The 453,919-nt window shown below is 37.8% G+C and overlaps 9 protein-coding genes and 4 long non-coding RNA genes across 26 annotated transcripts; 7 read left to right on the top strand and 6 right to left on the bottom strand.

Moving 5' to 3' along the window:
* Positions 1-427: 427 nt before the first annotated feature.
* LOC6035148 (partitioning defective 3 homolog) lies at positions 428-169,659 on the bottom strand. 3 transcript variants are annotated; one of them, XR_005276735.1, is made up of 10 exons: positions 51,432-51,565; positions 24,135-24,633; positions 22,872-23,662; positions 15,083-15,800; positions 14,441-15,026; positions 13,911-14,373; positions 13,325-13,848; positions 11,174-11,783; positions 6,136-6,595; positions 1,513-1,650 (listed from the first exon to the last, which is right to left on the bottom strand). XR_005276735.1 is itself a non-coding variant. In XM_001845329.2 (9 exons), the coding sequence occupies exons 2-9, from the start codon at positions 24,309-24,311 to the stop codon at positions 1,263-1,265; spliced, it is 4,257 nt and encodes a 1,418-aa protein (XP_001845381.2). In that variant the 5' UTR covers positions 24,312-24,633; positions 51,432-51,565; the 3' UTR covers positions 428-1,262. The 3 variants fall into 3 exon arrangements, 2 of the variants coding, with proteins under 2 accessions (XP_001845381.2, XP_038105229.1); XM_001845329.2 differs by lacking the exon at positions 6,136-6,595 and having other exon boundaries at positions 428-1,650; XM_038249301.1 differs by lacking the exons at positions 6,136-6,595; positions 24,135-24,633; positions 51,432-51,565 and adding an exon at positions 168,572-169,659 and having other exon boundaries at positions 428-1,650.
* On the top strand, positions 61,584-62,564 carry LOC119765446. The gene is made up of 3 exons (XR_005276736.1): positions 61,584-61,691; positions 61,762-61,788; positions 62,529-62,564. It is a non-coding gene; the product is annotated as an uncharacterized LOC119765446 (long non-coding RNA).
* LOC119765447 lies at positions 65,296-65,733 on the top strand. The gene is made up of 4 exons (XR_005276737.1): positions 65,296-65,344; positions 65,417-65,440; positions 65,520-65,534; positions 65,614-65,733. It is a non-coding gene; the product is annotated as an uncharacterized LOC119765447 (long non-coding RNA).
* On the bottom strand, positions 76,244-81,485 carry LOC119765445. 2 transcript variants are annotated; one of them, XM_038249302.1, is made up of 9 exons: positions 81,309-81,485; positions 81,203-81,238; positions 81,091-81,123; positions 80,987-80,995; positions 80,825-80,878; positions 80,713-80,766; positions 76,526-76,579; positions 76,406-76,459; positions 76,244-76,338 (listed from the first exon to the last, which is right to left on the bottom strand). In XM_038249302.1, the coding sequence occupies exons 1-8, from the start codon at positions 81,385-81,387 to the stop codon at positions 76,419-76,421; spliced, it is 360 nt and encodes a 119-aa protein (XP_038105230.1). In that variant the 5' UTR covers positions 81,388-81,485; the 3' UTR covers positions 76,244-76,338; positions 76,406-76,418. The 2 variants fall into 2 exon arrangements, with proteins under 2 accessions (XP_038105230.1, XP_038105231.1); XM_038249303.1 differs by lacking the exons at positions 76,244-76,338; positions 76,406-76,459; positions 76,526-76,579 and adding an exon at positions 80,434-80,655 and having other exon boundaries at positions 81,309-81,484.
* LOC119765449 lies at positions 83,861-84,249 on the top strand. Its single transcript, XR_005276738.1, has 3 exons — positions 83,861-83,897; positions 84,124-84,153; positions 84,211-84,249. It is a non-coding gene; the product is annotated as an uncharacterized LOC119765449 (long non-coding RNA).
* LOC119765450 lies at positions 109,578-123,735 on the bottom strand. The gene is made up of 3 exons (XR_005276739.1): positions 123,504-123,735; positions 109,743-109,779; positions 109,578-109,689 (listed from the first exon to the last, which is right to left on the bottom strand). It is a non-coding gene; the product is annotated as an uncharacterized LOC119765450 (long non-coding RNA).
* Positions 169,660-176,789: 7,130 nt separating the features above from the next.
* LOC6035151 (activator of basal transcription 1) lies at positions 176,790-177,656 on the top strand. Its single transcript, XM_038248612.1, has one exon. The coding sequence runs from the start codon at positions 176,892-176,894 to the stop codon at positions 177,633-177,635; it is 744 nt and encodes a 247-aa protein (XP_038104540.1). The 5' UTR covers positions 176,790-176,891; the 3' UTR covers positions 177,636-177,656.
* Positions 177,657-177,675: 19 nt separating this feature from the next.
* LOC6035152 (zinc finger protein 816) lies at positions 177,676-179,680 on the bottom strand. The gene has a single exon (XM_001845333.2). The coding sequence runs from the start codon at positions 179,218-179,220 to the stop codon at positions 177,694-177,696; it is 1,527 nt and encodes a 508-aa protein (XP_001845385.2). The 5' UTR covers positions 179,221-179,680; the 3' UTR covers positions 177,676-177,693.
* Positions 179,681-179,999: 319 nt separating this feature from the next.
* On the top strand, positions 180,000-181,524 carry LOC119765539. 3 transcript variants are annotated; one of them, XM_038249619.1, is made up of 3 exons: positions 180,000-180,634; positions 180,729-180,902; positions 180,962-181,524. In XM_038249619.1, the coding sequence occupies exons 1-3, from the start codon at positions 180,632-180,634 to the stop codon at positions 181,061-181,063; spliced, it is 279 nt and encodes a 92-aa protein (XP_038105547.1). In that variant the 5' UTR covers positions 180,000-180,631; the 3' UTR covers positions 181,064-181,524. The 3 variants fall into 3 exon arrangements, 2 of the variants coding, with proteins under 2 accessions (XP_038105547.1, XP_038105546.1); XR_005276804.1 differs by having other exon boundaries at positions 180,693-181,050; XM_038249618.1 differs by having other exon boundaries at positions 180,000-180,902.
* A 4,134-nt stretch (positions 181,525-185,658) lies between these two features.
* On the bottom strand, positions 185,659-187,555 carry LOC6035154 (cell cycle checkpoint protein RAD17). Its single transcript, XM_038249324.1, has 3 exons — positions 187,410-187,555; positions 186,214-187,339; positions 185,659-186,158 (listed from the first exon to the last, which is right to left on the bottom strand). Exons 1-3 carry the CDS (start codon positions 187,500-187,502, stop codon positions 185,725-185,727), a joined length of 1,653 nt encoding a protein of 550 aa, XP_038105252.1. The 5' UTR covers positions 187,503-187,555; the 3' UTR covers positions 185,659-185,724.
* Positions 187,556-194,083: 6,528 nt separating this feature from the next.
* On the bottom strand, positions 194,084-433,354 carry LOC6035155 (proline-rich protein 36). Of its 9 annotated transcripts, none has more exons than XM_038249170.1 (12): positions 433,266-433,354; positions 430,315-430,917; positions 367,665-368,282; positions 353,058-353,246; positions 216,819-217,136; positions 206,107-207,647; positions 202,157-202,734; positions 201,712-202,091; positions 201,397-201,429; positions 199,561-199,840; positions 199,201-199,327; positions 194,084-199,138 (listed from the first exon to the last, which is right to left on the bottom strand). In XM_038249170.1, the coding sequence occupies exons 2-12, from the start codon at positions 430,681-430,683 to the stop codon at positions 198,031-198,033; spliced, it is 5,541 nt and encodes a 1,846-aa protein (XP_038105098.1). In that variant the 5' UTR covers positions 430,684-430,917; positions 433,266-433,354; the 3' UTR covers positions 194,084-198,030. The 9 variants fall into 9 exon arrangements, with proteins under 9 accessions (XP_038105098.1, XP_038105095.1, XP_038105096.1 ...); XM_038249167.1 differs by having other exon boundaries at positions 430,988-433,346; XM_038249168.1 differs by having other exon boundaries at positions 431,930-433,346.
* A 9,555-nt stretch (positions 433,355-442,909) lies between these two features.
* LOC6035157 (vitamin K epoxide reductase complex subunit 1) lies at positions 442,910-449,943 on the top strand. The gene is made up of 2 exons (XM_038249416.1): positions 442,910-443,363; positions 449,412-449,943. The coding sequence occupies exons 1-2, from the start codon at positions 443,188-443,190 to the stop codon at positions 449,749-449,751; spliced, it is 516 nt and encodes a 171-aa protein (XP_038105344.1). The 5' UTR covers positions 442,910-443,187; the 3' UTR covers positions 449,752-449,943.
* Positions 449,944-450,185: 242 nt separating this feature from the next.
* On the top strand, positions 450,186-451,248 carry LOC6035158 (solute carrier family 35 member E1 homolog). Its single transcript, XM_038266551.1, has 2 exons — positions 450,186-450,942; positions 451,115-451,248. Exons 1-2 carry the CDS (start codon positions 450,618-450,620, stop codon positions 451,246-451,248), a joined length of 459 nt encoding a protein of 152 aa, XP_038122479.1. The 5' UTR covers positions 450,186-450,617.
* The last annotated feature ends 2,671 nt before the right edge of the window (positions 451,249-453,919 follow it).

Below are 453,919 nucleotides of genomic sequence, written 5' to 3'. Positions count from 1 at the left end.
TGTTTGCAGGTGGCTATGTCACAGACATGACCAATTTGACAAAGTACTGTAAAATGTTTGCTCTTTTACTCAAACAAAGCAGTACGTAACTATCTACCTTAAATGATTTTGTTTTGTAACGCGGAAATCTTTTTTTTCTGAATTAAAACTGTAACAATAAAAATAGAGAAAAAATACGCAGTAGAAAGCAAACACGTGAACAACATCAATCTCAAATGACGTTACAAAAATATCGTACCATTTTCAGCGCGAAACGCGGAGCACGCAGATAGTGTTTTGCAGAATTGTTTACGAAATCATCTACTCTCTGAATGGAATGCAACAAATTTGTTTACGACTTGTAACGATTACGTCTCATTGATCTGCAAGTTTAACAGGCGGCGTTCTTTTTGTTCTAAAGCAAATAAAATGTTCTTCAACACTCAAGTTAATCTTTCGAATACTTTACACTTTTCGCTGTATTGTCCAACGTTTTGAGTAGTAGCAGTACATATACATTATACAGAGTTAATCTTTCATCTTCGATACACATAGTTAGATAAACATATATCTTTTTCTTTCTTTTTTAAGCGTGTGAATACCAACGCTTGGTTTAAGTACATTTTCAATACCACGTTTTTATATGTGAAGGCATGTGTGTCTTTTTTCTAACCGGACGGTGGCGTTGACGTTTTTTTTTCTATCTGACGGACGGTGGCTGCATCCTGTTGAGGTGAATAAAGTCCGATCAAGCTTGATTTTCGTGTTTTGCATATTATTTAATAATACATTTATTTGCATACAAATATATTAACAGCGGGGGGACACCTCCGAAGCAAAATTACACCACTTTTTTCCGTTTTGAAAGCATTACATTTCCATGAAGATTTCGTTTGTCTTTTTAAAGTTTTAAATATGTACAAATTAATTTCGATGAATGAATTACAGTACAATAATTTACAAGCTGGTTTTGAGCTTAGCTTTAGATCTAACGTCCAAGGAGGGGGATGTTTAATCGATTAAGTATTCTCGTTTCATTAGCTGCTAGTTTGAGGGAAGGGGAAATGAAATATTGTAGTAATTAAATTGTTTTCTTTTTTTAGTTAAGTAGTAAAACGCGTTCATTTTTCGTTCGCTTCAGTTTAAAAAAAAAGACGAAAATGATAACCCTAAGATTAATGGTAACTAAAAAAATGATTTAAAACATCATTTTTTTAATCGCACGTGAAAAAAACGCAGAAAAAAAATAAAACAAAAGGGTCGAGACACGGTCCTCCCCCGCACTACTGATACGACATCTGGTTCTGGATCTGCACCTGCGTCACGAACGGTCCCCGGCTGCGGATCGATCCGTGGTTCACCGGATAGCCGCCTCCGTTCGGCGTTCCTCCGCTGCCGTTCGACGAAATGGTCCCGTTCCAGTTGGTCTGCTGAGGCTGCTGCTGCTTAACCGGGGACGATGGCAGGCTGGTCTTGCGCTGAGATCCGCCGAGGCCGTTGTGCTGGATCGTCTCGTACGTGGGCGATGCGTCGTAATAGCTGGACACGGGGCGGGCCTGTTTCAGCTTCTGGGCCGCGGCCAGTTGCTGCTGCTGCTGCTGATGCATGGCAATGTCCACCGGAGGGGTGTTCCGGGTTGATCTTTGGGAATGATAGTGATGGTGACGTCGACTACACAACGCGCGATTTTTTTTTTATTTCGGAGCAAAGGCGGTTGTTGTGATGTGATTTTCGGTGGTTGGTTTTTGTTTTTGTTGGAGAATTTTGGACGAAAAGCAGACGGAGAGAGAAAAAGACGATCGAATTTTGAGTGTTTGAAGCTTGGTTGTTATACGGCAATTTTTGAGGATGGTGAGGCGGAAGCTTCGTGAAAATGGGCATGTTTAGGACGTATTTGATCAAACCAGTTATGAAAGCTGCAATTTTTAAAATATTTGCGAAAAAAATGTTCAAATTTTGTCCTCACGCTTTGGAATAAAAAGACCTTCCAATTTTTGGTGGAGTTTTAATTTTGAGAACAATCCAAACAATCCAAAATTAAAATTTTGGGACCATAGACAAATTCAATTAAGTTAGATTTTAGAATTATGTATGAACTTTTAGAATGTAAGACTCTCAAAATATTATTTTTTTTCGAATTTTGGAGATAAAAAATATTAGAATTCTGATCATTTTAGAATTCCAGAATGTTTGAAATTCCGATTTTGACAATTTAAAATTTTGAAATTTTCGACTTTTTAAAATTTTTAATAAAACAGTATTTGTCAGATTTTTTTTATTTTAAGATTAAAAAAAGAATTAAACAAAATGAAACGTTTAGAAATCTAAAGAATTTTAAAAATATATTTTGTTTGAAATTTTTAAAGTTATGAGAATTAAAAAAAAAATAAAAGAATATTTCAAATATAGATCTATAGTTTTAGAATTTCTGATTTTGACAGTTAAGAATTTAAAAATTTCAACTTTTTTTTAATTTTAAAAATTTATTAATCTTTTTGAATTTTAAGATTGAAAAAAAATTCTAAAAAATTTGAAACCTTCAATATTTCTAAAAACAATTAGGAATTTAAAAACATAAAAAAATCATTGGAAAATTTAAGATTATTTTTTAATTTTAAGAATTTTAAGCATTTCAAGAATTTCAATTTTTTTAATATTTGAATTTAAGATTTATAATTTTAGAGTTTAAGATTTTGATATTTTAAAAATTAGAAATTTTTGAGCTTTTTTAATTTTTTTTGTAAGATCATTTTTAAATCATTAGAATAAACATAAAGGAATTCTAAAAATTTTAAATGTTCAATGTTTGTAGAAAAATAAAATATTTGAAATAAAAAAATAAGAAATCTTACCACATTTGAGATTTTATTTTATTTTTGAGAACTTTAAAAAATGATTTTAAACAATATTTTGAATTTTACTTTTAGAATTTAAGATTTTGACAAATTTAAAATTTTAAAATTTTCAACTCCTTTAAAATTTTATGAAAAATATTTTTTTTGTATGATTTTTGTTTAATTTCAAGATAACAAATATTAGGATTTTTTTTAATTTTCAATATTTTTAAATATTTAGGAATTTTATTACATTCTTTAATTGAAATCATTACAAAAATTAAGATTTTTAAAACTAAGAATTTTTTTTTTGTAGGAATTTAAAGAATTTAAGAAATTTTAAGAATATTAAGAATTTGAAGAATTTGAAGAATTTGAAGAATTTTAAGAATCTTAAAAATCTTAAGAATTTTAAGAATTTTAAGAATTTGAAGAATTTGAAGAATTTTAAGAATTTTAAGAATTTTAAGAATTTTAAGAATTTTAAGAATTTTAAGAATTTTAAGAATTTTAAGAATTTTAAGAATTTTAAGAATATTAAGAATTTTAAGAATTTTAAGAATTTTAAGAATTTTAAGAATTTTAAGAAATTTAAGAATTTTAAGAATTTTAAGAATTTTAAGAATTTTAAGAATTTTAAGAATTTTAAGAATTTTAAGAATTTTAAGAATTTTAAGAATTTTAAGAATTTTAAGAATTTTAAGAATTTTAAGAATTTTAAGAATTTTAAGAATTTTAAGAATTTTAAGAATTTTAAGAATTTTAAGAATTTTAAGAATTTTAAGAATTTTAAGAATTTTAAGAAGTTGAAGAATTTGAAGAATTTGAAGAATTTGAAGAATTTGAAGAATTTGAAGAATTTGAAGAATTTTAAGAATTCTAAGAATTTTAAGAATTTTAAATTTTTTAAGAATTTTAAGAATTTTAAGAATTTTAAGAATTTTAAGAATTTTAAGAATTTTAAGAATTTTAAGAATTTTAAGAATTTTAAGAATTTTAAGAATTTTAAGAATTTTAAGAATTTTAAGAATTTTAAGAATTTTAAGAATTTTAAGAATTTTAAGAATTTTAAGAATTTTAAGAATTTTAAGAATTTTAAGAATTTTAAGAATTTTAAGAATTTTAAGAATTTTAAGAATTTTAAGAATTTTAAGAATTTTAAGAATTTTAAGAATTTTAAGAATTTTAAGAATTTTAAGAATTTTAGAATTTTAGGAATTTTAAGAATTTTAAGAATTTTAAGAATTTAAAGAATTTTAAGAATTTAAAGAATTTAAAGAATTTAAAGAATTTAAAGAATTTAAAGAATTTAAAGAATTTAAAGAATTTAAAGAATTTAAAGAATTTAAAGAATTTAAAGAATTTAAAGAATTTAAAGAATTTAAAGAATTTAAAGAATTTGAAGAATTTTAAAAATTTTGAGAATTTAAAGAATTTAAAGAATTTAAAGAATTTGAAGAATTTAAAGAATTTAAAGAATTTAAAGAATTTAAAGAATTTAAAGAATTTAAAGAATTTGAAGAATTTAAAGAATTTTAAGAATTTTAAGAATGTTAAGAATTATAAGATTTTTAAAGTTTTTAAGAATATTAAGAATTTTATGAATTTTAAGAATTTTAAGAATTTTAAAAATTTTAAAAATTTTAAGAATTTTAAAAATTTTAAGAATTTTAAGAATTTTAAGAATTTTAAGAATTTTAAGAATTTTAAGAATTTTAAGAATTTTAAGAATTTTAAGAATTTTAAGAATTTTAAGAATTTTAAGAATTTTAAGAATTTTAAGAATTTTAAGAATTTTAAGAATTTTAAGAATTTTAAGAATTTTAAGAATTTTAAGAATTTTAAGAATTTTAAGAATTTTAAGAATTTTAAGAATTTTAAGAATTTTAAGAATTTTAAGAATTTTAAGAATTTTAAGAATTTTAAGAATTTTAAGAATTTTAAGAATTTTAAGAATTTTAAGAATTTTAAGAATTTTAAAAATTTTAGAATTTTAAAAATTTTAAGAATTTTAAAATTTTTAGGAATTTTATGAATTTTATGAATTTTAAGAATTTTAAAAAGTTTAAGAATTTTGAGGATTTTAAGAATTTTAAGAATTTCAAGAATTTTAAGAATTTGAAGAATTTTAAAAATTTTGAGAATTTTAAGAATCTAAAAAAAATTAGAAAAATTGTAAAATTTGTAAAATTTTCAGATATTTGCGAAATTTTAATTTTTTTTTAATTTAAAATTTTTATAAATTTTAATATTGTCATTTTTTTTTTAATTTCAAATATTTTCAGAATTTATTGATTTTTTGTAGCTATTGAATTAGAATACAGTAGTTGCTCGTTAACTGGGCTGAACAAAAAATAACGAGGGGACCACCGATGCATAATATTTTCCAGATGAAATATAAAAATGAAAGTCACTCAAATTTTTTTAATTTATTTACTTCAAGTTATGCTTACTTTTCATATTTCTTTAATTTTAACTTAAAATTAAACAAAAGTAATTTCAAAGCTGAAAATTTTACAATTTTAGAACTTCCGAATTCTTAAATTATTTAAATTGGAAAAATCAGATTTCAGTTCGTGGCTCGTGGATTTGGTGAATTAAATTTAGATTCATCTTAGATTTTGAACTTTCAGATTTAAATATTTATTTAAACTTTATTCAATTCGATTCAATTATTGTTTTATTAGAATTTCACACTTCTGCTCCAAGAAGTTACATTTGCAATTCAAAGATTCGGAGAACCTTTCAACTGAGATCAGTTCATCAGCCTTTGTAGGGAGGATACACATTTCTAAATTTAGATTTTGCTAGCTGAGTGCTCTTTTAGTTTCCAGTGTTTTAGATTGTTCGTGTATTTAGACCATATTTTTTTTAATTGCATCAATCCGAACATTACAGCATTAACAGGATTTTCACACTCAATTCAAAATAACATACAAAAAAAAACGAAATTTAACCCCCTTTTCACGAAGCTTCACACCTCCCGATCGAAATCGCATCTGGAAAGAATCGACGGCACAGCACTTAAAACTAACTATAAAGAAAAGCGAGAGAATACACGTGCACGAATCGCCTACGGGTAGGCAACCCACTTCGAAAAGGGGAAAAAAGAAAATATAAAGCATGCAAAATAAATGGGTGCAACAGAAATTTCAAATAGTACAAGTTCTAACTACGCACTAACTACTAGAGTCTACCAACTCTTCAAAGGGTTCTACTTCAAATCTACTAAAGCAGAATCAGGGGAAGCAAGGGGAGGAAAAGAAAGCAAAGGCAGGCAAAAGAATTATTATTAGTGGTGCAGGGCGCGCTATGGGACTACCTTTCCTCTTCCACCTTGAGCCGCTGGTGGCGCACCTGTTGGCGCATCTGTTCCAGCGTGGATTCCGACAAGAAATCCACCGGACTAGGGCCACCGCTGGGCGGCGTAATACCGCCGCCGCCGTTGGTCGTCGTCATTCCGGCCGCTCGAGCCACGTACCGACAGTAGTCGCTGCTCAGCAGCTGTGACCTCGGCCCGCGGAGTTGGACTGGTTGGCGTTGGCTGTCGCTGCCGTCGGCTGTAGTGGTACGGATGACCGTGCGGGTGGTGCTGGTAGTGTTGGTGTTGGCAACCGCTGGCACCCGTTCCGGACCCGCCGGCCCCCGGGTGCGAAATCTGCCGATAGAGATGAGATCTTCCTCCTCGAGTAGGACCAGCGCCTGAGGGGACTGCGAACGGTAGGCTCGGGCTCGGCTGGTTGTGGTGGTGGTGGTGGTGCTGGTGCCAGCTGGAGGTTCGGCTGGTGTCATCAAGCCGTTAGCGTTAGCGTTTGTCAGGAAGGCGTTAGCATTAGCGTTGTTACTTTGGGTGGCGGCGGCGATTAGGGCGTAAATATGGTTAGCGGAACAACTACCACCGGGAGCAAGGTTACCGTACGAGGAGGACCGCGAAGCCAGCGTTAGTCTGTTACTGCAAGAAAGGGTTTGATGGTTTTTTTTTGTACAAGATATTTACAACATTTTTTTGTGGTTTTGGTTGACGTTTTTCGATGGGTCTCCACAGTGGGAAGGAAACCGGTGCAATTACAAGTTTAGAGCATTTTTTCAAATTTTCTTTTTAATATTAGACTTTAAATTATTTAAAGTTCGGAAAAAAGGAAACTGACGGCATTATTTCTTGTTAGAGTTGTGCAAGGTGAACATACAGAGAGGTTGACGAAATTTGTTTACATCACTTGAGCACTTCAGCATACTAAAAATAATTAACTTCCATTACACTAATGAAACCACAAACTGGAGCGTTTGGTACGGTAAGTCCACGCATCCTTCCTTCCCTGTTGATTCTGTGAAACAGGATTCATACACAGAATGCTCTCTGCGGTCAACACAACGCAGTAGGGCTGGCCGCTTCAATTGTTGTGAGGCATGATATCCATGTGGATTATGGATGAATCATGGGCAAACTTTTTTTTCTTAATATAAATTTTAAAAAATCTGTATCTTCAGCAGGAATTTTCTGTTCGATTTGGCGTTTTCAGCAAAGTTGTAGGGAAAATGTAAAAAAATACCGAAATAATGGTAAACTCCTAAAAAAATTAAACCTTGTGTTTCTTTTATCTTTTGTCACTTATAAAGTACCCAAAACCGTATTATTAGTGCGTCCATCCCGGGAATTCCCGGGACAAAAATCCCGGGATTTTTCCTAAACCGGGAATTCCCGAATCCCGGGATTTTCTATAATTTGTCCCGGGAATTCCCGAAATTGAAAAAAAATCATATTTTGGTCTGGAAATTCAGATTTGGTTGTGAAAATAGTAGAACAATAAAATGAATTAAAATTTGTATTCAGCAAATCTCAGCATTAAATTGGCATTTAAAGAAAAAATATTATAATATGAATTACCAGGTCCGCTAAATGCCTAGTGCTTTACATTTTTTTCACTATTATTTTATTTTTTTGAAAAACTGGATATATTTACGTATATTTTCGATTTTAAATTAAAAATAAACAATCTCATATCAAATTATTTATAATCAAACACCGGCATCTAGGGCAAATACGTACAAATGTAACGAATAAATACAGCTATTAAAGCAAAAAATATTTGCATGACGTTTTGGATTACTTCGGTTGAAACAGTAACAGAACAAAACAATTTGTACTTCTAAATGTATTGCTCTAAAATCTCCTGTACCTATTTAGACTGTAGTTCTGATTTTCCCTCGGTTGGCGGTAATAACTTGAAGATAATTTGTAAAATATGTTTTATATAAAACAATTATTCAAAACTTATCTAAAATTTTACATTGACTGGTATCATTTTATTTATTGTCGATGTTTGTTTTCTAGCTGTTTTAGTCATGTCATATAAAATATATATAAAAGAAAAAAAATATGAAAGAATTCCAAAGTTTTTTTTGAATAGGTCCTATAAACATATGGAAAACAAAAGCTTATTGGACCTTTTCAAAAAAAAATAATATGTAATTTGATTCGCAAATAAAAAAATGATTAATCATACTGGAATTAAAAATAGTAGTTGATATAAAATCCTAAACACCACAAAGACAAAAAAAAATTCTTTTAGGCTATTTTAAAACTGTCGTCTTTGTTTAGATTGAAGTGAGGATTATAACCATTTGATATTATTAAGCTAATTCAATGATGAAAACATAACAAATATAATGAAACATAGATTTTATTACTGATTCAAAAATTTCCCGGGATCCCGGGAAATCCCGGGATTCCAAAAATATTTTTCCCGTTTCCCGGGAAATTCAAAACCCGGGAAAATTGGACGCCCTACGTATTATTATCCTTCTTGATTTTTTTAAATGTTTTTTTAGTAGACATAAAATGCAACTTGTAAGAAAAAAATTTAAAAAAAATATTTTTAAATGCAAATCAGATTGTTTTTTTAAATAAAGGCATTATTTTCGAGTAAAAGAAATTTGTTTTTATTAAAGTGTTTATCTTTGTCCATTTCCGATTTTTTTGAGTAGCTGAGAAAATTCTCTGTAATTTTCTGTTTGGACTTTCAAAATCGGACAATTGGTTGTGCTTAGAAAAAAATCAAAAAGATTTATTCTCAGTGACATCCAATTTTTCAAAAGCAAACCTTTGTCTATTTTTTTATATATGATATTTCCGAAAAACATATTTTTCGGATTTAAAATCTAGCGTAACATTCCAAAAAGTCTACAAATCCATATTTGGATGCATTTCAAACATTAGGCTAAATAGCATTGCATAGCATTACGGGTCTGCACCACGCTGTAGGGGGTGCCAAAGTGGTCAAACATTAGGCTAGATATTAAAAAAAAAATAAAATATTTTTTTGAAATATCGGAAAATTTCACAAATGTTCCGTTTTTTAACATTGAATATCGGACGGCTGGGCTATTTTTTTTTTAAATAAAAACTAATTGAGTGACACTTCAAAAAATAATGTATATTATGCCCCTCGTTCATTCATTGTAAAGCTGTTCTTAATTGATTTTGAAAGTCAAAAAAAAAATTACAGAGAAATTCTCAGAAAAAATAACCTTAGTTAAGTTAAAAAAACTTTAGTTTTTCATAGATGAACAAAGATGGAAACTTTTTTGAAAAATTTGAGAAAAATCCTTTTTTTTACCGGAAATTAGGCTGATACAAATTTTATTTTCCCCTTCAAAGTCGAGCCGAAAAATTAGGGGGCATTTTTTTTTCTTTTTTTTTTTTCAAAGAACTTCAAGATTTCAATTGAAATTAAATGCAATCACCTTAAACCAATGTAAAATGCTTTCCCCTGCGTTTGAAATAATTTTTAAAATATTTGGGTTTATTAAAAACCCTATTGAATTTTTGAAAAAAAAAATCGATGTTTAGTACCGCAAATGTTTTAGAGTTATTTTTTTTACTTTTCAAAAATTATATTAAAAAATTTCAATTTAATTTTAATTTGGTTTAAGAGTGTACCTATTTTCCTGAGTTCTTCGTACCTATACAGTACTTGTTCGCTAACTGGACTGATCTAAAAATGATCATCTAAGCATTATTTTTTTTTAACAAAAAATAAAGCTAACTTAAAAACATTATAAAAGGCAAATAAATAAACCTTTTAAATTTCCTTTAAATATGACATGAAATCTCATAATATGCGGAAAAATATTTTTATTTGTTGATTTTAATGTTTGCATCCACTGGCCCCTCGTTCATTTTACCTTGTTATTGTTTTTTGACGTTTGTCTATTTTTTAAGTGGGGGCTACAGCTCAGTTATCAAGCGTCCAGTTAAAAGGCAGCCTAGTTAAACAACACCAGTTTCCGCAAATGTACTGTGCTTACTACTTACTTGTACTGTGCTTACTGTGCAACTTTGCTGAAGACACCAAATCGATCAGACATATATGTGAATTAATACAAAAAATAAAGTGTCCGCCAATTTCTGGGAAAATTGCCAGTGAACAATGTTTAATCCAGTGTTTCGTGGCTCAATGTTTCAGTCTAGTGGATACTGGTTCAAAATCTGGATAACCTGCTTCGTTTTTATTTCTTATAGTGATGCTGATTGCCACTTAAATTATCTATAATGGCAACAGAATTATCACAAACATCTACTTTACCGACATCGCCTGAAAAATCATGTAATTTTGCAACATTGTCATTAAACCAAGTTTAAAAAAATTAACAAACGTCCAAAAATGATAATTGAAAAAGGTTATTTTTTACACTAAAACTATATGGTTTCAAAAGTAAAGATTGAATTTTAGTTGATGAGATACCTTTGAAGAAAGTGATATAAAACAAGAGACGACTCACTGGAGAGGAAACAAGACTTATTTATGTGTAGTTAAAGAACAATAGATCCCAAGGAGAATGTAATCGTTTTAAAAACAAATGTAAACAGTGATGATTGAGTAAATAATTATGACAAAATTGTGCGAAAATGATTGTCCAAAAAGTTAGCACAATATATTAAACTTTTTTTTCTAGCAATAAATTACATCAAATAACAAGTGATATTTTCGCATTTTCACGGATGAATAGTTTTTTTTAAGAATCATTCATGGTATAGCTTTTTGTTTTAGAAAATTTCTTGCTCTAGCTTACAAAAAATAAGTAAATTTTATAAACCATACCGTTTCAACCCAAAGAGATGTTAACCTTTTCCTGGTTAGTTTTTAAAAATTTAGTGACGACAGAATTTTGTTAATATGAAAGCTGCACATCCGGAAATATATATGTATAATAAGAGATGAAAGGTTGAGATTAATCACAGTTTGGTGTTAGTGACTTCCCGAAATCCCACCACATGGAACCACCATCAATCAACAAAACACGAACACACACACTTATCGTATGGATAATATCCTATTAGAATGCTTGTTTCGACTTACCTAATCTGCTGCTGCAGCTCCTCGTAATTCACGTAGTGCGAATACCGATGGTTGAACACGTCCGTGTGGTGAATCGACGTCGGAACCGCCCCATTCTGCGGATGCTGTTGGTTCGGGGGAGGAGGCGGTGGCTGGTACAGCGGAGGATGGCTCACGACCACCCCGGAACTGGCGGATCGCTCGATGGAGTTGGTGCCCTTCGTCGGGGCGCCACCGTTCGACAGGTTCGTTCCGTTCGGAGTTGGACCGTTGGTAGCGGCGGTCGTCGTCGTCGACGACGCTGGCGTCGCGTTCGTTTTCGAGCTGTTGTTCTTCACGGTCAGCGTTTGCGTCTTTTGCTGAGCGGTTGGGTTGGTTGGCGCTTCGCTCCATCCGCCGGCGGTGTAATCTGCGGGGACGTTGTCCGCGATGGGGGCGATGCCGTCCTTGCGGTGCTTGCCGAACCGGAACATGTGACCGATGCCGCGGAACAGGCCGTTCTTTTTCGGGCGGTTTTTGGCGCCGTGCTTGCCGTCGTTCAGGGAGGACTGGAACGGACTTCCGCGGCGGACGAAACCGCCGGAGTCAACCTCGGGGGCGGCGTCCTCGAGGAGCCAGTGCTTTTTGGGTTCTGGAATATGGAGTTTTTAAGATGATTGAAGGAGATTGAGCTTGTCAAAATTTTCAACATTGTCAAAATTGTCAAAATCGTCAAACTTTTCAAACTTGTCAAAATTGCCAAAATTGACAAAATTGTCAAAATTGCCAAAATTGACAAAATTGTCAAAATTGCCAAAATTGACAAAAGTGTCGAACTTGTCATAATTGCCAAAATTGTCATTATTGTCAAAATTGACAAAATTTTCAAAATTGAAAAAATGTCAAAATTGACAAAATTGCCAAAATTGAAAAAAAGTCAAATTTGACAAAATTGCCAAAATTTTCAAAACTGTCAAAATTGTCAAAATTGTCAAAATTGTCCAAATTGTCCAAATTGTCAAAATTAAAAAAAAAATGTCAAAAGTGTCAAACTTGTCAAAATAGACAAAATTGAAATTGTTAAAATTGTCAAAATTGTCAGACTTGTGAAACTTGTCAAAATTGCCAAAATTGTCAAAATTGTCAAACTTGTCAAAATTGACAAAATTGTCAAAATTGTCAAAATTGTTAAAATTGTCAGAAGTGTCAAAATTGACAAAATTGTCAAAATTGTCAAAATTGCCAAAATTGTCAAAATTGCCAAAATTGTCATTATTGTCAAAATTGTCAAAATTGAAAAAAATTGTAAAACTTGTCAAAATTGACAAAATTGCCAAAATAGTTATTATTGTCAAAATTGTCAAAATTTACAAAATTGTCAAAATTGTCAAACTTGTCAAAATTGCCAAAGTTTTCAAAATTGTCAAAATTGTCAAAATTGTCAAAGTTGTCAAAATTGTTAAAATTGACAAAATTGTCAAACTTCCAAAATTGTCAAAATTGTCAAAATTGTCAAACTTGTCAAACTTGTCAAACTTGCCAAAATTGCCAAAATTGTCAAAATTGTCAAAATTGTCAAAATTGTCAAAATTGTCAAACTTGTCAAAATTGTCAAAAATGTCAAAATTGCAAAAATTAACAAAATTGTCAAACTTGTCAAAATTACCAAAATTGTCAAAATTACCAAAATTGACAAAATTGACAAAGTTGTCAAAATTGTCAAGATTGTCAAAATTGTCAAACTTTTCAAAATTGCCAAAATTGTCAAAATTGTCGAATTGTCAAATTGTCAAAATTTTCAAAATTGTCAAAATTGTCAAATTGTCAAAATTGTCAAATTGTCAAAATTGTCCAAAATTATCAAAATTGACAAAATTGTGAAAATTATCAAAATTTTCAAAATTGTTAAAATTGTCAAAATTGACAAAATTGACAAAATTGTCAAAAATGTCAAACTTGTAAAAATTGCCAAAATTGCCAAAATTTTCAAAATTGACAAAATTGACAAAATTGTCAAATTGTCAAAATTGTCCAAAATGATCAAAATTGTCAAAATCGACAAAATTGACAAAATTTTGAAAATTGTCAGAATTGTCAAAATGGTTAAAATTGACAAAATTGCCAAAAATGACAAAATTACAAAAATACAAAAAAAAAAAAATAAGAAATGGCAAAAATGAATTATAGACTTACGCGTCTCCGGTCGTTCCACGGCCGCTCGCAGGATCTCTTCCCGGCCGCGACCTCGCGGCGTTCGCAGCGCGTTCGGACCGCGCGGTTCGTCCGCCATCTGGATCTCCTGCACCATCGTTTGCAGCGACTCCAAGCTGGACGACTTTTTCATACCGAGCGAAGGTCCGAGCTCGCCCAGCCGATCGAGCGCCTCCGCTCGCAGTTCGGACTTGGTCTTGAGGCTGTTCATGCGACCCATCTGGGCGGTCAACGACTCGACGGAACCTCCCGTCCCGTTGGACGAGTTGAGCTTACGCTCGCGTTCCTCGCGGAGCTTCTTGTTGCGCTGATAGGTTCCGGTTTCACGCGCGTCCAACGCGGCGTGGTGCTTCTCGGACATCGATCGGCGACCGATCGCGTCCCGGCTGAAGGCGTCCACCGCCGGTGGGTTCGTGTCCAGCGAGAGCTGACTGGCGTACGTGACGTCTCCGATGGGCGTTGACGTGGAGTTGGCTCCATCCGAGGGTCGAGAAAGGTGGAATGTTCTGAAAAGAAGAGGTTTGCATTACGGGTGAACTCTCTACTGTTGTGACTCAGTCAGACTCACGGTGAGGTCGGTTCCGGATCTTCCTCGATCAGGACCGCGTTGCTTCCGTTGAGATTCACCCCCGCCGGGCTCCACTGGTCGTTGGTGGCCATGTAGTAGCTTTCGTTGCGTAGCGCGTGGAGATTCGCCGCCGCAGCCGTCGTTCTTTGGTTGATGGGACTTCCGCTGGCACTGTTCGGGTTGAGACTGCCGTTGCTACCGCCGGCACCTGTGGACTGCAGGTTGCCCTGGCCGGTTCCTCCGGTAAGCCGATCTAGCACCGGATTGCTGTAGCGCTTGTTCTGCTGCTGCTTCTCGCTCGATGGCTGCTGCTGCTTGTCCGAGGTGACGTAGATCACGGTCGCTCCCGATTGATCACTGGAGTTGGAGTTGTCGATCGACTCCAGCAGTTCTCCCGTGCTAACAGGTCGACCAATACGACGTGCCACCGTCAAGATGATCTTGCCCGGATGATTCGTTCCTCCTAGAAGCAAAACACAAAGTCTTGAACTTCAAGCAACTCCACCTCTCCCTCCCAAAAAAAAACCTACCCGTCTGCAGCATGGCCTTCCTCAGCGTGTCCATCGCTTCGGCGTTCGACTGCCCCAGCAACGACACCCCATTCACGCTCAACAGCTGATCGTTCATCTTCAACCGTCCATCGCGGCTCGCCGCCCCACCGTGCAGCACACTCTTCACGAAGATCCCCAGATCTCCGTCGTGTTTACTGCCCGAACCCGAGCTTCCGTTGCTACTATTCCCAGATCCCGTCTTACCCTTCACACTAACGCCCAGCCCGGCCTTCTCCGTGTCGTAAACCGGGATGTGCAGCGTCAGTATCTCCCGATTCTTCCACTGGAAACCACCGGGCGCGGCCGTCCTCGAGCCAGACGACGCCGACGACGCTTGCAACGGTTGATCCTGAAACAGTTCCGACACCTGGTTGGTCGAGGCGGACTTCAGGATCGACGTGAGAGGTTTCTTCTGAATCGGCGGTGGTCCACGACTGGTGGGGGAGTCGTTCACGTCCAGCAATTCCTCGGACCGTGCACGGGACGACTGCTTCAGCGATGACTTGGGGAGCACCGGTGGCGGAGGTTTCGGAGGGGTACTCTTCTCGCTTTCCACGCCGCAACCCTGAAAGAAAATTTGAGGTTAGCCTTCTACCCAATACCAACCACTAAAATACTCACAATTTCCCGCTCCTCCACTTCCGCGAGTTCCGTCTGCCGGGACACGACCAGCTTAACCGTTGCTCCGTACTCGGTCGCGCGCAGAATAGCCACCACCTCGCTCTGACTCTTGCCGGTCATCGGGACGCTGTCCACCTCGAGCAGCCGGTCGCCCGGCTTCAGTCGTCCATCCTCGACGGCGGCGCCCTTCGGCAGGATGTTCTTGATGTAGATCGGACACTGGCCACCGGCCTGGTTGTCCCGCGTCGTCACCGAAAAGCCCAACCCATTGACGCCCTTCTTCAGCGAGATCTCTATCCGCTTGCCGAGCTTCCGCGTATTCGCGGTCTGAAGACTAATCCCCGACGGCGCACCCGGAACCTTCCGCGTAGGTGACACCGTCGCCACCTTCGCCCCGACCGGCTTCTCCTCCGCTTCGATCATCTGCGAGACGCGGTTGTCGCGCTTGTTCTGCCGGGCGGACCCGGCCCGGATCACCCGCAGCCGCAGCTCCGGCGACGACAGACTCTTCATGAGGTGTTCCTGGACGGAACTCTCCGAGAGGCCGAACAGCTTGATGTTGTTGATTTCGAGGATGCGATCGCCGCGCCGGACCCGCCCCCGGTCGGCCCGGCTGCCCGGTTCCACGCTCTGCACCAGCAGTCCACCGTAGTCCGGGTCTGGGATGGCCGAGAGACCCAGGGGACCGCCGTTTTCGTTCACCACCAGGAGCATTTCGCTGCGAGAGAGGGGGGAGTCATGTTACTCTTAGTACTCAGACAAATTTACATCACACGATGGAAAGTATTCCAGAAATCATGAATTTCGATTCACGAATTCGTGAATGATTGAGTTCATGATTCTTATTGGAATCTTTTTGGAAATCCCAACCCCCTCTCCCCTCGAGGACAATTGTTCAAACAAAAAACTTCAAAAAAATAATTTTTGGGATTTTAAAAATTTTAAGATTTCTAAAAATTTTAAATTTTTTAAGATTTTTAAGATTTTTAAGATTTTGAAGAATTTTAAGAATTTTAGGAATTTGAAGAATTTTAGAAACTTTAAGATTTTAAAGAATTTTAAGAATTTTACAAATTCGTTTTCGTTTTCGTTTTCGTTTTACGGAGCAAGGTGGGGGACGCGGCCTCAAGTCAGTCCAAGTCCGGTTTCTTGTGGAAAAAAGGGTAGTGGCCGAACTAGTATTGCATACCAAATGAACACCACCGGAAGATATAGGGGATCGGGAGGGGGGAGGTGAAAGAAAATTAGTGTTGATGTGAGTAGTAAGAACTTGGATGATTTGAGCAGTTACGGTAATCTAAGTTTAACACTGAATAAAGAAAATCTGAAATTGTGATTCAAAGTAAGAAGGCCCGGAATAAATTAAATTATTAGTTAATTAAATAAGAAAATGTAACTAATCGGAGATCTATACAAAAGAAACCTATGATGTATTCCAAATTTAAAGGAAATAAAAAATACTAGAGAAAAAAGATGAAAACTAACTGCCGACCTGTCACGTCCGTCAATAGTCTTGTCGTACATTACAACTAGAAACAGATCTGCCAATGAAATGTTACACTTCGTTCAAATCAACTAATCATTTAAGTCCAATTATTCATCCACGGAAAACTATCTAACTTTAATCAACAACCTAAACTAAACTGTCTGAAAGTAAATTTAATCTCAAATCCCCGAATGTTTTATTATAACGCCAAATAAGGTAAAGGATCTTGTTTTTAAACCAGTCTTGCCGCTTCCAAAAACCAATAAACATAAATGAACAGTTCATAAGTTGAACACTAGTAATTAAGACGACTATTTCATGCCATTCATTTCATTAGGGCATAGAGCTTTGCAAACAAGAGAGCATCTCTATTATACCTTATGTAAACTGTCATTTGAGTGAAGGAGACACACTCCTGTTCACAAAACCCATGCGCCCTTTTGAAATGTTAGGCTCCATTTGATCGTCAAGGCTCCAATAGATCCTCGATTCGCAACAATGGTCGATACAACCATAATCCGAAAACCGTTAGTTCAACAGATTAACGAATTTTGTCCGATATCATCGCACTATTGATTGACCGAGACTCTATGGAAATTTTGACATATCAAAATGCTACGTAATAATATTTTTTTTAAATAAATTTCAAAATCTATTCTATCCTACAATGCCTAGAAGAGGCCTCTTTTTCTGTTGTGAGTAAGCGCTGGTTTCAGAGTTCATTTTTCAATTTAAAAGGGGTGGGAGACGACTAATTTGCTTCATGAACTCCTACTCGGCCTTGGGACCACCTCTTAAGACACTGATGGCTCCTAGCTAGGAATTAAACCTAGACACAGCGTCGAGGCCCGCTTCGCATGGCAAAAATGTTGGCTGGGGGGAAGTGATATTATCACGAAATTTTATTTTAAAGCCAACATTGCTAACGGCGTCGAGGTCCTTACTCATGCCCAAGGAATTTTAAGAATTTTACAAATTTTAAGAATTTTAAGAATTTTAAGAATTTAAGAATTTTAAGAATTTTAAGAATTTTAAGAATTTTAAGAATTTTAAAATGTTTAAGAATTTTAAGAATTTTAAGAATTTTAAGGATTTTAAAAATTTTAAGAATTTTAAGAATTTGAAGAATTTAAGAATTTTAAGAATTTTAAGAATTTTAAAATTTTTAAGAATTTTAAGAATTTTAAGAATTTTAAGGATTTTAAAAATTTTAAGAATTTTAAGAATTTTAAGGATTTTAAAAAATTTAAGAATCTTAAGAATTTTAATAATTTTAAAAATTTTAATAATTTTAATAATTTTAATAATTTTAATAATTTTAATAATTTTAATAATTTCAATAATTTTAATAATTTTAATAATTTTAATAATTTTAATAATTTTAATAATTTTAATAATTTTAATAATTTTAATAATTTTAATAATTTTAATAATTTTAATAACTTTAATAATTTTAATAATTTTAATAATTTTAATAATTTTAATAATTTTAATAATTTTAATAATTTTAATAATTTTAATAATTTTAATAATTTTAATAATTTTAATAATTTTAATAATTTTAATAATTTTAATAATTTTAATAATTTTAATAATTTTAATAATTTTAATAATTTTAATAATTTTAATAATTTTAATAATTTTAATAATTTTAATAATTTTAATAATTTTAATAATTTTAATAATTTTAATAATTTTAATAATTTTAAAAATTTTAATAATTTTAATAAGTTTAATAATTTTAATAATTTTAATAATTTTAATAATTTTAAAATTTTTAATAATTTTAATAATTTTGATAATTTTAATAATTTTAATAATTTTAATAATTTTAATAATTTTAATAATTTGAAGAATTTGAAGTATTTAAAGAATTTTAAGAATTTGAAGAATTTGAAGTATTTAAAGAATTTTAAGAATTTTAAGAATTTGAAGAATTTGAAGAATTTGAAGAATTTGAAGAATTTGAAGAATTTGAAGAATTTGAAGAATTTGAAGAATTTGAAGAATTTGAAGAATTTGAAGAATTTGAAGAATTTGAAGAATTTGAAGAATTTGAAGAATTTGAAGAATTTGAAGAATTTGAAGAATTTGAAGAATTTTAAGAATTTTAAGAATTTGAAGAATTTGAATAATTTGAATAATTTGAATAATTTGAAGAATTTGAAGAATTTGAAGAATTTGAAGAATTTGAAGAATTTGAAGAATTTGAAGAATTTGAAGAATTTGAAGAATTTGGAGAATTTGAAGAATTGGAAGAATTTGAAGAATTTGAAAAATTTGAAGAATTTGAAGAATTTGAAGAATTGGAAGAATTTGAAGAATTTGAAGAATTTAAAGAATTTGAAGAATTTGAAGAATTTGAAGAATTTGAAGAATTTGAAGAATTTGAAGAATATTAAAAATCTTAAGAATTTTAAGAAATTTGAGAATTTTAACAATTTTGAGAACTTTTAAGAATTTTATGAATTTGAAGAATTTTAAGAATTTTTTAAATTTCAAGAATTTTAAGAATTTTGAGAATGTAAGCATTTTAAAAATTTCAAGAGTCTTTAAAGAAAAAACTAAAAATAAAAAAAATAAAAAAATTTAAGAATTTATTTTTTTTAAGTTCTTAATATTTTTAAATATTAAAAAATTTAAATGTTTGAAATATAAAAAAATTGAATTTTAAAATTTTAGAATTTTCTACATTTTTTCCAACTTTTTTTTCGACTCCGTTGGGACTACAAGTGTTAATGTTTTTTTTTTCTGTAAATAATTTAAAATTTTAAAATGTTAGATTTGAACATATTTTGAATTGCTTGGTTTTTGAATGTTTAATAAATGACTTTTTGTGTTAATTCAATAATTTCTGAGTTTTTTTATTGTATTAAAAAATACAAAGTCAAAAATTTAATATTTTCTTTTAATTTTGTGTTTCTGAATTTATTGTTTTTGTAAATATTTTAGTAAGAATTTTGTGCACAAAATAATGAATTAAAATTCATGAAATCGTGATTTCTTTCCATGGCTTTATATTTTTTGATGTATTGATGGATTTTTGTTATTTGAAACCAAAAAAAAAGTATTAGTTTTTCTTTTTTAGATGTTGAATTTTTGTATTTATAATTATAATTGATTTATTTTGTTTAATTTTTCAACATTTTTATTTGTTAAGTTATGAATTTAATGATATTTTTCAAAACTAAGAATGCGCCAAGGGTTTCTTATATAGGACCTTTTGATAAAATAAGCGAACATTTTAGTTTTTACTTAAATTTTGAATATTTTATTTTTGTACACCTCCGTGTACGCACGAGAGCAAGCAGCAGTCAAGTGCTCTGTGCTCTACCGTTTTTTCGAAATTTTTCGCCGTAGTTGATAGTGATTACCCGCGAGTTTGCTTCTCCAGCATGCCAAAGGCCGGCCGTGGCCGTGGCAGTTCGAGTGCGGCCTCGAAAAACCCGCGAAGTTCGTCTACCGGCCGTGTGCAAAAGGTAAACAAACAAACGCCGTGTCGGCCGCCATCGCGCAGGGAGCGTGAGCGCAGATGGAATCGACAAAAAGTATCTACATCCCGGATACGTTCCGAGATCACCAGTGCGAACCCGTTCCGGTACTTCCGGTGCCACGACCAGTGGCACATCAACATCCGCCAACATCCCCATCAGGAACGAGTTCCAGATGCTGAGTGACGACGAAGAAAACAACAACACCGACGGTAGCAGCACTACCGACGACGACGACGATGACGGGCGTGCACGGAAGAAAGTGCCGACGCCAAAAAAGAACAATTCTCCAAAGGAACGTAGACCACCTCCAATTTTTGTTTTGGACACGTTGGCGGACGATGTTGACGAGTTGCTGGAAGGCCTCGGATATTGTCTGAAAATCGGTAAGTCGTCAGTGCAAGTTTACACATTTGACGAAAAGAACTTCGACCTGGTTGTGGAGAAATTGAAGCGTCAAAACTTCAAGTTTTACACATTCGACCCCGTGCAGAAGACTGCCGTTAAGGTCGTTTTGCAGGGGTACCAAGACCGCCCGATCTCCGACCTCAAGAAGGATCTCTCGGGTGCTGGAATAACGCCGCGTGACATAAAAGTGCTCTCGCGGAAGACTACAGTCACAGGTACACACACACTGTACCTGTTGTACTTCGACCGCGGCACCGTCAAAATTCAAGACCTGCGGCGAACTAAGGCGTTGGACGGGTTTTGGGTAAACTGGCGGTTCTACTCAAAGAACCCGTCGGACGCAGCACAATGCCACCGTTGCCAGAAATTCGGCCACGGCTCGCGGAACTGCAACCTCCCGCCCCGCTGTGTGAAGTGCGGTGAATCACACCTCTCTGAGGCGTGTGCACTGCCGTGCAAAGCGGACTTGGGGGACAAGGCAGAGCAAACGAAGGCGCGCATCAAGTGCGCCAACTGCGGAGGTAACCATACCAGCAACTACCGTGGATGCAGCGCACGGAAAAACTACCTCGAGGAGCAGGAAAAGAGGAAGAAGAAAGCAGCAGCGTCCCACCCTCCTCAACGAAGTACGAGCGAAACCGTGCCGGCAGCTGGTCATCGTACGGTTCCAGCTGACAACTCAGCGTTCCCTCCTGGATGGGGGCGATCGTTCGCCAGCGTGGTCGCTGCCGGCAGTGGCAATACGGCCCAGCAAGAAGTTACCGGAGAAGATCTCTTTACCCTGCCAGAGTTCTTTGCTCTCGCAGGGGAGATGATGACGCGGTTTCGGACCTGCCGTAACAAGGCGGAACAATTCCTGGCCCTTGGGGAGCTGATGATCAAGCACATCTATCAAGGATAAAAAACTGTGATCTAGTTCTAAGCTTTTTCTATTTCTATCCCCTTTCCCTTGCAATTTTAGTAAGTTTTTTTTTATTTTTTTTTCTTACTCTTGGTGACACCTTTATTTACAAGCAATAATCGTTCCAAAATGGATTATGATGTAACACACAGCTGTAAGGAACTCCAAAACTCTGTTATGTACCTCAAAAGAACTTATTGTATCTTGATTATTCACCAATAAAACCGAATTGAATTGAATTTATTTTTGTATTGTTGGATTTTTGTATTTCTATGTTATCATATTTTTAGTTATAATACTCTTTTATTTTTGGTCTTTTGGAATTTATTTTTGTAAATTCGAAATTTTGGATTGAATTTTTGAATTTTTAAATTTTTGCATTTTAGAATTTTTTAATTTTTGAGTTTATTTGCCATTTTTTTACTGTTGCATTTTGAAATTTTTGTATTACATATTGTATTTAATAAATCAATTTTTAAATCCTTTACTTCTTTACTGTTGGAATTTGTATTGATGACGTTTCGGTTTTATTTATTTATAATTTGTGGTTTTATTTTGATTTCGTATTTTGGCATTTCGCACATTTTTTTTTGTATAAATGAATTTTTGGAATTTTATTTTTAGTTTGGATATTTTGCTTTGTTTTTTTTTGTAGTTTGGTAAATCTGTTCATTTTTTAAAAAGATTGCATTTTTTCAGAATTCGGGAACTATTTCATGATTATTTTTCTAGAATTCACGATGTCATTAATCAAATAAATGAGATCGTTAATTTGTATTCATTGCTTCTGGATAATTAACGGCAAATGTCAAAAAATCATGGCCTAAAATTCACCATATTCATGATTTAATATTCACGTTATTCATCATTCTCGGACTTTTTTCTGTAGGTTCCCATACCAATTGGCTACAAATTGCTACTTTATCTATTGCATGAAATTTCATTGAAAAAAATCCAATTTTTTGCTACCCCTGTGCATTTTACAATCAAATGAATTTGTAATTTTTTTAACCAAGACATCATCGAATTTCAGCTTAAAAATAATTCATTTATTTTTTTTATTTATAGAACTTGAATCAAGATTTCATTTAAGAAACTTTTATCATGAAGTCGTGAACTTTTATTTATCTTTAATTTTTTTATGATTATTATCCTTAATTTTTTGTCATGAAAATACTGAACATTGTTCACGATGACATGAATTCAACTCATGAAATCATGAACACTCGTGGTTTCAAAATTGAATTGTTCGCGTTTTGAAGATACAATATTAACGATTTCCGCTTTTTTTAATTCTTTTGCGAAGGTCAAAAATGTTCATAAATAAATATGTTTTGAAAAAAATGGCCTCGATTTGAATTTGACAAATATTGGTTAATTCGAGAGCTCAAAAATTACAGTTCTACGCACACCAACATAAAATTGGGTTCATTCAACTTCAACATGTTTTTCGACCGTGGTGTAAGTAGATCTTAAGACTTGGAAGTCGGTTTAAAAACTTACCCGTCCTTCTCCCGGATCGACTCGTACACGGAGGCGTTCGCCTGCCCAAGTGGTTCCTTCCGCTTGGACTCCCTCGGCAGCGATTTGGAGTTGAAGCTGCTGTTGGCACTGCTGCTCGTACCGACACCGTTGTAGCTAACGTTGGCCGCGGCCCGCTCTGCGGCATCGATCCACCGGTACCCGTTGGCGGTGGCTTCCGCGCCCAAGAACTGCATCGACAGCCTTCCGGAGCGGCTGAACTGCTGCGGCAGACTGTCGTGAGATTCCTCCTCCGGCAGGACGTTCCACTCGGGTGACATGTACGCGACGACCCCGTTCGAGGGGGAGAGTAGACGTTCCGGGGGTTCGGTGTCACTGCGGCAGACCGGTGCCGCCGACCACCGTTTCGTGTCCGGGTGGGAACCTCCGTTTGGACTCACGTTGTACAGCGGACTGCGCTGATCCGTGACTCCGATTTGGTGCAGCGAGGGTTCGCTACCACGTCTGACTTGCAGGCCGAGGCCCATGGGAGGTTCCGCCGTGGAGGTGACCTCAATGTGAGGTGTCGAGCTTTCCGGACCGTACTTACCGGGTTCGGAGCGGAATATGTCCGGGGAGCCGGTGCCTACGGAGCTACCGCTGGCACCATCTCCACCGCCCTGGGGAACACCCGGATCTAGACCGCCCGGGCAGTCCTCGTAGGCAGCGATGAGCTCCTCCCGGTCGTCGGCCACATCGCTGATTTGGTCGTCCGGATCGAGGATGCCGGACTCGGACTGCAGGTGGTGCACCACGACCCATGACTCCGGGTTCTGTGGGGAAGGGAGAAGAAAAGAAAACAATTAGTACGAGCGCAACTCGGAAGAACCGCCATTAACCCCTTTCTCGAACATAAAAAAAAGATACCAATTAGCGCCAATCCGTCAAATTAAGGCCCCCAAATTGGACAGCCGATAAGACAGCGTACACCTGTTGGTTGTTGTTGCTCGTCGGCGTCAACGTTTGATAACAGTCCAAACAACCGCGCCAGCAAGCTTTGATTTCCGAGCAATAATAGCTCTTCTAATTGTGGCGCGGGGGAGGACCATCGTCGTACAAACAACCGCCCGATAAGATAAGAATGCCTGCGCGACGAAGTCGCAGCGTTGCTTGATTTCTTTACTCAGTTTACACGCCTGGATATTGCAGGGGTAATACCACTAATACGCGCGACAACGTGACTCAAGAAACGATTGCAGTCGACGCAGCGATCGCGTCGCGACTTGGCGACTTGGCGAATCTTACCTTCCGCGGCAGATTGAGCGAGTACGTTTTGTGCAGGTACTGGTTGCAGTGCGGGATGCCCTTCTGCTTCTGGGACACCCGGTAGGTGTGCCGCCAGCCGAAGATCCCGGTGATCTTGTCCGCCAGGGCCGGACACTTGGGCGGCAGCTCGAACACGCTCGTTTTCTTCTTCATCATGTTCCTCCTCTCTTCCGCCAATCGTTTTGATCTCACTCTCTCACGCGATTGAGGAAGTCACGCACATGCTTCCACCTTGCGCGCGCTCACTGTATAGTTGGCAAAGTTTCTTCTCCTCGCGCCGGGTTAGTGGATCGAATTAATTAACACTCTTTTTTATCTCTTCCGAGGAAGGTTTCACTCAAGTACTGGACACGACTGTTCGCCACTTCCTCAACCTCTCATTATGCCAACTCCGCGGACCGGTTTGTTTTCGGACCAACAGCTGATTGTGAGTCACGGAGACTCCCGTGGTCGCGCACCGGCCATATCCCACCAAGATCTGTTACGAAGTCGGTGGAGGAAGTTTAATAAAAAGGTCGAGTACCTTTTTTCGACTTAACAAAATTTGTGTTTTTTCAACGCCAAAAATTCCAAAAAATCAAAAAAACAACAAAATAAGTCGAAAATAGGTACATTCCCCCCTTGAAACAAGATTTCCTTTCGAAATTTCCACGTCGGACCTCAAGTGGTCCAGCCAGCATGGGAGGAAAAGTGATCGTTACGGCAACCTTGCGTTCCGCAAGCAATTCATTTTTTTTCCTTCTGCTAGATTCAATTACAATTCCACCTCGTCCGAACGTCGTCGCATTCGTAGGATTGTGGGAGGAAAATGTTGTTCAACTCATGTGGACTGTGTGTGTGTGGTGTCACGTCGCTGTTTGTGGTTGGTTTTGCTTCATTGAACACTCTCACTTTGGAATTTCTGCACTTATCTGCTATGGTTTTAGCACGAAATGACCCCTCGAAGTGTTGTGGAATTGCGAAAAAAAAAGTTTGAAGGAGTTGATTTTTTTTAAATGGCTTGGTCAAAAATTCGACGTGATAAAATGGTCAAAATGACAAAATGATCAAAATAATCAAAATGATTAAAACGATAAAAAATTTTAAAATGATGATCAAAATGAATAACAAAAATGACAAATATGAAAAAAATTACAAAATGACCAAAGTTACAAAATGACCAAAGTTACAAAATGACCAAAATTACAAAATGATTAAAATGACAAAAAGGAAAAAAAATGCGAAGATGACCAAAATTACCAGAAAAATTACAAAAATTACCAAAATTACAGAATGGGCAAAAATATGACAAAATAATAAAATGGGAAAAATGGCAAAACTGACAAAACGACAGAAATTACAAAAATAACAAAAATGAAAAAAAAAGACAAGAGTGACAAAAACGACACAAATGACAAAATGGTAAAAATGCTAAAATTGACAAAACGACGGAAATTACAAAAATAACATAAATGACAGAAATGACCAAACTGACAAAAATGGCCAAAATGCCAAAATTGACCAAATTGTCAAAATTGTCAAAATTGTCAAAATTATCAAAATTGTCAAAATTGTCAAAATTGTCAAAATAGTCAAAATTAACAAAAATTTGCAAAATTTACAAAAATGACCGAAATTATAAAATTGACGAAGTGACAGAAATGGCAAAAATGACCAAACTGACAAAAATGGCCAAAATGACAAAAATGATAAAATTTTCAAAATTGTCAAAATATTCCAAATTGTCAAAATATTCCAAATTGTCGAAATGGTCAAAATTGTCAAAAATTGTCAAATTGTCAAAATAGTCAAAATTGTCAACATTGTCAAAATTGTCGAAATTGTCAAATCTGTCAAAATTGTCAAAATTGTCAAATTTGTCAAAATTGTCAAAATTGTCAAAATTGTAAAAATTGTAAAAATTGTCAAAATTGTCAAAATTGTCAACATTTTCAAAATTGTCAAAATTTTCAAAATTGTCAAAATTGTCAAAATTATCAAAATTGTCAAAATTGTCAAATTGGACAAAATTGCAGAATTGACAAAATTTACAATACTTACAAAACTTACAAAATTGTCAAAATTACAGAAATGACAAAAAGACAGAAATGGCAAAATTGACCAAAAATGACAAAAATTGTCAAAATTGTCAAAATTCTTAAAATTGTCAACATTGTCAAAATAGTTAAATCTGTCAAAATTGTCAAAATTGCCAAAATTGTCAAAATTGTCAAAATTGTTAAAATTGTCAAAATTGTCAACATTGTTAAAATTAACATAATTGTTAAACTGACAAAATTGTCGAAATTGTCAAAATTGTCAAAATTTTCAAAATTGTCAAAATTGTCAAAATTATCAAAATTGTCAACATTGTTAAAATTTACATAATTGTTAGATTTACATAATTGTCAACATTGTTAAAATTTACTTAATTGTTAAATTGACATAATTGTCAAAATTGTCCATTGTCAAAATTGTAAAATTGTAAATTTGTCAAAATTGTCAAATTGCCAAAATTGTCAAAATTGTCAAAATTGTTAAAATTGTCAAAATTGTCAACATTGTTAAAATTAACATAATTGTTAAACTGACAAAATTGTCTAAATTGTCGAAATTGTCAAAATTGTCAAAATTTTCAAAATTGTCAAAATTGTCAAAATTATCAAAATTGTCAACATTGTTAAAATTTACATAATTGTTAAATTTACATAATTGTCAACATTGTTAAAATTTACTTAATTGTTAAATTGACATAATTGTCAAAATTGTCAAAATTGTCAAAATTGTCCATTGTCAAAATTGTAAAATTGTAAATTTGTCAAAATTGTCAAATTTTCAAAATTGTCAAAATTGTCAAAATTGTCAAAATTGTCAACAATGTCAAAATTGTCAAAATTGTCAAAATTGTCAAAATTGTCAAAATAGTCAAAATTAACAAAAATTTGCAAAATTTACAAAAATGACCGAAATTATAAAATTGACGAAGTGACAGAAATGGCAAAAATGACCAAACTGACAAAAATGGCCAAAATGACAAAAATGATAAAATTTTCAAAATTGTCAAAATATTCCAAATTGTCAAAATATTCCAAATTGTCGAAATGGTCAAAATTGTCAAAAATTGTCAAATTGTCAAAATAGTCAAAATTGTCAACATTGTCAAAATTGTCGAAATTGTCAAATCTGTCAAAATTGTCAAAATTGTCAAAATTGTCAAATTTGTCAAAATTGTCAAAATTGTAAAAATTGTAAAAATTGTCAAAATTGTCAAAATTGTCAACATTTTCAAAATTGTCAAAATTTTCAAAATTGTCAAAATTGTCAAAATTATCAAAATTGTCAAAATTGTCAAATTGGACAAAATTGCAGAATTGACAAAATTTACAATACTTACAAAACTTACAAAATTGTCAAAATTACAGAAATGACAAAAAGACAGAAATGGCAAAATTGACCAAAAATGACAAAAATTGTCAAAATTGTCAAAATTCTTAAAATTGTCAACATTGTCAAAATAGTTAAATCTGTCAAAATTGTCAAAATTGCCAAAATTGTCAAAATTGTCAAAATTGTTAAAATTGTCAAAATTGTCAACATTGTTAAAATTAACATAATTGTTAAACTGACAAAATTGTCGAAATTGTCAAAATTGTCAAAATTTTCAAAATTGTCAAAATTGTCAAAATTATCAAAATTGTCAACATTGTTAAAATTTACATAATTGTTAGATTTACATAATTGTCAACATTGTTAAAATTTACTTAATTGTTAAATTGACATAATTGTCAAAATTGTCCATTGTCAAAATTGTAAAATTGTAAATTTGTCAAAATTGTCAAATTGCCAAAATTGTCAAAATTGTCAAAATTGTTAAAATTGTCAAAATTGTCAACATTGTTAAAATTAACATAATTGTTAAACTGACAAAATTGTCTAAATTGTCGAAATTGTCAAAATTGTCAAAATTTTCAAAATTGTCAAAATTGTCAAAATTATCAAAATTGTCAACATTGTTAAAATTTACATAATTGTTAAATTTACATAATTGTCAACATTGTTAAAATTTACTTAATTGTTAAATTGACATAATTGTCAAAATTGTCAAAATTGTCAAAATTGTCCATTGTCAAAATTGTAAAATTGTAAATTTGTCAAAATTGTCAAATTTTCAAAATTGTCAAAATTGTCAAAATTGTCAAAATTGTCAACAATGTCAAAATTGTCAAAATTGTCAAAATTGTCAAAATTGTCAAAATTGTCAAAATTGTCAAAATGGTCAAAATTGTCAAACTTGTCAAAATTGTCAAAATTGTTAAAATTTACATAATTGTTAAATTGACATAATTGTCAACATTGTAAAAATTTACTTAATTGTTAAATTGACATAATTATCAAAATTGTCAAAATTGTCAAAATTGTCAAAATTGTCGAAATTGTCGAAATTGTCAAAATTAACAAAATTAACAAAATTTCCAAATTGACAAAACTGACAAAAATGACAAAAATGAGAAAAATTACAAAAATGAGAAAAATGACAAAAATTACAAAAAAATGACAAAAATGACAAAATGAAAAAAATGACAAAATTGACAAAAATGTCCAAAAAGACAAAAATGAGAAAAATGACAAAAATTACGAAAAATGGCAAAAATGAGAAAATAAAAAAAAATGACAAAATGACATAAATGGCAAAAATGACGAAAATGACGAAAATGACAAAATGACAAAACTGACAAAAATGACAAAATGTCAAAAATGTCAAAAATGACAAAATGACAGAAATGGCAAAAATGACAAAAATGAATCAAAATGACAAAATGACAAAAATGTAAAAAATTACCAACATGTCAAAAATGACCAACATGACAAAATTGACAAAAATTACAAAATTGCCAAAATTGACAAAACTGACAAAATTGACAAAATTGACAAAACTGACAAAATTGACAAAATTAACAAAATTTACAAAATTTGCAAAATTTACAAAATTTACAAAATTTACAAAGTTTACAAAATTTTCAAAATTTACGAAATTTACAAAATTTGCAAAATTGATAAATTGACCTAATTGACAAAATTGACAGAAATGGTAAAAATGACAAAAATGACAAAAACGACAAAATTTACAAAATGACAAAAATAGCAAAAATGACCAAAATGACAAAAATTACAAGAATAACAATAATGATCAAAATGACTAAATTTTCCAAAATTACAAAAAAAAAATAAAAATGACGAAATTGACAAATTGACAGAAATGGCAAAAATTACAAAAATTACAAGATTGACAAAAATGACAAAAATGGCAAGAATGATATTCTAAATATTTAAAAAAAAAATGACGAAAATGACTTTAAAGATCAAAATGGCGAAAATGACAAAAACGACAAAAAATCAAAAAACAAAAGACAAAACTAAGACTGTGACATGACTTGATTTTCAAGCTGGAACTCTCCACGAAATTAAAGTGGAATCGAGAGATTTCAAGTTGGTGAAAAGAAAATCCTCTTGTAAAAGAAATGTCTCCATTTCTCCACTAATGGGATTAATCTGAAATTCGCTACCGAGCTGGTGCTGTTACAACACCGTGCCAATCCGGTGTGGAAAACTTGTTCCGACGACAACAACACAGGAAAGGAAAAGTGTGTGTGTGTGTGTTCAGGTCTCGTCAGTGCATTCAATCCACACAATGAGGAAGTGGCAGCTCTGAAGTAGCCCCGTACTAAAAAGCTTGCAAAAGCTCACCAAACAAGATTTTGGTGCCCCTTTCTCACCTCTCTCTCCGTACCCTCACCGAGAGAGGTTTCTTTTTCATAAGTTTTGCAGTGAAAACAATCGCTTCCAGCCTGACCCGGGCCAAAACGGTTATTACGGCACGTATTATGACTGCACCGTGTTTATACCTATAGATATATTTATATGGTTTACTGTCACTGACACCATCGCCGCGCCGAGCGAAGACGTGAGTAATTGTAGTTTTGACGGACTCGACCCAAAGGCACGGCGACGACGACGGCGGGGTATGCGAAACTAATGTAGTTTACAACCAGCAGGGCTTTAATGCTTGGAATTCCACTCAATTTTCACATGAAGCAAATCGAAAGCCCCGCGCGCACAATGCGCAGCTACAAGCAGCAAGAAGGTAACAAGCTGTTTTCCCTTGTTTTCTCACTCTCATGTAGCAGTAGTGGGCAGCCTCCAAAAGACAACTCATGCGAAAATAGTAACGAGCCACTCCCCCTCCCTTCGGAGCGGATACTACCGACTGGGGACCGTGAGCGGTAGTTGGTTTGGAATTGAAGCTTGAACGTCACAGTTCAAATCGAACTCGCACCACCGAACGGTCCCAGCAATCGCGGTCATACCTCCAACGATCCAAGTGGCATTCAGGCGGCGAACAGCTGTTGCAGGGGTCAGATGGTGGTTGGGTCAGGCCCAAAAACTGGACCACCGCTGCTGCAGCAGCGGTCATGGGAAACCTTCAGCAGTTCAGTTCAGTTTGGCAAATATTTTTATTACCCTTTTGCTCGGGTGGTGATGTAAGCGCCCTCTTGATTTTTAGGCCGGTCGTTAGATCTTACCAGTGAAATAAAAGGTGGCGGCTGTGACGACCTAGCAGATTTGCAGATTGTTGTACGGTTAGTCACCCTTCAAATGGGGTCTTTCTAGCGGTGAGGTTTGAGACAGAGTGTGACCCCGATATTAATTTTCTTCTAAGGTTTTTGGAAAGCTTCAAAATGCCCCTCTTTAAATTTTTTTTTAGAAGTGTCCCTTTTTGAGATCATCTAAGAAAAAGATTTAAAAGTATAAAGCATTTTATTGCAGTTCTTAACTGCAAACGAAGTGAAGCGCCCTTTAAAAGCTTTTTGCGGAGAGCACCCCTTGAAGACCTTTTTTTCACTGCGCCTCTTCAAAAATATTATATATAAATTTAAAGCACCAACAAATTTCATGGAAAAAAATTGCTTGTCTCAAGCAAAGAAGCACCCTCCATGATTTTTTTTACCCAAAGCGCCCCTTTAAAGTATACATTTTTAATTGAAGCTTACAAAACGTTAAGTTAGTTGCGGGTCGCCTTTTTTTCGTTTTCATCTACAAGCGCCCTCCTGAAATTTATTCACTAGAAGACTTGACTTGAAGTGATAAATTCGGCAATGGTTGTTTGAAGGTGTTTTGAAAGAGTCCTTTTGCACTTGTTAAAAAGAAAAAAGATTCAAATCATCAAAAAACTTCCAAGAAATTTGACTCCTTTTCCTTTTCTTAAGGAAAGTTTCAAAACGCCCCTTTTGTTTGAAATTTGAGAAACGCCCCTTTTATTAACTATCAACTTCAAGAGCCCTTCACGAGTTATTAAAGGCACCCTTTTTCTTCAGGGAAGTGTCAAAACGCCCCTTTTATATGAAAATTTGGAGCGCCCCATTTTTCAAATAGCAACTTTAAGATGCATGCAACGTAATTTTTTAAAACATTAATCAAACTTAGTACAAAAAGCTCAAATTTCAGACAGAACAAATGCGAATATAAAAACACCCAGCATTAATTTGTGAGGCATGAGTATATAATTTCAAGAATTGTTACAGGCACCCCATAGTTTTATCAGTCATATATTTGAATCGCAAAAATGGTTCTAAGCAGCCCTTTCTCTGTTTAACTACAAACGCCCCACTAAAATTAGTTTGTCACTAGAAGCGAAACACCCTTCAGGAACATTAACAACGAACACCCCTTGGAATGATAGGTTAGACCCAAGTTGGTTCAAGGTGTATTCACTGTGCCCCTTTTTAAATGTGTTTTTTTTTTCACTTAGAGATTTGAAGCATCCTTAATGTTTTTAACGCCACTGCGTTAAGTTTAAATTCAAGCGCCCTTTTGAAATGTCTTTGAGATCCATGCACCCCATGGAGTTATAAATTAGGTTAGAATATTTTTAAAGAATTTTAACGCACACCTTTGAAAATGTTTCGTCATCTATTCAGAAGTACCAAAAGGGTTCAAAACGCCCCCTTTAAACTTTTACTGAAAAACCTTTCTTAAACTTGTTTGTCACTATAGGAGAAGTGCCCTTCAAGAATATTAACAAAGAGTTTAAAGGATTCTTTTTACTGCATCCTTAGTAATAGTTTTTATTACTTATAGATAGATTAAAAAGCATCAACAATGTTTAGATCCGGCCGTTTTAAAATTTATCTACAAGCGCCCTTCTAAAATTTGATTGTCACAGCAAGAAAAACGCCCTCCAAGAATTGTTAGCGAAGAGCGCCGCTTGAAGTGATAAATTATGTAAAAGTATTTTAATAGTTTGTTTTTTTTTTTTCGTCAAAGCGCCCCTTTTGAATTTTCTATTATAGATTTGAAGCATCAAAATCATTCTAAAAGACCCTGTAATTTAGGTCAAATTAGTTCGAAGGATTTCTTTTTATCTGAAGGGTCCTTTTTTAGTATTTTATATTTTTCGTGCCTCAAGAAAAAGGTTCTGAGCGCCCCAATAAATTTGGTTCAGTGGATTTTTGTTCACCGAATGTCCCCTTTTCTTTTTTTTAATAATTCCTGATTTCAAGCACCAAAAAAGTTCTAAGCACGTATTTTTTAGTCCAACTTGATGCGCCCTTCTTAACTTTCTCTGCCACTAGGAGAGATACGCCCTTCAAGAATTTCTAACAAAAGCCCTTCTTAAAAGCCCCTCAAAAATTATTACCGAAGAGCACCGCTTGAAGTGATAAATACAGTAAAAGTATTTTAAAGTCACTCAAAAAGCCCTTTAAAATGTAAAATGTTTTGAAACACAAAAAACGTTATAAACGCCCCTAAAAAATTAGTTTAGGATATTTTGTTTTTCATTATTGCGTCCCTTTCTACTGTTTTATCATTTTTAGATTTGAAGCACCTTTTCTAGGCGCCCGAATAAATTAGATTTTGGTAATTTCAGGGGTTTACCCAATAGCATCTTTTGTAAATGTTTTATTATTCATAAATTTCAAGCAAAAAAAAACGTTTTTAGGCGCCCTTCCTAATTCCAACTTAAAGCGCTTTTCTGATATTTCTCTGTCACTAGAAGAGCTGCGCCCTTTAATATTTTTTACAAGCGCTTTTCTGAAAATTGTTTGCCACAAGAAGAGTAACGCTTAAGGGCGACTTATTAACAAGGAGCACCGCTTGAAGTGATAAATTAGGTAAAGGTATTTCAAGACCTTTTCATTCAATGCGCCCCTTGTGGATGTTTTTTTTAAATAGATTTGAAGCACCAAAAACGTTCTAAATGCCCGAGTAATTTTGGTAAAATGGGTTGAGAGGAATCACCAAAAAGGTTCCAAGCGCCCGAATAAATTAAATTCAGGTAGTTTTAGGGGTTCTTTGTTCTCCGAATGCACCCTTTTTTATGTATCATCAAGAACAAACAAGATTCTAAGTGCCCTTTGCTGAGTCCAACTTAAAGTGCCCTTTTGAAATTTATATAATTGTTAACAAAACGCCCTCCGAAATGATAATTTTAGATTCTGAGTTTTTTCGGTTTTATGTATAATTGAAAACTGAAAAATCTTTTTCAAATGTTTTTTACATTTTTAGATTTAAAGGCACCAAGCAGGTTCTAAACGCCCCTTTCCAAATTTCAACCTTAAGAGACCTCCTAAATTTTGTTTTTCAACATAAAAGATGCACCCTTCATGAAAAAGCACCCCTTTCGAGTGATAAATTCGGCAATGGTTGTTTTGAAGTTTAAAGCGCCCCTTTTTAAGGTTTTTTTTTTCAAAGCGCCCCTTTGGACTTGTTTTATAATTTTTAGGTTAAGCGAAACGGCCCTTCTGATGATCCCTTAGAACATAAAATTCAACGTCAACTTAGGTTCAAAACGCCCTGGAAGAAAATGGTGTTGTCAAACGAACGGGGTGCATCGCGACGACCTGTGAACAATCAAGAAATTTGTCTCGAGAGGGAACCCCTCTCATTGTTCTTGAAAAGCAAACATACGCGCGCGCAAGACCCGTAATTGTGGACCCGCACAATTTGTGCCCATTTCTCTTCGCCCAGCAATCAATTAGAGTGAAACCCCTTCCGAGCAACAAGGGTTTAGGAGTGGTACCTACGGCAACTGTTGTCGGACGCTCCTCCCTTCCCCTTCAACTGACTGTATAATTAACGACCAACTCGCACATAAATACATCTCAACTCCGCGCGCGGACGCCCACTACTTCAACAATGCAAAATCTGCTGCCTGCTCTTAGCGATCTGCTAGATTTCACCCCACAACGATCCGATGATCTTTTGCATATGTATGCGCAAGCGTCGAACCTAGTTAGCATTTCCCAAGCTCGCGATCGACGGCTTTCATCTACGCAAGCTTTTGCTAGTTCCTACGCAACGTGGTGGAAATTCTTTCCGACATTCTTCGAGCTCTAGACTCGGCGAGTTGCACAACCCAATTAGAACTCCGGGTCACTCGTAACAGAGCGTTCCCCTTGACATGTCTAGTTTCAGCGAGACCGTCGACTACTCACAGACTACGAGAGATTCGTTCGTTCAAGTCCTTGAACGATATCGGGTTTGGTTAGAACTTGGCTTAGAACAGCGCACACAACACGCGCCGCTTTGCTCAGCTGAATCGACAACCGAGGACGCTGAATAGCGCAGTTTGTGATATGGCGATGTCCAGAGTCGAGAAGTCGAGAGCTCGGTCGTGTCAACAGCAGCTATACGGCAAACAGGTTTGGTACACACCTTCTAGGTGTTCGCGTTTTTTTTAATTCTGAATGCATTTGGCGCGATCGATGTAAACGAGCCCCGGTGCGATGGCGTTGTAACGCTTAAAGGTCCTAAGTTTTGAAGTTCTTGAAATCAATTGGCTCATCGGTTGAGAAAAATTAGGGGGTTTCTTGAGGTTGACTCGCTGGTAGCTTCAGTAACTCACAACTGATACTCTACCAGAAAGGTTCGACACTGTAGGTCATCTGGGAAGCTCCTGGAGTGAAGATCTGGAAGTCATTACGATCAACAGGAGTCAATTTCGATTAATTCGGAGCAGGTCCAACTTCAGGTAGCTTCAGTGACTCGCAACTGATGCTCAACAAAAAGGGTTTGACACTGCAGGGTCATCTAAAGACATTTTGGAGTGAAGATCTGGAAGTCAGCCCGATCAACAGGGGTCAATTTCGAGGGATTCAAAACAGGTCCAACTCCAGGTAGCTTCAGTGACTCACAACTGATACTCTACCCAATGGTTTTGACACTTCGGGGTCATCTAAGAACCTCTTGGAGTGAAGATCTGGAAGTCAACCCGATCAACAGATGTCAATTTCGAGGTATTCAGAACAGGTTCAACTTCAGGTAGCTTCAGTGACTTGCGTTAGATACTGTGATTGAAGGTTCGGCACCATAAGTCATCTGAGAACTTCCTGGAGTGAAGATCTGGAAGTCAGAATGATCAACAGGGGTCAATTTCGAGGTATTCAGAACAGGTTCAACCTCAGGTAGCTTCAGTGTCTCACAACCGATACTCTACTAAAAAGTTTTGACGCCGTAGGTCATCTGAGAACCTCTTGGAATGAAGATCTGGAAGCCAGCCCGATCAACAGGGGTCAATTTCGAGGTATTCAGAACAGGTTCAACTTCAGGTAGCTTCAGTGTCTCACAACCAATACTCTACTAAAAAGGTTTGACGCCTTAGGTCATCTGAGAACCTCTTGGAGTGAAGATCTGGAAGTCAGAATGATCAACAGGGGTCAATTTCGAGGTATTCAGAACAGGTTCAACCTCAGGTAGCTTCAGTGTCTCACAACCGATACTCTACTAAAAAGGTTTGACGCCGTATGTCATCTGAGAACCTCCTGGAGTGAAGATCTGGAAGTCAGCCCGATCAACAGGGGTCAATTTCGAGGGATTCAAAACAGGTCCAACTCCAGGTAGCTTCAGTGACTCACAACTGATACTCTACCCAATGGTTTTGACACTTCGGGGTCATCTAAGAACCTCTTGGAGTGAAGATCTGGAAGTCAACCCGATCAACAGATGTCAATTTCGAGGTATTCAGAACAGGTTCAACTTCAGGTAGCTTCAGTGACTTGCGTTAGATACTGTGATTGAAGGTTCGGCACCATAAGTCATCTGAGAACTTCCTGGAGTGAAGATCTGGAAGTCAGAATGATCAACAGGGGTCAATTTCGAGGTATTCAGAACAGGTTCAACTTCAGGTAGCTTCAGTGTCTCACAACCAATACTCTACTAAAAAGGTTTGACGCCTTAGGTCATCTGAGAACCTCTTGGAGTGAAGATCTGGAAGTCAGAATGATCAACAGGGGTCAATTTCGAGGTATTCAGAACAGGTTCAACCTCAGGTAGCTTCAGTGTCTCACAACCGATACTCTACTAAAAAGGTTTGACGCCGTATGTCATCTGAGAACCTCTTGGAGTGAAGATCTGGAAGTCAGAATGATCAACAGGGGTCAATTTCGAGGTATTCAGAACAGGTTCAACCTCAGGTAGCTTCAGTGTCTCACAACCGATACTCTACTAAAAAGGTTTGACGCCGTAGGTCATCTGAGAACCTCTTGGAGTGAAGATCTGGAAGTCAGCATGATCATCAGGGGTCAATTTCGATGAATTTGAAGCAGGTCCAACTTCAGGTAGCTTTAATGTCTCGCAAATGACACTCTACAAATAGGGTTCGACACTCAAGATCATCTGAGAACCTCTTTGAGTGAAGATCTGGAAGTCAGCCCTCTCAACAGGGGTCAATTTCGAAGTAATCAGATCAGGTCCAACTTCAGGTAGCTTCAGTGACCCGCGTTGCATATTCTGCTTGAAAATTCGAAACTTCCACTTGCTTCAGTATCCCACGCCGAATCTCCCCGCTCGCTCAAAACGTCCCGAGTTACCCGAAAGTTACCCAACCTTGTGCATTTCCAGCCGATTGCCGCCGCCACTTGCGCAGCTAATCCGTACCGAATTGCACTTCTTGGGGTTGCCTAACGCGCAAAAGTGCACACACAATACCAAGATTGGACGCGCGCGCAGTCTTGCCCACCACCGCTGACCGCTTTCGGCGGGGCTTCTTTCTCCGCCGGGTCGTGCCAATGACCGCGCTGTGGTCACTGAGTCACGACGTCTGGGCGGCACAGTGACGATCGGATTTCAACAGGCAAAGGTTCCTGATGGCTGTGTGTGTGTTACAAACGTAGATTTCTCAGACTTTGTTTGACGGATTTGGATTTTTCATTGGGGTTCAGATTTATGAGACTTCTTGCAGAAGTACAGTAAAATTTGACTCGATTTAGATTGATCTGTCTAAAGTTACAAGAACTTTAGTTTAAACGATCAAAATCTGTCAGTGTGTCCGTGACGCACCCCGATCATTTGACTTTTTTGAACCACTTTCGGAGCTTCTTCTAGCTATGTCACAAAGGTCCAAAATGGTGTGGCTGTAACGAGGCTGTCGACAATTTTAACAAATTTGGGGTCGCTGAACCCAAATATGACCTATAGAATTGTCCACGATGACCTAGGAGCTAGTAATCTAAGATGGCGTTGGTAGAATATCATTTATTTAAACTTGTGACCTTTCAAATTAAACAATTTGCAGTCTTAGGACCCAATTAGGGCCTATTGAATTGTCCACAATGACCTAGGACTAGTTATGAGCAATTCTCTACGAAATCGGTCTTTTTTCTTCAATTTTAATTTTTGTATTTTTTAATCCGACTGAAACTTTTTTGGTGCCTTCGGTATGCCCAAAGAAGCCATTTTGCATCATTAGTTTGTCCATATAATTTTCCATACAAATTTGGCAGCTGTCCATACAAAAATGATGTATGAAAATTCAAAAATCTGTATCTTTTGAAGGAATTTTTGATCGATTTGGTGTCTTCGGCAAAGTTGTAGGTATGGATACGGACTACACTGGAAAAAATAATACACGGTAAAAAAATTGGTGATTTTTATTTAACTTTTATCACTAAAACTTGATTTACAAAAAACACTATTTTTATTTTTTTATTTTTGATATGTTTTAGAGGACATAAAATGCCAACTTTTCAGAAATTTCCAGGTTGTGCAAAAAATCATTGACCGAGTTATGAATTTTTAATCAATACTGATTTTTTCAAAAAATCGAAATTTTGGTCGTAAAATTTTTCAACTTCATTTTTCGATGTAAAATCAAATTTGCAATCAAAAAGTACTTTAGTGAAATTTTGATAAAGTGCACCGTTTTCAAGTTATAGCCATATTTAAGTGACTTTTTGAAAATAGTCGCAGTTTTCATTTTTAAAATTAGTGCACATGTTTGCCCAGTTTTGAAAAAATATTTTGAAAAGCTGAGAAAATTCTCTATATTTTGCTTATTCGGACTTTGTTGATACGACCCTTAGTTGCTGAGATATTGCAATGCAAAGGTTTAAAAACAGGAAAATTGATGTTTTCTAAGTTTCACCCAAACAACCCACCATTTTTTATCGTCAATATCTCAGCAATTTTCCAATGTTAATATATGAAACATTTGTGAAATTTTCCGATCTTTTCGAAAAAAATATTTTCGGAATTTTCAAATCAAGACTAACATTTTAAAAGGGCGTAATAATGAATGTTTGGCCTTTTTGAAATGTTAGTCTTGATTTGAAAATTCCGAAAATATTTTTTTCGAAAAGATCGGAAAATTTCACAAATGTTTCATATATTAACAATGAAAATCGGACCATTAGTTGCTAAGATATTGAAGATAGAAAATGGTGGGTTGTTCGGGTGAAACTTAGAAAACATAAATTTTCCTGTTTTTAAACCTTTGCATTGCAATATCTCAGCAACTAAAGGTCGTATCAACAATGTCCGAATAAGCAAAATATAGAGAATTTTCTCAGCTTTTCAAAAATATTTTTTTCATAACTGGGCAAACATGTGCACTAATTTTAAAAAATGAATAACTGCGACTATTTTCAAAAAAGTCACTTAAATATGGCTTTAACTTGAAAACGGTGCACTTAATCAAAATTTCACTAAAGTACTTTTTTATTGCAAATTTGATTTTACATCGAAAAATGAAGTTGAAAAATTTTTACGACCAAAATTTCGATTTTTGAAAAATCAGTATTGATTAAAAATTCATAACTCGGTCAATGATTTTTTGCACAACCTGGAAATTTCTGAAAAGTTGGCATTTTATGTCCTCTAAAACATATCAAAAATTAAAAAAAAATAAAAATAGTGTTTTTTTGTAAATCAAGTTTTAGTGATAAAAAGTTAAATAAAAAAATCACCAAATTTTTTTTACCGTGTATTATTTTTTTCAAGTGTAGTCCGTATCCATACCTACAACTTTGCCGAAGACACCAAATCGATCAAAAAATTCCTTCAAAAGATACAGATTTTTGAATTTTCATACATCATTTTTGTATGGACAGCTGCCAAATTTGTATGGAAAATTATATGGACAAACTAATGATGCAAAATGGCTTCTTTGGGCATACCGAAGGCACCAAAAAAGTTTCAATCGGATTAAAAAATACAAAAAAAATCGAATGACCGAAATCCTAGAGAACTGCTCTTATATAAGATTGCGTTGGTAGAATATCATTTTTTTTTAATTGTGTCCTTTCAATTTTAACAATTTGAGGTCATAGGACCCGATTATGACCTAATGATTGTCCACAATGACCTAGGACTTGTAATCGAAGATGGCGTTGGTAGAATATCATTTATTTTATTTTTTAAACTTGTGTCCTTTCAAATTAAACAATTTTAAGTCTTAGGACCCAATTATGACCTATTGAATGACTTCATTGACCACAATGACCTAGGAGCTTGTAATCTAAATTGGCGTTGGAAGAATATTATTTATTTATTTTTTTAATTTTGTTACCTTTCAAATTAAACAATTTGAAGTCTTAGGACCCGACTATAACCTATTGAATGACCTCAATGACCACAATGACCTTGGAGCTTGTAATCTAAATTGGCGTTGGCCGAATTTTTTTTTTAATTTTGAGACTTTTAAAATTAAACAATTTGAGGTCTTCGGGCCTGATTATGAACTAATGAATGACCTCAATGACCACAATGACCTAGGAGCTTGTAATCTAAACTGGCGTTGGAAGATTTTTTTTTTTAATTTTGTGGCCTTTCAAATTAAACAATTTGAGGTCTTAGGTCCCGATTATGACCTATTGAATGACCACAATGACCTTGGAGCTTGTAATCTAAATTGGCGTTGGCAGAATATTTTTTTTTAATTTTGTGACCTTTCAAATTAAACAATTTGAGGTCTTAGGGCCCGATTATGACCTATTGAATGACCTCAATGACCACAATGACCTAGGAGCTTGTAATCTAAATTGGCGTTGGAAGAATATTATATATTTTTTTTATTTTGTGACCTTTCAAATTAAACAATTTGAGGTCTTAGGACCCGATTATGACCTATTGAATGACCACAATGACCTTGAAGCTTGTAATCTAAATTGGCGTTGGCAGAATATTTTTTTTTTTTTAATTTTGTGACCTTTCAATGATGATGACCTATTGAATGACCTCAATGACCTCAATGACCTAGGAGCTTGTAATCTTAACTGGCGTTGGAAGAATATTTTTTTTTTAATTTTGTGTCCTTTCAAATAAAACAATTTGAGGTCTTAGGACCCGATTATGACCTATTGAATGACCATAATGACCTTGGAGCTTGTAATCTAAATTGGCGTTGGCAGAATTTTTTTTAATTTTGAGACTTTTAAAATTAAACAATTTGAGGTCTTAGGGCCTGATTATGACCTATTGAATGACCTCAATGACCACAATGACCTAGGAGCTTGTAATCTAAACTGGCGTTGGAAGAATATTATATATTTTTTATTTTGTGGCCTTTCAAATTAAACAATTTGAGGTCTTAGGACCCGATTATGACCTATTGATAGACCTCAATGACCACAATGACCTTGGAGCTTGTAATCTAAATTGGCGTTGGAAGAATATTATTTATTTTTATTTTCTAAATTTTGAGACCTTTCAAATCAAAATAATTTGAGGTCTTTGGGCTCGATTATGACCTTCACGATGACCTGGATTGACTCTGACTCGTTCGACAGATCGCGTCTCCCCTGTAAAAGTGTAACACGATGACGTGATCGCCGCAACCAAATTGCGCTCGCCAAAATGCATTTTTTTTTCTTCTTCTTTCAATTTTGCTTTTGATTTTTCGGAACGGAAACCAAAATGAGTGAGTGAGGGAAAGAGCGCGCAATTTGGCGCTGCAATTTGTGTGGACTTGCAGCAATAGAAAAGTGTGCGGTTACGACCGAAATTGGATTTTTTTCTGCAAATTGCTTTCTACTTTAATGGACGACCGGTTGAACTTTTGTTTTGGCGAATTTTGCAAACATTTATGGCGGCGGCGCTTGTGCAAGATTCGTTTTGCTTTCCAAGTGATCCACAATCCCTTCGCCGGAAACCGGAAACCCAAAATTACAACTAATTATTCCGATTTCGCGGTTCAGATTAGAACCGCTTCGCGGTAGAGCCCCAACTCCGGCTTCATTTCAAACCCTGCGCGACAGGTGACGTTGACAAAAGAAAATGAGAAACTCGCGACATTTGTCACTTCTTTTCTAGCTCGCGAAAACGAAAATCGAGATCAACGCGACCGCTTTTTGAGGAAAGGCCACTTTTTTTTCGGGCTGCTCGCGAAAAAATAGTAAAAGAAATCCGATAACACCGGACTACAGTTACTTTTTGGTCATATTTTACCAGAGGCGGGGAGTTGCCTATCTCTCTCTCACTCCAACTCAAGTCTCAGTGACGTTCGATAAAGATGAAAGAAGCAAAAAAAAAAAACACAACACTCAAGAGAAGGAAGTTCTTCTGCCAACGAAAACAAACCGAGCGCAAATTAATTACCACCGGCTTTCGAGGGGGCAAGCTGTCGAAAGTCAGCAGCAAAAAAAATGCTAGCTGAATTTTTGTCTGAAAGGGGGGAGACACCGAGGAGCGGAAATTGCTCGTATTAATAACAATAAAAAAGTGGATTTAATTTGGAGCAGTTCGGGGGGCTCGGGCTGAATTTTATTGAGGTGGTTTTTAGGTTTTTTGTTTTGCAATAAAACCAGGAGATGCAATCTTGAAATTGAGGAAATGCAGTGGTTTTTTATGAAATGGACGATATTCAGGATAGATTTTTTCTAGTTGAATGCTTCCAAACTGTATTTTGGCAACCTAATCTAAAAATTTACAGAAACATCAATTTTCAGGAATTTTCTAAGTTTAGAACTTTAATGATTTTATTTTGAAATAAAAAAATGTTTTGTTGTTGATATTATTAGGTTAACAAAAAATGTGAAAAGAAGCAAAACCATAAAACAAGATTAGGAAAATAAATTTTACTGGATAAATATATAAAATAACAAGAAGGAAAGAAAAATCATAAAAGAAGAAAAATAGTTGATTCTTTTTTGCAAAACATGATGAAAACATTAGAAATAAAACCAATAAAATAAAAACAGAGCACTACAATTTTTATAGAAAAAAAGTTTAATCACAAGAAAAAAAATAGCTGTGTTTAGAGTTGATTATTTAAACTTCTGTACCTTTTTATGTCAATGCTTTTTGATATATTGTTTTCCAATATTAGCAAATCAAGGCAATTCCAAATATCTTTCTCGAAGGTTGGTAAAAAGGCAAAAAATGACAATGAAATAAAAGTTTGTGCGATGAGTTTCAAAATGGTGAATTTTTCAGCACGAGACGAGTTGCGAAAAAATGAGATTTGTAACGAGTTTCATTCAACATTTTTTTTTTGCAATTCCGAAAAAAATATTTTTGATTACTCAAGGAGCTATTACACTACGGCAAACAAACAAGCAAACTCGCGCTGTTTGCCTGCTTTGTTTGTTTGCCTGGATTTATTTGTACAAACGTCAGCTTGCATACATTTTGCCTTGTTTGCGAGTTTGGCAAACTGTCAAAAAAGTTTGGCAAACTGGCAAAAAAGTGCGAGTTTGTATCTTTTGAAGGAATTTTTTGATCGACACCAAGTCTTTGGCAAAGTTGTAGGTATGGATAAGGACTACATGGAAAAAAATTATACACGGTAAAAAAATGGTGATTTTTTATTTAACTTTTTGTCACTAAAACTTGATTTGCAAAAAAAAACTATTTTTATTTTTTTATTTTTTTTAGTTTTAGAGGAATGCCAACTTTTCAGAAATTTCAAGGTTGTGCAAAAAATCTTTGAGCGAGTTATGAATTTTTGAATCAATACTGGTTTTTTCAAAAAAATCGAAAAATTGGTCGCAAAAATTTTTCGACTTCATTTTTCGATGTAAAATCAAATTTGCAATCAAAAAGTACTGTAGTGAAATTTTGATAAAGTGCACCGTTTTCAAGTTAAATCCATTTTTAGGTGATTTTTTTTTAAATGGTCGAAGTTTTTCATTTTTTTTTAAATTAGTGCACATGTTCGCCCACTTTTGAAAAAAATATTTTTGAAAAGCTGAGAAAATTCTCTATATTCTGCACTTTTGAATTTTGTTGATACGAGGTTTAAAAACAGGAAAATTGATGTTTTCTAAGTCTCACCCAAACAACCCACCATTTTCTAATGTCGATATCTCAGCAACTAATGGTCCGATTTTCAATGTTAAAATATTAAACATTCGTGAAATTTTGCGATTTTTTCGAAAAAAATATTTTAACCAAGACTAACATTTTAAAAGGGCGTAATATTAAAATTTTTGATGTCCTCTATAACATATCAAAAAAAAATTAATGAAAATAGTGTTTTTTTTTTTGCAAATCAAGTTTTAGTGAGAAAAAGTTAAATAAAAAATCACCAAAAGTTTTTTTACCGTGTATCATTTTTTTCCAGTATAGTCCATATCCATACCTACAAATTTGCCGAAGACACCAAATCGATCAAAAAATTCAAAGATACAGATTTTTGAATTTTCATACATCATTTTTGTATGACCAGCTGCCAAATTTGTATGGAAAATTATATGGACAAATTAATGATGCAAAATGGTTTCTTTGGGCATACCGAAGGCACCAAAAAAAATTCAGTCGGATTAAAAAATACAAAAAATAAAATTTAAGAAAAAAGACCGATTTCGTAGAGAATTGCTCTATAGGTAAAAAATCATTGACCTCGCTTAAATTTAAAAAAAAATAAATCAAAAAACAATTAAAAAGACAAAAAATATTTTTTGGTTTTAGTTTTTAAGAGATACCATTCCCATAGGTTCAAACAATTTACTTACTTATTTTACCCATAAAGGTACTCAAAAAATTTCATCCAGATTTAAAAATGTGTCGAAAATCTCACAGAATTTTTCATATGACTTTCAAACTTTTTGAAATTTTGAATATTTTTTTTACACTGGCTGTGTTTTCAGTGTACAATACTCAAATATTGATAAATATTGTTTTTTAATACTAATACTGTTTACTAATACTATTTTAATAATTCGCAATATGGTTAAAACAACTTTAGTACTTTGTATTTTTTACAGAATAAAACCTATTAAAAAAGCTTAAATATTCTAAATTTGCAATATGTTCATCAAATGAGGCCAAATGTTGAATTTTGAGATTTACGTTTTGAGTGTAAAGTAATAGAATTTTCACAAAATTCAGAGTTTTTTTTAAGTAATCTGCGATGAAATTTATAAAACAAAATTAAATTTTCATTTTTCATTCAAAGGCACCGACACCTGTCGTGACCCCGAAACCGATAGATCCTACTGTTGCCCGCTACTGCGCTGCCGTCCAACAGGTGGCGTCCGACGGAACTACTGAGCTGCATCGAAAACTGCAAGCTCATCATTCGGCGAGGCCTTACCTTCGCGTGGCACCGATTTCCAAAATTAAACTCTTGGCTGCTTGATTGCTGTGCGTTGTAAGGGCTCCTAGTTTCGACCTATGTCGAATCATTTTTTCACTTTATTTTTTCAATATTTTGGAATGTTTTGTGGAGAATTTCGATATTTTTTTCAAATCTGCTCAACTTGTAATAAATGCGTTAAGGGTTCCCAAAAGTGTCAATAACAAGTCGCTCTACCTTAACAAATCAGCGATGGCCCTCTGTTGGCGGCAAATCCAAGTGCGATTACTGTTCACAGTAAAAAAAAAGTGTAGATTTGAATGGTGTAATTTTCAAAGGTTGAACATTACCTCTTTTATGATGTAATTTTACCTCAATTTAGACTTAAAATGTTACATTACACCAGAAAAGTTGCAAAATTACACATTTTCAAAGGTAAAATTACATCTTTTTTACATAAACGATGTACCCCTTTCCCGATGTAATATTACATTGATTTTTTTTTAACTGTGTTGTGTGTGTGCACACTTTCGGCCCAGTGGACAGCAATCTTGAGTTGACCATTGCCCGTTACGTCTGAATTTATGATTTTCTTTTTTTATTCAGTGTTGATGCCTTCTGCGGAGCAGGGCCCTCAAGTTAATGCCAACCAAAAGCCGTTAAAACTCCGTATGTGTGCGTGTGTGTGCCCCCCTTAACTGATGGTCACAATAAAAAAAACAGCACAAATGTTTTGGCAACACTCGTATAAACTGTCTGGGTTGGAAATCGAGGGGTTAAGAGCAATCAGCTGCTAATTTTATTACGCTTGTAACCCCCCAAAAGCCCGACCTTGCCGAAGGATGACCGCTCGAGCCCCCTGCAGATTGACCAACTTTCCGAACCCAAAAAAAAACCTGTTTCGCACCGAGTTCACATACTTTCGGCGATCTCCCGTTGCGTGGAATTGAAAGAAGAAGCTGCGCGAACTGCCGTTCGAGATTTTTCATGATCGACGCTGTCGATTTAACGCCGAAGATTTCCTAATTAAGGGTGACACAAAAAAATACGAACTAATGGCTGGTGGAATCCCTCTTAATCGATTCCTCCCGGCATCATCATCTGCATTCGAATCACATCACACCACATCGCCAGGTTCTCCAAATTCGAAAAGGAGACGATGCGACGATCGCTGATTGAATTTTTATTCTAATAAACCACTCAGACATTCCGGTGGTGAAGTCGAATGCGATTTGCCTGGCCGCACCTTTATGGGAGATGGCGCGTCATTCCACTTCTCTTCTTAAAATGATCGGGGTAGAATGTGAAGAAGAGTCTTGACATGTCTTCGATATCTTAAGGTATCCAGCTGAAGTGAAATATCTACTTAAGTTGACGTGAAACACCTGATTTAACACAAAATAACGGAACGTAACGCCTTGTAACGACTGGGACACTCACGATACCTTGAACAAAAACTATTCATTTTTTTCTCCGAACCATCACATGACCGTTACCAAGTAACGGTTGAAAATGTACAAAATAAGAGAACGTAACGCCATGTAACGTTGGGGATTATTCATGTTATTTGCACAGGACACCATGAATCCGTGAACAAACGTTCAATCAGTCGTTACATGGCGTTATGTTCCTCTTTTTAGAAACAAATTTTCAATTTATGACAGTCAAAGTTTTGTTCACGGTTTTGCAAGCAGAATTTGACCAAACGGTTATAAGTTTGATCCTTTGAAAGTAAACAGATTTCTTCATGTTTTCAAAATCATGAACATTTATTCACAATTTTGTTTGTTGTGTTTACAAGTTTTACGTTGCTCATGAATTTGGTTATTCACGAGCTGGCTTCATTTTCTTTCGTGAAAACCGTCCAACGTCAATATCAATATCAACAGGCAGATAACAAACTGGTGCACATGTTTCTCCAAGTGCTCCTCCCTGTGCCTCTTCCATCATACTCAATCAACGGGGGCCGGGCGGTTTCCACTCGACTGATTTCTGACCTTCCTTTCGATTTCACCTGGAATGCAGCTAATCACGGTTGTTAAGTACACACTACCCTGCCCTCCTCCTTCTACCCCGTTCCCAAATCACCCAACTGACCACTTTCCTCGTGCCAAGATCTTGAAGGCGCGCGGAACACACATCGATGGTCATGTACGAAACACTTCACTTTCAGCGCGAGCGAGCTTAGCGCGATTGCGGCTGCTCCTAATGCCTATCAAGTTAATCCAGTTTCAAATTTCATTTTTTCCTTCTTCTCATGGAGCCACGTGAAACTCGCGTTGTGGCGTTACTTGGGCGCAGCTGATCGCGGACTCCTCCCTCTTCATGTTGGCACAACACCGAGAGTTGCCTGCTGGTAGAAGAAGAGGGTCGCCGGTCCACTTTCGGACCCCTTCGAGGCAAGTGTAGTTGCACACACATCGTACATTGCAACTTGCAGTGAAACACTGGAAGAATAATTTCAAGATGTTGTGAACATTTGTTCACGGTATCGTGAATGATCCAAAATTGAACATCAATAATTTTCTTTAAATATAAGGTGGCATTTTCAACACCATAATTAGAAGTCGTGGAATCACGCTAGACGTTACTGATCATATCATGAATAATGTTCACACATGCGTTACGTTTATGACCATTTTGTATTTTGTCGATTACTCATAAACAGAACAATATTTTTACAATCTTTCAAAGAAATTTGTTCATAGTGTGTCAACCTATAAATTGGGTCAAAAATAAAGCAAAATTAGTGTTCTATTTTAAAGACATCGGTGAAATACAAAGCGTAACGCCTGCGCATAAAATGAAGTTTTTCTATTAATTTTCAATTTAAATTCTCTGGATTTTTTTCCGTGCAAAAGCGAAGGTACCCGTGCAAGCGGAAATTAGCATTATTTCGAATGTAGGAAATTAGACCCTCCGGACGAGAGTGTGTGGTGTGCTTTCGCCGCGGCTCACTGGTCCAGAAAAATGTGTCCCCTTCGAACGGGGGAACTCTCCGAGCGTTGATGAACGCAAACACACACCAGAGCGCTCAGGTGCACAGTGGCATTTGCGCGATGCATTTGCAGAAAAAAAGGGTACAGCCCAGCTGAGAAGAGAGGTGCGGAGCGTGACAGCTGTCAACTTGCACAATGCACTTCAAACATGTTGTTTGTAAATGTTTTTTCGGAAATGAAAGCGATTTAAGATGGAATAATGTTGTATGATATGAAAAATTCTACTTATTTGCGTTTTCCCTAAAATGTTAAGGCCGTTACAAATATTACAAAAAAAAATGTTTCATTTTTTTATGAACTAATTATGTTTAATTTTGATATTTTTTTTTCATTTGGCACTTTACCTAACCTCTAATCAATCCGATAAGTAAAATAATAACACATGCAAACTTACACATTTTTTTATGCATCACTACACACTTTTTCTAACACAAAATCTATCCACATTCTTAGATGTAATATTACATACCATGATTTTTTATTGCTGTTATTATTAATAAACTTTGAAAAAAAAAAGGTCAACAAATTAAAAAAAAATTATAGAAAATGTAAGGTAATATTTTAAATCTGAACCACTGCTTGTCGTGAAATCTTTAATCTTCACGAAATCTAAGAATAGATGGGTAAATTTTCGCATTAAGTTCAAACTTAGTTGAATTTTCTACAAAGCGAGTTACCCCAAAAAATGACTAAAAAATGAGATTAATTATTTTTTAGCTAATCTACACAGCAAATAAAGTTGTGATCCAGCTACTGTAAAAGACCTGGGTGTAACATAAATGTTGCACTATTTTATGAATTTCTATGTAATATTACACCATGAAATATGTAACCTACCAGTATGGGAAACCTACTTGACCGAAATCAAACTTATATATGAGCAATTCTCTACGAAATCGGTATTTTTTCTTAAATTTTAATTTTTGTATTTTTTAATCCGACTGAAATTTTTTTGGTGCCTTCGGTATGCCCAAAGAAGCCATTTTGCATCATTATTTTGTCCATATAATTTTCCATACAAATTTGGCAGCTGGCCATACAAAAAAAAATGTATGAAAATTCAAAAATCTGTATCTTTTGAAGGAATTTTTTGATCGATTTGGTGTCTTCGGCAAAGTTGTAGGCATGGATATGGACTACACTGAAAAAAAATGATGCACGGTAAAAACATTTTTTGGTCATTTTTTATTTAACTTTTTGTCACTAAAACTTGATTTGCTAAAAAACACTATTTTTTTATTTTTTGATATGTTTTAGAGGACATCAAATGCCAACTTTTCAGAAATTGCCAGGTTGTGCAAAAAATCTTTAAGCGAGTTATGAATTTTTGAAGCAATACTGATTTTTTCGAAAAATCGAAAAATTGGTTGCAAAAATTTTTCAACTTCATTTTTCGATGTAAAATCAAAGTACTGTAGTGAAATTTTGATAAAGTGCACCGTTTTCAAGTTAAATCCATTTTTATGTGACTTTTTTGAAAATAGTCGAAGTTTTTCATTTTTTTTTTAAATTAGTGCACATGTTTGCCCACTTTTGAAAAAAATATTTTTAAAAGGCTGAGAAAATTCTCTATATTTTGCATTTTTGAATTTTGTTGATACGACCCTTAGTTGCTGAGATATTGCCATGCAAAGGTTTAAAAACAGGAAAGTTGATGTTTTCTAAGTCCCACCCAAACAACACACCATTTTACAATGTAGATATCTCAGCAACTAATGATCCGATTTTCAATGTTAAAATATGAAACATTCGTGAAATTTTCCGATCTTTTCGAAAAAAATATTTTCAAATTTTTTTAACCAAGACTAACATTTTAAAAGGGCCAAACATTCAATATTACGCCCTTTTAAAATGTTATTCTTGGCTTAAAAAATTTAAAAATATTTTTTTCGCCGAAGACACCCAATCGATCAAAAAATTCCTTCAAAAGATACAGATTTTTGAATTTTCACACATCATTTTTGTATGGCCAGCTGCCAAATTTGTATGGAAAATTATATGGACAAACTAATGATGCAAAATGGCTTCTTTGGGCATACCGAGGGCACCAAAAAAGTTTCAGTCAGATTAAAAAATACAAAAAAATCGAATGACCGAAATCTGAGAGCACTGGTCATATGCGTTTATCCTTTCCGTTCTTCATCGGTCTGCTGACCGAGCGGGCTAAGGCGCCAGTCCTTACAGGCGGTGCTGGGTTTGAATCCCATTGGTTGCAACTTTTTTTGTTGTGTTTAAAAAAAATTGTAGTGTGCAACGAAGGTGATGTGCATGCTTTTGCATGCGATTTTACCATCGGATTTTTTGCTTTGTCAAAAAAAGTGGAGTATTACATGAGGAATTGGTAAATATTAATCAGTTTCTGATGAATTTTCATCAGGATCTCATTTTTACACATTTTTAATGTAAAATTACACAAAAAAGGTGATGTTCAGCCAACCAAAATTTCAACCTTTCAACTTCAACTTTTTTTTCTGTTTCAACCTTTTCAACTTCAACTTTTTTTTTTGAATTGAATTGAAAAAAAACTTTCTCCGAAGTAGCTCCAGATTGTAAAAAAAATTAATCCTTTATTGAATGTATGTTGTACCAACATGAAAACCTTTCTCTAACATTCAACATTCCATTTTTCCAATTCAAACCCCCTTTATCACTCTAGCTTGTCTTTGAAAAATAACCCAATGCACTTCCATCACACTTCAAAAGAGTTCCACCCGATCATCCACTCCTGACACATCCCGAGATAGCCACACTTCATCTCCCAGCCAAAACATCTCGGTCAATCTCTTCCTTCACGAGCATAGTTTTACCCATTTTTCCAAGCAGCAGTCCCCTCGAGGGGAACTCCTATTGATCAACCTGACTGCTGCTGCTAGCTACCCCCTTAAAGGTGGAGGGGGGGAGGTTCGTGATTGACATTTGAATGAATCTAATTTGCGATTCGCTCGACGTCGTCGTCGTCGAGGAGAATCCATCAACTCCAGCAACAACACCACCAACGGGCAAGAATCGTCGTCCAAGTCTCATTGTGTCAAGAGTTGGCACCAATAGCTGAGAACCGTTCACCGTGGTGGTGGTGGACGGTGGGGTCTACAGAGTTGCAGCAGAACTATACAGCTGAGGTCCAACGGGCCTCGACGAACGGCTTCAATAATTACATATCACACACAGGCAGCGGCAGCACACACAACGGCCTCTTCAAGAGTGACTGAATCAAGAGACACTGCTGTGCAGAACTCCACACAAACTCCGTGTTTTATTTTTTTCCTTCCTCGCGGCACACAATCCATCATTTTAATAATTCCACTACTGGAGCACGGCTTCTCGTGACGAAGTGGTCAACTAGACATTCATTTTGCATTTTTTTGCAAACACTACAATCACACACCAACACTGAGAGTTGAACAACAGCGCACGACCTGGAGACAAGCGCGCATCCAGAGATTCCTCCCCACGTATTCGTAACGATCACTTTTCCAACCCAACCGAGAAAAAAAACAGCAAATCACCAACCAAAAAAAAAATCCCCAAACTTTCTATCGCGCAACACCCTCCTAATTCGCGTTCGCGCACCGACTTGGCGACTAGGCGACTCGGCGCAGCAAAACCCGACGAAGTCGACGGTACGACGAATTGTAAACAACTGAGCACACTGGGCTCCGAGTACGTTCGGCTCAGCCGAAGGCCGACCAAGCGGTCGGTCTACAGCACCAACACACTTAAACGGTGGAGTAGGGTGGCGACACCCATACCGGTGGGACGTTGCACCATATCGGTTCGAATCGCACACAGGTGGATATCTGCTGCGGTGATTCATTAGGCCACTTCACCACCTGATGGGAGATTCCTTAATGCATTCTTGAGGTCCGGAAGCAATTAGGAGCGACGACGATGACAGAAGGAATTTCCTTTCAAGTAGTGTCCCTCTGGAAAGCAGTCACGTCATAAGAGTGGTACAACTAAGAAGAAGACACACAATCGGGTTGTCAACAGGTAGATGCTACGTGCGCCTACTCGAGCACACAACCGTAAAAGTGTTGAATAAAAAAAAAGATCTCCCCAACTCCGATTGCTAGTTGAGCGCTGTGTTGAGTTTGGTCACCAAAATGTGTATAAACTTTGTTTGCAAAACATACGCGAGCCTCGACACGACACGGTATTGGGTATGTGTGTGCAGAGCAAATTGTGAGCAAGGGCACTTTTGATTTGATTTGGATGAGGTTTGGGGAAGGGAAAAGAAGCTATTTTCAACCGTTTACAAATTTTAGTTTTTTAATGAGAAGTGAAAAAATTGACCTTAAAAATGTATTCATTATAAAATTTTAATGTTAGTAGTTCCGAGTTTATTTTTATAATATTATGAGAATACCTAAAATTTTCAACTGGTTTAATTATGAAAATGACCAATATTTTTTAAATCATTTTCAAAATTTATTAAGTGTTTTATAAATGATTTAGGTTAAAGCTGATAATTTTGTATAATCGAAACATTTAATTTTGCATGCAAAACTAAACATTCAATCGAAAATGACTTTTTTATTTTTTTTTATTTGACTAGTGCAGTGAGATTACGCTGGGCCAAAATATTTTTAAATACTAACTTTATGCAAAATAACAATGCATTTACGAAAATATTTTTTTAATGGGGTAATGTTATTTTTTTTAATTAATGGGTTCAAAATTTGACGTTTATAAGAGATTAAAAAACCTTTTTATATTTTTCAAAGTTTCAAGGTTGTTAACGATAAAATGTTCAAGGCTCGCTAACGATAACGATAATTCTTATCGCCGAAAATGGACGATAATTCATTTTTAAAATCTTTTTAAAATCGACCTAATTCAATCATATCATGTTAAATTTTCAATGCTTTCACAAAGATTATTATTTTTGAATATGTAGAATGTTTCAAATTATAAATACTCAACATTATTCACAAAATACCTTATTTTTTCGAAAGTACTCATATTGGCTAATTTGCAATATGAGTATCAAACGAAAAGAATGCTTTTTCACATTTTTAGATATTTTTTTTTTTTTCACAAAATACATTTTTTTTTTCCAAAATACTCGATTTTCCAAATTTTACAATATGAATATAAAACGAAGCGAAATTTGTTAGGCAGTTAAAATTATTAGAGTCTTTTTGGGAAAATACAAAAATTTTCACAAAATACCATATATTTTCAAATGTACTTAAATTGTCATTTCAATTAAAGAAATCAAACAAAGCGAAATTTGTTATGCCTTTTAACTTTATGTAGATTTGTTTGAAAAAAACTAAAATTTTCATAAAATACCATATTTTTCAAAACTACTCAAATTTTCAAAATTTTGAGAACATTTTAGCTTTCAGCAAAAAAAAAAAAAAATATAAAATGAAAAAGCATACAAAATTTCGCTTCGTTTGATACCCATTTGGCAAATTTTATTTTTTTTTTAAGTATTTATCAAAAATGACTCTTATAATATAAAAATGCCATACAAATTCCGCTTCGTTCGCAATTTTTCAAAATTTGAGTGTTTTCAAAAATTTTGAGAACTACTTGAACGAAGATAAATTTTGTTTAATTTTTCACATTTTTATAGTATTTTTTTTAATACTTAAGTTTTAACAAAATACCGTATTTTTGAAAATACTAAAAAAAATAATTTTACAATATGGCACAATATCAAACGAACAAAATTTTTTAAACGATTCCACTTTAAGAGAGTTTTTTTTTATTGAAAACTATTTTTTTTCATAAAATACCGTCATTTTTCGGGAATACCCAAATTTTCAAAATTTGCATTATGGGTATCAAACAAAGCGAAATTTATTAGGCAGTTCAAATCAATAGAGTCTTTTTTGGAAAATACAAAAATTTCTGCAAAATACCATATATTTTCAAATGTACTAAAATTGTCATAATTTCAATTATAGGAATCAAACGAAGCGAAATTTGTTATGCCTTATAACTTAATGTAGTTTTGTTTGAAAAAAAAAACAACTAAATTTTTCACGTATTTTTCAAAAATACTATGATTTTCAAAATTCTGTGAACATTTTAGCTTTCAGCAAAACAAAAACTCTATAAAATGAAAAATCATACAAAATTTCGCTTTGTTTATTTTGTTTATTTATTTTGTCCATTTAGCAAATTTTGGAAAATTTTGGTATTTTCGAAAAAAACGGTATTTTGTGAAAATTTCAGTATTTTTGCAAAAATACTCTAATAATTTAAAAAATGCCATACAAATTTCACTTGGTTTGCTACCCATATTGCAAATTTTCAAAATTTGATTATTTTCAAAAAATACTGAATTTTGTGAACAATTTAAACGAAGAGAAATTTTGTATGGTTTTTCACAATTTTGTAGTTTTTTTTAAGTACTCAAATTTTTATAAAAAACCGTTTTTTTTTTGAAAATACTCAAATTTCCAAATTTTACAATAAGGGTGTCAAACAAAGCGAAATTTTGTATACGTTTTCACTTTTGAAGAGTTTATTTGTCGAAAACTGAACTTTTTACAAAATACCATATTTTTTTTAAAATACTAAAATTTTCAAAATTTGCAATATGGGTATCAAACAAAGCGAAATTTTTTAGGCATTTTTAAATTATTAGAGTCTTTTTTGGAAAACACTATAATTTCCACAAAATACCATATATTTTCAAATGTACTAAAAATTTTTATAGTTTCAAATATAGGTATCAAACAAGCGAAAAATTGTATGCATTTTAACCTTTCTTATTTTTGTTTTTTTTTTTTGAAAATACTAACATTTTCACAAATTATCGTATTTAAAAAAAATCTAATTTTCAATATTTGGAAAAAAAGTTTTCAGCAAAAAATAAACTGGAATGAAGTGAAAACGCATAAAAATTTCGCTTCGTTTGATACCCATTTTGCAAATTTTGAATATTCAACAAACAAAAAAACTCTACAAAGTGAAAAAGCATACAACATTTCACTTCGTTTGATACTCATTTTGCAAATTTCGAATGTTTTAGTATTTTCGAAAAATTACGGTATTTTGTGAAATTGCAGTATATTTCAAAAAAGTCTCTAATAATTAGATTTTTTTTTGTTTTTTCGAAAAAAAAACGGTATTTTGTATTTTTAATAATTAATAATTAATTAATAATTTAAAAATGCCTTACAAATTTCGCTTCATTTGCAAATTTTGATAATTTTAGTATTTTTGGAAAATTCGGAATTTTGTGAACAATTTTGAGTATTTAACATTGAAAGTTATCGTCGATAGAATTCTCGAAATGACGATAACGATAATTTTATATTTTTATCGATTAACAACATTAGACTTCCTTGGTTTTGAAAAAAAACAAGGTCGTAGTTGAATTACAAATTTTACAAGCAATTCAACATGTTTATGATAGTGATGTAAAATGCATAACATAGATTTAGAAAAATCCTACGGGCTAAGAAAAAAAAGGCTTTTATTAGATTAGCCAATTTTTTTACTGATAATTTATTGGCAAATGTTGGATCGATTTTGTACGTCAACAATTAAAAATTATGTGAAATTTTCTGCCCTCTTCAATGAAAATATTTTCATGATATGAAAATGTCAAAAATAAGAATATTTCAATTTTGAATCTAAAGATGAACTCTAGAGTTTTTTTTAAGGTCCAATCAACAACATTATAATTGTTAGCTTTTTGTGTTTTTGAATACCCCTAAAAAAATTTATTGAACCTTGGAAAAAAAAAACTCTTGAATTTTAAAAAAGTAAATATATTTTTTATATAAAAATCTTTAAAAACTTTCAAAATTGTAGAGACCTACTCTCTTTTGAATATCTCCGGATAATGGAACTTTTTGATATTTGTGACTTTGGATAATTGATTCTGGACTATAGTAAAATATGATTGATTTTTTTCCTGCTTATGAAAAATATAGAATAAAAAAAACGAGTCTTAAACATAATCAAACTCATGATTTTAATATTTTTAATGACTCAAATGGATAAATAAAGAGCATTTTCTGCAATGTTGTGACTTTCAGTGAAATTGAGAAAAAATCCCAAGAAACACAACACATTTTTTGTAATCTGAAACATGAAACATTCTCAGCTTTAAAATTGTTGTACTTGAAAGATTGGAAAAAAGTAGATTTTTTATTTGCTTTTTAACTACAGTAGCACAACTATTTTTGCTGCATCGCCTGTACTCACACGATATTATTATTTTCAACGGCCAGCCCAACCAGGTAAAATTTACCGCAAATATGATTCGATGAAACGGGTTGAATCGAAATCTTGAATGATAGATCTATGTTGAAGTCGTAGTATTACCTGAAAGTAGAAGATAAAGAAAACAAATTACTTTTATTGCCAAAAAATTGTTTAAAATAAAAATATAAACAAATCGAAACAGCTAAAACCAAGCTTGAAACGAAAATAAAAGCCCTAATCCGATCATCAACCTCATCACACTTTAATGTTCTCCTGCAAAGACTTTCATCTCTTCTTTTCAACAACCAAATTGTGTTTAACTTTAAAATTCTATCCCCCAATTAGAATACAATGGACGCGTTGTTGCTGTTGCTGTTCCTGTGGCTATTACTGCAAATTGAAATTTTCTCCCTTTGTCTCGTATTCCAAGCTTGAAAATCTTTTTACAGCCACCTACGTCTTCCAAGTCGGGCGTTACTTTTCAAAAGGTCAAAATTCTACAAGCTTTTTTATTCATAAAAAAAATCATATAAATTTAATGTAATGCAAAACAAATCCCACAAAATTCAGAATTTATAACCTTTTGAAAACAAATTCTCTTGATTTGCCAAGACTACCATCGTAAACTCAGCTCACACGTCGATCCGTGGTCACCCCTTCTCTGTTGGCCGTAACAATTAGCCTATTTCCTTCCGAAGCGCGAACCTTTTTCCTGCCGTAGTCGAGCTTTTTTTTTCTCATTTTCGTTCGAATGTTTTGATTTTCCACATCTACTCGCGAAACACGAGCCGAACCGAGCGTCGACGGCGCACCTCAAATACTTTTAAGGTGGGTGGGTGTGTGAGTGTGAGACAATTCGTGCAACACACGTCAACCATTTTTGTTTTTTTCCTTCGTTTTTATCTTCTCGCTTACCAATACAAAGAAACGGGGAACAACAACAAAAGACATCGCACACTCGCCGATTTAAGCTCGGTTGCATAATTTATTTATTTATTCGAGCTTATTTAAGTTATTATTTTCAGTTATCTTCGTAGGCACTCCGCACCCCGCTGTTTCTTCGCGTTTGTCGGAAGAGGCACGTCAAAGAGATTTGCCCTTAACTGTCATTTATATTCTTGAGTATTTTTTTTTTTATTTTGAAAGAAGAGGAAACCCCTTTTAAAAACTTTTCTCATTCTTTTTTCCGTTTGAACAGTTGGTTCCTCCCCCGAACCATCGTTGAAATCTTCCGGGAAGATCGCGAGTGCATGAGACAACAATGTCTGATCAACACCGGAAGAGGAGCGTTGAGTCGAGCGAGAGATTGAGTTTCATGACATGTCGAGACGTGCGTGATTGGGACCGCTTTAGGGGGCGCACGGATCGCGTGCGGATTTTGCGTGCAAAAATGTTTTGTTTTTTTTTTTTTAGTTTGCTAAGAAAGCACAGTTTTTAAGCAGTTTGCGTGCAAAAAGTGGTTCAAAAAGTACATATTTTTAGCCCACTGTTCGCCGTTTCGTATTTTTTGATCCATCGAAACATTTAGGCAAATAAAGAGAAGCAGATAGTTCCCAAAAATTAGCTGTTTTATTGTATTTTTTTGTATTCTCTTTTATTTATTGAGCAATTCTCTCAGATTTCGGTCATTCGATTTTTTTTTTTATATTTTTTAAGCTGGCTGAAACTCTTTTGGTGGCTTCGGTATGCTCAAAGAAGCCATTTTGCATCGTTAGTTTGTCCATATAATTATCCAAACAAATTCGGCAGCTGTCCATACAAAAATGATACATGAAACTTCAAAAATCTGTATCTTTGAAGGATTTTTTTAATCGATTTGGTGTCTTCGGCAAAGTTGTAGGTATGGATTAGGACTACACTGAAAAAAAATAATACACTGTAAAAAAATTGTTGTTAGAGCAATTCCATGTCAGATAGGGAATCGGTTGTACCCGACCCTCTCCGATTTCAATGAAACTTTGTAAACATGTTATCCTAGGCATATATAAGCCATTTTTGTGTATATGGAGCCAGTTACACTCTATAATGACATTTGAGAAGGGCGTAAGTGTTTTAAATATTTTTGTATTTCGTAATTTAAATATTTCTGTATCTCGAAGCCTTTGCATCGTATCAAAATGTGGTCAAAGACAAACTTGTAGGAAATTTGACGGACTTTCCGAAAAAAATACACTGAAAGAAAAATACACGCCACTTTTATGAAATTTTTTGATTTTTAAGTATAAAAGTTAAATTTGAAGGTGAGCCCACGATTTTTTTCGTTCAAATTTTTTGTGAAAATAGCCTAAGATGTTACAAAAAGACTCATGAAAAATGCAGGATGGAGCAATTCACCTAAAAAAATACAAAAATCATTTACTGAAACTGTTTTTTTGAAAAGTGCTCTAAACGTCAAAATTTTCAAAAACCGAACTCGAGAGTCGATTCTCCAGACAATTTTACATAAAAGTCTCCATATTGACTATTCTCCTAAGTTCAATCCTTGTGAAGGTACAGCGGTTTTAAAAATAAAAATGTTGAAAAAATAGGTTTTTTGATGGTTTTTGGCAATTTCTATATGACAGACTTGATTTTTCAGTCTCGAAAATATTTTTACCGAAAAGCTCGTCCAATTTCCCATAAGTTTGTCTTTGACCACATTTCAAATGGATGTATGGGCTTACAGATAAAAGCTAATTAACTATCTAGGTTACTATACTACACTAAAAAATATTATGTTTTCAGTTATGAGCAGTGCAATTAGCTTAAGCCTATACATCCATTTGAAATGTGGTCAAAGACAAACTTATGGAAAATTGGACGAGCATGTCGGTAAAAATATTTTCGAGACTGAAAAATCAAGTCTGTCATATAGAAATTGCCAAAAACCATCAAAAAAACCTATTGTTTCAACATTTTTATTTTTAAAACCGCTGTAACTTCACAAGGATTAAACTTAGGAGAATAGTCAATATGGAGACTTTTATGTAAAATTGTCTGGAGAATCGACTCTCGAGTTCGGTTTTTGAAAATTTTGACTTTTAGAGCACATTTAAAAAAACAGTTTCAGTAAATGATTTTTGTATTTTTTTAGGTGCGTTGCTCCATCCTGCCTTTTTCGTGAGCCTTTTTGTAACATCTTAGGCTATTTTCACAAAAATTTTGAACGAAAAAAATCGTGGGCTCACCTTCAAATTTTACTTTTAAACTTAAAAATCAAAAAATATCATAAAAGTGGCGTGTATTTTTCTTTGAGTTTATTTTTTCGGAAAGCCCGTCAAATTTCCTACAAGTTTGTCTTTGACCACATTTTGATACGATGCAACGGCTTCGAGATACAGAAATATTTAAATTACGAAATACAAAAATATTTAAAACACTTACGCCCTTCTCAAATGTCATTATCGAGTGTAACTGGCTCCATATACACAAAAATGGCTTATATATGCCTAGGATAACAAGTCTACAAAGTTTCATTGAAATCGGATAGGGTCAAGAAAAAAGTACCTAAAAAAATCCTGTTTTGGGCAGGAATTGCTGGTTAATTTTTTTTTATTTTTTGATATGTTTTAGAGGACATTCAAATGCCAACTTTTCAGAAATTTACAGAATGGGCAAAAAATCTTTGACCGAGTTTTGAGTTTTTAATCAATACTGTTTTTTTCATTAAAAAAACGAAATATTGGTCGCACAAATTGTTCAACTTCATTTTTCGATGTAAAATCAAATTTTCAATCAAAAACTACCTTAGTAAATTTTTTATAAAGTGCGCCCTTTTGAAATGTTAATCTTGCTTTAAATTTTTGAAATTATTGTTTTCGAAAAGATAGGAAAATTTTATGAATATTTCATATTTTAAAATTGTAAATCGGACCAGAGATATCGACATTTGAAAATGGGTGAAACTTAGAAAACATTATTTATCCTGTTTTTATGCCTTTGCATGTCAATATCTCAGCACCTAAAGGTCGTATCAACAAAGTTCAAAAAAGCAAAATATAGAGAATTTTTTTCAGCTTATCAAAAATATTCTTTTCAAAAGTGGGCAAACATGTGGACTAATTTTTAAAAAAATCACAAACTGCGACTATTTTCAAAAAAGTTACCTAAAAATGGCTATAACTTGAAAACGGTGCAAGTTATTAAAATTTCACTTCAGTACTTTTTGATTGCAATTTTGATTTTACATCGAAAAATTAAGTTGAAAAATTTTTGCGACCAATATTTAGATTTTTAGAAAAAATCAGTATTGATTCAAAACATCATAACTCGGTCAAAGATTTTTTGCCCATTCTGGAAATTTATGAAAAGTTGGCATTTGTTGTTCCCTAAAACATATAAAAAATAATAAAAATAGTGTTTTTTTCAAATCAAGTTTTAGTGACAAAAAGTTAAATTAAAAATCACCAAATTTTTTTTACCGTGTATACTTTGTTTCCAGTGTAGCCTTATCCATACCTACAACTTTGCCGAAGACACCAAATCGATAAAAAATACCTTCAAAAGATACAGAGTTTTGAATTTTCACATATCTTTTTTGTATGGACAGCTGCCAAATTTGTATGAAAAGTTATATGGACAAACTAATGATGCAAAATGGCTTCTTTGGGCATACCAAAAGCACCTTAAAAGGTTCAGCCGGATAAAAAATAGGAAAAAAATAGAAAAAAAAAAAATAAAAAAAAGGTCGATTTCGTAGAGAACTGCTCTATTTTATTGAACAACAATGCAAACGATTTTGACGATCCTTATGCCATTCACCTTCCCATAACCGTCCAACTCCAAGCGAAACCTAATCGGATATACCGTGGAGAGTTTCCCTTATCCCCTTAAAAATAAACGGTACCTTGGGACGGAGCCGTATTGTTAAACTTACAATTTTGGCAGTTTTTTTTAAACGTCGAAGATGTTTCTATCTCCGCTAAACTTTTAACCAACATGAAGAGAGATAACTTGGCTCCGTTCTCAAGTTATCGTCTTTTAAGGGGATAAGGGAAATTCTCCACGGTATTTGTTATTTTAATATAAATTTAGTGTCTTCGGAAGTATTTAAGTATTGTTGATAAGAATCTTTAAAAAAAAGATACACTCCTAAAACAAACTTGTTTTTTAACTTAATTTGTAAGATATGTTAAAACTTATGAAGAATGCCTGTTGTAATGTTGCATATTCTATTTGCCATTTTTTAAGTTTTACCATTTTTTTTAAAGTTGTATGGTTTGGTCATAGAGAAAGTACCAACAAGGTTTCAGCCAAATTAAATCCTAGACAATTACTCAAATTTCTCTTCTGGTCAGCAAGCTATGTTTCTGATTTATTATATATCAGCAACAATAATTTGCGCGATAAAAAGTTCAAGATTTACAGCCTATTTGCAGATTTGCTCCAAGAAAAATCGATTTGATTTAGAACACGGAATTTATTCCAAATTTCCTGAACAAAATTGATTACAATCTCAATTGTTCTATAAAATGCGCCTGCAAAGGTTCTCGATAAATCATTTGGCGAAAATGAAACCAACAGTCGGACTATTCTTTGCCGTCGTGCTTTTGGTGGCACTTTGCTGTGAAGCCAGTGAAGAGGCTCATAAACGTGACCTGGAAAATCAGCTGGACCGTAAGAAAACAAAAAAATAGTGAAATGCATTTGTTAATAAAACATTACTAACCTTTGCAAATTTTCACAGCAATCCGACACGGACGTAGTGTAGTAGGTAAATAAAAATATCAGCTTGATTGCTGTTAGGAAATTATTGTAAATCAACTTCTTTCATTTTCTTTTATTTTTTCAGAGGCTCACAAACGTGACCTGGAAGATCAACTGGACCGTAAGTAAAATTGGCGAAATGTATTTATTAAAAAAATTAATAACTTTTGCAAATTTTCACAGCAATCCGACACGGACGTAGTGTAGTAGGTAAATAAAAAAAATCGGCTTGATTGCTGCTAGAAAATTATTGCAAATCAACATCTACACAGTAAACAAAAAATCAAGGTAATATTACACTGAAAAGGGGTACATCTTTTATGTTTGAAAAATGTGTAATTTTACCTCTGAAAATGTGTAATTTTCCCACTTTTTTCTGTCTAAATTGAGGTAAAATTAAATCATACACAGTAAAATAATGTAAATTTGGAAGCTGTAATTTTGGAAGGTTGAATATTACCTCTTTTATGATGTAATTTTACCTCAATTAAGACTGAAAAAGCGACATTACACCAGAAAAGAGGTAAAATTACACATTTCCAGGGGTAAAATTACATCTTTTTTCTTACATAAAAGATGTACCCCTTCTAGATGTAATATTACCATGATTTTTTTTCTGTGTAGGTAATATTCAACATTTCAAATTTACTCAATTTTTTACTGTGTAGTTGTAAAATTTATAGTTTTACTTGTTTTATCTAGAGGATTATTTGAACAAAACTATTTTTATTTATTAATTTGTTTCAGAGGCTCATAAACGTGATCTGGAAGATCAACTGGACCGTAAGTAAAATTGGCGAAATACATTTATTAAAAAAAATATTAACTTTGCAAATTTTCACAGCTATCAGACACGGACGTAGTGGGTATTAGGTAAAATTGCTTGAAATATGGAAATATTCGAAAAATGTTTCATCGTTCAAATTTAAGATGCGAGCAAGGTGCAGAAGCCGGTTCAGGAGCCTCCTTTTGTCAAAAAATATGCCTACCAGACTTGTAGATAAGTTTTTTTTTTTCATTGAACCCACGGAAATTAAAAGCCAAATCAATGGCATGAAAAAAATCGGCAAGCAATAAAAATGCGTTTCAGAACATTGTATGTCTTCATTTTATGTTTATGCTTTGAGAAATTCTGCCCGATTGAAACTTCAATTTAAAAATTAAATCTCCATAAATACTACACAGGAAAAAATGGAACAAACAACCTCTAAAAATGTGTAAATTTACATATTTTCCATGTAATTTTACATGTTCCTTGAAAAATGATGTAAAATTACATCGATGAAAAGGTGTTATTTAAAATTAAACTTTTTTTGCTGTTATATCCAGAAGATTACACAAAAAATGCAAGAAATCGCTTAATGGAAATCCGTTTACTTTTCGTTCCCCTTAATTTGTTTTGTATTTACCGACAAAAAGCATAAATAGCTGCGATTAGTTGCGGAGCGTGGCTAGTTTCGAGAAAATGAGGCTCGTTTTTGCCGTGATTTTCGTCGCCGTACTGCTTCCGGCGCAAAGCTGGGCAGTCAACTCAATTGGTGATGCAAAAAGTGGTGAAATTTCAATTTTTGGTAACGATTTCTTGCGGTTTCTTTTTGATTTTTTTTTTCAAATATTGTTTTTATCCAAAGACAAGCTTTATACCAACAAAAATCGTAAGAAAAGGATTTTTACACCTCAAATTTGTGAGTAAACCTGTTATAACAATTTGAAACTTGAATTTGAATCTCTACTTTTTATTTTGGAAATGGAAAATTTGTGCAAACAACTAGTGAATGCAGCACGTAAGTTACAACAAAATAGCAGTGCAACACTTAGGTAGTAATTTTAATTCTTATTTTTTTAGTAAATGTCGGTAAGAACGTTTCCACTAGTTTTATAGTAGTAATATATTGTTGTTTTTTTCAATTATCAACCGATAGCTAATTATAAAGGTAAGCAAAATCACAGCAATATATGCGAGATGTAAGTTTACATGAAATCAATGTATTTTAACGAATATAATGTTTCCAGCCCAAAAGTACGTTGGTAAGTCTAGCAGCGTTGAAGTGTATATGGTTTTTTTATTTAATTTTTTTTTCGCAGATTTAGGTCAAGTATTTGCCAAAGATTTCTTCCCACATGAACCAAGCAACAACAAATTTAAATCACAAAAAATAGGCAAAAAATAATGAAAACAGTACAAAACCTTCAACCAACTGTTTCTACATTTTTAAACAAATTTATATTTTGTGTGTATGTTTCAAGTTTATTAATCCTATGACAATTCACCTTAAGAGGATATTAGTTTAAAGAAAAGAAAATCTTCAAAAAATTTTTACATACATTCCATGCTTTTTTTACATATTCTTATAGTGAAATTTTGTTTTTTAACTAACTAAAATAGTAATATTATGTTTGATTCTGAAAAGATTGTAAATTGGAGGTAAATTGAGAATTTTCCCAACAAATTTGATCGTTCACATCACTTTTTTTTATTATAAATGAATTTTACCATGGGTAAATCACTGGAAAATCCATGTAAAAAAATATGAAATAAAAACAAATTGATTTGTAACCAGAAACAAATCACATCCAATCAATCAGTTCTTCCAACGTGTTGAGTTACCTATATAAAACGCATCGCATTTTTTGCAACCCACAAGCAGTACTAGAAAGAGTCACAGTCATGCAGTTCCAAATTTTGGCCTTTTTCGTGGTGATGCTCCTGGCAGCACTGGCCAGTGCGGCCAGCCCGGTAAGCTTTGTTGCCCGAGTAGTTGGGAGTCAAACTTTAAATTTGAAACACTTTGAATTATTTCAGGACAACATTTCCAAGAGAGATGCCCCAAAACGGATGTCATCAAGTAAGTGAAATTAAAAACCATTTTTTGTTGTTTTAAAAAACACATTTTTAACAATTTTACAGTTGAAAAACGAGAGGCTCCATTGATGGGTTTTCCCCCGCATATAAGTAAGTTATAACAAATTTGATCAAATTAAATCATCAAATATTTATTTTAAATATATTTTTTTCGGTTTGATTGTTAACATTATCAGTGCAAGGTTAAGTAAGTATCTTTTAAAATATGTTGCTAGCAATAAACGGTCCTTGAAACAAGATCAGATTTTTTTTCTATTTTTTATGATGACATAGCAACACAAAATTGATACTCAAACTTCTCGCAATAAAGTTATGCAACTTTTAACAACCACAAAACAGAACGAATCACTTATCGAATTCAAGTCAAGCGGAAAAATCAATTAGATTTTCCAACTCGATCCCGACCAATGAAAGTCCCTATAAAAGGTTCCAGTTCCAGTCGAATCAATTACGGTTCGCCAAAATGAAGCCAACTCTTGCCGTAACAATCGTCGTCGCGCTCTCAGCATTCGTTCTGATGAGCTTCTGTGAAGCAAGGACTTTGGTGAGAAAAAAAACTCTCATTTTTTGGATTTTTTAAATTCAAAAAACTTCTAGGAGAATGCAGGTCCAACCTTCGCCAAGCGAGCTGAAATTGTTCAAACATTGAAATTGAAGTCCGATGATGGTGCTCTCGGTCTTGGTCGAAAGGACATCAACTGTAAGTTTGTGAGAAATTAATTTTTATTAATTCCTGTTTTTGAAGAACTTTTTTTAATCTTTCTTATCACAGGGCCTAAAATAATTGCCACGATTGGTAAGTGAATGAGATTTGTATTGTGCATTAAAAATTTTCACTCTTTTTCTTCTCTTGCCCTACAAACATTGCGGTTCAGTTGAAGCAATCCTTGGTTAGTATAACATTTGGCGGAAAATTCGCACATCACCTTCAAAAAAAAAACTACATGGAACATTCAAAATAACTTACAGGAAAATCTAAAGAGCTCCAGAAAATAAAACCACAAAAGCCATCGCGAGTTCCAACGCGAAAGCCAAAGTCAAAGGCATTTCCAGGGGCCGTTCCTCTGCTTCCTCTATATCAATTGGATCTCGACTAAGTGAGTAAAAATAGGCGAATTAGGGTGCAGTAAAACAATTGATGAGAATAAATTTTGAATAATAAAAATATGACGCAATTCGAATATTTGTTTTTTTTTTTTAATTTTATTATAATATGACAATTTTTGAAAAAACTTTGAAAAATATTTGCAACGGCCTTATTACTTAAAAATTAAATTTTCATTGAAAAAGCTTATAATCAGCTAAAAAAAATGTCTAAAGGTTGACAAAATTTCACACAACTTTCACTATTTAACATTGAAAATGTGATCAATGCCTTCCAAGATATCATCGATTGTAAAAACGTGTGGGTACGTTTTTAATTTGCGGAACTTACGCTCTGGCTGCCGACGACTCCAAGTAGAACTGCTGGTGCTGATCCCGGGTGACTGCTGGAGACTGCTGGCTGCTGGAGACTGCTCGTTCCAATACGAGGATGAGGAGTTCTCAAATGACTGAAGTAAAACAGTTGTTTTTGGGAGTGATCTCCGAACTTAACTTTTATTTGGAAAATTTTACAATATAACATTAAGCCTACGTGTTACACTACTGAAGTATATAGTTTAAATTATTGATCAGCATAAGAGTAAGCGGGACGGATTAATCAGATTTACACACTTCCTTCCTTGTCACGTAATCCTTTTAACTACCTCGCCACATGGTGTCTACCTTCTCACTAATCTCATTAACCCTTTGATATTTCCTTTGTTCTTGGTAGCCCCCCTGTGGTCAGGTGAATCTACCTGGTATTTCCTATGAGAATAAATCTTATTGAAATGTCCGGTTTGAAGATATTTCCGGATCTTTATAAATGTTCACTACGCGTCTACATTCCGGGACCCGTAAATCATCCTATGGTTTACAAAATAAAATATTACAGATGCGTCTCTAAATTTATGTTGATCCGTGCTTGTTCTCTTGTTTTGTTACATTTAATCTTCCTGTATATCATTATCCATGTCATGGGATTAAATATTAGTATACATACATAACTCATCATGATTATTCCAGAAAAGAATGATGAAATGCGACAAAAACCTATAATATATGATGATTCAAAATCGAGTATATAATGTTCTGGGCCTTTTCAACTACATTTAATGCTTCTAATCGATATCCTTGTTGGTCTGTTTGATGGCCGTCTAATAGTCTATGAAGCACATTTGAGGCAACGCGTTTGTCTACCTGATTATAAATCATGTTTTTCATTTTCTCTACACTGTCATAGTCATAAACACCGCTTTCCATTAAGTTTGGTAAAGGAGTGTATTTCCAAGCTGTGACTATTTCTGTTGAAATTTTAGACGGTGCTACCGTTTCTCTAAATTTGTTATCTACTGTGTACCATTTCCTCCAATGCGAAATTTTGCAGGCAGTATTGGTGTACAATCAATTTGATTTCCACGATTTTGTAAAATTCTTGTTACTGGTGCAATGAACATGGATTTATTATTATAAAATACTGGAATCTCTTGGTAACAGTTATCCTCAAACCGGGGTGTTACGTATACAGGTTTGCATTCGAGTACATGTAATACTTCCCTGCTGCTACTGCTGTATATCCTGATCGTCTTATAATGCTTGAGACGAATTCAGCTGGATTAATTCTTGCTAATGTTAGTTTTGTTTCTAGTAAAGATTTGTCGACTTTACACATCTCTGTCATTACAGTATTGTACAACTCCGTCATACTTTGTCCGAAGTAGTTTTCTACGAACGTAATTTTTGAGTTGAAATATGTAAAGAGATCAAAATTTCTTCCCACCACGTTTGATTTCGTGAATGGGGAATCTCCAACAGATGTTTCTAAAAGAATAATGCGGGGGTGATCAGTGGTATACCCTATTCTTCCACAGATTCTCGTTACATCTTTGGTGCGTATCGAGAACAAATGAGTGGACGTAATAGTACTATACATTGGGTTTGATTTTTCGTTATTCACGGTTTTGTTAACTACCCTTCAAACAAAACTTCAAATTCAGTTTCTTCGCATTTTTATTGAATTCTATGTCCCATGTTAAGTACCCATCTTCTGCATCCAGACATTTTCCTTGGCTGTACGTGCAGGTTAAACCATTTCTCAAATGAATAATATCATTTTCTGAATCTACTACTGCTGTATAATCGCGTAGAGTAATTTCATATTGATAGTAAACCAGAGCGTCTTCCCAGGTGTAAAGATGAGTTTTATAAGTCCCACCTCTGCAACTGCTACCGGAAAGTGTTCCAACGATCAACTCTTCCCCTCTAGTGGTAGCATTGCGTTTTAATTCGTGAAGGTGGAAGTCATACGCTAATTTGATTGTTCCCAGTTGTTGTGAATATCTACATTCCTCTGAAGTAAAATCTTTAACTATGTATTCATACCCTTTGTAATAATCCGATGTGTGCGAATGCATCCCACAATGCCTAATTTTTCTTTGTATTATAACTTTACATTGAAAAACTTTTGTCTCCTTGTTCACCTTTTTTTGTAACACCTGAATATATATTTCCTGTGTTGACAGATTAGTTGTCGGTGGTAAACATGAAGCCACGTCCAAGAGAGAGTAGCTAGTTAAATTTACCTCAGGATTGCTGCAATCATATGCAATTAATCCAGATCCTTGAAATCCAAGGGATTTTCCAAGGAATAAACATATAAAATACAACGTTGTTAAATGTTCATCCAGGTGCAGGGTCTAATAATTTTCCTCCTCTTTGGTTTAGGGTCGGATGCAGATAACCTTGAAGCTAATTTTTTAACTTCATCTATGTCTACTTGTTTTCTTATACCCCAGTTGGCTTTTGGTTTTTCAATAACCTTCATATAGCCTACAAAATGTACTGGGTTTTGTTCTTGTATATTTTTAGTTTGTTTTTCAGTTTCCTTAGGTTTAGATGGTTCCAAAACATCTAAAACTGCTAATTTCACGACTGGTCTAGTATATTCACCATTAGCGGTTTTTACCACTGCTGATCTTACATTACCGTCTTTGCCAGTATGAATTTTTATTATCATTCCCTTTTTCCATTTGGCTTTCTGATTGTCGTCTGCTATAAGTGCTATATCGCCAACTTTCACATTTTTTACAACCTTTGACCATTTTGATCGTTTTGCCTGAGTGGGCAGGTACTCGTGTAACCACCTGTCCCAATAATTCTTTGCTAAGAGTTGTACTCTTTTCCATTGTTGCCTTGAGGCTTCGGCTTTAGAAACATCGTTTAGTGACGTCTCAGTACTTCCTGCACATCCCATTAAGAAATGATGCGGGGTAATAGGTTCGTCATCCGTTGCATCTAACGATATAGATGTAAGTGGTCTGCAGTTTATAATAAATTCAATTTCAGTGAGGAGTGCTCTAAGCGTATGTTCAGGCATAGTATCGCTAGGAAGCAAGGACTTAATTTCTCTTACCATTCGTTCCCATGCTCCTCCAAAATGAGGGGATAATGGAGGATTGAAGGTCCAAACGATCCCGTCAGACGCAAGCCTATAGCGAATTTTCTTTAACTCATTATCTGCACCTACAAAGTTGGTGCCATTGTCGCTATACAAGAACTTTATCTTCCCCCGTCTGCTTTGAACGGAGTTTAAACAGACCAAAAAGGCGTCTGCACTTAGATCGTGAGCAACTTCCAAATAAACTGCTCTTGTCGTCATACATGTAAAAACGACTCCCCATCTTTTTTCGGTCCTTCTACCTATTGAGACATTGTAAGGACCAAAATAATCTACTCCTGTATGCGTAAATGGTTTTACGTACGGTTGAGTTCGGCATTCAGGTAAAGGCGCCATTTGTGGAACGTAAGCCTTCGCCTTATTGTTTTTGCAATATTGGCATCTATTGACAACTTTATTCATAGCTGCTTTTATCTGAATTATATGGTATTTCAATCTCACTGCAGCGATTGCAACATCTCTCTTTTTATGGTAAAAGATTTCGTGATGTTTTTTCAAAATGAGTTGTGAAACATAATGAGCTTTAGGCAAAATATATGGTTGCCTAGCTCCATATGGTAAGCATTTAACATTGACATACCGAGTGTTTGAAACCAGTGCGCCATTTTTATCTAAGATTGGTGTTAGTGGTTTAATATTACTCTCTTCTTCGATTCTATTTTTAGTTGTCAAGTCCAACACTTCATCGCTAAACGATTCCCATTGTGCCTTCTTGATAAGGATTATTTCTGCCTTTTCCATATCAAAAGCTGTAATATTTTTATCAAATGTTGTCTGTTTTGATTTATGTTTTAACCACTCTATGTATTTCATTACTATACATACCGACCTTTTTAAACGGGTCCAATCAGAGCACCATTCAATGTTCAACCAATCAAAATTTGGTTTATCTATAGCTGCTATGGTAAAAATAGGTCGCAATTCCTCATGGCTTAGATCTGGGGAACCTTTATCTCCAATTTTCCAAAGGTTATCGTAAGTTTTCAAGAAATCTGGACCGGAAACCCATTTTGATTGTGTTGTTATCATTTTAGTTCCTTCGTCTGCGGGATTGTTGGCTGTATCAATGTATTGCCATTGAGACTCTACTGTGGTGTCTAAGATTTCACTTATTCTGTATTGCACAAATTGCTTATATTTCCTGACTTCAGATTTTATCCAGCTTAGAACTGTTTTTGAGTCGGACCAATGAGTTATTGTATTAATTTCCAACCGTATTTCCTTTTGCACAGTATTTGTTAGTCTTGTTCCTAATACGGCAGCTTGTAGTTCCAAACGAGGTATTGACATAATTTTTGTAGGGGCAACCTTTGATTTACCTGCTACTATTGTCAAATCAATTCCCTTATCATGTATAGTTCTGATATAGATGACGGTAGCGTACGCTCTTGCTGACGCATCACAAAATACGTGAAGTTCTCTTTTGATAATATTCTTTGCATATGAATAACATCTAGGAATTCTAAGGTTGTTTAGTGTAGATAATAGTTTTAACCACGTAGACCAATCTTCTTTTACTGAATCTGGAATTTTATCATCCCACTCTATTCCAACACGCCAAAGGTCTTGCATAATGATCTTTGAGTGTATCGTTATGTGTGCAATCAAACCTAGGGGATCGTAAATGCTCATAACAAACGACAATAACTGTCGTTTTGTAGGATCTTGTATCTCATCAAATTTGGCGGTTATTTTAAATTTATAATTGTCTTTATCCGTATTCCAGTACATGCCGAGTACTTTTTCAAAAACGTTCTCGTCCATGTCTAATTTGATTTCGTTCAATGCAGTTATTCTATCGCTGGGTAAATTTGCCAACAATGATTTTGAGTTTGAGATAAAATTTCTCATCTTAAAGTGTGCTTTGTCGTGGATTTTTATCACATCTAACACAATCTTTGTTGCCTTGTTTAAATCGTTGAAACTGTCTAGATAATCATCCACGTAATGATTTTTAAAATAGCTTCAACTGCCTCTGGACAAGTGTTCAAAAATTGTTTTGCGTTAGTGTTTTTACGTATTGTGCACAGGCTGGAGAACAAGTGGCACCAAAGGTCATTACTTGCATTTCATAGATGTCTAAACGTTCATTAGGATTTTTTCGAGAAACAATTCTTTGAGAGTTTCTATCCTCCTTACGAATTCCCACCTGATGAAACATCTCCTGTATATCACCGGATACAGCTATTGGTTCCTCCCTAAAGCGCATTTTAATTCCTAGAGATGATTCGGTCATATCGGGCCCAGATAACAACTGAGAATTTAATGAAATACCGTTAATTTTAGCCGCCGCATCGAAGACCAATCTTCGTTTTGGGGGTTCTTTGTTTTTATTTTCAATTATGAAGTGGGGCAGATAAAAGGTTCTCGGAAGTTCCGTTACTGATTCTTGTGGGCTTAACTTTCTCAGGTAACCTTTACCCAAATATTCATCTATTTTATTGTTATACCATTCCTTCAATGAAGGATCCTTAGCGCTCTTCTTTTCTAAAAGGAGGAATCTATTAAGAGCTGTTTTGAAGCTATTAGGAAGATTAACATTGTCATCCTTCCATAATAGACCAATTTCATATCCCTTTTCTGTTGGTACTAATGTTTTGCCCATTATTTGTAAGGCACGTTCATCTGATTTAGAAATAAGAACGTTTTCGGGAACTTTTACTCCCAAAGATTCAACCGAAAAGAATTTGGACATCATTTCTTTAATTGATTGCTCATCATCTATGTCTTCTGAAATTACAAATAAATGTTCGTTGTTGTTATGGGCGTCATGTTTACTATTGCCATATAATACCCACCCTAACTTAGTCAATTTTGCTACAGGTTCAGAAAATTGTCCTGATATTTCTTTTTCCCCTTTGAACAAGTAAGCGTGAGGCAAACCCAATAGTATTGTAGGTGTTGCATTTTCATATGATTCTAATTGAACATCTTTTAAATACGAGAACTGCTTTCTAAGACAGTTAATGTCTAGAGATTGTGTTGGAAGTTTTAAATTCTCGATAGTGCGTAGATCTTTAATGTTAAATCTATTATTGTTGGAAGATTTGATGCTTATTTGCACTGACATGCTTTTGGAGTCCTCTTGGGTATCTCCATTTGTCCATGCTAATGTCATTGGTTTAAATACTCCCTTAACCTGGAGTTGCTCTGCAGTATCAGCATTTATGAGACTTACTGATGAGCCGGAATCAAGAAAAGCAAAGGTTTCAACTTTATTGTTACCATTTATCAACGTTATTGGAACAATTTGATAAAAGACCTTGTTGTACCTTTTAACATGACAGTTTACTGTATGTTCTGTTGATACCCTTCCTGATCCAGAATCTGGTTTGTTTCCATGAAGCATCCTATTATGCTTACTTTTGCAATTATTTATATTACAAATTCGAGCAGATCGACATTGTTTTGTTACGTGATTTGCTCCTAAACAAGAGAAGCATAACCTCTTTTCCGTCACAAATTTTTGCTTTTCTTCTGGTGTCATTTTTTTGAATTTAAAGCATTGTATTAGTTTGTGATTATTTAAATTACACTTGATACAGCTAATTTGGCTTGTATCCTGTGTGTAAAGAATTCGTTCTGATTTAGTTCTTGAATTTGAACTATCAGAATCGACTAATTTTGCAATGGCTACCTTTTCTTTTGGTTTTAGAAAAGTGTAAAAATCTTTTATCGTTGGAGCTTTATAAGGATTGGTAGGTGATGATAGCGTTTTTTCTTCGTTTATATTATCTAACCATTGGTTCTGAAGACCAGATGGAAGTTTTTTCATTAGATCCCGAACTAGTCGAGGATCGTTTAAATATTCTTCATGATGAAGACTCTCCATATTAATAACCAAATCTCCGATGGCTGATATAAAGTCAACCATGGATTTTGGGTTATCATAACTCGGGTTGCGAATTTTTATAATATCGTTCATTAATCCGTTGTAAATTTGTTCAATACTCCCAAATCGCTCTTCTAGAACGTTCATAATTTTGCTGACGTTACTAGAATCCGATAAAAGGAGTTGACTCTAAGTAGGGCTTCTCCTTTTAAACATTTTTCAAGCCGGTTTAAGTTCTCTATGTCAGAGAAATTACCAAGCTTGGTGGTTTCAAAAAAAGTTTGTTTAAATTTTGGCCAATCTTTAAAAGAGCCGTTGAATTTTGGCAAGTCTATTAAAGTTTGCCTAAATAAAAATGAATCTGCAGTTCTTGGTTGAACTGACAGTCCTTCTAATTTATTGACTATGCCTTGTAAAAACTGGCAAGTCAATATATCTTTGTTTTCTGTTGAGGGTTTAGTTGAAACATCCTCAATACTTTTTTCTAATTGTTTGACCTTTTGGTCAAAACTTTGTAAAGTCTTGGCAACTGCATCACACTTGATGCAGTGCCAGTTTTCATTCTTATTTGGCATACGGCCAAGTCCTACACATTGCAGGTGGAAGAACCGATCACAATGACTGCACATTAGCATGTGCTGATCATCAAGATTGGTGCAACTCCTGCACCTACCATTTGGATTCACTATGAATTTGTGATCCATATTTCTAAATACCTTATGTTCGATGATGCTTCGTCGATCCTTGATGCTCGATGTTGCTTTGTCGATGTTGATGCTTGATGTTGCTTCGTCGATTCTTGATGCTCGATGTTGCTTTGTCGATGTTGATGCTCGATGTTGCTTCTTGATGTTCGACCTCGCTGTGTTACTTCTTATATTTTTTTTTTTATCACTCGCTTTGCACTAAATCTGCTTTGCAATCTTACAGTTTTTATTCCTTTATTATATATATTTTTTTTTTTATTTATATATGTGTTTCTAGTCTTCCTTTAACCACTCACTTCACTTCTTGAAATCACCTATCTATTAAAAGGTTTTTTTTTTTTACTATCTTTGGTGATTTTCTGCAACCAAGCGGATCTCTGAATTTTCATCCAGTCTTCCCTTTACTTGAAGTAAAGTTTTAATGTTGAATCACCTATTAAAAGGTTCTTCTTACTTTCTTCTTCTTCTGGGTTCTTTCCCAGGATTTCACGGTGTTCTTCTGGACTATTGTCCAGGATTATTCACTATTGACGATAACTCGTCTACACTATCTGAGCCTGACACTGCTCACACTTGGTCACTTGACCGCTCTAGAGCGTCGGAGACGCTTTTACACTCTTGACGATAATTCGTCTGCACTAACTGAGCCTGACACTGCTCACACTTGATCACTTGTCCGCTCTATAGCGTCGGACACGCTTTTACTTACGATTACGATCAGATTTCGACTGACCGGAAGCTCGGAGTCCTCAGTGCTTGATTCCGACAAGCACTTCTCCTAATCCTCTCTGGAGCCACCATGTAAAAACGTGTGGGTACGTTTTTAATTTGCGGAACTTACGCTCTGGCTGCCGACGACTCCAAGTAGAACTGCTGGTGCTGATCCCGGGTGACTGCTGGAGACTGCTGGCTGCTGGAGACTGCTCGTTCCAATACGAGGATGAGGAGTTCTCAAATGACTGAAGTAAAACAGTTGTTTTTGGGAGTGATCTCCGAACTTAACTTTTATTTGGAAAATTTTACAATATAACATTAAGCCTACGTGTTACACTACTGAAGTATATAGTTTAAATTATTGATCAGCATAAGAGTAAGCGGGACGGATTAATCAGATTTACACACTTCCTTCCTTGTCACGTAATCCTTTTAACTACCTCGCCACATGGTGTCTACCTTCTCACTAATCTCATTAACCCTTTGATATTTCCTTTGTTCTTGGTAGCCCCCCTGTGGTCAGGTGAATCTACCTGGTATTTCCTATGAGAATAAATCTTATTGAAATGTCCGGTTTGAAGATATTTCCGGATCTTTATAAATGTTCACTACGCGTCTACATCGATTGAAAGTGATGGTCAGTTGGGTAGAACTTACACCCAAAACTGGGCAGCGCTAGTCCGAGAGAATAGTGGCCTCGAGACGAGAGAATAGTGGTACCATTCACGGACACAGAGAACACAGCTCAAGATGGACGATTGTTCTCTCTTCATTTGCAAAAAAAAGTTCATCCGTCAAAACAAAAAAAAATCAAACGTGTCGACTACGGGAATCGAACCATAGACCTTTGACATACTAACCCAATGACTTAACTGTCTCGGCCATCACAGCTGGGTGACTGAGAAGTGGTCAGATGTCGATGTATGTGACACTAGTTGGAGATTTGTTATATCATTTAACGTATGAACTTATATTTTTATGGTGGTGTGACTTGGTAGCATTATTCTCTCGATTTTGGCGCTGAGACCTCAAGAAATTTTGAGGGAACGATTCTCTCCACTCGGAATTGTGGGTGTAGAAAAAAAAGCTTGGTAATTTTCATTCTTTGCCAAGTAATTTCAGCAACCGAAGGTCGGATCAACATTGTAGCAGCACATCCAATTTTTTTTTTCAAAGATGTTATCCATCTTTGGGACATTTAATAATTTAATCTGAAAATTACTATAACTCAAAAAAACGGTGCACTTTTTCAAAATGTTACAAACAAACTTTACGTTTTAGAATTCAGTTTTAAATCTAAAATTGTTTTTGTTTTTTTTTTTTCAAAAACTATAGCTTGGTCGAAAATAAAACTTCTGCGATACCCTTTAAAGTTGGCACCTTTTGTCTTCTAGAACAATTTTTTTAATCGAATGGAGTAAATTTAGTCAAAATCGAGTTTTTGTAATAAATAGATATTTAAAAAAAGTAAAATTATTTTCTAATTATTTCTAGAATGTAACTATTTATTTTGCATACTCCCAATCATGACCTGCAACTTTGCTGAAGACACCGAATCGATCAGAAAATCCCGAGACAGTGATTTTCGAATGTTTTCACACCACTTTTCTTTGGATAGCCCTCAAATTTGTATGGAGACTTGTATGAAGAAACCAATAAGGCGAAAAATCTTATTTGGGCATTATGATGAAATGAATAATGTTTGATACAAAAATAATTATGGTTTGAAACTTGTTTTTTTGTATGTTTTTTTTTATTTGAAAACATTCAACATTTAGTTTGTAATGGAAAATTGTATTTTTCTTAAACAATAATTTACATTTAAATCACACTTCCCATTCTTTTTTTCTTTCGTGACACGTGCTCCAAGACCATCCAGTTTATTTACCCATAATAGTCCACTGCGAAATATTAACAAAAGTTATGATAAAAACATTAAAATCCGAATGAAAATATTTAAACTCTTACTTGGAGGTCCAGCTCAGTTGCCGACAGTCTCCCGTTTGCCCAAGCCAAAACCATCTTACAAAAGAATTCATAAAAAATATTAAAATATTTAAATATTTAAAAAAATATTGCATTTCTTACATGGAGGTCCAGCTCGTTCGAGGACAGCTTCACGTTTGCCCATGCCAAAACCATCTAACGAAAAAAAAAAATATCAAAACTTCCCAATATTGAAGAATGAATTTCATTTCTTACATGGAGGTCCGCTTCGCTTATCGACAGCAGCTTCTAGACAAAATACAAAAAAAAATATTAAGAGAAAATAAAACCTCCCAAATATAAGCGAGAAAAAATCACCTTGTAGACCCATTACAGCGTCCCGTTTGTTAAAAACTGTATTGTTGGAAGAAAGCACAAAATTAAAAAAAAAACAAAAGTTTAATCATAGACAAATATACATCTTACACGGTGGTGAAGTTGGAGGACGAAGAGCCACCGTCAGTGCTGCCAGCAGCACAACGCCCAAAAATGTCACAATGCTGAACTTCATTTTGCCAATTGATGGTAAAGGTTGAAGCTTGTTAAGTTTTATAGCAAAATTTGCATTTGTTTACGCTTTAATGGATTTTAATTTCAAATCAGTTGAGCATACTGATTTATTTCGGTAGTTATTGAAATTAATCGTGAAAAATCTGGAAAATCGATCTGTACCAAACAAAAAATAAAAGCATTTAAAATTACCATTCCCAGAAAGAAGCCAAGATTTCTGCTATAAAAACGCCATAATCTACTTCAAACTTTATCAACACAGTTGACAACATGAAATTCATCATCGCAACATTCCTGGCTATCGCCCTGCTGGCAGCACTGACCAGTGCCAACGAGGAGGTAAAAAACTTAACTTCAGATTTTATTTAATATTAACAAAAAAAGAAATCCTAATAAATATTTACGGTGCAAAATAGTAAAAAAGCAAAAAAAATGTTAAAAACTAAAGTGTTTTTGGATTTTAAAAGTTAAAAGGTAGATCACAATGCAACTACTTTCTTTTCAGCTTTTTTAAAAACTTTTTTCCAGTAAACTCACCGAGTAAGTAGCATTGTATTTTTACAAAAAAAATACTACTGATTTTTAATTTCTTCTAGAGATTTCTCCTGTCCTTTAACAACCACATCAAGGACAAAGAAAGGCGGCAATCATTAGGGATTCGCAATATTTCTGATTGATTTGTTGCTCAGGCCTTATTTCTTCTACAACTGTGTTAAATATCAAATCAAAAATTGATATAAAAAAAAATCTAACAAATCTTACGGAAAACTCATTTAATTGCGCTGTTGTGTCTTGCTGAGAATTTTTGAAAAAAAAAAAGAAATAATATAAAGGATTCAAATAAAACAAATTGTTTCTCTAATAAACAAATTCACAGGAATCACAATTGCAAGTCTTCTTCTTGGATGCTGTTTTCAAGTTCAACTAAACTAGATCATAGGATTTTTTTTTTTATTTCGTTAATTACCTATTTTGAGATGTTAAATTTTTGTATCATTTTTTTATAAAAGAAGATAGGCGTTTGGAAATAGCTAAAAAAAAATCCGTGTAAAATCGCATGCAAAACCATGCGCATCACCTTTGTGGGAAAAAAGCACGTAATATTGTATGAGAAAACGTGTGCACAAAAAGTATGTACGCAAGAAAAAAAAAGAAAAAGGATTTTGCACACTCCAAAAACAACATCTCTCTAGTGAGAGTAATCTTCAGATTACCAAGTCCGCGCCCCAACCCTCTCGGCTATCTCGCAGCTGTGAAATTGTCTGGATCAACACCGATTTAGCTGTATGTATACAGCTACACCGTATTACAGTAAATGCTGTATACGACGTAGGAGAAACCTATCGCTACATTGGCGTTGAACCAACCGTTATTAAGACGGTGAGAGGTTGGGGCGCGGACTTGGTAATCTGGAGATTACTCTCACTAGAGAGATGTTGTTTTTGGAGTGTGCGAAATCTATTTTTTCTTGCGTACATACTTTTTGTGCACACGTTTTCTCATACAATATTACATGCTTTTTCTCATACAATATTACATGCTTTTTCTCACAAAGGTGATGTGCATGCTTTTGCATGCGATTTTACCATCGGATTTTTTGCTGTGATAGTTTACGTAACATGCTGCAGGAAGGAGTTGTTTTTTCAAAGGCGCTTTAATCTTGTTAACAAATGCGATTTTTTTCGTAAATTCATTGATATCTGTTTCGATGTAGGGGAGATGGGGGTAAGACGGCCACCTCAAGGGAGAAGTATAGGAGTCCATTATAGAAATGACATAAATTGGTTGGTCTAAAAACCAATTTTCAATACTTTTCAGCAATTAAAAAAATTGAAGTCGTATATATATGAAATACGCGGGGTAAAACGGCCACCCATGTGGGGTAAGACGGTCAGTGCTATAAGTTAACTTAATAACTTTGCTAAATCCACCCAAATACCTACATGGTTGGTTGAACAGACATCTCTGAACATCACAACTATTTTAGTTGAAAAAATCAAGTTTCAAATGTGAAGAAAAATGCTGTTTAAAAAATTTCATATTTTGGCTCAGTGAATTTCATATTATTGCGACAACATTTAATGTAAAACTGTGAATTTTTACTACAAAACAAACACAATTTGATGCAAAATAATTAGTTTGTGTGTTTCGATCAGAATAAGTAAATCAAAATTATGTAAACAATATTAATTTAGCGATTTTTATGAATAGTTTGATAGGATTTCATACTATTCAATGAGTTTTGCTATATCACAGTAAAAAATGTTGTCGAAACGGTAGTTTACAGCATTTTGATTAAAAATGAATAGTTCTATTGAAAATGCTTTACCTTATCTACAGATAGGTCCTAATAGTAAAAAAAACGTCAAAAATATAACCTATATCAAATAAAATTTAAAATTACGGGTGGCCGTCTTACCCCCGGAGAAGGTGGCCGTCTTGCCCCCAAATAAATTATTTTTTTAAACATTTTTTGCAAAAAGCCCATTGCATTTATTTAAACTTTTCCGAGGGACCTAATCTAGGGATACTTCAATTTAACATGTAAAAATATTTGAAGACAGGAAAACATAATGTTATCTAACACAAATGCCTAAGTTTTAATTCATGAAAATTACATTTATTTTCAAGTTCAAAAATTATTTGTTTATTTTGAGCTATTTTGTGCTATTTCAAACAATAGGATTGGCAAAGGTGACTCCCTATGCATTGTTTAGCATGAGGAACAGTATTGCTAAACATTTTAGTTATATTCATTAGTATACTTATTAAAACAGTGGGGTGGCCGTCTTACCCCGCCTGGCCGTCTTACCCCCAGCTCCCCTAAAAGGAATAAAATGATACATTTTGCTTAACTTTTTGAAAATTTCTTTTTTTTTATTTGTTAGAGTGCGCTGCCCATGGGGACGCGCAGTCTCGTTTTTTGCATGCTCATTTTCGTTTCATTTGTGTCGCTGTTTATGTGCTTGGGTGAGTGGTTATTATCAATAGATGGAGGGATTTTATTAACCCTCTACATCCCCTTTAGACGGGTTTCGATTTAAAAATTCGCCAAAAATCCATTTTTCAACTAATTTTTGATCTTTTAAAAGCATTGGAAAGAAGAACTCTTTTAATTTGAAAAAAAATTATGCAGTAGAGGGTTAAACGATCATTGTATTGCAGTATTATATTTAACTGATTATATAACAACACTATATTTTACACTAAACACATCTTACAAAACACATAAAAAACTGTAAACTGGAGCGTTTGGTACGGTATGTCCACGCATCCTTACTCCCCTGTAGATTCTGTGAAATGTAATCCGTTCTCAGAATTCTCTCTGCGGTAAACACAGCGCAGTAGGGCTGGTCTCTCTATTTTTTTGCAATACATTTTCGGGTGTTGTACTGAAATTATTAATATTGACAAGAAAAGTGCTTGGGGTGTAATATAATCACAAAAAAAAATCCAGCATGCAGATTAGATTAGAAATTTATTTTTTTATTTATTAATTCCAACATTTAGATAATATTTGAACATTGTAATTTTAAAATTAAACAATAATTTATATAATTCAAATCAAACTTCCAACTTTTTTTCTTTCGCGTTCGCCCATGCCAAAATCATCTAACCAAAAAAAATCGCAAAAATATTAAAATATTGACATAAATTTCATTTCTTAAATGTAGGTCCGTTTCGTTCGACGACAGTCTCCCGTTTTCCCAAGCCAAAGCCATCTAACAAAGAAATTCATGGAAATTTCAAAATATTGAAGATTGAACTAAATTTCTTACATGGTGGTCCAGCTCGTTTAACGACAGCCTCCCGTTTGCCCATACCGAAATCGTCTAACAAAAGAATTGATGAAAATATTTAAAATATCGATGAATAAATTTCATTTCTTACATGGAGGTCCAGCTCGTTTCGCAACAGCCTCCCGTTTACCCCGGCCAAAATCTTCTAAAAAGCATTAATAATAACTTTAAAATTCTAAAGCATTAATTGGTAACAGCAACTTTTGACAAACAAAAAATTAACGTCTAAAATTTGATTAAAAAAGAAGCTCACCATCTAGATCTGGAAATGTTCCCGTTTGCCCATGCCAAAACCATCCAACAAAAAAAATATATATGAAAATTTCAAAACCCCGAAAATTTAATTGCTTTTCTTACATGGAGGTCCATTTCGTTTGACGATAGCGGCTTCTAAATAGTAAAAACACAAAAATAAAAAAAAATATATTTAGAAAAAAAACCTTCCCTACTCAAAGCAAGGAAAAATTACCATTTGGCACCATCACGGCTTCCCGTTTGCCAAAATCTGAATAGTTTGAAGAAAGCAGGTTTTTTTTTTAAAGTTTACAAAATTCAAAAACATGTCAAGGCCTTACGCGGTGGTGAACCAACAATTGCCTCCGTCAGTGCTGCCAGCAGCACAACGCCCAAAAATGTCACAATGCCGAACTTCATTTTGCCAACTGATGGTGAAGTTTGTCAAGCTTGTTAAGTTTTATAGGAGAAATTCGTTGAAAGCTGGTGTTGAATGTTACGTTTTTCACGCTTTAGTGAATTTAAAATTCAAATCGACTTATCAGCGAAGCGCACTGAATTGTTTCGGTAGTTATTTACAGTTTAATCCGTCGTGAATTCTGGAAAATCGATCTGAGCCATAAAAAAACTGATTAGCGTTAAAAATTACCCTTTTTCAGAACCAAGATTTCTGCTATAAAAACGCGCTAACGCAGCTCACACTTTACCAACACAGTTGACAACATGAAGTTCATCATCGCAACATTCCTGGCTATCGCCCTGCTGGCAGCACTGACCAGTGCCAACGAGGAGGTAAAATGAAACTATAATTTAGATTTTATTTATTATTAACAACCATGAAATCCTAATAAAACTTAACGATACACATTTGGTAATATAATTTAACAATCTATTTGAGATAATAAAGGCAAATAGCTATGCAACTACGATTACAAATAATTAGGTACATTTTGTTTCCAGCTCTGAAATATTTTTTTCAGTAAATTCTACTAGTAAGTATGTAAAACAAAAAAAAATCTACTAAACTCTCATATATGCTTCCAGTTTTTCAGAGGAATATTTCAAATGACTTTTATAATCAAATTTTAGAAGACTTGTACACTTTAGGATCGATTGCACTCGCAAACTAAACACCGCGTAAAACTGCAAATAAAAAAGTTTCATATTAAAACAAAACCCTTGGATGTTTTTTTTTTTCAATGTCTAACAAGAATCCGAAGGCATATCCAACCAATCACGCTCGTTTAGCTTGGTGCTATCCTGTAAAAAATCAGAAAAGCTTTAAATTTTATTCAAGTCCACAAGTTTAAGATCAAGCTAAAAAAAATTACAGCATTTTTAAGGTAAATTTACACACTTTTTCTGTCATAAAAGATGTACCAATTCCCAGTTGTAATATTCGCATGATGTTCGCGCGTGTAATATTACACAGCAATGTGTAAATTTGGAAGGCGTAAAATTTACAGGTCGAATGTTACCTGTTCAATGATGTAATTTTATTCAAGTCTACAGTTCAAGTTCAAGCTATAACAAAATTACGGCATTTTTTAGGTAAAATTACACACGTACTAATTCCCAGTTGTAATATTACCATGATGTTCGCGCGTGTAATATTACACAGCAAAAAAAAAATGAGTAAATTTGGAAGGTGTAAAATTTCCAGGTCGAATGTTACCTGTTCAATGATGTAATTTTATTCAAGTCCACAGTTCAAGTTCAAGCTATTAAAAAAATTACAGCATTTTTTAGGTAAAATTACACACGTACTTATTCCCAGTTGTAATATTACCATGATGTTCGCGCGTGTAATATTATACAGCAAAAAATTGTGTAAATTTGGAAGGTGTAAAATTTACAGGTCGAATGTTACCTGTTTAATGATGTAATATTACTTCAATTTAGACTGAAAATGAGGGATTACAAAAAAAGGTGGTAAACTTACACATTTTTAGAGGTAAAATTACACATTTTTCTGTGACATAAAAGTTGTACCCATTATCAGATGTAATAAAAAAAAAGTTTTTTTTACGGTGTAGTATTCAATCTGCAAAGACGATGTGATTGTCTGTTTTTTACTGTGTGAAAAAAATTGGAGCTTCACACTGAAACTGATTGCGGATTTTGATATTTCGTCCACATTTCAAACTTTTAGATTATTTGAGGACACGCAACAGGTCAAAACGCAAGAATCACACAAAAAAATGGAAATTTATTTCTTCAAGAGAATTAGATTTCTTTTCTAGCAACATTATTTTAACAAAATTCAAAATAAAAATTTGAACAAAACTAGCTGGTTTTATTCAATACTTATCCGTTGTTGTTGATCATCTTTATTCCTTAGCAAAAATCATTACCTGAAAAAAATGAAAATGAAATGTTGAATTGAGCAATGTATTTTAGCTTTTTTTTAATTTTTATTGTTTTATTTGTATGAACTATAAGAAAGACTTAAAACACTAAATAATTTCTTATCATTAAGCTCATACACAGTAAAAAAAAATGTGTAGATTTGAAAGGTATATAATTGCAAGGTTAAATATTACGTCTTCAATGATGTAATATTACTTCAATTTAGACACAAAAAATGTACTCATTCCAAGATGTAATATTACATGACATTTTTACAGTGTAACTGAAACAAGCCACACACTGTATCAAACCGCCTGTGGCTAATCAAATGATTACGCCAATACAAACCTTGTGGGTGTTAAATTTACTATAAAATCCCTCATCAAAACTGCACAGCACAGCAAGTTCCACAATTATGAAGTTCACACTTGCGATATTCGTTTTCGCTGCTCTCGCAGTTGTTTTCGCTCAAGGAGGGCCAACTCGGGGTAAGTTTTTACAGCACGGAAAAATATGAAACTAAAAAAACATATTAAAATTTTCAGACTCGGGAAACCGTGACGCCTCCATCGATCATGACCGTAAGTCACTTACTAAACTAAACTAAACATTTAACTTGAGATGCAAATGTGAAAAAAAACATGCAAATAATCGTTTTGTTTGAATGAATTCAAGGACGTCTAGGCAGTAAAACACAAAAAAAAGATTCAAACAAGGGCGTCTATGTACAGTTACTTTCGAAATTCATAAAAACACAAGACCGTCCAACTAACAGAATATGTTCTAATGAATGTTCTAAATTTGCAGGGTGGGAAAAACGAAGTGAAAACCACCAAGGTAAAAAGTAAATTTAAGTTTATTCGTGTGTTTATTTTTCAACAATATTTTTTTTAGACTGGGGTGACCTGCATACTGGTAAGGGACTTTGAAACAATTTTAAAAACATTTTTTTTTTCAAATAAGCTACAAATATCTACTAAATGTGTTTCGATACAAATACAGGTTGGGGAAAACGAGCTGCTATGGGCGAAGAACCGAAAGGTAATTGACTGCAAAAAATGAAAATATATTTTTAACACTAACAAATTTATCTAAATTTGACAGATTTGGACAAACGTGACGTCGCTGCAGACCCTGACCGTTAGTAGCGAAGGCACCAACATTTAAAGATTTTTTATCAATTTATAATTTTTCAGGTTGGGGAAACGCAGTGATTTAAGAGGTGAATAAAAAAGAACGACAAGAAAAAGATGAAAGCATTTTGCAGAAAAAAAAATATTCTAAAAATGACAGGTGGGACACACGTGACGACATTGAAGAATAAGAACGTACGTGTTTAAATTAAAAAAAAAATGACGACCCTTGAAAATCTTACAAAAATAAAAAGGATAGAGTTCAGATTACGGATTTAACAGAAAATAGGTTTTTTGTCAAATTACATCTAAAAATGTAAATTAAATAAATTTAATAATTATACATATTTTTTCACATGATCTAACCAGCAAACGACAAACTGACAAACAATTTTTGAATTGAAAAAAAAAACTTAACCTGAAACCTTAATGAAATCGATGTAAATTAAATACAAACAAGGGCGTCTATGTTGGAAATTGTTTATTGATTGGTAATTTGTGATAAACAAAGCAATCGTGCAAACATTGTATTGCTAATAAACTGAAATGTTTTTTCTTCAAAACTAAAATTGAATGATTATGTAAAAGTTTTACTGCTTATACTTACATAGCTTTAACATCAATCAGAACGTAAAAGTGTGAAGCTTGATTTATTTTCAATAGCAATTTAAACTAATAAGATTTTTACACTTGAAATTTCTCAAACATACGTGTTTTGAAAGAACATTAACATCTGAAATCTAAGAGTCATTTTGATACGAATCGTCTTGAAGGTCCTCCCAAATCTCAAGCGCACCACTCAGTCATGTCAAGCGGATTTAGCCCTGCGAGACGCTCTCAAGATGATTCGCCCAAAACTCGACAACAAACCATTCATCATCTCATCTCGCTCCAAAACACAATCAATAGCATTGATTCGATCACGACGACGACCGGGGCATGTGTCATGTTACGTGAATTTTTGCGCGCCGCAGATCTTTGATTGTCAAACCCGAACAACAACAACAGTTGGAAAGAATTTTAATGCCCCATTTTAAGGTGAACCCACCACCAGCACCTCCTCCCCTTGAACAGGTTTGTGACCGGCAACGGGGACTGCACGGTGACCGACACGACCCGACGACGGGGGTTTTGTACAAGCGTGTTTGAACACATACTTTGAAGGTCGTTTCAAGTTTGACGCACCGTACACTGGTTGCGAAGAATTTTGGTTCAGAATTGTGTAATGAGAAAAAACAAACAAGGGCGTCTATGTTAGAAATTGTTTCTTGATTTCTGGTTTATTACAAACAATGGATCTGTGCAAATAATCGTTTTGTTTGAATGATTTCAGATAAACAAGAACGTCAATGCTACGCGATTAAAAATTCGAATCCGAACAAGGGCGTCTGTATACAACATTTTTTCCAAACTCAAATTATGACAACTACTTTTTTATTTGAATTTATGTAAACAAGGATGTCTAGGCAGTGAATTACAAAAAAAGATTCAAACAAGGGCGTCTATGTACAGCTACTTTCAAAAATTCGTAAAAACACAAGACCGTCCAACTAACAGAATATGAGCAAATTGTGTAGTGACCATTAGAAAAGTGTTGTTGTTTTTTTGCAACCCAGTGTAAGAACCTGTCTTGTTTGCTTTGGCTGGGTCAAGCCGGAGCGGACGGCGGATGATTCGATTAAAATGTTTAATGTTTACCCTGTCAGAGAGTGGACAGGGGTTGGTTGGTTGTCGTGATTGGATTATACCGGCACGACGAGCGCGCGTTGCATTTTTTTAGTTGTTGCGCCTGAGAAGTGCGTCTCTCCTTCTCGGGCAGCGTTGAATCGTTTAAAGGTTGCGTAATTTTAGTACTGAAGAGTGGATGTTGGAGTCACTTGTGAAAAAGTTTGAAAAAAATGTTGAAAAAAAAGGTTAAGCTCCACTATAACTTTCAATTCAAATTTCCAGAAGCTTCTCCTCCTCTGAAAACCAATATGCAAACAACCCTTTCGAATCAACTGCATGGGATGCAGTTTTTTTCTCCTCCACCAAGCCTCGAAAAAAGAGAGGTAATCAACCCTACTATTTCATTCGTGTGCACACACCCTACAAAACCCACACACACACGCCACTTTCCCGGGGCAAACTTTCCTCGTTGCATTGTGCCTAACAGCATCGCGCGATTATCTTCTCCGAAACGCAATTTTCCTAAAGGTAAAGAGCAAAAAAACGCCCCATTAGTTTTGGACGCAAACGTGCAAAAATTTCCACCCTTTGTTTGTGAGTGTGTGTGTGTGAGGAAGGGTGGGAGCGGTAGCGCATTACGAAAACAAACACTTTTTAGTTTCTTTCCGATTACACCAAAGTTCACATTGTAATTGATGTAACAGTAAAAGAAGAATTAATATCTAACATGCTGCAAAAAAATGCAATAGACACTTTGTGTAAAAGTGAAGAAATGAAACTTAAGCAAATTACTTTCGAGATTTTGTGTTAGATATAAGCTATAATTTTACATTAAAGACATGTAATTTTACATGTTGTACATGTAATATAATTTTTTGCTCAATACTTCTGTAAAATTGCAATAAAATTTACATATTTACCTTAAAATTTTACACTGTATAATTTTAACGCTGATGAATTTTTCATTCACATGTAATTTTACATGTTTAACGTGTAATTAAAATTTTTGCTCAAAACTTCCGTAAAATTACAATAAAATATGCATATTTTTACCTTAAAATTTCTCACTGCGAATATTTTACACACTGCAGAAATTTTACACTGTTGAATTGTACACGCACTGTGACATGTAATTTTACATGTTTCACGTATAATTTATAATTTTGCTCATAGCTTCTGTAAATTTCAAATAAAATATGTATATTTTCTCCATAAAATTTCACACAGTGTCCTCCACGCTCTAATCCAATTACAGCTGTCGGTGGTTATTTTCTTTGCGTGTGTTTCATGTAACATTTGCCAACCCCCGAAAAATACAGCCTCCCTTCCTGCTTCGCACCAATGCTTTGGCGCAAAGCTCGTAAAAGAGGCGAAAGTCAATCATTTCTGGACCGCGGAGAAACTCGTGTGTACTCGAGTTATTGCTGCAGCCGAGAGTGCCAAAGTAAGGCAACAGAAAATCAATTACTATGATTAGGACCCGAGCCGAGTGGTTAGTAGTGGTTCAAGCTCAATTTAGGTTTGTTTCTTTAATATTTTTTTTAACTTGAGTGTGAGCCAATGAACTTCAACGTGAGCACTTTGACGCCTTTGCGTTTTCAAATGATTCGATTTTGTTATGATTGTTGTGCAAGGTTATAATTATAGCAAACCATTTGTTTAGTAAATGTCTAACAAAACATAAAATTATATCCATATCAAATCGAGCTGCTATTTAAAGACCTTTGTACCTGGAATAACTTCACTTATCAAAATGAAGTGCTACTTGTTGGTGTTTTTGGTCATCGCCTTGGTGGCGGTTCTAACTTGCAAAGCAAATCCATTAAATGAGGTATTGGCACACATTTCTTGAAAACAATAAAATTTTATTTTTTTATTTTTTTCCGCAGAATGGTGAAATGAACATGAAGGGTCGCAACGACAAACGATCGCTCCAGCGTCCTCCAGGGGTTTACATAAAACAAGAGAGCTGGTTATGAGAGACCCCCGACACTTGATCTTTATCCTGGATTCTCGCCATAATCGTCGCGAGTAAAGCTCCGATTACGAGCGAAGAAAGGAGCAGCATAGACGTCCTTGTTTCGCGAGTTTCAGTCAAAAAATTTTAATTGAAAAATAAAAAGGGATTTTGTTCAAAATCTAAAATGAAATTATTTTTCCACTTATTTTAGTAATTATTGATTTCGGACCAATATCAAGATAAAATATTATCAATATTAAAAAATAGTCTACCAAATCAATTAGTTCCACAAAATAAACTTTAACTCTTTTTGCAGTATAAATTGAGCCACTACTACAGTGTCTTAACAATTCCGACTGACGACTTGATAGAATGAAGTCAGCAACAGTTTTTGTAATCGTGCTGCTCACAACTTGTTGTGGAGCCAGTTCAAACAACGAGGTAGTTCTAGTATAATTTATTTCTTTTCTTTTCATGATTGATCTCATCTTTCAGAATCGCATAGAAAGGTCAACAAAACGTATGTTATCGCTTCAAATTTGATCAATTTCGGCTTAAAAATTCCATATTTTTTTCAATCTAAACTTTTTTTTAGAAAGCGACAACTGCTGGTACTCGGACGGCGTTCTGTACTGCAACACGAAACCGCCGGAGGGAACGAGTCCGGAACCCGCTCCCGAGGATGCCAACTGTTGGACCGCCGAGGACGGCACCCAGTACTGTCACTCGAAGCCTTGACCTTAATGTGAAAAAAAGGCAATTTTACAGCCCGAAAAAAAAACTTTTTAAATGTATTTCTTGAAAATTTATAAAATTAAACAATAAAGTTAAACAGAAAACAATGAATTTTATAAGGTAGAAATTTTGGTTGGTATTACCTCTTTTTTGAGTAATATTACATGAAATATGTGTAAAAATGACTTTGCCACAAAATCTGTCTTTAACAATCTTTTTTTTTCTGGGTAAATAATTTAAAAATTAAAAAATTAAAAAAAAATATCTCAAATTCACCCAATACTTGTTGAATAATATTCAAACTCTGAATAATGCATTAGTTTCAGGCAGAGCCAAAGTGATGCCACCTCAAGCATTTAAATAGATTGTTACTCACTGCCAATCGAGTTAGTTTGAATGAAACTCAAGCACGCTTTTACACAGAAAAATGAGTCCCTCGTTAGTTATACTGCTGGCAGCTGTCACAACGATGGCCCTCGTTATCGGACTCACCAGAAGTGAGGATCAGGTTCAGGTACTTAGCAGTGAAATGTACTGGAATTAAATGATTGTAGTTGTTGTAATTTATTTCAGGACCCAACAGGGATGACCAAAACTTGTAAGTTTGATTGTCATTTGCAGCTTAAAATTTTTGTTTAAAATATTTGTTAATTTTAGTTGACACCTGGTTTTATCTTTGTTTACTCGGACTTTGTGGCAGATAAGTTAAACTTAAATTATTGGAAATCGTATTAACAAACCTCATAAATTGTACCTAAAATGAAATGATGTTTTTTGATAGAAAAAAAGAAGCCAAAAATAACAGTGGTTTCAGTCAATAAATAAAACTTAATAAAATCTAAGTTAAAAAAAAGTTTAAAATAAAAAGGTATCCAAGTAATTCATGAATGACCCCCGTATGAAAAGTATTGTCATGGAGCACCTTTATACCAAAGGGCACACAGAAATAAGAGTGAACTTACTCGACTGAGAAATTGTGAATTTTTACGTATGATGCATGTAAACTTACATCAGATCGTATTGAAATTTAAAAGTTTAAGGACGTGGAGAAATGGTACATCATTCATAATGTAACATTCGTATTTTTTTTCTCTGCAGAAAACATTAAACATATTTTTTGACAAATTATAGAACAAATGCTTACTTTAAATCGAATAATCAATTTGTTTCGATGAAGTGATTTGCAAATTTCACTTAAAAACTATCACCTACCGCATGAGCTGGTTAGAGAGAAACAGAAATTCACACAAAAATGAGCTCTTCGTTAGTTTTGCTGCTAGCAGCAGCTGTCACAACTGTTGAACTAACAAATTGTAAGGATCAAATTGAGGTGCAGTAAAATAAACTAGAATGTTGATTCAGTTGTAGTTGAATTTATTTGTTTTAGACTCTCACAGGAATGACGCGAAGTAGGTTTCAAGTCTTTTTGAATCTGGTTTTACAAGCTAATTATTTTTTAATATTTTTTTAGGTGACACTTGAACTTTTTTGTGTCTGCTAGGACATTATTGTGGCTAACGATTTAATATTCTGTTCAAAAACCAAATGAGAACAAAGAAAATTCTTCCTAACCTTACACACAATTTATTGATTTGATTAAATATCTGTTTCAAAATAAATCTTACAGCACAGTGAAAAAATTAATCATGGTATTATTACAAAAACAATGTGTGTAATTTTACCATTCAGAATATGTAAATTTACCACTTATCCGGTGTAATGTAACTTTTTCAGTGAGGCTGATAAATTAACCAGTGAAATTGTGGCACTAAAAATAATGAAATCGTAACGTTTGAGCCAAGTCATCTACAATCAGTTGACTGAAATATTTCGAAAAACCAATTCTTAAACAAAAAAAACGTTTAACATCTCTAAATTACAGGTAATATGATAAACATTTTGATTAAAGCTGAACTCGAAAAGCGTGAAAACATAATCAATTCGATTCAAACTTAAGTCTAGCGACAACAACGTCTATTTTGAACAAAAACAAAAAAAAAACGTAATACTACAAATTTTATAAAAAGCTCAAAATTTGGTTGACTGTAGTCATTTCCATTTAAGAGTGCATAAACTAAACACAGAATGAAGCTTTTACTGCTGCCAATTTTGACTATTTTGCTTTCAGTTATGGCAACGGTCTTTGGAAGCTCAGGTAATTTTAAAGTTAAACAAAAATCTAAATAATTTTTACAATATTTTTAACAAATAAAGGACACCAGGATGCAATTTTGAAGCGAAGACAGGAACCAGTGCCATGCCCTCCCTGGAACCCGTGCAGTCATAAGCCAACCAAACCGGGAGAAACGATTCCTAAATAGGAGTTGGAGAGTTTAACGAGAGAAAAAATAAAAATAAAAATGTTCGATGTACTAAAATAATTTCATTCAATTTTACAAAATAAAAAAATACATCAACTCAAATTTAATAACTCAAGAAAGTGAGCTTTTAGAGCTCCTACAATTCAAAAATCTTGTTAATATTACACCTGGGAATACGGACAAATTGTGTGTCAGAACAACTTATGTGTAATATTACATCGAAAACTTTGGTCACAAAAATTTTGGTTAAATTACATCCAAAAAGAGATATTATTCAACCATCACATTTTCAACCTACCAAAATTTTAAGAAAAAAATACTGTTTAAAATATTAAAAATTACATATTGTTTGATGTAATTTTACCTCAATTTATGAAGCAAAAATTTATTAACACAAAAAATAAGTAAATTAACACATTTCTGTAAGCAATCTAACACATAAAATCTGACTCAAAATTGGTTCTAATTACTCCAACACAGCAAAAAAAATCCGATGGTAAAATCGCATGCAAAAGCATGCCCATCACCTTCGTCAAAATAAACACTTAATATTACACACTTCATGTACAATTTTTGCAAACACAAAAAAAAAAGTTGCAACCGACGGGACCCAAGTAACATTTTTTTCCAGGAGTTCTACAAGAGCTCTTCAAGATAGCTACAGCATAGCAGTTTGGACCGCGGTAGGATAAAACTCTCTACAAGTACTCTTCCAAACTCCTGAAGAAGTTTTGAAGAGAATTTTATCCTACCGCGGTCCAAACTGCTATGCTGTAGCTATCTTGAAGAGCTCTTGTAGAACTCCTGGAAAAAAATGTTACTTGGGGATTCAAACCCAGCACCAAAAGTAAGGACTGGCGCCTTAGCCCACTCGGCCATCAGACCGATGAATAGCTGTAAGGATAAACGCATATATGAGCTTGACATTTCGGTCAAGTAGGTTTCCCATATTGATGGGCTACAAATATCAGGGTGTAAAATCACATAAAATTGCATGAAATAATGCAATATTTTTTTTACACCCAGGACTTTTACACGCAGCTGTATTACTACTTTTTTAGCTGTGTAGATACCAAATTTGCAATATCTGTCTCTGTTGGACTTCATACATGTTTTTTTAGGGTCTCTATAGGCAGCAAAACAATTAAAAACGGCAATCATTCAGATGATTGCAATTCATTTTCCCCCCAACAAAATTCACGAAAACCAATTCGCTAGTCACCGCCCAAGTCACGTTGCACAACCCTCCCAACAGCAGTTCGATCCAAAAACCGATTAATTTCAGCAGCTTTGGAGACCCCGACTTCACGGTTTATTTGTTTCGCTGTAGGACCTCTCAAACAACGCTAAAACATTTCGTAAATGAGTCTCCCTTGAATGCACTCTTTTAGCTTTTAAAAAGCCCTTTTTTCACGGCAGGTTATTTTTCTATTTTTATTGCACTTTTTTTTAAACCATTGACAAACAAATTTTCATGAGGTGTAGTAAAAAAAAAGACAAATCAAAAGGAAGCCTTAAACCGTGGCCATTTTCGGCACCCCGACGGTGACGATTACGAGGCCTCTGACCTTCCATTGTGTGCGGCCGTCCGAAAACTGACGGCTTAACCGCTGCTCTTTAAAGAAGTGGAGTGGTACGTAGATTACGTAGCTTTTGAGTTGGAAAATCAATGAAACAAATGGGTTGAGTGATTCTTTTTTTAGCACCATCTGTCGGTGAGTAGCAAAATTACATTTTTGTATGGGCGATCCTCTTACCAGCTTTAGCGCCATCTCTTGGACAGTAGCCTGATTTTTTTTCAATATTAGAAGTTTTTTTCGGGATGATGCCCTTGAATTCCAGAACTGTTATCAAACGTAAACAACTTAACTGTGTTTGTAAATAACATTATATTTTGTTGTCGAATCAATTCGATCGATTACTTTCGTTCAGAAAAAATAGCACCTGTACGACGTATAAAAAGCTTGCCACTCGGATGTCAGATACAGACTCCACAACTTGGGTAGAACAGAGAAGTGAAAAATACGAAAAGAAAAAATGAAGAATTTATTCCTAATTTTCTTGGTAACAATTGTGCTGGCAATCGGGGGCGTCATTGCATATGATCCAATGACTAAACCTGCGAATAGATGGAACTATGATCAGAAGCAGAATCCGGTACCGAATCCTAGTAAGTTAAGGTTATTATATTGATTCAAAAAAAAAACTAACCATTATGTCTTAACAGTGAAACGTTGCTCGTTTGTCAACGGAAAATGGATCGGATTATGTCGCTGAAAGGAAAACAACTTATGAAAGCTTGAATAAAATATAAAAGCTATTTTCCAAAAAGTTTGTCCCAAAAAACATCGAATCTACGAACGTCCCCCTTTCTCCGAAAATCTTCAAGTTTACACAGCGGACACAAGTCGTGTTTTGGAGTTTTTTAACCGCTGCTCGCCCAACCGTAAAGTTTAGTGCAAGTTTTAGGAGCCGTCTTTTCTGCAGGAACGGAAAACGACGACGGGCGCGACGAGCGCAAAGTGTTTAGCCTATTAATTGAGCACTTACGGAAAATTGCCCAGCTCAAAGTTCCATCACCTCGCTTCGCGTCACGCGAGCTTTAAGAGCTTTAAAGTGGGTTTTTTTTAATTTTATTTTTATAGATATAGGCATTTAAAGGTTCGACACTAAAGTTTTGAAAAGCCTGGCTTTTCAAATAATTAAAACAAATTTTGATACATTATGTTGAGAAAAACGTTTGAAAAGCTTTGAAAAACCGCAGAAAAAACTTCTTGACCGAGCAAAAGCACTAGGAAGCTTCTTCGATTGGCTACTGTCCAAAAGATGGCGCTAAAGCTGGTGAGGAGATCGCCCATACAAAAATGTGATTTTGCTATTCACCGGCAGATGGTGCTTATCAATTCTCGGGAATTTGGTTGTTCTTTGGAGAAGAAAGTTTACTTCTGGAAGATTCTTCGAACAAGTATGTTTACAAAACAAAACTTTGCAATGAAAATTTTTAACGTAGGACTACGCTACACTAAATGTCAACCTGTCTAACCTAAAAATGATTCACAATCCGCGCCGAAACCGACCCAGAATTCAATTAGCACTCGGCTCGCTAATCGAAATGGGCACGCTCGAGTCGCCCAATATAGATTGCGCCAGTTGATATCCGAGTTGCACACACGGTTCTCGCGCGACGTGACCCGCCAAACAAAACACTCGATTCAGGTTTCAGACATTAAGGGGGGGGGTATCGATAGCGTCGTTTCTAATTTAATTAAAATATCACCCCCTTTATGGTGAGGTAAAAAAAACGATTATACTTTAGGTTGATCCAGAAAAAAAATGATTTCAAAAATAGACTGAAATTTGTCAAAATTTGACAAGTTTGGTCAAAACAGCCGAAATTTGTTGATGTTCTTTCAACTAAAGTATCAAATGTCCCCAAACTGGAGCAACCTAATCCAGACACACAAATGAGGCAAGATCCGGCGGATCGGATTACGCATCGCATCGCACAGACATCGGTTAGGCACTTGGCGCGAAGAGCCGGGTTAGAAATTTGACAGCTATCCTCTCTACAAAAACATAGCTGGTCAGCAGGTTCTCGATTACCCTCCGGTGTTCGGTGAGAAGCGGGTTTTATACGGTTTTTACGTGAATAACCCTCGGAGGATTTGAAAAAATGTCTTTGCTTTCAGATTTATAAGAAAAAAAAAAAAAAAAAAAAAAAAATGTGTAAATATGTGAGTTGAACATTGGGATGTGTAAATTTACATCTATATTATGTAATTTAATTAATAATTAATTACAACAAAAAGACGTCCGGCTTTTGGACAGATTTTGAGTCACATTATGTGAAGCTGAGTTACATAAGCATCTTTTTGATGTAATTCTGTTTTTTACATACTACGTTAGGCAAAATTACATAAAAATTATGAAATATCCTTTTTTGATTTGTGACTAATACAAAATTTCATTTATTTTCCATGAACTAAAACTAAAAGCCTCTTTAAAAAACCTTGAAAATAGTAAATAAGTTTAACGAAGCAGTACCCTCAACAGACCCAGCTTCGCTAGACTAAAGGCAAAACTAGAGTAAGATCACATTCGTTCGATAAGACTGGAGCCAAGCAGAGCAAAAAAAAAAGCAGCAGCGATTAATCGCTCGTTTCTGAGGGGCAAAAAAGTGCTTAACAAACGATCCAAGTGTTCTCCGTTTCGAAGACGAGACGAGTGACGAAACAAAACTAAACCAAACCATTGCATTAGAGCGAGGGAAGAAATGCGTTTTTAAAAACCTCAGATAACCGGCCAAGTGGTGTAGAACTCACGAGACGATGGAGGTGGTAATCTGATCTACGTGAATCGCTGAATATTTGTTTTCAGGGTATTCGAGGGAAAATGAGGGAGGGATTGCAGTTTGGGCAGTGTTTGGAAATTTTAAATTTTTCGATTTTTTGTAAAATTACATCTTTTTTCATGTAATTTTACATTTCCATAGAAATTGAGGCAAAATTACATCAAAAATACGTAATTTTATTGAGATATGAAAATAGTGATATTTTTACAACCCTGCATAAACAAGCGATAAAAAATCGCAGATAGAACGCTCCCTAAAAGATACCACAAACATTGTTATAGGTGTTCCTCGAGGGCTCGGTTATAAATCCATTGTCGTGTCATCGGCGCGGAATTTGGGCCATGTCAGCGCGAAGAAAGATAGCAGCGATGGTCCCAAGGTAACGCTCAGATAAAGAAGAGACTTCCTGTAGACAGGAAAAGGGAAAATACTTGAATGCTCGTTACACGATGCTTGATAATCGTTTTGGAGGTGAAAACAAAAATTATTGTCGATTCCCACGAGCATATGTTGATCGCAAGCGCAAATTGTATAATTATTTTCGACCTTTTCGACTTCGACAGCCGGCATCGATTAGGGTCACCACCGTCGAGATGATCAAGTCGTCGTCAAAATGGTCAAAAATCACTACCCTTTTCTCTTGATGTGTAATTAAACATCATCATCGAAAAATTTCAACATTTTCCCCCCTTCTCACGAATTCATACTTTGTTTGTTCTCACTGTAGCAAAACAGAAAAAAACGGAACAAACACTTGAAAACGGAACAAAAACTTGAAAACGGAACAAAAACTTGAAAACGGAACAAAATATTAACCAAACAAACCGAATCGAATTGAGTCATCCGAGCGTTGCTTCCGGAAAGCAAACCGCACCACTTCCGGAGCCATCAGAGGGGGGTAGACCGTTCGACGGTGACCAGCGCAGCAGCGGACAAGCCTTCAGGGTCATGCTCTGGTATGACCCGGAGTTGGAAGTGAAGAAGTGCCTATTTTTTATGGTCTGTTTTGTTTTGAGGAAGCATTTTTTTTTTTTTGCTCATTTTTACCCTGACCCAAAAACGGAACAAACTTATCTTGCAACTTTATCAGAAGTAAAAAAAAACGAACAGAATGATGTTAATGGGTGGTGAAGAATTTTACAACGTGGGTGCAGTTTTACCTTGGCTTGATTTATTAAGGGGGAGAAGGAATTGAGGGCAAATTTCGTTGACCGGAAAGATGATCGCATTTCTGCGAAATGGTCAATCAGAATGGTCTGTTGGTCTAGATTTTTGCACTTGGTTTAAACTAGTTATGCAGATTTTTCAATATTCTTTGCATTTCACCTAAGTCACAATATCTCTTGACGGTGTTGCCAGATACGTGATTTATCAGAAAACACCCTTTTTTATTTTCTAGACGTAACCAAACCATTTATATAATATTTGTTATGTACTTTAGAACTAAACAATTTATTATGTTTATTTTTTAAACTCACTTTTCTTGATAGAAAAAAAACAGTTGAAAATGTTTATATTTTAATCAAAAAATCATCAAATAAAAATCATCAAAAAATCATCTAATTTATAAAAAAAATCTCTAGAGATATACAGTCCAGACTCGATGATCCGAAGGCTTCGGACTTTTGACTTTTGAGAATCAATGAAACAAATGTTTTGAATGATCCTTTCTTTAGCACCATCTGTCGGTGAGTAGCAAAATTACATTTTTGTATGGGCGATCCTCTTACCAGCTTTAGCGCCATCTCTTGGACAGTAGCCTGATTTTTTCAATCCTAGAAGTTTTTTTTCGGGATGATGCCCTTGAATTCCAGAACTGTTATCAAACGTAAACAACTTAACTGTTTTTGTAAATAATATTATATTTTGTTGTCGATTCAATTCGATCGATTAGTTTCGTGCAGAAAAAATAGCACCTGTACGACGTATATAAAGCTTGCCACTCGGATGTCAGATACAGACTCCACAACTTGGGTAGTACAAAAAAGTGAAAAATACGAAAAGAAAAAATGAATAATTTATTCCTAATTTTCTTGGTAACAATTGTGCTGGCAATCGGGGGCGTCATTGCATATGATCCAATGACTAAACCTGCGAATAGATGGGACTATGATCAGAAGCAGTATCCCGTACCGAAACCTAGTAAGTTAAGGTTATTAAATTTATTTAAAAAAAAAACTAACCATTATGTCTTAACAGTGAAACGTTGCTCGTTTGTCAACGGAAAATGGATCGGATTATGTCGCTGAAAGTAAACCAACTTATGAAAGCTTGAATAAAATATAAAAGTTAGTCCCAAAAAAAATCTAATCTACGAACGTCCCCTTTTCTCCGAAAATCCTCAAGTTTACACAGCGGACACAAGTCAATTCGAATAATCGAATCACAAAAAAAATGTATTTTGCTGTCTTATTTTTTTTCTCCCGATCAATTTCACTTGAAATTGGGTAGAAATACTTTATGAAGTGTACACAACATTTTCTTCTTAACTATATTTTCACTTCAGCTGGAGCACTTAGAAATTCTTGATGAGTATCCAAAAATCGTGAACCTGAGAATCACGTCAGCGTTTCCCACTGAGAGTTTTGGCTCGAGAACGGCTCTAGCCAAAATTATCAGTGTGTTTTATCTATTCAACTATTTTTTCTGTATAGGGGGAATATACCCATTTTAATCACACTAAGCTGTTCGACCAATTCTCATCACTTTTGCCGTTTTCCACTATTAAATCATCATTTTCAGGTGTATCAACAATGATGAGTTGCTTGCTCAATTTTATTTGAGCTATTTATTACTTTGGAACAGTCAAACACTTGTTATTTAACCCTTTCAGGCCTGATGGGTCATATATGACCCATACCGAAATTCGGTTGTATAAAATCACACAGTGCTCAAAACATATAACATTGTTCAGCAAAGTTGTAATTTATGAGTTGCTGTACCTAGGAAAAAATGTTTGAGTGGTTGTTAATGGCCTTTTTGGCGACCTAGAACATCCTGAAAACCTGAAATTTGGAAACTTCAGAAAATGTTGAAGATAATTCAGGTTTACAACGATTTTTCAAGGCAAATGAAGTTTAGTTATTACCAGTCACATCCTCACGACCATTTGGGACCACTTCGATCCCTTTGGATCTCTTTTGGGATGATCTAGGTCCTCCAAAGTGTCCTGGAATACAGATCTTGGAGTCTACCGCCGTAACAACACGATTCTACCAAGTTTCCGATTATGGTTCATATGCAGTGATGTCCCTGGGACCCTTTGGCAACACTATGAGCTATGTGGGTCACTTTTGGGATGTTCTGGGTCCTCCAAAGTGTCCTAGAATACAGATCTTGGAGTCTACCGCCGTAACAACACGATTGTACCAAGTTTCCGATTATGGTTCATATTCAGTGATGTCCCTGGGACCCATTGGAAACACTATGAGCTATTTGGATCACTTTTGGGATGTTCTGGGTCCTCCAAAGTGTCCTAGAATACAGATCTTGGAGTCTACCGCCGTAACAACACGATTCTACCAAGTTTCCGATTATGGTTCATATTCAGTGATGTCCCTGGGACACTTTGGCAACCCTCTGAGCTATGTGGGTCACTTTTGGGATGATCTGGGTCCTCCAAAGTGTCCTGAAATACAGATCTTGGAGTCTACCGCCGTAACAACACGATTCTACCAAGTTTCCGATTATGGTTCGTATTCAGTGATGTCCCTGGGACCCTTTGGCAACACTCGGAGCTATGTGGATCACTTTTGGGATGTTCTGGGTCCTCCAAAGCGTCCTGGAATACAGATCTTGGAGTCTACCGCCGTAACAACACGATTCTACCAAGTTTCCGATTATGGTTCATATTCAGTGATGTCTCTGGGACCCTTTGGCAACACTATGAGCTATGTGGATCACTTTTGGGATGATCTGGGTCCTCCAAAGTGTCCTGAAATACAGATCTTGGAGTCTACCGCCGTAACAACACGATTCTACCAAGTTTCCGATTATGGTTCGTATTCAGTGATGTCCCTGGGACCCTTTGGCAACACTATGAGCTATTTGGATCACTTTTGGGATGTTCTGGGTCCTCCAAAGTGTCCTAGAATACAGATCTTGGAGTCTACCGCCGTAACAACACGATTCTACCAAGTTTCCGATTATGGTTCATATTCAGTGATGTCCCTGGGACACTTTGGCAACCCTCTGAGCTATGTGGGTCACTTTTGGGATGATCTGGGTCCTCCAAAGTGTCCTGAAATACAGATCTTGGAGTCTACCGCCGTAACAACACGATTCTACCAAGTTTCCGATTATGGTTCGTATTCAGTGATGTCCCTGGGACCCTTTGGCAACACTCGGAGCTATGTGGATCACTTTTGGGATGTTCTGGGTCCTCCAAAGCGTCCTGGAATACAGATCTTGGAGTCTACCGCCGTAACAACACGATTCTACCAAGTTTCCGATTATGGTTCATATTCAGTGATGTCTCTGGGACCCTTTGGCAACACTATGAGCTATGTGGATCACTTTTGGGATGATCTGGGTCCTCCAAAGTGTCCTGAAATACAGATCTTGGAGTCTACCGCCGTAACAACACGATTCTACCAAGTTTCCGATTATGGTTCGTATTCAGTGATGTCCCTGGGACCCTTTGGCAACACTCGGAGCTATGTGGATCACTTTTGGGATGTTCTGGGTCCTCCAAAGCGTCCTGGAATACAGATCTTGGAGTCTACCGCCGTAACAACACGATTCTACCAAGTTTCCGATTATGGTTCATACTCAGTGATGTCTCTGGGACCCTTTGGCAACACTATGAGCTATGTGGATCACTTTTGGGATGATCTGGGTCCTCCAAAGTGTCCTGAAATACAGATCTTGGAGTCTACCGCCGTAACAACAGGATTCTACCAAGTTTCCGATTATGGTTCATATTCAGTGATGTCTCTGGGACCCTTTGGCAACACTATGAGCTATGTGGATCACTTTTGGGATGATCTGGGTCCTCCAAAGTGTCCTAGAATACAGATCTTGGAGTCTACCGCCGTAACAACAAGATTCTACCAAGTTTCCGATTATGGTTCATATTCAGTGGTGTCCCTGGGACCCGTTGGAAACACTATGAGCTATGTGGATCACTTTTGGGATGTTCTGGGTCCTCCAAAGTGTCCTGGAATACTAGAAGTATACCTCCGTAACAACACGATTGTACCAAGTTTCCGATCATGGTTCATATTCAGTGATGTCCCTAGAACCCTTTGGAAACACTCTGAGCTATGTGGATCACTTTTGGGATGTTCTGGGTCATCCAAAGTGTCCAGGAATACAGATCTTGGATTTTCCCACCGTAACAACATGATTCTACCAAGTTTCCGATTATGGTTCATATTCAGTGATGTCCCTGAGACCCTTTGACGAACACGAGAAACCAATCCGCGGACGTGGAGATAAGTGAGATTGAGGGGAAACCTCGTATATTTTTGACCCATATATAGTTCGATACCGATCATATAGCCCAATTTTCAGCTCGAATTTTGCCTGAGACTATGTTAGCGAGAAGAAAGTTGCAGTTGAGGCATTTCTCCGTGTATTGCTACAGAGTTTTTCAATGCTCAGATTCAGCCGCCCACAGATCGTTCGAGAGATTGAATGTGTTGGGTTTTGGGAGGTTTATGACTTGAACAAATTCAACTAACGCTGCAGTCAAAATCCTCCCTCGACCGCCACCTACCCCTTTTGCCTCGACAAATGGGATTCAAGCCATCCTTTCGCTTACAAAGCGAAACCCGCCAGGAGCTGGCACCCTTTAGCATTACTAGACTCCAAGAACTGTATTCCAGGACACTTTGGAGGACCCAGAACATCCCAAAAGTGACCCACATAGCTCATAGTGTTGCCAAAGGGTCCCAGGGACATCACTGAATATGAACCATAATTGGAAACTTGGTAGAATCGTGTTGTTACGACGGTAGACTCCAAGATCTGTATTCCAGGACACTTTGGAGGACCCAGAACATCCCAAAAGTGATCCACATAGCTCAGAGTGTTTCCAAAGGGTTCTAGGGACATCACTGAATATGAACCATGATCGGAAACTTGGTAGAATTGTGTTGTTACGACGGTAGACTCCAAGATCTGTATTCTAGGACACTTTGGAGGACTCAGAACATCCCAAAAGTGATCCACATAGCTCAGAGTGTTTCCAATGGGTCCCAGGGACATCACTGAATATGAACCATAATTGGAAACTTGGTAGAATCGTGTTGTTACGGAGGTATACTCCAAGATCTGAATTCCAGGACACTTTGGAGGACCCAGAACATCCCAAAAGTGATCCACATAGCTCATAGTGTTGCCAAAGGGTCTCAGGGATATCACTGAATATGAACCATAATCGGAAACTTGGTAGAATCGTGTTGTTACGGCGGTAGACTCCAAGATCTGTATTCTAGGACACTTTGGAGGACCCAGAACATCCCAAAAGTGATCCACATAGCTCATATTGTTGCCAAAGGGTCCCAGGGACATCACTGCATATGAACCATGATCGGAAACTTGGTACCATCGTGTTGTTACGGAGATATACTTCAAGATCTGTATTCCAGGACACTTTGGAGGACCCAGAACATCCCAAAAGTGATCCACATAGCTCACATTGTTGCCAAAAGGTCCCAGGGACATCACTGAATATGAACCATAATCGGAATCTTGGTAGAATCGTGTTGTTACGGCGGTAGACTCCAAGATCTATATTCCAGGACACTTTGGAGGACCCAGAACGTCCAATAATGAAATGTAACTTTTTTTTGCCTGTTTCTGTTTACTCATGGAAAAAATGAACTACTGGTACCAAAATTGTAGATTAACACAGCTCAGAAAAATTCAGGCCTGAAAGGGTTAAGCTGTAATTCATGAGCAAAGTGCTGATAGGCCGATAATAGAAATAGGCTGAAAAAGGGTATAGTTCCCCTACTTGAACACATTTTTGCATTTTTCGCTACAACTTTTTTTTTGTTCAAATCAAATTGTTTAAATCAAAATTTGTACACGGAAATTTGTATTTGCCGATTTTTTTATCTAACTTTTTCACAAAATTTTAATATCCTAAAGTCCTTATTTCTGATTTTTTTAATTTGAGATTGGAGCCATAGAAAAGTATGCACAAAAAATTTGCCACCATGTTACGATTTTGAAAAAAAAATGTTCACGAAAATTTTTTCCCGACTTTTATTCACTTTTTTACAAAATTTAAATTTTCTAAAATCCATATTTTTAAATTTCTGAATTTTTGTAATAGAGAAAAAAAAACCGCAACTTTTGAGCTACATAAAAGTGTTTTACAAATTTCTGAAAATTTTGCAAAATTTAAATTTCCTTGAATCCGTTTTTTAAATTACTTTTATAACTTTTAGGGGATAGGGGACGACCAAAAACTGCAACTTATGAGCTTTTGGACAACGATTTTGCCGCCAAGTTAGGCCGTTGCAAATATTCTTTAAATTGATTTCCCTCAACTCTGGCTGAAGTCAAGAGGGGGGTAAAAAAAGTATAATAATTAAAATTACGAGCTATGGTTTCAACATTTTTATGAAAAAGTGATTTAAAATGCATTATACACATATTGAATTGTTTTGCAATCATTAGTTTCCAGAATATCAAAAAAAAAATACGACATTTTTTTGAGAAAAAAAAGTTTTTGCGTTACATTTGGTACATTGGAATTTTATAAATATTCAAAATATTTTTAAACGAGCCCAATAATAATCATATTTGGCAAAAAAAAAAATGCGTTTTAGATTGTTGCAGTTGATTTGACTTTTATTTTCATTAAATTTTTCAAAGTTTTTTGAGATTTTTTTTCCCGATTTTTGGGGACAATAAACTTAAAAAAATGTTTGCAACGGCCTTAGGATTTTGATAGAAAAAATTGATACACAAATTTTTTCTCGATTTTTTAATTATATTTATTTTGTAACTTTAATTTCCCAAAATCCGTAATTTTAAATTTTTGAATTTTTTCGATTTTATTTTAATAGTGTCAATTATTGTTCATTTAAAAAAAATATTTTTTCTCGAAAAGTTGAGAAAACTTCCAATAAAATTGACTCTAGAGACATTGAAAAGTGGTACTCTGGTTGCTAAAATACAGCGAAAAAAAGAAAACCAATTGTCCTATTTACAATGTTAAAAAGTAAAACAATTGTAAAAATGTTGATTCCCTCGAAAAACAATAATTTGAGAAAATTTAAATCAAGCTTATATAAGCTTATATATTTGTTTATCCTTTCCTCCATTCATCGGTCAGATGGCCGAGTGGGCTAAGGCGCCAGTCCTTACTGAGGGTGCTGGGTTTGAATCCCGTCGGTTGCAACTTTTTTTTGTGTTTACAAAAAATGTACATGCAGTGTGTAATATTAAGTGTCTTTTTTGACGAAGGTGATGTGCATGCTTTTGCATGCGATTTTACCATCGGATTTTTTGCTGTGTAATCAAGTGCTAAAAACACTAACTTTTCCACACCCAAATGAGCACTTTTTTGGGTGACAGTAAAAAGGCAATTTTGCTATAGAATGACAGAAAAGAAGCTTTTCCGGAATGGAATTGCCAAAAAACTGGTTTTCTTCATTCCAATGCTTTTACAAAAAACAATGGTTGAAAATGGATTATGACGAATTTTTTGATTAAAGTCCCAGCTTGGTTGTAGAATGTTGAAAAAAGGTGGAATAAGTAACGTAGCAAATACCGAAGCCAAATCGATTTCTCAAAGAAAACGTTTAAAATTGATTTGTTCCAATAATTTCCAACGGATTTCTCGGAATCTATTCCTAACCTATAAATATAATAATTTTCGATCGAGTAATCAAGTCACAACTCAAATTGAGATCCGAAAATGAAGTTCACTCTGCTGGTAGCATTCGTTGTCGTCCTGATGGCAGCCCTGGTGGTTGCTTTCGAAACGACCCTGGAACATCCCATGGATTTGGAAAAACGAAGTCTCGATGAACGTACGGACATGGAAAGCACCATTTCCGAAGGTCCAATGGAAGGATGGGGAAAACGAAGCCTGGAAGAGGGTGCAACACCGACTTGCATCGGCTGTGATTTGGGATAAATTTCGAACTAACTAAAAAATCAAAATATGTTAAAAAATAAAATACATGAGCAAGTGAATTATACAACTTTTAACAAACGCATCAAATGGTGAGTTTTGATATTTCAAAAGGGCCCCAACAAAAGCTACTTCACGTAACATTGACATTCAAGCTTTCAAAAGAGAACCCATCACTAAAGTTAAGAGCCCTTACTAGCCATTCAATCAACAACTTTGGAAAGCTCCAGCAAACAAAGGGCAATCAAAACTGGATCGAAAATAAATTACACAAAAAAAAATCAGGTGCCTGTGCCGGACGAATTGAGGGTGCCATAAAAGGCCCTCCGAAACGACCCTCTTCGTCAAACTAATGAAAAACAACTCTCGGCGCTGCCGTTGTTGAACCGCAGGAACCGACGATGATGAACGGCAAGTGAGGAACAATAAATCCCATCCAACACAGAGAGCGAGCGAAAAAGTGAAAATATGAACTAGAAAAGCCGCGAAACATATTTTATCACAACAACAAAAGACGACGCGCGACGCGGATGATCTCCCCTGGACCAGGGCCGTGACCACGCGAAATGTGGGTCACTACTCGCCTCTCAGCGGTGACCATCGGTGGCCGCAACCGCCACGATAGCAGGTGGGTTACGCTTCATAGTTCACTGGAGAATACGCGAGCTTTTTATAGCAACTTTGGTCGAAAATCGGCTGAAAGAAAGCTTATTATAGCAAACTAAGCTTTTTTTTATAGCGAGTAGTTCCGCAACCGACCACCAGAGTGAGAGCGTGCGCGCAGCGCACAATTCGGCCTGACAGGCCGAATCCACTTGCCATAATGGCGGCCGCTCTCTCGCGAGAGCGACTCCGACAAAAGTTCGTTTGATACTGCGCGTGCGCTCACGCGAGAGCCACATCCCAAAACCTGTCAAACCAGTTTTGCTCGTGCTAGGTTCTTCTCTCTCCGCACTCTCCCTCTCCCCTCTCCTCTCCTCATTCCTTCTCGTTCTCTCTCAGCGTGTTTTCTGTGTTTTGTATACAGCGCGCGCTGCTGCAACCACGCCAACTACGACGAAAACTTGGTTCGAAGGTATTTTCCAGATCGAGCACCGCGAATCGAGCGCGAATGCCACAAGAACTTTGGAGGAAGAAAAAAGAGAACAAAAATGCTTGAAAAGCACTCGTTTGAGGTTAAGAACGCACTGTCTCTCGGCGTCGTCAAGCCGTTTTATTTTTTTGCTTTTCTTCTTCAAAGGATGTCGCGCTCTTCTAGGGGAAGAAGAAGAAGAAGCATCCCATTTTGTTCCTTTTCTAGACACACAATTCCACAGAACATCCGACGACGGACTCGCACTCTCTATAGCGGTAATCAGAGGGTTGGTATCTTGTGCTGACGTTCAGGTTGGTAGATTTGAACGCGGATCAGAGGAGGGAAGAAGAAGAAGCACGGTGAGCAGTCCCGAAAAGGCTGACGTAATCAAGATTTTGGGAGTGTTTAGGATGGCTGGTGGAATGTGGCAGCTTCTGGAAGCGATGTGGAGGAATCTTGCAGAAAAATTTGGAAGTTTGCGCCTTTCATTATAAATAATTTCAGTGTAATGAAAACAAACTACTTAGTTCTATTGTGTATTAATTTAATACCTCATAAAACTGATTCATCATCAAATTACTCATTGTGAGAGAATAATTCTCTCAAACGAACACCAACGCGGAGTTGTGTTCATTCGTTCATTAAAGGCAAGTTCATCATATTAGCGAATGACTATCACTTTTTTTTATTAGGCCGTGGTGGCCAAAACTGTAAATACGCAAATTCGATATGCCAAGGTCACGGGGTCAATTCTCGATTTCGACAATTTTTTTAAGAGAAAGGTGAACTCTTTCAGGTCTGAGTTTCCTGAGCTGTGTTAAGCTGTAAATTTGATATCAGCAGTTCAATTTTGCCATTACTAACTCAAAACCGGCAAAAAAAATTACATGAAAACTCATGGTCCTCCAAAGGTTCCAGGAAAACATTGACATAAAAATTAAATACAATAACACATAAAAAAGAATTTGTATTTAAGAATTCAAGCATGTGGGTCATTTCAGGCCACCTGAGTACAAATTTGGACTCGACCTTCACCGATTTGGACCAAACTTGGAGGGAACGTTCATCTATTGATAGTTAACATAAATCCCAAGTTTGGTGCTGATCGGACCATACCTCTATTTTTGGTACCGCCCTCTTTTTTGACGATTTTCTTAAAAACTTTTTCTTCTTTTAATCATAACTTTGCAACTATTTGAGCAAAAGACTTTCTACAGATTGCATTTTATTGAAATTTAACCCTTAAATGCCTACTAATATTACATTTTAACGTATTAAGTATTAAAATTCAGTTTCGACCAATGCTTTATATGTTTGTTTGTTTTATTTTATCACCATCGTGTTCCCCGGACAATTTTACGTAACAATCAATGTAGACCTCAAACTAAAATGAACTATTGGCGAGATACAGCGAATTTAATGAAAAAAGTTTGATTTTGAGATGCACTCTGGGCTATGAATTCACATCCGAAATAAGTTTCTCACATATAAAAACCGAACTATGCGGGATTCATCCCTTTTTGTTGAAAAGTACACCATGTACTTCCGAGTGCTGCGCAAAATCAAACTTTTTTCAGTAAAATCGCTGTTTCTCGCCAATACTTCATTTTAGTTTGAGGTCTACATTGATTCTTATGTAAAATTGTCCGAGGAACACGATGGTGATAAAACAAAACAAATAAAAATATAAGGAGTTGGTCAAAACTGAATTTTAATACCTAAAACGTTAAAATATATTATTAGTGCGCATTTAAGGGTTTAAATTTTATTTTTAACGAATTCCTTGGACAATTTTTTTTTAAAATGTAACCTGTAGAAAGTCTTTTGCTCAAATAGTTGCAAAGTTATGATTAAAAGAAGAAAAAGTTTTTAAGAAAATTGTCAAAAAAGAGGGCGGTGCCAAAAATAGAGGGATGGTCCAATCAGCACCAAACTTGGGATTTATGTTAACTATCAAAAGATGAAGGTTCCCTCCTAGTGGTGTCCAAAACGGTGAAGGTCTAGTCCAAAAGTGTACTCAGTTGACCTGGAATGACCCATATGTATCAGAATTTGAGTATTCAATAATTTATTTTTTGTTCTTTGGTTGTCTTAAATTTTAGATGTTTTGAATAGTAAATTTTGACTTTTATAGGTTTAAAATTCTTGAATTCATTTATTTTCATTTTTGTGATACCCATATTTTTGGAGCATTGAATTTAATATTTTTTAAATTATAAATTTAAGATTTTTTGAAGAATTTCTTTTTTTATTTTTGAATATTAAAAAACTGTATTTTTTAATTCTAGATTAAAAACAACTAAAAAAATCTAAAGTGTTTTAAATTTTTGAAACCTCGAACTTATAATTTTATTTTTTCGTATTTTTTATTTTCTTGCTTTTAACAGCAAACTTATGTTCTGCGGCTCCATGTTAGTCAAATTTGAAAAGTTGATTGCCTATACAATTTAAAATTGCATTTTTCAATATTTCATTGCTGCCATATTAGTTTTGAGAATTCTAAATCACTTTAAAGAAGTTTAGGGGTCATACTAAAACCCAACAATCAAAAATAAGACAACGAAACCAAATTATTTTTCGTGATTCGATTTTCCGAAGGGAAATTTTGCCAAGGCCTTCGGATAATCGAATGTATCAGAATTTAAGTATTAAATAATTTATTTTTTGCTCTTTGGTTGTTTTAAATTTGAAATTTTTTGAATTGTTTTAAATTCTGGAATTAATTCTCAAAAAAAATTACTCCAAAATTTCTAGAGTATTGAATTTTAGGATTTTTAAAACTTAAGATTTTTCATAAGAATTTTTTTTTTAATTTTTGAATATAAAAAAATCAGTTGTTTTTTAATTCTGGATTAAAAAAAAGTATAAAAACAAAAAATATTTTACATTTCTGAAACTTCGAATTTTGAATATTTAATATTTTTTTTTGTTCTTTGGCTGCTTCAAATTTGATTTTTTTTTGTCATTTTTTTCCAAAATTTTTGGAGTATTGAATTTTAGGTTATTAAAATAATTAATTTTAGATTTTTCTTAAGGATTTCTTTTTTTATTTTTTGAATATTAAAAAAACTGTTTTTTTTTAAATTATGGATTAAAACAACTATAAAAATCAAAAATATTTTAAATTTCTGAAACTTCAAATTTTGAATATTTATTATTTTATTATTTGTTCTTTGGTTGTTTTATATTTTAATTCTTTTTTTAATTTTAAATTTAAAACAACCAAATAACAAAAAATAAATAATTAAATATTCAAAATTTGATGTTTCAGAAATTTCAAATATTTTTGATTTTTATAGTTTTTTTTTAATCCATAATTAAAAAAACAGTTTTTTTAATATTCAAAAAATAAAAAAAGAAATCCTTAAGAAAAATCTAAAATTCATAATTTTAAAAACAATACTCCAAAAATTTTGGAAAAAATTTTACTTTCATAAGTTTTAAATTTTTGAATATTTTTTTTAATTCCTGAATTTTTGGAATATTGAATTTTAGGTTTGTTAAATTATGAATAAGGTTTTTTTTTAAGGAATTCTATTTTTCATTTTGAATATTAAAAATTTGTATTTTTCAATTCAGCATTTAAAAAAACTGTAAAGAATTCAAATATGCTTTAAATTTCTGAAACTTTGAATTTTGAATGTTGGGCTTTAAGAATATCAGAATAACCATGCCTGGAAAATTGGTTAAAATGTGTTGTTTCGGCGGTAGACTTCTAGATCAGTTTTACAGGATTCTTTGGAGGACTCAGATCATCCCAAAAGTGGTCAAAGGAGCTCAAAAGATGGCGGCCAGGCCTACTGCGTCACATTAACCGCAAAGACAGATTCTGCGAACGGAGCACATTTCACAGAATCAACCAGGGAGGAAGGATGCGTGGACATACCGTACCAAACGCTCCGAATAAGTTATGTCTAAAAATACGTTTGAAACTTAAAATTTATTCAACATTTTCTGTATTTTCCAAATATCATGTTTTCAAGATGCTCTAGGTTGTCCAAAAGGCCTTCAACTACCACTCCAACATTTTTTCCTAGGTACAGATATTCATAAATAACAACCATTAGGCCTGAAAGGGTTACTTACTATCCATGAAGAGATAAAATATCGAAGATTTTCTCACCTGAAAATAAAAGAAAATAACGAAATGATTAGAAATCAATAAACACACAAAACAAGAATAAAAAGACAATTGTATCTCTTGAAATTTGTCAACTCTATCTCGCTCGCCGGTGATCAGATCAAGCTCATCAAGCTCAAAACTAGAATTTTCTCCCAACTTTATCACGCCACCAACAAAACCCCTTTTTCTTCTCCAAAGTCTAAGCAAGAAAAAAACATTCGTGCGTGGAGAGTTGTTCTCGAAAGTTGACCAGTCAAACGGGAAATACACACTCCTCGTCGCGGCTTTGACTGTTTATGGCCACGTCCAGAACTCAGAACTTGGCCGCCGCGCGCAGCGTTCTCTCTATTCTAAGGAAAGGATTCAAACATGGAGTCCGCGTGCGTCGTCGTCGTCATGCCCAAATACGGAGGACCTGTTCTGTTCTACGACCCGTACCACTAGTCGAGATCTCTTTTGTTCCCGGCGTGATTGATGGCGCGGAGCAGCCCGGACTTGCTCCGGGTGTGTAACTAATTTCAGCTACTCTACACGAACAAAGATCAGCTCAAATCAATTTGGGGCGCTGAACCGGGAGCCGAAAGTTCCCCGTGAGTCACCTCGAACTTTGCATGTCTCCACCACACTCAGTTATTCGCAACCGTTTCTTGGAGAGAAGTGACTCACACCTCAAACGATCGTGCCGATCGTGGAATGTGGTGGCCCCTATATGTGTGCCTCCACCCTTAAGCTTAAGCCACAGAGCCCAAATCCAGTTTCGTTCCTTCTTGCTTCGCAAGTCTTCACCAAGAGAGAACCCCGCGTGGAATTCTTAATTTCCGGACAAAATACATTCTAAACGCGCCTTAACCACTTCTTCGTTTCCGCGCAGAATCTTTAAAGTCATGTCCCCCCGATGCCGGTGCAATTCATTAGTGCGCGGACATTTGTTTTGTACGTGAACTTGGACGACCTGCGCAGCGACCGCCAGTGGGCAAAACTCATAACTCTTCTTTCAAGAACGAATGAAGCAGCGAAAAAAAAAAGATAAAACATGACCGCGTGCCCGCACAAAAACCAGAATTCGGATTTTGGGGTGGAGACATTAAAAGTGAATCGCCTTTAGCGCGAAGAAGAAATGCTTAGGCTACTGGGCTTTCAGGGGTGCAGGGAAAGAACGCGAAAGGTCTTCACCGCACTGATTACGAGATACACTTGGTGATTTTTTTTTTTTTTTTTTTGAGAGGCACTCTGAGAAATACTTTGGAGGTCTACACAACACTCTTTACAAACAATCATTTGAGCTTTCGAGACTCTCGACAACATTTCTGAAAACAATCAAATCAATCACCACTGAATTGTTGAAATGTCTCCACAAGTCTCTGAAAAATCCTTTGGAGTCTCCACAAACTCTACAAAGATTTAAAACAACAAACATAATTATTTTTAATTTCTCGAAAATGTCTTCAGTCAATCTCTACAAAATCCTTAACTCTACAAAGTTTTCACTTTTTCATGGAATCATCATTCTTTCTCAAAAATCTGCAACAACAAATATAAGTCTTCTTGATTTCTCGAAAATGTATACAGTCAATCTCTACAAAATCCTTAAGTCTCCACAAACTCTACAAAGTTTTCACTTTTTCATGGAATCTTCATCCTATCTCAAGAATCTGAAACAACAACTATAAGTCTTTTTAATTTCCCGAAAATGACTACAGTCAATCTCTACAAAATCCTTGATTCTCCACAAACTTTACAAAGACTCCACCTTGTCATGGAATCTTCATTCTATCGCAAAAATCTGCAACAACAAATATAAGTCTTCTTGATTTCTCGAAAATGTATACAGTCAATCTCTACAAAATCCTTAAGTCTCCACAAACTCTACAAAGTTTTCACTTTTTCATGGAATCATCATTCTTTCTCAAAAATCTGCAACAACAAATATAAGTCTTTTTGATTTCTCGAAAATGTCTACAGTCAATCTCTACAAAATCCTTAATTACAATTTGTCATGAAATCTTAATGATATCTCAAGGTTCTGAAACAACAAATATAAGTCTTTTCAATTTTTCGAAAATGTCTACAGTCAATCTCTACAAAATCCTTAGTTCTCCACAAACTCTACAAAGATTTCACCTTGTCATGGAATCTTAATGATATCTCAAGGATCTGAAACAACATATGTCTTTTTAATTTCTCGGAAATGTCTACAGTCAATCTCTACAAAATCCTTAAGTCTCCACAAACTCTACAAAGATTTCACCTTGTCATGGAATCTTAATGATATCGCAAGGGTATGAAACAACAAATTTGTGTGTTTTCAATTTCTCGAAAATGTCTATAGTCAATTTCTACAAAATTCTTAATTCTCCACAAACTCTACAAAGATTACAATTTGTCATGAAATCTTAATGATATTTCAAGGTTCTGAAACAACAAATATAAGTCTTTTCAATTTCTCGAAAAATTTCTACAGTCAATCTCTACAAAATCCTTAATTCTCCACAAACTTTACAAAGATTTCACCTTGTCATGGAATCTTAATGATATCGCAAGGATCTAAAACAACATATGTCTTTTTAATTTCTCGGAAATGTCTATAGTCAATTTCTAGAAAATTCTTAAATCTCCACAAACTCTACGAAGATTTCACCTTGTCACGGAATCTTCATTCTACCTCAAGAATCAGAACAACAAATATAAGTCTTTTCGATTTCTTGAAAATGTCTACAGTCAATCTCTACAAAATCCATAATTATCCGCAAACTCTACAAAGCCTCCACCTTGTCATGGAATCTTAATGATATCGCAAGGATCTGAGACAACAGATATAAGTCTTTATAATTTCTCGGAAAAGTCTACAGTCAATCTCTACAAAATCTTCAATTCTCCACAAACTCTACAAAGATTCCAATTTGTCATGGAATCTTAATGATAGCTCAAGGATCTAAAACAACAACAATAAAGTCCATTTAATTTCTCAAAAAATGTCTACAATCAAAAATATCTTTTGGAATGGAATCTTCATGATATATAAAGAATCTGAAACAACAAATATTTGGTCTATTTAATTTCTAGAAAAATGCCCGCAATCAATATGAATCTCTACACTGTCCTTTTAAAATGTACTCTACAAACACTACAAACATTCCACCTTTTTATTGAATATCTCGTAAAATGTCTACAATCTCTACACATTTTCTAAAATCAAGATAGTTAAAGAGAACACAAAAGCATCAATGCCTTGGATTTCTACACAGTCATATGGATCTTGTACAACAAGCTGGCATTTCTGTAATCTCTGCACAACCTCTGTAAGTCTAGGAATGATTAGGACCTTTAAAGTTTTAGGTCTACAAGCATTTTGAGATCTTAAACATATAAGTTTGCATTTTTGGATCTCTACACAGACAATCTTTGGAATCGCTTTTAATTGATAATATATTTTTAAATTAATTGGAAAAAATCTACACAAACATATCTAAAATCTATACATAATCTTCACAAGTCTAAACATAAATTTTGTGTTCTCTCAGAAAGTCAAAAGATCTTTGGGTTTATGCTAAAACATCACTTCTGAGTTCACGTTTTGAATTCCTACACAGACTAAGGGATCCTGTATAGTGTATGTAATCTCTACAAATAGTAAGATTTATGGATGGCTTGTTTTGAAACCAATAAAAACGTTTCTCCTGTCTCGTCAGAGGCGCTGGAGCAGAAATCCCACGTTAGAGGAAGGCCATGCCCCGGGGGGCGTAGTGCCAATAGTTTCGTTTCGTTTCGTTTTAAAAACGTTTTAGAATATCTTCATAAGAATATTCAATCATCTAGCATCTCTACACAATCTCCAAAAGTTAGCAAGTCATAGTTTCGCTATATTCATTTTAGAATCTCTACACAGACTTAAGATACTGTATACAACCTCTAAAAAATCGTATGAAATAACTTGTCTAAATCTCTACACAAAAAATTCGCACATCAGAAAATTCTACACAAGGAATAGAAAAAAAAATGTTTGCGATATTCATGCTCTCAAAGGTAATATTTTTTAATCTCTACACAGACTTACAGTTAAACTGTAAGAACCCGTTGTAATAGTACTTATATTAAAATCAATACAAACAGTTGAGGATCTTCACACACAAATATTAACACATTTTTAATCTCTACACAACCTTTAGAAGTCAACGAATGTTTGAGAAAAAAGGGACCAAGGTCTACAATCTCTACAAAATCCTACAGAGAGTAAATATTTTTTCTAAGAATTAGTACAAACACATTAAAGCTTTCAAAATAGAAATGTCCACACATCTTTAAACTCTACACAGTATCTTAAAGTCAACGAATGCTTGTGATATTTATGCTTCCAAATGTAACATTTTCGAATCTCTACACAAAGTTTAGGATCCTGTTTATAATCTCTACAAATCACAGGAATTTCACAAAAAAATGTATAAAAATCCATACGAACATTATGAAATCTAAACACAAAAATATTTACACATCATTAATCTCTAGGACCCCTCAAAGGCAAATTTTGGGAATCTCTACACAGATTTTGGGATTTTGTATATGCGACCACTTCAAAATAGTAGAATCTCCATGCAACAAATTTCACTCATCTGTAATCTCTACACAGTATCTTAAAGTCAACGAATGCCTGTGATATTCAAGCTTCCAAATGTAACATTTTTCTATCTCTACACATACTTGGTTCCTGCGTATAATCTCTACAAATCCTAGAAATTATACATAAAGTGTATACGAAAAAAATAATTATACATCTGTAATCTCTACGAGTCTTCAAGAGCATTTTTTTGGAATCTCTACACAGATTTTGTAATTAGTATCTCAAATTCAGTGTCTTGAAGTCTACAAATGTTATTCATGCTTCGAAATGTAACATTTTTCTATCTCTACACACAACTTTATCTTTAGGTGTCCTCAACGGCAAGATTTGAGAATCTCTACACAGATTTTATGTTCCTGTATATAACCACATCATAATGGTAGAATCTCTCAATCACTAAAAGAAAACGAATGTTTGCGATATTCATGATCTTAAACGTGATCTCTACACAGACTTAGGGTTTCTGTATAGAATCTCTACACATTATCTAGAAGTCGACAAATGTTTGCGGTATTCAGAAATTCTTGAAGATTTTCGGAACTCTACAAACCTTTATTTGATGCTTATAAAAAATCATGTTAGGAACGCGCTTTCCTGCAGTGCTGCCAGTTTAAAAAAACATCTTTAAGCTTCTCAGTCTACAACGCAATTCGGAGATCCCAAACAGGTCCATGTACTCTGTTGTCGATGCACACAGAACACGATCCACAGAGAGCGAGAGAGGAGGAGAAGGAAAACCCATCAATCTTTCCCCGAGTTGAAACCGGCCGGCGAACTCACACCGAGGCTCAGCCAACTCCTTCCTTCGCTGTTGTGGAGGCTTGTCTGGCAGTCCAGAACCTCAACCAAGGTAGACAACCGGTGATTATAGGAGAGCTGCCTCCCGATTACGTCGTCGTCGTGCGGACTTGCTTTCTTTTTAGTCTATAGACTGCGCAAAATGTACCGAGAAAAGCTTGAGTTGTGGTTGTGGGTATTGTTTTGGGAGTTTTCTCTGGCTGCTTTTATTTTTTTGGACGGATTTGGTAATAATGGTAGGGTTCCGTCACCGCCGCCGCCACCACCAGGGTAGATGATGATGACGAGGACCCGGTAATTAGTGCGCGCAAGTGAACGAGAAAATTATGCAACCTGGGCACAGGTGAGGTCGGGTTGGCAACACTGGTTTTTAAAGGTATTCAGGGAAATGTTTTGTTTTTCGTTGACGGACTTTTAAAAAAGTTGACAGACTGAAGGGTTGATAACATGTTATGCAACGCAACGTTCGGAAAATGATTCTACAACTTTGACGGTTGACAAAGCCACCCTGAAGAAGCCCGAAACGTCGGTAAAATTGCGACAAAGCAAACATTCAAGAAGTCTGTCGCATTGCGCACTAAAAGACTGAAAAATTACCCGCTTGGGTAATATTTCAACCAGGACCGTTCGGCGGGTCATAAAATTCGCTCCGTGCAGTGTTCTGGCCAGAATCGCGGACGTGATCGGATTTCAGGAGGAGAGTAACAGCAGACTAAACCGCAGCGCAGAGAGATGAACTCCGAGAGCGCGCGCAAAACTGTTTTTCCACGAAGTTTTGCGGTGATCGTGCATGAATAGCTGATGACAGGCCGTGCCGTGCGAGGTATGAGTTTATGCAAATATATTTGCGAACAAACAGTCGTCGAAGTACTGGAGCAGACTGCTCAAAGTAAGTGACTCAAATTTCCAGAACAAGAACCTGAAGTTGGCGACGTTGACAAAGTTGGTTGGTCTGCACATTTTTGAAGAAGAATGACTCCTTTTGTAGTCCAGAAGGCCTGTTTAGTGGATCCTCTAGTCTAGTCTGATAACCTGCTATCTCGGAAGATGCATCGTATAAAACAATCAAGATAACCAAACATTGCGACATTGAGTTATTACTGCGCGTTCACGAGACAGTAAACACAGCTCGTTATCACAAGCACTTGTGATACATCGCAGGTACACGGCTTCAGAAGTGGTATCGTACGAATGTCCAAACATAACCTCAATTACCCGAGGTCATCCCCCAACGGCGTTCGAAAACGCACTCCCGCAAGAATTCCCAAAAACAAATTCCTCGATTCACGGGCGCTTATCTGGGTTATCTTCGCGCTCCAAAACCAAGTGTTTGGCTTGATAACGACGACGATAACAGACGCCTTAAAGGTATACGACTCTTTCTGGGAACCCCGACGTCAACGGCAAATATTGACTCACAGCTTCGACTGTTTGGATATACGCTGGAATTTGAAATTCAAGGTACAACTTGGATAAAAAAAAATCGTTGAATTAATTCGTAATAAATCTCACCACCGGGAGGCGCTGACGACGGGCAGGTCCTAACCTGCAAGATTCTCGGAAGCATCACTCATTTGTCAAGCATTTCTCGTTGGGGATCTTTACAACATAATAAGTTGTATTGTGTGGGTCGCGCAGAATCTACCTGAACCGTTGGCGACGCCGCCGCGTCAGATTGATCAAATATTTGACGAGGACAAGACGAGGCAAACAAAAACGACTCCTCGACAGAAATTCAAAACTGACGGAAGAGTCGTCGTAGGTACATACACAACAAACTGACGAATTGATGAAAGGAAGGGATTTTGTTGTTGTTACGGTTTGATGGGCCCCTTCTTGAGTTGAGGAAGCCTTAAAAATGACACTCGGTCAAGTCTGTGGGCGACGGCGACGACTCAACGACGCCGGTACAGAACTTGACGGGCAGGTCAGGACAGGAGTGTTGTCCAACGAACCATGGCAGGACACGTGTGCGCGGAATGCTGTGGTTCTGGACCGTAGCACGTGGTTTTGGTTAGATCAGAGCCATAATTTATGTCACATTTGTCATTTTGGCTTTTTTGGTCATTTAGGTCATTTTGGTATTTTTGGTAATTTTGGCCATTTTGGTCATTTTGGTCATTTTAGTAATTTTGGTCATTTTGGTAATTTTGATCATATTGGTCATTTTGGAAATTTCGCGAATTTAGGTCATTTTGGCCATTTTGGTCGTTATGATCATTTTGGTAATTTTGATCATTTTGGTGACTTTTGTCATTTTGGTCATTTTGGTCATTTTGGTAATTTTTGCCATTTTGGCCATTTTGATCATTTAGGTCATTTTGGTCATTTTGGTCATTTTGATCATTTTGGTCACTTTTGTCATTTGGTCATTTTGGTCATTTTGGTCACTTTGGTCATTTTGGTCACTTTGGTCATTTTGGTCACTTTGGTCATTTTGGTCATTTTGGTCACTTTTGTCATTTGGTCATTTGGTCATTTAGGTCATTTTGGTCATTTCGGTCATTTTGGTCATTGCGGTCTTTTGGTCATTTTGGTCATTTTGGTCAGTTTGTTCATTTAGGTCATTTTGGTCATTTTGGTCATTTTGATCATTTTGGTAATTTTGGTCATTTTGGTCATTTTGATCATTTTGGTCACTTTTGTCATTTGGTCATTTGGTCATTTAGGTCATTTTGGTCATTTCAGTCATTTTGGTCATTGCGGTCTTTTGGTCATTTTGGTCATTTTGGTCAGTTTGTTCATTTAGGTAATTTTGGTCATTTTGATCATTTTGGTCATTTTGGTCATTTTGATCATTTTGGTCATTTTGGTCATTTTGGTCATTTTGATCATTTTGATCATTTCGGTCATTTCGGTCATTTTGGTCATTTAAGCCATTTTTGTAGTTCAGTTCATCTTGGTCGTTTTGGTCATTTTGTTCATTTTGGCTATTTTCGTCATTTTGGTCATTTTGGCCATTTTGATCATTTTAGTCATTTTGGTCATTTTGGTCATTTTGATCATTTTGATCATTTTGGTCATTTTGGTCATTTTGGTCATTTTAGTCATTTTGGTCATTTTGATCATTTTGATCATTTTGATCATTTTGATCATTTCGGTCATTTGGGTCATTTTGGTCATTGTGGTCATTTTGATCATTTTAGTCATTTTAGTCATTTTTGTAGTTCAGTTCATTGTGGTCGTTTTGGTCATTTTATTCATTTTGGCTATTTTCGTCATTCAAATATTTTTGATCATTTTGGTCATTTTGGCCATTTTGGTCATTTTGATCATTTTAGTCATTTTGGTCATTTTGGTAATTTTTGCCATTTTGATCATTTAGGTCATTTTGGCCATTTTGGTAATTTTGATCATTTTGGTCACTTTGGTCATTTTGGTCATTTCGGTCATTTTGGTCATTTTGGTCATTTTGATCATTTTGGTCACTTTTGTCATTTGGTCATTTGGTCATTTGGTCATTTAGGTCATTTTGGTCATTTCGGTCATTTTGGTCATTGCGGTCTTTTGGTCATTTTGGTCAGTTTGTTCATTTAGGTCATTTTGATCATTTTGGTCATTTTGGTCATTTTGGTCATTTTGATCATTTTGGTCATTTTGGTCATTTTGGTCATTTTGATCATTTTGATCATTTCGGTCATTTCGGTCATTTTGGTCATTTTAGCCATTTTTGTAGTTCAGTTCACCTTGGTCGTTTTGGTCATTTTGTTCATTTTGGCTATTTTGTTCATTTTGGCTATTTTCGTCATTTTGGTCATTTTGGCCATTTTGGTCATTTTGGTCATTTTGATCATTTTAGTCATTTTGGTCATTTTGGTCATTTTTTGCCATTTTGGCCATTTTGGTCATTTTGGTCATTTTGGTCATTTTGATCATTTTGGTCATTTTGGTCATTTTGGTCATTTTGATCATTTTGATCATTTTGATCATTTTGATCATTTCGGTCATTTCGGTCATTTTGGTCATTTTAGCCATTTTTGTAGTTCAGTTCATCTTGGTCGTTTTGGTCATTTTGTTCATTTTGGCTATTTTCGTCATTTTGGTCATTTTGGCCATTTTGGTCATTTTGGTCATTTTGATCATTTTAGTCATTTTGGTCATTTTGGTCATTTTTTGCCATTTTGGCCATTTTGATCATTTTGGTCATTTTGGACATTTTGGTCATTTTGATCATTGTGATCATTTCGGTCATTTGGGTCATTTTGGTCATTGTGGTCATTTTGGTCATTTTAGCCATTTTTGTAGTTCAGTTCATCTTGGTCGTTTTGGTCATTTTGTTCATTTTAATCATTTTGGTCATTTTGGTCATTTTGGTCATTTTTGTCATTTTGGTCATTTTGGTCATTTAGGTCATTTAGGTCATTGCGGTAATTTTGGTAATTTTGGTCATTTTGGTAATTTTGGTCATTTTGGTAATTTTGGTCATTTTGGTAATTTTGGTCATTTTGGTCACTTTTGTCACTTTTGTCATTTTTGTCTTTTGGTCATTTATGTCATTTTGGTCATTTTGGTCACTTTTGTCATTTTTGTCTTTTGGTCATTTATGTCATTTTGGTCATTTAGGGCATTTTGGTAATTTTGATCATTTTGGCCATTTTGGTCATTTTGATCATTGTGGTCATTTAGGTCATTTAGGTCATTTCGGTTTGTCATTTTGGTAATTTTGGTCATTTTGGTCAATTTGGTCATTTTGATCATTTAGTTCATTTTGGTAATTTTGGTCATTTTGGTAATTTTGGTCATTTTGGTCATTTTGGCAATTTTGATCATTTTGGTCATTTGTGCCCGTTTTGGTTATTTAGGTCATTTGAGTCGTTTTCCTGATTTTGGCCATTGTAATCATTTGTATTTTTTAGATATTTGTGCACCGTTAAGGAATATATTTTAAGAATCTTTTAATTTAGTTTTACTTTAAGGAGTTTTTACTTGGTATTTTAGGATTTTTGAGTTTTGAGTTTTGAGGAATATGTATTTCTGCAGATTTTCATTGAAGAGCAATTCCAGCTCAAATCAGGAATTTTTGTGATACTTTTGTACCCGACCCTCTCCGATTTCAATGAAACTTTGTGGACATGTTATCCTAGGCCTATATAAGCCATTTTTGTGCATATGGAGCAAATAGTACTCGAGAATAACATTTGAGAAGGGCGTAAGGTATTTAAATATTTTTGTATTCTGTAATTTAAAAATTACTGTATCTCGAAGCCGTTGCGTCGTATCAATAAGTGGTCAAAGACAAACTTGTAGGAAATTGGACGGGCTTTCTGAAAAAAATACACTGAAACAAAAATACACGCCACATCTATGAGATTTTTTGATTTTGAAGTCTAAAACTTAAATTTGATGGTGATGTCACGATTTTCTTTCGTTCAAAATTTTTGAGGAAATAGCCTAAAATGTTACCAAAAGACTGACGAAAAATGCAGGATGGTATGTCTCTCCTAAAAAAATACAAAAATCATTTACTAAAACTGTTTTTTTGAAAAGTGGTCTAAACTTCAAAATTTTTAAAAACCGGTAGTGGGAATCGATTCTCCAGACAATTTTACATAAAAGTCTCCGTAATGACCATTGTCTTTTGTCCAATCCTTGGGAAGATACAGCGGTTTTAAAAATAAAAATGTTGAAAAAACGGAATTTTTGGTGGTTTTTGACAATTTCTATATGACAGACTTGGTTTTTCAGTCTCGTAAATATTTTTAACAGAAAACTCATCCAATTTCCCATAAGTTTGCCTTTGACAGCATTTCAATTGGATGTAAGGGCTTACAGATATAAGCTTAATTACATTGCTTATAACTGAAAATAGAATATTTTTTTCAGTGTGGTAGAAACCAGGATAGTAAATTTGATTACGTAAATATAAAAACGATATAAATCAAAAAGCTGTCAAAGGCAAACTTATGGGAAATTGGACGAGCTTTCCGGTAAAAATATTTACGAGACTGAAAACCCAAGTCTGTCATATAGAAAATGCCAAAAACCACCAAAAATCCCGTTTTTTCAACATTTTTATTTTTAAAACCGCTGTATCTTCCCAAGAATTGGACATAGGACAATGGTCAATATAAAGACTTTTATGTAAAATTATCTGGGGAATCGATTCCCACTACCGGTTTTAAAAATTTTGACGTTTAGACCACTTTTCAAAAAAACAGTTTTAGTAAATGATTTTTGTATTTTTTTAGGAGATACATACCATCCTGCATTTTTCGTCAGTCTTTTGGTAACATTTTAGGGTATTTCCTCAAAAATTTTGAGCGAAAAAAAATCGTGACATCACCTTCAAATTTAACTTTTAAACTTAAAAATTGAAAAATGGCATAAAAGTGGCGTGTTTTTTTTGTTTCAGTGTATTTTTATCAGAAAGCCCGTCCAATTTTCTACAAGTTTGTCTTTGACCACTTTTTGATACCATGCAACGGCTTCGAGATACAGTAATTTTTAAATTGCAAAATACTAAAATATTTAAATACCTTACGCCCTTCTCAAATGTTATTCTCGAGTACTATTGGCTCCATATACACAAAAATGACTTATATAGGCCTAGGATAACATGTCTACAAAGTTTCATTGAAATTAGAGAGGGTCGGGTACAAAAGTACCAGAAAAAATCCTGATTTGAGCTGGAATTGCTCTGAAGATTTTACTTTGGGTTATAAGGAATATGAGTTTTAATTTTGAGGACCCCGTGGCGTGGTGGTTAGCGGCTTCGGCTGCTGATCCCTCCTGTGTGCTAAGGGGCCCGGGTTCGATTCCCACCCATCTCCTTTGGGTGTTCTGTGTTTGTCCCGTTTAGTTAGTGAATTCAGTCTGAAAAGACGGTGTGATTGTATATTAATTTTTTTTACTAGTATTTTTTTTATATTTATGTATTTTAATTAACATTTTTTAATGTATTTTATGGATTTCTCTGCATAATGAACAATTTATAGTTTTGTAATTGAAGGATTTTTTTTGATTTTAATATTTTTTGTATTTATTGTATTGAAGAATACTTATTTTTTTATTTTGATGAACTCAATCTTGTATCTTAAGGAATACTTATTTTGTATTTTGAAGAATATTTATTTTTTGTGTTGTGAGGAATATAAATGTTTGATTTCTGGGATTTTTTTTTGTTTTTTGAATAATATCTATCGGTTGCTTTTTATGCTTTGCATTTCATTTTATTATTTCTTGTATTTTTTATTGTCAATAAATCTTTGTTGTTGCATGTTGAGGAAATTTTGTTTTGTATTTGAAGGATTTTTTTTGGAGAAATATTAATTTTTGCATGTTAAGGAATATTTATTTCGTATTTTGAGGAGAATTAATTTCTGTATTTTGAAGAATTCTTTTTTCTCTATTCTGAGGAGCATTTATTTATTTTCATTTTGAGGAATGTTATTCTTTGTAAATGAATTTTTATATTTAGAGAAATTTGAAAAGCCTATTTTTTTTTTGGTTTGAGAGATTAAAAAAATTGCAGGAGCGATGGAAATCTAGTTTAAACATCAAAAATACTAGTTGAAAACATCAAGTTTATCAAAACTGACTGATTTCCAACCAGGACCTGTTTTGACCTGTAAACTGATGATTCAGGATAAATCGCTTTTCTTTGCTCAACTTGTTCTTAAATCACCCAAAAACTCACCACAAATCACATGCATTAACCGAGAGACATCAATTTCTTCCACAATACAACCCCATCGATAAACATGAGCGCAGAGATTTTTCGCGCGCTATAAACCACAACATAGCCGAGCCCGCGTCAAGTTGTTTGTGTTTTTTAACAGTTTCTTCTCTTCAATTTCTCAGTTCGCTTGGAGCTAGTAGCATCAGCAATGTTGACTCCATGTTACACAACACACTCGACTGCACTCGCACGAGAAGTACCCCCAGACTGAGGTGTGGGATAATTATGTTGAGGTTTGAAGAGGAGGAGGCAAGTTGATTCCATGTTGACCGTTGGCTGTGTTAAGTGTTCAGCAGATCAAGTGAAATTAGTCGAGACAGTGATACACCGAGTGGATAAAGATTTGTCGAACAAGCGAGAGTCGAGTAGCTCAGTCGATTAATTTCTCCGATTAAACTGACTCGGCAGAGCATTTCGTGTAAGGAAAGTAATCTGGAATAGTTCAATATCGATACATTGTAGTACCCAAGAACTCGTAACAGTTGTTACATCGTCACCGTAATCCTCCGTAATAGGTTTCACAACAATCGGCAAACCGAACGCAGAAAAGCCCTCCAAATTCGTCATCCCCAATTACTCAACACTGCGACTTTTTGGATTATCGGCTTTGGGCCCGCGGTTGTCGGAACTCACACAAAACTATTCCAGCCATGCTCTTTGTCTCTCTCTCTGGCAAGCCCGCGGTAATCAGCTGGGTCGTTGGTGCCAAATCCTATTAAAGTTATACTCCCCCGGAGGTACCAGACTGCCAAGGGGTGCACGTGTTTGTTCAAGAATATTTACAACGACTACCTACACGAAGCCACTCGCCGAACTCACGGGCGACTAATAACAGAGAGAATGCGGAACTTGAGGTGGGGACAGTTGGGGTTGAAAAGACCGTATTTCAGAGGTCGTCAATGTGCACGGAGAAAAATCAGTTCGCAAAAGCGTGAACAAGCGTTCATGAAATTTTCAAAAACGTCCCATGGAATTTGAACACTTTGTTCGTAGTTCAGAATTTCATGAACACTTATTCGCGATTTTAGGAACCAATTTTTCTCCGTGTATTGAATCAAACTTTTGAAAAACTCGATCGACCCCAATTGCCCCATTTCAAATCTAACCTCACAGATAGTCGTTCGGGGGGCCAATAAAAATGCGCACTTTAAGTTCCAGGCAAATGGGGAAGAGGAAAAAGGCGCCCCAGCAGCGATGATACATCGCGTGTGAGCTGAGAGGAAAAGTGATCATATTCAAATTCAAATCGCACTAAATGGCTGAGCGCATTGTTCGAGCGAATCCCACATTAGGAAGGCAGAAGGGGGGGGGACCTCAGATCGTGACGTGACTCACCCCCCAAGATTCCAGACGACGACGTCGTCGTTGATCGTGAACCTCTCACCTCTGTACCCAACTCCCTCACCCTACTTGGGCCACGTGTTTTTTATTTCTTCTGAGAGTGAAGGTGTGCACATCGATTAATGCCTCGACTGAGCGCGCGTATGTGCAAATTTTGCATTCTTTCATTGTTTCTCGGACGGATTGGTTTCCTGGAAGTGGATCATTGCGAAAACAAAAATCGAAAAAAAGCTCTGCGGACATGACACACCCTACGGGTGGTTCAACCTTTTAGGGGTGGAGGGCCGTTTCGTCGAAACGAGATTGACTCAGTTTGTTTGCTTTTGTGAGTTGATTTTAGTTCGACGCAGACATGAACTTCATATAATTTCAGTCCAAAATAAGTAAATTAAAGAATATTTGAGCTAATTTGAATTGATTGATTTTTCGATGAAACGACCTACCTAGGCGCAGACTGTCCAGGTAGTCAAGAAGTAAAATACGATGTTTCCATGAAGAGTAAAGGAGTAAGATTGAGTTTGCCTCTAATGTAACGAGATTTTCGGTGAAATGGCCTACAGAAAATTTCCATCATTGATCGGAATCAGCAAAATATGGATTTACCTTCTCGCGTGACTTTTTCGATGAAACGACCAAAAAGAACACCCAATTATTTTAAAAACAAAATTGTATTATTTTTGTCTTATACGAGATTTTCGGCGAAATGACCTACTCAACATCCCAAGGCTTTTTCGATTAAATTATCAACTTTGTACGCAAAGTTGATATAAGAAACTTCTAGTTGATTAGAATTGTTTTCATTTTCGGTGAAACGACCTAACCATTATGGCTTTCAATTTGAGTAGTACTGGAGTATGGAACTACCTTCTCGTTAGACTTTTGCGATGAAACGACCAACTTTATACTTTGATCTTTTATATCTTTTATATTTCTGAGCAAAAAAAAACATTTATTTTACAGACAAAATTAGGGTTGAACTGTGTTAAGTTAATCTTATACGAGATTTTCGGTGAAATGACGTACTCAAAATTCCTAGACATTTCCGATTAAATTATGAACATTATACTTAATGTTGATATTATTACCATAGAATGACGTTTTTGTAAAAAAAAATCCTGTAAGCTAAAACAAGCCAATTCAAAACATTTTGTGCGTGTCGAAATTGATCTTTTTTATTCGATGAATCGACCTTCCCTGACACTAACACAGAAAACAGTTGTTTTACAAAATGTTGAGGATTAAATTACGTTCCTTTTATCTTTTGAGCTGTTTTCGGCGAAATGACCTACTGAGAATCCCAAAAAACAAGAGTACAAAAGTGTGACACGATCCTCTCGCAAGAACTTATTTGATAAAACGACCAACATCACACTTCAAGTCATAAGAGATAAGAGCACATTCATGACGATCTATTTTTCGGTGAAACGACCAACCCCGGCTTTGACGCAGGTTTTCGACGAAATGACCTTTTCAGAATGACATTTATGATCAGAATTGACAAACTTTTCGATCAAACGACCGCTGTGAAACCAAAATCAGCTCTCTTTTTTTCAATTTCTTTTTTCGGCGAAACGGCGCAAAAAACAGTTATTTTTCTAAAGCTTGAGGGTTAAATTTCGTAATCAGGATCAGAATTGACAAACTATGTTGTGAATTTCTAGTATACTGCGAAACCAAAATTAGAAAATTTAAGAAAGTTTGAGCTTATCCAAATTGACCTTATTTATTTGATGAAACGGTCTTTTATGATTCTGATGCCAAAAACTGTTATTTTACAAAAAGTCTAGACTTCAATAACATTATGTTTGTTTTTTTTTAATATAGGATTTCGGCGAAATGACCTACTCATATGCCCATAAATTAGCAGAGTTCTAATATGTGGAATTTCTTGCTCGCATGCCTTTTTCGATGAAACGACCAACATAACTTCAACTTCAAGTCCGAATTGTGAGCATCTTTCAATAAATCTCTTTTTTCGGCGAAATGACCAAACCTGGTTCAGACGCAAAAAAAAACAACAATTATTTTGCAAAAGGTTGAGGGTTAAATTTCGTAATGTTCGTCCTTATGCGGTTTTCAGGGAAATTACGTTCTCAGTATCAGGTTTATGATCAGAATTGACAAACTTGTTGTTAATTTCCAGATATTTTTTTTAGATCAAACGGCCACTGCGAAAATAAAATTAGCCTTTTTTTAAGAAAGTTAGATCTCATCCAAATTGAACTTTTTTAGAAGATGAAACGGTCTATCCCAAATCTAACCCTAAAAACTGGTATTTTACAAAAAAAAATAGAGGCCTCAATAACATTATGTTTGTCTTTTAATAGGATTTCGGCGAAATTACCTACTCAGGATCCGGTAAATTATCAGTTCTCAAGTATAGAATGATCTTCCCGCAAGAACTTTTTTCGATGAAACGGCCAACATTACACTTCAAGTCAATCGATCTATTTTTCGGTGAAATGACCTACCCGGGTTCTGATGAACAAAAACAGTTATTTTGCAAAAGGTCGAGGATGAAATTTCGTTATGTTCGTTTTTTATAAGATTTCGGCCAAATGACCATCCCAGAATCAGGTCAATGATCAGAATTGAGAAACTGTTTAATGGCCTTCTCGTAAGATTTTTTCGTTCAAACGACCACTGCGAAACCAAAATCAGCGAATTCAGGATAGTTTCGATAACGTTATGTTTGTCTTTTACGCAGTTTTCAGCGAAATGACCTACTCGGAATCCCATAAACTATCAGAGTCTTGAAGTATGGGATGACTTACTCGCCAGACTTTTCTATAAAACGACCAAAAATAAACTTCAAGTCAGAAATAAGATCACATACCAATCGATCTCTTTTTCGGTGAAACGACCTACCCTGGTTCTGATGCAAAAAAAAAACAGTTATTTTGCAAAAGGTCGAGAATTTAATTTTGGTGTGTTCGTTTTTTATGAGATTTTAAGCGAAATGACCACTCCAGAAGAATCAGATTTTTTCGATCAAACGACCACTGCGAAGCCAAAAATTAGCCAATTCAGAAAAAATGAGCTTATTCAAATTGATCTTTTTTATTCGATGAAACGACCATTTCTGATACTGAGGCAAAAACAGGAATTTTACCAAAAAAAAGTCGATGTTTCAATAAGGTTATGTTATGTTCGAATAATGTACGCAGTTTTCAGCGAAATAACCTTCCCAGAATCAGGTTTATGATCAGAACTGACAGACTATGTTATGATTTTTCGGTCAAACGACCACAGCGAAAACAGATCAGCCAATTTCAGAATGTTTGAGCCTATCAAAATTTATCTCTTTTTTTCGATGAACGGCCTTTTCTGATTCTCTCAGAAGATGAAGAGTGGAATTACCTGAATCGCATTTTTTTCGATAAAACGGCCAACATTAAACCAACAATGAGATTTTCGGCGAAATGACCTTCCCAGAATCAGGTTTATGATCAGAATTGACAAACTATGTTATGATTTTTCGGTCAAACGACCACAGCGAAAACAAATCAGCCAATTTCAGAATGTTTGAGCCTATCAAAATTTATCTCTTTTTTTCGATGAAACGGCCTTTTCTGATACTCTCAGAAGAGGAAGAGTGGAATTACCTGAATCGCATTTTTTTTTTCGATAAAACGGCCAACATTAAACCAATAATGAGATTTTCGGCGAAATGACCTTCCCAGAATCAGGTTTATGATCAGAATTGACAAACTATGTTATGATTTTTCGATCAAACGACCACTGCGAAAGAATCAACCAATTTCAGAAAGTATGAGCTTATCAAAATTGATCATTTAAATTCTATGAAACGGCCTTTCCTGATTCTGACGAGGGTCAATAACGTTATGTTTGTCTTTTACGAAGTTTTCGGTGTCCTGAAGTATAGAATGACCTTCTTGCAAGACTGTTTAGATGAAACGGCCAACCTCAATTTTAATGTACGAAATTTGAGCAAACCGAATCGCACACTTTTTTCGGTGAAACGACCTACCCCGACCTCTTGACGCAGAAAAGCAGTTATTTTTGCAAAAGGTCGCGGGTTTACCCTCGCTCCGCCTTTCAGGAAATCTCGTCGAAAGCTGCACCTCCTCGACGTGCACCGCGAACCATTAACCTTTTGACATTTTCCTTCATTCTGTTATGCCGGAGAGCGCGCCGTTTCCCCCAACATTTGCAAGATGAACTCCGAGCTATCAATCGCTCTCGACGCAAGAAGTCGCGCTCAGACCTGGTTGGTGCAATGGCAAAATAACCAATAATTCTACGGTTTTCGGACCACACGATCCGCGCAAGGGTTTCTTAGTCAGTCGCGCCGGATCTTCTGCAAACGTAACAGCACGCAACGCAACTTGGACGTCGGACCGAAAATTGATCAATTTCAATTATGGTCCGGTCGTCGACACGCAGTGATTTGTGAGGGGGTTGTTGTTTTGGCATATGGAACGAGCGATCCTCCCACACGCGCGATGTTCGCAATTTTGAGGCGCTGCGATTATGTCCGATCGACGGTTTGGAGAGGAGAATAGTTTGTTGACGCGCGACTGTTGTGGCCTCATTTTTGTTTGGAATTTAAAAATGGACAAATCTCGCGAAAAAAGGTGGAACTATGTTTTGACGAAATTTTTTTCGGGCAGGAAGCTTTCACCGTTGAAAATTGAGGGGTTTTTGAAAGGAGAAGCTGTCACCACTGGTTTGGAGGTCTGTCACTTAGTTTGACGTGCAATTTTCAGCAGTTGTTTAACGTTTTCGGTGAAATGACCCATTTTACATTTCATACAAAACATCGGAATAATTCGGTGAAATTTTGCGTAACAAAGTCCTCTTTTTTTGGTAGAATGACCTAAGGTCCTAATCGAATGTCCTATGTTCCATATTGAATGACCTAAGTTCCGTATCGATTCTGATCCAACTTTTAACACATTTTCGGTGAAATGACCTATATTCCTAATTGATGTTGGAACAATTTAGACTCCGTAGATTCTCGAGCAACACACTGATATCGTCAAGATCTAAATTGTAGCCTCCAAGCCTGGTAATTAGCTAATCGCTAGGACGGGTTGAACCTGGCGAAGACCCTTGAATCGGCACGTTCCTGGCGTCTAAGTAGTTGTCACAACACGTGCCACAAAAAGGGGCCGTAATTGCTAGTTGTTGCCAGCTGAGAGACGCCCTCCATGTGCGTTCGCGTATAAAGCAAGTACGAGCTCGTGTCTGGCTGTATAGTTGTAGTTATACATCTACACGCCAACGGACGATAAAAACGGCGCTGATTGTAGGTCTCCCCAGCTATAGCTGTAGTTTGCGAACGCTAAACGCTCCAATTTTTCAATGTTAGGTTTGTGCCATTACCGCACGTCATAGCTCTGGCGCGCGATGATGAGTAACACCACCACCAACTCAACATGATGTTTGGATTAGCTGAAAAACATGGTTCCAATTAGCCACACCTAGAGCCGAACCTGCCTGGAAATGTCTTTCTGGAAATTTCTTCCTCGGAAGCAGCTTTCTCACGATATTCAACGCACTTGGAAATTGAGTCATCACGCAGCGTTGTGAAACTGAAAACTCCCACTTCTGATCAGCGCGTAAACAGGCACTCTCGCGCTGTTATCGCCACCGTTAATTCCACCCCAGAATGACGAACCAACCAAGGGCGACGCGACCTGCTGCTGCGGGTCTTGCAAGAACTTCCAAGGAACAACACGCCTTCACACAGGTGCCAACGTTCGTTACGGTCTGGTGCAAGTCCCCCGGCAGATGGCTGGTCTAATTTCGGGACTTGAAATGCGATATCCGATATTTCTTTTGTGTGTGTGTGTCAAATGGAGGTTGGGTTTCGCGGCAGCAGCTCCTAAAAATAATATGACGAGTGGAATCGATAGCCGCTGCTGGTTGGGATGGACAAGGTATCAGCTTCAAGTCTTGTCTTGAAATCTTACCAAATCTTACTCTTCAACTGAAGTCATGTTTTGCAGTCTTGTCTCTAGGTCGTGTCTTGAAGTCTTGTCTTGAAGTCTTGTTTTGAAGTCCTGTCTTGATGTCTTGTCTTGAAGTCTTGTCTTGATGCCTTGTCTTGAAGTCTTGTCTTGATGTCTTGTCTTGATGTCTTGTCTTGATGTCTTGTCTTGATGTCTTGTCTTGATGTCTTGTCTTGATGTCTTGTCTTGATGTCTTGTCTTGATGACTTGTTTTGAAGTCTTGCCTTGAAATCTTGTCTTGATGTCTTGTCTTGATGTCTTGTCTTGATATCTTGTCTTGAAGTCATGTTTTGCAGTCTTGTCTCTAGGTCTTGTCTCTAGGTCTTGTCTTGAAGTCTTGTCTTGATGTCTTGTTTTGCAGTTTTGTCTTGAAGTCTTCTTTTGAAGTCCTGTCTTGATGTCTTGTCTTGAAGTCTGGTCTTGATGTCATGGCTTGATGACTTGTTTTGAAGTCTTGTCTTGATGTCTTGTCTTGAAGTCTTGTCTTGATGTCATGTCTTGATGACTTGTTTTGAAGTCTTGCCTTGAAATCTTGTCTTGATGTCTTGTCTTGAAGTCTTGTCTTGAAGTCATGTTTTGCAGTCTTGTCTCTAGGTCTTGTCTTGAAGTCTTGTCTTGATGTCTTGTTTTGCAGTTTTGTCTTGAAGTCTTGTTTTGAAGTCCTGTCTTGATGTCTTGTCTTGAAGTCTTGTCTTGATATCATGTCTTGATGACTTGTTTTGAAGTCTTGTCTTGATGTCTTGTCTTGATGTCTTGTCTTGATGTCTTGTCTTGAAGTCTTGTCTTGATGTCATGTCTTGATGACTTGTTTTGAAGTCCTGTCTTGATGTCTTGTCTTGAAGTCTTGTCTTGATGTCATGTCTTGATGACTTGTTTTGAAGTCTTGCCTTGAAGTCTTGTCTTGATGTCTTGTCTTAATGTCTTGTCTTGAAGTCATGTTTTGCAGTCTTGTCTCTAAGTCTTGTCTTGAAGTCTTGTCTTGATGTCTTGTTTTGCAGTTTTGTCTTGAAGTCTTGTTTCAGAGTTTGTTAATCGATAGAATTATCGTCAGTAATATTATCGTCTAACAATAACAATAACGATTATCGTTATCGTTATTCCAATAATTCTATCGGCGATAATTTTATCGCCGATAACGGACGATAACTCATTTTCAAAATCTTTCTTAAATTGGATGAATCCATCAATATTATGTTGAATTTTCAACGCATTTGCTTAGAATATAATTTTTGATAATCCAGTTTCAAAGGGACCATCCATAAACCACGTGGACACTTTTTTGGGAATCTCAAAAATTATAGTGTTTTGGAATCTGGATGTTGTCAGCTATCCATTGCACTTATAGTTACATGAAAATTTTCTCAAAATAAGTGTTTTTACTGTGTTTTGAAAACGCAATGAAAAAGTACTCATAATTATTGTTATTGCAATATGGGTATAAAATGATCGAGATTTTTGCATATATTTCAAAAGTAATAACACAAAATTTTGAAAATTCTCAAAATTTTCACAAAATTATGTATTTTCGAAATAATAGTCATTATTGTTGTTATTATTAAATTATTGTTATGGCAATATGGCTATGAAATGATTTTTGCATACATTTCGAAAGTAAAAACACAAGTTTTTGAAAATACTCAAAATTATCACAAAACAACGTATTTTCGAAAAAAATACTCAAAATTTCAGTTTTTACAATATGGGTTTCAAATAATCGGGATTTGTTTATACATTTCTAGAGTAATACGAAAGTTCTTGAAAATACTTCAAATTTTCACAAAACTACGTATTTTCGAAAAAAAAATACAAAAAATTTCAGTTTTTACAGTATGGGTATCAAATGATCGGGATTTTCCATACATTTAGAAAGTTATAACACAAATTTATGAAAATACACAAAATTTTCACAAAACTACGTATTTTTTTCGAAAAAATACTCATAACTTAAGTTATATGCAATATTGGTATCAAATAAGCGGGATTTGTTCATACATTTAGAAAGTTAAAGCACAAATTATTGAAAATACTTAAAATTTTCACAAAATTATGTCTTTTCGAAAAAAATCATTATTGTTGTTATTGTTATTGCAATATGGGTATCAAATGATTTTTGCATACATTTCGAATGTCAAAACACAAGTTTTTGAAAATACTAAAAATTTACAATTATTACAAACTGTTTTTTTTGTACTTTTCTCGAATATACGTAGTTTTGTGAAAATTTTGAATATTTTCAAAAAATTGTGTTATACTTTTTGAAATATACGAAAAAATCCAATCATTTGATTCCAATATTGTAAAATCTAAAATTTTGAGTATTTTTCAAAAATACGTAGTATTGTGAAAATTTTGAGCATTTTGCTAAATATGTGTTATTACTTTCTAAATGTATAAAAAAATCCGATCATTCGATACCCACATTGTAAAAACTTGAATCTTTTATATTTTGTTTTGTTTTTTGAAAATACGTAGTTTTGTGAAAATTTTGAACATTTTCAAAAACTTTTGTTATTTCTCACGAATGTATGAAAAATGCAGATTATTTGATACCCACATTGTAAAAACTGAAATTTTGTGTTTTTTTTTTCATCGAAATACGTAGTTTTGTGAAAATTGTATGCAAAAATCCTGATCATTTGATTGCAAATTGCAATAACAATATTTTTGAGTTTTTTCCGATAAAAAAATAGCATTTAAAAAAAAACAGGAAAAATGCGTATTTTTGTGAAAATTTTCATGAAATTATAATTGCAATGGATAGCTGACATCATCCTTTTTTTTTTTTTTTGGGAGGGTGATCCAGCCGCACATCATTGATGTTGAAACCTCTAAACTGGGCCCTCGTCCTGTCACGTCCGTCAGTAGTCTTGTCGTACATTACAACTAGAATCAGATCTGCCAATGAATTAGTACACTTCGACCAAATAAACACTGACGCTGTATGGATCTGACTCTAGAATAAATGTACAGTTGTGTGTTATTCATAAGTCCAACTTATTCAATTATTCATTTAAGTCCAAATATTCATTTGCGGATAACTACCTAACTTGAATTGAATACAAGATTTAAAGTAACCTATCCGAAAGCTACTCTTATCTCAAATCCCCGACATTTTAATTAATAGCCAAAAAATCTAGAACGTTTCTTTTAAAACCTGTCTGGCTTCTTTTAAAAAAACAAAAACAAAAAAAAATAGATAAACAGTTCATATTTTACAAGTCGTGAATTGAAAAAGAGACGACCATTTGATCGTCAGAATTCCAGTAGATCCTCGATTCGCAACAATGGTCGATACAATCATAATCCGACAACCGTTAGTTCAACAGATCAACGAATTTAGTCCGATATCATTTCACTATTGCTTGATCGAGACTCTATGGAAATTTTGACAAAAAAAACGAAGTTGACTTTATAGCTGTCGGCCACCATTGCTAGTACCAACCACTAGTGTCTTCCTTTTATCTACAAGGACTTCGCCGCCCTGGGCTCCTAAGTGTATGAAAGTATGGCACGGAGCGACGGCGCCGAATACCCATTTTTACACAAAGAATTTTAGAGCGCCCGCCGCGGGATTCGAACCGTCGACCTCTGGATAGTGAGTCCAGTGCGCGGTCCGATTGATCCACACGGGCGGGACACCTGCATTTCTGGAGTTTTTTTTTTAAAGGTCCAAGAAACCAAATTTCCAGTTTTTGCTTTTTGGGTGTTTTTGAAACCACCTTGAGTCAGGGTATTGACAAATCAGAATGGTTTTTATGCTACTTGAATGAAAATCACCGATTCTGATTGAATTACTAAATTCACTGTTACTAATTTTGTCCCTAAATAACTAAAGGCAAAGTATAAAAAGTTGATATTTATAGTTTAAATCCTAAATTCTACAAACACTATTTTTTTTTAAACCCGCATCCTAACCTGACACCCACATTAAGATAGGGAAAAATCACATATGTAGCGGTTCATTGTACAAATGTGATATTTCCACTATCAGAGAACCTCCTTGTCTCGATGACAGCTTACCGGCCATCGATTAAGCCCTGAGACTACGCCAAAGTGGGTTCTCGCAGCATGAAGTGGTGTCCATGTGTAAAAATGGAAGCTTCAGCAATATACTGAACCCTTCGATTTTAATTCCACATCGAATCAAATCATACTCTTTGCCAAACAAGCATCAAACCTATGACACTCATTATGACAAAGCCCAGGGCAATGGATAGCTGACATCATCCTGATTCCAAAACACTATGATTTTTTTTTTTAATTTGGATGATTTTTCATACGATTATAACCGATGTCTCCCATATAGTCAAAATCCCGTAAGCTCTGTGCTTCAGTTATGCACGCCCCGGTTTTGCATCCCCCATATGCGGTGCTAAACCGAGGCATGACTGTACACAAATTATCACAAAATACCGTATTTTTTTCGAAAATGCTCTAATTTTTATTATTCGCAATATGGGTGTCAAACGATTCGAAATTTTGCTTTCATTCACTGTTTTAAAGTTTAAACAGTGAAGTCTGGAGTTTTTTAAAGGTCCAATAAACCAAATTTTCAGTTTTTACTTTATAGGTGTTTTTTAATACCCTGACTCAAGGTGGTTTCAAAAACACCCAAAAAGCAAAAACTGGAAATTTGGTTTCTTGGACCTTTTAAAAAAAAACTCCAGAAATGCAGGTGAAATTCGCTTCGTTTGATACCTATATTAAAAATTATGGAAATTTGAGTACTTTCAAAAAAATACGGTATTTTGTGAAAATTTGAGTGTTTAATCCAAAAAAAACTCTAAAACAGTATAAATGCAAGCAAAATTTTGAATCGTTTATCACCCATATTGTGAATTATATAAATTTGAGTATTTTCGAGAAATTACGGCATTTTGTGAAAATTTTTGTATTTCATTTAAAAAACTCTAAAACAGTGAAAATGCATGCAAAGTTTCAAAACGTAAAATACCCATATTGCGAATTATTAAAAAAATGAGTATTTTCGAGCAAATACGGTATTTTGAAGTCGCCACCCTGTGCCAATCAATTAAAACGCATCGTGCAAAAGCTCTCCACCTCCTCCTCCTCCACCACCACCTTCCGCTTGTCTTCCTGGAACCTGACGCAACTTGTCGCAGCGCTACCCAATGACATTGAAATACCTACAGTCCAATTAATTCCAACTGTCGACGCTGCCGCCACGTCTTCGTCATCGTTGACGCCGCCGGTCGTCGATATCAATTTACATACTCGCGCAGCGAGTCTATGTTTATGTATCTATCAGCTCTGAAAGAACTTCTTTGTGTGTTTATTTTTGTGCTCCGGCTTCTGCTGCTGCAACAAGTTCGGTGTTGTAATAAAAACGACCAGCAGCCGCGTAAACACACCGGCGTTTTGATGGAAGTCGGGCCTAATTAATCGAGAATGACATAATCGATGATTGGTCGTCGGGGCTGCCAAGACCTGGAGGGTCTACGCGACTCTAATCTCCAAGTGCAAAACTGCCCACAGGGCGTAATTCTAAACCGCGACCACCAAAGGAGTGTTGCAGTCAGCAGTTATCTGCTTCGTCGTCGTCGCCGTGAAGCTTCTCCAATAGCCTGTCAAGAATGCGCTGAATCGTCCGAGGGTCCTGATGCGTTCCGAGAAGGACGGCAACGACTTCTGGCGAGGAGCCTTGGAATTCCTCCACCCTCTCTCGATGCGAAAGGGTTCTTCAGCGTCGTCACCTTGAGCGATTCTTCATCTCTCTCTCTCGAGCACACTCACCTGTGGAAGGAAACAAAGAGAAATATTGACATTAGTCAAAATGGCAAATAGTCAGTGGTTCACGAAAAATTCTGTTATTACTGGTAGATTGTGACTTCAATTAGTTGCAACGTTTTCAAGGGTTTTTTTTTTTTCGATATTCGAACTCTTCAAAATTCCAAGCAACCAATCAATTCTTGATCAAACAGAAACCACCTCTTTGCTGTTACTGCTTCTCAATGAAGTTCTCAATTCTCAGCAGCTGAGCAAGTGTAGGTGTCAAAGTACCCCCTTCTTTGTGCGCGGTCGCGCAATTGAACTTGAAACACGCACACACGTCTCAAAGAACCAGTTTGCCGTGCCGCGGGAGAGACTGTTTTAATTGATACCCACCCAATCCTGCGGGGGTTGACCCAACTGACTGTTGTTTCGAGTGATTTCCGTCCCCCTCGAGAGCTAGAAAATGATTCAAATGAGTTGGCCACAATATATTATGTGCCGTCACCTTGACATTTGAATGTTCCACTTTCGGACGTTTTTTATATTGGCGTCGTCTCTCTAGTTAAGGTAAATGGGACTCGCCAAAACTACGCGGGCTTTAATTTCGGTAATAAAAATTAACCACTCTGCGAACCCTAATGATCACCAATAAGGTCCAATATAACACGCCAACAATGCCAGTAACGCCACTGAATACGATCAATCACAGCCAAATGAGGCAGTAATTAAAAGCGCGTAAATTACATCAATTATAACATCGATTGATCGCCAGCATCGCCCGCAGAAGCCTTCACCTTCGCAGATTTTACCTTAACCAATTGAGACGTAACTGGCGAGGAGTCGATACCATACGATTTAGGTACGAGACTGTTACCTCGGAAAAAAAGATATTTTAATTACTGTTTTTTTTTTTTGTGATATTTTTGTGAAATTGGAAAAAAACTGAAATTAATTTAACTATATTTTGATTTTTTATTTATAAATAAATAAAAATAATTTTTCATCGAGGTTTAAAAAACTGTTTATTTTTAAAGAAATGAACAAAATCATACTCTTTGAGCGTTTGGTACGGTATGTCCACGCATCCTACCTCCCTTGTAGATTTTGTGAAATTTTCTCCGTTCGCAAAATCCTCTTTGCGGTAAAAATAACGCAGTGTGGCTGGCCGTCGTCAAAATTTTACAACTTTTACAAAAATTTAGTTCGGTTTACCAAAAATATTAAATTTGCTAAAATAACCATTGCTCAAATGTAATTTTTGGATATTCTTTAGATGACTTAACCCTCTACCGTCCAAAATTTTTTCGATTTTTTTTTTCCCGTGTTTAGTAGGTCATTTCGAGCAACTTTTGTTCTACGAATAAAAAATACTTCTCTTGTTTTATGTTTTTCTTGTTTCATTTTTAGTATTTTAATTTGCATTTATCTTGTTTAGTTATTTTTTTTTTTGTTGTAGTATTTGGCCTATTCTACCACCTCTTATCATTACATTTTGCCTAACTAATTTTTTCATGTTTTTACAGTCACTTTTTCAAGTTTTTGCTTGTTTTTCACATTTTTGCTATAAAATGGCACCATTATCAGTTACATTGTAAAAAAATGCGTAGAGGCATAGTCTGAGACACTACAACAATTACTGCATACTTCTTTTTATTTGTAATATATGAAATGTTAGTAAAAAACACTGAAATGTTAGTAAAAAACACTGAAATGTTAGTAAAAGACAACTTCCCTAAAAAATTACATTTTTTAAAACATTGGCAAAGTCACATAAAACAAGTTAAAAACATCCAACCCATAAATTTTCTAAAACTAAAAGAGTTCTTCTTTCTAATGCTTTTTAAAGATCAAAAATTGGTTGAAAATGGAATTTTGGCGATTTTTTAAATCAAAGCCCGTCTAAAAGCGGGGTTGGGTTGTAATCAAATTAATTTGTATGAGTCTAAATTTTCTGAACAAAACATGATTTTTCGAAACATCTAAAACAAAGCCGTTAAAACGTATCATTTTGCGATTTCTAATCAAAAATTACTTTAAAATTGTAATTTTACATCTGAAAATACATCACTATTCTGGTGTAATGTCGCTTTTTCAGTCTAAATTAAGGTAAAATTACATCATAAAAGAGGTAATATTCAACCTTCCAAAATTACACCTTCCAAATTTACACAATTTTTTACTGTGTTCTCTGTTTTGAAGTTGTGGTTCAACGTGGTTTTATTTTCTTTTAAAAATTGATATTTTTACTCGTAGAAGTTGCTTAAAATTTAGACCAAGCTACTAGACGTCTCCTACAGATCGGAAAATGTTCATAAAAAATAATAATTTGGAAATCATTGAAGATTGAACAGTCCCTGAGAGAAAAAGAATAAACTTGAAAATTTAATTTTTTGTGTTTAAAAAAATGCATGTAATTTTGGGGGCCTCGACTGTTTGCCCAGTTCGGTCGGTTAGTTTTGTTCGCGAGTTTTAGATTAGATTTTTTCGGTGCAATATTTTAATTGGCGCCGTCAAAAATGTCCCATTCAGTGCGTGTGAATGATTGTAGTGCGGGAATGGTGAAGTTGTGGAAAATTTCCGCAGAATTAGTGTGTTTTTTGAGGAAATAAATTTACATTTTCGAGTGATTCCTAGATGGAAGCTTTTATAAGCAGGGCCGTGGATGCCATGTGTTAGTGTATTGGTAGGATAAGGTTACAGAACGGAAAAGAAATAGGCCTTGCGACAGCTTTGCGTCTCTTTCGTGGTTGTGCAGCGCGGAGTTGTGTGTTGGAGCGAGACGGGAAGCACGATGATTCGGACGGCTGGCATTGAGCTTTGTTCGTATGCGTGCCGTGTTGTCGGTCACGCTCCTGATGATGAGAGCGAGAACGCTCGATGTCATCATCGTGATCTGTGCGAGGCGTTGATGATGGCCAGGAGAGAGTGTTGCTGAGAGTGATGCGAGAGTCTACAGTTTGGCAGCAACTTTGGTGAGCCCGTTTTGATTTGAGTTGTATTGTTGATTTGATTTTGGTTGGCCGCGGTGGGTTTTCTTGAAGTAATTCGTTGGTTGTCAAAAATTGATCGCGGTAGGTCGCGGTGGATATTTTTCTACCACAGTTTTTTTGTGTGATCAATGTGGTAGATGCTTTGGTGGATTTTTGACGGTTCCAATTATTTCAGGAAGGTCCACGGTTGGCCGGAATCGGATTAACAATACAACTTTGGTGTTTTTCTATCTGATTAGATAACGTAATGAGGAAGGGATTAATGAAGGTTGAGCGTGTGCGGGTGTATGTATGTGTGTTTGAGTATTTTTTTTCTTTGCTGTAACGTAACTTTAAGCAAAACTTTCCACTGAACATTTCAAGTCTCTAAAACAGTAATTTAAATTAATTAGTTTTTTGTGTGATTGGCTGAGTGAATGAATGATTGAAAGAGTATGTAAATTACTAATGATATATTTGTTTTCAGGGCAAGCTTACTGCTGATATAAGAACAAACGGGTAGCGTTTCTCGATGGTCGTGAGATCGATTTTATTTTAATGAAATTTAGTCCGATAGATTAGTTCGATTAGCACCGCGTCGGGTCAATTTTGTGTTGCGCGTTCGTCGCCGTGTTTGATAAACGATATAGGCGTTTTTCCGTGTATTATTTCTACGATTTGACAGTATGTGTTTTGTAGGTTCGCTATACGCTTGCGAGGTATAAATTTAAAATTTGAAGAGACGTTTTCCGTAAAACGCATGAAAAAATAATTCCCAGTATTATAGCTCGGAGAGCACGATAACGAGTATTTCTCCTACGCGGTTGTTAAGCCCTTCTTGTAGCTTCGTAACTCATCAGTTATCGGTCGCTAATCTTATAGTTATTCAAAAGTTGAAATCGTCTATGATCCACGCGAATTAAACACTTTACGTAGGGTTTAATATTTTACCTGTTAAATACATTCTTTGTGGTTTTATCTTTCCACAGCCGGCTGTCTAAGATAATCCATCTAAACGTAAATAAATCACAAATAAACGGGAATAGTCTCAACAGCAGCATCCGATTGCTAGCCTTGGGAATAATACATCAACCCATTAAACAAAACTTATCGATTATTTGGGTCACATCATCATCTTCTATGATGAATCCTGACCATTACCCTTCCCTACTAACAAAATCCCAAGTAGAAGTAGTTTTCCGGCACACGCGGGGGTGTGGATATCGTATAGAACCCACCCTTGGTAGCAGCCTGTGCTAACTAACATTCCCGTCCCGTTCCCTCGAGATCTACAAACTGACATGGCGGGCGCCGTTGGTGGCCAATGACTGTTTCTTATCTACAGCAGCTCTAGTTTTGATGATCTTGATGTTTTATCTTTTCAGCGCATTCATGCATGCTGTTGATAAGGGAAACATCACTAGATCGTTGAAGCGTATGATTGCTAGTGCTGATAGGATATTACGGTCCTGTTCAGCAACGGAGAAGGACAACCATGGGTGGTCTCTCATGCTCATGCTCATGCTCAAAAAAATGCATGTAATTTTCTTGCATTTTTTTGAACACAAATATGAAATTTTCAGGTTTATTGTTTTTTTTTTTCTCAGGGACTTAAGTTCAATCTTCAATGGTTTCCTTTTTTTTTTTTTGAGCATTTCCGATCTGTTAGAAATGTCCAGTAACTTGGTTTAAATTTTAAACAGCAAAAAAGTGTAAATTTGGAAGGTGTTATTTTAAAAGGTTTAATATTACCTCTTTTATGATGTATTTTACCTCAATTTAGACTAAAAATGCGACATTACACCAGAATAGTGGTAAAATTACACATTTTCAGAGGTAAAATTACACATTTTTTCTGACATAAAAGATGTACCCCTTTCCAGATATAATATTACCATGATTTTTTCTGTGTAAACAACTTCCACTTTAAATCTAGGACTACACTGTAAAATATAATGTAAATTTGGAAGCTATAATTTTGGAAGGCTTTAATATTACCTCTTTTATGATGTAATTTTACCTCAGTTTAGACTGAAAATGCGACATTACACCAGAATAGTGGTAAAATTACACATTTTCAGAGGTAAAATTACACATTTTTTACTGAGATGTACCCCTTTCCAGATGTAATATTACCATGATTTTTTTTCTGTATATTGGACGTTTTCTCAATATGAAAAAAAGGAGTAGCTTCCAGATCTTTTCTGTCAAAATCTTTCCGTATCTTGAAAATTAACCTTAACTTTGGAAAAGATGTTTAATTAGTGTTTTTTGAACTTTTTAAATGATGTTTGTGGTGGTTGATTTGATTACCTAAAAATCCTAAATATATTCTAAGTTACATGTCTTAAATTTCAACCGGGAGTCTTGACCATAAACTGAAAATATTGAAGTTAACCGGTTTGAATGAAATGAAAAGCAACAACAAATATTTTTGAAGAAAAGAAGGCCCAGAATAGGGGCATCTACACGGAGAAAAAAGTGTTCCCAAAATTGAGAACAAGCGTTCATGAAATTTTGCACCACAAACAAATTGCTTTTGAAATTGTTTTTGAAAAACGTACCATAAAAATTGAACACTTTATTAGTGGTTCGAAATTTCATAAACGCTTGTTCACGATTTTGAGAACTCATTTTTCTCCGTGTACCAATCCACCAAAACAATACAAAAAGAACGTAAAACCAATTAATGCCCCGTCTGTTCTAATCGAAATTGAATTCAGTCGGAAACAACTAATCGTAAACAAACCGAACATCGATGCAGTCCGAACCGATGCATTCCACCTTCCAAGAAAATTCCGAACCAAACGTAATCAAAAACAAATAAGAGCTAATTTCAGTGCCAACGGCCACAAAACAAAACAAAAGCCAGAAAAGAAAAGCTGAAAAGACGCGGCGTCGTCGACGCGCGAATCAATTTTCAAGATTTTTCTCACCACCCAATAAATCGATCTTGCGTAACCTCTAGCCGCGTCGGAACGTCGAGAGAGATTGCTCGAAGTCATCGTCAACGGAAGTTGCACGTTTCCTCCGCGGTCGCTACTCGTCGATCGCATGGGAAGGCCCTCGCGCGTGAACCTGCAGGTCTACCCCTTTGGTGATCTAGATCTCCCTTATCAAAATGTCATACCGCGAGATCTACCCTCCCGCGGTAGTGGTCAACGGTGAGAGGTGATTTTCACTACCTTACCGGGCTTCGTGCAGCTAATGATGGGTTGCGCACCCGAGAGTGGCAGTTATTGCGTAATACTGGGAACTCTTCGTTTTGACTATTGGCGGCGCCCGCCATGCCAGGCTGTAGATCATCGTCGTTGAACCAGCAGTTGTCAACGGCTTCATCCGCAGGAAGTGCGGACGCTGACACTGATGCTGTGACTGACAAACGGTTGGGGAGGCACGTACTCTCGCAGTGTATACAGCAAACCCAGAGTCGAAACAAAACATTGTAGCAACGACGATAATTGTACGGTGGACTGCACCGCGCAACCAAGTACGGAAACATTTGCGAGACTTCAGGCGGGAAGCACTATAAAGCTGCGCAAATGGACACTTTTAAATACAGCAATGCACAGCGCTTTGCGGTTCTGTTTTTTTTTTTAATTCAATTCTTCCTCAAAAGTATCGGAGTACGGCGCGTGCAATTATACGCGTAATGGATATTTGCTGAAGAATTAGGAAGACTTGCGCTAATTGAACGTCACTTTTGCCGAGACGAACCAAAAAAAAACGACGTGTTGAACATCTTAATACCTGGCAATTAAAGCCTTCGGAGCTAGAACTCTTCACCTACGTCGTACATCAACAAGAAACAAAAAAAAACCGTAACGCAGACACTTTTCGGGGGCCTTTTTATTTCGCGCTGACTCACTCAACCAGAGCGACCGCGACCGCTGAATGTCTGCAATGAATTTCGCAGTCAAACGGTAATGTCCACGCGGACAGTGTTGGCGCTGGTGGTGGTTTATGACGCGGGAAGAAATGGTGTTGGGAGCGCAACGACCTTTGCTGGGGAGGGGACTAGTTTTTGTTTTAACGGACCTCCGCAAACTTTGTGGGGAAGTGGAGTAACAACACATGCGGCGGGTTTGTTTGACTTTTTGGAGGTCTAAATGTCGAGTGGTGAAACTCGGTCAACTAGTACTGTGGAGTTGTGAACTAGTTGGAGATAAATTCTAGACACACTTATAATTCATCTGATATTTGAATATTCTGCTTTTCAGATAAACACAAATATTGACACATCGATGCATATCAAAATCTTGATAAATAATGCATAAAATTGGCAAAACTAACTTTCAAATTCCAAAGACTGCAGAAACTGTCCATCGAAAAATTTACTGAGATTAATAATTCTAAGAAATGACTAAAAGTTAGTCTTTGATTTCCGAGTAGATAAGTAGAGTAGTTTGGAGATTTTTGTTTAAAAGGTCCAATCAACTTTTTTTTGCTTTTTGGTTGTTTAATTTAACAATTTTGTTTAATGGATCTATTTCCTTTCAAAAAAAAAACCTTGAAAATAAAAATTGATTCATAAATTTCGTTGACTTAAGATACATGAATCCTAGTATAATTCATGTGTAGGGAGAACCGTGAAATTGAATAAAATCTTAATATCTGAGATTCCCGAATACTTGATGCTTCGTAAAGCACCAGAACTAAACCAAACATAACTAATCCAATCAAATCTATCCTCACTCTAAACGATATTGCCGAGTCAACTAAATATTACAGTGTATAATTACCAGAATGACCAAAATGGAAAAATAACCTCGATGGCCAGAATGACAAAAAAAAATCAATGTGACCAGAATGTCAACAAATTATAATAAAAAAATTAATATTATAATGGTCAAAATATTTAAAATTATTTAAATTACCAAAATACCCTATTTTCCCAAAATGAACTAAACTAAAATGATCAAAATTACCTAATTGATGACCAATAATCATCAATGACCAAACTACAAAACTGAACAAAATAACCAAATTTCCTAAATAATCCAAATGTCCATTTGACCAAAAATACAAAAATTAACAAAATGATCTAAATTACAAAAAAAAATAAAAAGACCGAAAACCAAAATGACCTAAATATTCGAAATAAACAAAATGATAAAAAAATTCCAATTGAACCAAAAACACTAAAATGAAAAAAATAACAAAAACCAAAATCACTAAAATGACCAAAACGGTCAAAATGATCAAAATTACCGCATTGACCAATTTGACAAAAATCACAAATTTGACAAAAAATACCAAAATGACCACAATACCAAAATAAAAAAAAAATACAAAAATGGAAAAATACCAAAATGACCAAAATGACAAAAAATGGCAAAAATTTCCAAAATTATCAAACTGACCAAATTGACAAAAATGTCGAATTTGATCAAAATTAACAAAATGATCAAGATAACAAAACTACAAAATTACTTTAAATTAACAAAAATACCAATGTGACCTAAACGCTCAAAATATCCTAAATGACCTAAAGAACCAGAATGACCAGACTAAAACACTAAAACTGGCAACAAATATTATAATGACCAAAATGATCAAAATGAACAACTTTATAAGTTTGACCAAATTGATACCGAAATGGCAAAATGATTCATATTGATCATATTGGTAAATTTGATCATATTGGTCATTTCGATCATTTTGGTCATTTTAATCATTTTGATCATTTGGGCCATTTCGGCCATTTCGGTCATTTCGATCATTTTGGTCATTTTGGTCATTTGGCCACTTTGTTCATTTTAGTCATTTTGGTCATTTCGGTCATTTTGATCATTTCTGTCATTTTGATCATTTTGGTCATTTTAATAATTTCGGTCATTTTGGTCATTTTGATCATTTTGATCATTTTGATCATTTTGGTCATTTCGGTCATTTTGGTCATTTTGGTCATTTTGATCATTTTGATCATTTTGATAATTTTGGTCATTTTAGTCATTTCGGTCATTTCGGTCATTTCGATCATTTGGGTCATTTTGGTCATTTTGGTCATTTGGCCACTTTGTTCATTTTGTTCATTATGGTCATTTCGATCATTTTGGTTAATTTGGTCATTTTGGTCATTTTGTTCATTATGGTCATTTCGATCATTTTGGTCATTTTTGATCATTTCGATCATTTTGATCATTTTGGTTATTTTGGTCATTTTGGTCATTTTGGTCATTTTGGTCATTTTGGTCATTTTGGTCATTTTGATCATTTTGATCATTTTGATCATTTTGATCATTTTGGTTATTTTGGTCATTTTGGTCATTTTGGTCATTTTGGTCATTTTGGTCATTTTGGCCATTTCGGTCATTTCGGTCATTTTGGTCATTTTGGTCATTTTGGTCATTTCGGTCATTTCGGTCATTTTGGTCATTTTGGTCATTTTGGTCATTTTTGATCATTTCGATCATTTTGATCATTTTGGTTATTTTGGTCATTTTGGTCATTTTGGTCATTTTGGTCATTTTGATAATTTTGGTCATTTTAGCCATTTCGGTCATTTTAATCATTTCGGTCATATTGGTCATTTTGGTCATTTTGATCATTTTGATCATTTTGATAATTTTGGTCATTTTAGTCATTTCGGCCATTTCGGTCATTTCGATCATTTGGGTCATTTTGGTCATTTTGGTCATTTGGCCACTTTGTTCATTTTGTTCATTATGGTCATTTCGATCACTTTGGTTATTTTGGTCATTTTGGTCATTTTGTTCATTATGGTCATTTCGATCATTTTGGTCATTTTTGATCATTTCGATCATTTTGATCATTTTGGTTATTTTGGTCATTTTGGTCATTTTGGTCATTTTGGTCATTTCGGTCATTTTGGTCATTTTGGTCATTTTGATCATTTTGATTATTTTGGTCATTTTGGTCATTTCGGTCATTTCGGTCATTTTGGTAATTTTGGTCATTTTGATCATTTTGGTCATTTTGGTCATTTTGGCCATTTCGGTCATTTTGGTCATTTTGGTCATTTTGATAATTTTGGTCATTTTAGCCATTTCGGCCATTTTAATCATTTCGGTCATTTTGGTCATTTTGGTCATTTTGATCATTTTGATAATTTTGGTCATTTTAGTCATTTTGGTAATTTTGATCATTTTGATCATTTTGGCCATTTCGGTCATTTTAATCATTTCGGTCATTTTGATCATTTTGATTATTTTGATCATTTTGGCCATTTTGGTCATTTTAATAATTTCGGTCATTTTGATCAGTTTGATAATTTTGGTCATTTCGGTCATTTTGGTCATTTTGATCATTTTAGTCATTTTGGTAATTTTGATCATTTTGATCATTTTGGTCATTTTGGTCATTTTGGCCATTTCGGTCATTTCGGTCATTTTGGTCATTTTGGTCATTTTGGTCATTTCGGTCATTTCGGTCATTTTGGTCATTTTGGTCATTTTGGTCATTTTTGATCATTTCGATCATTTTGATCATTTTGGTTATTTTGGTCATTTTGGTCATTTTGGTCATTTTGATAATTTTGGTCATTTTAGCCATTTCGGCCATTTTAATCATTTCGGTCATTTTGGTCATTTTGGTCATTTTGATCATTTTGATAATTTTGGTCATTTTAGTCATTTTGGTAATTTTGATCATTTTGATCATTTTGGCCATTTCGGTCATTTTAATCATTTCGATCGTTTTGATCGTTTTAATCATTTCGGTCATTTCGGTCATTTTAATCATTTCGGTCATTTTGATCATTTTGATCATTTTGATTATTTTGATCATTTTGGCCATTTTGGTCATTTTAATAATTTCGGTCATTTTGATCAGTTTGATAATTTTGGTCATTTCGGTCATTTTGGTCATTTTGATCATTTTAGTCATTTTGATCATTAAGGTTTTGTTTGTTATTTGAGGATTTTGATTTTTTGTATTTTGAAGATTTTTGTATTACAAAAAAAATATATTTAAGTTATCAAAATGACTAAAACTATCAAAATATTGAATATTACCTTGTTTTTGTGTTAGATTCAACAGTAAGTTTTCACCAGTTCTTGATGTAAAATTATAATTTTTCAAACACAGAATCTGTCAACATTCCCCGACGTACGAACTTCGCGAACGTCTTCTACACTCAATACGATATTTAGTGATGCCGCGGCGCTGACGCGCAGATCATCAAACCAAAATTTACAGCCGGCTCCCGTAATACGCACTTTCACCGCTCATTTAGTATATGTAGCTCCAGTCCGCCCGTGGGCAGAGACGCCTGCCTTACAACCGCTTAATACTTAAGACTCAAGGTAGTGAGCCATTATCGCGCACCCTCCCGGGGCATTTTCGGAAGCTGTGTTGAAAACACTGGCTCCGAAAGCAACAGCATAAAAATTTCGCGGTACATTAGGGTCTTTGAAAAAGTCCACGATTTGGGGATAATTGACGAATTGACGCGGTTACTCAACAGGGGGGTAATGAAATTCAATCAAAATCCGTTAAATTTGTGAGCAACCCCGCCTAACGGCAGGGGGACATTAGCTGCTTAATGGTTGGTAAATCGCTCCTTTCGCTGATGAAGCGATTAGCAAGTTAAGTTTTTTTCTGGCGTTGTGCCCAAGTGAGTGTTTTTAGGGTCTTTGTCGTAATCCGGCGAATTAAGCTGTTGCGCAAATCGGTTACCCAGCAAACAAGTCATTTTTAGGTTATGTTTGAGGTAATTTTACTTTGACTGAGCATTTCCGATTTAGAAAGCGCACCCTCAAAAAATTTCCAAAAAAATGGCACACACACGTGTTCTCCAAAGGAGAGTCCAAGCATATGCTGACGCTTTCGAAAAAGGGACCAGCCTATGTTTTTCAAACATCTGTTCCGAAAATTTGACGAAAGCAACGCAGAGAGCAAAAGAAATGCCAACAACAAGTCATCTGTGACATTGAAAAGCGATACATGTGCCTGGTATGGGTACGAAAAGTATGCTCCGGCGAAGGGCGGACAATTGAACCTACCCCGGAAGTGTTGCCGGTTGTTGCTGCTGTTTTCGAAACAGGGGTTGGTAATTTCCCTTCTTGGAATTTAATATGCAGCTCTTTTTATTGGTTTGGCAATTCGTTCCATGCAGTTTTATGGGGTGAGAAAAATTACAAAGTTGTGCGTGTGGTAAAGCGCCCGGTAGACTTGCCCTTCAGATGGACAATCGTGATAAGGAGCTATCTCTTGAAGTCGATCAATATCAAAGCGCGTTATCGGTCTAGGTGTAACAAAGTGTTCTGGATCTTCGAGAAGTTCCCTGCGATAATATGGAACTATGGGGACATCGATCAACTCTGTAGATTTGAATATCCAGTTATTTTAAGTGTATTTAAGATTCTAAGAACTTGGTAGCGAAATCAACTGGAAAGATCGATGTCCCCATAGCTCCAACTCATAGCTGAGAACACCAGAAAGATTTTGTAACCTTTGTCAGCTCAAGTATTCCAACCACTTTCAATATTGATCGAGTTCAAAGCAATAGCCGGACTTCGCTCGGCGAGAAACCTTAAAAAACGACGAACTCCAAATTGATTAGTTGCGTGGTTTCGTTTTCCCAACACCTTTTTACCTTCCAGAGAAGAACCAAAAGGTGCGTTCGACATTTAATTGAAAGAGAACACCGCGGCCGGACCGAAACTAGGTGATTATTGGGTCTCGACATCCCTTCAACGTCGGCCTTTCGTTGATTGACCGCGCGGCGACCCGCTAATGACTGCGTGATGAAGACGAGATCGGATGAAAAGTGGAAATTGGAGAACGTCGTCGGACTTGGTCTGTAAAATTAATTAACCGAGTTCTGTTTTTGGGTGTTTTTGGTGGGACGCCGTTGGCGTCAGACCTTCAGTTCTTACGCTGGAACTACGGCTTTTAATATGTAATTTGGTTGGTTTTAACTAAGTGAAAGCCCACGCATTCGATACGGAGAGATTACAGAAGGGTTTGGTCCGGATTTGAATGCGCGTCTAGACATCAACGGGCGTGATTCCGAGGTCAACAGTCCTAGATCTGGTTCAAGACGTCACGGTCCCACGATCCAATAAATCAGATTAAAGGAAGAAGATCCCACCGTGGAGTAGACCTCGAGCCATTACCTTACATAACCCGAACGACCTCCCCATCGCGCAAATGCCAATGACATTGTGAGGAGGTTTGCATGTCTTCCGTGACGCGCTCGGGGAGGAGGATCCGCTGATTACAGTGATTGCAGATTTTTATGCTTCTCAGAGAGATTCACCCAAAGACAATGCACCACTCCTACCTCCGAACGCCGCTCTTGGCGGAGTGTGGAGTTGCCAAAGATGATGAAGCGCGCTACTGCTGATGATCACAAATTTCACTTTCATTGCCGTTGCGTGCAATTAACCAGAGCAGACTCCGACTCCGACTCCGATGTGTGTGTGTGGGGATGATGATCCACGCGAAGAAAGGCCCCAACAACAGAGATCATTCAAACCGATGGGTTCCCACAGCAATAACTCAACGGTTCAGCTATAATCCATTACCGGAACGGTTGTTTCCGAAGGCAGCGACGACTACCTAACTGGAAGATCTCGCCGCGATTTAACCGCCTAACGAGGCGCATCCCTCAGTAACAATTACGCTCTCACTGACTGTGGCACTTCAACAGTCAACGTTGTTTGTTTGGTTATCGTGAGAAACGCAAGAAGGATTGGGTTTGGTGACCTTCAGCGAGTTCAACCCCGCGGATAAGATATTCAAGGATCGGCCTCAATTTGGATGTCAATTGATTTACGAGAGTTCCACCGGTGGTGGCCTTTCTGCTATTTATTGCATTGAGGAGGAGGCGACGACGCCGTGACATTGACGTGCCAGATTTGGACAGGATGGCAACTTCTGAAGATGGTGTCATGACATCTTCGCGTCATCATCTTTGTTATTGCATGAACGTTGGCTGTGACGAATGCTCATGAATGAGTTGTCACTGTTTAAAAAATAAACTAACAGAAGCAGCTTTCTAAACCGTGACAATGTTTATTGTTTATCGATGTTTGGACGCAGCGACCAGAAACGTTGAAACAAAGCAGCTAATTGCATTTTTATCAACTTCACAACTTCCCTGAACTCATTACTGTTTTGGTGTGCACCCACCAGCTACTGTTTACCGCTTTCCAGTGACAAACAAACCAGTAGCTAACCCTAACATGTTCCTGGTACAAGCCCTGTTCGTGGGTGCACGACGCGATGCATAATGAAATGCCTTCTCGCCTGTACATAATTTTAGGGTAAAGTTACCAGTAATGGAACATATTTTTTACAAAATCATAAATCATTGTTAAGAATGCATCGACTGCTTAATTTCTCTAACCTGCCAAATCACATGTACATTATAAATATTCCACCAGATATGATGTAAATTTCCATGCAACTTGCATTTAAAATTACATGATTTATCATGTAGTTTTTTTTGTGAATGTAATCAAACCCTACACAAAAAGGTGTGAATTCACTCGGCACGGAAATGATGAATCACATGTTAACTTGAGACTCGACGTTACCGGTTGAATCACACGTGAAATCATGTTTTTACGTATGATTTGTTGCAAATTTACATAAAATTCTAATAAATTTCAAATGTTAAATTTCGTACAGAAGTGTTACATCAATAGTGACGTGATATTCGGAAACAAAAATGTTACATAAGAAATCATGCAGCATAACATATCATGATAGATGTAAATTTAAATGCACACAGTAAAAAATAATGTAAATTTGGAAGCTGTAATTTTGGAAGGTTGAATATTACCTCTTTTATGATGTAATTTTACCTCAATTTAGTCCTGAAAAGTGGTAAAATTACACATTTCCAGAGGTAAAATTTGCAACAAATCATACACAGAAAAAAGACGTGGTAATATTACATCTGGGAAGGGGTACATCTTTTATGTCAGAAAAAAAATGTAATTGTACATCAGGAAGTGTGTAATTTTACCACTTTTCTGGTGTAATGTCACTTTTTCAGTCTTTATTGAGGTTAAATTACATCATTAAAGGGGTAATATTCAACCTTCCAAAATTACAGCTTCCAAATTTACATTATTTTTTACTGTGTACGTAAAAACATGATTTAACGTATGATTCACAGGGTGGCCACTCAAGTCGGGAAATCGGGAAAGTCGGGAAAAAGTCGGGAATCCGCCAAAATCCGCCAAAAATTGGGAAAAAGTCGGGAATTTATGATTTTTTGTCAAAAAGTCGGGAAAAATCGGGAATTATAAGCATGCTTGATTGAAAATTATTTTTTTTACTCTTGAATAGTTTTGTAATATTGTGTTCAATTCTCAAATTGAATTCACTCAATTCTGCTTTAATAACTTACTTTAAATTTAAGGTTCTTTTCACTATTTCAATATATTTGAGTGTGGAAAAGCTGTTTAAGACATTCAAAATCTTAATTAATATTGGAGTCTTTGACACAGATCTTCAAAATATTTTTCATGAATCATATGATCTCTATAAATTTTTGTTTATCATACAAGAGGTAAAGTTAATGAAAAACTAATATAAAAATAGAGCCTAATGGCCAGCTTAGAGTTATGATTCTATTTCATTTTGTCACATAGATTGAATATTTGAAAATAGATTCCATTTTGAGTTTGGCAATGGTTTTTTGGTAAATATTTTTAATTGTTTAACTAAATTCTTTAAGTAATTAAAATATGTTTTTTTTAATGTTGCCGTTAAACTTTTTTTGTGAGTATGGTTAAATTACTACTATACATAAAGCTTGATTTTCAGTTTTCGGAAAACTTAAATATCGAATAAAATCCAAAATTTTAAAACTTTTTTACGTTTTGAAAACATGAAGAAAATTTTGAAATTGCAAAAAAAAAAATAATCCAGGAAATTTAGAGTTATTGCAAAACTGTTTAAAAAAATTGTCTCTTCAAACATTTTGCTTAAAATAAGTGGTAAAACATAAAATCATATCTAACTGAATGTTCATTGAAAAAAAAAACAGTTAAATACTGACCACTAGATAAATTAACATTGATTTAAAAACAAAAACAATATCAAAAATTACAAAATTTAAAAGGGAACCAGGCAATTTTTTTATGAATTTCTGGACATTTTTCTAAATCCTTTGAATGAATAATTATGTTTTAATCATTCTTTGATTTAAAATGAAGATGAAATTTAAAAAAATAGGAACGAAATTTTAAGTTCAGTTATCTTTAACTTTTTGTCATTTCCAGTTGAAACGAAGTATCAAAAACTAAACTTTTGTTAATTTAAAAAATAACATGAATGTTATAAGTATTGTTGAACTTTCGATAATTTTTTCAAAGACTAATTGTTTGTGTTTCTACTCTGAATCATAATAATGAAGTTCCATTTGTGAAGTTTTTTTTGATTGCTGTTTAGTTTCTGTATTTACAAAAAATGCCTATATTTGGATTATTTTTAAATTCATTTATTTTTTTTCGGTGGTTAATATTGACTTTTCTTATAGAAAGTTTTTTGTTTGAAATCATTCTTTAGATAAGAAATGCGTATTATTTGAGCATTCTGGAAAAGTCTGAAAAAAGTCGGGAAAAATTCGGGAATTTGAAAATGGGATTTGAGTGGTCACCCTGGATTCAGATGATTTCGTCTAGTCTCCAGTTTACATGAAATTAATCACTTCCGTGTCGAATGAATTCACACCCTTTTTACTGTGTAAACATGTAGGGTTTAATTAGATTCACGGAAAAAAGTTACATGATAAATCATGTACCAAAGGGTTCCATGATAAACAATGTAATTTTAAATGCAAGTTTCATAGAAATGTTTACTAATAAAACACGACCTAACCAATTCCTGGCTCCATTACCCTACATGTATGCTTCACGATTGATCGATTAGCCCGCGAGCGCGATGTGCCGTCATCATCATGCACCGACCCGCATTTCGTCCGATGTTGCTGTTTCTCTCTCTTTCTTTATTTCTATGACTCGAAACTTCTTTCCTTCTTTCCACCGGCGCATCATTTCGCGGTCAGTCAACTCGCGTCGTCGTCGTCGTAAAATAAAACAATATTACACAATGCTACACTGGATGCGATTTGGCTCTTTTGTTTCGACCTCTTCACGTATTCGTCATTAAAAAGAAGCCGCGGAGTAAGTAATTCGATACCTCTGAGTTGAAATTCTAAATGACCATTTCCATTGTTCTAGTAGAGAAGTGTCCAAGAGGTGACGAGGAAGAAGTCACTACTATCGATCACGACGGCGCGATGTCATGCTCCCTTTTTTAGTTCAGTGATTTATGACCGCGCCAATTGGTTTTAATTGAACTCTGGGAACTCAGGGTGCGGTAGATCACGCCCCATCGCGTTGGTCAACACGTCACGATCTTCTTGTGTCTAATAGTGGTCGTCGTGCAGGACGTGACGCCGACTTGATTAGATTATGTCAGAATCTAATTCTACTCGAAAGTTTGCGTCAAATTAAGTTTTTTTTCGTGAAACTTGGAAAGTATCAGCCGATTAAGCAAACAACAAGAAATCATGCTCCAAAAACTGTGTCAAATTGCAACATCAAACCCTTTTACACAGCGTCTATCAAGCTCCATGAAACCGTAACCGTGTAACACATTTCCATGGAAAATGTTCCACAACTCAACGTTGTGATCTGCATTTGTTTGTGCCAATTTTCACCAGCGGCGGCCTTCAGAATGGCCGACACTTTTCACTCCCGCTAATCGATTCCGCGACGCCGAAAGAGCCAACAAACCATGGCGGCGCCCAATTTCACCGCTCATTGGGTTTCACAGTAGGCTTTTCGTTGTTGTTGCTCCCACAGTGCAGCGATAGACTTTCACTGCAACGCAACGGCTGCATCCGATAAGGTGGTAACATTTCGGAAAGGCACTTCTGAGGTGACGTGTAAATTCACATGGAATTTCATGTGAAGTTGGTTTGGGATTTAACACTCTTTTGTAATCAGTTTTTTTATCAAGTCAAAGTTTCATTTTCCGAAATTTACTGGTCTTGTAAAATTACACAACATTTCATGTAAATTACGAGGCGAGTGTGTCGTAGTTTGAATTATTTGTAGTACCTAACTGAGCAATTCTCTGAGATTTCGATCATCCAATTTTTTTGCTTTTTTGAATAAGGCTGAAACTTGTTGGGTGGCTTCTGTATGGTCAAAGAAGCCATTTTGCATTATCAGTTTGTTCGTAGAATCCATACACAAATGGTATATAAAAATAATAAATTCTGCATCCTTTCAATTTTTTTATCGATGTGGTGTCTTCGGCAATGGTATAAGTATGGATGTGCACCACAAAGAAAAAAAACGAAAATATTAAGTCACATTTTGTCACTTAAAATTGATTGCCAAAAAACACTATTTTTATTTTTATTATTTCGAAAATTTCAGAATGGGCAATACATCTTTGACTTAGATAAGACGTAACATTTTGGTAATATATTTCTAAGAAAATGTAAATTTACATGGAATTTCATGTGAAGTTGGTTTGAAATTTATCACTCTTTGCTAATCAGTTTGTTTACGTCAAAGTTTAATTTTCCGAAATTTACTGGTCTGGCAAAATTACACAACATTTCATGTAAATTAGGACTCGAGTGTGTCGTAATTTTAATGATTTGTAGTAACTGAGCAATTCTCTGAGATTTCGGCCATCCGATTTTTTGCATTTTTCAATAAGGCTGAAACTTTTTGGGTGTCTTCTTTATGGTCAAAGAACCCATTTTGCATCATTAGTTTGTTCGTAGAAAACACTATTTTTATTTTTTCGTAATTCCAGAAAGGGCAATACATCTTTGACTTAGATAAGACGTAACATTTTGGTAAGAGATTTCTAAGAAAATGTAAATTTACATGGGATTTTGTGTGAAGTTGGTAATTAGACTTTTTGACTTAGTCAAAGTTGCATGTTTCAAAATTTACTGGACTTGTAAAATTACATAAGATTCCATGTAAATTAGAAAGCGAACTATTTTAAACATAAGCTGAAAACATGCTCCATTTAAATGAATTGAAAATTACACGCCAGTTCATGTAATTTTACAGTCTGTTTAGCTTGCAACCAAACCATAAATTCTCACGCCCTTTCGCAACATTACCACCAGATGCGTTTCAAAGACATCATCACGCCTAATGGAGCAACTTTTTGTACCTACCTAAACTGTTGCTTCAAAGAGATCACTATGGTTGTTACAAGACCCCCCCTAATTCGTTGTGTACAAATCCAGCATACCGTGACACCAACTCATCATCGCCGCCAGCTTCTTTCTTTGCAGTTGATGCGTGGCTGTTGATGCAGATGATGATGAGGTGTGCGGGGTTAATCGAACGGAAAATTGCAGACTCGGCGTCGTCGTCGGACATTTTCAGCCAATAGAGTTTAAGGAGGGAAAATCTGGTCAATCTTGTTTCTTGGCGCGTTACGCGCGCACAACACAAAACCAAAATTGTGCGACGAATGGGCTGGAAAATGTAATCCTCAGCTCAAGCTCAACGCGACTCAGTCGATTGTGTTTGATTTCTTTTTTTCGAGGGGACTTTCTTGGAGAATTTCGTGGAAGAACAGGTTTCTTTTTTTATTCTTGATTGGAGATTAATCTGGACGATCGAGAAGTCTTGCTGGGGTCGGGTGGGAGAATGGCCAATTGACGTTCCCAATACAGAAGCTGGGAAATTGTTTATGACCGTGTCTTCTTGGCGTCGTTTTGATGTAGAAATTTGAGGTTCGTTTTAACACCTAAAATTACACCTTCCAAATTTACACAATTTTTTGCTGTGTATGCCGTAGAATTCACAGCAAAAAACTGTGTAAATTTGGAAGGTGTAATTTTTGAAGGTTGAATATTACCTCTTGTATGATGTAATTTTACCTCAATTTAGACTGAAAAAGCAACATTACTCCAGAATAGTGGTAAAATTACACATTTTCAGAGGTAAAATTACACTTTTTTTCTGACATAAAAGATGTACTCCTTCCCAGATGTAATATTACCTTGATTTTTTTTTTGTGTTCATAGGGTGGTTCAAAATTTCTCTCGACTCTCAACGAGTATCATTTTAACAAGCCACCTCACCTATTACCGCACATATCGTTAAAATCTCTTTAAAGAAGCTCCCAACTCTTTGTTTCGGCGATGAAGTAATGTTATTACTTTCATTTTCGCTTGAATAAACCTTCGAGTGATGCCGGATCGCGAGCGCCAAAAAGGTGAACTCAGCTCGCATCTATACAGAAGCGCGAACGTGCGAAGATGATTGGGCCGTTAATAGTTGTAAGGGTGAAGAAAAGAAAAAAAATGAAACGAAGTAGCTATTTGTTTTCATTTTCCCGGGCTGCAAATGAAATTAAAAACGCACCTCGTCAATTCACGAGATACTTAACACAGTGGCAAAAAGGGTTTTCTTTTCGCTGGAATGAGAGGCGTTTGTTTTTCGCCCGGTTTCTTTTTTAATGATGGGCGCTGCTGCAGGCGATGCAAATAATGACCACTTTGAGGGAAGTTTGTTACGTATTTTTAATGCTGTACACAGTAAAAAAATCATGGTAATATTACATATGGAAAGGGGTACATATTTTTTATCAAGAGTGTGTAATTTTGTTGTAATGTAACTTTTTCAGTCTAAATTGTGGTAAGATTACATCATCAAAGTGGTAATATTGCACCTTCCAAAAGTGCACCAATTTACACATTTTTTACTGTGAAGCAAACAGATTCGATGGGCTTACAATTTTTAGTCTTAGACTCTAAGAGGGTAGGAACCACGTGAACTGCCTGAAGAGCCCTGGAAGCATAAATATAGATCAAAATTCCTTCTGTACATAGTAAAAAATCATGGTAATATTACATCTGGGAATAGGTACATTTTGTATGCCAAAAAAATGTAATTTACCTCTGAAAATGTGTAGTTTTAGCACATTTCTGATGTAATGTCACTTTATCTTTTTAATTTGAGGTAAAATTACACCATAAAAAGGGTAATATTCAAACTTTCAAATTTACTCCATTTTTTACTGCGTGCTTGTTTTTTAACAGTAAAAAATGTGTAAATTTTGAAGGTTTAATATTACATCTTTTATCATGTAATTTTACCTAAATTTAGACTGAAAAAGTGACATTATACCAGAAATGTAGTAAAATTAAACATTTTCAGAGGTTAAATTACATATTTTTGACATAAACGATGTACACCTTCCTAGATGATATATTACTATTTTTTTACTGTGATTTTTTTAAAGTATACCAGATTCCTCTGATAAATCACGATGGGTTACGACAGCGTGTGAGCCTTTTTGTTCAAAAATCCCTTCACCTGCAACGCTTACATTTCCGTATCCAAAACCAAAGCTAATTTATCCCTAACTGCAGGTGCCTACTTTAGCTTCCCAATCAACCCGGAATCCAATAGCAGAAGAGGAAAAAACCAAACTTGGGAAAGGTCCTAATAGCCTCGTCCCAAGACATTTTAAGGTGCATCTCCCTGGGGTACGATTCCCGATCTACAGGCAGCGATCAACGCTTCTCTGTCTATCTTGAAAGTGCCTGTTCACCCCGCAAAGGTTGCAGGTCGCTCGCCCATCATGACCGGGCCCAAAGCTAGGCGATAAAGAATAGACATAAAAAAAAGTTTGGAAGGGAACGGCGACGGCGGCGGCCCAACCTGCTTCGTTCAACCTGTGTTTTGAAACTTTGAGGTTAGGTTCAAGGATATCTGTAATGGCCGCTCTCTCGTTAAGATAAGCAGTTCCATTAGGGCGAGGGAGCTTGATCCCACAGGGCAACAGATGGGAATAAACAGCGTTCGTTGAAGGATTCTTCGAAATCAGAGTCCGGTCCAAGACGACAGATGTCGGGTGAACGTCGTCCACCAGATAACGTAATTGTTCTTCATTAGTCCCCCCCCCCTCAGGAATCCCACTTAGTTCCGTCCTGTTAAGCTCATCGCGCAGAGGTGTGTCCAAGATCACTTGTCTAGATCTTCATCAACGCCGCCGTCGCGCCAATTCTAGCCCCCAGCCGTCTTCCGGAGCTCAAGACAGCTGGCACACGCTAAACGTTTCCAATTAAATTAATTACCGTTTCATTACCCTGGTGTTGCTGTTGGCGAAACTCTCTTAGGTAGCAAAAGCGTAGCGAATCTTTCTCGAGAAAACCGAGACCTTTCTTCGTCTTGTTTCTTCCAGTCGTCCAAAAGTTCAAAGCTCATCATCTTACAAATCTACATCCAAATGCAAGTCGCACACGGTGTGGCGTGGCCTGTCGGAGGGAAAAAGTCGTGGGAAAATGCGGCATTTGCAACAATTGTGTGTTATTACAGCCGAACGCCAGCACTCTCCCCCGGCGTCGTCGCGATCACTTGTAGTTCGGTTGAGGTTTGCAGTTTTTTTTCTGTATTCTGATTTTGCATGCGCGCGTGATCGCGTTGCATTCCTAGAATAAACACGGAACACTTGTTTGCGGCAAAGGGAGCGAAAGTTGTGGGTTTGAATCGGAGTAGCAATCAAAAATTCTATGAACAGGAGAAATGCAGAATTGCTATAAGTTTAAGACTCCTAAACTTGCCAAATCCAGAATTGTAAAACAGGGTGGCCACCAGATTAAAAAAAACTCAAGTCTGAATTTCAAAGCAATTTGTGATAAGGACTCCTGAATTTATCAAGTCAGAATTATAATCCAGGGTGGCCATCAAATTTCGATTGTCAAATTCCCGTTTTTCCCCGGAAAATTAATATATATTAATACTGTAATCTGGAAATTTCAATCAGGACGTTTTGGAAATATATTTTTATTTTCAATAATTAATCTTTCAAATTTAAAACTATGGTGGAGACAAATCCAAAGCCAAATTTTGAGTTTTTTTAAAAGGTCCAATAAACCAAATTTTCAGTTTTTGCTTTTTGGGTGTTTTTTAATACCCTTGACATAAGGCGGTTTCAAAAACACCCAATAAGGATAAACTGGAAATTTGGTTTATTGGACCTTTTAAAAAAAACTCAAGAAATATTCTTCAATGTTTGTGTCTAAGTAAAAAAAATCATGGTAATATTACATCACGAATGTGCACAAGCAAAAATGTGTAATTTTACCACGGTTTTGGTGAAAGCTTTAAGCTTTAAGAAAAAAATATTTACAAAAGGACCAAAAAGGACCTAACAAAAATAAGTTCATGAAAAAAAAACAATTTTATTTTTTCAATCTAAATTGAGGTAAAATTACATCATATTAGAGGTAATATTAAACCTTCCAAAATTACACAATTTTGCCTTCCTCACTGAGGTAAGGCTATAATCCTGCTCTAAAAATGAACTTTGTATAAAAACGTCGTAGACCCACCTTCATGTATACATGTCGTATAATTTTTGTCCAATTCCATCATACCAGCCATAGTTGGTAATAAGTGAGGAAGGTTCCAACCACATATGTGGATTAAGTTTGTTTTCAACTAGCTGCAGCAGTCTATACAAAAATGCTAACAAAATATTAGAAAATCAATATCTTAAAACTTTTTATTCTGATCGATTTTGTTTCTTCGGCAAAATTGTAGGAAGCATTTTAAGGAAAATCAGTTAAAATCTAGAAAAAATACAATGGGTATTTTTATTATTTACAGATGAAAATGCCATCTTTTGAGTATAATACAAAACTTTAAAATCTAATTTGACAGTACCGCGATTTTTTGAGCAAATCTTAGTTTTCAGAAAACGTCTAAAATATAGTCGAACCATTTTAACTAACTTTTTAGATGAGGATTCAAATTTAAAACCAACAGTCTGGCGTTTTTTTCGAACATGTCCTATAAACATAGGTTTTATTCATTGCTTTTTGGGTGTTTTTGAATACCCCTGACGGTTTCAAAAACATCTAAAATTGAAAATTTTGTTTATTGGAACTTAAAAAAAACTTAAAAAGTGGTTATTTCTAAAAAGTGACTTTTTCCAATAGAAGTCATGATCAACCTTGACCAAATATAAAAATCTAAATGTTTAACCCTCGACTGCCAATTTTTTCGATTTTTTTTTATTTTTCCCGTGTTCAGGAGGCCATTTTGAGCAACTTTTATTTTACGAGAAACTTTATTTCTTTAGTTTTTTCTTGTTTCTTGCTTCTTGTTTCATTTTTAGTATTTTAATTTGCATTTATCTTGTTTAATTTATGTTTGTTTTTGGTAGTATTTAGCCTATTCTATCACCTCCTATCATTACATTTTGCCTATCTTATTTTTTTTCATGTTTTACAGTCACTTTTTAAGAGGCAGTACTTGTAAATATTGCTCGGTTAGTTCTAGAGGTCGTATCGAGGTGCTCCGATTTGGATGAAACTTTCAGCGTTTGTTTGTCTATGCATGAGATGAACTCATGCCAAATATGAGCCCTCTACGACAAAGGGAAGTGGGGTAAAACGGGCTTTGAAGTTTGAGGTCAAAAAAAACATAGAAAATCTTAAAATTGCTCGCATTTTCGTAAAACTTCATCAATTCCAACTCTCTTAGATGCATTTGAAAGGTCTTTTGAAGCACTTCAAAATGAGCTATAGACATCCAGGATTGGTTTGACTTTTTCTCTTAGATTTTGCAAATTACTGTCAAAAATTGATTTTTTTGAAACCTTAATATCTTTTTGCAACAGCCTCCAACACCCATACTCCCATAGGTCAAAAGATAGGTAATTTCATGGACCATAAGCCTATGGTATTAACTTTTTGGCCAATCGCAGTTTTTCTCATAGTTTTTCGATTTTTCTAGAACAAACATTTTGCAACGTTGGTTTTTACTCTGTAGGCCAAGAAGACGGCACTTTTTGGTCTCAATTTTGTCATATTCGGAATCCTTGGACAATTTCACGTAAGTTAGAAGTATTGGAGTTGTAATATTAATTTTAAAAATAATTAAATAAAACATTTTTGAAAAAAGAAATAGATTTTATTTACTCTATGATCAATACGTCAAATGCTGTATTAAGTAGGCGAAAACCTGTTTTTCCCCTAATCCAACAAATTGTTAAAAAATATTTTAATTCATTCTAAATGGCAATTTTTCCAATCAAATTTACAACTCCAATACTTCTAATTTACGTGAAATTGACCGAGGATTCCGAATATGAAATTGGTTGAAAAATTGATGTTTAGGTTGTAGAGGGTTAACTGAATAAAAAAAAAACATTGTAATCAAAATCTATAACACGTTTTAACATATATTTCGTACTTATTTCAAATTATCTTGAATAGGGGAAGGTGGGGCAAGACGACCATATGGGGCAAGAGGAACAATCGCTCGAAAGGCCGTAATTTTTACAATTTTGATTATTTCCAGTATGAGGAATTGTTGCTAGCAATGCAATTAACTGATTCTACTACCACATAACCGCCAAAACGACGTAAACGCCATGGGTCATAAGATTTATTTAGGTTTTTTTCAAAACCTTTGTTTTCTTATAATATTTGGATAGTACAAAATAAGGCTTAGGGTTCGTTTTAAGGCTCATTTTATCAAAATGCTATTTTTCTTGGATAAGTAGTATCCCTACCAATGGCTTGCACCTATTATAAAGTATGATTTAACTTTTGATTATTTTTGCTTAGAACTTTTAAAAAATCTTGTTCAGGTGGGGCAAGTGTACCATATGGATTTTTAGTATGGAAAAAATACGAATTGCTGCAACAACATATTTTTTTGGAAAATAAATACATAAAAGTACTTAAAAACTGATAAACAATTGTTAAAAAATTTTGTCCATGCAAAATATAGTGATATTATTCAAATTTCCTTTTTTTCATCTGAGTAATAATTTTTTTTCCTAAAAACGATCAAATTTTTAGTAAAATATTCTTATTTGATGTAAAAATGAAAAAAACGTTTCATATACATTCTAATCTGATGTATCTGAGTGATAACAGTTCAATTGTTAGCAAATTAACATGTTGTTTCATGAATTGTTCCTCTTGCCCCAACGGTTTGTTCGTCTTGCCCCACTAGTTGAGAAGAACGTACGGAAAATCAACATTTTTAAAATCAATTTTTTACCTTAAAAAACAGATTTTTTTTAAAAACTTGTTCTATCAAAGTCTTAGTCAAGACCTGGAATAAGATGATTATAAAAAAATCCGACATATTTTTAACGTTTTTGATGGGTTATAACGAGCATTTCCTTAACTTGTTACACTTGCCCCACTTTCCCCTAGGTACAAAATATTTCAGACATTTTAAGAGTTAAAAAATACCTCAAATCTGATTTTTATGGCAATTTGTCCAAAACAATGTAAAGAAAATATTAACAAAAAATTACTTATTTTTTAGAAATTTTCCCCTGTGTTTTGAATAATAATGAATGATAATGAATGATAATTCAAATTTTTTTTGAATTTTAGTGACTCGGGTGGCCACCCTGCAATAATATTAGGATTTGGATGTTCACAAACTTTTCATAATGAAATCCGTAAAATTAACCCCAAGAAAAGATTTTTAAAAATTGCTTTGAAAAATCCGTGCAAAATTAATGCCTTAAAAATTCAACACCATCGGAAACACATTAAAAAAAATAAAAAAAATACGTTAATTAATCCACCCTTAGTTGGTTGGTGCCTTCATAAAGAGAGTACACTACACAGCCGCAAAAAGTTATTTATACACAAAATAACTATCAAAATATCTGAGATCCGGCTTCAAAAAAGTGTTTTAAAAACACTAAAGTACTTATACCTTTTGATTGTCAGATCTTCAATCTTTTCAACGCGTCTTTCAAATACCTTTCTAACAATATATAGCATGACAGGATTTCTTACAAAAACCATTCTTTTTAAAATCTTCCGAAGTTTAGCTAAAATCGTTTTTTAGCATAACTTTTGAAGTACTTTTCCTAACTTTATAATATTAACTAGGGTCATGTAGGACCCCAAGACGGATCGAATGAGACCAAAACGGTCCCAATCGGTTCAGCCAGTCCGGAGATAATCGAGTGCATATTTTTCGGTGCACGGACTTACATACATACACACGCACAGACATTTGTTCAGAATTTGATTCTGAGTTGATAGGTATACGTGAAGGTGGGTCTACGAGGTCGAACTAAGAAGTTTCATTTTTCGAGTGATTTTATAGCCTTTCCTCATTGAGGTGAGGAAGGCAAAAAATCCAGAGGACTAAGTTTCCCTCCTAAAACGATAAAGGGGTTAAATGAGTTCAATACTCAAATGATCAAGAGTCTAAACTAAATATAAGATTCGAGAATTCCAGGGTTCAAGGGTTAAGAAAGAATCATGTTTTGATTCCTTTTAGAAGGAAAGAAGGTATTAAGAAATTAGTTTAGAAATTCTACAATGAATCCACAGAAATGATTAGGAACATCTCGAGAATCTAAACAAAGCACCGCATAAATTTCTCCCATGGGAAAGCCATGTCTTTTGTCGCCCCTCCACACTCCAATAAAGCTCTAATCAGGGTCGTAACATAAAACATGGACTATAGGGCAAGTGAAAACGTTCACTTTTCTCGTACTCAATGTTCAACACGAGAGAGAGCGCGAGCATTTGGGTAGGAAAGTCTCGACTGTGTTGTGCTTTCTAACATCGAACAAGAGAAAAGCCCAGAAGCCCTACAACTGAACCGTCAACACAGGCTTAGTGACACGACTTGGAGAGTAGAATTACAACCTCCGTGGAGATCTTTTCTTCGTTGACGGTTTTCCTCTCACTTTCCTCAGTTCTTCTGCTGTGGGATTTAATAAATTTCCCTTTTTATTTCATTTTAAAAGCAATCTCCGGCTGTTTTTAACTGTTTGGGCACATGATCTTGACACCCTAATTGTGACGATCCCCGGAATTGGGCATCCTGTCCCGGAAGCAACGTCGGTGACCACTCCTTGCGTACCGATATAATGAGTTCATCGTTACGGAACGCTGCCCCACACCCTCTCTCTCTGCAATCCGATTAAACAAATGAAGGGTCCTCCAATCTCCGGCTTCGCGCGCGCACGACCAATCCCTGATTTTCTACCAACCTTCTGGGACAAGGGACAAAGAACTGCGTGCGTGAGTCGCGCCTCTCGGCGCGAAGGAAATGATGCAATTAGACGGCGAGGTTCTCCTCGAGGAGACTATAAAAATGACACATTGAGAGTACGACCAGGCTCTCCGTCCGAGGTGTAATTGCGAAGGGGACCTCAACCGTCGCGACCGGAAGAGGATCATTATCAACGAGTTACGGTCTCCGCCCTAGGGCTAGAGTTGTGCCTCGTTGAAGGTAGAGAGCAATCTTCGAGAACGATGTTTGAAGCGGAATTCTTAGGTAAAAGTTCCCGAGTTTGTGCCAAACTGGTCCTCCAAGAAGATCTCACTCTCAAGTTTACCCTCTCGGCGAGCAGCATCAGATGATGATGACGTGCTGTAGTCCGAGTAGTTTTTTTTTTGCATTGGGCACGACCTCGTCTTCTGGACACGGACCGAAAACCGGTTCGGGAGATGCCTATTCATGCTCTGCTGGAGTTGAAGAAGAACTCTGAAGACGACGACCGCGCGCAACAACAACTCCGCCATCGTTTTGGTTGTTATTATTTTTGTTCTGCTTTCTGGTATACCTACACGCTGACTGAAGTCTCCGTCGTCTTGAAGACACGAACTCTATTTGTTTTCTGCGCTTTTTGGTATTTGCTTGGCCGGTGATGATGATGACTCTTTATCTGTTGGAGGTGTCCAAGTTCGCGCCGCGGCCGCAGGTTCAACCACGGAGTTTTACATCATCATCCTGCTCCGGCCTCTCGAGCGCGGTCGTTGTTCCATCGACATCGATGGCGTGAGGCGTTGTTGTGGATTGCGACGCGCACCTTGATGAGCCTTGCGGCTGGTGAATAATGTGCGACGGCCGGGAATTTCAAGGTTGAACGGTAGTTGGGTCGCGCGATTGCCCAAGCGAGTTAGGGGTGGTGACGTCGTAGACCGAACCAAAAAAAAAAAAACGGTGGTTTTGGTGGAATGGAATGCTTGATTTGAGACATTCGTAAGTTGGGTTGAAAAAGTATTGAGAAATACCTAACAATAGAACAAAACCTAATAAAAAATTCTTGACGATATGACAAACGTACACAGCTAAAAAAGTAGTAATCCAGCTGCGTGTAAAAGGCCTGGGTGTAAAATAAATATTTTATTATTTTGTGCAATTTTATGTAATTTTACACCCAGAAATATGTAGCCCGTCAGTATGGGAAATCTACTTGACCAAAATGTCATGTCCATATATGCGTTTATCTCTTCAGCTTTTCATCGGTCTGATGGCCGAGTGGGCTAAGGCGGCAGTCCTTACTGTTGGTGCTGGGTTTAAATCTCGTCGGTTGCATTTTTTTTATTGTGTTTGCAAAAATTGTACATGCAGCGTTTTAATACTAAGTGTCTATTTAGACGAAGGTGATTTGCATGCGATTTTACCATCGGATTTTTTGCAGTGTTTGTTCAAAAATAGAACTATTAGATCAACTGTTGAATACTGATGATCACAAATCATGTAATTTTCACAGCATTCAAAAAATAATAAATAAAGACAGCGTTTCGACAAAGTCCTATTTGAAAAAGAAGCTTGACTGATGGTATGTTTACTGATCATGCGATAAAATACATCGTTTTATCAACCCAGCTTTATTCCGTTTAACTTTATGTTGATTTTCGCAATAAAACTCACAATATAACAAAAATCCCTTTGCAAATGCAATTTAGAAGAGAATTGTAAGGGCACAAAAGCGCTGTCTCCTGATTATTGTTTCTAGCGAGCTTTTCGGCCCTTTCGTTTTAGTTGGAAATAATGAGGAATTCAGTGTTTATTTTGATAATTTGTGAAGTTTTGTGATACAGTGGTGTACATAAGTTATGCAAAACACAAAAAAAATCAAAAATTTACTGAAAAGTTCACTTTATAACAAAAAAAGTTCTTCAACTACAAAAAAGAAAAGGGCACATCTGAGTCAGTTGTGTGTGTTTGGCTCGAATTCATTACGTGTCAGCAATTCTCGGTGACTTTGAAAACTGATAATTAGCTGTGTGAGTATTGTCACTGTGACAAAAGAAGCATGTATCACAGTAAAAAATTGTGTAAATTTAGAAGAGATAATTTTGGAAGGTTTAGACTGAAAAAGTAAAGTTACAATAGAAAAGTGGAAAAATTACACATTTTCAGAAGTAAAATTATATACTTGTTCTGACATAGAAAATGTACCCCTTCTCAGATGTAAAATTACCACGATTTTTTTAATGTTTTAAGTAAGACAAAAATAAAATTCATTCATTTCATTCGTTGTTTAAATAAGTTTTCAATTTAAGTGCGTAGAATAAACATTGAAAACTTGGAAATACTCATAAAATCTTTTTATGAGCAGCATTTGAAAGGAAAATAATAAATAAAAAACAACATTCACTATTAAATGAATACCTAAGTACAGTTCATATTATCATTAAATAGGACGGGTAGAAGGATTACAGTTATTTTTCTCCCAATTATAATTAAAAGCTTTATGAGTTTTGCTTTTGTTAGTTAATTTGCAAGCGCCTGTTTATTCTCTATGTTAAATGTTTATTTCATAATTTTAATTTTATTTTTCTACCGTTTGTTCAGGGAACTTATCTTGATAAATTTTAAAATATTGCTGAGAATGTTTTCACATGAATATATTTATTTTAAATGATCAAAGCAAACTTTCTTTTGAATGTTCTATTCAAAAGATACAGTCAAATTTCTCTGCGTCGATATTACAGGTATCGTGGTCAGAGGAAGCAATCAGGATATAAAATAGAATAATTGAAGTTAGAAGATACTGAAAATTCCTTTGAGTGAGAAAAAAATAAATAATGATAGATAGCTTCATGAATAGTAAATAATCAGTTTTTCTTTGAAAACGTACTTAATTAAATCAATATTTTATTCCATGAAATAACAATTTGACTGCCATTTCATTTTGAATTATAATTTTGAGATAAATTATATGATTCAAACTGTATTTAATTGAGGGCAAATGAGACTATTTTTGTATCTAAAAAGTCGGGCCTTTTCAGAGTATTTTATTTATTTTTTATTGAGTTGAGTCGTAAAATTTCCATTAAATTTGATGGTCCCCGCGGAAATTGAAGTTTTTTCAGCTTGAAAAAATACTAAACCTGTTATGTTTCTGCCAAAATTAGCATAATACCAATGATTTTTTTAAATGTTTTTTTTCTAAAATTTATTTTAGTTTCTCAGCTGTGTTTAACTTTGTGAATAACATTTTTAAAATTGGTTATAGGTTATATTTTTGTTTCTTCAATTTTTAAATAGTTTTTTTAGGCGGCATGAAAACTTTTAAGAACTTTTTTTTCTGAAGCTTTAAAAGTTCTGCGAGATGGCGAAAATAATTCAAATAAAATTACTTGCGAGTGTTGACGGTGTTTTATGATTTTTTTTAAATTAAATATACTTTATTGAATCTTTCTTATAACAATTACATTTGATTTACATAATAAGTGGTCAGCTGTGGCTCTTCAGCTTTAGTTTGCTTTTCGTGATTTAAACACTGTTCATTTTCATAACTTTAAAAGTACATGATTAATCATTCTTGTAAAACTTGGTACAATGAGGAAACGGTGTTTTATGAAAATTTCAAGTTGCATATGAAATTTATTTTTGTCCTCTATTTCTGGACTTTTTTTTTATTAGTTTCTATAAACAAATGTAAACATTGAGTGTATCCTGCAAATTCTGATGGACATTGACATAAGGTGTGAGAGGCAGGGTTACCAGGTCTGAACAAAAAAAAAATGGCAATTTGACAAATCTGGCAAGCCACTTTTCTCAAAGTAATGAGCAAAGTTGTGTTCAAAAATTGTGTTTTTTCACTTATTATACATTGTAGCTTCACCAAATAAACATTTTCGATGAATTTTACTGAGTCTGGAAGAAACATTGATTACTTTTATTCAAATCATCACTCAAAAAGTTCAGTTTTATAAAACAAATCTTGCTTTAAACTCTTAAGTTTTTCTTTTTTAATTTTTTGTTATAAAGAATGAAAAAAAAGTTTCAATATGCTTAAAAAACATTAAATTATGTAAGACAGGACAATAATTTGTCATTTTTTACTTTTTTAACAAACATTTATGTATAAAAGAAAGAACAATAACACATTTAAAAACAAATTATAACTTTCTGATCCATCCCAGTTCAACGATCAAGATTCTAGCGAAATTCTAACATATTTAGAAATGTTAACAGCATTCTGAAAGAATCAGCTTTGCTAGCATATTTCGTGACTGGAATCGATTCTCAAACTTCTGTTAAGCCAGCACGTTTCTTGAGAATCGATGTTAAAATTTAAAGTTTTTGTTTATTTAAGGAAATTTATCTGGAATTTTTTATTCATAACTTTTTTTTTATTAGGTTCTCTTAGGTGCTACGACCAGGTTAGAACCGAGGACCGGTCAACATCTAATATATAATACATCGCAAAAAACAACTCCTTGCACTCCATACTTCGAGATCATGTAACTGACGAGGGTTACTTGGTCCAAGCGGGTCTTACAGGTCTTGAACCTGGCGCTGTATTCGGAGAAAATGTGCCACAGCTCAGTCGAACTTTAGAGCACCTCCTCTTCTTCCACCAAGTATTTTCTTGACTGCTTCCTGCGGGTCGAGGGCGATCCTTCGGATTTACGTCCGGGACTGGCTTATTTGGCTTCTTAGAAAAACAAACTCACCTTTCGCTTGTACCGCACGACGGCCTCCTGTTCCAGCTTGCGCACCGTGGTCCCGGGGGGACACGGCACCACGAACCGTGTGGCCCCAAAGCACACCGTCACCTTCATGATTGTTGACCTTATTTTCGTTGATTTGTTTTTTTCTTCCTCAAAAAATCGTTCACTACTCTTTCGATGCACTCGAACAATCACAAATCAAAATCATCAAAACAGATAGACACACACTTTTCACCACAGCTCATCAAAGATACTCATGATTTCGGCGGTGGAACCACTTCCGGAACGGGGACGGCTGCTGCTGCGGGTTCTTCACACCTGGCGCCCATCCATCGACGTCAAATTCAGGACCAGCGCAATATGTTTTGACATTTCGCACACCTGCGCTGCTGACGGCTTTTGTTATTCCGCGACCGTTACCATAACAACCTTCAACCGTTTTCGTCGCGGTGAGGTCAAACAGAATCTGTGTGTTTTTTTCTTGTTTTGTGCGTGTTTTGTCTGCAAAGTGCTCCTTTTCTCGTTGCTGCAGTTTCAAGTTTGAACTTGTTTTTCTTCCAACAGCAATTAGTTTTCCAAAAAATAGACTTCCAACTGCGCGCGATCAATTAAGTCGATTCCAAATCCAATCAAGGATTCCAAAAACAACAACAACAACACAATCTCCCCTCACTCACACACACTTCCACCACAGGTAAATCTGACAGACGGAGGAGGCGCTCGGACTTTTTGCTCGGGGTCTCTTCGCAACACTCACACAAGCAAACATTTAAGAACAACCACCTGCCGCCCGTTGAAACTTTTTTTCATTCCTCTTCGTTTCCTTTTTCTTTCCTCCTCTTTGGGACAGGATTTTTCCTCAACTTTTCAACAAACTTAACGCAAATCCACGACCACTTTTAATCACACTTTTGAGTCATCAACGGCTGCTTTTTTTTTTTGGAATTCCGGAAGATGCCGGATTCTCTTTGCTGAGACCGACGCGCAACCGCGGACAAACACACGGACGGATTCTGATGACACGACGCGGGCACCACGACGGCACACACGTCCAGCGCAAGCGAGCTCTCGAAACGGACTGAGTTTGAAAACGGACGAGAAAAGAGAGAGCGAAGCGAAGGGAGAGCGAAATATTTTTTTGAAAAGGAAGCGTTTGCGCAAACGGTTGACGGGTTTTGAAGGGGATCGGAATCGACCGAGTTTGACAGCCGGGAAGCGTTTGCTGAAATATCAACAAGTGTTGCTTGGAGGGGGATTGGGCTTCCGGGAAACGGTGAGAAGATTCCAACCAACTGTCAGCTAAAATCATCATTTCTGGAGTTTTTTCTTTGAAAAGGTCCAATAAACCAATTTTTCCAGTTTTTGCTTTTAGGGTGTTTTTGATTCCGCCTTGAGTCAGGGGTATTAAAAAACACCCAAAAAGCAAAAACTGAAAATTTGGTTTATTGGACCTTGTAAAAAAAACTCCAGATTTCTAGAATTATTTTTTTAAAGGTAATACAGTCATCCCTCATATTCGGAACAGTTTACAGATCGGCCAATTTTCAACAAATTATATAAAATCGATAATTGAACATAAAGATTTGTTTTTACCTTCATGTGAAAGCTTTTCTTGCGATCTTTCGATTGATGTATAGACCGGCTATATATTTTTACGTTTTATATCAAGTTTTCAAAGAAAAACATTGACCCTTTAAATCCACAAATTCGGAACCACTTCTTTCTTACGATGTAAACAAACTTTTTTTTCTCTCCAGGAGTACCTATTTTTTTTTTAAATAATGACTTTGCACTCTGAAACCAATAAAACTTATGCTTAGTAATGTTTTATGAATGGTCTGATAACTTTTTTATGAAAATATTAGTTAAATTCAGGTGTTTCACAATTGTGGGGGACACAATAACATCCCACAATCATGGAACAGGCAATTTGGAAGCAGTGTTTTGGTGCTCTGGATAAAATAGTCTTGAGATGCAGTTTTTGTTTAAAAATTATTACTTTTACTAGTGAAATAGCAAGAGAATGTTCAAATAAAGGCCCTAAAAATAGAAGGGTCGGCAGAAAAGTTGCATTTTGCATTCTATTGACAAATTACCACAAAAGTGTTCCGAATTGGTGGATGTTCCGAATATGTGGGATGACTGTATCTGGAGTTATTTTTTAAAGGTCCAATAAACCAAATTGGCAGTTTTTGCTTTTTGGGTGTTTTTGAAACTGCCTTGAGTCAGGATTATTAAAAAAAACACCCATAAAGCAAAAATCATAAAATTTGGTTTATTGACCCTCGATTGGACCTTTAAAAAAAACTCCAGATACCTATAAGCTATTGTGTTTCATTTGTTTTTTAGGACCTATATAAAAAAAACTCTAGATTTTAAGGTAATTCTTGCAGGATTCTAGCAGAGTTCTAACAGAACTGGATATTCTAACAGCATTCTAGCAGAAATTTTCTACAACTCTAGCAGGATTTTGGCAGAACCAGCTCTGCTATAATATTTCGTGACTGGACCAAGTGACCAATGGATGGCCTCAGATTTATTTTATTTTATTTCATTTTTGAAATTAAAAATAAATAAATAAAATTATTTTTAATTTTGTTTCACACTCATAATTTTTTGCTGAAATCAGAACAACTTCGACATCTTTCTGTCGAAAAAATCAGTAGTTATTCTGTTTTCGGCAGAAAGAGCCTGAACTGAAAAATATAAAATTAGTGTTTTTATTCGTGAAATTTACATTGAACCCAGTGTTGAATACCTTGCATTACATTGTTCATCTGCACGTCCTTTAAACGCTCATTACAACAATTAAAACAATGAAATTTCGATTTGCTGCAGAGAAAAAATCTATAAGTTTCACGATGGTGGATACGGATAAGGCCTCTTGCAAATTAATACGAAAACGAGCAACGAGACAACTTTAGAGCAATGCCGAAAAACATGATCTTAGAAAACTTTTACTTAATTTTTATATGCAAAGTCAGATTTATTAAAAAAGTGTCATATAAAGTAAAATTTTGGCGCTGCCCAAGTCTAAGAATTTTTTTCTAAATTTAACCTCTAGTTGGTGAAATACATGAGCATGAGCATGAGAGATCACCCATGGTTGCCTCTCCGTTGCTGAACAAAACCGTATTATCCTTTCAGCACTACTGATCATAGGCTTCGACGATCTAGTGGTGTTTCCCTTATCATTATTATTATTTTCTGTTGCTGAACCGCAGGAACTGTATAAGGAAAATTCACAAGAACTTAAAATTGTTATACACGCAGGGGAATACACTTTAATTTGTTTCAGCTGATTGTACTTAAAGGTACAATGACATTTTGAAGATTTTTAAAAAAATATTTATTCTGTCTGTAAATATTCAATTTTGGGCAACATCCAATTTTAGGTGGATTTACCTCGAAAACGGTGAGCTCGACTTCTGGCTAGGCAAAATCATGCGTTTTATCAAAATTTCAGTTAATAAAATTTACAAAAAAAAAATGGTATACGATCAGCCCGAGGGGTGAGACACATGCCCTAATCAACTATAATATTCTTCTGATTGATTAAGAATTATTAGTTGGTTGATTAACTTTTCACTAATTGATTAGTGCATTCCCACCATGCTTTTTTATCTTGGCCTGTCGAACAGACGTCAGAAAACCAAAACAAACGTAAACGTTTGCAAATTGAAGCCAACGAAAATAAACCTTAAACTTTATTTTCTCGCGGAAACTGACCCCGAATCAACTACCGGCTGATGTGGAGCTGGAAACAGTAAAATTTCCACCGTCAGCGACATTCGGAGCTTGCACGCCATACTATCTCCACGAAAAGGAAAGCAGCGGAAGCGAAATATGTCTTAGTCCGAAATTGCAGGTGGTTCAAATGTAGCCGGGAGGGTCTTTGGGGTGTGGTTGTAGCCGTACGCGATTACGACGCCCCCACTTTGCACACGTGTATGTATGTCTTGTCGGTAAGAGCGATGAGCGCATTCAGCTGCAGCATGGTCCGGTTTGGAAGCGTTTCACTTAGCCGGAAGCAGATGGTTCTACATTTTCCGATGCTGATGTAAACGTTTCCTCACTCATATAAGTAGGAGTCAGTTCCGTAGATCGACTCCTTCCGCGATTGGATGAACTTCAACTAAACCACCTCACGTTTTAGAAGCGCTACGGAACCTGCTACACGCTTGTTAATATTCCGAAATGAAAAAAAAAAATACGAGTTTCTGCTATAAGCACCGAGAACCTAGACTTTTCTGCATTCTAGGGCCATTCTTGTCCCAACTCAACGGTAAGGAAGTGACTTGCCGTCGACAACGGCAACATTGTACTGGCCAGAGAGAAACACACCAGAATTTTAATTTTATTGAAATATCATAAAAAAAATACAACGTGATATCGCTTCGGTTTACGACACGATCCGTTTCCTGTATATATTCTCCTTAATCAGCTGAAGTTCAGACTCGGAACGCATCCGCGGAATCCGCCAGCGGACATGGGACGCGTGTTACGGTTAACTCTCCTCGACCTTTGACTCTGGTCAGATTGTGCCTTCAAGCCCGGACGCCCACCACGTTTCTTCTGGCGCCGGGTTTTTTTTTCCCCATTGACCACGGGATTGCTACGGGAAGTCGCCCGCAGACACGTTCACCTCCTCCGCGGATGATCGGGAACGGCCTCGGGACTGATAGCGCTGTTGTGAACGCCCCCGAAAACGCTTGATCGGCATCTTCCAGTGGGGTACTATTACTCGGGTTTCCAAGCCAAACCTGGCCTGAGAGTTGGAGCACTTGTGGGACGACTTGCGCTAGGTATAGTCAGGGTTCATTCTGTGGAAAGAAACCAGAATTAGTTCTTCGTTTCAGGTACCTTGAGTGCAAACTTACGTAGCAATATCTGACTGACTGTCGGATCGATGCCGGACGGATCTGACAAAAGGCAGACGAGTTCGTTGCCATCGATGCGTTGACACCGTGGAAGGTCGGCAAGCAGAGCTGTTCCACGCCGACATGGAGATCGAGGTTCACAATCTGGTTTGTTTGCTGGTCATCGACGACACCTTCGTGGCGAAGGACGGGCTGGCGGATTTGGCCGCGCTGGACCGGGCCAGAAGCTTCCAGTAGGCGAAGATGGCGCTGCTAAGGCAACTATGCAACGTCCAAGTGCTGCTGGATTACGTTACGGTGAAACGGGTGAAACGCGAACACAGTCGAATCGAGCTGCTGCAACAAATCAACAGCCTGCGGAAGCAACCGGTCGCGGTGGACGCCACCGAGATTTACGGAATTGCTCAGAAATCGTCCGATCTGGGCTTTGTCAGCAACTTGGCAAAAATACAATCGTTTCGGAGGTGCTGCGAGAGCAGGCTCAAAATCTGTTCCAGGTCGAGTTGGCCACCGATCGTCGAAACCATCGGTTGAAAAACTATCCGGCCGTGCTGGGTGATAACGCGACGTGCGAGTTGAACTCCACGCTGCTACTACGCTGCGCTAACATGCTGGAAATGCCCGCGACCGCCCTGCTGGATAGGGCTCCGGAATTTCGACGTCACAGGCTAAAAGATCCCGCAGGGAACGCTGTTCTGAGTGGAGCCCAGCGCGGTGCAAATGTTTTTTTTTTTTTTTTTGCTTATGCTATTTATTTGGCTTCTTGTTGTACAACATTTTTGGGCCAGGTTTTTCTTGATTACAAAATACGTTTCTTCTTGGCTAATCTTACTATCGCCTTCTTCTTCGACAAAATGTGAATCTTGCGTGGTACGTTCGTTGTTTGCTGTGGATTCCCTTTTTCGTTGCTGTGGTCGATGCTGGTGTTGAGATTTTGTTCATTGTTTTCGTGTCTGTCCGAAAAAATTAGATCGCATGCGTTGTCTATTGTCTTCTTTTCTGGTTCTGTAGTCTTCTCTGGGTGTTCTTCTTGGTCTTCGTTTAATGTGGTGCTGTTATCGTCGTTGTAATTTGTGCCTTTGCATTTTTTACCCGCGTGTAGTTTTTGGGTGCAATAGCGACACGTTTTAATTTGGTTTTTGTGAACGATGTATGCCGATAGTCCCTCAATTTTAACAAATGAGGGAATCGGCTTTTGGATCTTCATGCGCACGACTCTAACCCCATTCGGGACACCGGGGAAGAAGTCGCGCCACACCTCGTCGTGGATAGAAATTATCTCCCCGTACTGTTGAAGGTGGTTCTCAATCATGTGGTTCGGCATTCGGGGTGGTAGATCGTGAACCTTCACCTCGATGGAGCCGTCTTCCACATAGATTGGAATCATGAACCGCTTCTTCTCGTGCACAATGAAGTGCTTCGAATTGTGGTTCTTAGCGATGCACGTAGCTTGTTCTGGCGTAGTTGTCTCGATGATGACCTGGTTCCTCGACACGTTCACCTGTAGGTTACGCACCGACGACAGGTCCAGTTTAATCTGCTGCTGTAGAAAGCGTTGGATAGTCCCCAATTCGGGTATCACTGGCATGACATTAAAGTCAAAGACCAAGGAATTCTGGCGAAATTTGTTCATTTCGTTTGGCTTGCTCGAACAATGAACGACCTTGGGCCGCAACCGTCTCACAGAATAAAGCGCACTTGACACGAGCGCAAAAAGCGACCGCTCTGGCTGAGTGTAGAATAGCGACTGCGGTGCAAATGTTTCACGACCTGGACAAGTCGCTGAAGGAGATTTTCCGGCAGCCGTTGCAGAATCTTGAAGTCGAACGACGACGCTGCTGGGGTCATTTCGGTTAATCCTATCTTCTTCTCGCTGTGTCGTGTGTTTGGGAGAGGTGATTGTGGAACTTCTCGACGGGTACCAGGTTGCTGGAGAGCGGCCATCCGGTTACGATTGGGGAATGTTTTCTGAAAACGGTTTTGTCCGATATCAGCAGAATCTTGACGAGCCAGCTTCTGAGGAAGAGTATAGATAGTTATTTCAATGGAATTCACATTTTTTTAAACTTACCATGCAGTAAATCGAATTTTCGTTGAAACTGTCTCTACTTTTTCTTCCGAGCAAAATCATTTATCAGCTGTCAGAACGACTTTTCTTCAAGTACCAAGATCATTTGCCGGAAGGTGGGAAACGACATGTCAAATCAGCGCTAATTAACTAACTAGTTGACCGCAATAAGCGCTAATTGATTAGTGGTACAATAATTAATTAGCTGTGTCCTGCCCCTCGGATCAGCCTGTACAAATTTTGATTTGACAAAATATGGCGTTGAACTTGGCGTTCAATCAAGCTTGATTCTTCTTGATTCCGGAACGGAATCGACGTAACACCTTATAATGTGGCCCTCTTAAACCTTGCGGTTTCGTCAACGGATCCACAGGCGTGTATCGTTCTTTTTGCGACAAGACTCCGCCTCCCGGGTCTCCTAAGTGTGAAGGTATGGGCACGGGGAGAGGGCACCGAATACCTATATTTACACTTAGAATTTTTTGCGTCCGCCCCGGGATTCGCGCGGCCCGATTGATCCACACAGGCAGACTTCTTGATTCCACAAAAGTCTTTTGCTGATTCAACAAAATCTTGTTTTTGATTAAAATATGGCTTAATTTTTTAATTAATTCACTAAGTGTACTTCTTGAATTTCAAACCTTGTTTTGCATCTAAAAATGAAGTAATTTATTCAGATTTTACAAGTGTTTAAAAAAAAAAATATGATATTTTTGTAAAATTGGCAACACTTTCCAAAACATATCTTTTTTGACCCTCTAAAACGTCTAGAACATTCAGACAAAAACAAAAACAATGTTTCTGTCGAAGTTTTTGTGCAAAATAATATTTTTTTTTTTTTTTTTGGTAAAATTTGGAATAAATAAAATGGTTAATTTATTTTATTAAGAGTGTGCCTTTTTCCAGAATTGTCTTTCTTATGCCTACAACTTTGCCAAAGACACCAATTTTATCAGAAATTCAATTTGAATTCTCAAGAAACAGGTTATATTTCATATTTTGATACCAATTTTGTGTAGGCATCAGTAGTCAAATTTGTATGGAAAATTTTATGGTAAAACCAATGACGCAAAATGGCATCTTTGGTCTCGTCTTTGGTCATAGTAATGGTCCCTACAAAATTTAAGACAAATCAAAAAATACAAAAAAGAAAATAAAAATTACTGATGATTGAAAACTCTCCACTTAAAAAAGTCCCGAATGCAAAAATATAGTTTTCCCGGGAGGCCTTACCCCTCGTTATTCTACAAAACTGTCAAAAGCGCGTGTTGAATTCAGTTCAAAACAAAACAAAACGAGGTGCCGATGCGTTTCGGGTGATAAAATCTTAAATTTATTTAAAAATTTAGTTCTTTCGTTGGTTATCTGTTAAAATATGACTAAAACTACCAAAAAACGTAACAGCAAATCCCTCAACAATTGCTCCGCCTGGGAGGAATCGACAGTGGAAGATCCCGAGCCAGAAGTCGAACCCACCGTCGATGAGGAAGAGCAAGAATCCGTCGCCGATTCCGACGAACAACCAGAATCCGGAGACAACGACGACGATGAGGACGAAGAACCGAGTGACGATGAGGAACCTGCCGCGGCAAAACGTCCCAAGCCGAAACTGGTGACCCCGCTGCAGAAGAAGAAACCGGGCATCATCTACATCAGCTCGATTCCGAAGCACATGAACGTAACGATCCTGCGCGAACTGCTGGAACCGTACGGGGACGTGGGGCGGATTTACCTGCAGCCGGAGCGGAAGGACGGCGCCGTTAAGAAGCGTACGGCGAAGGGAAAGCGCGCGATGATCCGGTACACCGAGGGTTGGGTTGAGTTTAAGCGGAAACGGGTCGCGAAGGCGGTGGTGGAACATTTGAACACGCGCCCGATAAGTACGAAAAAGAAGTCCGTGTTTTGTGACATTCTGTGGAGTATGAAGTATCTGGCGCGGTTCAAGTGGATTCACCTGAGCGAGCGGCTTTCGTACGAGCGGGCGGTGTTCAAGCAGAAGCTGAGGACGGAGATTGCCCAGGCGCGGAAGGAGGCCACCTTCTTCCAGGACAATTTGGACCGGAGTGAGGTTGCGCGGAAGAAGGCGAAGCGGGAGCAGAAGGCGAATAAAGTGGCGTGAGGAGGGGGATGTTTCTCTGAATTGAATTGCTTTTTAGTTTGAAAAGATGAAAGAAATCCTAAGAATCTTTATTTTCTTCATTTTCCGGTAACGTGTATCCCTGCTTGGTGAAATCGTACAGCTCATCCGGAAGCAGGTTGTTTGCGTCGTCGAAAAATACGTTGCTACTGTAGATCAAATTTCCATCGTCCTCAATGTTCTGCAGAACGATTTGATTCGCGTCGATCTGATAGCAAATCTCGTTCAAAATCTCCTCGTTGATCGCTCCGTCACCAAAGTCCGGTTCGTTCATCATGTCCTGCGGCATCTGCATAGGCACTTCCGGCACCACGACCGTCATGTTCGCCATCTCCGTCGCGTGGTTCTTCTCCAGGTGGCTCATCAACCGAACTCGAATCCCAAACGCGGCCGTACAGAACTGACACTTGAAGGGCTTTCCCAAATGCTGGTACATGTGCACCTTCAGCTGTTGTTTCTGCCGGAAGGACGCCCCGCACAGTCGACACACTTCCGGTTTGGACCCCTCATGAATTCGGAGGTGATCTTTGAGGTGCGAAGACGAGGCAAAGTTTTTGTGGCAAATTTTACACTCGTTCGGCTTGGGACCTTCATCGGTGGGATGCGCCTTTGCCACGTGGGCCGTCAGGAATGCTCGCTTCAAAAACGTCTTGTTGCAGAGCTCGCACCGGAAGCGACGTCCCAAATGCGTTGAAAGGTGCGTTTTCAGCGATTCCTCCTTCCCAAACGCGCGTCCACAAATGTTGCAGGAAAACTGGTTGATTCCAGCGTGGAGAATGAGTTTGTGCTCCGCCAACGATGCATTCCTCGTAAAACTCTTGTTACAGATGTCACACTTGTAGCGTTTTGTTCCCTGATGAACCACCTCAAGATGGTCATTCAACTGTTTCTTCGTCTTGAACTCTTTCGCGCATATCTCACACAAAAACTCCCGCTCCAATCGTTCCTCCTTCAGCACCGCGTTCCGATGCTTCAGCTCGTGATTGTACCAACTACTGCGAGCCTTGTACCATTTCAAGCAGTACCGACACCGATACTTGTTCTCGCTCGCGTGAATCTCCTGATGCCGCGCCAACATTTTCCTATTCTTGAAAACCTTCATGCAAACCTCGCACCGCTGCTCCCCCGCCGCCAACGGCCTCTTAAACCGATCCTTATCCAAGTCATCCCTTATCAAATCCTCCGCAAAGTCCTCCTCCAACCGGTCGTTCCGAACGCTCCCCAAGCTACTCCCCGTATCCAGCTGGCTTATAATCCGCGCAATGCTCGCCTTCGTCTGCAGCTCCTCGTAAGACTTCGCCGCCCTCCGCCGGAACAGATAAAACTCCTTCAACCGTTCGACGCACTCCAAGCAAATCTGCGACGAAACGGGTTCCGCCGGAAACTGCTGGTTCAGCGGAATCAGTGTCAGCTCGCTGTACAGCGTGCTCAGCTGGATGGGGGTGGTCGCTGCGTCGACGGGTTCGTCCGATGCGGAATCGGGAAGGTTCGGACACGCCGTGAACAGACTCACCAGCGGGACGAACTCCGCCAGACAGGAGCGGCAGACTACCTCCGGTAGGTTCATGGAGGATTTTTGTTTTGCTTTTTGTGACGTTTCGATCTACTTTTCTTCGAGCATCATCTAAAGGAAATGTATCAGTTTTCGCTTAAAAGCGGGTATAAATCTAAAATTCGAAGCTAATATTATTTTAAAAAGAACATTCAAAAACTGAACTCTATTCTAGAGTACTTTTTCAAAAGGTCCTATGCGCCAAAAGTAAACAAACTGAGTTAGTTATTGCATTATATTCGGTGTACTAAAAACTATACTATCCGCTAACCCGATTTCTTGAAACTCTTATATTTTTAAATATAATATTTATCTACAAAACAACCTACAACTATTCTCAATAAATTTTAAACAAAATGGTTATAGGTCATTTTACCAACTGGTTGTTCTATGTGCATTCTGGTCGAACGTGTACATAGAACGGTAGCAAATCGACCTATGAGCAATTATAAATATATTTTAATCATCATGCACATACGCTCACATCAAAATGACCTATGTTAAAGATATAATGGATAATTAAAATATAAATTATACGTCGTTTTTGTATGAAACTAAATTATTTTACAATCTTCAATTTATTTACAATGAACAATATATCCGAATCTCGCGCAGAGTGTAGTCATCAGCTGGGAGAGAGCATGAAATTTTTCAATGTTGCCAAAGCCGAAAGGAATAGTGCAAAACGACCTACCCGCCCTCTCTCGAATTTGACAGATAGGATTGATTGAATGCGAGCCAAAGGCGAGCATAAATTGGATTGAACAAAAAACATATTTTTGTTTTGACACTAGTGAGAATTGCTCGGTGTTTTGCACACGCTCCGGTACTTCTCGGTTGTCATTTATCGGCGGAAGATCATTTACGGAAGTCTCCCGGTCCTCTACAAGCAGCGGGAGATCCGGTTGTCCAGAAATGGAATTTCTATTCCGGTAAAGTTGCTTTGCTTTAGTTCCGACTCAGGGCCTCCGTTTACAGTTGTGAAAAGTTCAAACAAAATTCGCCCACCTGCTCCAACTCATCGAAAGCCCCTGGTTGAGCTGAACGGGCCAAGGTGTAATCCGCAAGATTCCGATGCCAAGACAGGTGATCATCGGATGCCATCCGAACGGCCAGCTTTGGTACTGTCGTACTTGGAATACCCAGAGAAGGAAGCGACACCCACATCAAGTCCATTGAAGGAACGGAACGGTATGTAAATTGAACTGTTTAAACCGAAAGATGCAAGTTACATAAATCATTTAGTTGCAGAGACGAAACATCAGAAACAAAAAGAAGATTCCGGAAATTTGACCGTTCTTGACATTACTTTCGGCGATTTCAACGCGCCCACATCAAGATCACGCCTGAATCAAGAATACCTCATTTGCTGCGGGACTCGATAGTCAAAGAGAAGAGGTTGAGAATTTTCCAGCAGTTTCCGTTGATGGTTTGTATTTGTTTATTTTTTATGATCAAATAGTATCTAACGTGAATTATTCTCGCAGAAATGGATGATAGCTCGCTGGAACCTTCTATCGCAGAACGATGGTTATTTGCAGGATGGCCAGGCCATGCCCCGAGACCAGATGTCTAATCCCTTACAGTTTGCATCCCGATGGAAGGTCCAGCTGGAGCATTCCCCGGCGCAATCGATCTTTCGGTCCAAACACGATCTGGAAAGGAATTGTTGGATCGTCCAGTTTCGGCATCGGCCGGTATGCTAATCTAACATTTTTGCTTATTGTTGGTTACAATCTAAGCTTTTTCTTTACAGTTTTGCGTTCCACTGAGGATAAACCGCAGCCGAAGTCGACGGAAACGTCGACAAGCCCCACTTCGCCTCGGGAAACACCGGCTAATCGAAGTGATAAGGTGACGTTGCCGAATCTTGAAGTCAACGATTCACCATGTGATGGAGGTGATCAAAGTTTGGACGAGAGTGACGTAGTTCACCTTGCTCCATACGACCTTCGTCTCCGAGCAGATCGTCACGGCCGGAAACGGAATCGCCCAAACTGGGGTGACCTTGTCAAACGTTACAATCACGGGATTTTCATCCCACTTTCGGTACATCCCGTCGATCAGCTTTCCACAGTCGTACATCGACAGAGCAGAACTTTTTACAGAACTTCTCAAAAAGCATTCGATGCCGCGATCCAATGCGGCTGATGCCGTGGATCGTGTTGTGTCGGCAAAACTCCATAAACAGATCTTTCAGTCCGGATGAAGAGGAAGAAGATGGTACTTAGATGTAGGTTGTAGGAGTATGAAGACAAAGAATACGATGTGAATGTGTTGTATAAACTGTGAAAATACAAAAAAAATGTTTAAAATTGATTGGGCTATCTTTTTTGTTCAAGGGATAGAATTCAAATAATAGGAAGGTGATTTGTTTCAATTTGGAAACAGGTTTTGTTTTTTCTTCTCTATAAAAAAAGTCTTTATATCCGTCCATCAGCGGGGACACAACCATGCCCATTTGTTTGATTAAATTAGCTCTAATTCAACTCGATTGCGAGATGAAATACTCGAAACTAGGTGTCCGAAGGTTTGATTGTTGAGGCAATTGCAAACCTCTTTTTAAACCTTAGCTTTCATCCACCCCGGGATTCGAACTGACGACCTTTGATTTGTGAGTCCAACTGCCTACCAGCGACTCCACCGAGGCAGGAGACCCAGGGAGACGACTCCTACACCTGGACTGAGCTAACGACCTTACCTCTAGGTTAGACAGGGCCAACATTTACTTTCCCGTCCGACGGAAGGCGTGATTAAACAAATCTCATCTCACAAAATGTCACCGAGACCTTCTGGTATCAAACCCAGACCGACTTGGTGAGAGCACGTCAGTGGATGTTTACATTAGGTTTCTTTACAAACCCATATTGGCCCAATTACATTGTTTTGTTTGAATTCTGCTCATAATCACCTTCCTGAAGTTGTACACAAATTCTCGTTTGCGCAGGTTGGCGGAGTTGTTTCTGAGCCGATTGTCCTTTGTTTGTAGCTTTGATACCAGCCGTGATACCAGCACGCGATGTCAACGCCGGGATGCACGAGAACAGAGTCATTAAGGGCCGACCAGAGAGGACCACGTCGATGTAGAGGACATCCTCGACGTCCAGGTACCAGATTCGACAGCCCTTGGCCGTCCCCTTTCCCGCCAAGCGCAGCGCAAGATCGAACGGTGGTCCTATTTAATTTTTGACGCAATGAAGCTAAAAGCTTTGCAGTTGCTGAAATTATTTTATTCGATGTACAATCTCACCTTATTATTTATCCATAAAAAACGCACCTGTATTCGACCGTACATTGATTGCTATTGCTTTAAAAAATTAAACACAACAGTAGTATGTGCGCTCACAGCATGATAGGCGGATAGAACAATTTTCCATGTCAAAATATCCAATGCGCCAAGGTAAACAATAATCATTGTTTACATTGGCGCATTGGTTAATTTAACATCGTAAATTATCCAACCCGCCACCCATCTGACAGAAGTCTGATTGGTTATAACGGTTTCTCTCTCCTCTCACGCGCTGGAAGCATTGAAATATTTCATGCTCTTCATCAGCTGTTGCCTACACGTTGCGAGAGGGTTGGACATACACTGTTATCAAAAAGTATTGTTTTTTAAATCGAGATTTAAATTTTATTTCATAAAGTTTTATGTGCAATGCCACATGAATATAGTCCAATGCGTTAAGTCTTATGTGCAAAATTTGTCCTATGAACGTGTCCTATGTGCACTCATAGGTTGTATGAACCAAATTGCTTCAGAACTAAGTGTAATATTAACTTTTATATGATCCCGAGTTGCACACTTGAAAAGCATAACTCTAGACCCATTTCGGCGTTTTCAGAATCGAAAAATACCCAAGCGTGTTTAAATGAGATTTAAAAATGTGCACCAAAACTTTGTCATCAAATTTCTCAGATTGAGGTTTTTGCACATAGGACCTTTTGAAACAGTACTCTAGTATTAATGTTTTGCTTCACAAGAGGAAGAAAATAAACAAACAACTGTCATCATGACAATCTCGCATAAGCAGAATCCATCTACAAGGTGTGTGTTGAAAAAGTCATCGAATTGGCAAAAGCTGTCAAAAGTACTTTAACTGCACGTTCATACAAAACTACTCAGATTTTGACAATACCGAACCTACTCAAGAATGAGTAAACGTGATAGATGTCAAGTACAGCTTAAAATCGTCCAACTCTGGCAGCTTTAAATAGAGTTATCTACTTGCGCACGTATAAGGCTTTCTAGGCCCAGTGAAAAAAATATAATTTAACTCAAAAATTACGAACTCCTCGTCACAGTGTCCTGATGCAAACAATGATCGAGCTGTAGCTGTCACAGCCCTGCGAAGTATGTTGGCTGACATATCGGGCAGTCAGTCAAATAAACCAGCTAAAAGTCACTTGATAAAAAAATTGCTAGAAAGAGATAGGAAACCTGATGCAAACAAACGTCCAGCTGTCATGTAAACATACTTTGAATGTGTTGGTAAATTTCTGACTAGAAAGCCTTATTGCGTGTACGTACACGAAAAAGATTGAGGTTAAATTTTGTACCGGCCAGCAAAACCAAATGGTGCGTTAGTGTGCGTACGCGAAACGTCATAAAGCTCTATTTCCATCGGTAATCTAATGTTGGCGTCTCAGCACTTTGGTGTTCGATTACCTACATCAGCCATTCTCAACCTTCTTCTACGCTGGTACCCCCTGCCATGTAAATCAAGTAGGCCCGGTACCCCCGTTGAGAATCTCTGACCTACATCAATTAAAAAGCGATTTCTACCCATATCAAGTAATAAAATTTATTTAATTTTATTTAATAGCTTGAAGGTAAATGAGCGAGCATGTTTCTACCAAAACATTTTCAAAACAATTTGTTTAGGTAGTGGGTTAGGACCGAGTCCTTAACCTGCCAAACATACGTGACTTTCCCTTAAAACATTTTTTTTAAGGTGATATTTCAAAAACCAGCTCCTTCATGAGGATGTAAAATATTTTCAATTAAAAATGTCTTTTTGGTTCAAATTAATCTTTTGTGATAAAGGTATTCGGATATTTTCAATGAAAATATTTTTTTTTTTAAATTTTAGAATATACAATAACTATTTCAAAGGGCTAAAACCCAAGAGTGTACCACTTCAAGATTCGGGCTTGGGTCTAGCTCGGTTCCAGAACTGTTGAGCCGCGAGCCAACATTTCTGCAAAATTTGAGTATATTTGTTGAGAGTGTAACATTTGACGTTTAGAAAAGCCAGTCTCTTTTTGATGCTGATTGTTAATCTTTTCAACAAAATTTGTCGTTTCCAACGACCGAGTCCAATAAGGAACTGACCGTACAATATTTTCCGAGATAAATTTAAGGCTTTGGGAGCGTTCTTTTATTACGTAACGCGAAAAATCGAACTTTAAGACCCCCTCCCCCCCCTCGTAACAAAATTTCCATACAAATTTTAAAAATTTTGTATGGAGCGTAACACGGCTTCCGACCCCCCCTCCCCCCCGACTGCGTTACGTAATAAAAGAACGCTCCCTTTCTGGTCGAAAATTTACTATAACACACTCACACCTCTGAGCAGGGTTACCAGTTCAAAATTCGAAAAATTTGGCAAAGTATAGATTAAAAATCTTGAAAAATCTGGCAGACGAAAATCTAACAATGTAGTGAAGGGGAGGGGTGATATAAATTATTTCTAATGTTTGTAGAATTCAGATGGTTTAACTGATTTTATGGCCTCAAAAATGTTAAATTTACATTTTCGATAAGAAAAACACGTTTTTATTTATATTTATTTTTTGGTTTTCAATAAAATTCGATCATTTTAATAAAAAAAAATTGTTCAAAAATGGCATAAAGTGAAAAATCTGTCAAAATCTGACACAGAGAAAGGTGAATCTTTATGCTGGCTGACACTTGAAAAATCTGGCATTTCCAGATTTATCTGACAACCTGCCAACCCTGCCTCTGAGTGCCACAGCCCAGTCACGACGTTCTAGCAGGATTCTAACAGAGTTCTCACAGAGCTGGATATTGTTACAGCATTCTAGCAGAAATGTTTCACCGTTCTAGCAGGATTCTGGCAGAACCAGCTCTGCTAGAATATTTCGTGACTGGCAGAAGTTGGTTTGTTTGCACCAGATTTGCTTTCTCTTTCTAGCAAAACTTTTTTGTCATGCCAAATTTTAACATACAAAAAATAAAATGCTCAATTTCAAATTCAATAAAATTAAAAGTTTATAATTTATAATATAAAATATCTGAAATTGAAAAATTAAAATGATAGAAATTTAAGACATTTAAAAATTTAAAGTTCCAAAATTTCAAACCTCAAAATTTTTGAAAATTTTAGGAACAAATAATAAAAAATAGTTTAAAAAATCAATAAAATTCTGAAATATTCTTAGATCGATCGAAATCTATGGGAGTTTTAATTTCAAGAATCAAAAATTAGCTTTAATTGAATAACTTATTATTTTTATTTTAACTCATTTTAATAATTAAAATAACCCAACACAGCTTCACACCTTCCCCGCCAAAATGATATCCAGATACTTTTTGTAATCGGTCATAAACAGCCCCGCCGACACCGAGGACGTTTCCAGCCCGTACTTCTTCAACTGCACCTCATGACCCGCAACGCTCGGCCGCTGGTACGCCTTCGTTTTCCGTATCTGGTGCCAGCCGCTGGCCGTCTTCCGGTTGCACACCATCATCCCGCGGATGGCCACGTTCAGCGCATGGCCCGCCAGTTGATCCTCGCGGTACTCGCTCATGATGATGTCGGCGACGCTGAGCGCGTCCGCCGCCCCGCAAATATCGTCAATGTCCGTGAAGCGCAGCACGTAGTTCGAGTGCGCGAGGGAAATCAGCCCGTGCGGCTGCGAGGTGAACGCCTCTGCGAGGGTTTCCGGCGAGTGCTGGAAGCGGTCCGGTTGGCCGGGGACGCGTTCCACTGGAATTTGGATCTTTTGTTAGAAAATTTCTTACAATTGACTCAAGCAACCTACTCTTTGGATGAAACACCCTGCCGAGGGCGTGAAACAGCGTCAGACTTTCGGCGCAGCCGACCGACTTGAGTTTGCTTTCTTTCTTCTTGCCGCGACCTCCGGTCGCAACACCGGAACTGTTCAGCACCTCCCCGGCGTTGAGCTGCTCCGTGCTCAGTCGGGGCGCATTCTTCAGCGACGCAAAGTGCAAGTTAAGCGTCACACTGCGCAAATCTCCCTGCGACGAGAGCACGACACTGTCGATCATGTCCTGCGGCGGAACGCGATACTGGCGGGACATTTCCGGCCCGACCATCAGCGACGTCAGCCGCTTGATGGCCTTCTTCATGAGGGTCGTCGACACGGCGTTGAACGTGATGTGGTGGACTTTGAAATCGTTGAGAACTGCCGGAGTGAACAGGTTGAACACGATGTCCAGCTTTTTGTTGGAGGTTTCGGTGGCGATGAAGACCAGCGGTGAAGCGCCTAGCCTTTGGTAGGTTTCCAGCGTACTTCGGAACGCCTCCGGGTCACGCAGAAAAACATTCGGAATGTCCTTAACCAACAGCAGCTTTTCCTTAGAATCCATTTCCAGAATCGAACAATATCGCGAGCTCTTGTACAAAAACTTCTCAAACTGAGTCTTGCGATTCTCCCTGTAAGTGACCTCCTCTCGCCCACCCTCAAAGTCGTAATTATCGTGGAAGAACATGTCCACATCGACCGGGGTGGTCCACTCCGTGACCTCGTAGCCCAGCTCCTCCGTGACGATCTTAATCGCAGTGCTCTTTCCACATCCCGGTGGTCCACTAATCAGCAGAATCGCCACCGGTTCCGTGCCCTTGACGCGGTCGTACGTCTTGAGCCAGTGCTGTATCTCCTCTAGCTTTTTGGGGTGGACCGCAAGGTCCGCCAGCTTTTTCGGTGCCAAATCGACGGACCAATCCGGAACACGGGATTGAGCGGAAGATTCCTTCTTTGAAGATGGTTGAGAGAAGATGCTTGTTCGAGTGGTTAACTTGGATCGCTTCGTTGCAGGAGCTGTGGCTGGGAGGGTGGTTGTTGACATTGGGACGGAATCGCTTCGTTTGACCGGTGCCGGGGAAGGACCCGTGTCGAAGGCGGAGGAAAACCATCGTTTGGATTTCTGGAAAGTGATTTAAGATTGATGAAGTTGCGCTTTGCGATGGGTAACCGAATTTAGTGTAATTATTTACGTTTGAAGACATTGAAGAACTGGTCACAATCTGAAGATGGGAACAAACTAAAAAAAACGATAATCTCCCAAGTTTTTTAACACAAAATTGCATTCAGATTCTGAAGATTCTATAAAAACAAACTTCTTTTTTGAAATCTGAAATGACATTTGTAGGTGGATTCTGCCATTTGAATTCACTTTTGATGTGCACGCTTCGCTAAAATTACCTATATTTACTAGAAATCGAGTCAGAAATTCCCAAATGATGGGTCATTAAATTTTCAAGTCTTTCGCAGGTTGTTTATTTTCTACTCCATTTAGCATGAACAGGCGCCCAAGAAAAATGTGATTTGTTTCTTTTGAGCAATTCTCTCAGATTTTTTTTTTTATTTGTGAAATTGTTTATTTAGGTCCCCTTAGCTGTAAGTAAACTGGTTCGGACCGGGTTGTAGTTGTAATTTACATTTTAACTTAAGGCTATAGTAAATTAACAGTTTAATCAAAAGAGATAATGGCATTAAGCGCCGAGTTCTCCCTGAGATTCTCTCAGATTTCGGTCATTCGATTTTTTTTTTGTATTTTTTTATCCAGCTGAAACTTTTTTGGTGCCTTCGATATGCCCAAAGAAGCCATTTTGCATCATTTGTTTGTCCATATAATTTTCCATACAAATTTGGCAGCAAGCCATACAAAAATGATGTATGAAAATTCAAAAATCTGTATATTGTGAAGGATTTTTTGATCGATTTGGTGTCTTCGGCAAAGTTGTAGGTATGAATATGAACTACACTGAAAAAAAATGATGCACGGTAAAAAAAATTGGTGATTTTTTATTTCACTTTTTGTTACTAAAACTTGATTTGCAAATAAACACTATTTTTATATTTTTTTATTTTTTGATATGTTTTAGAGGACATCAAATACTAACTTTTCAGAAATTTCCAGGTTGTGCAAAAAATCTTTGAGCGAGTTATGAATTTTTGAATCAATACTGATTTTTTCAAAAAATCGAAAAATTGGTCGCAAAAATTTTTCAACTTCATTTTTCGATGTGAAATCAAATTTGCAATCAAAAAGTACTTTAGTGAAATTTTGATAAAATGCACCGTTTTCAAGTTAAATTCATTTTTAGGTGACTTTTTTGAAAATAGTCGCAGTTTTTCATTTTTTTTAATTAGTGCACATGTTTGCCCACCTTTGAAAAAAAATTTTTTGGAAAGCTCTATATATAAAGCTCTCTATTTTTTCTCTACATTTTGCATTCTTGAATTTTGTTGATACGACCCTTAGTTGCTGAGATATTGCCATGCAAAGGTTTAAAAACAGGAAATTTGATGTTTTCCAAGTCCCACCCAAACAACACACCATTTTCTAATGTCAATATCTTAGCAACTAATGATCCGATTTTCAATGTTGAAATATAAAACATTCGTAAAATTTCCCGATCTTTTAAAAAAAATATTTTCAAAATTTTTAAACCAAGACTAACATTTTAAAAGGGCGTAATATTGAATGTTTGGCCCTTTTGAAATGTTTCAGTCGGATAAAAAAATACAAAAATTAAAATTTAAGAGAAAAGACCGATTTCGTAGAGAATTGCTCCTTGTAGATTTTCGCAAATTATTCCGCGATTTTTAAATTTGTAGTTTTTGTTTTGGATTTGGAAACCTTGTCCATATGTTCCCTATATCAAAAGAGGCAATTTTGCATCCTAGGTTTTCCCATACAAGACTCGATATATCGGATTACCCCAACCCCCTGTGGTTGGTGTGGTAGAAAAATATATAGGAATCTGTATCTTGAGATGGTATTTTCTGATCGATTTGGTGTCCTCGACAAAGTTGTAAATTATAAACAGGACTGTTTAGAAAAAAAAAGCTACACTCTAAAAAAACATTTTTCATTTAAGTTGGTTTTACTAAATGTTGGATTACCAAAATATGTTTTTAAAAATTTCTATTATTTATATATAGTTTTTGGTGCAAATTTGGTTCCATAAATGGAATCTATGGAAAAAAAATGCAATCGAAAAGTTAATAAATTGACATTTTTTGATGAAGTGCACCATCTTGCATACACTTTTAGGTTATAATATTTGAATTGAAATTGAATTTGAACAGTTTTGGTTTTTTGATACCTAATGAATGTAATTTTATTACGAAAACTATTGGATCGATTTTCAATGTTAAAAATGAAAGTTTTGTGAAATCTTCTGATCTATTCATAAAAAATAAATTCAAAATAAAAAAAATGATCTTTAATTTGAAATCAGAAAATTTATGTATTTGTAGTCCTATGATTGATATAAAATTTTAGTATTATTTTCATTGAAAAGATCAGAAAATTTCACAAAAGTTTAATTTTTAACATTTAAAATCGAACCAATAGTTGTCAAAATATTGTCAATTAAAAATAACAGGCTAATTTTAGATGACACTTAAAAAAACTTTTTTTCATCGATCTCATTCTTTGTGAGGCTTTGGAAACTAATTGTCCAATTTTCAAAGTTTCAGTGAGAAAATGTAGGAAATTTTCTCAGCTTTTCTGATTTTGTTTCAGGGGTGCTTTTTTTCAAAAAGTATTTTTCAAATAAAAAAAAAATAAAAATATTAATCCAAAATAAGCTATAACTTTAAAACGGTACATTTTATCCTACATTACTTTCTGGGTGTAAATTCAATTCGGTTTTTTAGAAATGTTTTTTTTAATTTGTCCGTTTTTTCGAATTGTAAAAAATATATCTCCGGAACCAGATTTTGGACTATCATGCACTATGGCTCAAAAGATGTTTTATTTAAATTGGTCGGTTTTGTTTTCCGTGTACATATTTTTTCGAAAAGTCTTAATGACCAAAGACATCAAATCGATCAGAAAATGTCTTCTCAAGATACAGAATTTCATACATTAACACACCCATTTTGTAAAACCAGTCCTCAAAAATGTAACTAGTAGGACAAAAGAAGATGCAAAATGGCTTCTTTTGACAGAAGGAAAACAAGGACAAAGTTTCTCCAAATAACTAAAATTAATTTCATGAACCGAACTAAAATTAATTTCATGAATACAGTCCAGACTCGATTATCCGAAGGCATCGGCAAAAAATCACTTTGGAGAAAAAAAATCTTTTTGTTGTCTAATTTTTGATTGCCGAGCTCGGATATGCCCTTAAACTACGCAAAATGATTTAGAATTTTTAAATCCAAGATGGCGACCAAAATGGCGGTGATGTCATATTGAAAAAAATGCATTTTATTTTGTAATAGGCAATCAAGAAAATGAAACAATACTAAAAAAAGATTTTGTTCGTGTGGGACTTCAAACTACAAACATTAGGATAATCGTAACTTAGGATAATCGAGGCTTCTGATTATCGAGTTTGGACTGTACAGTCATCCCTCATATTCGGAACAGTTAACAGATCGGCCAATGTTCGAAAAATCCTAGAAAATCGATAATTGAACTTAATGATTCGCTTTTACCTTCATTTGAAAGCTGTGCTTGCGTGAAGTGTCCAAAACACGACGTCAAGATTGTCATCGGCGACTTAAACGCTCAAGTCGGCCAGGAGGAGGAGTTTAGACCGATTATTGGGAGGTTCAGCGCTCACCAGCAGACGAATGAGAACGGCCTACGACTCATCGATTTCGCTACCTCCCGAAACATGGCCATACGTAGTATCTTCTTCCAGCACACCTCCCTATACAAGTACACCTGGAGATCACCAAACGACACGGAGACGCAAATCGACCATGTTCTCATCGATGGTCGGCACTTCTCGGACATAATCGACGTCAGAACCTACCGTGGCGCTGACATCGACTCGGACCACTACCTGGTGGTGGCAAAGCTGCGCCAACGCCTGTCCGAGGTCAACAAGATCCGGTACCGTCGCCCGCAGCGGTATAACCTGGAGCGACTCAAGGACCATGAGGTCGCTACCCAGTACGCGCGGGAACTCGAAGCTGCGTTGCCTGACGAGGGTGAGCTCGACGAAGCCCCTCTGGAGGCCTGCTGGAGCCATATGGAAGCAGCCATCAACGCAGCGGCATCGAGCGCCATCGGGTACGTGGACCGAGTTCGACGGAACGGCTGGTTCGACGAGGAATGTCAGGCGATTTGGGACGAGAAGAAGGCAGCGCGGGACAAGTGGCTGCTGCACAACACCCGTGGGAACAAGGAGTCGTACAAACAGTTGCGAAGACAGCAAACCCATCTCTTCCGGGATAAGAAGCGCCGCTTGGAAGAGTTGGAGTGCCAGGACATGGAACAGTTGTATCGCTCCAACGAAACGCGCAAGTTCTATAAGAAACTCAGTCAATCCCGGACTGGCTTCATGCCGCGAGCCGAAATGTGCCGGGATAAGGACGGAGGCATCTTGACGGACGAGCGTGAGGTGATCGAAAGGTGGAAGCAGCACTTCGACGAGCACCTGAACGGCCCAGAGGCGGAGTACCAGGGCGACGGGGGAAACGACGTCAGCGGTATGGTGGACGGCGAGGACGAGCCAGCACCCACGATGAGGGAAGTTAAGGATGCCATCAAGAAGCTGAAGAACAACAAAGCAGCGGGTAAGGATGGTATCGGTGCTGAACTCATCAAGATGGGCCCGGACAAGCTGGCGGCCTGTCTACACCGGCTGATAGTCAAGGTCTGGGACACAGAACAGCTACCGGAGGAGTGGAAAGAGGGAGTAATATGCCCGATCTACAAGAAGGGGGACAAGTTGGAATGTGAGAACTATCGAGCCATCACTATTCTCAACGCGGCCTACAAAGTGTTGTCTCAGATCATCTTCTGTCGTCTGTCGGAGCGAGCAAAGGATTTCGTTGGGCCGTACCAAGCCGGTTTTGTGGAGGGGAAATCGACGACGGACCAAATCTTTTTGCTACGCCAAATCCTCCAAAAATGTCGCGAGTACCAGATCCCGACGCACCACCTGTTCATCGATTTCAAAGCCGCGTACGACTCGGTCGATCGCGAAGAGCTATGGAAGATCATGTACGAGAACGGCTTTCCCGGGAAGCTGATCAGACTGGTGAAATCGACGATGGACGGGGCGCGGTGCAGTGTGAAGATTTCGGGAGCGATGTCCGACCCGCTCGAATCGCGCAAGGGACTGCGACAAGGCGACGGTATCTCCGGCCTCTGTTTCAACATTGGGCTTGAAGGTGTAATGAGGCGGGCGGGCTTCAACATGCGGGGCACGATTATCAACCGATCCAGCCAATTCATCTGCTATGCCGACGACATGGACATTGTCGGCAGGACGTTCGAAGAGGTGGCCAGGAGGTACACCGAATTGAAGCGGGAAGCAGAGAAGGTTGGATTGAAGGTGAATGTGGCGAAGACGAAATATCTGCTGGCAGGAGGAACCGAGTCCCTTAGGGCTCGCATAGGACCGAACGTGACGATCGACGGCGACGAGTTCGAGGTCGTGGAGGAGTTTGTGTACCTCGGATCGTTGGTTACGTCGGACAACAACTGCAGCAGAGAAATTCGGAGGCGCATCATCACCGGTAGTCGTGCCTACTATGGACTCCACAAGACCCTACGGTCTGGTCACCTTTCCCGGCGTACAAAGTGTACCATGTACGAAACGCTGATAAGACCCGTCGTCCTCTACGGGCACGAGACGTGGACGATGCTCGAGGAGGACCTGCAAGCGCTTGAAGTTTTTGAGCGACGAGTGCTTAGGACGATCTTTGGCGGCGTGCGTGAGAACACTGTATGGAGGAGAAGGATGAACCACGAGCTGGCGCAACTCTACGGCAAGCCAAGTATTCGGAAGGTCGCCAAGGCTGGCCGAATCCGGTGGGCCGGACACGTCGCAAGAATGCCGGACGCGCTGGATGCGCGCCAACCGAACCAGACTATCAATCCGGTGAAGTTGGTGTTTAATTCGGAGCCGGCTGGAACGCGGCGGAGGGGGGCGCAACGTGCACGGTGGTTGAACCAAGTGGAGGAAGATCTGGAAAGTGTGGGAGTTCCGCAGCGGAATTGGAGAGTAGCAGCCCAGGACCGAGTCCAGTGGCAGCGCATCTGGAGACAGCTCATGACCCGGAGGTTGTACGAGCAGTAAAAGTAAAGTAGTAAGTAAAGTAAGCTTGCGATCTTTCTAATGCTGTTTCGAACAACTGCAAATTTTATTTTTTATATCAAGTTTTTGAAGAAAAACTCTGACCCTTGAAATCCACAAATTCGGAACACAAATTTCTTACGATGTAAACAAACTTGTTTTCTCTCCAGGGGTACATATTTTTTTACAAAATAATGACTTCACATTCTGAAACCAATAAAACTCATGCTTAGTAATGTTTTATGAATGGTCTGATAACTTTTTTTTGTGAAAATATCAGTTAAATTCAGGTGTCCCACAATTATGAAACAGGCAATTTGGAGGCAGAGTTTTGCTGCTCTGAATAAAATAGTCTCGAAATGCAGTTTTTTGTTTTAAAAGAACTACTTTTATTAATGAGAATAAAGAGAATGTCCAAATAAAAGTCCTAAAATAGTAGGGTCGACAGAAAAGATAGATTTGGCATGCTATTGGCAAATTATCACAAAAGTGTTCCGAATTTGTGGGTGTTCCGAATATGTGGGATGACTGTATATTAAAAATAAAAAAAATCTTACAAAGGTTTTCACATTAAATGCTTCATCAAACACGAAATTTCAATATTTTTTAAATATTTATTTTTTCTTACTATTTTACTTTTTAATCATAATGATTTTGTGTTTTCCGTGTTGTCCTTTACCTTCCTTTTCTTAATCTCCACTGTTGCTCCTTACAATTACAAAGTTTTAATCTTATTCTTTTTTTTGTGTGTTGACTCTGTTTTTTTTTCTCTTCTTTTCTCTCTGCTGTGTTAATGTTTTGTTTCTCTCTCTTTCTCATTATTTGTATCGTCTCGTGAGAGTTTCACCTTTACAATTTGCTGGTGTGGGTGCGAGTGCGTGACGTCATCTGTTGATATCCCTTGTTGCGCACAGCCTACACCCAGACACCAAGTTCGGAACGTTTCGGTAACAAAGTAGAAGGCCAGTATAACAAGTAACCAATGGGGAGGAACAATAATAACCAACGAATAGATTTAGAGTGACAGGGAAGAAAAGGGAGGGTGAAACTGAAAAAAAAATATAAAAACGCAAGTAACTTGGTATTTTTTTTAAGTATGCATGTTTTTATTCGTAAAAATAATAAAATAATTGATAGACGACAAAATTAATAAATTGATTGATTTGCATTTTTTCTTTTTATTTTTTAAAAAATGACTATCAAATAAATAAAAAATGGGACAATTAAATTAAACTATGACCTAACCAAATGCTCTAGCAATGTAGAACACAAAAACGACGCGTTGTACACAATTTGTTATAATTACAGTTAGAGAAAGAATTTGTTTCGTTTATTGTTTCCCTTCTTTTTTGTTTAATTTGCTTACGATTTCACTTTCGTCCCGCTTCGTTTCTCTCTCTCACACTCGCGCGCTCTCTCTTTCAATGTTGTCTTATTTTCTTGCACAAATGTAATTGTATATTTACCACTGTTTTTATGCATTCTTTTGAGACGCTTGAAATTTCTTTGCGCGTCATCATTGATTTAGCGTGTGTGTGTTTGTTAAATTTCTTCTAATTGCTACACAATCCGGTTTTATTTTCCTCTTACCTTTTGCACATTCATCCTTTTTTTTTTGTCTGTCTGTGCTCCGCCGAATTTTAGGTTTTTAATTATTTTTTTCTTTAATTTACATTATCAATAATAATTATCTCTCACATCGATTCATAGTCTGACTGCTTCTAGCTCATATCTATGTGTGTGGGTGAGTGTCAGAGTGTGTGATTTTACATGATTACTAATCACCGTTTTTTTTATGCATGGGTTAGTTTCGCTCTCGCTCGCACCAATACTTACAAATTCTCGCTCGCACGCTCATGCTCACTACCACACTAACGAATTTTTAGACCTATGGGTGTGTGTGTGTTTTCAGAAAATTACTTTTCCACATTCATTCTTTGTTATTCCACGATTTCTAATTTTCAACTTCGCAGATAAATTATTAGGTTTTTTTTTTATCTCGTCTTGTCGTGTTTAGAGTTCAGTTTTCTTTAGTTTTGTTTCTCTCATTTTTTGTTTGTTTTGTTTGTGAGTGCTTTTGTTTTATATTCTTTGCTACGACGCCTTACACGCTAAGGAAAATTTTTACATATAAACAGTTTGTTTTTTTTTCTTCTTTTTATGCCTTTCTGATCTACTCAATTGTGTTTGTGTGTATGCTTGGTTTCTCGTAATGTTGTGTTGTGAGTTTCGCTTTGTGGGAAGGTGATTGAAAAGGGTCTAAAATCTTTAAAATAATAAAAAATAGTAACGAAATTAAGTAAAGTTGAGATTCTTAGCACGCCCAAAATAGATAACGTAAAATAGTTTCTTTTTTCTAGTTTGCGTTTTAAACGCACGAAATACTAATACTTTTTTCGAGCCAATTTCAATAAAATTTAAAATTTCGATGAAAAAACATGACGTGTGTCTGTGTCTGTCTGTAAGTGTGTTATTGTTTTGATCTCCGCGCGTACAAAAACGACTCTAAAAACAGAGAGAGCGAATAACGTTTTGCCACCAGCTCCGGAGGCACCCCAAAGTCGACTCGAGGGGTGTGTTCGTGACTGACGTCACGGGATCTCCGAAGCGGCAGCAGGACGCGTCCTGTCGCACTTTTTTTTCTTGCTTTTTATTCGATAGTAAAACTTGAAAGCGCCCCTCGGTTAGTTTGTTTGCAGCGGTACGGTTAAAAATGGAAACCCACTACTACTGGTAAAAACACAGCTATTAGATTTTGTTTTCATTCTGTAATGTTTATGTTTGTTTGGGCTGGTTTGAGTGTGATGATAATTGAAACGCTTTTGTTTTATTTTTGGTTTGTGTTTGCGGTTGCTTCCGCAGGACCTGGTTTGTTGTGATAATTTCATTAAGAAATGAGAAACGGAAAATTGAACAGTAATTTTCACTGAACAATCACGATTGCGTTAAATTTGGCAACACTTGCAGATTGCGTTTGCAAAACTACTCAAAATTGAGTAGATCCATCTCCTGTCAAGTCAAGCTAAGTTGTTCCGCGTGAGCGTGTGAAGACGGAATGCTGTCAGTCTTTCACAACTGACAGCTCTCACATTGCAGCGGAGCTTCCTGCGATCAAAACGTGTTTTGATCTTGTTGTGTCAAGTGAAGTACAGAATTTTGTTAGGAAATGGAAAATATTGAGAAACCAATCGCTTTTGCTTGCACACAAAACTACGGATCTTCAACTCGAACGTCAAATCGGTGTTGCTCTACGGAAGTGAGACTTGGTGCGAATCGAGTCAGAACACGTCGAAATTTCAGTGTTTGCGTCGCTTTCTTCAGCTTCAAACGCTTTCAAACATTTTGACAGATCTTTTATGGGAAGAGATCCGGGTAAAATCTTGAATGCGTAGACATCAAACCAAAGAAAAGTGAGGTTACGACACGAGTAGCGGAACAAGGTCGACGCGGTTGGAGAAGCTTCCTCCAAGAAATCATTACTGTTGAAGTGACGCTAGGCAAAAGAATAGAATTGAAAGTCACCAAATCGCCGTCATCGCAATGTCATCAGTGAAAACGTAAACAAAACACAACACAACGGACTGCCGCCCGTCAAACCAAGGAAAAACCACGAGTTTGATACTGAATTTGGTTTTAAAATTATAAAATCTTGTTCCCGGAGGTGGTGGTGGTATCGATTTGTGCCCCTCACCAAAGCGTCACGAAAACCAGGGTTTGAACAAAACTAACGTCGCCGGACCGGAAGTTAAAAACTACTATTTACAATCGATCGATCTCTTGTGTGACGTCGCGCGGTCGCGCTCGCAAACATTCGCGCATTCAAATATATAAATTAGATTTGCTTTTTTGTTGTTGTTGTTTTTACAAATATCACTACTTAACATTTACAATATATATAGTATATATAGTACATATGAATTAGTTGCTTTTTGTTGTTGCGGTTGCTGCTGTTGTTAATTTCCCTTCTGCTCTCTCTCTCTCTTTCTTGCAATAGTTTTGGTGCTTAACAACTAGAGAAAAAACCACTACTACGACGAGACGACGACGAAAACGCGGAACTCTCTCTCTCTCTCTCCGTAACTCGATTCGGGGGTTTGGCTTTCCAGTGAATTGGAAAGGAAATGCACAATTGTTTTGTTTTGCTCTCTATCTCTCTCGTTCTCTCTGAATATATATTAAATATCTCACTAATAATTTCCTGCTCCGCTCAACTTCTCGCTTGTTTTTGGGTGCGTTTCCGCTCGCACCCATCTCCCTCTCTCCCTCTCAGTTTTGCAGTCCTTCTCTCGAAAAACCCCGTTGTTTGCTTGTGTTTGTGTGTCCACAAATTGTGTGTTAATTGTAACGCTAATTACAAGTTAAAAATATCACCTTTTGTTGTTTTGCTTCGCCTCTCTCCTTCGTCCCTCTTACGCTCACGTTCAATCACAGGCGCGCTCTCTCTCCCCGCTCTCCGCTCCGTCACTCTCTCAATCCGGATTCGATTTTGATTTGATTGTGTTTGTGTTGGTCTGCTCCCTCAATCGTCATCGATGACGATCAATGATGCCGACGCCGACGACTATCATCGTGACTGGCACGAGTCTTCCTTTTTGTGCATGTCGACGGACACCGGCATCGGTCCGCCGGGCATTCCCGGCGGGACGGGTCCTCCGGGGGGGCCGCCTCCCGGTGCGGGTCCATTCGAGGGTCCGCCGCCGGGTCCACCCAGGTGCGACGAGGGAGGTTTCAGATTGCCGGGAGGCGGGCCCGGGGGTCCGCCCGGACCACCTGGCGCTCCCGGAGGCATCCGGTGGTGTGATTGGGGAGGTGGCGGCACCGGACTCGGTTCCTTGCTTCGGTAGTGCGCCGCGGATTGGGCCGCGTACAGCAGGGAGGCCTTGGCCTCTTCCGCCCGGTACACGTCCATGAGGGGGTTGTAACGAAGCTGGTGGAGGGACTCTAACCGGTAGTCGCGGAACGGATCCGGACCCCACGGCCCGGAGGGTGGAAAGTGCGGCGGTAGACCCATCGTGGGTGGCAACATGGACCGCGAGAATTGCGCTCCCGGAAGCATGTGCGCCGGATGTCGACCGGTCATGTACGGATGGGGCATCATTCCCGGATGGTACCGAGGGTCACCGGCCGCAGCAGCTGCCGCCGCCGCTGCCCCCATATTTCGCATCATCATCTCTTCGCCCTCCTTGCGTTCCTCCTTGATCCGGATGTCCAGATCGGAACCGTTCCTCAGCGGAGACCGGTCCCGCCCCACCATCGAGTTCGCACTGGCCGCCGCAGCCGCAGCCTTCGACTCACGCTGCTGCTGCTGCAACATCCGTTCCCGTTCCATCTCCCTCCGTTCCATTTCCCTGCGTTCCTTTTCCTTCCGCTCTCTTTCTCGTTCCCGCTCTCGCTGCTCCCTCTCCCGTTCCCGTTCCTGCTGTTCCTTCCTCAGCTTTTCCTCTCTCTCTCGTTCCCGCTGCTTGTCACGCTCTTCGCGCTCTCTCCGCTGCCGCTCTCGCTCGCGCTCCTCTCGCTCCCGCTGGCGCTCGCGTTCCTCCGCTTCCCGTCGGGCGGTTTCGGCCGCTATCGCCGGGTCCTGCTTGATGGTGGGTGGCCACGGTCCGGCCGCGCCCGGCGGTGGCTGCGGCGCGTACGAACCTACGCTGCGCGGTATTGCACTGGAAAGGGTTCTGAAATTTAGTAACGTGTGTTGGCGTACAAAAAAACAAAACAAAACGCCCGGGAAACTTACCTTCGCCACGGGTCGTGTAACGCGCCCGGAAGCTGAGATCCCATCTGCATTTCCCTCGAGAAGGGCGACATCCCGCCGAACGGCGATCCGCCGTACGGGGACGCGTACCGGCCGAAGGGGGAAACACCTGGAAACAACGGAACAACAACCCGTTAAAACAATCCAACATTTTCAAATAAAGGACGCATTAGACTATGACAAACAAACTCGCACTTTTTCTTGTTTGACAGATAGCCAAACTTGCAAACAAAGCAAAATGTATGCCGGCTGACGTTTCTGCCAAACTGTCAAAAAGTTTGTTTGTTTGCTTATTTGTTTGTTTGTTTGTTGTAGTCTAATACGTCCTTAAGCAACTCATACCTAAATGACTAGCGGCCGAACCCATGAAGCTCGGGGGCAGCGGGGCCGACTCGTACGGGTTGCCGGGTCGGCCGGGCATCCCCGTCGGCGGGTACGCCGACGAGGGCAGGTCGTGGGGCCGCACCAGACCGCCGGACGAGGGCGGGTACATGTGGGACGGCGGCCGCAGCATGTCGCTCGCCGTCTTCATCGAGGCGGCCTTGTCCGGGTTCTGCTTGGCCTGGTGGTGGTAGATTTCCCACGCTATCCGCACGTGCATCGCGTTCCACTTGCCGGTTTTCTGAAGTGGAGAAATGGGAGAGGGGTAGGAAACGACCGTTGAGTAAAAGTGGATAAATTTCAAGGTTCGTGAAATATTTCAGCTGACAGTTGTGGTGACATAACGGCTACCGTTTTGAGCTTACCTTCTGAATATCATAGGAAAATGACTTACAGAATGACAGTGAACACAATCAAAACAAAGTGTGCGTGTTTGACAGTTTAGCAACGACATCCACCAAAATGTCATTGAAAATTGAAGCAGAATTGAAAATAAAACCTTGCGCAAATCATCTTGCTGGGAATGACAAGTTGGCGTAACAAAAAAAGGAGTTGAAAAATTTGCGCTGACAAATAAATCAGTCGTGTGTTTTGTTTGGAATTCAATAAGGCTTTCTAGCATTTATAGTCAGAAATTAACCAACAAATTCAAAGTATGTTTACATGGCAGCTGGGAGTTTGTTTGCATCAGATTTGCTATCTCTTCTAGCATGGGTTTTTTGTCAGACGACTTCTAGTTGTTTTTTTACTGATCGCCCAATATGTCAGCCAGCCAACATATTTCGCAGGACTGTGACAGCTCGAGCACGATCATTGTTTACATCAGGACACTGTGACGAGAGTTTTTGCATTTTTGTTGTCAACATGACCCGGTTTTGAAAATTAACTGGCTTACAGAAAAAAACGTTTTTTTACATTCTTGCAAACATAACCCGTAAATTAATAAATTTCTGGGAGCTTTTGTATTAGTAAGATTTTTTAAAATTATGTTTGAACATTTTTGCATTTTTTGGTGCTTTAAAACAGGAGTTCAAAAATATTTTTTGATTTTTTTTAAATTTTGCATTCTATAAATCATGAGCAGTTATCGGAAAACATTTTAGAAGATTTTTTTATTAAAATTATTTTTTTTATTAATTTGAAAAAGGCAGTTTTGACACTAATATCATATAAATTTAGTGATATTTTCATTTAGTTCTGAGATTTATTTTTGAATACAAAAAATACGAGATGTGGTTCAAATGTTTAAAAAAAGAGAATTTCGATTTTCTAAACAAAATAAATGTTTTGACGAAATGTCATCTTGGTGAAACGTCCATCGGCGAAATGTCTATTAGCGAAATGTATCAGAGTCACCTCCTAGGTCACCTCTGACTTTAATTTACGTTTTTTCTACAAAAAAACACAACATTTCATTGTTTTTGTGTTTAAAGCACGAGTCTGAAACTTTTTTAAACAAGTATTTCCAAAATGTATCGAAAATGACTTTGAAAATGATTGTCTTTTTATCAATTAACTCGAGAAAAGCAAGCCAAAGCCAAAATTCTAATATTCTCAATCCCAAGCAAAACACACGACTGATTTATTTATCATCCGCATCAACCTCTGTCATTGCTACGTCGATCTGCCATTCCTCTCCAAGATGGTACACGTAAGGTGCCTCATTTTTTTTCTTTTCTGCTTTTCAACTCATCACTCCAGAACAGGTGAGAACAATCGATGGGTAGCGATTATCAAAAGCAAATGAAATGTGGGGGGGCTGAAATGATTTTAATGAGCGGTGATCGCAAAACCTACCTTCTTGTTCGGGTCGACCGGTGGCGCCGCCTGCTGTGAGTGGTGGTGGTGACAAAGAACGTGAACGTGTGTTTACAATGGTGGTAGGCGTGGTGGTGGTGGTGGTTATGAGCCCAAAACACAAATCAAAACACAACAATCGAGAATGAAACAAGAACGAGAAAAGAAAACAAAGCTTTATGATCTGGTGGAAGGCGGTTTTGTTTTTAGATTAGCAGCGGGTGAGTGTGACAGAATGATGAGTTGCGGGGCGTTAACGGCTAACAACTAAACGTCAAATTTTGTTCTAGTCACGGTTTTGGTCAGGGTTCTTACCTTCGGCACGAACGACTGCAGATGGCTCGGCGGCACGAACTGGGTTGGTCCGCTCAGACCCGGATGGAGTAGGCCGGGTCCGTACGCCGGGTAGGCGGGCATTCCGAGCCCCGTCCGGTAGAACGGCGAATCGCCCGCGCCGATCTTGGGCACGTCCTTGAAGAGGGGTGGTGGAAAGAGCGCCGACGTGGGCGCCGGAGCCGTCGGCAGGATCGGCTGGTGCTGGTGCTGGTGTTGATGCTGGTGCAGATGCGTGTGCTGGTGCTGGTGGTGGTGCAGCTCTTGCCGCAGGTACGGCGACGTCGGAACGGAACTGAGCCCGCTCCGGTCCAGAAACCGGTTGTCCAGCTCGCGCCGCAGCATATCCGCCTGGTCGGACACTGTTGCGGGAAGGAGAGTTTGAGTTAGAATTGTGGACCTTTTAAGAATCATTAGAGTGACTAACCTTTCGTGGAGAAGAGCGATTCGGCCGAGAAGGGCAGCGGGGCCGGGCTTGGCTGCGTTGGTGTACTGCCGGCCGTCGATACGACCGGGGGTGGCATCGGCGCGGCAAACAGTGGCGCCGGGAATGATGAGGGCGGAGCCCCGACCGAAACCGGTGGACCACCGGGCACCGAGGAGGCAGAAGGTGAGGGAGGAGTTGGTCGCGAGTGTGAGGAAGCGCTATTGCTGGCCGCCGCCGCCGCCGCCGCCGGTGAGTGTGAGGGCGGTGCCGACGAGGGCAGCGACGTGGGCGGTAACGCCGGAGGCCACCCGGGAGGAACGCCGGTGGAACCACTGCCGCTAGTGGTCGTGCTCAGCGTTGGCTTAGGATAGGTTAGACTAGAAGAGATGGGCGCCGAGGAGACCGCCGGCGAGCCGGACAAAGCCGGTGGACCAGCCGCCGGGCTACTGCCGTAAGGAAGCGTTGGGGACGGACCCGGGGGAGGTCCACCGGTGCTGGCGCTGCTGGTGCTGCTGCCTCCACTGCCGTACGGCAGCGCCGAACCGGGCGTCGATCGCGATAAACTACTTACGTTACTACTGGAAGAGAGAGAAAGGGGGAGAGAACAATGGGAACAGGCGTTAGACGAATGGCGTTGCCTGGTTTTATACGTAATATTGACGCACAAATCTTAATTTAACTATAACTTTTTTTCAATAATTTTGCATCATGTTTTGTCAAAAACAATGAATTTCTGAAAATGATTGTTAAAGGCTAATACGGAGCTCGGAAGGTACGCAAGATTCCATAAAAAAACGCGTTAGAAATCCAGCATCCTAAAATGCCGAAAATTTAAATGACGGTTTTTTGCTCAAAATAAAGTAAAGCGGAAGGATTTCTTGCATTTCTTTTAGCAAAAAAAAATCTCAAAACAAAATTTCTAAAAAACAATAATTCTAAAATTCGAACAATTGAAAATTAAAAATTTCAAAAGTTTAGTAAGTACAAAATCTAAGCCTATAACATTTTCTTCCGAAAAATTCAACAACTTAAAAATAAATATATTTAAGTTATTCCAAACTTTCAAAATAAAAAAGAAAAAAAATACTCAAAAATCCATCAATTGTAAACCTCAAAATTTTAAAATTTACAATAAAAAAAGTATAAAAACCAGAGAAAAAAATGGGGAATTTAAGAAATAATTCTCAAATTATTGAATTTTTGAACTTTTGAATCTCTGATTTTGATTTTGAATCTCTTTTTTGAAGAAATTTAAGATTTTTTAAAAGAATTTTTACATTATTTTACAATTTAGTTTTAAAGAATTCTAAGAACAAATTTTAAATTTTATAATAATTTTACGAATTTTAACCCGTATTCCAAAAAATTTAAAAAAATTTCATATTTAAGAATTCATCAATCCAAAAAATTTAAAAAAATCATTGCATTTTTGAATTTTGTTTTTATTTTGAATTGGCAAATTTCTAAATATTAGCGTGTTTAAAAAAATATAAACCTTAAATAATTTTAATTCATAAATTCAACACATTTAAAAAATAAACCAAAAAACTTGAAATATTCTAAACATCCAAAAACTTTAAACCAAAAAAAAATCGAAATTCCTAAACCATAATAAATTCCAAAACTTAGAAATTCGTTAATACAAAACTACAAAAAAACCCAAATTCAAAATTTCAGGACTATTTTTTTTTATTTAAGAAGTTAGAGAAATATTAAGATGCTTAATAATTTCAACGATTCAAGAATTCAAAGAATTTTATGAATTTTACTTATATTGATTAATAAATTGTAAGATTTTTAAGAATTTTAAGAATCTTTAAAAAAATTAAATTATAAGAATTTCAAGAAATTTAAACATTTTAAAAACTTAAAAAAAATTAAGAATTTTTATAAAAAAATTTAATGTAAAGATTTTAAAATTTCTAAGGATTTAAAACTTTTAAATTTTATAAGGTTTTGAAAGATAAAACAATTGAAAAAGTTTATGATTTAGTTTTCAAAAATAAAAAAATTAAGAATTTTCAAAACTATTTAAAATACTTAAAAAATAAAAAAAATCAAGAATTGTAAAAAAATGAGAATTTAAAGATTAATTTTGAAGAATTAGAATTATTTAAAAGAATTTGCAGAATTTTAATACAAGAATACTAAGATTTTTTTTGAATTTCAACGATTTTAAAAATTTTGAGAATTTGAAGAATTTGAAATATTTAAAGAATTTAAAGAACTTAAAGAATTTAAAGAATTTTAAAAAAATAAGAATTTGAAATTTTTAAAGAATTTTGAAAATTTCAAGAATTTAAAGAATTCAAAGAATTTGAAGAATTTAAAAAATTTAAAGTATGTGAAAAATTTGAAGAATTCAAAGAATTTGAAGAATTTAAAGAATTTAAAGTATTTAAAGAATTTAAGAATTTCGAAAATTTTAAGAATTTTGAGAATATAAAGAATTTAAAGAGTCTTCAGAATTTTAAGAATTTTATGAATTTAAAGAATTTCAGAATTTTCAAAATTTTAAGAATTTTAAAAATTGTAAGAATTTTCAAGAACTTTTAAGAATTTTAAGAATTCAAAGAACCTTAAGAATTCCAGGATTTTTAAGAATTTTAAGAATCTTAAAAAAATTAAGAATTTAAAGATTAATTTTGAAGAATTAAAATTTTTAAAGAATTTACAGAATTTTAATACAGGAATACTAAGATTTTTTTTGAATTTCAACGATTTTGAAAATTTTGAAAATTTAAAGAATTTGAAATATTTAAAGTATTTAAAGGATTTAAAGAACTTAAAGAATTTAAGGAATTTGAAGAATTTGAAAAAAATAAGAATTTAAATAATTTAAAGAATTCAAAAAATTTAAAGAATTTGAAGAATTTGAAGAATTTAAAGAATTTAAAGAATTTAAAGAATTTGAAGTATTTAAAGTATTTAAACAATTTAAAGAATTGAATTTTTTTAAAATTTTTAAAATTTTTAAGAATTTTGAAAAGTTTTAAGAATTTTATGAATTTAAAGAGTTTTTAGAATTTTATAAATTTTCAAAATTTTCAGAATTTTGAGAATTTTAAGAATTTTAAGAATCTTTAAGTTTTTAAGAATTTTAAAATCTTTAAGAATTTAATAAATTAATAAACTGTATAAAGAAATTGCAGCAAAGCTAAAAGACACATGTCGCCACCTATGAACAAATAGCGTAAACCTATGATTTTTTGAAAAAATGTGTTTTTTCCTTCATAATCAACATTTTTATAAAACTTATGCCGGATTCAGATGAGAAAAATTATTTTCAACAATGTGGTGTACATTTTTCCAATATTTGTTCGATTTTTCTATGAGAAAACTGTAAATTTAGGAAAAGATAGAAATTTTGACTATTTGGCAAGAAAATCTGTCAAAAATCAATAAAAATTGTTGAATATACGTTAACACATCTGTTAACAACTATATAACTGTTTATTTCATACGGGGAAACTCATTTTTTCGAGATCCAAAACATGTTTTTTAAAGAAAAAGGTCACAAATTTTTGCGCGCCCAAAAATTGATGTTCATTATTTTAAAGCAAAAAATTTTTCTCGTCTTTTGCAACCAGTTTCATTAAGATTGATGCAGGGAATCATGAGAAATAAACGATTTTGTTCTTCAATCCAGCAGAAAGGAATACGATTTTTGGCAAGTAACCTCATTTTGGCGCCACCTACATTTGAAACACAATGGCGCTGCAAAACCTCAATTTTATATTGTAGAGTTATTCAATTTGAATGCATGGCTTCAGAATTTTTAGTTTTTGAATTTATGACTTGAAATTTAGAAATTTTCTTCCTAGCTCCGTACTTTGCTTAAAACTAAATTTGTGCTATTCCTCCACAGAAGGCGCCAGGAGTATTTTTGTTCAACTGCAAACCACCCTAAGCGTTAGCAGCGTTGGCAACGGGGGTCTCCAAAAACTTACCTATAACTATCTCTTTCTCTATTGGGACTGTGACCGCGCGGGGAGTGCGCTGACCGTGCGCTGGAAGCCGCCGCCGACGACGAGTGTGGAGGAGGATGGGAGGAATTATTGCTATTACTACTACTGCTGCTGCTGGTGGGCGGATGATGTGGTGGCAGATGGTGACTTCCGGGCCCGAGCGTTGGGTGATGCGAGGAGGGCGGAGGTCCCACTAAATGCGGCGCCGGGCCCGGTCCCGGTGGTCCCTGCTGCTGCTGCTGGTGAGAGAGCGGCGGCGGCGGTTGAGGAGGTTGATGCAGCTGGTGGGCGGCTCCCGGGTGAGGTGGAGGTGGGCCCGGATCTCGAGAGGAGGGTTGTGGCGGGTTTGAGCTGCTGCCGTTGCTGTTTGTGTTGGGGGTGATTGGGCGTACGGTGGATTTTTGCGGCGGTTGTGCCATTGGGGAGGCGTCCCGGTCGCGTGGGACCATGTGCGATGGGCTGCCGTTGCCGTGCACCATGGACTGCTGCAACCGGGAGTCCATTAGGCCGAGTCCCATCATGGAGGGTGGCAGGCCGCCGTGACCGAGCGGGGCACCGGGGTGCATCCGTGGGGAGAGTTGCGGGGATGGCTGCAGATATGGATTGTGCTGGAAGCTACCGTACGGGGCGTACAGTGGCGGATAGCCGGGATAACCCGTTCGGTAGTGCGGTGGTAAACTGCCGAGGCCGTTGGGCATCATCATGGCGGCCGTGTGCGGGATTCCTGGATGGTGATGAGATCCGTTGAGCAGACCGGTGGGCATGACCGCGGCTGACAGGGCCGCACTCGTGGCCACCGCCGGACTGTGCGTCCGGAGCATGCTGGCGGACGCCGCAAGGGAACTCTCCACCGACGGGTGAATCGCCGGGCTCTGGCCACTGGCCGGAGTGGCGGCTGGGGGCGTGTGCGGTACGTTCAGTGGCAGTGACGAGGGTGCCGCACTGTTACTGCTGGAGTTGGAGTGCGGCGGTTGGCCACCGGTATTCGAGAGGCTTGCCGGCGGCAAACCGTTTGGAAACGACGACGAAGCCGCCGACGGCGCAAACGAGGAACCGGCTCCGATAAAACTCGGAACCGACGAAGGCTTCACGGGACCACCGGCGGCGGTGGCGGCGGCGTTGCTGCTACTGCTGTTGCTATTGCTGTTGTGCTGACTGCCGGGCGGTCCCAGCTGTTGGGGCGATGGCGGCGGCTGAGATTGTGGCGTGTGCGGCTGTTGGCCGGCCGGCGAAGGCACGGCCTGCTGCATCGGTGACTGGGGCGCCGAACCCAGCTGCTTCTGGGAACCAGGTGGCGTTGGCGCCGTCGTCGTTGGTGCCGCCGTGACCGGGATCTTGGCCGATGCCGTGGGCAATAGCGAGGGCTTCCCGCCCAGACCGGCCGCCGTCTGGGGTGACGCCGGCGGCTGAGGTTGCTGCGGCGAGGCCACCGGCTGCTGGGACTGGGGTGACGCCACGGAAGCCGCCGCGCCCGGATGGGCCCCAATTGGCGTTAGGTGAGTACCAATGGGACCGTTCGATACCTGCAAAAGAGCGAAGAAAAAACACGAAATGTCAATAAGTTACTTGTTTATTCTAATTGGCCGCTTGGCGGCGGCGTCAGCCGCGACCATGTCTGGCTGTTGAATTAGTACCCATTACAATGCTAAGTGCTGCTATTAGTTAACGTTGTTAAGGAGTGGGTTAATAGCTGGTGGGAAACCTGTTCCCAAGTCGTTTCTGATAGTAGACAATTTATTGAAACATAAATTAGTCGCGACCGCGCGAGCGCGGCTGTACAAATTGGTCACTTTGAGAAAATGCCCATGCAGCAAAATGCCTAGTTTGAACTCATAATTGCGTACATTTGTTTGATCGTGCAACACTTTGACAGCTGCACGCTTAACTGGAAATAATTGAAAATTTCACACTTCGCATAACTAACACTCAATTAATTTTCAAACAAAAAAGTGCGTATTTATAAATTTCCAAAACCTAACCTCACCCCCAAACAAGGTTCCGGCGAGTGGCGACAGTTAATTAAACGCTCATTAGCATAGGAAAAAGCTCGCGCGCCCGTGCTCATTCCAAATTATCATTTAATTTAATCGCCACTCACACACGCACTCTATAATAATCTAGTTCTCGCATTTCAGCCGTGGTGCGAATATTTATAGACTACATTCAGGGGGGCGCTTGGCGGGGAGCTATTTTGCAAATCAAATTAAAATCCACACCCCAGCCGGCTTTAGTTCCGAATATTTGCTCTGAAAAGGGGGGTGGTGAGGAGGTCCGGCTCCACTTCTGGTATGATAAATAATCGATGCCAATAAATTTGCGAGGAATTTTAATTATTCCATGGACTCGACTGTACAGCACTCCACTATGGCCGGGCAGTCCATTATGCATAAATTGATTTTGAAACACACAGGAAGGGGAAGCAGCAGCATATCGGTTGCAAATATGGCCAAGTGCACACAAATCCAACTCCAACGGTGTGTATTTGTGTCCGATGCAAGTTTGGGAATGACCGGTGACAGATTTTGCTGCTAAGAGTACCATTTTGCGATGCGAAAACGATGTTTGTCTAGATGGGCTACTCTCTTTAGGGTTGTCGGAAGGTTATCCTGAAATTTGAGTGTGCAAACAACGGCCTAAACTGTAAATAAATGCCAAAAGTGACAGTTTGAGACCTACTCAATTTTGAGTAAGAATGTTTAATTTTTTTTAACCTCGAACTCCAATTTTAGTTTTAAATCTGACACCTCGATGTCATCCTCCAATTTGTCTTCACAAAAAAACTACCTAAACTGCAATTAAAAGTGACAATGAGACATACTCAATTTTGAGTAAGAATGTTTACAATATTTGTGAACACCACTTTGAGTTTATAATTTGTACAACTCAATGTTATCCTCTACTTTGACACTATAAAAACTTTCAAGGCTGCAAACAAATACAAACAAACAAAAAACTTAATTGCAACTAAATGCAAAAAGTGACAGTTTGAAACTTAATCATGTTTTCCAAAAGTTTGTCTCTACACAAATCTGCCTTAACTGTAATTTAATGAAAAAAGTAATAGTTTGAAAATGAAACCCTAACATCTCTAGTGTTCCAGAAACCAAACAAACGCCCCCCGACAGCAGTGTGGTGAATTCGTAGAAATGTCACCACACTGACACAAAACCAGACTGGTGGCAAGCTTGTCAAAAAGTGAACCTCACTTTTGACATTCAATATAGGGTGAACGCTCCATAAACTGGTTGCACAAAATAGGGTATACAGACCATTAATGAGTAAATTCAAAAATATGTTTATTTAATATTTAGGTTTGTAATTTGAAATTGTTTTTTATTGTCTAGTTAATTTTTTTTGTTAAGACCGAGCCATGTGGCAACGCTTCCGCCTCGTAAATGGGAGTTCAGAACCCGGTGCGGACCAACATAGCAGGTTATCGTTTCCCTTCTAGATTCGATTTCTAAGAACAGGAAAAGTAGTTTATCATCACAAGCAGGACATTATCTTTTTGGAATATTGGCATTTAACACTAAAATATGTTTATAAGTTAACATTACAAAATGTGAACGATTGACTTCGTCCTCAAAAGGCTGGATAATATTAAATTTTTTCTAGTTATTTATTTTTTGACAAAACATATTCAAAATTATTCATCAAAAACAAAATTTAAAATAATTTTTCACAAAAAAACTTTTTTTCAGTTGCACATTTGCTGGCTCTTTTACCCTATATTTAGCGTCAGAGGGGTAAATCGACCAAATAGCGGGGTCCACGGTCCAACCAATGTGAGTATCGCGGCCCATACATACAATTTGACAATCTTGCCATCAGGCTGCACAAAACACAACGTAGGGATCTTTGTTATTGTTTACATCAAATCTGTAATAATTTGTGTCGTTTTATTATTGTGAAATGTATCGAGTTATGTTTAGTGTAATAAAACGTCCTCTTTCACGTCCAGCCTCCGACCAGGCAAGTCGCCTGGCGGAGCATTTTAAACAGTTGTTTTATTTAATCCGTACTCTGGTCCGCTGGTCGTCCGCTTCGTCTGCTGCTGGAAGGAATCGGTAAGCTGGTGGTTCTGGCCCCCGCGGATTCGGCCCCTGGCCGAACAGTCCTAAAGCCCTGTGAAACTTTGTATGTACAACTGTGAAAAACACGATTAAAAACCAATTCTTATTACTTTTTATCATTTTAATGTTAAAAAATAAATTGACAAGACAACATTTTTTGGATGGAACAACTATGGTCTCTTCGGAACGAGCTGTCAAGTAGAAACTACTTTTCTGTCAGGAAGAACCGCGAAGTTAATTTTTAAAATTTGATTTTAAATTTCATTTTAAATTCTTAACGCATCGTGCAAAGGGTAATTGTACTAAAATAAATATGCTTTAGTGTTGTGAACAATAATATCACAAATTTAAGCTTGATTTTAGGACCCAATTACTCATTTTATCATGAAGTTTTTTAGTGAACAAAAATAGCCTAAATAACAAATAAATGAAAAAGTGGCAGAATAAAATTTACTCATTTTTGGGTGAGGATGTTTACACTTTTACTGAAAATTAGTTTGAATTGTTAACTTTACAACTCAATGCTATCCTCAAATGTAACTCTAGAAAAAACTTCCTAAACTGCAAATAAATGCAAAAAAGTGACTTGACTTGAAAATTACTCATTTGATGGATAAGAATGTTTTTAACACTTGAACTCAACAAATTGGGTTTAAATTGGTAAAATCTTAAAGTTTGATTCTCAAATAAATAAATAAATAAATAATCCTAAACTGCAAAGAAATGCAAAAAGTGAAAGTCTGAAATTTACTCATTTTTGGGTAAAATTGTTTACAATTGCACGAAAAATCAGTTAAAGATTTAAATATGCCAACCCAATGTTTTACCAAAAAAATGATTCTACCAAAATTGATTAAACTGTAAAAATTAAATTAAAAAAATTAGTAAAAAATTAAACTTCCTAAACTGCAAAAAAAAATTGCTACAAGTGAATGTCAGAAATTTACTCTTATTTGGGTAAAATTGTTCACAATTGTACGAAAAATCAGTTCTAGAGTTAAATATGTCTACCCAATATCATACTTGAATTCTACCAAAATTTGTTAAACTGCAAAAAATTTAATGCGAAAAAAAAAACATTTTTTAGTTAAACAAAACTTCCTAAACTGCAAAAAATGCAAATACGTCAACCCAATGTTTTACTAAAATGTTTGATTCAACCAAAATTGATTTATCTGCAAAAATTAAATAAAAAAATGAGTTAATAAAAACTTCCTAAACTGCAAAAAAAAGAATGCAAAAAGTGAATGTCTGAAATTTACTCTTATTTGGGTAAAATTGTTTACAATAGCATGAAAAATCAGTTCTAGAGTTAAATATGTCTACCCAATATCATACTTAAATTCTACAAAAATTTGTTAAACTGCAAAAAATTTAATGCGAAAAAAAAAAACATTTTTTAGTTAAACAAAACTTCCTAAACTGCAAAAAATGCAAAAAGTGAATGTCTGAAATTTAATCATTTTTGGGTACAATTGTTCACAATTGTACGAAAATTCAGTTCTAGATTTAAATATGTCAACCCAATTTTATACTCAAATTTGAGTCTACAAAAATTGATTGAACTGCAAAAAATTAAATGTAAAAAAAAAAACATTTTTGAGTTAAACAAAACTTCCTACACTGCAAAAACTGCAAAAAGTGAATGTCTGAAATTTGCTCATTTTTGAGTAAAATTGTTTACCATTGCACGACAAATCAGTTCGAGGTTAAAATATGTCAACCCAATGTTATACTCAAATTTGATTCTACCAAAATTGATTAAACTGCAAAAAAAATTAAAACAAAAATGTATTCATTTTTAAGTAAAAAAACACATTAAAAAAAAAAAGATGCAAAAAGCGAATGCCTGAAATTTTCTGTTTTTTGGATAAAATTGTCAACAATTGCAAGAAAAATCAGTTCTAGATTTTAATATGTCAACCCAATGTTAAACTTAAATTTAATTCTACCAAAATTGATTAAACTGCAAAAAAATTAAAAATAATATGTATTCATTTTTAAGTAAAAAAAAACTTCCTTGCTAATGCAAAAGTGAATATATGGAATTTATTCATTTTTTGAGTAAAATTGTTTACAATTGCACGAAATATCAGATTTAGATTTAAATATGTCAACCCAATGTTATACTCAAATTAGATTCTACGAAAATTGGTTTTACTGCAAAAAAATAATTGATAAAAAATGTATTAATTTTTGAGTAAACATGTTTGAACCAAGGGGTTGGAAACTCTTAGGCCTATAATTATTATGTTAACCAGTATATCAAAATATATGTTAGTATACTTATTATTTCCTTTACCAATCGCCAGTATACTGAGAGTATCTTAATATACTAAGAGTTTATTGCTGTTCAGTAAGTATACTAACAAGTATACTCGAATATCGTTAGTATACTCAGTATTCTTAAGTAATATTAGAGTTTCCAGCCCCTTGGTTTGAACTAAGTTGTGTGTTTAATTTAAAAATCCAATGTTTACTTACTCATTATTGGGTAAAATTGTTTGGAATTACACGAAATGACAGTTCTAGCTTAAATCTGCCAACAAAAGCAACTAATTTTTGAGAGAAAATGTTTACACTCAGAAATTCAATTTTAGTGTCTAATCTGACAGTCCAATGTTGTCGTCAAATTAGTCACTACAAAACAAACTTCAGTGACAGTTTGAAACCTACCCACTTTTGGGTAGCAATGTTTACACTTACACTGAAAATTGATTCCACCTTAAAGTTTGACAACCCTAACCCCAAAAACATCTCCGCCCGGTACTCGTTTCCGTTGACGTCACCGTTGATGGAACCGCTCCCGTCCAAGTTTGCCGGGAACATTTGGACAGGAAATCAATGCAATTATGCAAATATTTGTTTATTTGGGCAGCCAAAATTGAATTGTCGTCACACATTCCGGACTACTGTCCGGATTCGAAGAAGAGGAGGTGGAAGGGAGGAAACACGCTAAATTTGCAAACTCCGTCCGTGGTCGGTTCCGGATTGCTCTCGTTCTCTTTGTGTGCGTAAACTCGTATGTGTGTGTGACGCGGCTAATTGTCGTTATGATTATTTCATTAGGCACGGCCATTATCGCGCGAATGTTTGCGATGGCGAACACGGGAGATCCTTTGTCGTTCCGGACGGAAACCAGGTTGGCAAGAGGCAATTGTCCTCCCCGTTGTGGTTTGTTGGTTTGGCACGGTCAGGTCCAGAGAACCGGGTTGTGCATCGCTAAATAATTGACGCTTTGTTTGCTGGGGAAATTGACATTTGAAACGGCGGCGGCGAGCGAATCCTGTCGAGCTGGGAACACTGGACGTATTTGACAGTTGATGGGATGATTAGTGCAGAAGTAAGCGCGAATCACTCAAATTTTACAGATGCATCATTTACCCATTTCTGAGTAAGTTTGGTTTTCACAAAAACTGAGTGATTTGAACTGACCGAAGCATTACAGAAAAATAAGACAGAGAAGGGAATTTCAAATTTGAGTAAATTTTACCCAAAATTTAGTGAAATTGAATTTACTAATTTCAGAGTACCATGGTTTGTAACGGAATCTGAGAAATCTGAGGTGAAATGATTCATTTTAGCGTGTAAACAGACGTTTTCTCGTTTAACGCCAAATTGACAGACGATCCATCTGACAGTTGACTGTGTTGCCATTTTCAACGATTTAGTACACACTCTAAACAAAATCGTAACACCATTCCGTTGCCCAAGATTAATTGCCAACCCGGGGGTCGGTTTACAACTCACTCGAAGAACTTGACTTTGTTTTATTTTAAAACGAGAAACGTGTGTAAACAAACTCAACTTGACTTGACAGCGCCAACGACGACCATCAAGGGGGCGCACAATGAACGTTAATCAAAACAGCGACGTCTTGTTGATTTGTTGGCGGGGATTCTTTGCTTTCTCACACAACCCACGCCATTTTTGTTCTGTGCTTCGAGTCGCCTTATTTTTGAGACGGTATTGTGACAAAGCAGAACTTTTTAACGATGCGATAATAAAACAAAACAAAACAAGGTTGTGTACAAGCGAATGGCAATCGTTTTGCGCTTTTATTGTCGCCTTTTACGCGTGATTTAACACGTTTTTTGTAGGTTATGTTTTATTTCTAGGTGACGCAAAGCCGTATAATTAGTCAGGTGGGCATAGCACAGCATAGCATATTTTGAAATAATAAAAAAATCGAAAAGTAACGAATGTAAATACATTTTGCATCAAAAATCGACCAAAACTGGCAACACTGCTTCCAAGAATGACATTTTTTCATCTCAGAATTGCTCTATTCGCCGCTCGATCGTCAATCAACCTACAAAACCGCGATCTCTAATTAAATTGAGAAATTTACGACCAGCGATCGCCAACGGCTCGATCAACGATCAACGCAACGTACGGGGCAAAACGGTCCCATAAACGTCATCTCGAATGGCGGCGCGAACCGATCAGCGCTGACAATTAAGCCGGCAAATTAAGGCGCTCTGATCGCCGCTGGAGGGCGCCCTTCTTGTCGTTTTTTTTTTCTGTGCGATCAAATTGGCAACACGACCTCCACCCCGATAATCAGAGTCGCAGCGAGAGAGGATCGCACCGGATGGTTTGTTTGTGCCGATCGTAAACCGTGTTTTTATGGGATTTTTATTGATTTTGCGACGGGAAACACAGTTGTTTGGAAGATTTTTTACGACCCGTACATGGGCAGGAATTGTTTTTGCGCGAGTCGAGTCGGAGATAAAAAGGGGGAGACGTTACATTTTATGGTCAATTTGCAAACGGTTGACAGTTTATTTTGGGATAAATCGCAATATTCGTTTTTTTTGTTTCTATTAGCCAACAGATTGCGTTGTTATTACATTCAATATAATAGTGGATAGCACTAGATCTGCTACTCTTAACTAGATGGCGCTAGTTTTAAAAAGAAGATTTAGCTAATAGACAGTTTTGGAGGAGCTTGTTAACTTCAAATGATAAGAGATATTTCTACTCGTTACAAGATGGCGATAGTTGTACAAAGGAGGTTTTGCCAATAGATGGCATTGTTTAATGGTAAAAATGATTGTTTTACTCCTAACAAGGTAGCGGTAGATCGGCAAAGAAGATTTCACTAATAAATGGCGTTGTTCCCGCAATGAAAAACTACATAATATCAAATGATAACAACGATATCAGCTACTCGTCACTGGATGGCAGTAGCTGTACTAAAGAGATTTCGCCAATAGATGGCATTGTGCCAGCAATGAAGAGCTAGACAATCTTAAAAGGTAAAAATGATTTTTTTTTCTACGCATTACTAGATGGCGTTAGTTGTACGAAGGAGATTTTGCCAATAGATGGCATTGCTTCCACAATAGAGGATTTTCTGCAAAGCTCAAAGATACATGTCGCCACGTATGAGCAAATAGCGTAAACCTATGATTTTTTGAAAAAATGTATTTTTTTTCCTCCATAATCAACATTTTTATAAAACTTATGCCGGATTCGAATGAGGAAAATTATTTCCAACAATTTGGTGTAGAATTTTCCAATATTTGTTTAATTTTTCTATGAGTAAACTGTAAATTTAGAATAAGTTAGTAATTTGGTTTATTTGGCAAGAAAGTCTGTCAAAAATCAATAAAAATTGTTGAATATACGTAAACACATCTGTTATCAACTATATAACTGGTTATTTCAGTTACCCGTATATGAACACTATTTTTTTCGTGCTCCAAAACATGTTTTTTTTAAAGAAAAAGTTCACAATTTTTTGCGCGCCCAAAAATTGATGTTCGTTACTTTAAAGCAAAAAAAAAAAAATCTCGTCTTTTGCAACCAGTTTCATTAAGATTGATTGAATCATGAGAAATAAGCGAATGTGTTCTTCAATCCAGCAGAAAGGAATACGATTTTTGGAAAGCCACCTACATTTGAAACACAATCGCATTGCAAAACTTCAATTCGTTACTAGATGGCGGTCGTTATACTACAAAGGATAAATCTACGACCCATCCATTTTTGCTTAATAATATCAACGAGATCTACTACTCGTAACTAGATGGCGATAGTTGGACAAAGGATACTCTAATATTAGATGGAATTTTCCTAACAATGAAGAATCTCAAATGATAAAAAATATTTTGGCTATTTGTTACTAGATGGCGGTCGTTGTAATAGAAATATTTAAACTAAGACAGCATTCTAGAAAGATTTAATCTACGACACATCCATTTTTGCTTATATTAGCTAACAGATGGCGTTGTCAAAACATTGGATAATTGAATAATATCAACGAGATCTACTACTCGTAACTAGATGGCGGTAGTTGGACAAATGAGATCCTCAAATGATAACAACAATTTCAGCTACTCGTAACTAGATGGCTGCCATTGTGCTAGGATGAACCAATCTAAGATACAGTTATATATTGCTGCTATAAGCTAACAGATGGAGTTGCCACAAAAATTACAAATTTAATAATATCAAATGATAACAACAATTTCAGCTACTCGTAACTAGATGACGGGGTTCCTAAAACTCAAGAATATTAGAAGAAACTACTACTACTCGTAACTAGATGGCAGCAGTTACACAAAGAAGATTTAAGCCCCAAGACACAACCCAGTGACGATCTGGGACACTCACCTGCATTGGTGTCGTGGGGTAAGGCGGTGGCAGGCTGGGCGGTGGAAGGGCGGCGGGCGCCGGTGAGGGCGCAGGCGGGGCCGGACCGGCCGCGCTCGCACCCGGCGGACCCGCCACCGGGCTGGCACTGCCGGCCAGTCCGGCCAGCGGCCCGTTGCTGAGCGGAAGCCCCGTCGGGGGGAAGTCGGACTTGCGGGGCGCCGCCGGACTCGGGACGGCCGCCCCCGCTGACGCCGCTGGACCCTGCTGCGACTGTGCTGCCGCCGCGGACTGCGACTGTGGTGTCGCGGCGAATACGACTGACCCTCCATCAGAACCCTGGAAATTGAGGGGAATGGAAACATTGTAGTCGATTAATAATTGATAATTTACTCATGTGTACTGTGTGTATGTGTGATTTGAACGTGTGTGCCAATTTACATACTCATCGAAGCGCGGCACAGAATAAAACGAGGGGATAAATCGTCGTAAATTATTGATTTAATCAATTTGCAAACAGATAGCGCGCGCGCGCTCCATCTAGTGGCGAGCGGGGGAAACATCACCACGCACCCATTTAATCCGATTGGCGCCCCCTCGTGTCGTCGTTGGCACGCCATCGCTGATGGCGGGGAATCAATATTTATTAATTTTGAATTAATTTACCCATTTGAGGGCGCCCTCTCGCGGTGGACGCCCCCCTCTCACTCGTCACAGTAAGTGAGAAATAATCCATTCATTAAAATAATTACAAGGTAAATGAATGGTGCTACTAATGCCTGGCACCCCGCGTTTCGCTTACACTTCCGCTAGTCACCGCCGGGTGGCGGCGCGCTCGAGTGGGCGAATTAATCTGCATATTTGATTAATTGTTGCAATTAATTCTCATATGAAACGAAACGGAGCGGGATTACAATCCGAGCGAGCGAGCAAACTGTTGCGACAGGTTTGGTGTAATTCAATTTGTGCGGATTGTTTACCGATGGAAGTATTAGAGCGATTGTTTGTGGCGAGTAATCGGCGTATTTGATTTAAATTAAAAGGTCACTTTGCAATCAAGTGTGACGACGCCATCTATTGAGCAGTATAGAAACATTTGTGTCATCTACAAGATCAACATATCTATTTTCCTTCCAAATTGAAGTCCAATTGTAAACCAATCAAACACTACAACGCCACCTATTGAGTACTAGATCAAAATATCTGCCACCAAGAAAATTACATAGCGAGGACTCAACCCAGTTTTCTCTATATTCGTCTCCCGTCAAATTGATGTCCATTTGATAAAAGGAAAGTTATATTCTAGTTTATCAAGTTAGACAACGCCATCTATTGAGAAGTAGAGTAAAATGTGCGCAACACAAATGCAGATTGGCAGATAACTTATCTAGGACTCAAACCAATATCCTTTCTATTGGTCTCTCGTCAAATTGATGCCAGGAAATGAATTTACACTCTATTCAATCTAAGAAGACAACGCCATCTATTAAGAAGTAGAACAAGATGCATGTCAACATTAAGAGTCAATGTAGCCAAGACTTAAATCCATCAGCCTTCTATTGATCTCTCGTCAAGTCCAACTAATCACTAAACAGCTAACTACACGCTTTACTCGCGGTTGAGCAGGTGCTAACAGCCTTTCTAACCTGCCAACCGACGGGGGTCGTACCGTATACGACCACGGACTTAATGGCGTCGATAATGGTGTTGGTGGCCCCACTCGCTCGGAACGACCGATAATCACAGCCCATTGGCACGAGGGGGGACCCACAAAAGAAACCGGTCGCCATCGCAGTAGCCTGCGAAAAGCATCGATAACTAATGTGATTACGCTCTCCCCGGTAGCATGCTGCGATTGCACAACCTTTTTCGAGATGTCAACCCGGAGTTCGTACCCCGATAGGATAATTTATACAAGAAATTAATTATTTTCTTGCTCTCGCCGACCGGCGGCGCTGCAATCGCCGAGAGGAGAGCGGGATTTCGTTTGACAGCCGCGAAATTTATTATGCATTCACGGCGAAGACCGCGGGCATGATCTTCGATCTCTCTGCACAGGTTGAATTTATTATGTCCGAGCGCGATAACCCGCAATGTAGCGCGCGCGATTAAGTTGGTGCTTCGACAAGATCGCCGCGCTGTCAAAAGGCTGGCGCGCGCGTGACCACTACGAAAAAGCGTCCTAACCTCAAACCAGTGCACGCTATATTTATGGCGTCAAAGCTGTCGTTTAGCGACGCGATTTTATTCCAGTGTGCAGCAGCAGCAAGCAAGAAGGCGACCTCAAGCGGACGCGGGCTAAACTAGAGAAACGACGACGGCGGCGATGTTTATGGACGGTTTGTTATAAACTAATCTGATTTCATGTATATATTTAATACACTATTATGCTTATGAACATTCGACATGGTCCGTGACCAGAGTCTCGACGCAAAACGGAACGGTTTCGTGCTCGGTTGGATATATCGATGCAAATCAAATCGTGTGTGAGTGGGGCTGTACGAGCGAGGTTCGATGTTTTGCATGCACTTCTGTGTCCTCACCCCCCGGGGTCCGGACTCCCTGCGGACCCAAGGGTGGGTAGGCAATTCGGTTAAGGCTGTGATTTAACCCTTGGTTCCACCACGGTGACCATATAAGTTATTTTAGTTTTTTTTGTCTTTTAGGTCATTTAGGTCATGACCTGAATGGCCTGGTCATTTAGATCATTTGGATTTATTTTTAAATTAAGAATTTTTATTTTGTAATTTTGATCATTTTGAATATTTAAGAGATTTATTACAAAATGACAAAAATAACAAAAATAATAAAAAAATACAAAAATGGCCAAAATGACCAAAATTACCAAAATGACAAAATTGACAAAATTGACAAAATTGACAAAATTGACAAAATTGACAAAATTGACAAAATTGACAAAATTGACAAAATTGACAAAATTGGCAAAATTGACAAAATTGACAAAATTGACAAAATTGACAAAATTGACAAAATTGACAAAATTGACAAAATTGACAAAATTGACAAAATTGACAAAATTGACAAAATTGACAAAATTGACAAAATTGACAAAATTGACAAAATTGACAAAATAGACAAAATTGACAAAATTGACAAAATTGACAAAATTGACAAAATTGACAAAATTGACAAAATTGACAAAATTGACAAAATTGACAAAATTGACAAAATTGACAAAATTGACAAAATTGACAAAATTGACAAAATTGACAAAAATGACAAAAGTGACAAAAATGACAAAATTGACAAAATTGACAAAATTGAAAAAAATGACAAAATTGACAAAATTGACAAAATTGACAAAATTGACAAAATTGACAAAATTGACAAAATTGACAAAATTGACCAAATTGACAAAATTGACAAAATTGACAAAATTGACAAAATTGACAAAATTGACAAAATTGACAAAATTGACAAAATTGACAAAATTGACAAAATTGACAAAATTGACAAAATTGACAAAATTGACAAAATTGACAAAATTGACAAAATTGACAAAATTGACAAAATTGACAAAATTGACAAAATTGACAAAATTGACAAAATTGACAAAATTGACAAAATTGACAAAATTGACAAAATTGACAAAATTGACAAAATTGACAAAATTGGCAAAATTGACAAAATTGACAAAATTGACAAAATTGACAAAATTGACAAAATTGACAAAATTGACAAAATTGACAAAATTGACAAAATTGACAAAATTGACAAAATTGACAAAATTGACAAAATTGACAAAATTGACAAAATTGACAAAATTGACAAAATTGACAAAATTGACAAAATTGACAAAATTGACAAAATTGACAAAATTGGCAAAATTGACAAAATTGACAAAATTGACAAAATTGACAAAATTGACAAAATTGACAAAATTGACAAAATTGACAAAATTGACAAAATTGACAAAATTGACAAAATTGACAAAATTGACAAAATTGACAAAATTGACAAAATTGACAAAATTGACAAAATTGACAAAATTGACAAAATTGACAAAATTGACAAAATTGACAAAATTGACAAAATTGACAAAATTGACAAAATTGACAAAATTGACAAAATTGACAAAATTGACAAAATTGACAAAATTGACAAAATTGACAAAATTGTCAAAATTGTCAAAATTGTCAAAATTGTCAAAATTGTCAAAATTGTCAAAATTGTCAAAATTGTCAAAATTGTCAAAATTGTCAAAATTGTCAAAATTGTCAAAATTGTCAAAATTGTCAAAATTGTCAAAATTGTCAAAATTGTCAAAATTGTCAAAATTGTCAAAATTGTCAAAATTGTCAAAATTGTCAAAATTGTCAAAATTGTCAAAATTGTCAAAATTGTCAAAATTGTCAAAATTGTCAAAATTGTCAAAATTGTCAAAATTGTCAAAATTGTCAATTTTGTCAATTTTGTCAATTTTGTCAATTTTGTCAATTTTGTCAATTTTGTCAATTTTGTCAATTTTGTCAATTTTGTCAATTTTGTCAATTTTGTCAATTTTGTCAATTTTGTCAATTTTGTCAATTTTGTCAATTTTGTCAATTTTGTCAATTTTGTCAATTTGGTCATTTTGTCATTTTGGTCATTTTGGTCATTTTGGTCATTTTGGTCATTTTGGTCATTTTGGTCATTTTGGTCATTTTGGTCATTTTGGTCATTTTAATCATTTGGTCATTTGGTCATTTTGGTCATTTATCATTTGGTCATTTGGTCATTTGGTCATTTTATCATTTATCATTTGGTCATTTTATCATTTTGGTCATTTTGGTCATTTTGGTCATTTTGGTCATTTTGGTCATTTTGGTCATTTTGGTCATTTTGGTAATTTTGATCATTTTGGTCATTTTGGTCATTTTGGTCATGTTGGTCATGTTGGTCATTTTGGTCATTTTGGTCATTTTGGTCATTTTGGTCATTTTGGTCATTTTGGCCATTTTGGTCATTTTGGTCATTTTTTCGGGTGAGTTTTCAAAAACTCCTACACTAATTTTTGTTTTTCTCAAAAATGAGACAAAATTTCGTTTATTTTTAGTTTGGGGCACTTGAAGGACGTGTAGATGAACAATCTCGAGCGTTTTAGATATTAATTTTTCCAAGTAGGTTTACCAATGGCTCTTACGGCATTTTGAAAACTAATCCGAGTTTTGGTCATTTTGATCATTTTGGTCATTTTGGTCATTTTGGTTATTTTTGTCATTTTGGTCATTTTGACTTTTTTTTTCATTTTGGTCATTTTGGTCATTTTGGTCATTTTCGTCATTTTCGTCATTTTGGTAATTTTGGTTATTTTGGTTATTTTGGTTATTTTGGTTATTTTGGTCATTTTGCTCATTTTGACAAAATTGACAAAATTGACAAAATTGACAAAATTGACAAAATTGACAAAATTGACAAAATTGACAAAATTGACAAAATTGACAAAATTGACAAAATTGACAAAATTGACAAAATTGACAAAATTGACAAAATTGACAAAATTGACAAAATTGACAAAATTGACAAAATTGACAAAATTGACAAAATTGACAAAATTGACAAAATTGACAAAATTGACAAAATTGACAAAATTGACAAAATTGACAAAATTGACAAAATTGACAAAATTGACAAAATTGACAAAATTGACAAAATTGACAAAATTGACAAAATTGACAAAATTGACAAAATTGACAAAATTGACAAAATTGACAAAATTGACAAAATTGACAAAATTGACAAAATTGACAAAATTGACAAAATTGACAAAATTGACAAAATTGACAAAATTGACAAAATTGACAAAATTGACAAAATTGACAAAATTGACAAAATTGACAAAATTGACAAAATTGACAAAATTGACAAAATTGACAAAATTGACAAAATTGACAAAATTGACAAAATTGACAAAATTGACAAAATTGACAAAATTGACAAAATTGACAAAATTGACAAAATTGTCAAAATTGTCAAAATTGTCAAAATTGTCAAAATTGTCAAAATTGTCAAAATTGTCAAAATTGTCAAAATTGTCAAAATTGTCAAAATTGTCAAAATTGTCAAAATTGTCAAAACTGTCGAAATTGTCAAAATTGTCAAAATTGTCAAAATTGTCAAAATTGTCAAAATTGTCAAAATTGTCAAAATTGTCAAAATTGTCAAAATTGTCAAAATTGTCAAAATTGTCAAAATTGTCAAAATTGTCAAAATTGTCAAAATTGTCAAAATTGTCAAAATTTTCAAAATTGTCAAAATTGTCAAAATTGTCAAAATTGTCAAAATTGACAAAATTGTGGTTTGGTTGAGCGTTTTAGCAGAATGCATTACTGTGAATACAAAGAGACGAGTTGTTCTCGAGAACAGAACACTGATGAAGTCTGCAAGTAGTAGACGAAATACGTATCTGTCAATATATTAAAAATATATAGCGGAATTAAAAGGAACAACTCGTCTCTTTGTATTCACAGTTGTCAAAATTAACAAAATTGTCAAAATTGTCAAAATTGTCAAAATTGTCAAAATTGTCGAAATTGTCAAAATTGTCAAAATTGTCGAAATTGTCGAAATTTTAGAAATTTTAGAAATTGTCAAAATTGACAAAAATAACCTAAATGATCTGATTGACCTAAAGACCTTAATTTCAAAAATGACAAAATATTCAAATAAAATTGAACCCGTCCTACCAAGGGACAGTTCTTAACCGCACCGATGCACTTCACCGTTCGATGCATCCGTCCTGAGAGCGAGAACGGTTGTCCCCTAGGGACTAGGGGCGCGTCCCTGCTAGAACCTACATCACCCCTCCTCCCCCCCTTTCAATAACATCCGCTTTTTGCGGTTCGACGCAAACCCCCCAAAACCGAGCTATTATTATTTGTAAATTGGTTTCGCTCAATCCATAAATATTAATTTCATTGAATAATAATGGTTTCGGTTATTCGATTTATATGCGCGCGCTCTCACATATGCACGAGGGGTCCACCAACGACCGGGGACCAAATCCGTGCGCGCACCGGATTTGCGGATGTTTGCGGATTGCACTCGAGAGTGCACCACACTTTTTGCATACTGTGACCGAAACGAAGTTTGTACCCCCGATATTGAATTAGAGAGAGCGAAAGGGGTGGTGGTTCCGAGTTTAACGTGCATTTCATTTTGACAGCTGCTGCGGCGCCGAGGGGTCCGTTCACAGTCGACTGTTTGCGCGCCGAACCATTTTAAAAACCACTTCGCGGTGGTTTGTAAATTTAATTTTCATTCCACTGCGAACAAAACGGCGAAGCCGTTGCATTTACAATGCAATGTTTGTGTACATTTAAATTTTGTTTGGCAGACAAATGACATTAATATCGCGCGGGATTCCGAATGGGGTTGGGGGTGGCACGTTCACAGTCGTGCGGTGGCGGAGGCGGAACCCCCTTTTTTGGAATATGCTTCTGCGCCATATTGGGAAGCGATTACATATTATTCTGCGGTTCGAAAGAAATATATGTGCACAGTCGTTGTTTGATATTCAAATTAGCGCACCGTCGTTGGTCGACGTTCTGGGAACGGAACCGGCGGTGGTCAGAGATTTGCATAAATTGGAATGCTGCACCGCGAGACCAACCGCCAGTGCAGTGCAATGCTATCTGTCTTGTTAGCAACAACTTATTTCGTAGAGCTGCATCTGTTTAGTTATTTATGCGACGAGTTTCGGCCAACAGATGTCGCTAGTCGGCTCCGTGAACGTGCTCCCCCCCCTAAGGAGATATTCCATTACACAGCCATTAGCAGCCTGCGGGGAAGGTCATTATCGCATCTTGCACAAGCAGACGGTGACGAAGATCGTCAACTTGACTCGTCGTCGTAGTCTTGAGAGAGCACGTAGTCATTACAGCCTCTCTCAACATACCCCCACACGACCCTACCCCTTCACCGCGACAATGCAAGTGACAGCCAGCCTCTCTCACAAACAGGTTACTGTTATTATCATATTGTAGCAAATGTTGGTGTGGTGCTCGGAGGAAACACACCGTGTCGTCTTGGGCCGAGCTTCGAGAGTCATTGTTCCAGTTGAGTTGTGGATAACCCTTGGCTAGCTAGGAAATTCTGATGTTCATGAAGCTTGTAAAAATCTCAAACATGTGTAAAAAATTAGAACCGTTCAGATATAAAATCCAGGAAATCAGAGTACAGTACGGTATTTTTGAAGAGATGGAATTGGAGGTGAATTCTACAAATTATTTAAAAACACAGGGTTGAGACTATGTAGCTTGTTTCGAAGCTGGATTCGAAATCGCGGAGTGAGCACCAAAGTCTGAGGAGATAAATTCTACTAAAAAACAAGAGTAAGAGTTGGTAGAGTTAGCTTGTCAAGTTTTGTAGAATCCGACTCCAACTCTTGCGCTCAACAAATAAAAGTGTACAAAATTGAGGAATCTTCAGCTAACTTGTGACTCGTTTAAAGAATGGATCTGTCACATGATATGTAATCCAGAAAAGTCGAAGTCAATATAATGTAAGGTATTTTTGAAGATCTGGAGGTGGATTCGAATTCTACAAATCATAAAATTACCAGAGTTGTCTATGGTAACTGTTTTTTGATGAGCTAGATTCGTTAGTCGGAGAAGACAAATCATGTTAAACAAGAGTTAAATTTGACAGAACTAGCCTATCAAGATATGTTGAATCCGACTCCATCTTCAGCATTCTAAAAAATCCCAATTATACCGTGTCTAACTCCGGCTAACAATATTTGAGTCGGAACTCCATAACTGCATTTGGTTTATCAAGATTTGTAGATTCTAACACTGACTCTGTCGAAAGCTCCAGCTACTCATAATTTGTAGAATCCAACTCCGAATACAGCTCATCAAAAATATCAGACTGGAACTAGTCAAGATTTAAAGCCCGCCAAAGTTCAAGCTAATGTTTTGGAAACTTGAGTTGAGGTCGGAGTTGGAATCGTAATATTCTGTACTTTTCTCTAATTTTTGTCATTTAGGTCATTTTGGTTATTTGGTGGTCCTGACTCCAAAAGATTATTCAATTATCAACTTTTACTTAAAATTTTGTTCGTTTTGTTATTTGTCTATTTTATTGTTTCTGTAATTTTGGTCATCTCTTGATTTTGGTGATTTTGATGATTTAGATCATTTTGGTAATTTAGTAATTTTGTTGATCTCAGTATTTTTTGAAAATTTGATCCGTTTTGAAATTTTTGTAAATTTTATTCTTTAATTTTGGTTATTTCGGTAAATTTGTAGATTCTGCTAATTAATTATTTTAGTGAATTTGGTCATTTTGATGATTTAGGTCATTCAAGCCATTATGGCGAATTTCACCGATTCTGAAATTTAGCTAATTTATGTAATTTGATTATTTGGTCATTTTGTTTTTTTTTCTCAATATTTTGCTAGTTTTGGTAAATTTGGTGATTTTGTTAAATTTGTTTATTTCAGAATGTTTTTTTTTTTAAATTTTATCGATTTTGGTCTTTTTTAAAGTAAATTTGGTCATTTGGATGATATTGTCAATTATGGTTATTTTGGAACTTTTGGTAATTTAGGTAATTTTGGTTTTTTTGTATAAATTTTGATAATTTTAGTAATTTTGGGTATGTTGATAATTTTGGTTTTATTTTTTGAATTTTGGTCATTTAGGTCATTTTGATGATTTTGACGATTTGGTTATTTTTGGGATTTTGGCAATTGTGGTCATTGTGGTCATTATGGTATTCGTTTTTTTGGTCATTGTGGTAATATTGGTAATTTTGATTTACTTTGTAATTTTTGTAATTTATGTAATTTTGGTAATTTGGGTGAAGTTCATTTAGGTAACTTTGGTTATTTGTTTATTTAGAATATTTTGGTCATTTTGGTCGTTTTGGTGATTTTATCGACTTTGGTTATTTGGACTATGGTTTGATAATTTTGGTGATTTGTTTAAATTTTGTTCATTTTGATAATTTCTGGATTTTTCTAATTTTAGTAATTTCAGTAATTTTAGTAATTTCAGTAATTTGTTAAGCCGTAATTTCAAGTGGTTGAGTGCGGTCAGGAGTCATATTCTACAAATCTTGAAATGCTGAAGTCGTATTTTTTTTCAAACTTGAAGTCCAAATCTTCAATTTTTGTTAGTCAGTGGAAACTACTCATTTAGAAGAGCTAGACTCGGAGACGGAATCTACACTTTTTGATATGCTGAAATTGCAGCCGGTTTAGGCCGTGTTGTTAGATTTTGCTTCATAATTGAGCCGTTATTAGCAGGAGGAGGAGTCAGCAAAGTCTGGCCTTTTTTGAAGATCTAGTGTCGGAGTTGGATTCTGCAAATCTAGATAATCTAATATCGGAATTGGTACTGTTTCAGTTTTTTTGGATTTGAAATCGGCGTCTCCAAATCCAAATGAGACGAAGATGGCGTCGGTAAATTTTGACTTTTTGCAGATATGAAGTACAAGTTGGATTCTGCAAATCTTGATAAGCTCATGTCGGAATCAGAAGAGTTTTTTTTTTTTGGGGACTTGAAGTCGAAATGCACAAATCCTAATGCAACGAAGATGGCGTTGGTAAAGTCAAGCTTTTTGAAGATCTGTAGTAGGAGTTGTACTCTACAAATCTGCATAAGCTTGAGTCGGAAATTGAGAGTTTTAGCTTTTTGGAAGACTTGAAGTCAAAATATTTACACATCATAATAAGACGAAGATGGCGCTGGTAATATTCAGCTTTTTTTAATTTTTGAGCAGGATTCTACAAACGTGGACAATCTTGAGTTGGAATCGATAGTCCTTAAACCTTTTAAGGGACTTGCCGTATTAATTTTCAAATCCAAATGAGACGGACATGGCGTCGGTAAAGTCCAGCTTTATGGAGATTTGAAGTAGGAGTTGGATTCTACAAATCTGGATAAGCTGGAGTCAGAAATGATAGTTTTAGCGAGACTTGAAGTCAGAATTTCCAAAACTTAGTCAGAGATGGCGTCTGTACAGTTGCGATTGACAGTTACTTTCGCCGCTAGGTGTCGCACGCAGCAGTGCATTCATAATAAAAGTGCTAATTAGTAATCACATACACACGGCATAGCGACGACGACGGTCTTCGGAGGGTTGCTCAACGGAAATTTTCAACAACACGCCCATAAAACAGGGTCGTAAAATAATTGGCATTTGCCATTTGCGGACCCCATCAACGCGCGCGGTTGTAAAACCCCCCGAAATCTAGGATAGTGGCGGCCTCTTTTATTGCCCCGTGTTACCATTAGACGACGAATAAAGAGAATAAGAGTGCTTTTTATCGCTATTTTTAGCGCAGTGCAATTTTAGAGTGTAACGAGGGGTCCACCAATGCGAGGATCGTTTCTGACGACGACGTCGAGCGGTTTTATTGGACTCTGGACGCGCCAGAGGAAGTAATAAAATTAAGATGTAATTAGGCGCTGATTAAGGTCCCCGGGATCCAGTAGCGGCAAACGTGATGCCGAGAGCGCGACATCTGTCGGCGAGAGTAAGTCGAAACCTCGGCGCAAATTGCACTACTCGACAAGCTCACAGTTCGCGCGCGGAGAGTGACAATTAATTACCAGTTTAGCAACGTGCGCTCGCGCTAAACGATTTAACGACGATGACATGGAAATAACGAGGACGGTTTGTGGTTTGTGACACCGGGTTGGGGTAGGATTAATTAACCTTTCAATTTTACACTTCACCCCACGACCGTCAACGGGGCCCATATTTGTGTGTGAGCGATTCGTTTGCGGCCTGTTCGTCAATTGAGGTTAACTTTGCCTTGACACGCTCAACAGCTGGTGGAAAAGGGTTGAATTTGTGCGACATTTGTAGAGTTCACACATCGCTAACGGAGATCGTTCGACATTTAAAGTTGATTATAGGCCAAATTCTTTAAACATTTGTAGCGTTCCTAGCTTAAACATCGCTAACGTAACAAAAGAATTCTAGTTATCGTTAATCTCTGCCCACAATAACGTGCTTTCAGTGGTAATCAAGAGGCGAAATCACTCCGCCGGCGGTCACGAAACGACATTTATCGAGTTTTGTAGCAAACAGCGATAAACAAATCATTTCAATTCGTTGCGATCGTGATTGCGCTTAATTTAGATTTAATTACCCATAAATTAACAGCAGTAGCAACAGAGTACACATCTCGGGCCAATCGGGGTCGCCCCTCTCGGTCGCGTGAGTGTACTCACTTTGACGTGTAACACGGGAAATAATTAAGAAAATTACACCATAAAGTAAGTCGCCGGGCAATCGTTTCCGTGGACGACGGCGACGACGGGCAGTCGTCGCCATCGACGACTTTGGAAGCCATTAATTAACATCAATTACTTCAATCAAACTTAATTGTTGAATAATTGAGACTGAATTGAAATGTTTGGGGTCGCAATTGCGCTAGTGACGGGTAGATGGCGCCCCAACCCTGCGCACAGCTGTCAAACGCAGGGTTGCGTGACTTTTTTATGGACATCGCTCACCCTCTTTTGAAAATAAAAAAAAAACATGAATAGAGAGCTATTTCAATTATCCATTCTGACAAAGGCTCATCAAAAGTTTACAAAATCCCATCATTATTAATTATTTTAAATCACGCTTCGCCTTAAATAGACAGCAAAGTAGCGAAAAAAGAGGCTCCTGCACACAATACACACCAGTGCATTTAAAAATACTTTACCCATTTCATACCCATCCACATCATTCATTCGTTTCACGAGCCATAAAGCAGATGTTCAAGCGTTCGAACCCAAGAGCGAAGTGGCAGAGAGAAGAAGCAAAAAAAATCAACAAAAAGCCATAACACTTTTGAATATTCAGTAGCTCGAAACTAATGAAATATTTTAATAATAATAGCATCAACAACTTTAGCAAGAGCATCGCGCGCAAAAAGGCCACTTCACGAGCAACAATTGGACACAAAAGAAAAAAAAAACGAGAGAAGAGGAATAAGTGAACAAGTCAACAAACAAGAATGTGCCAGAAAGAAGAAGAAGACGCCGACGACGAGGAGGAGCAGGAAAACAAAGAACACAGAACTAAGTGAAATGAATTACAAATTATACGCTGTGTATAACAACCCATAATAGCTACCTCTTCGGCTAAGCCATCATCATCATCATCATTATTCATTTTTGCTTCGTTTTTTTTCAGAGCGTTTTTTTTGCATCGCCCCTTGCGGCGAGTATTCTTCTTCTTACTCACTCGTGAGCTCTTTTTTGACGGTTCGCGCTCTCTTTCATTGCTCGCCTTGGGCGAACTCGCGCGGTTCGGCTGTTGAGTGAAGGAACCTCACCGGAGAGTATACATTGCTGGACAGTATTGTTTGAGTTTTTTTTGCTTGAAAATTAGGGTGGAAAAGCTGTAAAATTGACGTAAATAACATTATTTGAGAACATTTGTAGAGTTCCATTCAAAAATCGCTAGCAAAACTGGTTGATTTCATTACTACTCTTTTACTACTAGATGACCACTTCCTAAAAAAAATAATTTCGTTGACATTTTCTAGAAAATCTCTATTCTGTTTTAACATTTGTAGGGGTCTAGAGACATACATCGCTCGAGTAGTATGTTTACTGAATTTTATTTAATATTTTGCAATTGTTTTAACAAATTTAAACAGTTATACAAAGCAAAACATGTATAGTGTTCCCGTTGAAACATCACTCCAAAAGCGGTAAAATTTACGTAAATAACTTTTATTGAAGACATTTGTAGAGTTCCATTCAAATGTCGCTAGCGAAAATTGTTGATTTCACTACTATTACCACTGCTAGGTGACCACTTCCTGGAAAATGATAATTTCGTTGGAATTTTATAGAAAATCCCTTTTCTGTTTGAACATTTGTAGGGTTCTAGAGACATACATCGCTAGAGGGGTATGTCCACTTAATTTTATCCAATATTTCGCAATTTAATTAAAAATTTGGAAAAGTTATACTAAGGTTGAAAGATCGCTCGAAAAGCGGTAAAATTGACGAAAATTACATCTTTTTTAGAACATTTGTAGAGATATTTGATATCGCTAGCGAAACTTGTTGATTTCTATTATTACCACTGCTACGTGACCACTTCCTCAAAAATGATAATTTAGTAGGAATTTTCTAGAAAATATCTTTGCTTTAATGGCATTTGTTGAGCTCAAGAGACATACATCGCTAGAGGAGTTTGTCCACTGAATTTATTTTAATATTTTTCAAGCGTTTTAACAAATTTGAAATGTTATGCAAAGCAAAACTAACTAACTACAAGAACATGTCAACTATTTCTATTTGGTGTGTCTCTTCATAAAATTGGTTGAATTTTAAATTTTCTACCCAATTTTTTACTCTTCAAACATTTGCAGGGTTGAAAGAGATTCTTCAGAAATAAACATCACAACAAGAACATGTCTATTATTTTTGTTCAGTATATCTCTTCCTGAAATTGGTTAAATTCAAAATTTAAAAGACATTTGTAGTGTTACAGTTATAAACATCGCTATTGACACTTGTTGATTACACTACTACGTGACCTCTTCTTCAAAAATGCTTGTTTCTATTGAATTTTCTACCCAATTTTTTGTTCATCAAACATTTGTAGGGTTTAGAGACATTCTACAGGAACAACCATCACTACAAGAACATGTCAACCATTTTTATTTGGTGTATCTCTTAAATATGCTTTAATTCAAAATTGACAAAAAAAAGGAAATTTAGACATTTGTAGTGTTCCAGTAATAAGCATCGCTATTTAAACTTGTTGATTTCATTACTAGGTGACCGCTTCCTCGAAAATGCTTGTTTCGATTGAATTTTCTACCCAATTTTTTGTTTATCAAACATTTGTAGGGTTTAGAGACATTCTACAGGAACAAACATCACTACAAGAAGATGTCAATTATTTTAATTTGGTTTATTTCTTCATAAAATTGGTTGAATTCAAAATTGATAAAAAAAAGTAAATTTAGACAATTGTAGCGTTCCAGTAATAAACATCGCTATTTAAACTTGTTGATTTCATTACCAGGTGACCGCTTCCTCGAAAATGCTTGTTTCGATTGAATTTTCTACCCATTTTTTTGTTCTTCAAACATTTGTAGGGTTTAGAGACATTCTACAGGAACAACCATCACTACCAGAACATGTCAACCATTTTTATTTGGTTTATCTCTTCATAAAATTGGTTGAATTCAAAATTGAAAAAAAAGCAAACGCAGCCATTTGTAATGTTCAAATAATAAATATCGCTGGTGAAACTTGTTGATTTCACTACTAACTGACCGCTTCCCCAAAAATGATAATTCAGAATAAATTTCCTTCGGAATTTTATAAAAGAAAAAAACAAAAAAATGTAGGATTTACATTGCTAGAGGAGCATGCCCACTTAATTTTATTTGATAAACACATCGCAATTAATAAAAAAAATCAACAATTTTAAGAACATTTGTGGAGTTCTAAAAACAATCAATCGCTAAAGGAATATGCCAACCTTATGATATTTGCAACATAAAAAAATAATTTAAATTATCAAAACAAACATGCAAACGTTGACATTTGCAGTGTTCCAGTTTAAACATCACTAACGCAACTTGACGTCTACACTTTTACATGAATGTTTCTTTAAGAGCTGCCAATTTCCTCACTGGTACAATTAACTCAAAATTCACATCAATTGTTGGACTTGCGTTGGACCCCTCGTCGCGTCAAACGCAAAAAAAAAAAACACACAAATCTCAAGCTGTCACTTTAACGTTCCGCGCGCCTCATTTACGCACAACACCACTTCACGCTAATGACGGTTGATTTAATTTGATTACATTATTATTACCATACTATTAGCAATTCTCCTACCCCTCGGCCTTCGCCGCGTCGCGCACCCCCCGTCAATTTGGCGAAAAAACCCAAGAAGACACAGCTCTAAATCTCTAAAACATTGAAATTGTGGCATCGAGCGAACGAAGAGCACGAAAATGAATTTTTATTTTTAATGGAGTTTGGCTTTTTGACGGCGCGCGCCGAGGGGTTCACCGAGTCGTGCCGGGCTCAACCTCGGACAAATTGGCCGAGCAGGGGGGTGGCCCCATCACGTGGCGCGTTCACCTGTGGCGTGGGAAATTGGTGACCTGACAGAGTGAGGTAATTTCGTTTTTCGAGTTTGTTGGTGGACCCCTCGGTTGATGTTTATGGAAATGCAGTTTAGTTGCTTTTATTTTAAAATTTGGTGTCACTTTCAACACGGAAAAAAATCAGTCGGTAATTTACACAAAATTCAACATGATTTTCCTACGTTTTCCTTTCTCAATTAAATTCAGTGATTTAACAGAAGCGTGTACGTTTTTGCTAACTGTTACTTTGAACACGGAAAAATATCAATCTGTAATTTCCATCAAATCCAACGAAATTTTGCTACGTTTTCAACTGCCGATTACGTTCACCAAATCTCACGTAATTTCGCAGCGATTTCCACCGTCAATTACTTTCAATTTAGCATAAGCTAAGCCCACCGTAATCGCTTCCACACACAAACCTCCGGATCCACAAGATGGCAGCACCCTGGGTTTAAACACTCTCATCCCATTATCATAACCGTTAAGCCGATTGCTGCCTGTAGGGCTTTGTCTTACCCCTCGTCCTCGTCGTCGGGGTCGTCCCGGAAAACCTTTCGCTCCCAGTTTACTCTCGGTGGCACTTTTGAGCTAAGCTGGCGAGCATGTAGAACAGCGTGTTTCACTTCCTGTCCCCACCTTACCCATCAGCTGATATTATCATTATATTCTGTCCCTTTTTGCCCCCCTCCGGGAGTCATGTAGTTGCTCGTGTAAAGATGATGTGCTGACAAGCGTGTGTGCGAGGGGTGAGGGCGCATCGTAAACATTCATTAGAGATCCCCGCCCCCTTCTTTTCTGCGGTTAAGCCCTGATGACTTCCAAGAGTTGTGGCCCTCCGGAAGGAAGACGGCTTAACACGCACGAACGTTTCCGTCACGCGTGCATAAAAATTAAATTAATATTTATTTTATTAAAATTTCGTGTTGTTTATCGCTCAAATTTCATAATTATTCATGCGAGGGCGCTTCGCGCCCCTTTCCGGCAACACTGCCCTTTGAAGCTCATCATCTAATAAGCACTTCCGAAGTGTGAGAGTGTGCGTAAACCGAGGAACGACGGAAAAAAAGAGGAGGCGAACAACCCAACCATAAGACATAATAATTAAATACATTAGGGGGCGCACCGCGCCCCCTCGAACGCCCTTCTGACCATAACCTCAAAAGCAGAAGAAGCAGAACGTCGACGAAAAAAAAACTTGTTATGGGTTTTGTCTTATCTGGCTCTTCTCACGGAGCGCGGCTACCGAACGGGACCCGCGGGGTCGTAACTTCTACTTTGTGCCTTTTTACGTCAGTCAGCCCCCGCCGTTAATTAATTCCTTAAGCGAGGTGCGCCCCCCACCCCGCGCACTAATCTGACAGCTCTTCCTTGGAGGTGTTGCAGCTGACGAGGGGTCACACCGAGGGGAAGGGGAATGTTCTCACCTCGTCGTCGTCGGGAACGTCGGGTTCAAGTTTTTTTTTGACAGCAAAGGGCGGATTCCTCCGGGTGCGGACACTTGATGGGTAACGATCGCAGCTACGAAATTGATAAATTGATTCCGATACGGCTTCATTGTCTGCGAAACGCTTTTTTTTTGTTGGCATGATGAGAGGAAGTTGTGTGGGAAAGTGAGCGATTTTTAACGGGAGATTTTTTTCCGTGTCGAAAGGTGACGTTTTGAAAAGTTTTCTCCAGAGTTGCCAGATTTGCAGTTTTTTTCGCTGCAAAAAAAAAATCAGATTTTTTTTTATCAGAAACTGAGAGGAAATTGTGTTGGAAAGTGAGCGATTTTTCGCTGTAGATTTTCTTTCCGTGCAAGAAGGTGACGTTTCGAAATGTTTGGTTCAGTGATGCCATATTTGAAGTTTTTTTTTGCAACAAAAATTTTCATATTTCTTTATACAAGATTAAAAGGCAATTGTTGGACAACAAAGAGGGTGATTTTTTTCCGTGTAGAAAGGTGACGTTAAAGTATAGTTCAGGGATGCCAGATTTACAGTTTTTTTTTTCGCTGCAAAAAAAAAAGTTTTTTTTATTTCGTATAGAAAGGTGACGTTTTGAAAAGATAATTTCAGGAATGCCAGATTTGCAGTTTTTTTTCGCAACAGAAATTTTCCAATCTTTTTTACAAAAATGCTTTTTCGCATTTTTATTGTAACCTCGCATAAAATTTACTTCTTATGACGTTCATTTTTATTATTTTCTGACAATTCAATTCTACCAAACCTGCCGTAAACTGTCAAAAAGGGCTGCCCCAAATCTCCCCCTAAACATTTACCGCAAATCCCCTCTGAAGTGTGTTATTAACTTCCTGTGGTCCTTTCCCCCCAAGTGGCGGTGGACCCCCCGACCGTAAGTATGTGCCACGAACCCATGTTATGATTATTAAGCAATAAAAAAATCTCATTCTCAATCCACACGACGACGTTTGATTCCGACGACGACGGCTTCACAAGATGGTTCTCGGGCTCTCTTCACCCCGGCACGGATCGTAAAATTATTATACGATCAAGCCATTTGCGTTGTCGTTCGGTTCGAAGAAGAAACGACGGGACAACCTCCGGCCAATAGAACAACGGGGGGCACTCCCATTAAACTTTATCGTACTCCGGGGGTATTCATTCAGTTTATTTTTATTGCGCCCCTCGCCTTTTTATGACAGAGATGCAATATAAGTTTATTTTTATACTCTTCTTTTCGGTGCCGTATGGGCGGGCAGCAGCCCCTCGGTTGACGTTTAACTGACGGCCTACTGCGGTTTCCGACCGACCCCCGCGCGCGTTTTACGACCGCCAACTATTAAAAATGATTCTATTTACACTTTATTATCAACATTGTGTGTGAGCGCACGCTCGAGCGCAACCCTAATGTTCCACGACCATTGTCGAGCCCCTCGGCGCGCACATCGCTTCAAGATGGCGCCGCCCGCAAATCGACGAAAATTAGGTGCCAAATTGAAAACTAATCCCAATTCCGACTAATTATCGATGTTATCTCTCCTCACAAACACTGTGTTTAACATCTTTGGAATTCTTCTCACGCCTTCCCCTCGAAGAGGGGCGACGGGCAATTTGGCGGGGAAGCGGAGAACCGACGGCGGCGAATGTTTTCAAACAACATCTCGATTTCAGCTAATAGCGTAATTATTATAATGGAAGCTCGCTCCCCAAAGCTGAGCGCTGCAGCCGCGCCGGAAGATGTGTAATTGGAACGATTCTCGGACCCCTCGGACCCCACCACCCTCTTCTCTTCGTGCGAGGGGCTCTAAAAAGGCGTAATGATAGGTTAATTAGCCGAAATCAATTATCGGCGCAGGCTCTCGTGAGAGATATCTTTGGCCCGCTACAATTAGCCGGCATCCGAGCATTTCCGAGCGATTTGTTTTGTTTTAATGTTGTTTTTTTTTTCATGTTCATGCTGGAAATTGTAAACAAATGGTGAGCGCACTTGCCGGTGTGAGCGCGCTAAGTGGATTCAATTGGGGGAACATTAAAGCTGGCAGCACTGACGAGGGGTATGGAGTTAATGCAATTTTGGAAGTTGAGAAGGTGGCTTTTTGAAGAAAAATATTATTTTTATCGCTTCGCTTTGCCAGGATTGATTTAAGCTGATTGCAGACTGGACTTCGCCATGTGATGTGCCCAAGTTGCCTACACAGAAAAAAAATGTGAATTTACTCGAAACGGAAAAAAATGAATCACATGTAAACTCAGTTGATGTAAACTTGAGATTCGACGTAAACGGTTGAATCACACGTAAAGTCATGTTTTACGTATAATTTGTCGCAAATTCACGTCAAATTGCATTTAAATTTAAATGTTTAATTACGTGCAAAAGTGTTACATCATAAATGATGTGACATTCGGAGATATTTTTTTGTGTGTAGGGATTGAAAGTTGGGAATATAAACAATACCCATCTCCACCGGCGACTGGGGAAGGGATTTGAAAGACGAGAAGTGTTGATGCTCCACTTTTTTAAGGGGATAAGGAAACATCTCCACGATTTCGCCAAAAAAGTTTCGCTTGGAGTTGGACGGTTTTTTTGGGTCTCTCCCCAAAGTCTAGATGGTTCAATTCAAAACAGTTTCTTAAACTGCTCTGAATTGAGCTGGGAATAGGTATTCACAAATTGCGGCTAAAATGGAATTCGATCTGTAGAGTTTTTCAACGTAATCGAAGAATATTTCAGCAAAGATGGCAGTAGTAGATTATTATTTAATAATATCATAGTTTCAGTCGCAAGCAACATTTTCAGCTATTTCTTTATTTTTTAGAAAAAAAAATAAACGTCTCAAAATATAATTTTTTGACAGTGTTGCCAATTGAAAAAAAAAGTTATTTTTAAACTTCTCAAAATATGAATTGTTGGCAATGTTGCCAATTGAAAAAAGTTATGTTTATGCTTTTTATTAAAAATTAAATAAACTTCTCAAAATATGTTTTTTTGGCAGTGTTGCCAATTGAAAAAAAGTTATTTTTAAACTTCTCAAAATAGAAATTTGGCAGTGTTGCTTGTTGAAAAAAAGTAATTAAAATTAATATTACATGAAAAATTAGTGCGGTTTTAATTGATATGAAAGTAAAACCTCACTTATTTTTCATGTATTAATATTAATTTTATTACTATTACTCAAAAAGATCACTAATTTTACTGTATATTTGACGTCAAGTTGAAATACTTGAAAATGTTTTCACTTGAAAGATTAGAAATGTAAAAAATCGATTCAATTTTATTTATTTTGTCCGGATTGTTTTTATCAAAATGTCTATTGTTGCTCCTTTTTTTCAATTTTGACGAAAGTTATACAAACCAGTAGAGTTCAAATCTTAAGGTGAAAAAAATGAATCTACATCTAATCATGTAAATTTCATTCACATCATTTTCGACATTTAATTTTTATAAATGAATATTGGCAGCACTGTCAAATACATTTTGACCATCTTGGTTTTCAGTTCAAAGAATGTTACTTTTCATCATGAGCAAAAATATATATTTTTGAATAAATTTTTTTTGAGATTTTTTGTTAGTGTGAATAATTTAAAAAGGAGTTTTTTGAGTTAAAATATTGTTTTCTTAAATCTTCTCATCCAACTACAATTTTTTCAAAAACACAGAATTGATTGAAAAATCTTTTTTTAGGTTTTATATTGTTAAATCTTTTGTAGCATTTAAAAAAACGGATTAATTGTCATTTTTAGTTTTTAATGAAAATTCATAGGAAATGATCTTCGTTTTTCGTAGAAAAAAAAATCTGAAATGATCAATTTTTCAGTTAAAAAAAATAATTTCAAAATTTTTCACTTTTCCAATATTTGCCTTTTGCACTTTTTAATTTAAAATTTTACTCTATTTTATTTGAATAGTAAACAATTTCGATACACTTTTTAAACATTTTAAAAATTTTGTTTTTCTTTTTCAATAAATATTGCCAGCTTAACTGCTAAACAAAATTTGAAACCATCATATTTTTATTAGATTTGGCTTTTTTTTAGATATTGGCAGCACAGTCAAACAAATGTTGACCGTCTTGTTTTGCATTTTTGGCATTTTTCGTCACGAGTAAAGCTGATATTTTTATAACTATTTTGCGCAATTCTTTGCTTTGTGTGGATAGTAAAAAAGAGTCTTTTTAGCTCAAATATTGTTTTCTTAATTCTTCTTAACCAACTACAATTTTCCAAAGACACCGAATTGATCAAAAAATCCATTTTCAAGTATTATATTTTAAAATCTTTTGCAGCATTTAAAAAAATCCAAATTAATTGCCTTTTTGAGTTTTTAATGAAATTTGATAGGAAATTCACTTCGTTTTTCGAAAAAAAAATATCTGAAAAGATCAAGTTTTCAGTTAAAAAGTTTAACTTGAAAATTGTTCACTTTTCTAAAATTTGCCTTGTTGTACTTTTGAATTTTAAATTTTGCTCTAAATCTAAACATGAAACAATTTTTATACACTTTTTTCAACATAAAAAAAAGTTTTTATTTTTTAATAAATTTTGCCGCTTTAACTGTTAAACAAAATCTGAAACCATATTATTTTAGATTTGGCTTTTTTTAAATATTGGCAGCACTGTCAAACAAATTTTGGCCGTCTTGTTTTGCATTTTTAAGTTTTTTTGTCATGAGCAAAACTGATATTTTTTTTCTTCTTATTTTTCGCAATTCTTTTCTTTGTGTGGATAGTAAAAAAAAGTTTTTTTTTAGTTCAAATATTGTTTTCTTGATTCTTCTCAACCAGCTACAATTAGCCAAAGATACCAAATCAGTTAGAACACCCGTTTTCAGGAATCCGATTTTTTAATGTATTGATAGCATTATTGAAAATTCGGTTTAACTGCCTTTTTTTGGGGAAAATTCTTGAGAAATTTTCTTTGATTTCTTCGTTAAAAAACAGGGATGATGGAGTCTTCTGGTAACAAAAAAAAAAAAAAAAGAGAATTAGGCACTTTATTCAATATGCTTTAGGACTTTCTTTTAATTTTAAATTAGACTCCACAGTTAAATATAATGTTATTTTTATACAAACAATTTTCAACACTTTTAAAAATATTTGTTTTTTTTTTTTTAATATTGGCAGCATAGCCAAACATATTTTGATCTAAAATTATGTCATTTTTGTCATTTAAATCAAGAGTTTTTTTTCCAATAGTTCTTATTTTTTCGCCGATTTTATTTGCTTACCTAATTCTTCTACTACATAGAAAAAATGTGAAGATGCAAATTCGATCAGAAAATCGGTTCTTGAAAAACCAATTTTTTTAAATCGAAGTTGCTGAGTCATTTAAAAATATCCCATATTTATTTTTGTCTTTTTTTCGTTATTCGGATCGAAATTTAGTTTCGCACAAATATTTGAGAAAACTAGGAACAGAATTTGTAAATGAGCTTTTTGTTGCATTTTCTTTCTATTAAAGTGTTCTAACATGAGATAGAAAGGTGGATTCTGTTAGGTATCCACGAATCTTTATGATCTATTTTTAATTTAATAAATTGAAAAATTCAAAATTTCACATGAGACAACTATGCACTTGTTGATAAAATTGGATTAGAAACAACTTTAAAAGTAAATTGGAGTGCTCAAACCGTGCTGCCATCCCTAATTATAACTTGTTTACACCATTTCTAACCACTGATATCAAAAGTCACTGATTTCCCAAAGTTTAAAAATTAAAGGCTTTCTTCAAAATCTCTCTTCGCCACAAAAAAAAAAAAATAAAATAAACGAATACAAAACAAGCAAAGTGGGGGCAAATTTAAATTAGTAGACAAAGGAGGCTTGCAGCGCCATCTTTTCGCCGACGCGCGCGTTCGCTTGACAGCCGCCAAAAAGTAATTATAAAAGTACACACACAAACACTCTCGCTCAAAACAAAAAGTCGGTGCCTTTTCGCGGGGCTCTTGTTTTACGGAGCGCCAACGACGAGGGGTAGGAGTAAATTAAAATTAAATCCTTTTGCCGGAAATTTTAACGATCCGCTAAGAACGTGCCCCCACCCTTCTTTGCTTTCCTTTTTAGTTTAAACAAAAAAAGGACGAGTGGCAGCCCCCTCGCTGTTGTTGCCAACTTTGCGCGGAAACCGAGGGGTAGTCTGATTATATGCTTACATTAATTATTTTCACCACTTTTACTTCCGCGCGCAAGAGTTGCACTTTTTCTGCCCCGTCAGACTCCACTGTTAAGTGGAGGGAAGTCGAGGGGTGGAAAAAAACGAAAAACTTTACTACTTAGAACGGCGAGAAGCTTCTTTGCCGGGGTCATAAAAATAAATTCCCTCAACTATTACTATAAATGCAAATGTAATGGCCGGAGCGCGCGCTAGCGCTGCAGAAAATCCGAGGGGTCCCTCAATAGGGCGAAACACATTGTGTGAGCAAATTTTACTAGGTTTTTTGTTTCGTCGAGGGGACCATAACTTGTTTTACGACTTCTTTGAGCTACCCCCCCTTCGCGCGAAAGCACTAGCATTTTACTAACAGAGCCATTTGGGTTAAAAAGGTCATTCCGTTGCGCGCTGGCAACACTGTCTTGTATGACATTTCTCTTTTTTTACGATGCGCGCGCCATCTCGGAAATCTCGTTGACGAGGGGTCGCCCAAATCGTAACTAGCGCCGTAAAAGGGGATGCCATAAAAAAACGAAAACGGCGAAATCCATCAGTAACCATGACAAATGCGGTGTTCATTTGCGTGACATTGGCGCGCCCCTCGGTCACCACTACACACACGCCGAAATGGGTCATAAATTGTTAAATTTTATTCAACTATCAACTTTTAACGACATTATTACTCTTGTGCGCGCGGGGGTGGCGTCCTCGTCGTCGCAAATGCGACGAGGGGTCCACCACTATCGTGTGTCGTACCCCTCGCGTGTTCCAAGGTACCATACATGCGATTATAACGACGACGACGACTACGACGACGATGATGATGATTATCGTGTCGTTATACTGCTGTTTATTGTCACAAGATTATGATTATTATCTTCGTCGTTTATGTTTGACTCACCCCCCGTCGTCGTCGACGCAGGGGTGGAACAACAAGCCAGAAATTATGTCCACAAGTAAGTTATTACGCTTGCCTGCGCTGGCCGTGATGAAATTTTATAGTTTTCTGACAACATCAACATTGTGTGTTGTTATTGTTTACTTGGTCATTATGGCTTGCATCACGAAGTGACAGTTGGCTTTTTATAGCAGCCGCTGCTATAATGGCGATTATCGCGCGCTCATCCTCGAAAATGGCGTGTAACTCGTTGTGCCAACAAGCGAAATCGCCAAAGTTTTTATTATTATTGAAAAGCTCTAGTTAAACCGTGCGGTGGTTCCTCTGACAACCGCAGGAGGAAACTTTTCGCGCCGGGAAAGGAGCGAAAAAACTTTTGTTATAAAACTTCATAAAAGCATCTTCAGCGCAGCGTTTTTTGCTCCTCTCTCCATTTCTCCCAGAAACGACGACGCCAGACAAAATGTAAGAAACTGTCTCGAGGTATAGTGGCATCATCTAACTTTTCCAGAACTTTGCGAAAGAAGCGAGCGCGCGCCGGTGACAGCGCGATCGCGATAAAAAGAAGTGGAAAGTTGAGATTCCCAAGCAGCTGGCACTGCAGGAAACGACAAAGTTCCGATTCAGTTTGTGAAACGCGCGAGAGCATCGCTTTCTGGGGTGTTTAGTACAAAAAATAAATTTTAGTACAATTGTACTAAATTGTACTAAACGCTCAAATCGACTAGAAATGTCGAGAAATGTGAAATTTCAGCAAAAAACTTTTTTAGTACAATTGTACTAAAAACCATTTTCACCCCGTTCAGTCAACTTTTTAATCAGGACATGCAAAAAAGCGAGTTCCTAAAGAGCCGTGACATTTCCGAGCTGCTTTATCACGACGACGACGACAAGTGCCATAAAAGCCAGCGCCGAGAGGAAGAGGAAATGCTCGTTTTTCACTTGAAACATTCACTCACCCTCCCCTTCGGGGAGGGTTGGAAAAACTTTTTTCGCAGGGGTGTGAGAACATGCCACGGCGCGGTTTTTGTTACCGATTTTATTTATCTTCTTAGAGGACGCGATTTTTTTTTGCGCTTGCTTGGAGAAGGAAAAGTTGGGTTTATTTATTTTATATTACGGCGCTGACGACGACGACAATGGCGTGAGCGAAAACACTGTGTCAGGGTTGGCATTAACCCTGTGGCGAGGTCGAAAGAAAGTTATTTTTTAGTACAAAGTGCCGCAATTGCAGCTGTTGAATAGTGTGACATACAACTTTGCTTTTCATAGCCGAGTCGCGAAAAGTTTTTAATCAGATTTGCCAAGTTTAAATCCACCCCTGCAGAAAAGTGCTTCCGACGACCAAGGAGTAGGGATGTTAAACCATAATACCAGCTTTTTTACGGCTAAATCTCGACTTCCTTCGTCTTCGACGAAGTCGAGTGAAAAAGTCAGTGCACGCGGGGGGTTGCATACCGCCCGGGCGAAGCCGCTGTCAGACGCAGGGGTGGAACCAGCAAAAAAACAATTTCGGTTTAACAATAACCAGATGAGCAGCGCAGTCGTTTGAAGGAGCAGTCACGCAGGGGTGGGGGGGTTTTCGCTGGAAAAGCCATAAAAGTGGAAAAGATTCCTTCCTTTTTTTGCTGCTTTCACATTTTTTTTGCCTAGCAGGGCTGTGAATAAATTTTACGTTGTCGCGACGAGGACCCTTTGGAGCGTGTGTCTGTTGTCATCATAAAAGTAACATTTTTATGACGTAATATAAATTTAATATATTTTACGATAACAATTTCGGAGGGCCCTTCTTTTTTTCCACGAGGGGGTGCCAACGCTTTCGGGAAAGTCGCGCATAATGATGAAATTACACGCAAGTGTCTTGACGGGGATGATGACAGGAAATGGTGTAAGCACTTTTCACCGCACGAACGAATGGCGGATAACTGGGAAGGGGTTGTCTGTTGTGATTTGCGCTTGAAAAGTTAAAGTTGCGAACTTTTCCGACGTTTTTGAAGAAAGTGAATTTTTAGTACAATTGTACTAAACGTATAAAATCGATTCTAGTGTTCTAATCTGGACTATTCAATCAAATAATGTTTTCAAAACTGTTTTTCACGAATTTAATTTTTTAGTACAATTGTACTAAAATGCGTTTTTCAGCTCCAGACCCATCTTTGAGCGCTGAAAAAAATTCCAACGCAAAAATCAACCATCTTAGCACCCCTCGGCCGACTCCCCACCTCTCAAAAGCGCCCGGAAATCCGTAGAATTTCCCTCGAGCCGAGCAAATCCTCCCTTCTGCGGTGGCTTCACTCTCTGGTTTAAGGCGCCAAATCCCTCCCGAATCTTCCTAACAGATTGAAGCTGCATTAGGGGCGACACATTTCCGACGAGGGGCGCGTCCCCAGACCAAAGCAAGACCAACAAAAAAAAAATCATTACTTTACGAAAAATTATGATGATTACTCGTCTCCCACAACCACCACCACAACTCTGGGATTTAATATACGCGGTGCAACAACAAAGAGCGGAAAAATTCCTTAGAGGGGGAAGTCTCCGACTTTTATCGCCCCCTCGCACAGACTGACAATCTTAAACATTTCGGGCACCCCTCGTCGTCGTCGCGGGTAAGAAAATGCTCTGTTTTCACTTTGTCTCTTGAAGAAGAAGAAGAAAAAAAACGGTCCGAGAATTACTTAAGCAAAAGGGACAAAAGCCGGACGGCGGTCGTTACCCGACAAGATTTGGGTAAAAAATTAAACGAGGGATGAAATCATTTTACTTAGAGCTTGACGAGGGGTGGGCGGATTGTTGTTTTTTTTGTGCTAAGCTTAAGACGCGGCCACTTTAATGGACGTCGTCGGACGGACAGGGACGTAAATTAGGCTGGGCAGTAAATTAAAAGTAGATAAAAGGTGGCCTAATGAAAGCAATGTTTAGGGGGGAGATTAAGTGAAGTTTTTTTTTTAGTACAATGGCGTTGTTACGTTGACGTTATGTAAATTTTAGTACTCACGAACAAGGAAACCATTTGAGATTGCCGGTTGCATACCTGAAAATAGAGGAAATCATTCTACAATTATTATATGTTCTTGTATGCGTTTTTAGTACAATTGTACTAAAATTGGAAAAGTTAGTTTTTGAATGTTTGAAGATAAATTAAGTGTCATTCTAAATAGGTAGTACTAAAACTCATCGTATTGAGCCAATTTAGTGTCCAAATGCGGTCATAAAATTCAACTGACACAGTGGGGACCGATTTGCTCCAATCTATATGTTAAATAAGCAGCTTCCTCCACAGATTCGATCTGCATGCCTATCGATTCCGGAATGCTCCAGCAGAGTGTCGGCAAGAATAAAGCTAAGGGAAAACACACCCGTAGGCATCGATGAACGAGAAGAAATCGAACCGATGTTCACATCTCAAGATTATTTATTTCAATATTAACAGCAGATCTAAACGCTCGTTTAAACATAATAAATATACACACATAATCCCTCTTTCGATTTGCCGAACGGGAAAGGGGGCGAAAACTCCCATCTGCATCTCTTTCCGAAAGCCAAGAAAAAAAGCAAACAGGCTAGGAGAGCAGATCTCGAGATATTATCGTATTATGCCATCAGTAGATTTGCCACTTGAGTGATTTAACATGATCACTACACAAATATTTTTCCCCGAGCACAGTGAGAGAGTCGGAGCCGAAGAGGATGAATCTTCAAGTGCGCAATCAATACTCGTCTGGGGTGTGCTGCTTCAGGGGGAAAATGAAAACATCTTGGGCTCGGTGAGAAATATAAGAAGGTCGCAACAGAGGGAAACCAATAATCCAATACATTATCGAACTTTGTGGCTCGAAGGGAGGATTTCTGGGGCTAGATTCGTTGTAGAAATTATGGGAAACGTGTTGAAATTGCCCGAAAATTGTCTTCCAATCAAAAAATCATCAAAAAACCTGAAAACCAATTTTTAGTACAATTGTACTAAAACTCAATTTCACTCTCCCAGCGATTTAAAAAGTTCTGAATTGATGCCCAGCTCACTCCCACCTCATAAAACACAGTTTGACAGCGCTTCCAATCGCGCAGATTTCAATTAAGGACCCACAGAGAAAAAGCCCGGAACGGAACTTCCCCCGACATAAGAAGCGATTTACAACAGTGAAGATACACGGTCTAAGGTTCTCCCCGGGAAGAGCTTTCAGGCATCTTGACAACTCTCTCTTCGCTGCTGCAATCCCTGTCGGAATAGTTATTCTCCCTTTTTTATCTTTCTTGTTGAGAAAAGCTATGTTATTGAGAAAATACTTGAGGTTCGACTCGATTTACTCCCCGACAAAGGTTGACCGCTCATTTTCTCGCCCCGAAATTTCCGACGATAAATAAGATTTTGGCTCTGGTGTCGATGCGATATCGACGAGCCGCCCATTTTCCAGCTCAATAAAAGTGCGGCCGACGCAACAATTTTATGAACCCTTTTTTCTTCAGGACAGAAACAACCCTTTTTTCGAGGGGAGCAAATTGGTGATTTATATTTTATTTCTTCGTTAAATAAAAGTGTCAGAGAAAGTTGGGCTGCTGAGGTGGGTTTTATTTCGGCAAGTATCGCATCAAAGTCACGCAAAAAGGTGAGGGGGTACTAAAATAAACGGAAACGTTTCTGACTCGCGCGGAAAAGTGGCCCTTAAAATGGGTTGGTCTTTTTTTGTGGTGAGGGTAGGAAAAAGGGTCGGCGGCTAGAAAAGTTTGGAAAAGATTTTGCGAGTTGAAAATGGGCTGTTTAGGTTTTTAGTACAATTTAGTACAAAGTTAAACTTTGTTTTTTTTTGGTTTGTTTGAATGAAGAAATTTTTCTTTCCCGATTGAAAATTGGTTTTTTCTTTTTGGAAGTTGCAATTTTTTAGTACACCTGTACTAAAATAGTTTTAACACGAATATTTTACACTGAATCATGAAATAAAGAATTTTAACCTATTCTGGTTCGTTCACACCTTTAAAAAAGTCATAAAACCACAAATAAATTTTAGTACAATTTAGTACAACAGCTTTTCCCGCTCAATTTCCTATGGAATTTCGCCATTCAAGCGGAAAAATGTTGATTAAATCGCATTCCTCGACAGTTTCATCCCACTGCTTTTTTGAGCTGAGACACGCTTCAGTCTGGCTGGCGAGGAACGCGCGAAGAAATCCTCTGAAAAATGCAATTTTTCCACTGCTCCAGTCTTCTTGAAGAGGGGTGGGGTGAGACTTTCTCGGGTTGCTTGCCAACCGTCAAGTTGAGCAAAAAAAAAGAAAAAGAAGTTGAAAAGGAGAGATAAAACTATTCCATTGATTCAACATTATCCTTTGCGCTTCAGAGTCATCGTCGTCTGGCATGACTAGTGGACTGTGTGGGGTGAGAGGACGACGTCTTTGAGTACTCTCGTAAGCTACAGTTAAATCACAGATACTTGGAACGACGACGTCGACGGTCCTGGTCGTTTGCCAGCCACCGTGGCGAATTCGCCTAGCAGGGTGCAATCTTATTGCATCTCTATTACAGACGTCAGATTCGAGGTACTAGATGAATCTAGGAGCAAATTTTGAAAATATTGAAAGGTAAGTACAAAATAAGTTGCTGGAAAATTTTAAAGGGGTAAGTATTTCTGTCAATCTGTCAATCTGTCAATCTGTCAAATAGCATAGCATAGCATAGCATAGCATTACAAGTCTGCACCAAACTTGAAGGTGTCAAATAGTTCTAAATAGGGCTTAGCAATAACATAGCTTTTCTCAACAAGAAAGATAAAAAAGGGAGAATAACTATTCCGACAGGGATTGCAGCAGCGAAGAGAGAGTTGTCAAGATGCCTGAAAGCTCTTCCCGGGGAGAACCTTAGACCGTGTATCTTCACTGTTGTAAATCGCTTCTTATGTCGGGGGAAGTTCCGTTCCGGGCTTCCTTTTCATGTTTATGCAGTGAGTTCGGTCGGTTTCTTGAACTCACCCCACAAGAAGAGGACGAAAAAGGTAGATACTTTTTTTTTCTCCATCCCTCAGAGCAAGATCCTTCCGAGGGGTCCATCACCGTTCGCTTATCTCCGCCGGAGGAAAACCCAAGTTTATGAAAAATAAATGAGATTTCCTCTCGTTTGCTATTATTATGAATTTATTTAATGCCTTTGCGCGCCACGGCGATGATCCCCGGGGATGATAACAAAAGCTCGGTCTTGGTCCCGGGACAGGAAGTCATTGACTGAGGGGTGCGTCCATGGCGACCCCTCCGGCGACGACGAGGGGTGGCCGAAATTATGGGATCAGACCAGATAATGCTCTCTGCTTTTTCCGAAAGGGGGTGGCCAATATAATAACCAGAGAGAATGAAGTGTTTTGGTAATTGGTTTCGCAATAAAGTGTCCCCCGGATTCGATTCGGTTTTTGTTCTGCTCGAGGGGTCGCCGAATAGAGGGTGCAAATTGTATATTGCTATATTCTCGACACGTGCCGGATTTTGTCAGGCCCGAGTGACGATCTGGGGGCGTCCCTCCCGGCTGTTGTCCCTCGTGGGATCAAATACCAGAAATCTGGGAGGGTTTGATGGACTTAAGAATCAAATAGGGGTGATCAAAAATCATATTTGAAATTTAGTACAATGAACAAAACATTTAAAAGGCTTAAACGTACCTTTACAAATTAAAGCTTGTTGAAATTTATCAAAAATATTCATTTTCGAGAAAAATTTTTTTTAGTACAATTGTACTAAAATGTTCTAAAAGCTTTCTTGGGTCGTTTTAAACACAAAAAACACTTTTGACATGCTCCTGATGTAATTCCGACATTTTGGTACAAGAAATGTGGCGTTAAATCACATCCCCCCGAGTGCTGCCAAGATTTAGTACATCTATCTTCCTCCCTTCGTTCCTTCAAGAGGTGACATATTAACGTCTCGTTTGCGCTAGTCAAACAAATCGCACAAAAATACCCAACCTGACGGGAGGTATTTTCACATGAAACGGTAACGACAAAAACGAAATCAACCAGCAAACAACTCAGTCACCGTCGTCGTCGTCGTCGTTCTCGTGACAAGGTTGGGAACTCTTCTGGGTGTCTCATTTGAGCAAAGTAAACAAGATAATTTCAAGCTGCTGCCACCACCAACAACCTCCTCCGCGTCACGACGAACGTGCTCGAGCTCTCTAGTGCCCCGACGCGGTGAATGAGAGTAAGTTTTTAATTACCTGCTTCAAAAGCATTCACGGGACGACGTCGACGACACTCCAAGTGAGACGCACACACACTCTTGTGGCTCAAAGTGGCAGCCGAGAGTTGCCTTTCAAGTCGTCGTCGTCGTCTTCCTGTTGACACTTTCCCGCCGTTCAAGCTCACGGTAGCATGATTAATTGTCAACAGTTTTGAAGCTGTTAAATGTCGCTTTGCTAATTAGTACATTTGTTAATCGAGTGGTGTTGCCCGGGGTGCACAAAAGTCACTCCTGGCGTGTTGAAGTCGGTGGATGAGGTTTGCAGAACGTTTGAAGTCGGTTAGGGACGTCTGGAGGGTTTTAGTACAATTGTACTAAAATTTTAAAGGGTCTCCCAGGCCACTTTTGTCTTGTGGAAGTCAGTGGATGACATTTGAAGAACGTTTGAAGTTGGTTAGGGTAATCTGGGGGTTTTAGTACAATTGTACTAAAATTTTAAAGGGTTTCAAAAATCACTTTTGTCTTAAGGAAGTCGGTGGATGACGTTTGCAGAACATCTGATGTCAATTAGGGACGTCTGGAAGGTTTTAGTACAATTGTACTAAAAAATGAAAAAGGTTTTCTGGCTGAAATAAATTATTAAAAAAAATCTGGTGAAAGCACATTTAATGGCATTGAGTACATTTGTGCTAAAATCATGTTTAATATATTTTTACGAATTGAAAAAAGTATATCATTTTAAAATTTTGGACACCCTAATTAGCAAACATTCTTAAACGTCCTTCTTTTTTATCCAATAAAAAATTTTAGGAAGAAGAAAATCTCATTTGAGGTTTAATAATGTTGTAACCATAGAATAAATTAAAGCGCAGAAGATAACTTTCAAAATTATAAACAAAAACAAAAATAAAAAAATGACGTTTCTGCTCACTTTGATGAGAGTATCTTCGGGGTTTTAAAACTTTTTTTTTGTTACTTTTCCAAGAAAGACCCTTTTGATTCACCACAAATAAAGCGAAAAGATAGAGAAATAAAAAAGGGCTAAACTTGCTCCACTCAAGAAATAAAACCAACCTCATCCTCCGAAAGACCAAAAGATCCACCAGGGACCATTCCGCGCAGCCCTGACCGGGACAAAAAATATCCTATAAATCGGACGAGTCGTTCTGTCCGGCACTGTCTACTCGGCATAATCCCTTTCGATTTCGCCCCCACACTCGAAGAAAATCGCTCGTGAAATGTATGCAAATCGCCCTCAGAATAAGCAACAAAAAAAAAAAAAAACGAAAGTCGCCAGCTGGCAACACTGTTTTTATTCTCGCTCCCCTCGCCAAGAGACCAAATAGATTTCGTGCCGAATCGAAATAAAAATTGTGAATTTATCGAACAACTTTGGCTTCCCTCTGTGTTTTTTCGGTGCGCCCCTCGTGCTGCGGAAATTCAGGGGTGGGGACGGGGCGAGTGCAATTTTATTAATATTATTGTTATTAGCGTCTGCCGGTGGCATGTGATTTGAATTTTCCCCCGGTGTATAAAATAAACGGAAACTTGTCCGGATTTTCCTGGAGCGGTGGAAGTCGTCGGCGCTACAAATTGCTTTGCATGACAAGAATCTGTTACGAGCTTTTTAAGCGCCCCCTGGTTTCAGAAAATAAAAGCGAGGACGAGGACGCGCTCCAGGTTTTTGATTTGGGCACAAATAAATAAAGAACTCGGTGGAATGAGGTGAGACAATAAGTTTTTATTGATTGTTTTTGCTACGCCACTGGGGTTGTTTTTTTTTCAGAAAGAGGGTGGAGGTTGATAGACTTTTCGCCTAGGTTCCTGAAGTTGGCACATTTCCCGGGGACGGTGGATGGCAAAATGGTCTCTACGGGTTAATTTATTGGTTCAACTTCGGGTTAGGGAAGGAATGTTAGTACTAACCTAGAAAAAATATAATATTTCAATCGTGATGGTACAACATTGGGCCAACTACCCTATTCCAAGGATAATTTACGGGATAACGCGCGAAAGGGGTGAACGTCACGTAATTGTGCGTCACGTTTTAAACAATCGCTACAGTCTTTTATTTGACAACCAGCTGTCAAAGCGGAATCGTGTGCAATGTACTCTTTTTGGAAAAAGGTTGTGGAAGTGATTAGGGCGTGATTGGTTTGTGATTTTGGAGTGAACGTTTGCGAGCAAAACATATACTTTTCTTGAAAAATGACAGTTGAAAAGGGCACTTAAAAGTGCATTTCAAAGCACCAAAGGACGTTTAGGGCACTTAACAAAGGACACTAAATAGGGCGCTTTAAAAAAGGTAACTTTTAAAAGGGCGCTATAAAAAGGACACTTCACAAAGGGCACTTAAAAGGGTACTCAAAAATTCCTTTAAAATGGCACTTGAAAAAGGGCGCTTTTAAAAAGACAATTAGTAAAGGGCACTGGAAAATACCTTAAAAATGGCACTTAAAAAAAGAAACTCTTAAAAGGGCGCTTTAAAAAAGAACACTATAAAAAGTGCATTTAAAGAGGCACTCGAAAATCTTTTAAAAATTGCACTTGAAAAAGGGCGCTTGTAAAAAGACAATTAGTAAAGGGCACTAGATAATGCCGTAAAAAGAGCACCTTAATGCACATTTGAAAAAAGGCCCCGCCTACAAAGGAAGTTAGGTTTAGCTCAGGCACTAGAAAATATCTTTGAAAAAGGGCACCAAAAAGACAATTGAAAAGGCTCCTCAAAAAAAGGCACTGAAAGTACATTTAAAAAGGCAACCATACAAAGAGAGTTATGTTTAGCTTATACAAGAAACTGGCGAAAAAGATTTTCTGCAAGGGATTTTCAAAAAGACACTTGCTTTTCTGCAACGGCACTCAAAAAGACACTTTAAAAAAATGCAGTTCAAAAAGGATACTTTAAAAGGGCACATAAAATGAGACAAATAACAAAGGTCACTTAAAAAATGGACCAAAAGAACATTCATAAATAGACCATTACAAAAGGGTTAAGGTTAAAGCTTGCATAAATAAAAACAATTTTCAAAAAAACACAATGAGGCACTAAAAAATTCACCAAAGAGAATCTTAAAAAAGTTTCGTTGAGGCCAAAAAACTTTTAAAAATACAAAAACAACAGGTTAACTACAAAAGGCACATCAAAAGTCACTTAAAAAAAGGAAACCAAAAGGACATTTAAAAAGTGTTCAAACAGAGAAGAATGTTGAGACCAATAAACCTAAAAAGAAAAGAAAAATAATACATGGGCACCAAAAGGGCTCTTATAAAAAAAGAGGCCAAAAAAACTTTCAAAATAGGAAAAATAACCAAGCTAAAGAGCACCATTCATTTGGTACTTACAAAAGGCATTTCAAAGGTCACCCAAAAAAGGGCACTTAAAAAAGGGCCCTAATACAAAATAATGTGGAGACCAACAAAAAGAAAGAAAAAAATATAAAAAAATAAAGAAGCAAAAGAGCACCAAAAGTGTTCTTACAAAAGGCACTTATAAGGTCACTTCAAAAAGGGCACCAAAAGGGCACTTAAATGAAGGTTCTAATACATAAGGAATATTGAACAAAAAAAAAAAACAAAAACAGCGGAAAAAATAAAGAATCAAAAGAGCACCAAAAGGGTACTTACAAAAGGCACTTAAAAAAGGGCACCAATAAGGCACTTGAAAAAGCGAGATGATTTTTTTAATATTTTTCAACGAATAAAAAAAGCGCATTACACACCAAAAATCAAGGAACTTAAATTGAAAAAAAAAAACGAAAAAAACTTCACACTGAGAAAAATCTCCAGCTCAATTTCACACGTTTCGTTCCCGCTTTTCAAACCCCGATTTAACGATCGCCCGACTGAGTGGGTGCGAGAAAAAGTGAAAAAAAAATATTCACGACTCTTTTCAAGCAGAACAAAAAAAAAAACCCGTCAAAACCGCAAACTGGGGAAAACTTTCCTCATAATTCTTTTTAACAGCCGCGACTCGTAAAATTGTGTTCGACGCGCGCTCGCGCGATTTCCCACTTGAGACTTTGACCACACCGTCGGCGTCGGCACGGAGGGAAAAACCCCGCGGAAAATGATTGAGAGTCTAAAAGCTAGCAGCAAAGTGACGGGATTTTTAAGGGGGAAATTGGGTAATTAAAAGTCGGTCCGAATTGTGGCAACGGCACGAAATTGGGATTTTCGTTCTCGAACGAAAAATTGGGGAGTTGGAAAATTAAATTATAAAAATAAACACTGACACAAAAACATCGCACGGCAGTAAAAGCGAGCGACATGAAAACATAATGCTGATTGAAATTTATTGTGGTCGCCTTTTCTTGGGGCGCGCGCGATTTTGTTTTATTATTGGTCGTGATTGGAGGTTTTATGGGGTGTTAGTTGGGTCGTTGAACAGGCTTTGGGCCCGGAACATAAATAACGACTCAAGTTTTTCGGGGGGAATTAAAATGTCAGAAAATGGTAAGCTCCTTTTTTTACGAGTGCACTCTCTGGGTTCGCGCGACACACACCGCAGTTGCCAGATTTTCAGCTAATTTCGTACACGTGCGAAACCCTGCGGGACCACCTTCGAACTTTCCCCGAAAAAAAATGTCGGGACCACCCCCGACGAAGCTCACACAAACTTCCGACGACCACACGGAGAGGCCGCAAAATGTGCGCCACATAAACACATTTAAACTCTCATTACTCTTCCACGCGAGCTCCAACCGTAGTCAAAACCGGGGAAAAAACTTTCAAAATATTTGAAACATTAAAGCAGTGTGGAGCTGCGCCCTTTGAAGTTGCGCTACCGTCCAACAGATGGCGCAGCGGCGTGGAGGGGGCGCGCGAGCGCCCCCATTGCACAATTTACGACCTTCGCCGACGTGGCGAGTTCGGTGGACATGTTTAAACAATAAATAGTCCATTTTATCGCTAATTAAACCGCGCGCAAGCCGCCCAACTTTTGCCGAGGCGTGCCCTCTGGTGGCGAAAAGTCAAAACAAGCACAGAGAAAAAACAACAAGAGAGAGAGAGAGATGTCACGCGAGATTAAGTTGCGCGGCTGTGACTAATCTGCTTCAAACGACATAAATTTCACCGCCAACGTCGTCGTCGTCGTCGTCGTGGACCTATAAATATTTGCATGAGCCAGTGCCAACGTCGCCGACAGAAGCTGTGGGCCACATAAACTTTTAATTTCATTAGCAGTAATCAAATCAAATCAGCTTCATCATCTCGTCGGCGCGTTGGCGACGACAAATGGCACAAATCCTTCTCAACTCGGCAGCGACTCAGTGAAGAGGTGGAATTCGTGTTCAACATTCATCGCATGTCAGATTTATTTTCAGAACTTGTTTTCAACTTCTCGCCTACCGGTTTTTTTTTTGGTTCGGTTTGGCTTGGCACGACAACGATTGCAACCGGGACTGGCACTCCCTGCTGTGCAAAACCCACTCTCGTCGAACGGCTGACGGGGTAAGACAGTCGAGTGTCGTGAAATTACGATATTATCGTATTAATTTAGATCACAAAATAGTTTCACTACCGTCGGTATCTGCAGATCTGCGGATAGGGTTGCCAAGTCGTGAAAAGGTTCAACAAATTTAATTGAAAGAGCTCAAACTGTTTAGAAAGACAAAACGGTTAAGACAGCTGAAACAGCTGAGACAGCTGAGACAGCTGAAACATCTGAGACAGCTGAGACAGCTGAAACAGCTGAGACAGCTGAAACAGCTGAGACAGCTAAATCAGTTGAGACAGCTGAAACAGCTGAAACAGCTGAAATAGCTGAAACAGCTGAAACAGCTGAGACAGCTGAAACAGCTGAAACAGCTGAGACAGCTGAGACAGCTGAAACAGCTGAGACAGCTGAAACAGCTGAGACAGCTGAAACAGCTGAGACAGCTGAAACAGCTGAGACAGCTGAAACAGCTGAGACAGCTGAAACAGCTGAGACAGCTGAAACAGCTGAGACAGCTGAAACAGCTGAGACAGCTGAAACAGCTGAGACAGCTGAAACAGCTGAGACAGCTGAAACAGCTGAGACAGCTGAAACAGCTGAGACAGCTGAAACAGCTGAGACAGCTGAGACAGCTGAAACAGCTGAAACAGCTGAAACAGCTGAGACAGCTGAAACAGCTGAGACAGCTAAAACAGTTGAGACAGCTGAAACAGCTGAGACAGCTAAAACGGTTGAGACAGCTGAAACAGCTGAGACAGCTGAGACAGCTGAGACAGCTGAAACAGCTGAGACAGCTGAGACAGCTGAGACAGCTGAAACAGCTGAGACAGCTGAAACAGCTAAAACAGTTGAGACAGCTGAAACTGCTGAAACTGCTGAAACAGCTGAAACAGATGAGACAGCTGAGACAGCTGAAACAGCTGAGACAGCTGAAACAGCTGAGACAGCTGAGACAGCTAAAACAGATGAGACTGCTGAGACAACAATTCAATTTTAGAATTATCCAACCGCCTGACCACCCTAATCCCGTCTGTCTCGACCCGCCACAACTTCAGCGAACCGTCCAACCAGAACCCGTCAACCAAACAAGACTCGACGACGGGACGGGTTGGGCATAAGTGAAATGTTTTCGCGGCGTACAAGCCCGAGAATGACTTGTCGAAAGTTGTTTTTTGCTCCAAATTGGCGCGAACTGCTTTCACATAGTTGGCCTCCGCCCAATTAGCGCGCGCGCGCGAGCGACCGAAACAAGCTCAACTCCGGCGAACCACAAACCAAACGAGGTGTCACTTGGCTAAATTGCTACAGTTTCTTTTCGCTGCAGATCGTGCGCGCAAAAATGACTGACGGACTGAGTCACACCAGCCTGCGGGGAATGACAGGCATTTCGCCGCGACTAACTGGTTGTGTGGTGGGTAAATTATTTTGGCTAGATGTCAACATATTTTAAATCTCTCGTTGCCGATCTAATTTAGCACCCCGGGAAAAGAAAAGACGAAAAATTGGCAACCGGCCGAGCCGCGCTCGAATTTAACACGGTGCTGTCAGTCGGCCAAAGCCGAAATCTGCACTCTCATTAGACAGAGAGAAGTTGTGGCCCCAATTTGGCGGAAGGCTTTGGCTAGCGGCCACCAGATGTCAACAGGTTAAACGTCAAGGCGCGGCCATTTTCGAACCGAAATGTCACCGAAATTGAAATGTCGCGGCATTCCGCGACGGTGGTGGTGCATCAAGGGTTATGTTTTTTCCCGACCTGATGAATATTGAACGGAGCTCTCGGTGCTTGCCAAAACGGCAATTTGCCAGAAAATTACGATTATGAGCGTGGTGCAAGAAATCTGCACCGCCGTGCAAAATTTTGGCTGCAGTTTCGCAAACGTGCCCTTTTCCCGAGCTGTCGTCTAGAGTTGGAAATGAGGTGAAAGAAATGGGGCGCTTTACAATTTTGCTAATTCGGTTTTCTTGCCTGCGCGGGAATAATCCGGCTAATTGGCAGCGAAGTTGCTGGCTTTTAATAATCATGTACGCAATTAGGAGCTTGTAATTGAGTGTGTCAACTGTTTAATCTGTTTGAGTTGTCTAAAAGGTCTCTAGAAATTAAACCTAGTTATTTTTGAAAAAGGGGCGTTTTAAAGATTGCTCTCGAGGGCGCTACAAAATTTTATTTTTTTGTGAATTATTCGAGAACGTCTTTCAATATTTTTTAGACAGGTTATCACAGCTGAGAGGGCGCTTTTAAACAACATTTTTAATCAATAAAATGTGCAAGGGCGCTTAGAAAATTTTCAAGGGCGCTTGGAAATTTTCCATGCCGCCTCTAATTATGAGCTTGTTTTTTTCAGTCCATCAGCTGATCAATGAGTTAGAATAGTCTGAATGGTCCCTTAAATTTAAACCTTTTTTTCAAGGGGCGTTTCCAAAATTGATTTTAAGACACTGAAAAAAAGTATCGGGCTCGGTCTTGTGTTTTTTTGTCAGAAGAAAAATAACCACCCAAAGCAAAAAAATACAGTTGATAAAATGTTCAAAAGTTCAAAATAAATTTTCAAGGAGCGACACATTTTTTTTCAAGGGGCGTTCTCAAATAAATATTCGAGGGCGTTGTCTGGGTTGATCAACGGTACAATACCATTTTTTTCAAATATTGTTATGGGCGCATGAAGTGTTCACAATCAATGAAATTGTTAAGAGCGTTTCAATTTTTTAAGAGGGCGTTTTTTTTTCGCTTCTAGAATGACTATTCACAAATATTTTGGGAGGGCGTTTCTTATTAAGTAAAAGTATGTAAGCTGTTGAATTGGTTAGAGATTTCCAAAGCGTCTCTAAAAATTCAATTATTTTTTGAAAGGAGCGTTCTCAAATTAAATTGTGAGGGCGCTTGTCTCAAAATAAATTAATCGAGCGTTGTCTTGAGAGTTGATCAACGGTACAATACCATATTTTTTCAAATATTTTCATGGACGCATGACAAATTCACAATCAATAAAATTTAAAAGATTTTAAAGGGCGTCTACAAATTGTCAGAGGGCGCTTCAAGAAAAATAATCACTTTTTTTGGGAGGGCGTCTCTAATAAGATGCTTGTTATTATTTATAATAAGTTGAATTGGTCAGTGTTTTCTAAAAGGTCTCTAAAAATTCAATTTTTTTTTGAAAGAGGCGTTCTCAAATTCAATTGTGAGAGCGCTGGTCTCAAATAAAGTTGAGGGCGTATATTTTTTTATGGACGCATGAAGAATTCACAATCAATAAAATTTGAATGGGCGTATACAAATTTTTAGAGGGCGCTTCTAGAAAAAACAATTCACAAATAATAGCTTGTAAATAACTATAAGTTTGTTAGCTATTGAATTAGACTGAGTTTTCTTAAAGGTCTCTCAAAATGTAATCTTTATTTTAGGGGCGTTCAAGAATTAAATTGAGGGCGCTGGTAAAGTATCTGTGGGTTGATCCACGATAAAATATGATTTTTTTTTGAAAAATATTTTTTCAGAGGCACTTAGGGGAGAGGAAGCTTGAAGAATTCACAATGAATCAAATTTGAAAGGGCGTCTGCAAATTTTTAGAGGGCGCTTCTATTAAAGAGTTTGTTATCAAGTACAAGTATGTAAGCTGTTGAATTGGTCAGAGTTTTCTGAAAGGTCTTCTGAAATTTATTTTTTTTAAAGGGCGTTCTCAAATTAAATTGTGAGGGCGCTGAAAAAGCATTAGGCGCTGTCTTGCGGATTGATCAACGGTTTTACACCAAATTTTTTGAATATTTCGAAGGTTACTTATCAGAAGTACTCTTTCGGCGAGGACGTTTTAAGACTTTACAATGAAGAAAATTTCAAAGGGCGTTTAAAAACTTCGAGGGCGCTTCAAAAAGAAATGTCTTCAAATATTTTGGAATAATTTTCAAGTGAGAAGCACTCTTTGGGCGAGGACCTTTTAAGACTTTACAATCAAGAAAAAATCAGAGGGCGTTTAAAAATTTTGAGGGCGCTTCAAGAAGAAATGTCTTTAAATAATTTGGAATAATTTTCAAGTGAGAAGTACTCTTTGGGCGACGTCGTTTTTAAACTTTACAATCAAGAAAATTCGAAAGGGCGTTTAAAAAAATCGAGGGCGCTTCAAGAAAAAATATCTTCAAATATTTTGGATTTTTTTTAAAGTGTGTCTTCTTCAATCGGGGTCACAACCCAAGTTGCTTGACCCCCAAACAACCACCTTCGACTCCAGGGGGGGTCGCCCAGTCCGCCCCTCGTCCCAAAAAAGGAACCGTCGCCCTCGTTATTAAAATGCGATTCGGGGACGCAAAATTTGCATATTTCAGTGATTAAAGTTAAGCAGCTTTTTTTCGTTTTTCGTTCGTCCGAGCGCACACAATAAGAGTCGCCATTAATTTTCATTGGACGGATCGGCCGAGAGCGAATGAAAAAGAAAAAAAAACCAGGGGCGTTTCGTGGCGGGGCGCGTCCTTGACGTTAAAATGTCGTTTTGGCAGGTGGAGGAAGGGGGCGCGGACGCGCCGGGTTGGCACGTTAAATGGATTGCAATTAATTGATTTTCAATAAAAATGACACAATAATTATTTATACCGAGCAGGCTCGAATCAACTGGATTCGCCGCGGATTTCTCGTGCGCCCCTTTTCATGTTTCGTTCGACGGGGGCTAATGGTGTGTGTGTCCGGTCGTTTGCGGTTCGCAACTCGACGGAGAGAGAGCTTGTACCAATATTTTTGCCACTATTGACAGCTCGTAACTGGTTTTTAAATGATATTGCCGTTTGCGGCGAGGAGTGGAAAGGGCGCGAGGGGCGCTCAACTTGAGTTATGATTGTTAATTTACAGATCTTGCGGTGCATTTTACGCCCCGCAGGAAAGTGATTTGTGCGAATGTCAAATCCAGTTGTCTGTGGCGCAGTGGTGACGAGATTTACGAGCGCCCTCTTTTGATCTTTCGTGGCAACAGTTTTACACAATCTTTGGCTAATTTATGGGCGCTCTTATCCGCACAATGTTTGGACGCAAGAGGGCGCTCTCACACACAGAATTTGTCACCCCGAGGGGCCATAAACTGTCAAAAATGGGGCTCATTTCGTGACTTTCTGTGTTTACGAGTGGACGGTGCATTGTTTACGATCAACACGAGAAGACGAGAATGACTGACGTTAATCTGTTGTTTCCCGTCGAAAGAGCAACAAAAAAAAAAAGAAAGATGGCCGCCATCGCTCTTCTCCGCCCGAGAAAGATGCTCCAGCAGCGCCCTCTTTAGTCAGTTTCAGTCAGTTTGCAGTGTGTGTACACACAAACGTCACGAGAAGCAGCAGAGAAGAGGATTGTACATGTTTTCTAAATAAACAACACATTTTATTGTTATGGGTGTTTATTTTCAGCACGCCCTCCTTCCCCTCTCGGCTACGGTCTGACAGACGAGGGCGTCCATGCATCGTTGCAGTCCCTTTTTAAATATACTTACTGGCTTAAGCTTAAGCTCTCGGGTCTGTTGTGCAGTTGCAGCAGCATCACAGTCAGAGCAGTGTTTTTGTTATTTTTGGGCTGGGATTACACTGGGATGCCAACAAATTGGTTTACTCTCGAAATATACGCTCTCCGAATGTGGGTGGAATGCGTTTTTAGTTTTAATTTATTTAGGGGAAGCACTCTTAATGGACCTGTGTGGTTGGAGCATTTGTCACAATGTGACAGCTGACTTTCTAGATATTTAGTTATTTTTACTGCTATGGTAACGGCATGTAGACGTCCTTGTTTGCTTTCAAACAAAGTTTATGACAGTTTTATATCTTCTCTCATCAAATACGTCTTCTCCAGTTTAAATTAGGACGCCCTACAATACTTCATAAAAAGAATGCTAGAATTTCCAGTTGACCGTTTTTCGAGTATAGACGCCCTTGTTTGGATTTAGAAATACGCAAACCATTAAAGTTTAGACTTTTTCATATATTTTTTGTGAAACATGTCGCGTCCAACTCAACTCAACTAAAAGTACCTTTGGGTTTCTATATGAACACTTTACTGAACATAGACGCCCTTGGTTGAATTGGAAATGCGAAAACATCAAAATTTAGACGTTTTTGCAGTAACTTTTATGAGGCATAGATATCTTGAGATACTTTAGTAGTATTTTGAGTCTTTTTGAACAACTTTTCCAAACATAGACGCCCTTGTTCGAATTAAAAAGCGCAAACATGATTGAATTTATGTCACAAACCCACTCTCTGGAATTTCGACGACCTGTTTCCCTTCCCATTAATTAAAAAAAGTGTCCATTCATGAGTTTTCCCTCACAAACCAAAAAAACGCAGACAAACTTTCCCCAAAATTCAATTACAGAGTGCGCCCGAAACTTGTCAGTCCCCAGTTCGATTCGTCGTCTCGAAAAACACACACCCAGATAGAGGAGAGGAGGTCCTTTCCGACTTCTATCTCTAGCTATAATTGAACTGATTTCATTAAGAGGAGCAGGGTACGCCACATCCAGCCAAACTTTTCACGCTCTCTCTCTCTATCTTCACAGTCGTCTAAAATTTGAAGATTCAGCTTCTGCGGCTGCTACTACTTCCCTGTGTTTCTCAGACAGACAGTAATCATATTTCCCCGGGTCCTTCCGACGCCGCCACCATCATCATCGTCAACGGGAAGGGAAAGAAAAGCTGTAGCTCTAATAATTTAATTTGAAAAACTTTTAATGGCTTTTTCATCTAACTTTATCTTTCTGTAATTTATTTTATCTCGGTATAATTTCGCTCCGTCCTGTCTCCGACTTCGACGCGGCGAACAACAGGGAAGTGAAAAAGTTTCCGTGATTTTCCCTTCTTTTTTTTTCAAATAAAAGAAAAGTCTGTTCCCGTCCCGAGTTGGTGCCTTTTGGTGGCAAGGTTGTTGATTTAAGGTCAGACTCGGTGGAAAGCTTAACCAAGTCGAGTTGGCGAATCTGGTTGATATAATATTGAACTTTTCAGCCTTGAAGATCAACTTTCAACCGTTTAAACGTCAAAAATTGAAGTTTAATCCTTTTAGCCTGACCTCAAATAAACCGCACTGACATCATTACGATCGCGCTCTAGCGAGCGCCACGATGGAAACTAATTTATCGTGTAGACCAGGGATAGTTAGGGCAAAGTTTTCCACTTGTGCGCTGGAAATAATCACCATTGATTCACCCCTCGTTGTGGCGTTGCTCAGGATTAGATTATGCCCGTTGAAAAGTTTTGCCCCTTGGTGTAACACTAATGAAAGATCTTCGCGAAACCCCCTTCACGCTTCATGTTAACGACTAGTTAATTGGATTATCCCTCGTCGAGGGGTCCCGAATTTGTTGCTAGGTGAGTGGGATTAAATACTTTGTTGTTTTTTTTTCTCGTGAACATTTGTGGACCCCTCGGTGGAAGCGGAGAGGAAGTTTTACGCGCCAAATTGAATTAGGAACCCCATTATGGAAAAGTTTTGCACCGGTTACGAGGAAATACTTGGCGTAAACAAGGTAGTTTGAGTGTCGTTTTCTGGGTAATGTTTACCACTTAGGAAGGGATGTTACCAGAATTGAGAAATTCGACCTTTTTCAGCTCCTGTAAAAGAAGAGAAGCGTGTATTTTGACAACTCTGCTTGTAGTTTAAATTACGACCACCAGGTTCGCTGCTGTCCTGGAAGAGAACAATTGCAAAGTTGTACTACTCTCAGCTAGAGGAATGCTGTTTTGACAAATCTTTTCCAACTAGTTTGTTTTAACATAAAACTTTTTTGATGTTCAAATTACGACCACCAGGTTCGCTTCTGTCTTGAAAGAGAACAATAGCAAAATTGCACTGCTCGCCGCTAGAGTGATGCCGTTTTGGCAAATTTGTTCCAACTAGTTTATTTTAACATGAATCTCGTTTGAAGTACAAATTACAACCACCAGGTTCGCTGCTGTCTTCCAAGAGAACAATTGCAAAGTTGCACTACTCACCGCTAGAGGGATACAGTTTTGGCAAATCTTTTCCAACCAGTTGAGCAGCTCAACTCTTGAAGCTGTCAGATCATCGCCTCCCGGCTCCGTATCAATTCCCAAAGCCTCTTCATAGCTCAACAGTGCAGAGATAGCTCGTAAATTGTTATTTTAACACGATGCTCCTTAAATAATATATTTATGTGCATTGAGTGTGTGGATCGTTTTGCGTCCCTTCTCGGCAAGTTAACGCATCCTCAGATATCCGACGTTCTGGCTGCACTCCAAGATGAGGTTTTATGTGTCAGGATGCTCCACAAGAGAGACCAGCTCTCAATCGCTTTACCGTATATTGGCATAAATAAATAAAGTATAAGCTTCCTCCCTTTTTTTCTGCCGTCCAGCAACTCTCGATCTGACTTTCGTTGGAACGTCGTCGTCTTCTGATGCAATGTGTGCTGCATGGTGCATAGATTCCTCCCGGAATCCGGAGCTGCTCCTGTCAGGAGCAGCAGCAGCCGGCGATGTACGGAAAGGATTCTAATTTAGTTATATAGTTGGAACGTGATCTTTGTTCGTGTCTGGTACGAGGGGGCCAATATTGGTTGTGGGAAAGAAAGGTGAACACATACCAGAGCTTGACGTGAGCATGGTTCTTCCTCTTCTTTTCTTCTTTTTTGCTGGAAGAGAGCCCAGATTCCTTTTCAACCTTTCGACGAACGATGACGGCAAATCCTAGTCTCGTTTGCAGGAAAACGGAAAAGAAGGCTGGAATCTCTCTGGAGTGTTTTTGGAGGGGGGAAGGGTGGAGGTGAGAAGTTGCAGCACATTAGTTTTCCACTTTGCCGTACAACTTCTCCGTTCTGGGGGTAGAAAAATTAGCACTACAAGCATCCGAAATCGGAGTACATTTCTCCCAGTTCATTTTTGGGTTCTTCTGTGCCGGAGCGGGCTCTTAAATGGTCGTTGAAAGTTTTTTATGCTACCCTGAAGATGGTTTTTAGCAAAATTCGAAACGTTGTCGAAAGCGCTCCTAGTGGCGAATAGCGCAACCAGGAAGTTGAGATTTCAACATCTCTAGCGGCGAATAGTTTAACTAAGTTTGACAGATGAAAGCAAAACTGGGCAATTCCAGCAAAATTTGATAGAGAATACGTGTACGCCTCTAGCGGCAAATAGTTCAACCAAGTTTGGCAGATCAAAGCTGAACTAAGCGGTTTTTGCTAAATTTTGTCAAAAATACTCTTCTTAACGTCCCAAGTGGCGAATAGACCAGCTAAGTTGGACAGATCAAAACAAAGTCCCTAGCGGTGGGTAGTTCAACCAAGTTTGACAGCTCAAAGCTCAACTAAGCACATTTAGTTGAATGTTGTCAAAAATACACTTGTTCACGCCCCTAGCGGCTAATAGTTCAACTAAGTATGACAGAACAAAATATTGCTGAATTCTGTCGAAAATATTTTTTTTCTTCTTTAGCGGCGGATAGATCAACCAAATTTGACAGATCAAAGCTCAACTAAGCGGTTTTAGCTAAATTTTGTCAAAAATACTCTTCTTAACGTCCCAAGTGGCGAATAGATCAGCTAAGTTTGACAGATCAAAACAAAACCCCTAGCGGCGAATAGCTCAACCAAGTTTGACAGCTCAGAGCTCAACTAAGCATATTTAGTTGAATGTTGTCAAAAATACACTTTTTCACGCCCCTAGCGGCTAATAGTTCAACTGAGTATGACAGATCAAAATAATGCTGAATTCTGCCGAAAAAAAAATTTCACCTCTAGCGGCGAATAGTTCAACCAAGTTTGACAGATCAAAGCTCAACTGAGCGATTTCAGCTAAATTTGGTCTAAAATACATCTTCTACTTCGAATTCAACAAATTTCTCGCTTAAGCGCTAGTCAGCCCACCACCCCGAGTCACTTTCGAAATTAAACTGAACAGAAACGAAAATGGTCTGCAAACATATCTTTTCTCTTCTAGCCGGCAGAGACAACTTGTGCCGGGGACGTCCCGGGAGCCGAAAAACGGACGATCCGCCCCCTTCCTTTTTCGAGCGGGCAAAAAAGCGAGGGCGGACGCCAAGGGAGGACACAGAACCAGAAAGTGATTTAATATTTTATCTCAGACAACTCTCCCCCCCCATCTTTCACAGCTTGGAGAGTTTGGAAATTTTCATTATAATTTTCGGTAATTTAATAATAATTTTCTCTCCAGAGTTTCCGGCGGTGCGGTGGTGAGGGAAGCTTTCTTCTGGATTCCTTTGGGCAAGTGAAAAACAAAAAAAGTGAATTCCTGGAGGAAATTGTCAGCTCTGCAACGACTTATGCTTTCAGGCTAAAAAGCAATGGGATTTCATCAATTTCGGTTTGATTTCAACCGAAATGCCTGCATCCGCACGGAATGTGAGGGGCGCCTCCAAAGCGCCCCTTGCTCGAAATGAAGTGAAAATACACGTCAATACAAGAAGGGGGGCGCCGTCTCTTCAGCTCGAATCCAATTTCGAATATCTCCACCTACACGCAACCAACTATCGGCATCGGCAAAAATCGGAAACTGATCCGGGTCCGGACAAAAAGACGTACCGGAACCTGCTGCTGCTGTGAAAGCCAAAAGCCCCCTGAAGATCTGGCCGGCACAAAATACCATTTTATTCCCTTCTAAGCTGCAGACTAAGCCGTTTATCTTCAATCGTGGTGGGAGGAGCTGCAGAGAGCGCCGCCCTGTCGGAACGACAGAAGGTTCGCCCCGGTGAAAAAAAAAAGTATCAAAAGCCTCTGCATGTGCCCCATAATCCAGTCAATCTCTGCAGGAAGCCCGAGATAGTGGCTTGGCCATGGAGCGGTATTCACGAGCGTTCGCGAGTAACAGCCCTTTCCGACCGGAACTCCCCGTCTTGAATACCGGTCTATGGCGAGTTCAAATCCCCTTTTCCTGCTGTGTGTACACGAAGGAGAAAGGGAAAAAGCTATGTGCGTCGTTGTCGTTCGTAGGTACTAAATCCGCAGGGACTCTACCGGAATCCGACTTGGAGAAATCGCACAAAAAAAAACCTAGACTACCGTTTTTCAGCCAGCACCACCGGATCGTCCTGAACGTGGCAAAAGGATTCAACTCAGCCCCCCCGTCGACCGTACAATTTAATCTCACTTTTATCTGAATGACTGGCCCGACCGAGGCGCTGCGCTGGTTGGATGGGAAACTAACTGCTGCGGTCCGTCCGTCCGGAATCGAACTCCCGACCGACAAAAAACACAAGCCAATCCCGTCGCCAACGGAAAAAAAGAAGCGCGCTCTCGAGAGCAGAAAAAAATCCATTCCAATTCCATTATCCGAGCGGGGAAAATGCTGATGAAAAGGAGTGCGGTGCGTTTTTTTTTGTGTGAGGAGGACCAAATTTGCATACAGTTCGGTCCGGTTGTCACGGGAAACGACGCACTCGAAGCTTCGGACGGGGTTATTTCACTCTGTAGGGGATGGTGGGGTTGCGGGGACTTTTTTCCGGTGCAATTCGGTGAAAAAAGATTTTTAGTACAATTGTACTAAATTTAGTACAAGTGGTCTAAATGTGCCGCAGGCACAGAGGATGACCATGTGATCAGCAGAATCGAAAAATTCAACTGGGAATCCATTTGGGAAGCTTTAACATTTTTAGTACAACTGTACTAAAGTGGTAAATCAACGCCAAAGCCCCCTACAACAATCCTAACCAAAGGACTCTTAATTACTTACGGCCGATTGGTTCGTAGCTATGCGATTGGCCCACAACCGATGCTTTCTGGTAGTTCCGGTCGGCACTCACCCCTTCCAAAACAACCGACCATATGTGGCCCCAGCTCGGTTCGGACCGTACGCATATTGTTTCCTAATTTGCTCTGGCCATTTGCAATCAATGCCGGTACAGACAGACGGACGGCTTCTTCTTTGCCAGCAAACGGCGACCGGCAAATCAAATTTTAATTGAAAACAAAACATCGATCCCCGGGAATGACAATCGTCGTCGTCCTGGGCGGAGAAGAACGATCCGGAATCGTCCGGAAGTGCACTCTCGGTTGCAGAGCAGACGAAAACAGATAAACTCATAAATAAATATTTGAAAAGTATTCGCTGCTGGATCTCTGTCTGTGCGGGAACCTTTCGGCAGGGGGTTTGCGTTTTGAAAGGTGGAGCTGATTATTGTTCATGAAATCGTGAATTTTATTCATAAAATAATGAAATTAGAAATTTTATTCACGATCTCATGAATTTTATTCATGAAATCATGAATTATATTCATAAAATCCTGAATTATTTTCATGAAATCATGAGTTTTATTCATGAAATCATGAATTTTATTCTTGAAATCATTAATTTTATTCTTGAAATCATGTATTTTATTCATGATCTCATGAACTTTATTCATAAAATCATGAATTATTTTCATAAAATCATGAATAATTTTCATGAAATCATAAATTTTATTCATGATCTCATGAATTTTATTCACGGTCTCATCATTTTATTCATAAAATCATGAATTTTATTCTTGAAATCATGAATTTTATTCATGATTTCCTGAATTTTATTTATGATCTCATGAATTTTATTCATGAAATCATGACTTTTATTCATGAAATCACGAATTTTATTCATGATCTCATAAATTTTATTCATGATCTCATGAAAATTATTCATGATTTCTTGATTTTTTTTCATGATTTCATGAATTGTATTCATGATCTCATGTTTTATGCATGAAATCATTTTATTCATGATATCATGACTTTTTTTTTATTAAATTATAAATTTTATTCATGAAATCATCAATTATATTTAAAAAAATCATCAATTTTATTCATGAAATCATGAATTGTACTCATAAAATCAAAAATAGAGTTGTTTCACGAATCAATGACAAAAATTTCATAAGAATTTTGAAAATATGCACGCCGTTCAATACAATTCATGGATTTATGAATAGATTTTCACGACTTCCTGAATAAGTTTCATGAAATCACGAATACTTTTACGAAAATCGTGAATCATCGTGCTTTCGTTTAAGTCAGAAGACACGATTTGTACGAAATCTTGCGTACCCGTGACTTCAAAAATACTTTGAGCGACAATATGTGACTATTGAAATGCAACCAGCTCTAGTCAGCTCTTCCCCGAAAAACCCGGGTCGTCAACGACAACCAGAAGCGCACATCAGGAGTCATGTTTCGGTCGAGGACGCTATCTTTCGGCATTCCGGTGTGAGTTTTTCGCAAGTTTCACCGATAGATGGAGTGGCGAAGGGGAGAGATGCTGTTGTGTCGCCCGCAGTTGAAAAGCCAACATCACAGAGAGTGAAAACTGCACACAATCGACGAACCCTCATCGACGTCCGGACCCGAGTCGTTCAACATCTAAATCATTTCAGCAATAATATTTTATCATCCGGAATAGATAGCTGATGTTGATGCCGCCGCTGGCTGGCTTCCAGCTCATCTACCCAACGAGTGAGAGTTTACTCAAAGGTTCCGAAAAGGGGGGACAGGGAAGAAATATTGGATTTCCCGAACGGTGATGATGCTCCACAGCTCGTACGGGGCCAAGATTGGGAGCTATTCACCACGGTGAAAAGCCACACAGAGTTAACTGGAACTCCTCTCTATTGTTCTGACTTGTGAACTCCTCTACCGGTGGCGCTCCTGTGCCAGTCCTCGGTACGGTGAATTGAATTATGCCCAGGAATTGAAATGGAATCATATCAATTTATATTTCGTCGAACGAACCCCGGATTCGTGTGGCTGGGGGCTTTCGCCTTTGTCGTGACACTCTGTGGGTTTTCGGGATTTTTGGGACAGGGGACAGGGATCCACACGGTATTGTTCTCAACCGGTTGCGACGGGACAACGAACGACGAATCTCTGCCCTCCGTTGTAACAATAAAGACAAATATTTATTCATATTAGGTTATTGTAGCTCACTCAACGCTGCGGTTGACAGATTGGCCCCTGGATGTATGCCAGAAAAGGGAGGGGGGGCTCCTTTGTGTGGAAAACATAGACCGAAGATAGTTGACTGAACTTGGCTTTGTCGCACTCGACTTCATAAAGAGTCAATTTTAGTACAAGTGTACTAAATCGTACCGCTGAATGATTTAGATCTATTTCAGAATCACACTAGCTTGAAATAAAAAAGAATTAAAGAATTTGCCCAAAAACTTTTCTGAAGCAATCTTCAATGCTTTTTAGCACAATTGTACTAAAATTTTGCTTGATTTTCATTGTTATTGGTTGAATCATGAATTTTATTCTTGAAATCATGTTTATTCATGAAATCATGAATTTTATTCTTGAAATTATGAATTTTATTCATGAAATCATGAATTTTGTTCATAAAATCATGAGTTTATTCTTGGAATCATGAATTTTGTTCATGAAATCATGAATTATATTCATAAAATCAAGAAAAGAGTTTTTTTCGAATTCATGACTTAAGTTTCATAAGAATGTTGAGAATATGCACGCCGTGAAATACAATTCATGGTTTCATGAATAGATTTTCACGAATCGTGAACATGTTTCATGAAATCATGAACAGTTTTACGAAAAACGTGAATCATCGTGTTTTCGTTTAAGTCAGAGGACACAATACTCCGTGAATTCAAAATTTAAATTTTAGTACAATTGTACTAAAAAACTCCTCCAACTCTCTGTGACGTTCACAGCTTGCTGCTGCGGGGACAGATTTACCGAAATGAGTTATGACCCGTGTGTGTCTGCGTCCTCGAGTGTACAGAGATACACCCATAATTGTAGACCAGCGACGAAGAGGGTGTCACTCTTGCACCAGCTCTTCACACACAGAGCGAAGCTAGACACCGACGACGACGACGAATGTAAACATCCTTAAGCCCTGGAACGTGTGTCTAAGCTCCATAAATTCTAGCCAGCATGTTTCACCTCCTGCTTCTTCTTTTTTTCTTTTGTCTGGACGGAGAGAAAAGTGGCTCTTAAGTGGGCCGTTTGCTTTACTGGGGGTGAGCGCGCTTGTACTAAAATTAGCTGTATTGAAAAATGGCACCCTGTTAAGAGCTAGTTGAACTTCGGGAAAGTGAGACGATGTCACTGTTGGGTTTTTTTTAGGGGGGATGGTACTGGGATAGTTGAAATTAATTATTAGCTTCCAGCTAGACAATTGATCGTGTTATTATGTGACAAGCTTTGTGATACCAACGAACTTGTTGAACACAATCTTGGTCAATTCAAATTTTAAATTTCAGATTTAGTGAAAAAATGTCTGAGGTGTGTTGAATTAGCGTTCTGGCATCTTTTGGGCATTTGTACTAAATTTAGTACAATTGTACTAAAAACTAAAATTGCATGAAATATGCAAAAAATCTAATTTAGTACAATAATTTTATGTTCTGAATGGAAATTTCGAAAAAAAATGTCTTTTTTCAGTACAACCAACAATTCACGCTTGTACTAAAAACCCTTTAAAAAATCACCACACCGTCGCTAACGCAGGCAAATTACTTTCATCCGACCGGAGAAATTAAAACCCGGGTCACGCTCAGTCATAAACCAAAATAAAACCACTCCCCGTCGGCAGCCGCCGACGATTTTATTACTGTTTCGTTTGTTTTCAGTGTTAATTTTTTTTCAGTCCGCGACGACCGTTCCAGAAATGAGCCACGGTCGACCACCCTCGGATTGGAACGAAACGGGGCAAAATCGCCATGAAATTCTCCGCCGCCGCCGCCACCGAGAGATGAAGTCATCGGCGAAGGTTTTTGCTCGTGACCACCTTTTCTGCGAGCGAGTTTGAGCTGGATTTTGGCGCTCGATCGACGGTTTTTTTGTTTTTGTTTTCGCTTTAGTGGCACCACTTGGCAACCACCACGCGATTAGCCAATTTATCCACTTAGTCGTAATTATACACCTCTTTTGCTCGAGTCTGTCCGGACCGAGCTCGTTTCGAAGGGGCTTCTTCAGTCCGAAGGCATTTGGGTTTGGGATAGAAGCGGTTGGGTCGAGTTTCTGGCAAACCCTCGAGGAAACCGTGAGAGTTTCGAACAAGATTGACGATTGGATTGCATAATTTGAGTGGGAAGCGTTTAAGGTGGTTGGGAAATGCTTCAAGTGGGTTGAATTTGCGAGTTGGCACCTTTTGGGCGCTTGTACTAAATTTAGTACAATTGTACTAAAAGCTAAAAACGCTCCAAATATGCGGAATTTTATTATTCCGACTCAACAATGTGATTTAACACGTTTAAATGAGTTGTACTAAATTTAGTACAACTGTACTAAAACTCAAAAACGTGCCATTTTGCCTCAAAAAGTCAAATGCCACCCGGCAGGTCGACCTTTTCGTGTCATCCGGTCGGGGCGCGCGGTAATTTCGCGCCCGATTAACTGCTCAGTCGTTTTGCGAGCAAAACTACAGAGAAAAAAGAGCCGAGAGCGTGCAGCACATTAACGAATCGTTTTACGACTCAATAAGCATACAAATTTCACCATCATAAAAAAATAATTTTCGCTTTCGTCGCGTCAGACAACGCCACACACCGAGGGGTACTCCGGCCACCTTTCCAGAAATTACCCATCGATTAGCCCCTCGACGAGGCAATCGCCGCCGCCAAAGGAACGGAAACGAGGTGTAATAAAAGCCACTCTCTGCGCGAGCTCGCTCGTTCGCTTCGGGGTAAATTATTAGGAAATTTACTTCGAATTATTTTCAATTAATTTACTCGCACCGTGCTGCAGCGGGAACGAGGGGTTTCCCTACCGCAAGATGGTGGATAAGAGAGGTGTGAGTTTGACAGCTCGCTTCGCGAGGTGTTGCCACATTGATCGGAACTGCGCGCTGTTGGTAAACAACTCGCTCGCGCGTTGAAAGCAATATGGCGGCAGAAAAAAGCAAATAAATTTAGTTAAATCAAACAAACAGTTGGCTTTCTTTACGAGCGTTATGGGTTTTCTTTCCTTTTGCGATGACGGTTTTACGGCTTGTTTACATCGTGTGACGAGGGGTGCACCGATGGTGGCGCGCGATGACAGCTGTCAAGTTGTGGCAAAGTTCGAATGTAAACAAGTGTGTTTCAACCAATCTGGCTACTTTTTCGGAGGTGGGTGTCGCTAACCACCGTTGGTGGACCCCCCGGGCCTGGGTGCTCCATTACACAAAACACAGCACTTGTCGGCTTGTCAGACCGGGGGAAGACGCCTACAAAGCGAATAGCGTAATAAAAGATATAGACATGGTGAGCACAAACACCCAACATGAGACCGATCGTGTAAACATAAATAACTACACCATTATGGACCCCTCGTCGCCGCTCCCCCCCTCATGCTCAACCGACCGTGACTAGAGATTGTTACTCGCACAGACACGGAGTTGGTGTGTTTTTGTTGGGGCCGCCCATTAGTGAGAGCTTAGAGCGCCGAGTGAAAGAGTCAATTATTAATACCTACTCAACTCATCAGCTAAACATTGCTCTACGACGAGGGATACGACCACAATAAATGCTCGCGTGAAAACGAAAATCATCGAGTGCGCCCCATAAACGTCATGCAATGTAAACCAGCCCACAAAAAAAAACACGAGTGCTTTCAACGGCGTACACAATGAGTGTGCTCTCTGTGTTGTGTGAAGATCATCGAGGGAGATTAGTCCCGGGATTAACATTTCATTGTGTGGCGTTTTTCGTAGCTACTTTGCTCTGACGTCGGTGGATGAATGACGAAGCTGTAGCACGATCCGGTAGCGAGTAATTTGCCTCATTTGTTGTTTGAAACGCTTTGATGGGCTGGGAAAAAAAGTTTGGAGCAGAAAAAAAGTTTTCCGAGCCGGACTCGAACCCGGATTCGCAGCGTGCGCTGCGCGCGCTTACCACTGCGCCGTCACCGTCCCTGAACGAAAAGTTGTCAAATCGACCGAATAAGCGCGGAAATTGGCGTACCTGCAAAGAGAAAGAGCAATAAAATTTGGTTAGAAACTAATTGCCAACTGTGGAAGCAGTGAGAGCACAAACAGTTCGTCGAAACACCCTTGCGCTGTAAATAACTTTTTAATTATTTAATTTTTCGGCGAGTGCGCTCGCCAAAAAAACTCTACCCAAACTCAGTTTTATTAAAATATGCAAATCATGGGATTGCAACTCGTCCGGAGGACGAGCTTTTTTGCGGGTGGAACGAAAAACTTTTCCCCACTCGACTTTTTTTTTCCACCATGTGCACTTTTCAAATATTCATAAGCGACGAGAGACGGCTGCACTTTTCGTGGAAACTCTCTCGCAAATACTGGCCACAATGAAATGTGCCCGGGCACCGAGAAAGTTCTGTTATGATTATTATTTCCCCCAAAACGCGAGTTTTTAACGGAGAAACTTTTCGCTTCGCGAAAGTATTATTCATACGTTTCCGACCGAAATGAATTGATTTTGTTTGTGGAAACATTAAAAAAAAACAACTTTTCAGCACTCTACGCTCTCGTTGGCAGTAATAAAGTTGGGTTTTCCCACGCGAAAATTTATTTCATTAACTTCGATGTTTTTTTTTTATTTGTTGGTAAACAAATAAATTGGGGTGATTGCCAAATTTCCAAACATATTTCATCCACGAGCGTAAATAAACTACAGAAGAAAAGAGGGGTTCAGTCAACAGAGAGTCCAAAAATTGTCGGCTTTTGTTTATAAATTTACCGTTCGGCAGCGAGTCAATATTATCGTTTGAAATTTAAAAAAGTGACAGCGAAAGCGTTTTTTGTTTGTGTGTGTGTGTGAGAGACCCCTTTGGCGGCACGTTTGTTGACAGTTGAGAGTGGATTGTTTGCACTGGACGTGGTGTCATAATTTTGAGAGTTTTTTTTTGTCAGAATTACTCAAAATCGTCAATGCCGAAACTACCCGAAATTGAGTTAAGCGTAAAAATTTTGTTTTTGAGTATAACTAAATTGAAGTCATTTTATGAGTAGGTAAAATGGTCGAGCTATTCTCCACCAAAACCGGAAATTGATTTTATTTGTATTTTTTTATTTTGCTCAAACTTTGTAGGGGCCATTCTTATCACCAAAGAAGCCATTTTGTGTCATTGGTTCACTTATACAAATCTCTATACAATTCATACAAAATGGTACGTAAATATTCGAAAATCTGTAACTTTTCAATGATTTTTTGGATTGATTTGATGTCTTCGGCAAAGTTGTGATGAGGACTATTCAAAAATAAAGGTAAACGGTTTTTTTAAATGATTTATTTTTGTTTACAGAAGTTCAATTTCTCAAAATCCGTAGTTTTGATTTGTTTAATTTTTGATTTTTTTTATATGTTTTAGGGGACAAAACCCCGCATCTTTTAAGCCATTCAGGAAAAATTGCCGAACAGCCGTGATTTTTTTTTTAAATAGTGATTTTTAAAAAAATAAATAAATAAATGTTGTACTTAAAATTGTTTGACCTCGATTTTTTATGTAAAATCAAATTTGAAATCGAAAAGTACTTCACATTTTTTTTATCAAGTGCACCATTTTCAAAATATAACCATTCAAAGTTAAATTTTGTCCGATAAATTCCAGTTCCATGACTGTCCATTCCTGAAAATATTTTTTTCGATAGTTTTTTTTATCCGCTGTCAATGTTTCATAGACAAAATTGTAGGAAATGAACTTTCAAAAAAAAAAATATTTTCAGGCATGGACAATCATGAAGACTTTTTAAAAAGTAAAAAAAACGGAATTTATCGAGAAAAAATTACTTTTAATGTTTATATTTTCAAAATGGTTCACTTAATCAAAAAAAATTAAAGTACTTTTCGATTGCAAATTCGATTTTACAGTCAACAAATGAGGTAAAAAATATTGAAGGACTAGATTTATTTTTTTACAAAAATCAATCCCCAAAACATATAAAAAAACGGATTTTGGGAAATTGATCTTTTTCACAATTTTTTTCATAATATTTTTTTGCGTTAAGTAGTAAAAGAACGTCTCCCTACATGTTGACAATAGAAACGAGTACAAAATACCTTATTTACTCTTTGATTTTAGATTGTTTTATTGAAATACTTTGAATACTTTGTATGTGTTTGTTAAATCCAAGCAATAGACAAGGCATGTAGGATGGATAAGGTAAGACGGATTTTCAAGCTGTCAAAAAATAATTAGCATGGGAGCAACATTGTTATTGACATTTTCAGAAAAGTTAGAATTATACTCTTTTCCGGGCAAATTTCACCAAACTTGTTTTGTCATCGAAAACGAATTTTAAAACAAAAATATTTTTTCACAGATAAAATTCCACGCGTTTCGTGCTAATTTCTTTTTAACAGCTGGAAAACCCAGCCGTCCCCTAACATGACAGTTTTCGTGAGTTGCGCGTATCCACCGACAGATGGCAAGGGGACCTCGTCGGAGTCCGCCCATTAAAAACTCAACTCAAAATTTGCATGGGAAACTTTTTTTTCGTGACGGCTTTCGCGGCACGCTTCCTCCAACTGTTCGAGACTAATATATTAACGTGGCGTATCTTTAAACAAGTTTTTCAAGAAAATGATTCCAGAATGCTTATTTTGTCGTTTTAAACCAAAACAAGGCAAAGACTATATCAATTTAAACTATTCGCCATTTTCAAATGTTTGGTTAGATGATATCAAATGACGCCATCTTAGGCCCACTGGGCCCACAAAAAGGGGTACGCTCAGTTTGTATGGGAGCTGTCAACATGCTCCCGGGCTGGGAAAACCCGCCCTACCTTATCTAATCTAGATGCTTTGAGAAAGGATACCTTCTCAGAACAGTGCAATCTGTCAAAATCGAAGAACACTGAGGAAAATTATCTCAAAATTTTCATGAATATTGACACACGATTCAGTTCGTGAAAACTGAATCGTTTGGTAATACTCATAAAAATTATAAGATAATTTTCCTCAGTGTTCTTCGATTTTGACAGATTGCATTTGGCAGTGTTTGGCAGTTGACATTTCAAAAGTTTTGAAGATTATTAAAAAAATGAGTCGGAAAATATGTTGGACATATCGTTACTTTTTATTCTGAGAACCCTACACGGGGACGGGGAAACCCTACCAGTTTGACACACAAACAAATGGGACCTGAACCGACCGAATCCGATTGTCCGGAACGGCTCCGCACGCCAGGTAGCGCGCGAAAATGATCCTGTTTGACTACCGGCTAAGTAGGCCGATAATAGGTGAAGCCCGGTGGCTCCCGTTGTACGACTTCCTTCCAGTTGTCGCATTACAACTCATAAGGTTCGCCGCTCTGCGCGTAATAATCCGACAAGTTGGACAAGATTTGCCCGCCTCCTGGGCGGGCAAGTTGCCCAGTAATTCCCGGTTTCACTTACAACGCGGTCGGAAATTGTTTGTTGTGTTATAGTCCGCGTGCTCTAATTTGTTTCCCGCGGGGCAGAACAAAGCCCCGGCAAAAAGGGGGACAAGCCGAGAATAAAAGAAAAGCGTCTCAGGTTGGTAGGTACTGCTCCGGTTCGTGACAAAACAGGATCAACTGCTTGTGTCATATTACCTGCGCTGGGTCGAAGGCCCGACCCAGTGTTTTCTGTCTGCGTGAGAAAAGAGGATTAGCCCTTGAGTGAGTGATTTAAGACTGCATACATCCGATTACTGCAAACACACACACGGGTTGTAATGGGGTTCCGGAACTCGACCCCTTCGGTTGGAACCGGTTCACATACTTTTGTTCGCTCTTTGCTATTCAACAACGGATCCGAAAACAAAGCGATTAGCTTTTGATTGGTAATTGAGCCCGAAAAAAGAGCGGATCCAGGGGCTAGGAAAGGTGTTGAATACCTGGGCTTGACACGGGATTAGGGTTTTTTTTGGCATGACGTAGTTCCGCTTCTTGAGAAAAGAATCGAAGCGTGCAACTGTCAAAATCGCATACACTGAACAAAAACATCACATCAATTTTAAATGCTTTGGTCGCGGTTCGAAAATTACCAACAATGAGTAGCTTCTGTCAAGCGTGTAATCTGTCAAAATGCCAAGTACACTGAAACAAATCACAACGTGTTTTCCATTTATGTTGACATATGATTCAGTAGCAGTTTGCCTGCTCATCGTGATAAATTGAAATGATGTAATCCAAATTGATTTATTCTTCGGCCCTACAATTCTACTCACCAGCAAAATTTATTACACAAAAAAAGCAACGACAACCGAAGCTCATTTGTTACACCTAATCACGCTTCGCGTGTCCCCTTCGCCAGATCCCGGCAAAATGTCACAGCTATAAATTGCAAAATGACGATGTAAATCTTGCGCGCTACTGGTTGACAACCCTCCCCGGTCTTCACGACTAATCGAGGTGCACACACCATGTTGTTACACTGGTATAAAATATACCTTAATAAGTGCTGACGTGCGCGCACTCTTGTTTCAAATTGCGCTACTTCTTCAAGACCGCAGAAGCAGAAAAAAAAATACACTCTTGGCAGAGACTTGGCCATTTATCATCGTTCAGCTACTTGAACTGAATAAACCGACCCCTCGGTTGTCAACGAGTTCTCACCGTGCAGCTTCTTGCAGCCAAACAATCTTCAAGGGGTACTTCGATTGGTTCCACTTCTGAGAATTTTGCTCCCTGTCACCCCCCTGTCACAGCTGTCACATCTGTCAAAAAAATGACAGCGTTGAGGGGTCGCCCAATCGCAAACTTTCTCCAACCGTCGATAAATCTCAACCGGGGGTGGGGAAACAGCTTTTCCGCGCGATTAGCCAACCAACAAACAAATTAGTGCCAGACGATTTGGTGGACCCCTCGTGCCACAAACAGGTTCCCGAGTTAGTCTCAATTACGCGCTCCGCGCGACCGGCGACAAGCTATTTCTCGGGAATTGCTCAAAGTGGACACATTGCAGCGGCAGCAGCCGGATTTGGCGGCGCGACAAGCCGCCACTTGCCATTATACCCCTCGTCCAAGAAGGTAGAGCAGAGATGAAGATAAAATCGAACCGAGGGGACGCCCGCTAATGGACCAGGTCCCGAGGGGTTATTTGCGCAACAATGCAAACAACGCTGAAATTATACCGCAGAACCCACCGCGATGGAATTTCTAAAATTTGAACCATTCGAATTCTAAGTGTGCGATTGGGGAGCCCCTCGTCGTCGTCGCCGACGACGGCCAATAAAAATCGCTGACGGGAAGGAATTTGATGTGAAAATATTTTCTTGAACCCCTTGGGGAAAACGTCGCGCGGGTCGGTGCGGAATTCGATTGACGTGCCATCGATGTGTTTTTTTTTTGTTTGTTTGCGGCGAAGAAGACGCGACAGCGGATGCGCGGTCATTAGTTATCGAACTGGCGGAGCCCGAGCAAATCACCTTAATTAAATATCCATTAAATCAAGTTTAATTAAATGCGCCTTGAAGGGCGAGTGAGGCGTCTTTCATGGTCGTCACACGGTTTGGCGCGGCGACAAAGATGGCCGCGGAATCACTTAATCAAGGTGGGGACGGGAGTGTTGCCAGACTCGTTTATTTAATTTTTAATGAAAAAGTTCATTTATCATTGTTGTTACCTAAATATTCATAACCTTGAAAGGGTTATTTTGACAGCTTGAAGCTACTCAAAGTTGAGTAGAACTGAATCTACCCAAAACTAAGAAGGGAACAAAAACAAAATGTAAATATGGCGAGTTGAAAATTTAACGATTACATTTTTAACATGTAATTTTATCGAAAATTACATGTATTTTTTTAAATACGTAAAAACGATTTATACAAACTTTTTGAGAAAAATTAAAACAATTTGTAACAATAAAAGATGGTAAAATTACATGTTTTTGTATGTAATTTGTTTGTTACAGATAAATTCAGGGAAAATTACATGTACATGATGTAATTTTACACCCTAAAATTTTAAACTCGCCTTATTAACAAAATCTAAACCGACTGATTGCCGCGTTTCGATGTAAACTTAAAACAAGTCAAGGTGATAGGAAAGAGGTAAACAATAAACCAAAATAAAGAGTTCTAGAATACGATCTTCATCGTCGCTCAAATAAGAACCCTTAAGGCGCCCAATTATCACACTAATTAACTTGCAGCAACAGCTAACCACAAATTACCCCGAGGGGCAACCTGTCAAAAATAGTGCTTCCACCCTTAATCCCCCGCCGCTCTCTTCGAGAGAAGATAATCACATTAACCGCTAATACCGACTCTGCGCGCGGTAGCACAAATCACACCGACAACTAATCCATAATAAATTAGCCTGAACTAAACTAAACGCACGCTACACACACAAACTTACAGCGTCGTCGTCATCATCATCCATCTTCTTGGGTGCCTCAGAGTCGAAGCCAAAAGATCATCTCCCTAATCATACGTTTGCACACACAAACAAACTCACGTGAGAACGTCGTCGGTATGCGTAACACACACACACGTGATTACGCGTCGACGGAATTTAATCATCTCCATCACCCTAATAATCGTGTTTGGCAAACGTGCCATATTGGCACATCCAAGATGGCGGCGGCTGGGGGTGACGTCTCGTACACAGAAAGAAAAATGTAAATATTAATGGCGTAAATTAACATCCTTTGCGTGTAATTTTACTTAAAATTACATGTAATTTTTTTAGTACGTCAAACGAGATTTTGAAACGCAGATGTAATTTTACACACTATCTAACAAAAATTAAAATGATTTTGTGACAGAAAAGGGGTATAAAGCGAGATGAAATATTGATAGCGTAAATTTACATCCTTTGCGTGTAATTTTACCTAAAATTACATGTAATTTTTTTATTACGTAAAAAAGATTTTACAACGCAGATGTAATTTTATACACTTTCTAAGAAAAATTTGAATGATTTTGTGACAGAAAAAGGGTACATCTAAATTTATGTAAAATTACATACAAAAGATGTAATTTTACACCCCCAAATCTTCATCAAGCCGTATTATTATTTTTTACTGGCGCGTTTCGACGTAAACTCATTAAAAAGGATGACATTTTCATGATGCCAATTGTCTCACTGTCAAAACACACCTTTGGAACGTCGTCGTTTTGCAATGAATATTAATAAGTGTGTATGTTGCGCGACTTAAGGTGCCAATTAGGCGTCATGAAATATTAATAACTGCGCCCGTCATGTGTGCCACTTTGACAGCTCCAAAGCGGGCATAAGACAAGTCAATTTGTCTGTGGTGAGCGCAAAGCTTCTTTTTCTTCGCAGCGGGGCAGAATCAAAGCCCGGAGAGTGGGTTCGGACTTAAATGCTGGCATAAAACACATAAATTATAAGCTCGACGATGTTACTGATGATGATGATGATGATATGAGAGGTAGAAAAAATGGGGAAAAGAGACTCGAACCGTGCACGCAGCCAGCTCGAATTAACATTCTATTAAAATAATTAACGTAAATCGTGATTATATACACTTACTATTAAAGTGTATTATTATAAATAATAACAATTTCCCTGGAATGGTCGGGGATTTCTTCGGCGTGTGAGGTAGTGGTGAGCTGGTCTTTCCTTTATCACACATTTGCTCTTTGGGGCGGTTGGGATGCACTGCGAGAAATATTTGTTGTCAAAATTGTCAAAACTGTCAAAATTGTCAAAACTGTCAAAATTGTCAAAATTGTCAAAATTGTCAAAATTGTCAAAATTGTCAAAATTGTCAAAATTGTCAAAATTGTCAAAATTGTCAAAATTGTCAAAATTGTCAAAATTGTCAAAATTGTCAAAATTGTCAAAATTGTCAAAATTGTCAAAATTGTCAAAATTGTCAAAATTGTCAAAATTGTCAAAATTGTCAAAATTGTCAAAATTGTCAAAATTGTCAAAATTGTCAAAATTGTCAAAATTGTCAAAATTGTCAAAATTGTCAAAATTGTCAAAATTGTCAAAATTGTCAAAATTGTCAAAATTGTCAAAATTGTCAAAATTGTCAAAATTGTCAAAATTGTCAAAATTGTCAAAATTGTCAAAATTGTCAAAATTGTCAAAATTGTCCAAATTGTCCAAATTGTCCAAATTGTCAAAATTGTCAAAATTGTCAAAATTGTCAAAATTGTCAAAATTGTCAAAATTGTCAAAATTGTCAAAATTGTCAAAATTGTCAAAATTGTCAAAATTGTCAAAATTGTCAAAATTGTCAAAATTGTCAAAATTGTCAAAATTGTCAAAATTGTCAAAATTGTCAAAATTGTCAAAATTGTCAAAATTGTCAAAATTGTCAAAATTGTCAAAATTGTCAAAATTGTCAAAATTGTCAAAATTGTCCAAATTGTCCAAATTGTCCAAATTGTCAAAATTGTCAAAATTGTCAAAATTGTCAAAATTGTCAAAATTGTCAAGATTTTCAAAATTGTCAAAATTGTCAAAATTGTCAAAATTGTCATAATTGTCAAAATTGTCAAAATTGTCAAAATTGTCAAAATTGTCAAAATTGTCAAAATTGTCAAAATTGTCAAAATTGTCAAAATTGTCAAAATTGTCAAAATTGTCAAAATTGTCAAAATTGTCAAAATTGTCAAAATTGTCAAAATTGTCCAAATTGTCAAAAATGACAAAAATGACACAAATGACACAAATGACAAAAATGGCAAAAATGACAAAAATGACAAAAATGATAAAATTTACAAAATTTACAAAATTGAAAAATCGCAAAACAAATTTCTTTCAGTTCCTTCCCTTCCGGAACCTTCGATCGTCACGATACGTCGCACCTTCCCCCACAAACCGGTCATTAGCCGGACTTCTCCGCTCCTCGGGACCTGTTGCGGGTACGTGACGCCCCGACCACAGATTCCGTGCCGCAGAGTTCTGCGAAATCGTTGTCGTCGTCGTCGTCGGACCTGCCCGACGAAAAGAACCATAAATAAGCACCTTTTAAGTGGCGGATGATGGCCAGACGACCTCGTCGCTGCAGAACAGCACCACAGACAAGTGGACGAAGACGGATCGCGGCGTCTTGTCGTGACAGGCGGGCAAGAGGGCGGCGGGCAATTGCAGGCAAACTCTCGGGTATACGAGTAATTATAACTTTTGAAGGGAAACTTTGGGCATCAATAAAGGGTTTTCATTACTCCTTCTCGCTGCTTCCCGGTTGGACAAGAGTTCGATCCAGGAGGGTTGGCGGCGGGGAATCGACACTAATAACAAGTTTAACATGGCTGTCGTTGAGCTCCGGGTATGCTCTTTTGCAACGTTCCGTCCTCTTCTGCACGACGGCGAGCCGACTCGACTCTTGCGCTATAGAGTTATTAATTTGATGATCACAACGTGCTTTCGTAGCTTGATATCTTGCTGGACTACATCTTTTGCCGTCGGGTCGATGAAGTCGACGTCGACGACGACGACCGTAAACGTGTAATTATCGGCTCTGCTTAATGAGCGCGCGATTGGCGCGGCCATTGTTGCCCGCCTCCAATCTGTCAAAACTGCACGACGACGGCCGTTAAACGGCGCAAATTTGGCGCAGGAGAAAGTTTGGCCAATCTCAATCTCCTGTGACCTGACCAGAGATAATTGGATTGTTTTAGGCCCGCGGCCTAACTGACCCGGCCGACCGACAATGTGAAATTTCCATAAATAAGCAATCGGGCGCGGCCTCGAAATTGCTCAATCTGGGAAATGTCGACGCGAGGAGGAGCTCGCCGCTATAATCGATCTCAATTAAGCAATTACGTCTTAATGGGAGTCATTTTGTCTGTTTTTCCGCGCGCGGACTTCCCCGCCTGTCATCCAGCGCGCGTTCGTCAACACTGGCAACACTGCCCGCGCGTGGGCAAACCCGTCGCGAATAACATCGCTGATAATTAACTGTAATTTGCTCTTGTCTTTGCGAGCAAACAAAAAAGTTGGAAAAAAAACTATCATCATCCATAAATTAAACGATACAGAGGGTGAAAGCTGGCAGCACTGCCACAGCTGTGCAGCAAAACCACTTAAAACAACAACCACAGCGCCGCGCCGCGTTGAAATAATAGCCTTTGATAATTATTAATTATACAAAGTAGATGATGAATTAGCGGCGATTATTGCAGCTTGATTGTTTTCAGAGTGTACTCTTTTTGCTCTCCATTATCTTTGTCGACACCGTTGTTGAATCGCGTCGAGTCGCTGTTGCTGTTGTTGTTTCAAGAGATTAATTAACTCGAACAACTTTGAGTGGGGTGGAACTTTTTGCCCGCGGGGAAATCTAACCGACTGATGGGAAGCCATTTCCGCGGAAAACTTGTTCCGTTTCGGTGCGGAAAATTGAGCAGAACTGCTTGGTTTGAGTTCCGTTTGCAAAAATTTCTTTAGAAAACTCAAAATATCACTTATTTTATTCAAAATGTCGAAGAAATAGAAAAACGATAAAAACGATAAGTTGCAAATTTCACCTTCCAGGGCTGCCAAACCCCCCAAACTTCACACCGCACTGTCACAATGGACGCGTCAAACCTCCCCGCTTCAAAAATTCCACGTAATTCCGACCCTGGTGCCAATTTCGACCTTGTCCCGCCCCTTTAACGACCGGAAAGTGGCCGTTCTTCGCGAACTCTGCCATGCCGAGCGCTGCGCTGCCCGCTGATCGTAATCAGTTTTTCGAGGAGTCGACACGCCACACTCTGCTGCGCGAAAGGTGGTCGTGTTGCGTTGCATTCTTTTTTGTTTTGTTTTTGGAGGTTGGATCTCGCGCAAGTTTAATATTGATAAATTAAAGGTTGCGACTCGGGGTGCGCGCCCTCTCTCGTTCGCTGCCCCGGGGCCTTAATCGTGATGTGGCCACAAGAGAGGCAGAGGAACTTTAATTGAGGTCATTATTCATTCATATGATGCGGCGACTACTTGCATTGTGTGGTTGCAGCGTGTTGCAGTTTTTTTTTGGGTATTTTTAACTCCTTTGTTTTTATTATGGTATTGTGTGTTGCGGTCGAAGAAAAGGTTGCTCGTTTCGCCTGTCGGTCGTATTTTTGGCAATTTATCGCATTAAGCGGTTATGACATGGCAATGTTTTACCCGTTTTTATTATCGATGATGGTTATCGAATGTTGCAGCAGCTGTGCGGGCCCAATTTGGCACCGCATGCCGTAATCATCGCTGAAAAAATATGTTTTTCATTCAGATGTGGGTTTGGCATCACTGTCTGAACGATAAACCGTTGAAAAAAGTTGAAAATCTTCTTCCCGAACGAAAATATTAACAAATTACAAAAAACGATAAAAACGATAAGTTCTCAAAAACACTAAATTTCGCATTCTCTAGCTCAAAAAATCACCCTGCAACACAGAAAAAACCCTCCACCGCACTCAACACAGTGTTGCCGGCGCAAGCATCGCGTGACAGCGAGCTGTCAAAGCGCGTGACGCGCTCACTGCATCGTCATCGCCGTCCATCAGCGTTAATCCCCGTCGACGGCTGAGTAAACACGGGTAGCCGCCGCCGCAGCCATTGTGTGTGTGTGTGTTCAACGGTTCAACGAGAGCTAATAAACTAGACCCGTGGGTTAAGTCACGCGAAACACGAGCGCGACTCACTGCACTTGGCTTTGTTTGGTCGAAGGAGCGTCAGGGTGGAGGGTTTGAAAAGGGCGTAACTTTTAAGCTGAATTGAAAAATTATTTTGAAAACGATATAAACCGTTTATAGCGACTAAACATTAGTTTATTTTTGTCATACGACTTTTCGAAATGTTTTTCTCGTTTCGGTGAACAAGAATTTAACACTCGTTTACCACCGCAATTGCAGCTGCATTCCTAGCCCAGGAGGGGGCGTACCGGATCGCTATTTTGATGGATAGGCCCCTCGTGGAAATTAATTAAGTTGTCGCTACAACAACCCCCTCGTTTTTTTCCGCTGGCACCTTTGGAAAATTTATTACACCAAACCACGGCGCGATAAAATCGCTGTTAATTAGTCACTTTCAGAAACCACACGTACAATTTTGCAAAAATATTGCACCGATTATCGGCTACAAGCGCTCCACACCGAGCCAACCAGCACGAAACCGCACCACAATTTAAAATTTATTGCCATTTTATTGTGTGCCATTTTTTAACGGGTCGGTTTATTTACTTTTTTTTATTCTCGCCAACTTTTCGCTCTCGCAAAAGCCACAAACCGCAAAATAATAAGCCCCTCGACAAAGTTGGCAACACTGCCGCTGTCACCGTGACAGCTGCTCTAAATGTCAAACCGCTCGTCGTTTTGCTCCCGTTTTCCGCCACTAGGCGGCGATAATGAGCAGCTTTGCCCCCTCGTCGTCGTCGCAGGGGCGGTAATTTGCTGTCGTACCCCTCGGCGTCGGTGGCGTCGAACAAATTTGCATTTTTACATGCCGGCAATTACCGTAAATTATATCTTACATGTATCTCTTTATTTTGCATACCACGTAATTACCCCTGGGCAGCCAGCCAGCCTCACCAGAGTACACCGAGAGAGTGGTGCTTGGGCACATGATTATTGTAATTCGCTCAACGACCACGGGGCTTGCCAAGAACCAGTTCGCTTCCGAGGGGTCCCCACATTGGTCGTTTTTATTAATTCTCGTTATTATATAGCCAAAGAGCAAGCGCTGTCTTATCGCTGATGCAATTTTTCTTCCCGCCACTCGATCTCAGCAGCGGGTCGCCGCGCTCACGTCAGGTGGTAACCCATCGAGGGACCCCCCGTCGAGGCATCTTGAGCGCAAAAAAATACAACCCCAGTTTGCGCGCCACACTGTTAATCTCTTTCGTGCGGCGGCAGCTGTTGTTGACCTGGGCTATTGAAAAATTGTGTATAATTTTTACTCGTCGTCGCCGCAGCAGCAAAAAACTTGCTCTCTTGCCAAAATAAAACGAGCAAGAAAAATGCGGCGAGGACAAACTATCAGTGTCACACTATATCACGTTACGCCAGCAAAGGGTTTCGCGGTGAACGGTAGAGGGGCAAAAAATTAACACTGCCAGCGCTAATGCAATCAGATGACAATCTCTGGGAAAAAGGGGGAACGGCGACTCTTAACGTCGCAAAATTGATGCTAATGTCGTTAAATATCGTTTTTCCTTCAAAAACTCAAAAAATCTCACTCCCATCCCAAGATATCGCAAAATTACCAAAAACGATAAAAACGATAAGTACTCCGAAAACCCCCAATTTCACCTCTACGACCGCTCAAGTGCGTCCCCCGTTGCTCGGAAACATCAGTCAACCGCAGCAGCGCACCGTCCCGAGCATGAGAGATGCGATTACGCGAGATAATGATGAAATATGATCGAGTGACGAAGTTGTCAGATTACAATCTCCGCCGAGCTGAGCGCGTTCGTCTGGAGCCGCCGTCACGGCTTCTTGGATTACCTGCCTGACGTGTCGGTCAGATGTCGACCGCTCAAGTGTTGCTACTTACGGTTTTGCGGGGGTTAAGTATCTTGTTTGTGCACTCTTGGTTGAATTGTTGGTTGAAACTGTCGGTTTTACGTACCTGCAAAGAAAAGAGAGAAATTCGTTAGAAATGAGCTTAAAAGTTAAAAACGATAAGTTCAAAAACCCTAAATTAGGCAATTTTAAGCGCCCTCTCATAAATTTTGCAAACAAAAAATTGAAAAGAAAGTGGCTCGACATTTCTGCTTCTGCACAAACTCGTTCTATTCAACCGAAAAAAACTCTGGTAATCTCGACCCAACCGGGTAGAACGAGAATATTAATTAACAAACTGCCTTCTGGTGGTCACCGACCGCAGCAGCAGTAGCCCCAGCGGGGACAGAAAACATTTTTACCCACAGTCGAGAAGCTGGGGACCTTTCAAAAGGCGTGTTTTTATTCATCCATCAAAAAGCTCCGGTGCAAAGTGTCGTCCGGGCTGGTTTGTTTGGTCCTGTGGCTGTCACATTCCGCTGGATCTTTTTTTTGTTTGTTTGCGGTCGGACAGGGTTGTTGGGTTGGAATTTTTGGAAAAGTGAAAAAACGATAAGTTTTTTGAAATAAATTAATTTAAACCATTTTTGCTAAACAAATTTAATACGATAAGTTACATTTTGAACCTCAAATGAATGTTCCTCACAAAAATTCGGTCATACAGGGTTGTTTGGTTTGAATTTGTAGAACAAAAAACGATAAACATTTTTTTTTTGCTTTTCCGCCATGAAATTCTAAACAAAATTAATTGTCAAGATCTAAACAAATATTATTCGACAGAATAAAATTTAAATGAAATTCAATTCAATTTTGCCATCAAATTCTAAACAAAATAAAATGTCAAAATTTTAATATAATAACCAAAACGATAAGTTGCAGTTTTATTCTCATAAATTTTCCCTACAAAAAATCAGTCAGACAGGGTTGTGGGTCTGAATTTGAAGGAGCACAAAAAAACGATAACTTTTTTTTAAAGTTATCTGATGGTCAATGATGGCTTGAATTTTTGAAAAAGCCAAAAACGATAAGTTATTAAGACATCAACTGACACAGAAATTGATAGCTTAGCATTGTAGCGTAGTTGCTATTTATTTGCAAAACAAGTTTAATTGTAAAAAATTAAGAAAATAAAATTTGACAGATAAACGATAAGTGGGTTTTAAGGCCTTTAAATTGCATCTTTCTGATTTTAAAAAAAAAAATGTATTTGTGTGACAACCCTGCCCCCGCAGGGACCTGTCAGTCTGGTCGTCGAGGGGTGCAATGATGGGTGATAGAGCAAAGAACCCACAACAACAAAAAAGTGGAACCATTGGAATGGGAATCAACGGCGGCGAAAAAAAAGTAGAAGCGAGATGCTCTTGTCGGTGGTGGTGGTATAACTTTTTTAATTAGAAAAAAACTTTTGTATGGTGCAACGACGACGGTGTGGCGCTCCGTCATGTTCCATCCGGAATCCCCTCGGCGCGGCATTTTTTTTCCTACAGCAAACTTTCCGGAAGGTGAGGGGTGGGAAATGAGATTTTTTTCGGGGTTTCGAGACGACAGCTTGGCTGTCAGAAAAAGGCGCTTATACGGTGGCAAAACATTGAAAAGAGAGAGAGAGAGAGAGAGAGAGAGAGAGAGAGAGAGAGAGAGAGAGAGAGAGAGAAAGAGAGCGAGCTAAAACAGAATTATGAACGTCATTCCCGGTGAAAAGATGGGAAAAGCTGTTCCTGGCCACGGCGAACACCGGGGAAAAATATGAATAAAGTGGAAAACTGTGCAGGGCTCGGCGAGGGCGCACACATACGTCAAAGGTGTGGGGGGTCTGTTTGTACGTGTGCCCGAGCGGATCGGTATTAAAAATGTATGAATGTTTAAAGAGTTTTTCCACCCTGCCAGAAGAACCTGGTCGTGTCCTCGTCCTCGGAAAGAGAAAGAGTGAGTGAATGTGCTAGTCAACTTGGTATGTAAATAAGTTTTATTGAAAAATCGTATGAATAATTTATACACACCCCTGGGAGCGTGCGCGCCCTTCCTGACGAGCGCGTAAGTCATGTGTCCAGTGGCAGATGGCAGCACTGACTAGTCTGCAGCAGGGCTGGCACGAAACGGCTCGAGTACTCCACTAGAGCGTAACATTTTTTCTACCACCTCTACGGTATTTGCCGAGACCAGTAGCAGTTTCATTTAAAATTCCATCAGCCAAACGTACAAATTTATCTCCCCAAAGGCGACGGGCCCTGACAGTAGCAGTGGCAATGGCATTTGTTTACCTTCGGTGTGCCCAGTGTAAACATTCCTGCCCCAACGATGTGCGAAGAGATTTCGCCACACGTGTCGACAATTTGCTCACGCCAACTCGTTTGTACGGCTTGTTTGTTGTCGCCCGAAAGTCAGCAGGCTTTGACACGCGAGTTTGACAGTTGGCAGGGTTGTAGCGGTGGCAGGACAGAAAACGATAAGTTTATCTCTCGTTTAACGTTTATCTCTCATCTGCTCAAAGCATTTCTTACTGGGTTACCCCAGTAAAAAATCCCATCAAACCGACAACTTATCGTTTAACTGTCACAACCCTGTCGGCGCGTTCGTTGATAAGATTTTTCCACTCTATTCAACCGAAGAGACGACGACGATTTCGCAAAAGGAAGACACTTCCGGCATTGACGTGAAGGGTCCCAGCGCTGCTGGGCATACATTTTTCATCATTCTCGCACCGGTGTGCGCAAAAAAGGGCGGACAAAAATTGCGAAACTATTACCCGGCACTGGAGGTCCGGAAGTCTTGGCCGGGAAACGCAAGGAAACGAGAAACTATTATTACAACGTAGCACAGCACCATCCTTTCTTGCTGCAATGTATCCTCTCTTCAGCGCGTGAAACAGCTCAAGATAACCAGAAGGTAGATGTTTTCCCCGCTTCTGGCAGCTCTTTTGTCGACTTCCGTACGGTGTTCTGCAGTGCCGTACTCCTTTCGTAGACTCGAGAAAGTAGAACCTTTCTGGTTCTCGAGAACCGGTAAGCATACAAGATAAGATCATCAATTTAAGGTGAGTCTTTAGGTTTGAAACGATAAGTTTTTTTGTTTTTCTTTGAAAAACTGCGTTGACCAGAAAACTTATCGTTCAACTGTCACTCTTTTTAAATAGACAACGTGCGTAATCAGATAGTTGTTTACCCACTGTTGAAGGAGCCAGCTGTTGCGTTTTATCACCACAGTGTCAAAATGGCACTCAATCGTTGAATCATCGCAAAAATACTCATCATTTTGCTGAATTTAGCCACATTTAGAGCGGCACTGCTAATTGGTAACGTTTCCATGAAATTTACGTCACCAAGCTTCATGCAGCTGGACAACAACGTCCGATCCGCGGACGCTTCTCTCGATTTTGAACTTATCGTTTAACTGTCACCTGAATTGCGCTGATTCCAGCTGTCTAAACCTTCTTTGAATGTCAAATTTCAAAACTATTAATAAATCTGACATTTATTTGCACACAATTCGCCAATCAAATGTTGATTTTTGTCACTGCTGTGCTAAACACTCACGCTCAATCATCGATCGAAACAGAAATCGAAACGTCAATGAATTCGGGCATCGCCGCCAATTGGCGGCTGGGCGCGAAGCTGAGAGCGCTAACCTTCAGCTTGTTGCCAACGGACGCAACAGCTGCGCGAAAATGCGCACGCAAAACTTATCGTTTAACTGTCCTAGTGTCGTCAGAAAGCATTACTAAGTCTTTTATCACTTTATGCCAAAAAAAAAATAAGTCAATCTCTTGAATCATTGATCAAAATAAAATGATTAGCACGATGTCGTGAAAATTTCAACGCCGCTGCAAATTTGTGAGCAATTTGAAAAATTTCCGCTCAGTTCCAGTTTTCGCCAGGCGATTTTCCTCTCAGGGTTGGTTTCCCAGCTTGAAACGTGTCGAGCCGCATTTCGTTTGACGTTTCGAAAGATAATTTGATTGGCAATCAAACGATAATGAGTCACCACCCAGAAGCATATCGTTTAGCTGTCATCGGATGACATTTACGCAAATTAGCGAATCGAAAGTCGGGTCGACTTCTGTCACCAAGTTGGCGCGCACCTTGAGATCGTTTGATCGTTTAGCTGTCCATTAGCGGGGAATTAGCATCAATCTGCCATTTTCCGTGTCAATTTCCCATTATAGTACATTATTCAACGACGACGACGTCGTCGCCACAAATTCGCACAGTCAATTCTCGGGTAGTCCCAAAGTGAATTGTCAATAAACGCTTATTGCCAAGGCAGAATTCTTCGAACAACGACCAAAAAAAAAACACACGCCAAGACAGGAAACAACCACAACAAAGAGCAAGAAAAGCAGAAGTAAATCACTTCTTTTCCGTCTGATTTATTCCCAAACCATTTAACGATGACAGGACGCGGACGGGAACGCGAGGGGCGCACCGAAAGGAAAAACGGCGACCCCTCGGTCTTTTTGTCAGAACTCCGAATTCTAAAGCGGAGAGGGAGCGCGCTCAAGCAAACTGTTTTTTAAGCTAAATGCGTGCATAAATATTCCAATCTAACCATAATTGCTTAAATTTAAATAACAATCGACTTTCTTGGCAGCGTAGCGTAGTTGAGGACCCGCATTGGATGACTTGGCGCAGAAGTGTCGTGGCGCGGCTTGACGCGAAGCGTGAAGCAAAACGATAAAAAGAATTCCAACCGATCGGCGGCGGCGCTGTCAAACTCTGAGGGGTCGCGTCGCGCGTGTGAATCTTGTTCTTTCTTCCCCTACTTGTGAACGAAATGGAGAAAAAAAAGAAAGACATCACAATTTATTACATTCAAATTATGTATACAAGACGTTTTTGCCTGTCTTTTGCCGAGTTTCTTGCCGAGTTCAGCAAACGGAGGACCCCGTGCGTTTTTTGCCGACCATTTTTCTCCACAAAGAAATCGAGTTATCTGCGTTACCAGATCTCGGCAGATTCCGGAACCATGAACTCGAGCGAGCAGCGCACGGAGGGAAAAAAAGTCACACTCGAAAGAGGGGGAAGAAGCTCTCGTTGTGGCAAAAAGGCGCATAAAAATCATCACAACAACACGAGAGATATTTAATTTAACATAATAAAAGATACGAACGACCAACGCAAGAGTCTGCTCTTCCGACCGACCAACAAAAAAAAAAGAAGCAAACTTCGAACAGAACGGAACGAGAGGCGAAACAAGCAGAAAAGCTGTACACTTCTGAATACATTAAAATTTATTTGAATAACATAAATTTTAATGAAAGAGAAATAAGAAGCATCTTTTCGCCGCGTGAGCGAGCGCGAAAGAGCGGAGCAAGAGCCGTGCCCCGGACATTGTCTCCGGGAAGTTTCACGGAACTTCAGGGAAAATGGGATAAGTTTTACGCGAAATTTGTCCGCGGGAAAGAAACGTTAAGTGTGCGACAATTGTGTGACGCGAATGGTGTTAAAAGTGGGCAGCTTCGGGGGAAACCGGGAGATTAAGAGCAATCGTTTGCTTTTACATCGTTTATCTGTCAAAAGATTGCGGATTTGACAGATAAACGAAATTTAGGCAAGGGTTGGGTTTGGTCGTAGGCAAACAAGCCATCCAATCTAAAAAGTTACCGTTTACCTCTCAATATTGACGTTAAAACAATATAATTTTGTAACGTTTCAGGTAGAGTATTAAACATTGAAAGGTAATTTTAAAACTGAGCTTCTTCATTAAAAGTTACAAAAAAACGATAAGTTTTGTTCAGCTTTAAAAACATTTGTTTACAACAAGTTTCAACGACTGAAATATCCAGGTCGAACAACGTTTCCAACCAGCAAAAACTCAAACGAACAAGAAAACCGATTTGTTTCAATTCCTGGTCAGCAGATTACACTTCTCTCTGCCCTGACCAAGAGTACCACCCTCGACTCCATTGTTCAACTTCTTAAGATCTCTGCTTTCGTGATATTGATTTTTTTTCTCTACCCTCTTTTTGCGTGCTCTCGCCTCCAAGGCGACCGCGTAGAATGCATCCGACGCGGAGAGTTCCCCGTGGAGCAGCAGCAGTGCGATTTCTTTTGCATAATGCGCGTCTGGAATTTCATCGGATTGTATAAATTATTTATTAAAACACACCGGGGCCCCACGACTTCGTCGTTCGAAAGCCAGTAGCGCGCTGGAATCTAGTCAAGTATTTGTAATGAAGATGCCAACACAGCTAGTGGTGCTGGTGGCAGACAAGAGCATCCATTGTACGAGTACCTTCTTCTCGAAACACTGAAAGAAAACCCTCCTCACAGAAGAGAAGGGAGATCAAACCGCAAAGCCATACCGCAGTGTCTGTAACCGAATGCCACACCGTTTTGAGCGCGTCGGAGAGCAGAGAAGAAAAGCCATGTAATCGATCCCGGCCCGGACATGGAAGGTGTTGTGCAAGCTAGCGTGACAGCCATCGATAAGCTCGTGTTTGACATGGTTCCGACGGCGACGAGAGGGTGTTGGGTTTCGTCGATTCGCGCCCCGAATCGATTAGGGCGTGCGTGAGAAATTCCGATTGGGCTGGTTGTTAGAGCGTGCAAATTGGCCGGCTGGAGTGATTTTGATGGGAAAACGATAAGTTTTTTTTTATGAAATGAATTGAAAAATCTGACCAAATTAAAAGAAACATTTTTGACAAAACGATAAATTTTGACAGATAAACGATAAATTCGAAAAAAGCAAACTAAACAACTGCTTCCTATCAGGTGTCACTCCTAGGCACTGCCACTGGAACGCGACATATCGGTGCGATATCGATCGACTTACCGCTTCACTCTCATTGAATTAAACAACAGAGCGAAAAAATGCAACCGTCCCCGGTCCAGCGCCGGCAGCACTGTGGCGAGTAATTAAATTCAAACAAGCGTAAAATTGTTTCCAAGTTAATTAAATTTTCTCTCTTTGCGCTGTTGATTATAAATTATTCAATATGTGCCCAGCCATTTGGCGCGTTTTATTTTGCGCTCACTTGACTCGCTTTGTTTTTAAGTTTCAACTGTCACAGCCCGAAACCTGCCTGCCGAAGGGGCGCAATGTGTCACACAAAGCGAGGTGAAAACGACAAACTTTTCCATTATGTTCGTGCGTCGATAAAAAACGTAAACACATTTTATTTTTCTCATCCTGACGCCGACAATCTGCCGACAACGCAGTCTTAAAATGCATTCAATTTACATGATCGCGGCACGACTCGCTTTTTATGCACGCTTTTCGGTCGTAATCGCGATTAATTTGCATATTAATCGCCATTTAAGCGCTTCCCGCGTACGCCATTAGCATTCTTCACCCGAAAAATATCGTTTATCTGTCACTTTTCCCCACTCACCTCCCTAAATTATCGTTTATCTGTCACGTAACCCAGTTACGTTTCGTCGGCGCTGCTGCGCCGCCACCAACTTTATCGTTTAAACGTCAATTAAGACATTAAGTGCACATTTCCAATCTGGGAGTAGTGTCGAGCGGGCGCGCGCGCCCTCTTTTTCAGCGCCTTTGATCTCCATCGTGAAGAGTGGTCCGAACGAAAAAAGGCTAGCTTCGAGTGCTGCTGGCGAAAGGCAGTCCTCGCCATAATGACGGCCGCCAACGGCGGCAGTGAAGTAAATTATCTGCGTCCTTTTATCTTTTGGCTCGTTACCCACTCCCGGGCTCGAAATAACTCTTTTTAGCACCGAGGTTGGAAAGTCGCGGCGCACAATGAGGTAAGGACCCCAATTCACTTGATAAGGGGCGTCTCTCTCTCTTTTTCTGATTTTGTGACTGACGAGGGGATTTACAGGCTTTCTCCAACCTATCGTTTTTGTGTCAAATCGACAGTGATCGACGATGTTTATAAAAAAACGATAAGTTTCTAACGATTAGGTCGAAACTGATCAATTTTCCAAAACCTATCGTTTTTGTGTCATTTTATATCGTGATCCCACCGTGACTGGCGCGGAACCGCCCCGCGCAAAGCGCGTTGCAATGATAAATGGTGCAACAACGGCCAAGACGTTGACCACCTTCTTGGCTCTTTTGTGCGGTTTCCCGCCCCCCCGTAGAAAATAAATTGCCCTAGCCGCGTGTAATAAACAGCAATCTAGATAAGCCGCGGAATGGCTACCAGACACGCGGGGTCCGCCACTACTTCGGTAGCGCGCAATCCGGCAATCATTCCCGAGCTGTTTACAAGCTCGTAAGACCCCTGAATGATTGGGGCTTATGACGGCGGCGGAGGGGGCAATAAATTTCTGTGCGCGCGCGCGCGACAACTTATCGTTCAAACGTCAGAATTGACCGTTTATCGCTCATTTGTGCGCGCCTTGTTGCGGGCGCGACCACAAATCCCACAAACACCTTCTGCCCTGCAGGGCAGATGTCTAGGCTTCCGAGAAGGAGGTTTATCGTTTGTGCTACGCCTGCTCGGCTACAGTGACTGCGGCTTTGATAAATTGCCCCCATTTATCTTGGGCTCGGGAGTTCCCCGGCCCGTTCTCAAAAAGAGAGAGACAGTTATCCCTTAATTTACTCCCGGGCGCCGTTCGTCTTACGCGTGGAAACAGTTGCTTCCCCCTGGGTTTATTTATGACGTGACAAATAATTTAAATTTTATTTATAAACATCCTTCTCCTGCTCGGTTCGGTAGCCCGGGTTTCCGAGGAGGAAGATCTGATAATTGCTGGGAACACAACACAATCCTCTCACGTCTTGGGTTTACCCTTGTCGGGCGTTAATTGCTTTTTTATTACCCTCCCCTTCTTACTGTTCCGAGTTTCGCGCGATTGTTATCGATATTCTGGCGGGTCTTAAGCCGCTTTTTTTAGGGTCTAACGCACAACGGCACAATTTCCATAAGAATGCCCACCAACTTCCACAGTCCCGCCATTCTTCGGTATAGGCAAATTGAAAACGAAAACAAATATTTTGAAGGGTTCTCGGATGGCATGTAATTCTATACGGTACTTAACGAACAAGAGCGCAGAACAATGAAAGCAAAAAACGCAAGAAGGGGTTCACACAAAGAATCTACGGAGACCGCAGCAGACCCTTCTCGCGCCATTGTTCTCTGCCGCGCGGGTTCTCTTCAGCCGTTAGGACCGTTTGACAGTTGAGAACATCTCGCACCTCTTCGAGGTGGCTCACTCGCTAATTGAAACTCGACGGACCGGAGGTCCCTTCTTCCAGCACGGAAAAAAAGGTTGAAGTGGCTTGTCGACTTCCCGCGGACCGGATAGTTCGTTGAGGCAGCCTGTGATGCGTTGAGAGGGTCGTCTTGTGACGAAATGTTGTCAGTTGAGCAGACATTTAGCTGATAAGGCCGATGTATAGCTAATGTCGGTCTTATGTCAGGCTGGTGTAGAGCTGATGTATGTAAGTTATGATCAACTTAAAATTTGTGACCAATTGTTGTTTTTAATTAGAATTTGTTGAGAGGCTGGCAATTACTGATTCAGTTTGATAATTATTCGAAGGCTAATAGAATACTTTGATCAGACTGGTGTAGAGCTAGTGTCAAACTATTGTAGAGCTGACCGGTGAGATTTTTTGTTTGTTTTTCAATAGGGTCTGCGTCTGGCAGTTTTATGGGCGTTTGCCGGAAAATGACCCAAGAAAATATACCATCAAGATATCGTTTTAACGCAATTTCAATTATTTTAGCCCAACATCGACCCGACATCCAGGCCGACATCGACCAATTATAAAATAAAATTGTAGAAGCAACCTCGCAAAACATTCTACGTTTTCCCCAACCACTCCATAACATCGAAAAACAAATCCGAACTTGACAGCAATCTTTTGTAAGACTGGTGTCGAATTGATGTCGATCTGACGTTAGCGAGCCTATTTACTTATTTATTTTTAAAATGACCAGTTTCTATTTTTGTTTATGCTGCTTTATTTGTATTTAAGCGTCTGGCGGTTGATTTGCGTTTGCCAAAAAAAACTCCAACAATTCTTATCGTCAAATATTGTTAAAAGTGATTTCAGTACATTTAGCTCAACATCGATCCGACATCCAGCCCGACATCGACCAACCATCACCCAAAATCGTATGACAAATCACGCAAAACGTGCTTCGCCTTTTTCCTATCCAGACCATGAAGTTGAAAAGTAAATCGGTAAATTTTTAGTAAATTTTTTCAGACTGTCGGATTGATGTAGAGCTGACGTCAGCCGGACTTTACAGTAACTTTCAAAATGACCAGTTTGATGTTCGTTTGTAAGATTTTTTTATGTAATGTGTAACAGGGTTTGCGCCTGACAATTTGATTTTCGTTTGCTGGAAATTACTCCAAAAACAAAAGTGTCAAGATATCGTTTTAACATAATTTCACAAAAAAAAGCCCTACGTCGGCCCGACACCATGCCCGACATCGACCAACTATCACCCAAAATCGTATGACAAATAACGCAAAACGTTCTACGTTATTCTCATCCAATCCAAGAAGTTGAAAAGTAAATCGAAAGTTGAAAGCAAACTTTTATCAGACTGTCAGATTGATGTAGAGCTGACGTCAGCATTTTTTTTTATTATTTCCAAACTGCCATTTTGTATTCGTTTTTGAGATTTTTATGTTATTTTTAACAGATCCTGTGCCTGACAGTTTAATTTGTATTTTTCAGAAAATACTCCAACAAATCTTACCGTCAAGACATCGTTTTAACGCAATTTCACAAAAAATCGCCCGACATCGACCCGACACCCTGCCCGACATCGCCCTTTTATCACCCAAAATCGTAGCACCAACCCAGCCAAAAACCCTTCCACGTCATTCCAGCCGGCCACTCCATGAGTCACTGGCCACCTTCTGGAGAGCGGTGGTCAAGGGGCTCCTCAAGTGGACGCCGAGAGTATCAACACACCGATTTCGCGCGCTTCGAAACCTTTCAAGGGGGCGCACTCGCCACTTGGCGGTGCACGCGCGCGTAATTTTTCCCCCCAACGACCCCTTTTCAAGAATCGACCACTTGAAACGGCCACTTTTCAGCGGGCTTACGGCCCCGTCAATATTGATCGTTTTAAAAAGGCGCGGGGAGGAAAAGGGGGGGCAGAAAACGATATTTCTCAAACCTCGTTCGGGCGTGTAAATTAAATGATGTCCATTATGGCAAACGAGTGGTGCATCAAGTGGATTGGATACTCCGGGTCCGTTCGGTGTTGTGTGTGAGAATGGCTCTGAGTACGAAGGTAAATATGGTTGAAAAAAGTTAAACAAGCCACTCAAGACTCAAGTGGACGATCCGAGAGAGAAGGTGTGTGTGTATCAATTGAACATTTTATTGTTGTTTCTGTTCGGTTGTTCTTGAGAGGATCTCGCCCAAGGGGTCTCACGACGGCTGAACGAGCACTTTCGAGTTTGACAGTTAAACGATCACTTCGCGTGTGCAGGGGGGGATCCATCTATCTGACAAATAAACACATCCGTTCGGCGAGCCGACGGAGGGAGGGTCGTTGAAATTTTGTCAAATCATCACAACCCATTACTGCGTGTCAGCCCCCGGGCTTTGGCTGTCGACGGTCGGCGGATGACAAACGATTAGATTTTGTTGATTGAATTGTTACGACAAAACGACATCATCATCGTCGTCATGTTCCTCTCTCAGCCAGCGGTAGCCGGTAAAGAGAGGCGGCGTCCTATCGATGTAGAACGACGAGCAAATGTGCTTTGTGCCGGAGTTAGATGTCGGATGTGTTATTGTTGGCCTGGCACCCGACAAAAATTGAAGTGGGTAATAACATTGTAAATTGAGATGATTGATAACTGACAATCGTGGCACGAGCGGCACTTTTTTAACATTTCGCGCGGGAACGTCGAGCGTGAAGTGGCAGAAAAACGATATAAATCATTTTGCCCCCCTTTTTCGGTCGACAGATGGCGCTGAGATTTTGATTTGATTTCGGAAATTTGAACAGCCGCGCCGCCGCCGGCGGTAAAATCACTTTCAATTTAATCAGATAAGTGGCCCCACATGTGCACGAGGGGGAGGAAGATAATTTGATTTTCATGTACGGAACGTGTGCCGTCGTGCCGTGGAGCAAAAACGATAAAATTGATAACCGGCACTCTCTCTCCACCGACACTAGCGCCGCCGCCCCTCGGCAAACATCACCGCAGCGCGATTGTTATCGAAACGAAAATGTTATCTAGCTATTAGCCGCGGATGGTTAACATGATTATAGATTGTTAAATTACAATTATCGTATTAAAATTGATTTGATATTATTATCTTGATTGCTACCGCTACCGTGCCGCCCGATGTGTTTTTTACCGGGTCTGCCTCTGTATTCGGTACGCTACACACGCGAGCTATTCCGGACCGTTGCGCACTCACACAGCCGAAGAAACGTTGAAAAGAAACGAGGTTAGCACCTACTATTTAACACATTCCATTTTGACAGCTCCCTCGGGGGCTTGCCGGCTCTCTCTGACGTGCCGAGGGGGCCAAAACACTTGAAATTGTTTTCTGGTGCTAAATTACATCAACTTTGCCACTTAACCCTAACCTCAAAGACGATCTCGCCTGGCACTCTCTTCACTCTTTCTCCCCGACACACTCACACTTGCAAACAGCAAAACGGTTCCGTTTCAACACTTTACCCTCAAAATGGGCATACGTGTGTGTTTACCGACCGCTCAGACCGAAGGGGTTTAAAGCCATAAAATTAAGAGATTTACGCTTTACAACTCTACTCCGACTCTCGGCGTGTATGTTTTGGTTTGGCCCAAACACACACACACACACACAAACACAAATAACACACATCTTAATGACGATAATGGCACTATAATGTTCAGCAGCTCTCGACATTCGTCGAGTGAACCCCTTCCGGAGGGCGGAATGTGAAAGTGGCCGACCCCTCGACGCAACTGACGTTTCTCGCTTACCTGCAAAAGAAACAAAAAGAAAAAAGTTTGTTAGAAAAAGTCACACAATTTTGCTAGGTTGAAAAATGACGTGCTCAAATTCGATGTGTGTTTACATTTTTTTCTCAAAAAAAAAAAAAAACTGCCATTAATCAACTGACAGTTGGTCAGGGGGGGAGGCGCCCGACGTAAAGCCGATCAGGGTCGAAAAGTGCCGACCGGAAAGGTTAAACTGCCAAATTATCACCCCACTTTGTGCGCTTTGTTGCAGCAGTTCCATCTGGGAAAACGGCCGTGATTGATTGATTGACCGATCGGAACGCTAGCGCCTTCTATTTCCTGCTGCTCCGATTACCGGGGTTTAATTGGGATCGGCGGGAAAGTGGATCGGAAGAGGAGGTTAGCGGGAAAATAATTTTGATTTGTTTTTTTTTTTTTCAATCAAAATTAATTTAATTTAAAAGGGAAACACAGTTTTCTTTTTGGGAAAAAGTTCATGATTTGAAAACAATAAAGAAATATTATTAAAATAATTTAAATTATTAAAATTATTAAAATTACTGAAATTATTAAAATGATTAAAATGATTAAAATTATTATAATTATTAAAATTATAAAAATTATAAAAATTATTAAAATTATTAAAATTATTAAATTTATTAAAATGATTAAAATTATTAAAATTATTAAAATTATTAAAATTATTAAAATTATTAAAATTATTAAAATTATTAAAATTATTAAAATAATTAAAATTATTAAAATTATTAAAATTATTAAAATTATTAAAATTATTAAAATTATTAAAATTATTAATATTATTAAAATTATAAAAATTATTACAATTATTAAAATTATTAAAATTAATAAAATTATTAAAATTATTAAAATTATTAAAATTATTAAAATTATTAAAATTATTAAAATTATTAAAATTATTAAAATTATTAAAATTATTAAAATTATTAAAATTATTAAAATTATTGAAATTATTAAAATTGTTAAAATTATTAAAATTATTAAAATTATTAAAATTATTAAAATTATTAAAATTATTAAAATCATTAAAATAATTAAAATTATTAAAATTATTAAAATTATTAAAATTATTAAAATTATTAAAATTATTAAAATTATTAAAATTATTAAAATTATTAAAATTATTAAAATTATTAAAATTATTAAAATTATTAAAATTATTAAAATTATTAAAATTATTAAAATTATTAAAATTATTAAAATTATTAAAATTATTAAAATTATTAAAATTATTAAAATTATTAAAATTATTAAAATTATTAAAATTATTAAAAGTATTAAAATTATTAAATTTATTAAAATTATTAAAATTATTAATATTATTAAAATTATTAAAATTACTGAAAATTACTGAAAATTATTAAAATTATTAAAATTATAAAAATTATTAAAATTATTAAAATTATTAAAATTATTAAAATTATTAAAATTATTAAAATTATTAAAATTATTAAAATTATTAAAATTATTAAAATTTTTAAAATATTAAAATTATTAAAATTATTAAAATTACTGAAAATTCCATCAACATAAAAATTCCAGAAATTATTTTTTTTTACTGTTTCTTCTATATTTTCCAGATCTCTGAGAAGAAAATTGAATCACCCCTCGTCACACCATCAAATCGGCCACTAAATATGCCAAAATGGGCAATAAATAAATTAATTCACACATAACCTCATTCTCCGCTTTTTTCATCTGCGATTTTTTCCTTTCAAAAACCCCGAACATCGCGCTTTTGCGATAAGCAATTTATTCGCCAATAAATCATTTCGAGAAAGTTTCTCTCCCCCTTTTTTGTACTCACTCACTCACCACCGCCGAATGAAGTGGATTGAGAAAAACCCCTCGAAGGCAATCACGAAACGAAACGAGTCGGAGATTCGAAAAAGACTGGTGTGAAAAGAAGGGGGAATAATGCGAAGAAGTATATTAATCATAATATGCTAATTATCGGACTTGTTCATGCTTAATCGTACAAATAAAGCATTTAAAGACGCCGCCGAGGGGTCCACCGAATTATCATTTCGCGTGAAGATGAAATACGGCCGAGGGGCGCGACGAAGCGTAAAAATGGGACATTTCTCCTTTTGTTTTTGTTTGGCTAATCGACATTTTTTATCTGACAGATCGCGGAGACAATCTGGGTGGTGCTACGCCCCCTGTCACTTTGTGGGACCCCTCGTCGCGTTCGGCATAATGATGAGATAATAAAGTTTAACGATTTTCCGAAAAGAGCAAGCGGTCATCTGTCCAACCACACACAAAACAAGGTTGAAGAAGAAAACTAAAACTACGACGCAGCGGTTGTATTTTTTTTTATAATGACATAAACGGTTTGTATAACACACTACACTCTGACAGAACCGGTTCCTCAAGGCTTTCGTCGGTCGGTCAGTTGGACGCCGAGGGGCGGCTCAAATGATGTGTAAAAAATCGTTTTTGCCGCGCCGTTTGCGCTTGTTTGCGCGGAGGAATCAATTACCAAGTTGCGTTTCAGTGATTACAAGGTGAAGATTAACGAATAGAGGCTGACGCACACACAAAAAGTTCGAATGACGCCAAGTTTTTGTTTTGTTGAAGGGGCGAAATCAGCGCTCGAAGGCAAACAGTTTAGCGACGCGTTTGCTGAGTTTTTTGCCGAGTTGCCGAAAAGTTGCGCAAAGTTTCTGTTTGGCTTTTTTAGTTTGACAGATTAGTTTGAATCAACGTTTGAAAAGGGCGCTTGCAAATACTGACGCCCCTGTTGCAAAAAAATAATTTAACACTTAAGTGAACGTACTTTTTGAGGATTTTTGCTGAGTTTTTGCCGAGTTGAAAAACATTGTTTTTTTTTTCAAATTGACAGATGAGTTTTAATAAATGCTTAAAAAGAACGCTTGTGAGTATAAGCGCCCTTTTTGCAAACATTCAACGCTTTAACGCCCTTTTGTTGATTTTTTTAAAAAAAGTTTTTGCGGAGTTGAATTAGGCAAAAAAGAGTGCAGACGTCCTTTCATCGAGTTTAGATCGAGTTGCAAAACTTCGTATTTCGGTCTGATGAGTTTGAATTAAAGTTTGAAAGGGGCGTTTGAAAATATAAGCGCCCCTTTTGCAGAAAATTAAATATGATACTTTATTAGACGCCCTTTTGTAGATTTGGCTAAAATTTAGCCGAGTTGCAAATCTTCGTTTTTCAGTTGGACAGATAATTTTTACTGACGTTTTTAAAGGGGCGCTTTCAAATATAAGCGCCCCTTTTTACATTTTTGCTTAGTTTGCATGGTTCGTACGCCATTTTCAAAAATTTGACCAGAAATTTTGACAGTTACCCCGAAGGGAGAAAAAAATTAGAGCAAAAAAAGTGACAAACATGGAGCGAGGGGTCGCGCTAGTGCCCGAAGGGCCCTGCCTGACAAAAGAAAGCCATAAAAACACACCCGAGCTCTCGTAAACAATTATTTGCGGTTACGGGCCCTAAACGAAATGCCGCAGCTGATGTCGGCCAATCGGCCGGAACAGAAAAAAAGAGGAAAGGACGAGGAGAAACCGGTCAAAACGGCCAACTAAGGGGGCGCAAAAGAAGGGCGCACAAGAATCGAGAAAAGTTTTCCGAAAATTACTGTAATTAATCCTTTTATTGCATTACATGCTGCTTTTTTTTCGTTCGTTGTTGTTCGTCGTTCCTTCTTGCTTTGCTGGTGAGAGGTTTCGGAAGAAGAGGTTCCCTCCGTACAAAACAGCAGCAGCAGCTTGTGTTTACTTAATAATAGCCCTCGAGAGTTGGCTCTCGGAACGAAACTCAATTATTGCGCCCTCTCTCCGTCTTGCCGCCGTGGCAGTTCCTTTTTCCATTTGTGAATAATAGTTTTTTGAAGTGTGTAGGAGCGCGCACACCGGTTATTTCCAGAACTTGAAGCAGTTTATTAGGGCTTTTGAGAGGGTACGCGCGGCAACTGTAGCGAAGCGCCCCTCGATGCGCCCTGCTTTCGGCGGCGGCGGAAACCGTGCGCCATATTTAACCCCAATTAGTCACTCGACTCGTTTGTTTACATTCTCAGTTTCAAACTGTCAGTGAATCACAGCGGCGGTGCCCGGAAAGACGAGGGTGAAACTGGACACTGTTATTACGGTGTTTATTTAACCATTTCAGAGCGGCGCATTCTCGGATTACGCCCTCGTCTAATTAGGGGAAGCGCGCGCGCGTTCGATACAATCTCATATGCAACTGTCAAACGCATCTGACAGCTACCGAGATACACAATTAAAATATTATCCTCTGCCGCTGCTCTACACCCCTGGGGACATGTTCACCCCTGCTCACAAACTGTCAGAGCAATTCGCCACGCACCCCGGTGCGAAAATGTGCCGGGGCCAAATCCCGGAGGGATTCGCCGTCAAGCACCGTATCGAACCGAATGGAAAGTGGTTTTTCGGCGACCCCTCGCAAGAAGTCAAACATCGACCCCTCGGTCTCCAGACAGAGATGTTGAACCCGCGCGTATGACAAAACAATCACGAAAGCCATTTTCGGAGATTATCTTTTGTTCCCGAACGACGACAACTCCGCCGACATTACCCCCGCCGGTCCACAAGTTGACAGTTTTTATCTCGACCGGGGGGTGTGTGAATGTGCGAGCGAGCGCGCGCACGCTCCTCGCCGTCGTTTCCCGGTTAATAAAATCGAAATTCAAGTATTTATGGATTATCAAACACTCGTAAATCTGCTTTTTATGGTCGTGCGATAGTGAACGGCGTTCGTCGACTCCTCGTCAACCGCGCGCTCCGGAACTGCCAAAACAGTACTCTTTTTGTGGCTTACTGACGTGAGTTTGCTCGGTTTTTATTTGTTTTTATATCCCCGGATTGTTGCCGGGGATTGCCGTTTGGAGAGGGGGAATTTATTTGAGGTTGGGATTTTATCCGGATTTTTTTCCCTCCTCCTTCTGAGTGGCGAAAAGGGTCGCGCGCCGAGGGGTCGACCAACGGGCGCGCAAAATCAATAAATTTGATTTTGAACCCCCTCGCTTGGGTCGACGCAAAATACCGCAAAAATTGTGTACTATCAAGCGAAAAAAAAGCCGAGCTGTTTGGTCTGATCCTATTTGTAAAATGATACCATCGTACGGTCCGGTGACAGCCGCCAGGGGTTTTCCCCCACGATTGTCCCTTTTGTCGGGGCAACACATGCACAGCACGGGTAAACAATTTGTTAGAACCAGTCGAACCCTCGTCGGTTCTGGTCGGATGAGCGCCCGTTTTACGCCGGGAACGGCGCAACAGGACTCGGAAAACGGAACGTTTTAATTGGGATTGTTTGGCGGGCCTTGTGACGCGAGTTGGTGCTAATTTGGCGCAATTAGGGGGGAATTTGGCGGTTTCAAGCCCATGTCGGGCTGATGTCGGGCAGGTGTCGGACTAATGTAGGAAGAGATTTGAGCGCAGGTGATCTTTCTTTTTTTTAAGAAATAGTTAAAATTTGATGATTTTTGATCTCTTGATTAATTGGTCTGATTTGCAATTCATATCATGAGTTCAGACGGTTCAACTGTCATTCAACCCTGATCAAACGATGTCGAGCTGCAGGTGTTAACCTATGTCGATCAAACGAGGGAAGAGTCATCTTTCACATTTGAAATAATGGCAGAGCAGTTGATCTTGTTTGCAAGGCGCATCCAGAGTGCAAAAGGGTCAACTGTCATTCAACCCTGATCGAACGATGTCGAGCTGCACCTTTGTAGAGAAATTGATCTGATTTGCAAGTCATATCCAGAATTTAGTCAGTCCAACTGTCATTTAATACTGATCGATCGATGTCGAGCTGACAAATCTAGAGTTTTTTTTTTTGAAAAGATCCTATAGGCTATTGTGTTTCATATGTTTATAGGATTAAAAAAAAACTCTAAAAATATTCGTCAATGTCGACCAAACGGTGTGTAGATTTTTTTTTAATTTGAAGACTTAGTGAGCAATTGAACCGATTTGCAAGTCACATCCAGAGTTCCGAAGGTTCAACTGTCATTCAACCCTGATCGAAAAATCTCAAGCTCACCGATATTCGTCTATGTCGACTTTCTGGGTTACGCAATCACTGCATTTTTCTACAAGCCAGGAAATTCCGAACAGTAACACAATCTGTTGAGACAACGCCGGCCGTCACTTTCCCACAACCGGCTTTGTTGACATTCCGAAACTGCACACTCTTTTGTACCCAGTTGTACAAACTTGTTATCTAATCAAACACACTACCCGCTGAACTCCGAAACCGGCACACACTCAAGTTTTGATAAACAAAATGTCCATATTTATGTTACGAGCCCCGCTAGCAGCTCTATGTTTTGCCTCCACGAGTCAACAAGGCGGCCTGCAAAACGAAAACACGAAGAAAACGACACCGTCGACAAAGTTGACACATGTAAACAACCGGAAACACGACGGCGTCGTCGAAAACAACTGTTTTGATTGGAAATCAATCGCGTGCGCGTGTTTTGTTTACCTGTTTGACGCTTGGATGGTTTGCCGCCGAGGCGCTACCGCTGGACGACGAAGTCGTTACAGTTGGAGCAGCCGTCGTCGTTGCCGGAGCTGCTGGTGCCGCGCTCGACGAGGATCCGCCGCCGCCACTAGCGTTAGCGGCGGCGGCCGTCGTGGAGCAGCTTGCCGAGGGCGGCGGCGGCACGGCGGCCGCCAGCTTCTTAGGGCTCTGTGGCCCCGCAGTGTCCTGCGGGGTGCTGGAGGGTTCCACCCGTACTATGATCGCTATTTTGGCTCCTTTTTAGGAGGCGGGACCGGAAAGGGGGTCGAACCGCTCCGGGTTCGACTGGCCGCGTTGGTTCCGGAATCTTCCGGGTGAGGGGGTTTAATCCGAGTTGGTTTGTTTACACTTGCACTGTTGATAACCTGACAACCTGAACTTCAGCTCGAGTTGGTTTGTTTACACTTTTTACAATCTTCTTCAAGATGACACTTCAGCTCCTGCAAATTTTTCGAAAAAGGCCCCCCCGAAAACACTAATTAGAACCGATTTCCACTTTCACGCGCCCAAATGGGCGCCATTTTTCCACTCAATTTGACAGATAGTTTCGTCGGGCGGCTGATTGGCGGCGGCGGCGTCAGCGAACCCATCAAATTATGCAAATGACATTTCTGTAATTGCGAATGGCCCCTCTTTCTGACGTTCCGCGGACTCGACGAAGGCTCCAGTGTTTGTTTCGTCAAGTTTCGCCCCACTTGAGAGAGACCGACCGCGCGCGTTTATCGTCCAATCGTGATTGAGTGGCCTCTCAAGTATTATCATATTTAATAGGCTTAAGTGTGTTGAATTAAGTTGGATCGTCGTCGGTTGTTTTCTTTTTTTGCTGAGTTTGGCCTCTGTCTTGGCCGTTTATTCAAATTTCGACATTTCCCTTCGCCGCGGCTTCTAGAGTTGCCCCTCTTCAGAGGGGTTTGTATTACCGTCACTTGGCGCTCTCCAAAGCCACTCCAAACGCGCTGTTAAAATTTAATCAATTGGTCGATTGGACGACGGTCAAGATCTCTCGGTCCAAGTGGCGCGCAGTGGATTAAGCAAGACTCGCCGATGAGGAGGAACGGGGATCAATAAAAGTCATTCGAGTGTGACTGCGGATTCCGCGATGCCGCGAGGGGAAAATCAGAAAGCGATTATTTCTCGTTTTTATACTCGCTATAATCTTCTTTAATCATTAAATTAATATTTATACACCTCACTCCTCGTCTTGGCCCGGGACCGCGATAGCGAGCACAAAAAAAACTCGTCGTTAAGTAGAGGAAATAAAACCATTAAGATTACGACGCCCTGCGGGCTTCGTCGACTTTGACAGCCGGCCCGACGAAACTATCTTGCGTGCGACAACAATCGCGCCTTACACTGTGACACTTGCGCCGAGCTTGACATTCGGACTTGCACTTTTTTTCTTCTCTTTTTGCGTGTAATGCCACTTGAATTCACTTTAAAAACGCTGCACACCTCTTCTTCCTTCCCTAAATCGGGATAATCCAGCGAGCAAAGGAATGTAATCCGCTTTAACGCTGGGAACGCAACGTCGACCAAGTCGACGTTGGCGCGGCAGCTACTTGTTTTTGCTTCTTCTTCTCCGACAAAACTGCTCCGTGCACAGCTGCCGATTTGCTCCGCTGAACAAGGTTAATAATCCAATTAACGGCGGCTGATGATCGCGCGACGTACGCTTTGACAGCTCCGTCGAACGCAAAAAAAATAAAACACTGACGTGGTCCGAAACCGGACTTTCGTTGTAACCGACGACGTAACGTAACGTAACGCGCGCGCGCTCACTCATCAACTACGTCTGCACCGCACGGAAGTTCGACTCGCAATGACAGACCGTGAGCGCGTGGACGCGCTCGCGCTCCCTCTCTCTCTGTTTTCCCTTGCTTTGCTTCTTCACGAAACGAGAGCGAGAGCGGAAGAGCGCGTCAAGAACAAAGAAAAATGCAGCGCCGACGGCGCACACTCTCTCGCGCGCGAACGCAGCAGGCCATGTGCACGGCCGCTCTCTCGGAGTCGACGGCTTTTGCAACTTGCGCCATATTGCAATATGGCCGCGTGCAATGACACCGCTCGCGAGAGAGCGGTGACGGTTCTTACGACGGGAATGGTTGCACGTTGGTTGTGCGGTGAACTGCTCGAGCAAGTCATGTGCGGCGTTGAACACGCTCCAGCGCGCTCTCTCGCTCTCTTTGCAGAGAGCCGCTCCGGTTTGTGCAACCGCGGACGCCATCATGGATTTTTGGTTTTGTTTTTGTTTTCGTTTTCTGTCTGGCCCGACGGAAGCCGATGTGGGACGGTCGGGTCGGGTTGCCCACTGGGACACCACTCGCCGCAGGTTCCAACAGTCATGCAACGGAAGCTGGACGAAGTGGACGGAAGTTTGACTTGCGCGTCAAACTGGGTCCCAGTGAGAAATCGCTCGCGCGTCAATGTCGACGACGTGTTCGTTGATTCTAAGCGGCTTACACTCTTCGGCAGTGTAATAGCCGCTCAACAAATCGCTTTATAATAAGTAACAATTTTCTGCTATTTATCGTGTAAATATAATTATTTTCGAGTTCTCTTCATTTACGTGCCTCCTCCGGAGGAGGAGGTAGGGGGACACGGGCGGCATGTTGTTGGCCATGTTCGTTTAGTATTTTACAAGCTCTCTTGACACTCCGCACCGCTGGGTGGCGGGACGGCCGCGCGGCGGCCGGTAATTACCGCAATAATAACACTACTAACAAACAGTCGAGAAGTGCGCGCTAGGCACGGAAAGCAAAAAAAAAAACAAGCAGACAAGCTCACGAGTTGAAGTGCAATAACAGTGCTTTAGCTAGAGTGTACACACTCGTAAAAAAAGAGAGGTGCCTCTCACGGAGTGTTTTAAAGCCGACATTTTTTACGACATTTGTACCGACACCCCCGGGGGCACCCCGTGGTGACACTCCGCGGCCATTTGGGTCGAGGGACTTACGTGACGCTTGGACAATTCTGCCACAGTGCTGGGTAATAGCCAACAATTTACGGCAATAATAATCATCATCGTCGACTTGCAAGACCTCGTCCTCAGACGCGCAACTACTGGGCCCAGTAGTTGTCGTAGCATGCCATGGAACAAATTGGCCGCCGCGAGAGTGCGCGGCAGCCGCCCAAGTAGCGGCGAATTAGCGCAAACTGCAGCGGTGCAACGTTCAATCAGTTTTGCACTAAATTGGACGGCAAATAGCTGTTGACAGAAGGAGACGGAGAAACAGAAGGGGAGCGTTGAGCGACAGGTCGATAAAGTGACGTTAGGAGGGGCGCGCGATTTCGCATGGGGTTGGCGGGTGAGGTGACAGATCAACAAAGCCAGGGTTGTGTTGTCGGAGTTGGGGTAAACAAATCCCAGTTGGTTGATTTTCAACTTGAGAAATTATTGTTGGAGTCTGAGTCGTAAATTTTTCAAATTCGATGTCGGAGTCGGAGGAGTTGGGTTGAAAAATCTCCAGCAGCCGAGGTCGGAGTCTAAGGATTTGGGTTTTATTAGAGAGCTGGAGTCTGAATCGAAAAATCGATAGAAGCCGAGGTCGAAGTCGGAGGATTGGGGTCCTAAAAAAGAGCTAGAGTCTAAGTCTCTAAACTGCAAAAGCCGAGTTATGAGTCGATTGAGTCGGATCTTATTAGAGGGCTGGACTTTGAATCACTAAATCTCTATTGATCGTGGTCGAAGTCGGAGTCTTATAAGGAGCTGGAACCTTAGTTTCTAAATATCCAGTAACCGATATCGAAATCGATAGAGTCGGGTCTTATTGGTGAGCTGGAGTCTAAAACCACTAAATCTACAGTAGTCGAGGTCGGTGGATTGGGGTGTTACAGGAGAGCTGGAGTCTTAATCTCAAAATCTTCAGTAGCCGAGGCCGAAGTCGAAGTCGTTTAAACTCTAGAAACAAGAGTCGGAGTCGTCAAAATCCGGTTTCGGAGTTGAAGTCGCTAAAATCGGATTTAATTTGCAACCTTCACTAAAATTTGTAAATACAGTCCAGACTCGATTATCCGAAGGCCTTGGCAAAATTTCACTTCGGATAATCGAATTAGGAAAAAAAAAATTCGTTGTCTTAGTTTTGATTGTTGAGCTGACCCTTAAACTACTCTGAAGTGATTTAGAATTTTTAAATCCAAGATGGCGGTCAAAATTGCGATGATGAAATATTGAAAAACTTCGGATAATCGAGTCTGGACTGTAATTTAAAATTCAATTATAATCTTGAAGCTAAATTTCATAAGAGGAAATTATAATATCCGTTTTTTTTGTAATACAAATTCACTTCGCTTTGTTAGAAGACGGTGATTTTAGCGGATTGCGGACTGGATTTCGCCATATAATGTTCTGATTTTCAGATCTAGGAATTGATAACTGGGAATAAATTAAATCCACCTGAACCAGACTCTCTACACCATGAAAGCCGTCCATTGTTAAAGGAATTGGAAAACGGGAAGAGTTGATGCTCCACTTTTCAAGGAAATAAGGGAAAATCTCCGCGGTATCCCCAAACAAGTTTCGCTTGGATTTGGACGGTTTTTGACGATGCTCCACTGTTTTAAGAGGATAAGGGAAAATCTCCACGGTATTCCCAAATAAGTTTCACTTTTAGTTGGATGATTTTTGAAGATGCTCCTTTTTTTAAGAGGATAAGGGAAAATCTCCAAGGTATCGCCAAATAAGTTTCGCTTGGAGTTTGAAGGTTTTTGACGATGCTCCACATGTTTAAGAGGATAAGCGAAAATCTCCACAATATCCCAACTAAATTTCGCTTGGAGTTGGACGGTTTTTGAGAATGTATCCGTTTTTAGCAATTCAAATCCTGGAAAGCTTGTTGCCTCTGACTTCACCCAAATTACACAAACAATGCTTCCGGCACAAATCAACAAGATTTCCAACTAGCAAACAGATTAACCAACTATTTGCCCTGATGGAAGACAAAGTGGCCTTCTTGGTCCAAGCTCCTCCACCGACAGTGTTATATTTTCCTTTCTTCATGGATTTATTTGTTGTTCCAAGCCTCTCTGCTGGTGTTTGTGTTGATCCTGGCAGGGAAAACATCACAAGTTGATACTCTTTTCCCCCTTTATCTCTCTCTCGCTTGGAAAAAGGGAAAGTAATTTCCAAGCATTAGGTTCCCAGAACTCTGGCGCAACAAAGAAGAAGAAGTCTGAACACTTCTCTTCGGGGTTTTTCGGACGACGTCGACGATGATGGGGGAACAAAAGAGTAATCATAGTTAATGTAAACATACACACAGAAGTCGTCCTTCTTGTCGGTCCGAGCCCGGTTTTTCCTGACTGCTGGGAACGACGACGACGACGACAATAGACAAAAACCGGGATCACGTTACACAAAAGGGATGCCTCTGGACCAAAAAAGCTGCACTCCATTGTGTGATAAATTGGAAGTAATAAAATAGTCAATTTAATTTCTCCCCTGACTAGCTCGAACTTTGCCGGAACTAAAGCGCCGGGCAGGGCAGCTGAATAAGTGAGAGGATTTACGGAGTAAAGTAAGCGATTTCTGCACTTGGCAGTGCACTTTTTGGGTCGGGGAGGCACTGTAAAAAAAAATTGAACTGAAAAGTTTTGACGAGATTTGAACCCTGACCCGTCGATTGGCGCTACGCGCCCCTACCAACTTGATAATTACCAACAATTGAGCAAGGTGTGATTACAAGGAGCAGATTGCACGAATCGTTTTGCGGTAAATTTATAAAGTGCAATCAAATCCAAACTAAGAGATGCTATCAACCGAGCACAATCTGGCATCTTGCAAAACATAACCTCTACTTTGCTAATTCCCTTCGGCACTACCGGGTGGGGGAAAACTGCTGCGTCAAGAGCGAGCAAAGTGTTTAGCAAAACTAATCTCGATAAAAGCAAACTTTCCACCAACCAGACCACCCTCATCTCTTCGGTACCTTTTATCCCACTTGCATGTTTTCATTTCATTATCACCAAACAATATGTAAAGTTGATCCCTTTCCCCCTTCTACACCGTAAGACCCAAAGTTTGCAGCCAGTAAGTGAGATGGTTTCCTCTCTGGAGCCACCACCCCGACTCCGACAACGGGTGTTCAAATTGAAACCTCTTTAAAAGAGCAACGGCGCGCAGACCTAACCTGAAAATTCGTCCGTAACCGAACCGGGCCACCGAGCGGAGCCCAGATAACCCCACTAATAGGGAACTAATAATATAACTTTAGATGCTCCGGCACCAGGCATCCCGGGATCCCGATATCGTCCGTAAAATTGCACCACGAAAAGCGATACTCCCCCTACCTTGCACGGAGAAAATCGCTTTCCTGAAAGTCTAGTCGTTTAAGACGCTGTTCCGTTCGCACACCAAAATAGCCGAGTTGGCAAGCGCGTCACCCCGCAATCCCAGCATCCAGGATCGAATCTCACACCAAAACTTTTTTTTGCACCCATTTTTTTCCGTGCACCTTCCCCAGTTAAGGACCCCCAAACGGAGTCAGGTATACGATACCAAGTCGTCGGTCGACGAGCAGGAGCTTAACACCATCATCAGCAGCCAACTTCTACTTGAACTGCAGGAAGCACAGTGCAGAGAGCGTGAGCGTCGAGAGTGAGCAATTTGAATAATTTTATCGTCTGTCACAAATATAAATAACCCGAGCGCGACAACGACGACGCGGGAGTCTTGGGGCGGCTCAATCTGATAGCGCGCGCAGAGTTTCGCAGGTTGGAAAAGCGGCGAGTTTTGCCCCACTACAGATGACGTGATCTGGACCGGGTGGACTGTGTGTGTGTGTGTGTGAACGGGATGCTGCGGTGCACGGAAGGAAATGTTGCTGCATTTTTATCATTTTTGTCATTTTTGTCATTTTTGTCATTTTTGTCATTTTTGTCATTTTTGTATTTTTTGTAATTTTTGTAATTTTTGTAATTTTTGTAATTTTTGTCATTTTTGTATTTTTTGTAATTTTTGTAATTTTTGTAATTTTTGTAATTTTTGTAATTTTTGTAATTTTTGTAATTTTTGTAATTTTTGTAATTTTTGTAATTTTTGTAATTTTTGTAATTTTTGTAATTTTGTAATTTTTGTAATTTTGTAATTTTTGTAATTTTGTAATTTTGTAATTTTGTAATTTTGTAATTTTGTAATTTTTGTAATTTTTGTAATTTTGTAATTTTGTAATTTTGTAATTTTTGTAATTTTGTAATTTTGTAATTTTTGTAATTTTTGTAATTTTGTAATTTTTGTAATTTTTGTAATTTTTGTAATTTTGTAATTTTTAATTTTTGTAATTTTGTAATTTTTGTAATTTTGTAATTTTGTAATTTTTGTAATTTTTGTAATTTTTGTAATTTTGTAATTTTGTAATTTTTGTAATTTTGTAATTTTGTAATTTTGTAATTTTGTAATTTTGTAATTTTGTAATTTTGTAATTTTGTAATTTTGTAATTTTGTAATTTTGTAATTTTGTAATTTTGTAATTTTGTAATTTTGTAATTTTTGTAATTTTTGTAATTTTTGTAATTTTTGTAATTTTTGTAATTTTTGTAATTTTTGTAATTTTTGTAATTTTTGTCATTTTTGTCATTTTTGTCTTTTTTGTCTTTTTTTGTCATTTTTGTCATTTTTGTCATTTTTGTCATTTTTGTCATTTTTGTCATTTTTGTCATTTTTGTCATTTTTGTCATTTTTGTCATTTTTGTCATTTTTGTCATTTTTGTCATTTTTGTCATTTTGGTGATTTTGGTGATTTTGGTGATTTTGGTGATTTTATGATTTTGGTGATTTTGGTGATTTTGGTCATTTTGGTCGTTTTGGTCATTTTGGTCATTTTGGTCATTTTGGTCATTTTGGTCATTTTGGTCATTTTGGTCATTTTGATCATTTTGGTCATTTTGGTCATTTTGGTCATTTTGGTGATTGTGGTGATTTTGGTGATTTTGGCCATTTTGGTGTTTTTGGTGATTTTGGAGATTTTTGTTATTTTGGTCATTTTGATCATTTTGGTAATTTTGGTCATTTTAGTAATTTTGGTCATTTTGGTCATTTTGGTCATTTTGGTCATTTTGGTCATTTTGGTCATTTTGGTCATTTTTGACAATTTTGACAATTTTGACAATTTTGACAATTTTGACAATTTTGACAATTTTGACAATTTTGACAATTTTGACAATTTTGACAATTTTGACAATTTTGACAATTTTGACAATTTTGACAATTTTGACAATTTTGACAATTTTGACATTTTGACAATTTTGACAATTTTGACAATTTTGACAATTTTGACAATTTTGACAATTTTGACAATTTTGACAATTTTGACAATTTTGACAATTTTGACAATTTTGACAATTTTGACAATTTTGACAATTTTGACAATTTTGACAATTTTGACAATTTTGACAATTTTGACAATTTTGACAATTTTGACAATTTTGACAATTTTGACAATTTTGACAATTTTGACAATTTTGACGATTTTGACAATTTTGACAATTATGACAATTATGAAAATTTTGACAATTTTGACAATTTTGACAATTTTGACAATTTTGACAATTTTGACAATTTTGACAATTTTGACAATTTTGACAATTTTGACAATTTTGACAATTTTGACAATTTTGACAATTTTGACAATTTTGACAATTTTGACAATTTTAACAATTTTGACAATTTTGACAATTTTGACAATTTTGACAATTTTGACAATTTTGACAATTTTGACAATTTTGACAATTTTGACAATTTTGACAATTTTGACAATTTTGACAATTTTGACAATTTTGACAATTTTGACAATTTTGACAATTTTGACAATTTTGACAATTTTGTCAATTTTGTCAATTTTGACAATTTTGACAATTTTGACAATTTTGACGATTTTGTCGATTGTGACAATTTTGACAATTTTGACGATTTTGTCGATTGTGACAATTTTGACAATTTTGACAATTTTGACAATTTTGAAAATTTTGACAATTTTGACAATTTTGACAATTTTGACAATTTTGACAATTTTGACAATTTTGACAATTTTGACAATTTTGACAATTTTGACAATTTTGTCGATTGTGACAATTTTGACAATTTTGACAATTTTGACAATTTTGTTATTTTTCGATCTTTGTAATTCCTGTTTTTTTTTATTTTTTTTTTATATTTTGGCATATTTACATTTTTGTCAAAATTTTACGCCACAGTTCAGGTCCAAAAACCCAAGTCCAAGAGTCAAAGTTCAAAAGTCACAGTTTCAGTCAAGATATTTTTCTCTCCGTGCTTTCTCACCCGTTCAAGTGGCTCCGCGTAACACAGATTCCACCGGACCAGCGAGAAAAGCGCTTTAAACTCCGTCCCCGGGTAATCTGAGGTGGAAAATCGGCAGCAGGAGTAGGTGTGCATCGTCGCCATCATCACCGTCGTCAGTGTCGTGTGTTTTGCCACGTACCAAAACATGGCTTCAGTCCCAACCCCCAGGAACGACCGAGGACGACTACGATAAGAGATCAGCTATTGCGGCAATACAAAATAACGAGTCGACCGTCGGCAGTTGTTTGCTCAGTGGTTTGGGCTTCGTCGTCGTCGTTGGTGAGCACATGGATATGCATTTTCCACCTAGCCTTCTACGACGATGGCTAAGGCCTCGACAAAAAAGGCTATAACTGAGGCCCCAACCTACCCCCCGGGGCTGTCCTGACGACAAGACTTGGCAGAGGTACCTCTCTATCTACCGGTATATCTCTATACGTTAGGGGATTTCTCTGGCAAATTACGTTGATTAAATTTGAAAAATTTGGCAAGTTTGAACCCTCAGGAAGACCGTTTCTTCAAGTCAGCCGAAACGTCAAAAGTTTCAAATCTTCACAATCAAGCTGATTTTCGATTTCCCAGAGAATTCTCATCCAAAACTGTGAACGGAACGCTCGGAACGAGCGTTTCCAAGCAAAAAAAAACGAACCAACTAGGTGGTGATAGGGTGAAAAGCTTAACATTTAATATATCTTGTATCTCTTCAGGGTATGGGGTTCAGCTATACAGATTTTCCACCAGCCTGGTCTGGCCTGCCAACGGGGACCATAAGCTCTCAATCTCCAACGAAGAGGTCCAGTACTCCAGGGTATGAAAAAGTGGACGTTCCAGACGGGATTTTTTGGGTCTGCGGTGTAAACATTAGCCGTATCCGTTCTTCTTTTTGCGGTGGGCTGGGATTTTGCTACCTCTTCATGATAGTCGAATTTCTGGAGTGAGATTCGGGATTTGCGCGAGGGGCCAAATCGATCCGTAGCGATGGTGCGCGGGATTTCGAGCAGAGCAGTTGATGTATGTTCATCATGAAGGGATTTATTCCTTGCTTTCTCTAGGGGGAAAATTGTGGAGAAGCTTGCCGAGTTGGATCTCTGGAATCGATAGCGCACGTTTTCGCAAAGGACCACAAAGTTCGACAGGGTTGTATGGCAATAGATTGAAATTTATTTGAGAAACATAAAAAAATAAAATTGATAAAAGAGTCAATCCACTAAAATACAAAGAACGTTAAAATCATTACAAAGCAAGATAACAAGACAATTAAAGTCTCAAATGTAACAAAATTTAGGTAAATTTCATGAATTCATAAAAATTTAAAAATTCTTAGAAGTTTTGAGAAACAAAATTTCCAGCATTTTTCGATACTTTTGTTCCCAAATTTTGACCTTTACTGCCAATCATGGCCTCTACAAAAGTATTTTTTTTTTTTGAAAACATTTGCAAAATCTCACGAATCATGACGTAAACTACAGACACATGAAATCTTCCAAAATAAGAGATTGCACAGTAAAAAAGTAGTAATCCAGTCCAGGTAAAAGACCAGGGTGTAAAATGTTTCAAATCATTATTTATGAAATGTTATGTAATATTACACCCAAAAACATGTAACCTACTAGTATGAGAAACCTACTTGATCGAAATTACAAGCTCATAAAGGCTTTTAGCCGAGCGGGTTAAGGCGAAAGTCCTTTCTGTGAGTGCTTGGTTTCGAATCCCGTCGACTGCAACTTTTGTTTGTGGCTGTAGAAAAACTATACATGCAGTTTGTAATATTAAGAGACTTTTCATGCGATTTTACCATATTTTTTTTAAGAATCTACAAAAAAATTAAAAATGTTTTTCGATAAATTTTAATGAAATTGCCATCCCGTGTTAAATTAGATTTTGCAGAAAAAAGAAAAAAAATCGTTTTTGTTATACTTTTAATTAACAATGAATTGAAGTTAAAAACAGAAGCTTCTAGAAAAGGTTTTTTTCCTTTTCGAATTTGGATTTATTTGAAAAAAGTGTTTACTTACTATAAAAAAGAATTCAAAGATAAATAGGTTAAGTTTAAAATTTAATGGAATTTAACATTAAGTGTTAAATTGGAATTAAATTGAAAAAAAGAAATTCTTTAACCCAAAATCGATCCAAAATTGTTTTGTCAGGAAAAATATGTAAAACTGGACTAATTTAGCGAGATCAATTTTTTATTCGCTAAGTTATAAATATTGTTTTAAATTAAAACAAACGTTGTAAATTTACATTTTCAATTCATTTTTCTAACCTAAAATCGGTTAGGTTAAATATATAAAACTAGACTAAATTAGAGAAATTCATCCTATTTTTTTTAAGTTAGAAATTTTAATTTTAATTTACATTTACAATTCACCACATTTAAACTAAATCCGGGAGGTTTTAATTTTATTTCCAATAGTATTTTTATTTTATAATTTATGATGAATGTTTCAAGTGACATTTCTTTCTGATGAAACATTTCCACTTTTGATTGAGTAGTTTGGCCGGAATGTATGTTAAAAAAGTTGATTTGGAACATATATTTATTTGTTTTTAAACATTAATTTTGCCTTTTTCTTCAAAAATGCTCTTGAAAATCTAGAGGCAAATAACGTATCATTACAAAATTTCAATATTCAATGGCAATCTAAATTGCAATTTAAAAAACCTCATTTGATTGATTAGGCTCATTTCAAAATAATTTTAACAATTTTTGTTTTTTTTTGGGAAAAATAAGTTTGCGACACTTTTTTATATTAATTTTGGTGTAATTTGAAGTTTATTTTGAAAATATTGCTTAGTTTTCCAATTCTTTTTTAAATATTTTTGTTTGGACCCGTGCTTCCCACTTTGAAATTTCTTATACAGTCCAGTCTCGAATATCTGAAGGCCTCGGAAAAATTTCACTTCGAAAAATTGAAACTTCGGAAAATCGAACCACGAAAAAAAAAAAATTTACTCGTCTATTTTTTTATTGTCGCGCATAGGTACGACCCCAAAACTACGCAAAAATTATTTAAAATTGTTAGATCCAAGATGGCGGACAAAATGGCGGTGATGCACTATTAAAAAAAATGCATTTTATTTTTTAAAAGACAATCAACAACTAAAATTTAATGTTAGAAACAAGAAAATGAAAAAAAATAATTTGTTCGTGATTCGATTATCCGAAGTCCCAGACAAACCTTCGGATAATCGAACTTCGGATAATCAAAACTTCGAATAATCGAGTCAAGACTGTATTTACAAAGTTGGATATTTTTGATTTTTTACTGACCTTAAATCTGCCTCTGTTTTTGTTTAAATTTACCTAAATAATGTGAAAAAGTAAAATTCAGCAGAAACAGAAATTTCACTTGTTCCTGATGTAAAATTACACATTTATTACACGAAATCTTCCATGATATGTAATCGACCTTTCAAAGTTTGTTAAACAATATATTAGAAAAAAAAACCATTATTCTGCATTAGAAACTGTTGACAGATTTAGTGTAAGATAAAATGTGTAATAGCAATATTGTAAGATAAAAATGTGTAAATTTACATGTTTTCTGTGTAATTTCTCGTTTTATCGTAACTGAGGTAAAATTACATCAGAAAAGAGGTAATATTAATCAAAACATTTAACCTCCAGAAATGTTTTTTTTTTGTTGTTAAGTGTTTTTTTTTTTGTTGTCAATGCAGATTTTATTTAATTTTTTTTTAAATTAAATTTCCATTGAAAAAACATGCTAAAGCAATGCAAAGCTATTGTATAATACAGGCATTTTTAATCAAATGAAGACTTTCAAAGCTGTTCACATTTTTAAGATTACAGATCAGAAAATGAAGTAAATCTTCAGGAAAAAATAGCTTAAGGGTAAACTGGATCAAATGATAGTATCGGCAAATTCATTTTTAAATTAGGTATATTTAGCTGTAAACTAAACATATTTGGGATTTTATGCTTGAATTAATAAAGAAATCAACAAAAATCCTGTCCCATTATCTGTGACAGCCATTTCCAACTACCTTCACAGTCTTCCCAAATTAAAAAAAAGTACACAACTCTTCCCTTCTTCGCAACCACCTTCGAAAAAAAGGGAGTAATTTTTTCACTCTCTCTCACACTAAATGATGCACGACACCGGAAAGTGCCCGCCCGGTTTATTTAATTACTTAAAACGTAATTAAAAGTGCCTTAACTGAATCTGCCGCGCTACTTTTACTAACTCTTTATTTTGCTACTGCGAGACCATGATCATCGTGATGGCTCTAAAAGGAGAGCTGGTCACAAGCAAAAAAGGGTACGTGACAGGCCGTCTCACTCTCTCCCTCCCTCTTGACTTCTGTCTCACTTTGCTTGTTCACTTCGCAGCACGGCACATTTGCTTTAGCTGTAAATTTATGATTATTATTTATTTTTATTATCAGCTATTATGAGTGATAATAAAAAATGTTATTAATGATAATCATCGTTATAACGCACGGTCGGGTTTCTCTCTTCAAAGTTTTTTTCTCTCTCTTTTTTTTTGCTTCGCAGCTCAAGCTGCGGGAGCGTGAGAGGAAAGGAGAAAGAAGTTTTTGCTCTTGCTCTAGCCCCGTAACATTTTTTTATCTCTCTGCACAAGCTCTTTGGTCTCGGTGGAATGCCGAGAGATTGCTTAATATCTCTTACACGGGGTGCGCGCAAAGTGTACTTCGACGATGATGATGGTGTTGTTTTATTTTCTGCCCGAGCTTATCTTATTACCATTTAAAATAAATCTTTCTGGCTGTTTGGCTCCTTCCCTTCTTGCGTGTTTGATATTTGTTTTTTTTTTTACTTGCTTGCGTATCTTTTGCGAAACAGCTGTGGTCAGTTGATGACTTAATGTGTTAGGGGCAGAGCAAGTCCGCTGATTTATGAAGTCGAAAAAAGAAATTTGAACCCTCGGGAAGGCCACCTCGTGAAAGTCAGCCGAAACGTCGAAAATTTTAAAAATCAAAAATTCTCACGCTGAACAAACTTTAACTCACAAAAACAACAAAAACAAAAAAATCTCAAGAAGCTCGGGCGCGTTCAACCAGAAGCTCTCCATTACTTTACATTTTTCTCGACCGGGGGTTGAGCCAGAAGAGCTAGCGAAGAAGTCGCAGCAAGAAAGAAAGCAAAAAAGAGTCCAACCAACTCACCGAAAAGCCACTCAGCTTGGGACTCTTGAACGGTTGTCGAGAGTTGGGTTTGGACTTGTTTTACTTTTTTTGCTGCTGCTGCTGCTGCTACTGCTGCTCCTTGTGGAGTTAAATCTGTTTGCGTTCTTGGCTGTTGGAGAGAGCGTGGTGGGAAAATGTTGTGAGGTTGAGTGAGTCAGGTAGCAGGTTGGAAAAAAGATTACATTTTAGAGATTTAAATTTAAAATGTAAAACAAACCTTAAAGGATTTTGACATAAAAACAGGGATTTTACAAAATTTAAATATTGCAGCTTAAAAAGGAGATTTTTTTAAAATAAAAATTTGATTTAAAAAAAACCAAGGTAGGATAAAAAAACCTAAATGTTAAACATATTTTTAAAATCTAGAAATTCAGAATGATTCAAAAATTTTAATGATAAAACTGAGATTTTTAAATAATAAAAAAGGCACAAAAATCATTTTAATTGAGAAATTAATTAAATACAAAAGCTTATGGAAAATATTACAGAAATAAATGACCACTAAACATCGTAAAACTTAGAAATATTTAAATGTTAAATTAGAAAAATATAAATTACACAACCAATTAAAAGAAGAAGAGATAAAAAACATGAAAGCGTCAATGTAAATACACATAAAAACCATGTTATCAAAATTGCAAAATAAAAATATTTATTTTCCAAGGTTTATTCACATTCTTAAGTTTTATGAACGTTTTTTAAATTATATCCAGAATTTTTGATCGCTTTTTGAAAAATATCCAATCAAAAAAAGGTCGCAGTATTTAACTTTTTTTTTAAGTAGTGCACTCGAGAGTCTGAGAAAATTTCCAACATTTTGCTTTTAGAAGTTTGATGATACGGCCCTTGGTTGTTGAGATATGACCGTGCAAAGATAAAAAAAAGAAAAAATTGATTTTCTCTGTATAAGGGTTTGATTGTCAACGTTATAAATTTGATTTTGTGAAATATTCCGCTCTTTTCAAAATAAACTATTTCAAAATTTGGAAATCAAGCCCTCAATTTCAAATGTAAAAAATAAGTGTCTTAGGTCCTTTCAAAAGTTTTTTCTTGATTTATTTATATTTTAATTTTTTTAAGCATTGAAAAACGAACCATTAGACCATTCGAATATTTAGAATTTTCCGCTCTTTTCAAAATAAATAATTTTCCCACAATTTAAAACGTAAAAATATGTATGTATTAGGCCTTTCAAATGTTATCCCTGATTTATTTATACTCTATTTTTTTTTTCAAGGATTGAAAATCGGACCAATAGACTATTAGATTTTTAGATTTTTTTATGAAAATAAAGTATTTTGAAATTTAAGACAATTTAAATGTAAAAAATGTGTGTTCAGCCCTTCCAAATGTTATTCTTGATTTATTTATAATTAATTTTTTTTATTTAAAAAAAATTGAAAATCGGACTAAATTTTGTGAAATTTGTGAAAACTATTTTGAAATCTGGCCCACAATTTAAAAGGTAAAAAGATGTGTTTTAGCCCTTTTAAATTTTATCCTTGATTTATCTATACTTTTTTTTTAATGAATTTGAATGGTTAAAAAATGTGTGGTTTTAACCCTTTGAAATGTTATTCTTGATTTATTTATATTTTAATTATTTTTTTATTGTTAAGCATTGAAAATCGGTCCATTGGTTTATAAGTTTTTGTGAAATTTTAGGCTCTTTTCAAAATAAACAATTTCAAAATTTTGAAATCCAGCCCAAAAATGTAAAGTGTCAAAAATATCTGTATTTAGCCCTTTCAAAAGTTCTTGATTTATTTATATTTTAATTATTTTTTTTAAACAATGAAAAGCGGACCGTTAGATTCTGTGAAATTGTATGCTCTTTTCAAAATAAACTATTTTGAAATTTCATAATCAAGAAATGCCTACAAGATGGGTGTTAAGCTCTTTTAAAAAGTTATTCTTGATTAATTTATATTGGAATACATTTTTTATTTTTTAGATTTTGTGAAATTTTTCGTTCTTTTCAAAATAAACTATTTTAAAACTTTGAAATATAGACCACAATTTAAAATGAAAAATCTATGTGCCCTTCCAAATGTTATTCTTGATTTATTATTATTAAATGTTTTTATCTATTTTTAGGCATTGACAAAATTTGTTGAATGTTCTGCTCTTTTCAAAATAAACTATTTTGAAATTTTGAAATCTAGCTTAAAGTTTAAAATGTAAAAAATATGTGCCCTTCCAATTAATATTATTATTGATATTTATGTTATTATTTTTTTTATTTTAACCATTGAAAATCGGACATTTAGTTCATTAGATTACGTGGAATTCTTCGCTCTATTTTTGGCCTTTTCAAATGTTATTTTTGATTTCTTTATATTTTAAATATTTTTTAAGCATTGAAAAACGGACCATAAGTTAGTAAGATTTTGTGAATTTTTTAGCTCTTTTCAAAATGAACTTTTTTGAAATTTTGAAATCCAGCCCCCAACATTTGATAATGTGAAAAATATGTTTTTTTAGCTCTTAAAAAAGTTATTTTTGATTTAGTTTTACTTAAATAAATTTTTTATTTTTGTTGCATTGAGAATCGAACCATTAGTTTATATGATCTTAAACGGTACACTTTTTCAAAAAATCAACGAAATAATTTTTTAATGCACTTTTGATTTTAAATTCAAAAATGAAGTAATTGTTTTGAAAATCTTTTAATTTTTTAATTTAGTTTTTTTCCAATAAATCCTATTTTCCCAAAGATTTGTTACCTTTCCTAGAATTTTCCAAAAAGATGGCATTATATGCCCAAAAATATCAAAATTTAATGAAAAAAATTAGTTTCAAAAAATGATCATTTATTCACCATTTATTTTATTTCAGATGTTGGAAAAATAAAATAAAAAATCGGTGAATACAATAAATTAAATTAAAAAAATAGAAAAAAATATAAAATATAAAAATTGTGTAAATGGTTAAAATATTTATATTGAAGATTTAAGAAAATTTTGATAAAGAAAATATTGCATTTGCTATTGCAAACATACTTGGCCAATAAATTATGAAAGTGGAAAATGCATGAAACTATAAAAAAAAACTTCTGTAAAGCCAAATTATATAACTTTTATATGTACGCGAATATCTATCACATTTTGAAAAAAAAGATTACTTTTCTACTTCACTACATTTCCAACAAACTGCACCAACGCAAAAAAAGATTAAAAACTGTGAAAGTTGTTCCCTCGTTCTCCCTTTTTTGCATCCACTACTTGAAGTTCCAACCACGAGCGGAAACCCGTATCAAACAGACCCAAAGCAAAAAAAAGGAACAAACATCAAACGAACCCCCGTCTTCGCGCGTGCACTTGAGGGTTAATGCAAGTTGGGGACGACGACGACGACGGGGAAACGGGAAGGAGAAAACTCTATAATTACGAACCTCGCCAGTCTCGTCGGGTGGTGGTCACTAATTTTGCCGCCTAATAAAAATAATTGAAATCCACTTCGTGTCAGATGCGATAACACGACGACAAAACATCACAACGAGCTAAATAAAACCACACTCGAAAAAAGTAGTCTGAGAAAAGGTTTGCCGTTTGGGTGTAATTAATCTTGTTGCATGTGAGCGAGGGGGGTTTGGGGACCCCACAGGCCTAAGTTATGGTCGAGGAAAATGAAACAAGTATAAATAATGAAAAAAAAAACAAAGACAAGCTAACATGAAAGCGTAAATCAATTAGCACACGCGCGAAAAAGGAAATTAATAAATCAAAGCATCCCTCTCTGTGGTGATTGCTTTAGCGTTTAAGATTTATGAGCGAAGCAAAAAAAAAAAGTTTGATTTGATGCGAGCGAGAATCGAACGCGCGCACGGTGCGTGATAGGGCGCGAACGAACGCACGACGCCACAGGCGTCCCCAGTGACAAGTCGACTTTTATCGATTTTTTCAAACTTTATCGCCTTCTAACGATGAGGTGTAAATTTTAAATGACATACCAGTGAGCACGTACCCTCGTAATCCTATTAACCTGGACCTGGATAATGACGCTTACCTGCGGAAGGAGAGAAAGAAGAAAAATTGCATGTAATTAAAAGTTTACGACGGGATATGAAGGTATACTAAATTAATTGTACAACTTTTACGTGACGCGTGGCGCACGCAAATGGGACCTCATTAGGGCACCCTCCCCTACATGATAATAAAAAAAAGCGAGTGAAGTGAACAGGCTGTAGTGTGTGTAATATCTCGATGATGAAGAAATTTAAAACCCATTCAGTGTGAGAGGTAGGAGCGCGCGAAAAAAAGGGAACGACTTGAGAGTGTAGGCAGGCAAGCCGATTTGAGAGGATAAAAGTTTTATGCCCTCTTGCTTGCGGTGGTGGCGACCATTAAGGTGCACCGTGACGACGATTCCTAAAGGCGAGATAGCGCGCGAGCTAGGGTGGTGGGATCTATTGTTGTCACTAGATTGTTTTTAATTATTTAAAAACAAAGATTTTTATAAAACTTTTATTTTTTGACCTCAAATCGACACTTAACAAATTTAAGAGATCCTAAAAAAATCAGATTTGATTGAAAATTTATTTAACAATTTCCAAATTTCTATGCCCAACCTTAAGCTTAAGCCACTCTTCTTTGCTCTAATGCCCCGCGCGCGGAGGTCGTAATAGTAACGTAAGATAATCGTTAAAAGAGAGCGCGCGCTAGTCAAATGACGACGGGGAAGTGAGTCGTTAAACGAGATTATCGATAACCAGGCATAATAATAACATTCACTTTGGGGCTTTGGCTGGCTAAGCTAGGTCGATTGATGGTACCAAAATATATCCATCCATCCATCCATCCAACCAACCCGCCCAGGTTACGTTACGACAGTATAGACGAAAATGGCCACGAGGATGAAGATGACGCCGCCCACGGAATGCTACTTGAGACGAGATCAGGTCAAACTTGAACGTGGTAGGAGGGTTGATCGAAAACGGAACGGTGTCCACCATTTTGAAAATTTAACAAGTAAATTAAAAAATAATTGGATGACATTTTAACTATATTTTTAACCACAATAGTATTGCCAAAGAAACATCTAATAGCAAACTTTTCTTTAGTGAGAAACGAAAAAAAAGAATTTAAAAAAAACAACAACAAAATAACTGTAAGGTTGGATGTCCCTATTTTGGACCTAACTGGCCAAGCCTATACTGGACCTAAAGAGACCACAAAAGAGTGTGAAAGGATGGCAACATTAGTACTTCACAGTTGGTGAAATTTTCTCCCTATTCTGGGTCCAATTCTCAAATGCGAAATTGGAACGAAAAATGCGATTTGAAACCAGATCAAATGTCAAAATGACATTAGATGGCATTTATTGAGATTAAAGTACCAAAACCTTGATGGTGGTTCTAAGATTGTTTTTCAATTCAACGATCACAGAGAATAAATCTTAAATCGATGAAAACAACGTGATTCTGAATGCTTAGGTCCAATATGGGTACTGGGTCCAACGTTCAATATAGGAACATTTACCCTATTATATTGAAGTTACTTTCTACATTACTATTTTTGCTTTATTTTTCTATATTTTGAAAAAGTCATGTAAATACTATTTTTCATTTATTTTTGAATGCAATTTTAATTTTGATGTATGGCTGTTTTTTTTTTTGAGATATTTTTTAGCAGCTTCTAGTTATTTTTTTTTTTGCAAATATGTACCAAAAATCAAAAATTTAAAAAATAATAAAAAATATCGTTTTTGAAACTTTTAATTTAAATTTATAATATTTTTCTTATATATTGAAAAAAAAAATGAAAATCGATCAAAATTTAACAATTTGGGAAAACAATCTTATGATTTCATTATACAAGCTTATTCGATCAGTTTTTTAGGAAAATTCCATTGGTAATAAGTGTGCTGAGCTCAAATTAATATTTGTAACAACATTTATCACCCAATTAGCACACACCCACGAAAGCCAACCTTGGCTATTTCTGGAAAAGCAAACTCAAGCCTACAGAGTTAAAAATAAGCCGGATATTTTTGTCACGAGGCGCAAGTTTGATCCTCGATTAGCACCTTATTGCGAAAAAGCTAAAATTAATCCTTTGATATAAAAATAAACTTTCCATTCAGAGAAGGGTAATTCTCCACCAACTCACACGAAATCGGAAATAGTTGCCCCGACCCCTCTTCGATTTGCGTGAAACTTTGCTCTAAGGGGTTATTTTGGTTCCTGGCGTACTCAAAATTCCGAAAAAAAACGTATTTTTCATAAAAAAAAAGTTAAAAAATAGTTTTAAAATCGGTGCCATTTCCCGTTACTCAACTGTCAAAAATCGTGAGACATGTCATTTTATGGGAAATTTAATTTTGATACACAGACATAACGGGTTTGCATGTATCCTTCACGAGTTATCAGAATTTTACAAAAAAGTTTTTTGAAAAAGTTATGATTTTGACCAGTTTTTCGAATTTTTAACCCCTATAACTCAATCGTGTGCTTTTGAAAGTATTTTTTTCGGAAAGTTCAGCTAATTTTGCATAAGAATGGACGATTGGACGATTGTTGTGACTCGTGCATTGTGAGAATCAGATTATTTTTTTCAAAAAAAAAAAAATTTGTGATGAATGAGTGTATTCGGTAATCCTCACATACAAGCAGTGCACAAGCCACAACAATCGTCCAAGGGGTCATCACTGAAAAACGTGTCTTAGTAAAAAACCAGATAAATGAAAGGGGTCGTACCTCCCCACCGTCACGAAATATCGAAAAATGGACCTCGGATTCGTGATCAGAAACCAAAATAACCCCTTAGAGCACTTTTTTGAAACTTTTTGGAAAATTTTATTTAAAATTTTGAAAAAAAAGTTAATTTAAAAAAAAAAACTTTGTCACATCATGTGTGTCGCCTATTAAGTTTTTAAACATTTTTTTGTTTAAAAATTATAATTTAAAATCACAGTCGATTTTAAAAATAAATCCATTTCGCCCAAGACAAAAAAAATTTTTTGGATGATTTTATTGAAAAAAATCTTTTTAGGAAAACAAACAAAATTAACGGAGCACATCAACCAGATCTTTTGCACCAAGATTTTAATTGCAAACATTTTAGTATCAACGGGATCTATCAAAACGATTCACAACAAAATTTGACTATTTTTACAATCAGATTGTTGACAATTTTGGAATAAAACGACAACAATGTCCTTGGATACTGTGCACCCTTAAATTAAAAAAAAGTTCCCTAAAATCCACTAAGAAGTGTTTGATTTTTTTTCATTCTCTACAACTATTTATAACAAAATTACTGACGATTTTAAAATAAATCCACTCCACATAAGAAAAGAAACCTTTCGGAAAATTATATTGAAAAATCTTAAAAAAAAACAAACAAAAAAATTAAAAAATGACTTGATAATTACATTTGTTTGTTGCATTTTTCATTTTTATACTACTTTTTATTTAAAAAAAATGATTTCGTTCTTAGAAATTTTCCGAATTGCCACTTGTCAAATAACAGCATTATCTCCTTTGATTGTAAGGGTTGCCAGATTAATTTACTTGAAATGCGCATAAAGTTTTAAACGAGTTTAGATGTTTAGATGATATTTGTAATAAAATTTATGACTTGAAACTATAAAAATAACATATTAATTTAGTTTAAAAACTTACCAAACTAGGAAGGGTTGCCAGATAACATTTCAAGAGTTTTTTTTAAAGATCCATATTTTTTTTTGAGTTTTTTTTAATTCCTTTTTACTTAAAAAGCGAAATTATGTTTATTGAACCTTCTCGAAAAAAAAAAAAAACATCTGGATGTAATCCTAATTCTAAAATCTCTCACATATATCGTTTTAAGGGTGCACAGCAACCAAAGAAGTTGTTGTCTTCTTATTCCAATATTGTCAAACTGAAGGGCCGAATCCTGCAACAATCTGATTGTAAAAATAGACTTTAGGGGATGAATCGAAAATTTTATCGATAGTTCGATACAAAAATGTCTGTAACAAAAATCTTGGTGCAACAGCTTTGGTTGTGCACCGTTAAGAACAACATTTTTTTTTAATTTTTTTTATGTTTACAATTTTAGTGTTTTTTTTTCAAAGTCCAATAAAAACATGTATTTTTCCTTGACTCAGAGCGGTTTTGACACGATCAATAAGATTTTTTTATTGTTGGAAATTTAAAAAAAAACTCCAGAACAAAAAAAATCAAGACTTGCTAACAAATTTTATATAATCCTTCCAAAATTTAATCCTAAGCATGTTTAGATATTCAATTAACGATTGCCATTTTTAGACTCACCACTCTTCCATTCATTCTCCCAATGAAAAAATAACCCTCAAATTTATATGCAAAGCACCGCCCGGGGCTAATCGCACGAATTATGAGTGTCTCGTTTTTCATCATTTTTTTTTTTTCGTTGCCTTTCTTTTGTTAGTTCGTGTCTAAACCACCTCAAAAATTTGCAAACTCGTGTTGCCGGTCTTGCTGTGCAGGATTAGCCACGAACGACAACGCTGGTGGTGGCGGCCATAAACCGCATTTATTCACATATAAAAAATAAACACGCACACTCGGGGGTTTTTTTTGACTTGTGTGTTATTATTTTTTATGTCCCCATCCCGGGCTCCATTCAATCCAGCTAATTTGTTTAAGCTGCTAAAATATTTATTTATTCAAAACTGTCTTCCTTGGCGCGAGACGAGAGTATCATTTTTCAAGCGATTTTTTTGGTCGGAGGGAATCACCCATAAAGCATGCCACTAATGCTTACCGCTCTGAAGGCGCGAAGCGCTGGGTTTCGTGTTTAGTGGTAGGAACATCGTAAAATTAGCATAAAATTCCATAATCAAAAAGCGGCGAAAGAAGGATGCAGCAGGTCCACCCCGTTGACACGATGAATGGATGACCCCTCAAAGCTGACAGAGAAAGACGCGGGAGAGTGAGAGGTCAAACGGTTTTGGTGGTTCCCATCGTTAGAAGAATGGTTTTACGCGCGCGCGCGCTCATTTTGAAAGTCACTAATGATGACAGTTATGGCTTGTCATTTCGGGATGACCAACGATGGTTGATTAAATTTACATTTCTTTTGAATAATAGTGCTGAATTTTGATGAACATGGTAGTGTTGATTGGTTGGTTCCGTTGAGTTATTAACTCCTAAAAAGTGGCCATGAAGATTTCGAACCCTGAAGAAGGCTAAAAACGGTCGAAACGTCAAATCTTGAATAACGTAGTTTATATTCATAAGATATAATAACAAAAAGACACTAAAAATCTACAAAAATTTCAGTATTCCAACGTTGTACGATTTGATCTCTATTACGGACTTCAACTTCGAGGTGCCTCTTCAAATGCAAGACAACAATTTGAAGTGAAGTGCGATTTTTTTAAAATGATGCTGATAAACTGATGTTAAACAAAAGCAAGGTGGGTAAAAGTTGGTTTCCCGATCACGGACGTCAACATTGAGGTACCTCTTCTAAGGACAGTGAAACAGTGAAGTGTAGTGAAGTGATTTCAAGGTGTGTAAAAAAACGGGTAAGTACGCATAGTTTAAGACTAACAACTCTGTCAATCTGTCAATTGTCAACTGTCACTAGATCTAAGTTACTAACTTGATAGTAGGATGTTTAGGGAAGTTTTCATGAGCGAGACAGTAATACCAACTTCAGTTCCAAGTACGCAGCGATATTGAGTCATTTATCATTTGCAATTTCGCCAGCAGGCCTCCCCTGCGAGCAGAATCTCGAACCCAACGGAGGCACGTTAACTGAAAAAACTCATATTTCCATTATCTCATTACAATTCAATTTCGATTACCTTTCGGACCGATCCTTTGTCGGCGACTTCTCCACGGTGGCTACACGTTTCTCCCGTCGGATCGATTGAAATATTTCAGCTTTTTATTGGCGAGTTGTACCCTTCCGCAACCGCAACGTTGTAAAATTAAGCCGATTATTATCAATATTTTTTCCTTACAGTCAATTATTTACCCTTTTGCTTTAGGGGGGAACCGCCGGAAATCCCAAGGGCGTAGTCAGGAAGGGACCTTTCAGGTCGAATTCCCCCGGTTAATTAGTTAATTTAATTCCTCGGAATTTCGAGCGGTCTCATCAAAGTGCGCTCCTCGGAATCAAGGCAGCTATTTTATGGTCGTCGATGTTATAAATATGCATTCCACGTGGGACGGCCGTGTAATGTGCGCAATTTACGTGATTTAGTTTGAAAAGTGCGAACGCAAAAAAAAAATCGAGTAGAGCGCGCACTAAATAGTTGTTTAATTGTTTTGTGCAACGCAGAGGCTCGGGTGGGGATAAATTCTCTAGTTTTAATAACAGTCGCGATTTGAAATTGCCAAGCGACGATCAGCGCGCGGAATGTTAATTACCGATGGGTGCTCTCCGCAACGGGGATCTCGGAACGATAAAAACGATGTGTTTTGTCCTTCGTCGTGGGAAGGTTACTAATGAGGATCACGATTTATTCTCGATACTGCGAGCTGTGCTTTTTTTTGTTTGTTCCGCAAAGGTTTTTCTGTGCCGTATTTTATCGCACCATAAACTGGTTGAACGGTCTCGAGGGAATACTAATTGGACGGTGTGTAGCTTATTTGAATTTTAATCCAATTTAAGTAAAGTGCTCAACTTATGAAGCGATGTTGTAACCGTCAATTGAATTAGCTTCAGCTTGATTTAATCTTGGAACGCACTTGAAATAATAAACATGCAGTGAAATCAATGTGGAAAAGTTGTTCAGCTTCTCAAACACGGACGTCAACATTTAAATACCTGGTGACATCACTAATACGGACGTCAATATTGTAAGGCACTTATTATCCTCCTCGCCACCATAGACATTCAATAAGTACTAATAGAATGTATTTGAGCATTCTAATACGGACGTCAAATCCAAGGTACCTGATGATAATCGAAAAAATTCAGTAAGTTAAAAAAATGATTGTATTTTTGCTTTTTTTCAATTTGCTTCTCAATTACGGACTTCAACTTTGAGTTACCTCTTCCATACTAGCCAAATAACTTGAAGTGAAGTGAGTGATTTTTTTTTAATGATTTAGCTAGGCAAGGTAAGTGAACGTTGGTTTCCCGATCACGGACTTCAACATCGAGGTACCTATTCAAACAGTAGTGATATTCTGAAGTGTGGTTAAGTGTTTTTTAGGAGTTTTAAAATTGGGTAAGAACTCTTAACATAAGACAAACAATTCTGTCAGTTGTCATCTGTCAACAATTTTAGATAACTAGCAAAACGATCAGAATTTTTTTCGAAAAGTTTTTTTTCTTTGCTGTCGATTAAAATTTTATGATTTAGGTCAAGAAAGCACAAAAAATTATTCAGGCATTTTTCGACTTGCTTCTCAATTACGGACTTCAACTTTGAGTTACCTCTTCCAAACAAGACAAAAACTTGAAGTGAAGTGAGTGTATTTTTTAACTATTTAAATATTACGAGAAAGACAAGGTAAGTGAACGTTGGTTTCCCGATCACGGACTTCAACATTGAGGTACCTATGCAGACAACAGTGAAATACTGAAGTGTAGTGAAGTGTATTTTCAAAAGTTGAAAAATCAGGTAAGTACAAATAATTTAAGACTAACAGTTCTGTCAATTGTCATCTGTCAATAGTTTTAGTTCACTAAACCAAACAATCACAAGTTGTTACAATGAGTTATTTCTTTGCTGTCGATGAAAATTTCAAATCAACCAGCGATAAGACTGACTACTTTGATGGCACCAAAGAAACAACTCTCTCAACACAACTCAAAACACAGTCTCATTAGCGGTGTTGATTCTCGGCAGGAATCACACCGGACCTTTCGTGACCCGCCAAGGCTAAACAAAAACTCACTTCGAAATCAGCTAAGCGGTCACCAGGGTTATCAGCCCCGTGGTCGTCGCCGTCGATTATGGCCGAGCTACTGAATTGAAAGTAAATTGCAGTTTATGTTTGTAAGCCGCTCTTCAACGGAATCAAGTGGGACATTGAGTGCACTCTGTGTGTTCAAACTCGGCTTATCTGAATCTCGGGGGTTCAAAAGATCATCAATTTCACACTTTATTTTCGCTGACGCCCGACCGTTTTGTATTACTTTCCGCGGAGATAGAGCGCCCCTCAATGAATGGAAATGGGATTCAAATGAAGCAGAAGTTATTCATCACGCGCTCCACTATAAATTGATTCGGAATTATCATAATTAAATGTGTTACTTATTTAATGCCGTTTAATTAAAACATTTGAAAAATGTTAATTTACCGCATTCTGCGATCCATCTGGTGGCGCTCACCGGAACCAGTTCTGACAGCTCGCGCGCAGCGCGACCCTGGTTATTTTAATTTATTCTTGAATATTCATTTTTCGCCTGACGCCGAACAAAACTCACCGTTTCAACACCTTTCACCGCCCCGGAATTTCGTCGCTCGTCGGCGAGTTTTGAGTAAATATTTAATTGATCAACATTTTAATGCGCTCGCCCGATTATTAGGGGGGGAAACGCTTTGTTACACCCTTTCCAAATGTTGCACTCGCTTTCGAAACTGGGAATTATGCATGCATTTGTTTGTTTGGACTGTGCAATAATCGCTAAATATTTAAGTGAAAATTGTTTTGTAAATAGATCGCATTTAGAGAGCTGCTGGTGGAAACATATTTACGACCTGGCGGGCGCGGTTATTGATTTTCCACGCACTGACAACTTTACGAGTTTCTTCGTCGGCTGTCAGTGCGAAAACTGTAAACAATGTCAGTGAGTGTGCGTGCGCGGTGCCTTTGTAAAGTTGATGATGTATGAGTGTTGTTGATGTGGTGAGAGGTGTCGGAATGAGTGATGAAATTTGCTAGGAAAAGCATGTTTGCCGAAATGAGCACGCGAGGAAGGATGCAATTTGCTGTATTTATTGTGTGCGCGAGAGCTGACGGGTTTGTTTACATTTGTAATATTTGTGCTGATTATGATGTTTAGTTTTCATTTATAGTTTATAAATCCGCTTGATTATGTTTGCACAGGCTTGCGGTGTAACTTTTCCGCTCGAACCTTTCCCAATCACGGACGTCAAATTCGAGGTACCCTCGTGAGTTTCTGAATAAAACTCGAACAAAATCTGGTAAGTACAAATATCATGATATTAAGTGTTCTCAATTACGGACGTCAACATAAAGGTACCTATTGGATATCTTGGGAAAAATTGAAGTGAAGTGTTGTGTTCAGTGAAATGTGAAATGGAGCAGGTCTGAAGGTGGTAAGTATTATTTTTATTATTTAACTAACCCATCTGTCAATTGTCACCTGTCAATATTTATAAGAAAACTAACCACTGATTCAGTCTTCCACTGAAATTTCTCTCCTCCACTATCCTGTTACTTTCCTATTAAAGGTGCTCGTCATCTTAACGCCCTCCTTGTTTGTCATCACTCTCGGAATCTTCCCTCCGTCATCCCCGCCATCATCGGTAATTGGATCAACAAATTTATTTACACCAGTCAACCTTCCTAGTTATGTCTTTGCACCTCTCTTTGCCACCTCACCTGAGAGCGTCATTGTCGGTCATCGTTCAGGGACTCCCATATTTAGCGCTCGTCGTCGCCGTCCCAACGAGGCAAAACTCGAGCCCAGAACTGCTAACTTATTAAAATTATACTCCCCGCGTCGTCATCACCGATCTGCCCCTTCTTGACTGCGCTTTTTTGCCGTCTTGTTCGAGGGGGGTTCCATTTCGTCGTCGTCGTCGTCGCATCGTTCGCACCAAACTTGATTAATGTAGTTTAATTAAGGCAGATTGATACGGCGGGGTTCGGCGCGCGGAAATCTGGACCCCGACGAGAAGACGAAGTTGGGACTGGATGACTTGTAACAAGCTTCGTCGTCGTCGACGAGCGCAGTGATGCGAGCAATTCTTGACTTCATTATGTTCATTATGATTGAGCAATCGCGAGCAGCCTTAAAAAATCGAGCGAGGTACATCGCGTTGACAGGTATCGGTGCTACTGCTACAACAGGGCGGATCCCCTTTTACGGAGGTCCGAACGTGACGCGATGCGTGTGATGGCCAAATTCGAGCGCTGGCAATGGTAATTAAAGGCACTAATATGGACCCGCCCGGCTTGGCTCGCTGATGATTATCACAATTTTCGCATTGCAGTGCCCTTTTTGGGATGCGGGCAGAGGCGGGACCCAGGTTTGGTAAGGTATGATTGATTGTACCTTAAACGGGAACGGCGTGCACTGGCCATCTTTGGACCGATGTGGTGCGTAACACTTCTTCAGGTGCAACGGTAGACTGAACGTCTGCTGTGATTTGCGATGTTATTGGAAAAAAAGTTCCCTATCACGGACGTCAACATCGTGGTACCCCCGTTTGAGGTTGAGATTAGTTGAAGTGTTTTCTATTACGGACTTCACATTTGAAGTACCACTTAGTGTAACTAGTTGTAGTGCAAATGCAGGTAAGTTTGTGAAAGTGGTGAGCTGAAGCAGACTAAAACAATTAATGGTAAGTACAATCTAGTGTAAGACTAATCAATCTGTCAACTGTCAAAAAACTGTCAATATTTTTAAGACACTAACCCCATTTCCATATTTTCCTTCCTCTAATTTTCTGGCCACCCTGTCGCCAATTCCTGCAATCTTCCATCCACTTTCCGCAATCCAGCTCGCGGACACCAGCACCATGTTCGCGCCATAACTTGCATCGAGTTAAATCAATTAACGCAGTAATTAATTTTCGAAAAATGATAATTCTCTCCATCATCCCCTCTAATAGCAGTTTGTTGCCATCTCTCGTCATCACCGCGCGTCGCCGTGGAATGTTCCGCTCACCCTCGAAGCTCAAAATTATACAAGCAAGTTTTTTTTTTTGCTCAACTCTCCACCCCGACTTGCCATTATCCACCACCATTCATTTTCATTCCTTTGAGCCACACAGACGGACGGCGGAATTTCGTGTGGCAGGACTGCTCTGCCGAGTCCTTCGCGCGTAATAATCGGAATGCGTGTCTGCTAGGACCCTGCTTCTCTTGAAGAGCTCTTTTTTCTGTTGGCTTCTGCTAAAGTCTTTGCATATTTTGTGACCCGCCAGCAGCATTCTCGAGGCTCCTTCACTCCTTAACGGCGCGGTAGCTTGGCTAATAGCTGGTCGGTAGCAGAATGGTTGCAGGGTGGGTTTGGAAATTCATAAAAAAAGAATTTTGGGACATTTAACCACATCAAACTTAGTGGGGGATATCGTGGAGATTTTCCCTTACTCTCTTGAAAAAGTGGAATTGCTTTAATTTCCAATAAACAACTCCTAGAAAACCTGTTCTGAAAACTCATGATTTCTACATGACGAAGTCCAGTATGCAATCCGCTAAAATCGCAAACTTTCAACCCCACCGTGAACCCAGCCACAAATGGCCACCGGACTTCTACAGCACACAACACGCGATTCCACGGCGGGACTCGCCATGTTTGGCAGCTCGCTGCAATTGCGGTCGCGGCAAAAGTTGTTGCTGGCGATATTTAAGGAATTTCGATAATGAAATGCCAGCAGCGGTTTTCGCGTCCAGCGACGGGGTTTGGTAATTTCTTGATTTGTTGCGTGCGATAAGGGTTGAGCGCGGTTTTGCGGAGATTTTGACGCTGCGTGTTTTCTTCGGTGGGGGGGGGGGGGGGAATGGTGACAACTTTAGTAATTTGCTGTGAATTGTTGTGTTGATTTGAGATTTGAAATCATTTTTTTCTAAAATATTAGCTTAAACGGTCTATTTCAGAGTGACTTCTCTATTACGGACTTCAACATCGAGGTACCCTCGCCCAAGTCCATGTTTGGTTGAAGTGATTTTCTATTACGGACTTCAACTTTGAAGTACCACTTAGTGTTACATTGAACAAATTTTAGTACAAATGCAGGTAAGTGTGGTTTGGTTGAGAGTTTTAGCAGAATGCATTACTGTGAATACAAAGAGACGAGTTGTTCCTTTTTAGCGCGAATTAAAAGGAATTAGCGGAATTAAAAGGAACAACTCGTCTCTTTGTATTCACAGGTAAGTGAGTGAAAAGGGTGAGCTAATGCGGGTTAAAACGGTAAGTACAATCTAGTTTAAGGACTAACCAATCTGTCAACTGTCAAAAATCTGTCAATATTTATAATTTACTAATAACTTTTCCGTAATTTGTTACCTCTAGTTTTCTAGCAGATAGCCGTAAATTTCTTATAATATTATTTTGAAACTAATTGAATTCCCTATTACGGACTTCAACATTGAGGTACCCTCGTCTGAGTCTATGTTAAGTTAAAGTATTTTTCTATTACAGTTATTTTGGAGAACTTAAAGTGCAAATGCAGGTAAGTTAGTGAAAGTGGTGAGCTGAAACAGTTTAAAATGGTAAGTACAATTAAGTTTAGGAACTAACAAATCTGCTGTCAATATTTATAAGATACTACCACCTTTCCATACATTCTTCTCACAACATTTTGGCCGTACTGCTACGATGTTACTTTGAGTTTCGAGACAAAGAAACCCAGAACCTCGCCACGATTCCAGGAATCGCACTGCAAAGGTCCACGGTATTCAGATTACAGATCAGCAAAACCGCGAATTGTCATGAAATTAACCTTCGAGACCCGCGAAGAACAACAGAGGGAGCCACGAGGCGCGATAAAATCCCAACTTCTGCACCTTTCGCGAGCGCTTCTGGGTGTGATTCTGAACAGCCCCTTCTTGGGGCTTCTGTTCTGCGTTCTTCCTTTCTTATACAGAAAAAAAACAAGTGATTGCAATCACCAGCTATTGTTTTCGGAAGCCTCGTATTTTGCATGAGAATCTTCCCGTAAGTCACGATCGCGGAGGGTCAAATCCCAGCGGGAAATTTGTTTGACCCGCGACGGTGTCTTCTTGGCGATCGCAGCGCCACTCCTCGCCACCGCGGTCCGCTTCAAACGTCAAACCGCGCGGACATTGCTCGCATACCCGTTGCAAATTCCGATAAATTGTAAACCTGGTTCGAGTCCAGGGAGACGAGACGAAGGGCCACACACTACTTGACATACCAATGGCGCACAAAAAAAGACGGGGACCCCAACTTGGACCACAGGGCCATAAATAAGGCACGAAAACGGGGCCCCGGCTGGAACTCACGAGGTAGCACGTGATTTGTGTTTATAATAAAATAAAGTGGAGAACATGGAGAGCGCGCGAAAAAAAGTTGCTTTAAGCAAAAGTCGAAATCACTGTCGACGGGCGGCGGGAACAACGGCAATAAGTATTACTAAAAGTCAAAAGTTAAACACCGAACATGTATATATGTGAGCCGCCGCCGCGCACCTTTCAGCTCCGGTTGGTACTGCGGGGCCTGACCCGGCCTTCCTTGGTGTGGTGGCAAACTATCGTCGTCGTGCCAAACAAGGAGGCACTCAATTCAAGCGAAATTTATTCTTCTGTTGGTTTGTGTTGCCGTTCTTTTTGAAGAATGTTTTGAATTTGTTTGAGATTTTACATTTGAAAAAAAAACCAACTTGCTAATGCTATGACATGCTATGCAATTTCATATTGTTCATATTGTTTACAAACTAGACAAGACTCAAACCATTGCCAAGATTTAAAAAAAAAGTTCAGTGCATTGTTGTAAGTCTTGTCTAGCTTGAAAAAAAAAATTGCTGCAATGTAATATCACCTTAAGGCACTCTTAACTTGGTATTCAATTGCAGAAAAAATATTATCAAATTAGACAAGACTCAAACCATTGACGGTTCTTCAAAAAGGAAAAAAAACAATGGTTTGAGAGTTGTTTATTTTGATTTTTTTCCCGCAATGGAATGCCACCTTAAGAGAGCCTTAAGGGGATATTCCATTGCGCGAACTATTGTTTGTAGACTAGACAAGACTCATAATGTTGCATTCCTATTCCAATCGAGACAATGATCTTAGAGAGTTGCAGACTGGATTTCGTCATGTAAAGTTTACTTATTAAATCTTTTTTATCCTGGTAAAGGTTTGTGTCATGTCTTGAGCAATCTTAAAATTGTAGAAACCTGTCAATCGATAACGAAGTTGGTTTCGCGATATCGCCAACTAGGTGAATTTCCCACTATTTTTTATTCGGACCTTCAACGTGAGATTTGAACGTGAAATCGGACACGTTCTGAACCCCGCTCCAAAAGGTGGACAAAAAAGGCAATCCTGAACACCAGGTTCCGTCCGGTCGCCCCCTCCCTCAAACCCACAAACAACCAGCCGTCCGCATCCAGTAGCCAGATAACAAATTTTGTCGTAATTAATTCGCTCTGGTAATTAATTTTAATTGCACTTCATTCCGAGAGGGGAGACTCTGGAGCCGCCCCCTCCCCCCTCTTTTTTGCGAAGGCCACTTTCTCGTGAAGCACAACAACAACTTGAGCAGATTTGCGCGCGCGGTGCAACTCCCCGTTTTTGGACGACGATGGCGATCTTATCGGGCCAGGCCTCCGCAAACAAACGTTTGTCTGGCGGTGGTGGCAAGTATCATGAAAAAGGAGCTGAAACAAATGTTTCCCCGCTGTTGACTACACGTCGACGAACAAAACACAGAGTGTACACCGAGCCGTTTCGACGGCTGTGTTCATCGTCGTGTTCTTCGCGTTTGGAACATAACCTCGATTGTGTATCAACCAGCAGGGGTGTACAAACCTGGGGTGCTCGAGATAGCACATGACTTATGGCTCTTACCTGGAATGAGAGAGAAGGGGGAAATGAGACGTTAGTTTGTTGTTTTTAGGGTGATTTTGAACAATTTGTAGTGCTGCCATCTGTTGGTGAGTAGATCAAAGTAACGGTCTTTTTACTCAAAAATGTAGAACGGAGAAATATTCAATGTAGTTCATATCATAACAACGAATCTCAGTTCGAAATCATTGTTGAATTCATGTTTGATAAGAAAACGTAAGTTTTGATCGGTGTCGCCATCTGTTGGTAAGTAGTTCAAAAAGTACTTATTTTTAAACCAAATTGTAGCACTGAGCATTATTCTTTGCTATTCCTATTAAAAGATCAAGTTTTAATTCAAAATGTTGGCTGAAATCATGTTTTATAAGGAAAAAACAAGTTTTAATCGGTGCTGCCCTCTATCAGTGAGTAGTTCAAATCACTTTGTTTAACTTTAACTGTGCTGCCATCATTCGGATGAAGTGAATTTTAATTCAATTTTAACACAATTTTGAAGTCTGCTTCCCTAACACGGACGTCAAGGTCGAGGTACCCCCATCAAATCAACCAACTTTTTGACAAATTCGTTCCGGATGAACGGGGTAAGTACCAAAAGTGTAAGACAAGCAGTGTGCAGCAGCTGTCGGAAACATCAATCCTCCGAGTAAGTACCACTTGAGCTCCGAAATCAGTCAATCAACACTCTCCGTCATCTGTCACCTTCACGAACCAACTAACGACAATGTAAGTCAACCAAATATTACCCTTCTCCGCACAGAATCACCCTTCTTGGAATTTCTCCCTTTTCCCATTTCCCTCAAAAAGTACACTCATTAAATCTTCATTTGAGGAAGCCCTCTCGCGCGCACGTCAGTATTTCCAATTAACTCAAATTACCAAATCCAGCGAGGGAAAATTTTCCGTCGACGACGGCGAAAAGTTTAATTAAACGCAATTTTCCCTCACCACGACTCCGACGACGGTTTTCCCGGGGGAACCGTTCGTTTTCTAATCCCCCCCCCCCTTTCCGAAAGAAACCACCCGGTGAATCGCACGAGGGAGGCTAAATTACCGAAAATCCGTGTAAGTGTTTATTTTCATTCCACCCCAGCTTCCTCCACGGCGCGAGAAGCGCAAATACCCGCTTTTTCCGGGAAATCTGTGAAAAGTTGCAACGTGTGTGCGTGTTTGTGCCATGTTTTGACAGATCAGGGAAATGAGCAGCGAGATTCTGGGAAAGGACGAACAAACGGAGCGAAGTGAACCTTCGCGTATGTAAATGATTCAATAAAAATGAATATGTAATTATTTCGATAACCTTTGGGACCGGAGGGATGCACAAAAGGGATTAGATCCCTTAATTTTGGTTCGCGAGGGGGATATTATTGACGGTTTAGGGGAATAAACCAGCAGGAAATCACTGTTGGGGTGAAATTTTGCGGATTCCATATACATATCACTCCTAAAGTAGCGCTGAATCGATTCTGGACTTGCTATAATTTTATAGCAAGTTGCCATAATTTATGGCATCACGTCAAATGACACCTGTCAATGCTCTGAATCGTTTTGCATCAAATTTAAACTCCAAATAAGCAAATTAGACATTTTAAATGTTTATTTTTGTTTTTATAGCAAAAAATAGAAAAAATTTAAGATAAACGAATGTTATTTTCGAGCAGATTTTGTAGAGCAGGCCTCAAGTAAAATGTAGGGCAGAAATAACAAAATTACATGAATAAAAATGTCTGCAACAAGTGATCTTGTGTTATTCGCACCTTTTATAGCACTGAACTCAATTGTTTGCCACCGTTTAACGGCAATTACATCAGATATTTGACCTCTTAAAATCGGCTTCAGCGACGCAAAAAATATCTGCAAGTAATAAAATCACCTACAAAAATTTAACACAGTTCTCAATTTGCAAAAAAAAATAAACTTGCCGGTAGATTCGCCGGACTGTTCACGGCCGAGAAACACAATCTTTTATGGCTTAATGGCTCATTAAAGAGTGTGATTCCTGGCCTCACTTTGCATTGCAAAACGGGAGGAGGTAAACGATGCCATAAAATCTGCCTTTTTTCTAGCTGTGCCCGCGTTTGCATGCAAAAATAGCCCCAGCCATAAAAAAAGGCGCGCTGTAAAGTGTTGGAGAACCAGGTACTTGGCAATTTTACTACATTTTTCCACACTTTAAATCGCAGCAAAGATCGATCACACGAAAGGCGACGAAAATGAGGCGCGAGTCCCCCCCCCCCCCCTCCCCCCATCAACGACGAAGCGGTTAATTAGTACCCTCCTGTAGTAGTTGCTGGCCACCGACAAATTTTATGGCATCGTGCCTGGTTTATGGCCCACCACTTCACACAATTATTGTTTTAGAAAGATCGGAGAAGGTTGCGCGGTAAATTATAGACGTTTGGGTGCATCGTAAAAATTGAGTGCGCAAAAACAGGTCGATGGCAGCGTTAAAATTGTTTGCTTTTTTGCGGCTCAAATTTTACGACTTGAGTTTGAGGAACTATGTGCTATAAAAATGGGTTGTTGCACTTCACTTAGTGAATAATGATGAGTTTCGATGGATTTGAATGTGTAATTGGTTGTCCTTAAAACATAATTATTTTGAACAATTTCTAAAACCAAAATACTTTTTTATAGCAAAATTAAATTTAATGAACTTCCTCTAAATTATAGCAAATTTAACAAATACTGTCATACAAAAAATCCAAATTCGGTAATTCCCAACAATAGCCAACTTTAACAGCCTCGAATCCAGACGGATATTACTGTTTCGAACTTCAAAGGACGCAGCTCGAAATAAAAATCCAACCATATCCAGCACCAGCCAAATGAAAATGAAAAATCCCTACCGGCGACAAGTGGTGCGTGATTTTTCCTTCCCATTCATTCCATTTGATCTGTTTCCACCATGGCCAGGAATAATAACGAAAACAAAAAAAAATGCATGAAAATCACGCGACTCGCCGAGCTGCAAAAGGATCAAAGCCGGTGGATTACAAGCCAGTAAAAAAGTGAGCTTCTGGCAAATTGGTTTTTCCGCAAGCAAAAAAAAACCATTTCCGTCTGATGATTGTTTTGATTCATCACTATTATTCTTTTTTTCACCAACCCATGAACGAGTTGCCGCCGTCCATTTGTCAATTACTCGACGGCCGTTTTTTTTATGGCAAGCGTGTGCACACACACGCTCGCGTCATAAATTGATCAATCAATCGATTTCTCGCGTACAACTAATAATCGCGGTCAAAGCGCACCGCGCGCGCATCGAGGCCATTAAATTTGATTATTTACCATTAATTTCACGTGTTGTCTTCTGCCAAATTGACGTGCCACAATTTACCGTCCACTTATTAGGTGGAATTAATTCCACCTCACTCGCGTTGGTTGGCAGCGCGCGCTAAACACTTGTAACTGTCTTCATTAGTTGTGTTGGCATTTTGGCACAGTGCGGAGACGGTGAAACGCAACTGGCGAATCCACTTTGTTGGATAAGGTCTTTCTTAAAGAAAATCAACAAATGTAAAGAAATATTCTTGTTTAGGGGCCAATAACTTATAATAAAACGCCTAGCCTTTAAATAAACATTGAATTTTGAAAGGATTCCACGAGAACTTGACTCAGGTACTAAATCCAGCTCTTTTGGGGAGATGCTATAAAATTTTATAGCAAATTTTTTTTATAGCATTCCATCATAATTAAGCGGGCAATTTCCTCAAACCTTTCCCGCCATTGCTCCTAAAAAATTCTTCAGTCTGAAGCCACAACAGCTTGCTATAAAGCGAAATCAGCTCAATTTGCCCAGTACAAAGTCGTATCGCGCTCCCAGATACCATCCGACACCCGTATAAAATGCTTTGTAGATAATCTGGCCGCCATTCAATCACAAAACACAGTCACACTTCACACAATGCGGCGCGAGAAGTCGTAAAGTAATTGCGCTTGACTTGGCTCAATTGTGCCGTACCGTATCGTATCAATTTGAAGAGGAGGAGATAGGCTACTGAATTGACGTTACCTTCCGGGTGGTTCCTTCCCCGAAGGCTCTTTTCTCGTTTGCCACTTGATGACATGTACGCATTTCAACGCACATAAATAATAATCATCTATTTACACGATTACGCGCGCGAGCGCGAGCGTTCAGGTATTCATAATAAAAGAATTCCATGAATGGGGATTGAGAGAGAGTTTGGCGCGGTGGGCCTTTTGTTATGCTAATTGGGCAAATACCTCCGAGGTGTGACCGAGAGTGCGTGCGTAGCAGCGGAAGGTGACAATTTGATGGATGGGAAACCAGACATTTTCGGACAAAGAAACGTGAAATCACTGACAAATCGTCGGTTGGGGGGGAGCGCGCGTAGATGAAAAATATGGGAGAAATTTGAATAATGTCAATATACGTGGTGGGACCTGCGTAGGACTAGCCATAAAACAATTTTCGGGGATGATAATGGAACTAGTTTGGAAGTTATGAATTGAGTTTTATAACGGGTGCTGTGACACGAATTTAGATTGGATTGACAAAATTCTCGCACTTTTTTATGAAAATCACTAAAATTTCAACCATGGTTCAGAACACAAATTGGCAATTTGATATGGAACTGTTATTCTAACGTTAAGCTACGTTTTTTTCCTTGGAGTATAACAGTTTTCTAAGTGTATAACAGTTTTTAAAAACTGTTATACTTCAAAGAAAAGTGTTGTAAGGTGTCTGAATAATACTAGACAACATTGTAATACCGTGCAAAGCGTTTCCTATGCAGACAGGGTATTTTGGAAATGTAACTAAATTTAAAAGCATTTGCACAGATTTTGGCTAAATAAAAAAATCCTTTTGGTTGAGTAACCATAACCAAATATTTCCAATTAAAACCTTCCACCAAACTGCATTTCATTGATTCCCGGTGCCGCAAAAACATCCAACAAATTACATACATTTATAAATTTGATCCCCCTCGTTCCAGCGTTCCACCATCCCGCTTTGTTTACATTAATTTTATTACCGCATCGCGTAATTGCACCGCGGCCGTTCGCGAAGCCACGATTCCAACGCTGGCGAGAATCTGCTTGTGGCGTGAAACCGGATTTTTGGCACTTCCTGCAGCTGGACCGAAAATTTAACAGCAAATAATCATCATAAAATTAATTTATTAAATAACGCTTCCCTCTCTGCGCGCTCGTCTCGGGCCCATTTTTCGCAACCATTCAGGTTATGTTGTTTTTTGTCGGCCGGCCAATGATGTTGGCAGTGATCATATAAATGTTTAATTGTGTCAATTTATGGTTGGCCACAGATTCGGAACCGGTTTGGGAAGATTCCACTCGAAATGAAGAAATTTACGCGTTGCCATAATGGCGGACGCGAACGTGCCATAATGGCGCGTCCACTGGCTGTCAAATCGAGGGGGCTGTTCAATTATTCCGCCATTCATCACCGCGCTAATGCGCTAATCCGTTGAACCTGAGGTTAATCGCTGTGCATGATGAAGGTGCTGCCACCTATTTGTCAACGTGCGCGCCCAAGACCCGAAGTCGTCGCGCGGCTCATGTAAAATAAATGGAGGATGAAAAGCGACACGCTCCGGCGGCGGCAGCAGCGGCAGGGAAGAAGTAACCCTGCTCTCCAAACGAACCGAGGGGTCTCGCGCGAATTATTTCACTCCGCTTGTCGTCCTTTTGCGGAGCAACGGCAGCGCGCGCTTCTGGGCCTGTTTATTTACGGCACTTTATTTAAGCATTAAATTTTATGCCACTTTCAATTCAATTTCAAGCTGTCCTGCCCGCCCCCCTCAACTGCGGCGTGAGGCCGTCCAGATCTAGGTCGCGGAGGCAGTGGTGCCAGATATTTCAAATTTCTGTAATTTCAATTTAATTTTACAAAGTTTAACAAACTGTATAACAGTTTTACTTAACTTATTTCAGAAAAAAACATGTGACGTTATAAATATTTTTATTTGCATTAAAATTTCACTGTTATACTGCAAATCAAAACCAAATCAACTCCAAGTTAACTTCACAAAATATTTGTTAAATTCAAAATAAAAATGCAAAGGGTTTTTTAATTATTGTTGCTTTTTCATCTTTAAAACTACTTCAACCATTTATAAAACAATTTGTATAACTTTCATTTTCACCACTCATAATTTATAATTTAGAAAAATTAGCTGAAATATTAATAATTTTATAGTGAAATTATATTATCACTAACATGCTTTCAATAAATCAATGAGGGCTTCTAAAAAACTGTTATACTCAAAACAAAAGTATAAAAAAGTTGTTAGCGTCAATTTCACAGAGTGTGCATCAACTCGTTATAAATCTATTCAAAAATATCATGAGAGCTTCATTTTTCTAAAACAAAATAATGACATTTATACAGTATAACAGTTTACAATTATTTGATTTATTTCAACAAATAAAACTAATATATTAACAGTTTAGTGCATATTATTTTTACTGATATATATCTTCATAAAATCGAAATCCAAATTACTCATTGATAACTGTTATACTCGGAACAAAAATATATTTACAGAGTTTTTTGGGCACAAGACCACAAAACCAATCCTACTTTTATTCAAAACCAACCAAAAACAATCTGGCAACCCTGCCCCGCCGCTGTCACCGAACCAAACCATGCATGTTGTTATTTTTTATGATTAAACATCAACACACACTCCACGAGGGCAAACCAGGGGCCGCTTGGGATCACATTTGCGTCGTCGTCGTCGTCGGCTTCTTTTATGGCTACTCGTGAAGTCCGTGAAGCAAGCCGCGCAACGTATCATCATTTTAATAAACTGGATGAATGACAGTGTGTGTGTGTGTGCGGTGGCAGAATGGGCCACACCCATGGTTAGAGTTCGTTTTTTTATGATTTCGTCTTCTGATTTATGAGCTTACAATCATCGCCATTGTGGATGAGTGCGCCCTCGGACGAGATGGATTTCGCTTTCGTCACGTGATTTTTGGTTTTTATCCGCCGCTCTGCTGATGATGATCGCTTTTATTTTTTGTTTGCGGTTTTTATAACACTGCGTGGGAAGTGTTGCTGGGGGAATTGGTTGTTTTGACGTGAAGATGGCGTTGTTGTAAGGGGAGATATATTGCCTTGTAAAAGTGGTTTGTTGACTAGTTTGACAGACTAATTTTGTGAAGTCGTAAAAGTTTGTCACATGATAGGAAATATTCACAGTTCGTTGATGGTTTCATGAGGTAAACATAATAAAATTATTAGTATAACAGTTTCTGAGATTGAGGGGGAAACGTAATCGAGCCATTTATGAAATTACAAAATAATTTGTATGCTTTTTATACGACTGTATGCTAATTTTACCCAAACTGTTATACTCAAAAAATATATTCAAAAATGCTTCCCCAAACAAACAAAAACTAGATATGATGACAACAAGCAGGAAAAAGTCTCCCCTAAGGCTTTTACTCGTCAACAAATGAGCTGCTCTTTAGCCCAAAGTTTTCCCTGATGTCATTCCGTATCCTGTTTTTTTTTGCGTGCAAGAATGCAATGACAGCTTGGGGGACCATCCGGGCAGCCACAAAAGTCACATCTCATCATGTCTCCCCCCCGTCAAACCCGTATAATCATGATGATTTTCTCATTTCGACTTCGGAAGGAAAAGTACGAACTATGGGCTAATATATTATCCGATAGATGGCTCTTCAGGCTGTAATGCGCTGTAAACCGGGGGGTCCATCGGTAGCTTTTGATAGAAATATGATTATTTTTGTTGTTTCTTTTGGGTTTAACAGTTTTTAACTAGTAAATAAACTTTTAAAATATTTACAACAGTTTCAATTTTTTTTAGATCCCATCGATGAACCCCTCGAAACTGAAGGAAAAAAAATGCGAGCAAATCAGCACCCACTCAATGCGGCTGCCGGTGTGATTTGCCATTTCCCAGAATCTTCTGCACAGGCGAGGAAAGTCTACGCAAAAAGCAGGAGATAATCCGTGATTACCGTTTCGTGACAGCTAGCTTTATGATGATAGTTTTTACGGGGTCCCCCTTCTCTTAGAATCGAGTGGGTTTGGAATCAGAGAGCGGACTTTTCCGCCCCAAGGTTTGCGTTGCGACAGGAAAGATTTATTTGCTTACGGGTCACCCTAGCCACATACGCTCTTAGCAAAAGGGGGAAGTCGTACGAGGAAAACTAATTTTTCGCCACACTACTGGCTTTTTTCTTCCTTCCGAGAAGATGGTCAAAAGGAAAAACGGAGCTAATAAATAACACGTCTCAACCATATCTCAATTAGTTACGGGGTTTTTGGCAAGCTCGGTTGGTCTGTCTTGTAGAAGTGTGTTCTCCATTTTTTTTGGCTAGTTTGGTGGTGAGTTCAACCGACCAGAAGAATGCACTGTAAGAAAAGTGACTATTCTTTCAAGAAATCAGATTTGATTCAAACTGTTATACACATTATTTTCTTTTGAAATGATGTTTAAAAAATCGCAAATATTTTTTTAGTGCCATCAACGGAGTCGGTATCCCCGGCAAAGTGGCTTCCGGTGATTATTTTGTCTGTTTACTCACTCTCGGTTGCGCCGAGAGTGTACTTCCTCCTCCTTCAGAGCATTTCCTCTCAGAGTCACAGTTTTGGAAACGTCTGCTCTACTAAATGTGCAACTTGGCAAATGTTCTCCGGCGGGTAGAAGATAAACCCCTCTTTCGGAAGGACGGGGAGTGGGGACGGTGCATTTATCACGGATCGTTGAAAATGAGCTGAAAAGCGCACTGTGTGGTTATGAGCGTTGAATGGTCCAAATAAAGGTTCAAGATTGCGATAATTGTGCTTGCACTGGTCTGTTCAACAAATGTTTCAGCTGTTGTGAGATTATGCTGGACAAGATTTTTTATGCTGAAAAACGCCACAGATAAATGTGTATAACAGTTTACAATTAATGCAGTTTTAGTGCATCCAGATTTTTTTAAATATGGTTTTCAACACAACTTTTCAATGGAATAATTCTCAAACTGTTATACACATTGAATAAGCTTTTTTAAGTTTAAAACTGTTATACCCGAAGCAAAAAAAATGCTCACATTTAGGACTCAACTATTCCACAATTTACGATCAATCTGGTAACCGAAGTTGCCAGCTTTCAAAAGCCCAATGAGCATTCCCTCCCCAGAATCAGCGATAGCCTTCGAGACCGCTCCATTCACCCCATAAATGAAGCCATTACAGGGTAGATGCCAAAGAGCCCCCCTCGTTCTGTTATACAGCGCTGTCATCAAGATTGCACCGTCAACCTTTCAAAGTGCACAAACCACAGCTCGCCCGCCAAGATCCCAATTAAACGCTCATTTCCGAGGCTATCAAAGTGGCTCGATCAGAACTACCAGCGCGCTCTTGGATGTCCGACAACACAGAACTACAAATAGCGAGCGCGCGCGCGAGCACGATCGAACCGATAAGAGGCGGTTTGTGGTCCTGCTGGGTACGATCTGCCCCCACCGACCGACCGCAGAGTTCGCGCACAGCAGTATGATCTAGTGGTGGCGATAAGCAAAAATCGATCGACAATTAAATTCAGGCATAAAAGCGCATGTTTTTTTTTTGTGTTGCCTTCGCGACAGGGAACGCGCTAGCGCTCATCTATAGATCTATACGGGGCGGAATCGAAGAGTGCGCACGTCATCCAATTAATTTTCAATAAAAATCGCTTCGCTTCTTCAGCAGGGACTCTTGTGTCTTGTGAAGTCTTGAAAGGGAAGACTGAACCACCACCGCTGGAGCCCGCAACCAATTTGTAGCGAATTTGCCTGAGGTGTGTGCTGGACATGACGGTCGATGGTGCACGGGAAGAGATAGCAAGTCAACTTGGACGACGACGACGAGGAGAGATGCCTTGTCGTTGATAAGGGCTTGTTCAGTGGTTCTTCCCGGTGGGGCCGCCTGCGGTGACGAATCGTGCGCGTTCACCGTTGGATGTCCGGAGAATTCCTACTGTCAACGCGCGAGCCTTCCTCATTACGGCACGAGGGGTCCACCGATTTCGCCAAATGACGCTTCATGAGACATTTCACAGTATAACAGTTTTTATGATTTTAATTAAATATTTTTACATTTTTCCTAGTGAAAATTTAAATTTCTCTTGAATTACATTTCAGTGAAATACACCACTGATTCCAAATTCACTACCTGTTGGCTCACTCGAAAGGAAAATCTTCAAGTGATCCCTCGTGCAAGAGCTCGAGCCCCGAGCGCATACATGTGTTTGTGTATGCGCCCATAAATATTCATGAGGCCACTCTCGGTGCAATCTGTTCCGCCGCCAAGACATCGGAGTACTTGACTTACAAAATTGTGGTAAAGTTTGTTTTTTTTTGAGGCGCACAAACTCGATTATGGTCGCGCTCGGTTGTCGCAAACGGAAAACTGGTCGATCAATCAAATCTCACAAAAGTACTTCGCGGTCTGGGGATGGAAATTGTGTGCAGGTTGCCGGTTTTTTTTTTGTCCTTTTAAGGCTTACAGCTTAGTAGCGGAGCGGAGCACCAACAATCTGATTGTTATTAGTGCGGTGCGGGATCAAGATTGGCACGACGACGACCATTGAAGATCAATCAAAATTGATTGGATGGAATTGGCACAGCGGTCGCGCACTGCTGGAAGTCGATCTGATGGCGATAAGCCACAATCGATTGTTTGGGCATCGAATTGTCAGTTTGTCTTGGGTATAACAGTTATAGGATGGCATTTTTCGATGTTACAGATTTTGCTGTAAAAAAAGTATTCTTTTTTTAAACGTTATCAGTTAGTTTAAATTAAACTAATAACTGTTATACTGTAAAAATATTTCCAACTTCTTATCCTACGCTGGTATTTCACTCGAATTTAGCATAACAGCTTCAAAATCCATGAAAAGATGATGAATCCACTCATAAAATTCCATTTCAAAACTGTTATACACAAGCTAACCTCCCGAAAGAGGCCCAAAAACGAATCAATTTAAAAGCTCGTTCAAAATCAAATATCCCCGCAAAATCCGGACCACTTACCACCGGTCAAAAACGGTTCTCGAGCGCAAATCCTCATACCCAAGCATTTTTCCCGGACCTGCTGTTCGTACAACTGCACTTCAGCGCTCCGGGAAATCACTTTTTCCATAACAACTTTCGGCGGTCGAGTACACCCCGACGAGTGTGTTCAGTATTTGCGCAAGGATTTTTGTACTTTTACGAGAAACAGGACAAAAAGCAGATCCTCAAAAACAAATCCAATCCCGCATTTTCAATTGAATCTCGCCATGTGGATGTGGAAGCGCTCTTTCAGAATGATCCTGCAGCAAAAAAACTCACCGACTCTCAGCGGAAAAATGGGGCAAAGGGGCCACTTGGAGGTCGAATGAGTGTGAGGATGCTTAGCGTTTTGTTAAAAGGGCAACGCGCTTGTTGGGGAAGAGCTTGCTTCCGAACTGTCAAAAGCAGTCACTTTTACCCCATAGAGAGGGCTTTATTCGTTTCGCACACCCCACAGACTGAACGGAGGGTGGGAAAACACGGTTGGATATTATTTTTCTAGCGCTTGGAGCATGTTTTCCTCCCTCCGGTTTCCGGTTTTTAAGGGTTGGAGTGTGGGAGGCCGCGATAACAGCGCGCGTACAAAAAATAATAATAAAAAGTGAACGAGTTTTCCTCTGCTATTTTATTTCGCTTTTTTTTGCACGCTTCCCTGCTATGTTGTTGTCTGCGGTAAATGTGTTCCTGTGGTGAGTGTGAGTGTGTGTGTATTCTCGCCGGAACCTATTGTGACGAGGAAGAGATGAGTGCTGGAAATGATTTTTATACGGGTATTTTGCGAGTCGTGTTACGAAAGAAGATCACTTGAGGGGTCCACAGATGTTAAGTGTTAAGTGGAATCACGATACGATACAATTTACTGATCATTTGAAAGCGTATAACAGTGTATTAATTTATTTTAAAAGGTTCTTAAAATCAAAGAAGTTTTAAAAAGTGATCAAAAAACACCCCTTGGACCACCCCTTACACCGAGATATTTTTTTATGGAAATCCGCAAACCAGGCTGAGAGGATTCGCGAGGAAGAAAAAAAATCCTCATTGAACAAGCAGGGACGCCGAGGACGGCGAGCAGGGACTATCACGATACAATATTGTGTATCGTATTATATTTATGAATATACGAAGAAGCGTTCCACCGAGGGCTCCGTCTTGCCTCCGTGCTCGAAACCAGAGACGAAAGTCAAACTACACAACATGGAAGGGGCAGAAAAAAATCGGAAGTTGGGATGTTCGTTGCTCCAGGAAGGAAACAAGATGAATATGTTTTTAAGTTTTCCGCATATTCGTTTTTATGGCGCGTTTGATATTCACTTGGAGCGCCATAACTTGCGATGCAATATTGTTTGCATGCTACTTTGCAATTCGGAAATCCCACACGAAGCATAGTTTCTCGATATCGGTTAGGGCTTCGCTCTGTAAACGATGCCTCGAAGACGATAAAATATTCATGCAATTCGCGTTAGGGGTTTGCATGGAGAAAGCCAATCTGTGCAACGTTATGATTTTTTAAAGCAAATCGAATCTTAAAGTGAAATAGTCAAAAGTATTTTTGTACTCTTATCTTACACATAAATGTTTTCCGTAGTAAATCAAAATCATAAACAACACCAAATACAACATTATTGTCTTTGAGTATAACAGTTTTCAACCACAATCAGAGTGACAAACGTAGCGTATAACAGATTCCGCAAATTTCACAGAAACAACGTCAAGATCTGTTCCGTAATTTTTCAACCGTAATTATCCTGAAGCCCGCTTTTGAGCCAGGAAAGAACCGCCACATGAAGAGGCCCAACTCTTCAGGAGTGTGTAAACATGCATTCCTTTAGAATGCACCCTTTGACACCTGCAAACATAGCACGTGGATGGTGCTCCGGAGCACAGAATGTGCACGTTTACAGGAAAGAGGTCCCCCGTCAACCCTACTAGGTTCCATTCAATCCCCAACCCAATACACAGGGATCAAAAGACTCTCGTCGTCGTCGTCGCCGGGCAAAAGGGCACACACAGAGCAAACGTTAATTTAATTATAGTACACTCTCTAGAGTGATTTAACACCAGGTTGCCTTTTTTCCCGGGCTCCTTTGCTTCTTTTCCAACACGTGTTGGCACTCTAGTTGCATACATGCTGGATGCTGGCGGAGGGAAAGAGTGAGTGCAGCAGCTCTCAGCGAGTGGAAAGTGGAATACATGTCAAACAGCGCACCGGTGCAGCAATTGTTTAGCTGCGGTGTTTATTGGTTTTTGCACTTGGCCGTGCGCTAATAGACATGCACACGCGAAGGTGGTAATTGATCGGCAAATGGAACGGATTGCATTCGCAATGCGGCGGGGAAAATACTGAAATCTGAATCGTTTAGCGTGATTTTAGCTTAGAGGTTGAGTGAGAAAAGGCGTATAACAGTTTTAAAATTGTGAACTTCATAACACCATTTTTTTTAAATATTCAACAAGCAAAATGATGTTCAAACATTTTTGTACACCTTTTCGCGACTGTTATACACATGTTGGATCCATTAAATCAAGAAATCTGGCCACATTTTGACGACCGTGCAGCCAGCGCTCGTAAAATGGTCGTCCAAATGTTTCTTTCATGAGTAAAAATCCGTCCTCGGTACCGGAACGATCGCCCACCTTGAGCTTAAGTACCACCCGAAGCGCTATCCTCGCTCGGAGCAAAATATTAGTAAATTACCCGATAATTATCGCATCCATTCATTAACAAATTAACGTCTTTCGGTTGAGAGGCAACGAAATTAGCGTGCTGAGTATTATTGCCCGCTCAAATACACGGCCAACACAGCCGTTCCATTCGTTCGAAGAAGATCGCCGTAAACAAATCCGTCCGAACTCACAAACACGTAAAAGTTCTAGTTTTATATTCATTCTACACAAGTACCATACCGTGAGAGTGTGTGGATTGAGCGCTGTTTAAAAATAAACTCAGCACTTTTTCCTCCTCTCTGGAAGCATATGTACATCGGCACTTGCTGCGCGAAGATCTGCGCGCGGGGCCAAGTTCGTGTTCGATTTAATAGTGTTAATTTTAGCTACCGCATGATAAATGGTCGGGGTACTTCCTCAACCCTGCGTGCTGGTCCGCTACCACCACCACGACGGCGGAGAATCGAAATAAATGATGAAGAAATTATGAATCAGGTGTGAAAAGCCGACGGGCAACACAGCCGAACGGCCACTGTTTGTGAGAAATTAAATCGCCGCGAAACAAAATAGGTCAAAACAAACAATATTTCAAACGGTGGCGATAATTGGCAACCGGTGTGTGCAAAGTTGGAAGGTGGCAACACTGTTGGGTTTTTTCTTACTTCAGAAATCAAGTTGTACTTGAATATAACAGTTATAACCAGTATTTTTGATATGAAAAAATCGTATAACAGTTTCATAACTTGAATTTTTGATCAAATTTAAAAGCAGTACTTACAAACAGTTTTAGAACAACTGTTATACTGCTTCTTATTAATCAAACATTTTTTTCCAAGCAGTAAATTTTGTGTTTTCATTCTCAGTATTGCTCAGGGACCGCTTAGCGGTCAATTTAAAAAGGGTTTTCTCCTACCAACTCCAAATCCTGACTCTCATCCGTAATTTGCTAAATCAAAAGTCAATCCAGAGAAATCAATTCCCAGCCAGCCGTAACGAGCAACCCCGTAATGGGTTAGGAAGTGCGGAGAGGGTTTGCTTCAAATTAACCGCACAAATGAGCCAACCAAACCCTAAAGTGATTTTATTTTTATCTGTCGGCCGATTCGTCTCTTCCCGAGCGCCCCTCCAGAAGAAAAGAGCAATCTCCCGGAGCTAAAAGCAACACTTCTTTTCGAACAAGTCCAAAGAAAAGGGAGACCGACCGCACCGACCGACATTCCGATGGCCGATTTTCCCCCCGAAAATCCCACCCCTCTTCTTTCCGGTTCAGTGGAGACTCGGGGAGCTCGGCCATTTGTGGTCAATTCTCACACACTTGTACTACGTGTACGTGTGTGTGGTAGTCGGGTCGATGGTTCCCAACGAGTAAGTGCCTATTTGGAAAGCTACCGTGAAGAGCTCGAGCCTCGGGCGATGATGAGGTGAAGATATCTTGGCTCACACAAAAGAGGTTTTAGTTGGTCAGCACAACGGTGCTGGTGGTGGTGCAAAGTTATTTAATCTTTTCTCCACTGCCCTGGACCCATTTCAGAGCCCAAAGTACCGTGATTTGTTCCGGTTTTCATGATCAACCCGAACAGATGTAGCGTTGAGATGAGAGCAGCAAGCACCTACCTTATCATCGTCTCCCTCGCTATCACAGATATATCCTTTGCCAGAGCTGCACCGACTGCTGGCATCGCTGAGCCGGTCCCGGGAGCTGTCCGGGTCCCGCTGGGCCACCGACGAGGTCGTCAGCCGTTCCGACGCCCGGCCGCTGTCGTCCGACGTGCCCGGGTCGACGTTCGGCGGCAGTGAGAGGTTCTGGAAGGAAAAAGCGAGTTTATTAGTCATAATTTCTTGAAGTTTCAATGTGTATAACAGTTACATATACATTTAAGATTCGGCAGTTAGCAAATTTTATTTCTTGTTATAACTCAAAATATACGCGAAAAAAGTAAATGTCTTTTGAAATACTATTAAACTGTTATACAGTTCAATATTTGCATCTTTTAACATCCAAAACTCGAATTAAACAACATTTTCTTGAAGCACATTATTACTCTAAGAAAACGTTATTGGAAAACACATATTTCAAAACTGTTATACTCTTTCAATTGCTGTGAATATCATTTAATTTGTTAACATTACGAACGTTCTTGAAGAAACGTTGTTCAAAGTCATGTTAACAAACAAATAAAACTGTTATACGCTTAAGTTTTTCTTTAAAACTCCTCATTATCTCAGTAAACACACTATTCGAGTGGATTTTTTTAGAAACCTCCATACAATCGATCCACAAGTCATTTACGAGCCCCGTTTCACGGGTCCCCGATGCAATCAAGGCCTGTAACAGATAGCTAATTTTACCGCATTCTTTCGCACGCAGAGAGCTCCCCTCCAAGAGCTCCCCTCCAAGAGCTTGATTAAAACACGGTCGCACAAACGCACCCCATCTTGCTGATGATACTGCCGTCCGGCCAGAATCAGCACAGCAGGAGAAGAAGCCGTTTATCACTTTGTTGTGGTCACGAGGGGCGGCCCCAAAGGAGGTCAATTGGAGGCCGGGCGGGGATTATCGCATATCCGGTTTCATTTGTCGATGGCCACGCGGCGAATGAAATAGAGCGTGTCCCGTCCCGGACAACGCAGCCAGCGGCGTGAAGCCTCCGGAACTAGATGGATATTGATGAGGACGAGCGTGTACGGGAAGAGGTGGGGGTGTGATGCTGTCATGATGATTATGGGTTTTATCTCTGCGGCGAGATGGTGGTGGTCTCCGGAAGATGGCGATGACGACGGCGATGTTTGTCGTACTCCGGAACATCAAACGAGAATTCCGTATCATCCTTGTCTGTTTCTCTCTACAGGGGGGAAGAGACTCCACCAGATGGAACGATACGGTCGGAAGTTTGCGGTTGTAAATGGAACGCAACTATCAAAGAACGATTTGGATGGTTGTGGGTTAGGGTTGTGCTTAAATTTTGCGGGAAAAGCTAAATTAAGTCAACGCAAGCTAATTTTCGTTGCGTATAACAGTTTATTTTCAGTAGGCAATCGTCCACTATGATTAGTAGTCAATGTAAGCGACCTACATAGTTTGAATCCTTCATAAAAACTCGCTTACTTTTTAATTATACTTGTATAACAGTTTATTTTTTTGTTATCCAGCAACAATAAAAATATTACGGCGAAAGTAAGAACAATTCTATGGATTTTAATTCTTGCTAAATACTAGGAATGATATTTCAAACATGTTTAATTCAGTATAATAGTTTGCAATCCGACGAATGCATAATTCAAACTGCTTTCAACCAAATTAACCCATTTTCCTGCGAGCCAAATTCACCCATTCCAAGCGGTCGATGGCAAACCCAGCGACCTGCAATTGTAATTTATGGATCCCATCCATAAGGAAGCAGAAGAGACGAGGGACGAGTCCCAGATTGCAATCGTTTCTAAATAGACAAATTTGCGTAAATTCTCAATTTCCGGCCAGCATTGCTGCTGCTGCCATATTGATGGGTGTGCTAATGTCTGTGAGCTCAACTCAACTCGAGAATGCGTCGGTTATTGTTCTTTGGAAAATTGGATCCTTTGCGGAATCCATCCGTGAAGCACTTTCCGACAAGGGGGTGGGAGGGGTCCGGAAGTGTACCGTCGGTGGGGAACCCCTTGGAAGGTAATAAATTGTGGCTGGACTGAGCGAGCTTCTGACAGTCGTTCGGTGTGTTTGTCCAGTGGACTGGAGGAAGTGGATTGAAATGAATCTGCTTTGGAAATGTAGAAACCCTTGAACCGGTGGATGGGAATGGTTCCGGAACGGGTTGGGTTCTCTGACTGTGGAGCTAAATGGATTGTTAATTAACACGTTTCCCTGTTAATTAATCTTTCATGGGTTTGAAGTTGATTGTGAAGGCAATTTTCGAGACGAAAAGTCACTGTACTAGTAATTAAAGACTGTGTTCATTTGAATTAACTTAAGCCCAGTTCTTCTAATTGACATAAGATTAAGAAAAACTAGAGCGGAACTGTTATACCTTCTTTAAACTTACTGTCAGTATTCAAAAGGGCGAAAAATCTCACTGCATTTTTTTATTCTTTAAAAAACTATGGAAAATCAGTTAGGTTTCATAAATAAAAAGCATTTTTTTTCTTTGAATGAATATATCCAGCTTTAAAAAACTGTTATACGTATGATTTTGATTTGCTCAAGCTAAAGCTCAGTTCTTTCCTAGTTTTAGTTGTTTTTTTGTCTTACTCCTTTTTTTTTCTTTGAAAAACTAACAATATTTGCCAATCACCAGTAAATATCAGTTAGGTTTCATAAATTACCATTATTTTTTTAATATGTCAAAAGGTAGTCATAATTTTGTTTATGTAAAAAATGCGAAACAACTTTGTCCAATACCGCATTCTTTGAACGGAAATGTTTTTTCCAGCTTTACAAAACTGTTATACGCAAGATTTGACAGTACTGAACACTCAAAAGGCAGTGCTAATTTTAGTTCCACCTTATGCTCAGTTCTCCTAGACAAAAAATGCTTCAGATAAAATTGCGCATAACTGTTATACACTCAAAAACGCTGTTTCCATAATTAAAATTTCATAATCTATTTTTTTAAGTTTACAAGAAGGTAGTCTTAAAAACTTCGTTCAATACCAGATTTTTACGGACATATTTTTTCTTGCTATACAAACTGTTATACGGATGATTTCAACAGTACTGAACAGTTTAAATGCAGTTTTAATTTTAGCCCAAGCTTAAGCTCTGTTCTTCCAGTATTAAATTTAAAAAATGCTTGAGAAATAACCACGAATAACTGTTATACACTCGTAAACGCAGTTTTCCTTTGATGCACCAGCGCGGAAAGAGAAATCACACACCCAACTGGCAGTCGCATGATTGTGATGCATGGCGGCATGAAAGTATATCAGAATCTGCATGAAATCTGTCCTCATGCATTTTTTGCGATATAGGAGTATGACATTTTTGCCCGTTACCGACAATTATCGACATTACCGACGGCTTTTTGGTTGTGTTTCACAAAAAAAAACACTTAGCAGAACGAGGATTGAACCACCAACTTCTTGGTTATTGATCCGACACGCTACCACCGCGCCATGGACGCTTGATGAAAAGTGAGTGAAAGAGCACCAACATATGCTTCTCTTTGGAGTGTTACTCGGGGACGGGCCAGCTTTATATGTGTTGGTGAGAACTGCAGATCGCTGAAATTTTTACACGCGGGCAAAAATGATCTACGGGCTTGCTGCAAAAAATGTTATAAAATATGACATTTTCTGCAGCAAATCCAATGTTGCAGATTTTGAGATATATTTTTCCTTTGGGTGCACCAATTCCCAGCGCCTAACCGCAAGCCTTCGCCGGGGTGTGCAAAGTCGTGATAAATCAACAACGCCTTAAACATTCAATTGAATCGTTGTGCGAAAACCTCCTCTGAACAAATCGCTTCCAACGCCCCCAGCAAAACCGCACAGCCTGGTGGTGTGGTGCGGTGCAGGATCGCACCAAGTGATAATTAAATAAATTGAAAATTAATACACTAACTAATAGCCTCCAGTGCGCCGATCGTACTCTCTGCCGAGCTGGGGCCTGGCTCTGAAAAAGGAGAAGACCACATTTCGTACCTCTCGTACGTTTTCCCCTCGGCGATCCGCCTAACCCTGGCCAGATGTGAATATTAATGATAGGCAATGATGCTACCGATGATGATGACGATGGCGAGTTGGGGTGGTTACACACGCAGAAATACCTCAATCTGGACAATCTGCAAGTAGGCCTAGTACGGCAAACTGTTATACGGACGCACCGAGCGGTGCGAATGCTTCTTTTTAATTAGAAACTTCAGAAATGGGTCCCGGGCTTGGCTTGGACGAGGTGTTAATGGACCTTCGGGCGGCTGCCAAGTGCTCATTAGGGGCAAGCCGGGCTGGAGATTGAAATGTTTCCGATATCGGGTCTCGACGTCGTCGTCGCGTCCGTTCCGTTTTAATCGCGACCCAGATAAGATTACGCAAAACCGCCGATGGAGCGCTGGAACCGTGGGAAGATAAATCAATTCGATGTGTGTTGGGGACCGTTTGGGGGATTCAGGGTGGTTAGTCTTGTATAAATTTAGAATATTTAAAAACTTTTTAAAATGAAAATAATTTCATAAAAAAGCTAGATTCTCAATAAAACCAAATTTCAGGTCGTCACCTCTATTACGGACGTCAGAATCAAGGTATCAATCCTATGAAAACCATTAAGTCGCTGTATCGAAGCAGTATCAAGGTAAGTGAAGCAGTTTGCAGACGAAGATGTGGTAAGTACAACCTTCTGTCAACTGTCAATAATTTCAAGATTTTCGAGTTAATTGGACACCCTGCTCACAAAAGCCGGGTTTTTTTATTTTCTTATGTCAGAATACATTCTAGCAATAGATTTTTTGTTTGCCAATCGTGACAGTTATTTGACATGAAATCAAATAGAATTTCTTGGTTTCCCTAACACGGACGTAAGAATCAACGTACCTGAATAAGAAATACTATGAAATGAAACTTTTTCAAGGTAAGTAAAACTGAATCGAAGCAGTATCAAGGTAAGTGAAGCAGATCAAGAATCGGTAAGTACATCCTTCTGTCAACTGTCAACATCTGTCAATATTTTAAGATTCTCGAGCAAAGCAGTCACCCTGCTCACTCTCCAAGAGCTGCTTCCCAGCCAGAAGCGTGACCAGGCAGCTCATCTGTCACGAGCTCAATCAAAGCCATTTATCAGCGATCCCCGGAATGGTGTGCTCACAGGCAGAGATTTCCTAGCTCAAGCGCTGCCGTACGACGACGACAACATGTGCTTACCCCCACCAATCTCTGGCAAAACCACTTGAACACACTGTGCCCAGAGAAAGAGACACTAAATACTAAACCGCGACGGCAGAGGACTCCCGGTGTGAGCGAACGAAACGAGGGGAATGCATAATTAATCTTTCGAAATCGCTTCGACGCCGAACGATGATGGCTTCTACGACTTGAACGACGACGATGGCGATAAATTAAAATAGCTAATTTAAAAGTCATGTTCTCTAATATCTTTATTACCATAGTCAAACATAACGTTTGGTGCAGCCAGCTTGAAGCTAATCGTGAGGAAGCTGCGGTGACTAGCGAGAAAATCAATAAAAGTAATGATTATTTTTTCGAGGGGAATCCATACCCTGAGGTTCGAAGCGATGAAGAAGAGAGACGAGACAATACGGCAGTTATAATAAAATTTTCACACTACGGGGTTCAAGTCAGTGGACGGCGGACTCCACGTTCCGTTAGCGATGTTCAAGGTTCAAAAAAAGCAACTCCAATCATTTGCCTTTTACCTGAAATACACGTTCCATTGTCGGTTGAGAAAGGAAAAACTTTGACCTGTACACATTTCCGGGAAACATCCGGCCACAATAATTAAAAGCAAATCAATCAACCCCGAAATCCTTGCCCGCACTTCTCCTTCCCGCTTGGTGCTGCCACCTATTGAGAGCCACCGCACTTCCATTAAAACGAAATCAATTATTCCAAAGTGTGTCCTTTTCCGTCCGGAGAGTTCTGGACAATGCAAAATTGTTTGCCAGATTTTTTTGTATTCTGTTTGCCCAGCAGGTCAACGAAAAAAACTCCAATCACAAATCTGATTGAAAAACTTTTCGACCTTCTTCGTGGAAAAGTTGCTGAACGGTGGACTCTTTTTTTTTTTTGCTAAACAAAGCAGATTTAGAGTAGCGCAACTGGCGGCAGGCTCTCCAAACAAAATAGATGGCTAAAACAAATGTGACACGTTGTTTCGAAACGTGTCACTCTCACTCTAGAAAAAAATAACTCCAGAAAAAAACCCGAATCGGAAGGAGAAACAGAACAAAAAGAAGCAGAACAGAATTCGACACCAAAGGCATTTTCGTTGGTGCTTCCGGAATTCCTTGCAAGCGCCACGTGGAAATGGAAAAGTTGAAAAATCGCTTTCGGTTTTGCCACCCGGCCCTTCCTAGCTCTTCCGGAAAGTCGGAGGTAACACATGGGGGCAGAGTCAAGTGAAAACCGAGGGTTTTCTAGGCCCGGATCATAAATAACAAGCATTTGGAGCAAATTGCTTTAATACCGGGATGATTTACACGACTCACTTGAGTATTCATGGGGAGTGAATGCGGAATGTGCGGCTTAGATTTGTGAATTCCTAAAGATTTTTTTTGCGACTTCCCTAACACGGACGTCAGAATTGAGGTACCCCTTTCAAGAAATCTTAAAAAGTTGAAGCATCTCCACAAACGGTAAGTACAAAATGTGTTGCTGGGAGCAGAAACAACAATCGGTAAGTACAATCCTCTGTCAACTGTCAAACACTGTCATTCGTGTCAAACAATAGGCCTACTTGTAATTCTCAAACCCTAACAAAACGACCCAATTTCCCAATCTCTTTATTCCAACTAATTTCCCACCCATTAAAACCCATCAACCCCCGTTGACCCGAGAAAGTCAAAAGAAAACCCATCGACTTTTGACCGGCTTTCGATCCCTTTTTTTCCCCCACCTAATCCGCCATTGACTCGACCCGGAAATCCCTACTGCGATATGTCGCAGGGCCAGTAAAAACTTTTCGACTAATCAGCCCGGAATATAGTCGCCCCCCGAAACTTTCACTCCAAACGATAGTCCTCTCGCCACGACAACGTCAAAGTTTTATTGCTAGTACCGCCACCGCCCAACAGATGGCGAGCCGCTCCGGATAGGGGTGAGCAGAGAGGCTGAAAAGTTTTTGATTAGAGTTTGCAGAATCAATTTGCCAGCAATCAGTTCGAGATGGGCTAGCCACACGAAAGTGAGACAGGCCAAGTTGGGCGGGGGGCCTAATTGGGGCAATAATGGAGTAAAAATTGCTCAAACTTTGCGGTTGTTACTGTGGGAGGGGGGGGGGGGGGGTTTTGGGTGAGCTACTGGTAAACGATTCTATCATAATCTTGAAACTGCTTGCCTGAGGAATTTGGTACATCTCTAGTACGGACTTCAGATTGGAGATACCTAAGGAAAATTTCGTTGTAAGAGTTTGGCACTTCTATTGCGGACTTCAGAATCAAGATACCACGTAGATTTACTAAGAATATTTGAAGGTTAAGTGGGGGTAAGTACAAGTGAAGTGAGTTGGAAGCAGCGAAATAAAAGTGAGGTAAGTACTTTTTAGGATAATTCTGTCAATAACAATCTGTCAACTGTCTGTCAATTACTAAAATTATTTTAAGAAGTTAAGCAGTTTTGTCATTCTTCTCGAACATTGCAATTCAATTAGCGACAAAACTGTCAATTCACATGCCATAAATCGTCTCGAGTGCGCGCGCTGACAAGACGCCGCAAAGTTTAAGAAGCCTTTTCGCCAAACAAATAACTGTCAAATGAATAGCTTTTACGCGCCTCTCGAAGAGGAGTGCTGCAAAAAGTGGCATACGCGCCGATAAAAGAAATTAGAATAATTTTCTCCACAAGAGCGGAAAAGTTTTCGCGAAACGAGTTTACGTCTTCCTCCTGCAAATGTTGTGCAAAAGTGCAAACAAAAGCTCAGTGAAAGGAAGAAAAGTCCTCTCGTCTTTGACGGGGGAAAATGAGTGCGGGAAAAACTTTTCACCGCACATGTACACACACACTCACAAAACGGAAGCGAGATTTACTGTTCTGCGACGATCCCCTCCGGGGAGTGGGGGCCACGCCCCACTCCAGCGCTTCGTTGATATTCTAGACGATGGCGGAATAAAAAGCCATGAAAAGTGCTCACTCTAGCTTCCTCTTCAGCGCTCGCCGTCCTTCTTCGACGTCCTTTTCACGAGCAGCCACAAGTCGTCGTCCCTAGGAGCAGAGTGAGTGTATCTAATGGCGAGAAGCTTAAAAATCCAACTTATTCGCTTCAGTTTCCTTTCCATTCTTCGCCCGCTCCACAGAGGCGCGCGCGGAATTCTATGGAAGAATTGCGCGTGAACAAGACGACAAGCCATCAAAGGCCCTCCAGGGCCCGGTCCTCGTGTCGACGACTGCTACCGCCGCCCATCTTGCCCCATCTGGCGACGCTGCCCATTCTCGTGGTACCCACAGAATGACGCCAGAGAAAACACTTTTCATCCCGTCCCCGTCTATATCAAAGGGACGACGACGACGGCCGAGAGTACGGCAGCAGAAAAATTTCAAACACTTTGGAAAAATGAGAAGCACTTCTTTCCAGTTTGTTACCATTTTTTACCTCACACTTGGCGCGCATTGTAGAAAAAAAACCTAGCAAAAGGAGAACGAACAAATTCCGTCAAAGCGCCATCTTTTGGTCCAACTTTGACAACTTTAAACCTCCACGCTGTCAAACAACGACCACGAAGACGACGAAGACTTTGGCAAACTCAATGAAGCGAATCAGTTCCGCGTTCGCTTCCCATTCAATAAAACTATTGAAAATTTTATTTGAATTTCACTGTCTCTCAAAGGGAACTCCCTCCGGGATCCGATCGCACCACTTGCGAGCAAACTTTTGCGCTTGGCGAAGAAAAATAATCAATTTCAACCCGATTGCACTTTTTTTGCCCCACGGGGCCCACTTGACACAGTACACTCCGGAGCGGAGAGAACACTACTAAAACTCCATTATTCTTACTGGGGGCTGAGGATGACAACGCCAAGGCGGAGAAAGTGGGGGGGGAGGGGGAGGTAGCAAATTTCCGTCCCAACTTTAGCTAACAGTTTGCCCCGATTCCCCCCCCGACTCACTACTCGCCTACTGTGTCTAGTGGCACTTCTAAATGATAGAAAAAGTTTCCGTTCGTCGTCGTCGTCGTCACCGACTCTTTTGCGAGCAGAAAAGAATATGTGAAGGGAAACTTTCTCTAAAAGGTAGTGTTTTCTCTGTTTTTGTTTTTCCCCTGCATACAGTTTGCTTGTGTGTTTGTGCGCTGTTTGAAAGTGACAGAAGGAAGCTGTTGCGTTTTTTTGCTGTGTTTGTCACTGATGGTGACATTTTCTTGCAGGAATGTGGCTTTAAGTTTTGTTGAAAAGAGGAGTGCATTTCCCAAACACGGACGTCGGAATTGAGGTACACAGGTAGAGGTCATCAGATTTTTGTAGGTTTTGGGGTAAGTACAAGTGATTTAGTGCTAGGTTAAGTCGAGAAATGCTTCATTATATGGTAAGTACAGCTAAGAATCTGTCAACTAACATCTGTCAACTGTCAATTCTGTCAAAATTTACTAACAATAGTTTCTACACTCTATACGTTTTAAAGTGACAGAAGGAAGCAACTGTCTTTTTTGGTTGTGTTATTTAGTTAACTAAGAGTTGAAAATATTAATGCACTTCCCTAACACGGACGTCAGAATCGAGGTACCCTGTGTAAGTTCTGGGGTAAGTACAAGTGATTTAATGTTAGGTTTAGTCGAGAAATGCTGCACAATACGGTAAGTACAGCTTAGAACAAGATCTGTCAACTAAGAACTGTCAATTTTGTCAATATTTAGTAACAATAGTTTTAACTCAACGTCTTTCTTACTTTTCTTCTCTTAGAATTAACTCACCTTTTCAATAAATATCATACAGTTGCATAATGTTTGCTTGTGTTTGACTGTTTGAAAGTGACAGAAGAATGCTAATGTGTTTTTTTTTGTGTTTGCATTTCCCTAACACGGACGTCAGAATCGAGGTACCCTGGTAGAGTTCAATACATTTTTTGTAAGTTCTGGGGTAAGTACAAGTGATTCAGTGTTGGTTTAGGTCGAGAAATGCTGCATAATATGGTAAGTACAGCTTAGGATAAGATCTGTCAACTAACAACTGTCAATTCTGTCAATATTTACTTTTCAATAGTTTGTACTCAACGTCTTTCTTACTCTTCTTCTCTTCTCTTCTTCTTCATGAAAAGGAAGAGAACCTCATATTTTAAATATACAGTTGTATATAGTTTGTTTGCATTTCCCTAACACGGACGTGAGAATCAAGGTTCCTAGGTAGAATTCAATAGAGTTTTTATAAGTTCTAGGGGTAAGTAAAAGTGATTCAGTGCCAGGTTAAGTCGAGAATGCAGTGTATGGTAAGTATTATTTTAGTTAGGATCTGTCAACTGTCAATTTTGTCAATATTAACTAACAATTGATTTAGTTCAATACTTTCCGTCTTTTCCCCCTTAAAGGTTGTAACAAACCCGTCTTTTTGCTAAACCGATCCGACAACCTCGCTGTGAAAAAACTACTCACCTAGGACCCATAACTACGTAGACAAAAGCAAATTGCTTCTTCCCATTTATCCTGCTCTACGCTTTCACTGCACGACTGACGCCGAACATGTGTTCCGTCAGACTAGGGTTTCCAGCAAGGCTTCCTACTCACTCCTGTTTGATTCTGGTCACCGCCCTCTAGGGGCGCATCCCATCAATCCTTCTGTCACGTCATCTCTCTATCGTCATCAAAGTTTTATAATGAAATTTGCCATCAATCTCGAGGAGGAGTGCGCGACAACTTGTGTGTGCCGCTGAAGACGTGGTGGGGCCATTGATCTCTGCCCTATCGGTGTCGTCGTCGTCGGCTTCGCCGACATCATCGTCATCGCCGGATTAAGTGTTTAGTGGCGCGGTTCTCGACAAATGGTGTCACGGCCCAGCGGCCATTAATCATGCGTTGTTGTCGTCAACGACGCTACGCCCGATTATGGCGTTCGGTAGTAGCGTGCACAGGCCCCCAAAAGGGTGTTAAAATAATCATAATATTAGTATTAATATTAATTCAATCTGCTGTGGAGCCACTCCCCACCACTTCAGAGCGAGCGGGAAAAGAGAACCAGCTGTTGGTTCCCATTGGGAACCGAACGCGTATTATTATTCATATCACTTGGCATCGTGGTCCTTTTTTTCTCGACGCCGCCGGCTACGGAAGCCTGTGCCGCACTCAAACGATACAATCAAAACTAATCGATTTGATTTAATTTACATATATTTTTTCCCCGTTCGCCTGAAACCAGTTTCGTCCGGTGGCAGGGGAACGGCTGCCGATGCCGGACAAGATAAGCAGATTTGGAAGTCCGGTTATGCCGGTTTGCCGGATTGGTGGAATGTGTGCTTCCCAACTGCGGACGTAGGAATCGAGGTACATGGAGAGGTTTCGCGACGATATGCTGAATCAGGCAAGTACACTAGTGAATGTGGTGAAGTGGTGTAGAGAAAGGTGCTGAGATCGACTTCCCTAACACGGACGTCAACATCAAGGTACCTGTTGGGGTTGCATGGTGAGTTGTAGAATCAGGTAAGTACAATAGTGAAACTGACGGGGTAAGTACTAAAAATGGTAGCTATGAGGGTATCAAGTGCAAGTGAAGTGTTTTCAAGTGATCAGTAAGCAATCGGGGTAAGTACATCTGTCACCGCTCTGTCAACTGTCACCGACCTGTCAATCCGCAGCGCAGCGGGATTAACTGACCCGTGCGCGCTCGTGGAATGCCATAAACCATTATTGGCGCAACACCTCGTTCGTCGGCCGTTGTACGTTTTCATCAACGCCTGCTCCGGTAGCCGGAGGCGTTGGAGAGATGTAGGACAACCAACGCGAAGGGGGCGCACAACTATGTGTCTAATAATTACGTTCCACGCTGAAAGCGGACACCTTCGTCGTCCGCGGATGACTGCACAAAATGGCACCATCATCGAGCCGGGCCACAATCTAGTCACTGACTGCAGAGTATGTATTAGCTAGTACGGTGTCGTCGTCGTCGTCGACGACGATGATGAGGATGTTAATTAACCGAGTACTCATCGCACACGGTGCGGCTGGCTTACTGTGAGCTCGGCTAGCCGAGCTAGCGCCGGCCCGTTTGATGAGATCAAATGGCACAAAGGCCACCCCTCGTCCAACGGCAGAGGACGCCATTAAAGCTAGCTAGCTGTATAACGCACACACACTGTTTGTGATGTGGTGTCAAGCAGGTGATGGATTAAAATGTTAAACATCGCTCAATTGAGGCTTGATACGCTACGCTACTCGTTACTCGGAACAGGACCTGCCGCCTATTTTATGCCACATAGTATGATTCAATAAAGGAGCTTTCGACACGGCCACGGTTGCCCCGCCACTTACTGACGGCTTCGCCGTCACCGGGGAGTTAATCAACGGCGGTTTAGCCATTTGATAGATTCGTTTAGTGGCTTTTAAAGTACGCTATGATTTCGCATCCCTTCAAGTGACCTTGAAGGCCTCTTCGAGGGTGGTCCCCGCCCGTCCGTAATCTGCCCGTCTTAACGGCGATAAGCAGCCGGAAACGTACAATTATCCGGCTGAATGAGCGCGCTACCGACCGCCGCAGGCGTGAAATAAGCGAACGCAAAGAAGCGGAAAACGTAATACCACACAACTTCAGTACGGACGATCCGACCAAGGCGCGGTAGTGGCTTATCAGCTCGTTAACTGAACGCGCGCGCGAAGCTTCAAGCTTTGAGAAACAATAATTAATAACGCGATTGCGGTGTAAATGTGTGTGTGTGCCAAACCAGCTTGTCAGAGTGCTGCTGGTCGTAAATTACTTTGATTGATTTAATTGGAATTTAATTTTACACGTTGTTTTCCACACGCGTCGGCATTTTGTAGACGGAGCGCCCCCTCATCGTTTTAAATTGCAAGCTGGAGTGCAATTTTTTTCAGTGCATGGCTGACGTAAAGCTGAGAAATTAATGATGCAACGAGAGTTGTGGTAATGACTTCTCAAATACGGACTTCAACGTCGATATACCTCTGAGAAATTTGAAGAAAAATCGCTTAGGTAAGTACAAGTGAGCTTCCCAAACACGGACTTCAAGGGTGAGGTACCTATTTGAGTTCACGTGAAAAGTTGCTTAAGTTACGGGGTAAGTACAAGTGACAGTGAAAAAGTGTATAGTGATGCAGTAACTCTCAGGTAAGTACATCTGTCAAACCAATCTGTCAATTGTCAAACAGCTGTTGACCATGGATGATTCATCCAAAGTCCACGAATCTTTAAAGTGCAACATAGTTACAACAGCGGATGAATATCCGGAAAATTCTTCCTCACGTCAAGCGCAGCGCTGGAAATCTTTCCGCAAAAAGTGGATTAGATATCCGCCCCTGCGGGAAGCTCGCCAAGTTTGGATTAGCATTTCCAGCTAATTAAATAATTTCACGCTGTGCCCGCTGACGCGCCCTGACCAATTCGGGAGGGGGCATTATCATCACCGTCAGCCATCCTCATCATCGTCATCGCACGGGATCCGGAGAGTGTCGTTACCATGGAGAGCTGGAGAGCATCATCGAGAGCGCGTCTGTATAATTAAAACGCCATTTGCTTGTTATTAGCTCGCACACTCTGGTCTAGTTCCCGCGCGGAGTATGTTCTTCACGGCCAAGAGTTTCGGAAGTCGGCACCACCAACTGTGAAGTACACGCTAGCGTCCAAACACACACGGCGTGTGATGAAACGGGTGATCAACAGTTTTGCGGGGTTCGGAGCACAAAAGGAGAGGGAAGAGTCCGACGAAAATTACAGTAGTTTGTCCGGAGCAGAGCGCTGGATTAAAGGGCCGCTCCCCGGAGGTAATTTGCTCCTACACCGGAACCGAAAACTTGCAGCACAGTATCACTACCGCGGCCGCCTTTCGCAAGAACAAGTTGGAAATCAAATTAAAATATGAAATAATTTCATTTTGTCTGGCCCTCCTCCTTTTGTACGGCAGAGCGGTACGTGAGTCAAAGAGGGGGGGGGCTCTTCGGGTGATGAGCACCCTTCAACGGTGCAGACAGGCGACCAGTGAAAAGGCAGAAAGAAAATGGTTGTAGTTTGAAACTTGGAGCGATTCCCGAACACGGACGTCAGAGTCGAGGTACCTGCTGGAGGCGACCAACAAAAACTGAACGGGTAAGTACATGTGGTGTGAGGTGATGAATATTTCAATTGAGTGAAGTGTTGTGTTCAGTGATACAGGATCCAGCAAACAATTTGGTAAGTACATCTGTCAAGAATAACAATTCTGTCATGTCAACTGTCAAATGAAATTACTAATAATCCTCGGCTACAGCCCTGTTTTCCAAAGGGTACGGCCCGTGTTCTGTTACGGTATCATGATCATTGCCCTCAGCGCAAAGGGCTGACGTGGCGCCGACAGCTACCGCTGCCGTAAATTGAATTTGGCCGATAATTTTGGTGGAGAACGTGCCGTCAACTGGTGAGAAATTTTCAACTTACCGCACTGCTTCCACTGCTGCTTCCGTTGCTGCTAATACTGCTGCCGAGGCCGCTGCTGCTACTGCTCGAGCTCGAGCTCGAGCTGGTGCCGGAGCTGAGCGCGCTCAGGCTACTGCTGCTGCTTCCGTTACTATTGCTGCTGCCGACGGCGACTAGCGCACTGGCGGCACTGCTACTGCCGCTTGCACCACCACTACCGACACTACTACCACTAATACTATTAACACTATTACTGATGATACTGCTACTACTGCCGCTGCTGCTTCCGTTTGCCGCCACGGCCACTGCAGCCGTCACTGTGGCCGGGCTGGGCGCACTGCTTCCACTTCCGTTGCTCGTCGCTGTCGCCGCCGCCGGTGTCGTTACCGTCGCGGTGGCAGCAGTGCTGCTGCCATTACTACTGCCGTTGGCAGTACCGTTGTTGTTGTTGTTGTTATTGTTTAGAGACCAGGCCGCAGCTTCGGCGGCGAGCCGTTCGCTGTTGGCCTTCTGCTGGTCCATCTTTTGCGCCGTCGTGTCGATGATCTTGGGCGGCTTGTCGTCCACCATGATCGACGTCAGCTCGACGATCGACGACAACCGCTTCTCGTTGCGCTTGTTGGCGAGCTTGATGGCATACTGGGGAGGAGAAGAAGAAGAAAAAATATTAGAACCAAATTAAGAATTTGTCAAAAACTATATTTAGAATTTCTTTGAACAAGTCTCCATTAAATGTAGCTGATAAATATTAGTTTAACAAACTGCCTAACATCGAATGGCAGAAAAAGGATCGGCAGAATTACAAAAGGAAGAGTTTCAAAATGGCTTAAATCATCAATCAATCTAATAGAGAAATTGATAATTGACACAAAATAGTAGGCAGAATGATCAAGTGGCAGAAAAACCTAAAGGCAGTACAGTGCTTGACCATTTTAAACGTCAGAAAAGGTCAAACGACAAAAATAATCAACAGGCAGATCGATTTTACAGTGGAAAAATCTAAAAGCAGTCATTTTATCAATTTTCAAAAAGGTAGAATAGTTCAACAACAAAGTCAAAAAGTCAGCAAAAAGGATTAATAAACGGTAGAAAAACAATGAATGTCAGTTCAGTTTCCGACAGTTTTCAAGAGAAGAGGTCACCCGACAGGAAGGATCAATCGATCTGGTCAGTAGGCAGAATGATTAAACTTAACAAAAATCTAAAGGCAGCACAGTTTTTGACAGTTTACTAAAGGCAGAAAAAGGTAAATCAATCACGTGGCAGAAAATCAAAAGGCAAAATGATTAACAACTAAATTCCCAAGCTCGAGAAAAAGGGGGAATTTATATAGAAACTCCCCTTTTTCTCGAGCTTGGGAGTATAGGTAGGCATAAAGGGTCATCCGACAGGAATGATCAATCGACAGATCTTTCAATAGGCTGATTGATGTATTTTTATATTAATGCCAAAGGCAGTACTATATTTGGCAGAAAAGCTCAATCGAAAGAAAGAATCATTAGGAGAAAGATTGAACTAAAAGCATATAGTTTTCAAAAGGCAGAAAAAGGTCAACCAACAGAATTGTTCTATCGTAACTTATGAATTGGCAGAATGATTGAACTTCAGAAAAAAAACAAAAGGCAGTACTATAATGACAGTTTTCAAAAAGGCAAAAAATGATCAATGGATCAATAGACAGCAAACTTAAAAGCAAAAAGGTTCAACGGCAGAATCTGTATTTGGCATAAAAGCTCAATCGACAGAAAGGACACATTTGGCAGTTTTCAAAAGGCAGAAAAGGTCAACCGACAGAACAGTTCAATCTCCAGAATTTATCAATAGGCAGAATGATTGAACTTCAGAAAAAAACAAAAGGCAGTACTATATTAGACAGCTTTCAAAAAAGGCAGAAAAACGTCAATCGATCAATAGGCAGCAATCTAAAAAGCAGAATGATTTAACAGCAGAAAAACTAAAGACAGAACTGTATTTGGCAGTTTTGAAAAGACGAAAAAGCCCAATCGACATATAGGACATATTTGACTGCTTTTAAAAGGCAGAAAAGGTCAACCGAAAGAAAAGTCAATCTCCAAAATTTATCAATAGGCAGAGTGATAGAACTTCAGAAAAAGCCACCTAAAGCCAAAGGTCAAACGATTTATAGGCAGCAAATTAAAAGGCAGAAAAAAAACTAAAAGCAGAACAGTATTTGGCAGTTTTAAAAATGTTTAGAAGGTCAATCGACAGAAAGGAACAATAGGCAGAATGATTGAACTGTAAAAAAAAACCAAAGGCAGACCAGCACTTGACAGTTTTCAAAAGGCAAAACAATCAATCGACAGAAAGCATCAATCGAAAGTTAATAAAAGGCAGAATGATTTGACGGCAAAAAATCAAAAGGCAGTACAGTATTTGTCAGTTTTCAAAAGGCAGAAAAGGTCTACCGAAAGGCCCTAAAGGAGTCGGTTGAAAGAACGTATCAATAGGCAGTCTATTTTTTTTTAATCCAGAGGAAGATATTAACAGTTTTTGAAAAGGCAGAAAAGGTCAGTCGATAAAGAATGCTAGAAAATTAAAGGCAGAATAATTAAACAGCAGTGAACAAAAAAGCATACAGCAAAACAGTATTTGATTGTTATTAGAAGGCAGAAAAGATCTGCCGACAGCAAGGATCAATTGACAGTACGATACGGCAGAAAAATCTAAAGGCAGTATGGTATTTGGCAGCTTTTAAATGGGCAGAAAAGTTTAGTTGATGAAGAATTAAGGATTAATAGATTGATTTGACGGCAGAATGAATTAAGATGCAGTTTTAAGAAGGCAGAATATGTCAATTTCCAAAAAGCAAAATTTGGGAGCAACTGGAAATGCAGAGAATTTGAAGGGCAGACAAATCTAAAGGCAGTACATCTGTCTACAGTAATAACAATTTAAAACAAACAGAAACCTCTTAAATCTTCTACTTTTTCATCGTCGATTGCACCTTTAACTTCATAAATACCGCCACCCAAGCTACTCGAATAAAAACAAAACTTTCCACCTAACGGGGGAGGGAAGCCCCTCCGAAACAAAGCGGCCGAGAAAAAAGTGCCACTAAATGTCAAAAACATTTATCCTGCCGATTCCTTGTCTGACCTCTGGCCTTCCTGCGTCGCTTGACCACCGCCACCTCAACCCGAAACCCGATACTGGTTTCACTCGCTCGCTCTCTCTCTCTATCCTCCTCGAAAACCAAAGCGAACAAATTAATTTAATGCTTTTAAAATTGATTTTCCTCCAGCAGAGTGGAACACTGCCCGAATAGGGGATGTTGGCCAATTGTTGAACTGTCAGTTTAAATGTTTTTTTTTCTTTTTAGGGAGATTTTCTCATTAATAAACAAAATTTTATAAAGACTTTGAAACATCAATCGCAAACCAACTTCTGGCAACACTTCGCCTCAACTGTCAAAAAAATGGCAGCCCTCCCCTCTCATCCTGAAGTGACTGAGTGAGCAGGGTTTTTTTTTGTATTCAGGGTTGATTCGCGTCCAACCCCGGGAGCCAAAACAGACTGTCCGAATCCGAAAGCGGGGGTTTTGATTCGATTTATTTATTGGCTACCGATATCAGATTGTTTTCCTCCCCGGAAATTTCCGCTCCCCCCTTCCTCCGATTTCGATCTGTCAGATCTGCTCCCCGCTGGAGGATAAAAATCGACTGAAGGATTTTTCTTTTTTTCCCCCTTTTTTTGTTGACGCCAGTGGCAAATTTTTTGGACTATCCACCGAACCGTATGTTTTATTTTCCAATAAATTTCCGAGTGATACTCCAGGAGGAGGGTCATCTCGGTCGCGAGGGGGATGAATAATTTGCAGTCACGTCGGGCGGACACAAAATTGAAGGGGAGTTGTTGCTTTGTTTTTCTGTCAAAAAATACCGAGGGTCGCGCATCCAAATTGGTTGTGAAAAAGTTTGGGTCCGATTTTTTGTTGGACGCTCCCGGGGACATTTCGATGACGATTTTGGAGGGTGGTTTCATTTCAGTGTGTGCAACGACGACGACAACGACAGCGACAGTCGTGATTGATTTTATCGGCTCTCAGATCTCTGATTTGACGAGGGAGAGAGAAAAAAAAGTTTTTTTGCCGCTCTCTGGAGTGATTTAATTTTTATTGACAGTTTGTTAATTTGTGCGATAAATTTTACGCCTATTTGCGAGATTTTCTGGCGATGAAGGCGCGATTGCTCGCGAGTTGGGTCGGTTTAATCATCTAGAAAATGGGCGATATTTGGGACGATTTTCGATTTTTTTTAATAATTGAATTTAAATTCAATAACACAAATGAATACAATTAACGATGCGATTTTTTTCAGTGCATCAAGCTTCTCGATCACGAACTTCGACAATAAGGTACCCTTGGTATGTCTTATACAAATTCGATAAGGTAAGTAATTAAAAGGAGACTTCCCAAACATGGACTTAAGTTTTATGGCAGAACGATAATACGGAGGAAAAGTCCTAGAGCAGTCGTGTTTGACAATTTTAAAAAGGGTAGAAAATTTCAATCAGTAATGATAAATAGGCATAGTGATAAAATGATAAGAAAAGGCTAAAGGCAGTTCAGTTTTTGACAGTTTTCAAAAGGCAGACACGTTATTCAACAGGAATGATTACCCGACAGAACGTATCAAAAAGCAGAGTGTTTCATTTTCAGAAAAAAACAAAGGCGATACTATATTTGAAAGTTCAAAAAAAGGCAGTTTTTTAAAAGACACGGAATTTGACAGAAAGGATCAATATACAGAACATAAAAAGGCAGAATGAAAATATGGTAGAACAATCTAAAGGCAGAAAAGGTCAACCGAATGAAAGATTAATAAGCAGGATGAAAAAAGGGAGAAAAAACTGAAAGCAATGCCGTATTTGACACACTTAGAAAAGCAGAAATCGTCAATTGACAGAAAGGATTAATGGACAGAATGATTAAACGACAGGAGAAAACTAAAGGCAGTACAGTATTTGACAGTGTTTTAAAAGGCAGAAAAGGTTATCCAACAGGAATGATCAACCGACAAAACGTATCAAAAAGCAGAATGATTGATTTTCAGAAAAAAAAAAACTAGTTTTCAAAAAAGGCAGATTTTTTTTAAGTTTTTAAAATACACGAAAACTTAATCAACAGAAAGGATCAATAGGCAGAACCACTAGCGTGCACAGGGTGGGGCAACATGGGGCAACTACTCCACCATCCTCAGAAATTTGTTCTAAATTTGGTCAGGGGGTATCCACGAATGACGTATTTTTAAAAACGTCCATACTATTGCCACACCTTCCTCAAAGAGCTGGGCACGCTAGTGTGCAGAACATTAAAAGGCAGAATGAATGGTAGAAAAATCTAAAGGCAGAAAAGATCAACCGTGTGCAACATTAATAAGCAGAATGAAAAAAACGGCAGAAAAATCTAAAAGCAGTATTTGACAAACTTTGAAAAGCAGAAATTTTCAACTGACAGAAACGATTAATGGGCAGAATGATTAAACGACTGGAAAAAACTAATGGCAGTACAGTATTTGACAGTTTCCAAAAGGCAGTAAAAGGTAACCGATAGGAAGGATCAATCGACAGAACGTATCAATAAGCAGAATGATTTATGTTCAGAAAAAGCCATAGGCAGTACTATATTCGTCAGTTTTCAAGAAGGCAGAAAAGCCAGTTTGTAATTTTAAGGGAATTTCTCAAGCACGGACTTCAGTTTTGATGTACCCAACAAATATTTGTTGGAAAATCGACGTTTTTGTGACAAGGTGATTGGATTCAAATCTGGTAAGTATTATGTAGCATAAGGTCTGTCAAACTAACACTGTCAACTGTCAAACCTGTCAAATTTACACTAACAGTAATTTTTAAGGTTAGTTTCACCACCTTGAAATAGCGTCTCCAGACCATATTTCCACCAGCTCAACGACGGAGAAGGCAAATTTTAATCAGACCAGCGAGATAAAGTTTCCAATAAATTAAGCGATTTTCCCGTACTTCATACCATCGCCACCGTCGGTACAGTTCTTCGCAGAAAGCGGCTGCACACACTCACTAGAAAATGAGTAAAGTTCACCCTTCGGAACGGACCGGAGCGACCTCTTAAGCGTCCCCGATTTTGACTAATGGCAGTTTAATCTGTTTTCGCCTGGACTCAAACTTTCGCTGTGATGAATTTCCCCCGGATCGCGCAAGGCCTTCGGCCTTCGGCAAAAGTTTATTACATTATCACATCTTTTGCCACCGTTGCTCACACATAACGGGGTTCCTGTGCATGTGCACCACTCTAATTTAGAGTGTGTTCGTCGTACAGAAGGATCCTCTCAATTTCTGCACGGTTGGTCCGAGTGCAATATTGGCCAAGTGGAGAGGAACGATATCCGATATCGGAAAATGGGAAAAACGGCAAACTTTTAATTGACTGATAAGTTTATCTTTGGACCCGGGGTTTTCCCTTTTGCCTAGAACGAGACCAGGTAGACCAAGGATGGTTTACGAAAGTCCGAAGCAGAAGGTCGTCCCCGTTGATTAACAATTAGATTTAAAAGTGAGCTTCCCTCGTCTCGGACTTTTTGATTGGCTTCGGAATCCTGGGTTGGAAATTTACTCATTTTCCAATTGAGCAAAGTTGGTGTTTTCATTGCGATTTGTGGAAGTTTTTCAAGTGCAGCATAATAGTTTGTATTGCAGCTTCTCTATTACGGACTTCAATGTTGATATACCCTCCAGAGAATATCGCAAAACTGAAGTCTATTACGGACTTCAGTATTGAAGTACCCTCTAGAAAATATCATCAAACTGAAGTTTAAGATGTTCAAGTGCTAATGGTGAAAACAGGTGAGTGAGTGATTTGTGAATCGTTAAAAATATTGAAAGGGTAAGTACCAAGTAGCATAAGCTCTGTCAAACAACTAACACTGTCAATTGTCAATTCTGTCAACAAATTACTAACCACAAACTTGAGTCGCAATTTGCGAAGATTTTTTTTTTCAATATTCAACAAATCGTTCGTCGACCACACATCTTCTACATGCACAACGTTTTGTCGTTTGCTGGGAGGTAAATCGGCTCGTTTGAATTAGTAATTGAGCAATTTTGCGCTGTGTCGTGTGCCATCGTCGGAGCCCCTGTTGAAGTATGCATGTAAACACTCAATTAAATCACGAATCGATGCAGAGAAACTACACGATTTAAGTGGATAAAAAAACTTGCACTCTAAATTGAAATCACAATCCTATTCTGAGTGTATTTCGACCCAGTATTATTTTTGAGACGACAAACCGTATCGAAGTGTTCCCAAAAGCCTCGTCGTCTTCGCCTCGACCTCAAAGCTTGCCATTATTATTTCTCTGCATCGCGAATTCACTTCTCTCTCTTTATCGATGTCAATCACATTTATGAAAAGATTGCCGTTTTATTGGCCCCTCGCCGATGTTGGTCGACTTGTCGTCGTACCTCCACTCCTTTTTTTCTCGGTGGCTCCAGCGAGGACCTGCCGCGGTCGACGAGACCATTTCTCAAGGGGGTTCGACACACAAAAACGGTATCCTTATCTGTCAATCGCCTCGGTTTTTTTTTGTTATGTGCCGATATGTTTTCCTCCGTTCGTCGTCGCAAAAGTCGACGGTACACAAAAAACACCTTATTTCTCGGAAGTTTGGCACGAAATAGCGATGGTCGCAGCTGTCTCTTTTCCTCTTCCGAAGGAAGCGAGACAGAGTGGAAGCCAAGATTTTAGGGCAGAGCAAATTCAATAATCGAAACTTTGAGCGCGCGACAGGAGCAGGAAAAAATAATCGATTTCCTTTTCTTTGGCCTCGGGAAAGTTTAGGGGAACGTGACGACGACGACGTCATCGTCGACGACTTGGTGTACAATCTGATAAACATGTCAAACATATTTGCTTTCTGATTGGATTTAAATCACTGTTTTATGAAGCTGTCCCCCGAGCGCCTGTGTTGACGCGTCGTTTTTGCTCGAGGTTCTTAAGGAACTTTGTTGACAAGTTTGGGGAAGTGGAGGGGACCAATGTTTGTCTCGGTTGGTTAACATCCAGTTATGGAAGGGAAATTAGCCGTTTAGAGCGATTTCCCTAACACGGACGTTAGCATGGAGGTACCTTTGAGTTGTATTTAACAAATTCGAAGTGCCTTCTCAATTACGGACTTCAACATTGAGTAATACCGTAAAGGTTCTCAGAAAAAAAAAAATAAGTAAAGGTAAGTGTGATTGTAGCTGTTTTGACTCTGTTTGGGTAAGTACTATGTAGAATAAGTTCTATAAAACTAATGCTGTCAACTGTCAATTCTGTCAAAATTTACTAACAAAAGTTAGGAAACCAGGTATAGTTAGGGCCAAACTGTAATTCCTTGTTCGGTTACATAGAGAATTAAGAGCATAGACTTCAACATGTATAGACCTTTCAGTTGTCTTCAAAAAAATTGAAGTAAGCTTCTCAATTACGGACTTCAACATTGAGGTACCTCCGAACAAGTTTTCAGAAAAATTGAATTAAAAGTAAGTGTGACGTAGCTGTTTTGGACTCCACTTGGTTAAGTATTACGTAGAATAGGTTCTGTTAAACTAACACTGTCAACTGTCAATTCTGTCAAACTTTACTAATAATAGTTCTGTAAATTAGAATCATTAGTGTTTCACACACCTCCATGTTCAATTACTTCCGGAGCATTTTGTGAACAAGTTCAGCGAATCGGGCGAAAAAAAACCCTCGCCATAAAAACTTCCTATTTGCATAATTAAACATGCCTTTACACAAGACTGCAACAAAAAGCGCGTTTAGGCTATTAGACGGCGGGAAAAATTTGCATAATAATAGCCCTTCGGGGCACGACAAAAGTTCTACCTACTGCCGCTACTTGTCTCGTCGACGACGAGAGTGCTGTAATTATAATCGACTGCACTATCTTTTTGCTTGTCGAACAAATGAGCCATTAGCGGTAGTAATTAGTCAGTATTTTATTTTTTTCAGCGCGCGCGATTCCGAGAGGTGTGGAAGTTTTTATCCCCCATCTCCAACGAAGCAGATGAACTCAGTCAAAGAAAGATTCAGTGGCAAATCGTACGAGAGACAACAGACGACATAAACTAGCGATATTAAAAGGCCATTCCCCGATTGCCTTTCAATTGAGTATTTAGATAGTTTAATAAAGCAAACATATTTCCACCCACTCGTTCAGGCTCTCACACACATGGGAGTTTACTTTATTAGGATTGGCAAGCCGGTTTCCGGAGAAGGAACCGGGGTAAGCAAGACGTTAAAGATAGACCGTATTGCAGTGGAGCTCTCTGGTCGACTACCGTCTTCCGACGACAAAGTCGACGAAGGCTTCAGCATTGCTGTGTTCACGATACGGTTGGTTATATCATAATTTATTATTACATGGTTCGGTGCCGTGAAGCAGTCCTCTGCTGAGTAACGTTAAGGGGTGAGATTGTGTGTGGAAGGCACCCACATGCGATCTAACATATCTGAGTCTAACTATATCGCCATTAGAAGATATGGATTTCTGAAGGGTAGTTTGACATTTGCTGGAATAATCTTTTAAGAAAAGCATCACTAATACGGACATCAATTTTGATATTGTCAGAAATATCAAAATTGACAAAATTGGCAAAATTGTCAAAACTGTCAAAATGGCCAAAATTGTCAAAATTGTCAAAACTGTCAAAATTTACAAAATTGGCAAATTCGGCAAAATTGTCAAAATTGTCAAAATTGTCAAAATAGTCAAAATTGCCAAGTTGTCAAAATTGCCAAATTGTCAAATTGTCAAAACTGTCAAAATTGTCAAAATTGTCGAAATTGTCAAAATTGTCAAAATTGTTAAAACTGTCAAAATTGTCAAAATTGTCAAAATTGTCAAAATAGTCAAAATTGCCAAGTTGTCAAAATTGTCAAAATTGCCAAATTGTCAAATTGTCAAAACTGTCAAAATTGTCGAAATTGTCAAAATTGTCAAAATTGTTAAAACTGTCAAAATTGTCAAAATTGTCAAAATTGTCAAAAATGTCAAAAATGTCAAAATTGACAACATTGTCAAAATTGTCAAAGTTGTCAAAATTGCCGAAATTGTAAATATTGCCAAAATTGTCAAAATTGTTAAAACTGTCAAAATTGTCAAAATTGTCAAAATTCGATGCCAACATTTCAAAAAACATCATGTACAAACCATGCGTTTTGAGAAAAACGCATTTGAATATTGAGCATCCATTTTCAATTACCATTTTTATATAAAAGCAAAATAAGATGTTCTTATGATAACAAACAATGAAAAACGTTGCTTTTGTTGATACTTGATCATCCAAATTCAATAAAACATTATTTCCGTAATTTTATTTGAGAAAAACAAACATAACTTCTTTTGAAATCACCAACGTCTATATCACCCTGCTGTCATTGAGGGGGGCGCTTTGTTATGATTCGTTTTTCTTCGCCGAATGTACATGGCGCTTTTTTCATGGTGCTTTTTTTTCGTCACGAGGTTTATGTAGCCTTTTGTTTGACAGGTTGACAGGGCTAAATAAACAGAGACTGCTGATGGCAGAGATCTTGTTTATGTTACTTTATTTAAAATCATGATTAAACAGACTTTACTGAAGTAACTTTTGCTCATTTTTGGTGGAGAGGTAGCTTATTAGAAGTACTTTCAGAATATGCAATAATCCAGAAAGTGTCAAAATGTACATGATGCCTTTTGAAATGTTACCGTCGAATTGTCAAAATTGTCAAAATTGTCAAAATTATCAAAATTGTCGAAATTGTCAAAATAGTCAAAATTGCCAAGTTGTCAAAATTGTCAAAATTGCCAAATTGTCAAATTGTCAAAACTGTCAAAATTGTCAAAATTGTCGAAATTGTCGAAATTGTCAAAATTGTCAAAATTGACAAAATTGTCAAAATTGGCGAGATTATCAAAATTGGCAAATTGTCAAAATTGTTAAAATTGTAAAAATTGTAAAAATTGTAAAAATTGTAAAAATTGTAAAAATTGTAAAAATTGTAAAAATTGTAAAAATTGTAAAAATTGTAAAAATTGTAAAAATTGTAATAATTGTAATAATTGTAAAAATTGTAAAAATTGTAAAAATTGTAAAAATTGTAAAAATTGTAAAAATTGTAAAAATTGTAAAAATTGTAAAAATTGTAAAAATTGTAAAAATTGTAAAAATTGTAAAAATTGTAAAAATTGTAAAAATTGTAAAAATTGTAAAAAATGTAAAAATTGTAAAAATTGTACAAATTGTAAAAATTGTAAAACTTGTAAAAAATGTAAAAATTGTCAAAATTGTAAAATTGTAAAAATTGTAAAAATTGTAAAAATTGTAAAAATTGTAAAAATTTTAAAAATTGTAAAAATTGTAAAAAATTAAAAATTGTAAAAATTGTAAAAATTTAAAAATTGTAAAAATTGTAACAATTGTAAAAATTGTAACCATTGTAAAAATTGTCAAAATTGTCATAATTGTCAAAATTGTCAAAATTATCAACATTGACAAAATTTACAAAATTGTCAAAATTGTCAGAAATGACAACATTGACAAAAATGACAAAATTGAAAAAAATCACAAAATTGTCAAATGAGTCAATATTGTCTATCACAAAATTTGAAGTGCAGTGACAATTAAATGTTCATTTTGGTCATTTTGGTCGTTTCGGTAATTTTGGTCATTTTGGTCATTTCGGTAATTTTGGTAATTTTGGTTATTTCGGTAATTTTGGTAATTTTGGTAATTTTGGTAATTTTGGTAATTTTGGCCATTTTGGCCATTTTGATCATTTTGGTCATTTCGGTCATTTTAGTCATTTTGGTAATTTTGGTCATTTTGGTCATTTTCGACATTTTGGTCATTTTGGTCATTTAGGTCATTGTGGTCATTTTGGTCATTTTGGTCATTTTGGTCATTTTGGTCATTTAGGTCATATTGGTTATTTTAGTTATTTTGGTTATTTTGGTCATTTCGGTAATTTTGGTTATTTTGGTCATTTTGGTCATTTTAGTAATTTTGGTCATTTTGGTCATTTCGGTAATTTTGGTTATTTAGGTCATGTAGGTCATTTAAGTCATTTTAGTTATTTTGGTAATTTGGGTCATTATGGTCGTTTCGGTAATTGTGGTTATTTAGGTCATTTTAGTCGTTTTGGTCATTTTGGTTATTGTAGTTATTTTGGTTATTTTCTATCACAAAATTTGAAGTGCAGTGACAATTAAATGTTCATTTTGGTCGTTTCGGTAATTTTGGTCATTTTGGTCATTTCGGTAATTTTGGTAATTTTGGTAATTTCGGTAATTTTGGTAATTTTGGTAATTTTGGCCATTTTGGCCATTTTGGTCATTTTGATCATTTTGGTCATTTCGGTCATTTTAGTCATTTTGGTCATTTTGGTCATTTTGGTCATTTTGGTCATTTTGGTCATTTTGGTCATTTTGGTCATTTTGGCCATTTTGGTCATTTTCGACATTTTGGTCATTGTGGTCATTTTGGTCATTTTGGTCATTTAGGTCATATTGGTTATTTTAGTTATTTTGGTCATTTTGGTCATTTCGGTAATTTTGGTTATTTTGGTCATTTTGGTCATTTTTGTCATTTTGGTAATTTTGGTCATTTTGGTCATTTCGGTAATTTTGGTTATTTAGGTCATGTAGGTCATTTAAGTCATTTTAGTTATTTTGGTAATTTGGGTCATTATGGTCGTTTCGGTTATTGTGGTTATTTAGGTCATTTTAGTCGTTTTGGTAATTTTTGTCATTTTGGTAATTTTGGTCATTTTGGTCATTTCGGTAATTTTGGTTATTTAGGTCATGTAGGTCATTTAAGTCATTTTAGTTATTTTGGTAATTTGGGTCATTATGGTCGTTTCGGTTATTGTGGTTATTTAGGTCATTTTAGTCGTTTTGGTCATTTTGGTTATTGTAGTTATTTTGGTTATTTTGGTCATTTTTTTTTAGTCCCGCCCGTGTGGATCAATCGGACCGCGCACTGGACTCACAATCCAGAGGTCGCCGGTTCGAATCCCGCGGCGGGCGCTCTAAAATTCTTTGTGTAAATATGGGTATTCGGCGCCGTCGCGCAGGGCGGCGAAGTCCTTGTAGATAAAAGGAAGACACTAGTGGTTGGTACTAGCAATGGTGGCCGACAGCTATAAAGTCAACTTCGTTTTTTGGTCATTTTGATTATTTTGGTCATTTTGATTATTTTGGTCATTTTGCTCATTTTGGTCATTTCGGTAATATTGGTCATTTAGTCATTTTGGTCATTTCGGTCATTTTGGTCATTTGGGTCATTTCGGTTATTTTGGTCATTTAGGTCATTTAGGTCATTTTGGTCATTTTGATCATGTAGGTCATTTTGGTAATATTGGTAATTTTGGTCACTTAGGTCCTTTTGGTTGTCTTGGACATTTTGGTTATTTCCTTTTTTTTCATTTTTGTTAAAGCTATACTAATACGGACTTCAACCTTGATGTACCATCAGAATTGATCTCAAAAATTGAAGTGCAGTGAAGACAATAAACAGTTCAAAAAGGTAGGTTTCCCAATTACGGACTTCAACATCAATATACTCTCAGGAGATTAAGTTGAAGTGTAGTGGTTTGTGTTTAAGGTGTTTACAATGCGGCTTGGTAAGTATTACTTAGATTAAGTCCTGTCAAACTACTAACACTGTCAACTGTCAATTCAGTCAATATCTAACTAACAATAGCTTAAAGAAATTTCCTTTTTGGTTCAGAGTACTTTTTTTGGTAAAATTTCTTGATAGTTAGTCTAGTTTCAAGTACATCAATTGCCTTTCTACCCGTTGTCCCTTTTTGTGGCAACTCAACCTTCCAAGTACCCTACAAAACGCAGTGAAGTACACACATTGCGGCTTTCTGCCTCAACGATCCTGCACTCTCTGGATCCCTTCTTGCAACAAGAAGTAAAAGGGGGGTGTTGTGCTGTTTACACAACATCATGTAATATCCGATCTACATTAAAGATTATTGAAATTTTACTTTTCCGACACAAACACTGCCAGTTTCCCCAACCCTCCCAACTTTTCCCCTTCGGGAAAGTCCTCATAAAACTATTATTATATTGGCCAGAGGAAACTATCATGCCAAGCCAAACCACTCCAGCTTGCTGACCACTTTTGATCTTGCTTTGCTTTACCCCCATTTGCTCAGTTGGTTGTGCATGTTGTACACGGTCAAGTCAAGTCCCACCAACCCACAACACAACAACCCAGAGCCAGTAGTCTTCCAAGCATAAATCATACTTTATTATTGCCACCATCATCGTTGACCATGCTCTAGCTCGACTCTCTTCCTGGTCTCATTTAGTGCAAGCTTAGGTTTGGAGCAGCTCCCCAAGTGCGCTTCAAGCGTAACTTGAAGACAGCGATAAAACCGGCAAGCTGTCTTGTGTCTCTCGGTCAAGCTCGTAGAACATACTTGCATTACACAAATATGCAGTGTGCAAGTAATTTAATGGTTTGCATGTTTGCATTTCAGCGAGAGAGGTTGAGGACGGGGCGGTTTAATCGCTGTGAAATATTCAGCTCGGACAGCATATTCTGCCGTGACGGCCAGTTTAGAAACTTAATCGTGTTTGGATGCAATGCTTGTTGAGATTGAGCGTGTAATAAGGGAGGGAGGGAGATCGATTGAGGGCGGTGAGGACTGCACTGAGATTGTTAGGATAGAGTAATTGATTAACTTATCAGTCGATAGAGTGAGTGTCCGCATGACTTGAGTATGTTGGAATCCGGAAGAGAATCCTCAGGAAGACTGCTAATGGATTACGTCGAGAGCCTGAGTATGATGAAGTGGAAAAGCTATATTGGCAGTAACACGTTAAGCTATTTGGAATTGACTACTGACTAGTAACAAAAATGACTTTTTGGCGGGCATTCAAGGGTTTGTTCCGGTGGGCATACTAAGCCCAAATCCAAAATATGAGCTTGATTGGACGTAACAGGAGCTGGCACTCCGCCCTTCAATTTTAAATGGGATTTAACCCGTAAAAAAAGATTTTTTCAAAAATGACACTTTTTGAGGCATTTTGGCCACCAATGCGTTTACCAAAAACATCACTGGCGTGTTGGCCAGATCCTTGCGCATCTTTTGGTATATATAACATTGACATTTGGAGCACCCTGGAGCTCGGTACAGGCCTTCAAAGTTTGGCATTTTTTCGAAAAATCGGCCCCGGCAAAATCAAATGGCATATCTTTTTTGCCGGGGCCGATTTTTCGAAAAAATGCCAAACTTTGAAGGCCTGTACCGAGCTCCAGGGTGCTCCAAATGTCAATGTTATATATACCAAAAGATGCGCAAGGATCTGGCCAACACGCCAGTGATGTTTTTGGTAAACGCATTGGTGGCCAAAATGCCTCAAAAAGTGTCATTTTTGAAAAAATCTTTTTTTACGGGTTAAATCCCATTTAAAATTGAAGGGCGGAGCGCCAGCTCCTGTTACGTCCAATCAAGCTCATATTTGGATTTGGGCTTAGTATGCCCACCGGAACAAACCCTTGAATGCCCACCAAAAAGTCATTTTTGTTACACTCTAATGTATAACCTCTTTCGAAAAATTATAGCGGGCTTGGCATTAAAAAGTTTAGCTTTCAAAAATTGATTTTAAAACCATTTTTATTTTAAAAAAATCTAAATTTTTAAAAAAGATTTATTTAGTCAAATCTGAAGTAAGGTACAACATGTATTACCTCTTCTTATTTTTACCAAATTCTCGTTTTAACAACATTCGGGATTTGATAGATCTTGATTAAATTAATAAATTGGAAAAGTGGTGCAATCAGTGACATCTTAAAATAGGGACAACATGTATTACCTCTTTCACATTATAATGAAGTGGTAAGAATGGCTTGGAAGTAAAAGGATTAGCTTTCGGATATGGATTTTGAAGTCTTTATCAATTGGGACCTAAAATGAAGCTTAGATTGCTGATATTATTGTTTACAGCGATAAAGCTTATTTTTCTGAGTACAATGAACCTTTGTACGACCACAAAGAGTTTAAAATGGATTTTTAAATCAATTTTGAAAAATTAACCTCGCGGTCCTTCTTGACAGAAAAGTTCCTACTTGACAGCTCGTTCCAAGGGGACCATAGTTGATCCATCGAAAAAATGTTGTCTTGTCAAAAAAATTTTTGCATTAAAATGAAAAAAAGTGATCAGAAATGGTTTTTAATCGTGTTTTATACCGTTGTACATAAAAATTGACATAGGGCTTTAGTACCCAATTTAAACAAAATTATGAAATTTTAAAAATGATTTAAGTAGTTATATTTGAAGTAAGGTACAACATATATTACCTCTTCATATTTTTACCAAATTTTCGTTTGAAACAAATTCTGAATTTGGTAAATCTTGAATAAATTAGTAAATCAAAAAAAAAAATGGCACAACATGTATCCTTATTTTTGCCAAATTTAAAGCTCGAGCACAACATGTATTACCCCTACACAAATTTCTCCACATTTCCCGTCCAACTTGACATCCTATGAAACGGCCACTTTCTCAGCCGTCGCGCAATATAAACGCGTGCCAACGCACAATAAACAAGACCTGGTGATCGCGCACACACTCCTCACAGTATCACAACCCATGTAGGATCGTAAAATCTTAATTTAGTGCCCGGTAGCAGTTTTGCTAGTTTGCGCTAGTTCGTTAGAGGAGGGAGTTGCCAAAGGAGGGGAACGTGGCGCGACATTGATCTCTTTAAAGCAGGTCGTAACTGTAGTTTCAAACTACGACCCTCTACCCTAGTAACGTTATCATTTGCAAGTGCCCGCCAAAAGATGGCGCTAGGGCCTTTTAGCAGCATTTTCTTTGTACCTTTTTCCTAGGAATACCAAGCGCGCATGATGGCGTGGAGGCACGCATCTTGCAGCTCTTACGAGCTGCTTCAAATGCGGACTTCACACACACGAGCTGGAGAGAGGTAGCAAAAAAAATAATAACGATTATTATTATGTTGTCGTCGTCGGAGCAATATTTATCACGAAGAGTCAGTCGATGAGGCTGTCTCGAGGCAACGCGAGTGCTGCGTGGCAATTAAAACATGTTATTAGGTCGTTTAGGCGATTCTAATTGAAGCTATCGGGCATAACTTAGCGCGCGCGCGCTCTTATCACGGGATGTAATGAGAGGTGATTAATGGTGGAAAAAATAGAACGGGAAAAAACTCAAGAAATTAGGATTAAAACGGGTCAAAAAAGAAAACATGACAAAACATAAAAAATCAATCATTAATTTTAATATTATTTTTAACCAATAAATTCAAGCAACGGAAGATTGAAAAAGTAAAAAATGAAAAAAATACAAGTCAAGGCGAAACAATGAAAATATCGTCATAATCATAATTATGATTTTGGTATTTTTCGTCATTTTGGCCATTTTGGTCATTTAGGCCATTTGGGTCATTCAGGTCAATTAGGTCATTTATGTAATTTTGGTAATTTTGGTCATTTTGATCACTAAAGTCATTTTGGTCATTTAGGTCATTCCGGTCATTTTGGTCTTTTTGGTTATTTTGGTAATACTGGTAATTTTGGTAATTTTGGTAATTTTAGTAATTTTGGTAATTTTGGTCATTTCGGTCATTTTGGTCATTTTTGGTTATTTTGGTTATTTTGATCACTAAGGTCATTTTGGTCATTTTGGTCATTTAGGTCATTAAGTTCATTTTGGTCATTTATGTCATTTAGTTCATTTTGATCTTTTAGGTCATTTAGGTCATTTTGGTCATTTTCGCCAATTTGGTCATTTTGAACATTTTATTCATTTAGGTCATTCCGGTAATTCCGGTCATTTTGGTAATTTTGATAATTTTTGTAATTTGGGTAATTTTGGTAATTTCGGTCATTTTGGTCATTTTTGTCATTTTGGTTATTTTGGTCATTTTCGCCGATTTGGTCATTTTGGTTATTATGGTAATTTTGGTTATTATGGTAATTTTGGTCATTTTGGTCATTTTGGTCAAGTTGGTCATGTTGGTCATTTCGGTTGATTTGATTATTTTGGTTTTTTTATTTTGTTCTTTTTAGTTTTTTTTGATAATTTTGATGATCTTGATAATTTTGATTATCTTGATAATTTTGATAATTTTGGTAATTTTGATAATTTTGATAATTTGGTCAATAAGGTCATTTTGGTCATTTAGGTCATAAAGTTCATTTTGGTCATTTAGTTCATTTTGATCTTTTAGGTCATTTAGGTTATTTAGGTCATTTAGGTCATTTAGGTCATTTTGATCATCTTGGTGATTTTAGTCATTTTCGCTAATTTGGTCATTTTGGACATTTTATTCATTTTGGTCATTTAGGTCATTCCGGTCATTTTGGTCATTTTGGTAATTTTTGTATTTTTGGTGATTTTGGTAATTTTGGTAATTTTGGTAATTTTGGTCATTTTCGCCAATTTAGTTATTTTGGTTAGTATGGTAATTTTGGTCATGTTGGTCATTTCGGTTGATTTGATTATTTTGGTAATTTTGATAGTTATGATAATCTTGATAATTTTAATAATTTTGAAAATTTTGAAAATTTTGAATATTTTGAAAATTTTGATAATTTTGAATATTTTGAAAATTTTGATCATTTGGATAATTTTGATCATTTGGATAATTTTGATAATTTTGATAATTTTGATAATTTTGATAATTTTGATAATTTTGATAATTTTGATAATTTTGATAATTTTGATAATTTTAATAATTTTGATAATTTTGATAATTTTGATAATTTTGATAATTTTGATAATTTTGATAATTTTGATAATTTTGATAATTTTGATAATTTTGATAATTTTGATAATTTTGATAATTTTGATAATTTTGATAATTTTGATAATTTAGATAATTTAGATAATTTTGATAATTTTGATAATTTTGATAATTTTGATAATTTTGATAATTTTGATAATTTTGATAATTTTGATAATTTTGATAATTTTGATAATTTTGATAATTTTGATAATTTTGATAATTTTGATAATTTTGATAATTTTGATAATTTTGATAATTTTGATAATTTTGATAATTTTAATAATTTTGATAATTTTAATAATTTTGATAATTTTGATAATTTTAATAATTTTGATAATTTTGATAATTTTGATAATTTTGATAATTTTGATGATTTTGATAATTTTGGTAATTTTGATAATTTTGATAATTTTGATAATTTTGATAATTTTAAGAATTTTGATAATTTTGATAATTTTGATAATATTGATAATTTTGATAATTTTGATAATTTTAATAATTTTGATAATTTTGATAATTTTAATAATTTTGATAATTTTGATAATTTTAATAATTTTGATAATTTTGATAATTTTGATAATTTTGATAATTTTGATAATTTTGATAATTTTGATGATTTTGATAATTTTGATAATTTTGATAACTTTGATAATTTTGACAATTTTGATAATTTTGACAATTTTGATAATATTGATAATTTGGGTAATATTGAAAATTTTGAAAGTTTTGATAATTTTGATAGATTTTATAATTTTGATAATATTTGAAATATATTGGTCATATTTATTTTTGTTATTTTCATTTTTATAAATTGAGATTCTCAATTTCGCAAATCTTTTTTTCCCTCTAATCTTTACCCACCTGAAAACTGTTCCCACACACCGTTATTTCCTTACACAATTTTCTTCCCAAGTCGTCTAATTCCTTCTCTTTCAAAGGTCTAATCGCCCTCTGCCGTTTGACTCCATCAGACCAATTTTAGCATCCTAATCAAACGCGATTGAGAGGGAGGGGTACACGGAGGTCAATCAAGTTAATTTCGGGTTTCCAGCCTTCTCTCTCTCTCTCTCTGTACCACACAACAGCTGACTAAACACTATAATTCGAGGTACGGGGTAATTGATAGCTTACGGGGTCTCACTCTCCTAAGGGCAAGAGCGCAGAAATTTGTTGGAAGCTGCGCGCCATCTCGTGGTCATCTTCTTCGGTGAATTCCAGATTAGCCGCCGCCGCCGCCGTCAGCTCGGGGCCATTCATGAGGTCATAGAATGATGAATGCCTTTTTTTTTTTTTTGCTTTCTTGGTGTTTCTCTCCTTCAGATATTCAGACTCTTTTAAGCTGATTGTTTTCGCTGGGATTTCTTGCCGTTTTTTCTTCCAGCAACTCCCAGCCAGCTTCATACACTTCGGGGCTCTCTCTCGGCATCTTCATCATCCGCGGGGGCCCTTCCAGAATGACCAAGCATAGTGGAGAGACTCGAGCGCGGTCAGAACCTGTTTATTTTATCGATTTCTTTCCGTCGACGGTGCTGGTTTTATTGCAATTCCTTCCTCCCCTGGAAACAGCTCGTGCTTTTTTTGCTGCTGGTTGTTGGACACTGGATGGTATAGGGTCAGGGGGTCAATTGTGACCACTGCTGGCCAAAGGCCAGCCGCAAACATGCGGAGGTCAACTATTGGTGGCACTACCCTACCCCGTTGTTGCAAGATGGACTCTGCGCAGGGAAGGAGGAAGGTGGTGCGAGGTCGAGTCCGGAAATTTATCGACGTTTATAACTGATGATGACAGGATTTTGAGAGATTTGGAAATTTATCGGTTTGTTATTCGGGGGTGGTTTTCGGGGGGAAAGGGGTAGGGTATGAGAAATGAAGAGTTTATCTGGTGCACGAGAAGGTTGCTTGAAAAGTTTTAGAGGAAAAAAGTTTGTTCGAGATTTATTTTTGCTTCTTTCTGTGTCTTAATATAATTTGTAGTTCAGGTCGAGCAATCACGCAACGAAAATGTGGCAAAAAAACAAATTTAAGGAATAATATGATAAAATTTACACAAAAAAATTATACTGAATCAGCACAACTTTATAAATACTTGTTTTAATCTCAATATACAAATTTAAAGTTTAAAACCCAGAACCAGAACAAGAATTCAAAAAACAAAAAAAAAATCTCAAATAATTGAAACAAATTAATAATAAATTGTTCAAAATTTGGAACTCATAAAAATATCAAAAATATTAATTATTAATTAAAAACAAAATCGAGTGGAATTTTTTTTTCAAAAGACTTCAAAATGTTTATGAAAATAGAAGTCTAATTAACATAAAACAAAACAGTAAAAAAATATGGTAATATTACAGCTGGGGATGGGTACATCTCTTACGTCAGAAAATGTTTAATTTTACCACTGAAAATTTTTAATTTTACCATTTTTGTAGGGTAATGTCACATTTTCAGTCTGAATGCTATTTTTTTTAAGTTTTTTTGGATTTCTTTGATTTTTTTTAAAATAATTTGAATTTTTGATAATTTTCATAATTGTGATAATTTTAATAATTTTGAAAATTTTGACAATTTTGACAATTTTGACGATTTTGACGATTTTGACAATTTTGACAATTTTGGCACTTTTGACAATTTTGACAATTTTGACAATTTAGACAATTTTGACAATTTTGACAATTTTGACAATTTTGACAATTTCGAAAATTATACCAATTTTGACAATTTCGACAATTGTGACAATTGTGACAATTGTGACAATTGTGACAATTGTGACAATTTTGACAATTTTGACAATTTTGACAAATTTGACAATTTTGACAATTTTGACAATTTTGACAATTTTGACAATTTTGACAATTTTGACAATTTTGACAATTTTGACAATTTTGACAATTTTGACAATTTTGACAATTTTGACAATTTTGACAATGTTGACAATGTTGACAATGTTGACAATTTTGACAATTTTGACAATTTTGACAATTTTGACAATTTTGACAATTTTGACAATTTTGACAATTTTGACAATTTTGATAATGTTCACAATGTTGACAATTTTGACAATTTTGACAATTTTGACAATTTTGACAATTTTGACAATTTTGACAATTTTGACAATTTTGACAATTTTAACAATTTTGACAATTTTGACAATTTTGACAATTTTGACAATTTTGACAATTTTGACAATTTTGACAATTTTGACAATTTTGACAATTTTGACAATTTTGACAATTTTGACAATTTTGACAATTGTCATTTTGACAATTTTGACAATTTTGACAATTTTGACATTTTTGACAACATTGACATTTTTGAAAAATTTGTCAATTTTGACAATTTTGACAATTTTGACAACTTTGACTATTTTGACAATTTTGACAATTTTGTCAATTTTGTAAATTTGGTCAATTTTGTCAATTTTGTCAATTTTGTAAATTTTGTAAATTTTGTAAATTTTGTAAATTTTGTAAATTTTGTAAATTTTGTAAATTTTGTAAATTTTGTAAATTTTGTAAATTTTGTAAATTTTGTAAATTTTGTAAATTTTGTAAATTTTGTAAATTTTGTAAATTTTGTAAATTTTGTAAATTTTGTAAATTTTGTAAATTTTATAAATTTTGTCAATTTTGTCAATTTTGTAAATTTTGTAAATTTTGTAAATTTTGTAAATTTTGTCAATTTTGTCAATTTTGTCAATTTTGTCAATTTTGTCAATTTTGACAATTTTGTCAATTTTGTCAATTTTGTCAATTTTGTCAATTTTGTCAATTTTGTCAATTTTGTAAATTTTGTAAATTTTGTAAATTTTGTAAATTTTGTAAATTTTGTAAATTTTGTAAATTTTGTAAATTTTGTAAATTTTGTAAATTTTGTAAATTTTGTAAATTTTGTAAATTTTGTAAATTTTGTAAATTTTGTAAATTTTGTAAATTTTGTAAATTTTGTAAATTTTGTAAATTTTGTAAATTTTGTAAATTTTGTAAATTTAGTAAATTTTGTAAATTTAGTAAATTTTGTAAATTTTGTAAATTTTGTAAATTTTGTAAATTTTGTAAATTTTGTAAATTTTGTAAATTTTGTTAATTTTGTAAATTTTGTAAATTTTGTAAATTTTGTAAATTTTGTAAATTTAGTAAATTTAGTAAATTTTGTAAATTTTGTAAATTTTGTAAATTTTGTCAATTTTGTCAATTTTGTAAATTTTGTAAATTTTGTAAATTTTGTAAATTTTGTAAATTTTGTAAATTTTGTAAATTTTGTAAATTTTGTCAATTTTGTCAATTTTGTCAATTTTGTCAATTTTGTCAATTTTGTCAATTTTGACAATTTTGTCAATTTTGTCAATTTTGACAATTTTGTCAATTTTGTCAATTTTGTCAATTTTGTAAATTTTGTAAATTTTGTAAATTTTGTAAATTTTGTAAATTTTGTAAATTTTGTAAATTTTGTAAATTTTGTAAATTTTGTAAATTTTGTAAATTTTGTAAATTTTGTAAATTTTGTAAATTTTGTAAATTTTGTAAATTTTGTAAATTTTGTAAATTTTGTAAATTTTGTAAATTTTGTAAATTTTGTAAATTTTGTAAATTTTGTAAATTTTGTAAATTTTGTAAATTTTGTAAATTTTGTAAATTTTGTAAATTTTGTAAATTTTGTAAATTTTGTAAATTTTGTAAATTTTGTAAATTTTGTAAATTTTGTAAATTTTGTAAATTTTGTAAATTTTGTAAATTTTGTAAATTTTGTAAATTTTGTAAATTTTGTAAATTTTGTAAATTTTGTAAATTTTGTAAATTTTGTAAATTTTGTAAATTTTGTAAATTTTGTAAATTTTGTAAATTTTGTAAATTTTGTAAATTTTGTAAATTTTGTAAATTTTGTAAATTTTGTAAATTTTGTAAATTTTGTAAATTTTGTAAATTTTGTAAATTTTGTAAATTTTGTAAATTTTGTAAATTTTGTAAATTTTGTAAATTTTGTAAATTTTGTAAATTTTGTAAATTTTGTAAATTTTGTAAATTTTGTAAATTTTGTAAATTTTGTAAATTTTGTAAATTTTGTAAATTTTGTAAATTTTGTAAATTTTGTAAATTTTGTAAATTTTGTAAATTTTGTAAATTTTGTAAATTTTGTAAATTTTGTAAATTTTGTAAATTTTGTAAATTTTGTAAATTTTGACAATTTTGCCAATTTTGACAATTTCGAAAATTTTGACAATTTTGACAATTTTGACAATTTTGACAATTTTGACAATTTTGACAATTTTGACAATTTGACAATTTTGACAATTTTGATCATTTTGTTTTTTAAAGTTGTTTTAGTTATTTTGGTAATTTTTGTCATCTTTGGTCAAACAATAATATTCGAAAAATCTTTTTATTACAATGTTTTTTTTTTGTCCGATCGATTTTCTTTCCGATCTGGTATTTTTTTAATTCAATTTTAAGTTTGACTTTTTGTATCTAAAATTAAATCCTCAAAATATTGTTAAAGTGCATACACATTTATGTTGGATATTTCAAAACATTAAAGTTTGACTATAGTGTAGTCCACCCAAAGCATTACTTTTCGTAAAAAAAAACTAAATTCCACAAAGCAGGGGAACAATCGCATGTCAAGATTCAATTTGTTACAACCACACAACAAAGCTGGGGGGCAAGTCATGCGGGGGGAGGTGGAACGTTTCCCAGTAGTTGCTCCATTGCGGCACTTTTGGCGAGTGCGGGGCGCGATTCCCCCCTTGTCGGACGACGACGACGTTATTAGGCTAATAGAGCACCATTCATTAGACGAAACAACTAGCCCAAGTCGGAGGAGGAGGCAGGCAAGAACAACTATTAAAGCAAGTCACTCTCTCTCTGAACTCTTGAAGATGAGGAAAGAAAACTTGCCGGGAGTACGAGAATGTTGATTGACGTTCAATTACTGAGTAAATTCCGTATCAGTCGAGAGTCACACTAATCGCTTAATCCCCACCCATTCCACCCTCTTGCAAACTTAAGGGGAGCTTATCACTTCACCACCATTGAGTCGGCATCGAGAATTGAAATGAAGTTGAAAACTGGAAGGGGGTGAGGGGAAGTGCTCTCTATTATCATCACCAATTACATCAACATGCCACGGGTGATTAAATCCCGGGGATCCGGATTGAGAACGTCAATCAACGATGCCGGGTGACGCCCCTTTTAAGCACCCCCGTTTTTGCTGATACGATAGAGTTACACACCACACAAACATAGCGCGTGTGTGTAATCATATCACTTCAAAAGCAAACGAAAATAAAACACACACACTCACACTGGGTAAACTCTATGATTATCGGGAATCGGATCTAGTCAATAATGACCGACACCAGTGATTTGTTGACTCATCCTCACCTGTTGGGGGCTTCCCCTACCGTTTTACAGCGCAATAAAAAAGGTTTAAAACGAGAAAAAAAATTCTTCCAACGGGATTCCGGCCGCGACCCCCAGCTTACCACGCGCGCACCCTACCCCTATGCCGCCACCACGCCAAACCAAAAAAAAAGAGCCATCGATTAACGACATCCGATTACATCGAATTAACCCCACCTTCCGCTAACAAAAATCCACAAGGGAACCCTTTTCGCATTAAATGTGCAAATATTAGCCCCTCGGCTGGAAGGGGACGGGGGACCCCAAGTCCCAAAGTGGTTGTTTTTGGCGCGAAGGACACCGCCCCCCCACCTCTTACGATCCCATGTATAATAAATTAATTCGTTTGGACTACCTCCTTTTTGTGTCTCGTTTGCTTGTTGTGCTCAACGGGGTCGGTTCGCTCTAATCCCTTGGTTCCCGTTTGGGTTGGTGCTTCTGAATGACCGTCGTCGTCTAGCCCCCGAGACCTGGACTGGACGTTAAGTATATGCAACGACGACGACGACGTGACTAGTTCGAGCGAGCTTGTTTTTTGTTTGGCACACCGTAAAAAAATGTGTAAATTTAAAGGTGTAATTTTGGAAGGTTGAATATTACCTCTATAAAGATGTAATTTTACCTTAATTTTAACTTAAAAAGTAACATTACACCAGAAAAGTGCTAAAATTAGACGGTTTCAGACGTAAATTTACACATTTTTTTTCTTTTGAATTCCAAGAAGTTGATTTTTTTATCGTTTCTAACGTGAATACGAATACGATGATATTGGATTGTTCCGGTAAACCTGAAAACGGTTTCCGGATATCAGAAGAACGGTCATCTTGATTATTTTGCTGAAACCCTCGTTGAAACCCAACATGTTACATGTCAGGGTGGCCACTCAAATCCCATTTTCGAATCCGTGACTTTTGCCAGACTTTTCCAAAACGTCAATTATAATAGGCATTTTTTATCCAAGTAAAAAATATATAAAAAGTTAATGTCAACCATCGAACAAAATTTCTAAACAAATAAAAAAAAAACTTTGACAGTTTAAGAAAAGGGGTGTCCACTCAAATCTCATTTTCGACTTTTTCCAAAATTTTACAGAATTTCAAACAAAAGGCATTTCTTACCCAAATAAAAAAACTATAAAAAGTTAATGTTAACCATCGAACAAAATTTCTGAACATATTTAAAATAAAAAAAAACAGACAGTTTTGAAGACAAAAAATAAAAAAGGAAAAAGAAAATTGAATTTATCGAAAAAATGTTAAAAATTACCACAAAAACGATTTCTTCCAACAATAATAAAAATAAATTTGAAGGCACATTTTAAAATTGGCAAACAAAAAGTTTTTGTTCCTTGATTTTAACTGGGAAATAAGGAGAGAGTGCTTCAAAATAAAAAGAAACTTAGATATAATTTGATGTTTTTTTTTTTATCTAAATACGATTTAAACACGATTTCATTTTTTTAAAAAGAGATCTAAATATTAAAAATAAAAATATGTTTTAAGAAGATTCATTAAAATTTTAGATTTTGGAATTCAATTAAAAAAATCAATGTTGATTTATCCAGTTGTAACTTATTTATTGTTGAATTTTTATTCAGGCCGTTGCAAATATTTTTCAAAGTTTCGCAAAAAATAAAATTTTCGTCAATACTTAGATATTTTGAAAACTAATGATGGCAAAACAACTGGACAGGTGTATAATGCATTTTAGAACACTTTTATCAATAAAATGTAACCAGGACTCGTAATTTAAATTTTTAGGCTTTTTATTTTGCCCCTTCTTGACTTTGGTCAGAGTCTAGGAACATAAACATAAAAAAATATTTGCAACGGCCTCAATGCAGAATCCATTTTGTGCCAATTTTTGGTAAGACATTTTTATAGTACACCCAAAGGAAAAATATATCTCAAAATCTGCAACATTGGATTTGCTGCAGAAAATGTCACATTTTATAACATTTTTTGCAGCAGCCCGTAGATCATTTTTGCCCGCTTGTAAAAATTTCAGCGATCTGCAGTTCTCACCAATACATATAATGCTGGCCCGTCCCCGAGCATATGTTGGTGCTCTTTCACTCACGTTTCATCAAGCGTCCATGGCGCGGTGGTAGCGTGTCGGATCAATAACCAAGGAGTTGGTGGTTCAATTCTCGTTCTGCTAAGTGTTTTTTTTTTGTGAAATACAACCAAAAAGCCGTCGGTAATGTCGATAATTGTCGGTAACGGGCAAAAATGTCATACTCCTATATCGCAAAAAATGCATGAGGACAGATTTCATGCAGATTCTGATATACTTTCATGCCACCATGCATCACAATCATGCGACTGCCAGTTGGGTGTAGCCTAAATGGAACTTCTGGAATTTATTATAACAGTTTTACAAATTGAATATTTTCCAAAAAATCGACGTTTATTCAATTTGATTTGTTTTAGTTTTTTCTATCAATAAAAATCAAGCATTATACACATTTTTTATTAACTTATTTTCATACAAAAGGTTACGGGATTCTTAAGGACTATTGGGATTTTTTAAATCTCAAATACTCATTTCTTTCTCAAATACACTAAAATAGTGGATGAAAACTTTGAATATTAAGTTAAGTGCTCCGGATGAATTGAGTGCAATTTTTATTGAAAAATTAACAAGATATTGGAAAATGTTTCGCCGTTTTTTGCGAATTTTGGCGGATTTCAAACTTTTTCGTGACTTGAGTGGCCACCCTGTCATGTAAAACTTTACGAAATTGACAGACAAGGAGATCTGCGGTTATGCCTTTGGAATCGACCTCCGGGGATCTCGGGTGGACACTTGCATGAAATCATGCCAAATTGCATTGGAATCATGCCATGCTACATATCAAACTTCATGAAATTGATAGGTATGGCAATCTGTGGTCATGCCGTTTTTCCCTGACCCAAACTGGCCACGTCAGAATCGACCACCGGTGACCTCGGGGGACACTTCTGAAGAATGCAAGAAATCCCATCATGCGACATATCAAACTTCGTGAAATCTAGCCTCCGAGACCTGGACTGGACGTTAAGTATATGCAACGACGACGACGACGGTACTAGTTCGAGCGAGCTTGTTTTTTGTTTGGCACACCGTAAAAAAAATGTGTTAATTTTAAAGGTGTAATTTTGGAAGGTTGAATATTACCTCTATAAAGATTTAATTTTACCTCAATTTAAACTTAAAAAGTAACATTACACCAGAAAAGTGGTAAAATTACACGGTTTCAGACGTAAATTTACACATTTTTTTCTTTTGAATTCCAAGAAGTTGATTTTTTTATAGTTTCTAACGTGAATACGAATACGATGATATTGGATTGTTCCGGTAAACCTGAAAACGGTTCCCGGATATCCAAAGAACAGTCATCTTGATTATTTTGCTGAAACCCTCGTTGAAACCCAACATGTTACATGTCAGGGTGGCCACTCAAAACCCATTTTCGAATCCGTGACTTTTTCCAGACTTTTCCAGAACGTCATCAAAAGCATTTTTAGTCCAAATAACAAAAACAACTAAGGTCATTCCGTTGTTTTCAGACCAACATGGTCACTCTGGAACCGGTTTCCGGTCGCCTCGGGAGGACACTTCCGGATCATGCCAGAAACCCTATCATGTGACATATCAAACTTCATTAAATTGAAAGATACGGCTAACTAAGGCCATGCCGTTGTTTCAAAATCCAATATGGCCACCATGGAACCGGTCTCCGGTGACCTCGGGGGGACACTTCTGGAATATGCAAGACCCTATCATGCGACATATCAAACTTCATGAAATTGAAGGATATGACAATCTGTAGTTGTGCCGTTGTTCCCAGACCCAACTAGGCCTCATCCGAATCGACTACCGGTGGCCTCGGGGGGACACTTCCAGAACATGCAAGAAACCCTATCATGCGACATATCAAACTTCATGAAATTGAAAAATATTTTCAAAAACCATGGTCGGCCCCATCTGTATGCCCGCCAAGGGTCCTGTAGCACCAAGATCGCACATATTTTCAGCATTTGCTCCAAGCTTAAAGCGCCATACTTTCGTGTGCCCCCAGACCCGGTCAGTCTGGCGAGCCCGAACCAAATTGTCGAAAAGTGGTGGTGGTGGCGGTGCCCATATATCTTTCGGTGGTTCAAAACAAGGTAGATCGGAGGGGAGAAGGGGGGGGTCTCGTGTATTACATTAAACAAACATAAATTTTGCTAGATATATACCGAAAACCCCGTCACGGTGGCTGAGCTTGGAAATCTTGCGGGGTTCGCAAGGAACGAGGGTTGTTTGGGTGGTGTATAAAAGCTAATAATAATTTCATTAAGTAAAGTGGCATGTTTCCACGGGGGTGACACATTGGGACCGTCGTCGTCGTCGAGGCACATATATGTGGTCAGCAAATGGGGTGAAAAACGAACCGTTTAGGGAGGCTTCGCCGCCAGTCGAAACATGTTCAAGGGGAACTTATCTGTTATGTAGTGTGGCCGCGAGGCTTAAGTAGTTGTTGCTTAATTGATCATGAAATTGGAGACTTGTTCCCGGCTTGGTACGAGTGAAACTCACCTGAAAAGAGAGAGAAAAGGAGAAAATGAAAGGTATTAGTCATGACTAATAAATTTGCTGTTTGGTGAAATGGGAACGATATAACAGTGTAACATTTTGAAGAAATAGATTTCACAGCTGTTTAGAGTCGATTCAGTGTATGGAATGCTTTAAAATCGATAATTTGTCTAACGAGCCGCGACAGCTTAGCGGTAGCGTGTACGCCACACACTCAGACGACCTCGGTTCAAATCCAGCTATTATCATTTTTTTCTACTCAAATTTTTATCATCATTCATTCAATCTAACTTCAGTCCGACCTTCATCCAAATTCGTTTCGCACAAAATCAGCAAATAAACCATTTTTATGACTTCCCTTCAATCAATAGTGGAGAAAAAAAAGTTCTGAAATTGAAATTCCTCCAAACTAAGCGCGCGCGTGCTGCTCGAAAACTATTTCCAGTCGAAAAACAAATCAGTTTGAAATCTCGCCGGAAAAGCCGGGGTTGTGTATGTTTCGATGTGCGTTTGAGTGTGGAAAAACAAACAAATCCGGCGAGAGAGGATTGCGAGAGAAAAAAATCCAGAACGGTGCAAAAGCACTTCTCCCTAGTTGAACTAGGGTTTCGAAAGCGATTTTGGAATGGCACGGAAAGTTTTGTTTTGAAAAAAAAGTTGAAGTTTTAATTTGAACACATTTATTTGAAAAACAAAAAAAAATGTTTCCAATATCAAAATCGCTTAAGGTGGTATTAAACTGCGGCAAACTTTGTTTGCAAACATGTCAGAGAACAGTTTTGACAGCTTTCGCGTTTGTGATTTTTGACAATCACTGAATCTGTCAAAACTGACATGAGTCTGATTTCACAAATTTGTTAAGGTGGTATTCCACTGCGGGAAGCAATGTAAATTTTTCTAAGCACAATTTTGACAGTTCATGTGTTTGCTTTGTTTTGTTTTAACAACAATGGAAACTGTCAAAACTGTGTTTTGACATGTTTGCAAACAAATTTTCCTGCAGTGTAATACCACCTTTAGAGAACATCAATGAAAACCATTCTTTCCGTGCCCTTACGAGTGTTTAGAACCAAACAAGTCCGGTCCCCGGTGTGTTGTCCGGAAGCGGAGCAACCAGGTTCTGCAAAAGTGGCGGTCCTCACTTGTTTGGACATATACAGCCCCTCCGAAACGGACGGAATTCAATAAATTATGCTGTTTTGCGAGCCTTTGAACCAGCACGAGCTCTCTTCCTTTCTAGAGAGCTAGAATAAAAAAAATATAAAATCTGTTTTTTAACAGAAAACGGTTTGCACACTCACACATCGCCTAGTTGTATAATAATCTTTTATTTACAAACAAACAGACACACAGCTTTCCGGGAGCTAAGGGGAAAACCCGACCAGCTTCGCTGGTGTGGAAAATATTTTTCAACTCATAATAATCTCGTGAAAACCCTGGGAGTACGTGCGACAGCGGCGAGAGGAAAAGAGTTAAAATGATGAATAGTCCCTTCTCTCTCTCTCTCTCTCTCTTTCAACTACTCTTTCTGTTTCAGTTTTAAAATACTCTTTTTTTATTCATTTCCATTCGCGGCAAGCCAATGAATGTGTAACTGAGTTATGGTTTCGAAATGAACTCGGCGCTAAAATTGTTTTCACACCTGGAAATTGTGTGAGTGTCAATGTGTGTGTAAAAGTATGTGGGCTTCTCGGTTTTCCGTTCTTTTTTGCACTCTCACTGTTTTTTTTGCTCGCGCTTTCGATGGGGTGCATAAAAATGAAGTGGCTTTTCAACCGTGGAAGAGGATACTTTTTTTGTTTGCTGTACAACTGATGGGGTTTTATCTAAACATAATTATAATTGATGCACTTTTGAGCGGTTGTAAGCGGTGCACTTCTGTTTAACTGTTGAAATAACTTTAAAATAGATTTACTGCAATAGATTCTGAGCAAGACAGTGAGCAAAAGAGCAAATCTCTCTTCCTCTGCTTTGCTTTTGTTTGCTTCGGAGCAATCTAGAGGAATGAGAGTTGTTCTTTTGCTCACTGTCTTGATTTTATTTTCAATATTAGTTTTGCATGTTAGTATAAAGCTTGATTGAAATTTTTCATATTTAAAAAAAATCTTTAAGGTAACTTTGAAAACAAAGATAGTCCTCAATAGATTATATGCAAGACAGTGAGCAAAAGAGCAACTCTCTTTTAGTCTACTTTGCTCTCTCTTGCCTTAGAGAATTGATTCATGATTGGAAAATGGAGCAACTTAGGAAAATGAGAGTTGCTTGTTTGCTCACTGTCTTGCTTTTATTGTCAAACTCAGTTTAGCATGTTACAATGACGCTTGATTGAATATTTACTGTTTTAAAAAAAATCTTCAAGCTAACTTTGGAAACAAAAATAGTCTTCAATAAATTCTATGTAAGACAGTGAGCAAAGGAGCAACTCTCATTTTCTCTACTTTTCTCTCTCTTGTTCTGGATCATTGATTCATGATTGGAAACTGGAGCAATTTAGGGGAATGAGAGTTGCTCTTTTGCTCATTGCCTTGGTCAAAATTCATTGTTGTCAATATTTGTTTTGCATGTTAGTTGAATGGATAGTATAATTTTTTGGTTGTTCTATTTCAACTTATAAAACAGATTGTCTGCAATAGATTCTGAGCAAGACAGTGAGCAAAAGAGCAACTCTCTCGAGCAAAAGAAAAATGAGAGTTGCTCTTTTGCTCACTGTCTTGCTCCGAATTTTTAATGCATATTTTTGTAAGAATAAAGCCTGTGTGAAGTATTATTTAAAAAATCACGATTTTTTTTGTGAATATCATCGTTTAAAAAAATACACCAATACGTTTTAAATCCGTTTACAAAAAATTAGACTAAAACAGATTCCCCTTTTTCTTCTCAACAAAAACCCCCTTTTCTTCTAAAAAAAACCCTAACTAACGTCCCATTGTTCAAATATTTAAACATTGCGTTAGCCGAAACCGGAAAAAGACCAACTCGAAAAAAAGAGGGTCGAAACCAGGGGCACGTGCCTTACGACAACAACAACCACATTACACAGACAGACACCCTAACCGGCAGCAACGAGATGACAGCGCGCGCGACGTGTGCTGACACTTTTATCTCGGCGATTCCATCTGTGCTGACATTTTTCTCGCCACTCGTAGGACTGCGACGTTTATCAAGATATGTGTGAGTGAATGTGTGGTACGGAAGCCTCACTGACGAAAAGTGATACCGATCGAAAGAGCTCCACCAAGTAGTGTTGGTGTGCGACAGTTGGCCCTAACCTCATCGAGCTGGTATAAAAAAGTGTGACCAAAGTGTGTAAGCTTGCAGGTAAGCCGTTTATGCGATCAGTGGCGCCAGCGCGCCACTGCCTGAAAGGGCTTCTTCGTCGATGTCTCGCGTGTGAAAGTGGAGTAATGTATTTTAAAATAAAATAAAGTGGTACTTCTAGCACCCTTCTCCAAGAGTTCTCCGGTCAAACGGTGTGTGTGTGTGCGGCATAGATGGCGCTACGACGACGACGGTGTAGATTGCTACCGTTTGCCAGTTGCACTTTGCTGTCTCGAACTGAGTTAGCTGTACGAGTGTGTGTGTGTGTGTGTGGCTGTGTATGAATGGCATTACCAGGCTCAGAGAACCGCATCGGTCCAGTCCGTGTAGACCACAAAACAGGGGTGGCACGGTTCGTTGGTCATTGGACATGATTGCACTTTGCGCCCTGCAGGCACCCGTGACTTGGGCACCAGGGTGCAAGCCGTGCGACTTTCTTGCATTTCCCTATCACGGACGTCAAAGTCGAGGTACCCCCTGGAGAGGTGGTAGGCGGTGGTCCATTTTAGCTGACGTCGAAGACGTAGTATACGCTAAATTGGACCATTCTGTCAATCTGTCACCAGTGCTGGTAAACAATCCCATCTCCGGACTGTTTCCCGGAGTAGATAGCGATTGTTTACAGCTTAACGTAACACAATCGAAGAGACTGTTTTCTTTGTCGATTGTGTTAGAATTGGGTCCTGAAGGCACTCGTGATCAGGATGCAAGCCAAACGGCTTTTTTTTTTGCATTTCCCGATCACGGACGTCAAAGTCGAGGTACCCCCTAGAGAAGTGGAAGTCGGCGGTCCATTTTAGCAGACGTCGAAGACGTCAAAAACTAAAATGGACCATTCTGTCAATCTGTCACCAGTGCTGGTAAACAATCCCTTCTCAGGACTGTTTTCCGAAGCAGATAGCGATTGTTTACAGCTTAACGTAACACAATCGAAAAGACTGTTTTCTTTTTCGGTTGTGTTACTGTTGGTACCACCCAATCGATACGACAGCTGTCGACATCTATTGGGTTGCCAAATTCCTGGAGCTTGCCTCGTTGACGCCAGTCAACGAGTTGCATTCAGTCAACCTGTCACCGCATCTGTCAGCGCTGATCCCTCGACGGATTCCAGATTTTCCTTCCACCACTGGACGTGACAACCACTTGTTGACAGGTATATGTCAGGTTTCGACTGAAATTAATATTTTTTTATTGCACCCACCCCACACTTTCGTACGCGCGGTCGTTCGGAAGCTAGAGTGTTCCCGAGACCGTATCGCACCAAGGAGCGCGCCAAACTCGAGCTGTTTATTTTCCGCTTGATTTTATTTCATTTTATTACCGACGTTCTCTGTGGTGACCACATGGACGGACGCAGAGTTGGAACAAGTCCAAGATGCGGGGAAGCGATTCTCAACGCTGCTTGAGCGAGCTACTGTTGAAATGATTTATGAGACGGTTCAAATCTGGTTTGCGACCAAGTCGTTGAAACTCAGACACATAATAATGGCGCAGGGAGTGAGGTGACAATTTGCTACTTCGGCTGTCAATCGGCGACGAGAAGAGTGATTTGTCAACTGTCAGCGGGTATGTTGGCGAACTCCGCGCTCGGAATTCGTACCAGTTACGGCGTATGTGCACGAAAAACCGCAAATTGCAGTTTGGTGGTGTCTTTCGCGCCAAACAGATGGCGCTGTACGAGCGGGGGTGGTCCGGTCCGGTCCTGCAGCGGTGAGTTTACACAATTCGGCCAAAAAGCGGCGGAATGAAATAAATTTTTATTATCGTGCCAGAGTTGGTACCGTGCCTGCGGTCAACTAGTATGGGGAAAGTTGGTCCAAACCAGAAAACCGTCGGAGAAAGGGCGGAGCGGCAAAAGTCAAAACGAAAACATTTATATAATTTTCCGCCAACTTTTTTTCCCCTTTGCTGATGCAACTGTTGTGACCTCCTCGTCCTCCTCGCAGTTCCGAAACAGGGATTGCCTGACTGTAAGCTGCCGGTGCTGAATAATTCATCACATATGCTTAAATATAAATTTCGCATGCAACATAAATTCCGTGCAATTATTACGACTTGTTGTGTCGTGTTTCTCTCTACCCCCTTCCGCTTAGTGTCTGTTGTCAGGACCGGGTGGCAAAGTGCATTCGTGCCAACGAAGCGTTTTTGTTCAGTCGATGCTCTGCCACCGGGCAACCTCCACCGCCAAGCGGTAAAGGTTACAGGTGAGTGTTGCCAAAAGTTAATTATTATGGCCCCGGAACACACACTTTGGCGGCGACAAGCGAGGGGTGACCACGTCAGTGGGAAACGCTGGTCGGCTGCCAATTTTGTGGTGGTCCCACGGGTAACACAATCGATTAAGAAAGCAGTCTTGTCGATTGTGTGGTACCCAAATGGGCAGTGACAGAACGACAAGTTTAAAAGCTACTCTGGTAACACAGTTGACCAAGAAACAGCCTAATCAATTGTGTAGTACCAGATTGAAAGCTACTCTGGTAACACAATTGATCAGGAAACAGCCTAATCAATTGTGTAGTACCAGCTTGAGTTGACAGAGTGGTCCATTTCAGAGAAATGGACATCGACACCTACAATTGCTCGGGGGTACCTCGATTCCTACGTCCGTGATCGAGAAACCCTCTTGTTTGAATATGGAAGTTGTTAACATTTGAAGGGTATCAATTTCAACTTGTCCTTGTTAGGGAAGCAAATCGAAGTTGATACCCTTTAAAAGTAACTAAGGCAACACAATTGATCAAGTAACAGCCTAATCAATTGTGTAGTACCAGATTGACAGTTAGGCAACCCGAGCAGACGGAAATAACGTGGGAATAACATTTTTTGTTATTTGAAAATACTAGGCCAATAACATTTCATGTTATTTATAACAATATGTGTTATTCGCCGTTATGATTTTTTTGTTATTGGATTGTTATTGTAATAACAGACTAATAACATTTTGCGTTATTCTTCGAACAAATCTTTGTTATTATTTTTTGTTATTTTAACAACTAATCCGATCATCCCAATAACAATTGGAGTTATTCTTCCATAACAAAAAATGTTATTCCCAAGTTGTTTTGACTTTCAACCAATATCAGACCAATAACAAATTTTGTTATGATAACATAAACTGTTATTAAGCTCTTATGCAAAAATGGATTTTACAAGAATATTCCATAACATTTTTTGTTATTTTAACAGTATTTGTTATTGAAATGGCATGAATTTTGTTATTACCGTCTGCCCGGGAACACAATTGATCAAGAAACAGCCTCATCAATTGTGTAGTACCAGAGTGAGTTGACAGTAGGTGACAGAGTGGTCCATTTCAGAGAAATGGACGCCGACACCTACAATTGCTCGGGGGTACCTCGATTCCTACGTCCGTGTTCGGGAAACCCACCCAACTGAAACCATTTTATCAACCAATCTGACGGGTCACAGACACTCCAGCTTCCCTCAAGAGTGTGTGTGCCGGCTTGAAACCAATCTAAAACACATTACCAGCCTCTTCCCCAGGTCCTTTCCCCAGAGGAAGTGTTCACACGTCTTCAATTTCCTCCGCATCCTCCCCCACACTACATTAGCTGCACCAGTCAGTGTCTTGTCGAGAGTGCCACCTTCCTCGAGGACACAACTAGAGCATCGTCGTCTCATCAACGTCATCTTGTTTGCTCGTTTTGACTCCCGCTCTCACCGCGTCAAACGAGACGACGACGAAGTGTGTACAAACAGAAAACATTCTCACAGCAGATCGCATTTCAGCGGGGTCGCCGTCGCCGTCATGACAAGGTTGCCAACACGGGAAATAAAAACAAGTGAAACAATTGGCTTCATTGTGTCACTTCAGAGCTACCGAAAAGTGACGATTCGCACAATTGGTTCAGCGAAACCTGTGCAGAGTCACCTCACGTCACACTAATGATGACTAGTGTTGGGATGTGTGTAACCCCTTCCCCGACGGGGAATGACATGTTAATAAAGTCTAACTATCTGCACCATCTGACGCAAACTAAGAGGAGAACTCACTTTGCGGTGCAAGGACTCGCTAGTGATGGAAACGAAACGAGTGGAAACACACTGAATGCTAAGAAATTTGTCAGACAATGGTGTGCGGCCCTGAATGGCACTGTCGGCGAACAAGACAAAAGGAATCTTCGCCGCCGCTCGGGAACGAAATTATAGGTTATGTGCTACCACCAACCTCATCAGTCGGTTCTATAGTACCGGGAAAATTTAATAAAAAAAAACTTCAACTCGGGTTGGGTTTTGTGCCCAAGCGGCACAATATCCTGATGGAGCATTCGAGTCGAGTGTGGGAAGGGAGCCAAAATGGCCGCGGTACGGTCAATATTTTGACAGGATGAACAACCGGATAGGGTGGTGGCGCAGAGCGAAAAAAAAGGTTTAATCTGATTCCCGCAAACAAAACTACAACGAGATGTAGAAGAACGGGGGGAAGCGGGCGCGGCAAACAAACCAGGTAACACCGATGCCAGAAGAGGGCAGATAAGCTGTAATAGCAATAATTCCGGGGTATCGATTTCGTTTAATCCTCCCACTTATCTAGGCGAGCGCGCACTCTCGACCCGGTAGCGTGTGGGAGGGCAGGGAGGGATTATCCCATCGAGGGAGGGGTAACGTTTTACACGATTGAATGGTAAGCTATTAACGCGCTCTGCTTAACCCCGGTTGCAGCGGGCACAGTGCGCGCCGGATAGTTTGACCAGCCAATCGTGTAGAGAGTACACAATCGCTAGCCACGACGGGAAACAGCCCGGGGAAGGGATTGTGTACGCGTTTTGACAGATGGGGTGACAGATTGACAGAGTGGTCCATTTCAGTCGAAAGCTGAATCGTTATGACAGTTGTCATAGCGAAACGCTTCGTCTGAAATGGACACTTGGCAGGGTAAAATCCAAGGGGTACCTCGATTCCTACGTCCGTAGTTGAGAAGCGTTCCAAATTTTGCAGTCTCTTTTGAAATTGACAAAGAACGCTATCGAAACATGTAGGTACATTGTTATTGATATCCATAATAGAGGAACTCTAAAAAAGTTTCAAGTAGACGCCCTTGTTTCAATTCGATTTAGGTTAACAAAGCCACAAAGCTTTGTTCTGGAGTTCTCAAAAAATATTACTTTGACATAGACGCCCTTGCTCGAAATCAAGAAGTGCTTGCTTAGAAAAATCTGATTTTGACATAGACGCCCTTGCTCGAATTCGCAACCAAGACGTCCAACTAACGCGGTTTCACCGTACCAAAATCGCTGCAGTTGACCACACACACTCACGCCGACGTGGGCGGGTGTGATTGAGCGCGGGCAAGCCCACCACTTCGTCAGACACAGCTCTCGTTTGCAAATGTGAGCTAATTTAAATTTAATTAATTGCTTGATATGAATAATTAATTCGACTAAAAGAACTATCGGCGGCCAGGAGGCGGTCGGTAGGTGGCAAAATTGTGTTATTAAATTAATTCCCGCGCGCACAGAAATAATCGCTCCCAAAGTCGAATTTGTTACATTCCACACATACACCTCTCCTTCTCTCTCCATCCCGCCACCTTTCGGGTTCATTTAAATCTCGGAAAATAATGATGCTGAAAATTAAATTCAAAGTGAGTGTGGAGCAAAACTGCGGGCGCGTGGGAAGCCACCGTGCAGGGTTGGAGAGCAAGGAGGTAGGAAGAAGAAAAAAAACGCTGAAATTATGCAAAATTACACATGATTAAGCATTTGCAATAAATTGCAGTGGCGTGAAACGACTCTCGTGCGCGGGCTACTGGCTTTCAGTGAGTTTGTGTAGGTCGCAGCTTATCAGTGTACCCCGGTCGTCGTCACCGTGTGTCGTTAGCCAATTAAGCGTACATGTTGACGCATTAGTGTGGGCGCGCACACATACAGACGTGTTGAGTGCAAACGGCGATATGGTCAAAACCCGTGGGCAGGACCTTTTCAACGCCGATAAAACACGATAATTGCACGGTGTTACATCGGATATTGGACGTAATTATGCATGTTCGCGTTGTCGTCGTCGACGGGGAGGTCACAGAAATAAATTTGGAGGTTTTGAATGGTAACTGGTTGAATGGAACCAGGAAAACGAATCGAAACAAGGGCGTCTATATATGTTTCAAATTTCTCTTCAAAGCTTCTCTTATACTCGTTTCTATGTTTGGTCACCAAAATAATTCGATAGAATAAAATTGTTGACCAGAGTTGGCATAGCTTTCTTCTTCGAATATAGAATTCAAGCAAGGGCGTCTATATCATAGTCAAAATTTCCAGAGCTCCATAACAAACCAAGACATTATGCTCCCAAGAAAAACAAATTTGAGATTTTTTTACGGATTACGGACGTAAACATCATGGTACCTTGAAAAACGAATTCGAGCAAGTACGTCTATGTCAAAGTTAGAACTTTCAGAGATTTACACAGACTACTCTGCCTTTGCCACACAGAAAAACGAATTCGAGCAAGGGCGTCTACTTTTCATGACTAGCCTGTTTGCTCTTCACTACATGGACCCTGTCAATCTGTCACTTCTTCGAATCTGTCAAAAAGGCGATCACGTGTGTGGCTTTCGCCACCTCGGCGACATAAACTCCCAGGAATGTTTGCCACCCATAAACTCAAGCGCGGCACACAATTTGTCAGCACATTCCTGCTAGGAGAGCAACTTCCGGACGTAAAACAACAGAAACGGCTCATAAATTACTTGTTCCCAATCGGTACAGGCCGCCGTACACACAAACACACACACCGGTTGCTTTTAATTATCGTCACTCACTTGGTAGAAGACTCCGCCGTCCCGCGCCCTCCTTCTGTCAACATTCCAAAGTTTCTCCGTCGCTTTTAATTACTTCATCAAAGTTTTTTTTTTCGTTCGTTTCGTTCGTTCTTCGACTTGTTTGCGCGTACACGTGTACAAGTGTGTACTTGTACGTCAGACGGAAACAAAATCAAACTTTTCGAACGGAATTTATGAAAGTGGCTGACTGAGCCGAATTCTCTTTTTTTCGGGGAACGGGACGGTAAAGTTTTGCGGTAACGCCGGCTACGCCGGTGGGACGGGGAATATTTATGGGTCTTCCATTTGGGAATACAGTCCCACGGGACCAGGTCGTAGATTTTGAAAGTTATGTTGTTAACAAAATGTGCTGAGTATAATTGAACTCAACAGCTTTGAAAACAACTGCAGATTGTCACTGTTTTGAGCGCATTCCAGAAGTCGAGAATAAAGTTATTTTCATTTGGAAATACCTCGAGTCTACGACTCTCATTAAACTCGAGCTAACTTATTACATGCCGTAAATTTCCCACCCATACCGGGTTTGTCACTGACAGAGATCGCGAGCAGGTGATAATCATTCAATAAAAAAAGCCTCGTTGTCCTCCTCCTCCCCTTTGCAACCATTTCATAGCGACCTGTCAATATCTAATCAGCAAAGTACTCGTCGTCGTCGTCGTAACAACTACCGGTCACTTAATTACTGGGGCGATAATCCATCTTCCTACACACACAACCGGCAACAGTAGCAAGTAGGAGTAGCTGGCACTTGTTCTGATCTACCAGATAATGGAACCGCTAATTAGCTTATCTGATGTGTATCAATCTTTTCGCACACACACCTCATTATTGCCTTGTGTAAATACGGCTACAGTAGAGGCTGTGCAAAGGGGGACTGGTTGCACTTTTGCGCGAAAAGTGTGCTCTATTGCGGACTTCTGCTTCAACTTCTATTAATGAAGTTTTGGTGTTCCCTAACACGGACGTCAACATTGAGGTACCACGCAAATGCCTTGCTCTAAGTGTAGTGAGTTTTTGATGAAGTGTTTGGTGAAAGTGTATTGAGCAATTCTCTACGAAATCGGTCTTTTTTCTTCAATTTTAATTTTTGTATTTTTTAATCCGACTGAAACTTTTTTGGTGCCTTCGGTATGCCCAAAGAAGCCATTTTGCATCATTAGTTTGTCCATATAATTTTCCATACAAATTTGGCAGCTGTCCATACAAAAATGATGTATGAAAATTCAAAAATCTGTATCTTTTGAAGGAATTTTTTGATCGATTTGGTGTCTTCGGCAAAGTTGTAGGTATGGATACGGACTACACTGGAAAAAAATAATTCACGGTAAAAAAAAATTGGTGATTTTTTTATTTAACTTTTTATCACTAAAACTTGATTTACAAAAAAACACTATTTTTAATTTTTTTTATTTTTTGATATGTTTTAGAGGACATAAAATGCCAACTTTTCAGAAATTTCAGGTTGTGCAAAATCATTGACCGAGTTATGAATTTTTAATCAATACTGATTTTTCAAAAATCGAAATTTTGGTCGTAAATTTTCAACTTCATTTTTCGATGTAAAATCAAATTTGCAATCAAAAGTACTTTAGTGAAATTTTGATAAAGTGCACCGTTTTCAAGTTATAGCCATATTTAAGTGACTTTTTGAAAATAGTCGCAGTTTTTATTTTAAAATTAGTGCACATGTTTGCCCAGTTTTGAAAAAATATTTTGAAAAGCTGAGAAAATTCTCTATATTTTGCTTATTCGGACTTTGTTGATACGACCTTTAGTTGCTGAGATATTGCAATGCAAAGGTTTAAAAACAGGAAAATTGATGTTTTCTAAGTTTCACCCAAACAACCCACCATTTTCTATCGTCAATATCTCAGCAACTAATGGTCCGATTTTCAATGTTAATATATGAAACAATTGTGAAATTTTCCGATCTTTTCGAAAAAATATTTTCAAAATTTTCAAATCAAGACTAACATTTTAAAAGGCGTAATATTGAATGTTTGGCCTTTTGAAATGTTAGTCTTGATTTGAAAATTTTGAAAATATTTTTCGAAAAGATCGGAAAATTTCACAAATGTTTCATATATTAACATTGAAAATCGGACCATTAGTTGCTAAGATATTGACGATAGAAAATGGTGGGTTGTTTGGGTGAGACTTAGAAATCATCAATTTTCCTGTTTTTAAACCTTTGCATTGCAATATCTCAGCAACTAAAGGTCGTATCAACAAAGTCCGAATAAGCAAAATATAGAGAATTTTCTCAGCTTTTCAAAATATTTTTCAAAACTGGGCAAACATGTGCACTAATTTTAAAAATGAAAAACTGCGACTATTTTCAAAAAGTCACTTAAATATGGCTATAACTTGAAAACGGTGCACTTTATCAAAATTTCACTAAAGTACTTTTGATTGCAAATTTGATTTTACATCGAAAAATGAAGTTGAAAAATGTTTACGACCAAAATTTCGATTTTTTGAAAAAATCAGTATTGATTAAAAAATTCATAACTCGGTCAATGATTTTTTGCACAACCTGGAAATTTCTGAAAAGTTGGCATTTTATGTCCTCTAAAACATATCAAAAAATAATTCAATTTTCAATTCGGCTTTATTGGTGAATAATCAAGATACAATAAGTTCTTTTGAGGTACATAACAGAGTTTTGGAGTTCCTTACAGCTGTGTGTTACATCATAATCCATTTTGGAACAATTATTGCTTGTAAATAAAGGTATCACCAAGAGTAAGAAAAAAATAAAAAAAAACTTACTAAAATTGCAAGGGAAAGGGGATAGAAATAGAAAAAGCTTAAAACTAGATCACAGTTTTTTATCCTTTATAGATGTGCTTGATCATCAGCTCCCCAAGGGCCAGGAATTGTTCCGCCTTGTTACGGCAGGTCCGAAACCGCGTCATCATCTCCCCTGCGAGAGCAAAGAACTCTGGCAGGGTAAAGAGATCTTCTCCGGTAACTTCTTGCTGGGCCGTATTGCCACTGCCGGCAGCGACCACGCTGGCGAACGATCGCCCCCATCCAGGAGGGAACGCTGAGTTGTCCGCTGGAACCGTACGATGACCAGCTGCCGGCACGGTTTCGCTCGTACTTCGCTGAGGAGGGTGGGACGCTGCTGCTTTCTTCTTCCTCTTTTCCTGCTCCTCGAGGTAGTTTTTCCGTGCGCTGCATCCACGGTAGTTGCTGGTATGGTTACCTCCGCAGTTGGCGCACTTGATGCGCGCCTTCGTTTGCTCTGCCTTGTCCCCCAAGTCCGCTTTGCACGGCAGTGCACACGCCTCAGAGAGGTGTGATTCACCGCACTTCACACAGCGGGGCGGGAGGTTGCAGTTCCGCGAGCCGTGGCCGAATTTCTGGCAACGGTGGCATTGTGCTGCGTCCGACGGGTTCTTTGAGTAGAACCGCCAGTTTACCCAAAACCCGTCCAACGCCTTAGTTCGCCGCAGGTCTTGAATTTTGACGGTGCCGCGGTCGAAGTACAACAGGTACAGTGTGTGTGTACCTGTGACTGTAGTCTTCCGCGAGAGCACTTTTATGTCACGCGGCGTTATTCCAGCACCCGAGAGGTCCTTCTTGAGGTCGGAGATCGGGCGGTCTTGGTACCCTGCAAAACGACCTTAACGGCAGTCTTCTGCACGGGGTCGAATGTGTAAAACTTGAAGTTTTGACGCTTCAATTTCTCCACAACCAGGTCGAAGTTCTTTTCGTCAAATGTGTAAACTTGCACTGACGACTTACCGATTTTCAGACAATATCCGAGGCCTTCCAGCAACTCGTCAACATCGTCCGCCAACGTGTCCAAAACAAAAATTGGAGGTGGTCTACGTTCCTTTGGAGAATTGATCTTTTTTTGGCGTCGGCACTTTCTTCCGTGCACGCACGTCATCGTCGTCGTCGTCGGTAGTGCTGCTACCGTCGGTGTTGTTGTTTTCTTCGTCGTCACTCAGCATTTGGAACTCGTTCCTGATGGGGATGTTGGCGGATGTTGATGTGCCACTGGTCGTGGCACCGGAAGTACCGGAACGGGTTCGCACTGGTGATCTCGGAACGTATCCGGGATGTAGATACTTTTTGTCGATTCCATCTGCGCTCACGCTCCCCTGCGCGATGGCGGCCGACACGGCGTTTGTTTGTTTACCTTTTTGCACACGGCCGGTAGACGAACTTCGCGGGTTTTTCGAGGCCGCACTCGAACTGCCACGGCCACGGCCGGCCTTTGGCATGCTGGAGAAGCAAACTCGCGGGTAATCACTATCAACTACGGCGAAAAATTTCGAAAAAACGGTAGAGCACAGAGCACTTGACTGCTGCTTGCTCTCGTTCGTACACGGAGGTCGATATCAAAAAATAAAAAAAATTAAAAATAGTGTTTTTTTGTAAATCAAGTTTTAGTGATAAAAAGTTAAATAAAAAAATCACCAAATTTTTTTTACCGTGTATTATTTTTTTCCAGTGTAGTCCGTATCCATACCTACAACTTTGCCGAAGACACCAAATCGATCAAAAAATTCCTTCAAAAGATACAGATTTTTGAATTTTCATACATCATTTTTGTATGGACAGCTGCCAAATTTGTATGGAAAATTATATGGACAAACTAATGATGCAAAATGGCTTCTTTGGGCATACCGAAGGCACCAAAAAAGTTTCAGTCGGATTAAAAAATACAAAAAAAAATCGAATGACCGAAATCCTAGAGAACTGCTCTATTGCAGAAAATTCAGAGTAAGTACTTGTGATAGTTTGTAGGGTTCCCTAACACGGACGTCAACATTGAGGTACCTCTCAAGAGTGTTCTACTTCAAGTGAAGTGTATTGAGTGTTTGAAGGTGTAAATGTTACGGGTAAGTACATTCTAGTTTAAGTTCTGTCAACAAACTGTCAGCTGTCAATAGGATACCTAACTTAAGATTTTTAGGACTTTGTGAAGAAGTGTTAGGATAAAGATATAGACATATAGATACCACTATGATTAGGTACTGATGATGTAGTGATTAATGTAGGGTGTATAGAAGCAGGTTAACGGTTAGTATTTGTGTTAGTTTGAAGAGTTCCCTAATAAGGACGTCAACATTGAGGTACTTCCCGAATACTCTACTCTTAGTGTAGTGCAGTGTAGCGAGTTTTTAATGAAGAGTTTATTGAAAGTGTATTGAAGCAAATTCATGGTAAGTACTTGTGATAGTTTGTAGTGTTCCCTAACACGGACGTCAACATTGAGGTACCTCCCAAGAACTTGACTCCAAGTGTAGTGCTGTGTAGTGAGTTCTTGATAAAGTGTTTAGTAAAAGTGTGTTGAAGCAAATTCACGTAAGTACTTGTGATAGTCTGTAGTGTTCCCTAACACGGACGTCAACATTGAGGTACCTCCCAAAAGTGTTCTTCTCTACGTGCTGTATAGTGAGTGTTTGAAGGTGCGACTAATCCCGGGTAAGTACATCCTAGTTTAAGTTCTGTCAACAACCTGTCAACTGTCAATAGACTACATAGCTAGTACGAGAGGGGCACCGCCTTCGCGGTCCCTACTGTGTTGACACTGACTGCTCAAGCACATGAGTCAACAGTGGCGAGAGCTTGGTGAAAACCGGTTCCACGCCCTCGCCCTCGAAAGTCAAGTGGAATTAAAATCCGACCCCGTAAGCAGAGCGGGCCTTATCTCATCTCCATTATCGTTTTAACGAGTCCAAACCGTAATAGCCACCTCATTGTCAACTTCCTCGTCCTCCTCCGGAGGACGTTAACCGGTAGGTCACGTTCCTCCGATGGTCACTGCGCGCCCACGCGGCATTCAATCTGTTTACGAAGGGTTCTTTTTTTTTAATTTCAGGAAAACCCGACCTTTCGCAACAATAACACAAAAGGGCACCCTTCCGAAAAGAAAAATTAAGCGAAACAAAAGGTCACCGGAAAACAAGAGGGAAACTTACCCCGCCCCTCCCTGCTTCCCTCCAGATTGCCAATTTTCCCGGCGCAAAAACACAAAAGATCCGTGCTCGACGAAAAACCGGGAAAGTGAGCACAACTTGGCTGACTTTTTGCGCTAATTAGCTATTTAATAGCAAAGAAGCTTTCTTTCATTTGCAAGCCCGGACCGGGGATCTTTTGTGCGAGTGTCCGGGTCCTCCCCGTCTTGGTTTTCGGTGAAACGGCACGGATTAAGTCGAGCCCAAAAGGATTCGCGGGGACCGAGTGGCACTTTTGGATGTTTGGGCCCGGCTCCCACAGGCTAATTTGCTGGACATTGTCTTTGGGATTTGAATGGGGAATATCAGGTGGATCAGCGGTCCAATCTTGAGGAGCGAAAGGTAGAGACAAAGGATCTTTTAGATTTATACTTTTCAACAGTTGACTAATTAAATTAGGGTTGAAAGGATTCTCAACAGGTCCTCTTGAATATTTTTTGGGGTTCTTAAAGCTACCTTCAAGATTGCAGAGCTGTCCCACTGCAGACGGTAGTCATCTCCGATAGTGGTAGGACCTTCCCTTCTTTCGCTGAAAGGTTATTCAATAACCATCTGCCATTGCTCCGCAAGACCGCAATCGACATTCAGCCGGTAAGTAAACGAACGACGTTATCTTCCCATCAGGCAGAAGCCGCTCAACCGGAGCAGCATACCGCAGTGGAGAGATGAAGACACGATGTTATTAGGCCCCAGTCAAGTGCAGGAATGTTCCTTGCGGGCTTAAAAGCGCCATCTATTTTCGGTGTCACCTGGTGGCTTCCTTGGCACAAAAGGGGTGGCAAAAGGTCAGACAGATAATCCCCATTCCGCCGAGGAGTCCAAATATTGAACCAGATCCAGGTCGTGTAATACTCTTCCCGGCATTCCGTCGTTTGGCGTTTTGGCTCTCTGAAGAACCGCAAGTACCGACACATTACGTAGCGCCCCCTTCCGAGAAGAACCCTTCCAAGCAATTCAATTTCCATCTTTTATCTGAGGAGAGCCGCGTCTTTTTCCCGTTGAGGAGTTGGAGCTCACTGGAATGCTGGAACTAGTCAAAATAGGGGAGAATCGTTGAGGATAGTTTGAAAGCTACAACGATATCACAATTGCGGACTTCAAGATCAAGCTTACGTGACATAACTGAAATAAATTTTATGTAAGGTAAGTAATCGAGTTTCCCTATCACGGACTTCAACATCAAGGTACCAAGAACAGCAACTGATTAAGATGATAAGTTTTAAAGGGTAAGTACAAGTGTAATCGTGACAAAATCTTCGGTAAGTACTAATTAGGTTAAGAACTGTCAATAAAAAACCAAAATCTGTCAACTGTCAATTCTGTCAATAAACAATCAACAAAACCACACCTCAAAGGCAGTCAGGTCCAACCTGTTCTCCCCTATCCAAGGGTTCTGTCACACCTCGACGACATCACCGGATCAGGCAGGCCTGCGAATGTCAAGTGGCAGGCAGTCAGTGGGTATCTTCACCGCGCTCAAGTCACCCTCTTGTCCGATACCATACGGATACGGTCGTTGAGTAGAGTGTAACTTGTTTGCAAATCTGCTTTCCTGGCTGCCCCTTGCCGATTCGGTTGGATGGCTTTTCCAGAGAGATGCATTCATTCCGTTGAAGACACCAACACCAGTGAAGACACGTGCGTTCACTACTACCAACGCGTGAATTCCGTCTTCTCTGGCAAGGGTTTCCCTTCCCGAAAAACCACACCAGCCACGGAACAAAACGAAACAGAAAGGCAAGATAGCGAGCAAAAAAAAATAAAACTTTTTCTCGGCAAGCAAGTCTGGACTCGGTAACCTTCCCTCTGCCGTGCGTGGAGCACAAGACCTTTGGAGAGCGGAAAGGTTTCGTTTGCACAACAACAACAGCAACATCAACAAGGCAATCTTTGGCTTCGGGAGATTTTGTTGATCCAAGCAAATCTACCGAGCAGCGAGTCGTCGTCGTCGTTGTTTGGCAGAAAGTTTTTGTGTTCGGAGTTGGGGATTGAGGGATTCTGCTTGCCCAAAGCGGGGCAAAGGGTCACACTTCTGTAACACGTGCGAAGTTTAACCGTCTTGAGCGGGTTAAGAAGCGAATGTTTTTGGAGAGGGGTTTTTAGCCATCTGAAGAAGGTTGGGTTTATTGACTTGACTGGTTAAAGTTTGTTTTATTTTCGCAATCACAGACTTTAAGATGATTTGGTGAGCTTCTCTATTACGGACTTCAAAATCTAAGTACCCAGCAGAGATGTTAAGAATAGTTGAATGCAGGTAAGTGGCAAGTGGTGAATGCAGGTAAGTGGAGTAGCGGATGATAATCTCAGGTATGTATTGCTTAATTATTATGTATACTGTCAAAAGAAAAAACGATCTGTCAAATGTCAAATCTGTCAATAAAATTTCAAGCTTAGATTTATGTCAGCATTAGAAATTTGTGTTTCGTCCCTGTAGATAGCTAAAGTTTCACTTCACGAGCTGGTTAAGAAGTAGGAAAGAAAAGTATAGATTACAAAGTTTTCCCAATCACAGACTTCAAGTTAAGATAATCAGCTTAGAGTTTCTAAACTAAGTTAAAGAGCCTCCTGTTACTGAAAACAATATCTAGACAGTCAACTTAGTTTTTTAGGTTGGAGCTTCTCTATCACAGACTTCAATATCAAGGTACCAAATGCAGTTTTCAGAAAAATTTGAAGTTGTAAAAGCATGTAAGTGGTGTTGATAAGCTGCGTTGCAGATCGTCATTTTAGGTATGTATTACATAGTATAAGTTCTGTCAATAAAAATCAATCTGTCAAACTGGCAATAAAATGTCAAAATAAGCTTAGATTTATGTCAGCATTAGGACTTTGTGTTTCTACTCTGTAGGTAGTTGAAGTTTAACTTCACGAGCTGGTTTAGAAGTAGGAAAGAAAAAGTTACAAAGTTTTCCCAATCACAGACTTCAAGTCAATATAATCAGCTTAGATTTTCTAAACGCCTCTTATCGCTGACAACAATATCTAGACAGTCAACTTAGTTTTTTTTTCAGGTGGAGCTTCTCTATCACGGACTTCAAAATCAAGGTACCCAGCACAGTTCTAGAAAAGATTTGAAGTTTTGAAAGCAGGTAAGTGATGTTGTAAAGCAGCGTTGCGGATCATCTTAGGTATGTATTGCATAGTATGGTAAGTTCTGTCAATAAAAAACAACAATCTGTCAAATGTCAATTCTGTCAATAAAACTTCAAAATGTGGTAGATTTAAGACTGCGTTAGGACCAAGTATTTCTTCATTCTCTTTATACCTCTCCTCAACCCCTCCCCAACCAGCTTAAAATCCCACAACGCCCCCACAATCGTCGCAAGTGTGGCCCCTCGGGGCCCAATCCAGGGGCTTTAAATTATTCAAAGTCGACTTTTTTTTCTTCTCTCACTTCTTCGCCATCAACCGTTTCACAGGTCTCATTCTTATTGTCGTCAACCCCTCCGAGAAGAGTTCGCCTACCTGTGTGTACGGACGGACGAGTTTTTCCCTACAACAAACACGGAGACGTCGTCGTCGACGACGAAATCCAAGGGGACGGTTCGAAGCTATTAAGATAATAATCGGACTCTTGTGTGTACCCTGCGCTACACGGTATGCATTCGGGGGCAAACGACGACAACGACGACTGGGTAGATGTTTTTTCCTTTCTCAACCCTTCAGCGAGGCGAACAAAAAAGGGTTCGGAATCTTCTATTCATTCTCGAATTGGGGAAAACTGCTGTGTCTCGTGTAATGACGTACTTGAGCGAGACCCCTTTGGCTGGGCAAATCTTAAGGGGGTGATTTCGACCACACTGCGCTATAGAGAAGTCAGTGACACACGGTTTCAACGCTTCTTGCGGTTTGCCACGTTTGAAACAGAGGGTGGGAGTTTGCGATATTTAGATTGATTGACATGGATATCGATGTTGAATGGTCGGAAATGGGGCCCCCATTTCGGAAGCGTTTGTAAACAATGGGGAGTTGGTAGAAGAGGGGGGACTAATTACTCTGCATTCAATTCTGTTGATTGTTTGGACAGTTGTGACTGATGGATTGAGATCTCGATATTCACACTTGTACCGGTCATTGAGATTCTAACTCTAATCTCTTGCAATAACTATCCAAACCAAACTCGCACTCGGTATGGATTTCAAACGAGAAAACTTTTACGACAGAAAAGCTTACTCGAATAACAATCGAGACCCCGCTGCACGTACACACACCCCGAAAATTAGTCTTCTCGACCGAACCTCCTCTGCAAAGCGATTCTCATCTTTCAACAGAGAGTGCAAACTTCTTCCGATCCACTTGAGTGGATTAGCAACCTTGTATCTACCCCCTGCCTTCGTCCGACCTCACACACAGCTCACAAACCGAGAATGACAAGTGCCAAAAGCCAGCCCCAGATTCGAACCGAACGTGCTCCGGAACTCCGGACTCGTGTGTGGAGTACACAGTACGAAACGTTTCAATTACGGACTTCAGAGTTGAGGCGCTAGGACAACCAACGCTGAGTTGACTGAGCCATGTTCCAGCAAACTTCAGGCAAGTACCACGTAGCATAAGTTCTGTCAATAACCACAATCTGTCAGTCAATTACTAACACAAAGTTTCTCACAGTGCCGAAAAGGCATCGACCAGACACCGCTCGCACAAGAAGTCGAACGTGTAGCGTGTGTGAGTCCTCCAAAGACAAGACAAAAACTGGTTGGCTGCAGCTCAGTATTGCAGAATGATACCGATTCGTTCTGGCTTCTTGTGTGTGCCAAGCCTGGGTCGAACCTCTTGCAACGAAGAGGCAGAGCAAAAAAAAAAGTGTCAAACAATTTAAACTAATTTTATCCACTTTAGCGTTGCCCTCCGGTCTCTCTCTCTGCAAGTGTCTTCTTGTTTGCTGCACCAGCAACAACAAAAAAAAAAAGAAGACTTATGGAGCTATTGCGCTGACCGGTCAGAGAGTTTATTCCGGAAGTTGTGCCCGCCCCATCCAGCAGACATCGCTGGACCGGACGCCCGGTCCGTATGGGGAGCAATTTCCGGAAGTGAGAAATCAGACTGCGACGGGATCACAACACTGATCGGGCTTGTATCTGTTGAAGACGAAAAGTGCACAACAAGCTTAGAGAAACTGCTTTAGAATCGTGATAGAGAAGCCTTCTCAAGCACCTATGTCAAAACCAGAATCCTTGAAGAGCTTTGAAAGAAGTTCCCTAACACGGACGTTCTCTATTACGGACGTCAGAATCAAGGTACCTCGGCGAAACTTGAGATCTTAGAAGCATATCAGGTAAGTGTTTAAGTGTGTATTTGTATTGCTGAGAGCGGGTTCAACTGGTAAGTACTGATAAAAGCTAGCACTGTCAATAAAATACAAGCTGTCAACTGTCATAACTGTCAATAAATTGACTCATAGGATTTTCACTAACCCAAGAACTAGTTTTTTCCTGCTCCATAGTGGAAAATCGATTCTAAAATTTTCAACATGAAGAGATAACTAGAAAAGGCGTTCCCTAACACGGACGTCAGAATCGAGATACCTCAACGAAACATGTTTTTTCAGAAGCATATCAGGTAAGTGTTAAAGTGTGATTTTTTTGCTGAGAGAACTTAACATAAGGAGATCATTTTTGAACAGACGCTCTCTATTACGGACGTCAGAATCATGGTACCTCGGCGAAACTTGAGATCTTAGAAGCATATCAGGTAAATGTTTAAGTGTATATTTGTATTGCTGAGAGCGGGTTCAACTGGTAAGTACTAAATAAAAACTAACACTGTTAATAAAATACATGCTGTCAACTGTCATAACTGTCAATAAATTAAATCATAGGATTTTCACTAACCCAAGAACTAGATTTTTCCTGCTCCAAAGCGGAAAATCGATTCCAAAATATTTAACATGAAGAGATAACTTGAAAAGGCGTTTCCTAACACGGACGTCAGAATAGAGCTACCTCAACAAAACTTGTTTGCTTAGAAGCATATCAGGTAAGTGTTTAAGTGTGAATTTTTAGCTGAGAGGAACTTAACATAAGGAGATCATTTAAGAACAGAGAACAGAGAGCCTCTATTACGGACGTCAGAATCAAGGTACCTGGGCGAAACTTGAGATCTTAGAAGAAGCATATCAGGTAAATGTTTAAGTGTGTATTTGTATTGCTGAGAGCGGGTTCAACTGGTAAGTACTAAATAAAAACTAAAAAATAAAATACAAGCTGTCAACTGTCATAACTGTCAATAAAATTAAATAATAGAAATTTCACTAACCCAAGAACTAGATTTTCCCTGCTTAATGGTAGAAAATCGATTCCAAAATTTCAACATGAATGGATAACTTGAAAAGGCGTTCCCTAACACGGACGTCAGAATCGATATACATCAACGGAACTTGTTTTCTTAAAAGCATATGAGGTAAGTGTTTAAGTGTAAATTTGTTACCGAGAACGGTGACAACTGACTATAGATGCAGCTAAATTTGTGTCGGTAAGTATTACTTAGAATAAGAATTGTCAAGTAAACAAAATCTGTCAACTGTCAATAAAACAATTTGTGTCAGAAAAAGTAAAATCTCTGGGATACTGAACTAACACAGTATTAAAGGAAGTTCCCTAACACGGACTTCAACATCAAGGTACCAAGTCTTCCAATTATGTAGTTTTGAAGTTTTAGAATCAGGGTTAGTTTGGACATGCAGTGCAGGGGATCATCGTTGTAGAGTGGATTTGAATGGTAAGTATTACGTAGAATAAGATATCTGTCAATAAAACAAAACCTGCCAACTGTCAATAAAACCTGCAGATTTAAGTAAAATCAAAAACGCATTTCTAATCTTTAGAAACGATTTTAATATTAGATTTACGTATTTAGTCTTTATCATGTAATTACAAAGCTAACGGGCAGCTGCTTCAACTGTCCAGGTTCCACAATTTTCGCAGTCTGATCAATAATTGATTGTCCTGGAAGAGGGCAATATCCCGTCCAGACACAGCCAACCAACGGGCAAGAGGAGCCATAATTTGCAATCCAAATTTCCCGCTTCTGTTCGAGTGTTAAAACCGATGTTCCACGACACGCGGGAAAATTAACCCTGTTTTCCCAGCTGCTCTCTCTGTCGGCCATCGATGACGGTTTGCTGAGTGTTTGCGGCGGGCGCGCGCTCTTTCCGGCGATCAATTCCGAGCGCGCTGTCTGAAAATGCGCAGAATGTGCACAATTTCGTAATTGCTGCCACATTTTCATTAATTACCGGTTGTGACATCCATTTAATTTTCACTCTGGGAAGCTGGCCCTCCCACCAATCAATGCTCGTACTTTTTAATCCAACGATGTGGGGCAATCCGCCAGTTATCGGCAGGTCTCCGGGGTCGAAACCTTTTGTAGCGATTTACCCACAACCGTCAACAATGTGTGTGTTTGCGCCACTGATAAACACTCGAGTTCCGCGAGTGTTCTTACAAACTCGGAAACCACACACCACCGACTGCGCTCGCTGAGTTTATGAATATTTTATAAACTGACACGAATAGTCACAACATTCTCCGGGTCGGTGGTGTGACAGAATCGATCGGACCCGATTAAAATTCCACCGGTTGCCGACTCTATTCGGCGGCGGTGACAAAGTGCCTATCAGCGTCGGTGTAAAACACTAATTTGCTACTAATTTATTCAATCGAAATCGTTTTGTTGTGCCGAGCGTGTGTTTCAACCTGGGTTTGTTGTTTTTTATTTATGTTTGTTAAAGACTAGTTTTTTTGTGGTGCTCAAACAAAACCGTACGTGAGATAATCGAAGCTTGGGTGATAAAATTGCTCCTATCCTAAATTGACCGCTTCTGGTTTTGCTCGAAAGCCTGCCTTGAGGAAAAGAAACCAGTAAACCATAAAGGCGAGCTATTTTCGGCGGCGATGACAAGATAATCGGCCCCCTTATGACAGGTTCATTAGCTGTCCGAAATCGATTATACACTGCCGGATCCGGGCCTGGTTAATCGCACGAATTAACGGACCCGGCGACATCGACTGACAGATTGGCGTTCGTGTTAATTAAGCGAGTTATTATTGTCAAGCTGAAAATTTTAAAATAAGGACTCATTTTGGAACAGATGATCTCTATAACGGACGTCAGAATCAAGGTACCTCAACGGAACTTGACATCTATGAAGTATATCAGGTAAGTGTTTAAGTGTATATTTGTTGCAGAGAACGGGTTAAACCGGTAGGTACTGAGTAAAAACTAACACTGTCAATAATAAATTAGGTTATAGGATTTCCATTAACCAAAAAACTAAAATGTTTCTTAAATGTTCATAGTGGAATGTCTATAAACCAAAATATTATCATAAAGAGATCAGTTTGAAAAAAATGTTCTCTATCACGGACGCCAGAATCGAGGTACCTCTACGTTACTTGTGATCTTAGAAGAACATCAGGTAAGTGTTTATGTGTGTATTTGTTGCTGAGAGTAACTTAACAATAGGAGATCAATTTAGAACAGACGTTCTCTATTACGGACGTCAGAATCAAGGTACCTCAACGAAACTTGAGATATTAGAAGAACATCAGGTAAGTGTTTAAGAGTATATTTGTTGCTGAGAACGAGTCAAATTGGTAAGTACTGATAAAAACTAACACTGTCAATAAAACACAAGCTGTCAACTGTCATAACTGTCAATAAAATTAGATAATAGGATTTCCATTAACCAAAAATAGGGGCTTCGAGAAAACACTCATAATTCTAGCCATCATTCCCCTTTCTCGTAAACTTTTGACATTCCACGAAAAACTTCACCCTACGCACACAAATCTTACCAGTGGAGCAAAAAGGTGCCAACAAATACCCTAAATCTGTCACCCGTTTTTTTCATCCCAACTTCCCTGGTCGCCCTTCCGGATGGCCAAGCGCCATTATTAAATCATCCTTCTTTCCCTGGATATATCTCAGGGATCAAATCTTCGCAAAGGTCCCTTTTCCTTTTATTCTCCCTCTCTAGCTTGTTCGCCACTTTTTGTCCACTACCCGAACCGGGATTCCCAACCATAATCCGTTCCAACCCAAGTAGCTTCCTGCTTCTTCTTTCCGATCTTCCAAGAAAGCGGTGCGTGTACCCTGCTGGTGGCACGTACAAACCCTTTTTCATCTCCCACCACCTCAAACGCGCGCGAAGGTCTCTTCCGCAAAAAGAGTCAATCCTCAACAACAACAATAACAACAGGAGCTGAATGGCGGAGGCACCCAACTTGCACGTAAAGTGATGTAAATATAAAAGTTTAATGAAACATTTAACCCCATCAATCTTGCGCGTCGAAGCGACGTGGGGTTAACCCTCAACTGTATTCTATTTCGAGTTGGTGATTTACTTCCTACCAACGTTTCGAACCGAATTTGCGGGTCTTCTTCAGGGTTACCGACAAATCGTTGGGAACTCCGTCCAGATTTCCGGCGAACTCAAGGTGAGGGTTAGCCCAACTTGAACTTGCTCTCCCCGGACAAATCTTACGGGCTAAAGTTTTGTCCGGGCAGCGTGTGAGCATCATAAAAGATACACACATAACGGGGAATGCCCCTTTTTATTTTCTGTTATGCCACACTCGCACGTACTCGCGCTGGTGGGAAAACGTCAAACTCTCACACACACAAAGGCCGGCGGTAAAAACAACGGAAAAACGGAGTGTTCCACACTCTGATTGCCAACTAACTGCCGCACACACCATACCTTCTGCTGCTTTCTCGGACTCGGTGTCTGAGTGTGGTTATGTGCTGCTCCGAAAGTAAACAAGCACATGCATAGAAAGAGCTGCTAAATATCAAAAGGAAACACACGAAGGGTACGTTGACTTTCTTCGGTTTTTATTAGCGGTTGGTACGGTGGCATTTCAGATTCATAATGAAAAAAAATCCGGCTCGTCATGTCGTTGTCATTTCACCGCGACGTTATGCAATTGCCTGAAGGGTGCTGGAAACGAGTTTTTAGGAGTGACCCAGTTTTGGAGCAGAGGAAATTAGTCGCCAAACTGTGTCAGTAGGGTGAGATTTACAACTGGTGATTGCCGCGTTATTAATGGTTGCGTTTCCTGTACGGAAGAACTGTCTTGAAAGAATTTGGTGGAGACGTTCCCTATCACGGACGTCAGATTTGATGTACCCCTTGGAAATGTTAAATGTTGTGAAAATTCCAGGTAAGTGTTTGAATGATGTGTGGAAGCTGATTTGAGGTTAATCACTGTTTTGGTAAGTACATCTTAAAATAAGACCTGTCAACAACCTAATACTGTCAAATGTCAACTGTCAATAAACTCTTAGTATAAATGCAGTATAAGAGAAAGCCGTTTCCGTTTTGTGATTAGTTAGATAGGATAATTTAACAAGTGAAATCTAATAAGAGCATCTCAAAATGTGAAAATTAGGAGAAATACACTGAGTACAACTCGTATACTCAAGCAAAACATAAGGTGAAGAGAGAAAAAATGCTTTAGGTTCGTTTTTTTTTTAGTTTTCCCTATTACGGACGTCAGATTTAATATACCTCGTCAAAATGTAGTATGTAATAAAATCTTCGAGTGTAACTTCAGGTAAGTGTTTGACAATAGTGTGGAAGCTGGATTGAGGCTAATCTTTTTTTGGTAAGTACATCTTAGAATAAGAACTGTCAATGGCTTAATACTGTCAACTGTCAATAAAATACATAGAAAGAATACAGGATAGAAGAAACTTATTGAAAAATTGCTTTCATGCCTCCACTATTACGGACGTCAGGATCAAAGTACTTCCACGAAGCTAGAAACCAGTCGTAATGGCAAGGACTTAATCTGGTAAGTGTTTGAGTGATGTTCGAAATCTGACGCAGAAGACGGTAAGTACAATTAAGTGTTAAACCTGTCAATAAAACCACAATCTGTCAGCTGTCAATAAATCCACATCGCCAAAGCGCGCCCAAGAATCGTTTTCAATCAACTCACCACCCACACCAGAGTCACTGACCGCAAATCGGAGCGTCTCAATTCGCTTCTTTTGTCATAAAATTCCCACTTTGAGCGGTCTGCACGGTGAATTGAAGTCATAAACTCACCACTCATGGAAACAAATCAATAAAACCGGACATCACGATACATCAGCGTGGACTTCAGAAGCAGGTAAGTGAAATTGAAAAACGAACGGGAGTGCCAATTTACATTCAGTCCCTGTCTGTAACTCTTCTCTTTTTTGTGTTATCAGAAGGATCCTTCCAAGTAAAAACCCCGATATAGCAGCTTTTTTGCGATGAATATGACGAGCTCTACATTATTCTTATCGTCAACCCTGGCGCTACCACCTTCCACGAATGACGCCACAGACGGAAAATCAATTAAATCCAGCTGAGTGGCGCGCAGCGCCACAGGGTTAATGGATTGATTGAGTTGGCACTTCCCTTTCTATCTCGCAGCAGTTTCCCCAAAGTTTCGTATTACATCCGTCGACGATGTCAATGGGATGGCACACTGAGCAAATTGAACTCGAAACGGAGCAACTTCCAGCTCCGAGGAGGACGTGATTGAATGTCAACCGTTTCGAACGGGAGCGGGTTCATGAAGATTGATGGATTTCTTCGTTGGGACGGCCTAAATAGCTTAATTTTTCTTCCATCGCTTCGGCATTGATTTCAATTAGAATGTTTGAGGGAACAACGCGATTTGCGATAAATTTATTCAAATTAGAAAGCGAAACTTGAAGGTTCCCTGACACGGACTTCAACATTGATATAATTTTGGAAGAAAAATATTCTAGTTATAAATATCAAAAATAAAATTTCACGGAAATATAAAAAAAATAACACTTAACTGAAACATTGTTTGTATTTGTTATTTTCAAAATCGATGATATTTTTTGAACAAAATTTATACACCCTTTGGCGACAATAAACTGAAACACTTTTCCATAATGGTTATTTTTTGACTGGTTTGCGGTTACAAAAATGCAGATAAATTTTCTATTTTAATTCGGCAATTTTGCAAAGTAAATTTAAAGTGCTTTCAAATGAATTTGAGGCATAAACCGTCTAGATATAAGCTTTCTCTTCCTCTATCCCCTTTCCTTTGCAATTTCTGTAAGTTTTTTTTTAATAGTTTTTTCTTACTCTTGCTAGTGTCTTAGTTAAAGAAATAATTGTTCCTAAATGGATTATGATGCAACACACAGCTGTAAGGAACTCCAAAACTCTGTTATGCACTTCAAAATAACTCATTGTACCTTGATTATTCACCAATAAAACCGAATTGAAATTGAAAAAAATTGAGGCATAAACCGTTTCATACCAATTTAAGCCAAAAAAACACAATTGGTTTAAGAAAAAACAAATTTTTGAAGACCAGCGCACCGTTTTAAGAAGAAATGAAAAATTCAAACAAAATCTAAAACAATTTCACATAATAAGCTAAAAAAACACAAGTGTATCTTCTTCTTTGATTTTTGATAGGATTTAAAAATATGAATAAGACCATTGCAAATTAAATAAATAAAAAAAAACTAATTCCTTCAAAATTTTGGCAAATTATTATACTTAAATTAGAAAATTTTCAGGATTTTTTTTCTTTGGTTGCTAAGCATTGAGGGTTGCATTTTACAAATGCATTGAGCATGCATTTTTTTTATTTGATAAATTTTGCTTTTTTGATTTTTGTAGATTTTTAAATTTCTTAATTTTTAGTTATATTAAATTTCTAAAATTTCAATGGTTTTAACATTTTTTTTTAAATATCTTGATAGCTTCAAGTATCTGAAATTTGGTTGAATCACTTAAATTTCATTATTTTATTTTTGTTTCTTGGACTTTTGCCTTGTAGCTTTCTAAAATTCTTGGATATCATTAAAATACTAGGTCTATTCCCGTACTTGCAGAATTGCAGAATTTCTGCAGCTTCTGCTGAATTCTGCAGCCAGCATAAGTCACTTTTTTGCAGCACGTTCCCGTACTTTTCAGCCTTTTCAGCTCGCTCTCTTCATCTCTCTCTTTTGCAGAAGTTCTGCAAGCAGAGAAACCGCAAAACTTTTGCCTGGGAAGCGCGTTCCAGTACTTTTTCTGCAATATTGTACACAGCTGAGTGGATTTAATCAAATTGGGTATTAAAGTTGTTTAATTATTTCAAAATACTAAACAAATGGTTCACAAAAAAAGTGATTGAAAGAAGTTTACCTCTATAAGGCTTTCTAGGCCCAGTGAAAAAAATATAATTTAACTCAAAAATGACGAACTCCTCGTCACAGTGTCCTGATGCAAACAATGATCGAGCTGTAGCTGTCACAGCCCTGCGAAGTATGTTGGCTGACAAATCGGGCAGTCAGTCAAAAAAACCAGCTAGAAGTTTCTTGACAAAAAACTTTTGCTAGAAAGAGATAGGAAACCTGATGCAAACAATCGTCCAGCTGTCATGTAAACATACTTTGAATGTGTTGGTAAATTTGTGACTAGAAAGCCTTATAACGGGGATATTATTTTTTATGCAGTACAACGTTTTATTTAAAAAATCAAGGATGTATTATTTATTAAGCAACTAGAAATTAATTATGCTTAGGTAGAAATTAATATTAGAAACAACTCAAATTGTGTACATTAGGTAAACAATTTTACAAATTAGAGTGGCAGGTACGTTTAATAAATATGATTAAAAAAAAACAAACATAGGTTTAATATAGAAAGGAACAAAACCACATGTTTTAATTGCAGAATGTTTGAAAGATTATTCATAATAACATAAATAAATTACGACTGGATGTCACATGAAAGAACAAGGGTGACGCAGCAAAATTGACAAATTTGAAAAAAAATAATCCAAATTTTTTGAAAAACTTGAATTAAGAAATCTGGAAATTAAGAAACCCATAATAAAAAATATAAAAAAACTATTAATTTCAAATTGAGAAACTTTCAAAAAACATAAATCAGATATTTGAGAAATTTAAAAATGCAAATAATTATATCAGAAAAATATAAAAAAGAGTAATAAATCACAAATTCAAAGCAAAAAAAAAAAAAAAACAAAACAAAATGTTTAAAATTTCAAAAGAATCTTAATTTTGAAAATTCAAAATAAAAAAAGAAAGGTTGAAAAAAAAGATAGAAAAAAAAAGTTTGAATATTTATGAGTTCAGAACACCAAAAATTCGAAAGCAGCAGTTAAAAATAATAAGAATGAAAATTAAAGAAATAATAATTTGAAAAATAAGTAAAACTAAAAAATTCTGTTAACCAAAAATTTTAAAACTCAAACATAAATAAAAAAGATTCAGTCCAAATTTCCAATCTCTAAATCCTCTAAATTTAATTTTCTCACCTAAAATATGACTCCAAAAAATGTGTGTTTTTTATGAATCAAGATTGCGAAGAATTTGAGAATTTAGGAACTTAAGAATTTAATAATTTGAGAATTTAGGAATTTAAGAATTTAAGAATTCAAGAATTTCAGAGTTTCAGAATTTTATTTTTGATAAAATTACATCATTTTTTTTGTTCATATAAGAGTACAAATTGGTAGTATTGTTAAAGGTACAATTTATTATTTGCCAATTAAATTTACCTATTATTTTAACACTACTAAATATATACTAAATTCAAAATCAATTTAAGATCAAAAGTTATTTCTAAACAAATATTTATTTGAAATTATTAATCTCAAAAGAAAGGTGTCTTTTAAAAGTTTTTAAAACAATTTGTTTTTATAAAACATTTTGTTTTGTTGAAGTACTAGCCGTTTTTATCAGGTAAAAAATAAAAAATAAACACTAAAAAATCACTTTATCATTTACATGAATGAACTAAGCCTGAAATCGTAAACATAAAAAAACGTTTTCAATATAACCAGACATAAAAAAATCTACCCCAAAATCATTTATTATTACATGCTTGATATCACCCAACTTGCAAATTTTATGTAAGCGTGTACTCAACATCCATCACACCAAATTGCAGTAACTTTTCAACAAGAAAGAGAAGAGAGAGCTTGCAGAAAAGTATGGGAACGGTTGCGCTGCAACTTCTACCTCTCTCACTGCAGAAGTTCTGCCTGAGAGAAAAGTTACTTTTGTTGCAGAAAAGTACGGGAATGCTCTGCTGCCGTTTTTGTGCAGAATTGCAGAATTCTGCAGTACGGGAATAGACCTACTATTTTGTTATAAGTCTGGCCCAAAAAATCATGGGTAAAAAAATATTATTTCAAAAAACTTTATAATTTCAATAGAAATTTCCCATTCCCATGCGTTTAGCATAATTTTAAGCATGTTTGGGTTGACTTAAACTTTTTTGAGCTTTTGAAAATTTTCGAGATTCTCGATCGCAACATATTTTTTTTCGCTAAAACTTTTGTTTTCGTGCTATCTTACTTTTTTTTGAAGAACTAGTGTAAAATGCATTTTAAAACACGTTTCTGGAATCTCTTGTGATTAGATTACGCCCTTATAGCACTTTTCTTGTCATTATAATGAATTGCCGTACATCCGAGAACACCCGGAAATGTATTGCAAAAATTAAAGCGGCCAGCCCAACTGCGTTGTGTTTACCGCAGAGAGGATTCTGAGAACGGATCACATTTCACAGAATCTACAGGGGAGGAAGGATGTGTGGACATACCGTACCAGACGCTAATTTTTTTTTAATTTTGTTATTAAATTATTTAAATCTCTTGATTCTTTTAATTCTTTCAATTTATAATTTTATTAAATTTCTGTCACTGCCCTAACAAACAAATATAAGTGCTTTCGATAATGCAAGCTTGATTTTTTTTCTTTAAATAATTTTCGGACGGAATTCAATTTAAATCTTTAACCATCCAAAATAGAAGATTTTCCTCAACTAACATTTAACACAGTTTGAAGATCAATTATCTCTTTACAACCAAAAATGATTCCAGATAATGAAAATAAAATAAAATCATATCATATCGTTTTTTCATTATTATTATTATTATTTAGTTCCCTAACACGGACTTCAACATTGATATAACCTCAGGAAGAAAAATCGAATCAAGTGACGTGAAACAGTTTTAAGTGAAAGTGGCATCTCTTCGAAAGTAAGTGAAAAGTTCCCAAACACGGACTTCACCATTGATATACCCTCAGGAAGAAAACTGATTAAAGTGAAGTGCAAACAATTTTAAATGAAAGTGACATGGCATCGATAAGAAAGTAAGTGAAAAGTTCTCTAACACGGACTTCAACATTGATATACCCTCAGGAAGAAAATTTATTAAAGTGAAGTGAACATATTTTGAAGTGGAATACAAGAAAAAAGGTTAAAAGTTCCCTAACACGGACTTCAACATTGATATACCCTCAGGAAGAAAATGGAATCAAGTGAAGTGAAAACAGTTTCTAGTGAAAGCGACAGCTCATCTATAAGAAAATAAGATAAAAGTTCTCTAACACGGACTTCAACATTGATATACCAACAGGAAGAAAATGGAATTAAGTGAAGTGAAAACAGTTTGAAGTGAAAGTGACATCGATAAGGAAATGAAGGTAAGTGAAACGTTCTTGGCTCAAGTGCAGTGAAACAGTTGAAAGTGATAGTGGCATCTAAACGATAAGGAAATAACTGCAAAGTTCCATAACACGGACTTCAACATTGATATACCAACAGGAAGAAAATGGAATTAAGTGAAGTGGAAACAGTTTAATGGGAATATGAAGAATGTGTACATTTTCTGGCGATTGAATTTCAGGCATTTGGTGTTCTGGCAAACAACATTCTGGCGAATGACTTTCTGGCATTTGGCCCATCCCCCATAGGAAACCCATGTAATTTAGAATTACGTTAGTAAGAACTTCTCGGCAACAGCTGAAAAAGCAACAATGTCTGTAGCACAACGACCACTCACCTCTAGATCCTCGTACGTTTTGAACGCGAGAATCGCGAACCCGTCGACGATGTCCTCCTCGAGGACCGGCGACATGTCCTTCTCCTTGCGCTTGCGGCGCACGTGCTGCGGCCGCGGCGGCTTTTCCCGGCACACCGGCATGTCCTCGTCGGCGCTGTCGTCGGTCGGACTGGACAGGCCGCCGGTGCCTCCTCCGGTTCCACCGACCCCACCACCGGTCGCGGACACCGACAGCAGCGGGGTCGGGCCCCCGACACCGCCCGCAGCACCATCGACGGCCGCCGCATCCTTATCCCGCTCCGCTATCATACGTTGGGCCCGTTCCCGTCGTTTGTTGCGTTGCTTACTCTGCTTCACATCTATTTCCATGGCTTGACCCCGCGACACCCGGGACACATTATTGACTACGGGGGACCACTTGCCTTTGCTGTTGTTGTTGTTGTTGTTGCTTCATACACATTTGCCTCTCTCTGATAAACACACACACACTCTGATACACTGACTGACGGACACACAAACTCACGCTGGAGCTGGGGCACTGCTTGTGCAAAACTTCTTCTTCGGAACCAGAAGCTCACGGTTGCCTTAATACCTTCAAGGTGACTATTTTCATAGAACCATCAAAATGAATTATTTCATTATTTTTGCTTCTTCCTTTTTTTTCTTCGCTCACTTTTTTTCCGCTGTGTGTTGTATCGAAGGATGAACAGTTGACAAGCGCGACGTCGTTCTCGTCAATCGATTTCCAGATAACAATGGATGGAGACGGACGTACACACGCACACTACGGCACACACACCGCGATGAAATCGCAACTTCACGACCCCAGAACGGAGGAGGAGGTGGAGGAGTAGGACTTCACTTCACTTGGCACGCTTTTCCACCGAACCTCGGATATCTCGGTTTGATTGATTATCTGGCCACCTCGGCGATTCGCGGGTGGGTTCTTCCTTGTTTTTCCAGCGATTTTGCGATTCTCCGCACGCACACAACGCTCCTCTGCACGCACCTCCACACTCACACACCCGTACGCGCGCGGACTCTTCCTCCTGGACGACACACACCGCGATTGCGGGGAGATCCTCTTCCCAGGTTTTAATCGTGTACTTCCGAAAAACTTTTCTGCGTGCTGACCGAACACTTCCAGCGCCTACTACACCACACACTCTGCTGGCGTTGACGTTTTCCTCTGCTTCTTCTTCCGCACACCGCCTCTTCACCGCCGTGCGTGAGTTCTACGAACTGTCTTCACCACGGCGGCCACAAGAAGTCGACGACGAAGAAGACGGTGGTGGTGACCAAAGGGAAATAAAAAGTACACACGACTTTCTACCATCCACTCTGCCGTGTACACGGCGGCTAGCCGTTTCCCCTTTGGTCTGTGTACGCCGTTGCCTCCACCTTCTTGGCGATGGTTTCTTCACGGATCTTCCACCAAATGGAGATTCCTCACTGCCTTGTGGCCTTCCCGAGTTTTGCAGCGCACCAACACACAATCCTGCGGGATAGCTGCTGGATATCCACTTGCACAATTGGTCGACGTTTCGGCAACGCGCGCGTTTGCCGTTTCCTGTTCCGAGGGTCTTGGAGACGGTTCCGGAGCGGTCCGATTCACCCGAAATAGTTTAGAAAAACATGATTTTTCCCATCCGAATGTACACAGAGTTCTTTTTTTTTTGCTACTGCGAAGACGAAGACGGCGATACACTGCTGCGTGTAGCAGAACACCACGGCTCGATACACCGTCGCACGCACACTAGCGCGGCGCCAAACGCGTTTCTGGCCCCGACTGCACCAATACAGCGCCGCTCGGCTTCATGCAAAACTTCACACACGCCGTCACCACCACTACCACTGCTCTCCCGAGCCAGCGCTTGAAGGGTCGTGTGTTTGTACACAGAGACTTGACTGACTGACCGTCACCGCGATTCCACACTGTGGTCGATTCTGTTGGTTCTTCGAACCAATCGAACCTTTTTGCTGTTCCCGACGCAACGTTTGATCACTACACCACTGTGTGTTCCCTTTTTTTGACAGATGACTTTGACAGACCGAACGCGCACGACCATTCACATCTTGCGTTTTTCCTTCAATGACGATTCCACGATCACTCTTGCTGTCGTCGTCGTCGCGGTTCTCTCACCGCTTGCTTCGCTCACCACTTCTTCTGAACCCTCTTGTGTGCTGCACAGATCCAGAGGTTATTAACACTCTCTTCTACACTTCTGCCACCGCTGACCGCTCCTCCTAATCTGTGTCGCGGTGATGTTTCTTGACAGTCTTCCTTCAGCGTTCCTTCAAGTTTGTGGCATCAATCGCGGTGTCCTCGAAGCATCCCTGCCGGGAACCCGTTGCGTCCGTGCTTCCGAGGGGCTCGATCCGTTGATCCGTGTATCTCGCAACTTTTCTCCCTGCTGTCGTCTCCCGTCTGTGTATGTATTCTAACACTCGACAGATTCACATCTATACTCGATGAAAACACAATATTGCCAACATAAGCAGAGCAGTGGAGAAAACGGCAGTCCGGCACGTACACCACGGCCTGCTGGGATGCCGCACCAATACAGGCTCACGCTTGACACGGGCGTCGACTCGTTCAACGATCAGCAGCCCAGCTGGCAGCACTGTCTCATGCTGCTTTGGCATCTGTCACCACTACACGCGCGTCGCGTTGCGTTGCGTTGCCGCTTGCTTTGATCGCAACACCTCACTCTCCACCGTGTGTACTCGTATTGGTGAAGGAGTGTTTTTTTTTTTTGGAAAACCACCACCACAATCACAACTCGAAGAGGGTGTCTCGCGCGGGGAAGGATTTTTCTCCGTCCCTTCCCCGTCCGATTGGAACCGCAAAATGTTGGCTCGGAACGGGCACCGTGACGCGAACGCACGTCCGCGGAGGCTAGCGCAGGTTCCGGCGTGTCACGCGGAACACTTTTCCGGCACCGTCGTACCGTGCGAAACAACAAAAAACGCGACACCAAAACTGTGCAGGTCCGTGGACGTCCTCTCCTCGACGGGTGCTCTCTGTTTCTCTCCTGTCATACACGGGCGCTCGGAACGCTCCTCTTGAGCAAGACAAAGAAATTTGCTGACCAGTGCTGCCAGCGGTGCGGCAGCTAGAGCAGGAGGGAGCACCAGCTCTTCAACGCACCGCGGTTGGCAGCCATGGCTGCCTGCTCTGCTCGACACGGAACAGTGCGCCCAGACCATCTATCAACTTCACCAATACAGCGCTCGTGCAGCTGTCAGCCGTCACTTTGACACATCGCGCAAAAATTTAACGCGTCAAGGTTGCCGTCCTGGAAACCCACTGTGGTGTTCGTTTGTTTCGTTTTTTTCTCTCCCTTGCAACCTTCGAGTTGATTAATTTCAACTCATTAAATGACTGAACAAAACACTCGAAATTACCCTCCTTCTCTCATCCCTTCCCTTCCCTCTCTCAATCTGGTGCAATCTCGTGCTCAAATTCAATTAAAGCATGCCAAGCGATCTCCCATCGATCTCCAAACTTTCCATGGCCTTCTCTTTCTCCTCTTTCGCCATCATTCTTGAGTGGTTCTAGCGCTGGTGTGTCGCAAATCTACGTGTCGCGCGACACTTGAAAATGACACTCGCGAGGAAGTGTCAACGACGCGCGCGCTCTCTCTTATTTTTCTTCTCTCTCTCGCGATTATCAGATGAATATTGATTTTGTTTATAGCCTACTCTGTTTTTTTTTCTTTTTCAATTTGCCTCCTTTTTTGTTGTTGTTGTTGTTTCGGCGAGATGCTCTCCTGATCTTTTGATGAATGGTTTCATGAAAGGGGAGATTGAGCGCCCCCAACCGTGAATCGTGGGTGGTTTTTTTTCGGCGTAAAGGGGCTCTTCTCTCCTACTTGGAAGGGGAGCCTTCGCGAGCGCGCGTGGGTGTCATTGAGGGATTTTTGGAATTCCGTTGCTTGGTGGGTGAAGAAGAGGAGCAGATGATTTACCTTTTGCCAATTTCGTCAATTTTGTTAACTTTGTTCACTTCGTCAAGATGTCAATTTTATGAATTTTGTGAGTTTTGAAATTTTGTCAACTCTGACTTTTTTTAAAATTTAGTCAATTTTTATAATTTTGTCCATTTTGACGATTTGGCTATTTTGTCAATTTGATCAATTTTATCAATCATGATAATTTTGTCAATTTTGACAATTTTAATAATTTTGACAATTTTAACAATTTTGAAAATTTAAACAATTTTGTATTTTTTTCATTTTGTCAGTTTTGTCTATTTTGCCAGTTTGGTCAATTTTGTCAAGTTTAAAAATTTTGTCAGATTTGTTATTTTTGTAAATTTTGTTAATTTCGTCAATTTAATCAATTTTGTCAATTGGAAATTTTTGAAATTTAAAAAATATTAAAATTTTTAAAATTTTGAAAATTAAAAAAAATTAAAATTTAGCCAATTTTGACAATTTTCTCAATTTTGACAAGTTTGAAAATATTGTCAACTTTGACAATTTTGTTAATTTTGTCAATTTTGACAATTTTGGCAATTTTGGCAATTTTGTCAATTTTGACAATTTTGACAATGTTGTCATTTTTGTCAAATTTGTCAATTTTGACAATTATGACAATTTTGAAAATTATGTCAATTTTGAATATACAGCCATTCCACGTCAAACAGGAAGTCTCCAAATCAAAACTGCTCTGATTTGGCTCAAATTTGAAGTGGGGGTTCTTTGGCCCAAATAATTAGACCCGTATTTTTTTGTTTGGCGATTAAGGTGGTCCTATCCGAAATAGGGTGATCCAAAAAATTGCATTTTTCAAAAAGTTGATTTTTACCCGTTTTCGTCATTTTTCAGTTTTTGCGCGCGGCGCGTTGAAAAACCCGGTTTTTATGTTCAAAAAATCATATCTCCGAAACGTGTTAATGGATATTCGCAATTTTTTGAAATGTTATGTAAAATATTACAAGGAATCAGGGAAAAATATTTTCAGACATAGGCTCTTTGGTCCCGAGACCTTGAAATCGGCAAATGAAATTTTCATAGGACCTTTTCAAATATTCAGCTAGTTTTTTTGGACCTCAACATATTTTTCCTTAAAAACCCAACTTAAAACCTTTCTTTCGAATTGTGGCGCTCCAAATTTGGTTCAGCCGTTCCGGAGATATGATTTGTTGAAAATTGTGGTTTTTGCGAAAATCGACGAAAAACGCAATTTTTTGGATCACCCTTTTTCGGATAGGACCACCCTAATCGCCAAACAAAAAACTACGGGTCTAATTATTTGGGCCAAAGAACCCCCACTCCAAATTTGAGCCAAATCGAAGCAGTTTTGATTTTGAGACTTCCTGTTTGACGTGGAATGGCTGTATAATGACAATTATGACAATTTTGAAAAATTTCAATTTTGTCAATTTTGACAATATTGACGATATTGACAATTTTTAAAATTTTGACAATTTTGCCAATTTTGCCAATTAAGTCAATTTTGATAATATTGACAATTTTGTCAATTTGCAAATTTTGAAAATTTTGTAAATTGTGTATATTTTGTAAATTTTGTAAATTTTGTCATTTTTGTCAAATTTGTCAATTTTATCATTTTGTCAATTATGTCATTTTTGTCAATTTTGACAGTTTTGACCATTTTGTCAATCTTGTCAATGTTGTCAATTTTGACAATTTTAGACAATTATGACAATTTTAACAATTTGACAATTTTGACAATGTCGGCAATTTTGACAATTTTGCCAATTTTAAAAATTTTGAAAATTTTGACAATTTTGACAATGTTGAAAATATTGAAAATTTTGTCATTTTCGGCAATTTGGAAAATTTTGACAGTTTCGACAATTTGGACAATTTGATTTTGACATTTTGACATTTTAGACAATTTTATCAATTTGTTAATTTTGTCAGTTTTGTCAATTTTGACAATTATGACAATTTGGCAATACTGAAAATTTTGACATTTTTGACAATTTTGACAATTTGGAAAATTATGTCAATTTCGACAATTTTGACCATTTTGTCAATTTTGACAATTTTGAAAATTTTGACTATTTCGACAATTTTGGCATATTTGAAAATTTTGAAAATATTGACAATTATGAAAATTATGTCAATAATGACAATTTTGAAAATTTTGGCAATTTTGACATTTTTGACAATTTTGGCAATTTTGTCATTTTTGTCAAATTTGTCAATTTATTATGTTATTTTTGTCAATTTTGACAATTATGACAATTATGACAATTTTGAAAATTTTGTCAATTTTGACAATTATGACAATTTTTTAAAATTTGTTCATTTTTGTCAATGGAGCACCCGCAGTCGAGCAGTTTTTGACAGTTCGCTCCATAAGAAATACATTGTAGAAAAAAGCAAAAACTGCTCAAATCGACGTCGTCGTGCTATCTTGTCGCACCCGCCATTTTGACGTTCCGAGAAAAACGCGTTTTAATGTTTGACCTTGAATATACAAAAACGAGCGCACGCAATGTAAACAATAACAAACACGTTTTGTTTGGCTGACCATTCTGTGCATTGTCCCGAAGTTTGGTTCAAGTTGGTTGCTGGAGTCCCGAGTTATAATTACAAATGTTTACGGTAGTCTAGCTTGTACGTGCGACAAACGCATCCTGACTTTCCTGGCCTGAAATCCCTTTGGCCTTTTGTCGCACTTACATCAATTTTCATGGAGTGACAAGATAGCACGACAAGATTGAAACTACTTTCATATGTAAAGTGACAAAAATGCACGGAGTTTTTCGGTTTTTGTTGAATATCTCAGGATTGAAATCGAATTTTGGGGATCTGTGAAGGTCAAAAGGTGAGGCATTGTGAGCTGCACAAAATGGCGTTCTTAACTCAATTTGGCCCAAAATGCACGTACGACAAGTTAGCACGATGGCGACGAAATGGAAGTGCTCCATTGTGTTATTTATGTCAATTTTGATTATTTTGTCAATTTTTTCAAGCTCTCAATTTTGACAATTATAACAATTTTAAAAAATTTGACAATGTTGTCATTTTTGACAACTTTGAAATTTTGACAATCTTGACAATTTAGACAATTTAATATGCGCATGTAAATCATTAATTGAAAGCTTTTTGCTTTATCGTCGACGTGCCAACAAAGCTCTGTAGCTATTTTGACAACTTTGACAATTTTAACAATTTTTACAATTTTGACCATTTTGACAATTTGGACAATTATGACAATTATGACAATTTTGAAAGAATGGTCAATTTTATTATTTTTGTCCCGCAGTCGAGCAGTTTTTGACAGTTCGCTCCATAAGAAATACATTGTGTTATTAATGTCAATTTTGATTATTTTGTCAATTTTTTCAAGCTCTCAATTTTGACAATTATGACAATTTTGAAAATTTTAACAGTTTTGTCAATTTTGACAACTTTGAAATTTTTACAATTTTGACAATTTTGTAAATTTTGACAATTTAATATGCGCATGTAAATCATTAATTGCTTAATCGTCGACGTGCCAACCAAGCTTAGTAGCTATGCAGTGGACATTTTTTCCGTTTTCTCAGAGCTTTAGCTTGAACCGATAGGAAGCAAAAATGGTATTATTTTTGAACGATTCGGCGATTTAAATGGACCAAAATATGCGACAAATTACAAAATTCTATCGGAAGCATTCTAGTCGACGTGCCACCCATGCTAGATAGTTATGGATTGGGCTATGTTGAGATTTTACTTTTGCTAACAAGATTTAGATCACTTCTTGGCTATTTAGCTTGGATGGCATGTCGACGAAAATCAAAACGTTGTTGTCTTTTAACATCTTTTAACTTCTTGAAGAAATTGTAAAAAAATATCACAAATCCTTTAGTGAATTGAAAGCTAATGAAAGCTACAGTATGCTACGAAACTTCCTCTAATATTAACCTTATGTGAAACGTTTTTATGATTGCCATACAACCTCCATCCAGTGATGATAGTGATAAAGTTGGGTGTCGTCGTCGTCTGATGACTGTCGTCCTGCTCAGGTCAAAGCTTTGGACAAGTCCACTAGCAGAGCAAAGGCTGATGATATTTGGCATTGAACACTATCATTATCCGATGCGCCGAGAAGAGGGGGGCAAAACGTTCGCCGTGTTGTGGTTTTTATTATTATTGTTATTGACGGGCCACAGACCCACGGCAGATACGAACAAACGCGCTGGAATGAAATCCTTCCCTCTTCGGAAGAACCGGTGAAGCTTTTGCTGCCACGTAGACAGTTGCCATCGACAGTGGTGAGGCATTTAGTTTTTTTTTTGCTTTTCTGCAAGGTGGAACGAGGGTTGAGTCCGGTCGATGTTAAGTGTGCGTGGATTTAATGAAAGGAAGGAAAAAAAAAACAATTTGCTTTATGGACTGTGGTGAAGTTGTTGTAGAAGAGTGGGTCCGAGTTTCTGTGTTGGTATCGATTTGGTAATACATATTCCAATCCTGGAACGGGGATCAGCCATGTTATTTTCAAACCATTTTTAAACTTAAAAAAATATGACAAATAATGACATACCTAAAATAAGCAATACAATTTGGAAAATTTAGTAAATTTTATCAATTTTTTCATTTTTTTCATTATTGTCAATTTCGTAAATTTTGGCAATATGGTTGATTCTGGCAAATTGGAAGATTTTGTCAATTTTGCCTATTTTTTAATTGTAATTTTTGTTTATTTTGTCGTTTTTGTAAATTTTATTGAATTTGTCATTTTGGATTATTCTGTTAACTGGTGCGTTTTCGTATATTTTAATGATTGTTGTCAATTATGTTTGGCCCTTATTAAGTTTTTTGAATATATTTTTTAAATAAATTTTCTAAATTTGGCAGATTTTGAAAACTTTGTCATCTATTTTCATTTCGATATTTTTTTATTGTTGTGTTTTATTTAAACAAATATTTCCAAAAAACCGATGGCAAAATCGCTTGCACATCACCATTGTAAACAAAAGCGTGAGAAAACGTGTTAACAAAAAGAATAAAGATATTTTGACACCCCAAAAATAACAATATTCTGGTGAAAGTCATATCCAGATAACCAAGTCCACGCCCCAACCATCTCGGCTATCTCACCGTCTTGAAATTGTTTAGATCAAACATATTGTAATATCGTAGTATTTAAAAATTATAGTATTTTAGTGTTTTTGTATTATTCTATTATTGTATTATTGTATTTTTATATTTTTATATTTTTATATTTTAATATTTTAATATTTTAATATTTTAATATTTTAATATTTTAATATTTTAAAATTTTAAAATTTTAAAATTTTAATATTTTAATATTTTAATATTTTAATATTTTAATATTTTAATATTTTAATATTTTAATATTTTAATATTTTAATATTTTAATATTTTAATATTTTAATATTTTAATATTTTAATATTTTAATATTTTAATATTTTAATATTTTAATATTTTAATATTTTAATATTTTAATATTTTAATATTTTAATATTTTAATATTTTAATATTTTAATATTTTAATATTTTAATATTTTAATATTTTAATATTCTAATATTTCAATATTTTAATATTTTAATATTTTAATATTTTAATATTTTAATATTTTAATATTTTAATATTTTAATATTTTAATATTTTAATATTTTAATATTTTAATATTTTAATATTTTAATATTTTAATATTTTAATATTTTAATATTTTTATATTTTAATATTTTAATATTTTAATATTTTAATATTTTAATATTTTAATATTTTAATATTTTAATATTTTAATATTTTAATATTTTAATATTTTAATATTTTAATATTTTAATATTTTAATATTTTAATATTTTAATATTTTAATATTTTAATATTTTAATATTTTAATATTTTAATATTTTAATATTTTAATATTTTAATATTTTAATATTTTAATATTTTAATATTTTAATATTTTAATATTTTAATATTTTAATATTTTAATATTTTAATATTTTAATATTTAAATATTTTAATATTTTAATATTTTAATATTTTAATATTTTAATATTTTAATATTTTAATATTTTAATATTTTAATATTTTAATATTTTAATATTTTAATATTTTAATATTTTGATATTTTAATATTTTAATATTTTGATATTTTAATATTTTGATATTTTAATATTTTAATATTTTTATATTTTAATATTTTAATATTTTAATATTTTAATATTCTAATATTTTAATATTTTAATATTTTTATATTTTAATATTTTTATATTTTAATATTTTAATATTTTAATATTTTAATATTTTAATATTTTAATATTTTAATATTTTAATATTTTAATATTTTAATATTTTAATATTTTAATATTTTAATATTTTAATATTTTAATATTTTAATATTTTAATATTTTAATATTTTAATATTTCAATATTTTAATATTTTAATATTTTAATATTTTTATTTTTTCATATTTTTATATTTTTATATTTTTATATTTTTATATTTTTATATATTTATATTTTTGTATTTTTGCATTTTTGTATTTTTGTATTTTTGTATTTTTGTATTTTTGTATTTTTGTATTTTTGTATTTTTGTATTTTTGTATTTTTGTATTTTTGTATTTTTGTATTTTTGTATTTTGTATTTTTGTATTTTGTATTTTTGTATTTTTGTATTTTGTATTTTTGTATTTTTGTATTTTGTATTTTGTATTTTGTATTTTTGTATTTTTGTATTTTTGTATTTTGTATTTTTGTATTTTGTATTTTTGTATTTTGTATTTTGTATTTTTGTATTTTTGTATTTTGTATTTTTGTATTTTGTATTTTTGTATTTTGTATTTTTGTATTTTGTATTTTGTATTTTGTATTTTTGTATTTTTGTATTTTTATTTTTGTATTTTGTATTTTTGTATTTTGTATTTTTGTTTTTGTATTTTGTATTTTTGTATTTTGTATTTTTGTATTTTTGTATTTTTGTATTTTGTATTTTGTATTTTTGTATTTTGTATTTTGTATTTTGTATTTTTGTATTTTGTATTTTGTATTTTGTATTTTTGTATTTTTGTATTTTTATTTTTGTATTTTGTATTTTTGTATTTTTGTATTTTTGTAGTTTTGTATTTTTGTATTTATGTATTTTTGTATTTTTGTATTTTTGTATTTTTGTATTTTTGTATTTTTGTATTTTTGTATTTTTGTATTTTTTTTTTGTATTTTTTTTTGTATTTTTGTATTTTTGTATTTTTGTATTTTTGTATGTCTGTATTTAGTATTTTAGTATTTAAGTATTTTAATATTTTAGTATAGTATTTTGGTATTTTAGTATCTTAGTATTTTGTATTCTAGTTTTTTAGTTTTTTAGTATTAGTATTTTAGTATTGTAGTTTTTTAGTATTTTAGTTTATAAGTATATTAATATTTTTTATTTTAGTATTCAAGTATTTTAATATTCTTGTATTTTTTATGCTTTTGTTTTTTGTTGCATTTTTGATTTTTGTTTTGTCTTTTGTAATTAGGTATTTTTGTCTTTTTGTATTTTTTTTTTGTAGGAGTATTTTTGCTCTTTATTTTTTTTTTGTAACTTCGTATTTTTTATTTTATTTTGTAGTTATGTGTTTTTGTTTTGTCTATTTTTACGATGTTTTTAGTTCTAATTTTTTTTAGCCTAAGTTTTTTTCGTATTTGTGTATTTTTGTTACTTGCAAAATCAGTTAGACCAAACAACACTAGAAAAAATAAAATTATTGTAATTTTCACGAGATGCAATGAAATTTTGAGTAGTTATTAAAATTAGACGAAGTAGTAAAAATTTTTTGGACGAAAAAAACCTCAAACCTGGAACAAGCAATAATAGCAATTACCCAAATTTCCAAATCCGCCAGATATATGTCAGTCTAATTACATTATTTGCAATTCTCACCCAGTACCCCACATTTGGTTCAAGGTTCCATCGCCTACAAATTCAATCAGAAATGCACCTCACATAACCACAATCAAAGCCACGCATACACTCAAACCAAACAAATTATCACCCATTCTCATGCGGCGCGTTTTCGCCGATTATCCCATTCAATCAAAGCAAAAAAAAATCACGTTCTTTTTTTCTGGACCATCAACCAGAACATATTTTCCACCAACAATAATCCAGACTTTGGAGCATCATCATCATCATGATCAACCTAGTCGGAAACCATCATCATCATCTGGCGGTGGTGGATGCTCACAACAAACGCAGCCGTTTAGAGACTCTCCTCCTCTCTCACACTCAAATTTATTCGCCACCCATACAAGGACAGTCAAAGTCAAGTCGTGTTTGGGTTTTATTGATGCAAGGATGCTGTGGCGTATTTTTTGAAAAAAATATTTTATTTTTAAAAGAATTAAAAAAATATTTTGATGGTTAAATCCAACGAAAAATAATGAAATTTAAGCTTTGCACCAAAAATGATAAGGGGCGCTCGTAGCCGACACTGTAAGCGCGTGATATCCCAACAAGAGAGTCTGAGTTCAGATCCCACTCCGATGATTTTTTTTTTTGTATATGCCCATTTTTCCCCAATTCCCCCATCAGAACACACACTCATCCCTTTTCTCCGTCTGCGTTATCCGCACAAATACAAAACAGAGCGCACTTCACTGATAGCACCGAGGCAGCGAGCTGACGGCATCAGTGTGGCATTAGCTTTCGTGATTCCACCGTGAACAGTTCTCTCGTTGCCGGCTTGTCCGCTCGGGGTCGTGCGCGTTCGTGCGTGTTTCATCAGCAAAAGGAGCAGGAGGAGATGTCATTTCGTCGCAACTGAAGCGCGTGCCAATTGCGCTTTTTCTTTCATCTCTGCAAATAGTTACAGACTTCAAGCAAGTTCCTCACCTTATAGTGCGTTATCATTTGTTTCGCGTTTTGCTCTGATAAGAGGGCAGGAAAAAATGAGTTCCAACTGCAAGTGTTCCTGCACGGCCGGACTGCTGGGGTTGAGTCTGGCCGGGTTCCTGCTGTCGCTGTACACGTCCTACGTGGAGATCCGGGCCGAGCGGGACCACAGCTACCAGGCCATGTGCGACATCAGCGAGCGGGTCAGCTGCACCAAGGTGTTCACCTCGGCGTAAGTTCCAAGTGGGTTGCCTAGATGTAGGCGTTCCTGTGGGCTGATTTATTGTGCTGTGTGTGATGTGCGTGCTTGCGGGGTATTTATAACAGCTTAAAGATGTGTTGGTGATGTTTACAAACAAAATAGCACTAATTTCGCAAACGTGCAGAAAATCTCAAATAAAAACGAATAATAATTGCACCACGTGGTACAAAGTTGGCAAATCCAATAAACAGCAGCGGATGCAAGCACCTATTAGAGAAAATGCCGCTAATGATATTACAGTCAGGGTTCCGAAATAGGGCAGGTCGACAACACCTTCATTTTAATCAATTTCAGAAAGTTTAAGAGAACTTTGCTCGAAATTCGAATTAGACTCAATACTTACTCAATTTGCTAAAAATAATTTCTACAAATAAAACCAACTTTAAATCGCCGACCTTCCATGATTGGAGTACAACGGTAGCCGAGAAAGTCATCTGACATGCGTTTTTTGGCAACACTTTCAGGCGCGCAGAATCCCATTTCGCCGTCCTGGTCCGTGGCCTTCACGTGTGTCTCCCCGCGCCACCGTGGAGAAAGGATATCCGATAACGTGAATATTTGCTGTACCCTTTTTCGACCACAGACAAGTGTACAAGAATCTAAGAAATTTTTTAAACAAACAAATTTTCGCCACTAACGCCATCTGTTATCCTGTTCTACAAACTGGTTAAAAGATCGGAAACCCACCACGATATTTTTGAACTCACCACAGTTCATTTACGCGCGTTTGACAGTTAATCAAACTAGTTTTTTTCAATTTGTTTCAAAAGTTCAACGTCGCATTGTCTGTGACGAGCACACACACACACAATGAAAGCGTATGTGAGTTGGTGACACGCGCCAATACTAGGCCCGCAGGCGGCGACAAAAGGACACTGCAAATCACTGCTCTCTGCGCCAGAAAGGACCTCATACATGGCCTGGCGGCACCAACGGATTTCACGGTTGGGTGTCCTCTGAGCGTGCTTTTGTCTATGTCAGGGATGACGGGACGCAGCTATGGAACTGGAATGTGATTGTTGGTGACTGCTGTTTTGTGCAAAGCATATTATGGAAATTTTGATGCGTGAGATGAGTGCAAATTAACATAATTTGCAGATTGCAGTAAATATTACTACGCAGAATTGAGCTTTTTGAAGTTTGATAAAGCCTTGATGCTTATCAGGTCTAATACAAATAAGTAAGACCAAGAAAATGTCTCAGAAGATCAAATTTATGCTGAATTTTAATGAAAAAAAAGAAAACAATGACAGAAAATTTTTAAACAATAATAATTAAAATTACCAGTCAGAATTTCAACGTATCAATGAAAAAAATTAACCCCAACATGCTAAAAACGTGAGAAGCAGGCTTAGCCGTATGGTTACGCAGACAAAAACGAATAAAATTTGTTTAAATACTCATATTTGTTATAATTTACACTACAGAATGGGTTTAAAACGATCGGTGATTATGATTCAGAATACATACTAATATGTTCATAACTTGCAATATGGATTTCTAACGATACGTAATATTGGCTTATTTTTACCTGTTTTACAACTTTTAGTGATACATGTTCAAGTTTCCACAAAATATTTTTTTTAACACTCCCATATCAATTATTTGTAATATGCGTCTCGAACGACGAGATATTTCGTATAGATTTTCACTGTGTTACAATTTTAGTTTGAATACTAAAATTTTCACAAAATACCGAAATCAAATAAAAATGTTCGAAAAATACCTTACAAAATACCGTTTTATTAAATATTGAAATATCAAAAATTAGCAATACGGATATCGTACGATATTTTGTATAGATTTTCACTGTAGTACAAAAATTCGCACAATTTCAAAATTGGGTATCAAACGACGCAAAATTGTTTAGAGATTCTCATTGTAAAAAATTCAAAATATAAATAGTTTTATGAATTAATTTTTAATTTTTTTCCAAAATTTGTAGTTGAAATTTAAAAAAAAAATGCTAGAAGTCGTACTGTTTTACTTAAAAAACACAAAAATAAACGTTATACAATGTGATTTATATATTTTACAATTAATCGTAAATTTTTATATCACAAACAAGGTGGGTAATTCTCTACCAACTCACACGAAATCGGGAAAAGTTGCCCCGACCCCTCTTCGATTTGCGTGAAACTTTGTCCTAAGGGGTAACTTTTGTCCCTGATCACGAATCCGAGGTCCTTTTTATCTCGTGACGGAGGGCGGTACGACCCCTTCCATTTTTGAACATGCGAAAGAGGTGTTTTCAATAATTTGCAGCCTGAAACGGTGATGAGATAGAAATTTGGTGTCGACTTTTATGTAAAATTAGACGCCTGGCGTACTCAGAATTCTGAAAACGTATTTTCATCGAAATTTTTTAAAAATTCTCCCATTTTCCGTTACTTGACTGTGAAAAATTTTGAACATGTCATTTTATGGGAAATTTAATACTTTTGAATTCTACATCCCAGAAGGGTCATTTTTCATTTAGAACAAAATTTTTAATTTTAAAATTTCGTGTTTTTCAAACTTGCAGGGTTTTTTAGAGCGTAACAATGTTCTACAAAAAGAGCAGACAATTACAAAATTTTGATATATACATAGGGTTTGCTTATAAACATCACGAGTTATCGCGATTTTACGAAAAAAAAGTTTTGAAAAAGTTACTTTTTGCGTTTCTCTTTGTTTCGTCGTCCGTGTCTGTCGCGGGTGACCATGAACGGCCATGATCGATGACGACCAACTTTTTCAAAACTTTTTTTCGTAAAATCGCGATAACTCGTGATGTTTATAAGCAAACCCTTATGTCTATATATCAAAATTTTTGTAATTGTCTGCTCTACAACTTTGTAGAACATTGTTACACTCTAAAAAATAACCCTGCAAAGTTAGAAAAACACGTAATTTTAAAATGAAAAATTTTGTTCTAAATGAAAAAAATGACCCTTCTGGGACAATGTAGATTCGAAAAGTACATTAAATTTCCCATAAAATGACATGTTCCAAAAATTTTTACAGTCGAGTAACGGAAAATGGGAGAATTTAAAAAAAAAAAATAGTTTTTTTTTCGATGAAAAATACGTTTTTTCGAAATTCTGAGTACGCCATCAAATAAGGCGTCTAATTTTACATAAAAGTCCCTTTGACACCAAATCTCATCACCGTTTCAGGCTGCAAATTATTGAAAACACCTCTTTTTTCGCATGTTCAAAAATGGAAGGGGTCGTACCGCCCCTCCGTCACGAGATATCAAAAAACGGACCTCGGATTCGTGATCAGGGACAAAAGTTACCCCTTAGGACAAAGTTTCACGCAAATCGAAGAGGTGTCGGGGCAACTGCTGTGTGAGTTGGCGGAGAATTACCCAGGTTGATAATCGATAAATTTATTTATTCGATAATATTATCGTCATACGATAACGATAATGGTTCTTGTTATCGCCTTTTCGATCATTTTATTGGCGATAATCTTATCGCCGATAATGGACGATAACTCATTTCTAAAATGTTTGTTAAATCGACTTAATTTAACCATATCATGTTATACTTTCAATGCTTCCACCAAGAATATATTTTTTGAAAATGTAGTAAGTTTAAAAGTATAGAGTCAACATTGTTCACAAAAAAAGTTTTTTTTCAAAAAACTCAAATTTTTAAAATTTGGAATATGGGTATCAAACTAAGCAAAATTTTGTATGCATTTTTACTTCATTACAGTATTTTTGTTAAAAACAAAAAAAAATCACAAATTACCGAATTTTTCGAAAATACTCAAATTTTTAAAAATTGCAATATGGCTTTCAAACAAAGTGAAATTTTGTATGCATTTTCAACCTATTTTTTTTTTAAATACCAAAAATGTTCTCAAAATACCGTATTTTTTCAATAACTCTAATTTTCAAAATATTCAATATGGATATGAAACGAAGCGAAATTTTTACGTGTTTCCACCTTATTAAAGTTTTTTTTATTGTCAATTAATTTCACAAAATACCGTATTTTTCGAAAATACTCAAATTTTCCAACGAAGCAAAATTTTGTATGCGTTTTCATCCTATTATTTTATTTTTTGAAATATAAAAAAATCGCAAAAACGTATTTTTTCGAAAATACCCCATTTTTTTAAGTTTACAATAAAGGTATCAAACGAAGCGAAATTTTGTATGCGTTTTCACTTAACTTAATTACAGTTTATTTAGTTGAAAACTAAAATTAACTAAAAAAATGTTTTTAAAAAATATGGTATTTTGTGAAAATTTTAGGTTTAAAAAAACTGTAAATAAGTGAAAACGCATACAAAATTTCGCTTCGTTTTATTACCCATATTAGAAATTTTAAAAATTTTAGTGTTTTCAAAAAAAATGGTATTTATTGAACATTTACAAAAATTTCCCTTTGCCATATTGAACATTTTGAAAATTGGAGTATTTCATAAAAAAAACGGTAATTTGTGAAATTTTTAGTTTCTAACAAAAAAAACTCTAATGAAAATTTCAGTCAAAGCTGCTAGAAATAAATAAATTAACAACAACATATAAAATTTTACTTCGTTTGATAACCATTATGCAAATTATCGTTTGATAACCATTATGCAAATTTTGCAAAAAAATGAGTTTTCATTAACAAAGCGAAATTTTGTACCGATGCTTTTTCAACTTATTAAAGTTTTTTTTAAATGCAAAAAAAAAATCACAAAATACCTTATTTTTCCGAAAATACTGTATTTTTTCAAATTTACAATATAGGTATCCAACAAAGCGAAATTTTGTATGCGGTTTCGCTTTATAAGTGTTTTTTTTTTGTTGAAAACTAAAATTTTCACATTTTTTTTAATTTGAGTATTTTTGAAAAAATACGGCTTTTGCAAAAAAAAAATAGTATTTAAAAAAGGCTATGGCTATAAAAAAAGTGAAAAAGCATAAAAAATCGCTTCGTTTGATACCCATATTTGAAATTATAAAAATTGGAGTACTTTCGAAATTTATGGTAATTTGTCAAAATTTCAGCTTAAAAAAAAAGACTCTCATAATTTGAAAATGCATATCAAATTTTACTTCGTTTGATACCCATATTGCGAATTTTGAAAATTTGGGTATTTTCAATTGAATGCGGTTAAGGTTTAAGGGTCGTCATAAATCGTTAAAGCTGGTGAAAAAAAAACTTTTCATGCAAAAACGTCTTCTTTAAATCACTAATAACTCGTCAGGGTTAACTCGGATCATTTTGCGGTCTTTGACAAAGCTTTAGAAAATGAAATTAGGCCGATGCAAATATTTAAAAAAGTTTTTGTCCCTCGGCCCTGGCCGAGGTCAAGGGGGGGGGGGGGCAAAAAAAATAAAAATTTAAATAACAAGCCATAGTCTTCACATTTAAATGAAAAAAGTGTTTTAAAATGCATTTTACACTAGTTCAGTTGTTTTGCAATCATTAGTTTTCAAAAAATCTAAGATCTGACAAAAACAAAAAATTTATCGAAAAAAAAGATTTTGCATAGAAAATTTTCAAAAAATCTTGAGATTTTTTAATAAACCCAAACATGCTAAAAATGATTTTAAACGCAGGAGAATGTTTTTTAATTTGATTTCAGCTGGTTGCACTTGAATTTTAATTGAAATTTTGAAGTTTATTGTAAAAATATTTTTTTTGCCCCCTGATTTTTCGGGCCAATTTTGAAGGGGGGGTGACAAAAACTTTTAAAAATATTTGTACCAGCCTTATTATTTAAAAAAAAAACCTGACCGAACTCTTTCACGCTCAATTAATTTTGGAAATGATTTTGTTTTAAGGGAAGCGTTCTTTTATTACGTAACGCAGTAGGTGGGGAGGGGGGGGTCGGAGGCCGCGTTACGCTCCATACATTAAAAAAAATGTATGGAAATTTTGTTACGAGGGTGGGGGTGGGGGGAGGGGCGTTGTCCAAGAATTGTCGTCCCGTTTCACCTTAAAACAACTTATATGGGTTATATTCGAGCTCAGAAAATCAAATTTTAAATTATCAAAATTTCAAATATTTCAAATCTTGTTCTTCCAGCTACGGTCGCGGTTTCGGCCTCATTGGCCCCCTCCTCGGCGACGAGTCCCCGCTGAACGTGCCGAACGGGTTCTACGGCATCTTCTACTACTTCCTGGTGGCAGGCCTGTCGCTGAGCAACAACATCCGCGTCGCCAGGCTGACCAGCTATCTTACCGGCCTGTCCAACCTGCTGTCGATTTATCTGGCCTATTTGCTGTACTTTGTGCTGGAGGACTTGTGCATCGTGTGCGTTACGACCTACGGGGTCAACTTGATTAGTTTGATTTTGGCACTGCAAAAGGTGCAGATTTTGGTGCGCGAGGACCAGGTCATGAGGGTGATCAAGAAGGAGGGTTAATCTAGCACAAAATGGTTGAATGACACACTCTTTAAAACAAAAAAACCTTAACTATTTAACGTTTACAAGCTTTTTCTCTCTGTTCCACGAGTTACTTTCCACAAGCCAAACGAAACAAAACCAGATGTTGTGATAATGTTTAAAAACTCTATTTGAAATAAAGTATTAATGTGATGGTTTTATTGATCGACAGTGGCGATTGTTTGACTCTTCTTCGAAAACACAAGCCAACAAAAAAGTTAGTTGGATCAGCCAACAATTTCGCCTCATTAAGGTGAAACGTTCAATTTGAAAGTTGCTACCCATGGCGGAGTTCGAAAACTTCCCCCTTTTTCGAATCATCAATTCCACGTGTTTGACAGTTCGGCGCCGTTTGACAGCTGTCAAATCCAGCTGGTCGCACCACCGATCTCACCAATACACAAGCACAAAGGAAAGGCAATCAGTCGGTCTGAGTTTGCCAACCAAAGCAAGTGCTTTTTATATAGTGTGTCGGTCGGTCGTATATGTGGATATAGAGCTGAACCCCGTGCGTTTGTTTTACTTCTGTTGTAAAACTTTAATGTGTTGTCGTCTCGTCGCGTCCTCGTCGCCGTCTTGGTCTTCGCCGTGTGGTCAGGAAAGTGAAAAATGTAAACGTCAATAGATTCAGTGGATCGCGATGAGTGCAAAAAGTAGGCTTAGATTTTTGACCATTTTGTGCGACGACGACGGCTGCTGGAACTGTCATTAGAGCGGAGTGTTTATGTTTACGTATCGTTGAGTGGATAAGAGCTTCGTTTAAAGTCCACGTCCCCAAAAAAAGGGGTTTTCGCGCGGGGTGCGACCTCTTGGGTTAGGAGGAATTCGCGTTCAAGGCCGCAGAAATGGCGGACCGGACGGCAACCCGCCAGATGTTGACCATCGGGTTCCTGTGCGTCCTGTGGTACATCGTGTCCAGCAGTAACAACGTCATCGGAAAGTGGATCCTGAGCGAGTTCCCGTACCCGATGACGGTGACCATGGTCCAGCTGACCAGCATCACGCTGTACAGTGGGCCGTTCTTCAACCTGTGGGGCGTCCGGAAGTACGTGGACATCTCGTGGCGGTACTACTTTAAGTTTATCGTCCCGCTGGCGCTGGGGAAGTTCCTGGCCTCGGTCACCTCTCACATTTCGATCTGGAAGGTGCCCGTCTCGTACGCGCATACGGGTAAGTGTCGTGAAGGGCGACCTCGACCTCCTCTCGTATGATATAATCTTGGTTGCATTAGTTTGAACATTCCATCTTGGGTTACAACGGGTCAAACCGATCATAATTTGGACACAAAACTAAATTTTGACCAAACGTCGTCACCCACTATCCAACTCTTTCGCGGCTCAAGTCGAGCGTGTCCAGCGTGGTGTGGCGCGAGGTGCAACTCTGCGAAAAACTGGTTACGTCGACGACGGTTACGCGAAAGACCCGAAAACTATCGGCGGGCTGCGTAACCCAACGACGACCGTTGGGGGTACATAAGTCAGGTACCACGAAGTTGTTGGGGGGAAAGAAACAACTTACTCAAATTATTGCACACGTGCTACGAACGCATGATATCGCGAAATTGGGTTCGGACGGAGTTTGTTCAGCTTTGCCAGAACGTCGTCAGTATCCTGTGTTGACGAATTTGGCAGTGAGACTACAACAGAGTTGATTGAGTTTGGTGACTGGTTAAACATTGAACACATTTACCTATTATCGTTTGGCTATTAAAGTGACACTGTACCATGAAACCACTTACGTAGCGATACCAAGAGAGATTAAAAGAAGTAATAAATTTTAAGTTGATGGGCGACATAAAGCGATCAATGGTTATTTGGGAAATTGTTCGGTTTTCTCGTTATTAGCATTTACCTTTTTAACTTACAAAAGCAAGCATTTTTGATACAGTTTTGTATACTAAAGAACTGTACAGATAAAAATCAGTATTTTTTTATTTGTTTCTGAAAATCTCTACAAGCTCTTTGTAGTATTTTTTGACAGCTTACTTTGCCTAATCTATATTGTAGGACTTCGTAAAAATTGCTGCCATGAAAAGTATTAGTTTTCCTTTCATGGCCGTTCCTCAAAATTATTTTTTCCTTTTTTTTTCAAGAAAGAACGTTAAAATATTTTTTTATTTTAATTTTTATTTCGCTGTTGTTGTTTTTTCAATATTTTTAAATTTTTGTAGTGGTTGAAATTAATCTATTGATTTATTATTCATACATTTTGCTAAATTTTTGCACCTATTGCAATTTTTTAAATTTTGATATTTAGTTTTTTTATGTGTGATTTTTTAGTTCTGTAATAAAAAAGTACTGTAATTTAAGTTTTTTTAAACTTTAGTATTTTAACTTATTCTACTATAATCAATATATTAGTCACTTTAGTCACTCCACTATTTTTACTAATTAGATTTTTTAATGATTCAATAATTTTAAAAATTTAAGACATTTAAGAAATTATATAATTTTGGAAATTTCGATAATTTTACTAATTTGAGTAATTTTACAATTTTCGTAATTTTAGTGATGTTAATAATTCGATTTTTTATGTATTGTAATTTAGATAATATTTGTAATTGTGGTTCAGTTATTTTGGTAATTTTGTCAATTTTCGCATGTTTTGTAATTGCTGATTCTTTTAAAAAACCACGATTCAATCAATTAATGTATTTTAAGTTATTTAAGTTGCAAATTAATGTAAATTTTACGGTTTTTACAGGGTGACCACTCAAATCCCATTTCAAATTCCAGACTTTTTCCCGACTTTTCCATTAACTAAAAAAATAGGCATTTCTCATCTAAATAATTAACTTAAACAAAAAAAAATTAAAATGAACCATCGAAAACAAATCTAAACAAATAAAAAAAAATCAAACTATTTACAATTTTTGAAAAAAAACTCAACTAACCAACAAACTCCAAAAAAAAAAAACTTAAAAAAAGGTAACACTCATCATATTGATTCAGAGCAGTAACACAAAGCAATAAAAAATAGTCTTTGAAAAACAACCGAAAACTTACAATTTCAATGTTATTTTTTTGAGAATGGTAAACGAATAGTTTTTGATACTTTATTCCAACTGGAAATTGAAAAAAAGTTAAAGATAACTGAGTATAACATTTTGTTCTTAATTATTTTATTTAAAATCAAAAAGCACCTAAAACATGATTTCAAAGAATTTAGAAAAATATTTTGGAAATCGCTTTAAAAAAATTAAGTTCCCTTAAAAAAATTAATTCCCTACTTTTCCCGACATTTTGACAAAACATCTCAAATTCCAGACATTTTCCCGATTTTTTGTGGATTTTGGCGAATTCCCGACTTTTTCCGATTTCCAGACTTGAGTGGCCACCCTGTTTTTAAGAAAATCTGGGTTTTTTTTTAATAATAATGTTTAAAAATCTTGTTTTTTTTTGTTTGTAATTTTGCATTTTTTTTTTTTGATAATTATTATAAATATTATTTTGAAATGCTTTGTATTTTTAGATCCGATATTTGTTTTAATTTTTTGTTGCTTTTATTCTTTTTTATTTAGCAAAATTCTATTTTTTTTATTTTTGTAGAATTTTTCAGTGGTTTTCGTGGTTCTGTGATTTTATAAAAATTTAAGTTTTAAAATCCAGTTTTTGCCTTCCTCACCTTACTGAGGAAAGGCTATAAAATCACTCGGAAAATGAACTTTTTAATTAGATCTCCTAGCCCTACCTTCATTTGTACATATCGACTCAGAATCACCAGCTGAGCAAATGTCTGTGTGTTTGGCTGTATGTAGACATGTGTACCAAATCAATGTCACTGGAATATCTCGTCACAGGCTCAACCGATTTTGGCCGGAATGGTTTTAATCGATCCGTCTTAACGTCCCCTAAGTTGCTATTTAAATTCATGCAGTTTTATCATTATTAAAAAAATAGAGTTAAAAACTTCAAGAATTGTTGAATTCAATAATTTAAAAATTGGAGAAATAAAAAAAACACTAAAGAATAAAAAAAAAATACATATTGAAGAAAAAAATATTAAGACTCAAAATATTTTAGAATTGAACAGTTTACAATTTATGAGTAAAAAATTAAAGAATAAATAAATAAAACAATTGAAAAATGACGGTATAAAAAAAATATTCAAGAATTCTAGAGTGAATTTGCAAAACAATCTATGAGTC

This window comes from Culex quinquefasciatus, chromosome 1 (assembly GCF_015732765.1).
Source record: "Culex quinquefasciatus strain JHB chromosome 1, VPISU_Cqui_1.0_pri_paternal, whole genome shotgun sequence".
Lineage (NCBI taxonomy): Eukaryota > Metazoa > Arthropoda > Insecta > Diptera > Culicidae > Culex > Culex quinquefasciatus.
This window is presented reverse-complemented; position numbering and strand designations above follow the sequence as displayed.

What these genes read in the sequence shown, in the direction of transcription:
- LOC6035148 (XM_001845329.2), bottom strand. Translation starts at nt 24,311, where the DNA reads ATGATGAAGAAGAAAACGAGCGTGTTCGAGCTGCCGCCCAAGTGTCCG. An exon ending in GATCCGGAACCGACCTCACC is followed by an intron (nt 13,849 to 13,910) that starts GTGAGTCTGACT and finishes TCTTCTTTTCAG; the next exon opens with AACATTCCACCTTTCTCGAC. An exon ending in CGTGGAACGACCGGAGACGC is followed by an intron (nt 11,784 to 13,324) that starts GTAAGTCTATAA and finishes TCCATATTCCAG; the next exon opens with AACCCAAAAAGCACTGGCTC.
- LOC119765445 (XM_038249302.1), bottom strand. Translation starts at nt 81,387, where the DNA reads ATGAAGTTCGGCATTGTGACATTTTTGGGCGTTGTGCTGCTGGCAGCA. An exon ending in AGCCGTGATGGTGCCAAATG is followed by an intron (nt 81,124 to 81,202) that starts GTAATTTTTCCT and finishes TTTACTATTTAG; the next exon opens with AAGCCGCTATCGTCAAACGA. An exon ending in TAAACGAGCTGGACCACCAT is followed by an intron (nt 76,580 to 80,712) that starts GTAAGAAATTTA and finishes TTTTTTCGTTAG; the next exon opens with ATGGTTTTGGCATGGGCAAA.
- LOC6035151 (XM_038248612.1), top strand. Translation starts at nt 176,892, where the DNA reads ATGACTAAAACTACCAAAAAACGTAACAGCAAATCCCTCAACAATTGC.
- LOC6035152 (XM_001845333.2), bottom strand. Translation starts at nt 179,220, where the DNA reads ATGAACCTACCGGAGGTAGTCTGCCGCTCCTGTCTGGCGGAGTTCGTC.
- LOC119765539 (XM_038249618.1), top strand. Translation starts at nt 180,803, where the DNA reads ATGGAAGGTCCAGCTGGAGCATTCCCCGGCGCAATCGATCTTTCGGTC. An exon ending in TCCAGTTTCGGCATCGGCCG is followed by an intron (nt 180,903 to 180,961) that starts GTATGCTAATCT and finishes TTTTCTTTACAG; the next exon opens with TTTTGCGTTCCACTGAGGAT.
- LOC6035154 (XM_038249324.1), bottom strand. Translation starts at nt 187,502, where the DNA reads ATGCAATTTTGTGTTAAAAAACTTGGGAGATTATCGTTTTTTTTAGTT. An exon ending in GTTCTTCAATGTCTTCAAAC is followed by an intron (nt 187,340 to 187,409) that starts GTAAATAATTAC and finishes ATCACTTTCCAG; the next exon opens with AAATCCAAACGATGGTTTTC. An exon ending in CAGGGTGTTTCATCCAAAGA is followed by an intron (nt 186,159 to 186,213) that starts GTAGGTTGCTTG and finishes TCCAAATTCCAG; the next exon opens with TGGAACGCGTCCCCGGCCAA.
- LOC6035155 (XM_038249170.1), bottom strand. Translation starts at nt 430,683, where the DNA reads ATGGAAATAGATGTGAAGCAGAGTAAGCAACGCAACAAACGACGGGAA. An exon ending in TGCAGTCGTTCGTGCCGAAG is followed by an intron (nt 201,430 to 201,711) that starts GTAAGAACCCTG and finishes CACCACTCACAG; the next exon opens with CAGGCGGCGCCACCGGTCGA. An exon ending in CGGTCGACCCGAACAAGAAG is followed by an intron (nt 199,841 to 201,396) that starts GTAGGTTTTGCG and finishes TCTCCACTTCAG; the next exon opens with AAAACCGGCAAGTGGAACGC.
- LOC6035157 (XM_038249416.1), top strand. Translation starts at nt 443,188, where the DNA reads ATGAGTTCCAACTGCAAGTGTTCCTGCACGGCCGGACTGCTGGGGTTG. An exon ending in ACCAAGGTGTTCACCTCGGC is followed by an intron (nt 443,364 to 449,411) that starts GTAAGTTCCAAG and finishes TTGTTCTTCCAG; the next exon opens with CTACGGTCGCGGTTTCGGCC.
- LOC6035158 (XM_038266551.1), top strand. Translation starts at nt 450,618, where the DNA reads ATGGCGGACCGGACGGCAACCCGCCAGATGTTGACCATCGGGTTCCTG. An exon ending in CGTCTCGTACGCGCATACGG is followed by an intron (nt 450,943 to 451,114) that starts GTAAGTGTCGTG and finishes TCGCGGCTCAAG; the next exon opens with TCGAGCGTGTCCAGCGTGGT.